At 39.0% G+C, this 563,667-nt stretch overlaps 6 protein-coding genes across 13 annotated transcripts; 2 read left to right on the plus strand and 4 right to left on the minus strand.

Annotated features, from left to right (window-relative positions):
- The first annotated feature begins 11,639 nt into the window (after nt 1-11,639).
- LOC130915883 (pleckstrin homology domain-containing family A member 7-like) lies at nt 11,640-173,765 on the plus strand. The gene is made up of 28 exons (XM_057836055.1): nt 11,640-11,799; nt 11,957-12,033; nt 12,142-12,199; nt 88,582-88,665; nt 101,401-101,518; nt 112,228-112,335; nt 112,480-112,552; nt 118,871-118,971; nt 131,166-131,347; nt 131,815-132,309; nt 132,885-133,431; nt 133,628-133,711; nt 134,404-134,580; nt 141,233-141,286; nt 149,352-149,417; nt 155,140-155,220; nt 155,297-155,446; nt 157,935-158,036; nt 158,148-158,259; nt 158,801-158,931; nt 162,177-162,374; nt 162,601-162,691; nt 162,783-162,877; nt 162,946-163,137; nt 168,735-168,887; nt 168,964-169,097; nt 169,253-169,383; nt 172,224-173,765. Exons 1-28 carry the CDS (start codon nt 11,717-11,719, stop codon nt 172,244-172,246), a joined length of 3,900 nt encoding a protein of 1,299 aa, XP_057692038.1. The 5' UTR covers nt 11,640-11,716; the 3' UTR covers nt 172,247-173,765.
- Nucleotides 170,569-179,026, minus strand: c5h11orf58 (chromosome 5 C11orf58 homolog). The gene is made up of 5 exons (XM_057836066.1): nt 178,859-179,026; nt 178,542-178,625; nt 176,348-176,408; nt 172,819-172,928; nt 170,569-172,746 (listed from the first exon to the last, which is right to left on the minus strand). The coding sequence occupies exons 1-5, from the start codon at nt 178,910-178,912 to the stop codon at nt 172,534-172,536; spliced, it is 522 nt and encodes a 173-aa protein (XP_057692049.1). The 5' UTR covers nt 178,913-179,026; the 3' UTR covers nt 170,569-172,533.
- Nucleotides 172,978-406,950, plus strand: LOC130915886 (transcription factor SOX-6-like). Of its 5 annotated transcripts, none has more exons than XM_057836063.1 (16): nt 172,978-173,054; nt 219,757-219,831; nt 254,131-254,353; nt 258,112-258,337; nt 286,975-287,064; nt 292,930-293,102; nt 299,907-299,975; nt 320,188-320,311; nt 349,170-349,249; nt 362,213-362,365; nt 364,541-364,709; nt 371,130-371,383; nt 388,821-388,929; nt 394,677-394,847; nt 399,405-399,618; nt 404,077-406,950. In XM_057836063.1, exons 3-16 carry the CDS (start codon nt 254,132-254,134, stop codon nt 404,390-404,392), a joined length of 2,370 nt encoding a protein of 789 aa, XP_057692046.1. In that variant the 5' UTR covers nt 172,978-173,054; nt 219,757-219,831; nt 254,131; the 3' UTR covers nt 404,393-406,950. The 5 variants fall into 5 exon arrangements, with proteins under 5 accessions (XP_057692046.1, XP_057692048.1, XP_057692044.1 ...); XM_057836065.1 differs by lacking the exon at nt 172,978-173,054 and adding an exon at nt 180,664-181,492 and having other exon boundaries at nt 362,216-362,365; XM_057836061.1 differs by lacking the exon at nt 172,978-173,054 and adding an exon at nt 180,665-181,492.
- Nucleotides 321,604-342,574, minus strand: LOC130915885 (uncharacterized). 4 transcript variants are annotated; one of them, XM_057836058.1, is made up of 17 exons: nt 341,970-342,574; nt 341,006-341,125; nt 340,014-340,155; nt 337,650-337,842; nt 337,436-337,495; nt 337,234-337,305; nt 335,882-335,941; nt 333,688-333,759; nt 332,446-332,517; nt 329,892-329,994; nt 329,731-329,783; nt 327,539-329,621; nt 327,092-327,385; nt 326,185-326,229; nt 325,846-325,896; nt 325,675-325,705; nt 321,604-324,248 (listed from the first exon to the last, which is right to left on the minus strand). In XM_057836058.1, exons 2-17 carry the CDS (start codon nt 341,118-341,120, stop codon nt 324,143-324,145), a joined length of 3,552 nt encoding a protein of 1,183 aa, XP_057692041.1. In that variant the 5' UTR covers nt 341,121-341,125; nt 341,970-342,574; the 3' UTR covers nt 321,604-324,142. The 4 variants fall into 4 exon arrangements, with proteins under 4 accessions (XP_057692041.1, XP_057692039.1, XP_057692040.1 ...); XM_057836056.1 differs by having other exon boundaries at nt 325,675-325,710; XM_057836059.1 differs by lacking the exon at nt 321,604-324,248 and adding an exon at nt 324,633-325,330 and having other exon boundaries at nt 325,675-325,710; nt 341,970-342,573.
- A 16,768-nt stretch (nt 406,951-423,718) lies between the features above and the next one.
- Nucleotides 423,719-459,875, minus strand: LOC130915889 (ethanolamine kinase 1-like). The gene is made up of 8 exons (XM_057836067.1): nt 459,750-459,875; nt 457,318-457,571; nt 450,026-450,160; nt 440,478-440,626; nt 438,256-438,339; nt 437,429-437,589; nt 436,878-436,951; nt 423,719-424,298 (listed from the first exon to the last, which is right to left on the minus strand). Exons 1-8 carry the CDS (start codon nt 459,873-459,875, stop codon nt 424,235-424,237), a joined length of 1,047 nt encoding a protein of 348 aa, XP_057692050.1. The 3' UTR covers nt 423,719-424,234.
- A 27,766-nt stretch (nt 459,876-487,641) lies between these two features.
- LOC130916594 (protein inscuteable homolog) lies at nt 487,642-540,762 on the minus strand. Its single transcript, XM_057837443.1, has 13 exons — nt 540,114-540,762; nt 531,855-531,946; nt 514,339-514,711; nt 514,208-514,260; nt 513,812-513,935; nt 513,621-513,734; nt 506,824-506,949; nt 500,595-500,766; nt 499,598-499,776; nt 499,449-499,515; nt 497,876-498,031; nt 491,423-491,499; nt 487,642-489,577 (listed from the first exon to the last, which is right to left on the minus strand). The coding sequence occupies exons 2-13, from the start codon at nt 531,911-531,913 to the stop codon at nt 489,449-489,451; spliced, it is 1,629 nt and encodes a 542-aa protein (XP_057693426.1). The 5' UTR covers nt 531,914-531,946; nt 540,114-540,762; the 3' UTR covers nt 487,642-489,448.
- Between the last annotated feature and the right edge of the window lie 22,905 nt (nt 540,763-563,667).

Consider the following 563,667-nt stretch of genomic DNA (forward strand, 5'->3'; position numbering starts at 1 on the left):
GCATTGGCCCGAATATTGCATTGATTAAGACTGAAAAAGTCGGGGTCGTCTTATATTTGCGGTCTAGACATAAAACCCATTCACGACGCTAGATGGCGCCAGATATCATTGAAGCGATGTTCTGTCATGAAAGATCTCGGCTACTCTCAAATTTAACCAGTTTGCATTATTTTATTGCAATGTTTTTCCTTATTCATATTTGTTTCAAGACTACAGTTACAGTTAGACTTCACTTTGATGGTTAATGCAGTTATTGCAATTTTGTTGTTTTATCACAATAGATTGGTTTATTTACATTTCAAAAACCAGAAGCCATTCATTTAAGAATGTGATTGCACTTTAGTTTACATTTTTAAATGTTCAGCTATTAAGATTTGAATGAAGCAAAATAACATGCTTTTCTCTCAAATATGTTGTGGTAATCATTTGTTTCAGATGTACTGTAATTATTTTCTGTATAAAAATTAATTTGTAGAAAAAGTCTTTTTTCAAACTTGAGTCTTGAAAAAGAGGGGGTCGTTTTATAATCAGGGCTGTCTTATATTCGGGCCAATGTGGTAAGTGAACCCTCTGCCCAAGGAGACTTAAAGAGTAATTGAAACCAATTTTTACCAAACAATTTCAGTCAGGTGTGTACCCAATCACTGATGAGTGGTTTAAAGCTGCCCTGCCCACTATAGAACACACACCTAGTAAGAATTGTCTTGATGAGAAGCATTGTCTGATGTGCATCATGGCTCGGTCAAAACAGCTGTCTGAAGACCTGCGATCAAGGTTTGTTGATTTGTTGTCATAAAGTTGGGAAAGGATAAAAAACAGCTCTAAAAGTCTGGATGTTCATCAGTCGACAGTCAGAGAAGTTGTCTACAAATGTAGAGAGTTTGGTACTATTAATTCTCTCCCAAGGAGTGGCCATCAACCAAAGATGACGCCAGGAGTTCAGCGCAGAATACTCTGAGAGGAAGCCACTGCTGTCTAAAAAAAAACATTGTTGCTCGTTTAATGTTCGTAAAAAGGCACTTGGACACGCCACAGAAGCTTTGGCAAAGTGTTTTGTGGACTGATGAAACCAAAGTTGAATTGTTTGGGAGTAGCACACAATGTCATGTGTGAAGGAAAAATAGAACAGCTCACCAACATCAACACTTCATCCCCACCGTGAAGCATGGTGGAAGGAGCATCATGATTGGGGCTGTTTTGCTGCCTCAGGCCCTGGACAACTTGCAATCATAATGAAAGAACGAAATCAAAAGTTTATCAGGATGTTTTGCAGGTAAACCTGAGGCCGTCTGTCAGACAGTTGAAGCTAAAAAGAGGATGGATGCTGCAACAAGACAATGATCCAAAACGCAGAAGTAAATTAACTTCAGAATGGTTTCAGAAGAACAAAATACACGTTCTGGAGTGGCCAAGTCAAAGTCCAGACTTGAACCCCATTGAGATGCTGTGGCATGACCCAAAGACAGCGATTCATGCCAGAAATCCCAGGAATCTGACTGAACTACAGCAGTTTTGTAGAGAAGAATAGGCCAAGATTAGACTGAACTACAGCAGTTTTGTAGAGAATGGGCCAAGATTAGTCCTGATCGATGTGCCAGACTGATCTGCAGCTACAGGAAGCATCTGCTTGATGTTCTTGCTGCCAAAGGGTGGGAGGCACAAAATGTGATGGTTCGCTTACTTATTTTTTCCCCCTTCTGTCATTGTTTGTATACTATCCTCATCAAAATATGAAAACCTATAAATGTTTGGGTGGTTTTAGTTAAAGCAGACCCTGTTTTTTATCTGTGTGATTTTGACATAGATCAGATCACATATAATGGTGATTTTTTATGCAGAAATGTGAGAAATTCCAAAAGGTTCAGATACTTTTTCATATTACTGTACATTATAGTGCATATTTAGCTTGTTCCAATAATTTTTTAAATGTCTTTGAAAACAATTTACATTCCAGTCGTTCGTATTCACCCCACAATATTGGGTGTCTCCATGCTTTTGTTTTTTTTGGGACTTGTGACACTTAGCCACTGTATTTGTGATGCCCAATGTGTCCCAGATCTGGCTTTTCACTTTGATAACAAATGATTTATTTTCTAGTTGTCCGTCTTATGGTCGCTCCAACAGTGTTGTGTATTCCCGGTCTGCTTCAGTTCTTGCTGCAGTTTTGTTTTCATTCGAGTAAAACAAACCCAAGTGCTCTCTACTTGGATTCTCACGACTATAATAGCTTCACCAAAACACCAGCGGAGCACGTGGTGAGCTCAGTACTTGCAAGAGAATGTCTTTCATTATTCTTTCTTTCTGGGGAACACTTTATCTGTCCACACAAATTCTCTGCAAACACAAGAGCAATCCAACCTCTCTGCGCCCTTCCCTGAACCCGCCTCGTCGGGATTTTTTCTTCCTGTGCCTCACTCCCAAAAAGTGCTGCTGACTTAAAGCTTTTTGAGATAAGAGAACAAAAGATCTAGAAAGTGTGCTCACCATTAGGAATGTCATTTAACAGGGCCTGAAAGATGTCCAGAACATTTTCCCCATCACACTGGGAATGAAGGTGTTGGGAAATTGATGTTTTGTTTTGTTGTCGACAGCAGATTGGGAAATGACAGGGCGGCAGCGGGTGTTGTCACAAGCACGCCACCACACGTCTCCTCCAGGAGGTAAAAGGAGATTCCAATGAGCTCAGCGTTCCTGATGAGTGACTGTGAATGTATGGCACATGTGATTGTATGTGTGCGTATTTTGTTTGTTTCAATGAACAACTGTGGAAGAGGAACAGCCACACGTGCAGTATGCACCAAGGGTGTGGGTTTGCACTGGAACAGTAGGGCCATAACATTAACAACAACTTTTCAGGATGCTCAAATTGTCCCTAGCAACTTTTAAACAACCTTATTTGCATTGCATAATTTAGATTTTCTTCCCATATATTGTAATAGAATAGACCCGACAATTATTAAGTGAAGTATTATAGTCAGACTTAAATTTAACCCTGTTCACTTGTTGAATGTGCCGGCCCCCCCCCCCCCCCCCCCCACCAAAACGAACGTTTGGTTGGGTAATGACTTGAAGCCCCCCGTCCCGCCACAAAGACACACACACATACTCACACAGCCCCGACAGATTCACGACGACAACATGCCGCCTCCTCCACCCCTTCGAAAAGGAGGGATATTAGCATTTTTTTTTTTTCAGCCAGCAGCAGCCACTGTAAGTCATGTAAAAAGGCGTCAGTATTGTGGAAGTGGGGGAAACACCGCTAATTTTGCTACTGAAAGTTCAACCTGCATCAGAGATCGCATAACATTAAACTTGCTAACCTACAAAACTACTGTGGTCAGGCCAGCCTCCACAACGAACAATAAAAGCTAGCCATCCTGTATTTCAGATATGTCCAAAGTCCGTCCCGGGGGCCAAATGCGGCCCGTGGTCAAATTTCATCCGGCCCCCAGCCTCTGTCATAAAATCAATAACGTCTGGCCCGCACACAGACTTAATAAATTGGTCAGCAGTACTGCTAGCAGCATATGAAGTAGCTTACACACTAAATGCTGCTCCTCATTTACCCACTAAAAGGCAGCAGCACTCTAAGCAACAGTACCCCGTGTGACCCGTTACTCCCAATTTTCTAAAATGGCGACAATCAACAATAAAAAAGTTGACTGCGACAGCCGACGCTTAAAGGATAGGTAGAAATTGGACGATTACTTCACTAAAATACGCAACAAATGTGTCTGCCTCACTTGCAAAGAGACAGTCGCTGTATTTAAAGAGTTCAATGTGAAGCAATTTTACCAAAGAAGACACGTTGACATGTAAGACAAGATTACAGGGAAGGTACGTAGCGAGAAATTGAAGCTAGTTTAATTTTACAGCAGCAGTATTTCACAAGAGCCCGACAGTCGAAAGAGAACGCCACAAAGGCTAGTTGCAAGATTGCTGAAATTATTAATTTTAAAAAATACCGTATTGGCCCGAATATAAGGCAGTGGTTTTTTTTTGCATTGAAATAAGACTGAAAAAGAGGGGATCATCTTATATTTGCAGTCTAGACATTATACCCATTCACGACGCTAGATGGCGCCAGATATCATTGAAGCGATGTTCTGTCATGACAGATCTCAGCTACTCGCCCCGTTCACGACGCTAGATGGCGCCAGATATCATTGAAGCGATGTTCTGTCATGATAGATCTCAGCTACTCTCAAGTTTAACCAGTTTGCATTATTTTATTGCAATGTTTTTCCTTATTCAGATTTGTTTCAAGACTACAGTTACAGTTAGACCTAACTTTCATGGTTAATGCAGTTATTGCAATTTTGTTGTTTTATCACAATAGATTGGTTTATTTACATTTCAAAAACCAGAAGCCATTCATTTACGAATGTGATTGCACTTAAGCTTACATATTTAAATGTTCAGATATTAAGATTTGAATGAAGCAAAATAACATGCTTTTTCTCTCAAATATATTGTTATAATCATTTGTTTCAGATGTACTGTAATTATTTTCTGTATAAAAATTAATTTGGTGTTCAAAAAGTCTTTTTTCAAACTTGAGTCTTGAAAAAGAGGGGGTCGTCTTGTAATCAGGGCCGTCTTATATTCGGGCCAATACGGAAATAAAGCAAATGTGACACACAGAATGGCTTGCGAAAATTTGCTTCAGTATATTGTTCTACGAAAATGACGTCAGCTAAGGTCGGCCCCTCACATTTTTACCACACCAAATCTGGCCCCCTTTGCAAAAAGTTTGGATACCCCTGCTTTATTTGGATCATTGTTTGCATAATGTGCATTATGGTCAAGGGCGTAGGTTTGCGTAGGGACAGTAGGGACATAACACTACCAACTTTTTAGGATGCTCAATTGTCCCCACCAACTTTTAGGCAACCTTATTTGCATTATACAATGAGTTCAGCTGTAAAGGTAATTCAGATTGTCTTCCCATGTGTTAGGATAGAATTGACCCTACCATTATTAAGTGAATTACTTTCATTATGTTCAGACTTATATTTACCCCTTTTCAGTTGCTATTTAGTAGTGCTGGTCCATTTTTTTCCCTCAAACGCACGTTTGATTGGCTGATGACTAAAAAACCCCACATTCACACAATCCCGACAGAAATGCATGTCAATATGCCGCATCCTCCACCCCCTTTGAAGAGGAGGGATATTAGAAGTTTTTTTTTGTCTGGCCAGCAGCAGCCACTGTAAGTAATGTAAAAAGATGTCGATATTGTGGAGGTGGGGAACACACCACTAATCATTTTGCTACTAAAAGTCCAACCAGCATCAGAGTTTGCATAACATTAAACTGTGTGAACTTGCTAACCTGTAAAACTGGAGTAGGAAGCTGCTTAGAGAGGTGTCTTCCTGTATGTTTTGTACTGTTAATGTTAATTCAACTGAGCATTTTGTGCATTTTTTTCATTAATTAAAATGTATTTATTTTCTACATCATTAAAAAAAAAAAAAAAAAATTCAGCCTATGCACATATTACCCCCCGACCCCCCCCCACCCAAAAAAACTGCAAAAGCACAATCAGTCTAAATTTCCTTAATATGAAGTGAGCATTTTGAAAAATGACTTTCTCCCTCTGAAAATATTGTTAACTTTTTTTTAATGTAGGAACCAGCCATTTTTGAGAAATGTACCCAATCTGTTTGGTCTTATTAATGTCCCGTCCCCAGCAAAAAGTGTACATGTAGGTTATGCTGTTCTAGCGGCCCTACCAATTTTGAGACCAAACCTACGCCCTTGATTATGGATCGAAACTTTGTGACATACTGTGTGTTTTTCATTGAAGCTAACATGTTTTAGAATGTCAAACGCAAATGCAGAACTGTTGGGGCACAAGTGCAAACCAATTTAACTTGCGTTTGAATACAAATGGCTTTCTGTCGATCTCAGCACTGGGGCCCGTTACGAATGAACTTTTATTTGAATTAAGAGTTTTTCTACTATATCTTTATGATAAAGCCTCGATTTTTGGATTATTTATTTATTTTTTTTAAATGCTTATTTTTTAGCACATATTTATTGTCGTCCCTAACACTGTTGAGACCAAACCTACCCCCTAGGTATGCACATATAGAAACTAGGGCTGTCAAACGATTAAAAATTTTAATCGAGTTCATTACAGCTTAAAAATTAATTATTCGTAATTAATCGCAATTAATCGGAATTCAAACCATCTATAAAATATGCCATATTTTTCTGTAAATTATAAATATATATTTTGTAAAATAATTTGTTGGAATGGAAAGATAAGACACAAGATGGATATATACATTCAACATACGGTACATAAGGACTGTAGTGGGCATTTCACTCTACTGTCATTTAAATCTGTCTATACTGTCCTCACTCCGAAGCGTCTACTTTTTCCAAAGCTAGACAGCTAGTGAACGACGCCTTAATAATCAGACTTCTTCCTTTTTCATCTGATTTATTAATAAAATGGCCTCAAACCATTGTCCTCTTTAGACCGTAGTGAAACAACAAAAAAAAAGTACACAAGCATTGCATTAGCAACAACGTTAGCTTAGCACGCTATACAGGTTCACTAAACATAAACAAAAAGCGTCTCATACAAAAAATATAACATTTCGCTTACTAACATAATATGTACATTCTTTACAACAACCATACTTACGGACAAATCTTGTCCAAGGATCATATAAGCACAACATTACAACGTAGGCGTCAGCCCGAGACGTCGTGCAGCCATATTGAACTGGCAAGAAAGCAATAAACCATGTCGCAAAGCAACCACAAGAGTTCGCTGTTAGACAGCACAAAAAACCTTGCTGTAAAACTTACCAAAAGGGAGAATACTGTCTGAGCGGGACATGTGCGTTAATTGCGTCAAATATTTTAACGTGATTAATTAAAAAAATTAATTACCGCGCGTTAATGTGATAATTTTGACAGCTCGAAACACAACAAGAAATAGGAACTTTGTAACATACAGTGTGTTTTTCATTGAAGCTAACATGTTTTAGAATGTCAAACTCAAACGCAGAACTGTTGAGGCACCTGTGCAAACCAATTTAACTCGCATTTGGTAACAAATGGTTTTCTGTTGATTTCTGTTTTTCTACTATATCTTTATAATAAAGCCTCAATTTTTGGAATTGTCTTTAAATGCTTATTTTTTTAGCACATATTTATTCGCACATCCATATTTTTACCAATGATATGTAATATTTGTATGTTACATTGCATTATGCTTGTGTAATCAGAATGTACTTTTTGTCTAATGTATGTATGTAAACACTGCCCACCCCCCAACATTGTGGATCCCCTCAGATGCGCCCCCCCCCCCCCCCACACACACAGACATATATCTTTGGTATGTATTTCTGTTAACAATTGTCAATATTTTCGTTTTATTTAGTGAAATCAGCAAGTTTTTGTATTTTTCCCTAAAATTTTGTATTTTTGCTTAGTTTGTGAAATTGTGTATTTTTTCCCCAATAATTTTCAATGTTTTAGTTTAGATTTGGATTAGTTTGCATGCGCACAACACACTATTAACTCATCAGCTGCGACAGACGTCCAATCCGACCGGAGGGTTGGCAGCGATCAAATTTTCACTGCTTGATCATTTCATCTATGCAACCCCCCAGTGGAATTGGATTGGAAGCCTGTCACCGTCAATGGCATTGAAACATGATCGCTCAGTACCAGCCATCCCAGTTCAAATGGACTTGATATCTATCACTGTCATTAAAAAACGTCACCAAGGAGATTTCACCTTTTAAGCCAGAATTTGGTACGGAAATTGTCATTTGCACTGCTTGCAAAAGCGTAGGTTTGGTTTCACCATTGGTAGGGACAATATAACAGCATAATCTGCATGCACACATTTGCTGGGGATGGGACATTAATAACACCAAACAGAGCGAATTGGGTTCAGGGCTACATTTCTCACGAATATGAACCTGATTAATTGATAGGATAAATGATCAATGCAAAATAAATCTGTATTGACTTATACTAACTTATATTGGTTCAGGTGATACACCGTTTGATTCAAACCTTTGTTTTCAAAAACTACTAAAGAAACATTTTGCAAACTTCCAGAATAAATGTCTGGATTTTATTAGCAAATTTAAATTGCATTATTTGAACATGACTTAAATTATATTAACATACACAATAAATACAAACTTGTTAATAATCTCTTAACTATCCTGGAATGTAAAAAAATCATTTGTTAAAACCACTTAAATTGACTGTCTAAATAAAGAAATTAAGTATAACTGATAAAACGTGTTGCTAGGGAATAACAAAATTAAATAAAATTGCAGCCTTCCTTCGGGTAAAACACTACTGCTTTTGTCCACAAGCACAGCCAAACTTAACAAAAAAAAAATGAAAGCTCCTTTGGGCTGCTTTAACACCTCATAAATTAAATAAAAATGAAAATTGGGGTGGAGAGGGTTTAATTAATATTAACGGTAGAAAACACATAAAGAACGACACTCTCTAAGCAGCTTCCTACTCGAGTTTTGCAGGTTAGCAAATTCACAGTTTAATGTTATGCTAACTCTGATGCTGGTTGGACTTTACCTATATAACTGAACTCATCAGATAATGCAAATGAGGTTGCTTAAAAGTTGGTGGGGACAATTTAAGCATCCTAAAAAGTTGGTAGTGTTTTGTCCCTACCGTCCCTATGCAAACCTACGCCCTTGACCGATTGTATCTTATTTCGACTTTTACAATATTTTGTTGACTCTTGCTAGTTTGAAATATGTTGCTATTTATTTAAATATAAAAAAAATAATTACGTTATACATCTGCAACGTTTTTCCTTTCTTTTATTAATTCACACTTTTCTAACAAGGCAGGCGGGCTGGCAGTTACATACGCTGCAAAAGGTGCCCTTTTTTAGCCTCTGAGCACGCCCATGGAAATAATCAGAATAATGTATTTGCTTGGCAGCACTAATTATACACCGGTATATACAGTATATCTGCTCAAAAAAATAAAGGGAACACTAACATAACACGTTGTAGATTTGAATGAATGAAACTTTTTTATTAAATAATTTGTCCTTTCCATAGTTGAACGTGCTTCCAACAAAGTCAGACAAAAATTATCCATGAAAATGAAATGTATCAAGCCATGGAGGTCCTGATTTGGATATATACTCAAAATTAAAGTGGAAAAACACACTATAGGCTGATCCAACTTTGATGTAATGTCCTTTAAACAAGTCAAAATTAAGCTTAGTAGTGTGTTTGGCCTTTCCATGCTTGTATGACCTCCCTGCAACGCCTGGGCATGCTCCTGGTGAGGTGGCGGATGTTCTCCTGATTTCCACCCAGATCTGGACCAGCACATCACTGAGTTCCTGGACAGTCTAAGGACCAACCTGTCGTCCTGTATGAGATTCCAGGAAACAGGTAGTTACTCCAGGAGAGCTGGACAGGGCCGTAGAAGTTCCTTAAACCCTCAGCAGGATCGGTATCCACTCCTTTGTTCTAGGAGGAATAGTATGAACACTGCCAGAGCCCTACAAAATGACCACTGGTGTGAATGTTTCTGACCAAACAATCAGAAATGGGCTCCATGAGGATGGTCTGAGGGCCTGACATCCTGTAGAGAGCACTGTGCTCAGTGCCAATCACCGTGGAGCTTAAGAAGCATTTGCCATAGACCACCAGAATTTGCAACTATGCCACTGGCTCTGTGCTCTTCACCGATGAAAGCATGTTCAACCTGAGCACATGCGACAGACGTGAAAGGGTCCGGAGATCCCATGGAGAACGTTATGCTGCCTGCAACATCATTCAGCATGACCGGTGTGGTGGTGGGTCAGTGGTGGCAGGGGAGGCATTACACACAGACCTCTACAAATTAGATGATGGTAATCTGACTGCAATTAGGTATCGGGATTAAATCCTTGGACTCATTGTCATAAACTACGCTTGTGCAGTGGGACCTAGGTTCCTCCTGGTCCACAACAATGCCCAACTTCATGCGGCTGTAGTATGCAACAGTTCCTGAAGGAAGTAATTGATAACATTGACTGGCCCCACGTTCTCCTGACCTAAATCCGATAGAACACCTCTGTGACATTGTCTTTAGGTCCATCTGGCAGAGCCAGGTTGCTCCTCAGACTATCCAGGAGCTCAGTGATGCCCTGGTCCAGATCTGGGAGGAGATTCCCTAGGACACCCTCCGTCGTCTCAGCATGCCCAGGCATTGTAAGGAGGTCATCCAGGCAATTGAAGGCCACACACACACTACTGTGCCTCATTTTGACTTGTTTACATGAAAGTTGAATAAGCTTGTAGAGTTTTTCCACTTTTATTTTGAGTATAACTCCAAATCAAGACCTCCATGAGTTGATACATTTGATTTTAATTGATAATTTTTGTGTGATTTTGTTGTCAGCACATTCAACTATGGCACGAACAAAGTATTTAATAAGAATATTTCATTCATTTATATCTCCAGTTTGTTACGTTAGTGTTCCCTTTATTTTTTTTGAGCAGTGTATATATGCATATATGTGTGAGTGTGTCTGTGTATATGGCGGAAAACACTCTGGTGACTTGAAGTTCCGCTCTGAGACCCCCAATTTGGCCAAGTTTCAAAATTGTCCAATATGCATGTGTGATACATCATTGGAAAGCTTAAAGTCTCAATTTTCTGGGGGAAGAAAAAATTTGAACAGGAGGGCATTTAAAAAACAACAACAAAAAACAGCAAAACCCTATCTGGAGGTGAGAGCACGCGAGAGCAGAATTACAGACGCCATGACTTTAACGAGATATTATCGCGTACACACCTTGTTTTGATCCAAAAACTCCACGTAGCATGTATCACCGAGTGTCAAGACACAGCTGTGAATGGCCACAGCTGGATTTTTGGGGGATTTTATGGGTGAAACATAGCAATATAACAAGGGTCAGGATGCAGAAATCGCAGACATCAAGGAGTGGTCGAGATTTTCTTTGTCATATATTTACCCTTTTAAACGTTTTTTTTCCAAATTCTCTTTGTTTGGATCGATTATTTATCATCTAACATATCGGAGAAAATGCGACAGTAACAAAAAAAAAAAAAAAAAACAATTAAGCGAGAGTTATGAGGTAGATATCCGTGACTTTTTTACAGACGCCAATTTTTTCCATTGTGACGTCATTTGTTTAAAAGTTTAAAATATGCGAGTGAATAATTTTTTAAAGATTTTTTTTTTTAAACGAAATATAAGACATCAATTGAGGATTCTCAGCTAAAAATGACAAACATTTTGAATACTAAATATAATTAATTACCGTTGTTTTATGGCTGGGTTGAAACAAAAGCGGTTGCGCAACGTCTGTAAACGGGGGTTTCCAGGGTAAAACGGACAAATTGAAAATAGTTCGAGTGCTTAATACGCCATGAATCTGTTATTGCAGCATATTGTTCTATCAAACGCAACAGTTGTTTCGGCTTAAAATACAGCAATTTCTTTTACAGAGGGGTGCAAGAGCAGAAACTGCTTTTTCAGTCTTGTTTGTGTTTTCCGCCATAAATAATTTAAATATATAAGCAGTCTCTAGCTGAGTCACGATCAACTCTGCTCCCTTTCCCATGCGTGAGCAGTCATCATATGTCCGCCTGTCCCTGAAGGCGGCGCCGGCCCATGCTGTGTGTTCGCGTCTCTCCTGGGAGACTCAGCCGAGAGATGAACTAGGGCAAGCGGATCATGGCGGCGCCTTTGGGCCAGGAGTGCCTGCCCGAACACTGGACGTATGGCGTGTGCGGGGACGGCAGGGTCTTCTTCATCAAGTGAGTCAGCTCCTTTCCGTGCGTTTTTCGCCCCTTTTCGCTGTTCGTTCGGGTGTAACAGGTGTTTTTACGCCCCCCCCCCTCCTCCACCGCCGCCTCCTCCTCACTCGCGCGTTCATCCACCCCTCTTCTATGCGCGCGAATGTCCGGGGATAAGCGATCATACGCGGGAGACCACCTGGCTGCACCCCCGCTCCGCCGAACCGGTCAACTCGGGACATATGATCCGCTCAGGTAAGCTAGCAAAGCGGCACCCTCGCCTCTTTTAGCCCCTGTTTGCCCGGTTCCACTCGACACGACTCAGCTTTCAACTTTCAAGTTTTTTTTCTCCCTTCCTTTCAGACTTGCCCAAGGGATGGGAGGAAGGCTTCACGGACGAAGGAGCGAGCTACTTTATCGAGTAAGTGTCGAATAAGTTTGTGAAGACGTGTTTGTGTAGGCGTCACCTGCGTCAAGTTAGCGTGACGCTTATGAAGTCATGGCTGCCGCTCTCTAGTTAAGCCAGAAGCACATTTGCAGCTTCCACAATACAGAAGGACACTTCTTTAGGTACACCCATGCAAAAACAGTCAAGTAATTGCGCTCCAGAGGTGGGAAGAGTAGCCAAAAATTGTACTCAAGTGAGAGTAGCGTTACTTCAACAATATTATTACTTAAGTCAAAGGAAAAGTAGTCATCCCAAAAATGTACTCAAGTACAAGTAAAAAAAGTAGGGCTGTCAAAATTATCGCGTTAACGCGCGGTAATTAATTTTTTAAAATTAATCACGTTAAAATATTTGACGCAATTAACGCACATGTCCCACTCAGACAGTATTCTGCCTTTTGGTAAGTTTTACAGCAAGGCTTTTTGTGCTGTCCAACAGTGAACTCTTGTGGTTGCTTTGCGACATGGTTTATTGCTTTCTTGACAGTTCAATATGGCTGCACGACGTCTCGGGCTGACGCCCACGTTGTAATGTTGTGCTTATATGATCCTCGGACAAGATTTGTCCGTAAGTATGGTTGTTGTAAAGAATGTGCATATTATGTTAGTGAGCGAAATGTTATATTTTTTGTATGAGACGCCTTTTGTTTATGTTTAGTGAACCTGTATAGCGTGCTAAGCTAACGTCGTTGCTAATGCAATGCTTGTGTACTTTTTTTTTGTAGTTTTACGACGGTCTAAAGAGGACAATGGTTTGAGGCCATTTTATTAATAAATCAGATGAAAAAGGAAGAAGTCTGATTATTAAGGCGTCGTTCACTAGCTGTCTAGCTTTGGAAAAAGTAGACGCTTCGGAGTGAGGACAGCATAGACAGATTTAAATGACAGTAGAGTGAAATGCCCACTACAGTCCTTATGTACCGTATGTTGAATGTATATATCCATCTTGTGTCTTATCTTTCCATTCCAACAAGTTATTTTACAAAATATATATTTATAATTTACAGAAAAATATGGCATATTTTATAGATGGTTTGAGTTGCGATTAATTGCGATTAATTACGATTAATTAATTTTTAAGCTGTAATTAACTCGATTAAAAATTTTAATTGTTTGACAGCCCTAAAAAAAGTATTTGGTGAAAAGACTACTAAAATAATGAGTAACATTTTGAGTAACTTTTTTTTTTAAACAATGGTATTTTTTTTCTCAGTACTCCATATGAACTGTTGTTATACTGATATTGTACAATAACCCATTACATAACTACATTAAGCTAAGGAAATACAAAATAAAGAAAAAAAAATGAATTCCACTGAGAAAAAAAATGACAGAAATGAAGCATTATTCGTCCAAAGAGAATGAGTGCCCTCTAGTGGAGAAAATAGTTACTAGTTTGAATAGTGACTAGTTCTTTCATAGTTACTGTGATGAAAGTAAAAGGATCATAGCTCCAGTTTTCCGTTGTCAATAAGCCTCAAAGAAAAAATGGGAGCGAGGTTTAAATCCATGCTTTCGAGTCCTGTTGAGTAGAGGAGTTTAAAAAAATCGATTATTACATGCATCGTGATTCGACACGTGACGATTCAATTACAATTCATAAACGATGTTTTTCCCTCATACCTTTATGGCAGCCGCTTGTAGCAGAACGAAATTGAAGACACGTCTGCCGCCCCGGCACCGTTAACGGGTGCACGCATGTTATGATGGATGCTGCCGGTCACTAAGAAAGAGATTTACTCCTTTTTAAAAGACTGGAAAATAATTTAGTGTATGAGACAGGCAGGTACACACCCAGTGGTCGCGCTTTTGTGCGCAAGTTATTTTTTAGAGCAAGAAGGGAAGAGAGATAGTTCGTTGTTCCTTGTCTTTCAGATGTCCAGCAGTAGTTTTAAGGCATTTCAATTGAAAAATGTCCTGAGTATGTTGTTAAGACCCGTGTGCATCTATAAGAGGTGAGTACACGAACCCTCTTGTACTGTTTAGCCTTTATTGTTGTTGTTTTAGAGATGTTAATAGCTAGCGCCGAGCGCTAAGCTAATTAGCTAATTCGCTAACATGTATTTCATATGCAGAACGTGTAAAACCACGATTAAGTACAGCGGTAACACTACAAACATGCGAAATAGCACAGAAATCTGTGAAAACAAAGTACATTGGTTAAAAGAAGTCTTATTTCTAGAGACACTTTGTTTCCAGAAAATGTGGAATTCCTTCCACCTGTGTAAATTTTATTGTATTGTTGAGAGGAATAAGTGCTCCCTTTAAAATGGTTAATGTTTTTGCACTCTCTTGTAAAAAAAATAAAAAAATAAAAAAAGCAGCTTGAGGGCAGCTTTTTGTTGTATGGACATGTTTCCATCGTTCTTGTTGAATCATTAGGATATTTTAAATAAATAATGGGCATAATTTTTTTGGCTACTGTATTAATTAGTAAATGTACGATGCATCGATAATCGTGATAATCGCGATAACCGTGATCATCGCCATTACCGCAATCATCATTCAGTAATCGAATTGTAGCACCCTGAATAGTAATCGAATCGTGGGGTCCCTAAGATGGCACACCCCTAATGTTGAGGGCAGAGCTCTATGTCAAATATTTCATTTTTTTTTTTACGGTGCTTTAAAGACACTACTTGATTGAACAGGCTGGCATAATCATAGAATGGCAAGCTTGCGTCTGACGTCTCGCTGGTGAAATTGGTAGAGCTACTTTTGCCATCAATGGCGGGAAAAAAAAAATCTAATAGGTAGAATAAAGAGGAAAAATGTAACAACTCTTTTCTAGCCCAATGTAGCGAAGTAAGAGTAGCGTTTTTTCTTGACAAATCTACTTGAGTACAAGTAAAAAGTATGGTGTTGTAAAACTACTCTTGGAATTACATTTTTCTCCAAAAGTTACTCAAGTAAATGTAACTGAGTACATGAAATGTGTTACCACCAACCTCTATTGCGCTCTATATATATTTTGTATTTTCATCGAAATTTTTATGTAGAATGTTAAATTTCTTTTAAAATTGTTTTTAACATTGCGTAAAAATCCAATTTATTTTTTGATTCACCCTAAATTTCTACAAAATACTGTTTAGCAGAAATACACCATCACTTTTTGTCTTGTATTTCATGTGCAGTGGTATTTATTTTTTATTTTTTTCAAAGTAAGCTACTATATCTAAATTGAACTGACAAGTAATATATTTTAGGGCTGCAGCTATCGATTATTTTAGTAGTCGAATAATCGATGAACTAGTTCGTTCAAATAATCGAGTCATCGGATAAGGAACATGAAAAATAAAATACCTGAGCTGAGCCTAACACGGTATTAAAAATAAATAAGTGAGGATCTATGTACAACAAAAGAACAATTGGCTAACTTACATAGCAAAAGTCCGCTAGCTTAAATGTTATAAAATGCTAACGTTTTTTTTCTCCATTACTGTTAACAAATGGTTCAGACTTGTATTCCCACCAAACACGGCTAAATATACATATAAACTAAATTTCGAATGCATTAAAAAAACATTAGCCCAAACTTACGTTGGTCTTAACAGGGAGCAGTTGGATTCAGCCATGTGAAATGAGGCAGACCAGAGGGCAATGTATCCACCCTTCTCAATAAACTAAATGTAAACACTTTCAAAATAAACCATTACAACGCCACTTTAATTAAACGAATACTCGAAGCAACAAAATAATTCGAATATTTTTTTCTAATCGAATACTCGAGTTAATCGATTAATCGTTGCAGCACTAATATATTTTTGACTCATTTTATTCAAATACCTTTGGCTTTTTGGTATATAATCTTATAATGTTTTCCTGTTAATATTTTAATATTTTCATCCAGTACTCTTCCTAATAACTTTTTCCAATATTCATTGGTTGTTAAATGGCAGACGTAAAGCTTGCAGATTGTTGGTCCCAACCTGTCAGTAATAGCAACATATATGTAGGACTGTAGGACATTAATCATATATCATTTACCTATAATAAAAATAGATGCCAAGTCATGTAAATATTTGCATTTCATGTTTGTGCACTGCATTTTTGTACAAACCTTTCTGTGAAATCTTAATTATATACAAACATATCGTTATCCTTTTGTATTCATTTTTTAGGAATATAAATGGCTCAATATATGTAAAGATATAATATATATGTAATTTTCTATCTCCTCCACCCCATTGTTTTTGTTTTGTCCTTTCCCCCAAATGTTTGATCTAGCAGTTTGCTATATCTTATAACAATTGTTATAATTTTTAATGGTGACTTGGCATGTGCCGGTATGATATACTGATGGTAAGCCTTAAGCCAAAATGTCATGGTTTCACAGTATTGATATTATTTGGGTTTATTAAAAAGAAAAAGGAAAAAAAAACTTTTTTCCATGTTCTAATGTTAAGTTGAAAAAAAACACACAAAAAAAACAAACAAAATATTCGAAATAAAATAAATGTCGTCCTTTAGTTGAGCCTAAATCCACACCCACAACTCAGCATTATTACCATAAGAACAAAAATAATTGAATACATTGAATACATAAGCTGCATTGGACAAAAAGCTGTAGGGGTTAAAGTTAAATGAAAAACAGTTATAGTTCGAAGGTTGCAGTAATTAGCAAATAAGGCTAGGTTCATACTGCAGGTCTTAATGCACAAATCCGATTTTTTTGTCATATCTGCTTTTTGGTGTGCCCGTTCAGACTGCCTTTGTCCATTGAACCGTTTAAGTATTACGCATGCGCACTAATTCGCAGTCCGAGAACAAATTACCCATGCTAGCTGTATGTCATTCCAGGGTGATCATATTTTGATTTCCAAAAAGAGGACACAAATAACAAACATTAATAATCCCCGTTTAGTCTTATATTCAAAGTTTATATGGACTGATAGAACGCATACACGCACACACATAAGCGTTGACGTGTGTACTTGAAATGACGTGGGTGCGTCAGTTTGCCCCGACTCGGCCTTGTAAGCAATAATGAAACATTGCTCATTCGGTGCACAGAAAGAAAATTGAAAAATGTCAGGTTTATCCTTTTCTTCATTTTTTTAAAATTTATGACTGTGGTCAAGCCTGCTTTGTGCTTAAAAGCTAGAAGCTAATGCACAGCTACATCGCTGCCGTCCTGCCACCGCTTTCGCTCTTTGCTGACGTCATTGCTGCATGAATTCCGATTTGGAAGACTTGACAGTTCAAACCGCCAGCACATTCTGGAAAAATGTGGCCCAGCTTGGATATGAATCACATACGAAAGTGACCCAGATCGGATTTGAAATGGTCCACTTCTATGCAGCTTGTCACATTCAGACCGTCAAGTTAATGCCTCACTCGAGTCGGAAAAACACGAAAAATCGGATTTGTGCATTAAGACCTGCAATATGAACCTAGCCTCAGTGACGTAAGGGATGCGCTCTTAATCAACGACTGATAGACTAGTCTGCACAACTGCTTGTGACTACTGTGTGACAGCAGCACATTTTGACACCAGTATAGAAGATATTTGGTTTCCTTGGCCCCGTAGTTTATCAATATTCAAATCATTCAATATTCAGACGAGGCATGTTGTCTACAGGTGTGAGCAACAGGCAAAACATAATCAGCATTGCATGGCATACAATTCAAAAAGCTTTCAATGTTTTCACAAAACCATGACATTTTCTTTTAAAATTGGTATTGACAACATATGTTCCAGTTTTTGGACGTTTCATGATATTTTGTGCGTAAATTTATATTCACATGAACAGACTGTCTTTTTGTAAATATTACATTAAACTCCCAGTATGCTGCAGTACAGTAAATATATTTGTATTTCTTTTTTTTTTTTTTTTTTTTTTTTTTTTTAAATGTATCACATGTATTTGTCACATTTTGCAGGTCTCGAACTGAATCTCTTTAGTCTGTTGAGTTAAATTTGATGGACCCCACACAATTTATTTTTAATATACAGCATACAAATTGAATGCTGGATCTTTGGTGCGTCCAGGTGTACCTAATGTGGTGTAATTTCTGTGTACATTTTTGTGAAATCAATGAACTGACTCCCATGATTCTTAGCGCTGTCAGTGCGAGTCACACTGTGCTGATAAACACGGTGACATAATGTTTGTCTGGCTGAGGGCTATTTTGTGACATATTTGTCCTACCGGGCAATATTTACTGTGCCTAGACTTGATGAATACCGCTCAGACTTGTGGACCTGTTGCATTTGGACTGCATGACAACCTTCCCGGACCCCCTCGTGCAAACATACGTCTTCGTGCTTTCTGTGTGTAGGTAGTTATTGGTCAGGATGTTTGTCTTAGATTCCAACAATATTGCACTGTAGTCTAGTTAATGGATGATGAGGATTGTTTGCCCATTGACACGCAGCCCCTCTCTAGAGGGGGGCTTCTGCTCAGAGAGAGGAAGAGAGTTCAGGGATGAAAGGTGATGATGGGCAGAGAGAAACCTGATAACTTTCAAAGTGAAAGAGGGTGATTTGTCCCTGTGCCCGTCATCACTTTTGTGTTCTATGAACAATGAATGAGCTTAGTTTTTCTATAATGAATAATGAAAACTGAAATAATCACTTTTGTAAATCATGTTTCAATTTAAAGGGCAATGTTTAATTAAAGTCCCTCTATCACATCAGTGGTTACTTTGCTGAATTTGATAGATAGGACTTCACTGAGCCAAAACCCGTAGTCCTTGCCTCCATGTTGTCAATGAAAAGTTGCTAACAATGACATTGGAACCTAAACAACAAGGCTATAGTCTGCATTGTTGGCCCCAGCATCGCCAAAAGTGTACTAGTAAAAAAAGTCCTTTATTTAATATTTTCAGACAATTATTTTTCAATCGCTATTAGAGGAGTTCCAAAAAATCGATTATTACATGCATTGCGATTCGACACGTGATGATTCGATTACGATTCATAAAGGTTCAAAAACGATGTTTTTCCCTCATAACTTTATGGCAGCCGCTCGTAGCAGAACGAAATTCAAGACACGTCTGCCGCCGGGCAGTGCCACCGTTAACAGGCGCACGCACATTATGGTGGATGCTGCTGGTTACTGAGAGAGAGATTTACTCCTTTTTAAGACTGGAAAATAAATTTGTGTATGAGAGAGGTAGGAACAGAGGCGCACCGGTGGTCGCGCTTTTGTGAGCAAGTTATTTTTTTAGAGCAAGAAGGGAATAGAGATAGTTCGTTGCTCCTTGTCATTTAGATGCCCAGCAGTTGTTTTTAGACATTTCAATTGAAAAAATGTCCTGAGTGTGTTGCTAAGACCCGTGTGAATCTAAAAGAAGTGAGTACACGAACCCTCTTGTACTGTTTAGCCTTTATTGTTGTTGTTTTTGAGATGTTAATAGTTTGCGCCGAGCGCTAAGCTAATTAGTTAACTCGCTAACGTGTATTTCATATGCAGAACGTGTAAAACCACGATTAAGTACAGCGGTAACACTACAAACATACGAAATAGTACAGAATTCTGTGAAAACAAAGTATATTGGTTAAAAGAAGTCTTTTTCAGGCATGCAAACTTGCCACTTTTTGGCGAAATTTCACCGTTTTGAAATCAAAATGGGTCATTCTTCTGAATCACGTAGATCCGAGGAGAAAAAAATGGGGTGTGGGGGGGTCTGTCAACGAGCGAGTGAAACCGTTAACTTCAAAATCGTAGTCCATACTCAAAACTACACTCTAGTCCAGGGGTCCCCATCTGCAGGGCCGCGGACCGGTTCCGGTGCACATTGACTACCGGGCCGCACAGAAATAATAATTTAATAACGACCGCATTGTGGCCGAATTAACCCTGTGCCCCTGCTTAACACACCGATATCCCTGTCTACTCTAGATATAATACTACGGGATAGATTAGAATCTCGTCATAGAAAACCATTGATTTGACTGCTAGCAGTACATCTTATTTGTGTATATAATATATCTATGTGCGCTTGTCCTCGATAATAACGTATTACTAGGCCGTGGGCGCAGCACATTTGTTCCCAGAAATAATTAGCCCCCACACGAGCGAAGATGACTGGAAAACAGACGTCTTTGGAGATATTTTTACGGCGAAAAGGGCACCTGACGAGCCTACAACCTTGAAGACCCACAAACGGCGAAGGAGTGGATTCGTGACCCGTTTGTGAATAAACCGAGTGATTCGAACATGTCTGTGCAACAGGAGGATCAACTTGTAGATATCGCAAATGACGGCGACCTTATTAAACGTACATTTGAGACAACAACTCTACCGAGGTTCTGGATTAAAGTCATTCCGGAATATCCTGACATCGCTATGAGAGCATTGAAAACCTTGCTGCAATTTCCAACATCGTATCTTTGTGAAGCGGGCTTCTTAATTAATGCTTAACGACAAGGCGAAGTAGTTAATGGTGAGAGCGGTGTGCAGTTTTTGTGTGCAGCTAACATAGCAGGATGTATCTGTGGAGAACTTTTCTACAAGTCCTTCCATGATCAAACGTAAGTTAATATTCCTTTCTTTCAAGAAAGTTAGTGTAGTGTTTACTTTGGAATCGCTGAATTTGCGCATTTTGCGGCTATGTTTAACGTTACGCGCATGCGCAGAACCACATTGTTGCAATTTTTGATGGGTTGCAAAATTTGTCAGAACACCGGTCCGTGAAAAAAAGACCCAAATAACACCGGTCCGTGGTGCAAAATAGGTTGGGGACCCCTGCTCTAGTCCGATGACCTAGACCTATCACTGCCACTCTCTTCTTGTGACAACAAATGACTGACAGTAGTGAGAGACGGGAGTACAGCTGTTCTCTGCCTAATGCAAATGGGACATACTGTATATTATATAATTTAGATTTTGTATAATTTGCTACTTAATGTGTCTTATATGTTCTGATTTCAGGATGAGAGATTTAGACTTGTATATATTAAATTATTATGGACTGTGTTTAATTCGAGATGTCTCTGGTTGCACTATGAAATGCACTTTTCCGCGCATGCCGTGTGTCCATGTTACTTTGTCACCTTTTTCACCCCTAACCAGTTTGCATGCCTGTTTTTTCTAAAGACACTTTGTTTCCAGAAAATGTGGGATTCATTCCACCTGTGTAAATTTTATGTTAATTTTGAGATAAACAAGTACTCCCTTTAAAATGGTTAATGTTTTTGCACTTTCTTGTAAAAAAAAAAAAGAAAAAAAAAAAAAAACAGCTTAAGGGCAGCTTTTTGTTGTATGGGCATGTATCCATCGTTCCTGTTGAATCATTAGGATATTTTAAATAAATAATGGACATAAATTTGTTTGGCTAATGTATTAAGTAGTGATGTACGATGCATCGATAATCGTGATAATCGCGCTAACTGTGATCATCGTCAATACCGCGATCCTCGTTTACTAATCGGATCATGGCACCCTGAATCGTAATCGAATCGAATCGTGAGGTGCCTAAGATGTCACACTCCTAATCGCTATCCATGCTGCTGTTTAGAGTTTAGAGGCGTAAATGTAAGATATTTACCATTCATTACTTCCTTGTCAAGCTCTGTCTCTCTCGCTTCCCGTCCCGCTTGCCTGCTCACTAGCGCAGTGTTATGGTGATTTTTAATTTGTGTAGTAAAATCTAACCGGAATCATGCTTTTCGGGACTTACTTCCTCCTCTGACCTACTTTCAATTTCATATTCCGACCCATCGCACGATAGAGTCATGGAGTCCCGACTGCTGTTTTCCATTGAGTCATTTGCACTCTCCCGGAGTTCTTGCCTTTGACCACGTCACTGGTTTCTACTAGGCAGAGGCAAAGAGTCACAAAAGTTATTTTTATTATACAATTTCAATAGTTATTGATCTGTGTGAGACTGTGAGTCCTGATAATTTATTCTTGAATACTCTTTGACAAGATTCAATCATTTAATTACCGGTAGTGTGAAACAAACTGTGATGGGGGACTTTAAATCAGTTTCAAACTGCAACTGTTTTTTTTGCTGTAAAACCCACCGTAAGCATTAGCGTAAACCGCCAAAGCCAGGGTTACGGTTTGGCTACTGGTTTTCTTGAATGAAAGGAGCAAGACAGAAATGTGGGCCCAAATGCAGACAAGCAGAGTAGCAGGTGCAACTCTAAAATACTTATTTAAAAAAGCCAGCAAGGGTCGAGGAAGAAAAATCGAAATTAACAAAGTTAAAAAGTTTCAGTGTAACAAAAGAAAAACATCAATAAACTCAACACAAAGGAGGGAAACAAGAAGCAGCAAGAACAGCCTAAATACAATCTAAACCAGAGAACAGACAATGAAAGATTAGAAAATTTCAGGTTTAGCTGACTTCACCTCCGTCAAAAGCTCATTTCATGTGATATGAAAATAAGCAAGCTCACCAACTAGCAAAAAGGATCACGAAAAAAACAATTGTTATTCGAGAAGACATTTGGGGCAAGAACAACATTTCGTGAAACTGTGGACACTCGGAGCAAGCCAAAGCATAACTTCTGGCTGCCAGACTTGCATCAAGTCGTCAAACAGCAGAGAGACTAACAAGACAGACAGGTTAAAAAACTGTCGCATGCAATTGTCTTAACTTCATGCAGAAGTTTAAATGAGTGTAACTCATTTTATGACAAGCAAAGTTTTTCCCTCCTTGCATTTAACAGGGTCATAAAGGGAGTGGAATAAAGTGGAGTGTTGCTCTTCTACTCACCAAATACGTACTGAGCTTCATATACTTGTCATTTGACTCATCGAATGTGCTTACGTATCGGGATTAAAGGGATCACGCATACAATTTATGTACTGGTTCCATTTGCATTCCCAGGAAATCAAATGTGTTAATATTCAAACCATTACAAGTAGGGCTGCAACTAATGATTATTTTTTATAATTGATTAATCAGACGATTAATTAAATGATCAATTTACCTTCACAATTTAAGTTGAAGTTGTTTTAGGCATGTTGTAAGTAACAATGTAGACAAATGGATGACTATTTCCTTCAAAAATATCTTATTACAGCGTCCTGACTTAACTGTAGTCTACAACTGTACTGTTTTAACAACATAAAACTTGCTAAAGGTTTTAAAAAAGGTTCTGAGTCTAAAACATAAAAATAATTTCTCAGTACACAACTCAGACAAAAGTTCTGGTCATTCATTCTAAATAAAAAATTGCTGCTGTTGATTAACTTTTTAATTTTTAATCTTGTGGGCAAAATGCTGATATAAACTGAGTCAATGGCTAAGCCTCCGAATAAGGAGGAGGCAGACTGCAGTGAATCAGTTTTCTTTATCAAGCAGTTGCTCATAGTTGCTCATTAATACAATCCAAATGCCAATTTCAAAGCACTCTGTTTTGTATGACAAATTAGTTTGAATTGGAGCTTGTGTTGACAGGAGAATCTAAGCAGTTTTATGAATGGGTTTATGTGTATAGTTTCTTTATAAAAAGAAATGACACAACTTTACTGTCTAACAATAACTCAAGTGCTCATACACATCTCCAAAACACAATACACAGACACTTAAGACACTGATTAGCATAATCGCTAACTAGCTTAGCGCTCCATGCAAAGTAGTAACGTCTCATCAACAAAGAATACAACCAATACAGTTAAATTTATTTACTCACCTCTGACGGAGGCACAATGGAGCTAACAACACAAAAGACAATCTAAATCTAGACACTTTGTAAGGTTATTGATTCAGCAACGCAACATGAGTGTTGCAGACTAGCAGTGAACTCTCTCTCTCTTGCTGTAATGACTGGCGCTTAAGCAGCCTCACAATACACACAAACAAAGACCCAAACGGACTGCTCATAACTGCTGGCAAAAATCGATTTTCAAATTCTTTGGCAACTAATTTATTAATCGATTTAATCAATTAGTTGTTGCAGCGTTAATTATAAGAAAATACATATTTATTTAGACTTCTGCATATCCATACGTAATGTGGACTACGTAATTGCTTCGTTTTTCACTTCACTCAAGTGACGATTAACCAACCGATAACTAAACTAACTAACTAAAAACTCATAAAGTTCGGTCATTCAGTCACAAGACGACTGGATGTGCTACTTTAAGATAATGCTGATAGTTGTAGTATCTATACAGTACTTTTTACTTTAGCCCAAGTAACATACTGTTCTATACAATTTTAATTTCCAACTAATTGCTGCCCTTATAAACCATTTTTGTTGTTCATCCTGCTAAAAACACGCAAACAACGTAAAAACCTTGAAAGTGTTGTGATGTGGATCACTCATTGATGCCATCAAGAGGCTGGACAAAGAGGCTAATCGGAATCCTTTTACACCGTGTCAGAAGTGTGTGTGGCCTCGTGTAAAAATCGTGTAAATGTGCCATTCTAGAACACTTTGAACACGCTTACTGAATTGGGTGAAAGTCACTTAGATTTGCTCAGCACTGTACTTGAATGGTGGCGTTTAATCATTGAAAAAACAGCTGAACAAACCATGAAAACTGCATGGCATGAGCATCCTAAGAGGTCAAGCATAATATAGAGAACTAAGAGGAAGGTTTATCATTGCGACCTTTGAAAAAAAGCAGACCTTCAGCAAAGGTGACATAGAGGCACAAAAAAAAATAAGAGTTTTTCACTACCTTCAATATGTATTGGTTTACAATCATTCAATTCTGTGGGAAATAGATGATAAGTAAAGAAAAGGTTTGTGTACAGGCGTATCAGTCTTAAGCAAGTGAAAAAGAAGAATTTCTAAACTCTTGGAAAGTGGGGAGGGGGGTGATGTCTGTGTGCTGAAACCCTTCTTCAAGATACATTTAACATTTGCAATTCATCATTTACAATTATTTTGCAAATGTTTGTTCAGACAAAATGTATATTTTTAATTTTATGTGCAATATACAAAAGTATTAAGATTAATTTGTTATTTTGCTTAGTTGTATAACTTTTAGGGAAGTTAAGTAGTAAAAGTATTTTTTGTTTGCTAATTAGTAGGGCTGAATGATTTTAGAAAAATATATAACTGCGATATGACGATTCCAATTCTATTCACGATTTTCTTTAACTTAAGCTTCAGTGCAAAATTCAGTCAAATTTACCAACAAGACATGGAATTACATCATACCAGACAGATCCTGATTCATAAATCGTGGCCTTAGCGATTTTCAAAATTGCCTCCACCAGGGGTCGCGTTAACCGGAAATTTTCCGTCGTTGACCGGTTTTTTAAAACGGTGACGGAAAAAACTGAAGTCCGTCAGTCATTTTGACAGGTTGCAATTCACACCCCAGACCACAGGGTGGCGAGTTAGCATATTAATTGGCTATTGTCTCTCTTAATGCATGATGTCGTTGGCTATTCTGTCAGAATATTGTAGCGTAACCGGGGTCTGGCGGCGGCACCGTGATTGACACATCAACGCGAGGTTCTTATTGGTGCACCCGGTGTGCCAGCGCGTCATCCAATTGATGGACAAGATTGCCGCCTGTGTATAGACCCCAATCACATGACGTCACAACTCCGCCCCCCTGACCGGAGCCGCCATATTGTGTGTCAGCCCGTCATGTTTATACATTACCGCTACGTACATGCCTCCTATTACGGCGTGTTTTTCTGCTCGTTAATATTAATAATCAAAATGGTGAAGGCGTGTGTGGCGGTTGGTTGCTGTAACAGAGAAGATAGACGGAGAGACTTGAAGTTCTACCGTATTCTGAGAGACGCGAAGATGAGAGCGAGATGGACTGCTGTAATTCGACAAGAAATCTGGGCACCAAACGATCACCACAGACTATGTAGTAGTCTTTTTATATCTGGTAAGATGCATTTAATATATATTTAGAAGATTTTGGGCTGACAACCACAATTAAGATCATTGTGTGACGTTGGTGATTGGGGTCTATATCGTTGTCTCCTTTTCTTTGGGGGCGGAGTTGTTGGCGGTAAGCAGAGTAAAAAGGGAGAAAAATACCACGACTTCCGTGTCTAATTTTTCGCCGCCAAGCAAGCGTTACAATATTAATTAAAAATGAATGAAAACTAAATACTATTGAATATGTCATCATTATCATTTTAAAAATTTAAGTGACGGGTAAAAATAGACTATGACCGGATTTTTATGACCCTGTCAGTCAAAATGACAGACAACGAAAATGTCTAGCGCAACCTCTGGCCTCCACCATCAGTTGACAAGACAGCTCCCACAGACATTGCGCCATGCCTTCCCGTAGGAGCGACCCAGGCAGAACGTTGAGTTGGCATTCACTTTGATAAAGTCAAACACACTCTGTGTTCTAACGCCGGATTTAGGTGGAAATAAGACGAAGGTGTAACTGCATACAAGCAGGCAGGTGTGTCTCAAGAGTGATTTGGTCAAGGATTCAAGGTAATTATTATATTAAATAGCACCATGCATGCACTTTGAAACATTGTGGAAAAAATTCAATGGATAAAATTAGTGTAATTTTGGTTTCAAATATTTAGGTGAAATGAATGGTAACTGCCCGTTTTTTTTGCTTTTAACCAAGAATCTAAACTGTTTTACGTTCATATCTATAGAAATTCTGCGATTTAAGCATTTATTTGCAAGAATTTTCAACTTAAAAAGCTCTTTGTTTTGTGACGGCCGCCATGTTGGATTTTGTATCAATAAAAAATAGTCCAATTCAACCTAAATAAGTTGTGCTTGTGTTTGAAAAAATGCAAATTTTGCTTTTGTTGAGTAAAATTAAGATGATTCTGCATGCTTTCCTCAAGTATTAAGTTTCTGATGTGAAAATTAAGTGATTTATTAGCTGTTGAAAACTTGCACCAAATTAAAAAAATTAAGTTGCTATTTTAGGCAAAATCTTATATGTTAAATATTGCTATTGATCCTGAAAATATATGTGATTATCTCTGCATTTGGTGATTTTTGTGCATCTAGCGTAACATTTGAGAATTTTATAGCCATTTTAAGTCTTGTTACACTTGTATAAAAAATAATCTGGATTTTATTAAGGAATGACTGTGAATTTTTTTATGTGGCTGCTCATGGAGACTCATACAGGTGGTGGTAGGGAGGTGCCTGTTTTGGTTTTAGGTCGCTAGCGACTTTGGGTTTGAAAATATTTGAATTTTAAGTTTTTGAAAATAGGCCCCCTACGGATCGGTCCTGACCCTCGTGTCCCGTCAACTGATAGTGAAGTCTATGGCTGCCTAAATTCACAATTTCAATAAAAATACCGATTCATATTTCAGCACTACTGGTTAGTGAGGGAGTATTTGAATGGATTTAAAAGCATTTAAGTCCCTTTTAGGGAGTATTTGAGTACATCTACAAGTGTTTAATTCACGTTGTACTTGAACACCTGGACTTACTGTACTTTAAATATTGTACTATACTTTTAATGTTGATCATCTCGGTGGTGCTTGTGGAATATTTTTGGAGATGGTAGTTGGTGGCAAAGGTTTGATACTAACTGTCCTAGTGTGCAGATCTGAGTTGCTGTCTATTTTATTTTTTCATATTTAGCCTTGGTTCTCGGTGTGCAGCGGGCCTTAAAGAAAGGGCCTCTCTTCAAATGAAAAGGAGGCTTTGTTTTGCAAGACAATTGTCTACAATTCATTGTTTTTTGTATTGCTTGGGGGTGTGCAACTCTTCTTGAATTTGTTGTTTTTAGGAGAGCGAAAGTAAAAAGTTAAAGCTCAAAGACAAATTACTTGTCTATGTTGCATTTTGAAAGAGTATTGTTAAAACCTTTTTAAGACATGATTTTATTTTTCATACTTTGGCCTCCTGGCTCAATTGGCAGACTTTGAACGGCCGTAGTCAATTAACAACCAGGCCTGCTATATGTCAGGTACCTAGAGGGATAAACGGCATGGATCATTAATGGATTTTTGTAACAGGCTGCCAGTAACAATTCTGAAAATGCCTAACATATTTTTCTCCTTTAGTAAATGAATTACTGTGGTACTTGCACAAAAAGGCATTTAAACTCATGTTCACACCGATGGATAATTTACTCTTGAATAAACTTAACATGCATTTTTCTGGATTGTGGGAGAAAATGTGACAACATGGAAGTTGACTTCCATCTCCAGTGAGATAAGAGATGTTCAAGAGGGTATTGAAATTCAGACCTCCTGGCAATAAAGCAGACGTGCTCACCACTACTCCACCTCCACCATGCTGCCCTCCAGTGGAGCTAGAACATATTCTGTTCTGTGAGGCTGCATCAAATTTCTCAGAAAGTAAAGGCAGCATGGCGAGGTAGTTGTAAGCGTGACTGTCTTGGGTTTGAATACGGTGGCTAAGGCCTCTACAGTAGGAACCTTTTCTAAACTCAGAAAGAAAACTCAATAAAATCCTGAAAATTTTAAAGAATGTAAATGTCAGTTTCTCAAGTTAGGTGAGACGAGAGATGATGAGTCACAGTTGACTCACTGTGTTCACATTGAAGCCTTGAAGCAGCACCGCTGGCAAATGATTTATCAATAGCTGTGTCTGAATGTCTGTATATGTGGATTTATATGTGTGTTGGTGGGTCTGTTTCAAAAAGCATTCTCCATCTCTTGGCCATAAAAGGTCTTCTTTTAACAGTTTACTACTTAAACTTCAAACCATGAAAGCATCCCTGCACTGTACTTTTCTTAAAGGGCTTTTAACACTTATTTTCAGACACAAGTGTGGTGATATGCTTTAATAAATTTGCTAACAAAACAGTGCAACATTATGCATTGTGAACAATACGATATAGAATGTCACCTAAAAAGCATTGTAAAATGCTACAATATTTCTTGAATGTGATACCACTTAGTTTACTAATTAATCAAAACCTGAAAAACTTCATGGTCTTTGGCAAAGCGAAGCGAAGCAAAGCAAAGAAAAAAACCCAAACAAATTTCCACAATAGCTGTGGATAGCTTTCTGCTAGCTTTTCCTTAGGTTTCTCAGTGAGCTACAATGAGTCTAATTGAGATGCAACTAGGCTAATTAGAAAAATTAGCGAGAAAATTGCCATGAAGCAACAGTCTCTCTAAACAGAGGTGTTATTTTTGGAGACCCTTTTTAGGGTGTTTCAGTGCCCCGTGTTCATGCGTATGTGTGAGTATCTTTGAAGTTGGCCTGAAAATAAAATGTCCTGAATATTCAACCTGGCCCTCAGGCAGCAGGATTAATCCTCCCAATCTTTCAGAGGATCTGAATTAAACTGGAGCCTGACTGGTGGTTATTCAGGGAATAGTATGCTCAGTTCTAATGGGGTTCCAATAGCTTCTACAATCCCTAGCAAAAAGTATGGAATCACCAGTCTTGGACGAGCACTCACTCAGATATTTTATCATGTAGAACAAACTCAGATGAAAAGCTTGAAAAAATAATGAATTAGTTCGAAAGTGCAACTCTTTAGCATTCAGAAACACTAAAAGAAATGAATAAAAACATTGTGGTGGTCAGTAAATGTTAATTTTATAGAACAAGTGCAGGGAAATATATATGGAATCACTCCATTCTGATGAAAACAATATGGAATCATGAGAGACAAACAAAGAAATAACAATCAAAACACATTTCTAGTATTTAAGTAGCACCACCTCTGGCTTTTATGACAGCTTGCAGTCTCTGAGGCATGGACTTGATGAGTATTCTTCATCAAATTGGTGCCAACTCTCTTTGATTGCAGTTGCCAGATCATCCTTGCAGGTTGGAGCCTTGCTGTGGACCATTTGTTTTCAATTTCCACCACAGGTTTTCAAAAGGGTTGAGATCTGGGCTATTTGCAGACAATGACATTGACTGGATGAGTCTTTCTCCAAGGAATGCTTTACAGTTTTAGCTCTGTGGCATGATGCATTGTCATCTTGGAAAATGACATATTTTCAATTGAAAGGATAAGAAAGCTGTCTAAAATTTTAATGTAAACTTGTGCATTAACTGAAGATTTAACCACAGCCATCTCCCCAGTGCCTTTGCCTGACATGCAGCCTCATATCCTCAAGGCCTGAGGGAAATTTGATGTTTTCTTCAGGCAGTCATCTTTGTAAATCTCACTGGAACAGCATCAAACCAAAGTTCCAGCATCATCACCTTGTCAAGAGTCAAGAATCTGCATTGGACAAGGTGTCAAGACTCAAGAATCTGCATTGGGCAAGGTGATGATGCTGGACTATATAAGTTTTGAAGAAAATTATTATTATTATTTTTTTCAAAAAACCCGCGTTTTGGCGTAAACTGTAATTTTTTCGGGGTTATTCGAAAGATTCCCTGCGTCGCATGAGAATTCCGGTCATTTCGGTGTTTGAAAGGTGTCAATGGGCCAAACGGTCTGGGCTATGCGGCGCGCCAAAGAAACGCAGTTCAAAAAAAGGAATAACATAGATGGTTGTTTTTGCATTACATAGCTACCATCAATTATATGAGAAATGCGAAATTTATAAATTTAAAAGTGTGATTTCAACAATATTTTATCATTCCGTTTTTGTTTCTACGTGCAATTTACAGTTCACAGTATATCTAAATGCTCTACTCTACATTATACAAAACAATGATCAAGAAATCCTTTTTAAATTTATATGTATGTCTAAATCGATCTAGAATTCTTGACAACCTCAAATGCTTACCCACACCATACAAACTAAAGTAGAAACTTTAACTTGGACTGAGTTAGACTGCAAGCTAAACTTTGAGTATAGACGATGCAAGAAATGTCCTCAAGGTAGTAAAACTGGAAAAAAAAATATAGGTAGCATACAACTATAACTTTCAAAATTGCACTTAATTCACAATAAATTTGAATTAGAAACAAACTGGGTGCTAATATACTAGTATTAATCACTAACTATCAGGCCAATTAAAAGATGGCCCATATCTAAAAAAAACAGCTATTCTGCATAAGCTTTATTTTGGATAACAGTTGATAATTTCCAAATATTAGGCCATGTCTACACGTAGCAGGGTATTTGGCAAAAAGAAGAACTTTTTCTATGGTTTGGCCTATCATCCACACGCACACGCAAATTTAAACAAGGGTTCGTAAAAACGCCGGGCGAAGTGAAGAAGTGCAATTTCTGCGTTTGTGGCGCCATCATGTGGACGTTGATAACCGAAGTTTTAACTGTGGAAATGTTACTGGCAGCAACAAACTTTGTCCCTACGTCACAAATGAGACCAATGTTTACATTTGGAGTAGGGCTGTCAAACTATAAAATTTTTTAATCGAGTTAATTACAGCTTAAAAATTACTCCCAATTCAAACCATCTATAGAATATGCCATATTTTTCTGTAAATTATTGTTGGAATGGAAAGATAAGACACAAGACGGATATATACATTCAACATACGGTACATAAGTACTGTATTTATTATAACAAATCAACAAGATGGCATTAACATTATTATTAACATTCTGTTAAAGCGATCCATGGATAGAAAGACTTGTAGTTCTTGAAAGATAAATGTTAGTACAAGTTATAGAAATTTTATATTAAAAACCCTCTTAATGTTTTCGTTTTAATAAAATGTTTAAAATTGTCAATCAAAAAATAAACTCGTAGCTCACCATTGTTGATGTCAATATTTACACAATGCTCATCGTGCTGAAACCCATATAATCAGTCGCTCCCAACCGCCAGCAGAGGGCGACGAAACACCAAAAATACAAGTAACAGGTGGACATTACACTGAGCTGAGCGGGGCATGTGTGTTAGATGCATCAAATATTTTAACGTGATTACTTAAAAAAAATTAATTACCGCCCGTTAACGCGATAATTTTGACAGCCCTAATTTGGAGTAAATTAGTCAGGTACGGTTTTTGCTCCCATTTTTTAACAAACCTTTGCTGTGCTTCATATTGAAGAACCCATGCGAAGGATGGTGGTATTATATGGACAAATATTTTTCGCGCATTGTTATGAATGTACTTAAAAATTAATGAATGCGGTTGGCGGTGGAAGTTTTTTTAATTCATTTATTTTTTTTCCAAAACAAACGTGCAGGTGTGGACGTAATTTTTTCCCTGACGTATTAGGGCAGGATCCTTGGTTTTAAAAAACCCTGCTAGGTGTAAACATGGCCTTAGTATCCATTAGATTAGCTAGTTTATCCCTCTCAAAGAAGGGAAAGGAATATAAAGAAACATGCTAGTCCAACACAGGACTTTCTGACCTTTGTGCAGCTTTTGGCTTGGTATAAAATGTCAATGCTGCACATCGGTTTGTACACTGGCATCTCTTTCATCCCCCAGTCCAAATGCCAACATGTTTGTGTGTGTGCCAAGTGCAGAACATCTGTGTCTGCTTACCTGCAACACAAATATAAAAAAGACGATGCAGTATGTGGGCAATTTCCTCCCATTGGGGTTTGAGCTTTTTGGACAACATCACAACATCACGGCAGTATTTTCTCAAGCTAAAGTTACAGTTTAACAGTCCAGAAAAACAAAATGAAGCCCATTCAATTCTAAATCAAACGACATCAGCAACAAAGATACAGGTGGGAAAACGCAAAAGGAAAGAAGGATTAGCTGGCTACACAAGGGAATTGAAAACGAAACAAGAAAGTTCCTGTTAACAAGGCTGCCATTTCCTCTGGGCTAAAACATGGAAAAGCTTTATGTGTCTGGGGCTGGAAATTGCGTTGGGTGTCCATCTGTGTCCGACCCGGAGCAAAGGAGGGCTAATACAATAGAGTGATTGAGGGACAAACAACAAGATTGTTGAGCCCATGTCAAAGTGGGCTTACTTGTCGGATACAATCAGCCTTGTGTCAGTCGAAAGACCAGGGTGAGGATGCTAGGTTACCAAAACATTAGTTAGAAGTGGTTGTTAGGAAGCAATGACATGTATAGCAGTTAGGTTTTTGCAACATCGTTTCTCATTTAACACCGAGGTACTACAGGAAAGATGGGCACCTGCTGCAGCCGAAAGCCAAACCATGAGGCAGGGGTCCAAATGGTTCCTGTCAAACGTCACGTTATCTTTAATATGACGACCGAAGGGATGACCAGTCTTGATCGTTGTGAACATGCTGCGAGGAATCTGCAATTTGATTCGAGGTGGGCTAAACCCAATGTTGTCTTCTATGCCATACAGATCTTTTTCCAAGCACCTTATTATTCAGCTTCCTGAGTGAACGCAAGTGTCTGACTTTGTCTGATGTTGGACATGTCACCTGGTGCTAAGATACGACAAAAAGCAACATTATGTCTCAAAATTTGAATGAATTTTTTTTTAAAGAATGCTTCAAATGTCGAAGAAAATTCGAATTTCTTTATGGCTCTATTCAGAACCTTCATGTTGTTGAAAAATTATCTGACATTACATGGACATCAAAGCTCTTTAAATACTGTAGGTACAATTTACCAAAAATGTGGTACAATTTATATTTACTGTATCTCTAAAAATGATAATATTCACAAATGGAAAAAGAAAGTGGCATTCAAGCTCTTTTTTTTTTGCAAAAAAAAAAAAAAAAACGTAAAACGGGTTCAATTTAAAAAAAACTTTAACATCCTACACGCCTGCAGAAACAAACGGATATTGTTTCATGTTCTGCTTGCATCCATTTGAATGGCATCTGGTTTACAACTACGACTATTGCTTAATTACTGAGAGGCTAAATGCGACAGCAGTGTCAGCTGTGTCATTAAATACACTGGTGTTATCCACTGTGCAATACTTCTAAATGACACCTGTGAGTCAGTTTGTCGCCTACTGTATCAAAATTTGTTGACCTTAGTGGGAGTCAAAGCCAACTAGACCTATTCAATTCCACATTACATTGGAAGTTGGGATGACCCTCAGTTACCAACTTGAATAATTACAATAAGTTTAGGAAAATTAAGGGTGTGACAAAATATCGAAATGGTGATATATCGTGATAATTTGTATCCCATAAGGTTATGGATATGCTCCTGCCAAGAATCGAGATATCGTTTTAAAAAGGTGTCAATGTCTAAAAGAATAATAAAAAGGAACCAACAAGTTGCTTCCAAAATCTTCCACCATAATAGTGTCTCAGTTAACTCTAAGGCTGCATTGACGGTGCACGACGCCCAATCCATTTAGACTGGGAACGTTCGTTCAGTGGAAACCAGAGCATTCACAGTCATTTTGTCCTGTCCGATTTTAAGGGCATTTACAGGTAACTTGCGGTTCATTTTCGGGCATTTACAGGTCATTTCTTGTTGAGTCACTGCCTATGCATTTGGGTGATTCCCTGGTCACTTCCTGTTCTGTAACTCAAAACAAACAGGAAGTGACCCATCAAACAACCCAAAATCAACAGGTAAATGACCTTAAATGGCCCAAAATGACCTCATTGCCTGACATTGGCTGCCACTGATGGCTATAGACCCTACTCACCGACGTCACAGAATGACGTGTCGCTGTATCCGGCTGCCATATTGTCCGTCTCTGTTTAGCCCTATTCTCAATGGTTTCAATTAGTCGTTCCGTTTATAGAGCAATTCATGGAAGCCCCAGTGCTTTCAGACGCTGTAAACTCATTGGATGCGTTGCATAAAAGGCGTTATGTGGAAAAGCTTCAGTCTATCCATTCGCCAGATCCATATTTGATGCCTAAATCGATCTTTTTCGACCCGCTGTCTTCGCCCTCTCTGCCTGACATCTGCTACCCTGATATCTACAACTATCTTTTCCACAGAAACTCGGCCTATTCTCACGAAACTTTGAAAAACATTAAGAGCAGCACTCTAAGCAACATTACGCTGTGTGATTTCTAAAATGGCGACAATCAAAAAAAAAAAAAAAAAGTTGACTGCGATGGCCGACGCTTCAAGGATAGGTGGATATTGGACTAATTCTTCAATAAAACACGCAACAACTGTGTCTGCCTCATTTGCAAAGAGACAGTCGCTGTTTTCAAAGAGTTCGATGTGACGCGATAATAACAAGACACACTGACATGTACGACAACATCACAGGGAAGATACGCAGCGAGAAATTATAGCAACTTGAAGCTACAGCAGCAGTATTTCGCAAGAGCCCGAGTGTCAAAAGAGAACGCCACAAAGACGAGACTGTTGAAATTATGAATTAAAAAAAGTAATAAAGCAAATGTGACACACAGAAGGGCTTGCTAACATTTGTTTAAATATATTGTTCTATGTAAATCAGCCAAGGTAGCCCCCCGCATTTTTACCACACCAAATCTGGCCCCCTTTGCAAAAGGTTTGGACACACCTGTTTAACTGATGATCCGTAGACGAGGCCAGCTTCTTTCACTTGGTACCAGCTAAATATAATTAAAAATGTAATGACGGTGGAAGAAATAAGCATCTAGAATTTGAAACTGTATGTTGTCGGCGATTAGCCTCACAATGATCTTAATTGTGGTTGTCAGCCCAAAACCCTCTAAATATATATTAAATGCATCTTACCAGATATAAAATGACTACTACATAATCTGTGGTAATCGTTTGGAGCCCAGTTTTCTCGTCGAATTGCAGCAGTCCATCTCGCTCTCCTCTCCGGGTCTCTCGGAATACGGTAGAACTTCAAGTCTCTCCGTCTATCTTCTCTGTTATTGCAACCAACCGCCACACACGCCTTCACCATTTTGATTATTAATGTTAACAAGCAGAAAAACACGCCATAATAGGAGGAATTTACATAGCGGTAATGCGTCAGAACGACGAGTAGACGGACAATATGGTGCGGAGGCGTGGTTGTGACGTCATGTGAGTAGGGTCTATAGATGTTCAATCCGTTAGAAGTGGGAGGGATGGCAGCGAATGAACGAATTAGTTGTTTATAGAATATCCTACAATGATTTCCTGACCAATGTATCGATAATCGTTGTATCGCCATATCGTCAGATAATCGTTATCGTGAGCTTTGTATCGCAAATCGTATCGTATCGGGAGGTACCAAGAGGTTCCCACTCCTATAATCCCAAACTTTTTTAGTTGCAACAAAAACCGCTAGATAACTGCCTGATTACTTCTGCATGTAGGTGAAACCTATGGCATTACTGTACCTTGTCTTTAGGTGAAATTTACAGTCGTCTTTGTTGATTTACTCCTCTCTTCTCTGCTATAATAATCAACACAGCCCCGTGTTCAATACAAAACCCTCCTATCACAACAAAACAAGTAGGAACTAATATTCACATAGGTACTAAAGTTATACAACATAAAATATACAATGAATACTACATCACATTTGTAAAATATAAACACAAAATAAATAATAGCCCGTTTAGATAAAATAAATTGAAATGAGCTAAAACACCTGTAATGAAATAATAACAAAAATACACAGATCCTGCTTACACATTTAAATTTATTAATTTCTGTGTGGCGCTTTAACTTGAGAAAAGCCACCAATAAAGCTTTTGAAAACCGTTCATAAGAAAAAAAAAAGATTCATTAAGGCATTTCATTTGTAAAATACATGTTAAAATCTTTGCCATTGGGATTGCTTTTCTCTTTAGCACAGGACTTCTTTTTTCTTCTTTCAGAAAGAAAGCTGACCAATACGCGGGGTCTGAAAGGCAAATTGTTGTTGGATTATCTTTAAATACCCGCTACTTTTTTAGCAGAATTCTAGCTTTGTATAGGCTAATGTTCCTATTGTTGAAAGCACAAAGGTGTGTAATAAACAACTAGCACATTTATATTTTGCATTTTGTTTTCTTACTATACCAAAAATGAACCGAACCGTGACCTCAAAACCGAGGTACGTACCGAACTGAGATTTTTGTGTACCATTACACCCCTAATATTTATTATTCAAAATGTCTGTAGTTTTTAGCTCAGAATCATTAACTGTCTCATATTTCGTTTGGGAAAAAAAAAAAAAAAACGACTTTATAAAATTATTTACTCGCATATTTTAAACTTTCAAACAAATTATGTCACAATGAAAAAAATAGCGTCTGTAAATCACGGATATCTACCTCATAACTATTGCTTAATTTTATTTTTTTGTTACCGTCACATTTTCTACGATATGTTAGATGATAAATAATCGATCCAAACAAAGAAAAATTGAAAAAAAAGTTTAAAAGTATAAATATATCAAAAGAAAATCTCGACTACTCCTTGATGTCTGCGATTTCTGCATCGCGACCCTTGTTATATTACCATGTTTGACCCATAAAATCCCCCAAAAATCCAGCTGTGGCCATTCAAAGCTGTGTCTTGACACTCAGTGATACATGCTACATGGAGTTCTTGGGTCGAAACAAGGAAAGTACGCGATAATAGCTCGTTAAAGTCATAGCGTCTGTAATTTTGCTCTCGCGTGCTCTCGCCTCCAGATAGGGTTTTGCTGTTTAAAAAACATTATAAAAAAAAAAAAAAATGCCCTCGTGTTCAAAATTGTTCTTTCACCAGAAAATTTAGATTTTAAGCTTTCCATTGATGTATCACACATGCATATCGGACAAATTTGAAAGTTGGCCAAATTGGGGGTCTCAGAGCGGAACTTCAAGTCACCTGAGTGTTTTCCGCCATATACTTAAAGGGCTAATTCTACCAAATATGGCGATGCTCTGAATTTGGCTGCTTAAGTGGAATTCTGATTAGTTTGAGCCCCTCGAGTTTTTGCTAGTTTACGTAGTTTTTAGTTTTTGATTTTTCTGAAATATTTTGAAGTAAGTTGAGCTGCACTCATCACTATATTTGTTTACAATTTAAGCCTCCAGCCAAAATCTCCACACAAGAAAGCTTGGCCTCTTTGCTATGGAATGGCTACATTTTGTTTCTACTAAATTCTTGTGCAATGTACTTGAATTTGCAAATACAATGTACATATTTATCAAGTGTATCTGCTCTCAGTAATGAGAGACTTTTGAGCTAATGTAAAATCGAAATATTGTAGTTGCTGAAGTGTAAATAAGCTTCAGTGGGCGTCACAGAAGAAGATATTTGACTCGGCGTTCGTTCTGGCTGTTTCTCCCTGGAGGTGGGATGGATATAGGGGGTGGCGGCTGTGCCTTTTGTGCCCCAGAGATTTAGTCAATTATTTAGGAGGGGGACAAAGCTGCTCAATGGCCTCTTAATGAGACACCTTTAATAACTGCCGCCATGCTGCCTGGCAGTTCGTCACATTTCCACCCCAGTCCACCCAGCGTTTGAATTACCAGAGGAATATGGATTTCATCAAAAGAGCAGTGAAGGTTTTCCCTTGCTTACCTTCGTGTCTAATATGGATTTTCCTCTTGCACGTTGCTGTTTTATTGGCAAAAAGGCACCATAATTAACCGCTCCAATTGTCGAGCATATTTTTGAAGTGCAGCTACCTAATGTACGTGTTGAGTACTGTTCAGACCACGTTCACCAATGTTCCAAACATGCTGACGTACAATCAATTTTGTCTGGGCCTGCTGTCTGCTTTGTATTCAGATGTTTTTTTTTTTTTTGTGAGGGCGACAAAATGACGGGAGCGATAAAAAGCAGTCCATTAGAGGGTAAAATGGTCGGGGGCACTGTGACGATGAAGTAAATAGGAGCCTGATGGAGCAAACCAGTTGTTCTTCCATGTGTTTACTCCTGCCATACCCTGTATTGCTGCAAAATAGTCATTATTTTTCTCTTCATTGTTACTTACAACATGCCTAAAACGACTTCAGGTTAAATTGTGAAGGTAATTGAAAAAAGTGACATTTATCCAATGAATCGTTTAATTAATCGTCCGATTAATCGATTATAAAAATAATCGTTACTTACAGCTAGACATGTGCTGATTACCGGTTTCAAAGTATACCGTAGGCTGAAAACGTCAAGGTTTCAAAACCACAAAAATTTTCCGTCAAACTGTCCCTAATAGGAGTGGGAACCTCTTTGTACCTCACGACACGATACGATTTGCAATACGAAGCTCACGATAACGATGATCTGAAGATATAGCGATACAACGATTTTCGATACATTGGTCAGGAAATCAGTCTAGAACTGGGGGGTCCAAACTTTTAGCAAAGGGGGCCAGATTTGGTGTGGTAAAAATGTGGGGGGCCGACCTTGACTGACATCCTTTATGTAGAACGATATATTTAAGCAAATTTTAGCAATATGTGTGTCACATTTGCTTTATTATTTTTTTAAATTAATAATTTCAACAATCTTGCAACTATCCTTTTTGGCGTTCTCTTTCAACTCTCGGGCTCTTCTGAAATACTGCTGCTGAAAAATTAAACTAGCTACAAGTTGCTTCAATTTCTCGCTATGTATCTCCCTTGTAATCTTGTCGTACATGTCAGCGTGTCTTGTTTGGTAATATCGCCTCACATTGAACTCTTTAAAAAAACAGCGACTGTCTCTTTGCAAATGAGGCAGACACAGACGTTGCGTATTTTAGTGAAGAAATAGTTCAATTTCCACCTATCCTTGAAGCGTCAGTCGTCGCAGTCAACTTTATCACTAGTAGATGTCCAATCCATTTGAACTGGGAGGTTCAGCCATCCGTCCCACTTCAAACGGATTGAACGTCTATGGCCGTCAGTGGCAGCCAATGCCAGGCAATGCCAGGCAATGAGTAATTTTGGGCAATTTAAGGTCATTTATGTGTTAATTTTCAGTTACTTCCTGTTGATTTTGGGGTATTTTATGGGTCACTTGCTGTTTATTTTTCATTACGGAACAGGAAGTGACCTGGGAATCACCCAAATAAATAGGCAGTGACTCAAACGCAACAGGAAATGACCTGTAAATGCCCAAAAATGAAAAGCAAGTGACCTGTAAATGCCCCGAAAATCGGACCGAATGACTGAATGCTCTGGTTTTGAAAAAAACGAACGTTCCCAGTCTAAATGGTTTGGGCCTCAAGCACCGTCAATGGCAGCCGTTTTTTTTTTTTTTTTTAAATTGACACCTTTTTAAAACGATATCTCGATTCTTGACAGGAGCACATCGATAACCTTTTGGGATACAAAGTATCACGATATATCACCATTTCGATATTTTGTCACACCCCTGGTCCCTAAGGTATTAGCTATTTTTTAAGACCCAAAAATGCATGGAGGAATCCCTCGCTTGCAACTGCAAGGCTCAACCCTCCCCCACCGGTTCTTGCTCAGTGTCAGTGGGTAAGCTGTGCTACACGATGGTTGGAGGAGGTGAAACTCCTAAGCCACCCCCCGCCTTGTAGAAAACAAAATTGCTGGTATGGGAATACTTCGGCTACAGAAAAATTACAGATGGCTGCAGCTTAAAGGATGGCAAACGGACATGTAAAACATGTTTGCGGAGGGTGGCTGCCGAGGAGGCAATACCTCTTATATGATTCACATTTATACAAAATTAAAGGTTAGTAAGCATTGTCATGAACGTTTCCCACCAGCTATGAGAGTTAACTCCAGCATGTTTAGTGTGTTTAGCGGTGGTAAAATGTGTTTTTTTTTCCTCTCTGGCATCCGTGTGTGTATAATGTAAACATGATACGAGTCATACACATTTGCTTTTTATGGAAAATAAATATTTTTGTTCTGATGGTAATAATGTTGAGCTGTGGCTCTGGGTTAAGGCTCACCTAAAGGACTGCATTTATTTCAATTTTTATTTAGAATATTTCATTTTTTATTTATTTTGACTTGACATTATACTTATGTTCCAATTTGCTAATGTTCCTGTTCAATGGAGGAAAAAGTTATTATTATTATTATTTTTTTAAACCCAGATATCTCAAAATAACACACTTTAGAGTTGTAATTGCAATACCGTGATATTTTGGCTTAAGGTTATCATACCGTCAGAATATCATACCATCACATGCCTACAGTTGCAGCCCTATGTGATGTACTGATTAAAAGTAAAATGTTGTCCAAAATTTACTACTTAAGTACCTGAAACCTCACGTTAAATTCTAAAGTAGCTACCAACACATTTAAATATTGCAGTTCATTAAAAAAAAAAAAAAAAAAATATTGGGGGGGTTACAGCACTGAGTGTTGCCTTGTTTTCTGAAAGAGAACATTTGATATGTTGTTCCTAAAATCTATTAACTTTAGACCTGAATCAACACAGAGGATATTTTGCGTCACGCCAATGAAATGATCTCATTACGATAAAAGCGCCAGCTTTTGCAATTCGAGCGACACACTTATCTGTTGCCTCCATTTGCCTAACTTGCCGGAGCTCTATGAACATTCTAGTCAGTCATGTTTTCTAACATTCATTCGCTATTTACTGCCGCTAGAGTCCAATTTGCTGCCTCCAGAATTGTTATTAGCTTTGTTCTGTCTCTGTAGACCAGGCTTGCCTGGCATATCAAGAGGACCTCATCAAACTGTGTGCATGAAAAAGTGAATGGGAGATTCACTAGAGTCACAGCTGGCACTGGTACTTTTCAATTGAACACAGGTGTATGTGGCGCATTGTTTGGTCAAGGGGTCATTCATTATTGTTGGAGCTGTAACATGGCTCAGGAGCTTGTTCTGTGAAAGACACATTTTGAGGGCTTTTCTAAATTTATCATTTTCGAACGTTCATGCAGAAATTGGAAGAATTGTTAAAACGTAGGGTAAATGCTAATCCTCAATTCAAAGTCAAACTCCTCAAACTCAAAACACACTGTCAATCCTGTTATGAATGTCATTTAGCAATTATCCTGACCAAAATAGTCACAATTATTGATATTATCACTGTACAGTGAATACCATTTATCGCGGAGGATATGTTCCAGACCGTCCTGTAATAGGTGAAAATCTGTGATGTTGAGAGAATGGCATAAGGAGCTTCTGTGTGAGTGTGCTCGATTTGTTCAATGAAAAGCGTATCTGTGAAAATGGCTCTCTCCAGCATATGTGGACATTACAGTAAGAAAGTATATTGTAAAATGCAATTGAAAGAATCAGAATCCGAATGACTTTTATTGCCATTATACAAATGTACAACGAGATTGGGGGAGCTTCACTTGAAAAACAAGTCAAGGTATTTTGATGGATGGACAATGACAAAATTAACAATGACAACGAAGAAGAAAAAATATCAACAAAAAAAAAACCAACAACAACAACATAGGGACTAAAGTTGCACCGATACCGATACCAGTATCGGCAGGGGGTGCCGATCCGGCCCGAATTGGAGGTATCGGTATCGACGAGTACCAACATTTAGGGCGCCGATTCCATCAACTGGCGTCACTTGAGCGGAAATGAACTATCTTCCCCACGTGAGCTAACTTCCCAAATCCTGATGCATGACATGTTTTTGACTCGAAATTATCACACGATAATATTTTCGTCTTCAATATTCAAGATGTTCACTACAACGCATATCCGCGATGTTGCGCTGCTTTTCTAACATGGCATTCACAAACGATTAGCATGCGTAAGCTAACGCCCACTGTTGGAGCGCCGATGGGATCAGAAAGGTTAAGACCGTGAGAGACTAAGCAAACTCATGGTTTCATGATGAACAATGAGTGGCAAATTAAGAGCGCCGTACTTCAAACTCGTCTCGTTTATGAAAGTCAATTCTCATATGCTGGTGTTGTGCAGTAATGAGCAGAAGTGACTTCTGTGGCCAGAAAACACTCAAGCGGCGCAGCGCGAACACTAGATATCATCAGATAGCAACCTAGATGTCCTGTGTTAGATCCCATGCTAACTCTCGCGCGCACACACTAGATATCATCAAATAGCAACCTAGATGTGCTACATTAGATCCCATGTCATTAGCTGCGTGAGCCCAGAGCGACGCCATATTGTCCATTGATGAATTAGAAACCGCCATGACTGAATGGAAGTTAAGCAGGCCAAATCAATCCATACCAGTGACTATAGATAAGAAAGAAGCATTCCGCAGGCGCCTGGAGGCTGTTGTGACTCTTAAGTGAGGACACATTGAAAAATAGAGTGTACTGTACACGTTCTTTACAATAATGTATAATTTGTGATTAAATTCTAATTCTAAGCTGAATAAACATGGCATTTAAGTTGTATTATGGCAGTGTAAACTTTTTTTTGGGTCACCTTGTATATATTTATATATATATATATTTTTGCAAACAGTGGTATCGGAATGGTATCGGTATCGGCCGATACTGCACAGCCAGGTATCTGTATCGGTATCGGACCCAAAAAATGGTATCGGTGCAACACTAATAGGGACACACTCAGAAAACGTGTGCCGATGCACCAAATAAAGTGTTTAATTACACCCGGAGTGGTCAATTAGCGGACCACGGTCCGCGACCGAACCACGACACACCTCTCTGCGGTCCCATGGACGAACGAAAAAACGAAAAAAAAAACACTTTTTTTCAACATATATCATTTGTATGAATCGCCGGTCTATCGCTATGCGCTACTATTCCATCTCTAAATTCTGCTTCATTTTTAGTCAAATATCTTCCATGTTCTCACTTCTTTTGCCATCTCTATGACAACGATGCGCTGATTGGCTGAGAGAGCGTGCATGGATGCGCTGATTGGCTGAGAGCCTGCATGCTTCTAGCTAGCGTGGACGGACCACAGCAGTGTCAGCACCCTCAAACACGGGCTGCACCCGGCACTTTGCGATCTGTTTGTACATGCTGTCGTGTACTTTATTTTTCATTCAAGAACGTGAGTCATACTGTGAGCAAACCTGATTTATTTATTTATTTCCCCGTGTTACCCTGGCACTCTCGCTGCAAGGGGGCAACGTTCAAGATCACGTTAAGCAACGTTCACTAACACCACACATGCCACCAGTAGAAGACTGAATCTAACAAAATGGCAGCTCAAAGTTGACCGAGAGAAGAAAAGTGGACCAGGAAAATCGCCGTTTCAATGAGGAATGGAATGACAAATACAGTGCCTTGCAAAAGTATTCGGCCCCCTTGAATCTTGCAACCTTTCGCCACATTTGAGGCTTCAGACATAAAGATATGAAATTAAATTTTTTTGTCAAGAATCAACAACAAGTGGGACACAATCGTGAAGTGGAACATTTATTGGATAATTTAAACTTTTTTAACAAATAAAAAACTGAAAAGTGGGGCGTGCAATATTATTCGGCCCCTTTACTTTCAGTGCAGCAAACTCACTCCAGAAGTTCAGTGAGGATCTCTGAATGATCCAATGTTGTCCTAAATGACCGATGATGATAAATAGAATCCACCTGTGTGTAATCAAGTCTCCGTATAAATGCACCTGCTCTGTGATAGTCTCAGGGTTCTGTTTAAAGTGCAGAGAGCATTATGAAAACCAAGGAACACACCAGGCAGGTCCGAGATACTGTTGTGGAGAAGTTTAAAGCCGGATTTTGATACAAAAAGATCTCCCAAGCTTTAAACATCTCAAGGAGCACTGTGGAAGCCATCATATTGAAATGGAAGGAGCATCAGACCACTGCAAATCTACCAAGACCCGGCCATCCTTCCAAACGTTCTTCTCAAACAAGGAGAAAACTGATCAGAGATGCAGCCAAGAGGCCCATGATCACTCTGGATGAACTGCAGAGATCTACAGCTGAGGTGGGAGAGTCTGTCCATAGGACAACAATCAGTCGTACACTGCACAAATCTGGCCTTTATGGAAGAGTGGCAAGAAGAAAGCCATTTCTCAAAGATATCCATAAAAAGTCTCGTTTAAAGTTTGCCACAAGCCACCTGGGAGACACACCAAACATGTGGAAGAAGGTGCTCTGGTCAGATGAAACCAAAATTGAACTTTTTGGCCACAATGCAAAACGATATGTTTGGTGTAAAAGCAACACAGCTCATCACCCTGAACACACCATCCCCACTGTCAAACATGGTGGTGGCGGCATCATGGTTTGGGCCTGCTTTTCTTCAGCAGGGACAGGGAAGATGGTTAAAGTTGACGGGAAGATGGATGCAGCCAAATACAGGAACATTCTGGAAGAAAACCTGTTGGTATCTGCACAAGACCTGAGACTGGGACGGAGAGTTATCTTCCAACAGGACAATGATCCAAAACATAAAGCCAAATCTACAATGGAATGGTTCAAAAATAAACGTATCCAGGTGTTAGAATGGCCAAGTCAAAGTCCAGACCTGAATCCAATCGAGAATCTGTGGAAAGAGCTGAAGACTGCTGTTCACAAACACTCTCCATCCAACCTCACTGAGCTCGAGCTGTTTTGCAAGGAAGAATGGGCAAGAATGTCAGTCTCTCGATGTGCAAAACTGATAGAAACATACCCCAAGCGACTTGCAGCTGTAATTGGAGCAAAAGGTGGCGCTACAAAGTATTAACGCAAGGGGGCCGAATAATAGTGCACGCCCCACTTTTCAGTTTTTTATTGGTTAAAAAAGTTTAAATTATCCAATAAATTTTGTTCCACTTCACGATTGTGTCCCACTTGTTGTTGATGCTTGACAAAAAATTAAATTTTTATATCTTTATGTTTGAAGCCTGAAATGTGGCGAAAGGTTGCAAGGTTCAAGGGGGCCGAATACTTTTGCAAGGCACTGTATGTGTCAATTTACCAACTGCAAGTACCAAACCTATGTGCTTAATATGCTTAAAGACAGTTGCTCTGATAAAAAGTGAAAATGTGAAGCACCATTATGTTAAAGAGCACAGCTCTTTGGAAGATGTTTCCTCCTAAATCAGAATTGAGAAGGCAAGAAATTAACAGGTTGAAGCAGTCATATCAAGAGTCTAAGAAGGTTATTGTTAAATCTATGACACAATAACAAATTGCAACGGAGTGGCCCCTCAGAGTGTCGTGGGTGTTGGCCAAACATAAACCGTTCTTTGATGGAGAAATAATAAAAGAGTGTATGAGTGAAGTGATGACAGCAATGTTCAAAGGGAAAGAAAAGCAGGAAATGAGAACAAAAATCAAATCTCACTCTCAGATTCATCAACCACAAGACGCACTGAAGTACTGGCTGATGATGTGAGTAAACAGCTTTGTGACCCCCAAATGCCATTTCTCTCATTGAGCAGTGTTTTACAGTTAAAGTTACTGTCAATAATTGTTATGTTTGCACCTTAATGACAGAGCTTGTCATTTATGTTCTGAACAAGTGAACATGTACTGTACTACTTGCACGTTTTCTTTTTTGTCCAGCAGTGTTTTACAGTTTTAAAATGTACTGTCAATAGTTATTGGTTTGCGGGCTCGCAGTGATGACGTCATTGGTATCTTTCGTGTTCAACAATTGCTTATTGCTGCCTAAACTCGCGAAGTAAAATGCCACGATGTGCTGCTTTTGGATGCAATTTCCAGTCAAATGGAAACAAGGGGAGTGAAGTGAGTCGTCAAGGTGGAATTATTATTTTTAGTGAATAAATGTGCATATGTGGAAGCTTCTCCCCCTTTTCGGTCCCTGTATGCACGTATCCTACCCACCACGCGTTACAACCAGCGCCCGAACATTTTTCCTGGATCCTCAGTCAAGTAAGGGATCCGTCTATTTTCTGGATCCGACGGTCCCACCGCGACTTCAATATTGGTTTCGGATCTGTCCATTTTTTTTATTCATCGGTCCCAAACAGCAGCTTTTTGGAACAGTCTATTTTGTGGAATCGACGGCCTGACGCGGCTGCGACATTGCCATGGGATCGGTCTAATTCCTGGATCTTCGAGTGAGTAAAAAACGCGGATTTGGATTACTATTGCTATCTTTTATGTTGACTATTCTTCGTGGGAGTTTTCCCAAAATCATACTAAACAATTAAAGCACTATGGCACTGACAGTGACGACAGTGACTCTGACGTGGACCTCACAACAATATTGGGAGTTCGTCAGGGAACGCGTGTTTGGTACTGCTGAGCTCCCGAGTGAAGAGTGGTCAAGGTGGAAATATTATTTTTTGTGAAAAAATGTGCATAGTGGAAGCTTCTCCCCTTTTTGGTACTTTTTATACACATATCCCAGCTACCACGCGTTACAATGTACAAGACATGGATTACACAAGGTGTGCTCTTTGGCCTGTACTATATGTAAAGCACACGACAGCTCTGGATGCTAACAATCTACATAATTATATTGGGATAAGTTTGAAAACGCAATATGCTTACCTTGAATATCTGCTAATAAAACCGGACAGCATATACTCTCGCTCACAACCGGACTTCCCAACAGGACTCTCTCGCATCACCAGTTTTGCCCAACTCTTATCAGGTATTTGCTGCACGCATTTTTCTCTGAAGCTTGTCTTGTGAACGACCGACAGTGCTGTCCTGCTCTTCACTTTTCAGATCTGGTTCAAATAGGAAGGGTAGAACTGACGACATGTTGGGAAACCTAACTAGTGACACGCTGGAATTTTGGCAACGGGACCAGTGACGTCACGCACTGCGATGTAACAAGAATGGCAACCTATCACTTAAAATAATTTTACCATCTTTATTAAAACAAAAACATTAAGAGGGCTTTTAATATCAAATTATTATAACTCATACTAACATGTATCTTTTAAGAATTACTTGTCTTAAAAACAGAGGATCCCTTTAATAAATGGACCCATGCTTGTATGAAAAAAAATAATTGTGGAACTTCAAGATTTGTATTTGAGGACCCCGAATTACACTATCTGCAGACAAATTCACATGCACCCCTAATATACGATGATTGCTAAAATATGCTAATGAACAACTCCTAAAATATCTCCTTCAATATTTCTTAATCAGAAAATTAAACAAGTTGGAGAGTTGCCCTGAGGTGTGTGAATCTCATTTGGAGTCTGGTTCTTCAACGTTTGCCAATCAGATACAAGCTGATCCAGAAAAAAACTGGACACAATTTACAAAAAAAGGTTTGGTCTAATTGTAATGTCATATTACAGCGTAGAAGTCGGAACACTGCAACGATGCACGAAAAGCGTCGGAAGTCAAAGGTGTGTTAATAATACAGCCTGCGTGTGTGCGGAGGTGTGCTTGTGCGTGTATGTACTGTAATTCAACAGATAAAACACACACATACGTGTCATCACAATCAATCACACACACTCGGAATCGGTCTCTAGATTTGCCTTGTGATGGAGTAGGAGCCAGTCTATGGAATGTGGAGCTAGAGTCTATCCCAACTTCCCATGACCTTTACAGGATGAGCTGTAGAGATGATAAATGGCCAAATTTTATAATTACTGTTATATATTTTATATCCACATTTGCCAACAGATTTGGTTTAGCAGCACACTACTGTCACAGTCATAATTTGCTGGCAAAATATTACCTTGATCGGGTTTCACAGGGAGTAACAACACTCCTCCGCCCCACACACAATCCTCCTCTCTGTGGCTTTTAATAGACCTAAATTGGATTGATCATCAGGTGTTCCTCAGGAAGAAGTCCTTCTAGACAGCGATAGAAGGAGAGGAAATGAGGGAGGAAAGTGTTGAATGGTCATTTATATTTGACAAAAAAGTGTGTGTATAGGTAACAAAAAGGCAAAATTAAAACCAAGATCTATAGTTTGACACAATAGCTTTGAAAATGAAAATTATTGGATGATGTAAATGTAGATTAAGCTGCCAATGATTGAATATACTCGCCTGCATTGGATTCCCAAAGAAGTCAAATGTTTACACCAGGGCTACCATTTTTGGTTGCATGTCCTTAAAAAGATGAGACCTAATGTGCTACTACAGGTTGAAGTCGAAGAGTGCACGTGCCCTCTTCTGGCTAACTCCTAACCTAAAGGCAACAACAAGTCTGCAATTAATTAATTTGAAGATCGATGCGTGTACATCTGTAGACTATACCGATAAAATTTCATTGTGATACATCCACCAATAAAGGAGGACTAGATAAGAAAAATAATAGTGTACACAGTACATATTCCCAACAATAACGACAACAACAAGAGCCTGAACTTGACAGGCCTTCTGTCTATACAGTAATAATTACACGCATACTCGTAATCAGGCCAAATTAGACCTTTTTCCAGTTTTTTGTGATCAGGTGTTTTATGTTACATAAGACTACTAGAATAAAAGGACTTGTTCATAAGGCAGTCGTGAGGTCAGCCATGAGAAATGGATTTAGAGACGGTGCCGCTGGAAATAGATGAAGCTGAGATTCTATATTTTAAGGTTGTCTCTCGGATTGACCAGGTTGGATGGGATCTAAAATGATTGTATCAGAGAAACTGGCAAAGTGAGATGTTTTCGAAGAAAAAGTTAGTGAGAGCAGATTTTGATGGTTTGAACACATACAAAGGAGAGATCGTGAGTACCGTTATTACGGTATTGGTAAAAGCAGTGTTAATTTTTGGCAGCCTTTTTTTGTTTTTCGTCTTATATATATTATTTTAGTTATTTCAAAATGTGTAGTTTTCTTTGACAAAATCTCAGACAAATTTCGTCTAAGCTGATTACTAAAAATGTTTTTGTCTGTTTTTATCTAAAAATAAAATAAATATAGGCTTCCAACAATTTTCAATGAACATTGACAGACGAGCAAATATTGTTGCGTTTTCAAGGAAAATGCCAACTTTGGGATGATAGTACAGACCTAGCAGGAAAACAGTACATTATTTTCAATTAAGTTATACCCACCTCCACGAACTGTATGTAAAAAAACATTGTCCCAAAGTTTGTTTCGTGCTAAAGTTGATGCTAATACTCACCAAACGCAAATGCTGTGCTAATGCTAAAAGTTACGTTTAGTGTGATGATCACTCGGCACATATATTTAAAGGCTAAAGCAACATTGCATATTCTCTGTCGGCGAGATAAGAAACCGAATCTTACCATGTGTTTCAAAACAAGCAACCCTGGAGAGGACACCAGTGGGGCTGGGGGTGCAGCACTTCGCATGCATGACACAAACAAACCCTGCTACGATACAGGCTAACTAACAACACATACAATAAGAAAATGTCAATACATTGTGAACATATGACAGAAACTAAGGCATGTTTTCATCTCGTTCTCGTCCCATCACACCAAAACGTATATATATATATATATATATATATATATTAGCTCATTGTCATCTTATTATTGTCATGAAAATATTGGTCGTCTCTGAAATATTTTTGTCATTGTTAACAAAAAACAACAATGGGTAAAAGGGTGCTGAAGATGGAAGACTAAAGAGAAGGCGGCTGGATGTGGACAGGGAAGACATTAGGGCAGAAAGGAGGATGCAGAAGATAGGCTTACATGAAAAAAGGATGACACTGTGGTGACCCGTAACGGAACAGGCTGCAAATGATCTTAGAAGTGACCTTCAATGTGGAGGTGTGTTTACGAGACATTCGGGGTGGGGTGTTGAGATGTGATGGGCCCATAAGCCGAGCCACAGACTTAGTCGCACTCTTGCTGCATCGAGCCTGCTGGATGATGGGCTGCGTTCCCTTGTGCTTTCCAACTCAGATTAGATGCAGTCACAATTACTTTTGAGGCCAAAAACAAACAGCAGGAGTGGGCACGCCTCCTCCCAATGCAGCCTATCCTTTCTTTTCATCCCTTACAATCCCTTGTCTTGCTGCTTCTTCCCATCTGACAATTGCTTCCTATCTTCCTCTTTACGTTCTGGGGGATTGTGATTTAACTGGCCAATTATAGCAGACTTTTTCATGCCCCTCTAGGCTGTAGGACTATATTCACCCCAGGTCCAATATTGTGGTCCAATGACCCTTACAAATTCAATGCTTGCCCTCTCAACTGCTATACCCTTTACAACAAAATGAAAAAGATCAGTTGTTCAATGTACGTAAAATTGTGAATTGTATTTTAATATTTTGTATGAATTAAATAATCAAGGACAGCTTTTAAATATAACTTCAAAGAACCATTAAAACATTAAAACATGTGAAACTGTATTTCTGTCCTATTCTTCAGAAGCTTCAAACTTCAAACACAGAATAAATAATAGTTATGATAAGGCAAGTAAGGCAAATTTATTTGTATTCCACAATTAAACAAGGTAATTCGAAGTGCTTGATATCACAAGAAAATCAGCAAGGCAGAATTAAAAAATGGAAATAAAAGCATGAATAAAAGCCATGATAAAATTGGCAAGACAGGGTTAAAAACAGAAACAAAACAGAAAATAGAAATAAAACAAATAGTTGGATAAAAATAAAAAATCATACATGCGAGTTCCTAAACAACAGCGGCAGTTATTGTTATGCTGTAGTAGACAATAACATGAACATTCATTCATTCACTGCCATCCCTCCCACTTTAAACGGATTGAAAGTCTATCGCCGTCAGTGGCAGCCAATGCCAGGCAATGAGGTAATTAACGGCCATTTAATTTAATAGAGCTGAAACGAATACTCGTGCAACTCGAGTAACTCGAGTTTAAAAACTGATCTGAGTAATTTTATTCACCTCGAGTAATCGTTTATTTTGACAGCTCTAAGCATCACGTTTTGCTCGGACTACTTTTAATGCGGGACAACGCGCTGATGTCACGTGCGTAGAGGAAGAAGCCAAAAAAAAAAAAAAAAAAATTACTGCAGCTGACAGCTGCTACAAGCGACGCCGATGTTTCTAAAAACTAGCCCGCATGATGCTACGTTGGTAGCAGGTAGCGTCTGATGCGTCTCATAGAGATCACAAGTATGTTGAACTAGATGCGAAATGACAGTCAGCGGCGTTAGTAAACAGCCGCCATCTTAAAGCAGTACAGCGCTAAGCACTAATAAAGAGCGCTAAGCGCTAATAAATAAGATTAACGTTACTGTCACTAGCTCACGTAACGTTAGCCCTGTGGAGGGCTAGGTTTCTATTAATTATGACCACTGTCGATGCGTGGCTAACGTGTCTTACATAAAGGCTTTAACATAACATAGCGTTGTGGAGTGATGAGGGTGTAAAATAAAAACTTAATAATGCTAACTATCAATTTTAGCTCAGTAGTCATTGCTGGATAAAACACCAAGTAGAAGCGGTCCCTAATGTGCTCCAATACAGCCTGTAGCATACATTTATTTTGAACACTGCAAAAACTCAAAATCCTATCAGGACTTCCAGTTTAGACCAGTACTTCTCAAATAGTGGAGCGATGCCAGGGGTGGCGCGTGTGACCTCGGGGAACATGCTTTATTTATTTATTTTTCTTGCCGTACTAGAATAAAGTGTACTTGCACATCCACTCAGTGCGTGGCAGTGGCGCTCTCATTTTCAAAGTGCGCGCAGTATTTTTGAAGTAAGTAAGAGCACACGGAAGAGACTCATGAGGAGCTGGAGAGCTGTGCGCCGTTTTCGAAAGCCGTTTTTGGGCCGGACTCGCGCAGCGACCCACTGTCTTCTCCGGTTCTCACATGTCCGCCCGAGAAGTGCCATTTTCGGCTTGGGATCGTCACGACGACCGCCCTCACCAACGGTTCTCCCTCGCCCGCCGAGAATGCGCTTTTTTTCGGGCCGTTTGCCTTCTGCCTTTGACATTGAATACAGTGGTAGATGAGGAAAGACCACTGTTTACTGTATCTAAAAATGATTATAGCGGACAGCCGGAAGCCAAATAAATTAAGACGCCATTTAAAGACATTAGACCCCAATCTCATTGATAAGCCGCTTGGTTGTTTTTCAGCGAAAACGTGCCGAATATTGCCAACAACTGTCCCGCTTTGTCAGTGTTATATCAGTAAACCAGTGAGCACTGTTAGCATGCTCAGTGCAAAAAACCCCATACCATTGAAAACTGGAGGTGATATTGTGAGCAGCGAGCAGCGAAAATAAAACCTGTCCTTCTGTCCAAAGACACTATTTTTTCTTCTATTCAGTTTTGTTTTTTTCGGTCAAATTTTTTGGCATATTATCCTCATGAGTTAATGTTTCTAATCAATTTGAATTTGTTATTATTTACTGATTTTATTTTTCAGTATCAAATGGTAAAAAATGTACCTTAAGTGTATTTTTAGTTTCGATGTGACTTTTTTTTTTTTTTTAATTCAGGCAAAATGATGCGTTGTCTTTTCTGTTACAAACAAAACAATGTTAATAAAGTTATACTTTATAAGTTGATCTGTTATTTTCTCTAATAGAAAAAAAAGATGCAATGTGAGGCAGAGGCGGACTTATAATCGTAATATTATAGACAAATGATACTATTTACAGTGGCGGCAGAGTTTGGGGGGGGCGCGAAACATTTACGTCTTCCTTGGGGGGCGTAACAGAAAATAATTGAGAAGCACTGGTTTAGACTAACTTAAAACTTAACTAGAACTTAAAAATGGCTTGACACAAATAAAAATTCAATTGAAACACGTGGAAAAAAATCTTTTTCATCACTTTTAGGTGATGTGTGTTATCAAGCGTTATGGCATTTTTAGGTAAAAAAAAATTTTTTAGATCTTACTAAAATATATATATATACAGTGGGGAGAACAAGTATTTGATACACTGCCAATAGGTTTTCCCATTGGCAGTGTATCAAATACTTGTTCTCCCCACTGTATATATATATATATATTTTTTTTTTGAGTGAAAGCAGTGAATGTCTTTTTTTTTTTTTATTCTAGTTACATCTGAGATGCAATTGTTGGCTGTTTTCAACAATGTACATCGAAAATAAAGACAGATTGACTGAAAATGGTTAAATATTAGATGAAATGTCTTGTTTTCTCATGTATATTTATAATTGCTCTTCACCTAAAAATGTTTTATCCGATTACTCGATTAATCGATAAAATTTTCAGTCGATTACTCGATTACTAAAATATTCGATAGCTGCAGCCCTACATTTAAAGTCATTTTCCTGTTGATGATTTTCAGTTACTTCCTGTTGATTTTGGGGCATTTTATGGGTCACTTCCTGTTTATTTTGAGTTACATAACAGGAAGTGCCCTGGGAATCACCCAAATTAGTAGGCAGTGACTCAAACTCAACAGGATATGACCAGTAAATGCCCTAAAATGAACAGCAAGTAACCTGTAAATGCCCTGAAAATCAGACAGAATGACTGAATGCTCTGGTTTCGAATGAACAAACGTTCCCAGGCTAAATGGATTGGGCTTTGAGCACCGTCAATGGCAGCCTTAGAGTTAACTGAGACACTATTATGGTGGAAGATTTTGATAGCAACTTGTTGGTTCCTTTTTTTTCCTTTTTTCGCACCTTTTTAAAACGACGGTTCTTGGAAAGAGCATATCGATAACCTTTTGGGATACAAAGTATCACGATATATCATCATTTCGATATTTTGTCACACCCCTACATTCTAGTGTGAGGGCTAATTATTTCCGGGAACAAATGTGATGTGCCAGCCCTACGTCATACATCATTATCGAGGATAAGCGCACATAGATGTACAAAACAAGATGTACTGCTAGCAGTCCAATTAACGGATTTCTACAGTATGACGACATTCTATCCTGTACAGTTAGAGATGTCCCGATCGATCGGGTCCGATCACGTCATTTTCAAAGTATCGGAATCGGCAAATAAATATCGGACATGCCTTTTTTAAATATATATATATATATATATATATTTCTTAATTAAATTGTTTTCTAATTGTATTTAACGTTTCAGACATAATGTTACACTCTTCCAGAGTCTTTAGTTTAAGCTTAAGGTAGGGTTATCAAATTTATCGCGTTAACGGCGAGAATTAATATTTTTTACATTTATCACGTTACAATATTTAACGCAATTAATGCATGCGCTGCACGACCCACTCACGCATTGTCGCGTTGAGTCTATAATGACGCCGTTTTACCCATTCATTATATAGAGCTAAAAGGCAGCGTAAAATGAGTAGAGTGAATTTTGGCAGCCTTTGGAGCCTTTTTTTTAAATGGCTAAATCCTTACAATCCCTCTCCCAACGAATAGAATAATCTTGGGAAGCAATGTGGGGAAGAAAGGTAGTAGTTGATCTTTTTCTTAACACCCTATGTTATTTCCCAACGCAGAGATGCTATATCAATTGGTACCACGACGCACAGTCATTGTTGCACTTCCCATCATGCATTTGGGCAGAAGTTAAATGGCTACAGTATCATTTACTGAAAGCTCAACAAATACACTAGATGGCAATATTTAGTCACAATATACAAAGTCACATTTATCCTTTAAGAATTACAAGTCTTTCTATCCGTGGATCCCTCTCACAGAAAGAATGTTAATAATGTAAATGCCATCTTAAGGATTTATTGTCATAATAAACAAATACAGTGCTTATGTACTGTATGTTGAATGTATACTGTATATTCGTCCGAGTTTTCTTCATTTTTTTCTTAATGCATTGCCAAAATGTATATGTTCAGGAAATATTATCGGGAATGATGGGAATTGAATCGGGAGCAAAAAAAAGCAATCTGATCGGGAAATATCGGGATCAGCAGATACTCAAACTAAAACGATCGGGATCGGATCGGGAGCAAAAAACATTATCGGAACAACCCTATGTACAGCAGTATAATATCTAGAGTTGAAAGGGATATTGGTGTGTTAAGTGGCACATGCCAAAGTTAATTTGGCCAGAATGCAGTCGTTAATAACTTATTATTTCTGTGCGGCCCGATAGCAAATGCGCCATGGACCGGTATCGGTCCGTGGCCTGGCGGTTGGGGACCCCTGGCTAAACGGGTGCACACATACCGCCAATCTATTTTAATCATTTTTAAAGCAGGTGGCTGGTGAAGGAGTTCTAAATATGTCACCTAATTCTGCCAGATGTAGGACAGTCAACCATACAGCAAGGTCAATTTAGTCCAGTCCAGGAGTGTTCTACATCTGGATTTGGCATACCACCCACCTGTCACATGCTTAGCTGGAGGATGCTACATTTCTTTCCTCTCCAGTAATTTTTTAGGTTTAGTTCTTTCTGCGACAAAACTGTACTCGTATACCTAATAGTTTTCCCTTTTACATAAAATGAATGAAAAAGGCTATCTATTCCAGCCCCAAAAACCCATTTATTTTAATGAATAAAATTAACGCGTAAAAAACATTAAACTGTAAAAAAAAAAAAAAAAATTAGACTAGTTTTATAAAATGCATTTACTTCACGCACTGTGTTAGATGTGTGCTTTTAATTACAATGTGGGGGTAGGGGGTTAAAGTTGAACCACGATATTACAGGGAACACTGTGAAACGAGCTTTTCCCAAACAAGTGAAGACACATCGTGTCAGACATCCTCCCATTTCACTGTAGCAGTGACCAGTCTACCAATCAACACAAACAACATTTTTGTGGTGGATTATGAATAAAACATTAAAGAGCGTGAAGGAAAATAAAATGAAAACATCACAGCGGGAGTTTAAGTTGACCGAGGGAGAATGCTGTCGGCCCATTTAAACTGGCTTTTAGGCACTGCTCGAAAAATGCTTTAGAAATGATGAGGAAGATGAAATACACAGCTGGAGCACTCAAAGGTCAGCTGTTTGATTTGTGTTGCCCATGAAAACAATATGGTGGTATTCCAACCTGATTTTGTTATGAGCAATTTGTGAGTGAAATGAAAGAAAAATTAACACGGATAAGCTACTATAATGTCGCGCTTGTGGTAAAGAAGGGTCATATTCCTTAATGCATTTTCAGCCATATACTGAAATGCAAAAACAGTAAAACACTATGGACTACGGCGACAACGACCCACAAATTTTACATTTGTGCGCAGTTATGAGGCGCGCAAATTCAAATCGTCTCAGCTAGTCACTTGTCAAAATCCAGACTGCTAGTGTCAGTGACTCACCTGATTGGACCGTGAATCAATGGGGTGTTTAATTCTGGAAACGGAACAGTTCCAGGCAGGGGTGAAAGTGGTTAGAATTTCTTGCCGGAACTCTCCGATGTGGAGGTCGCCACACAGCCAGAAATTTTTTTTATTTACTTATTTTTTCATTTTTTTGGGTGGAGGGGATGTCAAAACTACTGAAATGCAAAGAAAACTGTTTTGGTCAGTTATTTCTATAACACATACAAAAACTGATTTTCTACTAAATGCCAAATCTTAACTACTTAAGAACATAGGATGTATACTAAAATTGAAGTTAATGTAAACATTTACTTTTTGCTGTGTTTTTTAATAATAAAGATATCAGTAACATACATTTAGAAGAATAAGTACAAATGACTTATATTATGCAGAGTGAAATGGAATATATTTGAACATCGACTTTTTTTTAAATCATAAGGAAATTAATGAGTAGCCTAACATAAATGAACAAATCCAAAGTGGACATTGAAAGCCAAGATGTTCTGAATCTCCCCATTAGAGCAAATAAAACTAAATATGATAAATAAGTCTCCTTAACTCTTGCCTTGCTCTTAAAGATTTGATCCATTTTATGTTGCATTGCCCTTTTTTGTCGCATCAATTCAACCTTTTTTTTTTTTTTTTTTTTTTTTTTTTTTTGCTGTTCCAGAAAACATATACATTTGAACCAATCAGAGCTAACTATCTCTGGTGATCACATGTCAGGATGTCAGCCAATTGAATGGATAAATAAGTTGAGGTGTTTTGCTTTGCTGCGTGCATTGTGTGCATTGCCTTACGCCACTGACAATGACATTCTCCTGTTTTAACAAGCTATCCTTTACCACCGTATGCCCTGTCTTTCTTATATATTATATCCTCTGGTTGTCTTACGTCTCTGACCATTCTTGGGGCTAATTTATATTGCTATTTTTGTGTAGCAATCGCAAATGCTACTCAGTGACAGCCAACAAACATTTAAAACATTTTTTTTTTTTTAATAGCAAATCTTAATTCTATAATTTATTTACACTCACCCCTTACTAAAGTTTTTTTTTTTTTTTTAACAACAGAAAAGGTAATAACAGTGGCAGTCAGATACCGTTTAATTTTTTTTCAGGTCATTCATTGTCAGATAGAACCAACACGGCAAAACGGCATGCTAAAAAATAAGTAAAAATATCAAAATGGATTACCTCTTCAGGGAAGGCTGTGGTAGGCAATTGAATCGTCAACTGTAGGACCATGACCCCCAACAAAATGTTTACTGCATATGAAGGTGAATGTCTTCACCTTGTAGGCGTTTAACTGGTCTTTTTGACGTCCGCACAAGTTGATCCATTGTTCACATTTTTTTCTCTGAGTTAACGGCTTTGGGAAAAGTATGAAGACAAAATCCTTCATATGTCTTAATGTCTAGAGTTGTTTCTACAAGTTCCGTAGCAGTGTTTACTCGGCATGTTCATTTTTTTAAAAGATTACCGGCAGAAAGCAAGCAGTATTAACATGGGTTGTGTGTGAGGGCGCTTCTGTGTTGACCCCCTTCTGGTTTACGATGGTGACGTCACGCAGCCTTGCGGACTAAAAATAGCATTCGTGCGGTACACTATTGGTTTATTAGCCAGTGTTTTGATTGATCTCCCGAGCTCTTGTTTGTGCTTTGTTTTTGGACCTTATTGTTATTTTTAGTGTTTAGAATGTTTCACAAATCTATACTATGAGTTTATCCCCAGGCTATGTCATATTTATGTAGATTATGAACTAATTTAAATTGGTGTAGATTGCTTTGAAAACACAGTAATAACTGTGCTCGCCTCCGCCTCCTGCGGAGTGGCATTTCGTCACTTCAGGATTAAAAGTCGGTGTATTCTTGAAAAAATTAGTAAAATTTGCTAATTTGCATATAGTGTAGTAACACTCCATTGTTAAAAATGGATCTTTGTAGATATTTTGTGAAAAAAGATAGCATTTTTTTGGATTTCCTGAAAAGTAAGGATTTTGGAGATGTCAGGATTCTGCTTGGTTGTGACAATATGCTTTTTTTGTAGCATTTTTGTTTGTTAGTGTGCTGCAACATTAATCTACTTAACTCATTCGCTCCCAGCCATTTTCACTGGAGCAAGGCCCTTCGCTCCTGGCCGTTTTACTGGATTTTGACTGATTTTGCAAGGCCCACAGAAAATTCTGTTCTATTGCTATATAAACAATGAACCCACCAAAAGAAAGATTAGACTCTCTTCTTTCAGCAGAAAAAAAGTTCATATCTTTATCCATTCTTTAGAAATCAGCATTAGAAAATAGCTTAGTTTGAGAAATTTTCCAATTTCTGATGAAAAAATAGAGAAATTGAACTTTTTGTGAAAGCATACATATCAAACATAACTTTGACTTTAACACAGCTATTTTTCGCTAATGTGACATCCCAAACATCTTAATAATGTTTTCGTTCTACAAAATAACAAACAACAAGACAAATAGAGCTTTTGATCGCAAAGTAACAATTTATTTACACATAACTAAACTATTGAACTGTTGAACTATTTGCGCACATAACAATGGGGAAGGCTCTCGGCTGCTCCCGGTTGAATGAGGTGGCTCCCAGTAATCTGATGAGTCCGGATCAAGATCGGTCTCACTTTTTTCATCATCTTCATCGTTGGTTTCAACCTCGGGCTAAGGAGTAACGCAACGTGAGCTCCGCAGAACGCGTGTGGAACCTAATGCTGTTGTGGACGTCAACGCCTGTCTCATCAAGATAGAATTTTTTTTAATCCTTCTTTGACGATGGTTTCGTTTTCTTTTCAAAACACTACTCCAGTGTCGTTTGCCTTTTTTTCCGATCGTTCTCCACATGTTTCTCAAATTCTCACGCGTCTTCACAAGATCCCTCCAACTACCGTTTCCTGACTATTTTTCTTCACTTCCTTTCTTGGCCCGAGATGAGTTCTTACCAAATGCGCTACTGACTCCCAGTGGCCAGTTTTAGTGCTTTAAAATGGTTTTTGAGTTTTGTGCATTGTATCTTAGATACATCGGAACCTATAGATGCCTCTTGTTAAAAAAAAAAAAAAAAAAAAACGCAGAAGTTATGTTTTTGGGACACTGAAGCAATTAAAAATAGAACATATTTATATGTTTTTGGGAGCAAATGAGTTAAGTTAAATTTTTTTTTAGAAATCACTGCAGTAGGCCACCGGGCTATCCATACAATGTTTTTTTTTTTTTTCATGCTTAAAATCCTGAAATGAGAAGTTAAATGTCTCCTGACCAAGTATTCGAAGGTAATCTCTCTGTGTCTTTGGACACTTTGCTGAGATGACGCAAGCCTGACAAGAAAGTATGAGCTCAGGCGGTTTTGCTCAGGTGTCAGATGACACCTGAGTCATGGATTGAGTGGGCATGGAAACATTGCCATGTACGCTTCCTCTTCTCTCTATCGTCCTTTCTGTTCCACAGCGTTGTGCATCCTGTCAGTCTTGCACGAGGCAGGAATAGGAAGTCAGCCCTGCTCTGTTTACCTCCCTCTCTCTCTTTCTCTCCACTTCCCGCCTCTCCTCCTCTGGCTACAGTCGCATGCTGCTCTTTTTGTGAGGCGGGAAAGCCGACAGAGAACCAGCGGTCTGCTCTTGCTCTGGTGCCAGGCGTCTCGAAAGACGAAGTTGATGTGGATTTAGGATGAATTTGCGACGTCTGTGAACTTTGGAGGAGCGGGAGGGATGTGTGAGGATCAACATCAGGTGGGGGGGTGACCTTAAAAACAGCTGTTCTGTCTGATTATTCCCCGGAGCCTCGGGGAGGAGGCGGGCGAGCGTCTGACTCTCAACGGGATAACAAGGGGAACCTGTGATGTCACTCCTCACCTGGGGCGCTTTTCTAGCACTCTGCTGAGTACTTGTTGGTTTGTCCTGAAAACAGTAGCTGGCGGGAAGGGATTATTCCAGGTGCACAATACTGTGGTCCCATATGACTGGGAGACAGTGATTAATGTGAGACCGCCGAAATAGAAACAGCACTTTTGGACTTGTAGGGATATATAAAAAAAGGCACCATGTGGAATCAGTCAAGATACTGCAATCACATACCTCAGCCTGGATATCCCTTCTACCACGCTCCTTGCAGGTACGCGACCTAGATATTGACACTCCAAATCAGGTTTCTTAAAAGGATGGTGTTAATTGATGGCTTGTTAATTGGTAGTGGTTTGTTTTAAATTATTTTAAATGCTTTAGAAACAAGAAAAGTTACTCACATCTGGTAAGGGCAGTATGTGTCATTTGGTCGAATGGTTGTTTTCTAAACTAGGAATACAGGTTCCTTTTCTAAGTCTCCCAACAGCTCCAGGAAGAGAATTATTTCTACTTCCATTCATTTTTTCTATTATGAAGGGCAAAATAATAATAATTAACTTTATTATATTACATATACAGTGGTACCTCTACATGAGAAGTTAATTCGTTCCAGGACCTTGTTTGTATATCGAAATGGTCGTATGTCGAGCAGGATTTTCCCATGAGACTACATTATAATTCCATTAATTCGTTCCAGAGCATGAAAACCTACACTAAATCCTAATTAAATGCTGCTGGTAATATTGCAAATAGCAATTCAATAGACCAAATCAAATAAATTATGAATAAAAATCAGAATAATATTGTCATGCCACGTCGCTTCCTATTTTATTTTGAAGGCTTCGCCCTCTTCATTGTCACGTACTTGCCCTTCCTCTTGTCACCTAATCACCCATTGTTTCCACCTGTTACCCATTACCTTGTGTGTATATAATGCCCTAGTTTCCCTTGTCTTGTGCAGAAGTGTCTTTTCCTCCAAGGTCAGTCACGTCAGCCTCTCGCCATAGCCTGTCATAGTTATACTGAATATCATCCTCCATTTGGAGTGCTTTGTGTTTGAACCTTTTTTGATCTTAGCTTGACTTTTTCCTCCATTTGGAGCGTTTTGTGTTTTTGCCTTTCCTCCCTTTTGGAGTGCATTTTTGTTTGAACATTGATTGTGGTTGCCTTGACTTATTCCTCCGTTGGAGAAGTTTTGGTTTGTACTTTTTTCCCTATCCCCGCATGTCAGCGGAAGAACCTGTTTTCAAAATAAAGTTTTTGCCTGAACCTTCGCAACTGAGTCCGCCTTGTCACCACAGCCTGACAAATATAATAATAGTTATAATAATACCTGTAATATTGTAATGAATCGGGTTCCAATGTCGCGGATGTGTTTTGCGAGGTGTACCTGGACGTGGTTAACTTGACAGAGTGAGAGAGGACTTTTTATTTTCACTTTTCATGTTCAACTGCTCAGACAGTAGGCATGTTGTGTTGCACAAGTTCTGAAGTAAATGATTAAAAACCTGACGAAGCTAGCGATTTTTTGGCGATGTTACCACAATAATAATTGTCATCTTAACTTATAAAGACTGGTGAACGGAGGTCGGAGGACAACCGTCGAGATAGCAGACACTCTATGGCCGTATTGTCGAGCGAGTTCATGGACGCGCACACCACGCTCATATTTTTCTATCATTTCCATCTTCATTTCAATGTTAAGCCCCACCTTTTTCCTTTTTTCACCACCTGCACTAACATTCTTGGAACCCATGTTTATTTCTGTCACAAGTAAACCGTGCGTCCGTCTTACGGGAAAACAAAGAAACTACAGCGCTGTCATAAATCGTTGTATTTTGAGCATGTCGTCGAATGTAGAAACATAGTGAGTCAAACTTTACGCCGGATGTCGAAAAGATTGTGTGTCAAAGCGATCGTATGTCGAGGTACCACTGTATTATCAGACATATACCGTACTAGGGCTGCAGCCATGGATTATTTAGGTAATCGGTTAATCAATCAGTTTGAATAATCGAGTAATCTACGAACATTTAATGCGTTGCAGAATAGATTTTAAGAGATGTAAAACAAACAAGTGTTTATACTTGCAATAATTATCGTAGGTTGCTAAGATTACACTTTGAAAAGAGCATTAAATGCGAATACAAAATAAAATTCCTGAGTGTTTCTTCAAACTATGCAGAATTACACTTTCATTTCACAAGAGCAATAAATGCATTTAGAAATATATTAAAATGCCTGATCTTAGCCTAAAACCATATAGAAAATAAATAAATGAGGATCTACAGTAAGTACAACAAAAGAACAATTGGCTAACTTGGATAGCAAAAATCCCCGAGCTTTTTTTTTTTTTTGCTCTTAACAAATCGCTCAAACACATTTCCACAAAAACTGCTAAATATACTTCTAAAATAAATAACGAATGCATAAACAAACATAGTAGCTCAAACAAAAACATACTTAATGTTGGTCTTAACAGGGAGCAGCTGGATTCAGGCATATTAGATGAGTTATGGCATATTTACGGTTGCCTTTAGAGGGCAGTGTATCCACCCATAGCAATAAAACTAAATGCAACACTTTCAAAATGAACCATTAACAACGTCACTCTAACTAAACGAAAGCTCGAAGCAGCAAAATTTGATTCGAAGCTTTTTTCTAAACGAATTACTCAAGTTCATCGATGAATTGTTGCACCAATATATACATTACATATATTGCATAAGAAACAACCACACTTTTAAAATGGAAATAGGAAGGTAGTATGTAGGTAGGTATTTTTGTACCCTAACAACAAACATACAATATATATACAGTATATATTTACCGAGATGCAGCCGTTCTGACATCATTCAGTGGTGTTACTCACGTAGCAGTGCTATTGTTTGGATGTTTCAAGACCAAAGTAGTTTGCAATTGGCAAAAAGTGGACATACATGTCTGAAGATTGCCTTTTAAAAGGGTAAATTGTGTATTTTGAGTTGAGTTCCTGGATTCTTCTTTGAACTGAAAGATGAGTAATTTTGAGCAAGTATACACAATAATGCTTGTTTAGAGATCTAATCATGATTTATTTTTCAAAGTCGAAGTAAGATGTTATGTATAGAGTGGTTGTCAATTTGTCATCCATAATATACTGTCCGTATTATATAACAGTCTGATTAAGTGTATCTTATTTGAATGAATGAATGAATATACCAGTCATAAAAGTTCACTAGGTCATTTTGCGATGTTTGTGGTCAAACTGGTTATTCTGGGCCTGTTAATCGGGCACTAGGTTTCAACCGAAATACTGAACTGGTTTTACCTGTAAAAGAAGTTGACTAATAAGGCACATTTATTTTTTCCTGGCTGTGCCATGTTGTTGACTCAGCTGTTAATGTCAATAGGAGAAAAACAACCAACGACCAAAGCAGTATTGGACAATATTAAGTGGACCTTTTTAATCAGACAGCCACTTAATATAATCTCCTAAAATGATATTTGAAGTTATTGATTGATTTATTATTTTCTGTTTTATTATTTATTATATTTGCTGCTCTTATTTGTGGGTAACCAAAGGAGGTGGTGTTAGTAGGCAGTGCCCTTTGCTTTGGAACAGAAGAATTTGGATATGGAATGACTCACAGCACAGACTGCAGGGCAGGTCGCTGACACATCGTGTTATCCAGCAAGTTTTCTTCATCTAAATAAAACCCTTAAAGAACTAAATCGTTATTATTCACTCCCACGGGTACTGATTCACCCTTGGAATGGTGCACCTGTAGAGTATCTGACATCTGGCTCCATTCAGCCTGAAATTTGAGGTAGTCAATTGAGATGTGTCTGCTGCTTGTTCAGATATTTTAGTTTTTTTTGTTGTCCTTCAACTGACGCTTCAATGTCATCATACTGCTGCCCCCCCTTACCTCTATTGTTAATTCTTGTTGCAGATAATTTTTTTTTTTTTAAAAAAAAAAGCCCACGGTGGGACTCCCTGTTCACCTTCAATTTATTCCAGTTGTGGGATAGAATGTTAAAGTTGTTATTTTGATTAAAAAAAAAAAATGCAAAATATAAATAATAAAACAAAAACCCTACAGATTTGGTAATAAATGACATATCTGTTTGAAAACGACAAACGTATATTACAGTTACAGTTCCTAACTATTCAATCGCCATTCCATCCTACATTTGTCAACAATATTTCACTTTTTTCCATATACCAGAACCTGGGAATTCACCTGTTTGTGGATGTCAATTCCATAGTTTATCATTCTAATACTTATCTGTTACAGGTAGTCCCCCGGGTTACGACGGACTCGATTCTCGTCCGCCATAGTCTCCAGTCGTTTTTTTTCAAGCTGAGTAAACATGACCTTATTGCAGTGTTTTTCAAGTGGTGGCACACTAGTGCCGTGAGAGATCGTCAGGTGTGGCAAGACAAATTATCCAATGTCGCATTTTTTTTACCGTCATCGGGCGGAGTTGCAGTTTGAAGGAAGGAGTAAGTATTGCTCGTGTTGCATTCAAAAACTGCTCGGATTTCTACCCATCAGCCACCTTGCTGTCTGCGACAATGTGGACCCCAGCACGTCTACTGTACATCATTTGATTAGAATCGTCAAGTGTCGATATACACGGAAATGTCCTTTCCATTTTACCCATATGTAACGACCATCAATCCTCCCAGTGTTTTATTCCAACACATTGTTGAGGACAGCAAGGTGGCTGATGGCTAGAAATCCGAGCAGTTCTTTAACGCGACACGAGCAGCTACCAACAGCGCCATGGTGCCAAGCAAGCTTAAACGTAATTTCTAAACGAAATACCCATCGCTTCAAAACAAGTCGATGGACTATTTTGTTCACCTTCGTGAAAACAGAAACGGGCAACTTTTTTTTCTTTTTTTTTTTTTTTTGAAAAAACAGCAAAGGTATATGAGAAAGCCCTTAAATCCAGTTACCTTGTTGCTGAACTTGTTGCTAAATCCAAAAAGTCCCACACTGTGGCAGAGACATTAATATTACCTGCCTGCAAAGCCATTGCCATTGATGCAGTTACATTGCTAAAGTTCCCCTGTCTGATAATTCTGAGCTTTTCAAGCCTAACTGCTATAAATCAATAAAAACAGAGAGCGACTTAGAGCTGTTGAGGATTCCTGCCAGCACATTGGCTTTGTGTTCATCTAAACAGGCTCGTTTCACACGGAGTAAGTATTAATATTGAAAATTTATTTTATAACTAAATATACTGCACAGAAAGTAATTTTAGAACATTTTTGTTTGTGGTGTGCCGCGGGATTTTTTCCCCAACAAAAATGTAGCTCAGAAAATGTTGAAAAACACTGCCATATTGTACCACACAGTATCTTTATTTTTAACTTTATTAACTTGACGTGCTCTGTCCTCACTAAATGTGAAGTTGTTGAGCTTTACAGACAGCAAACAAGACAATTGTGGTTTTTGAAGCCTTTTCCTTCCTTCATGTTTGACAATTTGTAAAGCTGTAACACATATACAGTACGTACACTTTATAAAACACCTGACACAAAACAATTGATGTTCAAACTTCCATCTCGTCTGATCAAAATGTAATTTTAGTAGATTAAATTAGCCTAATTTGCCTAGCAAAAGTCCGCTATCTTAAATGCTTCGTATTAAAAATTTTCATAGAAAATCGCTTACACATAACTCCACAAACTTAATCACAAATGCACAAAAGCATATACTAGCTGAAAAAACCTACAGCCATATGTGGGCATAACGAGAGGGCAGCTGTCGTATATCCATGTCAGATGAGTCTCCTACTCAGTCAAAGAAGCCAAGACGTGACACCCAACGATGCCACCATCATTAAACAAGATAAAATACTTTTGGACTTTTTGGATAGTTATTTTTTAAAGTGTTATTTCCAATTTATACAGAAATTCGGGTTGCATCGACAGCGTAGGAACGGAACTCATTCGTAACCCGGGGACTACCTGTATAGACTTTTCCATAACAATAACCTACATTTTATCAGGTTCACTGTATATTGAAAATACATATTTTCAAATGTAAAAAGGCAGGCCTTGTCAAATCTTGGTGCCTGAAGTTGGAATAGGATTAGGTCATGTGACTCGCCTCTTACTTCTGTTAGGCTTGCAAGCCATCCAGCTGCCACCTCTGGCTGTTTAATCATTCCCACCGTAGTGGCGGTGCTGGTTAATCATTTCCTCACCTGTCAGAAGTGACTATCAGAACACACCCAGATTTGTCTCCCCAATCCACAAAGTTGTATTGACTGTAGTCCTTGCGAAAGTAGTCCAGACTCTGACACCCACTTCACTAATCCGGAATAAGGCAACAGGGTCAACCTTGCGTGGAGGTGAGTGTTAAAGTGTGTGTGTGTGACTGGAAATGTACTGAGTGATTCCCGTGGGTCAAAAGTTGTGACACCGATTCAAGAACAAGCATGGACTTTGTAATCGTAGCCTTGTAGTGTTTATTTTGTTTATCATTTGACCGTCAATCTTTTCATCTGCCTACTTTTATATTAAGATTTCATATTGACTTTATATTGGTCTATCTTTTCATTTAATCTATTTTATTCTTTTTTTTTAATAGCATCTGTAAAGCACTTGATTTGCATTGCCTGGGAATGGTGCTGTACAAATGAACTTTGCCAAAGAACAGTGAGTGAAACTTCTAATATATACCTGGATGTGTTGTGGCAACGTTCACAAGATTTTGGACTAGAATTGCTTAAAAAGGCACTTGAATTAAGTATTGAGCAAAGGCTGGGATTTTATGTCTGAAGACTTTTGTGGAAAAAGGACTTGGCAACCAAATGAGGAAAAAGTTAAACCTTGAATTCTGTAAAGATCAATTGATTCATTCATTTTGTCATAAAAAGATTGCAGATGTATTCTAGGTCTCGTTTTTTCCTTGTTTGGCCGCAGTGGCAATAAGACGTTTGTCAGATGAAGACTGATGATTCCCTCAAATATTTACAATATCTGCATGCCTGTTTGTGCGACATCCCGTTGACTAATGTGTGTGAAAAATGAAAGTATTTCCAGTGTAGAATAATTTACACTCGTTGCTCCTGCTGTCGTCTTAGGTACAGGTCGGAAATAAATTTCATTTTAAAAGGATGTTTAAAGGATAAAATGAAAGGATGTTTGGTGCTTAATCACGTCTGGAGTCAGTTATACGTGGACAACAAGCAAAACTGTCGAATTGAAGCCATAATAAATTTTTTTATAAAGGATGTGATGTCATCTTGTGACAGCTAAAGCTGTTCTGAAAGCCGGGAAAGCAAGTGCTCTGTGTGGCTATTGTTGTGGTTGTACACGTATAAATGTAGTACTTTGCTGCTAGTTTTACCTTCTTCATCTCTTATGCATTGCATTATCCCACAGATGCTATATAGATGCTATCTTTAGCCAACTCACTATTTTTTGCCACTTCTCTCTGGAGACTTGCACTGTGAACCCCAAGTACCTTATGTCACCCAACGCCTGCCATTCACCCTGGATGTTTTCTCCCTTTCTTGATATTGTGCAGTGGGCACTGACACATTGACAAGTGGCCCAAGCGGAATTACACCCTGAAGGTCACGGTGGCAGTCCACTCAGATGAAACATTCAGCATTCCTTGACAAAACTGTTGTTTTTCCCCATAACGACATCTGTCACTGAAGGTCGGAGCTAAGTTTGCTTTGGCAGAACTCAAGTTAGGCTGTATTTAACGGGCTTTCTACTTGTTGTTACCAAATCCATTACACAAACAATGTCTCAGTGGTAATTAGTGAAGGGTTTTGGTTAGTGATGCACGATAATGCATTTTTCAACCGATACCGATAATTTCCTCCTCATTCCAACCGATAACCGATAATGTCAAGCCGATAATTCTATTAAAAGATTTATGTAAAATTTTAAAGTATACACAAAAGAAAATATTACTGTGCAAAAATATAATTTATTGCTCTTTTTTTCAACATAAAGTATGAACAAGTCGTCAATTCAAACATCTAAATAATGACAGATTGTCTGACATTGTGTAATGGTAAACCTTTGGCAATAATTACAGAGTAAATACCTAAGTTACTCAAAAATGCGTTTAAAAGTAAGCCATTCCTAACATATATAACATTAATCCGCTGCAAAACACACCTCCTTAAAACTAGTCAGTTTTAAGTGTAAATCTATTGGCAATAAGTGAAATTATCTGCGATCGCTTCAAGTGTATTTCTCTCAGACTTCTTGGAAGAAAAATAGCTAGCTGAAAATAGTCTTAACAGCCTTGTTTTAAGCAATACATTATTATACTTAATCCTAAAAAAAAAAAAAAACTTGAAGAAGGAAAGATTTTGAATAATATTTGTGGCTACAGAATATTGATTTAAGAATTTGATTATCTACTGTGACTGTAATTGAGCAGACAAATAAGTTAAATAATTTGAAAAGTGATTGCTAATGTTATATGCTTTGTTGCACACTGTGAAAATGATTACCTCAAAAGAGCGAGATGTCATGTACCCATTCTGCAGCGCTTTGTTTACATTTGCGGCTTTCACGACATTTGCGTTACAGCAGCTAAACTGCTACACGGCAGTACTATTTGGACGGAGTTGGAGCTCGCATCCGCGTGCGTGTTGTTTTGTGCCTGAGTTTTATTAAGCCGAAAATAAAGGCAGCGTTACAAAGTCATCTGACCGCTCGTCATTTCACATTCTGAATGCATTATTGACTGGCTGACTTCGTTTTCTCCATGTTTAAATGATCTTATAACCACTGTGCCGTCATGATAAGCTTGCTTACCGGACATCACTTTTTCATGAAGAATGGTGGTCGTATAAACTGCATTATTTCTTTTATCCAGGGCTTTGGTTCTCGGGTCATTAAGGTAAAAAAAAAAAAAAAAACACGTGTCTCGTCTCGGCAGCTACATTCGTACCGGATAATCCGCCCGCCCTGGCCGGTTCGCCGCGGCGTATTCGGGTCCTGGCTCTGCTCGCACGCCGTGGGGGAATGCTCGAGAAACCGGGGTGTTCGCCGGAGGTCCAGAGGCCGGGGAACCGGGCTCGGCCCGCCCCGCCTATGGCGAGGCGGCGGCGGCCTGCCGGACTGGCCAGAGCGGCGGGCTCCGTCGGAAGATGGCTACTTGCCGACTATCGGTCTCCAGTAGTGCCGGTGTTTAGCCTTAGATGCGAATTTACCACCCGCCTTGGGCTGCATTCCCAAACAGCCCGACTCTGTATCGTCACAAGCCCTGTAGTTTAACTTAGTGTTTACAATAGCTTTAGCATTCCTGCTAGCAGCAGCCTCGTATTTGTTCCAAAATTCTTTATGATGCATTTTTAAATGGCTGCTGGGTTAGTGGTTTTGAATGAGGACGCGTTCTTTCTGCCTCGTGGAACTTATACGGTACATGTTTCGCAGATGGCGAGAGCGTCGTTTTTTTAGTAACAGCCGCCATAATATTCAACTACTTCTTGTCTTGTAACTCCGCCTCCTCAACCCCTCCTCCCTCAGGGGCTTCAGAGAGGGGAGGGGTTGAGGAGGCGGTGTGCTGAATTCTTTGGTTGCGCACATTTGGAGGCAAAATCAAGTATATAATTATCGGATTGCATTATCGGTTGAATTTTTTTATTATCTGGATTATCTGTGTGACGTCATAATTGCCATTATCGGCCGATAATTATCGGTGACCGATATTTTGGTATCTACCTATTCTTCGATCTGTTTATCTGAAGAAAACCCGTCGACCCTCTCTGAGGTGTCGTGTGACAGGCGCGTCAGAAATAGTTAAGTGTGAAAATAAATGACTTACGTTGTTGTTTAGTTTTGATGTGTGGGCAGAAATGCTAGAGACCTAATTGTGCATGATATTTAGAATGTAATGTGTAATATGTACCGTATTTTTCGGACTATAAGTCACAGTTTTTTCATAGTTTGGCTGGGGGTGCAACTTATACTCAGGAGCGACTTATGTGTGAAAGTATTAACACATTATGATATGATTTCACATGTTAATTTGGTGTTTTCGAGTGACACTGATGGTTTGGTAAACTTGTTAGGACGTTCTTTATGCTTTAGTTATCTGAATAACTCTTAATAGCTATGGCCACGTTTGCGTTCCGCCTTTGGCAATGTGTGTTCAATTGTATTTTTGACTTTTTATATTGAAATGCCTGCTTTTAGTTTGAGGCGCCTTCACGCCCACGTGGGGGCGCACTCGCACTTGTTTACACGAAGAAGAGCGTTCACACGCCAGAAGACGGACAGTTACGCAGCGTCTCTGAGCGAATGGGCGAGAGAGAGAGAGAGAAAGAGAGAGAGAGAGAGACAGGGCTGCGAACCAACGTTAATTGTTTATGCTTGTAAAATATCTATACAGTGTGCTGTGTGTGTGTGTTTTATCTTTTGTGTGTTTTCCACCCGCGATCGGACACTTACAGCCAGTTGTGTGGTTGTTTGAACGATGTGCTAATGCTAGCAAACGCATGCTAACCGTTTGTGTCATTGCTGCAATAGCACCTAATCATCATTTATTTACGTTGATGCAAACATGTTTGGTATCGAGGACGAAATTGATTCAGCAAATTATACGGACGTCCAGCATCGTCATTTGGGAGTTTAGCTCGCTGTATAGCGAGGACCGAGCCGTAGCGTCCTGGTGAGGACAGTATGTTCACATTTCGTTGTTCATGCATCATGTAACATCATACTGTACTCTTATTCAGCATTAGGAGTGGGAACCTCTTGGTACCTCACAATACGATACGAATTACGATACAAAGGTCAAGATAACGATGATCTGACGATATGACGATACAACGATTATCGATACATTGGTCTGGAAATCATTCAATGATATTCTACAAACGACTAATAAACAGATAAACAAGCTTCTGCTGTGAATTGGAATGAGTTAATTACTAGTAGATGTCCGATCCATTTGAACTGGGAGGGTGGCTCATTCGCTGCCATCCCTCCCACTTCAAACGGATTGAACGTCCGTCTATGGTCGTCAGTGGCAGCCAATGCCAGGCAATGAGGTAATTTTGGGCCATTTAAGGTCATTTACCTGTTGATTTTCAGTTACTTCCTGTTGATTTGGGGGTATTTTATGGGTCACTTCCTGTTTATTTTGAGTTACGTAACAGGAAGTGACCTGGGAATCACTCAAATGAATAGGCAGTGACTCAAACTCAACAGGAAATGACCTGTAAATGCCCTAAACTGAACAGCAAGTGACCTGTAAATGCCCTGGAAATCAGAAAGAATGACTGTAAATCCTGTAGTTTTGAATGAATGAATGTTTCTAGTCTAAATGGATTGGGCGTCGAGCACCGTTAACGCAACCTTAGAGTTAACTGAGACACTATTATAGTGGAAGATTTTGGTAGCGACTTCTTGGTTCCTTTTTATTTATTTTTTTTAGACATTGACACCTTTTTAAAACGATATCTTGATTCTTGGCAGGAGCATATCGATAACTTTTGGGGATACAAAGTATCACTACCGTAATTTCCCGAATATAAGGCGCACCCGTGTATAATGCGCCCCCCAAATTTAATTGTAAAATCTAGGGAAAATTATTGTACCCGTTTATAACGCGCACCCTAATTTTAGCAAATAGAAGAATACAAGAAAACAGAGTTTGTGTACAGATACAGAAATGTAATTTTACTGACTGGTGAAACACAGCACAAGCATAGCACATTGGTAGTTAAAAAAATTACCATAAACTGACAATATTTACGGTAATAATAAGATTTGACAACTTCTCCAACTTACCAGAATCTAGGAGAAAACAAAACAGATGTGATTTTTCTTTTAAAGGCTGCTGTATAACTTGCTCGTTTCATCATGATGAATAAATGTTTCTTCCATGGATTGATACGGTAAAATGAAAGTGAGAACGTAAGTCGGAAATCCGTGAGAGCTCATCGCTGTCAACACGACAGTAACAATAGGAACTATTGTTATTTGGGTTTGAGTTTCCCGAGGGACAGATATAGTTGACGGACAAAGGAAGTCTGTGTGCTTACATTTGTTATTGTCCGAGTTGCGGAGCTGCAATAAACGTTGACTCAAATGAGTTCAAGAAACTAAATTCTGTGCTTTATGAAGAGTGAAAAAAGCAGAATTTAACACAGACGAAATCTTTTGGCCGATTAGAGTGAAGTATTACCGAAACAAAATGGTGACGTCACGTACCGTAATGGTCGACAACGGGTCACCGCATACGTTTCTTCAACGCAACATGGCCGCGTCAATACAAAAAAAAATCTGTTTGTATATATATATATATATATATGTGTAATATATATATATATTTATGTCTCCATCCATGTACCCGTTTAGAATGCGCACCATGATTTTACAAGTTGATTTTGGGGAAAAAAAGTGCGTGTTATATTCGGAAAATTATGGTATATATCACCATTTTGATATTTTGTCACACCCCTATTCAGCATGTTGTTCTGTGACATATCTGTTCTATATGTTGGATTTTATCAAGTAAAAAATGCGAATTATATTCCGGTGCGACTTATATATGCTTTTTGTCTCTTCGTTGGGCATTTTATGGCTGGTGCGACTTATACTCAGGTGCGACTTGAAGTCAGAAAAATACGGTATATTGGTGATTACGGTGGAATGATTCATTTCTCTGTCGTGCTGGTTGCTTTTAGAAAGAAACTGTCAACGCACTGAGCTCTGAAACAAAATTAAATTAAATTGTATTTAGAGGAGACCACATTTTCGTAAGGACTTTGTGTTTCGTGTCTGATGTCCCTGCGGCCATGAAGTCTTTGACTCTGTTGGACAGTGAAAACGGTTAAATGGGCCAAACAGATGCATCCAAACACGTTTGTGCCGCTAGTCTTCTCCGACGTGATTTCTTTCGCTACCTTCTAATGAAGCGTAGCATCTCTTTTCCATGAGACAGCTTTTTCCTCTGAGGTCCAAATACACAGTACGATGGTGACTGCCGTGTATGCTCAACTTTAGAACTGGAGCACATACTGCAACCAGAGATCCAAAAATAAAAGTGCAACCTCGGACTTTTCTAAAGTATGCATGTCTGCTAATAAGTAGAGCTTTATATATTTGTGTCCTTAAGGCAAAACTAATGTGTTTATTTTGGTTAAGGCAAGAGATTAATGATGGTGAGTTGAGCTGCACACTGAATTTTAAAGTCGGGGTTCCCCCTGCTGAGTTAATTTAGTTTCTTTTAATGATATGTATTTTTCTTTCTGAAAATGAATGTGTTCAACAGATTTACACTGTTACTCAGAAGATCTTTGATTGGAGAGATGCTCTTCAGGTGGTAAAAAGCGGATGTATTGTCAGCTCTTAGGTAGTTTTTTGAAAATGCGTTTCCACAAACACCATTGCAGTTTTTGGAACCCTATGCAACTTCTGACAGTGGTAATGTTGTGCTGGACTTTATCAACCTCCAAAGTAGTTTTCAATTTTTTGAAGCGAGTGTTGTGATTTTGAGGCTGTGATTGTAAGGTCCATTGACTACACATTGTCTGCATTCATATTAGCAAGGCCTTTGATGTCATTTATGTAGTAAATTCATAGCACCCAGATGATAAAATCTGAGGCGCCGGGGTGTGTTTGTGTGTTACATCATAATAGAGCACTGAAGGCCAGTAAAGCAGAAATTTATCACCAGTTTGGGTGCTTTAAGCCGTTGTACCGGCAGGCCATCCTCAATGTCAATGCTGGATAGATCCTGTCATTGTCCAAAGCCCTCCAGCCAACACACAATGAAGAGCTTAAAAAGTGCAAATGGAGTCGGGTCAGAAACTATGTGTTACCCTAGCTGCTTTATTAACACCGTGCAAACATTGACACAACGTTGGAATTTCTGTATCACAAAGGCACACACAACACACTCGTGCACATTTCGTCTCCTTCAGACGGGACCCTTCAGGACACTGAAATGTTTTGAATATGAATGCGCTGTCGACTTGTCGACTATTAGCATGCCAGGCTGTCAGTCGCCATGCCGACTGCCGCTTTTCCTCCCAGAAAGTGCTCACACACGCGCATGCATGCGCACAGATTGTATTTTGATGAGGTGTTGCTAGAACTACTCTAATCTCCATCCACAACATAACATCCCTGCACTGTTTGCAAATATCTATGGTACTGGACTTGAGAGTAGTGGACCTTATTTAAAGCTAAAGATGGTCTCATCTAGATGTTTCCATGGCAACAAGATGTCCTAAAGCAATCTCCAGAGGAGCATGGGTGGGTAAGTGGGTGTGGGAGGGTAGTTTTCCTCTGTCTGATGGCATCACATTGCAAAGTAGTTGCAGCTCAGTCTGCTGTTATCTGAGCGTTCGTAACACGGACATCACGCCCCCATCTTTCGCACCCCCAAACCATACCCTAAATACACTCATAATCAAGAAAGCTAATCAGCGCGGATGAACCGCATGGTGCTTCTCAGTGGCGGTACAATTAAATGCCACTTTACATCCCTAACCTTAAGCGCCGGGTGAAAATAGGAAAATAAAAAACTGCGGAAAACACACCAGGCGAAGTGGAATTAAAAACTTTAAAATGAGCAATGAAATATATTAATTATTACTTGCAATGTCTCATAAAACAAGGTTTGTTTCACTTATTGGTTCCTCAGGTCTTGCAGTTTAAATTATAAACGTTGATGAAATATGTATTAATTCAACTTGCAAATGTTAGGAATTTGAAACTTAACCACTCATAGTTTGAAGTACTTCAGTAAAGGCATAGTTTTTGAATGTCTTTAAAAGATGATCTTGAAAAATTATGTTCTGCAGTTGGGGTGAGTTAAGAGTATTTTCTACTAGGGGTGTGACAACATATCGAAATGGTGATATGTCGTGATACTTTGTATCCCAAAAGGTTATCGATATGCTTCTGTCAAGAATCGAGATATCGTTTTAAAAAGGTGTCAATTGAAAAATAAAATAAAATGGCTGCCATTGACGATGCTATACGCCCAATCCATTTAGACTGGGAACGTTCGTTTATTCAAAACCAGAGCATTCACAGTAGTGCTGCAACAATTATTCGATTAACTCGAGTATTCGATTAGAAAAAAATATTCGAATTAAATTTTATAGCTTCGAGTATACGTTAAATTAAAGTGGCGCCGTAATGGTTTGTTTTGAGTGTTTGCATTTAGTTTTATTGAATAAGGTGGATACACCCACTCTGGTCTGCCTCATTTCACATGGCTGAATCCAACGGCTCCCTGTTAAGACCAACGTAAGCAAAGTTTTTGTTGGAGCTAATGTTTTTTAATGCATTCATAATTTAGTCTATTGGAATATTTAGCGGGTTTTTTTTGTGGGAACATGTGTCTGAACCATTTGTTAAGAGCACTGTAAAAAAACAAAAAACGTTAGCATTTTATAGCATTCAAGCTAGCGGACTTTTGCTATGTAAGTTAGCAAATTGTTCTTTTGTTGTACCTAGCTCCTCTTTTTCTTTCTTTCTTTTTTTTAATACCGCTTGAGGCTCAGCTCAGGTATTTTCATTTTCATTCGATTATTCGAACTAACTAGTTCATCGATTAATCGACTACTAAAATAATCGATAGCTGCAGCCATAATTCACAGTAATTCGGTCCGATTTTCGGAGCATTTACAGGTCACTTGCTTTTCATTTTAGGGCATTTACAGGTCATTTCCTGTTGAGTTTGAGTCACTGCCTATTCATTTGGGTGATTCCCAGGACACTTCCTATTCTGTAACGCAAAATAAACAGCAAGTGACCCATAAAATACCCCAAAATCAACAGGAAGTAACTGAAAATCAACAGGTAAATGACCTTAAATGGCCCAAAATTAGTCATTGCCTGGCATTGGCTGCCACTGACAGCCATAGACGTTCAATCCGTTTGAACTGGGAGGGATGACAGCGAATGAACGAATGTGCATTCGCTGCCACCCTCCCAGTTCAAATGGACTGGACGTCTACTAGTGATAAACTCATTCCAATTCACAGCAGAAGCTTGTTTTTGTGTTTATTAGTTTTTGTAGAATATCCTAGAATGATTTCCCGACCAATGTACTGAAAATCGTTGTATTGCTATATTGTCAAATCATCGTTATCGTAAGCTTTGTATCGCAAATCGTATCGTATCGTGAGGTACCAAGAGGTTCCCACTCATATTTTCTACCTATGCTATCTGCTTAGAAAATGGAAATCGGTGTCGCTGATCATCAGCATTCAACCCATTAAATACTGTATTTTACCACATTGTAGAAGCGCAGAAAGCATACCCACTTATTTCTAGCCCAAAAATATAAAGCAGCTTTGGTGGCACACTTGTGCTGGGAACACACCGACCGGCACTGTTAAGGAAGGAGTACAGTTTTTCAAACACGGTGAAATTTTGAAACTTGCAGCACACTATTGATTGAAGTTTTACAGCACTTTTCCCCCTGTTGTCATTATTCTGACAGTCAGGACCCCACAGAAACACTCTCCCATTGATAATCTCAGATCCATCATTTTTTTTTTTTTTCTTTCACATTGAACTGTTGTTGAAGCGGGAACACTGTAAGAGGTGCTGGACAGGGTGATCGGCGTAGTCTTAAAATCCAATGTAGTGATTGGCAAAACAGCGAGCGAATTATCTGGACCATCTTTTTCTTTGCCCAAAGCATTTTTTTCAAACTGATTCATAAAGGTGACTTGATAAATTTCACTCAATGCCTTTTCATTTGCCGTCACGCTTGCTGTGTTATGTAGTCTGCTTGTATATGGCGATGAAATCACAGACAGGCTGACTGAATTGGAAGGTCAAATTGGCATTGGCGTTATGCTCTTTGTATATTTGCCTACCAGATAGACCAAGAGCTGGGAACCTTTTTGGCTGAGAGAGCCATGAAGACCACATATTTTTAAATGCATTAGAAAATAGCTTAGTTTGAGCAACTTTCCCATTTCTGATGAAAAAACAGAGAAATTGTGCTTTTTGTAAAAGCATACATTTCAAACATAACTTTGACTTTAACACAGCTATTTTTTGCTTTTGTGACATCCCAAACGTCTGAATAATGTGTTCCTTTTCTAAAATAACATAAACAACAAGACAAATAGTGCTTTTGGTTGCAAAGTAACAATTTATTTAAACATAACTAAACTTGAACTGAGAGATGACGCTGTTGTGGCTGCGACAGCCGGAGTAAACTTTTCCCTCATTGCCGTCTGTCTCATCAAGATGGAGTTTTTTGAGTCTTTTTTTTTTGTGGCGACCACTGCCTCGTGGCGGAGTTCGCCTGGGGAACTTGTGTGGGGCATGTTGTGTTCCTGGGAGGGAACTGGTTTGGCCGTGCGCGTTTCCGGTTCGAGTCGCGGGGCACTGGAGGGTCGCGGGGGACGCGAGCGGCCAGCACGACGGCGCGTGCTCTGCTCTGCACTCAACGGCATCGTCCGCTGCACTGGTGGTCCCGGACATTCTGCTCGGTCGTCCGCCGCTTGGCATCCTGGACGTCCTCCTGGTCGTCGAACTCGGTCGTTCGTCGCCTGGCGTCCTGGACATCCTCCTGGTCATCAATTCGGTCGTCTTCCGCTGGCGCCCTGGCCGTACGGCCCGGCCGTTCGTTCCGTTGAATCGGGTTTCGGATTTTACCAAATGCGCTACTGCCCTCCAATGGCCAGTTTTATTGCTTTAAAATGCATTCTCAGCATTGTGATTTGGGGCGAAGTTGCATCAGAACCTACAGATGTCTCTTGTGAAAAAAAAAAAAAAAAGAGTAAAAGACGTATAAATACGTTTTTGGGACACTGAAACAATAAAAAATAGAACATATTTATACATTTTTGGGAGCAAATGAGTTAATGTTCACCAAGAACCGCCACGAATCCTGTTTTTCCCCACCAAGCATAGAGCACCATCAGTGCATACCGAAACAAGTTTATCCATCGGTAGATTTTTTTTCTTTGGCGAACTCAGCGAAGGATGATAATATTACTTTCAAAATTTTCTTCTGCCTGGACAGCCGACATTGGGATTAATCTTGCTAATGCCTGATTTACAAGAATGCATTAAGAACTTTAATCCTCTGTCTCCTCTTTACACTCTTCATCTCGCTCAGAGTATAAACAATAATTATGTTCAATCCGTTAATTAACATGTACTGCTCGTTCTGATGGTTTATATTGGTATGGCGCATTGTTTTCTGTTACCACTAATGTGTAGTACTTACTATCAAATATTATTCTAAGAATCTTTGACAGTGTTTGGTATTTACACGTCAGTGCTGCTGTTGTGTCCGTGGGGCATGTCTATTCTCCACATTTTCTCATTCGTCTTCAGCCAGAGCGATAGACTGTGTGAAGTGTTTATGGGGCAAAGCGAGCATTAACGCCTCTCTGAGTGTTTCCCCTCATTTGTTGTCAAATTGAGTCACAGTCACCTTAGATAGCTAGGTGGCAGATCGGATATGGTTTCATGACCGCAATAACCAAGCAACAAGTCTGACAAAAAGTCCTTGACAAATTCATAATACCACCTGTCATCGAGACGAGAGCATCAAGCAGCACAGAGTGCTTTAGACTCTTTCAATTTCAATTGAGTTTTTGAAACGTAACCTTTTTGTACAGAATTCAATCTAACTACTGTATTTTTCGGACTATAAGTCGCAGTTTTTTTTCATAGTTTGGCTGGCGGTGCGACTTATACTCAGCAGCGACTTATATGTGAAATTATTAACGCATTATGATATCATTTCACATGTTATTTTGGTGTTTTGGAGTGACACTGATGGTTTGACAAACTTGTTAGCATTTTCTTTATGCTATAGTTATCTGAATAACTCTTAATAGCTATGTTACGTTAACATACCGGCCATGTTTGCATTTCATTGTTCACACATCATATAACATCACACTGTACACTTATTCAGCATGTTGTTATCTATTATATTTTTATTTTAAATTGGCTTTCAAGATGACATATCTGTTCTATGTGTTGGATTTTATCAAGTAATTTTCCCCCAAAAATGCGACTTAAACGCCGGTGCGACTTATGTATGTTTTTTTCCCCTCTTCGTTGGGCATTTTATGGCTAGTGGGACTTAAACTCGGGGCGACTTATAGTCCGAAAAATATGGTACCTACCTGTTAAGTACTGTTTCTTCAGACTACACGGCGTGCATCGGCTAATTTGGTTTGTTTTTCTGAACTACTCCTCCAGGCGACTAAGAAGTTGCTTTCAGTCACTCATGTGCTTGAGTTGATGAAGAAAATAAAAAAGAATTTGAAATGTGAGCGCTGCACACTTGAAGGATTTCGCATCATTCATTAAATATGAACTACTCCACATTGCATCACAGTTTCACAAACATGCTTTTCAAGATGTGAGATGCCTCAGTTCTTCATTATAGACTTCTTATTTTATTTGGTTAAAATGTGAAAACTCAGTAATAAAGACGATTAATACTGTGACGCAATATTGTGTATGGTATTTATTCTAGATCATAATCAGTATGTTTTTTTTTAAATAATTAGTATGGCTTTTAACCTAACTTCCTTTTGTACCTCCTTATAAAAGGGCCTTGGAAAGAGCAGCTGTTTGGTCCATTAAAAGCATTTAAAAACCCTCATGGCTGTTAAATACTATACAGGGTACCCGCGGGTTATTAAAAGTATTAAAAAAGCATTGAATTTAGTTTTCCATTATTAAAGGTATTAAAAGTATTAAATTAGCTGTTGTAAGTCTGGAATTTTTTCAATGTGGTCTTAATTTTCAAGAACATTTCAGTGCAACCTAAATTATATCCGTGACGAAGTTTTTTTTTTTTTTTTAATCCATAACGAAGATGACGCATAGAATTTTTACGATGCACTGCACTACAAATCGAAATGCAACTCGTGCGTGCCAAACCACCTCAACTGGCAAAACGGAGAATCCATCCACCTCTGCATCGGGAATGCGTCCGTTTGTCGGTGGAGCAAAAACCCTGCAGGCAGAAGTATTGTGGATTCTGAACACCAAAACAAATCACCATTCATATACTTCAAATGAGTCCATTGGTGATCAGTTTCGGATATTACGTCATTTTTGGTCGACATCGGCTGTCACAATGTTGGTCATATTGCGTTTTGTTCCAGAGGGAGCGTTCCCGATGTCTTAACTGTCTTATGTAACGAATTTTCAGTTGGCAGAAAAAAACGCACATTTTCTCAATGTTTAAATAGTCTACATATTTTTATGACCATTATAATGCATTTACACAATGAAATAGCGCTGGAAAAGTTTGTTAAACATAATGTTGCTCAAATCATGTTTTTTTTTCCGGAGGGAGCATTCCCGACTTCGTAACTGCAGCCAATTTAAGCTCATCAAGACTTTAAGATAGAGGTAAAATCGGGCCTAAAAAGTCCAGCCCGACCCGAACTGGTCCGCGGGTATTAAAGCCCGACCCGCGTTTTGTGTGATAACATTTGTGACTATGTCTGCATAAAAGCCTGTCTTTTATAACGAATTCTCCATTGGCAGAAAAAAACTGCGCACATTTTCTTAATTTTTAAATAGACTACATATTTTTATGATAATTATAAATTTATTTACACAACGAAATAACGCTGGAAAAGTTTGTTAAATATCAATAAAGAAATGCGGTTTTGCGGACTCGCAGAGGGGAAGATTAAAAAGGGCGTAAAGGCACGCTCTGGCTCTGCAATGACCATACAGTGCCTTCTCTTTTTTAATCCAAATTAATTATTTTATAACAAGCATTCTTTAGTTTATCATTCATACATCATTAATATATAGTTATTTCAAAAAGTTAGCGAGAAAGAACCCTGGCCCGGCCCGACGTAATAATTGACATTTTATTTTGGTCTTGTTTTCAGTTAAATTTAGCTGTTTCCAGCTTGCTATGTTTATAATTGTGATGTTTGTTTACCGCTTTTCCTCTTACTGCGAAGAGGGAGGAAGTTACATCGGCCGCCGCTATGATATTTAAGTCACCAGCCATCTGCTGTGAGCCGGGAATTTAACGCCTGCTTTCACGCACACTGCTTCCCATGTCAGTCGACACGGGAAATTGTTTTCACACACAACTGCTATACGGTTAAGTCCCGCGATATTCCCGTTGTTTTGGACTATGTGATAGAGGCTCAAGTTACATCCAGATACTTTAGGTTGCAGTTAATGGGTCATGCGAAGGCAGTGGACCTGCTTAAATACACACACGCACACAATAATTATGGACAAAAAGAGGAGGAGGACAGGACTCACACCAGCCATCTTCTGTAACAGGCTAGCCGCTAGTGCACCTGCCAAGACCCCAGTGAACATGGCTAACTCTCGAGTTAAAACGGTGAAATTCACATTCATTCGAAAGGCAAACCGAAATGTTTAAAAAAATTCTGACATACTTTATAATCAGGGGTGCACATAATTTGTTTGCCCAGGTTCTCAGAGGAGGACCTGGAGATGTGACTTGGTCCTCATTGAGCTTGAGAGCCGACCCGCCTGATGCAATAAATTTATGACAAGCTTTACTTAGAGCCAATTAACTTTAATTCATTATATTAACAATTAATGCTTGATTAACATTAACTGGCACAACAAAATTGCCATTACTTTGAAGTGAAATGTAAAGAAATAAAAAGCACCAATTCAAAATAAAGGGCATTATGCGGCTCCCACATTAACTCCAAGCCTTTTTAAAAGTGGGATGTCCTCCTCATAAGACCTCATTGAACGTGCATGTTTAGCTTTGTAAAATGCATGTCAGTGCATGTCGCTGTTCATTACCTTTATTCCGCCCTATTCCGCCGCCACTTGTCCATAGGGCGAGTGGGGTCCTGTTTGATATCGATAGTTTGCTTAATTGCCACATGCTCTCTGTTTTTTTCGTACTTTTCAAAGTTTGGATGGCTGAAATTCTTTGACCCTACATAAAATGCGCTGCTCTTATCGGTGACATTGGGATTCTCACGGCACATTTGCTTCTAGCCATGTTACCTCCTAAAGCCACTTTTCAGCAAAAGTCCTTTTTTTCGGTAGCTCCGGTGACGTCTCTGTCGTCTGTCTGTCTTTTGACGGGGGTGGGGGAACACGGAGGTAATTACTCAGTGTGGCCTGCCTCTTCGACGTTTTGAAAAGTTATTTTCTCGTGTCCGCCGCAAATACAGTGGTCAGCCATCGGTACGCAAAAGCGTATGGAAGCCGTTGAGGGCCAGCGCGTTTGTCTACGTCCAGTGCGCATGCGCGCATGCGGACCACTTATGTGCACCCCTGTTTATAATGTTACTTTAAATGTGTTTTAATTGTATCTTCAATATATGTGCATTCTTTTGTCAAACACACTTAGTAATTGAGGTTAAATTTGATGTTCAGTGCTTTATTTATTTAATATGATTCAATATGATCTAAATAATGGGTGCGAGAAAAGTATTAAATTTCAGTTGAAATGGCATTAAAAAAGGTCTTAAAAGTCTTGAATTTAGATTTATCAATCCTGGGGGGACCCTGCTATAAGATAGAGTAAATAGATTTATTAGAAGCTGGACCACATTACACCGGTTTTGAAATCGCTACACTGGCTTCCAGTGAGTCAAAGGATAGACTATAAAATACTACTGCTCGTCTACAAAACACTTAATGGCCTTGGACCAAAATACATGCTAGACTTGTTAGATTCCTATGAGACATCTAGACCCCTAAGGTCGTCTGGAACCGGTCTTCTGCATGTTCCAAGAACAAGAACCAAGCAGGGTGAGGCAGCATTTAGTTATTATGCTCCTCACCTCTGGAACAAGTTACCCGAACGTCTGAAGTATGCTCAAACTGTTAGCTCCTTTAAATCAGGGCTAAAAACGCTTTTGTTTAGCACTGCATATCCATAACTGTCTATATATTTCAATCTACCTGCTTTCTATTCCTCTTGTGCTTATCTCCGTTGCTGATTTCAATGATTATTATTATTAGTAGTTTTTGTTTTATTTTTATTTTTGTTTTATTTTTATTTATTTATTTTTATTCTGTGATTAAATGCGATCTTTTGTCTTGGTTTTTACGTTGTGTTGATTTAAATGTGATTTTTATGGTCTTCATGTGATGTAAAGCACTTTGAATTGCCTTGTGTTGAATTGTGCTATATGAATAAATTTGCCTTGCCTTGCCTTATTAACAGACTCAAAGTCCACTTTACAAGTATAGGTCTGTTTTACAGTCAAAATGTACGCCTACCTTTGTACAGTCAAGTCAGTCATCTGAAGATTGAGTGGAACTTTGGAAAGTGCTACCACTGACAGCCTTTGACTGTTTGGAAGTCGAATGAAATAGTTGGTGTGTGTGTGTGACTTGAATTGTAAGAGAAAATAAAAGCAGGAGAGACAGATTTTTAGTGAATGAGTGTGTTTCAGTGGAAGCGAAAAAGGAGTGCTTGAATTTGTAAAAAAGGCATATTTGTGAGAGTATATGTGTTTGTGCATATATATATATATATATATTATATATGTCACTCTATGTGTAACCTGATCAAGAGAGGATGTCAGCAGTAATGTGGATCTGAACCAAATGTGTCATCACCGTATGCTCGCTGGAATTCACTGACAGCAAAGTCTGGCGTGGAACTTAACATCTTGACTCAGTGCATTCTGGGTATGTGCGTGCATGCGTGTGTGTTTTCATACATCATTACGTCTATTTTGGAGCGTGCCGATGTACTTGCGGCACATTTTAATGCTCGGAAGGACAGAAAAGTGGTGAAGCCCCAGCAGTAATCATGCGGACGGAAGGTAAACATTCAGTAAGGTGCCTCCACCCTGTCAGGGTTTATTTATTTATTAGATGCGGTGTTGGCAAGGCATGTGTGTGTTTGAAAGGGTATTAGTGGGCATGCTGGTTGGTTGTGAGTTGCCAAACTTAAGAGCTGTTTTCTTTTAGCTCAGGATGTGGGATATTCAGCAAGATAGGAAAGTTGGTTACAAGGAAATATGTTGGTAACACTTTACAATAAGGGTCCCTTAATTAACATTAGTTAATATATTTTTAGACAATAACTCATGTTTAAGTAACATGACAATAATTCATTTAATCCCTTATCTAACATTATTATATAAACATGAGTTAATGCATTACTTAATGCATTTTATAACAATAACTAATATTTAAGTAACATTGCAATAATTAATATAATTGCTTATCTAACATTTATTAATATATGAATTAACATGAGTTAATGCATCAGTTAGTGCACATTAGTTAATGCATAACCAGACAGTAATTAATAGTTTGGTGAAATTAAAAAAAATATAGGCCTATTTAGGGTTAGGGTTTGTTAACTTAAGCATTTATAATTTCTTAGTTAAGGGACACATGTGCTACACTTTACAGTAAGGGTCCAAAAAGCATTCAGTAATGGTTAATAAAGGTTAAGGGGGGGTATTAAGCATTTATAATTTCTTAGTTAAAGGATACATGCTCTACACTTTACAATAAGGGTCCTAAAAACATTCAGTCATGGTCAGGTTAGGTTAGGTTATAATATATAATATATATAATTCATTACTTAACATTAATTCACATATACATTACTGCATTAATAAATAGGTATTAATGTATACTGGTACTAGTAAGTGATTGTTATTTTAAAATGAGAAACATTGCTCTGTGAGTCCTAGGGTGCTGCTAACTTAACCTTAAGTGTGGTATTATTTCACGTGAACGTACCTCATAAGTATTACTTGACCTTAATTAACCATTACTGAATGTTTTTTTTTTTTTTTTTAAAATGCTTTTTCTTCTTGTAAAGTGTAGCACATGTGTCCCTTAACCAAGAAATTATAAATGCTAAGTTAACAAACCCTATATTTTTAATTTCACCAAACCATTAGTTACTGTCTGGTTATGCATTAACTAATGCATTGATTCATGTTAATTAATATATAAATTAAATGTTAGATAATCAATTATATTAATTATTGTAATGTTACTTAATGCATTTTTAGACAATAACTAATGTTTAACTAATGTTAATGAAGGGACCCTTATTGTAAAGTGTTACCAATATGTTGAAGTGTGTTGTGATATGTATGGATAATTAGTAACCTTTGTTTTACGGTGCATCTGAATAACCGAATTAAAGTTCAAAGGGCCCGCAATTAACTTTGAAGTTTTTCTCTGACTCATCACCTTGCTTGTATTAACGGGCCGGGTAATTTTAATTTTTATTCTTACTATACTTGCTCTTAACTAAAACACGTATAGAAACCCATAGCCATAGAAAAACACAACGTGCTGGAATGAGAATGACCTTGTCTCTCACCATTCCGCCTCTCTCCACTTTAAATGCAGTTCATGTGGAAAACCCTTTAAATAGACCAGGTCTTTGACTTGGACAACTCCGGCTACCAGATACCGTAATTTTCAGACTATAAGCTGCTACGTTTTTTTCTTTCACTTCGAATCCTGCGGCTTATAGTCCAGTTCAGCTCATTTGTTGATTTATTTGGGTTAATAGTAACAGTTTGACAGCGGCGTCATAAGACTGTCATAAGTGTGACATGACACTATCATGTGCATTACTGTATGCTTATGACAGATGTCATTAAGTGTCACCCTGCAAGTTATGTCACTAACTCCATTTATGTCCAGCTCGGCTCTTTTACATCCATTCAAAAGTGAGATAATTTGCCGAATGACACAAAACAACATTTGTCATAAGCAATGATTAATGCTCATGGTAGTGTGATGTCATAATTATGATTGTCTTATGGCACAATGTAAAACAAAGTGTTACCAAATACCATGATGAGCAATTAATAATGAAACAACTGGAACAGTAACTGAAGAAATAATTAGCACAGAACATAAATTTTGAAATTTACATCTGTCTAGCTGCAATGCATGCTAGGAGGCATGTTGGACAACAACAGTGTTGACAGCAGGTGGCAACAGAGGTTGACTGTCTCCCCCAAGGGAGCATTGATGGCCAAATGAAGCTTCGTGAAGCAATGAAGCTTTGTAACCAATCGGTTCAAAGCTTCATGGTGGTTCATTTATGACAGTTTTATGATGCGTGTCAAATTTGGTGGGTGGAGGTTTATCGTCAGGTGCACCTTATAGTGTGAAAATTACGGTAAGTTAGAACAACACTGTCGGCTTAACATCTGGTTTGCTTTCTAAAGAAAGAGCACTTGATGTCACTTATGGAAAGAGCCACACTTCCGTGCAGACTCCCTTAATAATTATATATCAATTAATGTAATGTGGTATTTATTTCCCCCCAAAATCGGTAAAGGATTTTTAATTTATTTTTTAACCTGGAATTTGTTTCAAAATAATCTTTGGAACCGGCAGTCAAAGTGGTTGGGTTCCCAACAGTTAAAGTGACAGATGTTACTGCAAAGTTCTGTGTTACAGCAGGTGCAACATTGCTATGTAAGATCATATGTTGTGCCTGTATGTTTGCATGAAGAGGTGGTGGCTACTTTGTGTCAAATGACCGCTGGTCATGGACTACCCTGCTGTGTACCCCTACACGTTCCTGACATTTGTTAGTGCCATGTGCATTTGCATGGGTGGCAGATGGTCAAACATGGGGATCACAAGCAGCTTTCTGGTTTTTAATCGAAAGAATGGTTGGTAGAGCAATGGACCCCAAAATTATTAGAAAATTATGCCCTTGAAGTCAGCTTTATAAAATATAGCAGGAATGTGACCCATGAGTTGACCCACATTATTTTGGCGTGAAACTGACATTTTTGGCTCAATCAGGCCCCTTTGAAGGGTCCTTCAAAGTTTAGATTAGGAGTGGGAACCTCTTGGCACCTCACGATACGATACGGTTTGCGATACAAAGCTCACGATAACGATGATCTGACGATATGGCGATACAACGATTATTGATACGTTGGTCAGGAAATCATTCTAGGATATTCTAAAAACAACAAATAAACAGAAAAACAAGCTTCTGCTGTGAATTTGAATGAGTTTATCACTAGTAGACGTCCAATCCATTTGAACTGGGAGGGTGGCAGAGAATGAACATTCGCTGCCATCCCTCGCACTTCAAACGGATTGAACGTCTATGGCCGTCAGTGGCAGCCAATGTTAGGCAATGAGGTAATTTTGGGCCATTTAAGGTCATTTACCTGTTGATTTTGGGGTATTTTATGGGTCACTTCCTGTTTATTTTGTGTTACAAAACAGGAAGTGACCTGGGAATCACCCAAATGAACAGGCAGTGACTCAAACTCAACAGGAAATGACCTGTAAATGCCCTGAAAATCTGACAGAATGACTGTTCCCAGTCAAAATGTATTGGGTGTCGAGCACCGTCAAGGCAGCCTTAGAGTTAACTGAGACACTATTATGGTGGAAGATTTTGGTAGCAACTTGTTAGTTCCTCTTTTTTTTCTTTTTTTAATTTGACATTGACACCTTTTTAAAACGTTATCTCGATTCTTGCAGGAGCATATCGATAACCTTTTGGGATACAAAGTATCACGATATATCACCATTTCGATATCTTGTCACACCCCTAGTTGAGATACTGTATTACCACTACAGTAAATTTTAATCATATACTATACTAGACATACGTATGTGTGAAGCTAATTTATAAAGCCACAGATAAGGTCAGAAGAACTTCAATTTGCATCCAAGTGCCAACCTTGCTAGTCAAAATGGCTTGGACAATTACAGCCATCAAGGTCATTGAAACAAACATCCATTTCCCGACCACCCGGTTCAAACTGATAAGACAGTGACTCGGCTTTGAAATGATGAAAATGCATTACCTCCTTTAATGCTTTGCTGTTTTAGATCACAGCATCAAGGATTCTTTTATGAAGAATATTGAACTAGTAACACGAGTGGTCAACCATGTTGCTTATCTGTCTGAATAGTTAGGAGGCCCAGTTCTGCTCCGGCCAGTATTTTGTGCTGAGTCCACACAGGCTATACACTAGCGAGGCAAGTGGGGTGATTGGGCGTGGGTAGGCCTTTTGTTGTCGCAGTTGTGTTTAGTCGGGTTGGCTTGTCGTTGAATTGAGGCTACCACAACACTTTTCTAACCTGTACATCTTTGTATTTGATTTCAGTCATAACCTGAGAAGCACCACCTTTTGTCATCCCATGACCGGGCAGATTTCTCCAGAGAACGTGGATTTTATGCTGCAAGAACAGTGAGTGATGCTTTGGTGCTTCTTTTTAATCAGAATCTGTTTAGTTTTTAAGTAGAACATTTTCATTATTTGACTATGTGGGTGTTTGTTATAAGGGTGTGTCACTTTGATTTCTACACATTTTATCTGAGTCATTTTTTTTTCTAAATAAAGAAGCAAAGCAGAAAGGTTGGAAGGTCAAGGATGAGCAGTTCTGCTGCTGGAGTGGGCTCATTACTCGCAATCAGGAAGCTGTTAAAAGCTCTTTCTCGCTCTGTCTCTTCAGTGCTTGTTTATAAGCGGAAGCGGCTTGAGTGACTATTGTCTTTTTCTTTGAAATTCCATTTTAAGCCTGCTTGAAAGAATGTTTTTGATAGTTTGGTCAAAGGGAGTTAGCATACATCAGTTGCAATGTAAACAGACTAGCATAGTTTATATCATATTATATTGACTTAAGTCTAAGGAATGTCAATTTCTTTTATTTTCAGGGCTATATTATTCAATTATCTAATCAAGATAAACTTTGTATGACATTGCATGAAATGACAAATAATAAAAAAATCTAATTTAAAAAAAAATTCTAGTAGGGCTGTCCCAAACGACTAATTTTCTCCCGATTAGTCAGCCGACTATTTTTACGATTAGTCGACTAATGTAATAATAATTTAAAAAAAAAAAACGTTTTTTTTACTAATTTAGCAATGACATTTTTTTTGACGCTTATTAATTCACAAAAAACATTTTGGAACACCTAAATTCTTTATTAAATTACAAATAAACACGTAAATAACAATAATAAATCAAATAAACAATGAGGTCAAATGCTGATAGCATTAACTACTGCAAGAGAATTGAATGTAAACAGATTCAGAACACTGACTAATAATTATTCATTGCCGATCAGATTTTTCATAAAGGTTGTCATTTTAAAGCTATTCTTAGTGTAGAATCTGTGGGATTCCAGAAATCGTTATTTATATGACGAACATGACATGCTTTTATTTTGAAATATTCACCTGAAGTACGTTAGCTAAACCGCTAACCGTAAGCTTTACACTCCACAAAAAAGTGCACTTTTCGTCATGTGGTGTCATTAATAGATTTTTTTTTTTTCATTTTTTCGTTTGCAAATGCTGTTAACCAGCGATTTTTCAGTTTTGAAGTGTCACCTTTTAACCGCAGGTTTGCGTTTTGGAGAAGACTGCCAATGTTTTATAGCAGGCTAAAATTAGGTTGTCTTTTTTTCCCCATTAGCCTCAATGTAGCAATGCTAATGTTTACATTCTAGTTTACATTGAAACTCATTTAATTTAAATAAGAACTACTGACAAAAACCTGCAATTTTATTCCATTGACATAGCTTAAGAATAAATGTACTGACACTACCGAACTGCTGTATGTTTTTAAATTGACCTTACTAGCCTTGTCAGCCTTTAAATAGAAAAATCCTAGGTATACAGTTGGATGGTGTGTGGTGACATCAAGTGTGACTCAACTACTCAACTAAACACTACAGCTCTGTGCTGAGTGTTGAGTGCAGATTCAACAGCTTTAATCATAAAGATATTATTAATCACTTAACTCAGAGCTCAGTTATTGTCACATAAATAAACTGAAAGCAGCAGCGGGATTTTGTTCAAGTTAACACAATCTTATTTTGGAAGCAAACTGTGTGCTTCCAAAATAAGACCATGCATGATAATGTGATATCCATGTTGTATAGTTGAGACACTTAAGCCACTCTTTTACGATAACCTCTCTTGACGCCTGCTTATGCATGCAACCACATAAATGCAGCTCTTGGTTTTAGTTTCTAATCTGTCATCGTTGACGTGAATTTTTAAAAAATATTTTGAGTGGACATTGAACTCTAGTAATGTGTAACTTTTGTGATATAACATATTGAAGATGTATAGAAAATTTAATTATCATAATTTTTGAACTACAGAGCAAACCTAACTATAAGCCACATAGCCCAAATTGTACAAAAAAAAAGATCCTCGTTAATGTGCACCTGTAAACAGATGTTTAAAAAAAAAAAAAGAAAAAAAAAAAAATATATATATATATATATATATATATATATATATATATATATATATAATATATACATACAGTGGTACCTCTACATACGAATTTAATTAGTTCCAGGACCTTGTTTGTAAGTCGAAATGGTCGTATGTCGAGCAGGATTTTCCCATAGGAATACATTTTAATTCCATTAATTCGTTCCAAAGCCTAAAAACGTACACTAAATTCTTAATAAATACTGCTGGCACTGTTACAAATGGCAATTAAACATAGAAAAACAAATAAGTTATAAATAAATAATTCAGAATAATATAATAATAATAAGAATAATTAATAATTATTCCTGTAAATAATGTAACGAATCGGATTCTAATATGGCGGACACTTTTTACTGTCCCTGAACGCACCGCGAAGCTGACGTCTCAGTGAGATAGGTCGGTGCGGTAGAGATAGTACTTTCGTTTTCTTGAGAGCAGTCAACTGCTTAAGACAATGGGCGTTTTGTGTTGGATAAGTTCTTAAATAAATGATAAAAACGTGACGAAGCTGGCGATTTCCTTGGCAATGTTACCACAATAATAATTGTCACCTTAACTTATAAATAGTGGCAAACGGTGGTCGGAAGAGGACCATGGAGCTGTATTGTTGAGCCAGTTCAGGGACGCGCACCCCAAGCTCATATTTTTCTATAACTTGCATCTTCATTTCAAAGGTAAGCATCATTTTTTTCCCTGTTTCTCCAACTGTATCAACTTTTTTTGAAAACTGTGTTGATTTCTCACACAAGAAAATCCACCGTGCGTTCGTTTGCAGTGCTGTCATGTCGTCGTATTTCGAGCATGTCGTCGGATGTAGAAACAAATTGCGAGTCAAATTTTACGTCGGATGTCGAAAAGATCGTGTGTCGAAGCGATCGTATGTCGAGGTACCACTGTATATATATATATATATATATGTACATACACATAATTAAAGCACTTAATTATATAAGCCACAGGGATCAAATAGTGAGAACAAAAGTAGTGGTTTATAGTCCGAAAATTAAGCTAATCATCAAACAAAAATTTCTTTCAATTTTCAGCAATGAAAAAAAAGATAATGTATTTCATTTAAGATTTAGCCCTGGAAACTGACTTAATTTAATTTGAAGCTCTGGAAATATAATTTAAGTTGATTAAATATTAAGTCCTGAAAAGGAAATTAAATTGATTTACTATGCATGCCGAGTCGCCTACAAATGTTATTTAATTTCATATCTCGGACTAGATGGATGGACATTAAAATATATATCATACAAGCCATCCATTAAAAAGAAGAAATGGAAAACACTCATTCACAGGCGGTGTGACGAGTGCGCACACACAGACAACAGGAAATAGAGCTGCTTTCAACGTCGCATCACGATCAGAGCGGCTTGGATGGGCTCGCTTGACGCCCACGCCGCTAATAAGACCGATCCATCAGCAGGCAGAGCGAGGGAACAATCTAACCTGCTGGCTCACCCTCATACGTTCACTCTCACACACACACAAACGCAAGATGAGAGAGATGTGTGTAATGAGGCACAAGAGGGGGGAGGAGCGCAACAAAGCGAGGCAGAGATGGAAGCGACAAATCACAAACATTAATTTAATATTCTCATTAAGCAGGAACATATATAGAAATCATCTTCAAACTATAGCCAACTTTAGTCAAAGCCAGAGTAAACAGTAGTACTAGTAATTTTACAGTTCTGACTAAAATTGTACCTCCAGAAAAAATGGATAAAGGCAAACTCTTTGATGATTTTTGTCTTATTTTCTGATGGAGTTTATCAGTTTTGTGGAACACCCACTTTAAATTTAAGTGCATGTGACACCATTAAAAAAATCTTAAATAGCATTATTATCTTAATTAAAATCATATTTTGAGACGACTCGACTATATACAACAATTTGGCAAAGCGCAGATGACGAGAAACGAGTCTTTTAATCTGCCGTTTAGCCCCGCCTGTCATTATAGTGCTCTAGCGCCTTCATCTGGGTCATGACGTCGACAGAGTGTTGATTTCAGCTGATTTTGAATTCAGCCCATTGAGGGGGATGATTCACAACAAGGAAAATGCGACGGAGAGCAGCAAAATGTCACCGTTGTTTTAATCTCTCTAGTCCAGTATTTTTACAGGATATTCTTTTTATATGAGTATTTTCCCCAATTGCTAAAAAATGGTATGGTCATGACAAATAACAGTCTTGTGTACTCAATGGAATTTAAAATATTAAAAATGCATTTATTCAGTACGACTGCTAAATTAATGGATAATGGTCAAAACTGTCGACTTCTTAAACCTCCCGAACGGTATTTTATGCCATCAGAGTTAGTCAGGCTTTTGTCATTTCCCTTCCCCGGCTTCGGAGACTGAGGAAGGAGCGTAAACAAAACAGGAGGCGTGACAGCTAGGCAACATGCTAACCCGAACTGAGCGGCTCTTTCAATTCTCTTTCTTGCCTTTCGAAAACGAAAATTCACACAAAACTATCTCGACTCATGTCATGCACGGCGGCGGGGGAGATTATCTTCACCGATCGGGCAGCCCCCAACGGCGAGCAAGTTTCGGCTTGTTGTTCTGCTGCGGGCCCGGCAGGCAGGCAGTTCTCGTCGCCGGGGACGCAGAGGGGAATGAATGCCGAAAATAGTGCATTCTTGGTGGACAAATCGGCCGACGTCGGAGCTCGTGTCTGCCCGAGACCAAGCCTAGTGTCGTGCTCTATAGGCGGGTATGCAAAGAGGACCGAGGGAAGTAGACGTTTACAAATCGAGAACTGAAGACGAAAGCGGGGGGGCTCAAGCCGGGGAAAGTTCTCCATAGGCGGGCACGCATTTATCAGCCATAGTGTGTGGCAAACCACCGGTCGTCGGCCGAGTGGCCTTCGCGGTGTACAGGGAGCATTAACACCCACGAAATGCAAGTCACCTCCTTATTAAAACGTTTGCCATGATCCCAGTATTTAACATAACATAAAACACGTAGCTTACTCACTTCGTCATCCGTCCAATGGTCTCTAGATTGTCTGACTTGTTTTGCCAAATCCAAAAAGCCTCACACCACTCTCCCTGGTGTAGCAACAAAAGCCTGCAGCACATTGGGCTGGTGTGACGCAAAAAATGAACAAATTAATCCGCAAAATCAGCTGAATCCTTAGTCCTTCTGCACACAATAATAATAGCTGTATTGTGAAAATGATAAGTCTGCTGACGTCACATTCGCATTCTTCCTCAATCCAGACTGCGGCCGGAAGTCACTCATTTTCATGGCGCGGGATTAAAAAAAATGGAATAAATATATCGATGGCTTCCACACACATCCAAGCAGTCAATTTCATTCAGGAGCATAAAATACCACTTGAAATATGAAATAAACATGCTTTTTTTGTGTCACAGGCATTTTAACGGTACACAATGTAGGATTGATGGCCAACAATGGTATTGAAACTAGATCAAAATACTGACTAGCACAAAATTCCCCTTCACTTTGGGTTGCCAGAATACCTTTTTTAATTTTCTTGCAAGATGTTTTTAATTTAATAATGTCAATATTTAGTAATGACGATTAAAAGATCCGTGATATGAGATTCAAGTTAGTTTATCTCACCATGACTAAGGATGGGAATTGATAGGATTTTTACGATTCCGATTCCATTATCGATATTGCTTAACGATTCGATTCTTTATCGATTCTCTTATCGATTCTAATTTGGGGAAAAAGAAGAACAAACGTTTTGATTGGCATCGAGTTTGTTTAATCAGAAGTCACAACCTTACAAACTCACAACGAGATCAAAAGAGGCCCAAAGCCTCAATGTTAACTGTGGCAATAAGTGGCAAATACACAAGAATGTGTAACATTTTACTGAAACATTTATCTAATAGAAATAAAAAATATTGGTATATATTGGCAGATAGGTTTTTGTTCTGCCTTCGGCAATATGTGTTAAAGCAGGGGTCCCCAAACTTTTTCCTGTGAGGGCCACATAACTTTTCCCTTCTCTGATGAGGGGCCAGGGTCAGTTTGTAACAGAAAAAGTGTGACGATTGCAGAAGTGCATAAATGTAAAAAATGATTGTTTTTCAGAAAGCCACAATCAAATAACCCTTTCTGGATTCTTTATAATAATAATAATTATTATTATTAATAATAAAAACACTATTAATTAAATAGATAATAACTAAATAACCCTCTCTGAATTCTTCAAGGAAAAGGCCAGGAAATAAATAACACGATTGAGAAAAAAAAAAAATTCAAAATTGCCGGACCAAATGTGGAGGCGGGCTGTATTTGGGCCGCGGGCCGCAGTTTGGGGACTGCTGGGTTAACGTGTATTATTTTACCATTACATTGAAATGCATGCCTTTTAGTTTTTGTGGCGCTTACATGCTCAAGTGGGGGCGCCCTTGCGCTTCCTCACGCGAAGAAGAACGCGCTCACGTGAAGAAGAGCGCGCTTACACCCAAAGAAGAAATGCCGCATCCAAGTGAGTGAGCGAGTTAGTGAGAGAGGGAAACACTTCTACGAGCCTACGTTCTTTGTCAATGTTAATATCTACAGAGGCAACGCCTGTATGTATCATCTTTTGTGTTGTTGTTGTTGTGTTTCCACTCGCACTTAAATCCAGTTGTGTAGTGGGTTGAACGATGTGCTAATGCTAGCGAACGAATGCTAACCATTTGTTATTACTGTTATTAGCAGCTAATCATCGCTGATTTATGTTGATGCAAACCTGTTTGTTATTGGGGACGAAATTGATTTGCATCTGCATCGTCATTTGGGAGTTTAGCTAGCTGTATAGCCAGGACTGAGCCTTAGCCTCTCTGAGGACAGCGCAGTCGTATTCCCTCTCGATGCAGTTATCTCCACCTTGCAATGACTGCAAGTCGCTTTGTTGTAATTTTTCCTCGTGAAGTGAAGACACACTTTCGAGCGTTTGAACCTACGTGCTGTCATTGTTATGTTTATGGCTGCAATGCTCGTGCTTACCCGTCGTAACCTTTCATTTTCACACTCTTTCCTGGTGAAGTGTAGTCAAACTTTGGAGCGAGTGGTTCTTGGCGCCATGCTAGTTTGATGCGTCTGGACAACAACACACGTCACGACGCAATACACGTCTTTAGGAATCGTTAAGGGGATCGTTAAGGCTTTTTCATTGTGATGTCGAGGCCTCGAAACACTCGGAACCGGTTCCGAATTGGAATTGGATTTCGATTCCCATCCCTAACCATGACGGAAGTGAGGGAGGGCTACTTTTCTCTATGTATAAACACGATGGCAAAGAAATATGTAATATTGTAATGCATTAACAGCATCCACACACACGATATAATTGCTCGATCCATCTTAATTTCAATTATCGATGAAATATACACACGTGTAAAGACTTTACCTATGCCCCGGTCAATGGATGCACATGCTAAATAATGTAGCAAAAACCATGCCAAATTAATGCATATCCTTGTTTTGCTTCTCTTGTTGTCTTGAATCCTTGGAGATTCATAACATTTTTTTTTGCTTGAGTGGTAGACATAATTCAGACTGTTTGTCAAAGTTGGCGCAGTCTTAGTTTACGGAGCGTACAGAGCTGTAGCAACCTGGACGAAGACTGGAAACTGGTCTCGGGATTGGCAATGATGAATACAGAAAGCAAAATAGGAACAAATTTGCGACGCGTAAATCATCAAGTTAAATGGGGAAATCTCCCATTAAACATTGAGATGCATTTTAGAATTATTTCCCCAAAACATGTTTCTTTAACGTTTGTTGAAATATTTTGGCCTTTTCATGAATAATTGAAGTGCAAATCCTACTTTGTCCTGAGCATGCAGTCGACTTTTGTCACTTTTTACTTCTAATCTGCTTATTCATTTCTAGTGTACATTGTAGGGGTCATCAATAATATCAATTGTCAAAAGAAGTCATCACATTATACTGCATAGTTCTAGAACAATATTAACACAATAAAGCTTGTGCTCTTTATCTCGGCTCCAATTAAAGTAGAATTTCTGAAGTGTGCCGTGTGTTTATTTAGCTAGGAAATCGAACGATCCTGGCAAATGAAATGAACATTATAAGGAGTGTGAATGGCGTGAACACACTAAAAAAGTAGACACTGCGTAGGCTGATGCTGAACGATGACTATATATTGAACATTTCCCTGAGAGAGGTGAGCAAAGAGAAGCATTTGAAATTCCCGAGCTGCGCTAATGTGGTTTGTCTCGGAGTGGATTTTTTTTTTTTTTTTTTGGTAAATGGTGTCCCAGCGAGTGTGACGCCTGCCTGCTTCTTGCCTCCCTCGCAGGCCACTTCAAAGTCTTCACTCTTGCCTCATTTCCTTCCTGCAGACATTAAAATTCTAGTCAGTTTGGGTTTCTTTTTAATCTCTGTGATGTTTTAACCATGCCAGTCTGGCGAAGTTGTGTTTTTCATCTGTGTGTTTACTACTGAAAGTCTAGACGCCTTTTCAACATCAAAACAACTTAATCAATAGTCATTGAGATGGTGCAATGTTAACAGGAGGCGGAAAACACTCAGGTGTCTTGAAGCTACGCTCTGAGACCCCTAATTTGGTCAAATTTTAAAATTGTCCTATATGCATGTGTGACACATCATTGAAAAGCTTAAAATCTGTATTTTCTGGTAGAAGAAAAAAAATTGAACAGGAGGGCATTTTTTTGACACCTGAAAGGTAGGTCAAATCAGGTGAGTTAAAAATATTTGACATTTTTTAAACCAAGTTTCTAAGATTTTGGACACCCACCCTGGTACATAATGAATAACTAACAGTTCTAGTAACAATTTGTAACAGAAACTTTTTTTTTTTTTTCTATCTCTTGAAGAGGATTTCCCCAATCCTTGTCATTTCATAGTCGTTGGGTGAAAAGACACATCCACTTGTATGAAAAAAATTATGTAACTGTTACTTCAGGGCCGTGCCATCCTTCTCAGCCAGATACTCAACCATGTCCTTGGCGTTGTGGAAGTTTTTTTTCCAGAGTTCACGGCTCATCTGAGGGCAGGGAGAGGAAGCCAATCTCTCCATCACTCTCCCTTTTACCATGCTTAGAGCCATAGAAACTACGTTGAGCCTTGTGGGGCAACATTATCAAGTCATGAAATGTTGATTTATTCTCGTGAATGAAAGCAATAGAAATGATGAATAATGACATTAACAAAAAAAAGATCTTCCATAACACACTTATGAAGTCTGATAAACAAAACCTACCATGTACTGACTCGCAGCAGCGTCACTCCACATTGTCAGCCTTTTCACTCTCATTTTTGCGCTCATCCTTGACAGACTCTGTTTTTTAAAGTCGTTAACCGCCTTGTGGTCGTGTTTGATGTCATCTGTCACAAAGATGTGGGCCTCCTTGACCACACTATCCTCCCTACATCTATAATAGCATCCCTAAACATCTCATACAGTATTTCTCTGGATCATTTTGCTTAATTTCTCAGCGCCACTGTGTAGATCTGTAAATAACCGAAGCCTAATTTTTCTGTTAACCGACTATTTTTCATTTTGTAATTCGCCATGGCTTCCATTTATGCTTTTATTTTGGTATATTTCCTGTTTCAAGTGTCTGTCTGCCAGAACTGCCTTTACTTTCCTGGGCATGGAGTTGACCAGAGCTTCACAGGTTGTCACTGGAATGCTCTTCCACTCCTCCATGACGATGTTGCGGAGCTGCCGGATATTTGAGACACCTCCACCTTCCGCTTTAGGATCCCCAAAAGATGTTCTATTGGGTTCAAGTCTGGAGACATGCTTTGCCAGTCCATCACCTTTACCCTCAGCCTCTTCAGTATAGAAGTGATCATCTTGGAGGTGTGTTAAGGGTCTTTGTCATGCTGGAACTGCCCTTCGACCCAGTTTCTGGAGGGAGGGGATCATGCTCTGCTGCAGTATTTCACAGTACATGTTGGAGTTCATGTTTCCCTCAATGGAATGTAACTCCAACACCTGCAGCACTCATCCAGCCTCAGACCATGACATTCCCTCCACCATGCTTGACTGTAGGCATGACACACTTATCTTTGTACTCCTCACCTGGTTGCCACCCCACGCTTGAGACCATCGGAACCTAACAAATTAATCTTTTTCTCATCAGACCATAGGAGTCCATGTGCTTTGTTGACATGTCTTCAGCAAACTGTTTGCGGGCTTTCTTGTGTACCGTCTTCAGAAGAGGCTTCCTCTTGGGGTGACAGCCATGCACACCAATTTGATGTACTGTAGAGTGCGGCGTATGGTCTGAGCACTAACAGGTTGACCCCCCACCTCTTAAATCTCTGCAGCAATACTGACAGCACTCCTGCGACGATCTTTCAAAGAAAACATTTAGATGTGACGCTCAGCACATGCGCTCAGCTTCTTTGGACGACCAACCAGAGGCGTGTTCTGAGTGGACCCAGCTCTTTTAAAACGCTGGATAATCTTAGCCACTGTGCTGCAGCTCAGTTTCAGGATGTTGGGTGTACTCACTTTTGTTGCAAGGGGTTTAGATATTAGTGGTTATATTTTAATTTATTTCCCCCTCAAAATAACTCAACTCTATTAGATAAGCTGCACACAAACTAGTTTTCATTGTGTCAAAGTGTCATTTTGTCAGTGTTGTCCCATGAAAAGATATACTTAAATATCTGCAGAAATGCGAGGGTTGTACTCACTTTTGTGAGTACACTGTACTGTATGTGGCATGATGACTTCTGAAAAGTAATGCAGGCAATAATGTGATTGTTAATGGAGAATTCCCAATAAAAATATTGATCTATCCATCCATCTATTGTGTTTAGCCTCAAATCCTGGGACCTAGGCTTTAAAACTTAAGCATCTAATGTATCTAATACATCGATATAATCCCATGATAAGCAATACAAACGGCAACACAGGTCGAAAAGATAATGGATAGGATTCTAGTCAGTTAGCCTGCTATGTCGGTACTTCTTCTCGCGTTTGACTGCAACGTAACTCTTTTTTTCTGGCTCGCGCTACATTTCCGGTAACTTGTTGCGCGATCATGCGCGAGCACAGTTAAAGACACACTGATTTTAACTAGATATTATCGCCTACTTATTTCGATACAAAAACTCATGTAGGTGTAGCATGTATCACCTGTAAGACACAGCTGTGAATGGGCACAGCCGGGCTTTGTTTGGCTTTTATACTTAAAAGCAATTATTTCTCATGGAGCGCGAGACAAAAATCACGGACAAAATGAGTGGTTGAGATTCTCTTTTTAAACATTTTAAAAGTTTTTAAAAAAAATTTATTTAATATTTTAATTGTTTGGATCGATTATTTATCATCTGAAATATCAGAAAAATGTGACAGTAACAAAAACAAAATTCAATTTAACGATAGTTATGAGATAGCACACAATTTTTTTCATTGTGACGTGATTTGTTTAAAAGTTAAAAACGTGAGTGAAGAACTTTTATCAAGTCGTGTTTCTATTCTAAATTAAATAATAGACATCAAATTATAATTCTAAGCAAAAAAATGATATAGAATAATCAACATACCGCATTTCCCGCACTATAAGGCGCAGCACCTAAAGCCTCAAATTTTCTCAAAAGCCGACAGTGCGCCTTATAATCCTGTGCGCCTTATATATGAATCAATATTGAGCTGCAACAGTTTTTTTTTTGTTTTTTTTTGACAAATTTATACAAATTTGCAAACAAAAAAGCGCTTACAAAATTGCACCATTATAATAAGAAAAATCACAAATAACACTCTTCATCATCAAATCTTCCTTGCTTGCCATGTTTGCATTCATACACGCACACACACACACAGCCGCCGACTCCATTTCCCCCTGAAGAAGAAGTAGTGCGCAGTCCATACTGGGATATATAAAACGGCAGGTATAATGTATAAGATATAAATATAAGCAGCAGGTATAGTCATAGGTGTTTTTGGCCTTTATACATGCTCCGGTCAAATACAGTGCATACATTGCAAAGCAGTGGAAAAATTATAACCCATCTAACACAAAAAGGGTGACTGTGGAAAAGAAAAAAGTTCCCCTCCACTGTGTGATATAAATGTTGCACTACATGTTTTACCTTGCTGTTGTGTTGCTGCTTTGTTGACATTCCCTTTAGCGCAACACCGTCTCATGGATGCATAAAATAACCCCAGCCTCTACTGTAGCGTTTATTCTATGCGCCTTACAATGCGGTGCGCCTTATATATGGAAAAAGTTTTAAAATATCTCATTAATTGAAGTTGCACCTTACAATCCGGTGTGCCTTATAGTGCGGAAAATACGGTAATTACTTAAGTTGTTTTTATGGCCGGGTAGAAACAAAAGCAGTTGCGATGTGTCCATAAACAGGAGTCTCAGGGGTAAAACGGACAAATTAAAAGTGGTCCAGGGGCATATTGCGGGATGAAACAGCTATGACAGAATCCAGATATATTGTTCTATCAAACACAACAAATCTTTTATCTTAAAATACATTAGATTATTTAAAATTCGGTTGCACGAGCAGAAACTGCTTTTTCAACCAGGATTAAAACTTGTGATATACTCCATTTGAAACAAGCCAGAAAATACACAAGTATACAGGCACCCAATTAATAATTTAGACATGTTTGTCTGCTGTCTAAAACCAATGAAATAGAAGCTGTTAGCGTTAAACAACAATTGAGTTTGGTTTGGGCATCACGATGCTTCTGTTTGCAGGCTGCCGTGTCCTCGTGTAATGTCCCAACCTGGCATCGAGCAGCTCTCCAGCACCACCGTTAGCGAGGTCTCAACTGCTACCACCTCCTCCACAGTGGATGCTCCCTCCACCTCCAAGGTCAGTGTGAGGCAAGCATAAAAAAATAATGAATGTACAGGCATCAATTACTTGCTGTTTTTCACAATTTGTGGGTATTGCAGCTGACTGAGGTTGAGACGCAAGTTGCATTTAGGCCTGGTTGATATCCAGTATTGGGCAGACACAGACAAACTCGATACAGTGGTACCTCTACATATGAAGTTAATTCGTTCCAGGACCTTGTTTGTAAGTCGAAATGGTCATATGTTGAGCAGGATTTTCCCATTGGAATACATTAGAATTCCATTAATTTGTTCCACAGCCCAATAACCTACACTAAATCCTTAATAAATACTGCTGGTACTATTACAAATGGCAATTAAACATAGCAAAACAAATAAGTTATGAATAACAATCGAAATAATATTAATAATTAATAATGATTCCTGTAAATAATGTAACGAACCGGATTCTAATGTGGCGGTCACTTTTTGCTGTACCTGAACGCATCGCGGGGCTGATGTCACAGTGAGATAGGTCGGTGCGGTAGAGAAAATACTTTCGTTTTCTTGAGAGCACAGTCAACGGCGGAGGACAATGAGCGTTTTGTGTTGGATAAGTTCTTTAAGAAATAATTACTGTATTTGACATCAAATAATGTGTGTCACAATTATTAGCACCCCTGGTGTTAATACTTTGTACAACCCCCTTTTGCCAACAAAACCTAATCTTCTCCTATAATGTTTCACAAGATGGGAAAAGACAGAAAGAGGGATCTTAAGCCATTCCTCTTTGCAGAATCTCTCTAAATCATCCAGAGACCTCGGTCCTCTGCTCCTTTTCAGCATGCGCATCTTTCGTGGTACGCCAGACCCACTTAGAGTGTTTGTTTCCAAAATGCTCAAGCTTGGTCTCATCTGACCAAAGCACACGGTCCCAGTTGAAGCCCCAATACCGCTTGGCGAACTCCAGATGTTTGCGTTTATGATTGTGAGTGAGGAAAGGTTTTCTCTGTGCATGCCTCCCAAACAGCTTGTTGGCGTGTAGACAGCACTTCATAACCACTGTGAAGTATGGGGTGGGTCAGTGATGCTGTGGGGCTGTTTCGCTTCCAAAGGCCCTGGGAACCTTGTTAGAGTGCATGTCATCGTGAATGCTTTGAAATACCAGGACATTGTAAATCAAAATCTGTTGCCCTCTGCCCGAAAGCTGAAGATGGGTCATCACTGGGTCTTTCAGCAAGACAATGACCCTAAACATATGGCCAAATCTACACAGAAATGGTTCACCAGACACAAAATCAAGCTCCTCCCATGGCCATCTCAGTCCCCAGACCTCAACCCCATTGAAAACCTGTGTGGTGAGCTGAAGAGGAGAGTACAGAGGAGAGGACCCAGGTCTCTGGATGATTTAGAGAGATTCTGCAAAGAGGAATGGCTGAAGATTCCTCTTTCTCTCTTTTCCCATCTTGTGAAACATTATAGGAGAAGATTAGGTGTTGTTTTGCTGGCAAAAGGGGTTGTACAAAGTATTAACACCAGGGGTGCTAATAATTCTGACACACATTATTTGATGTCAAATAATTATTTCTTTATGTGGGATTTTTTTCCCCACTGAATAAATGCACTTGTATTGAAGGTTGGATTTTTCTCTTTTCTTTCATTAAGGTCCCATATTATTTAGAAAAAAAAAATTGAACCTAAAAAACACATAATTATTATAAATCCAATAATTATGGAGGGCACTGTAAATGATTAAACGTGACGAAGCTGGTGATTTCCTTGGCGATGTTGCCACAGTAATAATTGTCGGTGGTCGGAAGAGTACCGTGGAGCTGTATTGTTGAGCCAGCTCACGGATGCGCAACTCCACGCTCATGTTTTTCTATAATTTGCATTTTCATTTCAAAGGTAAGCATCATTTTTTTCTTTGTTTCACCAACTGTACCGTTTTTGAAACCTGTGTTGATTTCTCACACAAGAAAATCCGCCATGCGTTCGTTTGCCGTGCTGTCATGTCGTCGTATTTCGAGCATGTCGTCGGATGTAGAAACAAATGGCGAGTCAAATTTTACGTAAGATGTCGAAAAGATCGTGTATCGAAGTGATCGTATGTCGAGGTACCACTGTATTTACACTGACAGGCAGTTCTTCAATAAAGCCAAGGGTGTAGCTGGTGTAAAAACTCAAAATAGGGAGAACACGCAAACTAGAGATTTGACCTTTGAACTTTGGAACTGTGATTCAGACGTGCTTAACGACAAGTTTTTTCTTTTTTGCACATCCATTTTACGACAGAAACGATACAAATAGAAAAATAATTTGGGCAGAATTCAAAGATGATTCAAAAACTGCTTATGTGCATCATTCGTTTTTGTGTGTAACTGAATGGATTCAATTCATGCGTGCTCGCAAGCTAGCACACGCACACACAATAGCACTTGTTTGATTCCTTTTCTTTTGGCTTGATTGTCTGTTTGGCCTTGCAGCTGTCACTGTGCTACCAACATGATAAAAAAAATATGAAGGCTCCAGAATTTCCACGTCACTTCACATCAGATTTTCCTTTTTTCTTGTCACAAAATGTGCGCCTGATCACTTCAAAGCCAACTTTCTTGTTTAGTCTTCCATTCTGTTCACTCACCAGTGTTGAGAGAAATGGTGGAGGAAATGTTTTGTATTCATAAATGTGTCCTCAGTTGATGTGGAAATAATGCTCCTATTGCTTGTTATTATTGACATATTAACTTTTCGCCACAAGATGGCAGGATTGGACTTAATTGTCAAGAGTGCTACTTTTATTACTTCTTCTTGTTTGACTTTGATGACTTTGATTTGTGGGATTGCCTGTGAAGACAGCAATGAGAGCGGATGTATCCGCATGTCAGTGGAAATTAAACACACCAAGTTTTGGCTAAAGGACAACTTATTCTCCGTCAATTCTTCCTACGAATGCAACGTTGAGCTGCAACCACCTCAACAACTCGGCACTCCATTTTCACTCAATTTCAAAATCTGTCTCTTATCTGTTTTATCAATCTATCTACACACAGCATATAAAGTACATATGACAGTTATTTTTGAGAAAAGCATTAATTGTGTGTTTTCTCACAAAAAATACAAAAAACCCCACAAAATTGGAATTGTCATAAACTAAGAACCCCTGAACTTGTTTCAGCTGACGTCTATTCATGTTCCTATCCACGTGGGCGTGACATTGGGTCTAATCAACAGGTGCTTCAGCCCAAGATTGAACGTGTGTCTCAGGGTACAGTGAGTTAGTGACGGCGCATCCGTCAAGACGCACCGCCACCATAACTGTGCCCTCTGTTTGCCCCATATGTCACTTGCACCCCCAGGTGTTTTAGAACATCAGGGGAAATTTAACTGTCTCATTGTGAGTTTCAGAGGAAAGATGAGTCCGCCCCCTTTGCATGGCACAGTGCTATGCAGAAATAAATCACATTCATTCCGCCACTGACAAAAACATCAGAGTGAGCTCACGGACCCGCGTCATAGCTCATTCTACCTTGAGTGATGTGTCGCAATTCAACCCCCCGAGCTCTCATTTTCTCCGCCACTCTGTTCATATTTTGCGACCTGCATGAGCAGGCGGCGCCACCTCGACGGGAAGCATCAAAGCCGGTTCCGTTTAGGGAATTCCTGCTGCGCCCCAGTTAGTCTTCAGTGTTGTTTTTCTGTGTGTATCATCCACTTTGAACACATCACAGGGGATGATTAGCCTACCTTTTGTCATCCAATTTAGTAGACACATTTGAGTTCTTGCATAGGTTGTAAAGAAATCATACTTTGGCATCTGTGCTTCCTTGGAATATAATAAAAGTGACATTATGAAAGTGAAAATTGGCATTTTCTATGCTAATTTTTGGAGTTTTGAATTAATTTTCTGCACTAAGTGGAGGCCTCCAGAGATCAAACCCATCTAAGAACACTCCTAGATACATAAAGTACAACTGATTAAATTTTTGTAAAAATCCGCCCAGCCATTTCGACGTCCATAAAACACAAACACATAGACAGCCGCCACACAAACTCGCATCTATAGAGATAACATATCCAACCGAAATGAATCCCTTAGTAATATTACAGAAAATTGTAATTTTTTAAAAAATCCAGTGTTGTGAAGTACTCAAAGCCACAAGGTATCATCACAACATATTAACATTTGTATATGAAACCGTATAGTTTGAAAGCCAACGTTGCAATCGCAACATGAGATGGCGCTGTTGCCGCCACAATCATGAGTTTTCTGTACTAATTTTTTGAATTTCAAATTAATATTTCACACTAAATGGAGGCCTGCAAATATCATACCATCTAAGAGCACTTCCAGAAACACAAAGTACGACTGTGTAAAATTTTGTCAAAATCTGCCCAGCCGTTTCGGAGTCCATAGGGAACGAACACACGCACACAGTCAAAGTATATAGACCCTACTCACGTGACGTCACAGCCACGCCCCTGCGCCATGTTGTCCGTCTACTCGACATGTTAATGCATTAGTGCTTTGTAAATTCCTCCTATTATGGCGTGTTTTTCTGCTCGTTAACATTAATAATCAAAATGGTGAAATCTTGTGTGGCGGTCGGTTGATAAAACAGAGAAGATAGACGGAGAGACGTGAAGTTTTACCGTATTCCAAGAGACCCGGAGAGGAGAGCGAGATGGACTGCTGCAATTCAACGAGAAAACTGGGCTCCAAACGACTACCACAGATTATGAAGTAGTCATTTTATATCTGGTAAGATGCATTTAATATATATTTAGAGGGTTTTGGGCTGACAACCACAATTAAGATCATTGCTAGGCTAATCGCCGACAACATACACTCGGACGTTGTGAATGAACTACCTGAAAATATATAATTATAAGGCTGTTGTCATACAATTAATTTACAATTTCACTATTGAGGTCAAAAGCCAAAAAAATAAATTCAACTAGGGACAATCTGGAGTAGTGCTATCGCACTTCATATTTATTACATATTATATATGTATGTAGTGAGAGTGCTATCGCTAAACCATATAAACATTAAAAGCCCTAGCTCCATTGACAAATGACATGAAATACATTAGACTTGACAGTGGATGTTAGCAAGAACAAAAGATTTTGAATTGAAAATTTCGTAACTCACCTTCCCGAGCACAAGATAGATTCCTGCAGAATTTTCGTGGACGAGGACCTGTTTCACCCAACCAGCAACGAAGTATTTATAAGCCTCCAAGCTCTTCAAGTTTTTCAAACTTTTGTGAGAATAGGCTGATTTTGTGTGGACAAGATAGTTGTAAATATCAGGGTAGCAGATGTCAGGCAAAGACGGCGAAGACAGCGGGTCGAAAAACATCGATTTAGGCATCAAATATGGATCTGGTGAATGGATAAACTGAAGCTTTTCCACATAACGCCTTTTATGCAATGCATCCAATGAGTTTACAGCGTCAGATAACACCGGGGCTTCCATGAATTGCTCTATAACTTGCACGACTAATTGAAAACAATGAGAATAGGTCTAAAAAATACGGATAATATGGCGGCCGGATACAGCGACACGTCATTTTGTGACGTAGGTGAGTAGGGTCTCTATCTATAGATATATTATAGGTATGGATATAGATTAATAGATCAGACAAATTTGAATTTCAAAATTAGAAAGATGAGTCATTGTGAAATTCACAAAAGTGTAAATTAGAAGTTCCGGCTTCTAATTCCAGCTCCATTACATTATAAGGTTTGCGGTCTTAGTTATATGGCCTTTAGTTATAGCCATTGCACGGTCACAATTTGCTGCGAGAAGACCTCCAAAATAAAACGCGCCAATTTTCTGGTCCCGACCCAATTTTCTTGGTTTTTCTCCATTGTCCTACGAGGAACAAAACGGTGAGGCAGTAGACTTTGTTTTTAAGTGGGTTTGCATGTTTGTCATGCTGCCATTGTACGGCATGTTAACCCAGTATTCTTTGAAAATGACGGATGTTTTGTTGAGCTTTCTTTGCAAATCCATAGTGTTTCCAAACATACGATTTGAACGTTGCAGGTGCATTAAATAAAGAAGCCTCCTCAATGCTGCTTGCGTGAACGTCCACGCTGTTTTACTAGTATTTTATTGTGTGTGCCTTATGGCTTCCGTCTGTATTCAATATAAAATATGAAATAATGATGGCGCATTCGTTCATTGCGCCTGGAGGGCAGCAGATGGATGAAATTTAATGTGAATAAAATGGCGCTTGCATCAGATTTTACCGATACCCACCAATGCATTGAAATTAATCTAGATTTCCCCCGTCAATTGCATCATACCCAGTGATCCAGCATACCCACATACGTATTGATTAATATTGATTATTTTCCAAATCTTTAGCTTACATACACTCACAGAAATCTTGGATTTTCAGACATGTTGAGGCTCTGCAAAAATAAAACTCTTCACCAAGAATCACTCTCTTCAACTCTAATCGTGCTTCAAAGAATATAAATTTGTTGTGCTTCCATTGCTTCGAGATGCAGTAGACAACCTCATCGTCTATTCTTTAAACCAGACATGTCCAAAGTCCGGCCCGGGGACCAAATGCGGCCCGTGGTCAAATTTCATCCGGCCCCCAGCCTCTGTCATAAAATCACTAACGTCTGGCCCGCACACAGACTTAATAAATTGGTTAGCAGTACTGCTAATAGCATATGAGGTAGCTTACACACTAAATGCTGCTCCTCATTTACCCATTAAAAAGCAACATTATTCTAAGCACCATTACCCCGTGTGACCTTTTACTCACAATTTTCTAAAATGGCGACAATCAACAAAAAAAAAGTTGACTGTGGTGGCAGACACTTCAAGAATAGGTGGAAATTGGACTTTTTCTTCACTAAAATCCGCAACAACTGTGTTTGTCTCATTTGCAAAGAGACAGTTGCTGTTTTTAAAGCGTTCAATGTATGGCGATTTTAGCAAACAAGACACGCTGACATGTATGACAAGATTACAGGGAAGATACGTAGCGAGAAATTGAAGCAACTTGAAGCTAGTTTAATGTTACAGCAGCACTGTTTCACAAGAGCCCGAGAGTCGAAAGCTTAGCCACAAAGACTAGTTGCGAGATTGTTGAAATTATTAATTAAAAAAATAAAAAATAAAGCAAATGTGACACACATAATGGCTCGCTAAAATTTGCTTAAATATATTGTTCAACATAAAGGACGTCAGCCAGGGTCGGCCCCCCACATGTTTACCATACCAAATCTGGCCCCCTTTGCAAAAAGTTTGGACACCCCTGCTTTAAACCTATAAATAAAAAAAAAGATGTAAATATGTTGTTTTTCAAGCATTGCACCTACCCAGAACTTTCTGTATCATCCACTTGATTTTTCGTGTCAGACTAGAAAGGAACGTCTTCAAAAATTTGGTAAAAGTCGACGTTTCTGTGTGAATACTGAAAGCAGACTTGAAAAGCTTACCAGAGCCAGTCCGTCCTCTCAAATTGAAGCAGTGGGAGGTTTTTTTTGCCCCCGATGAATATCTTGAGGCAAGTTCAGTGGTAACTAGACATGTTTCAAAACTTTGCTTAAGCAAATGTAGTCAGGAACATTTGTGCTTGAAATAATTGGAGAATATATGATTTTTGCACTGAGTGCTGAAAATGGTAACTAATAGTAGCTCTTTTTTTTAAACTTAAAGAAAAATCACAACCTTTAAAGAGAGACGAATGTTTTTTTTATTATTATTATTTTTTTAATGGCATACATTTACCCTAATGGACTATTTGGGCAAAAAGCAGGGTACAAGATTGACTGGTCGCTGGTCAATCATACAGCACATACTACACAACTTTCATTCACACTTATGATCACACCTATTGAATTTAGAGAACGCCAATGTTCTTAACTCATTTGCTCCCAAAATCGTATAAATACGTTGTATTTTCAATTGTTTCAGTGTCCCAAAAAAGTATTTTTACGTCTTTTACGTTTTTTTTCACAAGAGACATTTCTAGGCTCAGATGCAAGTTCGTTTCAAAGCACAATGCTCAAAATCCATTTTAAAGCAATAAAACTGGCCACTGGATGGCAGTAGCGCATTTGGTAAGTACTCATATTGGACTATGAAAGGAAATGAATGAAGAGAAATAGTCAGGAAACGGAAGTTGGAAGAAGTAAGAAGCGTGAGAAAAAAGTGGAGAACAATGTAAACACAAGGCACATGCCCCACACAAGTTCCCTAGGTGAATTCTGTTATGAGACAGTTGTCACTACAAAAGAAAGATAAAAAAATAATGAGACAGACAGGCTCTGATGAGGGAAAAATTTACCCCGTCTGCCGATACAGCCGTGGCCACAACAGCGTCATCTCTCAGTTCAATGGTTTAGTTATATGTAAATAAATTGTTACTTTGCTATCAAAAGCTGTATTTGTCTTGTTGATTATGTTATTTTGTAGAAGGAAAACATTATTCAGATGTTTGGGATGTCACAAAAGCAAAAAATAGCTGTGTTAAAGTCAGTTATGTTTGGAATGTATGCGTTTACAAAAATCTCAATTTCTCTGTTTCTCATCAGAAATTAGAAAATTGCTCGAACTAAGCTATTTTCTAATGCTGATATCTATACAATGGAAAAAGATATGAACTTTTCCTTTTTTTCCTGCTGAAAGAAGAGAGTCTAATCTTTCTTTTGGTGGGTTCCATGTAGTGGTGTGACAAAATATCAAAATGGTGATATATCGTGATACTTTGTATCCCAAAAGGTTATCAATATGCTCCTGACCGAAACCGAAGCATTAGCAGTCATTCTGTAAGATTTTCGGGGCATTTACAGGTCACATGCTGTTCATTTACAGGTCATTTCCTGTTGAGTTTGAGTCACTGCCTATTCATTCGGGTGATTCCCGGGTCACTTCCTGTTCTGTAACTCAAAATAAAAAGGAAATGACCCGTAAAATAATACAAAATCAACAGGAAGTAACTGAAAATCAACAGGTAAATGACCTTAAATGGCCCAAAATTACTTCATTGCCTGGCATTGGCTGCCAATGACGGCCATAGATAGACGTTCAATCCATTTGAAGTGGGAGGGATGGCAGCGAATGATTCGCTGCCATCCCTCCCACTTCAAATGGATTGAACGTCTACTAGTGATGAACTCATTCCAATTCACAGCAGAAGCTTGTTTTTCTGTTTATTAGTTGTTTGTAGAACATCCTAGAATGATTTCCTGACCAATGTATCAATAACCGTTGAGCTTTTTATCGCGTATCGTATCGTGAGGTAACAAGAGGTTCCCACTCCTAGTTCCATGTTCATATAGCAATAGAACAGGATTTTCTGTGGGCCTTGCAAAATCAGTCAAAATCCAGTAAAACGGCCGGGAGCGAAGGGGGTTCCTCTGGTGAAAATGGCTAGGAGTGAATGAGTTAATTGACTCTTCATTGACTCATACATATTATTTATACAACTGGGAACTGTTTGTCTTTTTTAAAAGAATGAAAAGAATTTGGATTGTAACTGACCTGACTGATTCGCTGAGTGAGTTGAGATTGTGCAACACCACGATGACTCCCAGCTAAAAGCGGTCCACAAGCATGTTTGAAATATTCACAACATTCTCACATTGTATGTGCGCGGTGTGGGTTTGTGTTTGTACAGTTTATGAAAATGTATATTTGCATTATGCTTTGGTAACCAATCAGACCCAAATTAGTCACTTGTTGCTGTAGAAAACTCCCACTGCAACTCTCACTATAGCGTCTCACTCAATCATACAGTCTATTAAATCTGAGTGTGTGTGTGTATACATACAGTGCCTGAAGCCTATAAGAAGATTGCCAGAGGATTGTGTAATGAGATTTGTCAAATGTGTGCACTGTGTATTTACAAGGCTGGGTCTTCCTGGCATGTACGTGCATAAATACACACACATACACTCGGAGGCAATGCTAAATAGATCATTGTTTGCGGAACTGTTTTGTAGACATGTATTTTCGGGTGAACTGATGGGAATACTAATGAATGCTGTTTCCAGCAAAGGAATCAATTAAACAATTAACCTCTGTAATATTAAAAATTGGAAAAAATATTGTAACATCAAAATCTTATTAATCCAAAAAATCTGTCAATCTTTATTTGTCATAACCAGTCAGGGTGACTATGATTACTAGTAGAACTACCTCTATTCATATTAAATAAAAATGTAATTTAATTTTAAACTTAATTTACTTTAAGTGAAGACTTGTTCAACAATGCTAGAGTCTGTTGCGCAGGTGTAAAAAGGTATGACCTCATATGCATTAGGGATTGTGCTGCACTTCCAATGTTTTCTTCTTTCTCCACATTGTGATTTTGTGGCCCGCAGGTCACATTAAAGCACTTGAAAGCTCTCACTCGGTAAAAGCTCATTGAGTTCTGTGGTCGCCGGTGGTCTAACACATGTGGGGGTCTGGCGTAGCTTCGCTTATGCAACAAGAACACCATCCTGAAAAAGATCACCCTGGCGCGTGGGTGAAGGTCCATGCTGGAAGACAAAGTACAGTACTGCAGGGACAACCCAATATGTTTGTGTTTTTCATCAGAAGAAAAATAAAACATGTCTTCATCCTCATGTTATCTTCAACTCGCCTAAATATTATTTCGTTGTTTGTTTTGCCTATCCAGCTGCAGCAGTTAATTTAGGTAAAGCTACTAATCAAAATTACATTACTAATTTAAAGTAACTTGACATACACATACATGTTTTTTCTGTCAGGGTTCTCGCTCCAGTGGAAGCAGGGTGCACAGTTTCGGCAAGCGAGATCAAGCTATTAAGAGGAACCCAAATGTGCCTGTTGTGGTCCGAGGATGGCTGTACAAACAGGTCAGAACACCCACACGATACATGTGCACTACTGAGAGCGGGTTCAAAAAGTTCGGCCCCAAATCCGCTGAAAGAGGACAGCCGATCCCTCCCTACTGCTCGTTATCAAGGCTTGACTCTTGTTTTCGCTTTTCTGCCTTGCAGGACAGCTCTGGGATGCGTCTATGGAAGAGAAAGTGGTTCGTCTTGGCCGATTTTTGCCTCTTCTACTATAAAGGTATTAACCTGTTTACTATTAAACTGATAATAATTGGCAAATGAAACCGTTTTCTGTGCCATGAACATTGTTGTTTGCGTCAAAATGACGATAGCAAAAATATTTTGTCAGCGAAAATTTTTTTCATGACCATGCTAAAAGCTAAAAGCGTGTCTTGGGAGACCAAAACCATAGACTCCACCATCAATTTGCGCCACGCCTTCCTGTAGGGGGCCGACCCATAGAGCGTTGAGGTTGCTTTCATTATTCACTGTGATAAACACGCTGCATTCTAATGCCAGATTTAGGTGGAAATAGGACAAAGGTTTTATTGCATACAAGCAGGCAGGAGTGTCTCGAGTGATTTGGTCGAGGATTCAAGGTAATTATATTTTTTGCTCTATGCTTGTACCTTGAAATGTTGTGAATACAATGAAATGAATGGAAAAAATTAGCCTAACTTTAGATATATAAATATATATTTAAAATGAATGATAACTTTTTTTTTTTTTTTGCTTTTAATCAAGCATCTAGACTGTTTTACGTTCATATCTGCAGTCCGTTTTTTGCTTTTAATCAAGCATCTAGACTATTTTACATTCATATCTATACAAATTCCACGATTTAAGCATTTATTTGCAAGAATTTTCAATTTAAAAGGCTCTTTGTTTCTTGATGGCCGCCATGTTGGATTAAACAATAGCGTAACCTTGGCTTGAAATATTTACGTAAAATGAACGATAACGGCCTGTTTTTAGCTTTTAACCAAGAATCTAGATTGTTTTACATTCATATTTATAGAAATCCCGCAATTGAAGCATTTATTTGCAAGAGTTTTCTACTTAAAAAGCTCTTTGTTTTGTGACGGCCGCCATGCTGGATTTTGTATGCCTACACAATAGCGGAATTTAACCTAAATAAGTTGTGATTGCATATAGAAAAATGCAAATTTTGTTTTTGTTGAGTAAAATTAAGATGATTCTGGACGCTTTCCTCAAGTATTCGGGGATTTAAGCGTTTATTCACAAGACTTTTTGCCAGAAGAGCTCCTTTTACGCCAGGCGGCCGCTAGCCTCATTCGCTCACAGTATATAGTGTATAATGATAATAAAGGGCTATTCTATTCTATAATAAATTGTGATTGTATATAGAGTTTATTAATAATCTATTTACATATTATTTATGATTGATTCTGCATGTTTTCCTCAAGTATTAAGTTCCTGATGTTAAATTGGGTGATTTATTAGCTGTTGAAAACTTGCTACTAAATTAAAAATAATTAAGTTGCTATTTTGAGCAAAAACTTGATATGTTAAATATTGCTATTGATCCTGAAAATATAGGTGATTATCTCTGCATTTGGTGATTTTTTTGTACATCTAGCGTAAAATTTTATAGCAATTTTAAGTTTTGTTATCCTTGTATAAAAAATAATTACCGGTAATCGAGATTTTATTAGGGAATGACTTTGAATTTTTTGATGTCGCTGCTCATGGAGACTCATTTATGTCTAAGGGAGGTGTCTGTTTTGGTTTTAGGTCGCTAAGGTTTGGTTTTGAAAATATTTGAAGTTTTTGAAAATAGCCCCGCTATGGCTTGGCCCCGAATCTGTGTCCCATCAACTGATAGTTAAGTCTATGCCAAAACATAACTAGACGAATGCCAGTTTTTGTCTAACGAGACGAGAACAAGACTAGACGAACTGATGTTAAATTGCCAAAAATTATTCTGTCGGTTTTAAAATTTCAGTCTAAAATCATCCAAAAATAGCTGCCACATATGGGCAACTCTTCATTAATACCTGTTTGTGGTGACTGAGTGAACAATAATCTCAAACTATGTGGCGCAGATTCTATCCAGTAGTCTATCCATACAATATTGTTTTTGTCCGTGTTTTGTTAGTTCTGCTTCATTTCTTGTTTTTCTCCAGTTATAAAATCCACTTTTCTTTGACAAGTTGTACCCAAGGTGTTTTTTATAGGCGTGTTCTTCGACATCAAATTCATCCAAGCATGCCTTTATGGGCCTTGCTGTGAGTACTGGGGACAGAAATGTGTTGGAAAGCGTAATTAATTGTCTAAAATGTCTAGCTAAGATGAAAAAATTCTGCCTCCGTCCGCCTCCATCTGCTCTCCGCGACTTTTATGTGTCATTTCATCTTCATCATGTCAATCAAATGCTTTAGAACACACCTCCTTGCCTTCAAAAAGGAAATCAATTCTCTATCTCTTTTCTTCCCTTTTTCTCACCCTGTTCTTCTCACTTCAAAGGGGTTTGTCTGCAGGCGACATGATGAAAAGACTTCTCCCCATTTAATTATTTTACTTTAGGTGCCTCAAAAACATTTTGGCCTTTGCTTTTTAGGTCTCTGGCTCCAGTGTGGCCCATGCACTTTACACAGTGCACACGCACGTGTGTTGTCTGGGTGGAGATAAGAACACCAGCCCTTGTTACCCGCCATTTAGGGAATGTCTCCTCCAAAGGCCCTTGTATTATTTTTAAACAATTGTCTAATCCTGCTTTTTAAGTGACCCAGGCCACTAGCTGTTCACAGATGCCACTGAGTGTTTGACTTTTTTATGACATTTTATATTTGATAATTGTTCAGTTTTACACAAACACTCACACATACCCTCAGTGGAAACAAATCCTCAGTCTGTGTTATTTTTAGACATAATTAAGATGGAAAATGACTGCGTGGCATATTTGTGAATTGTCGACCTTCACATTGCCACTCAATTGTTTGCTTGGTTTAATTAATTTTTACTAGAAACTGGAAGATTGAACCCAATCTGTTTTTTGAAAGAATTTCCATCCATCAATTTTCTCCTACTTATCTGAGGTCGGGTCACAGGGGCAGCAGCAAATCGAAATAATTGGATTCATAGACAAACTGAAGCTTTCCTAAAAATTGTATATGGCGGAAAACACTCAGGTGACTTGAAGTTTCGCTCTGAGACCCCCAATTTAGCTAACTTTCAAAATTGTCCGATGTGCATGTGTGATCCATTTTTGGAAAGCTTAAAATCTCAATTTTCTGGGGGAAGAAAAATTTTGAGCAGGAGAGCATTTTTTTTTTTTTTTTTTAAATGTTTTTTTTAAACAGCAAAACCCTAACTGGAGGTGAGAGCACGCGAGAGCAGAATTACAGACGCCATAACTTTAACGAGGTATTATCGCGTACTTACCTTGTTTCGATCCAAAAACTCCATGTAGCATGTATCACTGAGTGTCAAGACACAGCTGTGAATGGCCACAGCTGGATTTTTGGGGGATTTTATGGGTGAAAAATGGTAATATAACAAGGGTCGCGATGCAGAAATGGCAGACATCAAGGAGTGGTCGAGATTTTCTTTTTCATATATTTACCCTTTTAAACGTTATTTTTTTTTTTTTTAAATTTTGCTTGTTTGGATCGATTATTTATCATTTAACATATCGGAGAAAATGCGAGAGTAACAAAAAAAAAATACAATTAAGCAATAGTTATGAGTTAGATCAGACCCGGCTGCAGAAAGAAATTACAGGGGGGGCATTACATTTTTTGGGGGGGGCACACTTCTTCAATGTAAATTTAGCCGTAACAGTGGCGTTTTTACCCGTTATATTTTCTGATGATAGTGTCAGTCAGTGAAACTGCAGGAGGTGGCAGCGCTATCCCTTCATGTTGACTTTCGGCCGTGTCTTTGTCATGGCTTGAGTTCGTCTTTAGTTTCTTGAAAAAAAAACACGGATGTCCATTCCAATTTGAATTAGCAACGGAGGAGCCGCTCAATCGCCATTTCTGTAACCGGAGCAATCCCTATCCAATCGCAGTACACAATAGCAGGTGTTGTGCCGAAAAATAGCCGCCCCGCGTGAAATGTCCCCCCTGACGGGAACGCTTATTTATAACGCTTTATTGAGGTGAAAACATCAAATGTTTTCATGGACTCGTTACAGTAATGGATTTACGACTGTAAAATCACTTTTAAATAAATAAATTAGACAAAATACTAGTACTTTATTTTACTAACAAATCGTGGACTGGGCCACATAACCATCTTTGAACAGAAATGTATTAGTCTACAGATTTTCACGACCATATCTCAATGACAATCACACAGTTATGACATTTAGTTCAAGCAGAGTAAAATAATACATATATTCACGGTATAAGAAAATCGTTTCCATGTCCATCGATTGGTAAGAAAAAGCTGTACGAGTGACGTGTGGGCGCTCAACAATAAAATAAATAAACAAATAAATCAAATAAACGCTCAATAAAGCGTTATGAATAAGCGTTCCCGTCGGAGGTGGACATTTCACGCGGGGCGGCTATTTTTCGGCACAGCACCGGCTACTCAGCCCGCCCCCCTTATCTGTGATTGGCTAGAAATTGCCAACATTCGCTGCTGTGATTGTGACGACAGATCAAGATAGGATGACTAGAGCAGTGTTTTTCAACCTTTTCTGAGTCACGGGACGTTTTTACGTTGGAAAAAATCTCGCGGCACACCACACCAAAATGTTCCAAAATTACTTTCTGTATAGTATATTTAATTATAAAATAATTTCTCAGTATTTATACTTACTCAGTGTGAAACGCTTAGCAATTAGGCTTGAAAAACTATCAGACAGGGGACTTGAGCAATGCATTTAAGCACATAAGGGCTGGTCGTCTCGCTGACAATGGCTTTGCTGACAGGTAGTATTAACGTCTCTGCCACAGTTTGGGACTTTTGGGATTTAGCAACAAAGTAACTGGCTTTCAGGGCGTTCTTATTTACCTTTGTAGTTTTCCTAAAAAAAGTTGCCCATTTCTCTGTGTTTTCACGAAGGCGTACAAAATAATCCATCGACTTGTTCTGAAGCGACAGGGGTTCATTTGGAGATGAGTTTAAGCTTGTATGGCGCCATGGCGCTAGATAGCCGCTCGTGTCGCGTTCAAGAACTGCTCGGATTTCTAGGTATCTCCCACCTAGCTGTCCTCGATAATGTGTTGGAATAAAACAAAGAGGGAGGATTAACGGTCGTCACATATGGATAAAATGGAAAGGACACTTTTGTATATATCGACACTTGACGAGTCAAATAATGAACAGTAGAAGTGCTGGGGTCCACATTGTTACGGAGAGCAAGGTGGCTGACGGCTAGAAATCCGAGCAGTTCTTGAACGCAACACGACTCATCTGCACACAACCGAGAACTTTTTCCACATTCCTTCCTTCCTTCCTACTGCAACTTTGCCCGACGATGTTAAAAAAAAGCGACATTGGATAATTTCTCGCGGCGGCGGCACAATCGATTGAAAAACACTGGAATATAGGGTTCATTCTCCCCGTGTGTGTGTGTGTTTTCGTGGAAGATTTAAAAAATTTTTTAAAAAATTACACAGTACAGTTTAATCGAGCTAGGGCGGGCACAGCCGTCCCTCAGGGCGGGCACGGCCCCCTAATGCCCGCCCATGCCGCCGGGTCTGAGTTAGATATCCGTGACTTATTTACGGACGCAATTTTTTTCAATGTGACATAATTTGTTTAAAAGTTTAAAATATGTAAGTGAATAATTTTTAAAAAGTCATATTTTTAAAAAAAATGAAATATGAGACATCAATTAATGATTCTAAGCTAAAAAAGACAGAAATTTTGAATAATAAATATTAATTAATTACCTTCGTTTTATGGCTGGGTTGAAACAAAAGCGGTTGGGCGACGTCTGTAAACAGGGGTTTTCAGGGCAAAACGGACAAATTAAAAATAGTTCAGGGTAAAACAGACAAATTAAAAATAGTTCGGGGGCTTCATGCGCCACGAATCTGCTATGGCAGCATATAGACATATTGTTCTATCAAACACAACAGTTGTTTTTGCTTAAAATACAGCAGTTTCTTATAAAGAGGAGTGCAAGAGCAGAAACTGCTTTTTCAGTCTTGTCTGTGTTTTCCGCCATATACTTGTCTGTACTTGCTGTTTGGCCACATTTTAAACCAAATTTATCAATAAATAAATATTTGAGCGTAAATGAACCTTTGCCTTCCAGTCAAATTACCTTTCATACGCCGTGGAACCATTTTTATTCAAGCGTATAAAGAAGTTAACTTGAGAAGTTGAACTTTCCAAATGGTGTTAAAGCTTCCAAATAACTGTAAAGTGAAATTGAGCCATCATATTATCAATGACAATATGTTTAATCAGTGTCCAATGGGTGTAAGTAATTTACTACGTTAGTTTGTTTGGGCTTATTTGCCCCCGAAACGAGACTTAATCAGCAGGAGGTGATAAGTGTCAATAATTGGAAACATTTTCTCATCCATTATTCCCCCCAATGTACCTCCCACCCTCCTCTTCCCTTACACAGACAGCAGAGAGGAGGCAGTCCTGGGCAGCATTCCGCTTCCCAGCTATGTCATTTCACCCGTGGGACCGGAGGACCATATCAGCCGCAAGTATGCCTTCAAGGTAGGTTGTTTTCCCCCCCCTTTATTTAACATTTAATAACCATTAGGTATAGTTTGGTGACTTTCTGGCTACTGTAAAACGCCTGAAAAAAATTGAATCAGTAAAAATGAGCAGTCAAATGTGCATCTTGCATTTTTATGAAGACAGCATGATCCCAATCGAATGTTTCAACTCAAATGCAGAAACCATTCAATACAGTCTTTGAAATAGAGCCTTCATTGTGCCTTTGGAGCAAAACAAAGCTCTTCTTAATCAACTCTATTCATAGAGCTCTTATAAAGCAACCATAGCTGAGACAAAGTGATGTAGATAAATCAATAAAAATAGAATCACCTTCTGTTCCGCTTATCGTCACGAGAGTCATGGGAGTGCTGGAGCCTATCCCAGCTATGGGCAGTAGGCGGGGTACACCTTGAATTGGTTGCCAGCTAGAGTTAAACATGGAATTAAAACAATTAAAAACAACACAAACCAAATATATAACGGAAGCAAGACACTTGTTATTGTGCGTGTACTTTGTATGTGTATGAAGCAAGGTCTGTACGGTGGCTGAGAAGCGTCAGGTGAACTGCCAAACGCTTTGCAAAATGGAAAAAAACATGAATGCAAATTACCACAACATGAATGCCAATTCCAAAGGGAAAAAAAAAAAAAAAATTAATTATATAGGCTAAAACATGATTGCAAATAGCCACAGCACTAATGCAATTAGCCACAATAATTGCCACAGCATGAATCCCGTTTTCCACAACACGAACCTTAATTGCCCGCAACACAAACCCCAATTGCCCGCAACATGAATGCAATCGCTCGCAACACAAATCCAAATGTTTGCAACACAACTGCAAAAAGCCACAATACGAATGCAGAAGGACGACTCGGAAGTACACCGAATACCACCGAGGAAGACATGAATACTGGAGATAGTCACAAAGAAATATATACCGGTACCAAAGTGTAAATTTCTGAGCAAATTTCTGTAACTTACATTTTTAAGCTCTGCACATGTGGGGATGTGATGTGATTGTGTTGTGGTCAGGGTTGCCAGATGGGAAAGATAGTATCCATCTCAATCACAGCGTAAAAGCCGCCCAGTTTAATAAAATAAACAGCTCAAATGAAAATCAAGATGTTTCACTTATACCAGTGCTTCTCAATTATTTTCTGTTACGCCCCTCCCAACTCTCTGCCGCCACTGAAATAGTATCATTTGTCTATAAAATTGTTACAAACATTGTGTCCTTTTTGATATTAAAGATAAGTAATATAGATCAACTTACAATAAAGTATAACTTTATAAACATTGTTTTGTTCGAAACAGAAAAGACCGCATCAATTTGCCTGGGGGGGGAAAAAAAAATCACATCAAAACTAAGTTTCATTTTTTTGACCATTTGATTCCGAAAAATAAAATTTAACAAAATCAACAAATAATAATAAATTCTAATTGATTAGCAACAGTAACTCATGAGGACAATATGCCAAACAATTTGACCGAAAAAAACGAAAATTATTAGAACAAAAATGACAGTGTCAGCGGACAGAGGGACAGTTCTTATTTTTGCTACAGGGAGTATGAGTTCCTTTGCTATGGTGTGAGGACATTTTGCACTGAGCAACTTGGTATGCCACCTTATATAATGCTAACAGTGCTCGCTGGTTTACTTATGTAACACTGGCAAAGCGGGATGATTGTTCGCAATATTCGGCACGTTTTCGCTGGGGAAAAAAAAAAAATCAAGTGGCTTTCAATGTGATTGGGGTCTAATGTCTACAAGTGACGTCTTAATTGATTTGGCTTCCTGCTGTCTGCTGCAAACATTTTTAGACATAGTAAACAGACTTGTCTTTACTAATCTCTTACTGTATTAAGTCATAGCCAAAAGCCAAACGTTACCTATGCTTTGTCATAATTCCTCATCCTAGCTCTTCATATCTCTAGTGCTCTTTGCTGTGTACTCTTGTTTGGTTCAAAACAGTCAGTTGGTGGGCCATTGCCACCCACTGAGTGGATGTGCAATTACACTTTATTCTAGTACGGCATAAAAGTATGTTCCCCGAGGTTTCATGTGTCACCCCCCGGCATCACTCTGCGCCCGCCTAGTGGGGCGCGCCCCTCTATTTGAGAAGTACTGACTTATCAAAATATAGATTGAGTTGTATATTATAACCACAAAAATAAATTAACACTCGGAGACACATCATAAAGATTAGAGAAACATTGCTGTTTTGCCGATAAACACAATTGGAGATGTGTGAGAGAAGGTTTAAACTACAGTATATGCACTAATATGCATGTACACAAACACTGCAGTACGTAGTATTTACTAAGTTTGTATTCATTTTATACTTAGAATTAGTATTTTTGTTTTCAATAGTGTTTACAATATATTTCTCAACAAGTTTGAGTGTGTTTTATTAGTTTAAATGTTTTTAAAGCATGTATGAGGGATAAAACTTTAAATCTTAATTCAATTGCAGTGGTATGAAAAATTATCTGAACCTTTTGGAATTTCTCATGTATCTGCAAAAAATCACCATGAAATGTCATCTGATCTTTATCAAAATCACACAAATGAAAATACAGTGTCTGCTTCAACTAAAACCACCAAAACATTCATATTTTAATGAGTATAGAATGCAAACAATGACAGAAGGGGGAAAAATAAGTAAGTGAACCCTCTGCCTAAGGAGACTTAAAGAGCAATTGAAAACAATTTTTTACCAAACATTTTAAGTCATGTGACAGGGGACAGCTGCCCTGCCCACTATAAAACACACACCTGATAAGAAACGTCTTGATGAGAAGCATTGTCTGATGTGTATCAATGATCGGTCAAAAGAGCTGTCTGAAGACCTGCGATCAAGGATTGTTATAAAGCTGGGAAAGGACGCGAAACCATCTCTAAAAGTCAGGATATTCATCGATCGACAGTCAGAGAAGTTGTCTAAAAATGGAGAGTTTGGCACTGTTGCTTCTCTCCAAGGAGTGGCCGTTCACCAAAGATGACGCCAAGAGTTCAGCGCAGAACACTCAGAAAGGTAAAAAAAGAACCCTAGAGTGTCTGCTAAAGACTTACAGAAATCACTGGCACAGTCCAATATCTCTGTGCACGCATCCACTTTATGTAAAACTACGGCCAAGAATGGTGTTCATGGGAGGACTCCAATGAGTAAGCCACTGCTGTCTGAAAAAAACATTGTTGCTCGCTTAATGTTCGCGAAAAGGCACATGGACACCCCACAGACGTTTCGGTAAAATATTTTATAGACTGATGAAACCAAAGTTGAATTGTTTGGGACTAACACACAACGTCATGTGTGGAGGAAAAATGGAACAGCCCACCAACATCAACACCTCATCCCGACCGTGAAGCATTGTGGAGGGAGCATCATGATTTGGGGCTGGGGGGCACAAAATATTAAATGTTATGGTTCACTTACTTGTTTTCCTCCCTTCTGTCATTGTTTGCATACTATCTTCATTAAAATATGAACCTATAAATGTTTGGGTGGTTTTAGTTAAAGCAGATGCTGTTTTTTCATCTGTGTGATTTTAACAAAGATCAGATCACATTTGATGGTTCTTTTATGCAAAAATATGAGAAATTCCAAAAGTTTCAGATACTTTTTCATACCACTGTACATGGTCCTCCTCTACCAAGAATTTTCACCTATTGCAAGTGGGTCTGGAAAGCATGACACTGGATAAACGAGGGTTGACAACATGTCTGTCTTTTCAGTCTTTCAAGAAAAAACAACAACATGATAATAATATTATAGCCTTAATACCTTACGTATATAAGTAGTAAATGTTGGGCATTAATAAAGTCACATCATCACAGTGTGGTCAAAGGGAATTATAACTTTGAATTAAGAATCGTTGTAACACCTCATTTAGATTAAATATATTCAGTATATTACAAGTTTGAAAAAAATAATGCTAACTTTTCTGGAAAATGAAATTTGCAAAATAGATTTACTAGAGTTTATTGCTAAACTGGTTGATACCAAAAATAAATAAATGCAAAAGCAATCTATGGGGGTGGGCGGTTGTTGGCTGCAATTATTTTTTTTTCTTTTTAATTTGACACATCAATCAATGTATGTCCAATTCCCACAAGAAGTAGCATTAAACTCTTGATTTGTATACCACCCTTACATAGTCGTCGTGGCTGTGTGGTGGCATCTTGGCCCGTGTGTTAATATTAGCTAGGTTTTTACTACTGTGAATGGGCCATCAAAATGATTTGGCAACAGGCACCTGCTGTAGTGAAATTCGTTCCGGCTGTCAGAGGAGGTTTTAATACTGAGGCTTCCGTGGAATGGATTTCCCTTTGGCACAACTCCTGAAACGGGGTTTGTATATGAGGGAAGCAGTCAATCCTTCTCTTTGTCCGCTGACTAAATGTACAATATTCACTAGTATATTTATTATTGTAATACAATTTTAATATATATTATTTCCTTTACTATCTTTAGCACTTTTCTGATATTTTTTATTTTTTGCACAGCAAAAATGTTGAATCATGCTTAACCATTTCAATACATTTCTGCCCTCTGCTCAGTCAATGCATCTACTTTGTCATCTGAGTTACAAATTATGTTTGAAATGTATAGATAAAAAGAAGAACAAGCCTATCCTACATTTTTGTTATATTATCAGAAAAACATACTCCCCAAAAATTTAATATGAAAAACTGGTCAATATGACTCACAAGGAAAGGGTTTGTATGTAAACCACTTGTAGGAAGGAAAGAGCTAATGCAGCAATACTTGAATAATATGATATGATTATTAAAATGAATAAATCTGGACGGGCTGAATTAAAGAATGGAACAAGCCCATGGACCATACATACATACTCTATTGAATAGTTGATCTATTTATAGCTTCCACTTGAGCTCCTTCTTTTTCTTTCCTCAGAGCGGAGCTCAGGTTCAAGGTATCTTTATTATACCCAGAAGAGGCAATTTTTTGTTTGTCATGTAGCACATAAAAAAGTCTATTTCTACTAATGAATGGTTGGGCAAACTCTTAGGACCTTTTCTCTTTTTAAAGTAAAATTAAAAAAGTTTATTAAGATAATATAAAGATTAATTGTTGAATTAAACAAATCTGAAAAATAATAATGACATGCCAGTTGATACAAATGTAAATGCTTGGTAGTTAGGACCTAATGTGACCAAATAGATTTATGTGAAATTGCTATGATGAATAATGTTATTTTTAAAGCTGCAATTGTCGGCACGCTGTAGTAAGAGCTGTTTGTGTCCACTCTGGATCACGCTTGGGATTCCACGCCTCTGGCTATAAATAAAATGTGTCTGGCTTATTTTTGGACATGGCACTGATGGGGAAAAAATGCACACCCGCAACTGACAATCCCAATTATACAAGGCGTGTTTTCTTTGTAAGTTGGAATAGACAAATTACATTTAGATTTCAACAACAACAACAACAAAAAAAACTTGAATAAAATCACGCACCTGAGCGGTAATAAATTGAAATATGATGAGCGTGACAATTAAACCTCCACCCTCCACCTGCTCTTCCCTCTCTTCCCATTGGTCGGCCGCCCGAACGGGACACCTCTCCCAAACACCCCAGCGAGGCACGTAATATAGGTACTCTCACCCTTTGTCGGATGTGGGAATATTCTGGACATTGTCACTTGTCTCTCTGCATGATGATGATCAGCTTTTTGTTGTGTTATTTTCTCTGTTTGCTATTTCTTTGTCTGTATCTTTTTACATTTGTGGTGGTATTTCATGGGGCTTATTGTTCAAGTCATATCAACGTCATCCTCTGCATGCGGTCCACTAATGTCTATGGGAAGAACCTTTTATTATTATTTTTTTTTTTTAGCATTTTGGAATATGCCAGTAAGATATATACAATACAATATAGCTCTTTCAAAGGTGTTACATTACTCTTAACAGGATTTATGCATCTTTACAAATAGAGGGCAGAGAGTGTATTTTATTCCATTAAAGCAGCAGACTTGAAAACGAGACAGCCAGAGGCTATTATTGTCTCCATTTTGTATGCTTTTCTCCCCACTGTAAAATAAATCCCCAGTTTGCGTTTTTCCTAACTTGGAATTGATTTCACAGTGGTACACCTTATCGGGAGGAGCTGTGCGGTGCTTTAGCTTATCTTTACGAGCACAATGCGCTCTTTAAATAGTGTCAGGACACGTGAGACTGACGTATGCGTGGAAAAGGAAGGGAAGGAAGCCGATGAATGGAAAGTAAAGTGAGGGGAATGAAAGGAAGTGAGCCTGGACAGCGATTAGATACATAAATACCATGACATCATCCAATGAGACAACAACAATAGAGAACATTTGGACTCTTTTATTTCAAAAAGATTTTTTTTCTCAAAGTCCCCACATGTGACTGTTAACTGTCTTCACCAATCAACACCCTACCCTACCCTACCCTCCTTCACGTTTGTTCAGTAATCCCACAGAAGGATGCCAAAAGGTTAAGCCCTTACAGCATTTTAAAATGGGAACGTGGAAATATCTGCAAAATTGCAATGATTGTTGGAAGCAGGGGTTTACCTGGTTTTGAAAAAAGGTGAAAATGAAAATAAAACCAATCCGATTTAATATAAAAACTTTGGTTTAACGTTTCAAATTATTTGTTGTAAACTTGTCATACTGTGATTAAAAAAAAAATTATTCACATTTATTCAAGAGACAATAATGTGCTTGCTTATGCATGTCAATGTCAAAATATGCATTAATCTACATGCAGACTTATGTATGGAACCTGGATAATGTTATCATAGTAAAAATAGTTAAACATTTTTTGTTTTATTTTATTTCATTTCAGTTTCCTATTTTGTTGTCAAAGGTTACTGTATGTTCACTTCTGTTATAGACAGTCCTTGCTGTAACACATTCAACGCGTCTGCCCTCATTGTCCATTCCTGAATTCTCTCCAGTCTCATAAAGCCCAAATAATTCCAAGGGGAATAAAATCCTGCATTTTTAATGAAAGCAGATAAACAACCTTGTTCGCAGGCGATCTTCTTCTTCCACAATGCTTTATTTTTATTTTTTTTAATTCAATGGACGAAAAAAAAAAATAGCCACCTCATTCTTTCCTGCGGTTATTGCTGTAGCGCTAGCCACCTACGCAGACACTAAAAGCACTCTGGTGAACTCTCTTGGGTTCTTTTCAGAGTCAGTCATTCACAGGGACATTTAGGGGAAAATAGCCAGTGGATAAAAAGTGGGGGGAGAAAAATGTCTCAATATTTTTATCCAAATATTGTATTTGAATTTTTATTTACTTTGTTTTTGCAAAATATATTAGGGAGGAAAATCATGTGTTTATGAATGAAGACAGTAGTCACATTACGGTCTTTTTGCTGGCCAAATCCAACACATTATGTATTAATTAGACACAGACAATAAAGGATGATCCTTTTTATTGTCTAACCTGAAAAAAACATTTACAATTTATAGCCAAATACAGTGGTACCTCTACATACGAATTTAATTTGCTCCAGGACCTGGTTTGTAAGTCGAAATGGTTGTCGATTTTCCCATAACAATACATTACACATGGTAATTCGATTAATTTGTTCTACAGCTCAAAAACCTAAGGTAAATCCTTACAATTACTAATATAAATTACACATGGCAACAATGAATTATAAATACAAATTGTAATAAGGATAATAATAATGATAATAATAATTAGGGTTGTTCCGATTGCTTTTTTTTTGCTCCCGATTCATTTCCAATCATTCCCGATAATTTTTCCCGATCATATACATTTTGGCAATGCATTAAGAAAAAAATGAATAAACCTGACGAATATATACATTCAACATACAATACATAAGTACTGTATTTGTTTATTATGACAATAAATCCTCAAAATGGCATTTACATTATTAACATTCTTTCTGTGAGAGGGATCCACGGATAGAAAGACTTTTGACTTTGTATATTGTGACTAAATATTGCCATCTAGTGTATTTGTTGAGCTTTCAGTAATGATACTGCAGCCATGCCTCAATGCATAATGGGAAGTGGAACCATGATGGGAAGTGGAACCATGACTGTGCGTCGTGCTACCAATGGATATATCTTCTCTGCTTTGGGAATTAACTTAAGGTGTTAAGACAAAGATCAATTGCCACCTTGCTTCCCCACATTGCTTCCCATGATATTTCTAATCATAGGGAGAGGGATGGCAAGGCTTTAGCCAATAGAAGAATGGCTCCAAAGGCTGCCAAAATTCACTCTACTCATTTTGCGCGGCCTTTTTATCTCTCTATATAGGTAAAACGGCGTCATTACAGATTGAGCGCGACAATGAGTGAGAGGGTCGTGCAGCGCATACATTAATAGAGTTAAATATTTTAACGTGACACATTCTTTAGTAAATTAATTGCCGCCGTTATCGGGATATTTTTGATAACCCTAGCTTAAGTCTAAACTGAAGACTCCGGATGGGTGTAACATATTATGTCTGTAACGTTAAATACAATTAGAAAACGATTTAATTAAAATATATACAGTACTGTGCAAAAGTTTTAGGCAGGTGTCCTGCCTAAAACTTTTGCACAGTACTGTGTGTGTGTGTGTGTGTATATATATATATATATATATTTTTTTTTTATAACCAAAAATAGGCACTTGCCCTAAACTATATATATTTTTTTTATAACCAAAAATAGGCACTTGCCCTAAACTTTTCTTGAATGACGTATATATATATATATATATATATATATATATATATATATATATATATATATATATATATATATATATATTAGGGCTGTCAAGCGATTAAAATTTTTAATCGAGTTAATTATGGCTTAAAAATTAATTAATCGTAATTAATCACAATTAATTGCAATTCAAACCATCTATAAAATATGCCATATTTTTCTGTAAATTATATATATATTCTGTAAAATAAATTGTTGGAATGGAAAGATAAGACACAAGATGGATATATACATTCAACATACGGTACATAAGGACTGTAGTGGGCATTTCACTCTACTGTCAGTTAAATCTGTCTATGCTGTCCTCACTCCGAAGCGTCTACTTTTTCCAAAGCTAGACAGCTAGTGAACGACGCCTTAATAATCAGACTTCTTCCTTTTTCATCTGATTTATTAATAAAATGGCCTTAAACCATTGTCCTCTTTAGACCGTCGTAAAACTACAAAAAAAGTACACAAGCATTGCATTAGCAACAACGTTAGCTTAGCACGTTATACAGGTTCACTAAACATAAACAAAAAGCGTCTCATACAAAAAATATAACATTTTGCTTACTAACATCATATGTACATTATTTACAACAACCATACTTACGGACAAATCTTGTCCAAGGATCATATAAGCACAACATTACAACGTAGGCGTCAGCCCGAGACGTCGTGCAGCCATATTGAACTGGCAAGAAGACAATAAACCATGTCGCAAAGCGACCACAAGAGTTCGCTGTTAGACAGCACAAAAAGCCTTGCTGTAAAACTTACCAAAAGGCAGAATACTGTCTGGGCGGGACATGTGCGTTAATTGCGTCAAATATTTTAACCTGATTAATTAAAAAAATTAATTACCGCGCGTTAACGCGATAATTTTGACAGCCCTAATATATATATATATATATGTGTGTGTGTGTATATATATATATATATATATATATATATATATATATATATATACTAGTCCTTCTCAAAAAATTAGCATATTCTGATAAAGTTCATTATTTTCTGTAATGTACTGATAAACATTAGACTTTCATATATTTTAGATTCATTACACACAACTGAAGTAGTTCAAGCCTTTTATTGTTTTAATATTGATGATTTTGGCAAAAAAGTCAAGAAAAAACAAAAATCCCTATCTCAAGAAATTAGCATATTTCATCCGACCAATACAAAAAAGTGTTCTTTAATACAAAAAAAGTCAACCTTCAATTAATTATATCAGTTATGCACTCAATACTTGGTCGGGAATCCTTTTGCAGAAATGACTGCTTCAATGCGGCGTTGCATGGAGGCAATCAGCCCGTGGCACTGCCGAGGTGTTATGGAGGCCCAGGATGCTTCGATAGCAGCCTGAAATTCATCCATAGTGTTGGTTCTGGTGTCTCTCAACTTCCTCTTCACAATATCCCACAGATTCTCTATGGGGTTCAGGCCAGGAGAGTTGGCAGACCAATTGAGCACAGTAACGTCATGGTCAGTAAACCATTTACCATTGGTTTTGGCACTGTGAGCAGGTGCCAGGTCGTGCTGAAAAATGAAATCCTCATCTCCATAAAGCTTTTGAGCAGATGGAAGCATGAAGTGCCCAAAAATCTCCTGATAGCAAGCTGCATTGACCCTGCCCTTGATAAAACACAGGAGACCAACACCAGCAGCTGACATAGCACCCCAGACGATCACTGACTATGGGTACTTGACACTGGACCAGGCATTTTGGCATTTCCTTCTCCCCAGTCTTCCTCCAAACTCTGGCACCTTGATTTCCAAATGACATGCAAAATTTGCTTTCATCTGAAAAAGTACTTTGGACCACTGAGCAACAGTCCAGTGCTGCTTCTCTGTAGCCCAGGTCAGGCGTTTCTGCCGCTGTTTCAGGTTCAAACGTGGCTCCAGCACACACCTGTGCATGGTGGCTCTGGATTTTTCTACTCCAGACTCTGTCCACTGTTTCTGCAGGTCCCCCAAGGTCTGGAATCAGCCCTTCTCCACATTCTTTCCCAGGTTGCGGTCACCTCTTTTGGTTGTGCAGCGTTTCCTGCCACACTTTTTCCTTCCCACAGATTTCCCACTGAGGTGCCTTGATACAGCACTCTGGGGACAGCCTATTCACTCAGAAATTACTTTCTGTGTCTTAGGGTGTCAATGATGGCCTTCTGGACAGCAGTCAGGTCGGCAGTTTTGCCCATGATTGCGGTTTTGAGTAATGAACCAGGCTGGGAGTTTTTAAAAGCTTCAGGAATCTTTCGCAGGGGTTTTGAGTTGATTTGTCGATTCAGATGATTAGGTTAGTAGCTTCGTTAGAGTACCTTTTCATGATATGCGAATTTTTTGAGATAGGGATTTTTGTTTTTTCTTGACTTTTTTGCCAAAATAATGAATATTAAAAAAATAAAAGGCTTGAAATACTTCAGTTGTGAGCAATGAATCTAAAATATATGAAAGTCTAATGTTTATCAGTACATTACAGAAAATAATGAACTCTATCACATTATGCTAATTTTTTTAGAAGGACTAGTATATATATATATATATACATACACTGTGTGTATATATATATATATACACTGTGTGTATATATATATATATATATATATATATATATATTAAAAAAAGGCATGGCCGATATTTTTTTGCCGATTCCGATACTTTGAAAATGACGTGATCGGGACATCTCTAATAATAATAAATGGAGGGGGGAAAAAAGTTTTTTTTTTTTTTGTCACCTTCTCGAGACTGGTGAACAGAGGTGAGAGGAGACGGCGTGTGCATGCGGATACAGTGAGCTGTGTTCTGTCTACTTTAAGAAATGCATTAAATAAGACATATGTAAATTTTCACCACCTGCATTATTCAGCATTAACCTTCTTGGGACACATGTTGATTTCTCTCACAAGAAAATCTCTGTGAGTTCGCCTTGCGCGACGACAATGAACTTAACGCTGTCATAAATCGTTGTATTTCGAGCATGTCGTCATATATCGAGACAAAAGACGAATCAAATTTCATGTCGGATGTCGAAAAGATCGCATGTCGATGTCGAGGTACCACTGTAGTTGGGTTTTTCCTTCTCATTAGTCCCCCCCCCCCCCCCCCACACTAAAATAAATACATCCATAGACACTAACATACACACGCACAGCCCTAGCCCCACACATACACACACACACGCATTTAGACCTACACATACACATGCAAACTTAGATGTACAATAATACAGATAGTCTCATTGGAAAACACTTGTGAGGTCAATTAGATGTTATTGTTGTATTCCTTCTCTCTCATTGGTCAAAAGCTTTGTTGTTGTTGTTTGTGACTGGCTGCTGCTGTTGTTGTCTCTCTCTTTGTTTGTTGGTGCGGTCTGTGTACAGTACAAGGCATGTCCTCGGGTCAGTTAGAGATTGTGACACCTTTGCTTTCCTCTCTGTCTCCCCCCGCAGGCCGGCCACACGGGCATGCGCTCGTACATTTACAAACGCAGCTCTGTGATTGGCTCTCAGGCGGAGCACACTGGCATGAGGACTTACTACTTCAGCGCCGACACGCAGGAAGATATGAACACCTGGTTGAGGGCCATGAACCAGGCCGCCAACATCAACGGCCCAATCCACTCTGGTGGCAGGTCAGAGCGCACACATGCACACACATTGACACACACACACTGTGTCTCAGTACATATTTTAAATTTGCTTGAACTCAGAATGGCTCCATTTTGGGTCCAGGGATATTCTTAGGAATATGACTTTGCCTGTTTGTCCTCCAAGCCTGCCCTGACCGTGATTTAACCCTCCAACCAGCATCCATTCTGAACACAATCAGTGGAGCTTTAAATTGCTCACTAAGCGAGTTCCTAAAAAGTAAGGTCAGGTGAAATTAAATTCAAATTGTCCTTGGCAAAAAAGACAACAGTACTAAAACTGACACACACAAACTCACCCCACCTTACCCAAACTCAAAGGAGGGTTTCAAATCAAGGTTTCAGCAAGGTCCCTAATAGGAATTAAAAGCAGTGTTAGGGTTTCAAATTATTTTTTTTAAGCCTGGATTTAAATTGTTCCAACTCATTTATAGCCTCTTTTATCTTCACAGACAAATTGAACAGTCGAACCACGCCAACGTGATGTATCATCAGACCTTCACGCATACCAATCATGTCAACAACCACAAGGCTCCAGAACCCCAAAAACCCGTATTGCATGAGGTTCTGCTTGAGCCCATCGATCAAGACCTGGACGATCGCTGCAGCTTCCACAAAGTCTCTCCTGTCTCCGTGGAGATGGACACCCAAGCATCCCTGCCTGCCAATCCCACGTCCACGGCTCTCCAGCCACCGGAAAACGCGTCCTCGTCGGCGCCTGAGTCTAGGGTACCGTCTCGAGCTCCTTCGCGGTCTGCCTCCACGCTTCCCCCGGGTGCCACCTCCAGGAATGGCCTGGTTGAGACCCCTAGCCCTATTTTAGAGCCCAACGGGATCGCGGCGGGGACTTACCAGAGGGTCCCGGAAGCTCATCAGGAGATGAGGAGGAGGAGTACTCTGGAACAGGTGGAGCAGTGGGTCAAGGTGCAAAAAGCTGAGCAGAAAGGGTAGGTGACAGAAACGATGCTAAACAAATTAGATAGCTCTCTTCCAGGACATATACCATGTACATTGTAATCCTTATGTTATAAGTGCAAATGAAAAAGGAATGCATTCAATTATCCCCTCAAAATTCTACCAAGATTATATTGAATCTTGGTTATTATGTGTTCCAAAAAGTCTGACTGAATCAAAATTGTATGAAAACAGAAGTAATAGTTCTGCCCCAAGTGCATTTTTTATCTAATATTGATAAACAGCTCTACAGTATATCACCATTGCCTTTTATTAAAGGCAATTAAACTAAACATCGACATTCATGGCAATACATGTCATGGTCCCGCTGCTGCAGCCTGTAGTATGCTGGGTGATGCCCAATGTTGTTCGCTAAGGAGGAACCCTGTACCAGAAATATCTCACAATTATCAATCAGGTAGAAATCTGATTAATTTTCTGTGGAAACAGAATGCACAGATTTTACTTTTTTTTTTTTTTTCACTAAAAGTGTAAAAACTGTTAATATACCACAGACTCCAGATACATAGCCTTGAAACTGACTGTGTATTTTTTTTCATTGCTACAGTCCTCCGTCCCGAGACAACACCCTCCCCCGCCGAACGCCACCCTCCCAGCCCAAGTTTAGTACTCTGGACAAACACCAGACCCTGCCAAAGACCCCCTGCCACAGTCCTTCTTTGGCACGCCTCGGCGAGTACAAGTACGCGCAGGACCGCCTGAGCCATTTCCGCCTCACCCCGGAGTTGGGCGGTTCGGGTTCCAACACCGTCTTGCAACTGTACGAGTGGCAGCAGCGCCAACAGTACCGCCTCGGTAGCCCCACGGCACCAGTGTACACGCCCGCGCCGGAATACCCTTTTGGTGCCAGGCCGCCATCTACTGTTCCTCCATCCACCAAACACAACGGGCCGCCACGCTGCGTGTCTGTACCACCTTCGCCCGCGGATATTCCGCCTCCCGGGCCTCCACCGGGCACCATCAAGACCTTGTCGCCCTCTCGCCGGCCACACACACCAGTTGACCGTGTAACAGTAAGACCGGTGGCTGATGTGTCAATGGTGGACTCTCCGTTTGCCATTTCACCTCGCAGGACCAAGTCGCAGGTGTTCAAGGTAAATTCATCTCAACTCGTTTTTGAGCCTTGTTACTGTTTAAAACAAGGATTTTGTATTGGGTTTAAAAATATGAGGGTTTAGTTCTTACAGGTTGAGGAATACAAACTAGTGTCAGTGTCTCTTGTGTAAGTGTATATGTAGTGATGTACTGTAAACTGGAAATTGTTTGGTTTGAATGGGTTGTGTGCTGCAGGCGTCCACCATCGAGAGGCGCTCTTTGCCTCCATCCAACTACATCACTCACACGGTCAGTGCACCCAGTCTCCACGGGAAAACGGTATGTTTTACTCAACTAAAATTTTCTTTAGACAAATGTGTGATAAGACAGAAAAGCTTTTTTTTCATTTTTTAGAATTAAGTATTTAATATAATATGCTGTTCTGCAGGTCACATACTTGCACGTTACTATTTAATGTATAGTGGGTCAAGTATAGTTTTTACCTTGTATTTAATCATAATTTATGTTGTTCATTCGTTGAAATGTCAGTACCAAATAAATATTGTCAAATGAATATTTTTGTAATTTTAAGCATGAACAATTCAATTTAAATAGTATCAACAACAAAAATCTGAATAATTTTTGGTTTCATTGTGTTTTTCTCAACGTAAAAAATGTATACGTATAATATATATTGAATAATTGCTTTCGGTTTTCAGCCTCGGTTTTCTTATTAGTTTTTTTTGTTTCGGCCAAGAATTTTTCATTTAGGTGTATCTATACTTTATTAAACACGGTTGAAGATGTCAAGTTATGATTTCAAATTCAAGAGTTATTGAGGGTTGGTTTTTCAAAATGGGGTTTAAACCTGGGTAAAGCGAGGGTAAAATACCACAAAGGGTGCTGATTTGACACTTTTTCCGAGATCCTACGATTTAATTCATGGCAAAAAAAATGAAGTGAATCCTTCCAAACTGAAGTGAAAATGTAACACTCTGGTGTGTGTTGGTCATATTGATGACGCCAAACAGCCCGATGAGCTGACCCTGCTACTCATTCAGCTGCGCCGCCAGCAGGCCAAGATGGCGGCAACCCGCCAGCACACACTGGCGCAGCTTGAGCGCTACGGGTTGTCAGGCGCCAGCCCTCTCCTCAACACCGGCTGCTCTCCTACTTTAACCCAGCTCAGTCTGTTGGGCAACACTCAGGTGGGCGGCATACCCAACCGCCTTCATCATAGTGAGGCTTGGTAGAGGTTGCCCTGCAGTAAGGAACCATTTGACTCATCACCTTTAACATTTAATTTAAAGCTGTGCTATGGCGTTTTTTTCTCCTCAAAATTAAACAATTTATAATATCAAATATTGCTTGGTGCGTTAGTTGTAGAATGTTTATTTAAGAATGAGACTTTTGTGTTTACAAACTCGCGTGTGCTACAGCACACTACAGGTTAAAGGCTATGTCTAACTCGTAACAGACAGGCAACAAATAAGCCCGCAATTAATTAATCAGCCCTAATGCAAAAACTACAAAAATCCGGCTCCAAGGATCGATTCATACAGGCCAATTCAACATATCTGTTTCAAGTTTCAAGCCGATTCACGAATAGCAGAGGAGTAAGATTTCAAAGTTGAAAATGGTGACTTGACAGGCCTTAAGCCTGTAAATTTATCTTTTTAAAATTTTCATAGTAATTGGAAAGCACAGCACATACCATAGATAATGTAGCTGTCAGTCAACTGTGTGGTCAGTGGCAGCCTCTACCTTTAATCTTAATCATCTTGAGACGGCCGCACGTGAACAGAAAAAAAACAATGTGTTGTGTTCTTGGCTGGCCTGCTTCCATGTGTTTTTTGTAATTAAGCATGTGGCTTCCTGGCTGCTGTATGCTTTGGCTGCTTGGATGACTGTGGTTGTGACATTGGCAGGATTGGCTCACGTTGTTTTCAATGGTTTGTGATGTTGTAGCAAATTGTCCGTGAGGGTGATGGTGTTTTTGTGCAAAGACAAATGGGGTCAAACATTTTTGTAATCCATGCAAATATGGATTGATTCGAGTGCAAATGCTGGAATATATTATCTGCTATTAGCAGCAACTATAGACTTCATAACCTATTGACATGACACAAGAAACGGGGCTGATTCATAGGGGCCCTATTTTCAAAAACCTCAAATTCAAATATTTACAAAACCAAAGCTGCTGCTGACCTAAAACTAAAACAGGCACCTACCTTAGCCATATATGAGCCTCCATGAGCAGCGTCATCAAAAAATTCAAAGTCGTTCCCTTATAAAATCCCGATTAATTATGTTTTATAGAAGTATAACACAACTTCAATTTGGCTATAAAAGTCTCAGATTTTACACTAGATGCACACAAAAAAACAAATGCAGAGATAATCACCTATATTTTCAGGATCAATAGCAATATTTGACATATCATATAAGTTTTTTACCAATTTAAATTTTTTTTTATTTACTGCAAGTTTTCAACAGCTAATAAATAACTCAATTTAACAACAGAAACTTAATACTTGAGGAAAACATGCAGAAACAATTATAAACAATATGTAACTAGATTATTAATCAATTATATATACAATCACAACTTATTATAGAATAAAATAGCCCTTTATTATTATTATACACTATATACTGTTAGCGAATGAGGCTAGCGGCCGCCTGGCGTAACAGGAGCTTTTCTGGCAAAAAGTGTTGTGAATAAATGCTTAAATCCCCGAATTCTTCTCATATGGACGTAAATCAGTCTCGGTTCTTGGTTAAAAGCAAAAAAGCTGTGCAGTTAGCGTTTATTTTACGTATATTGATGAAGTACAATCAGGGAAAGGCCATTTGGGGGCCCTAAGCAAAATAATGCAAAGGGCCCCATATTTTTGGCCCACCATTTTGTCACAGTGTACTGTGAAACCCATACATGCAATCCAACCCATACGTCCATATTTTGTATATTAATCAGATTTTGTTGCATTGCATTCTTCAAACTTCTCACCCCAAATGATTGTCAGTACTTACAGTAGATAGCGCCAAACCTTTTTCTAAAAGAGGAAAGAAAGAAGTTAAGGAAGAACTTTTATTTTTTTAAGCTTGTAATCAAGTCTCAAAACTCACAAAAGTCAAATAAAGCAAACTGTCGGAAACAAAATAGAACACAAATTAAACAATTGCCAGATTGGGGGCCCCCTGGTGGGCCCTAAGCAGCTGCATAGTCTGCGTATAGGCTGGGCCGGCCCTGAGTACAATGTTACTATGTTAGCGAATTAGGCTAGCGGCCGCCTGGCGTACAAGCTTTTCTGGTGAAAATTCTTGTGAATAAATGCTTAAATCACCAAATTCTTCATAGATATGGACGTAAAACAGTCTTGATTCTTGGTTAAAAGCAAAGAAACCTGTGCAGTTAGTGTTTATTTTACGTATACAGTATTGTTGAAGTACAGTGCTACTATGTTAGCGAATGAGGCTAGCAGCTGCCTGACGTAAAATCTTTTCTGGCGAAAATTATTGTGAATAAATGCTTAAATCCCCAAATTCTTTATAGATAGGACCTAAAACAGTCTCGATTTTTGGTTAAAAGCAAAGAAACCTGCGCAGTTAGTGTTTATTTTATGTATATTGTCGAAGTACAATGCTACTATTTTAGCGAATGAGGCTCGTGGCCGCCTGACGTAAAAGGAGCTTTTCTGGCGAAAATTATTGTGAATAAATGCTTAAATCCCCAAATTCTTAATCGATATGGACGTAAAACCGTCTCGATTCTTAGTTAAAAGCAAAGAAACCGTGCAGTTAGCGTTTATTTTACGTATATTGACGAAGTACAATTTTACTATGTTAGTGAATGAGGCTAGCGGCCGCCTGGCGTAAACAGCGCTTTTGTAGCGAAAATTCTTGTGAATAAATACTTAAATCCCTGAATTCTTTATGGATATAGACATGAAACAGTCTCGATTCTTGGTTAAAAATAAACTATGAGGCTAGTCAGTTACGAAAATTTGCCGCCTCCATGTGTAAACAAGGGAGAAAAATCCTGCGAATAAATACTTCAATCACACATGCATGGTATGAAAAATATAATATTTACCTTGAATCCTGGAACAAATCACTCGAGACAATCCTTCCTGTTTGTATGCGGTACAACTTTCGTAGTTAAATCCAATCGTTGGTAAATCTAAGTTTAAATCCAACATGAGCGTGTGCCATCTTCTGCTATTACTAAATGAAGCTCGGCCCCCTCTGATAAGGCGTCGCGCAAAGAATGACGGAGTGACACGTCAATAGTGATGATGTCTATGCAGCACTGTCACTCAATGAATTCCAACGTAATTAAATAGCAAAATGTACATCTCTATCAGGTGTGCAATTAAATTTTGACTCATCGAACATGCACTTTTTCTAAAATTTGAAAAATTAAGCAAAAGTATTTCAACCGATGAATGTTATAGTTGCTTGGGTTTTGCCTTTTAGATTGATTCATTCATTTAAACCATGAGATTCGCCCTGTTGACAGAATCTAAATGATATGTTGAACTCGGTTGAAAGCAGTTAAACTGTGGAAATGGATGTACGTTTAACCAATGTTTCTACAAACCGGATTCGGTTGAAGTTGGGAAATTGTGTAAAATGTAGGGCTGTCAAACGATTAAAATTTTTAATCGAGTTAATTGCAGCTTAAAAATTAATTAATCGTAATTAATCGCAATTAATCGCAATTCAAACCATCTATAAAGTATGCCATATTTTTCTGTAAATTATATATATATTCTGTAAAATAATTTGTTGGAATGGAAAGATAAGACACAAGATGGATATATACATTCAACATACGGTACATAAGGACTGTAGTGGGCATTTCACTCTACTGTCATTTAAATCTGTCTATGCTGTCCTCACTCGGAAGCGTCTACTTTTTCCAAAGCTAGACAGCTAGTGAACGACGCCTTAATAATCAGACTTCTTCCTTTTTCATCTGATTTATTAATAAAATGGCCTCAAACCACTGTCCTCTTTAGACCGTAGTGAAACTACAAAAAAAAAGTACACAAGCATTGCATTAGCAACAACGTTAGCTTAGCACGCTATACAGGTTCACTAAACATAAACAAAAAGCGTCTCATACAAAAAATATAACATTTCGCTTACTAACATAATATGTACATTCTTTACAACAACCATACTTACGGACAAATCTTGTCCAAGGATCATATAAGCACAACATTACAACGTAGGCGTCAGCCCGAGACGTCGTGCAGCCATATTGAACTGGCAAGAAAGCAATAAACCATGTCGCAAAGGGACCACAAGAGTTTGCGGTTAGCACAAAAAACCTTGCTGTAAAATGTACCAAAAGGCAGAATACTGTCTGAGCGGGACATGTGCGTTAATTGCGTCAAATATTTTAACGTGATTAGTTTAAAAAATTATTTACCGCGCGTTAACGCGATAATTTTGACAGCCCTAGTAAAATGTAAATAAAAACAAAATACAATTATTTGAAAATCTTTTTCAACATATATTCAATTGAATACATCACAAAGACAACAAATTTAATGCTCGAACTCATAAACTTTATTTTTCAAATAATAATTCACTTAGAAATTCATGGCTACAACACGTGCAGTAGAAGTTGGGAAAGGGCATATTTACCACTTTGTTACATCACCTTTCCTTTTAATAACACTTAATAAACGTTTTGAAAGAGAGGAGAGTAATTCTCTTAGCTTCTCATGTGGAATTCTTTCCCATTCTTGCTTGATGAACCGCTTCAGTTGTTCAACAGTTTGGGGTCTTCTCTGTCGTATTTTACGCTTCATAATGCGCCACACATTTTCAATGGGAGACAGGTCTGGACTGCAAGCAGGCCAGGGGAGAACCTGGACTCTTTTACTTCGAAGCCACGCTGTTGTAACTCGTGCAGAATGTGGCTTGGCATTATCTTGCTGAAATAAGCAGCGGTGTCCATGAAAAAGACGTCGCTTGGATGGCAGCATATTTTGCTCCAAAATCTTTATGTACTTTTCAGCATTTATGTTGCCTTCACAGAAATGTAAGTCACCCATGCCATGGGAACTAATGCACCCCTATACCGGCTTTTGCTTTGCATGGTAGAGTTTTAACCCGCACTTACTGATGTAGTGACGAACTGTATTTACCGACAGTGGTTTTCTGAAGTTTTCCGGAGCCCGTTTGGTGGTATCCTTTACACACTCATGTTGGTTTTTAAGGCTGTGCCGTCTGAGGGATCGAAGGTCACGGTCATTCAGTCTTGGTTTCCGGCCATGACGCTTACGTGCATTGATTTCACCAGATTCTCTGAACCTTTTGATGATATTATAAACCGTAGATGTTGAAATTCCTTGCAATTTTGCTTTGAGAAATGTTGTTCTTAAACTGTTCAACTATTTTCTCACGCAGTTGTGGACAAAGTGGTGAACCTCGCCCCATCCTTGCTTGTGAATCGCTGAGCATGTTTAGGGAGGCTCCTTTTATGGTACCCACCTGTTCCCAGTTAGTCTGATCACATGTGGGATGTTCCAAATAGGTGTTTGATGAGCTTTTCGTCAGCTTTCTCCGTATTTTTTTCCACCTTTCCCAACGTCTACTGGACATGTTGCAGCCATGAAATTTTAAGTTAATTATTATTTGGCAAAAAACAATTAAGTTTATCAGTTTGAACATTAAATATGTTGTCTTTGTAGTGTATTCAATTGAATATGGGTTGAGAAGGATTTTCAAATCGTTGTATTTTGTTTTTATTTACATTTTACACAATTTTCCAATTTCAACCGAATCCCGTTTGTACTTCATCCTCGGCTGACCGCCAGAGGCGGTGCTGAGAGCATTGAACAATCCCTTCGCTCATGGGCAGTACGAGTAGCAATACAAAAAAGTCACATGTGACCCAAGTTTGACCCCCGGAAAAGAAATAAATTCCGATGACAACCGATTTCTAGTCCCTTTTTCTTCGCGCGTAGCAGTTGCTTACCGTTTGACACTGCTTTCCTGCGGGTTTGCTCCTCATACTTTTACGTTGTTGCATCGCTGGTAGCATTGTGTCTACTTTTCAAAGTTGTGTGGTTTCACCTTTATAGGCTGCGACGGTATTTGGTCGGAGCAGTTGCTCTTTTGGTCGGCGGCTGCCTGCCCTCGCTGGCGACGGCAATGTGCGCACCCCTCTCCCAGTTTGTGGCCCTCGTCTTCTGCGTGGTGGCCGTCGGTCTCCTCACGACTCGACAGTTGTACGTCACTCCTTTGTTGTTGGCCTTGCGCTGGCCTCCACTGTTGCAGTGCTTTCAGCACCGCTTCTGTCGGTCAACAAGGATGAAACACAATGAACGTTACGTATGAAACTACAGTTATATGAATGCCGAATGAACGCAGCAGCGTTCCGTCACTCAGAATCCTTGTGCTCACACTAGGAAGGTTCTGTAGGGACTGGAACTCAGTTGTCACAGGAATTTGTATTTTCCAGGGTTCAACCTGGGGTCACAGGTGACTTTTTATCGTTCAGTGATTTGAGCACTGCCTCTGGCAGCCAATCGATGCCGATTTTGATGATGTAAGACTGATGCAAGATTTTACTTTTATCCTTTGAGGCCTGTTACTGATGTGAAGCAATCTAATTCTGAGTGTTTTTCTCATGCATATTGTATAGCATAATTATGAAACTTGGTGGAAAAAATGGAACTAAAATATTTCTAAAGTGTTAGTCATCTCTCGCACTCCCCAATTTCTTCCTCTGGCATTTTTACTTGTGAACATCATCTCAGCATTGTTGACACACAATTATCATTGCATTGCGAATCATAGTCAAACAAAAACACTGTTGTTGTTGTTTTGTTGTTGTAGGTGGACGACACGTACAAACAGCTGAAGCAGGACCTGGAGTATCTGGACTTGAAGGTCAGACTTTTTTGTATTTTTATTGGTTGTCTATGTGTAGACACCTTTTCAACTCTGATGCATGTTCACATCTGGGGCCATGGCACACCCTTAAACGCAACTATGCAGCTCATAAATAATCCTAATAATAACATGACTCATAGTCTTATAACCATCGACAGCCGCCATCGTGTGACTGTAAGTCTCTTCTTGACTCGCAGATCAGAGCTCTAGAGCCCCTTATCCTCGCAGTTCACAGTTTGCTACTACACTGCACTGCTGGGCCTCTCAGGCCTCTAATGACCGTAAGCTATGTGTGTGTTTGTGTGTGGGTGGGTGCGTGCGTGTATATTTACTTCCATATCAGCGTGCTCGTGCATGTGAAGGCTACTGTTCAAGATTGCTTGAACAGGATCACGTGTCTTGCCGCCATGTGTGTCCCACTCATTATTACAAAAACGCACACACGCACGCACTCAGCGATGTAGAATACGCCAGTGTAGTGAAGTGGGCATGGGAAGGCTCGGCAGTGCATGTGTTGTGGCTGTGGTGGCTATGGTTTGGTGGTGGAAAATAAGCCAGCTGCTTCTAGCACCATCTTGAAATGCTGTACCTTGTGTTGCCATGATGCAGGGTTTTCTACTGTGTGAATGGAGAACCTGATTGATAACTAATGTTTGTTGCAGGGACACACGATCATTTTTGTTTTTGTTAATGATCACTTTATTATTAATATTTTATCCTTTTAATTGAGGTAGCAACTTGCAATTAAGTTGGAATTACAGTGGTAGAAAAAAGTTTGGCCCCCGCGACAATTTCCGTTATTTTTATTTTTAAATAATTGGGTGTTTGGATCAGCAACATTATTTTGAGACATCAAAAACTGATTGGCAGTATGGAGTTACAAGTTTAGAACAGTCTCATAATGAAGACACACACATGTACATACTAGGGCTGTCTCAAACGATTATTTTTCTCCTGATTAGTCGACTAGTCTAATAATAATAATAATAATAATCTAATAATTTTTTTTTTTTTTAATCTAATCTTACAATTAAATTTTTGTTGATGATTATTAATTCACAAAAAACATTTTGGAACACTTCAATTCTTTATTATCAGCTAGTGCAAAAGAATGGAATGTAAAAACTGTAAACATTCAGAACACTGACTTCACTTTTCCAACAGGAATCAAAACAATTGTTACTTTCTTTTTTTGTAGTATGTCTATATTGTTCTCAGCATTAGAGTGAGTGCCAGCAGAGTAGATAAATACAGTGCCCTCCATAATTATTGGCACCCCTGGTTAAGATGTGTTTTTTAGCTTCTAATATTTATTTTTATTCAAATAATATGGGACCTTAATGGAAAAAAAGAGAAAAATCCAACCTTCAATACAAGTGCATTTATTCAGTGGGGAAAAAAATCCCACATAAAGAAATAATTATTTGACATCAAATAATGTGTGTCACAATTATTAGCACCCCTGGTGTTAATACTTTGTACAACCCCCTTTTGCCAACAAAACAAGGTCTTGGGACTGAAATGGCCATGGGAGGAGCTTGATTTTGTGTCTGGTGAACCTTTTCTGTGTAGATTTGGCCATATGTTTAGGGGAAGTACATGCTGAAAGACCCAGTGACGACCCATCCAGGCTTCAACTGGGACCGTGTGCAAGATTGAGCTTTTGGAACCAAACACTCTAAGAGGGTCTGGCGTGCCACGAAAGATGCGCATGCTGAAAAGCACCTCATACCCACTGTGAAGTATGGGGGTGGGTCAGTGATGCTGTGGGGGTGTTTTGCTTCCAAAGGCCCTGGGAACCTTGTTAGGGTGCATGGCATCATGAATGCTTTGAAATACCAGGACAATTTAAATCAAAATCTGTTGCCCTCTGCCCGAAAGCTGAAGATGGGCCGTCACTGGGTCTTTCAGCCAATAATTATGGCGGGCACTGTCGATGTCACATATCACTGGGGTGAAGTATGTGAAAAAAACTTAATGATGCACGTTGATACTACGCTACGACTGAGTTTTAGGGCCAAATACATTTTAAAAAAAGAACGAGATTAAAAAAAAAGTCGCATTATTACGTATGGGTAATGTAGCTGTGAGCCGCTACGCACTAACATACATGTACCTTAGCTGGGAGCTACTACGAAGCATCAGTATAAATTTATAATGAATAATGAAGATGAAGAAAAATAATAAGGGTTTCCTTATTTGTAAAACCTATTCTAAAACACAAGATGCTTTCAATATTGTTGATATTAACGGAGGTGGCAAAGCACTACGTAACGTACGTTGCTGCTTATTCAGCGACATTAGCCCGACATTAGCCCCTAATATTCTGTCGTATGACCTACATAAATGCAACTTAAAAATAAAAGTCGTTATATGGACGAGCTGCGAGCTTGTTGTCTCCTGTCGTCTTCCAAATTTATACCTGGGTGAAGACGCTTCAGGTGTTCATTGATGGCCGACGTGGTATGCAAGCTAAGCATTGCCAAATACACACGACAGTTTACCCTCCTGTGTTTCGTTGAAATAAGTCCATGCTGTGGCCACTGTGGTGCGCTTTTTTGGCTTTGTGCCACTTCGCCCGCTTGAATCCTAAGCGTCCGCCATTTTCAACTTTTCACGCATATATATTTTTTAACCCTTTATTAACCGTCGACGGGATGCTGTGTGCTCGTCGACGCATTTACGTCATCGATGACGTCGACTACGCCGACTAGTCGGGTAAGCTCTAGTACATACACATATGAGACGAAACACGCACACACATTTTCGATGCACACACACACACATCTGACATGGGACACGCAAACATTTTCGATGCACACACATATCTGACACAAAACACACATTCATCAAATGTGTGTGTGAATTGTCTTACATATATAATACACACAATACGATATATAATACAGAATCCAGAAACTCATTGGATGTCATAAGAAACGTCTGGAAAAACAGTTTGGCAGAAGAAAGAACTCCTCTGAGTATTGATTGTTTTTCTGTTGGGGTGTCCAAATATTTTCACCTGTATAATTTAGTTTTGATGCATATTGCACATGTTCCCTTGGTCCAGTACTTCTCAAATAGTGGGGCGCGCCCCCCTGGGGGGGCGCAGAGCAATGCCAGGGGGGGCGCATGTGACCTCGGGGAACATGTTTTATGTTTTTTTTTTTTTTTTTTTGCCGTACTGGAATAAAGTGTACTTGCACATCCACTCAGTAGGTGGCAGTGGCGCTCTCATTTTCAGAGTGCGCGCAGTATTTTTGAACTAAGGAAGAGCACTCAGCACACACAGACAACAGATATGAAGAGCAGTGTGCCACCACCGTTTTCGAAAGCCGTTTTCCGACCGGACTCACTCACGCAGCGACCCACTGTCTTGTCCGGTTCTCACGTCGCCGCTCGAGAAGTGCCATTTTCGGCTTGGGATCGTCACGACGACTGCCCTCACCTACGGTTCTACCTCGGCCGCCGTGAATGCGCTTTTTTCATGCCGTTTGCCTTTTAGCTTTGACTTTTAATACAGTGGGTGATGATGAAAGACCACTGTTTACTGTGTCTAAAAATAATTATAGCAGACAGCAAGAAGCCAAATCAATTAAGACGCCACTTAAAGACATTAGACCCCAATCTCATTGTTAAGCCGCTTGATTTTTTCAGTGAAAACGTGCCGAATATTGCCAACAATCGTCCTGCTTTGTCAGTGTTATATCAGTGAGCCAGTGAGCATTGTTAGCATGTTAATTGAAAAATAACTCCACATCATTGCAAAGGAGGTAAATACTGTGAGCAGCAAAAATAAAAACTGTCCTGTCCAAGGACACTTTCCCCCCCCCTTTTATTCAGATTTGTTTTTTCGGTCAAATTTTTTGGCACATTGTCCTCATGAGTGAATGTTTCTAATCAATTTTAATTTGGTATTATTTACTGATTTTATTACATTTTATTTTTCTGTATCAAATGGTCAAAAATGTACCTTGAGTGTATTTTTTAGTTTGGATGTGAATTTTTTTTTTTAAATTCAGGCAAATTGATGCACATCAAGTCTTCTCTGTTACAAACAAAACAATGTTTATAATAAAGTTATACTTTATTATAAGTTGATCTATGTTACTTTTTTTCTTTATTAGAAAAAAGGGACACAATGTTAGGCAGATGCGTATTTATAATAGTAATTTTATAGACAAATGATACTATTTACAGTGGCGGCAGAGAGTTTGGGGGGGGGCGCGAAACATTTACGTCTTCCTTGGGGGGGCGTGACAGAAAATAATTGAGAAGCACTGCCTTAGTCCAATAAACTTGGTTTTACCTCTGAAATTACTCTGTCCTTACTTTTCTGATATATAAAAATGAAGTTGGGTCACAGTAATTTATAAATGAAAATAATGGAAATTGTCCCCAAACTTTTTTATACCACTGTATGAAAAATATTTTTCTTCCAAAGCGGGGTGCACATTAAAACAGTACAAGCAAAAGCAGAAAAGTTCAAAGGTCTGAATTCGGTGCAGCCAATTGTTGTGCTTGCACTCTGGGAAGTGTGTCAATGACTGTCTATATACTGTATGTATTTATGTCAAGCAGTGCTTGATTTGTAAATTATATAGTGCTAGAATGCAATGTACATAGTAGGGATGAGAGTCAGACGCAAGTCCCGGAACACGTACTGATTGGGCTAAATTCAACATGCAAAAGCCCACTTGCCATGCTGAGGTACTTAAAAGCCTCAATTTCAGATTAAAAAAAAAAAAAAAAAGTAATAATTCAGGTATCGGATCGGGACTCGATAATGGCAGATTCTCAAAATCAGGTGATTCGGAGTCTGGTGCAAAAATATGCAATCGTGACATCCCGAGTAAATATTAATGATAATAATTTACAATTATTCAGGCTAATGCATACTCATTGCTCACTTACGTCACTACACGTGAGACTTAAATTAGAGCCTTTACAGTCAGCAGTTATTTTCTCAACAGGTTCTCAATGGCTTACAATAACTAACACAAACCTAATTCTCACTTTTTATTTTTTATTGAACAATGGCGTACACGTCACTTCCGCTCATTAATATTCATAACGTTAGCTACTGTTGCTAACGTAGGGATAATTCCCGTTTGTCCCCACTATCAAATGAATGGAAATAGTGTACAAAGGAGATGTTTACAGAGCTAAACCTACCAATTCTGTCCGAAAATGATGTCCTGGTGCCAAATTCACTGATTAAGATGTACAAGAACATACAAATGTTCAGTTAAAGAGATGGCTTGAGTGTCGAGGGCTGAAAAAGACGGAAAAAAGAAACGAGCCGACCTAAGCTTAGCCTTAGCTTTTTTATCGACACCTCTTTCTTACGCCACTGACAATGACATTCTCCTGTTTCAACAATCTATCCTTTACCACCATATGCCCTGTCTTTCTTATATATTATATCCTCTGGTTTTCTTACGTCTCTGACCATTCTTTTGGGAAATTTAACATTGCTATTTTTGTGTAGCGATCGCAAATGCTACTCAGTGACAGCCAACGAACACTTTTAATTTTTTCATTTTTCTTTAATTTATTTACACTTCCGCCCTTACTAAAGTTGTTTTTTTACTACAGAAAAGGTAACAGTGACCATCAGATACCATTTTAATTCTTCAGGTCATTCATTGTCAGACAGAAGCAGCACAGCAAAACGCCATGCTAAAAAATAAGTAAAACATATCAAAATGGCTTACATCTTTGTCCTCTGAAGGAGCATGCCAAGCCAACAAAATGTTTACTGCATATGAAATGTGAATGGCTTCACCTTGCTGGCGTTAAACGTCCGCGCAAGTTGATACATTCTTCATATTTTTTCCTCCGAGTTTTTGGTTTTGGGAAACGTATGACGAAAACATCCTTCGCATGTCGTAATGTCTAGAGTCGTTTCTACAAGTTCCATATCACCAGTGCTTGATCGGCATGTTCTTTTTTGAAAGATTACCAGAGAAAACTAGCAGAAATATAATGGTTTGTATGCGAATGCATGTCTATAATGTCCCACTTCCGCTTTACGATGCGACGTCACGGTCTAAAAATAGCTTTCGTGTGGTATGCTATTGGCACGGCAGCTTATTTAAGAGATGTATGCTTAATTACTTACTACTGGAGTCAGACTGACTTCTCTCTTTCACTTATGTCATACCCTTACTGTGTCAAATCTAAATAAGGGCACACACGTAGTACTTAGGCAAGGCAAGGCAAATTTATTTATATAGCACAATTCAACACAAGGCAATTCAAAGTGCTTTACATCACATGAAGATCATAAAAATCACATTTAAATCAACACAACGTAGAAACGAAGACAAAAGATCGCATTTAATCACAGAATAAAAATAAATAAATAAAATAAAAATAAAACAAAAACTACTACTACTACTAATAATTGAAATCAGCAATGGAGATAAAAACAAGAGGAATAGAAAGCAGGTAGATTGAAATATATAGACAGTTATAGATATGCAGTGCTAAACAAAAGCGTTTTTAGCCCTGATTTAAAAGAGCTAACAGTTTGAGCATACTTCAGACGTTCGGGTAACTTGTTCCAGATATGAAAAGATATGATTGTATATAAACCTACATAATACAACAGCTCCACCCAGTGGTCACAGCCAATAACAATTGCTGTTGAATGGAGTACTCCAGAACTGTGGCCAAGTCTTCAAGTCGATTTCGACAGAGCCGGTCAATAAGGTGGCGGATTGGCCCGAATAATTCCCAGAACACAGTGAGGGCAAAATCAAGAAGTATCTGATCCTGCTCTGGCAGGATCCGGCACAAATAACCCCTAGTGTCAAATCAGCAGTGTTCTCTGTGATATTTTGGGCTTTTTACTCAAACTTAGAGACAGTTTTAAAGGTTAAGCGAAGTTTTACAGGTGTTTTGAGTTATTAAGCAGGTTAGGTGTTGTCACCACGCGTTCTATCATTAAGTCTTTCTCAAATATCAAAGATTTTGATGGCTGATTTTTTAATTTTTATGGTTATAAAAGAATAATCATCAGGATTAAAACAAAGGCGTAAACTATTCTGATTAGTATGTAATGATTCAATATGATGTATAAATTTCACTTTTGAACACGACTGACAAAAAAATATTGAACTTTTCCCACAATATTCTAATATTAGATGCATCTATAAGTTATATAGGCATCATATTTTTCGTTAATTGTTTGACTAAATTAGTATTTTGTATTATTCCCCACAACAGAGATTTCAGTAATATGGCAACAATACAGTTTGCAATTAACTTGAACAGAAGTACTGTAATTCTCTGCGAGGTACAAGTAAAAGTCTTAACTCGAGCTTTTGTAGTAATTTTCCAAACCATGTAATACGTTGTAAAACGTTTGGTCAGCCCTGATCATTTTAAAATTTTTCCTCTAAAATCATTGGTTGTATGGATCAGTAATTTTAGTGAAATATATCATACATCAGACAAGCACAGTAATGTTTGATAAGTGGAAAAAAAGTTTGTAAGAGCTAGTGCGAATACAAAATCAAAAAATGTCAGGTGCGTCAATTAAGGCAGCGTTGTTGTTTCTTTATTTAAATAGTTTTTCTTTTTTATTTACTGTTTGTCTGCTACAGTATATTATGTATTTCACTGTAATTGTTAATCCATACAACTAGTGATTAATAAAGGGAAGTTTTAAAAATGATCACGGGTGCCCAAACTTATTCATATCACTGCATAATAATAAACTCAGTTGGTGAATTTGCTTCCTTACACGGGCTGTACTTAAAAGTGCCCACCTCTTCTTGGCCAAGGGATGAGAGAGCTATTTTAACACAGTAGAACCCTGTCAGTCATTGATTTTACATGAAGAGCCCCATGTGAGTCGATGTGGTTTTGTGAGCGCGTTCCGTGTCTATCATGGTCTCAGTGGCAACACACGTTGTGATTAATTTTGTTGTTGTTGTCATGCACGCGAGGTTGCACCAAGAGCATCGCAGTGAGCGTTCAGTCTGCGTCATTTCTGCGCTATTTTGCTTTTCGTATCTTGGAAGATTTGAAATGTAGATTGGTCTTTTTACAGGTAGCCGGAGGTCGAGCACTAAAAGAGTCAGGGAAGCCCGTCAAGGTTGCAGAGAGTGATGTGGATGTGAGTATTACTCTATTTCATATTATTACTACTGGAGCTTGATTTCAGGATGAGAGAATTTATAAGGCAAAATACTTTTTTGAATGTGCAATAGAGAAGAATAGCTTCCCTTTCAAATGAGGCCAGGTCACTTCAATTTCGAGGTAGGTCACTGAAATCTCAAGGCGCCACGATACAATGACCAGAGGTGGGAAGGGTAGCCCAAAATTTTGCTCAAGTAAGAGTAGCGTTACTTCAAAATAATATTACTCAAGTAAAAGTAGTCATCCAAAAATTTACTCAAGTACAAGTAAAGTGTCTAGTGAAAAGAATACTAAAAAAAAAGAGTAACATTGTGATTAACTGCTTTTTTTTTTTAAACAATAGTATTTATTTTCTCTTAGCATAAACTCATCTATATGAACTGCTGTTATAATGATACTGTACAATAACCCATTACATAACCACATTAAGCCAAAGGGGGGAAAAAAAATCATTACATTCCAGCGAGAGGGGGAAAAAAAAGACAGAAATGAAGCATTATACATCCAAAGAGCATGTGTGCCCTCTATTGAACAAAATAGTTCCTAGTTTGAATAGTGAATATTTCCTTCATAGTTACTATTATGAAATCAAAATGATCATATCTCCGTTTTTCCGTGGTCAATAGGTGCTGCTCCAGACGTCGGTCGAAAAGCTTATGGCCCCTGCCTTCTCCAGCTTTTCTAAAACATGTTTCGTTACTTATTTTTTAGTACAGGGTAGTCGTCTCCTTAATGTATTTGTATTTATATGGTGTGAGCCATAAAAAGCAGGATTCCCACACTTTCAATGAACAGACAACAGTCATTTCGGTGATTTTGTTCGGACATCTGTCTCTTTTCGTCCCACTGCCCAGGGTTTGTTCCTGCGGTCCATCCCCAGTCATTGTACTCGACACTGAAATATTTTTCCCTGAAGCTCGTCTTGTGAACGACCGACAGTGCTGTCCTGCTCTTCACTTTTCAGATCTAGTTCAAATAGGAAGGGTAGAACTGACAACATGTTGGGAAAGCTAACGAGTGACACGCTGGAATTTCGGCAACGGGACCAGTGACGTCACGCACTGCGACGTAACAAGAATGGCGACCTATCACTTAAAATAATTTTACAAACTTTATTAAAACAAAAACATTAAGAGGGGTTTTAATATCCAATTATTATAACTCATACTAACATTTATCTTTTAAGAATTAGTTGTCTTAAAAACAGAGGATCCCTTTAAACCTTGTAGAGCATTAGTTAACTTGATGACTAAATACTATTTCTCTCTAATTTCACATTACAGAAAGTAGAATTTTACATTCCCTTATAACCAGTACAACTTTATTTTATAACACATTCTTGAACCACAGCTTGTTTTCACCCTCATACTTAGTCCGAAGCCAATACACTATATAACTAATAATTTGAAAATGCCACAGAACTTGTGTTGTTTCGTTAGCCATGCACTCTAAAAAAAATCCACTGGCTCTACTTAAAAAATTTGTTGTAACAATTTGCATTTAATTTTTTAAGTAAATTCAACTAAGCCATGATTAAGTACTTCCCTTATAAATTTTATAACTGGACTAACTCAATTAGTATAGTTGAACCATCATTATTTATTGTCCTCCACAAGCTTTATTGTGTAGAACCAACTCAATTTTTAAGTCCAAGTTTAAGCATTAATACAGTGCTTCTCAATTATTTTCTGTTACGCCCCCCCAAGGAAGACGTAAATGTTTCGCGCCCCCCCCAACTCTCTGCCGCCACTGTAAATAGTATCATTCGTCTATATTACTATTATAAGTACGCCTCAGCCTAACATTGTGTCCTTTTTTTTCTATTAAAGAAAAAAAGTAACATAGATCAACTTATAATAAAGTATAACTTTTTTAACATTGTGTTGCTTGTAACAGAAAAGACTTAACGCGCATCAATTTGCCTGAAGTTAAAAAAAAAAAAAAGTCACATCCAAACTGTAAAAATACACTCAAGGTACATTTTTGACCATTTGATACTGAAAAAGAAAATGTAATAAAATCAGTAAATAATAAATTCAAATTGATTAGAAACATTTACTCTTCAGGACAACATGCCAAAAAATTTGACCGAAAAAAAAACAAAACTGAATAGAAGGGGGGGGGGAAGTCTTTGGACAGAAGGAAAGTTTTTATTTTCGCTGATTCACCACAGTGCTCACTGGTTTACTGATATAACACTGACAAAGCGGGACGATTGTGACAATTGGCAATATTCGGCACATTTTCGCTGAAAAACAATCAAGCGGCTTATCAATGAGATTGAGGTCTAATGTCTTTAAGTGGCGTCTTAACTGATTTGGCTTCTCCGCTATAATCATTTTTAGACTCAGTAAACAGTGGTCTTTCCTCATTTCCCACTATATTAAAAGTCAAAGGCAAACGGCCCGAAAAAAGCACATTCTCGGCGGCCGAGGGAGAACCGTCGGTGAGGGCGGTGGTCGTGACGATCCCAAGCCGAAAACGGCACTTCTCGGCCGGACACGTGAGAACCGAAGAAGACAGTGGGTCGCTGCGTGAGTCCAGCTCTGCATGAGTCTCTTCCGTGTGCTCTTGCTTACTTCAAAAATACTGCACGCACTTTGAAAATGAGAGCGCCACTGCCACCCACGGAGTGGATGTGCAAGTACACTTTATTCTATCTAGTACGGCAAAAAAAAAAAAAAAAAAAAAAAAAGCATGTTCCCCGAGGTCACTCGCGCCCCCCCTGGCATCGCTCTGCGCCCCCCTGGGGGGGCGCGCCCCACCATTTGAGAAGTACTGCATTAATAAGAGGTAAAATTCCTTCATTTAGGTTGCTATAACTCCTTCATTTTAATTTCTCAACTCAAAAGTTGATGCAAAATGGTACTTAAATTTATTGAGTAAGACTAACTTATTTTTCTAAAATAAATTGGACATGGCAACTCCAGTTTTATTTGGAAAAAATATACATATTTCAAAACTCAAAAGAATGGACAAAATAAAAGTGCAGCGCAAAACCAATATAAACATCCTAAACATTGTCAACAGTTCACTTCAGGTGCAGGTATAAACGAAAAGTGTACTTCCAGTACTTTGATACACAGATATGGCACAACAACACACAGTGCAAAACAAATGTACAACAAAATGTTTGCAAATGTACAAACAATATAGGGTGATTGAAAAGTAACTCCTGTTTTAAGATAATTTATTTACATGTTGTAAACATTTTTGTAATTTTTTGAGTATGCTGCTTGATGTATGGCAATGAAATCTGTTTTCATTTTCTTTCTGACTGCAAATATTGTAAGGATGTTTCAAACCAGTTCAGCAGTTTCTGCAAAAGAAAAAAACGTTAGTCCACTTATATGATGCAAATACATAGTTGACCAACAGAAGAAAAGCAAGCTATCACAGGTGGGCAGCTATGTCCAGTGCAGCAGTCTTATAGTGATAACTTACTGTCTAAAACTTTCTGAACAGTTGACTGCAAATATTGCCAGGTTGTTTCAAACCAGTTTCTGCAAAAGACGGGGAAAAAAAGTTAGTCCCTTTATATGATGCAAATAGATTGTTGACCAACAGTTAAGAGGAAAAACAGGCGATCACTGCAGAATCAGCTGTTGCTCTAGTTTTATTTGCATAATATATTAACTGTTCAACTTTTACCGTAGTCTGGAGGTTGTCCGTAACCTACTACACAGTACACACTGTGGTAAAGAACTGCTGCACACTGCCACCACTGAGCAGAGAGCCGGAAAACATGGATGAATCACAGACAATTATTGCAAAATGTTGATACTCCCATTTTTTTTTTTAAAAATTGCAAAGCACTCCTTTCTCATCTATACAAATCTTTAAACAAAGTGGCTTTATTATTTTCAAACAACTTTGCATACCCTTTATTAACATCACTCAAACACTGTTTGACTCACTTAAAAAGGTAAGATCAATAATGGAGAACCCTTTTTGGACATTGCTTTCACAAACAACTCGCACAAACAAAAAATATGAACATTGACATTCTGTGTAATACTAGATAAATTCATTTGAATACCGATTTTCTGGATAAAACAAACAAACAAACAAACAAACAAACAAACGGATAGCCAATTTTGCCTATTCCATTAATTTTATTGTCAGGGGTAGCCTATTCAGTGTGGTGTTGTGATATCTGAAGTCGAGGATTATACGACTTAAACTTGCTAATTTAACAAAGAATATCTTTACGCACACACAAAACGACAATGTTCGCATATGTGCTAGTGGACTGATGGTTACTGTTGTACATAAAGTTCAGAAAATAAATAAAAAATATATTTACTCACCGAGAGAAGTTTATCCAAGGGTGAATTCGAGGTTCGTCCTAATTGCCGTTTTCTTCCACCTGTTGGCTGGCGCAAGCTCGAGGCAGAAAATGGCCAATTCTTTTCCCGTGGTAATATACACATGTGATGGGAATTTAGGAAGTTGCACCAACTTAATAATGGAATAGAAATTAAATTTCACTCACTTAATCTTTCCCTTTGTTACGTGAAAGCAGAAAAGCTTATTCAAAAACAATATACTTTTAAGTTAATACGTCTTTCTTAATATTTAATTTTGATTAACTCCATAAAAGAAGTTACCAACTTAATAAAACAATGAATAGTAAAAAAAAAGTCATTTTTATGTTGAGAAAGCTCATGTTTTCAAGTCATACCAACTAGCCTCATGAATCATTTTTTAGAGTGTGGTAAGTATGACTTTTACTCTCCAGGTTCGTGAAGTTCTTCCTTTGGGGTTATATTACACTCATTATTAATAGACAAGCTCCCTGACTTATTTAAAAGAGAGCTCTGTTGTGTTTGTTAAAGGCCGAGGACAAATGCTTCGCTATCTCCATATTTATGAGTGCGAAATGAATATGTGGACGACATCCAACAGCGGCACTGTGGATTAAATGAAAAGCAAGATCAATTATTCATACAGTGACCAGTTCAAGTTCCTCCACGGAGAGCACTTTGTTCCTGTCGCAACATTATTAAACGAATGTTCGGGCTTGATAAAATGAACGTACCTTTGCTCCAGTGTAATTACACTTTTATTAATGAGACGTTTTGCTTCCTTGCCTTTAAATCAAGGTGTCAGGTAGAAGCATCCACTTTGTGTAATGACCTTAACACACATCCTGGCGATTATGCGTCTTCGCTTTTGACGTGGAACAAAGCTCAGGTGGGATATTGCCATGATGGCTTTCGCTTTCAGGCAGTGACATGGCATCAAATAAACAGATGATGCTTAATGTCTGGTATAGCATATAAATTACTTCTGTATACTAGCTTTTAACACAACACAAACGTATACATCAGGTGCTAGACTACAAACTCGTCTTGCCTGCTATGGCTCTGATGTTAACGCAGAAGGTGATAAATTACCCGACTGAATTCATTCTTTGGCATTTGTTGGTATTTTTTCCTCCTCAATTGTTGCTTTACACATAACAGGGGGTAGGAGTGATGTGAGCTTTCAAATTTAGCACCTGTCTCGCCCACTTGAACTCAGCAGGAAAATTTCCTGCTCACCTTTGTTCCTTTACATTTCTTTTGAGCTTTATTCTGTGTTACCAACACCAATTTTTACTTTCAACAAAACAGGTAGTGAGAAGTGAATGTCGGGTGTCAGGCTTGACGAACAGGTAGTTAGGGTTCTCAACAAATCTTTTGCGTCTCTTCCAGGTAAAACTGAGTCGATTGTGTGAGCAAGACAAAATTTTGAAGGACTTGGAAGTGCGGATCAGCTCCCTAAAGCAGGATAAGGTGAGGGTTTGTTTGCGTTGAGCAGCCTTCCAATTTAGAAAGAATATATAACCTAAATGGCACACCAAACATTCAGGACAAGCTGGAGAGCGTGCTGGACGTGTCCCACCAGCAGATGGAGATGTTTCAGGAGCAGCCAGCCCATGTGAACAAGATCGCATACCAGCAGAGACTCTTGCAGGAAGACCTGGTCTCTATCAGGGCCCAGATTTCCCGACTATCTACGGTACAATTCAAGGGATTTTTCTTCCACACTTAACTTATCCGAGTATACCTTTCGGAACTTTTCTTTTTGCTACTGTGTTTACATAGTATTGTATTGCAGCTGACAGTTTTACATTTCTTGAATGAAGTGCTTTTGGAATGGATTGGGTCAGTCCTTTTTTTCCTACTTGTGGACACATCTAGTAAATTCCTCTTTAAGGTCTTTCATAAAATGTACTGTAGGTTTTTTAAATTCATTTTTATCTTCGTTTTAAATGTTTTTGTTCATTTATCATTTCAATAATTTTGCATTTTATCTCTTTTAAATTTGGAAAAGTATTTAAAATATGATAAATACTAAAGTAATACATTCAAAATACTGTTTTGATTCATTTGAAAATACATATTTTTTATATATGTACGATGGCCCTGAAGTGCAAAACACGGCAGCAAATCAAAAAACAAAACTCCAATTTCCAAAACAAAACGGCAAATCTAAAAACAAAACGGCAAATCAAAAAAACACAATGGCAAATTAAAAAAACAGTGACAAAGGGAAATTAAAAAACAACAACTTAATAATAGGTATAGGTAGTTATTAGGGGTGTGCCATCTTGGGCACCCCACGATTCGATTCGATTACGATTCAGGGTGCTACGATTTGATTATTGAACGATGATCACAGTATTGGCGATAATCACGGTTATCACGATTATCGATGCGTCCTGCAAATTAAGTAGCCAAACAAACATATGTCCATTATGTATTTGACATATCCTAATGATTCAACAGGAACGATGAATGGATTTTTTTTTTTTTTTTTTTTTTTTTTTACAAGAAAGTGCAAAAACATTTTAAAGGCAATACTTATTTGTCAACATGCTCATACAACACACAGCTGACCTTGAGATACTCTTTTTCACAAGAAGGTGCAAAAAAATTAGCTGTTTCAAAGGCAGTACTTATTTATCTCAACAAAACAATAAAATTTACACTGGTGGAATGAATTCCACATTTTCTGCAAACAAACAGTGTCTTTAGGAATAAGACAATAACCAATATACTGTTTTCTCAGATTTTTGTACTATTTCGCATTTTTGTAGTGTTACCGCTGTACTCAATCCTGGTTTTAAACGTTCTGCATCTGGAGTAACTTATGTACACCACCAAACAACGCACGACTTGACATGGAAATATATTTTAGCGAAGTCGCTAATTAGCGCAGCGCTTAGCGCTAACTAGTAACAACTCAAAAATAACAACAATAAAGGCTAAACAGTATAAGAGGGTTCTTGTACTCACCTCTGATAGACGTAGACGGGACTTAGCCAAATACTAGGGACTTTTTCCAATTAACATGACTTGAACCTACTGCTGGACAACTGAAAGGAGCAACGAACTATCTCTCTTCCCCTCTCACTCTAAAAAATATCTTACCGCAGAAGCGCGACCGCCGGGTCCCTGCCTGTCTCATACACAAATTTATTTTCCAGTCTTTTGAAAGGGACTAAATCTCTCGCTCAGTAACCGGCAGCATCCATCATAACGTTGTGCGTGCGTCCGTTAAAGGTGTCCGGGCGGCAGACGTGTCTTGAATTTCGTTCCGCTAGAAGCGGCTGTCATAAAGTTATTAGGGAAAATCATCGTTTTTTAAACCTTTATGAATCATAATCAAATCGTCACATATTGAATCGCGATGCATCTAATAATCGATTTTTTTGGCACTTTCTTAGTAGTTATCAGTCAAAAAGTACACTCATCACTGATTGAATGAATCTACCATTAAGGGTTGGTACTGATGAACTAGGAAGTTATTCCGCGTCTGGCGTGGGATTTGAAAATGGGCATTACCAAAGATGCAAACATGGCTGCTGCTATAAATGAATATTTTTATTCGGCACATACAGTAAATATGAAGTTCTTCATACGAATGTCCCCAGCGTACCGTTGCCACATTGAACGCACCAATAGGAAAGTCACACTGACACTCCATCGCGGCACCGGCAGTACTCCTAGTGACGCTACAATATAATATTTATTCATGTGAAAGAATATTTTTATACGAATAAAATCATTCATTTAAAGCAGAAGCTACGTTTGCATCTTTTGTAGTGCTCATTTTCAAATCCCACGCCAGTAGTAGAATAACTTCCTGGTTTATCAGTAGCTGCCATTTTTGTAGTCAGCGATGAAGGTACTTTTTCGACTGGTACCTACCTTTTCCACTTCTTTAATGTAATTTTTGTTCTGGAATTTGCTGTTTTGTTTTTTGTTTTGCAGTTGTGTTTTGGAAATTACAGTTTTGTTTTTTGATTTCCTTTGGTGTTGTGGACTTCAGGGCTACCGTATAAATGTTCTTTCAATTTGAGTTTATTATAAACAAATAAATAGTATTTTCTTATTGGAAGTAATTTTTCTAATTAACACAATAGATACTATATACTAAAATACTATTATTTTTCATATTTTTTCCATCAGTTTTTAAATGTTTTTCCCACAATTTGCTGCAGGAAATGACACAATCCTGGGTGGAGTATGGCTGGCTTGAGAATTCGGTAGAGCAGTTGAGGGCAGCGCTCCAGGCCCACATGAACCAAAGCGCCACCACACAGGTTAGGTCCGGTACTCTAAATGATGGCACAACAGCATACAAACACGTTAAAATAAAATTTATGATGTGTGTGTCTGCGTGCATTGGTTTCCGTGTACATTCTATGATGTAGCAAGAAAAGATGGAAATAAAGCGTGAGCTATGGAGGATCGAGGACGTGATGGCAGGACTCAGTGGCAGCAAAGCCAACTATAAAGTCACCATCGACTCTGTGCAGAACCCAGGTAGGTTGGAAGGAATCAACAATGAAGTGAAGAATTTCGTATTAACTGCTTGGCTGCCATTGACTGTTCTAAACGTCTTATCCATTTTGACTAGGAGAAGCTGGCAGCAAATAATTGCTAACAGTCCTTTTAATTTAAATTGATTGGACAGCTATCGTCTTCATCTGCAGGCGAAAAACAAGCGGCAACATTCCGTCTAGAAATATATATATATTTCCCCCCCTTTATTATTTTTCATTTTCATTTTTTTACCTTTTAAATACTTATTTTAAATAACCTTTTTTTTTTTGTAGTTTTTCAGTCAAATAGTTTTAATGTATTTCTCATTGTGTGAATATAATTTCCAGTTCTTCATGTTAAAAGTTTTTTTCTTTTTGCGCAAAAAGATCTTTATTTTTCTCTGCATTTTTCCAAATTTCCTTAAAAACTGTTTGAATATAAATTTGAGTACTTTTGTTAATCACTTGAATTTATTTCAAAATACTTTTCAAGTAGTTTTATGACAAAATATCTTTGTAAATCCTTGTTGTGTTCCTTTTAGAGAGGAAGTTAGTGCCTTGTGTGTCAGAGCCCAGCGTGCCTTCTTCCAGCTCCGATGTCCAGCCGCCTCCTCGTTCCACCATCCCAATCGTCTTCTCACAAACATTGCCTCACAACTTTGTGCCAAAGTGGGTAAGTAGAGTCATGCCTAATTGGGTCTGCACTACGTTGTTTTCCACAGAAGATGATTTCTTTTGTACTATTCTTTTTACTAAAATTGCAAATTTTTCAAACCATCTCAACTTCAGGACATATATGGAGTTATATAACGTTCCCAAAATTTGAGCATTTTTTTCAACAAGCACTAATGTGCTACTTCTAGCTGAAGGCTGGGAGCAGTTCGTATGTGATACCTGTTGTTTAACTGAGCACTACTGGTAATTAATTTGGAGGAAACGCAACCGGATCAATGGGAATTGACCCATGGAATTTTTGTAGGCGATATTTGGTCTCTTAAATTATTGCTGATATGCCGTATTATTGTCAATTTTTTAAAAACCAATCCAATAACTAATGTAGTGACAATACATCCTTATATATCACCCATTTAAATGCAATAAATAGTTATAAATTGTCCTAAATAAAACAAAGACTATTAAAAATAATAAATATGAAAAAAAAACAAAAAACACAATGCATAATGAGTCATTTGAAAGCTAGCTAAATGTAGAATATTAAATAGGTGAGAAACCCAACGCCATTTTTGTTCTCTGCCAATTAGAGCATCAAAATTGTTTATTTAATCCAAAATGACTGTCATCTTTTCCTGCAAAGTGTGCATTTTAGCAAATTTGAAGCCAAATTATTCATTGCCAATCAGATTTTTCATAATGGGTGTCATTTTGAAACTATACTTAGTGTAGAATGGGAACATGTATTACCTGTTGAACAAAATGTGCTTTTATTTTGAAATGTCCGCCGGAAGTGTGTTCGCTAAGCTGCTAACCGTGAGCTTTACAAAAAAAATGCACTTGTCTTCAATTTTTGTTATCCATGTGGTGTCAGTTCTTCAAATGCTGTAAACCAGCGAGTTTTCATGTTTGAAGTGTCACCTTTTAACTGCAAATTTGCGTTTTTGAGAAGACAGCCAACTTTTTCTTGCAGGCTGAAGTGGTTAGTACATGCTTTCTTTCCATTAGCCTCAATGCAGCAATGCTAACGTTTTACACTGTTTAATACTGATGTGTATTCTTATTTTGTATGTCTGAGCTTTAATTCTACGGTGTGTTGATGACCAATAAACATCTGTGAAAGGAACTGGAACTGATATGCAATCAACACCCACGTGTGCCAGTGCACGGAGCACACGCAAACACATGCACGCAATCAATCGCAGCCGGGAAATTGAAAGACCTCATTTTTATTTACCGTGCAGTAAATAAACTTATTGTATATCGCAATAGGCTTATCGAGTTCCATGACGATGGGTTTCGAACATACAGGCAACAATACACTCGAAGCATGCGCATGCCCTCCATTGGCTAATGTACACTGCTGGCCAAAAGTATTAGCACCCCTGAAATTCTGTCAGGTAATGCTCAATTTCTCCCATAAAATGATTCCAATTACAAATGCTTTGGTAGTAATATCGTCATTTATTTTGCTCGCAATGAAAAAACACAAAAGAGAATGAAAAAAAAAAAAAATCATTATCATTTTACTCAAAACTCCCAAAAATGGCCCGGACAAAAGTATTGGCACCCTCAGCCTAATACTTGGCAGCACAACGTTTAGACAAAATAACTGCGAACAACTGCTTCCGGTATCCCTCAATGAGTTTCTTACAATGCTCCGCTGGAATTTTAGACTATTCTTCCTTGGCCAACTGCTCCAGGTCTCTGATATTTGAAGGGTGCCTTCTCCAAACTGCCATTTCATATCTCCCCACAGATGTTCTATGGGATTCATTGCTCGCTGCTTTAGAAGTCTCCAGTGCTTTCTCTCAAACAATTTTCTAGTGCTTTTTATGAAGTGTGTTTTGGGTCATTGTTCTGCTGGAAGACCCATGACCTCTGAGGGAGACCCAGCTTTCTCACACTGGGCCCTACATTATCCTGCAAAATTTGTTGGTTGTCTTCAGACTTCATAATGCCATGCACACTGTCAAGCAGTGCCAAAGGCAGCAAAGCAACCCCAAAACATCAGGGAACCTCTGCCATGTTTGACTGTGGGAACAGTGTTCTTTTCTTTGAAGGCCTTGTTTTTTTCCCCTGTAAACTCTTATGTCGATGCCTTTTCCCAAAAAGCTCTACGTTTGTCTCATCTGACCAGAGAACATTGTTCCAAAACGTTTTTGGCTTTCTCTGGTAAGTTTTGGCAAACTCCAGCCTGGCTTTTTTATGTCTTTGGGTCAGAAGTGGACTCTTCCTGGGTATCCTACCATAAAGTCCCTTTTCATTCAGACGCTGACGGATAGTACGGGTTGACACTGCTGTACCCTCGGACTGCAGCAAAGGTTGAACTTTGGATGTTAGTCGAGGTTCTTTGTCCACCATCCGCACAATCTTTCGTTAAAATCTCTCGTCAATTTTTCCTTTCCTTCCACATCTAGGGAGACTAGCCACAGTGTTGTGGGGTTTACACTTATTGATGACACTGTGCACCGTTGACACAGGAACATTCAGGTCTTTGGAGATGGATTTGTAGCCTTGAGATTGCCCATGCTTCCTCACAATTTTGCTTCTCAAGTCCTCAGACAATTCTTTGGTCTTCTTTTCTCCATGGTCAATGTGGTACACACAAGGACACAGGACAAAGTCAACTTTAATCCATTGTAACTCGCTGCAGGTGTGATTTATTTATTGCCAACACCTGTTATGTGCCACATTTAAGTAACAAGTGCTGTTAATTACACAAATTAGAGAAGCATCACATGATTTTTCAAAGGGTCCCAATATTTTTTTTCGGCCCATTTTTGGAGTTTTGTGTAAAATGATAATGATCCCCCCCCCCCATTCTCTTTTGTGATTTTGCATTGTGAGCAGAATAAATGAAGATATTACTACCAAAGCATTTGTAATTGCAATCATTTTCTGGGAGAAATTGAACATCATCTCACAGAATTGCAGGGGTGCCAATACTTTTGGCCAACAGTGTATGACCTATAGGCAACAATAATTCTGCAATTATTTAATAAGCTCTAATCCCAAATAAAAAATCTGGCTCTGAGTATCGATGCCTATACATTCCCAGAACGTATCTACCAAATTTCATTCTGATTTGTGTATGAATAACTAAGGAACTGATGAAAATGATAGTGTAAACAGCAACAACCTGGACTTGACGGGCATAATAAATGTTTGATAGTTAGGACTGCTTAACTCATTGACTTGTGGTAGCTAAAATTTACTAAACTATTCTTTTTGGGACGTACCCAGGCAGAGGATGACGCGCCGCCCCGACCTCCACTCCCTCGCCTGTACGACTACGAGGAGACGCCGCCTGCTGTGCCTCCGTTGCCCAAAGAAGCTTCGGCGGTCATCCGCCACACGTCGGTGCGAGGCCTCAAGCGGCAGTCTGATGAGAGGAAGCGAGACCGAGAGGGCGGACACTATGTTCTCAATGGGGATTGTAAGGTATGCTCACACAAAATTATTACCTTTTTCTCTTCTACAACATTACATTTTTTAAAATCATTCAGTGCCATTGATTATGATAGATGTCCAATCATGTGGCTCTTTTCATCTGTGATTTAAATTTGGGAAGCCATTTGTTCATTCGCTGCCGCCATCACAGCTCAAATGGACAGGACATCTATCGCCGTCAATGGCAGCAAATAAGTTAATTTTTGTTTAATTGCAGACTGACTTGCGTTCGTTCCTGAGTGAACCCGAGCTACCAGCCATCACTCACCAAAATACTGACACGGAGTACTACTATCCTGACCATAAAAGTATTGTTACTCTTCCACTATTTGAGTATCAGCGACTTTTTCAACACTATCGTTGTATCTTCATTTATTTTGGTCATGTTCTTTACGTCAGGTCTGTCGGGCGCTTCGTGGCTGACGACGAACCAGTCAGATGCCGTGTCGTCCTTCGTAACGTTGAGGAGATGCCCTGGCACCACCGGGGACCGGGTATTTATTATCCTATATTTATAACCCTGTTTATTGCTGTGTTGTTGTCATTGTTTGTGTCTCACTAGGAGCGACCCAAGAGTGCCCTGGATTGTTTATCCTCCGAGTACCTAGGTGGTACGGCCCCTCCCCAGCGTAGCGGTCGGATGAGCGCCGAGGAGCAGCTGGAGCGAATGAAGCGCCACCAGAGGGCGTTAGTGCGCGATCGCAAAAGGAACCTCAGCCAGGGCGAACGCTCGAGCGCCCCGCCGCCCGCCCCCGTACGTTACCTCCACCCCGTGAGGGCAACGGCCCCTGCGCCTCCTCGCAGAAGCCAGCCACATAGTAACCTAGCAGGGATGCTAACGCGCTAGCCGCATGAACTAACAAGCTACAAGCTAGCTTGGTTAATGCTTTATGAACAACAAAAAAGGGGAGGGGCTCAGAATGAGCCTTGTTGGACTCCACTGACCGGATGCTGAATGTGAACTAGAGAGAAACCAAGGCGTTTATTTATTTACTGAGGGATATTTTCAGTATATATCACAGTACAGTTGGCTGTATATACACATAGGAATATATTTTGTAGAGATTTGGTATATAGATATAGATCATCTAAAGGCCATAGCTGGTATGGTGTATCAGGTTGGGAAGAAAATGCTGGTGGCACAAGATTGTACACTTACCCCGCGTTCTTTTGCTCAAAATCTAAGTGCCTTTTTTCACTTAATCTGTATTTGCCTTGATCCCAAATTCCTCGTTATTTCAATGCGTTTTTGTTTTATTCTTTTAAGTCGTTTTATGTTTATAATAACTGTATTCCTTTCTCATTTGAGGGTTGGAGTAACTAAAATTTACTATTCTACTACACTCGCACAGCAACTGTTTTATCAATTAATTAATTAATTAATTACTCTAGTGAACGATGCGACAAAGGCTATGACTGCGAAACGACAAACCGCTAAAAGACAATCATAATCGCTAAAGAAAATAGAGACTGCAATTTCATCACCTTCTAGGACATAGACCCTTAAAAGAATATTTTTTATTCATCCTATTTTTGCCACCAAAAACGAAATAGTTTTATGCCATTATTTTTTTAAAGAATCAACATAATTTGTGATCGGTTGTTGTTCACGAGCCACTTTGCTATGAAGTTATGCCGAGTAATGGTCGCGATAAAAGAAATGCAATAATACAAATTATATATATATTGTATATAAGAGGTGGGAGCAAATAACAAGTGGGAAACAAAGAAAAACCAGGTAAAGTAGACTCAAGACTATATGGCTAGCTGTATTTCTCTGGGACCTTTCAGAATTCTAGTATTTTGTGTTTTTAAAAGTACTCGAGATGTCAACATGGGCCAAAAATGCCCCTGCCTTCATTTCTGTTCAGTACATGACATTAGTGTTGAGGAGCCGCATGCTTTGAAGGCCGCCTTAAAATGGTTGATGATGTCATAACTACGCACATGAGTTGTGAAAAGACAACTTGAAAAAGTACTTAAATTTGTAAGTACAGCTTTAAAATATGCTAACCTTCTCATTTTTGTTGATAATGCTAACATAGAGGCGTTTAACCATGGACTGTAATAAAGTTACACACATTCACGGTACGAAAATGTTGCTATATAAGTGAATTAGCAAATTTCGTATTGTCACGTGAAAAATTCTGTTTACTAAGTGATATTTCGGTACGAAAATGATGAAAAAGTACATGACTATTAAGGTCAAATCGCAAAATATTACATGAGGTCATTATTTTTGAAAACTAAATTATGCAGAAAAAGTTCATATGGAACAAAAAATATAACATTGTAATTTTACAAAATAAAGTTGTGATTCTGTTTGGAAAAAAGTTATTTTTTTAAATAAAAAAATCTAGTGTTTATTGTACGTGAATTACATTTTATGGTTACAAGGAGAAAGTCCAAATTTTGAGAATTAAGAGTAATCTCACAGTATTAAATATCTGAAGTTGAAGTATTGCAAAGACAAAGTCAATATGCACATAAAGTGAAAAATTTGTTGCCAGCAAAAAGCCAGAATTTTACAGGACAAAACGGGATATTATCATGCTTGGATTATTCTTTTTAAATGCAAAAAGTTATGTTCCCAAAATTAAGTCACAACTTTAAAAAGCTGCCAAGTGGAAAATAGTTGCAATATTAAATATTAAAACTATATAACAAAAAAGTGAAATATTTTAACTTTTTTTGTCAAAATGTTAATATGGAAATACTGTATTGTTGTGATTTTAAGAAATAAATGTCATAATGTTCAAGAACCAATAGATGACAAGATGAATAAATGAAAACATTACGCTAAATATGAAACGTTACGCTGCCACGTAATCTGAATAAAGTGAAGTTGTAAAAATTCTTATTTTATGTCTCAGTGAAATACGGTATTACAAGAAAAAGTCACACAAAGCAACACTAGGTAACTTTTCAACCTTTATAAAATATTTTCATTACATTTGTGATATTTTGACCGACAAATAGTTGAATGACACCTCTTATATATCTTGAGGGTTCTGGATCGCTTTCACCAGCACTAAATAACTTTGAGGTTCCTGCCACCCAAAAAAAAAAAAAAACTACAAATCTGCTGACTGCTTTACGGCATACGAGACAAAAAGTTTTGTCTCAGGTGGAAAAAAGGGTACTAGGGATAAAAGGATACTCATGAATAAACATTGGCCCGGCTTTCACTCGCTGGCGTGACACCCAGCCCCCCTCAAACCGAACTCGCTGACAAGTTCAGGTGGGGTCGGATGGTTAGCCACACGGTTGCTAACCGTCATATGCTATTGTTTAGCCACAACTGGATTCATTGCCTTATTACTATCCATCCTGCACACAACCGCTGGAAAAAGAAATGTCGTTTAATCCATCTGCAGGCGACTGGGAGATCGTGATTTTACGACACTGTGTGTGCTGGTCCTCATGGGAAACGCAGTTTTCCTTAAGGCAAAACACTACCGCTTTTGTCCACCGGCATCACTAAAATCGACCACATTTGAAAAGTTACCTGTTGTTGCTTTAACATAAAAAGAATGGACAACCTGTGAAAAAGGCATAATCTTAAGATGAATTAATAACGATGTTAAATGAATAGATATTAAATATTATGGAAAAGTATTTTAATGTTAAATGAATTGAGGCTAATTTTAGAAGAAAATAAAGCTGGCTGGCTGACAGCTACTTGTTAGGTTGCAGCCTTGGAATCGTGACATAGTCGACACTTGCTGGTATACCCAATTGTTGTCTATCAATAATCCATTCTGTAGTTTTCATGGCAATTTCTGAATATAAACTGTGACATCTCAGCAGTAAAATAACTCCACACCGTGCTTGTTGATTTTTTTTGTTTTGTTCTACTGGAGGGGGCCCTTTGGCTCAATTAGATGCTTCGTAGAGACGTGCTGTGAAGCTCTACCTAACTGTGTGTCACCCAGAAGCAACTCTTTGTAGACATTTGCACTCATCAATAAAGAGTGTCTTGGTTCCCAGGCACGCGGTTTTCCTTGTTTGTGTCGCGTGGGCTTTGGCCCGCGTGGTTCTGCATGCTCTCCGCCTCCCTTCCCCTGCTCTCCTTCTCTTTGTCACTTCTTCCCCAAATGCAAGCCCAGAAGTGGCCAGCTGCTGCCAGCTGCACCCGGAGGACGCATTGCATGGCTTTGGATGATTACTCACACAAGTACAACACACACTACACTACACACACTCATTGGTTCTAATTATAAGACACTAATCATGTGCCTGCCTAATGAGACTCGAATCCACAGATTTATTTATTAATCCGCTATGATGATTTGTGGCTGTGTAGAAGTATAACTCACTTTTTTACAACTTGTTCTTGTCTCCACCGTCTATGTATGTTTACATATCAATTAGCATTAACATGATACACATCAGAATGTTTACTGTAATGTTTTTTTCTTGCTCCACAGCCAATATAAGAAAGTATATTACATATGTACTATGATAAGAATAAAACTCCATATAATAAAATGGCAAATTATAGAATTTGTCACATAATAATTAATTCCTGGATTTATATGAAAAGTACAGAATCATGTTTTCTTTAGGAAAAAAACAAAAAACAAAATCCTATAATTATTAGAAATGCCCAAAGATAATCCTTAGGTATAAGACCATAGACCACATAAAACAATGCATACATTATTTAATGTAGTATGTAAGAATTAAAACTATGTTAAACTAAACATTTACCCTTATTTTCGCACTATAAGGTGCACCAGACTATAAGCCACCACCCCCCAAATTTGACACGAAAATGTGATTTGTTCATGGATAAGCAGCACTGGACAATAAGCCGCAGCTTTCCTCAGTGTATTATGGGATATTTACACCAAAAGACATGAAACGGTAACACTTTATTTGACAGCGGCATCATACCACTGTCAAATGAACCATAATTCATTGCTTCAAGAAGCTTCAGTTGGCCATCACTACTCCCTTGGGAGAGACAATCAACCTTCTGCTGCCACCTGCTGTCAACATTGTTGCTGTCCAACATGCCTCCTAGTATGCATTGCAGCACTACAGATTTAAATAACAAACTCATGTTCTGTGCTAATTATTTCTTCAGTTACTGTTCCAGTCGATTCATTAATTGCTTGTTATGGTATTTGGTAACACTTTATTTGACAGTGGTACCCTAAGACTGTCTTTAAACAATCATAATTATGACACGATACTGTCATGAGCATTAATGAATGCTTATAACAGATGTCATTTAGTGTTATATGGCAAATTATCTCACTTTTGAATGGATGTACAAGATCCAAGCTGGACATAATTGGAGCTAGTGAAGTAATTTGCCCAATTACATTTAATGACATCTTCCATAAGCATTCAGTAATGGCCATGGATGGTAGTGTCATGTCATAATTTTGACAGTCTTATGACACCGCTGTCAAATAAAGTGTTACCTATTAACCCAAATAAATTAACAAATAAGCCGCACTGAACTATAAGCCGCAGGATTGAAAATGAAGGAAAAAAGATGCGGCTTATAGTCAGAACATTACAGTAAGCCAATGCTAAAATGGTGTTTATTTCATGCCAGGCAGATTTCTCAATGAAATACATAAAAATTTTCAAATAATCCTTTATTAATAGTTTTATTTTCCCCTGTAATAAAAACATTTTTTTGATTTTGTGATGTGATTAATTGGACATTAGAGCATTTGAGTGTTTCATACATATGCATATTTGTTGTACAATACCTTTTTTTTTTTTTTTTTTTTTTAGTAGTAGTAGTAGTAAAACATGTTATTTACTGCATTTTTCAGTCTTTAAAGTGCACTTAGAATTGTTTACTTTTCCCCAAAATTGAGAGCGCCTAACAATCCAGTGCGCATTATGTATGAATTCTAGTTGTGCTTAATGACCTCAAACCTGTTTTTTGTAGCGTAAATGTATAATACTTCCCAGTAAAGTCCTCAAGACACACATTCATCAAACCCATGAATAAAATATGATTAAATAAAACTATACATAAAAGATGAACAAATGTCAATTGCAGTACAGAACATCGATGCACTGATGGGCCTTATAATCGAAAGCACTTTAAACATAAGAAATCAATTCATTAGTAGTGCGCCTTTATAATGTAGACGAGACAAAGTATGTAAAAGAAAAATACGGTAAATGTAATGTGTTAAAAAATATCTAAAATATACTGTATAATGATTTTGAAAAGAGACTTTCGCCCTAATCTCACTGTTGTGATTTTACAAAATCAACACCAAACCATAATGAAATACAAGTTAAGTATAGATTGAGTATAATTTTGTGTCTTTTTTGCATTCATGAAATTGAGCCTCGTGTTCCTGCATCGCACAGGTGTTTGATTGGCAGGAAGAGCGTCCCAGGGCCGAAGGTCAAAGCGATGAAGGTCACAAAGAGGGAGAAGGACAGTGGGTCACGGCCAAAGCCATTCTGATCCGAGAAGCGGACGTGGAGCCTCTAGACTACGACTTTGACATCAGCAGAGAGGTCAGATGAGGCACTCGACGACCTTGCCGTTGGTGAGGATCATGATGAGGACGATCCTCCATCTTGTGACTTTCAGCTCTCCAAGCCACAGAAGGTTTCCATTCCGGAGCGTTATGTGGAGTCTGATCCGGAGGAGCCTCTGAGCCCGGAGGAAGAGGAGGAGCGAAGTCGACGCACAGAACGTATCAGGAAACTCCTCAGCAAGTCCAAGTAAGCACGCAGAAGTAGTACTGCAGCACTAATGTGACAAGGATGATAATGTTCTTTTAGCGCATTCGTTGCCAACTAAGTGATAAAGTACACATGAAGTGATACAGCATAAAAATGTGTATTTGTAATTTTCATTGATACATTGATGTTCACAGTGCTCAGAATTTGCAGTCGGCATCATTGGACTTTAGCGAGCTTGACTCGGTTCTCCAACAGCAGGAGAAGATCATGAATGTGTCGCAGGCCCTCGCTTCACAGGCGTCAAGGAAGAGCAAATTGGTGGCAGGTTTGTACTGACTAGCATGTATTTCCTATCCTATAGACCAGTAATCCCCAATTACCGGGCCGGGGACCTGTACCGTTCTGTGGTGCATTTGCTGCCGGGCCGCAGCAAAATAATAAATCATTTGGTAACGACCGCATTCCGGCCTGTGCCTCTTGACAGCTCAGTATGCCTGTCAACTGTACTGACTAATCCGAGTAGAGGTTTGTGTACGTCGCCCTGAAGTGGTTGGCCGCCATGACTGGGGTGTTTTCACACCTACTAGTATAGACCTCAATCACGTGACGTCACAACTCCGCCCCCCTGGCTGGTGCCACCATATTGTCCGTCACCTCATCGTGTTTACATAATACCGCTACGTACATTCCTCCTATTTCTGCGTGTTTTTCTGCTTGTCTAAGGAATCACCGCCTAATAAACGAACCCAAAAACCTTCCTGACAATCGTTAACATTGATTAATCAAAATGGTGAAGGCATGTGCGGCGGTTGGTTGCAGTAACAGAGAAGATAAACGGTCATTTTAGTAGTTGCTGTGTGCCCATTGTTAAAAGGGCAAATCTCGAAAGCAACACGGTTTTGTTTATCTCGGTCCATGATGCGTTTGTGTTGACAGCCGTTAGACAGCGGCGAAAACATCACTATGATGCCAACACGATCGCAGACATCATCAGACGGAGACTACGAAGCTCTTCGCCACGGTCGCGCAGCAATAAGGTGAGCGCAACAACAGGTGTTGTGCCGAAAAATAGCCGCCCTGCGTGAAATGTCCCCCCTGACGGGAGCGCCCACACGGAAACCACTTTCTTGTACCGTGAATACAGTATGTATTATTTTACTCTGCTTGAACTAATAAATGCCACACATGTGTGATTGTCATTGTGATATATTTGTGAAAACATGTAGACTAATAAATTTCTGTTCAAAGATGGTTATGTAGCCCAGTCCACGATTTGTTACTAAAATACAGTACTAATATTTTGTGTAATTTAATTATTTAAAACTGATCTTACAGTGGTGAATCCATTACTGTAATGCGTCCATGAAAACATTTTTTCATGTTTTTCATGACATGTTTTCAGGTCAATAAAGCGTTATAAATAAGCGCTTCCATCAGGGGGGACATTTCACGCGGGGCAGCTATTTTTCGGCACACACCGGCCCGTTGTCGATCAAGTTTCATTTTACAATCGTGACAACGGTGACGTTGAGCTGACCAAATGTTGTTTATATTCGGACCGGTGCTGATTTTGGGTACCCGACTCCTCATCGTGACATAAACTGGAGTATGATTGGAAATTTTGTGGTCTGAGGACGAGGTCTGACGCACGGGACAGGACCATACGGGAGGAAACATCGGTTTGGGCATCAAATATGGATCTGGCGACTGGATCGACCGAAGCTTTTCCAAATAACTGCTTTTATGCAACTCATCCAATGAGTTTACAACGTCTGAAAGCACCGGGGCTTCCATAATTTGCAAGTGAATCCACCTTTAGAAACTACGATCAATGACAATAGGACACACAACGACGGACAATATGGCGGCACAATACAGCGATCACGTGATTGTGTGACGTTGGTAATTGGGGTCTATAGCAGCCCAGCGTCAGCCAATGTAAACAGTAACGTCAGCGGCTGTGTGCTGTGGGTGCAGACGTCTTTGGAAAGTTTATTTTTACGGGTAAAGGACAACAGAGCCAGAAGAGGCACTTACAACCAAGTCCATTCTGCATAATATGTGGTTAAAAGCTAGCAAACGAGGCAACAAAAGCGAATGCACTGAGAGCATTATACCTCGTGGCGAACCGTATTGCTAAAGCCAAGAAAGCTTTCATGTTTGGAGAACTCATTATGCCTGCGATCAAGAATATTTGTTGTCAAGTTTTAGGAGAGTTCACTGTTAAAAAAGGTTGATTCAACGCATGGTGACATACATTTTCCCTAATGTTTGTTTTTAGCCCCGTCGTGTTATTTTATATTTACTGTCATTTTCTGCCACACATTGCTGGTCTGTGAAAAAAGGCCTACTTAAGACCGGTCCGTGGTGTAAAAAAGGTTGGGGACCACTGCTACTGACAAGTGATTTTGAAATTGTGGTACGGGAAATAATGCTGGAGTACAGTACAGTTTAGGTAGATTTCTTCTTTAATGTCGTTTCTTTTGAAATTATTTTTTGTTCAATGCTAATGTTTAAATGGCAGAACATTACGATGGCTTACTATTATATTTAACATGCTTTTTAGATGAACTCTGGCCTCATCAGGTATTTTTTTCAGTTTCATTACTACAACTATTAAATCTTTGATCCTCAATCTATGCTAGCAACATATAGTGACAGGCAAACCAATTAAATGCTTTCACTTTTTGGCAGAAAGTACGTAACCCAAATTTGTCATTAAAAACATTTCTAGAATTTTAATTACGATCAAGGGGGAAAGGGGCTAGAATTTCTTGCCGGAACTCCCTAACATAAAGGTCGCCACGGAGCCAGATGGGGTCAAACTTCATAAAACTGCTTTTTGCATAGTTATGACCTATACCACACACACACAAACTGGTTTCACACATGCATTAGGCTACTGCATAACACTTACTGTAACAAGGCATACATGAGAAACTTTTTCAATCGTTTGCAAAATCGCTGTTAATAACAGTAGTAACCCCAAACTCCATGTCTCAATTTGTATATTCCCTAAATTTCTCACATCAAAATGCAACGTCAATTTTAACTCCCTAAGAACATAGGATGTAAATTAAAATGGACCTAAACTGATTTTTAAGGACTTTTGCAGCCATTTATTGTGAAGTATAACTGAATAATATATTCTTCTCTTCACCAAAGCTGCAGCTGCTGCTGGCCAGTGACCATCACCAGTGTCCCCCTAGAGGAGACTACGTGAAAGGGTTTTGAAATGCAACGCAAACATTTAACAGGCATTGACAACACATTTATTCTTATTAAAATGAAATCACCCACTAGTCACATAATGTATTTGCTACTAACAAGGGTGTCCAGTTTTTAACTTTACAAAATAAATGAGCAAATAAGTCGTTTCTGATGTCTCCTTTTTACCAAAATGATTGATGTCGGGGAAAGTTCTAAAACTGACTTTTATATGCTGTAAAAAGTGAAAAAAGAAAAAAAAGGTCTCCTATGATGACTTGACAAAAGACATTTTGTACATGTTTTTCCGTTCAGCAATTTCGCTTTTCTCAGCGACGCTTTTGTCCTTTTCTGTCGCGGTCTCTGCCGACTTAGTGTCACCGACTTTGTCCTCGGGGCTTTTGGACTCGCTGTGTGGAGTCTCTGACTTGGGCGTGTCCGGCTTCTGAGCTTTCTCTTGAGGCACATCAGGAGGCTCGGACTGCAGAATAACAAAAAGATATAAAAATATTGCCCCCTATCCTCTCAGGGTCACTTTGAGCACCCCGCTTACCTCACTGAAGCCAAGGCCGCAGTGTCTCCGGTCCCGTCCTGACAGCTTACCGTCCATGCCGCGCTGGTACTGCATCTCCAGACGCTCGCTGATTTTCTCATCCTCCGTCCCTGCGAAGCACAATGTTGTCACGGCAAGCGTGCGCACGCCTCTCACCGGCATACGGAGAGAGCTGCGTGGCGGGCAAGGGAAAAAAGACGTATTAGTGGCGTGCGCTGGAGGCGGCGAAGTGGCACGTAAGAATCTTATTATCTTACATGGTTTCAATTTCATTATTTGGTTTTGAAGTTAACTTATTGGCCACATCTGACAGCGATAGACTTCCAACCCATTTGAATTGTGATCATTCACAAACAGCTCTCCCAGTTTTATAACTGCCCATGAGTTAATATATATGGTCACTAAGTGAAACTTGGTTTTAAATTAGAGATAGACCGATTATCGGCGTCGATATTTGGAAATCTGACGTATATCGGTATCGGACTTTTATTAATCCAACCAGCTGATATGATAAAAATCAATTTAAAATTGGGCTATTTCAGCTCAGATGCAGCCGCCCCTCTTGCTCCTGTCTGCTGTCTCCTGCAATAGTATTCACCCCTTCCTCTGATTGGTTAAATGGTAATGGTAAGGCCCTCAAAGCGTTTCATAGGCTGTGTTTCAAACTCAGTTTAAATGTGCCCTCGCTCACTTGCCCTAGACACTCCCCCTTGAGGGAATCCCCGCCGCGATCTTAAGGGCTGTTCCATTCCAAACAGCAAAGTGAACTTGGTGAGATCGACCACTTAGAGGGCTTTGTGATCGAGTTAACAGCGATGGTCACTCAAGAGCTCCCTATACCCCACATGCATTGCAGTGGTGCACAGAAAATATGTCGATGTGGCGGTGATAATGAATCTCAAACACCGCTGTACTAGTATACAGTGGGGAGAACAAGTATTTGATACACTGCCGTTTTTGCTGGTTTTCCCACTTGCAAAGCATGTAGAGGTCTGTAATTTGTATCATAAGTTCTCTTCAACTGTGAGGGACCGAATCTAATACAAAAAAAAACAGAAAATCACGGTGTATGATTTTTAAATAATAAATTTGCATTTAATTGCATGAAATAAGTATTTGATACATCACAAAAATCGAATTTAATATTTGGTACAGAAACCTTTGTTTGCTATTACAGATCCCAAACGTTTCCTGTAGTCCTTGACAAGGTTTGCACACACTGCAGCAGGGATTTTGGCCCACTCCTTCATGCAGATATTCTCCAGAGCCTTCAGGTTTCGGGGCTGCTGCCGGGCAACACGGACTTTCAGCTCCCTCCATAGATTTTCTATCGGGTTCAGATCTGGTGACTGGCTTGGCCACTCCAGGACCTTAAGATGCTTTTTACGGAGCCACTCTTTAGTTGCCTTGGCTGTGTGCTTTGGGTCGTTGTCATGCTGGAAGACCCAGCCACGACCCATCTTCAGGGCTCTCACTGAAGGAAGGAGGTTGTCAGCCAAGATCTGGCGATACATAGCCCCATCCATCCTCCCCTCAATACGGTGCAGTCGTCCTGTACCCTTGGCAGAGAAGCAGCACCAAAAAAATGATGTTTCCTCCTCCATGTTTCACAGTTGGAATGGTGTTCTTGGGGTTGTACTCATCCTTTTTCCTCCAAACACGACGAGCCGAGTTTAGACCAAAAAGTTCAATTTTGGTCTCATCCGACCACATGACCTTCTCACATTGCTCCTCTGGATCATCCAGATAGTCAGTGGCAAACTTCAGACATGTCTGGACATGCACTGGCTTCAGCAGCGGGACCTTGCGTGCGCTGTAGGATTTTAATCCATGACGGCGTAATGTGTTTCCGATGGTTTTCTTCGAGACTGTGGTTCCAGCTCTCTTCAGGTCATTGACTAGGTCCTGCCGTGTAGTTCTGGGCTGATCCCTCACCTTCCTCATGATCAGTGATGCCCCACGAGGTGAGATCTTGCATGGAGCCCCAGAACGAGGCAGATTGACCGTCAACTTGAACTTCTTCCATTTTCTAATAATCGCTCCAACAGTTGTTACCTTCTCACCAAGCTGCTTGCTTATTTTCCTGTAGCCCATCCCAGCCTTGTGCAGGTCTATTATTTTATCCCTGATGTCCTTACACAGCTCTTTGGTCTTGGCCATTGTGGAGAGGTTGGAGTTTGTTTGTTTGAGCATGTGAACAGGTGTCTTTTATACAGGTAACAAGTTCAAACAGGGGCAGTTACTTCCGGTAATGAGTGGAGAACAGGAGGGGTTCTTAAAAAAAATCTGAGAGCCGAAATATTTACTAGTTGGTAATGTATCAAAGACTTATTTCATGCAGTTAAATACAAATTTATTATTTAAAAATTATACAATGTGATTTTCTGGATTTTTGTATTAGATTCCATCCCTCACAGTTGAAGAGAACGTATGATACAAATTACAGACCTCTACATGGCTTGCAAGTGGGAAAACCAGCGAAATCGGCAGTGTATCAAATACTTGTTCTCCCCATTGTATATACTACCAAAGAAGAAAATGAATTAAGCTGCCGGCACGGTGTTTGAATGTTATACCAAACTGTATTTCGAAATGTAAAATTCATCATTGTTGTTAAAAACTGAAAAAATTAGACTTATGTGGCAGTTATGACAGAACGTATGGAATCACAGGAGTGCCAAAATATAAAAACACATGAATAAGCATAAAGAGGAATAAATAAATAAATAAAAAGTAAAATAACTTTTATTGACTTTCACTTTTGTCATTAAGGAAAAACAATGACAATTTTTCTCATTGATATTTCTATTTCGCTTGCCTTTTCTATTTTGATGACAATTATTATTGTGGTAACATCGTAAAAGAAATCGGCAGCTTCGTCACGTTTTTATCATTTATTTCACAATTTATCCAACACAAAATGCCTACCGCAGTTAACGGTGTTCTCAATAAATGATTGAAAACGAAAGTAAACTCAAGCTCACCGCTGCCTCTCTTTGTCACGTCAGCCACGCGGTAAGTTCAGGTACAGCAAAAAAGTCCGCCATATTAGAACCCGATTCGTTACATTATTACAGGAATTATTATTCATATTATATTATTCCGATTTGTATTTATACTTTATTTGTTTATCTATGTGTAATTGCCATTTGTAATAGTACCAGCAGGATTTAGTGTAGGTTTTTGGGCTGCGGAACGAATGAATGGAATTATAATGTATTCCTATGGGAAAATCCTGCCCAACTTACGACCATTTCGAGGTCCTGGAACGAATTAACTTTGTATGTAGCGGTACCACTGTACTAATAATCTGTATCGGTCTTGAAAAACCCATATCAATCTGCATTTTAAATTACACGTTTAACTTTGGCCCTTACCAATATGTCATTGTCTCTTCCAACAAACAAAGCTTTCAAAAAAGGAGGAAGAACTAAAAGGAATTAAAAAAAAAAAAAAAAAAAAAAAAGAGACCTTCCTTACTTTCAATCAATCGATCAATGTGTTTGCGGTGAGGTGGCAAGTGCCTTACCACTGCGAAAGTGTGACGTCGACTTGTGGTCTCCAATGACAAGACGTCCCGTGTGTTCTTTCTACAGATACGGATACAAAACAAATTAGAATTTTTAAAAATTAATTCCACATTAAGTTATAATTAAGAGCAGCCTTATACTGAGGTGATACATTGTGAAAAATGTAGTCAAAAACTCACTTTACCTTTAGTCTTGGTGCCAAATGTGTGTGTGTGTGTGTGTGTGTGTGTGTGTGAGGGGGAAAGGAGGTAATTTATGCAATTCTTCATATTTGTGCCTATATGTGATCATATTGTTTAGTTATAAGCAATACAAACTAGGTCAAATGACTCAAACCCTGCATGTTGGAGCACTTGTAATAAAAGGTGCAACTTTCACGAAATTTGCCCACACTATTCTCGCAGTCGGACATCCGGGCATTTAATGACGTCACCAGCCACAACAAAGCGTCCCCATATTGAAATGAGGGCAAAACACGAGTCACAAGCAGTTGCTCTGTCGTGCATTGTAGTACAAACGCGTTAAGCTTTTGTCTTATTTGCGGTCTTTTTTCCCCCCGTTGGAATGACTAAAAGTTGCCGTGTTGCGGGTTGTAACACAAGGAAGAGTTCGGAGCCGCATTTGAAGTTCTTCATTCTTCCTCGTGAGAAGAAAAGGACAAGCAAATGGCTGAACGCAATCAATCGAGGAACAGTAAAAGACAGTTCCGTGGACCATTCTCGCCAGTGGGAACCTAAATCCAGGCACAATTACCTTTGCAGCCGACATTTTATTCCTGGTGAGTAAACTTTAATCAATTTTTTTTTGCCCCAATTAGCTGCTAGAATTCAATAGACTAGGCAGTGGTTATTACCGTAACCGACAACTGGCAAAGCGATATTTTTCTTTTGTCCTGAACTGCTTTGATTGGTCAATTGGTATATTATTGGCCTGGTGGGAATTGGTTATTTTGCCGTGACGTGACTCATGCACTGCGTTCTTGCCTCGTGAAAACCCATTTAGTTGTACTACCACGATTCACGGCGAATTACCAGTTACGGCAGAAATAATCACTCCGTACGTACTACCAGTTTTCTTAGTTGCTCCACAATACATATTCCACGTAATTGATAAAGGTCAACTTACTGGGTGACTTCATGAGGTAGTTGTAGATGTTTCCTAACTCCACTGCAGGCAATTCCTTTGGATTGTTTATCCAGCTATCAGCTGCGACTTTGCAGATTTGCAAGCCAATACACGCTAATTTTAAGTTGTATCGCCTCCTCGCGTCTGTTGGCAGTGACTCGTGATAATAATAAATCATGTTTAAGAAGTTTTTATGAAAAAAAGACGCAAAACACATCTGAAATATATGAATTTCAGACGTTTGTCTACGGATGTTTACCTGTGCGTGCCCCCTGTTGTGCCGAAAAATGTCCCCCCTGACGGGAACGCTAATTTATAACGCTTTATTGAGGTGAAAACATGAAATGTTTTCATGGACGCATTACAGTAATGGATTAACGACTGTAAAATCAGTTTTAAATAAATAAATTACACAAAATACTAGTACTGTATTTTGGTAACAAATCGTGGACTAGGCCACATAACCATCTTTGAACAGAAATGTATTAGTCTACAGGTTTTCACGACCATATCCCATGGACAATCACAAAGGTATGACATTTATTAGTTCATGCAGAGTAAAATAACATATTCATGGTACAAGAAAATCGTTTCCATGTCCATCGATTGGTAAGAAAAAGCTGTTTGTACGAGTGACGTGTGGGCGCTCAATAATAAAATAAATAAGCAAATGAATAAAATAAAATAAACGCTCAATAAAGCGTTATAAATAAGCGTTCCCGTCAGGGGGGACATTTCATGCGGGGCGGCTATTTTTCGGCAAAACAACTCCTCGCGTCTGTTGGCAGTGACCCGTGAGAATAATAAGTCATGTTTAAGACGTTTTTATGAAAAAAAGACGCAAAACACATCTGAAATATATGAATTTCAGACAACGTTTGTCTACGGATGTTTACCTGTGCGTGCCCCCCTCTCAATATGGCAACACGTTGCTATGCGAGATGACGTCATCGTGACATCACGCCGACCGCGAGAATTTTCCAGTTCGGTCCCATCAAGTAAAGTCTAGGATTATTAAATATTCCAGAATGTTTTCTTTAAGGGTTGGGGAATGCATAAAGTGTCCACCTTAGAGGCGCCCATCAGCCGTAGAAACTTCTGTTTCCTCTCGTCACTTCCCAGGTCAGCGGAAGCCCACTGGGTCGACTCCTCCTGCAGGTGCAAACGCCAGATATAATACGTCACTATTTTGTTTATAACGACCTCACTTCACACCGAAAATCAAAATTCATATCCATGTTATTCCTGTTTTAAAGCGAGCTGGTTTACAAGTTCGTTGGGTGCAGGTTGCATTACAATGGATTTTAGCCAACAAGCTCACGTGTAGCATACCCTCTTCTAGTTTAACCCGTTACTTATCACAACTGCACAACTATTTTACTCACTTCAGTTGAGGATGCCGGACGTTTGGTGCCGTGTTTTTCACCCGAAGAACTCATGGTTTATTCCCATAAGGTTTAATCGCTACATAAATAACATATCTCGCCATACAGCAATGGCGATGACTACCATTTCATATGTCGTCATTCCGGTTGCGTCGCCTCAGGTTGCAGCGCAACGCCGCCTCTTCTGCCTCCTGTGGTCAGATTATGTAACTACAAAACGCAACGTTTTCCAAAAGCAAAAATGTATGCGATGAAAGGAAAATGCAGATAGATGTCGCTAGAGTAACTGCAAAAACGCAAAAGAAACATCGGGAAGTCCTGTTACTTGCAAATTATTTTATACAAAAATTTTAAATGATGGTAATCATTTCCATTGTAACATATTAAGGTTTTATGATCATGAACCAGCCTAACATTTAATGGTTTTATCATGTATATTGGTGATGGGGTTGCTATATTTATTTTTCTTTATTAATTAGTTTACACTCGAGATTCTAAAGTTTTCAACTTTGATCTTTCATTATTATCATGGCCATAGTAAATTTCTAAAAGTCATCTTAAATCCTAATTGTAATTCATGTAATCAAATGGCCGTTAGATGAGGTCGTAGTCAGAAGACGTCATGGACATTTTCACGTTAACTCATTGGCTGCCATTGACGTCGCTAGACGTCCAATCTATTTTGACTGGGAGAGGTTGGGAGGGATCATTCGCTCCTAATCAAAATACATTGGACGTTGAGCATTCAGTCAGTCTTGCCCGTTTAAATGACTATGACGTTTATCCTTGTCAGTGGCAAGTAATGACTTAATACACATTGCAAATAATATTAATTAAAAAAAACAACAACAACAACATTATAATAATTTCATTTTTAGCCATTTTATTTTATTATTCTCATCATAATTTCCCATGGATCTTAAATTTACAATCACAAGATGATTCAACATTTTAAGTAATGAAGATTTTGTTTCCCTAAACTATTAAGTCTAATGTGATGTGATATAATAAGGTTTAATCCAAAGGCGTAGGTTTGCATAGGGACAGTAGGGACATAACAGTACCAACTTTTCAGGATACTCAAATTGTCCCCACCAACTTTTAAGCGACCTTATTTGAATTTTACAATGAGGTCAGCTATAAAGATAATTTAGATTGTCTTCCCTTGTGTTGTTAGGATAAAATTGACCTTACCATTATTAAACGAATTACTTTTATTATGTTCAGACTTATGTTCACCCCTTTTCACTTGTTGAATGTGCCTGTCCATTTCCCCCCCCCCTCAATCACACGTTTGATAGGCTGATGACTATAACCCCCACTTTCACACGATCCCGACAGAAATACATGTCAATATGCCGCCTCCTCCGCCCCTTTTGAAGAGGAGGGATATTAGAAGGCTTTTATTTTTTTGGCCAGCAGCAGCAGCTACTGTAAGGAATGTAAAAATATGTCAATGTTGTGGAGGTGAGGAACGTGCCACTAATTTTGCTACTGAAAGACCTGCATCAGAGTTAGCATAACATTAAACTTTGTGAACTTGCTAACTTGTGAAACTCGAGTAGAAAGCTGGTTAGAGGTGTCTTCCTGTATGTTTTCTACTGTCAACTTTAATTCAACTGTGCATTATCTGCATTTATTCATGAATTAAAATGTATTTATTTTCTACATCATTAAAAAGAAAAAGAAAAAAAGATATTTGCAGCCTATGCAAGTTTTTTTTAACCCCCCCCCCCCCCCCCCCCAAAAAAAAAAAAAAAAAAAAAACAAGACAAAAACACAACCACTGTAAATTTCCTTGAAATGAAGGAAGCATTTTGAAAAATGACTTTCTTCCAATGGAAATAATTTCAACTTTTTTCATTTTTATGTGGTAGCCAGCTATTTTTGAGAAATATATCCAATCTGTTTGGTCTTATTAATGTAGTAATTAAAAAGTGTACATGCAGGTTATGCTGTAATAGCGTCCCTACCAATGTTGAGACCAAATCTACGCCCTTGGTTTAATCGAAATATTTCTGTCAATATTTGCATAATTTTCTACCTGCTCTATATGTGCCGGTTCATATTTTGACTTAAAAAATACGCACACATATACTATAAATATTTCCGCAGTATTATCTATATCCGTATTTTAGAAAATTGACATGAATAACAGAAAACCAACCACAAGAAACATTCTAGACAACTTTTTTTTTGCTTTCCTATCGTGCTAAAATCCTGAAGACAACTTTTTATTCCCAAAGTTCCATAATGGTTGCCCCAAGGTAGTGAGAGAGAGAGAGCCAGGGAGGGAGAGAAGAAGGAAGGAGGGGTTAGCTCTCCTCTCGGTGTCTCTCTGTCAGTCACTGGGTCACACACTTTCTCTTCACGTCCACATCCAGCCGGACGGGGAAGGAAGGAATAACTTTTTCTTTTCTTTTTCCCCCTGCACGACAAGACCGGGACCCAACTTCCTACTTTCCCTAACTTCCTCCACACTTTCTTCCGCCTTCCCGGCCACTGTGGACTCCCCCGTCCACTGTCCTCCCCCTGCATCCTAAGTGCGCAATGGTAACTTTACGCGCGGGATAGGACGTCTTTGACTTTTTGTGATTCAAAGTTGCAGCACGAGTTTCTTCGCAGCGCGTGCAGGTAAGAGGCAAGTCATGTCACTCAGTATAACGTTTCTAAAAGCGTAAAAAGTTGACCAACTCATGCGTTGTCATTTATTTCAACAATTCCAAAAGACGCTTGTCAGTCCACACCAAGCAGATACGTCTTTTTGATATAATAAAGTACATTATCCTAATGATGAAGCAAGAATGCACTCAAAGCAAAATAATAACGTTTTCAATAATATTTATAATCACTGCAAAGCCACTAATGCTGCAAATTTGTGTTAAATATTGCTCATAACTTTCTGTGCGTCTCCATAGACACAAATGACAATATGATAATCAAATGAAATATTTGTGTGTTAAAACTAATCAATCACTCATATTGACTTATAAGTATTGCAAAAGGTAATCCGTACAGTATTTGCCAGTTATTGAGCCACAGTTGATTAAGCTTACATTTGTTTTTAATACAAAACGTTAATAATGACAGTCATTAATTGCTACTATTTGCCACTAATGTGTTAAAATCAATAAGTTCTCAGATAAAACTGATTAAACATGTTATTGTTTTTTTCATAAAATAGTAACTGATTTGTCACTGTATACAATTAGAACCCTAAGAATTGTAACTTGTCACTTGTGTTGGTAAAAAATATTAATTTCGAGTTGAAAGATGGGCACTGTGCCTTGCAAAGCTCCCATCAAATATGAATATCCAGAGTATGCCACTCAGTGCAGCAATACAAATTTTAGTTCTTTCTGTAAAAAGTTGTCAAAAGTATTTACGTTGTCTGGTTTATGTCGCTCATGCTGTCTATAATAACAACCACCACCATAGACTCAATACTATTCACTCAAACATTTGCATGAATATGCAGAACTTATGCTGGGAAAAGTGTTACTTTATGTATACCTGGCGGTCCGTTTGTGACACTATGTCTTAAAATCATGCAAATGAATCTAATTATCAATAACAAATGTACAAAATACAAATGTTTTATATTAACCACCATATCGATTCATTAATCCTGCCAGTCTATTGATTTTGATGTCCAAATGTTATTAATGATATCAAGTTCAAGAAATGATGAATTTCATGTCATAAGGTACTTTAAAGAGCAAAAGTAGATTTAATAAAAGCACAAATATCTTAAAATATAAGTCCCAGTGTTACTAACAACCATTAGTTTACTCAGCAATGCTGCAAAAACGATGAATTTGATGTTAAAATTTGACTAATAAACCTCAGTACATTCAACGTTGTTTCATTCTGGGTACAAATGTTGACCATGACCGTCAGTCGACTCATTAATGCTGCAAATATGTTGACAAATTGAGGGAAACATGATACTCATAACCCTGAGACATGACACAGGCTGCACAAATGTTATATTTCGCCAAAATGTTAATGATGACTGAAGGAAGACTCATAATGCTGCAAAAATGTTGAATTTGAAGTCAAATTGCCAACAGAGACCAACTGTAAACTCACTAGTGTTGACAATTTGTTTAACTTTCAGTCCCAATGTTTATAATGGCCCCGTGTAGGCTCAATAATGCAATAAAATCTTGAATTTGAAGTCTAAATGTTAATGATGACCACAAGTGCACTAAACTTCCATCCTTTATCTTTAACATTTATCCTCACAAGAGTTGCGGTTACACTAAATAGTGCTACAAAAATGTTAAAAGTTAAAGGGAAAATGTTATTAAGACCAACCATAGACTTCATAATGCAGCAAAAATGTGTACTCTCTTGTTTGAACAATGATGATAAATTACCCTCTATGTACTAATTAATGTCGCATAAAGGATACATTTTCATGTGAAAATATAATAATAACTACAAGAAGCAATAATATTGAATTTGAGGTAAATAAATAAAATAAAATTAAAAGTAAATACAGCAGTTGACACTTCGAACATGTTACTGTTTAAGTATAAACTGAAAATTAAGATCACCAGTAGACATTAATCCTGGAAAAGAAAGTTACATTTAAGGTAAAAATGTTAATAAAAACCACAAATAGCCTATAGCGACTCGTAATCATGTCTAAGTACAAGTTTTTAAATAAAACAAATGTATTATTTATCTAGTAAGATTTTTCTAAAATACTGTTTGTGCTGTCCTAATTGTTTCCTTGTAATTTATGTCAGCTTTTTGGGTGTGTTTAGTATCTTCTTTTTGCATGTGCACATCTTACATGCGTGACGATGTACTTCAAATAATATGACAGGGGTACATCCATGCTGACCCACTTGAGAAGGGGGTTGAGGGGTTTCTTGGGAATCTAATAGGGAGAGAACACAGGGACAAAGTGGGTGGTGGTACTATCCTATTCATTACCCCCCTCTTTGGATGGGGTCCTAGAGCTTGAGTCGTGTATAAAAATAGTGCACAATAACATAGAAGCATTAGGATGAGACAATAAGGCTGATTGTTATGCGTTGATATTGTTATGTCATGAAGTAGTGGTGCATCCCGTCTGGCAGAGGGTACGGGAGGACACGGCGACACAGTGGGGTCTGTAGAGGACTGATAGCAGTCTCCACGGGGTGGTCCCCTTCGCTACACCTCGCAGATAACGCTCACTTGTGTTTGCTTCCTGCACGCACACGTCTGAAAAAAAAAAAAGAGAAAAGTTTGATTTCACACCGCAAAGATGCTTGACAATTTATCTTGGCGAATTGTTTGCAGGGGATAATTTATAGCCTACCACACGCACAAACACACAGCCACTTTCTATCTCCTGTGTGTAAAACAATCTGAGTGGAGGTCTTATATGAGAGGTGGGTGGGTGTCAGAAGTTGATCTCCTATGGCATTCTGTGAGGAGCAGGTGCTGTGGCCCGACGTTCCCTCATAAGGTAAAGTGGCATTAGTGCGTCCAAATGGCAGACTTATATATAGGCTGCCAATTCAGCACATTGTCCCCTGCCTGCATAGCTGCTCTGCAAAGACCCGATGCTTTTTTTCCCTTCTTCTTCTCTTCTTGCTCACAATTAATTGGTACTTAACAGAAATCCTGGTTAAAATTGCTCATAAACGTGGAGAAACCTTGCATTGACAACAAATCGTGCAATGCGTAAGGAGGTCATACGTAACATGTCATGCTAAGTGCCTAAGTTCCTTTGCTTTTTTAGCTCATACCCTACCATTGTTTGGAATAGATGTCAAATCCATTTTCACTGGGAGGTTTGGTAGGAATCATTTGCTGGTAACCACTCCCAGTCAAAACAGATTGGACATATGTCGTATCAAAGACAGCCAATGAGTTATAGTACGATATTTTGCATATTATTTGGACTAATTTGATGGCACTGTGTCCTGTGACAAAATAGTAACTGAATCTACCAAAAGTAGTTGACTCTTCTTTCACTAGGAAAATGTTTGTCTTCTAGCTTTTTCTGTTCCATCTGCAGCAGAACATTGGTTGGTTTCACCCAAAACACCAGCCTCTGACCCCAAAGAAGAGGTTTTTGTGTAAGGCAGGGGTCCCTAAACTTTTTCCTCACATAACTTTTCCCTTCTCTGATTATGGGCCAGGGTCAGTTTGTAACAGAAAAAGTGTGACGATTGCAGGAGTGCCTAAATGTAAAAATTTTAGGGCTGTCAAATGATTAAAAATTTTAATCGAGTTAATCACAGCTTAAACATTAATTAATTGTAATTAATCGCAATTCAAACCATCTATAAAATATGCCATATTTTTCTGTAAATTATTGTTGGAATGGAAACATAAGACACAAGAGGGATATATACATTCAACATTCTGTACATAACTACTGTATTTGTTTATTATAACAATACATCAACAAGATGGCATTAACATTATTAACATTCTGTTAAAGCGAACCATGGATAGAAAGACTTGTAGTTCTTAAAAGATAAATGTTAGTACAAGTTATAGAAATTTTATATTAAGACCCCTCTTAATGTTTTCATTTTAATAAAATTTGTAAAAGTTTCAAACAAAAAAAAACTAGTAGCTCGCCATTGTTGATGTCAATAATTACACCATGTTCATGGCGCTGAAACCCATAAAATCAGTCGCAACCAAGCGCCAGCAGAGGGCGACAAAACTCCAAAAATCACAAGTAACAAATGGATATGACACTGTGCTGTCATTTTAATCTGTTTGAGCGGGGCATGTGCGTTAAATGTGTCAAATATTTTAACGTGATTAATTGAAAAAATTAATTACCGCCCATTAACGCGATAATTTTGACAGCCCTAAAAAATGTATTGTTTTTCAGAAAGCCACAATCAAATAACCCTTGCTGGATTCTTCACAGAACAGAAGTAAATAAAATAAAAATAATAATATCATATATATATAATATAATTTAATATAATAATAATAGTAAATAAGTATAACATTGTTAATTAAATAAATAATAACCAAATAACCCTCTCTTCACAGAAAAAAGCTAGGAAATAAATAACACTATTGAGAAAAAAAAATCAAAATGCTCTCTGGTATTGTTCAGGGGGCCGAACCAAATGTGAAGGCGGGCCGTAGTTTGGGGACCCCTGGTGTGAGGGAACAAACCCAAAAAACCCTCTAGCAGAAAAGTGACCCTTCATACTAGTATTTTTTTCTTCTGCTCCAACTTATACGTATTAGTGTACAAAGTTATATAACAAGAAAAGCATGACTGCGAAACGCAAATTTATTTACAACTAACAATCAAGCCATGCCTGATAATGACTCACTGCATGGCTAGTTTAGTGGTGTCCAAACTACGGCCTGTAGGCCAACTGCTGCCCAATTTTACTGACCCGCAACAAATTATAAAAATATCATAGAATATGGACTGCACAAGAAGCTTAAATTCAACTCACATCCTGTTTGCTATCCAGTTTTAACACTAGACGGAGCTAATCACTTAAACCAGGGGTCGGGAAGCTGTGCCTTGAGACCCATATATGGCTCTTTTGATGAGCGCATATGGCTCTCTGCCCGTCATCTTAAATGTGGAACCAGCCGGCTCGCTTGACATGAACCAGGTATGATGAGCTGATGGTGCATTCGCACATTATTCTTGGACACTTCAAATGTGCGTCGCAATAATATGCTTCAAGTTGGGTCGCGCGGAGATGGGTTAGATCGCCTCGTGTGTTAAGTCACCAATCGGCCAGTGGTGGGGTCGACCCCTCTCGACTTGATGCCGAGCAAACTGGAGTATGTAAAAAATACATAGAGTAAATTAAACCACGAAAGGGAACCGCGTGGCACCCCAAATCACACAGGCGTTTCACCTTCGTGACTTTTTGGACTGCCAAATTGTTGCCACTTCCAGGAGAGCGAGACTCACGAAACGACCGCCCCAAAAGGCTCCGCCTGTTTGGGCCACTGTTACGCACTCGTCCCCCTAGTTGTCCCCAATTGTGTTTTCCTATTCCAGGATATAAAAGCGGCACCACACCATGTTTCTACTTGTTATTTTCCTTGTGTTGAGTGCACAACTGTGCAACGATTGTAACAATCCAAGTAATGATGTTAGACTTTCTTTGTTGCTTTCGCAAGATTTATTTCAATTGCAACTCTGCTATTCCTCATAAAAGCAGAGCCCGACCACCCTCTGCCTCCCGTGTAATGCACTCAAATGCGTTCACGAAAGAAACAGTGCTTACAAAACGGATTCGGACAAGCTGGCAAAAGAACATGAAATATACAGTGTGTGTTTATTTACACACATAAACATACACTCACACTATACGGCTTTTGTGGAATCACATTTTAAAATACCTTGGGTTTGGGTCTCTGTCCAAAAGGTTCCCGACCCCTGATTTAAACAGTGTCTCGCCATTACTCCAGCGGCCAAAACGTGATAAAATGTTGAAATCAATGTAGGAATCTGTGGAGAATTTCAGTTTTTTGTTTTATTTAAATAAGATTATAGAAAAAAATAATCCAGTGTGATAAAGCTGTCTTGGTTGTGATTTTCTTGATTTTTAAACTTTGAATACTCTGGATTATTTTATAGATGGTAGCCCTTAACTCATTCACTGCAATTGACACTTAGAGACATCCACTCCATTTCAACTGGGAAGGTTGACATTGACATATCATGTTTCATTTATTGGATTTAGACGTTGAATCCAATTTGACTGGCGGGCCTCACTCCCAGTCAAAATGGATTGGACGTCTATCGCCGTCAGTGACAACCAATAAGTCAACAATAAGTTAACACACTGTGTTCACTTCATAAACAGAATAGAATAGAATGGTGTTTACTGTCATTGTCAACAACGAAATCAACATGAAACACCGAAATTTCATGTGGTACTCAAGTATAAACATATAGAATGATTTAAAAAATCAATAAATAGGAAAACTTTACTCTGGGGCTTATAAGCAGTGTTGTTAATAATGGCGTTCGAGTACAACTGCGTTATTTTTTTTCAGTAGTGAATGATCTAATTGATTATTTTTCCCATCTTTGTGACACCATTACCGTTACTTAGGATGTGAAGGGGCGCGTTGCTACAATTTGGTTGAATGAAACGCAACTTGTCTGATTTCTTTCACACATCTGCCGAAGGGGGGGGCGGGGGGGGGTGACGCCATTGCAAACGCAAAATGATTTGAACGCAAAAGCATTGTTAGAGCATTCGTGTTATCGTTAGCATTAGCATTTAGCGTGGCGAGCGTCATCTTAAGCTCTCGGGCAACTTTTATTTACATACAATTAATTGAGAATAATATACTGTTTTTCTGCTGAGTGTGCATTATCATCACCAAGGTGTTGTTGTCCTCGTAGATGCTACCATATAATAATTATTGTTTTGTTATGTTTATTACCAAAAAATAGTCCACAAAGATAGGAGAGGCAGGAAAACCTTAGTCATCGTTCAGTACGTGTCTCTGTACGGGTGTCACTGTTTTGTGCGTGTTCAGTACAACAGGAAAAACAAAAAGACTTTGTTTTTCTCACAGCATTTGAAAGTTAAAGTTTGTATACCGTTACACTCTTATATAGGTGAAATTAAACAAAAAAAAAGAAAAAAAAGAAAAATGGAAATGTTTGATCTACGTTTTTTTTGTGTTTTTTTTTTAAATGGAATGAAATAATCAGTTTTCGATTCAGTCAGTTAATATAAACATCTTTGATGTGAAAGATGTTATAGAATGTATAATGTAATATTGTGTAGAACATATAAGTAACGTCAGTTACTTTGCTGAGTAAGTAATTACTCTTACAAAAAGGAGTTACTAACTCATTTACTTTTTGGGAGAAGTAATTTGTAACTCACTAATTACTTATTTAAAGTAACATTAACAACACTGCTTATAAGTGAGTGTTTATAGCTGGCTTAGACTGAAATATGTGCAGCAAGAGAAATAGTGCAATGGGGTGCTAAGTTAACATCAACATTTGTGCAACAATCAGGATAAAATATGAATAAAAATTTCCCCAAATTTCCTGTAAATAGAAAAGTGGTCTGAGTAATGTGCGTAAGTTTGCTCACAGTTTAGTATGCGGTAATTTTCACAAATTAAAGAGCGTTTATAGGGAGTTCATAGTTTTTTATGTGTTTATTTAGGGTAGTGATGGCTCTGGGAAAGAAGCTGTCTCTCAACCTGTTAGTCCTTGTTTTGTGGGACCTGAAGTGTCTGCCGGAGGGCAGCAGGTCAAAGAGGTGGTGGCCAGGGTGAAACTGGACGGCATCATCCAATACTTATACATACGCTTTGCAAGTGAGGTGACTACACTTGTCTGACTTCCAACAAGTTTTTTTCTCTCTCATTTCTTTCTCTCATGATTGACATGACAATAAGAGAATTAGAGGTACCGTATTTTTCGGACTATAAGTCGCAGTTTTTTTCCGTAGTTTGGCTGGGGGTGCGACTTATACTCAGGAGCGACTTATGTGTGAGATTATTAACACATTATGATATCATTTCACATGTCATTTTGGTGTTTTGGAGTTACACTGATGGTTTGGTAAACTTGTTAGCATGTTCTTTATGTTATAGTTATCTTAATAACTTAATAGCTATAGCCACGTTCACGTTCTGCCTTTGGCAATGTGTGTTCAATTGTATTATTGACTTTTTTATATTGAAAGGCATGCTTTTAGTTTGTGGCGCTTTCACGCCCACGTGGAGGCGCACTTGCACTTGCTTACGTGAAGAAGAGCGCTGACACGCCAGAAGAAGACCGACAGCTACGTAGCTCTGACTGAGTGGGCGAGTTAGCGAGAGAGAAACACTGCTGCGAACCTATGTTCATTGTTTATGCTTGTAAAATATCTCTACAGAGGCAATGCCTGTGTGTATCATCTTTTCTGTTGTTGTTGTATGTTTTCCACCCGCGATCGGACACTTAGAGCCAGTTGTGTGGTTGTTTGAACGATGTGCTAATGCTAGCGAACGCATGCTAACCGTTTGTGTCATGTCATTGCTGTAATAGCACCTAATTATCATTTATTTACGTCCATGTGAACCTGTTTGGAATCGAGGACGAAATTGATTCAGCAAATTATACGGACATCCAGCATCGTCATTTGGGAGTTTAGCCCGCTGAATAGCCAGGACTGAGCCGTAGTTTCCTGGTGAGGACAGGATATTCGCATTTCGTTGTTCATGCATTGTACTAGGGGTGCAACGGTTCAGTTAGCCCACGGTTCGGTTTGAACCTAGGTTTTGGGATCACGGTTTGGTTTCGGTTTGCGTTTTGCATTTTTTAAAAAAAATTTTAAACTGCCTTTATTTTGCTTTTTAAAAATGTAATAAACACTTAAAATGTAAACATTTTCGACTGATAAAATGCCTCTTAGCTCTTTGGCTAGTGTAGTGACTGACTACTGAAATACACACGCAGTAGTAAAAAAGTTACTTGGCAAAGTAACTGGTGATACCTTTCATGTTTTTTTTTTCATTTAAAAAAAAAAACCAAACAAACCCAAAAACACAGTAACCTTTGGTATGTTTGGTCATTTAATGTTGTGAATCAACCGTTAAAGTTGATAAAATTGCTCCCATTTTTGCATTAGTTCCCTTCTGTCTACTTTCGACATGTGAAAATTTTAAAACCGTTTCATCCTTTAAAGATAGACTCAAGTCAAGATTTTGCCGATTTAGGAGTATTTTAGATAAAAAGTTACTTAGGTTTGCTAGGACGGTTCACTACAACAGAGCCTTTCTGAGAAGTTTACTGCTTTAAAATAGCGGCTGTTTACTAACGCTACCGAGTCTCATTTCGCATGTAGTTCTATATGCATGAGATATCTAGGCGTAGCTTGTAGGCTGTCGGCTACAGTCAGGAAATATTGGAGCCACCTAGCCTAGCGTCGCGTTTGCTACAGCGTCTCAACAAACACTCTTCCCTCTCCGTGTCTCTAACTTTTCTCGCGTCATTCAACCAACAAATTAACGCACATTGTCTCGTTGCCGAAACGGTGACCAAATCCGAACGGATGAAAAAAAAAAAACAATGTACGAAAAACGTACAGATTTTGAACGTAACGTATGCCGTACACATTTAAAAGTCAGTGCTCACTTGTACTAATTACCACGAGACCGTACAACTTGACAGGTATAGTGGACCGTCACAGTTAGGTAGCAGCACTTTGTAGCACGGGCCGTCCAACTATCAGTGGTCAGGGCGAAACTATATGTGCTTTATAAATCAAATCAAATCAAATTTATTTATATAGCCCTTTACAAAACCCGAAAGGTCCCCAAAGTGCTTTACAACAAAGACAAACATGGCACATAGTAAATAAAAGGCAGGAAAGTATTATACAATGACATTAGGAAGAAAAGAAAAGAAAAAAAGAAACGAAACATCGCATCACGATTAGTCAGACAGCAAACAAAACAATAAAACAGATAAAATCCGAAAACATTAAAAACCCTAAGGAAATAAAACCAGGCTAAACTAATCTTGGGGAAAGGCGAGTCTAAAAAGGTGTGTCTTTAAACGAGATTTAAAAAGGCCCAAATTTGTAGTGGTGCGGATCTCCGGGGGAAGACTATTCCATAACCTGGGTGCAGCAACCGCAAAAGATCGGTCTCCCCACTGTTTGAGTTTGGACCTTGGGACTTGCAAATGAAGTTGGCCGGTAGAGCGAAGAGTCCTGCCAGAGTTACGGATGGTTAAAATTTCTGATAAGTAAGAAGGAGCCTGGCCATTAATAGAATTAAAAACAAACAGTAAAAGTTTAAAATCAATTCTAAAATGGACTGGAAGCCAGTGGAGCGATGATAGCACGGGGGTAATATGTTCACGTCTAGGTGTATCTGTTAAAAATCGAGCAGCAGCATTTTGAACAAGTTGGAGACGAGAAACTGAGGACTTGGGAAGACCAACATAAAGTGCGTTGCAGTAATCCAGCCTCGAGCTTATAAAAGCGTGAAATAATCTTCGATGGCTTTGCGTGCCATTTCATAAATACATAAATACGTTGTTGGAGAAATATGTCCGCAAGGGAACAATGTAACGCGGGTCAAGCGTTGCAAATAAATTAACGAAGCCCGCCGTGTGTTTTCACAGGTGTCATCTTCGGGGTTGTCCTGCTCTGAGAAAGTGATATCTGTCGGTGATGACGGCTGAGGTGCCGGAGTCATGTAATAAAAGTGTTGCCATTAGCATAGGGAACAAGCGCTGAGCAATGCTTGCAATTTTTTTCCCCGAATATTTTCTCTCCCTCTGCATTGTAGTCCACGGGGAAACCGAAATGTCGCCACACCACAGATTGAAAGAAACTGGTCCTTCCTCAAAATTTGGTCTCTCCACTCCTCCGCTCGCCTATTTGTTTTCTTTCCTGTTTCACTTTCACTTTGCTCGTAAGCGAGAGAGGGCGTTACTCAGCTTCTATTACACAGGTGCATGACAGCGATCGGACAATTACATGCGGGGCGGGAATTTCTCCCCAGCGGTGCTTCACGTCCCACACAGGCACACAGGGCTCGATCAATTCATTCCACAAGGGTCCGGAATACATTAATTGCAAAACCGAAAAGGCGCGGTTCATAAAGGCGTATTGAACCGTACAGGGTGAACCGTACGGTTCGGCTTTGAACCGCAAACCGTTGCACTGCTACTGCAACACTGTACAGTTATTCAGAATGTTGTTCTCTATTGTATTTTTATATTAAATTGCCTTTCAAGATGACATGTCTGTTCTATGTGTTGGATTTTATCAAGTAATTTTCCCCCAAAAATGCGACTTATACTCCGGTGCGACTTTTATATGTTTTTTTTCTCTTTTGGTTGGCATTTTATGGCTGGTGCGACTTATACTCAGGTGCGACTTGTAGTCCGAAAAATACGGTAATCTTTGTTTTATATTCATAAACTGTGCTGATCTAAAAAAACAATGTGATAAAGCAATGCAATCTACAGAGATCTTTTAGTCATTCCAGTGGTTTACAAAAGTGTCCAAAAGTAACTACAGGTAGTCCCTGGGTTATGACGTACCCGACTTACGTGATTTCGACTTTAAGACGCTGGAGTCTCATCCGCCGTAACAGTATCTTATTGTACGTCAGAGTATCTTATTTTTTACTTTATTAATATGACTGCTCTGCCCTTTGGCGAAATGTGTATTTGATTACAATGTTGACTTTTGTTTTGTGATGCATGCTTTTTTGTGTAGGAAGCAAAGAGCAGGTAGTACTTCCGCACGCGAGTTAGAGCGCCATGTACACACGAAGAAGAACGCACGCACAACACGAGGAACAGCGCATTTGTTCCCACGAAGAAGTCGCGCAACCGAGTGAGAGAAAAGAGGGGGAAGATTATGACTTAGCTCGCTGTCTAGCTAGGATTTAGCTCCAATGTCTTGTCAATGACAGTACAATGACGTATAATACATGTTTTGGATAGTTATTTTGAGATTTAGGGGATATTCAGGGGTACTTAAAGGGTTAATTCCGATTTACGCAGAAATTCGGACTACATCGCCAGAGTAGGAACGGAATTCGTTCCTTGGGGCATCCTAAAGTCATTTTGAACTTTTTTCCATTTCATTTCAGGCAGTTACATTAATTTTTACAAATACAGTTCTTCTGCTTTAAACAAACTTAACAAAGGAAGTCTTTTAAGTCACATTTGAATATTCGTTGGGGTCAGTGATTGGTTGTGTTGTTGTTGTTGTTACCTTGCCCCTCTTGTGCTGTTGCTCAAACTCTCAAGCGAGCTTTCTCTCCATCATGTCCTAACAGGTGTCCCACAAGTGTAAAAATAGGTTAATCACTGTCGTACGTGTAAGAAGATGCTAAACACTGTTAATGTTATGGCACAAAAGAGGCAGTGGACAAACTTTCGTGCTTGAAAGAAATATGGGCCTGCTGTAATGTGACAAAGTGCAAGTAAAGTTGTTTGTTTTAATAATAAAATGATAATGCAATTCATATAATTATAACCAACTGAACAGTTATTTCACCCAAAAAAATAAAATATGTCACAAGTGTATGTACAATAGTATATTCAAGCAATGAAATACCACACATATGTATATCTTTTGATTTTAAAATATGGATTTTATTTCATAATCATCTAAGACATACTGTACCTGCAAAGCAATTCAATGGTGGGTATCAGTGATGATTGCTCTAAGACTTCAAGGGAAGCTCAGCTTCCTCCAAATTGTCAAAAAATAAGTTATCAAATGTATACTGTTGTGTGTACATGTCATTGACTAAATATGCGCTACAGGGTGCTCAACTTTTGCTCAGAATTAGCTTCTTATCACTGGTTACGATGTGGCTTGCCTTTCATTTATTCACAGTCCTTTAAACAGTGTGGAAGCTCTGCGTCTTCAGAGTTTAAAGTGCATTGTTCCCCTACAGCGAAATGAGACGAGTCATTGGCTTAAGGCTGGGTTTATACCACCGATCAGGCGCTTTGTGTCTCTCGGGGTCTATAGGCAGTGGGCGGGGCTCGGCTGGCCCGGATGCTCTGGTTCTATGCATGATGATTGGATGATCTGTTGGAGGCTGAATTGCTTTTTGATTGACAGCGAAAGGAGCGAATCAGTGATCTTGTAGTATTAACATGAGTAAGTAACACGTGAGGCATTCTTCAATTTTCATTCCGTTGTTCTGAATTAAACCGGTGACTTCTGACTTCTGAGCTTCTGTTTCTGGTGTTTTTTTTTTTTTTTTTGCTGCTTGTGTTTGGAGACCTGACTTCTGGCACTCTAGTTTCTTTCCTTTCCAAGCAGGAGGTACCGCTAAGCCCCTTAACTGTCACAAAGCACTCACAGGCGGACACACTTCCCCTCATTGAAGGACCGGTATCTGACACTCGTGTGTAATAAACATTCATTCATTCTAGGGCTGTCAAAATTATCGCATTAACGGGCGGTAATTAATTTTTTAAATTAATCGCGTTAAAATATTTGACGCAATTAACGCACATGCTCCGCTCAAACAGATTAAAATGACAGCAGTGTAATATCCGCTTGTTACTTGTTTTTTGGTGTTTGGCGCTTGAGCCCAAATGATTTTATGGGTTTCAGCACAATGAGTAAGCATGGTGTAATTATTGACATCAACAATGGCGAGCTACTAGTTTATTTTTTTATTGAAAATTTTACAAATTTTAATAAAACGAAAACATTAAGAGGGGTTTTAATATAAAATTTCTATAATTTTTACTAACATTTATCTTTTAAGAACTACAACTCTATCAATGGATTGCTTTAAGAGAATGTTAATAATGTTAATGCCATCTTGTTGATTTATTGTTATAATAAACAAGTACATTACTTATGTACCGTATGTTGAATGTATATATCCGTCTTGTGTCTTATCTTTCCATTCCAACAATATTTTACAGAAAAATATGGCATATTTAATAGATGGTTTGAATTGCGATTAATTACGATTAATTAATTTTTAATCTGTAATTAACTCGATTAAAAATTTTAATCGTTTGACAGCCTTCATTCATTCATTCATTCATTTTCCATGCTGCTTAAAAGTAAATTATGATCATACAGTAATAATCATGCTTTCTTTAAAAAAATTTTTTTTTAATCAATTATTGACGCATATTTTCTGTAAATCTAGCCTCTCTGTGCTGACTTCAAGCAAAAGGCAAAATTTACCCTGGAATGGTCGTTAATCACAGGGCCAGACAGACAACCAATAATTCTCACATTGACATGGTCACTGAAAGCCACTCTGACTAGTACGCCACTTTAAACGCTGACATATATATATATATATATTTTTAAATTCTAATTGGAATTAAGTATCCAAATAAATCTTTGATCACTGCTTAGGAAAGATTTAAAATCTCCTCTCTCCGCTCTAACTGCTTCAAAGGTAAAAGCGGATATACACGTAGTTATTAGAGCTGGGAATCTTTGGGCACCTAACGATTCAATTACGATTACGATTCAGAGGCTCCGATTCGATTATAAAACGATTATTGATGATATCTACTGTAGCTATATGTTTGTAGCAACTAGCAACTGGGCGTTGGTTGTAGCGGCTGTCGGCCGCAGTCAGGTATGATTGGTTTTTTATCTAGCGGCATGAGTTGAACATGATATTTACTCTCGGTCCGTTCCTCATTGTGTCCCAAAGACCGCGCTGACTGTGTTTTACTTCTGCTTTACTTGGTATAATTCAATGATCGGAATTTGGATATTTGTGAATCGTTCTCGAATCTTCCACGGCCGAATCGCGAGTAATCTAAGAATCGGAAATTTCGCACGCCTCTAGTAGTTATCTCATTTTGTTGTTGTTATTATTATTATTATTTTTATCTTCACAAGTTTAAGAAGTTATGGGGTAATGTTATGTTATGGTATGGTATTTTGTGCCCTATCATGTGGAAATGTGTATGACAAATTCATTGAATTGTTTAATAAACATAAAAATAAAAGGTGAAATTCGTATATATATAATTTCATCGTTAAACAATCATCCACACATTTATGAACAGGACATAAACAAATACATTTCAGTTACCCGATTTCATCAACCCAAACTAAATGGTAGGACGTGTTAATCGCATACACAACATGTGCTGATATTGTACTGGTAATGCCACAACATTATCATATGCATCACACTAAGTAATATGTTCTCGGACATCCGTCTCAATCTGGGTACTGCTTACGCAATGTTTGCACTCTTACATTATAGCATTTTTGCACTGTTACATCAATATCTATGCACAAACTGTCACCTGCACTAACATATCAAGTTAGCCATCTGCTTCCAAGGCTGAGTACTGTAAATTGTTATACACAGACTGTTATATTACTACTACCTCACCACTTGCTGCTAGTCACTTATTCACTTCATTCCCAATTGGTGTACCCTGTATCCTGTGTTTTTATATTAGGCTTATTGTACAGTTCTTCATCAGGTTTTCACATATGGAAACAGGGATTTTGGCCCATTCCTCCACACAAATCTTCTCTAGGTCTGTCAGATTTTGGGGCTGTCGTTGAGAAACACAAAGTGTCAGGTCCATCCAAATATTTTCTGTTGGGTTGAGGTCTGGAGACTGACTACGCCACTCCAGAACCTTGATATACTTTTTACGCTGCCACTATTTGGTCAGCTTGGCTGTGTGCTTCAGATCATTGTCATGTTGAAAGATCCAGCCACGACTCATCTTCAAGTGTCTGACTGGGGGAAGGAGGTTGTGGCTCAAAAACTAACAATACATTTCACCATTCATCCTCTGCTTTATGCAGTACAGTCGTCCTGTCCCATTTGCTGAAAAGCAGCCCCAAAGCATGAGGTTTCTATCCCTATACTTCACAGTGGGGATTGTGTTCTTGGGATTGTACTCATCCTTCTTTTTCCTCCACTTACGACGAGTAAAGTTCATACCTAAAAGTTCTACTTTGGTCTCATCTGACCACATGACTTTCTCCCATGACCCCTCTGCATCATTCAGATGCAAACAGATGGACCTTCACATGTACTGGCTTCAACAGGGGAATCTTCTTAGCAATGCATGATTTTAAACCATTGCACCATGTTCTACTGACAGTAGCCTTTGAAACTGTGCACTCAGCTCTCTTCACGTCATTGACCAGCTCCTGCCATTTAGTTTTAGGCTGAGCCCTCACTTTTCTCATGAGTGATGCCCCACGAGGAGAGATTTTACATGGAGCCCCAGTCCGAAGTAGATTATCAGTTTTGTATAGCCTTTTCCATTTTCTAACAATTGCTGCAACTGTTGATTTCTTCTCACTAAGATGCTTTCCATTTCCCATAGCCTTTTCCAGCTTTGTGGAACTCAACAATTTTTTCTCTTCTGTCTTTCGTAAGCTCTCTGGTCTTGCCCGTGGTAGCAGATGGATTATGACTGACTGTGGGGTGCACAGGTGACAATTATAAGATCAAACGGGGGGTGGGTGGGTGGTTATTCATGAGGTAAAGGTGGAATTTTTTTGACAACTCTTTGAGTGTCATAATTATTGCTGATTCTCAGGGGTACAAATACTTATGAACCCCAGTAAATTACAAATAAATTATTGAAAAATCATAGAATGTGAGTTCCGCCCTTCCCCCCAGATTACAGTTCTATCAGTGGAAATGCATCTATGATTGAAATTTCAGACCTCTACCTATTTTCTAAGTGGGTGAACTTGCAAAATCACAAGGGGTGCAAATACTTATGCTTTTTCATGTGGTGAACTTTATGGTGAAGCTTTAAATCCCTTTGCACTTTGTATAATAACAATAAAGGCATTCTATTCTATTCTATTCTATTCTATTCTATTCTATTCTATTCTATTCTATTCTATTCTATTCTATTCTATTCTATTCTATTCTATTCTATTCGCAACATTTAATACACATACGTAAGTGCACCTGATGTCTAAGTTTTTTCATTACCTCTGCCAGGGAGATTATGTTTAGCCAGCTGGTTAGTAAACAGTAATGTGACAAACAAATAATCAAAAAACAGCATTTGTGCCAGCTGTTTTAACAAAAGCAAGGTGTTGATTTGGAAACATCTTGTTGTCAGGGTGCTAATGCGCAAAAGTCAAGAAAGGTTGATTGCCAACATGCTTAAAGTTAGCGTGCTAACTAATGTGTAGCAGGAGAAAGCGAAAAGATACATCGATAAGGATTTTACTGTAGTCAGCCACTATTTCAAATGAGAATTGATCAAATCTGAACAAGGTAACTGCTGGCATGTTAACACATATAGCAAGATAGCAACCGGACTGTCCACCACACTAAGAAGGATCAATAAGGATTTTATATTTTGCCCTTTAGTCAAGTTCTATTTGTTTTGAAAATTGATCAAATGTTAACATACATCCCAAATTAAGCACGTCTGTTTGTCTTGAAACCGTCCCCTTCCTAATGATTTGCCGTGGGCTTTAAGATATGTTGTCACAATACAAATTGTACATTTAGTCACAAGTGCTTCGCCTCTTCTGTAAGTGCACATTAGCAGGTCTATACAGTATATACTTATCTTGGGCACACCCAAATTGCAGTGTTGCTGCACAAAAAGACGGCTGAGTCTTTGCTCATTGAAATACTGGACGTACACTTCACTTAAATAATACCTGATTACAAGGGACAACTGTTAGCCTGTCAATTGACCAATCATTTATTATTAGCGCATATAAATCCTTTTTATTCATTTTCGATTCACATTTTAAAAAATAATTTTTACCACAAAAACTTTTATTACTTAAGTTAAAGTCTTAATTTTATTTTACAATCACATTCCTGGATGTTGTTTTTTCAGAGATAATTTAAACGTTATAATTAATCGAATTAATGTTTTTTTTTTAACAAAATTTTTTTTAATTCCTTTTTTTTTTATCATTCAATATTTTGTTTCCTGTTAAAAGCAAGTTTAACTTTTTTTCCCCAGAAATTATTCTGGTAAAAACTGTTTAAAAAAGCATTCAAAAGGAATAAATTAACAATGATACAATATTGATAATGACCAAATCATTTTCAATATTCTTTCTTGGTTTAATTATGTATATTTTAATTTACAATAACAGTAGTAACTTGACATACGATCGCTTCGACACACGATCTTTTCGACATCCGACGTAAAATTTGACTTGCCATTATTCGTACATCCCATGACCCGCTCGAAATATGACGATTTATGACAGCAGTTTCTTTGTTGTGAGAGCAATCAACATGGTATCCAAGAATGTTAGTGCGGGTGGTGAAAAAAGGAAAAAAGGTGATGCTTACCATTGAAATTAAGATGGAAATGATAGAATAGTATGAGCGTGGTGTGCGTGTCCTTGAACTGGCTCGACAATACTGCCGTAGAATGTGTACGATCTTGACAGTCCTCCTCCGACCGCCGTTCGCCCACTCGTCAGGTTTTTAATCATTTATTTCAGAACTTGTGCAACACAACACGCCAACTGTCCGCCGCAGCTGACGCCAACAACAGAACATGAAAAGTGAAAGTAAAACCACTAATGCAACTCTCTCATTCTGTCACGTCAGCCACACAGTATGTTCAGGTACACCATGCAAAACACATCCGCCTCATTAGAACCCGATTCGTTACATTATTACAGGTATTATTATTATATTATTATTACGACTTTTTAAAATTTTTATTTGCAATAGTACCAGCAGTATTTATTAAGGATTTTGTGTAGATTTTCGGGCGGAACGAATTTATGTAATTATAATGAATTCATATGGGAAAATCTTGCTCGACATACGACCATTTCGTCTTACAAGTAAGGTCCTGGAACGAATTAACTTCTTATGGAGAGGTACCACTGTACTGTGACTTTTCTTTAGATTAAAGTTTATTTGTTTTTGAAAAGATAAACATTACGTATCCTTTATGAAATAAAATTAGATTTTTTTACCTATGTTAAATAAAATTCAAATGACTCATTTGAGACTAAATTCGGCTCTAAACATTGTTTTAAACTTATATAATAAAAACATTTTTTGAATCAATCATATAATAAAAGCATTTACCGTATTTTCCGGACTATAAGTCGCACCTGAGTATAGGTCGCACCACCCCAAAAATGCGCAATGAAGAGGAAAAAAGACATGTAAGTCGCAACGGAGTATAAGTTGCATTTTGGAGGGAAATTTACTTGATAAAATCCAACACATAGAACAGATATGTCATCTTGAAAGGCAATTTAAAATAATACTATAGAGAATAACATGCTGAAAAAGGTGTACAGTATGATAATTTTACATGATGCATGAACAACGAAATGAGAACGTGGCCGGTATGCTAACGTAACATAGCTATTAAGAGTTATTCAGATAACTAGAGCATAAATAACATGCTAACAAGTTTACCAAACCATCAGTGTCACTCCAAAACACCGAAATAACATGTGAAATGATATAATAATGTGTTAATAATTTCACACATTAGTCGCTCCAGAGTATAAGTCGTACCCCCAGCCAAACTATAAAAAAACTAGTCCGAAAAATACGAAAAAGTTTGACTTGAAAACATCATAAAAGAAGTGAAACTGAATTTGACTCCAAATAACACCAGTAGCAGCACATTTATGTAAGGGCGTCGAAATGATAAAAAATGGGTGTCATTGGCAAACACCCACAGGTTGCCTGGTCTTATCCAGCTCTAGAACCAGCTGGGTGCGGTTCAATGTTTTTAAAAAAAAAAAAAAAAAGAAAAAGAAACAATACAACGGTATTGAAGCTTTGATATTCAAATGAAGATATTGTAGTTTTGAAGACTCCTTTCACCCTTTCACTGGTGTTCCTGTGTGAAACAAAAAGAGAGAAAAGTGTGCAGGTGGTCAAGGTGGACTGTCAAAGTTACACTGAGGTTTGCTTTTTTGCTACAGTATTTCTTTGACAGCTTACCAACTGTTACAAAGTGTTTTAGTATTGCCATAAGTACCCAACTGAATAAATGTGAAAATGGGGAATGCTTAGCAATCTTTCAGAGAGAACAGGAACGGGCATTGGGATGGAGAAGCTATGTCAAATAATTTTAGGGAATATCATTTAGAGCTTATAAAACAAAAAGCAGAATATTAAAATAAGCTTAAAAGTGTTCAGACAGCCAGTGGAGGGAAGAGCAAGAACAGAAGAGCAGAAGTTAACGTATATGTTCCCTCCTACTTGTTCCAGTTAACAGGCAAGCAGCAGCATTTTAGACCGGCTAGAAATGTTTGAAGGAGGATTGGCTGACTCTTAGATGTGATGCGCATGAAAATGATGCTACAAAAGAAAATGCTTTCAAAAAAGCTGGATTTGTAGCTACAATTTAAAATGACTCTAATTTAAAACCTAAGTTTGAGACAGTGGGCTTCTCAAAGGCTGCCAAATGGACCCAAGTCAACAAGGACCCAAAGACCGTCACTACGACGTTTTTTTTTTATTGAAGATTGAACATTTCAAGGCCATCTTTGGGGTTCAATGCAAGGATGTACAGTCCATTGGTCTATAGCTCTGAACTCTACTAGCCGTACTATCTCTACTCTCCTATTTTATATATCAAACAATCTTATACCCTGATTGCTGCCTTGTGACAGGTTCATCAATTTTTAGCAATTTAGAATTCTTTTTCTTTTTTTTTTTTTTTTTTTACAGCGGTGTACAGGCTTTGATGATCAAATGAAAATACTTCGAAGACTGCTTTTCTTCTTCATTGACTCCAACCGTGGGGCACGCCCTGTTGCTTAAAGCAAACAAAAAGGCAGCCTGTTAATGTTACACTGAACATGATGTGTAATTGTGTCTCGCATTGTTGACTCTGACTACAGAGCCTATTGTGGTGCAGCAGGTTTCTATTAGGAGCGTCAAAAAAAAAAAAAAAAAAGATGAAATATTAGTGGCGCCGTCGTCACGGTGCCTCATTGTTGCTGGCACACTGTACTCACTCTGACTAATCAGTACCACGCCGGCGATAAAAAGCACTTTAGACCGCAAAATGTATTTATATAGTCTGCTGTCGCTCACATCCAGATTGCGATGTACAGGCCAAAATATTACAAAGAGCTCTCAGTACTATTTTCCACCCTACAAAATAATTTATATAAATCCAATCTGTTTAAGGGTACAATCTCATTATAGTAACAATAAAGGCGAGGTTTTTGCCATAAAACTGTAAAAATAGGTTAACAATTTTAAATTATGGTGTACAAATAATATATGTTCATATCAATGTTCCATGTGTCATGTATAAAATATAAATAATTGAGACCGTACATTTAGATCCATAAATGATGGAAAACCTATAATTAAATATTACAAATGTATATGGGGAAAACACTCAGGTGACTGGAAGTTCCACTCTGAGACCCCCAATTTGGCCAAAATTCAAAATTGTCCTGTATGCATGTGTGATACATAACTGGAAAGTTTAAAATCTCAATTTTCTGGGGGAAGAAAAATTTTGAACTGGAGGGCATTTTTTGACACCTTAAATTTAGTTGAGTGAAAAATAGACATCATTGAGACCTTTGAAATTTTCTTTGTTTCTCATTTAAAAAAAGGTTTTGGACATCCATCCTGGTACATAATAAAAAAACGAACAATTCTTTTTTTAAAATAAGTTTTTCTTCGTTGAGATCGATTATTTATCATCTAAAATATTGGGGAAAATGCAACAACAACAACAACAAAAAAAATACAATTAAGCGATAGTTATGAAGTCGATATCCGTGACCTTTTTATACACGCAATTTTTTTCATTGTGACGTAATTTGTTTAATAGTTTAAAATGTGAATCATTTTTAAAGTCGTTTTTTTTTTAACATAAATATGAGACATCAATTGATGATTCTAAGCTAAAAATTATCAACATTTTGAATAAAAAATATAATTACTTACCTTCTTTTTATGGCTGGGTTGGAACAAAAGCGGTTGCGCAATGTCTGTAAACGGGGGTCTCCAGGGTAAAACGGACAAATTAAAAATAGTACAGGGGCATAATGCACCATGAAACTGCTATAGAAGCATATAGACATATTGTTATATTAAAGACAACAGTTCTTTTGGCTTAAAATATAGCGGTTTATTTTAAAGTTGTCTCCGTGCTTGCGTGGGTTTTCTCCGGGTACTTCGGTTTCCGCACACATCCCAAAAACATGCATGGTAGGCTGATTGAACACTCTAAATTGTCCGTAGGTATGAGTGTGTGCGCAAATTGTTGTTCGTCTCCCTGTGCCCTGCGATTGGCTGGCAACCGATTCAGGGTGTAAACCGCCTGCTGCCCATAGTTAGCTGGGATTGGCTTCAGCACCCCCGTAACCCTCGTGAGGATAAGTGGCTCGGAAAATGAATGAATGAATTAGTTTATTTTAAAGAAGGGAGCAAGAGCAGAAACTGCTTTTTCAGCCTTGTGTGTGTTTTCCGCCATATACACATTATGTGTAAAACAAACATACACAGTTTTTAAGTACACAAAATAAGATATAAATGTAATATTTTGAAAATAAAAAAACAAACAAACAAGTGAATTTTATATGCACAATAAAAAATAAACATAAAAGTATATTATGTTTAAGTATAAACTATAATAATCTACATGTGTGCCAGTTTTTAGTTATCCAAGATGCCAAACAAGTGTAAAGAAATGACCGCTAGTGAGCCAACAATTTGTGTATAAAAAGCAAAATTCAGTCAACAAAAAAATCAAAATTTCTTGCTCCAAAATCCTCTGTGAAATTAAGAGTCCGCATGAAAGCACATCGTGACACATTTTGTCGAGCACCGTATACACTAGCATCCCAAAATAGACTTTTTGACAGACAGCTCCAGAAGTCCTCCTCGTGCGCCACATTTGGCAGAGTGTCGTATTGGTAAACGATGCAGCGGCCGACACGCGTGTAATGCGCCCTAGACATAGTGCTGGATTAGCACAAGCTACGCGCCGTGCTGCGATATTGTTGCTGACTGCGCTCCCGCTTCGGGTTTCTACAGTGCAATCTGAGCAGAGAAGAGACCACAGCGGTGTAGCTCTGCTGACATTCAAAAGTAAAATAATATTAATGAAATGATAATAATTGCATATAAAATGTAAACAATAAGAAGTTAATTATATACAACTAATAAACTAATAAAAATTATAAATAATAAACAAATTAAATATATACAATAAATAGTACACTGGCTGTGCTTCTGCCTCAGGTTTTCCGCCATGTAATGTTAGCCAAAGAGACGACTACAGCGACGAAGATGGCGGCCACTGCGTTGGCCTGTTGCTCTCTAATGCAAACGATGTATTTAATGTGCATGCGGGACGATAAATAAATGAAAAAAAGGCTGCGTCAGCAGCACTTCAGTGTCACTCCCCACCAGCAGCAGTGGTGGCTGTGTTAATATGAGAAACATACGTCGCCGTGCCCCTGATGTCACTTGTTATTGCTGGAAGCCGCCTATAGGAAAAATCCCATTTGTAGTCAAAAGAAGCTTATGTCATAAAGACTCTATTGTGGCTCATGTGTGTGTGTGTTTTCTTCACACTCATGCTGGTTTAAGTTGCTCACAAAGAGTCTTGGGGCTTGGTGACATGACACAAATTATAGTTTTAATGCAAAATGGATCAAAATGGGGAGTATGATCTGATAGATTCCTCAAAATTTCCTATAAACATTTTGCAAAATAGTGCAGGCTTTTCAAAATGCTCAGGATCCCCTTCACTTATGAGTTTATGGGACCTGTCACTTAGCTAATTTCAGCAGTTTTGTTGGATTGATTTTCCTAATGGCACCGAATTGAGTCAACAATTATCTATTTCAGCCCCACCCAAAACATAATAAAAATAAATAAAGGTATTAAAAGTTTTATTTTTGCACAGCGGCAGACTTGCCTTTGTAGCGATCTGTTTTCCACGTTTTTTTTTTTTTTTTTTTTTTTAAATAAAATGCTGTGAATTCAGACTCAGCATAGTAAAAGCAGAAGTGTGATCATGATCTCTTTCTCATGTATGAATCATATACACATGGAATCATGGATGATTTTAATAAATGCGAGCCCCTCGTCACTTCACTTACACAATGAGCTAGTAGGGTTTGTTTTATAGAGCTGCAGATTTGCACACTGTCGTCTAAATCACTTGGCCTCTCTCGCCAATTGCGTTCCGCATTTACATTTATGCATGCGGCAGTTAATTACAGGCCGCTGCTGCCCTTGTATATTAAAGGGGTTGGGGGAGGGGGGGTCATATACACCCACACACATTCATATTAATTGCCACTGACAGTTAAAGCCTTGTTCGGGTCGTGACTAGGTTCACTCCAGCCCGGGACGCTGTTCCCCTGGCGCGTCTTCACACATCTGATGCTCATTTTCAACAAGTGGCAGTGGCTGACTTCCATGATAAATGAGTGGCTTGTGTTGTATTCTGTAAAACGCAGTTCCACAATCGGCGGCATGCACTCTGACCAGTGCGAGGCAGTAATAGACTTCAATCCACTACTGCAAGGCAAGCTATGGAATAAATATTTACTGAATAAAATACAGTGTAGATATCAATATCAGAGGCTTATTGGAATAGGCATCTCACAGCCTTACCCAAACAACATGATGACGAAATAAAGCCCCCAAAAGCGGCAAAGAAATATTTTTTATTTTTTATCTATTTAGTTGACAGATTGACACTTTGTTAGAAGTTGGCTTGATCATGAAAAGATTACGTTTTTAGTTTTTTATGTTTTTACAAATCCGCAGGCTACTTCCAAGTTCATGGAGAGTAAATATTACCTTTAGCACCACAGGACTCAACCATTTGTATTCAAGGGCAGAGGGATGCTAAATTTTTTTACTTGAATGCAAAAATGACAAAAATCTAACAGAAATGACAAAAATAAATGTGGAATCTTATTTTGGTTAGGTTTAGGACCCATAAGGGTAGCCCGATCCATCCGTCCGTCCGTCCATCCATCGTTATTAAAATAGTCAAAATCAATACTTTTTACAGACTTAAACCAAAATTTGATGGATTCTTTTCATTTTATACCTTGTCAGAGGTAAAGAATATCATGTTCTGTTTCTCTTGTTTTTGCAGTCACAGGTCATCAAATGAGTACTTGTTTTGTCTGAATAGTGTCTTTTCTTGCAAGGGGGGTCCGCGACAGTCTTCTCACGGTCTTACACGCAAAGACGTTCTTCCTTTTTTTCCTGTCTTCTTTCCCTTCTTAGCAAGGCCCTCTATTCTTCTCAGTCACGCCAAGCAAGTGTGTTTGTGCATACCTCGGCGGCTGAACAAAAGAGATGCTTTTGACATTCACCTCTTGTTTTTACAGTCCCCGCGAGGCGTGGCGTTTGCACAGCTTTGTCTGGGAGACGCGGGACAATGGCGAGCGCCCATAATGTAATCTCCTCGGGCCTGCTTCGCTGCGGACGTATGTGCCGGCGCTTGCCCCGGCCCTGAGCCGCTCCTCGCCACCTTGGCTGTATTTCACGCCGAGTGACTCAGGGGAGAGAAGGCGTGTTGTCACTTATGCCTCACTTGCTTTCTTTTGTGAAAGCCACAACACAAAAGCTTTTGCACTCAAGCAAACATCCTTGCTGTGGGCCCAAGTAATCAAAGGTGTGCTCACACCAACTTGCCTGCACACATGAGTTTCAACAAAAGACACGCATCCACCAGCCAAAGATCCTAATGCCTAGTCTTAAGTGAATTTCCCATTGCCTAAGCCTAGCCAGAAAACGTAAATCTCCAATCGTGAGGCTCTATTAGAATGCCCCATATTTACACCAAACCTTGAACACTAACCCCTATGATCAATACCCAACTTAACCTTACCCCTGAAAGGTCCGTCAGGAGTAGTGTGGTTTTCGTCCCGGCCGTGGAACAGTGGCCAGCTCTACATCGAGGGTCAGTGGGAGTTCCCTCAACCAGTCTACATATGTTTTGTGGATTTGGAGAAGGCCGCTCGAACGTTTACCTCAGGGAGTCCTGTGGGGGCTGCCCATGGAGTACGGGGTACCGAGCCCCTTGGTAAGGGCTGTTCGGTCTCTGTATGGCTGGTGCCAGAGTTTGGTCCGCATTGCAGGCAGTAAGTCGAATTCGTTCCCAGTGACGGTTGGACTCCGCCAAGGCTTCCCTTTGTCACAAATTCTGTTCATAATTTTTGTGGACAGAATTTCTAGGCGCAGCTGAAGCGTTGAGGGTGTCCGGTTTGTTGTCCTCAGCATTGCATCTCTGCTTTTTGCAGATGAGGTGGTGCTGTTGGCTTCATCAAGTCCTGACCTCCAACTCTCACTGGAGCGGTTCGCAGCTGAATGTGAAGCGGTTGGGATGAAGATCAGCACCCCCAAATCCGAGACAATGGTCCTCAGCCAGAAAAAAAGTGATGTGCCCTCTCTGGGTCGGGGATGAGATCCTGCCCCAAGTGGAGAAGTTCAATTATCTTGGGGTCTTGTTCACGAGTGAGGGTAGGAGGGAGCAGGAGATCGACAGGCGGATCGGTCTGCACTGATGCGGACTCTGCACCGGTCCGTAATGGTGTAGAGGGAGCTGAGCCTAAAGGCGAAGTGTGTGGGGAGAGGGAAGTCTGGACTTCCCTGCTAAAGCTGCTGCCCCTGCGACCCGACCCCGGATTAAGCGGCAGATGATGGATGGATATGTGTAAAATCAAATTTATATAAGTAAAAAAAAAACATAATCAGTTAAACTAAAATCTTGCAAGTATTATAGAAAACACAATAAGTAAAGGCAAATGTATTAATATAGCACAATTCAACACAATTCAAAGATCATAAAAATCACATTAAATCAATAGAATGTAAAAAAGACAATCGAAACAGGAAATAAAATTATACATCAAAATTGCATTTGATCATGAATAGAAAAAAAAAAAAAAGAAAGAAAAAAAAAAAGTGCACTGGCACACACATCCCATATGGAAAACATATATATTCAGTATATATGTGCTGGCTGAGTGCCGGTGGGTTGGCGGGGCGTCACCCACTCCGGGTGGGGACCCTGTCCAGCCCCGGGCCTAGTGGGCCAGAGGGGTCCCTGTTTTTTCTATTTCTTTGCCATATGGGAACATCAGACTCAAGTGTACTCCCTGCAACAATACAATTATCTACATAAAAACAACAGTATAATATCACAATGATTTTGATGATGTCAAGACACCAGTTATTAAAAACTGTGGCCATTGTTTTTCACTGCTAGCATCTCTCTCAGTAGCCCGCTTACTGATGAGCTAACCTCAAAATCCTAGCGTCAAAGTGTTCAGTAATAAAGTCGTCTTTGCTGCTTTTGCTTACTAAGGATCAGTTTTTTTCCCACTGCCCAGCATTAATTAAGATCTGTCTTTCAGGCATGTTAACATAAAATTTCGTCATTACATGAGATGATACCCTACTGAATATGTGTTGTTGCAATGCTTACCATTGCTTACCTAGTACGAGAGGTACTGTAGATGATCCAGCATGCAGCATTGCATTTAAGTGCAACTCCAGGACAAATAAGCATTTGGCTTGAGGTTGTGGGAAGGCATTTAAATTGCTGAGTTTCCTGCCTAAATTAGGATGTATAGCCATGAGTAAGTGGCGATATTTTTTTCCCCATCAGCTGATGTAATAAAAAAATAAGTCTAATATGAGATATCAAGAACAATATCACTTTAATCAAAACACTACATTCAGTCATTCTTAATCAACAAATTAAGACACATTGGATTGAAATGAACCTTATAATAGCCTCCCCAGGCACAGAAAGCATGATTAACTAGATAGATATAACGTGAGACCAAGTGTATTTCTAGTACGTGCCTTTGAATCCCTGCCAACCCCAACTCTAACCCTACCCTAAACTTTAATTGAAAATAAAGTGGTGGGTGTTTATGGCCCAACCCAGCACGATCAATGGCACATTTGCAACAATGTGAACAATTAGAGAATCATTCCCTCGTTGCAGTTAACACCATCCCGCCTTGTCAACCTTTGAAGTGAAGACATATCATTGTCATAATTACACGTGCTTGTTCATTTGTATTGTTAGTTTAACGTCACACACAAGTTTCTTTGTTTGACTAGCTGACGTAGACGGAAACTGTTTTATTGCTTTTTGTAACTGCATTCTGCTGGTCATCAAGTTTCACAAAAACCTTTTATTACCCATAGTGGGGATAACAAGAAAAACATCTATATCTCCCAGAGAAGCTTGCTTAGTAATGCAGGTTGGCTGCATTCTTGACATATGAGGTTACCTGCATAGACTGGGCTTTTCAATGGCCTTTGAAAAGGTCAAAAAGGCTTTGATCAAATTATTTCACACAATTCTTTAGCCTTTTTTCTGATTAAAAATACAGTGGGGGAACAAGTACTTGATACACAGTCAATGGGTTTTCCCATTGGCAGTGTATCAAATACTTGTTCTCCCCACTGTACATCAGATCATTGACTTACATTTTGCATGTAAATGGCGAGACATTTGCAAAACGCAACATCCAAATATGAAGTTGCTTTAACAATCCGCCTCATGGAAATTATGTCTAAAGTCACATACCTCAGATGGGGATCCTCAAGAGTAAAAAAATGTGTACTTTGTTAGTGTGCGTGTGTGAAGATAGTAGTAGTGAAGAGATTAAGGCTATGTTCACTCCACGATTTCATTGTCTACGTGGCTAGGTTCATACCGCAGGTCTTAATGCCCAAATCCGATTTTTTCGTGATTTTCCGACTCGAGTAAGTCATTAATTTGACGGTCTGAACGGGACAGATCGCATAAAAATGTACCATTTCAAATCCGATCTAGGTCACTTTCGTATGTGATTAAAATCCGATCTGGGCCACATTTTTCCAGAATGTGGCGGCGGTCTGAATTGTCAAGTCCTCCAAATCTGAATTCATGCAGCAATTACGTCAGCAAAGAGCGAGAGAAACAGAGCGCTACGTTAGCGATGGAGCTGTGCATTAGCATTAGCTCCTAGCTTGAACGTGGCTTTTAGGGAAGAGACGAGCTTGACAACAGTCCAGAAAATATAAAATGGGAGTTATCTCTGCTCCAAATCAGCAATATTTCAAGATTGCATACACGACTGAGAGTCGTAAATGTATGCGTCCTGCATGCACAGTGTGTGCATGCTATCAATCCATGAAAACTTTGAATATAAGACTAAACAGGGATTGTTTATGTCTGTTATTTGTGTCCATCTTTTTGGAAATCAAAATATGATCATAGCGCATCTCGGACTGTGAATTAGTGCGCATGCGTGATACTTGAACGGGCTCAATGGACAAAGGCAGTCTGAACGGGCACGCTAAAAAAACAGATACGACAAAAAATCGGTATTGTGCATTAAGACCTGCGGTATGAACGTAGCCTAAGTGACACATATCTGATATTTTAAAGCAGTGCGAACAATCCAATTCTGACTTTTTTCAAATCAGACCTGGGCCTCTTTCATAAGTGGATGTGAATCAGTTGGATGAACACATGTATCTGATGTCTACACTATGAACGCTCATTGTACACATACGATCTCTACATCATCAACAAATGAAATACATATCCAATATTTGGCGTGACAAACGACAGATGTGAACAAGCAATGGTGGAAAAACGCACAATGATATACTTTTTGCTGTTTGATGCCACACAAGATTACACAGGTTTAAAAAAAAGTTGGCCGCACCAGTATAAATCCTCAAAAGTTGCCACAAACGCATGAAGGCCGAGACCTTCTTTAAACTCTGCGACACGTGGTGACATGTCACACATGTCGCAGGGCACACGCGTGTGTCGTCACAGACGTGTTCCCTTTACACTGCGGGGTGCATGTGTACTGTACAGGACTACACTGTTTCATTCCCAGATTACATTAAATCAATTCAATTCAAGTTAAAATGTACGGTAAGTGTCATTGTGGGAGTTACTTTTCTGATTGTTTTAAAGTTACTCCCTCGTGCAAACTGATATTAAAAAAAATAATTATTTCTTTCAATGAGATGAAAAATACTTATTTCGCCTTCTGTTTCATATTCTTTTGGGATAAGGAATATGCCAATTTATAAACAATGAACCTTTTTCAACACCGTAACATAAGTTAAAACAGTACAATTATGATTAATAAAAATAATAGTAGCACAATTCTTAATACCGTATTTTTCGGACTATAAGTCACAGTTTTTTTCATAGTTTGGCTGGGGGTGCGACTAAGCCTGTCGCAATATGCAATAATTCTATTTATCGCACGGTAAATAAAAATGGAGGCGATAATTTTTCCGCTGCGATTTATCGCCTCATGTGCACCTGCGTGCGCACGTGCGGCTGACGTGCTGTTAAAAGTTCGGATCCTTGTTACCAACTACGCAAAATGCATTTTAGTTCTGTTTTTAGTTTAGTGCAGGTGGAGAAAAAAAAGAAAAGGTCATGCTTACCATTGAAATGAAGATGTGAATGATAGCAAAATATAAGTATGGTGTGTGTGTCCATGAACTGGGTCGTAGAATGCCGATCTCGGCCGGCGGTCCCCCTCCGTTTGCCAGTCTTTATAAGTTAAGGTGACAGTTCTTATTGTGGTAACATCGCCTAAGAAATCGCCAGCTTCGTCAGGTTTCAAATAATTTATTCCATCAACTCGCCGAGTGTCCATTGCTGTTGACGCCAGGATCGAAACAGAAAGTAAAATAGCGCTCTCCTGCTCACCGTCAGCCCCGCGGTGCGTTCACGTACAGCAAAAAAAGTCCGCCACATTGGAAGCCGATTTGGTACATTATTACAGGTACTGTACTGTATTATTGTTATTATTGCTATTATTATATTATTGTTATTCTGATTTTTATTCATATTTAATTTGTTTTGCTCTTTGTAATTGCTATTTGCAATAGTAACAGCAGTATTTATTTAGGATGTAGTGTGGGTTTTTGGGCTGTGGAACGAATTATTGGAATTATAATGTATTTTTATGGGAAAATCCTGCTCGACATACGACCATTTCGACTTACAAACAAGCTCCTGGAACGAATTAACTCCGTATGTAGAGGTACCACTGTATTACACATGGAACGCCATAGCAGAAGTGATGAGGGGAAACGTTTTCATTTGCCTAGATGCTTAAATTATTAAGTGGAATTTTATTTTTCTTAAAAAACACATTTTATTTCTTCTGTGTTTCTGTGCAGTATTTATATTGTTGTCTTTTACTTAAAAGAGGCATGGTCTATTGTTTTTAGTTGTGATTTCCTAAAAAGTATTTTTGAATTTAAGAGTAAACTTTATTTACAATTTACAATTTCACAATTTATTGTGTTTAAATGGGTGTACATGATCTATTAATATATACTGTATTCTCACAGTGATATATTAAATTTATATTTTTTTAATTGGGGGGGTGCAATAATATCGCATATCGCAATAATTTATTAAATAAATTATCGCACACTAAAATTTATCGCGACAGGCCTAGGTGCGACCTATACTCAGGAGCGACTTATGTGTGAAATGTTTTTTGGTGTTTTGGAGTGACACTGATGATTTGGTAAATTTGTTAGCATGTTCTTTTTGCTAAAGTTATCTGAATAACTCTTAATAGCTATGTTATGTTAACATACCAGCCATGTTCGCGTTCTGCCTTTGTTAATGTGTGTTCAATTGTATTATTGACTTTTTTGTAGGGCTGTCAAACGATTAAAAATTTTAATCGAGTTAATTACAGCTTAAAAATTAATTAATCGTAATTGATCGCAATTAATCGCAATTCAAACCATCTATAAAATATGCCATATTTTTCTGTAAATTATATATATATTCTGTAAAATAAATTGTTGGAATGGAAAGATAAGACACAAGATGGATATATACATTCAACATATGGTACATAAGGACTGTAGTGGGCATTTCACTCTACTGTCATTTAAATCTGTCTATGCTGTCCTCACACCGAAGCGTCTACTTTTTCCAAAGCTAGACAGCTAGTGAACGACGACATAATAATAAGACTTCTTCCTTTTTCATCTGATTTATTAATAAAATGGCCTCAAACCATTGTCCTCTTTAGACCGTCGTAAAACTACAAAAAAAAAAAAAGTACACAAGCATTGCATTAGCAACAACGTTAGCTTAGCACGCTATATGGGTTCACTAAACATAAACAAAAAGCGTCTCATACAAAAAATATAACATTTCACTTACTAACATAATATGTGCATTATTTACAACAGCCATACTTACGGACAAATCTTGTCCAAGGATCATATAAGCACAACATTACAACGTAGGCGTCAGCCCGAGACGTCGTGCAGCCATATTGAACTGGCAAGACAACAATAAACCATGTCACAAAGCGACCACAAGAGTTCGCTGTTACACAGCACAAAAGGCTTGCTGTAAAAATTACCAAAAGGCAGAATACTGTCTGAGCGGGACATGTGCGTTAATTGCGTCAAATATTTTAACATGATTAATTTGAAAAATTAATTACCGCGCGTTAACGCGATAATTTTGACAGCCCTACTTTTTTGTATTGAAATTCATGCTTTTAGTTTGTGGTGCTTTCACGCCCAAGTGGGGGCGCACTAGCACTTGTTCAGACGCCAAAAAAAGACGGACAGCTACGCAGCTCTGAGCGAGTGGACGAGTTAGCGAGAGAGAGAAAAACACGGCTGCGAACCTACGTTCATTGTTTATGCTTGTAAAATATCTCTACAGAGGCAACGCCTGTGTGTATCATCTTTTTTGTTATTGTTGTGTGTTTTCCACCCGCGATTGGACACTTAGAGCCAGTTGTGTGGTTGTTTGAACGATGTGCTAATGCTAGCGAACGCATGCTAACCGTTTGTGTCATTGCTGTAATAGCAGCTAATTATTATTTATTTACGTTAATGCGAACCTGTTTGGTATCGAGGATGAAATGGATTTGTATTATTGCTATTTTTAGTTTCACTCTTCAAGTGATGATGTCATAACGACGGCCAAAATAAAGTCAGAAAAACGAACGTCCAGCATCGTCATTTGGGAGTTTAGCTCGCTGTATAACCAGGACCGCGCCATAGCGTCCTGGTGAGGACAGTAAATTCGCATTTCGTTGTTCATGCATCATGTAACATTATCATACTGCAGATTTATTCAGCATGTTGTTCTCTATTGTATTTTTATTTGAAATTGCCTTTCAAGATGACATATCTGTTCTATGTATTGGATTTTATCAAGTAAATTTCCCCCAAAAATGCAACTTATACTCCAGTGCGACTTATATATGTTTTTTCCTCTTCGTTGGGCATTTTATGGCTGGTGCGACTTATACTCAGGTGCGACTTGTAGTCCGAAAAATACGGTACTCACCTTTATTTGTGTGGTACAGCCAGGACTTGAACTTGAGCCATTTCTGTCCATGTTGCCTACCAGCCAGATTTCCTGTTAGCTTAGTTCTCCTTCCCTGGACTTAGTGCGTCTTCCTGATCTGCATCTCCAGATGTGATCTTTCCTCATCAGTTTTTGAAAACGTTATTTCAACATTAAAATACAACGCTTTCCACACCCATTTGGTTATTTCTACTACTCGGAACGTGAGAGCTTAATAAATTCGGAACCTGGGAGCTTGAGCCTTACCTTCCAAAATATTTAATTAGCACGCTAATTAAATATCTCAGAACGTGACAGTTTCCATAACCACAACAAAAATAGTCTTTTTTTGTTACCTGACCCTCTTCTTCAGGAACTTTTGTCTTTCCAAAATACTTCAAAACTCATCTGAAATTACAACGAATGACGTCTGTATTGAACAAATGCTATGCTAGGATGCGACGATTCGGGTGAAAGACACGCCATAAAGAACTTGAATGTTACGTCGATGTCCATATTAAGGTCGTTTTCACTGGCTTAAACCAGAATTACATTCATTAAGTTGAAACACCTTTCTGCGGATTTTTCCTATTTCCAACTCAGCGTTGACGTAGTCAGGCGCTAGTTAACAACAGGAGAATCGATGTCATTTTTCATAAAAAGGCGTGTAAAGTAAGGGTGTAACGGTACATGCATTTGTATTGAAACGTTTCGGTACGTGGTGCTCGGTTCAGAACAGAGGCGTACCGAACGAGTTTGTGACGTAATGTAACCCTTACTTTTCGAGGCTGTGAGTCGATCGGGTTACAGTTTCTTTGTGTAGATTATATTTACTCCGTCTTCTCTACTATAATGAGGATCAACATGGTACGACAGTACAACCCAGAAAAGTCAACGGCCCAACAACGTGGCCGCCCCGACAACGCAGTGAAACGCGGGTGTTAAAGTCAATCAGCCAATGCACACCAGTTGCAGTGCAGCCGCGTGTTAGACGCGTCCCAGAAGCAGCTTAACACGACGCACGCGAGAAGAACGGCAGAGTTTATCATTTGACGTGAGACGCGACCCTCCTGCCTCAATACTAGTACCAGTAGCTAGGATCGGGCAGACCGGAAGTCACTCGTGTAAAAATACAGTGGATCCGGTCGATTTTCAAACTAATATGCAATCGTAACCCCCTTTTTGAGTCCTTCAGATCTCTTGAGTGGTAGAGCGGGGCACAGTTGACTTGTCTTTGTTGATTTACTGCTGTCTTCTCTGCTATAATAATAACCAACACGGCCCCGTGTTCAATACAAAACCCTCCTACCACAACAAAACAAGTAGGAACTACTATTCACATAGGAACTAAAGTTATACAACATAAAATATACAATATAAATGAATACTACATCACATTTGTAAAATACAAACACATAATAAGATAAATAATAGCCCATAAAAAAAAATAGCTAAAACACCTGTAATTAAATAATAATATAATACACAGATCCTGTTTACACAATTAAATTGATTAATTTCTGTGTGACGCTTTAACTTGAGAAAATCCACCCAAAAAGCTTTTGAAAACCGTTCATAAGAAAAAAAAATGATTCATTGAGGCATTTCATTGTAAAATACATGTTAAATACATGTCTTTTCTCTTTAGCACAGGACTTCTTTTTTCTTCTTTCTTTCAGAAAGAAAGCTGACCAGTACGTAGGGTCTGAAAGGCAAATTGTTGTTGGATTATCTTTAAATACCAGCTACTTTTTGAGCAGAATTCTAGCTTTGTATAGGCTAATGTTCCTATTGTTGAAAGCACAAAGGTGTGTAATAAACAACTAGCACATTTATATTTTGCATTTTGTTTTCTTACTGTACCGAAAATGAACCGAACCATGACCTCAAAACCGATGTACGTACCGAACCGAGATTTTTGTGTACCGTTACACCCCCTAGTGTAAAGGAATAATTTGTATTTCACATGATATTTCAGACGACTTTCGGATAATAGTGCGTAATTAATTAGCTATATGTATTCTTTTATACGCCATTTTGAATTATACAAATTGTAAATTATAAATCAGGATGTACCTTTAAAAAAAATCTCATACGCAATGCGTGGCGGCTTTTATTTTGGTGTGGCTGCGCGCCACAATCTTTTCTATGTATAGGAAATCATGGGGCATCATGCCATGCATTGTGAACGTAGCCTGAAAGACATTTGTGCGTCTATTGATGTGACCACTACAAGGTAATGTTTTAGTGCTCAATGCTACACACACTCTCATTGTAAAATTCTCAGTTTGTCAAAGAGGATTTCTGCCGCCTATTACTTTTACATTTGATCAACCGCAAATGCAGTCATACAACGTGTGATTCTCAGGGCGCACAGTCATTTATGGGTCAACTGTAGCCCATTGTGGTTTAATTGGCCTTGTGATTAGCGGGAGCCCCTGTGAGCTTCCTGCCGCGTCGAAGTGCAAGTGTAACGCTGTCTAATAGTTGGCGGCCATTGTCCTGGTGCGCCATGCGTCTGCGTCCGTGCAAGTGGTGTTGACAGCTGCAATGAAGCAACATTTGTTTGTCTGTGGTAACACGCATATTCATGGCGCAGGTGCAGTGGTAAGTTTTTTATAGTGCAGGCAATCATTCCTGAGCAACAGTTCAGTTGTTCATGTCGTCCGAGAGCTCTTTGCCTTGAGATGCTGAACTTAACTTCCAGTGATCAGTCTGAGCAAGTGCAGGAGCGACAGCTCTAAATTCAAATCACCTGCACTCCATTCACACCTGAGCACAGGCATCTCGCTCGAAATGCTTGACGCAACCGTCGGTTTATTATGTATTAACATCTAATGAGATGTCACACAACAATTCCTTCAACATTTTTTCAGATTTCAATGGCAGGTGAAAAAAAAAAAAAGATTTGGTTCGTTGTATGAAGAAATATAAACAGTATTGTTCGTACCCTCATTTCACTCTACTGGACTGTCTCAGGAAATTAGAATACACAATATTCTAATTTTTTGAGACAGTCCTGTGTATATATACAGGACTGTCTCAGGAAATTAGAATACACAATATTCTAATTTCCTGAGTCACCAAATTTCCTGAGTCAGAAAATTAGAATATTGTGTATTCTAATTTCCTGAGACAGTCCAGTATATAAAATGGTAGCAAGTCCTGTACATGAAATTAAAAAATGGTTATCGTTCCTCTCCATTCCCCCCCACCCCCAAAAATATAGTAAACAATATGCATACAGCTCCTTCTAGCCTCAACACAGCCACGAAAAGCTAATGAAGGAATAATCATTTTCCTCGTCTGAACTGAAGTCTAGTTGAGTATACTGAGGTCAGGTCTGCAGGCAACCAAAGGTGAGGTACAGTATTACGGGGAATGCCAAACCGGTTCTGCAGACATTTTGGAACGTGTTCAAACGGGTCGGCATGCCAGGGAAAGAAACACATTTTAAGTGTGTAAATCTTTGTTTTCTTTTTCGCTGTTCTTTAACAAGTTATCATCATAAGAACTTGTTAGCGACTGATCGAATGTACCAACCGGGGCCTCAGAGGGAGAGAATCGTTTGGTTGACATCAATAAAAGATCACAGATGTGCTGAGCGCTCTTTTTGGTTCTTCATTGTTCTCAATTAGCCTCATATCATACAATCAAAGCTTTTGTACTTTGTGTGTGTGCACGGATTTGTGTGTCTGTGTTTACGCTAGGGTGTGCGTGTGACTCGTAACTAATTAGCAGCCACCCACTCTCAATTAAGGCCACCACCAATCCTTTCTCTCTGTGAGCCGTGTTTGCTCTCATCTCTGTGACTGAAGTACAGTATGTGTGAGTGAATGGCATCTATCTAGATAGATAGATAGATAGATAGACCGTCCGTCCGTCCGTCCGTCCGTCCGTCCGTCCGTCCGTCCGTCCGTCCGTCCGTCCGTCCGTCCGTCCGTCCGTCCGTCCGTCCGTCCGTCCGTCCGTCCGTCCGTCCGTCCGTCTGTCTGTCTATCTATCTATCTATCTATCTATCTATCTATCTATCTATCTATCTATCTATCTATCTATCTATCTATCTATCTATCTATCTATCTATCTATCTTCATCCGTCATAGACTTCATAATATAGTGGCGGGGCCGATTAATAGAGGGCCTATCTTTGTCAAAGCTGACCGAGTGGAAACACAGACAAAGAGCTTTTTATGTTGAAAATTATTGTGAATAAATGTTTAAATCCCTGAATTCTTTATAGATATGGACGTAAAACAGTCTCGATTCTTGGTTAAAAGCAAAAAAACCCGGGCAGTTAGCATTTATTATAAATAAATATGAAGAATGTGCTGCTAGTCTTTAAGTCACTGTGGCGCCGCCTTATCACCACAAACAGCTTTTTACATTGAAAATTCTTGTGAATGAATGCTTAAATCCCTGAATTCTTTATAGATATGGATGTAAAACAGTCTTGAATTCTTGGTTAAAAGCAAAAAATTGGGCAGTTAGCATTTTATTTTACGTAAATATTGTGCATTATGACGCCAATGCCGTAGCGGTTAATTTCTCCCATTTATTTATTTTTTTTCGCGTTCCAAAATGCATGCATGGTACGAAAAATATAATAACTACTTTGAATCTTCGAACAAATCACTCCTGAGACAATCCTTCCTGTTTGTATGCGGTACAGTTTTCATACTTTTTCAACCTAAATCCGTCGATGGATGCATGTGTTTGAGAACAACTGCGACCGACTGAAGCGGCGTGTGGCATGGACGGCCCCGTACTTGAAGGCATGGCGCAGTGTCTGGGGAGTGTGTCCTGACAATATCATTAAGAAGTCTATGCTGTCCGTCTGTCCGTCCGTCCGTCCATCCATCTATCCGATTAATAGGGGGCCTATCTGCGTCAAAGCTGTCTGACGCTAGACAATTGGTCTGTCCATCCGTTCATCCATCTATCTAGATCTAGTGGCTTTTTTGGTGTCGTAACATCTGGAGACTGACATATGTATATGTAATATGTGTTTTGACTAATTATTGCTCGCTCCACAAAGTATGTGTGCCAGTTTGTGACTTTATTTTAAACCTTCACATCCCCCCAAATAATTTTCTTTTGTCTTTTGTTTTCCTAGGTGATGTTCAGGAATTTTCAAGTCATACACAAGTGAGAAGAGGGCGTGTCGGAGTGGTTCAAGTCCGTTAATTATGTGAGTCTCTATTTCTTATTACTTGCTTGTTCAGCATAGCTGCTGGTTAGCGTTCTGCACTTAGCACACTCAATCGCTGCTTTCACTCTGAGTGTGTGTGGCGCAAACAGGACCAGCAGGCACAGTTTCAGCAAGCTCTGAACGTGGGGACCTCTACAGTGCACCTTTTTAGACCTCCTCCTACCCCATGCCAGTGATAAAGATTCTATCAGGAATTAACTGGTAAAACAAGCTGGCGTTAGCCCAGCAAGGAGACATGTACCAAGTGCAGATGGCAGAGGTTGGACAAAAGAGCTATCCCACCATATGGCTAATCCTCCTGTTTAGGAATATTTATTAAGGCCGACCATGGCAGGCCATGAACGGTGTCAGCAGCGGGTCAACGAGTGGCCGCTTGGATAGCAGACATACGAGGTGTGGTGTTGTGTTTCAACGGGGGCTTCCCTTTCAGAAGCTTTGATTTATGGTTTAGCTCGATTAGCTTTTGTAAAATGGACTCCATTTTTTCTTGAGACTTTTCTGATTCATTAAAAACGTTCAAACAACATTTCAGAATTGGACGTTATTGCTAACCGAAACTGCAGCAAAGAGCCAAGGATGCGATGAAATTCAACATTCCATGTATTTTTGGGCAATATTTCTCCTGTTTCTCCTCATTTTTGCTTAAATGGTAAGAACAAATATGAACTTCAAGTTCCACTTTATGTTGAGAGCTATTTTTTTAAATGTTGCAATCATGACGATAGGTTAAGAACTGTAGAGTACGTTAAGTGGTACCTTGATTTTTTTTTAGTTGAGCGCCTGATCACTGGATTGGGTTTCTCTACTTTTTGTTTCAAGCCAAAATCAGAGTCACAAGTTTCAAATACACTGCCACTGGAGAAAAAAAATTGGATTCGATTAAGATTCTGTATATAAGGAGAACCTTAGACAAGATGTACTTTGCTATATTTTGCAATTCAGTGATGTGTTCATTTATTTATTTATTTTAAAAACGTAATGTATATTTATTCAGTATTTTTCGAGGACTTCAACAGGTGAATGGCATTTACATTGGGAAAATATATTTTATATACAAATAAACTGAGTTATGAGGTTGGTCATGGAATTAAATTGTTACAGTAGCTCGAAGTACTGTATTGGTAAACATGTAATAACTGTGGCTTTTGTCATTTTTTCCCTGCACTTTCAGATTTGCTATAAACAATGTTTAAATGGATCATAAAAAAGAGACCTGTTGATCCACTCCACTGAAGCATTTTAAATGATAATGAGCATATGGTTAAACAAGCAGGGATCGTTTAAATAATGATTCATGAAGCTGGATGAAATATGCTCAATGACATTTGAAGTGTGTCGTGTAATTAAGCACCGGCCGGCTTCTCTGCTTGTCTTTGAAGTGGCACTGTGAGTCTTGATTGTGGCTGACCAACAGGAACACTAATGTTCGTACAGGCTTATTTTTTTGTTTTATTAACAGTGCTTCTAAAAATGGAATTACGGCTTCCTTTTAACAAGCAGATGCAATTACATGGCATCGGTAAGTTGACAAGCAGGAGCGTCCTAACAAATTTACGGTGTTTACAATGCTGTTTTGACAGCAGCGGAACTTCACTTGTTTCCTGTTACTGCTGTGTCTCCCTGTCCTTTTTTGCTGCCAAATGGTGGGGTGGTGACTGTGATTGGGGTGTTCCTGTTTAGTGTTCTGAATCTGGCTGATGGAGTCCCATATAATGTTTGCCTTGCAAACCCTTTATTTAATCAATTTCAACAATTTCATCCCTGCTGGCGCATGTGCGAATAGATCATTTAGTACTTTAACACCGCCTTTGATCAAAACTGCTTTGTTCATGAAGAGGTTGCTATAAAGTGGAGAATGGCGCTTTGAATGTTGTAAAGAGTTTTAAAGCAGTAGAATTGGTCAAGAACTGTATATTAATTATAGCTGAAACGATTACTCGAATAATTCGAGTAACTCTATTTTAAAAATTGATCGAGGCATTTTTTCCGCCTCGAGGAATTGTTTAATTTTGCAAGCTCTAAGCATGACGTTTTGCCCGGACTATTTTAATGCGGCACAACGCACTGACGTCACGTGCGTAGAGGAAGAAGGTAGAGGCCTTGGATATATTTGATTTCAACTACGCATGGATATAGACCCTACTCACCAACGTCACAGAATGACATGTCGCTGTATCCGACCGCCATATTGTCCGTCTCTGTTTAGCCCTATTCTCAATGGTTTCAATTAGTCGTTCAGTTTACAGAGCAATTCATGGAAGCCCCGGTGCTTTCAGACGCTGTAAACTCATTGGATGCGTTGCATAAAAGGCGTTATGTGGAAAAGCTTCAGTCTATCCATTCGCCAGATCCATATTTGATGCCTAAATCGATATTTTTCGACCTGCTGTCTTCGCCCTCTCTGCCTGACATCTGCTACCTTGATATCTACAACTAACTTGTTCACACAAAATCAGCCTATTCTCACGAAAGTCTGAAAAACTTTACGAGCAGCACTCTAAGCAACATTACCCCGTGTGACCCAATTTTCTAAAATGGCGTCAATCAATAAAAAAAAAAAAAGTTGACTGCGATGGCCGACGCTTCAAGGATAGGTGGATATTGGACTATTTCTTCAATAAAACACACAACAACTATGTCTGCCTCATTTGCAAAGAGACAGTCGCTGTTTTTAAAGAGTTCGATCTGACGCGATAATATTACCGAACAAGACACGCTAACATGTACGACAACATTACAGGGAAGATACGCAGCGAGAAATTATAGCAAAGCTAATTTAATTTCACAGCACCAGTATTTCGCAAGAGCCCGAGGGTCGAAAGAGAACGCCACAAAGGCGAGATTGTTGAAATTATGAATTAAAAAAAAAAAAATAATAATAAAGCAAATGTGACACACAGAAGGGCTTGCTAAAATTTCTTTAAATGTATTGTTCTACGTAAATCAGCCCAGGTAGCCCCCCACATTTTTACCACACCAAATCTGGCCCCCTTTGCAAAAAGTTTGGACACCCCTGTTTAACCGATGATCCGTAGACGAGGCCAGCTTCTTTCACTTGTTACCAGCTAAATATTATTCGAAAAATAAAGATGGTGGAAGAAATAAACATCTTGAATTTGAAACGGTATGTTGTCGGCGATTAGCCTAGCAATGATCTTAATTGTGGTTGTCAGCCCAAAACCCTCTAAATATATATTAAATGCTTCTTACCAGATATAAAATGACTACTACATAATCTGTGGTAATCGTTTGGAGCCCAGTTTTCTCGTCGAATTGCAGCAGTCCATCTCGCTTTTCTCTCCGGGTCTCTCGGAATACGGTAGAACCTCAAGTCTCTCCGTCTATCTTCTCTGTTATTGCAACCGACCACCACACACGCCTTCACCATTTTGATTATTAATGTTAACGAGCAGAAAAACACGCCATAATAGGAGGAATTTATGTAGCGGTAATGCATCAACAACGATGAGTTGAGAGTCAATATGGCGCGTGGGCGTGGTTGCGACGTCATGTGAGTAGGGTCTATAGAGGTAACGACGAAGAAGCCGACGTAAGCGAAGAGAAAGGCACCATGAAAAAGCAGAAAATGTCAAAAGTGTGGGAGCATTTCAAGCTGGAGACCAAGGTGAACACTGTTTTATCTATTCACTGGAAGACAGCGCTTGCATAACACTACCCCTGCCGGCCCCCTATACCCGCGGCCCCGCTGACGCTTCCGCAACCCCGGCAGGACCCGTGACCAGTTACCGCCCCCGAAACCCGGGCCAGGTGCCACCACGCGACCCGCCCGCCCGAGCCCCCGCGCCACCGAAGGTGTCACGTTTACTCTGAGAGCGAAGGAGCAATACTCGGGACAAGGTAAAATTAAGTTAACAATGTGCTAATTAATAAGATTAATGTTACTGTACCTTGCTAACGCAACGTTAGCCCTGCGGAGTGTTAGGTTTCAATTAACCACCGAAAGAAAGATTAGACTCTCTTCTTTCAGCAGAAAAAAAAGTAAGTTCATATCATTTTCCATTCTTTCAAAATCAGCATTAGAAAATAGCTTAGTTTGAGCAACTTTCCAATTTCTGATGAAAAAAACGGAGAAATTGAGCTTTTTGTGAAAGCATACATTTCAAACATAACTTTGACTTAAACACAGCTATTTTTTGTTTTAGTTACATCCCAAACATCTGAATAATGTTTTCCTTTTACAAAATAACTAGGGCTGTCCCAAACGACTCATTTCCTCCCGATTAGTCAGCCGACTATTTTTACGATTAGTCGACTAATCTAATAATTAAAAAAATTTTTTTTTTACTAATTTAATAATGAAATTTTTGTTAAAGCTTATTAATTCACAAAAAAAACCCAGTTCAGAACACCTAAATTCTAAAAAATTAATGTATAAATAAATAACATATCAATAATATATCACAAACAATGAGGTCAAATGCTGCTGGCATTAACTGGTGCAAAAAAATGTAAACGGAAACACTGTGACTTCACCTTTTTAACAGGAGTCATAACAATTCTTACTCTTTTTGCGGTATGTCATTGTCTATATTCAGGGGTGCACATATTTTTTTTGCCCAGGTTCTCAGAGGGGGACCTGGAGATGTGACTTGGTCCTCATTGAGCTTGAGAGCCGACCCGCCTGATGCGATAAATTTATGACAAGCTTTACTTAGAGCCAATTAACTTTAATTAATTATATTAACAATTAATGCTTGATTAACATCAACTGGCACAACAAAATTGCCATTACTTTGAAGTGAAATGTAAAGAAATAAAAAGCACCAATTCAAAATAAAGGGCATTATGCGGCTCCCACATTAACTCCAAGCCTTTTTAAAAGTGGGATGTCCTCCTCATAAGACCTCACTGAACGTGCATGTTTAGCTTTGTAAAATGCGAGCAAAAACACGTTTGTCAGTGCATGTCGCTGTTCATTACCTTTATTCCGCCCTATTCCGCCACTTGTCCATAGGGCGAGTGGGGTCCTGTTTGACATCGATAGTTTGCTTAATTGCCACATGCTCTCTGTTTTTTTCGTGCTTTTCAAAGTTTGGATGGCTGAAATTCTTTGACCCTACATAAAATGCGCTGCTCTTATCGGCGATTCTCACGGCACATTTTGTACCGCATTTCCGTGCGAGCATCATTTGCTTCTAGTCATGGTACCTCCTGTAGCCACTTTTCAGCAAAAGTCCTTTTTTTCGGTAGCTCCGGTGACGTCTCTGTCGCCTGTCTGTCTTTTGACGGGGGTGGGGGAACACGGAAGTAATTACTCAGTGTGGCCTGCCTCTTCGACATTTTGAAAAGTTATTTTCTCGTGTCCGCCGCAAATACAGTGGTCAGCCATCGGTACGCAAAAGCGTATGGAAGCCGTTGAGGGCCAGCGCGTTTGTCTACGTCCAGTACGCATGCGCGCATGCGGACCACTTATGTGCACCCCTGTCTATATTGTTCGAAATGTTAAAATGAATTGCAATGTCCTGGACAATCATTTTCAGAATACTTTGTGTGAGTTCAGATGCTTTTTCTAGTGTGCATTCCGCATTTTTTGGGAGGGGAAAAGTGTTCAACTTTTGTTTGTTTTAACCTAAAAATAGATAAAGCAGAGGGCACACTGAAATATTACCACAATTTTTTGGAATGAAAGGCACACATAGTCATAGTAACAAACATTAAATATATAGTATTAATTTTATAGTATACTACTATACACAATAATACAATGATACTTTATAATATAAAGTAACTAACATTATTGCAGTCATGGATTACAGTAAGCAGGCCAGTGCTGTGTTTCCATATACTGTATATTTTTTATTTTATTATGTATATACAGGATATATTTTTTTCCCCCCAAGTGGGACCTTCCATGATCCTAATACATTTAATAATAATAAAATATTATCTAATTCCATTATATATATATATATATACATATATATATATATATGTATATATATATTTATTATTATTATTAAATAAAAATGCACGTTGGTACGATGCACATAAAGGCAACTTCAATTAAAAAAAAAAATCGTTAGAAAGTTGTAAGGACTTACAATCCGCTAGCTTGCTGTTTCCTGTTGTCTTCCGAAATACACCTGGCGCGTCAAGTGTTCGTTCATAGCCGACGTGCTACCGTGGTATGCGAGCTCAGCTTAGCAAAGAGTACACACAGTGGTGGCACCCTCCATATTTTCCTTGAAATAATTTCAGGCTCTGGCTAGTCTGGTGTTACCAATTCTGCCCTTCTTGGTAATTGGCGGTGTTTTCAACTGCTCGCCGCAGTGAGGAGTGAACTGGCGATTCACTTGACTTGTTGTTGTCGGTTCGTCCGATTTCCTCCTCAGAAAGGCGGCGGCGTGCATAAAAACACCGAGAGGCGTCGGATGGCTTTTTATGGATACTTTTATTGACCAAAACAAAAACGTGATGGATGCAGCCACTTAACTCCGCGCTGCCCGCGCACTTTTCCAACTCTCACGGATCTCGTTCCCTCCCTCTCTCTCGCTCGCCCACTTTCTTTCTTTCAGCTCAATCTGACAATGCCGGTCACATTGATAATAACAGCGGCCTCCTTGGAGGTGCCGGTAACAACCGCTTGCATCGCGAGCGCCCGCCATTCTAAACTTTATCTGCATGTAATTGTTTTTTAACCCGTCATTGTCCATCGACGGTATGTTTTGCCCGTCGACACATTTACGTCATCGATGACGTCGACAACGTCGACTATTCGGGACAGCTCTAAAAATAACAGAAACAGCAAGACAAATAGAGCTTTTGATAGCAGAGTAACAATTTATTTACACATAACTAACTGAAAGATGACGCTATTGTGGCTGCGACAGCCGGTTAAACTTTTCCCTCATCGTTGCCTGTCTCAAAAAGATGAATTTTTTTGAGTGTCTGCGGGCTCTGCTCGCGAGCAGCACGGGCACAAAGGCATCTAGTAGTCCTGGTCGTTCTGCTCGGTCGTCCAGCGGCTGGCATCCCCGGCGTCATACCAGTTGTTCTGCCCGGTCGTCCGCCGCCTGGCATCCATTCGGTCGTCTTCCGCCGGTGCCCCGGCTTTGCGGCTTTGCCTCTCGTTGCCGTTGAATAGGGTTGCAGGTCTTACCAAATGTACTACTGCCCCCCGGTGGCCAGTTTTATTGCTTTAAAATGGATTTTCAGTGTTGTGCTTGAATCTATCTTTAAATGATGAAACAGTTTTAAAACTTTCACATGTTGAAAATAAACCTGAACTAATGCAATAACAATAACAGGAGCAATTTCAACAACTTTAACGGTTGATTCACAACATTAAATGATTTCCAAACATATTTTCTACGTTTCTATTAAGACCACTGTTGATGCGTGGCTAATGTGTCTTACACACAGGCTTTATTTAATCGGTGAAACATAGCGCTTTAGAGTGATGAGGGTGTAAAATGAAAATATGATAAAGCTAACTGTCAATTTTAGCTCAGTAGTCATTGCTGGATAAAACACCAAGTAGCACTGGCCCCTAATGTGCTCCAATACAGCCGGTATCGTACTGTAACGTTGACAAAGAGTCACCCGCTTCGTTAGGTTGCAATTATTTCTTTTTGGGAACTTGTGGAACAACAACAACTACAGGAAGGCACGTCTCTCGCTCTCCCGCACCTCCCTCACCCCCACACGTCACGCGGTGCATTCAGGAACGCATGCACATATCCCCGCCATATTATAACCTGATATGTTACAGTACATTTATTTTGAACACTGCAAAAAATCAAAATCCTATCAGGACTTACAGTTTAGACCAGGGGTCCCCAACCTTTTTTGCACCACGGACCGGTGTGATTTGGGTCTTTTTATCACGGACCGGTGTCCTGTCAAATTTTGCAACCTTATAAAATTTTGCTCCCAAAGCTTTTGTGGCGGTGAAAAAAGCCCTTTTTTATATTCAATTGGACTCTCATTGTTATCCAATGGTGCTAAAAAACTATTTACATCATAAACATACATGTGCAACACGGAAATGGCGTAAATTAATGCTTAACGACACAGCGAAGTCGTTAAGTGAGAGGGCTACGTGCAGTTGTTGTGTGCACCTAACATGGCAAACGTAAGTTAATATTCCTTTCTTTAAAGAAAGTTTGTAGTGTGTACTTTGGAATCGCTGCATTCGCGGTCCTTTTTAACGTTACACGCATGGCAACTTTGCCAGAACACCGGCAATGTGCGGCAGAAAAATACAGCAAATATAAAATAGCATTTGTTTTTAGCCCCGTCGTGTTAAGTGCAGGGAAAAAATACAACTCACCCGCTGAATCAGTGGGAGGCCTGAGTTTGTTTCGTTGAGACGAGATGGTCCCGAGATGGAAGAGTGAGAGAAGCTAGCATCACAAATATACAATGTTGAAAATTGTAGCACAGTTTTCAGCGCGCTCCTAGCGATGTCAGGATATTCCGAAATGACTTTAATCCAGAACTTCGGTAGAGTTGTTGTCTCAAATGTACGTTTAAGTCGCCGTGATTTGCGATCTCTACAAGCTGATATTCCTGTTCTACAGACATGCTTGAATAACTCTGTTTATTCACATACGGGTCACGAATTCACTCCTTCGCAGTTCGTGGGTCTTTAGTGATTGGGAAGTAGCATAAATTTTGTTTTCTTCGAGGTTTTAGGCACATCTTCTGGCTCGTCAGGTTTCCTTTTCCCCATAAAAAGTCTGTCCAAAGACGTCTGTTATTCAGTCATTCTAGTGTGGGCCGGGGGCTAATTATTTCCGGGAAGAAATGTGATTGGTGACGACCTACGTCATACGTTATTATCGAGTCCAAGCGCGCATAGATATACAAAAGAGATTTAGTGCTAACAGCCCAATTAATGCATTTCTATGACGACCTCCTATCCTGTAGTTGTATATCTAGAGTAGACAGGGATATTGGTGTGTTAAGCGGCACAGGCCAAAGTCAATTGGCCAGAATGCAGTCGTTAGTAAATTATTTATTATTTCTGCGCGGCCTGGTACCAAATGCGCCACGGACCGGTACCGGTCCGCGGCTCGGTCGTTGGGGACCCCTGGTTTAGACTAACTTAAAACTCAACTGGAACCTAAAAATGGCTTGACACAAATGGAAATTCAATTGACACATGTGGGAAAAACACAACTTTTAAGTGATGTGTGTTATCAAGCGTAATGGCATTTTTAGGTAAGAAATATATATATTTTTTATAAGATCTAAAAGTTTTTGGAGTGAAAGCAGTGAATTGGTCTTTTTTTTTTTATTCTAGTCACATCTGAGAGGCAATTGTTGGCTGTTTTCAACAATGTACATCGAAAATAAAGACATTGATTGACTGAAAATGGTTCAATATTAGATGAAATGTCTTTTTTTCTCATGTATATTTATTATTGCTCTTTACCTAAAAAATATGTTTTATCCGATTAATCGATAGGATATTCAGTCGATTACTCGATTACTAAAATATTCGATAGCTGCAGCCCTAGTATATTTATAATTGTTCTACACCTTAAAAAAATGTTTTTTGCGATTACTCGATGGAATTTTCAGCAAAATACTCGATTACTAAAATATTCAATTGCTGCAGCCCTAATATTAATTGTTAATTACTGTTTATTTTGATTAAAGTAACAGGACTGAGATGATTCACTTTGTACATAAAATCCCTGAAAATGATTTGAAGGCCTTTTTTGTGTTGAAGTGAAAACAAAACTATTTCCATAGCAGTACATGGAATTGGAAGGCTTCCTTAACTGAGTTAGAGTTGTGTTGGTGTGTGTTTGTATGTCTGTGTGGTCGCTACGGTCAACTTTCAGGACTTAAGCGACATGTTTATCAGGTTAGGGGGCGCCATTGTCAGGTGATCTTTAAATGTTACAGATGTTCCTCACTCGCTCATTTACTTCAAATGCATCAAAGGGAAAGACGTCGGTCACTCTAATAGCGCTTATTTGCCCCGGGTTTGAAGTGAATGGGAGGCTAACGTTTGTTCCAGGCTAACGAGCTGATGAGCTAATGAGTGCGCTGAGGTTACCTGTTTGCCCTCCTGGCAATAATGATGTCCCTTGACTATCACTTTCTGGATTAGGCTGCAATCAGCTGTGCTAATGAGCAGCATGGAACATCATTTAGTGTCACTTGAGGCGTGGTCGGACATTATATCAGACTTTAATTTCTGACATTTGGCCAACTGATCTGATTTGTAAGGGGGCAGTGGGAAAAAGAGCCTTACTCTGCTTTGTGGAATGCAGGCGAGATCCACAATGCGACGTAGTTGAACACAATCAATAACATGAAGCTGGTACAATGTGTTCTCACATTTCCAAATGTTCCGGGGAATATTGATGATCAGCTGATTAATGAGAAGTTCACTTGTAAAACTGAAGCTTCTTCATCTTTTGTAATTGTAAAAATGAATTAATGTTATTGTATTTGGCTTAGTTTTGGACAAAACAATGGAAATACCTAACATTTAGGCATCATAATCATTGAACATAATTTTTAATAGAGGCGTGAAAAATTTCCGATTCTTAGATTATTCGCGATTGGACCGTGGAAGATTCGAGAACGATTCACAAACATCCAAATTCCGATTATTGAATTATACCAGGTAAAGCAGACCTAAAACACAGTGAGCGCGGTCTTCGGGATGCAATGAGAAACGGACCGAGAGTAAATATCATGTTCAACTCATGCCGCTAGATAAATAAACAGTAATACCTGACCGCGGGCGACAGCTGCTTCAAACAACGCCCAGTTGCTAGTTGCTACAAACATACGGCCACATACGGCTATAGTAGATATCACATATATGTACAACTAGATGCAAAATGACAGACGACAGCGGTGTTAGAACATGTAAAAAGAACTAGATGCAAAATGACAGACTTGCCGTTTAGTAGTTGCCGCTTTGTTAACAGCCGCCATCTTAAAGCAGTAGACTTCTCTAGAAGGCACCGTTGTAGCGAACCTAATTAACTTTTTATCTAAAATACTCCTAAATCGACAAAATCTTAATTTGAATCCATCTTTAAATGATGAAACAGTTGTAAAACATTGACATGTTGAAAGTAGACAGAAGGGAAATTATGGAATAACGGGAGCAATTTTAACAACTTTGACGGTTGATTCACATCATTAAATTGATTGAATATAGTTTAAAGCTGCTGATACAGAATGGGACTTGAGTATTTTATTTACTGTTTTTAACTTTTAACTTGATACTGAAATATTAGTTTGGTTTAGCCTGGGAGGATTTATGAACAATTTAGAACATGTAGATGCGGGGGAAATTGGTAATATCAATAATCGAATTATAATCGAATCGAAGCCTCTGAATCGTAATTGTAATCGGATCCTTAGGTGCCAAAAGATTCCCACCTCTAACTGTTAAAGAATGGAATGAGGAACAATCTAATGAAGTTGAGAATCTCGTAAACCCCAGACCTCAACATTATTGAGCATTTATGGTCAGTTTTAGAGATTCAATTAAGACATCGATTTCCACTGCCATCGTCTCTCAAAGAGTTGGAGGCTATTCTAACTAGAAAATGGCTTAAAATTCCTTTGGAAACTATTCACAAGTTGTATGAATCAATACCTCGGAGAATTGAGGCTGTTATTGCCGCAAAAGGCAGACCTACACCATATTAAATTAGTTTGTGTTGATTTTTTTAAGATATGTCCATTATTTTGTCCAACCCCTGTACTTAATTTGTTCTGTTTGTGAATGTTGCCATTTTATTTTAATTTCCCCCAAATATTTTTCTTTATGAAATCAATTTTTGTTCTTTTTATTTTCTAATAGTAGTGTATTTTTATCACAAATTTGTGTAATTTACCCTGTCATGTTTGTATTTACCCACTTTTTCTAATGATTATTTTTTGTGTATTTATAGCTTTGATTAATTTGGTTGTTTTTGCAGTGTAAGGGCATTTTCAGCCAATACCATTGCATTTCTTTCCAGTGTTTGTCTACTTTCCCCCCAATATTTTTGTTGGCATTTTAATAATTATTTTTCCAAAACGATTTGCAATGTGTGATGTACATGACTTAACCACTGTTGCAGTAAATCGTGAGAAGATCTTTGTTGAAGCTTCTCACTTTTTGTCACAAAAAAAAACAAATAAAAAGCAAAATACCGTATTGGCCCGAATATAAGACGGCCCTGATTATAAGACGACCCCCTCTTTTTCAAGACTCAAGTTTGAAAAAACACTTTTTGAACACCAAATTGATTTTTATACAGAAAATAATTACAGTACATCCGAAACAAATGATTATAACAATATATTTGAGAGAAAAAGCATGTTATTTTGCCTCATTCTATCTTAATATCTGAACATTTAAATATGTAAACTAAAGTGCAATCACATTCGTAAATGAATGGCTTCTGGTTTTTGAAATGTAAATAAACCAATCTATTGTGATAAAACAACAAAATTGCAATAACTGCATTAACCATCAAAGTGAAGTCTAACTGTAACTGTAGTCTTGAAACAAATCTGAATAAGGAAAAACATTGCAATAAAATAATGCAAACTGGTTAAACTTGAGAGTAGCTGAGATCTGTCATGACAGAACATCACTTCAATGATATCTGGCGCCATCTAGCGTCGTGAATGGGGAGTGTAGCTGAGATCTGTCATGACAGAACATCGCTTCAATGAAATCTGGTGCCATCTAGTGTCGTGAATGGGTATAATGTCTAGACCACGAATATAAGACGACCCCCTCTTTTTCAGTCTTATTTTAATGCAAAAAACACAGTCTTCTATTTGGGCCAATACGGTATATTCCCTGATTGATGTGACCTAATATGTACTTTAGAGGTGTTGTTTTCCTAAAAATCTGTCTGAGGCCCGTCTCGTTTGGCCCTCTCTATGAATTAAATCATACCCGTTGACGCATGCGCACGAGCCCTGAGCCTTGTGGCCTCGTCCTAAACCGCGTCATCTCTCTTTTCTCCTACTGCCCTGGAAGCAGGGGTCTGCTCCCCATATTATCTCCACCCCCATCCGTTTCTCCTCTTTTTTTGCGGCGAGAAGAAAGGAAACTGTCGGGCTGAGTCACTTTTTCCCTTTGCATCTCCTCGCCCCGAATGAAACCACAAGCGGCGGCTTCCTGGAGATGAGCGCTTTTGTCTATCGTGGGCCGATCCTCCCCGGCTGAGGTCACTCGTGGGCCCTGTGAGGATGGGAAGGATCGATACTGTTTTTCATCCCATCTGGTGTGTCGGCTGCAGTGAGAAATTTAGCTGAAACGCGCACGAGGATACGTTTCAGACCATAATAGTTGAGAGGTGTGACATCTGCGTGACTTTATGCTTGCATATAGCGCTTCTGCGTGAATCACTTGCCATATCGCACACTTTACAGCCATGAGTTATGACTCATGTTTTTGCGGACTACATGGTGACTTTCATCTTTACGCATGACACCTAGGGTTAGCACTGTCCATTTGTTTTGTTGACTGGAATAGATAGAAATGGCTGAAATCTAAATATACACATCAGAGACGGGCGGTATACCGAAAATTTACTGTTACCGAAATCCTTCATGATGACCGACGTAATTTTGACCATGTCGGTAAATTCGATAATTTAATAAAACAAGACTCTTGTGTTGTTCAGCTATGTTCATTCCCCTTTAAGAAAGCAGTCAGTGGCTTAAATATAAAGTCACGTGGTTATCGGGAACTCGAACAGACAGAAGCCTGGTAGGCTAACGCTATCAGCTAATGCTAGCGGCTATTGCTATAAGCAAACGTGATGGAGTCGAGCTTAAGGGAGCTTCGCCAAACTTTAACGCGACATTAAGTAGACTCTTGGCGGCTTCCAAACGGGCTTTCACCCGCTTTACTCCCTGGTTCTCACGATTTCAGCAGAGGGTGCTTTCTACTGGTAGCCAGGCCACAGGCTAACGATAGCGGCTAACGCTATAAAATGAATGTGATGGAGTCTGATAGTGGCGCTAACCTTGTCAAAACCGCGGAACTTAATGAGTGGATTGGCCACAGACTGCATCCAACAATTAGTATATCGTGTTATTTTTTATCTGTGTGTGTGATTTCTTTGATATCTTTTATGAGGGTAAAGCATTCAGCATAAATTATAATGCAACAGTGAAGCCTCTAATATGACCGTTTAATGGCCACAGCTATTTTTCTGTATGTGCTTGCTTCATTCTGTGTCATTAATGCCATGACAAAATCTTAAATGGTAAATGGACAGTACTTATATAGCGCATTTATCTGCATGGTTACCATGCCCAAAGCGCTTTATCTTAAATGTTTCATTGACAAAAGAGCAATATAGCTTTAATGTGTGTGTGTCTGTGTGGGGAGTGCATGTGTGCGTGCATGTATTAAAAAATGCTCTGGGGAAAAAAACCTGAAACCTTGAAGTAAACTCTTGTGTTGAGTAATCATGTCGCAGCAGCCATTAACAATAAGTTGTCTGTTTGAAGTATTTTGTTCAAACTATAATTCATTTGTGTCACAATGACATGTTTGCACAGTCGTATTGATTTTTATAATGTTGTACAATGTTCAAGTCATACAAGCTGTTATAAATGTTCATACTTGAATTCTTATGGTTTACAAGAAGTTTTTATATACTTAATGTTTAGACTGCATGTACAATTGTAGTAAGGCAAGTGGACAAGTAGTTTAAATGTGTTAAATTGAAATCTGGTAAATAAATCAACGAGAACCAGTTGATTTGTATTTCACACATTGATTCAAATTTTCAAATTATATAACAGTCCGCTTGAGTGAATTTATCGTCATTTATCGTTATCGAGGTAAATCTGCTCAATTTACCGTGATACGTACTTCAGGCCATATGGCCTGTTACATATCCTGGTAACATTACACATCTGCTTTTTAAACCAGCAGACGATCCGTATGTTATGTGTCAAGAACATAATGTCACAACGCTTTGACATGTCTAGCACTTTATTATTGTACTATTTCAGTATTTCATCTCATGGTTGACTAAATACTTATTTGCCCCACTGTATATACAGTATATGGCAGAAAACACTCAGGTGACTTGAAGTTCCGCTCTAAAACCACCAATTTGGCCAAATTTCAAAATTGTCTGATATGCATGGGTGATTCATCGTTGGAAAGCTTAAAATCTCAATTTTCTGGGGGAAGAAAGATTATGAACAGGAGGACATTGTTAATAAAACGGTATATGGCGTCATACTCGTATAGCGCTTTTCCACCTTCCAAGGTGCTCAAAGCGCTTACATCGCCATCTAGCTACTGGTGATGCAGCACCAGGAGCAATGTGGGGTTCAGTATCTTGCTCAAGGATACTTAGGCGAGTTCATCAGGGCAAAGAATCAAACCCACAACCTCTGGATTGGGGGACAACAACTCTGCCACTGAGCCACGCCATCCCCGTAAAATTATTTTTTTAAACGGCAAAACCCTAATTGGAGGTGAGAGCATGCAAGAGCATAAACAAAGACCCCATGATTTTAACGAGATATTATTGCGTACTTACCTCTCCATGTAGCATGGATCACCGAGTGTCAAGACACAGCTGTGAATGGCCACAGCTGGATTTTTAGGGGATTTTACAGGTGAAACATTGTAATATTACAAGGGTCGCGATGCAGAAATCGCAGACATTAGGGAATAATCGAGATTTTCATTTTCATATATTTATCCTTTTAAACGTATTTTTTATTTTTTTATTTTCTTTGTTTGGATCGATTATTTATCATCTAAAATATTAGGGAAAATGAGACAGTAACGAAAAAAGTACAATTAAGCGATAGTTATGAGGTAGATATCCGTGACTTTTTTATAGACGGCAATTTTTTCATTGTGATGTAATTTGTTTAAAATATGCAAGTGAATAATTATTTAAAGTCTTTTTTTTTTTTTTAAACTAAATATTAGACATCAATTAAGGATTCTAAGCTAAAAATGACAGACATTTCAAATAATAAATGTAATTACTGACCTTCTTTTCATGGCTGGGTTGAAACAAAAGCTGTTGCACGGTGTTTGTAAACGGGGGTCTCCAGGTTAAAACGGATACATTTAAAATAGTTTGGGGGCTTAATGCGCCATGAAACTGCTATGGCAGCATATCAAACACAACAGTTCTTGCTTCTTAAAATAAAGCAGTTTATTTTAAAGAGGCGTGCAAGAGCAGAAACTGCTTTTTTAGCCTTGTCTGTGTTTTCCGTCATATACGTATATGTATAATATATGTGTGTGTGCGTATGTATGTATGTATGTACTGTATATACACACACACACAGTACAGCCCAAAGGTTTGGACACATCTCATTCAATGCAACACAAATGAAGGTCCCAACCCTATTGATAAAGCAATTAATTCCACTAATTAACCGTGAAAAGGCATACCTGTGAGGTCAAAAACCATTTTCGTGACTCCCTGTGCAAAAACGTAATCAGAGCCTAAGGTTGCTACGTTGAAGATACTAGAATATTATACATTTTTTTAGTTTATTCACCTTTTTTTCCCCTAAGTACATATCTCCACACGTGTTCATTCAGTTTTATTGCCTATAGTGAGAATTTACAATAGGGTAGTCATGAAATGAATACTCATAAAAATAAAGAAAACACACAAATGAGAAGGTGTGTTCAGATGTTTGGGCTGAACTGTATATTTATGCATCTCTATATATAAATATATATATATAAATAACCACTTCCCTCCCCCCATGTCCCGCTGGTAGGGTGTGTGGCTGTTCATCTCAAGCTCAGGTCCTCTACCAGAGGCCTGGGAGCTTGAGGGTCCTGCACAGTATTTTTGCTGTTCCTAGTACTGCGCTCTTCTGGACGGAGATGCCTGATGTCTCTCTCCAGCTCTTCCTTTAGCCCTTGGTATTTCTCTAGTTTCTCATGTTCTTTTTTTTCCTGATACTGACATCGTTGGGAATGGCTACATTGATCACAACGGCTGTCCTCTGCTGCTTATCCATGATCACGATGTCCGGTTGGTTGGCCATGACTTTCTTATCAGTTTGCATCCGTAAGTTCCACAGGATCTTAGCTCTCTCATGTTCCACCACCTTGGGAGGTGTTTCCCGTGCTTATATATATGTATCTCGGTTCGGTACGTACCTCGGTTTTGAGGTCACGGTTCGGTTATTTTTCGGTACACTAAGAAAACAAAATGCAAAATATAAATGTGCTAGTTGTTTATTACACACTTTTGTGCTTTCAACAATAGGAACATTGGCCTATGTCTACGCCTGTGTCTACGTTACTCATGAAGTAAAACCTGCAGTACAATAATATATATATATATATATATATATATATATATATATATATATATATATATAGCTGTATTTAAGGGCTAAAATCATTTTCCACTGTAAATCATGCTTTTGTGATTCATATTGTCATCATTGTCATCAATCTCCTGTCCTGACATTAACGCATAAGGAATGGTGTTGATCTTCCCGTTTGCTCTTCTTCCTTGATGGGATTTACGCCAGCTTTTAACAAAGCCTCTTCCTCCTTCTCTTTATCCCATTTAGTTCTATTGTGGACTGTGACACTCCCATTTAACATTAATGCAGAGTGAGGTGCTAAACATTTTAGCGATGAATTCTGACTGTCCACCAAATGAGCTTCCCAGCTAGATCTTAATACAGTTGGAGACGAAATCTTGAATGTGTTTATGTTCGCATGTGAGCAGGGTCGCTGTCAGGGCAGGGGTGTGGGGATTTCACAGGTACCCCCAATTGTCACGGTTGCTTCTTATGACAAACTGTATACTCTACAAGTATAAATCTATATTTGAATATCTATCATGTGATATCAAGATGAAAATAGGAAAATCTGTGTTGATCAAATTTGCATAATGGTCATGTCACATCTTGCCCAATCTGTGTCTATGCACCTGACTGCCTAGATGGGTTCAGACAGTGACACTGTATTTTTGTTCATGAGAGAGAGTGAGTGTGGGTGTGTGTAAATGTGAGAGTTTGTGTGAGAAAGTACATGGGGATGTGTGGTGGCGTGTGTGTGTGTGTGTCAATCCCATAATCCCTCCTCCATTTGTTTTGTGTCACCATCAATTAGTCCCATCCCTAAAGGAAAGTCAACTGGCGGAGCTCAGGGATTGAAGTCTTTAATTACAGTGCACTCGTCTGCACGAGAGTAATTGGAGCTGCTCTGTCTTGCTCACTTTATTAAATACACTTGCATAGTATAGCTGCGCATGTTGTGAAAGCAGTGTATAAATAAAGTTAAGTTGAGATCTGTAAGAAAAGCCAATCCGAGAGCCGCTCCCAAAACTGTGCCTTGGCAGTGGTGATGCAGTTCACTTTTTATTTATTACGGCTGTTGCAACTAGGGCAGCAGCTATCGAATATTTTTGTAATCGAGTATTGTACTGAAAATTTCATCGATTAATCGAGTAATAGGATTAAACATTGTTTTTTTAGGTAAAGAACAATTATAAATATGGCGGAAGCCGGAGACAAAACTTAAAAAGCAGTTTCTGCTCTTGCACTCCTCTTTAAAAGAAACTGCTTTATTTTAAGAAGCAAGAACTGTTGTGTTTGATATGCTGCCATAGCAGTTTCATGGCGCATTAAGCCCCCGAACTATTTTAAATTTATCCGTTTTTACCTGGAGACCCCCGTTTACAAACACCGTGCAACAGCTTTTGTTTCAACCCAGCCATGAAAAGAAGGTCAGTAATTAGATTTATTATTTGAAATGTCTGTCATTTTTAGCTTAGAATCCTTAATTGATGTCTAATATTTAGTTAAAAAAAAAAAAAAGACTTTAAATAATTATTCACTTGCATATTTTAAACAAATTACATCACAATGAAAAAATTGCCGTCTATAAAAAAGTCTCGGATATCTATTGTTGTATTTTAAGCAAAAACAACTGTTGTGTTTGATAGAACAATATGTCTATATGCTGCCATAGTAGATTCATGGTGCAAACTATTTTTAATTTGTCCGTTATACCCTGGAAACCTCCGTTTACAGACAACGCGCAACCGTTTTTGTTTCAACCCAGCCATAAAAAGAAGGTAAGCAATCGTATTTATTATTCGAAATGTCTTTCATTTTTAGTTTAGAATCATTAATTGATGTCTAATATTTAGTTAAAAAAAAAGACTCCAAAAAATTGTTGACTCGCATATTTGAAACTTTTAAACATATTACTTCTCAATTAAAAAATTGGCGTCTGTAAAAAAGTCACGGATAACTACCTCATAATTATCGCTTAATTGTATTTTTTTTGTTACTGTCGCATTTTCCCCAATATTTTAGATGATAAATATTCGATACAATCAAAGAAAAATAAAAAAAATAACGTTTAAAAGGGTAAATATATGCAAAAGAAACTCTCGACCACTCCTTGTTGTTTGCGATTTCTGCATCGCGACCCTTGTTATATCACCATATTTCACCCATAAAATCTCCAAAAAATCTGGGTGTGGCCATTCACAGCTGTGTCTTGACACTTGATGATACATGCTACATGGAGTTTTTTGATCAAAACGAGGTAAGTACGTGATAATATCTCGTTAAATTTTGGCGTCTTTAATTTTGCTCTCGCGTGCTCTCATCACCAGTTAGGGTGTTGCTGTTTAAAAAAAAAAAAAAAATTAATGCCCTCCTGTTCAAAAATTTTCTTCTCCCAGAAAATTGAGATTTTAAGCTTTCTAATGATGTATCACACATGCATATTGGATAATTTTGAAAGTTGGCCAAATTGGGGGTCTCAGCGTGAAACTTCAAGTCACCTGAGTGTTTTCCGCCATATACATGAGAAAAGAAGACATTTCACGGAACATTGAACCATTTGTAGACAATGTCGTTATTTTAGATGTACATTGTTGAAAACAGCCAACAATTGCTTCTCAGATGTGACTAGAAAAATTAAACAACAAATTTACTGCTCTCACTCAAAAAAACTTAAGATCTTATAAATAAATAAATAAATAAATAAAAACCTAAAAAAGCCATTACACTTGATAACACACATCACTTAAAAGTTAGGTGTTTTTCCCACGTGTTACAATTGAATTTCCTTTTCTGCAAGCTATTTTTAAGTTGTAGTTAAGTTTTAAGTCTAAATTGTAAGTCCTGATAGGATTTTGAGTTTTTGCAGTGTTCAAAAAAATGCATGATACTTGCTGTATTGGAGCACATTAGGTACCAGTGCGACTTGGTGTTTTATCCATCAATGATTATCGAGCTAAAATTGACAGTTAGCTTTATTATGTTTTTTTTACACCCTCATTACTCTACAGATCAAGTAAAGCCTGTATGAAAGACATGTTCACCACGCATCGACAGTAGTATAATTAATATAAACCTACCCCTCCACAGGTCTAATGTTACGGTAGCAAGGTACAGCAACGTTAATCGTATTTAATAGCGCTACGTTAACTTAATTTTACCATGTCCTGAGTCCCGCTCTGATCTAGTGTCATCGGTGGAGCGGGGGCTAGGCGGGCGGGTGGCACAGTGGCGCCCGTCCCCGGTTTCGGGGGCCGGGATTGCGGAACCGTCGGCGGGGCCACAGGTAGCCGGGCCTGGGCGGGGGTAGTGTTATGCAAGCGCTGTTTTACAATGAATACATTAAACCAGGGGTGGGCAATTAATTCCACAAAGGGCCGCAGTGGGTGCGGGTTTTTGTTCATACCCATCATGAGGACAGCCTTTCACCAATCTGGTTTCTTACAAGTGCAATCAGTTGATTGCAGTCAGGTGCTCCTTGTTTCCACTGAAACCTCATTGGTTATACTGTGTGTACTGAATCAGTTGGAACAAAGACCAGGACCCACTGCGGCCCTCGAGGACCGGTTTGCCCACCCCTGCATTAAACGGTGTTCACCTTGGACTCCAGCTTGAAATGCTGCCACACTTTTGACATTTTCTTGGTGCCTTTCTCTTGGCTTTCGTCGGTTTCTTCGTCGTTATATCCCTATGCATGAATGATTTAAATATATATGGCGGAAAACACAGACAAGGCTGAAAAAGCAGTTTTTCCTCTTACACCCCTCTTTAAAATAAACTGCTGTATTTTAAGCCAAAAGAACTGTTGTGTTTGATAGAACAATATGTCTATATGCTGCCATAGCAGTTTCATGGCGCATTTAGCCCCCAAACTATTTTTAATTGGTCTGTTTTACCCTGAAGACACCCGTTTACAGACGCCGCGCAACAGCTTTTGTTTCAACCCAGCCATAAAAAGAAGCGAAGTAATTATTAGGGTTGTTCCGATCATGTTTTTTTTTTTGCTCCCGATCCGATCCCGATCGTTTTAGTTTGAGTATCTGCCGATCCCGATATTTCCCGATCCGATTGCTTTTTTTGCTCCTGATTCAATTCCAATCATTCCCGATAATTTTTTCCGATCATATACATTTTGACAATGCATTAAGAAAAAAATGAATAAAACTCGGACGAATATATACATTCAACGTACAGTACATAAGTACTGTATTTGTTTATTATGACAATAAATCCTCAAGATGACATTTACATTATTAACATTCTTTCTGTGAGAGGGATCCACGGATAGAAAGACTTGTGACTTTGTATATTGTGACTAAATATTGCCATCTAGTGTATTTGTTGAGCTTTCAGTAAATGATACTGTAGCCTTGCCTAAATGCATGATGGGAAGTGGAACCATGACTGTGCGTAGTGCTACCAATTGATATATCTTCTCTGCTTTGGGTAATAACTTAAGGTGTTAAGACAAAGATCAATTGCCACCTTGCTTCCCCTCATTGCTTCCCATGATATTTCTAATCATAGGGAGAGGGAGTGCAAGGCTTTAGCCAATTGAAGAAAGGCTCCAAAGGCTGCCAAAATTCACTCTACTCATTTTGCGCTGCCTTTTATCTCTCTATATAGGTAAAACGGTGTCATTACAGATTGAGCGCGACAATGTGAGGGTCTTGCGTGAAGTATTTTAACGTGACACATTTTAAATAAATTAATTGCCGCCGTTATCGGGATATTTTTGATAACCCTACCTTAAGCCTAAACTAAAGACTCAGGATGAGTGTAACATATTATGTCTGTAACGTTAAATACAATTAGAAAACGATTTAATCAAAATATATACTGTATATGTATTAAAAAAAGGCATGGCCGATATTTTTTTGCCGATTCCGATACTTTGAAAATGACGTGATCGGACCCGATCGATCGGGACATCTCTAGTAATTATATTTACAGTGTGTCACAAAAGCGAGTACACCCCTCGCAGTATATCTTTTCATGGGACCTTTCCCCTCAAAATAACTCAAAATATAGCCATCAATATCTAAACCCCTGGCAACAAAAGTGAGTACACCTCTTTGAATAAAAAGCCCGCAAACAGTTTGCTGAAGACATGTCAACAAAGCACATGGATTACTGAAACCATGTCCCATGGCCTGATGAGACGGGTGGGCTTTCTTGTGTACCATCTTCAAAAGAGGCAGCACTCCTGTAGTGAGTCACATGACATTTTGGAGGGAAAATGACAAGCAGTACTCAATTTGGACATTTAGGGATGTACGTTTTTTCAAAGGGGTATACTCACTTTTGTTGGCAGGGGTTTAGATATTAATGACTATATTTTGAGTTATTTTGAGGGGAAAATAAAATAACTCTATTTATTAAGCTGCACACAGACTACTTTTCATTGTATCAAAGTTTCATTTTGTCAGTGTTGTCCCATGAAAAGATATACTTAAATATCTGCAGAAATGCGAGTGGTGTACTCACTTTTGTGGTACACTGTATCATTTGAAATGTCATTTTTAGCTTAGAATCATTAATTGATGTCTAAAATTTAGTCGAAAAAAAAAGACTTTAAGAAATGATTCACTTGCATATTTTAAACTTGAAAAAACAATGAAATAAATAGTGTCTGTAAATACGTAACAGATATCTACCTCATAACTATCGCTTAATCGTATTTTATTTGTTACTGTCGCATTTTCCCCGATATTTTAGATGATAAATAATCCATCCATCCATCCATCCAAAAAAAAAAAAAAATCGTTTAAAAGGGTGAATATATGAAAAAGAAAATCTCAACCACTCTTTCATATCTGCGCTTTCTGCATCGCGATCCTTGTTATATTACTATGCTTCACCCATAAAACCCCCCAAAAATCTGGCTGTGGCCATTCACAGCTGTCTCTTGATACTCGGTTATACATGCCACATGGAGTTTTTGGATCGAAACAATGTAAGTATGCGATAATATCTCGTTAAAATCATGGCGTTTCGCTGTTTATTTATTCATTCTTTTTAAGTCTCTCCCTTTTAAAATTTTTCTTCCACCAGAAAATTGAGATTTTAAGCTTTCCGATGATGTATCACACATGCATATAGGACAATTTTGATGGGGGTCTCAGAGCGGAACTTCAAGTCACCTGAGTGTTTTATGCCATATACATACATACGTATATATAATTTTTTAATTAATCATGTTAGAATATTTGATGCATTTAATGCACATGCCCCGCTCAAACAGATTAAAATGACAGCACAGTGTCATGTCCACCTGTTACTTGTTTTTTTGGTGTTTTGTTGCCCTCTGCTGGCGCTTGGGTGCGACTGATTTTATGGGTTTCAGCACTGTGAGCATTGTGTAATTATTGACATCAACAATGGCGAGCTACTAGTTTATTTTTGATTGAAAATTTTACAAATTTTATTAAAACGGAAACATTAAGAGGGGTTTTAATATAACATTTCTATAACTTGTACTAGCATTTATCTTTTAAGAACTACAAGTCTTTATCCATGGATCGCTTTAACAGAATGTTAATAATGTTAATGCCATCTTGTTGATTTATTGTTGTAATAATCAAATACAGTACTTATGTACAGTATGTTGAATGTATATATCCGTCTTATCTTTCCATTCCAACAATAATTTACAGAAAAATATGGCATATTTTATAGATGGTTTGAATTGCGATTAATTACGATGAATTAATTATATATATATATATATATATATATAAAATATGTTTTCTTCTAGTACGTATGTGACATCAGCGCGTTGTGCCGCATGAAAAGTAGTCGTGGCAAAACGTGATGCTTAGAGCTGGCAAAATTAAACGATTCCTCGACGCGAATAAAACTCCTTGATCAATTTTTAAACTCGAGTTACTCAAGTAATCGTTTCAGCTCTAGTTGTAATGGCTGAGAGCTGTTCTTAATATTCTGTCGGCATTTATTCTCCTTTTAATTGCTGTACTTTAAGAAACGCGTGCTTTCACAGAGCATTCACTGGTGACTTCAGCGCCTTCAGATTATGAGTTGACTCACTGCGCCCTACCTCACTGGGTACTGTGCCAAAGGCTGTGGCATACACATAAATTGTGTATTAAAGAATTTCTCTGTAAAACGGGCTACTGTAAAATTGAAACTGCAAATTTAGTGTGTTGAAAGCACCTGTTACCGTCAGACAACTACAATGCCACTGACCTTGTTTTTGTGGCAATGTCTGTGTTGAAAAATGCCCAGTGAGTACAAAATATAAAGAACTCAAGCACAGATGTTTCCACCTTCGCACGTCAGTCATGTTGAATAACATACTTGAGATGTAAATATTTGGTCCGATTTGAGGGATTAGATTCGTGTGAATAACGAGTGCTCTGATTGGGCGGATTACTGTGCGGAGTATTTTGAAGCGAGGCCCTGTGCACCGAGAACAATGCTAATACACAATGGACACCTTGTACAGTAAGAATGGAGGGAAGGCGCACACCGGGCGTACGCCTGTGTGTGTGTTTTATTTACAGGGACTTGACAAAAGCGTACCGCCAAGGTGATTCGAGTAAAAACATTGGTAATTGTCATGCATAAAATCATTTGTGCCTATTTTGAGTCTGAAATAATACAGAGAAAAAGCACAAGGACTAATCCACTGATGCTGAGCTGTATTTCACAGTGGTTTGAATTCTATGGTTAAATGCAACTTTAGAATATCACTGTTGTTTGAATTTTACTGTTGTTTTAGCCTTGAAATGACTTCATTTTCAAGTGTGTGCCATCTGCACACATTACACATTTAAAGGAGTCAATAATTAACGTATGAATTGAGACATTTCAAGCTTCCAAGTGAGTGCGGTCTTGGGGAAATCCTGAAAGCGCTTTCCTCAGTTCAGACTGAGGGAACAAAGCTTATTGTCAAAGGGAGGGATGAAGACGCGCATCTGGGATTATCATGGGAGCATCCAGTGAAATGACTTGTCACTCCTAATCTGGGATTAAGAGGCTTCAGCACCTCGCGGGCGCGCTAAAAGCCACCTGTTTGACTCTTAATTCTTTTGTCGCATCAAACTTTTACGTGCTCGTCGGACATAAATTGTTGTAAAGTGTTATTTTTGGACTTTTGTCACATAGTCATTCCTGCATTTGTTTTTCATGGAGGGACCAGAGAGTATTAAAATAAAGAACATCTTTGTTTGTGCAATCTGTGTCTTTTAGTTTTGCTGTCCCCTCAGTGTTTCCTTTTCCTTTTAGATCAACATTCACTCAAACACACAGGTCAAATGAGGTCGCATTCAAGAAAAATGAAAAAAAAAAAAGTTAATTTAATAGTGGTAACCTGAGGATGTATATTGACAGTTGTATAAAAGTGGGTGGCAATTCAATACCAATAGGAACGTTGCTTTGTGATGTACATTCTTTAAATAACAGCACTCATCCACTTTTACCTGCACGTTGAGGTCATGGCACAGCAGCACTTGTGTAATGCTACTGTGCACGGCGGCATTATGTCCCCGAAAGAGGTCAGAGGTGAACGGAGTGATAATAAGGATTGGAGCCACTGCACAGATGGAGGTCGGCCTGCTACCACACCAGCTCCTATTTATCTAACGTCGAGACGTGAGGTGTCAAGGAGGAGTTGCAAAGGCTACAACATTAGGAACAAGTTTAGACAATTTGGTGAGAATCTGGATGGGAGTATCGACACGGGAAGTTGCTGTCACTGTGTAGTTATGGCATCAGCAGTGGTGGATGAAGTACTCACTTTGTTTTTTATTTAGGTTAAAGTACAGATACAGGGGCAAAAATATTACTTTAGTAAAAGTACAAAATATTTTCTCCCGATGAAAAAAAAAATTATTAATTAAATTTATATATATTCCGCGACCCTCGTGAGGAATAAGCGGCATGGAAAATGAATGAATGAATGAATTTATATATATTGTAGAAAGGGCGGTTTGGCATACAGGGATACCGGGGATTTCTCTGATGGGCCTGTGGTCGAATGAGCGGACCCAAAAATTAGCGCACCTGCGTACTCCAACCATTACGGTAAATGCATTCTGATCTAAAGGCAAGGCAGTTGACTTATGTGTGCTCGCGTTGTTCCCAGCTCTTAAAAACACTCTCAACACTAAAATGTATAACTCCACCGTTGTCTACATTTAAAAATGGAATACATTTGTCTGATCTCAAAACTGCTCCATCTATATGTGCGTTCTGTGCGCTGTCACATCAGTACAAACATCGTTTTAGTAGATGGTAAGTGACAGTTCTCGTTTATGTGGCAGTGTAAATCTATATATCTGAATAAGTACTGGCTAAAGTTGTTGAATATTAGTTGTGGACCTCTCTGACTACTCCCTTACTCAAAACTATGCTTTTTTACTGTACCGATATTTGGAAAAATAAATTAAAAGTCCTGCATTTGAACTTTAATCTGGTTACAGTTCTCATTTATGTGGTACTGTAAATCCACAATGTTGAATAAGTTCCGGCCAAGGTTGGTGAATATTAGTCTTGAATCTCTGACTACTCCCATACTCAAAAGTCAAAACTGTGTATTTTTACTGGACCAACATTTAGAAAATTTGAATTAAAATTCCTACAGCCATACTTTGATCAGGTTACCGTTCTCATTTTTGTGGTACCTTAAATCCAAAATTCTGAATAACTTCTGTACAAGGATGATGTAAATCTACATATCTGAATAAGTACTGGCTAAATTTGATGAATATTAGTAGTGGACTTCTCTGACAACTCCCTCACTCAAATCTAAGCATTTTTACTGTACCAATATTTGGAAAAATGGATTAAAAGTCCTGCATTTGAACTTTAATCCGGTTACAGTTCTCATTTATGTGGAAATGTAAATCCACAATTTTGAATAGGTTTTGGCCAAAGTTGGTGAATATTAGTAGTGGACCTCTCTGACAACTCCCATCCTCACAACTATGCATTTTTATTGTACCAACATTTAGAAAATTTGAATTAAAATTCCTACATCCATACTTTGATCAGGTTACAGTTCTCATTTTTGTGGTATTGTAAATCCAAAATTCTGAATAAATTCTGGACAAGGATGATGTAAATCTACATATCTGAATAAGTACCGGCTAAGGTTGATGAATATTAGTACTGGACTTCTCTGACAACTCCCTTACTCAAATCTAAGCATTTTTACTGTACCAATATTTGGGAAAAATGGATTAAAAGTCCTGCATTTGAATTTTAATCCAGTTACAGTTCTCATTTATGTGGAAATGTAAATCCACAATTTTGAATAGGTTTTGGCCAAGGTTGGTGAATATTAGTATTGGACCTCTCTGACAACTCTCATCCTCAAAACTATGCATTTTTATTGTACCAACATTTAGAAAATTTGAATTAAAATTCCTACATCCATACTTTGATCAGGTTACAGTTCTCATTTTTGTGGAACTGTAATTCCACAGTTCTGAATAAATTCTGGCCAGGGTTACTGAATATTAGTGGTGGACCTCTCTGTGTTGCCGGCTGGAGTACTTCCAACACCATCCATGAAGTTGGCTGGGCTTTCAATGACTCCCGGGCCACTCCCCCACCCCCAGTCAGCCCCTGATATATACTGAGATCTGAGCCAATATTCAAAGAAAGAACCAGAAAATTAAACTGCTCGATTTTTTTTTTTAAACTGTAGAAAGGAAAAAAACAAGCAATGAAATTGACTGCACTGTAAACATAAGCTTAATTAAAAAAAAAACTCCATAATTAATCTTAATGGCGGATTGCGAGCAACTATCAGGTGCATACCCCTTGCCAGACTCACTGTGGTTCCAGCGATAGTCTGGTGACCGTTCCACGGATCAAATTCCTTGGGCGGAGCAAGCCACAACAAACAGACAGCGGAGTGCACCAATCAGCGACAGGTGGACGTGACGTTAGTAAAGCGACAAGAAACTAGTGCGAGGACGTAAAAATACGAGGAGAGTGGAGAACAGACAAGTTTATTCAACATGGCTAGTGCGAGACAGACTGTTGTCAATGACTTGTGTCAATTTGTTTTTGGTCATTTAAAACAGAATTTACCGTAGATTGGAACATATCCTCGGCTCTCCCATTCACCATCTCTGTTGTTGTGGAGACGACTTCTGACACGCAAGACTGACGTTGCTTGTTAAGAAAACGTCACGCAAATAAACAAATCTGATTGCACGGTTACTTTCCTTCGTTCGTGCTCGAGAGGCTAATGACGAGCTGGGTCCCAGACTGTTCTCCTGGTGTTTGAAAAATACCGGGAGAACAGTCTGGCCGTGCCAGGCAAGCTTACCCCCATCTACTGGATAAGAGTGTGCGGCACCCATCTGAAAGCACGCTGCTCTCACTGTTGGTTTTTTATTTGTCTATAGACCCTACTCACCTACGTCACAAAATGACGTGTCGCTGTATCCGGCCGCCATATTGTCCGTCATTTTTTAGCCCTATTCTCAATGGTTTCAATTAGTCGTGCAATTTATAGAGCAATTCATGGAAGCCCCGGTGTTATCTGACGTTGTAAACTCATTGGATGCGTTGCATAAAAGACGTTATGTGGAAAAGCTTCAGTTTATCCATTCGCCAGATCCATATTTGATGCCTAAATCGATGTTTTTCGACCCACTGTCTTCGCCGTCTCTGCTTGACATCTGCTACCCTGATATTTACAACTATCTTGTCCACACAAAATCAGCCTATTCTCACGAAAGTTTGAAAAACTTTAAGAGCTTGGAGGCTTATAAATACTTCGTTGCTGGTTGGGTGAAACAGGTCCTCGTCCACGAAAATTCGGCAGGAATCTATCCTGTGCTCGGGAAGGTGTGTTACGAAATTTTCAATTCAAAATCTTTTGTTCTTGCTAACATCCACTGTCAAGTCTAATGTATTTCATGTCATTTGTCAATGGAGCTAGGGCTTTTAATGTTTATATGGTTTAGCGATAGCACTCTCACTACATACATATATAATATGTAATAAATATGAAGTGCAATAGCACTACTCCAGATTGTCCCTAGTTGAATTTATTTTTTGGCTTTTGACCTCAATAGTGAAATTGTAAATTAATTGTATGACAACTGTCTTATTATCCCCTTATAATTATATATTTTCAGGTAGTTCATTCACAACGTCCGAGTGTATGTTGTCGGCGATTAGCCTAGCAATGATCTTAATTGTGGTTGTCAGCCCAAAACCCTCTAAATATATATTAAATGCATCTTACCAGATATAAAATGACTACTACATAATCTGTGGTAATCGTTTGGAGCCCAGTTTTCTCGTCGAATTGCAGCAGCCCATCTCGCTCTCCTCTCCGGGTCTCTCGGAATCCGGTAGATTTTCAAGTCTCTCCGTCTATCTTCTCTGTTATTGCAACCGACCGCCACACACGCCTTCACCATTTTGATTACTAATGTTAACGAGCAGAAAAACACGCCATAATAGGAGGAATTTACGTAGCGGTAATGCATCAACAGTGATGAGTTGATGGACAATATGGCGCGGGGGCATGGTTGTGACGTCACGTGAGTAGGGTCTATATCTTGTCCACCTGCCTAACTTTGCTTTTACTTGTGTTGCTGTCTCTAGTGCTCAATTACGGTATAGTTGCATGTGGCTATTGCAACTATATCTATTGCACGGAAGGGATGAAAACAAAACTATCAATTCAAAATGAAAAAAAAAAGAAAAAAGTAAAGCGTAATGCAGGCGACAATTTGAAAAGTAGTGGAGTAAAAAGTACAGATACGTGCTGTAAAATGCATTGAAGTACCGTATTGGCCCGAATATAAGACAGTGTTTTTGCATTGAAATAAAACTGAAAAAGAGGGGGTCGTCTTATATTCGCGGTCTGGACATTATACCCATTCACAACGCTAGATGGCGCCAGATATCCTTGAAGTGATGTTCTGTCATGACAGATCTCAGCTACTCCGAAGTTTAACCAGTTGGCATTATTTTATTGCAATGTTTCTCCTTATTCAGATTTGTTTCAAGACTACAGTTACAGTTAGACTTCACGTTGATGGTTAATGCAGTTACTGCAATTTTGTTGTTTTATCACAATAGATTGGTTTCAGTTAGTTACATTTCAAAAACCAGAAGCCGTTCATTTACGAATGTGATTGCACTTTAGTTTACATATTTTAATGTTCAGATATTAAGATTTGAATTCGGCAAAAAAACATGCTTTTTCTCGCAAATATATTGTTATAATCATTTGTTTTGGATGTACTGTAATTATTTTCTGTTTAAAAATTAATTTGGTGTTCAAAAAGTCTTTTTCCAAAATTGAGTCTTGAAAAAGAGGGGGTCGTCTTAAAATCAGGGCAGTTTTATATTCGGGCCAATACGGTGAAAAGTAAAAAGTACCACTTTATATTTGGCATTTGTACTCAAGTCAAGTAAAGATACAGAAAAAAATGTACCTAAGTACAGTAACGGAGTACTGTACTTTGTCACATTCTTCCACTGGGCATCAGTGTTAGTGTCTGCTGACTCACTGGGGTTTCAGTAATGCACCTTTTCGGAAAAATTACCCAACAACCAGTTTTACATGAAATAGAGAAAGCATGTCCATAATGAGTAACCCAACCTAAATAAAAAGCCTGAAAAAGTTGTGCCTTAAATTACACGAGATGTCGCAGCCATTTGAAGCTATGGGGCCGTTGCTTGGGAGTCAAACCAAAACTCATCCAAGAAATAAAGTCTCTTTGCAACAATCAATTTTGTAAACTGTACAGCGTTATTGAGTTTATTGAGACACTACAAACATTTTTCTGGTTAGGCTAGAATGGATTCATGGCATTCCCATTCATTATAAAGGGGAATAATTATTTGAAATTAGTATTTGGAATTGCAAGCGTGGTCAGACAATGAATTTAATTTGTATCTCAAGGCGCCACTGCATATCACGGTTCTTGTTGTGCTGACATAGTCACCGAGTCTGCTAGTAAACTGAGGTAAGACGCGGCGGCCACACTGTCAACTGTTGACTTTGGTCTTCAATGGCTGCTTCCAAGCCGTCTTCAATGGCTTACTGTGCACACGTGAAGTAAATCAATGTATGTGGACTGTTGTGTTTGCTTGCTGGGGTGTGTTGCCCTGCCAGCAAAAACAAGCGACACACAAGGTAGGGTGTTGGTCAATACGACCACTTCTGAACGGTGGCGGTTAACAGTTGGCATAGTTGGGCTTGTTTACACCCACTGGTCAAACATCATGTTTATCTACAAAAATACAAAAAACACTCTTTCATTTGATTGATATTTTCCATCGCAGCACTAATGAAGGCAACAGATTGCAGTTCATGAAGTAATGAGAGAAGGCCTTTGTTGCATGGATGCATATATTTGTCAAGTGTTCATTTATTTTTTTGCTGTGCATTTCTTCCTAACGAAGATGTTTCTATAGAAATATTTTGAGGAAGTAACTTTTATCAAGTACATCTGCCTCATGTTTGTATAGATTTTCATTACAACCAGCATTTTTATTCTATAATGTGATAAAGAATTTGTGATTCAAAATGTCTCGGTCAAGTTTGTCTTTAAAAAACCCTGGAAATGGTGGAATTTCAAGTCAATAGCTGTTTTATACCCAAAAAGATGACTTTTCTTTTTCTTTCTTTCAATATTTTGTATTCGTCCTTCAAACCTTTTCATGCATCTTACGAGACACATGTCCACCAAATATCGTGTTGTACGACGGATGATGTTGGGACTTTTAATCTTTTAGGGACTTAGTGGGATTATATGGCAGAGGCATTTGGGTGAATTCCTTAGTACGGGGTGTCCAAACTCTTTTGTCTGAGGGCCGCGTTCAGAAAAATCCAAGGAGGCAAGGGCCAACTTAAAATCCTTCCACTTTCAGTTGTTAAACAGAGGAGTGGTATTGGGTCAAAAGAAAGATCGGGTTTTTAAAATGCATTTATTTTGAAATAATAACTCATTGGCTGCCATTGACGGCGATAGAGGTCCAATTCATTTTGACTGGGAGAGCTGACAGCGATCATTTGAAGAAAAAAGAGAAATTGTCCTGCAAAAACAGTCAAGAAAATCACAACCAAGATAGCTCAGTTGATTAAATTAATTTAATTAAAAAAAATATATAAGTTCATGTAAAAGAAAATGCTGGAATTCTACACAGCTTTCGCCATTGAGTTCAAAATATCAAGTTTGATCCCTGAGGCCGAGTTAACGGAGAGGTACTGTTTAATTGATTAGCTCCATATAGTGTTAAAGCTGAGAAGTCCAAAAGAATGTAGGCTGAATTTAAGCTTCTTGTGCGGGCCATACCAAATGATATTTTCATAATTTGCTGCCGGTCAATAAATACTAAGTAGTGGGCTGCAGTTGGCTTTCCAGGAGATGTTCTTGAGCGAAGTTTGGGAGTTTGGGGACACTTAAGTACAATATTTATCACTAAGATCCACAGCATTAAAAAAATTGTTAACTTTTGGGGCATAATGAAACACCTAAAAATGCAACTGAGAGAGCTGATCATTGTTTCTTGGTCAGATGAGTGAATCTGATGTCCTTCTTCCCTTCACCTCTTGGGCACACACTTTTAAGCATCAAAGCTGTTGAATGTTTCTATTTTGGGTGACAGCGGTGGGATGATGGTAGTGGTGGTAGTAGGGCAGCGATCTCTGGGGGGAAAAAACAGGCGTGTGTCGGCATTCCTAAGGCCTGACCTCTGACAGCGCCCCCTCTAACAAGGCTCCTCACAGGCTTGAGACACACAAGGCCCATTCTCAGTCTTTCCCTCTGGCCCTCTGTTTTTATTTGTCCAGTCCACCCACTCGGCTGCTTTTTAGCGAGCCATTCATCCGCACCTGGGAGTTGTCCCAATGTGGCATGCATGCAAAAAAAATTAAAAATCCAAAACACAGCTAAATTATTCAAGTGACAACACTCATGCTATAGAAATGTTTTTATACAATATTTTCCTCAAGGCAAACAAATGCAACATTGATGTTTTATTAACAAAAAACAACTCGTATAATGACTAGGAATTGACTCGAGAATGTGACTTAAATCAATGATTGTACAGGTAGCAAAGCTTTTTGATTCATTTAAATCTGGATGATTTCTTTAGGGAAAATTCAAGTGTACTGCTAGATGGAAAGCCAGCAAAAGCACAAGGTGGCCTTCTTTTGTTTCGTTCATTCTTCATGTTGAGAATCAGCCGAGAGGGGAAAAGCAATTCCATGAAAAAGTCCTCCCACTGCCGTTTGTTTGCCACAAGGACAAGGTTTTGTCCGAGTAGTCATCATGGGCTCCACAAGTGGCAGAAGGGACCTGGTGGCTCAATGCTGCTTTGTGTGCGCTTACTTTTTTCCGAGAGTGGGGGCCTCCTCTCATCTGTCACAGGTCTCTCTCCGTCCTGCCGCCAACAATGAACAATTGTTTGTTGCCAGGCCCCCCCAATCTCCTCCTTGGGGAAGATTGGACAGCACTTTCCTGCCAAATACCGAGCCTGGTTTTTGCTTTCTGCGGTTTGAAGTCAGTCTTGGCCTTCGAAATCGGTGTTGACTTAACTATAAAGAAGCAAGTATATTGCTTATTCTGGAATTGGTGTGTAATTCGGACACAGATTTTTTTGAAAAATCAAGACTTTATTGCATAATACTATGTTACTTAGAAAAAAGTTGAGTGTAAATGTTATGCACTGTGCTGTTATGACTTACTCACCTCATGGGAATTTTTGATTAGATGTCACATTTGTGATGTCGTTACTCTTTTCACCAGTGGACGACGGCCTGCCACTTATGAAAACTAACTGCCGAATCATAAACACTGCACGTCAGTTCAGTCGGTTTCGGTCGCGTGTCTTGGTGTGCCCACAATATTAAGTCAAAGTGAATTACGGACTTGGTCACAAAATGAATTAAACTTGTCAGACAAGGTACCACTGTACTGCCAACATTGCCAATGCTTATTTCAAAAATGTATTTTTCACAAAGTGAAGAGCTTCTCTCTGATAGATCGTCTCTCTTTTCAGAATGATGTCTTCCATACGAGCATCACCTCCTTTTCACACGCCGCCTGAGGAAGAGGAGGCGCTCGGCCGCAGCAACAACAACACGGTCTGGCTCAATGACCACGGGGCCAAGGAGACGCCGTCGCCCTCCCCGCCCCAGCGGCCGCACCCAGCCGAACTGCAGCCAATCAGAGGGAAGCAAATGGATGGCGACTTGTGGGACAACGTTGAGTCGGCTGTGATGGTGAGAGGGAACACAGCTCATAAAACACACATGAAATGCGCATGGGGTGAGATCTCTTGCATAGTGATGTACGCGCACACATGCGTACACACAGGCTGTGGATGCCTGTGTGCTGCAGGCAGTGCTGAAGGCAGCCCAGTGTGGGTCCTTCTCAGGAGACCTTGACCCTTTGCTTCCTCTCAGCTACCTGCTCGCTGATGGACTTTGTGTTCAGTCTACTGTATGTTTATGTGTGCGTCGAGGAGAACCCCCCCGCCTCCATTACACTATTGAAGGTTGTCCAGAATATGGAGTCACTTAATTAGGTACACCTGCATTTATGTTTGACATTCAGTAAAATTTCCTGTGCATTGATGATTTATTTTTTTGCAATTAAAAAGATTAAAAATAGATTTGTAAAATCGATTGATTGGCCTCATTTTTTAGGTTTAGTTATTGTCAAGGTAAACCAAGTTCCTCTTTTTATCTGGAATATCATGTTTTGCAGATATTTTTTTCAGACTGATTAACTAAAAGATTCAACACACTTTGAATTAGTTGTCAGATGCGTTGATATCGGTTGATATCAAACGAGTTTTTGATCAACTTTCATTTTAATGGTTTGAATTTTAGAAAAAATAATCTTTAGTAAACTAGTTTGAGAAAATTTGTTCTTTTTCTTTTCAAAAATATGTATGAAAATAGTGATATTTTAAAATGAGTTTATATCATTTTAAAAATGACTCCTAAAATGCAAATGATCTTATCCTTTATTATGAGGAAAAATTGGACTTCATATTCATATTTCTTCCCACATTTTATGCATTGACAAATAGATTTTTTTTTTCAAATATTAAAAAAAAATCTGTCAAAAAAAAAAAAAAAGATATTTATTTATGTACTTATTTTTAGAAATCTAACTTCCAAAGTAAAAATGTTTGTTACTGGTTAGAAAAATATTTGAAGTTAAAAATGAAATATTTCGATTCCATAGAGTGAAATCAGTGTTTGACCACCTACCAAAACACGATTTAATACTTGGTAGTGAAAACTTTGAAAATTAGAGCAGATCAAATACTTACCACTGTATATATAAATGTATGTTTATATACACTGCTGGCCAAAAGTATTGGCACCCCTGCTATCCTGTCAGATGATGCTCAATTTCTCCCAGAAAATGACTGCAATTACAAATGCTTTGGTAGTAAAAGCTTAAATAATTTTGCTTGCAATAAAAACACAAAAGAGAATGAAAAAAAAAAACCATTAAATCATTATCGTTTTACACAAAACTCCATAAATGGCCGGGATAAAAGCATTGGCACCTTCAGCCTAGTACTTGGTAGCACAACCTTCAGACAAAAGAACTGCGAACAACCGCTTCAGGTATTCATCAATGAGTTTTTTTTCAATGGTCTGTTGGAATTTTAGACCATTCTTCTTTGGCCAACTGCTCCAGGTCGCTGAGATTTGAAAGGTGCCTTCTCCAAACTGCCATTTTCAGATCTCTCCACAGGTGTTCTATGGGATTCAGGTCTGGACTCATTGCTGGCCATTTTAGAAGTCTCCAGTGCTTTCTCTCAAACCATTTTCTAGTGCTTTTTCAAGTGTTTTTTTGGTCATTGTCCTGCTGGAAGACCCATGACCTCTGAGGGAGACCCGGCTTTCTCACACTGGGCCCTACATTATGCTGCAAATTTTGTTGATAGTCTTCAGACTTCATAATGCCATGTACACGGTCAAGCAGTCCAGTGCCAGAGGCAACAAAACAACCCCAAAACATCAGAGAACCTCCGCCATGTTTGACTGTGGGGACCGTGTTCTTTTCTTTGAAGGCCTCATTTTTTTTCCTGTAAACTCTATGTTGATGCCTTTTCCCAAAAAGCTCTACTTTTGTCTCATCTGACTAGAGAACATTCTTCCAAAACGTTTTTGGCTTTCTCAGGTATGTTTTGGCAAACTCCAGCCTGGCTCTTTTTTGTCTCTGGGTTAGAAGTGGGGTTTTCTTGGGTATCCTACCATAGAGTCCCTTTTCATTTGGACGCAGACGGATCGTACGGGTTGACACTGTTGTACCCTCGGACTGCAGGACAGATTGAACTTGTTTGGATGTTAGTCAAGATACTTTATCCACCATCCGCACAATCTTTTGTTGAAATCTTAAGTCAATTTTTCTTTTCCGTCCACATATAAGGAGGTTAGCCACACTGCCATGGGCTTTACACTTTTTGATGACACTGCGCACGGTAGACACTAGAGGCGTGCGAAATCTCCGATTCTTAGATTATTTGTGATTCGGCCGTGGAAGATTCGAGAACGATTCACAAACATTTCGATTATTGAGTTATACCAGGAAGTAAAACACAGTCAGCGCAGTCTTTGGGACGCAATGAGGGACGGACCGAGAGTAAATATCATGTTCAACTCATGCCGCTAGATAAAAAAACAATCATACCTGACTGCGGCTGACAGCCGCCACAAACAACGCTATGTTGCTAGTTGCTACAAACATACGGCTACAGTAGATATCATATATATGTAGAACTAGATGCAAAATGACAGACGACGAAGTGTTAGAGCATGTATTATTGAACCAAGATGCGAAATGACACACTTTCCGGTGTTAGTAAACAGCCGCCATCTTAAAGCAGTACTAAAGCAGTGACTTCTCTAGAAGGCTCTGTTGCAGCGAATCTAATTAACTTTTTATCTAAAATACTCCTATATCAGCAGAATCTTGTCTTGAATCTATCTTTAAATGATGAAATAGTTTTAAAACTTTGACAAAAGTAGACAGAAGGGAAATTATGGAATAACGGGAGCAATTTTAACAACTATAACAGTTGATTCACAACATTAAATTAATTGAATGTAGTTTAAAGCTGCTGATACAGAATTGTTTTTGTATATTTGTTTACTTTTATATGCTAACTTGATACTGAAATAGTAGTTTTGTTTAGTCTGAGAGGATTTTTGAACAATTTTGGAACTAATGTACAAAACATAAAATAAATAAATAAATAAGGAAGGGGGTGCATCATTAATCGTTTTATAATCGAATCGGAGCCTCTGAATCGTAATCGTAATCGAATCGTTAGGTGCCCAAAGATTCCCAGCCCTAGTAGACACAGGAAAATTCCGGTCTTTGGAGATCGACTTGTAGCCTTGAGATTGGCAATGCATCGTCACAATTTTGCTTCTCAAGTCCTCAGACAGTTCTTTAGTCTTCTTTCTTTTCTCCATGCTCAATATGATACACACAAGGACAGAGGACAGCGGTTGAGTCAACCTTAATCCATTGTAAATGGCCGCAAGTGTGATTTAGTTATTGCCACCACCTGTTATGTGCCACAGGTAAGTAAAAAGGTGCAGTTAATTACACAAATTAGAGAAGCATCACATTATATTTTCAAAAGTTGCCAATACTTTTGTCCGGCCCATTTTTGGAGTTTTGTGTAGAATGATAATGATAGATTTATTTTTTTCCATTCTCTTTTTTCATTGCAAGCAAAATAAATGAAGATATTACTACCAAAGCATTTGTAATTGTAATCATTTTCTGGGAGAAATTGAGCATTATCTGACAAAATTGCAGTGGTGGCAATACTTTGACCAGCAGTGTAAATGTATATATAAAATGACAAGCTTTTCCACACAGATGAATTTGGCTTTTGAAATTCCAATTCAAATTATGAGCAAGGGTAGGCTATTTCCTTCAGATTCCAAAAACCCCAACCACCATATACATGATAAGCGGAGCTTTTTCCTTTTCCTTTCAGGACACAGAGAGCACAAATAAGGGCTCCTCTGTCGTCTACTCTTACCGTGCCAATTCATCCTCACCACCAAAGCCTGAGGAGTGTTCCCGAGATCGTGGGGAGCAGACAGTGACGGGCGCGGGCCTAGCCTTGGGCACGCCGGAACGCCGCAAGGGAAGCCTGGCGGATGTGGTGGACACGCTGAAGCAAAAGAAGCTGGTGGAGATGACCAAGACGGAACAAGACGGTGAGACATGACCAAATGACTTGCCTGCTATTTAGTTTGTTCCATTTACTTGAACTTTTTGAACATGGATCCCAGCCTACTAGGGCAGCATGTGATACAAAACTGCTTTTGAAGGGGAATTTTTAGTTTGGGGGCATACAATACAGTAGAAGACATGCTCGAGTGGGTGACCCATTTGTCTGACAATTGACAAAGGTAGGTGTTGGGTTATACAAAAAAAGTACTTTTGCTGTTGTTGTTTTTTTTCTTTTTTTAACTTACGCTTAGCTTAAATAGCAAGTCTCATTTAGTTTTACTCTAGTAGTCCTCCCCCACACACATACTTCGGAATAAATTTACTGTGTCTCATCTCTCAGGTGTTCAACAAGCTGACATCTATAAGTAATGTAACATATAAAAAAGACAATCTAAAGAATTATTTCTAAATAGCCAACAATAGTTTGTCAATGTAAAAAACAAACAAAAAAATTATTCCATCAAACAAATATATAGACTGTATATACATATTTTAGATCCAATCATTTTGAAATAACCAAAACCATAAATTTTGAATATATAGAAAGCATTTCAAAAGCAAAAAAAAAAAAAAAAATACTCAAACTAAAATCTGTGAAATTGTAATTTATACTCAATAGATACTGTAGCAGACATTTAAAAAATGACTTGTTAATAATATAACAATGAAATAAAATGTATTTCGTTGATTTTAAAAACAGACTTGACAAATTGAAGAAAATGATTTTCAATTTTGAAATTGAGGATTTTGAATCCAAATAAACTATCAATCTAAAAAAAGTCTATAAAATAAGACACGCTGATCATAATTAGGTTTATATCCCCTTACAAATGAAAAACACAATTCAAGACTGTTAAATGTTTCTTAAAACCACTCGTGCATGTGAAGTCACAAGTGCTACTTTGGGACTACTTTGTCTTCTCTACCTCAAAGGTTTTTTTTCTGAACATTCCAAATTACAACGGCGCACTGGCTCAGACTTTGTTAGAACTCTATATCAATCAGTTAAAACGCCGCTTTCCCTTTTTTTAGCGCCTGTCTGATCTCAAGTGTTTGCACGGTAGACGCAGCGGGTTCTCCCAGCATGCCTTGACCTGCCCGTCCTCTAAGGCACATGTAACGCCATCCAGCAGCCTGTCACGGCGGCACGTAGTAATCGGGATATCAGAGCGCCGCCTGATCTCTCTTTGACTTTTTCATTGATGCGCTAAATGGGACGGCCGCGGGCGTGATACCGTATCGAGTCTTTTTACTTGAAAGATGGCCGCCCGACGTTCTTATTTGTTTCTCAGAAAGCGGCTCTGAGGGACAAAGGGCGACGTGTCATGATATCTCTTTCTCACATCACGACGTGTGACTTGTTTTCCCTTTCTTAACCACTTCCATGCCTCGTTTTATTTATTTATTTATTTTTAATTTTTAATGTAAAGTCAATTAAAACAAACACGTTTGACTTTCCTTGATGTACAGCCATTTCCAGGACAATTAAAACCACCATGTGAGACCCAAAATAAATACAGTGGTACCTCGACATACGATCGCTTCGATATACAATCTGTTCGACACTCGATGTAAAATTTGCCATTTGTTTCTACATCCGAAGACATGCTCGAAATACGACGATTTATGACAGCGCTGCAGTTTGTTTTCTCGCAAGACGGATGCAAGGAGGATTTTCTTGTGAGCGAAATTAACATGGGCTTCAAGAAAGTTTGTGTAGGTTTACCACTGAAATGGATATAAAAAAATATGAGCGTGGTGTGTGCATCCGTGAACTGGATCAACAATCTGGCCGTAGAATTTCTACAATCTCAACGGTCCTCCTTCGACTTAGTCTTAATAAATTGTGAAACCATGATGGGAAGTAAAACCATGACTGTGCGTCATGCTACCAATGGATATATCTTTAAGGTTACAAGTTAAGGTGTTAAGACAAAGATCTATTGCCACCTTGCTTCCCCACATTGCTTCCTATGATAATTTTAATCACAGGGCGAGGGATTGCAAGGTTTTAGCCAATTGAAGAACGATTTCAAAGTCTGCCAAAATTCACTCTACGCATGTTGTGCTGCCTATTATCTCTCTATATAGGTAAAATGGCGTCATAACAGATTGAGCACGACAGTGAGTGAGAGGGTCGTGCAGCATATATATTCATAGCGTTTTTAACGTGACACATTTAATAAAAAATTAAATGGCGTCGTTATCAGGATATATTTGATAACCCTACGTTAAGCCTAAACTAAAAACTCTGGATTAGTGTAACATTTTATGTCTGTAATGTTAAATACAATTAGAAAACGATATAATTAAAATATATATATATTAAAAAAAGGCATGGCCGATATTTTTTTGCCGATTCCGATACTTTGAAAGTGAAGTGATCGGACCCGATCGATAACATCACCAAAGAAATCGCCAGCTTTGTCAGGTTTTTAATCGTTTTATTTCAGAACCTGTGCCACACAACACGCCTACTGTCCGCCGCAGCTGACACCGACAACAACAGAACATTAAAAGAGAAAGTAAAATCTCTACCGCACCCATTTTACTCTGTCACGTCAGCCACACGGTGCGTTCAGGTACAGCACACCAAACACATATGCCACATTAGAGCCTGATTTGTTACATTATTACAGGAATTATTATTATTCCGATTTTATTTATAATTTATTTGTTATGCTATGTGTAATTGCCATTTGTAATAGTACCAGCAGTATCTATTAAGTAGTGATGTAACGAGGTGCGCCGAGCCTTCGATGCATGTGTCGAGTAATGAAGGGACTTTTCCGTGAAGCACGTACCGAGGATGGTTTCATTTAGGGGAGGTTCTGAAAATGATGTACAGTGGGGCAAATAAGTATTTAGTCAACCACTAATTGTGCAAGTTCTCCCACTTGAAAATATTGGAGAGGCCTGTAATTGTCAACATGAGTAAACCTCAACCATGAGAGACAGAATGTGGGAAAAAACCCAGAAAATCACATTGTTTGATTTTTAAAGAATTTATTTGCAAATCATGGTGGGAAATAAGTATTTGGTCAATACCAAAAGTTCATCTCAATACTTTGTTATGTACCCTTTGTTGGCAATAACGGAGGCCAAACGTTTTCTATAACTCTTCACAAGCTTTTCACACACTGTTGCTGGTATTTTGGCCCATTCCTCCATGCAGATCTCCTCTAGAACAGTGATGTTTTGGGGCTGTCATTGGGCAACATGGACTTTCAACTCCCTCCACAGATTTTTTTTTTTTTTTTTTTTAAAAACCTGTCCTGTTCAGCTGTTTGACACAGAGAATGGAAGTCTAAGTGCCCGGATTCTGAACAGTTTTAATGTTTCACATTGAGAGTCTGACATACTCCCATTGTGATCATTCAAAATACCTTTTTATTATGACAAAGCAGCGAACAGGAAGGGATTATGGGGGGACAGAAGAAAAGAAATACAAGAGAAGAAGGAAAAGAAACACATACACAAACAACAACTAGAAATACATTGAACATCTAAACTAGTTACTAATATGCTGGTGCTATCGTCAGCGAGATGTATTTCCGGTTTACACCATGTATTGGCCAGTGAAAGAGGAGAATGGGGGTGGGGGTGTCTATAAGCCTATAAGCTAAGTGATTGAAAGGGGTAGAGTGTACACAAATCAGTTCTGTGATCTAGAACCCAGTAATCGTGTGAATCTCTTATGAGTGTAAGCCCGTTGGCGACCAACCCTACGCCGCCGCATCGCCAATCCCGGCACCGGGACCCCCAACCCGAGCATGCCCTACCACATCCAGCAGCACGCAGGCCCCACCGGGCGCGCGACAGCCACGCAGACGGGCGGAGAAGCCGCGCGGGCGCCAACCCAGGGCCACGGCCCCCCACCCAGCCAGCCCGGGGAGGGAGGGCGGGCGGGGGGGCCATGCGCAGCCCATCCCTCCTCCCGCAGCCCAGCAAAGGAGCCATCGTCCCCCCCCGGGACCCAGGGTGGTCCCCCGGGCCACCCGCGCACCCATCAACTGGCCTTCAGGGATGGCAGGAGGGGACGCATCACCAACCCCACGCCCACACCCACCCCCGCCCGCCCACCCGGGCCACGAGCCACAGCCGCAGCCCCCCAACCGGCACGGCACGCCACGGGACCCCCAGCGGTCCACCAAGCCCCAGGCAAGGCAGGGTCCCCCGCCGGTGCAGGCGACACCCCGCTGATACACTGGCGCCCAGCCAGCGACCCGCGACGGAGGGCAGGGCGGATGCCCAACCAGAGAAGAGAGGGGAAGGCGGAGGCAGGAGAACGCCCAGGAACTGCCATGGGGCGATGCAAGATCGGAGACCCGACCCCCCAACCTACTCCCGCGGCCGGCAGCCGAGGCAGAGGGGAGGCCACACCCCAGGAGCCACGCCATATAGAAAAAGTGTGGGACCCACCTACCACCCTATTACTGTGGCTGCCAGGTTCCCGACTGGCAGCCATAACCCAGCATCGTGATGGGGGTGTGAGGGGAGGGTAGTGCAATGTATGCATTAAAATAGGAGAGCTTGGCTTGGGGCAGTGGGACTGCAGCTTTTCTATGGGGTTGAGCTCTGGAGACTGGCTAGGCCACTCCAGGACCTTGAAATGCTTCTTATGAAGCCATTCCTTTGTTGCATTGGCTGTGTGTTTGGGATCATTGTCATGCTGAAAGACCCAGCCACGTCTCATCTTCAATGCCCTTGCTGATGGAAGGAGATTTTCACTCAAAATATCTCGATACATGGCCCCATTCATTCTTTCCTTTACTCAGATCAGTCCTCCTGGTCCCTTTGCAGAAAAAAACAGCCACAAAGCATGATGTTTTCACCCCCATGCTTCACAGTGGGCATGCTGTTCTTCAGATGGAATTCAGTATTTTTTCGCCTCCAAACACGAGAACCTGTGTTTCTACCAAAAAGTTCTATTTTGGTTTCATCTGACCATAACACGTTCTCCCAGTCCTCTTCTGGATCATCCAAATGTTCACTCGCGAAATGCTGACGGGCCTGGATGTGTACTGGCTTCAGCAGGGGGACACGTCTGGCAGGGCAGGATTTGTGTCCCTGGCGGCGCATTGTGTTACTGATAGTAGCCTTTGTTACTGTGGTCCCAGCTCTCTGTAGGTCATTGACTAGGTCTCCCTGTGTGGTTCTGGGATTTTTGCTCACCGTTCTTGTTATCATTTTGACGCTACTGAGTGAGATCTTGCATGGAGCCCCAGATGGAGGGAGATTATCAGTGGTCTTGTATGTCCTCCATTTTCTAATAATTGCTCCCACAGTTGATTTCTTTACACCAATCGTTTTACCTATTGCAGATTAAGTCTTCCCAGTCTGGTACAGGTCTGCAATTTTGTGTCTGGTGTCCTTCGACAGGTCTTTGGTCTTGGTCATAGTGGAGTTTGGAGTGTGACTGATTGAGATTGTGGACAGGTGTCTTTTATACCGATAATGAGTTAAAACAGGTGCCATTAATACAGGTAACGAGTGGAGCCTCGTTAGACCTCGTGAGAAGAAGTTAGAGCTCCTTGACAGCCAGAAATCTTGCTTGTTTGTCGGTGACCAAATACTTATTTTCCACTCTAATTTGGAAATAAATTCTTTAAAAATCCAACACTGTGATTTTCTGTTTTTTTTTCCACATTGTCTCTCATGATTGAGGTTTACCCATTTTGACAAATACAGGCCTCGCTAATCTTTTCAAGTAGGGGAACTTGCACAATTGGTGGTTGACTACTTATTACTAATTTACTTATTTAATTATTATTATAATATACTTATTTGCCCCACTGTAAGCCTCGCTGCCCAGCTGTACTACGTGATTGCTTCAGGGAGTGCTTTAGATTTGCTGTGCTGTTTGACAACTCACTACAGTCTATCAACACCTCTGGCTACATTCAAAATGTGGGTTTTGACGGAAAGTTGCAATCAGGTGAGACTTTGATAGTTTGGAGGTGGCTTGGAGAGTGAAAGGTTTAGGAGAGAGGAGAGTAGTTAATAGGATGGAGCCTGCAAGAAAGACGACTTTCTCTTCGTGGAAAAAAGTTGTTTTCAATAAAACAGAATAAAAATCCCCACCATCCTGTAGCTACATCAATGTCCAAATTACACAAGCATAATCAGTACCTTTTTTCATGTTACACAAACACGTTTACTGTTCTCTCCCTGATTACGTGTCACGGGTACACGCAGGTCTGTTGTGTGCCGTGTGTGGAAACCTCCCTCCCGATGCTTTCATGTCGGTGCGTTGGCAGATAAAACTGGAAACCCAGGGTTTTGGCTTGGTGGTCAGAGCATCCGCCTACCATGCTGGACAAGGTGTGCACATGGGTTCAAGTCCTGACTTGGGGGAAGGGTTGCGTCGTGCAGCATGGATCCATGCAACACTGATTACATATGCACATATCATTTTCTTCACAAAAACATTGCACAACCTCCCTTATTATGAAAATGCCATTTATCGAATCATTTTCACACATAAACACTCTACATTAAAAAAATATATAAATATATTGTACAGTAGGTTTTACTTGATGAGTGATGTATGACTGTGACTGTATGTGGCCACTCCTCCTACTAGACTGAAAAGTTAATAGGTTTATATGTTTAATTTGTTGTATGTTAATATTTGAGGAGCTATGTACTTGGTACTGCTGACTTAGAGAAGACATCACCATATCATATATTTTTATGACTCTTGAGGTACTGTTTGTGTGTATGAGTGTGGTTTTTGTTTCTTATATTTTTGTTTTGTTCATTTTTGTTTCAGGGTGTACTGTGCCCTCATACATTATGGTCACACAGGTTATGAGTTTTATTGATGAAGATGTATGCCAAATTTAACTTCTGCGACTGGAAAAAAAAAAAAAAAAATGTTGAACAAAATATGTGATAATCTGTGTAGATAGAGGATATGGTCAGACAATATTTTGCAAAATAATTCCTTCCCAACAGACACACACACACACACACACACACACACACAAATCGACAAATCAATTATGTGGTTGGGAGACAACTAACTGTGTTCATACACTTAGCCAGTAGGTGGTACCATGCACATATGAAGCTCCGAGAAATGAACCCTTTCTCGAACCAATTGGCTTAAGTGGTTCAATGCCTCGTGAGGCTTCCTCTCACCATCACTGCTTAAGGATTTAGTGTAGGTTTTCGGGCTCTAAACAAATTAATGGACTCAAAATGTATTCGTATGGGAAAATCCTTCTCGATATACGACCATTTCGACTTACAAATAAGATCCTGGAACGAATTCACTTCGTATCTAGAGGTACTACTGTATATTTGACAATTTTGCTAGCATCTATACTTAAACATGTTAACTGTTTTTCTGCTTGTGGACTGTCAGGTTCAGCCTAATGATTTTTTTCCCAATTAATTGATTTCTCCTAGCTTTAAGCTTCATTTAGTGGTGAAAAAGTGATGACCAGGGATGTGCAAACTCTTTTCATTATTTAGTCATTGGCTTTAATCAATGTGTCTTTACTATTGATCGGAGAGTCTTTTGATATCAGCTCTCAGGGGTGAAAGGCTCTTCTGGTAAATAGGTTCTCGGGGAAATGGATTTTCCCCCCTAGATGATTGGCAGCTCAACAATGCCATCCTCCCGCTGTCCTCTCACTGGAAAGATCCCGCCCTCATTAGGCAACGCCATCAAACACAGCACGATCTGTGATGCGCTAGCTAACATCGGAACTCCGAGTGTGAACGTGGGCGATGTCCCTGTTAGTTGGTTCGTTAATGAACACCACACGGTGGATTTTTCTCCTTAAAAGTGCCATCAAGTGCTTGTTAAGGTGGAGCAGAGTTACCATATAGCTGCACAGCAAGAGCAACGTCCTTGGGTAAAACACACAATCAGGGTTGAAAAGGTAGAGGTCAGCTTCCTTTATATTTCCGTGTTGATGCGTGTTGGGATTTTTAACAAATAAATTTGTTAGGCTCTAATAAGCCATATTTGTTCTCTTTTATTAAAATGTTATTAGAAACACATAAAATATTGCCATTGATTTAAAAATCTAATATTTAATACCTACCGAGGGCGTCATGTTTTAAGCGCGCAATCGACGCTCGGGGTGATGACGTAGATTGTCACTGTCACGCAACGAATAATACCGGGTTACTGAAATTCCCTCTTCTTGTTGAAATTTCCAACACATGCGCTCATCGGTATTTACTATTTGTGTTTTTATTGAGTCTTTTATTACCTTTTCATTGCGTCAAAATACTTTTTGCATGTGTTTCCCTCTCATACCTTCAAGCATTGTGTTTTCTTGTGGTAGCTTTGAAGCAGATTGTTGATCTGTTGACCACATTAGTCACGTAGCATATTTAAACCACCCTTATTTGATATTACTACGTTTAAGTATTTTCTCAAGGCATCTTTAGTATGTTCTGTCTGTATGCATCTAAACAAAACAAGCTGAAAGTGCAAGGTAGTACTTTGGGTGTAAAATTAGCCTCTTATAGGACGTTTCGCCGGTATAGCACATTTTGGCAGAACACAGGTTTATCCTACTCTCATCTTGTCTCATCCCGTCTTTCATGTTCATTTTGCTTTTGCTGCTCGTTTTGTGAAATGTCGACAGTGCTGTCTTACTTATTAATGTTCCTCTCGGGTTTAAATTGAAAGGGTTGAACTGATGACATGCTTATGTCGCTAGAGTCATACTTTGGAAGCCTGGCAGCATAACCATGTGACGTCACCACCCTGCGATGTCAACAACAATAGCGACCTACTAGTTAAACTATTTTTACAAATTGTGTAAAAATGAAAACATCAAGAGGGGTTTCAATATCAAATTATTTTAACTCATTATAACGTTTATCTTTTAAGAACTACAAGTCTTTCCATTGTGGATTCTTTTAAAGTTTCATTTAAAAATGAAATATATTCAGATTAAAAAAAACAATTGAATAAAATATGTCTTTTTATGCAAACCTTGGGCGTTATTGAAAACAAGTTCAAATGAACTACGAATGCTTGGTACACAAGCAAGATGCGTTGCAATGTTGCCATATTTTGAATGACTGAAATAACTACATAACAAATACATAATAGGAATTAATTAATCCACAATGATTAAATAATCAGCCCTGAAACAAACAGAAAAATTTTAGCTCCTAGGATGGATGCGTGTACATTCTTAGGATAGCCTATACCTGCTAATTTTCTGATCCATTCATAGATAACAAGAGGTAGTCTCCTCACCAAGAAGAATAAAGTGAGTGACTTTTTGAGCCCTCCCTCTAGGTGTTCTATAAACAGGCATTTTACAAAACCTTCTTTTTTTTTTTTTTTTTTTTTTTTTTTTTTTTTTTTTTAACCAAGAGTTATTATTATTATTATTATTATTTATTTTTTAGGTTTTCCATTTTTTTTTTTTTTTACTATATTTATTCATTTTTGGAAAATAAATTTAACATAATGTATCTTATTTAAAAAACTGTTTCCCAGTTTTATCAAATCTTGCCCCGGAAATGCTGAAATGTCTGAAAGAACATATTTTTAAAAACAAAATAATTAAATAATTGACATTATTGACAAAAAATTAAATGGAATCTTAAATGAATAAGGGATGCAGTTGTAAAAAGCAGACCATTTCAATCAAGATAATAATTTTTTCTTCACAAATAAATCTAAAAATTACATTGAAATACAGTCAATGACAACTCAGTTAAGAGAAAAATTATGAGAAACCTTTGGGATTACTTAATAACATAGTTTTTGAACGCTTTCACATACACGGTTCACATACTTTTCTTGCAACTGCATATACATGTACAGTATCTTTCATGAATACATTAAAAAAATGCGTAATATGCTTCGTGTAGCTAAATAAAAGTGACTACCCTTCCTTACACTTGTACATAAACTTGTACACCTCTGTGTTATTATTCAAACTGGACTGAATAAAATGACACGAGAGCCGATCTGTGGCCCCGGGTGGCTGGCGTGGACCCCCATTGCCTCACGCGAGCTCAGCCTCAGCTTAGCAGCGCTCCGATCGACAGCTTGATGGAATTTTCCACACAACGTCAAATGTTGTCATGTATCATGATGGACGGCGCGCCCATGTTTCTTTCATGAGTGCTGAGCACGCACTGTGTTGACATTTATATCAATGCTGTGTGACACTCGCACACGTCACCCTCAGTAATCACTATCAATTGAACCGTTACAATGAACTCCTGTTCATTATCTGCGTTATTTAAAGACCATATCAAAATGGTTAAAAAAATGTTTACATTAAGTTGTGGCTTTAAGCTTTACATACAAGACATTTACATATTGCTGTTCTAAACCCCAGCGCCCTCCCCAAGCAGAAGTGTGCGCACGTTGACCCTTGTGCATGTGTGAGGGCTTATGGATCCATAGAGCCAGGTGTAAGTCGTTGTGATGACAGCTTAACAGCCCAGTTGGGCCGGGCCTGAGAGCTAAGCTCATTGGCTAATTAACAAGGTCTTGGCTCCGGGGCACCGTGTTTGCCTTGACTCTGCCAGATTGCCACTTTGAGCTCTTTGTGTGTGCGTTCGTGTGCGTTTGTATTTGTGTGTGTGTTCAGATTAGCATTGTGATTTAACTGTAACAGGCTGATGTACAGTATTAGTGGCAGTATGTGTGGAGTCTGTTCTTGTGTCTCTGCAGGCTGCTCAGTATAATATGGCTTAGGACAATAATACTTGTACACTAACAGCCTGAGGAGACCTCAACATGACATGCGAGATTGAAATGTGAAAAAAACATAAAAATTGTAACTTTTAAATACATTTCCCAGGTTTGGAGGATTCCCAGGTCATCATTGTAAATGAGATGCTATTCTCACTCTAATTATACTTGGGAAATAAAGGTTACATAAATACAGGGGTTGGATAATAATGATAACACCTTAAAAAACCAACAAAAACTAATTTAATATGGTGTAGGTCCGCCTTTTGCGGCAATTACAGCCTCAATTCTCTGAGGTATTGATTCATACAGCTTGTGAATTGTTTCCAAAGTAATTTTAAGCCATTCTTCAGTTAGAGAACCCTTTAACTCTTTTAGAGATGATGGCAGTGGAAATCGACGTCTCAATTAAATCTCTAAAACTGACCATAAATGCTCAATAATGTTGAGGTATGGGGATTGTGCTGGCCATACAAGATGCTAAACTTCATTACAATGTTCCTCATGCCATTCCTTAACAATTATTTTCAATGATTATGATGTCCAAATCTTAGGTGTTTCCATTATTTTTCTTTATCCCCTGTAGATACAGTGGTTCCTCTACTAACAAAATTAATTGGTTCTGGAAGTAGTTTCGTAACCTGAAAATTTAGGATGTAGAGATGCGTTTTAAATGTAAATGCTCTAATCCGTTGCAAGCACTACTGAAACGCCCCATTAAATTTTATAATCGGGGTAAAACCGGGAAAAAAACCAACCCAACACAATCATTGAATCATTCCATATAGCTTACCTCTAATATGGAGGTAGATTTGTGTCTTTATCATTAAATAAAAAAAAGTTGCTTCAATCATAAAAAAAAAAGTTGCTTCAATCAAAATATGTATTTTCTTAATCAAAGAAAAAGTCACTTAAAAAAAAAAAAAAAAGTGTTTGAATGCAAAAATACATTTGAAAACTTTTTCTGTGATTGTTTTTTTTTTTTTGAAAATATATTTTTTAAAATTTGAAATATATATATATTTTTATTGAAGTGTCATTTTTTTTGGAGAGCAAAAAGTTTTGAACTCATTTTTTATTTGAAGTACTAAAAGTTTTGAACGCACTTTTTTTTTAAGTCGAAAAAATTTTGATTGAATCATTTTGATACAAAGATCCAACTTCACTGCTACTTCCGACATGTTTGAGTGGCAGGTGACTAAGCCAATGGCATAAAAGCATGATGAAGCAAGAATAATGGCTCCAGCCAGCAATCGGACTCTGCTCGAGTCCAAGCAGAAAATAGCACACTGGTACGGGGGTATGACATCGGGATCTCACCGGAGTACCTAGCCAAAATGTGGCTCAAATGCAAAACTACATTACTTCAATCAAAAAGTTGTTTCAATAAAAAAAAAAAAAAAAACTTCAATCAAAAAAAAAAATTCTAAGAAAAATAGTTTTAAAATGCATTTGTTTGAGTTTCAAATTTATTTTTGCATTCAAACACATTTTTTTTTTTAATTGAAGTGACTTTTTTTGATTGAAAATATATAAAGTGGTACCTCGACATACGATCGCTTCCACACACGATCTTTTCGACATCCGACATAAAATTTGACTCACCATTTGTTTCTACATCCGACAACATCCTCGAAATACGACAACATGACAGCACCGCAGAAGAACCAACCGCTGACTGTTTTGTGAGAGATATTAACACAGGTTTCAAACGTTTGATACAGGTGATGAAACAAGGAAAAAGGCGACGCTTACCTTCTAAATGAAGATGCAAATTATAGAGAAATATGAGCGTGGGGTGCGCATCCGTGAACTGGCTCAACAATACATCTCCACGGTCCTACTCAGACCACCGTTTGCCAATCTGTATAAGTTAAGTAGACATTTATTATTGTGGTTACACCGCCAAAGAAATCACCAGCTCTGTCAGGTTTTTATAATTTATTTCAGAACCTATCCAACACAAAACGCCTGCTGTCCACAGCAATTGACTGTGTACTTAAGAAAACATTGAAAGCGAAAGTAAACTCAACCACACCGCCCCACTCTGTGTGACGTCAGTCATGCGGTGCGTTCAGGTACAGAAAAAAACGTCCGCCACATTAGAACCCAATTCGTTACATAATTGCAGGAATTATTATTATTATTATTATCATATTGTTATTCCGATTTTTATTTATAATTAATGTGTTTTGCTATGCGTAATTGCCATTTGTAATTGTACAAGCAGTATTTATTAAGGATTTAGTGTAGGTTTTTGGGCTGCGGAACGAATTAATGGAATTATTATGTATTCTTATGGGAAAATCCTGCTCGACATACGACCATTTCAATTTACAAACAAGGTCCATTTAACTTCGTATGTAGAGGTACCACTGTATTTTGATTGAAGCGAATTTTTTTTTTTTTTTTTTGTGATTGAAGCAACTTTTTTTTGGATTGAATAATAAAGACACAAATCTACCTCCATACTCTAACAGTTAATACCTGTTATGAAGTAGATAATTAGCTGTTTTTGTTTTTTCTCAATGTCATTGTATAATACTTCACTGCCTTTTGTTTATCATGAACTATTTTTATAGTTGTTGTAAAGCACTTTGAGCACCTTTCAGGTTTTTGTAAAGGGCAGCCAAAAAATAAATTTGATTTGATTTGATAATAGAACATAATGCAAAGGAAAATAGAAAAATAAAATATCATTCCTTCTTTCTCTTTCAAGATGGTGTCTAACGCCTATCTTACTTTTTGTGACACAAAAACGCGAGGAGACCCGTGCTCTAATGTGCTACTAATGTAGTGAACTGTGTGTGCGATTTAAAAAACGTTTCGTGAGACAAAAACGCGAGGAGACTTCTGCCCTTTTGGGGAAGACTTTGGGCCCGGTATAACAACAACAATACCATCGAACATGTGCACGTCATCATACTGCGACACCCAAATTGAAACGTCATGAACAATAGGCCAATAGGAGAGAAGAATCGTGCTACTACGGCATAATGGAAAAGATTATGACCAATAGGGCAGCAGGATCTTATGGCGCAACATTTAAAAGCAGACAGCAGGAAACACATACATATCTTTTACAGTGCTCTAATGTATTTTTCCGCTTATCCTGAAATTGCTTTCACCACAAGAGGCAATATTTTCCTGTTGAGATGTGTCATAACCTCAAAATTCCGCTTGAAGAGACATTTGTAAGTAGAGGTGCCACTGTACATAATAGCATTTGTTTATGGACAATAAATTAAAACTTCAACATTATAAATCATTTTTAAAGTCCATTACTTACACCTAGCAAAAATGCGAGCTTTGGAGTTTTGGCAACGTACTTCATCTTTTCACTTGTAAATAGTTTCAGTTCCAGTGTGATGACTGTAATGGACACTATTGCCCCGATTAAGACAAAAACTTTGTCAAGAAAGAAGAGGTCACCCTGGAGAAATGCCATACTAGCTATAAAACAAAAGCAAGTTTGTAGACGAGCAGAACGCAGATGGCAAAAAAACAAACTCCTAGTTTTTTATGATATCTACAAAGAGACTCTTCGCAAATACAACCAGGAACTGAAAAATGCTAGACAATCATATTTTTCAGAGATCATTAGTAGAAACACCAACAATACTCGCACACTATTTTCTGTTGTTGACAAACTGACAAACCCACAAGCATCAATACCTCAGGAATTGGCATCTGAGGTGTCCTGTAATAATTTCGCAGCATTCTTTACACACAAAGTACTAAAGATTAGACAGACTGTGTGCAACTCCGGATTAACAAATGTTACACTAAACGCCTCCCAAAATGTCCCCCACGTCAATTTTAGACAGTTTAGCCTCTTGGACTATGCCACTTTAACAGAAATTGTGTCGAAATTAAAACCCACAACATGCTGCCTTGACATCCTTCCTTCAAACTTTTTCAAAACTGTTTTTCATTGCATAGCCCCAGACATACTTCAGATTATAAATACTTCCCTCCAAACAGGAGAGTTTCCTCAGACTTTAAAAACTGCAGTAATAAAACCTCTCCTAAAAAAACCTAATCTGGATGCCTCAACCATTAGTAATTACAGGCCAATATCAAATCTGACATTCCTGGGGAAAATTATCGAAAGGGTTGTGTTTGAACAGATCCAGACTTTTATGATGCAAAACAATCTTTTTAACTCAATTCTGTCTGGATTTCGGCCACAACACAGCACCGAGACCGTGCTTATCAAAGTCCTAAATGATATTCGTCGGAATACCGATGCAGGCAAATCATCTGTTCTGCTACTATTGGATCTCAGCGCCGCATTTGACACGGTTGATCACAACATACTACTCAGCAGATTGGAACAGTGGGTAGGGCTTACTGACACTATTCTTCAGTGGTTCACATCCTATTTACATGATAGGGATTTCTTTGTGTCAATTGGAAACTATCAGTCAGAACGAACCAAATTCACGTGTGGAGTCCCTCAAGGGTCAATTCTTGGACCACTCTTATTTAATATCTATATGCTTCCGTTAGCTCAGATAATGGAACAGTATGACATCTCCTATCACGCCTATGCAGATGACACACAACTGTACATTTCTGTGTCCCCACATGATTATAGTCCCTTAGTCTCCCTGAGTAAATGCATTCATCAAATCAATGAATGGATGTGCCAGAATTTTCTCCAGTTAAATGTGGAGAAGACAGAGGTGATCATTTTTGGGCCAAAAAAGGAAAGGTCAATGATAAGCAGCCAATTTAGCACAATGTCACTTACAGCTACAAATCAAGTCAGAAACCTTGGCGTAATTATTGACTCAGACCTAAAATTTGATAGCCATCTAAAGTCCGTCACTAAATCCGCTTATTACCACCTAAAAAATATAACCAGAATTAAGGGGCTTCTGACTCAACAAGACCTGGAAAAACTTATGCATGCATTCATTTTCAGCAGATTGGACTACTGCAACGGTATATTTACAGGTCTTGATAAAAAATCAGTCAGGAAGCTGCAGCTAGTACAGAACGCTGCAGCCAGAGTCCTCACAAATACAAGGAAGCTGGACCACATTACACCGGTTTTGAAATCGCTACACTGGCTTCCAGTGAGTCAAAGGATAGACTATAAAATACTACTGCTCGTCTACAAAACACTTAATGGCCTTGGACCAAAATACATGCTTGACTTGTTAGATTCCTATGAGACATCTAGACCCCTAAGGTCGTCTGGAACGGGTCTTCTGCATGTTCCAAGAACAAGAACCAAGCAGGGTGAGGCAGCATTTAGTTATTATGCTCCTCACCTCTGGAACAAGTTACCCGAACGTCTGAAGTATGCTCAAACTGTTAGCTCCTTTAAATCAGGGCTAAAAACGCTTTTGTTTAGCACTGCATTTCCATAACTGTCTATATATTTCAATCTACCTGCCTTCTATTCCTCTTGTGCTTATCTCCATTGCTGATTTCAATGATTATTATTATTTGTAGTTTTTGCTTTATTTTTATTTTTGTTTTATTTTTATTTATTTATTTTTATTCTGTGATTAAATGCGATCTTTTGTCTTGGTTTTTACGTTGTGTTGATTTAAATGTGATTTTTATGGTCTTCATGTGATGTAAAGCACTTTGAATTGCCTTGTGTTGAATTGTGCTTTATAAATAAATTTGCCTTGCCTTGCCTTGCCTTTTCTTCTAGAGAGGCTTTCTTGTCTGATGTACACTCCCTTGCTAAAATTTGGCCTGGTCAACCCCCAACTATCGCTCCTCTGTGACCCAAATCAAAGGTTCTCCCAGAGGACCCAGGGCCCAAAACAACGCATGTATTGTGTCTGAAGCACACGTGCATGTGCTTTTGTGCGTGTGTGTGTGTTTGTGTATGCGTTTGTGCCTGTGTGCGGTTTCATGTATCAGGGCTAAAGTGGAACCAGAAGCCAAGAACTTGAACAGTTGAGGTTTTCGGGAGCGTGGCTTCCACAAAGAAGCAATTTTTCACTATGACAATATAACGCACTCATTTTAAAAGTTGAAATGCGGCTTTTATGATGCATAGTGTGCATGTTGTTGGAATGTTAGCGTTTCATATTCCCACCTCCATAGGAAACAAAGGGAATTAAAATAAGCCGTTGTGAGTCAAACAGTGGCCGTCATTGAAGTTTTATGGTTTTTTTTTAAGCCTAGGTCACTTTTTCACTAAAAAGCAGCTAACTGTATGATATTGCTTTCTTGCTTTTTATGAAAGCCTGCATCAGGTTTCAACTATTAGTGAGTTGAGATACTTCACTCTAAGCTGTACTTCCATTATTTTTATTATTTGAACGTGCATTCTGCATTGTCAGAGCAACATAATGGTTGTTGATCATGCACATACTGTATAGCATATTTAACATTAAAGCTGACTTGAACTTGAACGTGTACTTTTTTCAGTTTTCTTAATAATTTCCCTCCTCACTATAAAAAAAACATTCTTTATGTATTGCTTTTAGACATTTGTTAGTCATTCATTGAGACATGTCATTGAATAAGAAAAAGAACAACTCACCTTTTTGATCTATGTTTGTTTTGATTGAAAAAAAAAAACCCTTTGTATTTTTTTGTAAAGTTTGATTAATACAAATAAAAAATATATATATATATTTTTTAAAAAATTTATAATTACATTTTTAGATTAACTCAAGTAATTCGATGAGAAAAAAGCTTCGGATTAAATTTTGCTGCTTTGAGTATTCGTTTAATTAAAGTTGCGTTGTAATGGTTTGTTTTGGAAGTGTTTGCATTTATTTTTATTGATATGGTGGATACGCTACCCTCTAGTGGCAACAGTAAATATGACATAACTTATTTAACATGGCTGAATCCAGCTGCTCCCTGTTAAGACCAACAAAAGGCAAGTCTTTGATTGAGCTAATTTTTTTTTAATGCATTCATAATGTAATTTACAGGTATATTTAGTCGTCTTTTTTGTGGGAATATGTTTGAACGATTTGTAAAGAGCATTGTTAAAAAAAAAAAATAAATGTTAGCATTTTATAGCATTTAAGCTAGCGGACTTTTGTTATGCAAGTTAGCCAATTGTTCTTTTTTTGTTGTTAGGTTCTCAATAATTAATTTTTTTAATACCATTTGAGGCTAAGCTCATGTGTTTAAATTTTTTATGTTCCATATCCGAATACTCGATTATTCGAACTAACTAGTTCAGAGATTAATCGACCACTAAAATAATCGATAGCTGCAGTCCTAGACAATTGCTACAGTATATGCGATATTAAATACAGTGTGCATTCCAGTCTGTGCATTAGAAGTGCTGACATGAAAAGAACGTTACACGGAGCTAAGATTCGTCACACTCCCCTGTCCCCCCAGCTGTATGTTTGTACGTGTGTGTGGGACCAGTGAGAGTGGGTGTCATCTGACAGATGAAAATAGTGTGTATGTGAAATAGACACCGTGCTAACACACAACCAGGCTAACCGCGTTGCACTATAATGGTTTTACAACACTGATGCTGTGTGTCAGTGTGCACGATTTAAAGGCACTAGCAGTGTAGTGGTATTTTATGATCTGTGTTTGTGTGTATGTGTGTGTCCCTTCATGTTTGGACATATGTTGAGTTTGATTTCACATAGACATCAGTCCTGCAGGACAGCTGTGAGGACAGCTGCTCCCTCACTCGAGTCCTCCACCTCCCTTTCGCTTCCTGTTTGTCACTAACTTCCTGTATTCTTTTGTCATCTCTTCTCAACATTCACTGGGTTATTTGTGATAGACAAAGACAAGTTAAAGCCAAATCTGCGACAGCTCAAATTTGGCACAATCTCTGCCTGATAAAAGCGAAACCGCCTGTATGGAAGAGTGTGCTGTGATACAGGAACATTGGTGTCATTTAACACCTAACACCCGTGTTGTTTTTTGCAGCCTTTTTTTGTCTTAGTCCTTTGGATGTAAATCCTTATTAGTCTTACTCATATTTTAGTCATTTCAAAATGTGTTCGTCTTCATCTTGTTTTAGTCGACGAAATCTCATACAAATTTTGTTTAGTTTGAGTAGAGAGTTACTCAAAATGTTATTCTCTAAAATTTCAAATATTTAGTCTAAAAATAAATAAAAGTTTCCAACAATTTTGAATAAAATGGATAGACGCTACAATAAGTAGCTTTTATAAAAGGACAATACCAACTTTGTGATGACAATACACACTTAGAAGGAAAAGCAGTAGATTGTTTTCAATTAAAGCCACCTAGAAGCCACGAACTATATGTAAAAACAAATTGTCCGAGCGTTTAAGAGGATGCTCGCCACGTTAAATTTGTTGCTAATGCTAACGCAAATGCTATGCTAACTCAATGAGTTACATTAAATGTGTGATGATTACTCAGCACAGACGTTTAAAGGCGAAAGCAATATTGAATATTCTCTCTTGCCAAGATAAGTAAACAAACCTTACCATGTGTTTTCAAGCAAGCAAGATGGAGCACAGCCTTGCTTGAAACACACCCTACACTCCGGTGAGCAGACTGAGGGAGAGGCACAGGAAGTCTCACATGTGTGACACGACTCAAACACTGCTACGATGTAAGCTGACGTACTCCACGTACAATATAAAAATGTCACACATTGTGAACATATGACTGAAACTGTCGCATTTTCATCTCGTTGTCGTCTCGTCAGACAAAAACTGGCATTCGTCTCGTTATGTTCTAGTGTTCCAGGCCATGTTTTTAGCTTGTCATTGTCATGAAAAAAAAATGTTCTGACGAACACATTGTTGACGACAGGGCTGTCAACAGACTTGTAGGGGCCCTGGGGACAAGAGATCATTTTAGGTCTCCACCCACCCCTGCCACCGGCTTGTCATGACAACATACGCAGTACTTAAACGCTTTGTAAGCAATGACAGTGTAAATTTTCTAATTATTTAATTTGAGATGGGCAATTAAATTAACAGACCGTAATGTGACGTAACACAATATAAAGAATTTCCATCTATTGTCCCGTGTAGGTTACAATACAATACAACTGAGAGTGCTATGCCTGCTTGCTAAGCAACAAAACAGTATAACTAAACATCCTGTGCCTGCATCCCTCCACATGCCTCGGGTTATCAAGCCCTCAAACAGTGATGCCCCCCAGAATTTTTGACAGCAAAGTCATTTATATCATCAGTGAAATCCAGTTTTTGAGCAAGCTCACGCTCTATGGAGAGCATGGTGTTACCGGCATCCTCAAGGGGCCGCTGTCCCCTACAATATGACCGGCTTTACCAATTTGGCGCAGACGAAGAGCTGGGCGAGCATAAGGGGGTGAAATAGGAGTTATTGAGAGTTGTTGCTCGGTAACGCTGAGTTGAGTGGGTGTGAGTCCCGTATTGTTAATAAAAGTTCCAGCAAAAAGCCATCCGACGTGTCTCTGTGTTCTTATGCACATCGCCATCTTGCCTGAAGGAAGACCCAGATGACAAACGAGCAAAGTAAATCGCCGGTCCACTCCACACTACGGTGCAGAGTTGAGAGCACCGCAACTTACCATAAAGTGCAGTTTGTAACAATGGCTAGGTTGTTAAGCCTGCCCTGCGTGCAAAAAAAGGAAAAAATATATATTTGAAATATTTAATATATATACCAAGTTTTTAAGTATATATCGAGTAGAACATAATATTTAATTAGACAATGATATATATAAAGAAATATGTGAGTGTAAAGTAAAATAAATTAAGGGGTCATTCAGGGGCTGCCTACAGTCCTGAAGCCCAGAACAACATACCCGGTTGCCCTCCCCTGTCGACGGGATTGGTTGACAAACACAACACTGCCTGACACTTATTTCAAAAGAAATGCTGTTTCGCAAGCTTGGATCCATCTGTTATGGAGAATATTGGACAAGTTTCTGTTGTAACCAAAGTTAAGCATTTTTTACCAAATAAAGATACTGTGTTGCAGTGTAAAAATGCATGCCTTTACAAAATTTTGCCTTGTTTGGCTCCTTTTTTGTGTTGAAAAGTGTAAAAACGGACATTTCTCAGCGTTTTTCTGTTGAGGAAAATGTCTTTCCGTTGCAAACCTATGCGACTCTCCTCTACCTGTCCCCTTTGACACTTATCACCCTTCTCTCTCTTCATCCACTTGATGAAGAGACGCTTGGGAATTTTTATGCACAGAACTTTCTAAACAGGACTTGATCCCGACGATAAAGATCCATGTAGGGTAAGAATCACAGCCTCCTCCTCGTACGTGCTGTTTACCTCCATGGGAGGTATAATAAATTGTACACACAAGTTGCATTTTCTTGCTTAAGTGCATCTATAAATTGTTCCCACTATTTGTCAGGCGTTCCCCTCGTCATCTCCGACCTCCTCAGGAACGTGAGTCGAGCCCTTTTGTAACATAAATCTCGAATGAAATGATTTTATTCCTTACGTCACTCTCTACTGCCTAATTTAGCCAAATGGCTTGTTTACTGCACACGTGACCACAGACTTACTGTATATACATAGATGCCTCATGATGGGCCACACTCTGTACATACTGTACTTGTGTAAAAAAAAGGTGGGGGGGAACCCTCAACTTGTTGACTCAAGAGTACTGATGAAACTCTTTTGACTAAAATTAAAAGTAACGTCCCATGGTGTGCCGTCTCGGTTAGGGGTTGGCGTGGGGGGGCGGGGGGGCGGGGGGGGGGGGTGCCTCCCCACATCCCATCCCTGAAGACCGGTCGATGGGGGCGCGGATGGCCCAGGGGACCACCCTGCATCCCGACGGGATGACGGCGGCCCTCTTGCTGGCGCTGCGGGAGGAGGGGTGGGTTGCGCTGGCTTGCCCCACCCTCTGATTGGCTGGGGAAGGGTTGTGGCCTTGGGGCGACTCCTACGCGGCATTTCCACCCGTCTGCAGGACTATCACATGTCTGATGGGATTCACTCATGACTAGGTACAATTAAACACACTGAAGTAGAGAATGATTATGATTAGCGATCAGGCAGTATAGAATTGGATGCCAACATATCCACACTCGCAAGGGTTTCACACAAATACTGGGTTCTACACCTCACATGGCTGATTTAGGTACACTTCACCCCTCCCAATCGCTTATCTTTCTGACCTCCCGCCCCCTCTTTCTCCTTGGTCATCAGGCCCCCTACGTGTTGTCAACCGGACATACAACTAGCTAACGATAGCTCCAACATATTCATACTTAGTGTAGGCGTTCAATGTATTTCTTGTTATTGTTTGTGCTTCTTCTGTCTTTGTCCTATTTTTTTTTCTGTCCCCCCATAACCATTCCTGTTCGCTGCTTACTCCTAATAAACAGGGCACTTTGAATGATCACAATGGGACCAATCGGACACTTAGATTTCAATTCTCTGTTTCAAGCAGCTGAACATGACAGGTGGAAAAAATTAAAAGTAAATATTTACATTTCCCTGACAGTGCAAAAAGTCCAATCCATTTTGACTGGGAGGGGCGCCACTTCCAGCCAATAAGGTAACAAGGAAGTCACCTGAAAATGCCCCAAAATTTATAGGCAGTGACAAAAAATCTACATGAGGTGACCCATGGGAGAAAGAGCAAAGCATCCCAACGCAATTTCTTTCGAAATTGCATTTTTTAGTTATTTAAAGACAACTCGCACACTGCAACATATTTTTTATGTTCATCTAACTCTTTAGGTACAAATCATTTGCCTCTAATCAGTCATGCACCTTACAAAATCAAACAAAACATTACTCTTTAATACGATTCTAGGATAATGGAACTGGCTCTTGTACTAAAGAGGCAACTTTTCTTTCTATTGCTCTCGTTAATGCCACCTGTTTAATAAGTTTAAGAAAAATAATAAACACAAGTAAGTAGTAGACAGAACAAGACCTTTTTGAAACGCACCCCCAGAGGGAAAATAAATACATCAGTACAGTGCAGATGCCAGAAAAATTATAATTTTTGTTAATTTTCTCACACCATACCACTGCAAACTACAATGCTAATCCCTCAGTAAACATGCGACTCTGACTTGAACAGAGGGAAGCAGACGTCTCGTGAGCGCAAGAACAGGCCCCATACTCTCAACATTAAGCCACACACAATAGAAACGATATGTGCGGTAGTCGCCAATGCAGCTTGTTTGGCCTTTTGTTGCTACAAACAGGTTATTGTCCCCGACAGCGCTATTCCAAATGAGAATAGCCCCCAGGGGCCATGTTGTCTGTGCTGTGCCAATACCTAGAATACTAGTCCTTCTCAAAAAATGTAAATATTGTGATAAAGTTCATTATTTATAGTAATGTACTGATAAACATTAGACTTTCATATGTTTTAGATTCATTACACACAACTGAAGTAGTTCATGCCTGTTATCGTTTTAATATTGACTATTTTGGCAAAAAAGTCAAGAAAAACCAAAAATCCCTATCTCAAAAAAATAGCATATCATGAAAAGGTACTCTAAAGAAGCTAATAACCTAATCATCTGAATCAACGAATGAACTCAAAACCCCTGCAAAAGATTCCTGAGGCTTTTAAAAACTCCCAGCCCGGTTCATTACTGAAAACCGCAATCATGGGCAAGACTGCCGACCTGACTGCTGTCCAGAAGGCCATCATTGACACTCTCAAGCAAGAGGCTAAGACACAGAAAGAAATTTCTGAGCAAATAGGCTGTTCCCAGAGTGCTGTATCAAGGCACCTCAGTGGGAAGTCTGTGGGAAGGAAAAAGTGTGGCAGGAAAAACTGCACAACCAGAAGAGGTGACCGCACCCTGTGAAAGATTTTGGAGAAGGGCCAATTCCGGACCTTGGGGGACTTGCAGAAACAGTGGATCGAGTCTGGAGTAGAAACGTCCAGAGCCACCGTGTACAGGCGTGTGTGAAACAGCGGCAGACGCGCCTGACCTGGGCTACAGAGAAGCAGCACTGGACTGTTGCTCAGTGGTCCAAAGTACTTTTTTCAGATGAAAGCAAATTTTGCAAGTCATTCTGAAATCAAGGTGCCGGAGTTTGGAAGAAGACTGTTGAGAAGGAAATGCCAAAATGCCTGAAGTCCAGTGTCAAGTACCCACAGTCAGTGATGGTCTGAGGTGTCATGTCAGCTTCTGGTGTTGGTCTACTGTGTTTTATCAAGGGAAGGGTCAATGCAGCTAGCTATCAGGAGATTTTGGAGCACTTCATGTTTCCATCTGCTGAAAAAAAGATTTCAATTTTCAGCACGACCTGGCACCTGCTCACAGTGCCAAAACCACTGGTAAATGGTTTACTGACCATGGCATTACTGTGCTCAATTGGCCTGCCAACTCTCCTGACCTGAACCCCATAGAGAATCTGTGGGATATTGTGAAGAGGAAGTTGAGAGTCACCAGACCCAACACTGTGGATGAGTTTAAGGCCTCTATCGAAGCATCCTGGGCAGGCATGAAAATGGGTCAGGGGTTAAAAAGGTGAGAAGGGTGTGGAGGAAATATGTTCCAGTACACTGTATTGTACACCCCAACAAAATATTGAGCTCTGTCGACCCACACTGTGTTTCAGCAGGGCCATGCAGAGACCGGTGGAGGGGTGGGTGCTCGTAGATCAAAAGGGGCACATGAACAAGTATTTAATACACCTTAAAACAACATAACTTCAATTTTAACCAGCTTTAGATAATAATTGGCTGCGACTGTGACATACTTTAATTGGGAGGGGGCAACAGTGAATAGAAATCAAAACTGTCATCAACACTTTCTGGCTGTGACTCAGTCAGTCTGCCTCTTTTCTTCCTTCAACGTCTGCATCAAAACTTCCTTCCTCAACTTGTTCATCTGGGAACAAACCACATCAGATGGTCACTGAGCCACCAACAGCACAGTTTTCTTAAAACTATTATTTCATTATTATCCATACTTAACAACTCTAGCACCTAATGATTAATAAAGCAATGACATAAAAATCTTATAGAAAAGTAACATTGTAATTGTGTTTATAATTGGATTTAATACCCGACTATCCTTGCAAACTTGTTCTTACCAGGTCTGCTATTCACCCAGCTGATGAGGTATCCACTGCCTTTAGCAGCCTCATCTAACTCCTTTTTTTATCCCTCAATCTCCCTTCCCTACGACGCATGTTTATGTAATGAAATATAAATATTTTAAAAAACAAACAGACTCCCGGTGGCTTTTAGTTTTAAAGCTTTCTTAATTTCTTTCTCACTCAATAACAATGGAGTTAGATTTGTGTTTTTATTATTCAATCAAAAAACAAAGTTACTTCTATCAAAAAAAGTTGCTTCAATCAAAATACAGTATATACTTTTAATCCCAAAAAGTAGCTTCAATAAAAAAAAATGTTTTTGATTGCAATAATAAATTTGAGACAAAAAAAGCATTTGAAAACTATTTTTCTTGATTGAAACAAATTTTTCCATTTAAGTAATATTTTGCGTTTGGGCCACATTTTGGCTAGGACATTTGTGTCTTTATTATTCAATCAAATAAGTTGCTTCAAACAAAAAAATATATATAAAAAGAAAAACTTTGCACATGTGCCAATCACCGTTTACCAAAGCCTGAGAGGGTTTGAGTAGACTCACGATGAAGCTTTTAATAAAGCCAAGCATTTTCTAACTACTTTATTCTTGTTTAAAAATAATTCAGTGGGGCAGTAACATGTTTAAAACTGATCATAATTCTTACATTTTGAAGTGCTTGAAAACCATTTATAAATGATACTTTGGTGAAAAAAGTGAAAAAAACATGTCTTATATATATGTATCTTTTTTCCAATGTAAAATCTGAATAAATGCATTGAACATGCACAAAAAAATGGGGGGGGGGGGGGGGGGTTCGGGGCGCTACTTCGCGGTTTTCACTTATTGCGGCGGGTTCTGGTCCCCATTAACCGTGAAAAACGAGGGATCCCTGTATTTCTGAAAAGCTTTAAGAAGCAGGGCTCATTCCCACCACTCGTCGGGCCGCTGTTGTACCGACACCGGCCGTCAGCTCAAATCCAAGCCGAAAATAACGCGTCTCCGGCGGACGACGGGAGCGATGTGAGGCGCCCCCTCCATCCGAGAGAATGCCGCTTAATTTGACTCAACAATGTGTTTCTTCGTTTATATTACCGCTAAATACACAAGCTTGACGCCAATTTAACGGGAGCTATTTTTTTTCATGGGAGATTTGGCTAGCTCTGGCAGTGTTCAACGCAAGCTGCAACGAATGGCAGTAACTTTCTTATATCGCAAAACGTGAAAACGATTGAAACCATTACTCACCAAATTCAAACTGCTGGCAAATACAGGCAAGTGTGTATGCTGCGCTCTGGTCTGCCCCGATGTGGATAAGGCCTGCTTTTTGTTTTCGCTGCTTTGCAATGCAACCGAAGGCTCTCCGAGCACTCCATGTACAGTAAGGAGTGCGCGCGTTTGGAATAATGGCCCGCAGCTTGGGCCGATGGTTGGTTCTCGTCAGCGAAGCATCTAGAAGGATTTGCTGTGTTCTTAAGTGCTCAGTTTACGTACTAAGTTAATCACATGATGATAATAATAATAATTAAATAAAACCTCCCGACCCCCCCCCCCCTCCTCCCAAAAAGAATTTCTCCTCGGATCTACGCAATTCACGTAGGTCGCCCTTTTTGACTTCAAAACGGCGAATTTCGCCGAAAGGTGAGAGATTTTCATGCCTGCTGGGCCTCTATAACACCTCAGCAGTGCCACAGGCTGATTGCCTCCATGCCACGCCGCATTGAAGCAGTCATTTCTGCAAAGTGATCCCCACACAAGTTTTGAGTGCATAGCTGATATAATTAATTGAAGGTTGACTTTTTTTGTATTAAAAAAACACTTTTTTTGTATTGGTCGGATGAAATATGCTAATTTTTTTAGATGGGGATTTCTGTTTTTTCTTGACTTTTTGCCAAAATCATCAATACTAAAACAATAAAAGGCTTGAACTACTAGAGTTGTGTGTAACGAATCTAAAATATATGAAATTATCAGTACATTACAGAATATAATGGACTTTATCGCAATATGCCAATTTTTTGAGAAGGACTAGTATATGTGTGAAATATGTTGTGTGTGTGTGTGTGTGTGTGTGTGTCTTGAGATTGCGGCTTCATCGAGAAGTCCAGCGTAACGTTGTGTTTCTAAATTTGGGTCCAGTTTACCAAGATTCAAAAAAGAGGAGGGTAAATTGTGCGTGATATTGATCAAGAGTATCACCTGAAGTAGGGCTGACTTTTATTTATTTATTTATTTTTTGCTATTGACATTTAAAACATGTTTAGAGCAGTGCTAAAGATCTCTCTGGCACTTCTAGACAATTATGCACTTGCCTTATAGACACAGCCAACGTGAAAATTTACTCCTCCCACGATGCGCATAATGAACTGCATGGGAATTTTGCTGGTTTGGCTGAGATGTCTTTGCTACACCCGTTTAATTGATCTGCTTGCATAAATTTCAGTGCTCACAGTTAAGTTTGGCCCTACGCGTTCAAAAGAAAGTTGAATTCAATAAAACATAAAAAGTAAAACCAGAAAAAAGTCAAGAGCAACCCTCCTTCATGAAAAAAAGAAATGTATAAAGACTCATTTGTTCAACTTTTGGCCCACTATGACGCTTGTATGACTTCAATCATGGTCACGTAGTTATTATTGTTAGTAGTAGCAGTACAGCACAATGGTCAAATAGCAAGAGCACCTGACTCACAGTTCAGGGTTCCAGTCTTATGTTGAGTTTTTGCTGAAATTGAAAAAAAAAAAAAAAAAAAAAAAAGTTCTGGCACAAAAAACACAATGTCATTTATTTTGTGTGTGTTGAGTGTCAGTTTTTTGTTTTTTTGCTTTGTATGAGAGTTTTTGGGGAGCTATGGGAGCATTTTTCACCCTATATATAAAAAAAAAAAAAATATATATATATATATATATATATATATATATATATATGTATATATATATATATATATATATATATGTGTGTGTGTGTGTATATTTTAATTACTTTTTAATACTTTTTAATACTATTTCATGTATTTTTTTCCACTTCACACAGGGCTGTAGACTCACTATATTTGTCAAAAACATTTCTCATACCCCTGGAAACTTATTCAAACTGACTAGCAACACATCTAGAGACTATTTGTGGTGATGGTGAAAACTTTTGGAAGCTCTGACATGCTCTGACAAATGAATGGCATTTGCACAAAAGCCAATGCTGCCTATTTTAATCAAGAACAACATCTGTGTACGGGCAGTCAGTTTTTAAGTTAGAATTGTGAAATTGGGCAGTGTGGTGGCCTACAGGGCTAGCACATCTGCCTCAATGTTTTGAGGTTCTGGGTTCGAATGTTGTTACATCTGTTGATCTTGCACTGTGCTTTTGTGGCTTTTCTCCAGGTACTCATTAAAATAAAACTCCCATAAAATTATACCCTTTTTCTGAAAAATCTCAACTTATATATGCAAAAAGTTAGAAAAAAAAAGTGCCTTAATTTTTTAAATTTTTATTAAAACAAGGACTGAAACACCAAAACTTTTTTTTTTTTTTAATGCAACTTTATTCCCATGAATACAGAATGTATTTGAAATATTTGTTAATGCTTATACCCTCTTCTGTACAAAAAAAAAATGGATTAACACTATGCCCTTAGCAATCTCCGACTTGGTACTGAAAATGTCATTTTAGTAAAAAGTTTTTTTTAATGTACTAAATTAACATACTAAAATGTACAGTAAATTTAATTTTAAAAACATGGAAATGTTCTTTTTTTCCGACCAAAGAAAACAACCTTTTCCCCTCATTAAGTCATGACATTTCTATCAGTAATAGCCCCATGAAATTACCCATTTCTTTCTTCATGAAAAATACTACATAATGCTTAATTTTCCAGAGTGTCTTCTACTCATGTTTTCTTGATGACTGTCCTAACTAGTTTTCATGGCCATCAAAACTCACTGTGCTGGTATGTTGCTGTCTTTTCAGAGTCGACGTGCATGGGGAGTCTTCTTTCCAAGGACTGGAAGGAGCACGTAGAGCGTCTCAATGCCACCGATTTGCTGGGTGATGTCAAAGGTCGGTGGAGTTTTCTGTTCAATCTTTAGTTCAGTCCAAAAAAACCTCTCTAAAATAATGTCTGTTATTGGAAAAACAAGGCAGGTGGTATGTAAACCAAATGGGCATGTAAATCAAACTGGTTATAAAAGCACAAACATGCTGTAAATCTTTTCCTTTATGTGCATACTTTTAAAGTGCTTGCGCTCCCGGATGCATTAGAGTTCACTTAAAAGTGTACACAATGTAAATGTGGTGCTGATGAAGAGGCGTCAGCATCCGTAAACTGTTTTTTCGATGACAAATAACCCCCAAAAGTGCAGCGTCATGTTGACATTTTGCAACAAGAGCGAGGGGACACATTTAAATCCGTCCAGTTGTGTATGTTTGATGTTTTTTTTTCCATCCCACTCCAGTTAAATTTCAGCCACCATGCATTGCCTTGACAATTAGTTCTTTCCTGGGCATTCAGAATCACTACTGTTGACCCATATTATGTAAACCTTATTACCTTATTTGTTCTCTGTTTACTAACATTTGATATAGTTTATTACAAGCAACTTCCACCTCCAAAACAAAGCTCAGTTTACTTTACACAACATTTGCAGTAAAATGCACTGACACTTATTTGTGTTTGTTAAACAGAGAAGATGACACCCATTACAACATGTACATTGATCCCTCGCTGCTTTGCGCTTCAAACTTCGCGTCCTCAGTCCATCGCGGATATTTTTTCCGTTAAAAAAAAAAAAAAAAAAAATAGCGATGAGGTGTCCTGATCCGATCACGTAGTCACCCTCTCCCTCCTGCTGCTTTTCTTGGTCTGGCAGTGCACTGGAGTTGCTTAATAAAGTTAACGATATTTGACAAACGTTAAGGTTTGATCTTGCCAGAAATACTTGGAAGCCGAAACTTCAAACTGCAATCATCGTTTAGCTTGTTAAACAGTTGCTTTGGCAACTCATTGTGTGTAAGTGAACAGCTTGAGACGATTTGAGTGGACTCACTCAATGAAGCAGTGAATAAAGACAAGCATTTTTCTCCTTTGTTTCAAAATATTTCGGTGGGACAGTAAAATGTTTAAATGTTATCATAGTTATTACATTTCAAGTGCTAAAAAAACATTTATTAAAATTAGGGCTGTCAAACGATTAAAATTTTTTATCGAGTTAATCACAGCTTAAAAATTAATTGATCGTAATTAATCGCAATTCAAACCATCTCTAAAGTATGCCATATTTTTCTGTAAATTATTGTTGGAATGGAAAGATAAGACACAAGACGGATATATACATACAACATACTGTACATAAGTGCTGTATTTGTTTATTATAACAATAAATCCACAAATGGCATTATGAACATTCTTTCTGTTTAAGTGATCCACGGATAGTAAAACTTGTAGTTCGTAAAAGATAAATGTTATAGTTACAAGTTATAGTAATATTATATTAAAACCCCTCTTCATATTTTATGTTTTAATAAAATTTGTACAATTTTCAATCAAAAGTAGAGTTAATATAATAATAAAAAGAATAAAAATAACAATAATAAGAATTGAGTGACCAAACTCTGAGTAATGCCAGTTCACTTTGCATTGTTGTTTAGCTGTGTGAGAATAGGGCCTCATTACTACAGACTGAAGTGCTTTTCTTTTTGTGAACATTTTTTTTTTTTTTTTGAGAGATAGCAATATTATTTTTGTTGTGCTTTCACTAAATGATACTTCTGTTTGTTGTGAAGGAGTTGCAGAAGCTTATGCCAATAAACGGCGCAGCCCAAAGAACGCCCGTGTCCACTCGCCTTTATAACAGATATATCTCTGTGCATATCTTACCCAAAATACAACAAGAGACAGATAACTGCCACTAAAAGAAAGCAAACTTACCGAAATATGTGTGGAGCACAAAGCAACAGCATAAACGTCTCACAACTACTAATTCTCCCACTATTAGAAGGAATAACATTAGTATGGAACGGCGCTGTGCGGCCCCCAAGCGGCCGGTGGCATTCTCTTCACTCTTAATGTCCATAAACGGCGTCATTGAAATCTGTTTGAGGCAATGCGAGAGCGGCTCATTCAGTGCATGCGTTAATTGCGTCAAATATTTTAACGTGATTAATTTAAAAAATTAATTAACGCCCGTTAACGCGATAATTTTGACAGCCCTAATTAAAATATGTATAATATTTAATATTTTTTTAAAATTATACTTTGAGAAAAAAAAAGTGAAAAAACATCTTATACAGTGGGGCAAATAAGCATTTAGTCAACCACTAATTGAGGTGTTGATAGACAATAGCCAGCTGTCAAACCGCGCAGCAAATCTAAAGCACTCCCTGAAGCAATCAATAAGTAATAATAAATAAATAAATAAGTATTTAGTCAACCACCAATTGTGCAAGTTCTCCCACTTGAAAATATTAGAGAAGCCTGTAATTGTCAACATGGGTAAACCTCAACCATGAGGGACAGAATATGGAAAAAAAAACAGAAAATCATATTGTTTGATTTTTAAAGAATTTATTTGCAAATCATGGTGGAAAATAAGTATTTGGTCAATAGCAAAAGTTTATCTCAATACTTTGTTATGTACCCTTTGTTGGCAATAACGGAGGTCAAATGTTTTCTGTAACACTTCACAAGCTTTTCACACACTGTTGCTGGTATTTTGCGGCTTTCCTCCATGCAGATCTCCTCTAGAGCAATGATGTTTTGGGGCTGTCGTTGGGCAACACGGACTTTCAACTCCCTCCACAGATTTTCTATGGGGTTGAGATCTGGAGACTGGCTAGGCCACTCCAGGACCTTGAAATACTTCTTACGAAGCCACTCCTTTGTTGCCCTGGGTGTGTGTTTGGGATCACCGTCATGCTGAAAGATCCAGTCACGTTTCATCTTCAATGCCCTTGCTGATGGAAGGAGATTTTTACTCAAAATCTCTCGATACATGGCCCCATTCATTCTTTCCTTTACACAGATCAGTCGTCCTGGTCCCTTTGCAGAAAAACAGCCCCAAAGCATGATGTTTCCACCCCCATGCTTCACAGTGGGTATGGTGCAATTCAGTACTCTTTTTCCTCCAAACACGAGAACCTGTGTTTCTACCAAAAAGTTCTATTTTGGTTTCATCTGACCATAACACATTCTCCCAGTCCTCTTCTGGATCATCCAAATGCTCTCTAACGAGCCGCAGACGGGCCTGGACGTGTACTTTCTGGACACGTCTGGCAGTGCAGGATTTGAGTCACTGGCGGCGCATTGTGTTACTGATAGTAGCCTTTGTTACTGTGGTCCCAGCTCTCTGTAGGTCATTGACTAGGTCCCCCCGTGTGGTTCTGGGATTTTTGCTCACTGTTCTTGTTATCATTCTGACGCCACGGGGTGAGGAGGGAGTTGAAAGTCCGTGTTGCCTAACGACAACCCCAAAATATCAATGCTCTAGAGGATATCTGCATGGTGGAAAGCAGCAAAATACCAGCAACAGTGTGTGAAAAGCTTGTGAAGAGTCACAGAAAACGTCTGGCCTCCGTTATTGCCAACAAAGGGTACATAACAAAGTGTTGAGATGAACTTTTGGTATTGACCAAATACTTATTTTCCACCATGATTTGCAAATAAATTCTTTAAAAATCAAACAATGTGATTTTGTGTTTTTTTTTACACATCCCGTCTCTCATGGTTGAGGTTTACCCATGTTGACAATTACAGGCCTCTCTAATATTTTCAAGTGGGCGAACTTGCACAATTAGAGGTTGACTAAATGCTTACTTGCCACACTGTAACTTCGGTTTGTTTAGCCGACAATGCCATAATCCGAACTTGTAGGTGCTCGAACGGAAAGGCAATGAGTACTGGAGAATGCTGGGTGCACCGCATGAGCTTGTTTGCTACCCAAAGAAAAAGAAGGAAAAGCTGGAAAACAAAGAGACAAGAAGAGGAGAATGTTGCCTTTGATATAGGGGTGCTAAGGGCTAATTCTGTGAGCGTTGGTGTGTGTGTGCGTGTGCACGAGTGTGTTGTCGAGTCCATTCAGCAGTGGGGGCCCACAAAAGGGGACTACAATGAAAACTCTGTTAGTATGCAGGTAACGTCGGGGCCACCCTTCAGTCTCCCTGCATGGCCCCAGGGCAGGACCTTGTAGACAAACACACGCACACACACACTGCAACTAATACACGTCAACAAATGCATTGTATCATATGGCTGGTTTTATACACTAACATCAAATTCAACTCGTGCAACAAACTATTCGTAATTTATTTTCTTTCATAAGCACAAAAAAAAAAAAAAAAAAAAACAAGCAAAAAAGGTCTCATCTTACAACAAAAAAACACAGAAACTAAAAACTAAGGCTCATCAAATGCAAAATATGACATCGACTTTTCCTGAAAAAAAGTTTTGGTACCGAAAAACTTTTTCGTTTCAACTGTTTTCTTTTTTTAAATAAATGTGTTTTAAAGGCAAACTAATTTTGCTTGCCTTTTTCATTCAACAACAATAACGTAAAACAAAAAATACACACATTTAACGACAACATATACGGTGGCATGACAGTATGGCCTGAACTTCATTTGTGCCACTTTAGTGACAAAAATACAGTGTTTTCAAAATTTCATGATCATTTCTTGTTCATAAAATATTAGCATTTAAAATGCATGTAAAACTATCCCATTGGAAAGGAAAAAAACATTTCAATGGCAACATATATGTTATCTTTTATACAATCTCCCCTGAACTCCCAAGAATGTGAATAATAAAGTAGACAAAAGCTTGTAAAAGCAAGTGCCTTTTATTGTTCGAGAAGTGCAGACATACCGTGCCAGTCACTCGGCGTGTGCGGGCATGACTAATAAGCAGAGATTTTCACCTTGTGTGAAGAAGTTTGCGTTGTTACAAGTTTGTCGTGACATTGGCTGCAAGAGCACTTTGACTTGAAGGCAAAAAGCACACAAAGCTGCAGAAATCTTGTCATTCACTGGAAATTCTAATTATTTTTTATTGTGGATCAGAGAATGAACTTATGTTTTTTTTGTTTTATTCTTTTTTTCTTGCTGCCCAAATATGAAGGAAAGAATGTGCAGTACTTGAACTAAATAGGATGCGGGTAGCATATAGATAATATCTATATATATATATTTGCTCACATTTTTTCAATATTTGAAATGTCATACAAGTGTGTAAATAATTTAGCCACTATTAATTAACACAGTTCAACTTCAAATTCTCTGTAAAGTAAAATTTAATGTCTTTTAAATTTGACTCATAAGTAGGGATGTCATGATCCGATCACGGGATCGGAAATCGGGCCGATCACCGCATTTTTTTTTAGATGAACGAAATCAGATTTTTAATTAAAAAAAAAATATTTATCTTATTTTGCTTCATGTTTGTACAGCGCCACAGCCTGTCACCATCCCTCATGTTAAGCACAGCAGCCAAATTGGCCAGCTTGTTTGGTACTTAAAGTTAATGATGATTGACAGGTTTGTATATTTTAATCTTGCCAGAGTAGCTTGGTAGCTCAATGATCAAAGGCACACATCTGTCAATCAGCGTTAAACTTGCATGAGTGTGCTGTGGCAACTCATTGTGTAAGTGAGAGGCTGTTCTCAGCAGCGTGAGTGGATTTGAGTGGATTCACTCAATGAAGCATTCAATAAAGACAAGCAGTTTCTACGTTATTCTTGTTTAAAAATAGTTCACATTATCATGAAGGGGGTGGGAGATTACATGTTTTTTTGGGGGGGGGGACAAAAACTTTTTTTCGGTATTGGATCGGAACTCTGTATTGGCAGATTCTTAAAATCAGGTGATTCTGATGTGTGTGCGATCGGGACACCCTTACTCATAAAGTAATTTTTATTTCTCATCATGCTGTGCAGGGACGGCCGAGTCCCTAGAGGAGAAAGAGCACCAACTGTCATCCATGATCAGCCAGCTGATCAGCTTGAGGGAGCAGCTCCTCTGCGCCCATGACGAGCAGAAGAAGATGGCCGCATCCCAGCTGGAAAAGCAGCGACAGCAGATGGAGCTTGCTCGTCAACAGCAAGATCAGGTATACTCCGTGGTGTTATGAGTGTCCATGTTCATGTCGCTATTATGCTACTTATTTTTTTCCATCCAGTATTTAGGACAGAACTCAACAAGCTTACAAGTTTAGTTACTTCTGTGACCAAGCTCAATCACTCAATTTACTTGTGCGGCTATTAAACGCACTTAGCTACTTTTAGTTGTAACATGTTAGGGTACTGTAGCACTTCATTAACCCTTACCCCTTTTTCAAAACATATTAGCAAATTGGAACATAAGTACAATGTTTACTGTGTATGACTCGTATCATGTTTACATTATACACACACTCTTTCTCAACACAGACAGTTGCCAGAAATGCAAAATTATATTGGAGGTATTGCCTCCTTGGCAGCCATCCTCCGCAAACATGTTTTACATGTCGGTTGCCCCTCCCACTCTAAGCCACGGCTGTCCCATATCAGGGATTTCGTTTGCTTTGATGGAGAAAAAGTTCAGGAGTTTCACCTCCTCTAGCCATCGTGTAGCACAGCTGACTCACTGACACTGAACAACAACCGGTGGGGGAGGGTTGAGCCTTACAGCTGCAAGCGAGGGATTTTTCCATGCATTTTTAGAACATAAAAAAATAGCTAATACCTTGGGGACGGTATGACGAAAATTTTTTGCGGTTTTGAAACCTCGACATTTTCATACCACAGTGTACTTTGAAACTGGTAACCGGCACATGCCTACGTTTAATTAAGTAAGGAGATTCATGTTCAATCCACATTTGCATTGCTCCAGCTGAATCTTAATGTATTGTTCTTTTTGACATGCTCAATACGTTACTCTCTGCCACTACCTGTAATGTGTAATGCTGCCTTCACTTGCTCTGGGAAGAATGATCCTTACCACTTGCTAATTGGTCGTTTCGAGTACATCCTGTTCATGTGCTTTTGTTGTCGCAGAAAAAAACCCCCATAGCAGACACAGATTTTATTTTAGTTTTTTGCTTGGGCAAAACAGTTTTATACCTATTAATTCATGAACTACTATAAGAAGAGATTGCATCAAAATGCAAACGGTAAGTTTCTGTAACTTAACATTTTGGCAGCCACTTGTTTAAAAAAAATAAGAGTTTTATAAATGTGCACACTTCCTTTTGATTCTGGCGTTAAAAAAAAAAAAAAAAAAAAATATATATATATATATATATATATATATATATATATATATATATATATATATATGCAAATTGACAATAAATCTTCTTTAAAAAAATATAGTTTCTTACCATTTACAACTTCTTGTTCGCGCTCCACCATTTCGAAAAGTAAACAGTGGTCCCATCTCGGAAACTCAGGTATCATAATAAAATCCCAGTTTTCCAGTAGAAAATACAACTTGCGAGGGTGTTCACATACAATTTTCCATTCGACAAGTAGTATTTACCATAATTACGAGATCACATAAAGGCAGCATAAGAAGAGGTGCACTTCCTGCCTTACTCGCCACGTGCTCTTACTTAGTAGGAGCACATGCGCAAACCGAACAATCCTCTATTCAACTTGGGCTGCAGCTATCGAATATTTTAGTAATTGAGTATTTGACTGAAAATTCTCTCGATTAATCGAGTAATCAGATAAAACTTTTTTTTTTTTTTTTTAAGGTAAAGAGCAATTATAAATATACATGAGAAAACAATACATTTAACCTAATATCAGACAATAAATGTCTTTATTTTCGATGTACATTGTTGAAAACAGCCAACACTTGCGTCTCATTTGTGACTAGAAAAAAACAAACCAAGATATTCTCTGCTTTCACGCAAAAAACTTCTAGATCTTATTAAAAAAAAAAAATCTTATTTCTTACCTAAAAATGTCATTATGCTTGATAACACACATCACGTAAGATTTAGTTGTTTTTCCCACGTGTTTCAATTGAATTTCCACTTGTGTCAAGCTATTTTTAAGTTCTAGTTAAGTTTTAAGTTTAAGTCTAAATTGTAAGTCCCTGATAGGATTTTGAGTTTTTGCAGTGTTCAAAATAAATTTATGATACCTGTTGTATACCTGCACATTAGGCACTAGTGCTACTTGTTTTATCCATCAATGACTACTTAGGCTGAAATTGACAAAAAAATCTGTTGTCTTTATGTTTTGTTTTACACCCTCATCATTCTACGTACAGCGCTGTTTTTTTCACAGATTAAATAAAGCCTGTATGAAAGGAACGTTAACAACGCATCAACTGTAAACATGATTAATAGAAATCCAGCCCTCCAAAGGGCTAACGTTACATCAGCAAGGTACAGTAACATTAATTTTATTTAATAGCGCGACGTTAACTTCATTTTACCTTGTTCCGAGTATCGCTCTGCCTTCAGTGGAGCATGGGCTAGGCGGGTGGGGTCACGTGGTGGCACCCGATCTGGGTTTCGGGGGCGGTCATCGGTCGTAGGGTCCAGCCAGGGGTACGGAAGCATGGGCGGGGGTATTGTAATGCAAGCACTGTATTATTGTGTAGTGTGAATACATGAAACAGTTTTCGCCTTGGTCTCCAGCTTGAAATGCTCACACTCTTTTGACATTTTCTGCCTTTTTCTTGGTACATTTCTCGTGGTTTTAATCGGCTTCTTCATCGATATCTCTATATCCATACATGGTTTAAATCAAATATATCCGCCGTTTTCTTCCGGTACGTTGTCTCGCATTAAAAGTAGTCCGGGCAAAACGTGATGCTGAGAGCTGACAAAATTTAACGATTCCTCGTTTAAATGACTCGGATCAATTTTTAAACTCAAGTTACTCGAGTATTCTTTTCAGCTCTACTATCAACCCAATCCACTTCACTCAGCAGTATACATGGGACCAGCGTCACCACCCCCTACCTTCCTCCCCAAACCCATTCAGTTCTATCTAGGCAGGCAGCTGATGTGTGACAAAATCAGACAACTCGCACTTCATTCAACCAAATTGTAGTAACGCGCCCCTTCACATCCTCAGTAACGGTAACGGCGTTGCAAAGATGGGAAAAGTAATTATTTAGATTACTCACTACTGAACAAAAATTACGCTGTCAGAAATGCTGTTATACTCTTACAACGATATTAACAACATGGAGTGGATTATCGATCGGCATAGACTACCTCTTACAATCCGATCCAAAATACAATACAATTCACGTGAATCCGATTGGTTAAGGTTTTTTTATGAGACATTTTTCATATTGGCCTTTCAATCGGATTGTAAATTTAAAAAAAATTTAACGCACCCAATGAGTGGTGGCATGGAGTTGTTTAACCTCTGCATGTAAGTGTCATGCAAGCCCAAGTTTGATAGCTGCCTTCAGGTCTTCTACTTTATTGGGTTTAGTGTCTTTCTTCCTCCTCCTGAAACAGTCCACAAATTTTTCATGGGGTTCATGTTAGGAATGTTTGCTGGCAAATGAAACTGAGTAACATTATGGTCATTAAAGCTGCGTTTGTTACCTTTGCACTGTGGGCAGGTGCCTGATGGAAACGAAAGTTAGCATCTCAATGCAGCTTTTCTTTAGAAGAAACCAGAACGCGTTCTGGTAGGTGGTTGCATTGAGTGTAGACCTTAGAAAACACAGTCGACCAATATCCACCGATGACATGACGGCCCAGATCATGAATGACTGTAGAAACTTCACGCTGGACTTCAAGCATCTTGGATTCTGTGCGTCTCTGTTGAACAGTGTGATGAAGCATCTGTAAACGCCTGACACTCCCCGACCAGCGCGCACCCTCTCACTTGTCTATTAAGAGCACTACATGAGTGCGCTCATAGGACACTCACTGTTCTGATTAAAGTGTTTTGTGGAAGACCTGCGCAAATGTCCGGTGCGTGCTTTACCACATTTTTCCTTCCACTTAGTCTAATATGGTTGGATACAGCATCCTGTGAACAGTTTCTTTAGCTAGGGCCTTCTGTGGCCAACCCTCTGTGTGGAAGGTATCATTGACTATCTTCTGGACATCAGTCAAGTCAGCAGTCTTTGCCATAATTGTGTATTGTTTTAACCCAGACTAATTTGAGCATTTTAAGGCTCAGGAAAATCACACAGGTATTTTGTGTTTTTTAGCTGAATATGCCATGAGTTTCCAGTATTGATTTTTTTGTAAACAGTATTCAATAAATTAAAAACATGGAATTGATAGGGGCTCTCTTTTATTTTAACGAATGTGATATAGAACATAAACAGGAATGAAGCCTAAATAATAGATATTTTCAGCTTTGGTGAGTCTGTCATGACATTTTATAGTAGAAGTAATCCCCAGGTTTTGACGTACTCGATTTACGCGATTTCGACTTGGCGACACCGGAGTCTCGTCCTCCATTTTGTCTCCAGTGTTTTTTGTTTTTTTTAATTGCAAAACAGTACCTTATTTTACATCATAATATCTTATTTTTTACTTTACTTTATTAATATGACGTGTTCTGTCCTCACTAAACGTGAGGTTGTTCAGCTTTACAGACAGCAAACAAGGCAATTGTGCTTTTTGAAGGTTTTTACACGCTTCATTTTTGACAAATTCTAAAGCCGTAACACACATATGTACCCTGTAATCAAATTAGCCTAATTTGCCAGACAAAAGACCTCTAGCTTAAATGCTACAAATGCTAACGTATTTACAATTCTCATAGCAAATAGCTCACACATGACTCCATAAACTTTAGCTCTAAACTAAATTACAAATGTGTACACATACATACATTATATTAGCTGAAACAACTTACAGCCTTATGTGGACCAAACCAACGCACAGTTATCCTTTATCCATGTTAGTCATCTGAGTCTGCTCCTCAGTCGTATGTAGTGACAGTCCAGCCAGACCCAACGCTGCCACCAGAGGGCAGTGTATCCCTCCATCATTAAACAAAATACATTACTTTTGGACTTTTCGGATAGTTATTTTGAGATAAGGGGTATTTAAAGGGTTTACTCCGATTTAGGCGGAAATTCGGGTTAGAGTTGCTAAAGTTGCTTCAGTTACAAGATTTTTTTATTATTATTATTTTTTTTTTATACAAAAGGTGCAAATCACCACGCTACTACTTATTGTCCTGTCAATAAAGGCAGTCTAGGACAGTAATGCCAGGGCCATTTTTTGGTTCCCGTCCACCCCTGTATGTATAAGAATATTTCTTTTCACTTTACAGGACTTGAAATAGGCTTCAAGTGTGTAGGAGAGTTAAAATGATGAAAACGTATATTCTATGTTCTTCCTGTGTCGCCTATTGTGTGTGTGTCTGTAATGCATCCCTTGCAAGTTCACTGGATTAGATGAGGCGACTTGATAAGGAAACACAACGGCTGAATCATCAAATGGAAAATTTGCAGTTTTGGTGTCACCTGCCTCTTTGAACAAATGAGCTTTTAGCTGAAAACAGTCATTAGTATATCATTCTTAACTGTAAAGTGTTTGCAGGTGTCACACTTCATAAATAATTAGCACATAGCCATTAAAAACAAAAAGGTAAAGGCTTCTCATTACAGCTGATGGGGTTCGGTCAGTGTGTGACAGGCTGTGTATGTGAACGAGCGCCGATCACAACACATTCCAGCGCTCATGGGCTGACAAAGGAAGGAAAGATGGCCAGAGAAAAAAAAGATACATTTTTAGGTCCAACAGTCATCCAGCTGTTCAGACATGATCATCTTGTAACGCCCTGGAGACAAAATTTGCCTTTAATGAAATATGACATGAATGCAAATGGATTGCCGCCTTTCATTCGGCGGCCTGTAATTACTCCGCGGAATAGATATACCGAACAACCCATCCTGAAGGCAGCCTTTTTTTCTCCTTGTCAGGTGCTTCACCGTTGGCGATGGATCACTAATGTTTGAAGCAAAACAAACTGAGAGAGGATGTCGATTGATATGTGCTTAGGCTAGCTAGTTAAAATGCGTTAGATCGGATGTTTGGACACTTTTTGAAATGTAAAAATAGCGAAAATCTGCATATTGTTAATGATAAAGTTCATGTGCCCGTATTGGTCAGCAGATTATTCCAGGCAACTGGCAGTTGTCACGTGTCAATGAATACTAAGTCATGAATACCTACATTTTTTTTTTCCCAAAAAAGGAACATGCTCTTCAAATTTAACATAATCATAGCATTTACAGGGGCTCACACAGATTAATGGCATATCAAATCATTTCAGTTTTGTATAAGAGTACATGAAGTTAAGTGCTTCCTTGGCTGTATGATTAATTATACTAGTAAGTCAATGTACTACTTAGCAGGAAAAATACTAAGTGTACATGTTTTGAATGATCACGATGACAATGATGATGATTTCATATTTCTCGAAAGTATGTTTTTTTTTTTTTTTTTTTTATTATTACCATCATTATTATTATTAGTATAGTGTCCAAAAAAAAAAAAAAAAAAAGATCAAATCAGCAGCCACTGATGGAAATATATATGTTGCAAAACCTCCATGGATGGACATTTTTATGTTAAACAGTGATGAGTGTTGAAGAAGAATCTGATTTACAATTTCTACACAATCTTGTGTGCGTCCATTTTAATGTTTGGAGTTAAACAACTTTTGTGTCAAACAACTTTTGTGATCCACCAAGTATCAGTAATCGACATTCGTGCATACAGTGGGGCAAATAAGTATTTAGTCAACCACTAATTGTGCAAGTTCTCCCACTTGAAAATATTAGAGAGGCCTGTAATTGTCAACATGGGTAAACCTCAACCATGCGCGACAGAATGTGGCTTATTTGCCCCACTGTATAAGCAATTCAAAACTCACTCTACCATAATGGATTAAATGAATGATTATTTTTGTTTCTCTGTTTTCAGATTGCCAGACAGCAGCAACAGCTCCTGCAGCAACAACACAAGATCAACGTTCTCCAACAGCAGATTCAGGTGACTTGTTGGACTTTGAACATGCCAAATATTGAAAAAAGTCTTTTTTTTAAAAATTCAAATGATCAAATTTGGTGAAAAGGGCTATTTTTAAAATACTTGCTTAATCTAAACATGTTTCCAAAATTGTCAACATTGGCTCAAGTGCACAGTGCACACACCATGCTGCTGCCGCTTCCTTGCATTAATTCCTCAGCCTCTGTCCTCTCAAACACGTTTATTGTCCTTATTATCGATTGTTATGTTGTTGGACGGTGGTAATAACAAGGCAGGTCCCGACCTCGTCTTTTGTTCTCTATATGAAGAGGTGTGCCTCCATCCACTAACACAGTGACCCTGTAATTGCAGTGTCATGGCAGGGTCGTTCACCTTTGCATTGATCAGCCCATCAGCAGTCGATGCCCCCAGTTATCTTCCCACTCATCCTTGCCCTTCTTTTTACTTCTTTTCACTGTTACGTTTTCTTTTTTCACTTCCTTACTTCAAATATTCCTTTCGCTATTGATACATTGGACAATATCAACACTCTACATTGTTATTGTCCTTAAATTGAGAAATATGTGCCATGTGAGACGTCGGCATGGTTTTGTAGGAGGAGCTTCTTTCAACTTTTATCCCTCTTTCGAGGTACATTTTACATAATGATGGAAAATATCGTTAACAAATAAGGGTATCAGTAGTTTTGTGGGGGCTCTGATCTCAGACCTTTCTGACTTTAATAATGCCTATTACAGTATGTAAAAATACGATAGACAGACAAGACAGTATAAAAATTGGCTTTGAGGGGAAAAAAATGAACACCCTGGAAGCAACTTAAAACTTTATTATAAAGCAGCTGAATAGCTTAACTAGTTCATTAAAAATTAAGACGGTATGGCGAAATATGCAGTATATTATACACTTCATGAGAAAAAATTGTGTTTCGGTTGTAAGTGGAAGCAGACCATTGGCACCCCCTGTGCTGACCGGACCCTGGACCGAAGCCATGACGACGGCGCTCTCGGCATCTTGCCAACACGTACCATTGTTGCTTCATTTCCGCACACTTTGCAGCACATTGAAGCAATTCTGGCCCGCCGTAGAGCGAGCGGTCCAGCTGAGATCTCTGTAATAACCCGCTGCTATCCTTTTAGAAGCGGTTTGTTCAAACTCTCTCCGGCGCTCGTGCCTCACAGCATGGACCAGAATCCAAGTTGTTATCTCCCCTGCTGTTCGACGGCCCTAATGAAGTCCAATGTAAGCTTTACCAAGGTTCAAGGGGGCGGGGCTTTCGTGCCTAAAATAAGTTAATAAATAAAACACAAGAGCTCGTTAACTACATCACACCAAAAGAAACAGACATGGGAGATGCAAAGCTGGAGGTCCGTGGGGGGGTATCGGGAATCCTGGGGATGACAGCGGGTCGTGATTGTCCAAAGAGGCATTGCTTTGATGAAATAAACAGACAGAAATGGACGCCAGGCACAAACTGAGCATCTTTTGTTCACAGTTGGAGATTCTTCCTCCACCAGCAATGTCTCACACCATCCACTTACACAATGACACTCACTCCATCCGACCACCCATCCAGCTTGCTTTATGATTAATTAAGTGCTGTGCTTAACTTCTAGTTTTGTAGTCTAGTTTTCTATGCAGCAAATTTGTGTGTGTAGATCATTTTGGGTTAGTAGTAGGCATGTGCCGGTATGAGATTCTAACGGTATGATAACCTTAAGCAAATATATCATGGTTTCATGGTACCACAGTATTGCTATTACAGGTCTAAAATATGTTACTTTGGGTTAAAAAAAAAATATATATATTTTTTCCATTAAAAGGATTTTTAATTTTCAAAACATATTAGCAAATTGGAACATAAGTATCAATAAAATAAATAGCAAAAAAAAAAAAAAAAAAAAAAAGAAATATTCTGTACCTTGATGGCACCTTTATGTGAGCCTAAACCCAAAGCCATAGCTCAACATTATTACCATCAGAACAAAAATAATTGAATTATTTTCCATAAAAAGCTTGTGTGTGTGACTCGTATCATGTTTACACTATGCACACACTCTTTCTTAAGACAGCTGCCAAAGAGAAAAAACACATGTTTTACCACCGCTAGACACACTAAACACGCTGGAGTTAACTCTTGTAGCTAGTGGCAGACCCAGCTTTTTTTTTTGTGGGGGGGGGGCACAGTTCTTCAACGTAAATTTAGCCTGAACAGTGGCGTTATTACCTGTACATTGCTACATCAGTGCACTGAAATTGTCAGGAATGAACGGGCAGGCAGGCAGGTTGTTATGGACCCAAATGCAGGGAAAACGAAAAAGGCAGCGAGGCAGGTGGCAGAGAACTCAAAAGGGCTTTAATGATAACTAACAAAAGGCACAAAGTACAAAACAAAGGCTGTGGCGATCAAAAAACTATCAACAAATAACTTAGGTCACTAACAAAGGCTGAATATCAAAAACTTACTGAGACGAACACGAGGGCTAGGACTGGACTTCAACTTTGACGCAGGCACAGACATTGACATAGACACAACGAGGAGTGAACAGAAAATGGGAGCTTATATACACACAAGCAAAACAAGGGTTAACGAGACAACAAGGAACAGGTGAGCACAGGGGGATAGGCAAGGAGAAGGCACATCAGGTGAAATCAATGGGCAATCACAGGGACAAGTTACACTAGGAGAAAACAAATACAAAACCTAACAGTACCCCCCCCTCAAGGGACGGATCCCAGACGTCCCGATGAAAACAAAGTCCCAAACACGGCGAGAAGAAGGATGCTGAAGGAGGGAGCAACATTAGCCCGTCAGGGCTAGTCAGGCGGGCGTCCAGGACGCCAGACGTGGGCCGATCGCACGGGTCGACCGGGTGGGCGTTTGGGGCGCCAGACGTTGGGTGACCGCACAGGATGATCAGGCGGGCGCCCCGGGCGAGGTAGGACTTTGCCGTTCATGCCACTAAGCCGTGGCAGGAAGCGAGGAGCGACGTCGTCGTCATCGTAAAGAGAGTCAGGCACGTCGTCGGAGTCGGGCGGACCAGGCACTGAGTCGTCGTCGGAGTCGGGCGGACCAGGCACTGAGTCGTCGTCGGAGTCGGGCGGACCAGGCACTGAGTCGTCGTCGGAGTCGGGCGGACCAGGCACTGAGGCGTCGTCGTCGTCGTCGTCGTCTGCTGGCGGAACAGCAGCGGAGTCGTCGCAGGAGACTGCTGGCGGAACAGCAGCGGCGTCGCAGGAGACTGCTGGCGGAACAGCAGCGGCGTCGCAGGAGACTGCTGGCGGAACAGCAGCGGCGTCGCAGGAGACTGCTGGCGGAACAGCAGCGGCGTCGCAGGAGACTGCTGGCGGAACAGCAGCGGCGTCGCAGGAGACTGCTGGCGGAACAGCAGCGGCGTCGCAGGAGACTGCTGGCGGAACAGCAGCGGCGTCGCAGGAGTCTGCTGGCGGAACAGCAGCGGCGTCGCAGGAGTCTGCTGGCGGAACAGCAGCGGAGTCGCAGGAGTCTGCTGGCGGAACAGCAGCGGAGTCGCAGGAGTCTGCTGGCGGAACAGCAGCGGAGTCGCAGGAGTCTGCTGGCGGAACAGCAGCGGAGTCGCAGGAGTCTGCTGGCGGAACAGCAGCGGAGTCGTCGTCGTCTGCTGGCGGAACAGCAGCGGAGTCGTCGTCGTCTGCTGGCGGAACAGCAGCGGAGTCGTCGGGCACTGGAACGAAGGTCAGACGGCGAGGCGCCGGGACAGGGACTAGGCGACGAGGCGCCGGGACGGGCACCTCGGGCAGCTTGGACGTTGGCGCGGGCACTAGACTGCGTGGAGTCGGCGCGGGCACTGGAACGGAGGCCAGACGGCGAGGTGCCGGGACAGGGAGTAGGCGACGAGGCGCCGGGACGGGCACCTCGGGCAGCTTGGACGTTGGCGCGGGCACTAGACTGCGTGGAGTCGGCGCGGGCACTGGAACGGAGGCCAGACGGCGAGGTGCCGGGACAGGGAGTAGGCGACGAGGCGCCGGGACGGGCACCTCGGGCAGCTTGGACGTTGGCGCGGGCACTGGACTGCGTGGAATCAGCGCGGGCACTGGAACGGAGGCCAGACGGCGAGGTGCCGGGACAGGGACTAGGCGGCGAGGCGCCGGGACAGGGACTAGGCGACGAGGCGCCGGGACAGGGACTAGGCGACGAGGCGCCGGGACAGGGACTAGGCGACGAGGCGCCGGGACAGGGACTAGGCGACGAGGCGCCGGGACGGGCAGCTTGGACGTCGGCGCGGGCACTTGACTGCGGGGAGCCGGCGCTGGAGGAACTTGACTGCGGGGAGCCGGCGCTGGAGGAACTTGACTGCGGGGAGCCGGCGCGGGAGGAACTTGACTGCGGGGAGCCGGCGCGGGAGGAACTTGACTGCGGGGAGCCGGCGCGGGAGGAACTTGACTGCGGGGAGCCGGCGCGGGAGGAACTTGACTGCGGGGAGCCGGCGCGGGAGGAACTTGACTGCGGGGAGCCGGCGCGGGAGGAACTTGACTGCGGGGAGCCGGCGCGGGAGGAACTTGACTGCGGGGAGCCGGCGCGGGAGGAACTTGACTGCGGGGAGCCGGCGCGGGAGGAACTTGACTGCGGGGAGCCGGCGCGGGAGGAACTTGACTGCGGGGAGCCGGCGCGGGAGGAACTTGACTGCGGGGAGCCGGCGCGGGAGGAACTTGACTGCGGGGAGCCGGCGCGGGAGGAACTTGACTGCGTGGAGCCGGCGCGGGAGGAACTTGACTGCGTGGAGCCGGCGCGGGAGGAACTTGACTGCGTGGAGCCGGCGCGGGAGGAACTTGACTGCGTGGAGCCGGCGCGGGAGGAACTTGACTGCGTGGAGCCGGCGCGGGAGGAACTTGACTGCGTGGAGCCGGCGCGGGAGGAACTTGACTGCGTGGAGCCGGCGCGGGAGGAACTTGACTGCGTGGAGCCGGCGCGGGAGGAACTTGACTGCGTGGAGCCGGCGCGGGAGGAACTTGACTGCGTGGAGCCGGCGCGGGAGGAACTTGACTGCGTGGAGCCGGCGCGGGAGCTTCGGGAACCCACGACGTCAGCACCGCCGCCCGCCGTCGGCGTTGACGGCCACGCCGAGGCTTTTGCTGAGTGCCTTCAGGTGGCAGGGGCGGCAGAATAGCCCCATTAGGCCGCAGTGAGCCTGGGCGTCCCCGCAGACCACCCCGGGGGGGTCCCCGATAGATGGCCCACCGGGATCCCAGGTAGGAGTCTTTGGCCAAGATTTCAGAACGGGACACAAAGTGCGACGGGTGGAAGGAAAAATTACCAGGGGAAACGGAGGGCGTGAAATCAAAATCCAGGTCTGAGTCAGAATCAGACTCCAAAAATATATGCCGAGGGAACACAAAATCGGGGGAACGGGCAGAAAGCCGTCGGCGAGCATGCCGGTGCCGGTTGTTTCCCGCTGGGTCCACTAGTGGTTGCGTCATTCTGTCAGGGAATGCGCGGGCAGGCAGGTAGGTTGTGTGGACCCAAAAGCAGTGAAACAAAAATGCAAGGCAGGTGGCAGAGAACTCAAAAGGGCTTTAATGATAACTAACAAAAGGCACAAAGTACAAAACAAAGGCTGTGGCGATCAAAAAACTATCAACAAATAACTTAGGTCACTAACAAAGGCTGAATATCAAAAACTTACTGAGACGAACACGAGGGCTAGGACTGGACTTCAACTTTGACGCAGGCACAGACATTGACATAGACACAACGAGGAGTGAACAGAAAATGGGAGCTTATATACACACAAGCAAAACAAGGGTTAACGAGACAACAAGGAACAGGTGAGCACAGGGGATAGGCAAGGAGAAGGCACATCAGGTGAAATCAATGGGCAATCACAGGGACAAGTTACACTAGGAGAAAACAAATACAAAACCTAACAGAAATATTTTCTGTCACTGAAGTCACAAGTGGTAGTTTATCGTAAAATCTGTAAGACAAACGAAAAACAATGGTGCAGGTCTGTGTGCATTTATTCAACTAAAGCGCTTCAGCGTAAACATAACATATGCACTGATAAACATGAGCACTGATGTCAAGATGAGCAGTGAAATCAACAGTCATGCTTGAAGAGGTAAACTACAGCTGCTGAAGAGCACAAAAAAACCCCCAAAAAACAGCAAAAAAAAAAAAAAAAACGTAATGCACAAAATACGTACAGATTTTGAACGTACGGCGTACACATTTAAAAATCAGTGCTCACTTGTACAAATTACGCCGAAACAGTAAAACTTGACAGGTATGTCTGAATGGCTAGAAATTGCCTTCATTCACTGCTCAGATTAGTTGAATTGAATGACGACAGCTCAAGATAGGATGAATAGAGGGTTCGACTTCTCTGTGTGTATGTTTGTTTTTTGTAGAAGATAAAAAAAACAAACAAACAAACAAACAAACAAAAAAACTACACAGTACAGTCTAATCGAGCTAGGGTGGGCACAGCAGTCTCTCAGGGTGGGCCCGGCCCCCTAATGCCCGCCCATGCCGCCGGGTCTGGCTAGTGGGAAACGTTCCTGACAAGTGTTTACTAACCTTTAGTTTTTTAAAAATGCGGAATCGTATTGGAGGCATTGCCTCCTCGGCAGCCACCCTTCCCAAACATGTTTTACATGTCAGTTGGCCCTCCTCCTCTAAGCCGCAGCCGTCTGTAACTTTTCTGTATTCCCATACCAGCGATTTCGTTTTCTTTGATGGGGGAAAAAGTTCGGGAGTTTCACCTCCTCCAGCTATCGTGTAGTACAGCTGACTCACCGACACTGAGCAATAACCGGTGGAGGAGGGTTCAGCTTTGCAGCTGCGATTGAGGGATTTCTCCCTGCAATTTTGGGACATAAAAAATAGCTTATATCGTAGCGATGGTATGACGGAAAATTTTTGCCGTTTTGAAACCGTGACGTTTTGTTACAACGGTATACCTTGATGTCTCGTTGGTAGTTTGAAAATTATTGTGCAAACCAAAAAAGTGCAGGCACGCCTGCTTAAGATTGCCACCAAATAGTAGTTTTAATACTTTAAAAGGCTTACGTTTTGCTTTGTTTGTCTCCATATTACTCAATATGTTTTGGAACTGACTTAAACAACCAGAAAACATTTTGCCATCAATTCATAGATCGGTTAGCTCTTTAAAATATATTTGGTCATAAGCGACTCCATTAGCTATGAATTTGCAACATTCCTCATGTTAATGCAATCTAAACACTACATTTTATCCATAAAGAGTCCAATAAAAATTTCACAAGCCTTCCCTTTTGCCATTGAGACACTGTTTGTTCAGTCCGGTCTGCTTCCACTTATCAAATCCAGACATCCTCTCAGCCAAAACTCTCAGCAGTGATGACCATGCGCTACTGTTTGACATGGCTACTTGGCTACTATAAGTACATAGTCCTGCCTTCTCACCAAGTCTTTTCCTACCTATGACTTGCTAAAATCTGCTGTTTTCAAGCCACTGTCAGACTTACACAGAAGCACCAGAACCACAGTTTGTGTATAATTTGCTTAGCGGTGAAATGCTGCCTCCACAAGGGAATATACCGCCCATGCTTTTACCGGATTCAGGTGTTATCCTGGTACGGAAAAGACGTACTCTTGTTGGCAAACCTGCCAGTAGAGATTGAGTGGGGGTAATCAGTGGCTCATTTCCACAAATAAGGACAACTGCTCTAAAATGGGCTGATTTCAGCAAGACTGTAAAAAGGGTGTGTCTCACTACTTCCTGTTTAAGAAAAAACACAGTTGTTTAAGTTCCGAAGTGTATTTTTTTCCATTTGGATTTGTGTGTACATGCATGTGCGAGTGGTGCTGAGTTCAAAGTGACCCGTGCTTCCTGTCATGTGGTTTTAAATGGTGTGGAGAGGCAGTGGGGGATGTCCACAGGTTAAAGAAATACTTCCGAAGGCCCCTTTTTCTTGTAGATATGGTTACACATACTCACACAAACACACACCCACACGCATTCACACACACTTGCATTTTCTCAAACAGGCTTGAAAGTCCCAATAGAGATAGTAAGACTGCCTATGGATAAAGAAAGGCAGAGTATAATGCCTTTTATAACAGTTTGTAATAGGGCTGTCAAACGATTAAAATTTTTAATCGAGTTAATTACAGTTTAAAAATTAATTAATCGTAATTAATCGCAATTCAAACCATCTATAAAAGGTGCCATATTTTTCTGTAAATTATTGTTGGAATGAAAAGATAAGACACAAGACGGATATATACATTCAACATACGGTACATAAGTACTGTATTTGTTTATTAGAACAATAAAGAAACAAGATGCCATTAAGATTATTAACATCCTCTTAAAGTGATCCATGGATAGAAAAACTTGTAGTTCTTAAAAGATAAATGTTAGTACAAGTTATAGAATTTTTATAATAAAACCCCTCTTAATGTTTTCGTTTTATTAAAATTTGTAAAATTTTCAATCAAAAAATAAAATAGTAGCTTGCATTGTTGATGTCATTACACCATGCTCACTCCCCAAACCCATAAAATCATTTGGACCCAAGCGCCAGCAGAGGGCGCCAAACAACAAAAAACAAGTAACAAGTAACAAGCTGACATTACACTGCTGTCATTTTAATCTGAGCGGGGCATGTGCGTTAATTGCGTCAAATATTTTAACGTGATTAATTTAAAAAATTAATTACCGCCCGTTAACGCGATAATTTTGACAGCCCTAGTTTGTATATATTGTAATGTCTGGTGTTAACACACTCCTGCACAACCTTTGTTTTCAATATAAAATTTTAATTGACCCTTTTCCTAAGTAAATCCATCAACTTTTGTTGGCAAAGTCTTCTGGAAATGTGATTCTTATTTCAGTGTCATCATTCATAAAACAAACAAAAGAAATACTCGCTGGTATTTATCTACTATTTAAAGTATAGGCCCATACATGGAAAATATGACTGCTAAATGAGAACCTTCAAAAACACTTATCAGAATAAAAACTGTCTGAGGCTAGAAAAAAAAGAACACTTGATTATTTTTCTTCCTCTTCTTTTTCGATCCGTTTGTAACTGTTGACCAACTTGGGAAAGACCACTGCAGTATTGGCGCGTTATTTCTAAGTACTAGCTGAATCCAAGGCCTACATTAATTTTATAGTGTTGAGGGCCTTTCCGATACTAGTATTGATATTGGTGCAACACTAAAATGCAGTATTTTACCATTTTAAACACTACATTCCCGCCAATATTAAGATATTTTAAACAAACAAGGAAAGTAGTCTTAATTCCAACAAATTTTGTTGTTTCAAATACAGAGGTCATATTAACTTCTTGGCTGCCACCGATGGCACTAGACATCCAATACATTTGTAGTGGGTGGGTTTGCAGCGAATGAACGGATTGGCGTCTACTAGTGATAAACTAGTGATCAACTCATTTGAATTCACAGCTGAAGGATAAAAACAGGGTCATCGTCGTAAGTGGCACGGAAAAATGAAATCACTTTTTTTTTTAACATTAAAAAATATAGAAGTCACGAATAAATGAAATATTTTCCCATATTTTCTGAAGAAAAGGTAATTCATTCTTAACATTTCCCTTGCTTAGTGTTCCTCAAAACATTTTGTCCACACACCTCTTTTAACGCACCATACACATTATACTCCACTGGGGAGTTCCAGCAAGGGGCAGTGGGACAGGCGGCTGGGTAGAACCTCCATGCAGCGGTCTCATTGCCCCAAGCTGAGATCTCCTATTTTAATGCATACATTGCACTACCCTCCCCACACAATTCCATCACGGTGCTGGGTAACGTTTGCCAGTAATAGGATGGTTATTGGGTCCCACTTTTTCTCTACGGCGTTGCGTGGCCTCCTCTCTGCATGGGCTGCCGGCCTCGGGAGTGGGGTGAGGTTGGGGCTCCGATCGCTCGAGGCGGCTCCTCGGCGTTCTCCTGCTTTCGCCTTCCCCTCTCTTCTCTGCCTGGGTATCCGCTTAGGTCGCTGGCTTGATGCCAGTGGGTTGGCTGGATGTTGCCTGCTCCGGCAGGGGGCCCTGCCCTGGGCTTGGTGGGCCGTTGGGGGTCCCAAGATGAACCGCACCGGTTGGGGGGCTGCGGCTGTGGCGCGTGCGCGGGCGGGGGTGGGCATGGAGGTTGGTGGAGCGTCCCCTCTTCCCATCCCTGAAGGCCGGTTGACGGAAGCGCGGGTGGCCCGGTGGACCACCTTGGATCCCTGGGAGGTGGCGATGGCCCCCTTGCTGGGCTGCGGGAGGAGGAATGGGCTGCGCTGGCTCACCCCCCCAACGCCTGCCCCCAAATTGGCTGGGGAAGGGCCTTGGCCCTGGGGTGGAACCCACGCGGCATCTTCATTCGTCTGCGGGACTATCACATGTTAAATGAGAATCACGCATGACTAGGTGAAATTAGACACACTCAAGTAGGAAACCTCGGTGTCAGGATTAGTGAAGAGACAGCATAGAATAGGATGCCAACATACTGACACTCGCAAGGGATTAACACAAATACTGGGTCCTTCCAATCACTTATCACTCAGACACCCCCCCCCCCCCCCTTTCCTTGGTTATCAGACCCCCCCCCCACATGGTGTCAACCGGAAATACAATTAGCTAACAATAGCTCCAACATACCATTCATAGTTAGTTAGAGTAGGCGTTTAGTGTGTTTCTTGTTGTTTGCGCTTTTTGTCTCTCTCTCCCTCTTTTCCTTTGTGCCCCCATAACCCCTTCCTGTTTGCTGCTTCCTCCTAATAAACAAGGTACGTTGAATGATCACAATGGATGTATGCCATACTCCTATGTGATACATTAAAACTGTTCGGATCAAACTGACACTCAGATCTCCACTCTCCATGTCAAGCAGCTGAACAGGACAGGTTAAAAAAAAACACATTTTGTCCAAACATGCATGGATATTGAGTCTTTACCATCATAGTGATGGTGTGTGTGTTTGTTAGTGGGCCGCGCTTGTCGGGGGACAGGCGTGCGTCTTTGTTAAAGCCGTCCCTGTAATGGCTCTCATATGTGGCCCATTTCCCTTCTGGACCCACAAAGGCGCTCGGCCCCCGACCACAGCGCGCGGGCTGGAGCTAACGGGGCTAATTAATGACTGCAAAGCCACACTCCTCCTCCTCTTCTTTCTCCTCCTTCTGTTGTTCATTTATAGCTCTTGTGCAAGCGTTTTCCTCCGCTTCCATCTTTAGGTTGTTGTTTATGTATTGTTCTATTATTATGGTCAGCCTTCACTTCATATTTTCAACGTGATGTGTTTTTTGCATCACTATAGAAACCTATAAACATCATTTTGGGGTTACTGTTTGCAGTGACTCACAATTAAAATGGTTCCTCCCATGTGCAGAATTTAAGAAAAAAAAATGAGAGGTAGGGGGAGGGAAAAAAATCATGATGCAATCCATTATCCAGCCAAGATTTATTTTATTTATGACAGCAATTTAACACCACAACACACGCGCAAGATGACTTAGTAGAGTTTTGTGTTTTAGGGAAAATCATTATGCTTGGCTGCCAGGTTCCCCCACACACAATGACACAAATGTTTTAAAAATTGGCGTTGTCCATTTGTCTTCATATACAAAGTTCAAATTTAGAAGTAATCAGACAAAACTCTTGTTAGAGGGGTCCTTCTGTTGGGACAGCCCTGGAAAGGATAAGTGTGACGTTAAACTAGGGGTCTGACAATACAGTGGTACCTCGACATACGATCCTTTCGACTTCCGATGTAAAATTTAAAAATCTGGGGGAAGAAAAATTTTGAGCAGGAGGGCGTTTTTTTTTTAAAAATGTTTTTTAAACAGCAAAACCCTATCTGGAGGCGAGAGCACGCGAGAGCAGAATTACAGACGGCACGACTTTAACGAGCTATTATCGTGTACTTAACTTGTTTCGATCCAAAAACTCCATGTAGCATGTATCACTGAGTGTCAAGACACAATTGTGAATGCCCACAGCTGCATTTTTTGGGGGATTTTATGGGTGAAACATGGCAATATAACAAGTGTCGCGATGCAGAAATCGCAGACATCAAGGGGTGGTGGAGATTTTCATTTTATATATATTTACCCCTTTAAACGTTTTTTTTTTTTTTCTTTGTTTGGATCGATTATCATCTAACATATGGAGAAAATGCGAGAGTAACAGAAAAAATACAATTAAGCGATAGTTATGAGGTAGATATCTGTGACTTTTTTACAGACACCATTTTTTCATTTTGACGTCATTTGTTTAAAAGTTTTAAAATATGCGAGTAAATAATTTTTTTTAAGTCTTTTTTTTTTTTTAAACTAAATATAAGAGATCAATTAATGATTCTAAGCTAAAAATGACAGAAATTTTGAATAATGAATATAACTAATTACCTTAATTTTATGGCTGGGTTAAAACAAAAGCGGTTGCACGACATCTGTAAACGAGGGTTTCCAGGGTAAAACGGATAAATTAAAAATAGGTTGGGTGCTTAATAAGCCATGAATCTTGTATGGCAGCATATAGACATATTGTTCTATCAAACACAACAGTTGTTTTGGCTTAAAATACAGCAGTTTCTTTTAAAGCTATATAAGTATAACACCATTTACCATTTACCATTAAAGAGGAGTGCAAGAGCAGAAACTGCTTTTTCAGTCTTGTCTGTGTTTTCCACCATATATATTTATTTGAACCAAAGTTCCAAACTTCTTACAGTACTTCCTCTTCCTCTTTTTCTGGGAGTTTTGCAGAGGATAAAACTTGTATATTTTTGTGTGTGTGTTTTTTTTTTTTTTTTGGAAATGCCATTGTATTTCTGGATTATTTTATTTTTAACTCTTAAAAAACACAAAATGTTTTTTTTCCCCTTTTTACAAAGCATTCTGATCAATTCAAGTCAATTTTATGGCACATCAAAGACGCCACGTAATTGATATTATTTCTAATATTCACTCACTGAACATGGCAATCCTCCCTGCCTGCTCTGCACCTGTGCACCTGTCTACATGCCAAAGCTTCCACAGTTACGTGTTGTTGTCATATCACACAGTGTAAATTGCATTCTTACCACTTTTTTTGTAATTCTCTGTCGTTTGAGGCCGCGAGCTCGTTGCATTAAAAAAATGGCTATTTTTGCACATTTTTCAGCTTCTTTTACTAGTGCTTTTCTCTTTGTAATTCTTATTTTTTCAGCTCCACCTTTGCTATTTTATTCCATGACCCGAGCACCGAGCTAGGAGCTAATTTGGCTCAAAACTGACTCCGAATAGCGCATGTTTTTTTTCTGCCCGCACACGTCAGGATGCGTCTGAAAAAAAAAAATCTTTAAAAAAAATTTTTTTTTTTAAAGACTGCACACAGGGTCAGTGGTAACAGTAGGTAATACTCACTGTCATGAATACCAAACAAAAAATAAAAATAAAAACACTTTTTTATATCCGTTGTATTATTATTATTATTATTATTATTATTACTTTGCCAAGTAATTAATTACTCTTACATTCAGGTAACTGAGTTACTAACGCAATTACTTTTTGGGAGAAATAATTTGTAACTGTAATTCATTACTTTTAAAGTAAGATTAACAACACTGATCACTGTCTAATAAAAGAACCAACAAGTTGTGACCAAAATTGTCCACTTGAATAGTGTCAATTTTTGCTGCCACTGATGGTGCTAGATGTCCAATTTATTTTGACTGGGGTCATTCGCCCTCCCAGGGACACAAACATGAGCATTCATAGAGAGTCCTCTTAGTTTAAATTAATTGGGTGTATATTGTTGTCAATTTAGGGTTTACCCTCATCCATCTGTCTGGTATATACTGGTTAAATTTGAGATAATGACACACATCTTGTGGTCATGTTCGTAAGAACACCTGCGCAACGCAGTAATGAGTCCAAGTCCAAACGAAAATGTCAGCCTTCTTATAACATCAATTAATTAATTTTTTTGTCTATCTACTAATGATAGGCATGCCGCTAAATTTGAAAATGGCGGACATGCTGTGTCTTTTTGGCATGGCGCATGAGACATTTCAGTCAAATTTCATATTGCAAAGTTAAACAAACTGAGGCGTGCTACTGAACTAATAACAGGTGTTCAAACTTTGATACTAAATTATGCCAAACCACAATGATTAGAAAAAAAAATCCATCACTAAGAATTCTTCATCCATCTATGAAAACACATTTATTTTATTTTGTTTATATTCATATATTTCATAAATACCACAGACTCAAACTACTGTGATAAATAAGAAGGCCAAAAAAAATCATCATTCGAGCCAGATACAACATAAATGGGTAAAACATCACTTCCAAGGGTATTCAAATTGCACTCATACCTTGTCACTGTCATCATTGTCATCATTTTCATCAAGGCATGCTGCTTGTGCCCAAAACATATAAAGATACAAGAAATTCCTTTCAATGCTCATTGGAGTCAACTTCAGTCAAAAAAATCAAAATACAAATTTTGCCGGTACTTTCACTCCCGGTGTAATTCTATACAGTGGTACCTCGACATACGATCGCTTCGACCCACGATCTTTTCGACATCCGACATAAAATTTTGACCATCTTGTCGTACATGTCAGATAGTCTTGTTTGGTAATATCGCCTAACATTGAATTCTTTAAAAACAGCGACTGTCTCTTTGTAAATGAGGCAGACACAGTTGTTGCGTATTTTAGTGAAGAAATAGTCCAATTTCCACCTGTCCTTGAAGCGTCGGCCGTCACAGTCAACTTTCTTTTTTTTTGGTTGATTTTCGCTATTTTAGAAAATGGAACGAATGGGTCACACGGGGTAATGTTGCTTAGCCCTTAAATACCTGCAACATGTAGCAATTATCAGAGAATCCCAAAATTTGAAAAATAAGGTCCTAATGAAACCTTTTTTTCAAATTTGTAAAAAGAAAAGTCAAAATGAATATGTGTAATAAGCGCTCTAATATCTATAACCCATGCTAAATGTTTTATTCTCATGGAACCTGCAGATGCATGAGTTGACTTTCATCCATCATTTATTTATTTATTTTTTTTTTCAAAAAAGAAATGTCAAAATTCTTAAATTAGTCTCAAAATCATTACATTTTAGGTGTATCAAATGTGATACATTTGGCAATAAAGGGTTAAAGTGCTGCTGCCTTTTAGTGGGTAAATGAGGAGCAGCATTTCGTGTGTAAGCTACTTCATATGCTGGTTGCAGTACTGCTGACCAATTTATTAAGTCTGTGTGCGGGCCAGACATTATTGATTTTATGGCAGAGGGTGAGGGCCGGATGAAATTTGACCACGGGCTGCATTTGGCCCCCGGGCCGGACTTTGGACATGTCTGGCCTAAACCATGAGATGGTCCGCAGTCAATCCGGAGCACGGACGCGGCCGGTATACGTTGAACAATAGGATATAATGGGAACGGATTGGCCCCGGCGCTATTTTTTGCCGGAGCTGGACCGAACCCGGAACGATGATGCATCTGGCGTATTTGGGCCCTAACAGCACGTCTGCTGCAAGCGCGCACGCAGCGGAAAAATTACCGCCTTCATTTTTATTTACCGTGTGATAAATGGAATTATTGCATTTTACGACAGGCTGAGGGAGAATACTACTTTAAAGCAGTTTCGCTTATCAACATGCAGTTTAGTTGATAGGTCAGTTACATGCATTGCATACTCATAAAAACAGTCAAAAAGACACAGGAAGTCTTCCAGCTTTTGTGTAAACAGTATAACATATGCTTTTTACAATACTACCGAATTTTTCGGACTTTAAGTCACAGTTTTTTTCATAGTTTGGCAGAGGGTGCGTCTTATACTCTGGTGCGATGTGTGAAATTCTTGACACATTATTATATTATTGTAGCTTGTTAGCATGTGTTATGCTACAGTTATCTGAATAACTCTTAATAGCTATGTTACATTAACAAACTGTGCACGTTCTCAGTTCGTTGTTTATGCGTCATGTAATGTTAGCATACCGTACACCTATTCAGCCTGTTATTCTCTATTGTATTTTTATTTTAAATTGCCTTTAAGATGACATGTCTGTTCTTGGTGCTAGAATCTATCAAATAAATTTCCCCCCAAAATTGTGACTTATACTCCGGTGCGACTTAAATATGTTTTTTTTCCTTTTCATTGCGCAAATATTTTGGCTGGTGCGACTTATAGTCCAAAAATACGGTACTTACTAATTTCATAGGCAGCTATGAGTATAAATAAATGCTAATTGTGCACCAGGGTAGTCACTCAGTAAATGGGGCAAACATTGCCAATAGCATCTGCAAATGTTCCCAGATTTGACACGGTCTCACATCCATTTCCTCTTCTTGTTGGCTATCTGCCTGCTCCTTGACAATCACATTTTTTGGTTCAAACACAACATTTCTGTAACAATGGCAGAGACGTGCTGTTTTGATCCTGAAATTGATAGGAAAACAGTCATTTTGTTTTAGGGTTTGCAGTTCAGGTCAGGAGTAGTTGCCTGCTTTCTACCATCCGGATGTACCTGGTATCTGGTGCCTGTTGTTTCCATCCATTATGAAATGCTTCAGTGGCCTTGGCACCTAATTCAAGTGAACCATAATGTTAAGTCTTTTAACAAAGCCGTCAAGTAACCAGTCACATGACTCACACAAAGATTCCAAGTCGTTTTATGTTACTCCGTCCGGCTCGTCGCCATGGAGACTCCATCGTCCTTGTTGCCCCTGCGCACAAGACTACTATTAATAAAGTGTTAGCGTATGTACACGTTCTTTGTGCCTATAGGTATGTTTGAGTGTGTAGTATGGAAGGGGCCCTTGTGTTTTTTCAGGGGCCGAGCTGCGCCCGGACCCCCACCAACTTGTGGGTAAAAGGAGATCTTTGTGTGTTTGTGCTCCCAGTCACTCCTGTAGTTCCCAGAGGAGCACAATGAATGGAAGCTTTTTTTTTTGTCCTATTGTACAATCCCTCACTCTTTTGACGCTATCCACCATTACCATGCGCTACCTTTGCCACAGCTCCATTGAATATATTTGTGTATTTAAAATGATTTTGAAAAATGTGCATAGCTCCTAGTGTACTGAGCGGCCTATGCCGTTGTTCTAATTCTATTTATGGTTCTGTTGTTAAGCAGACTTTAGTGATTCCATTAAAAAAAATCAAAAAATGACTTCACTAGGTGTAAATGTTTTGAATATTAATTTACGATGATTAATATGTTTATTTTTTATTCAATTATATAATGATATATATTAAATTCATTAGTAGTGGTCAAATCATTTCTTGTTACCTCCCTGTTTAGAGAACAAAATAAAATAATTGCTGGAATATAATGGTGCTTTTGGACTCTTTAATTTGGGGCTAAGGGGTCAGATTGAATTTCTGAAGAAATTCTTATGGTAATTCTGGGACATAATTTTAACTGCTCAATGTGAATAACGGCAGAGTTGCAGGCACTGCCATATTTATATAATATTTATATAATATATATATATAATGTAACAATTAGGGGTGTCAAACGATTAAAATTTTTAATCGAGTTAATTACAGCTTAAAAATTAATTAATCGTAATTAATCGCAATTAATCGCAATTCAAACCATCTATAAAATATGCCATATTTTTCTGTAAATTATTGTTGGAATGGAAAGATAAGACACAAGATGGATATATACATTCATCATACGGTACATACAGTGCCTTGCAAAAGTATTCGGCTCACTTGAACCTTGCAACCTTTCGCCACATTTCAGGCTTCAAACATAAAGATATAAAATTTTAATTTTTTTGTCAAGAATCAACAACAAGTGGGACACAATCGTGAAGTGGAACAAAATTTATTGGATAATTTAAACTTTTTTAACAAATAAAAAACTGAAAAGTGGGGCTTACAATATTATTCGGCCCCCTTTGCGTTAATACTTTGTAGAGCCACCTTTTGCTCCAATTACAGCTGCAAGTCGCTTGGGGTATGTTTCTATCAGTTTTGCACATCGAGAGACTGACATTCTTGCCCATTCTTCCTTGCAAAACAGCTCGAGCTCAGTGAGGTTGGATGGAGAGTGTTTGTGAACAGCAGTCTTCAGCTCTTTCCACAGATTCTCGATTGGATTCAGGTCTGGACTTTGACTTGGCCATTCTAACACCTGGATACGTTTATTTTTGAACCATTCCATTGTAGATTTGGCTTTATGTTTTGGATCATTGTCCTGTTGGAAGATAAATCTCCGTCCCAGTCTCAGGTCTTGTGCAGATACCAACAGGTTTTCTTCCAGAATGTTCCTGTATTTGGCTGCATCCATCTTCCCGTCAATTTTAACCATCTTCCCTGTCCCTGCTGAAGAAAAGCAGGCCCAAACCATGATGCTGCCACCACCATGTTTGACATTGGGGATGGTGTGTTCAGGGTGATGAGCTGTGTTGCTTTTACGCCAAACATATCGTTTTGCATTGTGGCCAAAAAGTTCAATTTTGGTTTCATCTGACCAGAGCACCTTCTTCCACATGTTTGGTGTGTCTCCCAGGTGGCTTGTGGCAAACTTTAAACGAGACTTTTTATGGATATCTTTGAGAAATGGCTTTCTTCTTGCCACTCTTCCATAAAGGCCAGATTTGTGCAGTGTACGACTGATTGTTGTCCTATGGACAGACTCTCCCACCTCAGCTGTAGATCTCTGCAGTTCATCCAGAGTGATCATGGGCCTCTTGGCTGCATCCCTGATCAGTTTTCTCCTTGTTTGAGAAGAAAGTTTGGAAGGACGGCCGGGTCTTGGTAGATTTGCAGTGGTCTGATGCTCCTTCCATTTCAATATGATGGCTTGCACTGTGCTCCTTGAGATGTTTAAAGCTTGGGAAATCTTTTTGTATCCAAATCCAGCTTTAAACTTCTCCACAACAGTATCTCGGACCTGCCTGGTGTGTTCCTTGGTTTTCATAATGCTCTCCGCACTTTAAACAGAACCCTGAGACTATCACAGAGCAGGTGCATTTATATGGAGACTTGATTACACATAGTTGGATTCTATTTATCATCATCAGTCATTTAGGACAACATTGGATCATTCAGAGATCCTCACTGAACACTGAACTGAGTTTGCTGCACTGAAAGTAAAGGGGCCGAATAATATTGCACGCCCCACTTTTCAGTTTTTTGTTAAAAAAGTTTAAATTATCCAATAAATGTTGTTCCACTTCACGATTGTGTCCCACTTGTTGTTGATTCTTGACAAAAAAATTAAATTTCATATCTTTATGTTTGAAGCCTGAAATGTGGCGAAAGGTTGAAAGATTCAAGGGGGGCGAATACTTTTGCAAGGCACTGTGAGTACTGTATTTCTTTATTTTAACAATACATCAACAAGATGGGATTACCATTATTAACGTTCTGTTTAAGCGATCCATGGATAGAAAGACTTGTAGTTCTTAAAAGATAAATGTTAGTACAAGTTATAGAAATGTTGTATTAAAACCTCTTCATGTTTTCGTTTTAATAAAATTAGTAAAATTTTCAATCAAAAAATAAACTAGTAACCCGCAATTGTTGATGTCAATAATTACTTACACAATGCTCATGGGTGCTGAAGCCTATAAAATCAGTCGCACCCAAGTGCCAACAGAGGGCGGCAAAACTCCGAAAAACACAACAAGTACACCTTTCACTGTGCTGACATTTTAATCTGTTTAAATTAATAAATATAATAAATTAATTACCGCTCGTTAACGCGATAATTTTCACAGCCCTAGTAACAATACATCAGATTGAATGTTTCCTGACAGAGAGCAGAACTATTCAAAGGTGAAGATTAATATTTTATTCAATACATAAAAGTATAAGAAAAGAAAGTTCTGTAGGGTAATTATGTGGTCGCCGTCTATCAAGGAGCGATTACAGCAAAATTATCAAGACTAATCGCATGCATATACACACACACTTCCATACACCCCAGCTCAAGTATTATAATACCCACAGGTAGAAAAGAAAAAAAAACACTGGTCCTTCTTTTCTTACTGTTCTTATCTTTAATTGGTGCGCTTGCCTCACCTGGGGGAGGGGGAATAACAACACTCCTTCATAATTTCTATTTCATTTTAATGTTTTTATTGATTATTTTTGCTATGATTTCCCCAAATAGCTCATTGCCTGTGACATTAGATATACCTGCACCATCTAATGATATCAAATGTCGTCTTCTACCACATCAAGCTATAAGATTTCACATTACATTGTACTGTCGCCCATCTTGCAGGTCCAAGGTCACATGCCCCCCCTCATGATCCCTGTGTTCCCTCACGACCAGAGGTCTTTGGCAGCTGCCGCAGCCGCCGCACAGCAAAGCTTCCTCTTTCCACCGGGCATGTCCTACAAGCCAGGTATGCACACCGTTGCTCACACATCCACACACACACCCCAACACACACGTTGAACAATGCCGAGATGAATGTGTAGGAAATAAATGTTTTCTGGATAAACAATCTAACCCGCCAACAAAGACAGCTCCTATCAGCAGCACCTCCCACGCTCTGTCACATACGCACGCGCACGCACGCCAAAACACAAGGAACCCGGTCCACGTTAATGAGGTGTGTCAGGTGAGGAATGTTCTGGAAACAAGCAGAGTGATTTACAAGGCGCTCAACTCAACAATACATTGGACACAGCCCAGCCTGGAATGTTGTGTCTCTTTTTTACGGCGTGCTGAAAGCTGCACAAAACATCTGCAATGTGAAACATGTCACAAAATAACACATACGCACATACACGAGCAAGTACACGAATACCACGCACTCTCCTGCCTCTCTGTTTGGCACTGACAAATCTGGTGATGAATTGGGTATATCTGAAGGACCCCCCCCCCCCACCCAGTCCGCACACAAGTTCTGTGATAGCTTTGTTCCAACAAACATGGTGTGTCTTGAAATCTCAAAAAGTGTTGAAATGATGGCACAAACGTAATAACTCTCATAATAGTTTTCACAAATAAACAAAAAGGCAATCTATGGACTGCACGCACATCCCAAACATGCACACAATGTAGCAAAGTACACTACCCAGGTATGCATTTGCTCATATCACACACATAACAATGATGTAGACTGACAATTTACCTGAGAAAACTATCAGAGGCAATTACATTTACAGCATGTCATAAACACACACACACACACACACACACACACACACACACACACACACACACACACACACATACAGGTTTGGGTGGTTTATCAGGGCATTTTTCTCAAACCGGTCCAGTGGTGGTTTATGGGGACCTACCTTTCCCTTTGTCCTAGAGAGGTCCAACAAAGATAAAACTGGTCCAAAAAAATTGAGAAAAATTCCTGTCTATTTAGAATTCAAATATTGTGAAAGAATCTGTAGATATGGCCACCTGACATTTTCCAGCATTACGAGGACGGGGCGGGAGGGGGCGTTTCCTAGTACAATGGTGGCTTAGGGGGGCACACCTGGTTTTAAGGGTCATATGACACACATTCAGGACAAAACCCTTGTTTGTAAGGACCACATTGATTTAACAAGACATTCTCCATACACACACATATTATATGTTTTCCCCCCCCTCAAACTTCACTTTAAGGCTCCTTTTGCATTAACTGGAACATTGTAGACCTTTGTCATTCTAGCTGTAAATATGTCAATTTAATCTTGAGAAATTTGACCCCACGCTTCCAGATGTCCCTTCCATAAATTGGATTGGCTTGATGGGCACTTTTTCGCGTACCATTTGGTGAAGCTACTCCCACATTAATTCATTGGGTTTGAGCTCTGGTAACTGTGCTGGCCACTCCACTGAAGATAGAATACTAGCACCTGTTCCCTAGATAGTTCATGCATAGTTTGGAGGTGTACTTTGCGTCATCGTCCTACTGTAGGATGAAATGGGCTTCGTTCATGCATTGTCTGCAGGGAATGGCATGACAATGCAAAATGGAGCGATAGCCTTCCCTTTTCAAAAACCCTTTTACCTTAAAGAGAATCCCATAGAGTGCTTGAAGCCCTCTGTCAAGCATGGTGGGAGTAATGTAATGGTGAAGTGGGATATTTGTACAGGGTATAAAAGATAGGGTATAAAAGCCCATTTCATGCCACAACAGAAAAAATGACCCAAAGAACACCCTCACATTTTAAAAACTATTTTGGGAAGAAGCAGAATGCTGGTATTCGATCTGTAATAGTGACTCGCACAGTCACCTGATCTCAATCCATTGAGCTGCTGTTGAAGCTTGGCTGCATGGTACACATGACGTGCCCATCAAGCTCATCCATTTAATGGGAGCGTCTTCTTGAAGGATGAGTGATTTTTTTTTTTTTTTTACATGACCGACAAATGAACAGCTAGAATGCCAAAGGTCAATCCTGTAATTGTTGCAAGTGAAGCATTCTTTATCGAAAGCAGTTTCAAGGAGAATTTTCAAATAAAAATGATTTTTAACCCTGTCAATAGTTTTGAATATATTTCCTATTTATTTTGTAAGTCGTTTGATTAAACAGTTTTCATGGAAAACACGAAATTGTCTCGGTGACTGTAAACTTCAAGGGTAGGGACACACAATCCAGACAAAACCCTTGTTTATGAGGACCATACTGATTTGACAGGACATTACCCACACATATACAGTATACATACACACAACCCAAACAAAACCCTTGTTTGTGAGGACCACACTGGCTTGAGAGGACATTATCCACACATACATACACAAAATCCAGACAAAAGCCTCGTTTGTGAGGACAATACTGGTTTGACAGGACATTACCCACACATATACAGTATACATACACACAACCCAAACAAAACCCTTGTTTGTGAGGACCACACTGGTTTGACAGGACATTACCCAGACATGAACTATGCACTCACACAATCGGAATAAAACATTTGATGATCCTGCTGGTCCTATACTACTGTCGACCCTAGTTTTATATGGCAAATCAAATGTATCACTAAAGAGTGAACACACCATTAGTACCACTGGTGCAATCTGAAATCCTAAAGAGAAAGTTTATCTGGATGATTCTCTTGACAGCGTGCTTGCAATGTCAGAACAGTAGCTTGAGCGACACTGCTGTCATAATTGATCAACCTGGGCGTCGGGTAATTGAAGGCTGCTGATACTGAAAACCTCAACCATAATTTTTTTTCCAAATGCCCAATGGTCATTAACTTAACATCTTGCTTCACTGCATGGTGTAGAAAATGTTCTTCAGCAGATAAATCAGCAAATAATTTCAATGACTACCTCGCACCAGTATTCTGAAGAACCTCACTCACCTTGCCCATAGAATGTTTACAGCCCTCCCCTCAAGCAGGATGCACAGCAGAGCCAAAACAGCTAGACTTCAAACAGCTACACAAAGTGTTCCGGATTAAAAAGACCTTGAAAAAGATGTGACAATCACTGATTTTGATGACTGTGAAACTGATTACAGTAAGGAATGCTCACAGAAATAATTGTACAACAACGCTACAGTACAACCTTATTAGAAAGTGCTTTATTGTTCAACAAACATTAACAACTTTTGAAAAAACTGATCAAATAACCCCTTAACTCCTGTCTATAAAAATGCCCACTTGGCCATGAATAAATTTTAATACTTTTATCACAACTTAAAACAATGTGCAAGAAAAAATATAAGGACAACAACCTGAACTTGCCTTTCACAAAAAAAGTCATTTTTCTGCAAAAAATCTTCAAATAAAATGTAAACCAAATATTGCACTAATAAAAGTTAACATAAATACTTAATTAGAACCTATTTAACCTAACAACGCTACAGTACAACCTTATTAGAAAGTGCTTAATTGTTCAACAAACATTAACAACTTTTGAAAAAACTGTTCAAGTAACCCCTTAACTCCTGTCTATAAAAATGCCCACTTGGCCATGAATCAATTCTAATACTTTTATCATAACTTAAAACAATGTGCAAGAAAAAAAAAATAAGGACAACCTGAACTTGCCTTTCACACACACACAAAAAAAAAAAAGAAGTCATTTTTCTGCAAAAAATCAAATAAAATGTAAACCAAATATTGCACTAATAAAAGTTAACATAAATACTTAATTAGAACCTATTTTTTTAACTTAAGGCCACGGTTCCTCACAAAATCCCTAATATTTTGAAGGGTTCTATTCTTCAAAATCGGGTCCTCAGCTAGTTTGCATTGTTCACACTCAATCTTACTTGCCAATTTCCCTTTTTCGATGTGGGTTTTGAAGAATTTCATGACAGCGCTGATTTCGGCGTTGCTCCATGGCCTCTTCACATATTTTCTGCGTTTGATCTCTGTCAATGAAAATGCCATATGTTAAGATTCAAGACAATAGATGCTTAGTGTAAATTTTATTGAAAATAACATTTGAGCTAGTGAAATATTATTTAATTATGTTCTACTTATAATTATTGTTAAATTAAAAATTTAGAGGGAAATTATCATGATTACGGTGAGAACACCATAGCAGTTGCCCATTTGGTGTCCGAGTCCCATATGACTCAACCAGGTAATTTCTGTCCTTCACAAGCATAATGAAGGTTTCTTTCAAAGTGATGTGCTTTTTAGTACCAATAGCATATTAAAAAATCTGGAGAAATAAATGTTAATTTGTTTGGAAAGCCAGTGACTGTTAGGGGAAAGATATCATATACAGTGTACAGTGGGGAGAACAAGTATTTGATACACTGCCGATTTTGCTGGTTTTCCAACTTGCAAAGCATGTAGAGGTATGTAATTTGTATCATAAGTTCTCTTCAACTGTGAGGGGCGGAGTCGAATACAAAAAAAACTGAAAATCATGTTGTATGATTTTTAAATAATAAATTTGTATTTAATTGCAAGAAATAAGTATTTGATACATCACAAAAATCAAACTTAATATTTGGTACAGAAACCTTTGTTTGCCATTACAGATACCAAACGTTTCCTGTAGTCCTTGACAAGGTTTGCACACACTGCAGCAGGGATTTTGGCCCACTCCTCCATGCAGATCTTCTCCAGAGTCTTCAGGTTTCGGGGCTGCTGCCGGGAAACACGGACTTTCAGCTCCCTCCATAGATTTTTCTATCGGGTTCAGATCTGGTGACTGGCTAGGCCACTCCAGGACCTTAAGATGCGTCTTACGGAGCCACTCTTTAGTTGCCTTGGCGGTGTGCTTTGGGTCGTTGTCATGCTGGAAGACCCAGCCACGACCCATCTTCAGGGCTCTCACTGAAGGAAGGAGGTTGTCAGCCAAGATCTGGCGATACATAGCCCCATCCATCCTCCCCTCAATACGGTGCAGTCGTCCTGTACCCATGGCAGAGCAGCAGCCCCAAAAAAAGATGTTTCCTCCGGTAATGAGTGGAGAACAGGAGGGGTTCTTAAAAAAGAACTAAGAGCCGAAATATTTACGAGTTGGTAATGTATCAAATACTTATTTCATGCAGTTAAATACAAATGTATTATTTAAAATTATACAATGTGATTTTCTGGATTTTTGTATTAGATTCCGTCCCTCGCAGTTGAAGAGAACTTACGATACAAATTACAGACCTCTACATGGCTTGCAAGTAGGAAAACCAGCAAAATCGGCAGTGTATCAAATACTTGTTCTCCCCACTGTACACTGTAGCGAATACCTAGCGTATTCTATGAACAAATGTACTTTTAAAAATTTGTTATTTAGCTTTTAATTGTTAATTATGGATGAATTACTGGAATAAATGGATTAGATACCTCTGGAACTGCTGACGACACACTTTTTCTTCTGTCCTGGAGAAGCAACAAATTCTGTTACTATAGACAGTATAAAATTCAATCCATTCAAGGAGACTTTTTTTCCCTAAACAAAACTAATCACTGAAACATAGCTGTAACATCACTGCAATTATAAAGAAATGACTGTACCTTTGGAAGTCTTGACCAAATCCTCAGTCAATATAGTTGTTTTTCGTTTTCCTAAAACAAAAATATAAAATTTCTGAAATTACATTAAATATCCTAACTGCAAACTAAAAAAAATTCCACAGCCACTGAAATCTTGCAAACTGTTACTGCAGTATGAATCACTATAAACAGTACATGCAATTTTACCTAATGCCACCTATCAGGCTCCTGGAAGAGGGTTGCAAAGCTAATCTCCAGTATCAGACTAACCGCTAATTGATTAAAAGTTTATATTGGCTTGTGTTCTTATTGGCAACAAAGACAGATATTACTGACTGCAATAGCTTTATTTTGTATTACCAGAGGAACTGTTTTGCTCTTCGTCGATCTCCATTCTTTCGTTTTCTGGTCAAAAGAGAACAAAACATCTATCAGCACTACTTTGGTCATTGCAGATACTTGCACATAGACAAATACAGGCATAAACTAAAGTATTGCAACCTCTGGAATGTTTCCTGAAAATTCATAATTTCTCCTTATGAGAAATGCTTTTACTATTTTAGCTTCTTAAATCCTTATACAATTTTTCCCTTCATGACAAGCATACAACAGCAAGGTCAAATTTTAAACATTCTAGGTCAGGGGTGCCCAAGTCCAGTCCTCGAGAGCCCCTATCTAGCTTGTTTTCCATTTCTCCCTCCTTCAACACACCTGACTCAAATAATCAGGATCATTATCAGGCTCTTGCAGAGCTTGCTGATGAGCTGATCATTTGATTCAGGTGTGTTAAAGGAGGGAGACATGGAAAACAAGCTGTATAGGGGCTCTCGAGGACCGGACTTGGGCAGCCCTATTCTAGGTGGCTTCACCACCCCCCACTCTTTTTTACAAGGAGCCAATAATATTCCCTGGGCCATTTTTTTTTTTTATGTTTTGTTTAAAAACGTATCAATTTGTGCTTTTTTTCTTCATCATTTTGTGTCTTTATAATGGAATATAGCAATTAATAAACGTGCATACCAACATTTCAAATTTCAACAAATTGTGGTAGAAATGGATTTTTGGGAAACATTTCAGGATTGCCAATATTTTTGTCCATGCCTTTAACTCCTAAACCACACCAATGATGGTACCCTGATAGTATCGTTCTTCATCATCCTTATTAGATCCGTTTATCATAGGGTTTATTAAATCAATACCACAATGCCAAAAAATATGGTTTTTGAGCGACATAATGCCGCAAATGCACAAGACATTTAATACATACCCATTAGTCCAAGGGGACAACCTCTGCCTCCGTCTTCGTCTCCACCATTTTCTTCGTCTCTCCCTGTGCCCCCGTCTTCGGCTCCACCATTTTCTTCGTCTCTCCCTGTGCCTCCGTCTTCGTCTCCACCATTTTCTTCGTCTCTCCCTGTGCCTCCGTCTTCATCTCCACCATTTTCTTCGTCTCTCCCTCTTTCACCTTCGTTGTGTTCATCGTCACTGCTGCTTTCATCATCCTCATCCACTTTGTCGTCTCCATCATCCAACTCACCATACATTTCTGGATCCAATTTATCTTGGGGGAAAAAGGCAAAAATATAAATCTTCTGCTTGTACTTTTTGCATTCCAAATATTTGTTTATATTCCCAATTTAGGAAAATAATGAATATAACTATTATTTCTTGCAAATTTGAGCTTTGTCAATTAGTGTGCCTTACCACTACATACCTTCAATCTCAATCTCATCAAGAGACTTCCCCTTGAACTGTGCCAACGTTCCTTTCTCCATAGCAAGCAGAATCTTCGTGATTTTTGCCACTTCAATCGTGGCTTCTGGCAGACGGTAAAAGTCTCTGTGAACTCTAATATCATGGCCCAAAAAGTTAGCCAGTTGATCCAGTTCGTTGTTCTTAAGGTTCAAGATTTGGGATTGGGTCGCAATGTGCTTTCGAAGTTGTGTAGACCTCAGATACTGTGGATTCTTTGCGCCACACAAGCGTGCAAATGTTCTAACACAATCCTGTCCTCTGTAGTGGCTTGTGAAGGGGCATTCTGGCCTTCCAAATAGGAAAGGGTTGTCCTTGTGCACATTGCACATCTGTCTTTTCTCTACGAGAAGTGTTGTCGCACAAACAACCTCAGGGTTCAACAAAACTGCCACTTTCCTGCCTCTTTTACCCATAATTTCCACTCTGCTAAAGTGCCTTGCTAGCTTCTGTTCAAAAAGTGACAGACTGGCAGCTACATCACCATGAAGCTCAGTTTGGTCTCTTTTCTTGAAGGATTCCAGAGACATTTTTGAAACTTCACCTGCACGGCGTCTATTAAAGAGTATTATTTGTGAAAGTGTCAACCTTGCAAGTTCTCCATATGCCTGAGGAGACTCATGTTTTTTTAAGTTGTGTATGGCAATAGCCGAGTTCTCCTCCAGGTATTTATGTAACTTTTGCACATCCTCTGTGAATGGTATGATGGATGGTTGATTGAACCTTGACTTTCTCAAAGTAGCCAGTGCAGTGTGAGAGACATATCCGGCCCATTCTTTTGAGCAGAGTCTGATGAATCGTTCAGTTGCTTTTATCAAATGTTCATCCTCTGCTGCTATAGCTCTGCAAAGAATAATGTCCCCAATTTTTTTCAACGAGTGCCCCAACTTCAGGGCAAGACTTGGTGTGGAATACGAGTTTTTCTCTTCATCATATCCTGAAACTCTTTTCACAGCATTAACAATTTTGTAGAAGTTGTTTGGTTTTACACCATCTTCAAAGCTTTGAATAGAATACATCACTCTTAGAGTCAATAAAAGTCTACCCATTTCCCGAACCTTTGTCCTAATGTACTCAAATTTTGTGGGGTCATTCCCATGCTTGTTGTACAGCGACTGGGCCAGTTGCAATATGATGAAATCATTGCGCACTACAGATCCTATGTCGTCTTGCCTCATCTTTCCGAGCACCTTCCACACGCCAGTGGAAATGGTGTGACAGCTGGTTGACTCCGCCATATCAGCCAGAGATAAGACTTTGCTCCTTTGATGGTCCTCAGTTTTTTTCTTTAATGGACACCTTTTTGTGTGGCGCCACAGCTCTTTGCGAAGAAACATACCTTTGCAATATGTACAATGGACATACCTTTTGGAGTTCTCAGAGACTTTTGATGATCCAGCTCTTCTTCTGACTTTCAGTGATCCACTATGGCTATTTATTACCTCCTGATTATGCTCATAATTTCCTTTGTTCCGCAACTTATCCAATAACATTTTTCTCTCTTTTGAGTTCTTGGGTAATGACAATGCTCGGGCAATGTCCAAATCTTCTTTCTCATGCTTTTTAAAGTGCCGAGAAATTTTGGATTGGGCTTTTTTGCAAACATAGCAGTAATTCTTTAAAGTGCAAGAAGAGATTTGTTGAGTTGATATGCTAGGAAGAGGCTCAGCCGGGGTGGGAGGCTGCTCGGCCGGGGTGGGAGGCTGCTCGGCCGGGGTGGGAGGCTGCTCGGCCGTATTTGTTGAAATAATCCAGTTATCACGATGAGTCACTCCATTATCAGAACAGGGTTGGTCATTGATGCAGTCAGATTTGGAGGCCTTCTGTTCCAACAGCGGAACTCTCTTTGTTTTTCCCTCAGAAGGAAGTGGTTTAACTTGTCCAAGATATGGCAAGATTACTGATTGTGCATCCTCATTATGTTCAGTGTCAGTAGGAAAATCAGAGCTGGATCCATCAGAGCTTCTTGATGGAAGGTAGACATCGTCTGAACCTGAATCACTGATTTCAGAGTCAGAAACATGATCCCAAGACTTAGTAGCATCCTAAACAGCAAAAAAAAAAAAAAAAAAATGTTGACATAAGTCATATGTCACAGTTCAAATATCAAACAGTTTGGAGCAAAAGTTCAAATGCTTATGAAGACAAACATACCAGTGATGAATTCTTCTTCAAAAAACAGGATTTATGCCATGATCTTGAACATACTAAAAGCACATTTAAGAGAACCATTAAAGTGAACAATTTTGCTTTAGTTCAACAAATATTTTCAGTAACTTAATAAAATATCTGTTTAAGTAATGAAAAATACAAACATTTGCATGTCACACCAAGCCATTTTAAACTGGAGACAGGCCCAGTGCAGTCTTCACAATTTTCCAAAGCACTGAGAACTGCACCAAACATTCTATGGTGGCACTAAAAAAAGAAAAAAAAAAGTATGACAATCAAGAGGGTTCAACACGACAGGAATATGTCTATGATCTGGAAGGTTCTCAAGCAGATGGAAGCCATCAAAATGGTCAAAGCATCCAAGGGGGCAACTATTCTCTATAAACGTCAGAGCACTATGTCGGAAGAGATTAAACGCCTTTTGCTGATATGGATTAAGGATAAAGAGACTAGAGCTGTCCCGACTAGTCGACGTCGTCAATGACAAATGCGTCGAGCACAACATTCCGTCGACGGTTAATAAAGGGTTAAAATAAATAAATATATATATATATATTTATAATGTAGAAAGTTGAGGATGGCGGAGCGCAAGCGGGTAAAGCGACACAAAGCCAAAAAAAGCACACCATTGTAGCCAAAGCATGGACTTATTTCAACGAAACAAAGGAGGGTATACGGTCGTGTGCAGTCTGCAACGCCAAGCTTGTCGGCCACGAATGAACATCTGAAGAGTCGTCAGCCAGTTGTAATTTTAGAAGATGACAGAAGACAACAAGCTGGCAGATCAGAAGTCCACATAACCAGTGTTGTTAATAACAGCGTCATTTTTGTCAGTTGTGAGTAATCTAATTACTTTTCTCATCGTTTTTGGGCTTTGAAACGAATTAACCCAATTATAGTATTAAGTATTCTTTTGGGAAATCCCGCTCAACATATGACCATTTTATCTTAAAGTCCTTGGACAAATTCATATCTAGAGGTACAACTTTATTGAAACATTTAAACACAGGAAAAAGAAGTGCCTGCAAAAATCAAGTACATCACATGAACACTTGACACACTAGCTTGTTGTCAGATCTAGTAAGTACAGTGGGGCAAATAAGTATTTAGTCAACCACTAATTGTGCAAGTTCTCCCACTTGAAAATATTAGACAGGCCTGTAATTGTCAACATGGCTAAACCTCAACCATGAGACAGAATGTGGAAAAAAAATAAAAACAGAAAATCACATTGTTTGACTTTTAAAGAATTTATTTGCAAATCATGGTGGAAGATAAGTATTTGGTCTATACCAAAAGTTCATCTCAATACTTTGTTATGTACCCTTTGTTGGCAATAACGGAGGCCAAACGTTTTCTGTAACTCTTCACAAGCTTTTCACACACTGTTGCTGGTATTTTGGCCCATTCCTCCATGCAGATCTTCTCTAGAGCAGTGATGTTTTGGGGCGTTCGTTGGGCAACACGGACTTTCAACTCCCTCCTCACCCCGTGGCGTCAAAATGATAACAAGAACGGGGAGCAAAAATCCCAGAACCACACGGGGGGGTGGGGGGGGACCTAGTGAGTGACCTACAGAGAGCTGGGACCACAGTAACAAAGGCTACTATCAGTAACACAATGCGCCGCCAGGGACTCAAATCCTGCACTGCCAGACGTGTCCCCCTGCTGAAGAAAGTACACGTCTAGGTCCGTCTGCGGTTCGCTAGAGAGCATTTGGATGATCCAGAAGAGGACTGGGAGAATGTGTAATGGTCAGATGAAACCAAAATAGAACATTTTGGTAGAAACACAGGTTCTCTTTTTTCGGAGGAGAAAGAATACTGAATTGCACCATACCCACTGTGAAGTATGGGGGTGGAAACATCATGCTTTTGGGCTGTTTTTCTGCAAAGGGACCAGGACGACTGATCTGTGTAAGGGAAAGAATGAATGGGGCCATGTATTGAGAGATTTTGAGCGAAAATCTCCTTCCATCAGCAAGGGCATTGAAGATGAGACGTGGCTGGATCTTTCAGCATGACAATGATCCCAAACACACAGCCAGGGCAACAAAGGAGTGGCTTCATAAGAAGCATTTCAAGGTCCTGGAGTGGCCTAGCCAGTCTCCAGGTCTCAACCCCATAGAAAATCTGCGGAGGGAGTTGCAAGTGTGTTGCCCAACAACAACCCCAAAACATCACTGCTCTAGAGGAGATCTGCATGGAGGAATGGGCCAAAATACCAGCAACAGTGTGTGAAAAGCTTGTGAAGAGTTACAGAAAACGTTTGACCTCCGTTATTGCCAACAAAGGGTACATGACAAAGTATTGAGATGAACTTTTGGTATTGACCAAATACTTATTTTCCACCATGATTTGCAAATAAATTCTTTAAAAATCAAACAATGTGAGTTTCTTTTTTTTTCCCACATTCTGTCTCTCATGGTTGAGGTTTAACCATGTTGACAATTACAGGCCTCTCTAATATTTTCAAGTAAGAAAACTTGCACAATTAGTGGTAGACTAAATACTTATTTGTCCCACTGTATGTCCCTGTCCACACAGGACTGCTTCTAGGCTGTCCTAATCTGTATTCTGTATCAAGTAGTTACATCGTTCCGTAAGGTGTTGACTCTTGAGCATCTTCATATGGCCAAATAAAGCTAAATTATTATTGGATTCAAAAGCATGACATCACAAAATACAGTCAACTCACTGTATTATCCTTGAATGATCCAACACCAGGACTGACTCCTGTCATCTCTGCCTCAATGCCGGCCACAGATTCCTGTGGATAAATTAATAAACAAAAATTAGAGATTACTTGAAATAGAAAAAAAAAAAAAATTATTCAATAAACAATATAATATAAAAATAATTTTTTGTAAGGCTAAAGTATGTATTATTCCAGAGCTTCTGCACGTTTTATGGGATCATGGAGCCAATAAAGGTTTTATTTTCAACAAACCAACATGTGAAATCTAATGAGGGAAAACTAATAGGTGTTTTACAATTAAAGGTCTCTTCATAATGCAGGCGAGTCGGGTAAACAGCAGACACATACATCTTGGCTTACTGCTTGATCAGCGTATAAGATATAGGTGGGTGGCGGGAGCTTAAAAAACAGGTGTCCTCATAATGGAAGTAAGTCAGGTGAACACCTGAAACACACATCTTTGCGTACTGCCTGATCAACGTTAAATATGTAGGTGGGGGAGGGGAGACTAAAAAAATAGGTGTCCTCATAATGGAGGTAAGTCAGGTGAACACCTGACACACATCTTTGCGTACTGCCTGATCAACGTTAAATATGTAGGTGGGGGAGGGGAGACTAAAAAAATAGGTGTCCTCATAATGGAGGTAAATCAGGTGAACACCTGACACACATATTAGCGTACTGCCAGATCAACGTTAAATATGTAGGTGGGGGAGGGGAGACTAAAAAAATAGGTGTCCTCATAATGGAGGTAAGTCAGGTGAACACCTGACACACATATTAGCGTACTGCCTGATCAACGTTAAATATGGAGGTGGGGGAGGGGAGACTAAAAAACGGGTGTCCTCATAATGGAGGTAAGTCAGGTGAACACCTGACACATACAGCATAGCTTGCTGCCTATCAAACAATTCTGGCACAGTAAAAATACAAACTTGGCAGGATTCAAAAATTAAACAGAAAATATTTAAAAAGAAAAAAAAAAAATCACAAAAAGATTGTAGCCATTTTAAAGTATTGAAAAAAATTGTCATAAGATTTAGTTAAACTTTAAAAATATATATACACTTTTCAAATGTTGTTCTTAACACCAATCAGTGTGGTAATGCAAATTAAAATCATAAAACTACTGTCCACAAAATGTGTCATCATTGGAACGGCCAAGTGTTTCTAATATAGGGTTTTTGGTTTTGGCCAAGAATTTTGCTTTCGGTACACCTATAACAAAAATAGTCCACTTACCGTATCATCATTTGATTCAACAAGACCGGGACTGACTCCTCTCCTCTTGGCCTCACTCCCACCCAAGGCTTCCTGTGAATATGTTAATGAAAGAGCCAACTTAGCGATTCCATGAAAGAGAAAAAAAAATCCAGGGGCACTGTCCCCGATGTCCACGCGATGTTTCAGAGGTGTGTCAACCAAGACAACCCCTTAACATCGAGAGCCTTCATCCCACTTTTGCCACTGAGGAGCTTTTTAACCACCTCAGTGACTTCAACCCTTCCTCATGAGAAGGTGTGTTGGTAAAGTCGAGGAGTATAGAGTATAACCGAGTATAAAGTATTTGGCCCAACAACTCACAACATCCCAGACTGAAGTCTGCAGCGCCCCAAACACACTATGCACAGTGATGGTGGTGCAATGCTTTCACTTCCTGAGATGCCGAACGATGGACCAAATTTTCTTTGAAGAGGTCCTGATGTTGTTGTCGAAGGCTTTAGCAAACTCCTCGTATGCCTGCGTTTTTGCCTCAGTGACCACCAGAGACGCATGTTCCTTGGCCAGTCGATACCCATCAACTGCCTCTGGAGTCCCGCAGGCCAAAAAGGTGCAATAGGACTCCTTCAGCTTGACGGCATCCCTCACCACTGCTGTCCACCAGCGGGTTCCGGGATTGCTGACACGACGGGCCCAGACCACCTTGCGGGCTGAGCTACGGTCAACCTCCTCTGCAATAGAGGCGCGGAACATGGTCCACTGGGGCTCAATGTCCCCTGCTTCTCCCTGGACAGGGGTCTCCGCCAGGCGTTTCCAGCAAACCCTCATAAAACGCTTGGGTCTGCCGGGCTTTATGACGCCCCTCCAGGTCCCACTGTCATTGCCCATGTGAGCATTAAAGTCCCCCAGCGGAACAAGGGAGTCCCTAGAAGCATACTCCCTAGCACCAGCTCAAAGGACTCCAAAAAGGGTGGATACTCTGAGCTGCTGCTGTTTGGTACATTAGCACAAACAACAGTTAGGATCCCCCACCGAAGGCAGAGGGAGGCTACCCTCTTGTCTACCAGGTTAGACTGCAATGTACACTAGGCAGCAAGACCTATGTACAACCCCTAGCAAAAAGTATAGAATCAGCCGTTTCGGATGAGCACTCTCAGACATGTTATTATGTAGAACTAACTCAGATAAAGAGCTTGAAAAAAATAATGAGTTAGTTCAAAAGTGCAACTCTTTAGCATTCAGAAACACTAAAAGAAATGAATAAAAAAAACATTGTGGTGGTCAGTAAATGGTACTTTTATAGCGCAAGTGCAGGGAAATAAGTACGGAATCACTCAATTCTGAGGAAAAATGTATGGAATAATGAGAAACAAAGAAATAACACATCTCTAGTATTTAGTTGTACCACCTCTGACTTTTATGACAGCTTGCCGTCTCTGAGGCATGGTCTTGATGAGTATTCTTCATCAATTTGGTGCCAACTCTCTTTGATTGCAGTTGCCAGATCATCCTTGCAGGTCGGAGCCTTGCTGTGGACCATTTTTTTTTCAATTTCCACCACAGGTTTTCCATAGTGCTGAGATCTGGGCTATTTGCAGGCCATGACATTGACTGGATGAGTCTTTCTCCAAGGAATGCTTTAACAGTTTTAGCTCTGTAACACGATGCATTGCCATCTTGGAAAATGATTTCATTGTCCCCATACATTTTTAATTCAAGGGATAAGAAAGCTGTCTAAAATTCCTATGTAAACTTGTGCATTTAGTGAAGATTTAACCACAGCCATCTCCCCAGTGCCTTTGCCTGAAATGCAGCCCCATATCATCAAGGACTTAGGGAATTTTGATGGTTTCTTCAGGCAGTCATCTTTGTAAATCTCACTAACGGCACCAAAGAAAAGTATGATTCCATATATTTTTGCTCAGAATGAAGTAATTCCATATTTCCCTGCACTTGCTCTATAAATGTAACATTTACTGACCACCACAATGTTTTTTATTCATTTTTTTGTGTTTTAGAATGCTAAAGAGTTGTACTTTTGAACTAATTCATTATTTTTTCAAGCTTTTTATCAGAGGTTGTTCTACATAATAAAATGTCTGAGTGCTCGTCCGAGACTGGTGATTCCATACTTTTTGCTAGGGGTTGTAGTCGTAATATATGATGACTATATTAAACCAGCCAAGTCACTGTGCTAGTACAAGTCATCACTTACCTTTTCTGATGCTGGCTCACTTTTGTGAATCTTCAGATCACTTTGCTCTTCACAAGGTGCCTGAAATTACAGAGGAAATGCACCGTCTCAAAATACTCTCACTTGACTTAATTTGGGAATATAACAGGAGGCTTGAGTCAAAAAGATATTTTTTGCAGCCTGACAATTGAAATTTGGAACCCACAGTACAATAGAATATTTATACACTATATTTTTTTAAAGTCACAAAAAACAGGCGCCAAAAACTTCCGGCCGAAAATATCTAAACTTGCATTTTTGGTTTTCGGTTAAAAGAAACTTTACAACTGAATAGTGTGAAGAACCATATAGTCTCTTTTGTTGACGTAATCAAAACACGGCAAGACGCAACACTAGTGGCTCACAGCCAACATGTCTGCGGTTTAAAAGTATTCTAGTGAATCAAAGAAATATATAAATTATTAAACGAAGGAAAAGAAATTTGCTTTATCGCGGCTGCATGCGCGTTCTGAAGTTTCCTTTCCAATGATGTCCCGCGTCTCATCAAGTACAGTGCATTTGAGTCAATGCGTGAGTAGTTTAGAGATTAATCAAGTGAACAGTATTGAAATAAAGTACGATTTAAATGCAAATATGTGCATTTGCTGGGGTTTAGAACAATAGGTTTATCGTACGATCACTTCCTCTATTTGTCACATTTTTTTCCCCCGAGACTTCCACACCCCTACGCCAGTCGCTGTTTAATTCGCCCGGGATCGATTTCGCTCTGCTCGGTCGCCACTAGAAATCATCCGACTCGATCAATTCCGCTTCTTGTACATAAACACACCAAGTCTCATTTTAAGGAGAGATTGTAATAGCCTTGTAAAGAACTTTAATAGTTTCGTCAAGATTGGAATAGTTTTGTTGTTGTTGTTGTTGTTGTTGTGAACTATATACATACAACGAGATCTCATTTAGCTTTGCAACTGGAGGGGTGAGACCCATCTTTAGAGTGTCCCAAACTTCCAAGAATACGCATTCATCAAAGTTTCATCGGTCATGACGTGTGTTGCTACGATGACGCCAGCACCATTTAGAGTTTGACACAAAACGCTCACTGCCGCTGGTAACGCACCTTCCCATGGGGTTTCAGAATTGGCACCTTTCAAACAAAATGTCTCGTGCCTCCTGAGTTGTAGAACAAATGCCAACGCAAAGGGCATTAATCGGAAAGTAAGTAATTGATCAAATTACGGTATATAAAACATGAATTATATACATTTGCATTTTTGGCCCTTCGTTTTCAGCCAAGTGTTGCCAATATACGGTTTTCGATTTCGGTCAAGAATTTTGCTTTCGGTAAATCCATAACAAAAATCGAGTCCACTTACTGGTTCATCATGGGATGAAACAAGACCAAGACTGACTCCTGTCCTCTCAGCCTCACTCTTACCCAAGGCTTCCTGTGGATGAGTTAATAACATAGCCAAATTTGATTAATTGAAACAGAAAAAATATGTTCCATTCAATAAACAAAATATGATGAATATATTTACGTGCCAAGTCACTGTCCTAGTACAAGTCACTACTTGCCTTTTCTGATGGTGGCTCACGTTCGTGGACCTTCAGGTCACTTTGCTCTTCACAAGGTGCCTGAAATCACGCAGAGGAAATGCAGTCTCAAAATAGTCTCACTTCATTTAAATTGGGACTTAACAGGAGGATTCAGTCACATTGAAAAGATTTTTTGCAACTTGACAATCAAATTTTGCAGCATACAATAAATAACATGAAAACATTGACTCACCAGTGAGCGCCATGGCCAAGAGGAATCACCATAGTTATAAGTTATTTCTTCTCCTGGAAAGATGTCTTTGATAGCGAACAGACACAAGTGTGGTCTCCCTCGAACCATGATTCTTTTGACTTTGCAGTTTGGATGAACATGATCATCATTCACTAGTCGTCCCAGTGTTTGGTCTTCTTTTGAAGCATTTATGCTGTGGGGAAAAGGCGGTGACTTTAAACTTGGCTTGTGGTTCCATTATTTGTAGGGTATTACGGAAAATCACAATTAAAAACAGTTCAATTAAAAACAAGCTATTTTGTTTTTCCAATAAATGGTGCATAATGTATCCCTTACTCATATATTGTATTCTAAAGTCCTGATACCTGATAATATAAAGGAGTTACAATACTGGTAAATTAATTAAAACTAGAAAGGGACTGTAGACGACTATATGAAAACTGTTCTAATACAATAATTCCCTAAGACAGGGTCAGGACCCAAAGTTGATTCATGAGAGATTCTATTTGTACTTGAAATAAATTAACCTGAAACTATTTAATACACAAGTTTTAGCCTTCTAATATGAATAGTAAAATCCATTTTTTGGACAATATGCTACTTTAGATACTTATTTATAGTCAAATTTATATGCCTTATATTGATTTTCCTTCCACTGCATATTTAATTCTATCAGGAGAGTAACTTTGAACTACTAATGACGACAGCAAATAAAGGGTTAAATAACTCAAAGGGTTATGCAACTCCAAGTTCTTCTTCCAAACCACAATGGGTGCCCCAAACAGCTGTATTAAATCCGAGATCAGTTGATGAAATGAGTTCAGGGTTCTTGCACCATTTTGAAGGTAGAACTTAATGCTTTTAAAGACATAATTAAGACTTTAAAAATAAATAGAATTTAAGACCAAGACATGTCACAACAATTTTTTTAAGGAAAAAACATTTTATTTTACTGTAAACGCAACTGTTGCCACAAATGGTATTTTTCCAACTATCGTGTGGGAATCGATGGCTTTAACCCCTATTGTCCTAACGAAAAAGTTGCTGAGTTTGCATTTGGGGTGGAAATCTCTGGATACCTCACGATAATCATAATCATAACAATGATCTCAGGATATGGCGGTAAAACAATTATCGATATATGTGTCAGGAAATCATTGCATGAAACAAGCAATAAGCAAAGAAAAAAGGTCTTTATATCTTTCTGCTGTGAACAGGAATGAGTTTATCAATAATGTTCATTCGCTGCCACACTCCCACTTCAAACAGATTGGACATCCATGGCCATCAGTTGTAGCTAATAGCAGAGAACCAGTTCATTTTGTGGCATTTGACGTCATTTTTTGCTGATTTTCGGTCAATTCCTTTTGCTGTTGAGGCATTTATGGGTCACTTCCTGCTGATTTGGGGGCATTTAAAAGTCCCTTGTAGTCTATCTTGGGTTACTGAAAAGGAAGTGACTCAAAACCAACAGGAAGTAGCCTGTAAATGACCTAACATGAACATGAAGTGACCTTTAAATGCCCACAAAAGACTGGCTGTGGATGCTCTAGTTTCAGTAACTGGATTGTACGTCTAGTGCCGTCAATGGTAACCAGAGAGCTAAAGCAGACACTACTCTAATGGAAGATTTTGGTCGCAACCTGTTGGTTCCTTTTTTTTCCCCCCCAAACAGTGACACCTTTTAAAAATGATATACTGATTCTTGGTGGAAGCATATTGATAACCTTTGGCCCACAAAGTACCATGATATTCCACCTTTCCAATATATTGTCACATCCCTACTTTGTACCGGGCACTGTTGTTATTTTGACCAGGGGCCAACCACCGCTTACATAAAAGATCTTCGGTCCCTTATTTATTAAATTCCAACTTCCCCATCTCGGCATATTCCCACTCACCTCTACAACCGCGAACAACCAGGAAATGCCGTCATGTCAAGTCGCGTATGCTGAGGTAGTGGACAACGTACCGTATAACATATTAATCCAAAACTCTTGTATATCGTGCAAGGCCATTGATAAAACAAATGCACACCATTAGAAGTTTTACGGAAGACGGTCATTTCCCTGGCATTACATGCATCGTCTGGAAATGTAATACCTACTGCAATTTTCCATTAAATTGAAGGCAATTTAAGACCTTAATGATCCGGATTTTAAATGTAAGACATTTTAAGACTTTTTAAGGATCTGCGGGAACCCTGCAGTTATTCATGTTGCAGACTTGTTAGACCAGAACCCTTATTTTAACAGAACAAGATTACTTTCGCATTTTCGAATATGCTACTGCATTTTATCTCATAAATATATATATTAATTTTTATGGACAAGTAACAAGGAAATAAATGGGTAAGATACTTACCAATATTGCTTTCCATTCCATATGAAATCAAATGCATATTTGTTGCTTTTGTCATCTGCACCTTTACTCAGAGACAGAACTCCTCGGTACTCCACCACAAAACTTTTGGGTTCAATGTACTCTCTTGCAAATACACCTCTCCCTGAAAAAAAAAAAAAAAAACTTTTGTAACCAACCTTATTTGTGGTCATCTTTTCAAGGGGATACGAGTGGAATAAGTCAATTATTAACTCTTTACCTGCTGAGAAAATAAACTTTCTGGAGTACCAAAGGAAAAAAAGTTTCCAAACAGCAGAGTTGCATGGCAACAAGTTGTATTTAGTAATAAAACGGCCCCAAAGGTCTCCTGAAGCCACCCTATCAATTAATCATGGACACTGTGCTTTTAAATTTAACTGCAATGTTTGACCACGGAAGCATTTAAAACTACAAAAGAATTATCAAGTGTTTGTTGGCTTCAATAGTCTTGCACGAACTTGCACAAGCTTCTTTGTAGCCACAACTGGTTGCTTAAAATCAATACTGTGAGGAAATAATTTTAGTGTGTTAATGATGAGTAGGGGGGTGGCTTTGGTCACACTGGGAAAGTAATCAGGATGAGGTTTGAGCATCCACCATCCAGAGGTTCTGCAGCAGGGGTGTCCAAGTCCGTTCCTCAAAGATACATATCTAGCCTGTTTTCCATGTTTTCCTCCTCTGACACATCTGGATCAAATGATCACATCATCAACCGTCCTGATTATTTGATTCAGGTGTGTTAGAGAAGGAATATTGGTAAACAAACCGGATAGGTGACCTCGGGGACTGTACTTGTTTACAGCTTGTTTCCATGTCTAGTATGCATGTATATTTCAATTTAACATTGTTTCTTAATTAGGCCAGCAACTCAGTTTAACAACCAGATTTTTCTTGATTTAACCACATTAAGAACTATTTTTATATTCCAAGTCTAGTACGCAAGGAGACAAAGTTTAATAAATTATGAAATTTACCTTTATAGTGGTTGATAAATCTTTCCTCAATGAATGTTTTATCTTTTTCCTCAATTATATGTTCCACAGCATCTTGTTCTGGACTCTTTCTCCTCCTGCTTCTCTTCTCAGCCATCTTTGCTGTAATCCACAGACAATAATATTACAATATAATATTTCAGACAAACTAATAGATGTCATGAATAAAGAAGGCTATTAATTGTTAGAATGTGTAATTCAGCAATATTTAAATTTAAATTAGACGGCAGTTAAAATATCATAATGTTACTGCTCATATAGCACCATATAAAATACAATCTACACATAAACGCCACATATTATAAGGAACGTTAGATCAGTCTACCAAAACCAGGAAGGCTGGCAGGGCTCTAGACAGAAGTTTTGCATTACAACTCATGAATGATGAATAAAACAAGGTGCATTTAAAGAGTTTTTATGTTGTCGTTTTTGTTTTTTTTTTAAATGGAACGATTGAGGCACCGAATGAGCAGAAATAGGCTGATGGATAAAACGGCGTTTTAGAAACGTACTCATGTTAAATCCGTAACTCTACAGTGTTTATATAGATGAAGATCGACGTCGCTTTTACCCGCTGACAATTTTGAAAAGCTTCAGTTGTGGACTGTGAATGTGGCTTGACGAAAAAGTATCGAAATAAATCCGTTTAAACAGCTGGATGACTCCGTGCAACAGAATTAAACGGGAGAGCAAACGACTATGGCACAAACACATTAATATACTTAGACTGTAGTGTTTAATGTCCTATAGACGAACATCGACGTCCCTTTAACCTGTTGACTATTTTGCCTAGTTGCAGAGTTGACGAAAAAGTATCTAAACTCCGTTAAAACAGCCAGACAACTCGGCGAAATAGAGTCAGTAGGGAGAGTAAACGACTATAGCACGAACACATTAATACACTTCGACTGTACTTTAAATAGCTTTTATCAAACATTTGCCTTACCTCCTCCATTGAAGGGACATTACATGTGCTCAAAAAGTGTCCACTCACCAGCCAATCACTGACAGCGCTCCCCTCTGGAGCTTCCGGGTTGACGCCAAAGGCATTCCTCCAATCACTGCGGAGAACCTCGTTGATTGACGTTTGACTGACGTTGAGAACAGCCAATCGGTGACCAATACGTCAAGGAAGTACTCCGCCAATGAAGTCCGCTAAATTTGTGTGTTCTTTTCCCGCGTTTGTGTCTGAAAGCCCAATGGCGGGAAATTTTTTCTGCGTGTATGACTTCGTGTGTGAGACACAAATATGTCGGGTTTTCGTACTTATGAGGACATGACGAGAAAAAGCGGGAGGATGTCATTTCCATTGTTCTGAATGCATTTACAGTGCTTGAATTATCGGGACACCGAAAGTGTCCCGATAAACCGTTTGGTCCTGGTAATGCTGGTACGTAAACCGATAAAATGTCCCGCTAATGTAGCGAAACCAACGCACACACACACACACACACACACACCCTCCATATACTGTATGCTCTCCAGGTATAAGTCGGCTTGATAACACACATACAATAATGCTGAAGACTCACATTACAAAATGCTATAATTTTTTTTACCATAAGGCACATTTGACTATAAGCCTCACCCACCAAATTTGACAAGGAAACAGTATTTATTAATATATAAGCTACTCTGGATAATCACACATAGCGAGCAGAGATGTCCATATCGATCGGGTCCGATCATGTCATTTTCAAAGTATCGGAATCGGCAAAAAAATATCGGCCATGCCTTTTTTTAATATATATATATTTTTAATTATATCGTTTTCTAATTGTATTTAACGTTACAGACATAATATGTTACACTCTTCCAGAGTCTTTAGTTTAGGCTTAAGGTAGGGTTATCAAATTTCTCCCAATAACGGTGGTAATTAATTTTTTAAAAATGTATCACGTTAACGCAATTAATGCATGCGCAGCATGACCCACTCACGCATTGTCGCGCTCAACCTGTAATGGCGCCGTTTTACCCATTTAGAGAGATAAAAGGCAGCGTAAAACGAGTAGAGAGAATTTTGGCAGCCTTTGGAGCCTTTTTTCAATAGGCTAAAGCCTTACAATTAGTGATGTGCCCTACTGTGCCGAGGCGCCGATGCGTGTGCCGAGTAAACCGGAAAAAAAATCTGCAAAGCGCGCATCGACGCATGTGTTAATCACGCTTGTGGCCACGCCCGAAGCCTCGGAAGGCACGTTGCTACGTCCGAAGCCTCACGAGACGGGCTTCCTACGTCATCGCCAACACATGGTTTCGCGGGTGATTCGAAATAAACTGGCGCACCGAGACGACAATGAGCTGACAGGTGACACTGACACACCCAACTCACATCATCAAACCTCAATTCAATCGGATTCGTTTTGCAATGGACGCACCGAAAAGCACAACGAAAAAGAAGAGAACATCCCCTGTCTGGGATCATTTTGAACAGTTCTCTTGTAAAAAGGTTCAAATTATAATAACCAGTGTGAATATATATTGTAAATTATTGGGACAACACAGTGTATCCCTCGTTTTAATGTCTTTCTTCCACTTGCTGATTTTTCAAAAGGTGAAGTGTAAACTTTGTTCTAAAGAACTTTGGTATACCAAGAGAACACTTCATCTATGTTGAGGCAGGTTGTTCTTTTGTGTGTTCTGATTCGAGTCATTAAAATAATGTCATTTAAAAGTATTTTAGTTTATTTTTGTATATGCTGCTGTTCTCTCCTTGTCAGAGAGGTGCGTCCATGAGAGCACAATATCCCACTCAGAAATATATTTAACAAACCTATCCAGCGTTATTTTATTGTGTACATGCATTTATAATGATCAAAAAAGTATGTAGATTATTTAAAAATTATGAAAAATTGCGTTTTTTTCTGCCAAGTCGAAGGAATTAAAATAAATGTCTGTTGCTGCATTTTGCCAAGGAAATGAAGCATGAACTATCCACCTGATAGAACAGACACACAAATATAAAAGATATAAATGTTTATTGAATATGCATTTTACAGTCTTGTTTAACTGGGAGAATTTGTTACAAAAGACAGGCTTTAATTTGTTATCATTATGCACATAGGCGTCGTCACAAATGTGATCACACAAAACACAACCATTTTACAAGCAGTGCTCTGTCCAGGTCTGACTGATGCATTGCATCCCCGCATTTCCTCCTTCTGGGTCCTCGTAAATAAAAAAATACAATTTCGGCTATTTTTTCCGGCTTGGCCATGCAAGTTTAGTTAATTGCTCGGGCTCAGGCTTTAATACACGCGTGCCAGGTCGGGTCTGGCTGGATTTTTTAGGCCCGGTCTAGGCTCTACTTTCAAGTAACACACGCACATTCATTCACATCACAACTCCCTGCCCTTTTGACCCCATCAAATCCGTGGTATGTTTTTTTAATCACTCTGCCTATCATGACCTTTATTTTCCACATGATGGCGCAATAGAACAAATGAAGCCTCATGATGCTTCGGCCCAGGAGTGAACCAGTTTAATGGAAAGCCTCATTGCTTCATGATGCTTCAGTTTGCCATCACTGCTTACAATCCCTCTCCCTACAATTAGAAATGTCATGGGAAGCAATGAGGGGAAGCAAGGTAGCATTTGATCTTTTTCTTAACACCTTATGTTATTTCCCAACGCAGAGAAGATATATCAATTGGTAGCACAACGCACAGTCATGGTTCCACTTCCGATCATGCATTTGGGTTGAATGGCTGCAGGATCATTTACTGAAAGCTCAACAAATACACTAGATGGCAATATTTAGTCACAATATACAAAGTCACAAGTATTTCTATCCGTGGATCCCTCTCACAGGAAAAATGTTAATAATGTAAATGCCGTCTTGAGGATTTATTGTCATAATAAACAAATACAGTACTTATGTACTGTATGTTGAATGTATATATTCGTCCGGGTTTTATTCATTTTTTTCTTAATGCATTGCTAAACTGTATATGATCGGGAAAAATTATCGGGAATGATGGGATTGAATCGGGAGCAAAAAAAAAGCAATCGGATCAGGAAATATCGGGATCGGCAGATACTCAAACTAAAAAGATCGGCATCCGATCGGGAGCAAAAAAACATGATCGGAACAACCCTAGTAATGAGTACTGTTGTACTCGATGTCAATAGTCAAAGAAATACTCAATACCATTTTGATACACATAAAAAATAAATAAATAAATAAATGAATAAATAAATAAGTTTTTTTTCTAATGGACTCTTATAGTGCTATTGATGATGATAAACGTCCAATTATGTAGCTCTTAAAAGCTAAATTAACACTTAAATTAAATTTTAAATGACCTAAATGATGAGTAGACATCCGATCCATTTAACTTGGGAGGGTGGCAGCAAATGAATGATTAAACGTCTAACGCCAATGAGTTTAGAAGGAAAATGCTAAAATTATCCTCCATCACTATCAAGAGTTGTGCAAAATAAAACTTACCCCATTACACAAAATTTCTGATGACCTGTGGTCATGTAAAATCAAATTAATAACTGAGTGTCGATACCTTTGTAATCCAATATTGCATCCGAATACATTTCCAGAACCCTACTAGAAACATACAGCTCATCGGCCTAAGAAAATTCAAACTTTTATATAAATGGAACTTTGTCGATGCGAGTGTTCGTTTCCTATGGACTCCGAAACGGCTCGCTGATTTTCTTGAAATTTTAGACATTTGTACTATAAGCATCTGGGTGTGTTCTTAAATGAGTTTGAGCTCCGGAGGCTTCCATATAGTGCCGAAAATTAATTTGAAACTCCAAAAATTAGCATAAAAAACTTGAGATTGTGAAGAAAAAATCAAGAGATTGGGCAGGTAACAGCGCCGTCTTTTGGACAAAAAACATGTCACTTGCGATATGGCTTTCAAACTTTACAGTTCCATGTACAAATTTAAAGTGCATATGACACCAAAAAGCATGTTTATTTCATATTTCACGCTGTATTTTATGTTCCTGAATGAAATGGACCGCATAGATGTGTGTAGAAGCGATCGTTTTATTTCTTAAAATGTTTTAATCCCGCGCCATGAAAATGAATAACTTCCTGTTTTGAGGGAAATGCCAATGTGACAGCATTGTTTTATAGCATGAAGATGGACTGCGGATTAAACTGATTTTGCGATTAATTTGTTTATTTTTCGCATCACGCCAGCCAAATGTGCTGCAGCAAATTGTTGTTGCACCAGGGAAAGGCGTGTGAGCCTGTTTGGGTTTCATAAGGTTCCCATTCACCGCGGATATTGGCCAAAAAAACCCTACTATTGTGGGACCATTGGACTTACGAGTAAGTGAGTAAACATTGTATTTTGTATTATGTCAAATACTGGGATCATGGCACATGTTTTAATACGGAGGTGGCTTTCATTTTGTGGCTGATTGTCCACCGAGAATGCCACTTGGCCGACGACCGGCGGCTTGTCGCACAACCCCCTCTGTCCTTCGTGTGCCCCCCGGGAGAGCGCTATACTCGGCATATTGCCCTCTTCGTGTGCCCGGTGTTCTATCAAATTTTCAACCCCATCAGAAATTGAAACTTTTTGTGTTAAAAATGGCAGCGAATACAGCAATTACAAAGTAAACACTACAGACTTTCTTTAAATAAAGGACTATTTACTTACATTTGACCATGGACAGACATGTAGAAAAGTTCTCCTCAGACACATCCTGCCGTGTTAGCTGTACATCTTCGCTGTGTAGTTAAGCATTATTTTACGCCATATTCGTGATGATTGTGTGACAGCTACACGCTCCTCCGACGTCGGTCAGTTTGTCCAGCTGCTTCCTCGGCAAATGGGCTCTCCTGCCCGCAGCAGGGGAACGATTCCGACGAGCTGTAACTTTGCTCGTCGCCTGGCGGGTTGCTGATTGGCAAAGACAATCGAAAACCCCGCAGCCGTGTGACATGATCCTGGGTAGTTTTATGTGATTTTTTTGCTTCGAAAGCCGAGAATAAGACTATGAAATATCACTCGATTCGGGTTAGCATGTGGGCTAGCTGTCACGCCTCCTGGTTTGTTTACGCTGTCTGAAGCCAGGGCAGGGAAATGACAAGCCTGACTAACTCTGGTGGCATAAAACATATTTTGGGAGGTGCAAGAAGTGGACAATTTTGACCATTATGGAGTAATTTTTCCATGTAGTACTGCATAAATGCATTTTTAATATTTCATATTCCATTGAGCACAAGACTGTTTTTTGTCATGACCATACCATTTATTTAGCAATTGGGGAAAAATACTTCGATAAAAAGAATATCCTGTAAAAATATTTTAGAGTAGAGATTAGAGAGACTGAAACAATGACATTTTGCGGCTCTCTTCTTCGCATTTTCCTCGTTCTGAATAATTTTTCCTCAATGGGCTGAATTCTAAATCACCCTGCCGACATCATCCTCCTTTTGAGGAGCTAGAGCCCTACAATGGTAGGCGTGGCTAAACAGTAGATTAAAAGACTAATTTCATCATCTGCGCTTTGCCAAATTGTTTTATATAGTCGGATCGTCTCAAAATATGATTCTAATTCACATAATAATGCTATGTAAGACTTTTTTTGTCCTGTCATAGGCACTTTAAATGTCCTGTGATGATATGTTGTGGCTTTGAGTTAGGGGTGTGACAAAATATCTAAATGGTGATATATCGTGATAATTTGTATCCCAAAAGGTTATCGATATGCTCCTGCCAAGAATCGAGATATCGTTTTGAAAAAGGTGTCAAGGGCTATTTGCAGGCCATGACATTGACTGGATGAGTCTTTCTCCAAAGAATGCTTTAACAGTTTTAGGTCTGTGGCATGATGCATTGTCATCTTGTAAAATGACAAACATATTTCAATTGAAGGGATAAGAATGCTGTCTATAATTTCAATGTAAACTTGTGCATTTATTGAAGATTAAACCACAGCCATCCCCCCAGTGCCTTTGCCTGACATGCAGCCCTATATCATCAAGGACTGAGGGAATTTTGATATCTTCTTCAGGCAGTCATCTTTGTAAATCTCACTGGAACGGCACTAAACAAAAGTTCCAGCATCATCACCTTGTCAAGAGTCAAGAATCTGCATTGGACAAGGTGTCAAGAGTCAAGAATCTGCATTGGACAAGGTGATGATGCTGGAACTTTTGTTTGGTGCTGTTCCAGAGAGACCTTAAATGGCCGAAAATTACCTAATTGCCTGGCACTGACTGCCACTGACAGCCATAGACGTTCAATCCGTTTGAAGTGGGAGGGATGGCAGCGAATGAACGAATCTGCCACCCTCCCAGTTCAAATGGATTGGACGTCTACTAGTGCTAAACTCATTCCAATTCACACTAGAAGCTTGTTTTTCTGTTAATTAGTTGTTTGCAGAATATCCTCGAATGATTTCCTGACCAATGTATCGATAATCGTTGTATCGCCATATCGTCAGATCATCGTTATCGTGAGCTTTGTATCACAAATCGTATCGTATCGTAAGGTACCAAGAGGTTCCCATTCCTACTTTGAGTACTCCACAACAAGACGCTGGATGTCAAGAAAAATAAATTTTCTGGAATATTACCATACCGTTCACAGTGATGGAAAAGCGATTGTGCATAACCCCTTTATGGTGCCCTTTTACTATTACTACATTTGAGCTGCATCTCTAAGGAAAGAATGTTTTCTCTGCGATTTAGTTGTAATGCGTTCACGCTACACAAATCCGAGCAACACCGGGCTATACTACTAGTACATACTGTATATAAACCGTACTGGACGATAAGCCGCAGGGTTCAAAGCGGAAGATAAGAAGTAGCGGCGTATCATCTCAAAATTACGGCACACACATACAGTACTACACTGTAAGAATCACATGTCTAGGTTTTACACATACAAAGAAACACACATTCTTTCACCAGTTCCTCCAGGTGTTCCTCCATTTGGAAAGATTTCCTCCTACATGAACACACTTGTCCTAAGGGAGGCAAACATTATTATTAGACTTTTTTAAGGGGCAAGGGGTGGTTGTTAAAAAGCCATTATTGGCTGTAACAAAGGTTCAGACATGGAAAGCCTTTTAGAGTCCAACCTCGGGAGAATGGTGTAGAAGTATAAAGTGTATGGAACTTCTGGGATATAAATATAAACATGAAGCGTCTGCATCCTCTCTACAGGTGACAACTACCCCATGCAGTTCATTCCTTCGACAATGGCGGCAGCAGCGGCAGCGGGCCTCAGTCCGCTTCAGCTACAGGTGAAACTCCTCACATTCATATGTCCAGTACACAATGCTGAACCCGCGAATGAGACCTGAAGTATATTACGAGGTGCTTCAATCCATTCAGTGACAGTCACTACAATGGACAGCTACTCAAACGTTGGGACTTACGACCTTTAACTCTAAATCGTGCAAGTGACTATTTTTTGGTCAAATAAAAACGCTCATGTTCCAGTGACGTCCAATCAATTTTGACTGATCCAGTCAAAACAGATTGGATGTCTAGTGCTGTCAATGGCAGCCAATGACTAAATTTTTTTTTTTTTTTTTTTTTTTTTTAAATCATAATTCATGCATGAAGGGTTGAAGCAGAATTTTTAAAATCAAATGAGATCTTCACTTAACCCTTTAACACCAGACATGTCAGCTGCAACACATTTACGCATATCATCTTTGAAGCCTTGTCACGCTGTAATTACATCACCCACCTACTACTGGTTGGTCTCATTTGAAAGTGGGGAAGTTGAGGTCCACGCCCGTTTTTACTCGAAGTCAATCGACAATGTAAAATGGAAGATACTGTCATTTGAGTTTTATAGTTTTATCGCCCTCATAAATAAACATTAACACTGCATAGACCATTTGTGTATGTCCATATTTCCATCATTTCTTATCCTTTTTCAAAACCAAAAGCACCACGAAAAACTATATATATCCTAGTAGCCATTGTGAGGTCACGAAGGACGGCCGTAATGTGAAGTTTTTAATAAATTACCAACCAAGGCGCCACCTAAGGAGACGGAGGCGAGGTAACGAACGCCGGCCGGCTGGATTGAGCGAGCAACTTTGAAACGTGCAGAATGGATCGAAAACTAAATTTAGCGCAAGCTAATGCATTATTTGATCAACTCAAGGAAGACGATGGGCCAGATTTGTCGTTGTTTTCTTCGAAGAAGTCGGTGAGCGAAAAGAGTGACAGGCTGACAGCAGTGCACAAATGGCGGAAGAGCGGGCTGTGTGATGACGTTAACCTGTGTTTTCCTTTACCTGTTTTGACCATAATATGTAGAAACCTGCTGTTGAATTATCAAATCTAAAACTATTCAGTCTTGTTTTTTTCTGTTGAATGTTTAACCTAACAAGTTGAATGAATTCAGTTCAATTCAATTTTATTTGTATAGCTGTATATCACAACAGGTTTGTCTCAGAGGGCTTTACAGAGTCATTTTGATACACAGTCAGATACAGTAGATGAATGAGATGAGTCCATGTCCTGTGCATCCCCCATCCTTAAACCCTCCATGGCGGCAAGGAAAAACTTAAAAAAAAAAACCATGGGAAAAAAGAGAAACCTTGGGGAGAACCACAATCAGGAGAGATCCACTCCCAGGACGGACAGGCTATAGATGCACCAGGACTCCATCCATCCATAAATATTATCAAGCTTCAAAACGTTACGCTGAGCATGTTTGGTTGTCAGTGGGACATCAATATTACAAATTTTGACCCAAAAAATGGGGATTTTTTGTTTTGTTTTGTCTTTTTAGGTCCAAAATGTTGATTAGAATTAGTCAGTGAAGAAAACACCAGTTTGGACATGAAGGTTATGGTGTCCTGAGGGACCCAACTAGGCCACTGTGAACAATTTTACCTTTGAAATATAAAGGCAACATTAAATGCATGCAAATTCGGATAAAATAGGCTCAGGTGTTAAAGGGTGAAGGCAATTTTTACTTTTCACCTAAAACATGTGGAAAATATTTACTGTATATTGTAACCATGGATTCACTTTCAGGAGGTTGTGTATTGTTGACATTAATGATAAATGTGCATTGTTGACATTTATGATAGAAATAAGAATAAAAGCTCTATTTCGTATTTCGTTTCAGAAATGAAAATAATCCAAAATGTTAATCAGACATTTCTTGGTGTTCATGTGCTTTTGTGCTCAATGATGCTTGGCACTTGAAAGAAGAAAAAAAAGCCAACTGCCCTGACCTAGCTGTCACATAACAAAGTCTGATTTATATTTATTGAATAGGTGGCATACTCTGTTGTTTACATCCTTATTGAAAGAGAGAGCATACAATGCAAACAAAAGCAGCTCTCGGAAATTTATAACATTCCTGGAACAGAAGAAGTGTCTAAAGAAGACGTGTTTAAGCCGCTCTTTCATGATAAAACGTTATTCAGTCAAGATGGAAAAATATTGGCGTGACAAACAAAACCTCTAGCATGCACAACCTCAACCCCGAGTTCAAGTGGCGCATTTTAGACATTTTTAAAATGAAGCTTTTATTGGATCGGCTATCCATTGCTTGACAATAACAATTCAGCTTGTCCCTGCAGCGTGAAACCACTCAGCTAAGAACCGTGTCAAGGTGAACCAGCTTCATGACGAGAAATGAAAGTGTTTACAGCATCATGGCCGTCTATCTCCCCCATTGTTTATTGTCCTTTGATTTAAGTGTAGCTGAACTGAAAGAAGTATGGTGGCAAGAGAAGAACAATATGGAAAGAGAAGACAAGCATCAGCGTCAAAAAACATTTGCCCATTGTTACTGATTGTTAAAGAGGGATTTTGGGCGACCTTGAACTTGCACCCAGTGGCCCTATATCATGTCCTTTTTTTCTCACAGTGTAATGTAAACGTTTGCAGTTTTACGATCCTCACTTAATTTCACAGCCTTATCTCTCTCTTATTGGTTTATAAATGAAAACAACAACAACACAAAACAACAACCTGTAAACTACCTCTTTTATGACCAGAATAAAAAAAGAGAAAGTCTCCCGAAATGGCACTTGGTTGCCTGAATAGTAGGTTTTAAATCCCCCAAATGGTGGTTTCGCAACCGAAATAATTGTAGGCTTGGAGCCTACACACAGACTTGAATGTTGTAATCAGATGAGAAATAAATTCATAATACATAACTAAAGAACTCCAAAGAAGAGTTCCGTAATTGCTGGAATAACAAAAACAAAGAACCCAAAAGTCTGTTTTAGTTCCAGAAGTAGAAATGTAAAAAATCCCCTTTAAAAGGGTTAAAGTTAATTGTCCAATGATAATAAGTAATAAGAAAATAACTTGGTTACTGGAATTAGCATGGGCCTCGAAAAGGGTGACTTTAGACCGCAGGTCTTAATGCACGAATCCGATTTTTTCGTGTTTTTCCGAATCAAGTGAGGCATTAACTTGACGGTCTGAACGGGACAAGTCGCATACAAGTGGACCATTTTAAATCCGATCTGGGTCGCTTTCGTTTAAATCCAATCAGGACCACATTTTGGAAAAATGTGGCGGCAGTCTGAACTGTCGTCTCCCAAATCGGAATTCATGTAGCAGTTATGTCAGCAAAGAGCGAGAGCTCAGGCATGTCGGCAGCGATGTAGCTGTGCGTTAGCACCTAGCTTGAACTCGGCTTTTACGCTGGAGGTGGGCTTGACCACAGTCATAAAAAAAAAAAAAAAAAAAAAAAAGGTTGAGCCTGATAATGTTTGGTTTTGCAGTATGTGTGTGCGTCTGTTCGCCCCGACTCGTTTGTGCATCATGCACGCACATTGTATTACGCACTAACCTAACGTGCATGCGTTCTAGGGGTGTGCCATCTTAGGCACCCCACGATTCGATTAGATTACGATTCAGCGTGCTACGATTCGATTATCGAACGATGATCACGGTATTGACGATGATTACGGTTATCACGATTATAGATGCATCATACATTACTAATTAATAATGTATCCAAACAAATTTATGTCCATTATTTATGTAAAATATCCTACCGATTCAACAGGAACGATGGAAGCATGCCCATACAACAAAAAGCTGCCCTTAAGCTGCTTTTTTATTTATTTATTTATTTATTTATTATTATTATTATTTTATTTTATTTTATTTTTTTAAAGGGAGTACGTATTTCTCTCAACAGTACAATAAAATTTACACAGGTGGAATAAATTCCACATTTTCTGGAAACAGTATGTTTAGAAATAAGACTTCTTTTAACCAATATACTTTGTTTTAACAGATTTCTGTGCTATTTCGCATGTTTGTAGTGTTACAGCTGTGCCTAATCATTGTTTTACACGTTTTGCATATGAAATACACGTTAGCAAATTAGCTAATTAGCTTAGCGTTCGGTGCTAACTATTAACATCTCAAAACAACAACAATAAAGGCTAATCAGTACAAGAGGGTTCGTGTACTCACCTCTTATAGACGCACATGGGTCTTAGCAACACACTCAGGACATTTTTCATTTGAAATGACTTGAAACTACTGCTCGACATCTGAAAGACAAGGAGCAACGAACTATCTCTCTTCCCCTCTCGCTCTAAAAAATAACCTGCGCACAAAAGCGTGACCACCGTGTCGCACCTTGTACCTGCCTGTCTCATACACAAATTTATTTTCCAGTCCTTTAAAAAGGAGTAAATCTCTCTCTCAGTAACCGGCAGCATCCATCATAACGTGCGTGCGTCCGTTAAAGGTGTCCGGGTGGCAGTCGTGTCTTGAATTTCGTTCCGTTACGAGCGGCTATCATAAAGTTATGAAGGAAAATCATTGTTTTTGAACCTTTATCAGTCGTAATCGAATCACGATGCATGTAATAATCGATTTTTTGGAACTCCTCAAATGCGTTCTATCAATCCATATAAACTTTGAATATAAGACTTAATGGGGATTATTAATGTCTGTTATTTGTGTCCTCTTTTTGGAAATCAAAATATGATCACCCTGGAATGACGTACAGCCAGCATGTGTAGACATTTGTTTTGATGCTTCTGCGCATGCGGGTCAGTTTGCTCAGAGCGTGTCGACTGCGAATTTGTGCGCATGCGTAATACTTGAATGGGCTCAATGGACAAATGCAGCCTGAACGGGCACGGCAAAAACACAGGTAGGACAAAAAAATCGGAATTGTGCATTAAGGCCTGCAGTATGAACATAGCCTTAGTTACTGGAACATAACGAACCATTGCCATTGCCATTTTACGTCCAAGAAATCATGCGTCCCAAAAGGTTATTTAACTAGTGGAATAATCAAAATGATAAGAATTAAAGCCACCTCCCCCAAATTCAAAAAGTTGCTTACCTTGAGTCAAAACATACTTTTATGTGCGTGCGCCAGCAAGCAAGGGGAGCCAAGACGAACACGCGAGCCACCACTCTTTTATCGTCACGCCCATCAAACAAAAGTCTCTCGTTGTGATGAATCCCGACAAGAGGAATTCCGTCCCTCCCGAAAGCGCAACACCTGGCCAGGCAATTCATCATGCACTTTACTACCACTTGACACCTGTGTTGGAAGAACGGCACTTAGCGCTAATGGTTATCGTAGGATAATACTGTACATTATTTGCCAAAGACAGAAACTTTTTTGCATTCAGCTGTGAAAAGCGCATATACTTTGTTCCTTATTTTGGATTGACGTAGCATTGTGCTTGCGTATCAGCGCTTTCATTAGCTTCTATTGACTCAGCACAGTAAAAGCATATTAGAGCGAAGACATACAGAAGGGAACCTGAATGAGAGAGGAAGCGTTTCATCATGGGCGCAGAGGGAGCTTGTTTACGAGGCAGCAATTATGCCAGGAATGTTTGCGAGGTGGTGAGGCTGGGAGCACATGTTTGGACATTGTTGTCAAAATAATAACCATGCCAAATGTAATTACGATGATTGTTATAATGTGTTTTTCATTGGCATGAAAAAATGAGTTTACCATGCAGGTTTTAGGAGTGAGATGTTAACTATGGTGGAGGCCTGATGCAAAAATATATATGGCGGAAAAAGTTGCGCTCTGAGACCCCCAATTTGGCCAGATTTCAAAATTGTCTTATATGCATGTGTGATACATCATTGGAAAGCTCTCAATTTTCTGGGGAGAGAAAAATTTTGAACAGCAGAGCATTTAAAAAAAAAAATTAAACAGCAAAACACTATTTGGAGGTGAGAGCACGCGAGAGCAGAATTGCAGACGCCATGACTTTAACAAGATATAATCGCGTACTTACCTTGTTTCGATCCAAAAACTCCATGTAGCTTGTATCAGTGAGTGTCAGGGCACAGCTGTGAATAGCTACAGCTGCATTTTGGGGGGATTTAATGGGTAAAACATGGTAATATAACAAGGGTCACGATGCAGAAATCGCAGACATCAAGGAGTGGTTGAGATTTTCTTTTTCATATATGTACCCTTTTAAACCTTTTTTTCCCCCCAATTTTTCTTTGTTTGGATCAATTATTTATCATCCAACAAAAATGCGACAGTAACAAAAAAAATACAATTAAGTGATCGTTACGAGGTAGATATCCGTGACGTTTTTACGGGCACCATTTTTTTCATTGGGACATAATGTTTTTTTAAAGTTTAAAATATGCGAGTGAATAATTTTTTAAAGTCGTTTTGTTTTTTTAAACGAAATATTAGATATCATTCTAAGCTAAAAATGACAGACATTTTGAATAATAAATATATTTAATTACCTTCGTTTTATAGCTGGTTTGAAACAAAAGCTGTTGCGTGACGTCTGTAAACGGGGGTTTCCAGGGTAAAACGGACAAATTAAAAATAGTTTGGGGGCTTAATGCGCCATGAATCTGCTATTGCAACATCTAGACATATTGTTCTATCATACACAACAGTTGTTTTGGCTTAAAATACAGCAGTTTCTTTTAAAGAGGAGTGCAAGAGCAGAAACTGCTTTTTCATTCTTGTCTGTGTTTTCCGCCATTTATATTGTGGGGGGCAAGGTGTTAATCAGGAAGATTTCTTGCCAAAGTAGCTCAAATGTCACAGCACCTATTCGATTTGTTCAGATGGAGGAGGCAGTCCTCATGCTGTTTTGTCAATTTGTTAATTTGAAAATTGCATCACTGTCGTCTCTGGAGGGTTTGTAACACCGAAACCCTGTCTGATGTCTTGTTTATGCTGCACAATGACCTGAGTGTTCATGCATTGATTCGCAGGGGGAAAAATGTCAACGTAAACCAAACTGTACTCAGCTACGAAAATTCTGTGGTGGTCGGCAGGGGACGACTGTTCCAATGTTTTTCAAATGTAGACAAGGGCAGAAAAGAGCTGTTAGGAGTTTTTTTGTGTGTGTGTGTGAACATCCTTATGGCTGGATACCTCTGTGCTCTAGAATAATTTTGTAAAATTTTTATGTTATTAAAGTTTCCTGTTCATTTTTTACTAGCCGGCTAGCCAATTACATCTACTTTCTGGCTTTTAACACTAGAAGTCCCAGAGAATTCTGGTACTCCTAATAGTCTCATTTATTTATTTACATTTATTTATGGAGTTTTGCGCTTTTTACACATTTTTTAACTCACTTCTCCTAAACTACACACAAAACAGAAAAAAAATGGCCCAATGTTCATTGATTTGAAATAGCGTTTTAGAACTGCAATTTGAGTGTAAAGCAGGAATTGTGTCTATAGTTTAGAAGAACTGAATCATGGGCATGGAGCATGAATTGTGGTCATTGTGTCTGACGTTAGTACAAGAAAATGTGTGAAAACTTTGGGAGAGAAACAGAAACAGGCCGAGTTTGTGTCGTGAGAAGGGGGATATATTAGGAGAACATTAGGAGCATTTGTCTTGGGAAGAGCCTAGTCGGCCTCTGCTGGGTTTTCTAGTGTTAAAGGGAACCACGACTAGAAAGGCATGTAGTTCTTAAAAGATAAATGTTAGTACGAGTTATAATAATCTGATATTTAAACCCCTCCTAATGTTTTCGTTTTAATACAATTTGTAAAGTTAGTTTAACCAGTAGGTCGCCATTGTTATTAACGTTGCAGGGCGGTGACGTCACATGGCCGCACTGCCAGACTTCCGCAGTGTCACCCTTTAACTAAATAAACATGTTGTCGGTTCTGCTCTTCCAATTTAAATCCGAGCGGAACATTAATGAGTTGGACAGCCCTGTCGATATTTCACAAAAACAAGCAGCAAAAGCAAATGAAAAGGAAAGACAGGATGAGACGAGAGTAGCGTTTATCTGTCAAGTTCGCTAGTGACAGCAATCTGCTGTTCTAGTGACGGAGCAGGAGATGTTAAATAATGTTTGCAGACCTTCACGGTAAACTATTGTGTTATCCAACTTATTCCAATATTATTATGGAGACAGTTAGCATTCAGAGCTGTCTTTTGCTTTACATATGATTAAGGTATACAGTTAAACAGAGCAGTTTGATTATTTTTACAGATAGCCCCTGCATCACAGCACACGAAAACCTTGATGCAGTTTGCCTCTACCGAGATGTTTCAGTGACGAGGGAATGCTGTCTTACCTTGTTTTTGTCACGTAAAAGCGCTGTCCAGATTGTTGATCATCTTGCCACTGTTCTCAGATATATCAGACTTATCAGATGTTGCTCCCGAAGCTTGCTTCCTGGTGAATAAGCGACACTGAAAGCAAGCGAATAACTATATTAAACTTAGTTTGATTGCTGGCTATTCGTATCATTTTCTGCCCAACGAATTATAATGACGCCTTATTTTACACATTGAGATCTAAGAGGACTGTCGTGTACTTGATTTGTACTTAAAGCATGTGAGACATATTGTGAGCAAACATGAATCTCTTTTTATTCCACTCCGCACTGGCGCTGCGTTCAAAACCACACATTTGGCAACATTAAAGAAACACCACAAGGACCATGTTATTTTTTTCTACATTGATCTTGTTTTGTTTATCGATCTATTAGCTGCAATCAGTAACTGAAGTCCTCAGATGAAAAACAACAAACGGTCCATGAATGCGTAAGCGAGGCTTGACCACAAAGCAGACAATAATAGCAGAGGCATTGCGTACAAGGGCTTATTGAACACACACAAAAAATACGCGATCGCGAAAAGGGTGACAAAAAAAGTTCCCGTGACAGAAGGTTGGATAAAAAAAAAACAAACAAACAAACATAAAAACCGGGAAAACCACGTGTAGAGGCCGTAAAAGCAAGGCGAAAAATAAATCATGGACTCAAATACCTGCACATGGTAGAGGATTCCAAAAACCAGGGTGTTGGTGTTATACTTATATAGCGCTTTTCCACCTTTCAAGGCGCTCAAAGCGCTTTACACTATCTCGCCATCTACCTACTGGTGACGCAGCACCAGGAGCAATCAGACAAAAAAAAAAAAAAAAATTGGAAATTGGAAGGGCAGAAACCTAAAATGACACTGTAGTAGTCCGGCAGCGTGGCCAGCGACCTTAACAACAATGGCGACCTACTAGTTAAACTAATTTTATTAAAACGAAAACATTAAGAGGGGGTTTAATATCAAATTATTATAACTCGTACTAACATTTATCTTTTAAGAACTAAATCTCTTTCTATCCGTGGTTCCCTTTAAGGGATATGTTAGTATTTGATAAACAGGACTCTACCATTAGAATCAGTAGTGGTGTAGTCGCATTACCTTGGTGCAGGCAGTGTGGTTTCAGTTTCCACTTGGTGACAATGTGAGTCTGCATGTTCTTTTGGACACTTTGTGTGTCTGGCAATCAAATGCATGGAAACCAGTTCAGGGTGTAGACCACCTTTTGCCCAAAGTTAGCTTAGACAGGCCACACCACACCACGCGATTCTTTACACAATAAGCAGTGGATGATTATGTTATTAGACACTCCCCCCAGTTAGCGGTGTGAAGGAATATGCAGAAGTAGTTCTGCGGTGGTTTTGATTGACAGGAGCGAGGCCCCGCCACCATCCCTTGCTCGAGTCCTGCTCACGCCGCATTCTTACAGGGATTTTGACATCCCGCCGAGGCCTTCCAAAAAAAACAAGCGGTGTGACATCACAGTCTTTGTTTTAGGCAGCAGCAAGTCTCTCTTTTCTGTTTGTGTTTAATATCGAAAAAGAGGGCCCGACCGCTGGCTTTGCAGTTTTGACTACAGGGAAATAGAATCTGCCAAAACTGGAGGGGAAGAGTGGGGTCTTTTCGCTTAAAGGGAGGCCAAGTGGGATGTGGATTAGAGTCTGAAAATGGGATGGAACAGATTTTAGAGAAAGGAGACTGAAACTGCTGATGAACACCACTGCAAATCTAGGTGCTGCTGCAGGGCGCCAACAGTGTTGTCACAGATTACTTGAAAAAGTAATTTAATTACCGATTACTGATTACGCCTCAAAAAAGTAATCTAGTTACTTAACTGATTACTTCATTATCAAAGTAACTAAGTTACTTTAAAAGTAATCTATCAGTTACTTTTTACCCATTTTTCTCCCTTTGCCGCCTCAACATAAGATTGACAACAGAAAAATGTCATCACATCATGTCATGTTCTAATTGACTTTCCGATGATTGAATTTAAAGGGGAATATCAGAATTTCGCGCTAGCTTAGCCCTGAAACTAACAAATATCTGACGAACTACTTGAAATTTTTTTAAATCAACTCCACAGACCAACTAAACCCCGCTAACTCTAAGATCAAGCCTCATGTCAGAACTTCTGAATTTCGGGTTATGCTTAACAGCATATCAGTGCCAATGTAAAACAATGCAAACTGACGGCACAATAATCAACAACACACAAGTGGATTGTACAGTGCAATAAGCACAAAGGTGGTGGCGGGCTTGGATGCGCGTGCAGCCGTGCACATTAACAACCTGGAAGTACTCCTCTCAACACACACGTGGTCAATTTGGCCACAAAACGTGGCGGCAACTAAGCACTTTACACTCAGTCGGACTTACAACACATCCCACAGATGCTAAACGAACCCATCACCTCACGGCATAAATGTTGAACACGCATATGATGTAAACAAAGCTTGCCAACTTGGAGCGATGACTGCCCGTCGTTGCTACGGCAAAGCTATGAAACAGCCGCGCATGTAGGGGGTCCAAGCTTTTGCTGATACTCTCCAGAATGAAGGAAAAATACTCACCTTCATTCATGGATATCCACAGATCAACATTCCCTCGCAACGTCTCAACACTCGGCGCAAATGTCCACCCACCTCAGTCCCACAACACGTGACGCGAGACCAAAACAGGACATAGCTAAGAGGTTGTCATGGAAACACGTACCGGGAACCTTTTATTTAAGCATTTTCTATTCAAAATGCTTTTCTTACATGACTAAAATATTCTTCATTCTACATACGTTATGAGGCAATGAAAAAATAGTAACGCAGAGACACTAAGGAAACTAACTTTAATCAGATTACTGGTAGAGAAAAATGAACGCGTTAGATTACTCGTTACTGAAAAAAGTAATCAGATTACAGTAACTCGTTACTAACTAACACGTTACTGACAACACTGGGTGCTAATGATCAGCAGGTGGGCTAACAATATTGTGGCTATAACCATGCATGTGGAGTCCAGGTGGCCCATCAAGCGACACTGTTACAATGTCGCCTTGCCTACCAGCAATTGGAGAAAGCAGCTGAAGCCTAAAATAAATCAGCCTCTCTCTCCCCGCATTAAAATTGTACTTCTAAATTTTGTATCCTGATTACATATCGCCATTACATGTGTTTCATTCCTCACCAAACCTGCCTATAAGGCACACACATTCTGTGTGGAGTTCCTCAGAGAAATGACAGAGGTCCTGTTACACTTTAGAAAAGTTGGAACATTACCACATTTTTCTCACTTTTCTCTTCCTGTTGGTGGTCCGGATAATGTACTTGGATGGTCCAGACTTTGGTTTGCTGGTCTGTGGTTTTTGCTAAGTACGTCTGTAAAGGGGGAGAAAAAGTGTTTGTTTTCCCCCTCTGCCACTGCAGCATCAACTTGATCATTTTTTCAGTGTTCTACTGATTTTTTTTCACTGCTTCTGGTTGTAAGAAAAACCTACCACTTGAGAAGCCTTTCCTTTCTAAATACCCTAAAACGTTTGAAAAATTGGATCACTAGTCCTCCCAAAAATCTTTAAAAAATTCTGTTCCCTCAGGTAGTTTCATTTAGCAAAATGAAACTTGGTATGCATGTCTAGCTCGAGTTAACCTATAAAAACCTTAAAGAAGCTTTGCCCAAAGACAAAGGAAATATTCCAGTGTTGGTTGTAAGCAAGGAACAATTTTGCCCCTTCAAAATCTTTCAGATTCAAATCAATCCGTCCATCATCTATATTGCTTTCCTCACTTCACTAATTGTTAGCCAATCAGAGGGCACATTAAGACAAACAATCACAACAATAATAATGCAAACTGCAGCCTTTTAATACTAGATTTCAATCCCTTTCCAGTCATTAAAAGTCTTAATGTAACACCTGCATTGCTTACTTGAATCGGAAAACAATGGGAACATACCGTGTCATGCAAAAATTTGGACATCCTGGGTATTGTCATTTTAGACAGTTGGGTTTGAGTGGCTCTTTCGGGGAAAATTATTCTGCAGCGACGAACTCACACTTTGAAATTTGACCAAATAAGCTCCAATTCGAGGCAGGTGTTCTAGACAGATAAAGTACTCTAAACTGGGAAGTGCTATTTGTGCATGCTAAAGAATATGGCTGTAACATGGCATCAGAGTTTGAAGGTCATTTTAAGAATTTAACATGAAAAAGAAAACTCTGAACATTTTGACAGAGCACCAGTTTGATGCTAAAGATGTATTTCAGAATCTGATGCACATAAAAATATAAGCAAAAAGTCCTCCATTTTAGTTTGAGGCAACCATTTTGGTGTGGTGGGAGTTTCGCGTCAACGTTTGATGATCATGTTGAGATTTAAATGAAAAAGGATTTAATTCGAGTGGTTTCCACTTGCAGCCGCCGAGGCAAACCAAAGCTTATTTTGCACAAGCGCCACAACGTGGGTGTTCTAAAGATATAGTAGAGTGAGGATTTGGTGTTTGGATGCGCATTAAAGTGAAACAATCGCTTCAGAATGTTAGCTGGACACTCTTGTTAAGTAAGCTGTAGATGTGTGATTATCTGTTTGTGTGTGTGGCTTGACCAAAGAGGAAGAGGCCACCAACCAATGCTAACTCTCCCTTTTTCTTGACAGTTTTTTAAAAATTGTTTTATTTTTCTTCACAGCAGCTGTATGCTGCACAGCTAGCGAGTATGCAGATCTCGCCGGGAGCCAAAATGGCACCCGTCCCGCCGGGGGGACCCAACACGTCCAGTCCATTGTCGCCCACCGCCCTCAAGAGCGAGAAACGAGCGTCCAGTCCCCTTTTGCAGGTCAAGGTGAGAATGAAAATCCACTTCTCTTCTTTTTTGATTACAATTAAACGTTATGCCACACACATAGAACATATATACTGTACATACACAGTCATACTGACAAAGTGACACTGGCGCTGGCTGCTGTTTGGCAGCTGGCCAGACCTCTTCACTGCGGATAGAGCGCACGCCTCGTCTTTATTTGACGACCGGGCGCTATAATGAAAGCCACATGTGCGCGCTGAGTGTGTGCATGCGTGTGTGTGTCGGTCTGTGTGTGCGTGGGTTAGCAGCTGCAAGTCACAATGGGCGCACGTCAGCGTTCACCGCACTCAAATGCTAACTCACTGCCTTCTGAACTCCACGCCAGACAAGTGCGCGCGCACACACACACACACCTACTCATCATACTGGCATGTCGCTACAGTCTAAATCACACACACGCAAGCATGCAAAAACACACACTAATGTAAACTAACGCAGTCTTTTCACAAAGCAAAGAGTAAAAATACTCAATGTACAGTACATGTGTGTAAAATATTTTACAAATATATAAAGTGGAACCCACACATAATATGAATTAAAAACAAATGGTAAGTCCCTCTCTTAAATAGTGCTTAGTGTCAAAATATATTAATGAATTATTATTATATTAATATAAATATATATGGCGAAAAACGCTCAGGTGACTTGAAGTTCCGCTCTGAGACCCCCAATTTGGCCAAATTCAAAATTGTCCGATATGCATGTGTGATACATCATTGGAAAGCTTAAAATCTCAATTTTCTGGGGGAAGAAAAAAATTAAACAGGAGGGCATTTAAAAAAAAAAAAAAACACATTTTAAACAGCAAAACCCTATCTGGAGGTGAGAGCACGGGAGAGCAGAATTACAGATGCCATGACTTTAACGAGATTTAACGCATACTTACCTTGTTTCGATCCAAAAACTCCATGTAGCATGTATCACTGAGTGTTAAGACACAGCTATGAATCATCAAAGCTGGATTTTTGGGGGGATTTTATGGGTGAAACATGGTAATATAACAAGGGTCGCGAAGCAGAAACCGCAGACATCAATGAGTGGTCGAGATTTTCTTTTTCATATATTTACCCTTTTAAACTTTTTTCTAATTTTTTTTTTTTTTCTTTCAATTTTTCTTTGTGTGGATAAAAAAAAAATACAATTAAGCGATTAAGCTAAAGATGACAGACATTTTGAATAAGAAATATAAATAATTACCTTTGTTTTATGGCTGGGTTGAAACAAAAACGGTTGCGCGACGTCTGTAAACGGGGGTTTCCACGGTAAAACACAAATTAAAAATAATTTGGGGGCTTAATGCACCATAAATCGGCTATGGCAGCATATAGACATATAGTTCTATCAAACACAACTGTTTTTTTCTCTTGGCAACAGTTTCTTTTAAAGAGGAGTGCAAGAGCAGAAACTGCTTTTTCAGTCTTGTCTGTGTTTTCCGCCATACATATGTTATTACACAGTAAGAAAAATAGAAGAAAAAGACAAGTGCAATGGTTGAATAAGATATATGTAATCAAACAAAATATAGTTGTAAAATTATGATTTATCATTATTATTATAATTATTATTATTATTACAAGTAATAGTAGTATTTAATATCACATTTAAATGCATTTATCTTGTAAAAATGAAACAAATAAAACAATATAGTTCAGTCTAAACAAGTTAAAAGAGTAAGACTATTAGACTATATTTCATGAAAGTCAACATTTAGGGTAAATCATAGCTCGATGATACAGTATAAAGTAGTGGAAATCAAACGTATTCAAGCCGCAATTATCATACACAATTCTCACTAATTGCTATGTGGAATGCAAAATGGCTTGAAAATGACAATTTCTGAAAAGAAATCACAGAATAGAATATCTGAACATTCATTCATTCATTTATTCATCTTCTGCACCACTTATCCTCACGAGGGTTATCCCAGCTAACTGTGGGCAGGAAGTGGGTACACCCTGAGCTGGTTGCCAGCCAACCACCCGGCACAATGAGACAACCATTCACGCTCACACCCATACCTAGGGACAATTTGGGAGCGTATCTACTGTAAATATCCTGTTTGTAAAATTCTTAACCTTCATTTTTAACACTCACAGGAATGACTCAATTATTTTATTTTTACAATAAATGATTTGCTATGTTGTTTCCCATCAGCTGGAGGAAGGCTCCACGCAGCCGCTCAACCTATCAGCCCGACCCAAGACCTCGCCGACGTCGCCAACTCCGCAAACGCTATTTTTAGGGAACAAGGGCAGCCCCACCGGTACTACCAAAGCCCGCATCCCCAGTCCAGTCTCTGCCATGGGCCGCAATGCCTCTTTGGGTAAGGCACTTGTGAATTTAGGAAAAATTAATCCCCTGAGGCATATTTCCTTTAGAGCCATAAAATTTGTTCGACATGTCTACAATGTTTAGACCAGTCAAAAGGTCTCATGAAAATAAAGAAACAAGAAGTTTCTCGTTTTGGTTTGAAGCCCCAGTTTTTGCTTTTTTTGGCCATTGCCAAGGTTTCGTCACTAGCATTCAAAATGGCTGAACAAACACAACTGGCTTGGAAACTGACAGTGAATGTAGTGAAAGAGATTTTTCTTATATTTTTCTCCAAGGGATTTTGTCTGAATGCTAACAATTTGGAGCCACATACAGGACACTAAGCACATGAGCAACGCTAAATTGCGAAACATTTTTAGCGTTCGTCATTGTGTGTGGGCAGAGCATGGCGGCCAAGTTTGATGAGTCACCATTGGTCTATTACTACAGCCTAGAATTTGGAGAAAATTAAGCACCCAAAGTCAATTTCACTTGACTAGACATTTCTATTACTATAAGACGACCAAAAAAAAGTCTCACAAATGTACTATATTCACAGGTAAACCCTGGAAGTCTGGCATTTTGGAGTAAAGCGACTATGTTTGCATTTTGGCCATTCACTAGGGGCCTTCCAAAAATTAGCTTGTAAAGCACGGCGACCACATTCGGCAATTCACTGTTGATGAATTACTGCACCCGAGAATTATTGGAAAATTATACCCTCAAAGCAGTTTTCATTTCACAAAATAAAGTCTCTTAAAGTTATTCCAGAAAAGACTCAGGAAGTACTCTGCAATTGTTTGATGCAACAATTTAAGAGGCAATTTGAAGGTTCCCACGGGTCCCGAAAGGTACTATATGGAATTTATAGTGTTAATGTAAAATATCTTTCTACTCCATGCATGCTCCAACAATAGCTTACACAGAGCCTTGACATCTTCCCTGATACTCCCCCAAAAAGCCCTTTTTCCCTTCAACAATGTTCAAGGCAAGCATTATCGGCAAGCACGCACATGTGCATGTTCACGTGCGTCCCCGCAGCAGCGCTGTTTCGCCAAGCCTCCGCAAAAATACACCACATGCGAGTGAGCCGGTAACTGTCCACAATTTACCATGAATGCCGTACCGCACGTAACACATCACCTTTGCTCATTAATATTCATTTAGTTAGCAACTGTTACTAGGGGGGTCAAACTCGTGTTTGTTCCTCATGCTAGATGCATGTAAATGGTGTATGAACGAGATGTTTACTGAGCTAAACCTACCAATTCTGTCCGAAAATGATGTCCCGGGTGCCAAATTCACTGGTAAAGATGTGGAAAAACATGCAAATGTTCCGTTAAAGCAGTACTTCTCAAAATAGTGCCCGCACCCCCCCCCCCCCCCCCCCCCCAAGGGGGGGCACAAAGCGATGCTGGGGGTGGCGCATGTGACCTTAGGGAACATACTTTTTTTGCCGAACTAGAATAAAGTGTAATTGCACATCCGCTGAGTGCTGCACTCATTTTCAGCATGTATGAAGTATTTTTGAACCAAACAGCAAAGAGCACTGGAGATATGAAAAGCTAAGATGAAGAAATATGATGAAGTGTATGTAGCATTTGGCTTTGACTTTTAGGACAGTGGGAGACGGGGAAAGACCAGTCTGTTTACTTTGTCTAGAAATGTTCGCAGCGGACAGCAGGAATTCTTATTTTCAGCGAAACGGTGCCAAATATTACCAACAATCGTCCCGCTGTCTCAGTGTTACATCAGTAAACCGGTGGGCACTGTCAGCATCACATAAGGTGGCATACCAATTGCTCAATTCAAAATAACCCAACATCACAGCAAAGGAGCTGATACTGCCTGCAGCAAAAATAAAAACCGTCTCTTTGTCCAGTGACACTGTCGTTTTTGTTCTATTAATTTTTTTTTTTTTTTTTTTTTTTAGTCTAATTGTTTGGCATATTGTCCTCTTGGGTTAATGTTGCTACTCAATTTGAATGTATGATTATTTATTGATTTTATTGATTTTTTGTTTTTTTCAGTATCAAACCGTCAAAAAATTATCAGGAGTCTATTTCTACAGTATGGATGTGTTCTTGTTTTTTAACACTTTATTTTTTCTTCTTTAATATCAAAAAGGACACAATGTTATGCAGAGGTGTACTTGTACAATAATAATAATTTTATAGACAAATGATACTACAGTATATTTACAGTGGTGGCAGAGAGTTAGGGGGGCGCGGAACGTTTACGTCTTCCTGGGGTAGCAGAAAATAATTGAGAAGAACTGCCTTAAAGAGATGGCTTGACTGTCAAGGGCTCAAAAAGACGGCGGGAAAAAGAGCCGACCTGATCCAGAGGTAGCTTTTTTATCGACACTTTTTTCTAGTGTGCATTGCCTTACGCCACTGACAACGACTTTCTCCCTTTTGAACAAGCCATCCTCTACCACCATATGCCCTGTCTTTCTTATATTTCATTGCCTCTGGTTGTCTTACGTTTATGACCGTTCTTCGGGGTAATTTATATTACTATTTTTGTGTAGCAATCTCAAATGCTACTCAGTGACAGCCAACGAACACTTTTAATATTTTCATTAATAACAAATCTTAATTCTATTAATTTATTTACACTTCCCCCTTACTAAGGTTGTTTCTTTACAACAGAAAAGGTATGAAGGCATGAACAAGCTTACTACAAAAAGACCAAGGCAAAACATGGCTAATTTATTAAAGATCCGTATTTTAGAAAAATAGGCCGAAAGGACTGTTGTAATATATACATAAAATTTTAAATTATTCAGGTCATTTATTGTCAGACAGAAGCAGCACGGCAAAAAAGCAACGTTAAAAAATAAGTAAAAATATCAAATGGCTTACCTCTTTGGGGCAGGCTGTGGCAGGCAATGGATCAGGGTTGTCATCTGTAGGACCATGGCCCCCAACAAAATCTTTACTCCATATGAAGGTGAATGGCTTCACCTTGCTGGCGTTAAACTGGTCTTTTGGATGTCTGCACAAATTGATCCATTTTTTCCCTCTGAGTTTTTGGTTTCCGGAAACGTATGAAGAAAACATCCTTCATATGTGGACGGTCGTTATGTCTAGAGTCGTTTCTACAAGTTCCATAACAGCAGTGTTTGCTCGCCATGTTCTTTTTTGCAAGATTACCGGGAGAAAACAAGCAGTACTAGCATGGGTTGTATGCGAACGCGCCTCTATGTTGACCCCCTTCCGGTTTACGATGGTAACGTCACGCAGCCGTGTGGTCTAAAAATAGCATTCGTGCGGTATGCTATTCTGCAGACTATAAGAAGAGACCGACTTCCAGCACAACCCCAACTCCAGTACAACTCATACAAGCATGCGCATCATGCACTAGCTTAACACAAAGGCTACAACTTTAGGCTGGATGTGGCAGTCACGAGTGAAAAAGTGGGGAAAACTATATTGCACCTTTAAGAAAAAAAGTTTCTACCATTTTCAGCCACACACGGTTGACAAGTGGGTGATGCTTAAACGTTTGAGTCATTTCCTGTGTAGAATCAGAAAAAAATCTCAACCCTAACCAAAGACAGAAAAGGTACAATTTCACTTCCTAACTACAACACATAAGAGAGAGCACAAAACACCTATTAGAGTTTATTTTAATAGTTTGCTATGTCTCACTCCAAATTATCTGTCTGTGCTGCTCCATTCCTACACCGCTGTTCAAGGCCTCAGGTCAACTGACCATCTGCTTCTGGGGTACCAAAGTAAAATTGGTCTTAAACTGCGGAAGGACCACCAAGTACACTTTAGACAAGCTCCCTTACTGGCTGAATTGTGTCCCTGCAAAAACAGTATTTCTCCACATCTAACAATTGCCAAGATAAATGAAACTTAGCTGTGTTTACTCCATTGTAGGCATGCCAGAGTCAAAGCAACGCCCCGCTACCACTCCCACTTGCCAGGGTGGCACGTGCCTGGTAGACTCCAGACACCTCGGGGTGTGTTTTACTGGATGCCAGAGCCCTGTATTTAGCTTTCATGAAAAGGCTGCCAGCGGAAACAGTGAAACCCAACACACGTTTATTTGGCCTTTTTTTTAAAAGAGTTTCCTCACATTATTGTCTGCTGGGGCCCAGACCTTTTTATGCGCTTACCTCTCTGCTATCTGTTATTAAGGCTAATCTAAAGCCTGTCATTACATTCACATCCCCCCTTCTCATGAAAACAATTTCACTAGACCGTGCTATTTTCTGCCGCATTTTAACGGCCACCCAAGCATTTAGTGCTTCCTCGCTTGTCTCCTAATTAAAACAGGCAAAGGCGACGGAAACTTTGGCGTCCTTTTATTTACCCGCTTCCTTGTTCTTCACATGTACATCTGCCCCATGAGTGGGAAGAAAGATGTAAACAAGTAGATTAGAAAAAAACAAAAAACTATGACAACATGTAACTGTGACAAAGATGTTGATTAAGTTCCAAAACTTAGTTTCTCACAATGCCACACTGGTATTTCTGTAGTGGTTCCCAATTCGTTTGCATTAAAATTCTTCTGTTTTAGTATTTAGATTTCTAAGATTGCTTTTACAGTAGACACAGGAAGTCTGACATTGTGTCCTGAAACAATCAGTAAAGGTTCAGATTAGCTATTCCCAGGTTTCCTTCAAAAATGACCTTTACTTAGCTGTGTTGTTTTTTGACAGCCCATTTAATTTTTGTCTCAGTCTTTTGGACAAAAATACTTATTATTCGTAGTAATATTTCAGTCATTTCAAAATTTGTTGGTCTTTGTGTAGTTTTAGTTGATGAAATCTCATACAAAATTCTTCCAGTTTTATCCGACAGTGTTTCGGTCTGTAAAATTCACAAGTTTGAGTCCAAAAATAAAGTTTTCCAACAATTTCGAATAAACATAGATAGACGCTGCAATACTGTATTGTAGCATCTACAAGGGCAATGCTAACTTTGTGTTGATAATACACGCTCAGCAGGGAAAGCAGTACATACTTTTGAATTAAACTACCTAGAAGCCACAAACTGTATTTATATAAAAAAAAAAAAGTTGTCTGAACATTTAAGAGGATGCTCGCCATGCTAAAGTTGATGCGAATGCTAACGCGATGAGTTACATTTAGTGTATGATGATCACTCAATACAGCTCTTTTAAGGTTAAAGCAGGGGTCGGCAACCCAAAATGTTGAATGAGCCATATTGGACAAAAAAAACCCCAAAAACAAATATGTCTGGAGCCGGAAAAAATTAAAAGCCTTAAATAAGCCTAATATTGACGGCAACATGCTGTATGTATCTGTATTAGCTATATTAGCACACTATCAAAATTGCTAAGTCGGCTAAAAATACATAAAGAGCCTTTATGATTTAATGTTTATTTTCCCTGCAGTGCATCCAACACACCACGTGACTACTCTTTGTATGATGCCACCTCAAGTTTAACTTTATTATAATATTATTGAATTGTTTCATTGCTCTTATGAAATTATAGAAATGTAATAAAGAAATCCGATTTTTGATGTTATTTTTATTTTGAAGTTTCAAAAAACATTAAAATGGAACGTGCATAACATGCCCCTTATCCGGGCATGTCTTTGATTTTCTTTATTATCTCGGTTTTGTTTTTGAGGTCTACAAATAGGTGTCCTGTTATGTTGATGAATGTCTCCTTAATGTATTCACCACCTGTGAACGGTTTTCCACGCTTTGTTATCTATATGGGGTGGCGTGGCTCAGTGGTAGAGTAGTTGTCCCCCAACGCAAAGGTTGTGGGTTTGATTCTTTGCCCTGCAGTGATGATGTTTTGTAAATCGCTTTGTGTGCCTTGAAAGGTGGAAAAGCGCTATACAAGTATAACACCATCTCCTGGGTTGCAACAAAACATGCAGCAGTATAGTGGAGTTTGCCGATGCAATCCCCTTCTTAAATCTATTTTTGCACACCTCTAAGTTTTTCATAAGTAATGGAATCGCACTTTTCCTCTCATTCCCAACTGGGTACTCGGCTGCCGGTTTGTTTACAATACCCACCAGCCTGACATCTCACCCTCCTGATAGATTCATGTGTCGCAGGCCGATGTACCCCACGTGAATTATAAAAATGTCACACATTGTGAATATATGACAGAAACTATGTCACATTTTGTCTCGTTGGACAGAAATTGGCATTCATCTCATTATGTTCTAGTCTTCCAAGCCACGTTTTAGCTCGTCATCGTCACGTCACCGTCATGAAAAAAAATTGCTCTTTGATGAAATATTCTCGTTATCTGCTTTGTTGATGAAAACAGCACTGTTCCTTAGAGATTTTGACTGAGGGTAAAAATGTTTTGACCACAAACAGAGACAGATAGGCAACACAAAATTGTGAACATTTTAAATTGTCATCAAACTGGAAACTAAAGTGAATGTGACAGTATTCCTGTCCTCTTATACCTCCGCCCTTAGACATCCTCTCCAGCCTGAACTCTACAGCACTGTTTGGAGATCAGGACGCTGTAATGAAGGCCATCCAGGAGGCCAGAAGTATGAGAGAGCAGATCCAGAGGGAGCAGTTCCACCACCAGCAGGCACCTGCTCCTCCTCCACCTCCACCACCACCTAATCATCACCCTCATCATCATGCAGCCCCTCCTGGACATCAAAGCTTGGAGGCCAAGCTGTCAGCATTGAGCAGTATGAGTCTTAACAACGGCAACAAGGTGAGCCAAAGGGTCATAATGATTTATTGGGTTTCGTGTTCTTGTATTTTATTTTATTTTTTTAATGTGGACATGTTTCCTTGGTGAACCCTTTTATTCTGCTATCAGAACATGTGTTGGGATTTTTGTTCTTGTCTTTCTAAGTTTGTAAGACATGAATTCCGTTCCACATTCCACTATTATGGTAGGGGCACGCTTCTTTGTGAGGGTCCCATTGTCATGTTTTGTATGACACTAACATAAAAAGTAGGTGTGTTGTAATTAGGGCTGCAGCTATCGAATATTTTAGTAATCGAGTAATCGACTGAAAATCCTATCGATTAATCGAGTAATCGGATAAAACATATATTTTTTAGGTAAAGAGCAATTATAAATAGAAAACAAGACATTTCATCTAATATTGAAACATTTTGAGTCAATCTGTCATTATTTTCGATGTACATTGTTGAAAACAGCCAACAATTGCCTTTCAGATGTGACTATAATAAAAAAAAGACCAATTCACTGCTTTCACTCAAAAAACTTTTAGATCTTATAAAAAAAAAAAAAAAAAAAATATATATATATATATATATATATATATATATATATATATATATATATATATATATATATATATATATTTCTTACCTAAAAATGCCATTACACTTGATAACACACATCACTTAAAAGTGAATTTCCATTTGTATCAAGCAATTTTTAAGTTGTAGTTAAATTTTAAGTTAGTCTAAACTGTACGTCCTGATAGGATTTTGATTTTTTGCAGTGTTCAAAATTAATGTATTGTAACATATCAGGTTATATATAATATGGCGGGGATATTTGCATGCGTTTCTGAATGCACCATGTGACGTACGGGGGTGAGGGAGGTGCAGGAGAGCGAGAGACGTGCCTTCCTGTTGTTGTTGTCGTTCTACAAGTTCCCATAAAATAAATAATTTCAACCTAACAAAGCGGGTGACTCTTTGTCAATGTTACAGTATGATACCTGCTTTATTGTAGCACATTAGGGACCAGTGGTACTTGCTGTTTATCCAGCAATGACTACTGAGCTAAAATTGCCAGTTAGCTATATCATATTTTCATTTACACCCTCATCACTCTACAGCGCTGTTTTCACAGATTAAATAAAGCCTGTATGTAAAACACGTTAGCCACGCGCAGGGCTAATGTTATGTGAGCGAGTAATGTTAATCTTATTTATTAGCGCTGAGAAGTGTACTGCTTTAAGATGGCGGCTGTTTACTAACACCGCTGACTCTGCCATTTTGCATCTAGTTCAACATACATGTGATATCTATAAGTCAGCGTAGTTTGTAGCGGTTGTTGGCTGCAGAAAGGGTTTTTTTTAGGGGTGTCAAACGATTAAAATTTTTAATCGAGTTAATTACAGCTTAAAAATTAATTAATCGTAATTAATCGCAATTCAAACCATCTATAAAATATGCCATATTTTTCTGTAAATTATTGTTGGAATGGAAAGATAAGACACAAGATGGATATATACATTCAACATACGGTACATAAGTACTGTATTTCTTTATTATTACAATAAATCAACAAGATGGCATTACCATTATTAACATTCTGTTAAAGCGATCCATGGATAGAAAGACTTGTAGTTCTTAAAAGATAACTGTTAGTACAAGTTATAGAAATTTTATATTAAAACCCCTCTTCATGTTTTCGTTTTAATAAAATTTGTAAAATTTTCAATCAAAAAATAAACTAGTAGCCCGCCATTGTTGATGTCAATAATTACTTACACAATGCTCATGGGTGCTGAATCCTATAAAATCAGTCGCACCCAAGCGCCAGCAGAGGGAGCCAAAACTCCGAAAAACACAAGTACACGTTTCACTGTGCTGTCATTGTAAAATCTGTTTGAGCGGGGCATTTGTGCGTTAACTGCGTCAAATATTTTAACGTGACTAATTTAAAAAATTAATTAACGCCCATTAACGCGATAATTTTGACAGCCCTAGTTTAAAAAAAAAAAAAAAAAAAAAAAATTATTGCTTCTTCCGCCACGCACGTGACATCAGCGCGTTGTCCCGCATTAAAAGTAGTAGTAGTAGTAGTAGTTCTTCTTTGTAATCTCTCTATCCATTCATGGTTGAAATCAAATATATCCGCTGCCGCTGTTTTCTTCCGGTACGTACGTGACGTCAGCGCGTTGTGCCGCATTAAAAGTAGTCCGGGCAAAACGTGATGCTTAGAGCTGGCAAAATTAAACGATTCCTAGAGGTGAATAAAATTACTCAGATCAGTTTTTAAACTCGAATTACTTGAGTTGCTTGAGTATTCGTTTCAGCTCTAACTGTAATAGCGTACCAATGAATGTAATGTTTAAGTGCGTGATTCAGGACTCTGCCCTTATTTATGATCACGTCTAATTACCCCCCTGCCACCTGCTCTCTCTTTCTTTTTGGGCTACCCGAAAGATGTCTCCAATAAGGGCAATCACACGGCAGGACAAGCATGATTAGATAGGCGGTTGAGGATTAGGATGCTCATAAATATTTTAAGGGATGCAGCCTTTGAACCCATCCAGCTCAAGTAGGTCACGATTTGTGCATTTATTTCATTTAAATTTTCTATGGCTTGTTTGCATCCTCACTCACAATTTGTGGCAGGATCTTATTTTTTATTCTTTTTTTTTTTTATGAACTCAACTCCCAAGTTGATTTTCTCAAGCGGAATTATGTTGATAAACAGTTTTACAAAAACAGCTTATATTAATAAATTCTTTAATAAGAATAATAGAGAATGTTAATAAACACACTAATAAGATTCTCGTACATAAAAATGGACAAATTGAACATTGTGGAGCCACTAAAAATTAGAGTCTTCTGGAATGTGTGAATCTACTCAAACAATAATCACCCTAAAAGACATTCTCTCATACGCATACAATGCTGTGGAGTAACCACACGTCACGACTGCTTGTCTTGTAATGGCTGTCATGATGCCATCTCGGGATAACGTAAGATCATCTTTAAATTTGCAGACTGTTCTTAACAAATAAGTGACTTGCTTCTTTGGAACATAAACCCACACACACAACATCGTAGAGCAACCACACGTTGGAGTCTACTGGCACACTAATTGTCATTAAAGACTGCTTAACCACATAACCATAGCCGCGCTGGTGTTTGTTGTTGAATTTTGGTTACCTAACAACAGCACCTCAAACAGTTCTTTTCTTTGAAGCGCTCACAGGCTTGACTGTGTCTTCAACAATTCATGGATGGAACCTACTAGAAGCTGCGCTTGACTTCGCAGCTCCGCCTTGCTCTCTTTCCCTTGGAACTGAGCATGTTTATAATGTCGTGCAAGCAGCCGTACATTTCGTACCTGACCTTCACTGGTGACTTACAAACTTAATCGATGCCTTATCAAATTATTCAATTCAATTATGCCAATGATGTGTTTTAACGTTCTTTTTTTCCACAGGGTGGGGTACAGAAATGTCAAACATTTCAAACTTGTATATAGGGTTAACTCATTTGCTGTCATTGCCAGCGAGAGGCGTCCCATCCATTTCAACTAAGATGGCTGACAATAAACCCTCAGAGTTCAGATGTCTGTCGCGGCCAGTGGCTGTGAATAGATGCAGTACTGGCCAAAAGTTTGGACATACCTCATTCAATGCAACACAGTGACAGTCCTAACAACATTGATAAAGCAATAAATTACTCTAATTAACCCTGAAAAGACATACCTGTGAAGTCAAAAACCATTTTAGGTAGGCCTGAACGATATTGGAAAAAACTATTGTTGCGATTTTTTTGGGGTTTGGGATATATTGTGATATTATATTGCGATTAAAAAAAAAAAAAAAAACATATATATATATATATATATATATATATATATATATATATATATATATATATATATATATATATATATATATATATATATATATTGGAAGAATTGAATAGCTGTTTGGAAAGACTTTGGATGACTCACCATCACCACAGTGTACAGTGATCCCTCGTTTTTCGTGGTTAATGGGGACCAGAACCCGCCGCGATAAGTGAAAAACTGCGAAGTAGCGAACCCCCCCACCCCCCAATTTATTTGTGTGTGTGTGTGTGTGTGTTTTTGTGCTCAATGTATTCAGATTTTGCATTGGAAAGAGATACATAGAAGACATGTTTTTTTTTCTCACTTTCCCCCCCAATGTGCTTTAAAAAATGGATATAAATAATTGGTTTTTAAGCACTTCAAATGTCATAATTATGATCAGTTTTAAACATAACTATCCAACCAAATCATTTTTGAACAAGAATAAAGTACTGTAGTAGATAAATGCTTGGCTTTATTAAATGCTTCTGTTTATCTACCTTAGCTGTGACCGTGAGAGTGACATGTAGAAATTTCAAACTCCTCATGATGACTTCTGGCATTTATATGTCTCCACACACACATATTAATTCCAGCGCGGCTTCCTTGCAGAAACTGTTTAACAAGCTAAATGATGATTGACAGATGCCTGTGAGAAGTCTGCTTCTTTGGCCAGATCAAAGCCATGTTAACTTTAATAAGCAAGTGCCCCAGTGACTGAGAGGAACAAAGGCCTGGGAGAGGGAGGGTGTGAGGCTGTGCACAGATCAGAAAGCAAGGCGTACGTGGATTAAAAAAAATAAAAACTATCGCACGTGCTTGCGATGGGACTATCCCGCACGCGCACAGCGCGATGGCGATGTTCAAACGATATATCGTTCAGGCTTAATTTTAGGTGACTCCCTCATGAAGCACATCAAGAGAATGGCAGGAATGCAAAAAAAAGTAATCAGAGCTAAGTGTGGCTACTTTGAAGAATCTAGAATATTATACATGTTTGCAATGTAGATAGTCATGAAAATAAAGAAAATGCACAAATGAGAAGGTGTGTCCAAACTTTTGGCCTGTACTATATATTCAAAAAACAAATAAAGAAAATAAGCGTTTACAAAAAATGCAGTATACTCACAGAATGCATCTGAGCCATGTGCCTAATCTGGAGCAGTTCAGAATCAGTTTTTAATCTAATACCATTCTAAAATAAAAAATGTAATTGTAATCACACCGTAATGCCTACATGTTGTATGACCACCCAAATAATGTCAGACACTAGGCCAGGGGTCGGCAACCCAAAATCTTGAAAGAGCCACATTGGAGCAAGATAAAACAAATATGTCTGGAGCCACAAAAAATTGAAAGCCTTATACTGTATATGCCTTTTAATGAAGGCAGTGCATGCTGTATGTATCTATATAAGCTATTTTAGCCTACTATCAAAATGATTAAGTTGGCTACATATACAGTACATAATGAGCCTTCATGATTACCACATTTTCCGCACTATAAGGCGCACCTGAAAGCCTTGAATTTTCTCAAAAGCCGACCATGCGTCTTATAATTCGATGTGCCTTGTATATGGATCAATATTGGTTAATCATGGCATGACATTCCGTTTAGCTCAGCTTCATCTTGTGGATGCATAACGCAACGCCAACCAGTACTACTACTAATACTACTACTACACCTTATAATGCAGTGCTCCTTTTCATGAAAACGGTTTTAAACAAGGCCATTCATCGAAGGTGCGCCTCATACTCCAATGCGCCATACAGTGCGGAAAATAAAGTAAATGTTCATTTTCCCTGCAGTGCATCCTATAGAGAATGACGCACCATGTGATTACTCTGTTGTACAAAGCCAACCTCAAGTTTAACTTAAAATATATTTCTCTCCCCCATCTTTTTCCATTTTCAAACATTTTTTTAAAATAGGCATTAAAATCTCTCACCTTTTGGCAAAATTTGCCGTTTTGAAGTAAAAAAGGGTGACCCATGTGAATTGTGTAGATCCGAGGAGAAGATTTTTAAGGGGGGTGGGGGTGGGGTGGGGAGATTTTTTTAATGTCAGACGCTTGGTATGCAAGCGAGGAAATCGGCACGAAGCCAAAAAAGCGCACCAGAGTGGCCAAAACATTGACTTATTTCAACAAAACAAAGGAGGGTACACTGTTGTGTCCTGTCTCTTCAGTGCAAAGAATGATCACCTAAAACGCCGTCACCCAGTTGTAATTTTGGAAGACGACAGGAGACAATTACAAGCTGGCAGATTGTAAGTCCATCCAACTAACTAACTAACGACATGTTTTATTGAAGTTGCTAAGCCTGTCACGATATGCAATGAGTCCATTTATCTCACAGTAAATAAGAACGGTAATTTTCACGGCTGCGTTTTATCTAAGCATGCGTGCGTGCATACATTTGTGCGTGTGTGATGTGCGTGTTGATGGCATATGAGACTCCAATTCCTTTCACAGATGTTTATTGCTCATCAACACGCCGTAGAATTAAAGTTCAGACATATAAAATAAGAAAACACATCAATAATAAACACTGTAAACGTTAGCATTGCAACATTGAGGCTAGTGGGGCAAAAAGACAACCTACTTTAGCTTCCTAGTGCTATAAAACATTGGCAGTCTTCTCCAAAACACAAACTTGCAGTTAAAAGGTGACACTTCAAACATGAAAAATCGCTGGTTAACAGCATTTACAAACGAAAAAAAAAAAAAAAAAAAGATTACTGACACCATATGCAATTACAAAAAGATTTTTTTTTTTTTTTGCGGAGTGTAAAGCTTACTGTTTGTGATTTATCGAACATACTCCAGGAGAACATTTCAAAATAAAAGCACGCCATGTTCGTCATATAAATAATGATTTGCGGAGTTAATCCCACATACTTCAGAAAAAATAAATTAAAAAAAATAATAATAATAATAATAAATAAATAAAAAATAAATATATATTTTTAAATAAAAAATAAATTTAAAAAAAGAATTGCGTCCTTTATGGTATACTGGGGACCGGTTTCAATAAGCTTTGGCTTCTCCCGTCAGCCCTTTTCTTTTCGGGTTGAATTAATTGTAAACACATATAAATGCTTTGGATTTGTCATGCCTGAAGGGAAAATAAATAAATTAAAAAAAAAAAAAAAAAAAAAAAAATCAGATTCTACACTAAGAATAGCTTTAAAATGATACCCTTTATGAAAAATCTGATTGGCAATGGTTATAATACTATTATATTTAATAGTATACTATAATATTAATGCTAGATATTTTTTTAAGAACTGTTTTCAATAATGTTGGAAAGGTGAAGTCAGTGTTCTGAATCTGTTTACATTCCATTCTTTTGCACTAGTTAATGCTATCAGCACTTGACCTCATTGTTTATTTTGTGATTTATTGTTGTTATTTACGTGTTTATTTTTACGTTATCAAAAATGTCATTGCTAAATTAGTTAAAAAAAAAAAAAAAATAGCGGGGGGGGGATTATTAGATTAGTTGACTAATCGTAAAAATAATCAGCTGACTAATCAGGAGAAAATTAGTCGTTTGGGACAGCCCTAGTTGTACAATGTACCGGAACATATTTCCTCCACACCCTTCTCACCTTTTTAACCCCTGACCCATTTTCATGCCTGTATAAAGCTCCAGGGAGCAACTAGGGCAGCGCTAAAAAGCCGCATGTGGCTCTAGAGCCGCGGGTTGCTGACCCCTGCACTAGGCCTTCACCTCTTCAAGGTATTTTTCTAACTCAGAGGTGTTAAAATGTGTTAAGTACACTTTGCAATAAAAATACACTGTTTCATTTCACTTTCACTTACGATATGTTTTCGAATGGCTGTTTATGAGAATTCTATATTTTCTAAAATTTCGAAAATATCAACTTAAAGACAACAACCAGTGAATTTAATTTTTTTTTTTTTTTTTTTAAGGCTGTCGCGCGCTTGGTGGGGCTTGCGTGCGACTGGATGTGGTAGGGCGCGCTCGTTGGGGGGGGTCTCGGTGCCGGGATTGGCGATGGGGCAGTGTAGGGTCGGTCGTCAATGGGCTTACACTCACAAGGGATTCACAAGATTACTGGGTTCTAGATCACAGAGCTGATTTGTGTACACTCTACCCCTTTCAATCACTTAGCTTATAGACTCCCCCACCCCCGTCCCCCTTTTTCCCTGGTCAACAGGCCCGAGCATCGATAGCTGACGATAGCACCAACATATTAGTCGTTAGTGTAGACATTCAATGTATTTCTTGTTGTTGTTTGTGTTTCTTTTCTTTCTTCTCTCGTGATCCTTTTCTTCTGTTCCCCCATAACCCCTTCCTGTTCGCTGCTTTGTCATAATAAACGAGGTATGTTGAATGATCAAAATGGGAGTATGTCATACTCTCAATGTGAAACATTAAAACTGTTCAGACCAACCAGGCACTTAGACTTCCATTCTCTGTGTCAAACAGCTGAACAGGACAGGTTTTAAAAAAAAAAAAAACACTGAAAATTAACCAATTTGTAATGAAACAATCTAACGTGTAAATCAAGACACTGATTTTACTATTTTGTAGACATTTGATCTGAATTTATCTCTGCTCTTCAGTCCACCAATCAAGGGACAGTTGTGTCCATACTCTACCATAAATGGTGGGTTGCAAATAATTGGGCAGCAGTTATTTTGACTTAGGCAAAAAGGAAGTGCACCACAGCAGAAAAAAAAGTAACAGTTAGAGAAAATGTGAATTTTGGACGTTTTGTTTGTATGCTTCTGTCATGGCGCTTCAATTTGACGTGTGGACAACGTTAACGAAGAGATTAAAATGATCTTGTGTGTGTGTGTGTATGTGTGTGTCTGTGTGTACATGTCATTCTAGCTGGTGTGCAGACGAGAGCCCTGGTCAGTTAGAGGCATTGTAGGGTATTACCTTACGCTTACGCCGCTTCCAGCTGGCTCACGCTGCCGAACACGATTGAAATAGCCTCAACGTGTGCGTGTGTGTGCACGTGTTAGAGAAACCGCGCCGAAACCCACTTAAGAGTCAAGCGGCCCGTTTAGGGAGCCGCTACTCGATTGTTATTGCTATTGTTAGTGCCAAATCAGAATAATGACTTTTCCCCGTAGTCGCTGCAAGTGTGTCAAATTGATTCAAAAGGTGAGTTTTGTAACAATGCAACCAGCGGGAGATGATAAGCGTGTCGCCTCTTGAGTCGCTCAAGCATTGACGCTGGTTGAATGTGAGAAAATGAGCAAACACCTGCTGCTGTGCCCTTTGTTAGTTTTTTTGTTGTTGTTTATTTATGACGATTGAGTTTTGTTTCAGCAGCTCAAAGGTAATGGTAGGATGTAAAAATGATGGGAATATACTTTCAATCCAACACATTTGAACTGAATGGGCTTGCTGCCAATTTAAATGTCTATTGCCGTCAATGAAAGCCAATGAGTGAAGCATGACCTTCGGAGTGGACATACAACATTGTTGTCACTGCAATTATGGATTGAATTCCAAGCAGCTATGGAAAGACAGACCGCGTCAACAGTATTTTGAGTGAAAAGTTAACATATTTGAAGAGTCTTGTTTATGAAACATTTTAAAAGGCTTGGTGGTCTTTGTAAGCATCTTTTTAATTAATGGTCGCTTTAATTGGCCGCCTCACCGCAACATGTCCTTCATCACTTTTAATTAACGGAGGCCTTGTTTAGTCAACTCACTCAAGTCATACGCTTTTTTTTTTCTCTTTATCTCTCTCCTATTCATACTTGTGTTAAATAGTGTAGTGTGCATGGAAGAGGAGAGGGAGGAGATGTTTGTTTTAGTCTCTTTAAAAACCAAAGAACCTTTTTTCAGGCCAAAGGTTTTTTTTTCCTCTGATATAAACTTATTGACAAAAAGAATGTCCCACATGTGAACACTGAGAGATGCTAGGTTATACTAAGTGACCAATTTCCTGACGATTCGATCCAATAACCTTTCCTCTGACAACGATGCGACACTTGCATGTATTACAGTACAAATTCTGCCATGATTTGATTTGATTCAAGGGCCAAAGCTGGATTTAATACGATGTCATGTACACAATTACCACATTCACTTTCATTTCACCTAAAGCAGTAAAAATAAATGAAGTAATTTTGACATTGTTTACTATTTTTGTTCTCGTACCATTTCAAACATTTCAATGAAAACCATTTTTTTTAACAAAACAGAATACAGTGGTACCTCGAAATAGGATCGCTTCGACACACGATCATTTCGACATCCGACGTAAAATTTGACTTGGCATTTGTTTCTACAGCCGACGTAGAAGTAGACTGGGCAATTGTTTCTACGTCCGACTACATGCTCGAAATACGACAATTTATGACAGCGCCACATTTTTAAAAATTTTGCCGCAAGACGGACGCATGGCGAATTTTCTTGTGCTAGAAATCAACACCAGTTCCGAGAAGGTTAGTGCAGGTGGTGAAAAAAGGAAAAAGGTCACGCTTAACATTGAAATGAGGATAGAAATGATAGAAAAGTATGAGTGTGACGTGCACATCCGTGAACTGGCTCTACAATACAGAATGTCTACGATCTCGACTGTCCTCCTCCATCCTCCGTTCACCAGTTATAAGTTAAAGTGACAATTATTATTGTTGTAACATCGCCACAGAAATAGCCAGCTTTCGTCAGGTTTTTAATCATTTATTTCAGAAGTTGTGCGTCTACTGTCCGCCGTAGTGGACGCCAACAACAAAACATTAAAAGAGAAAATCTCTACCACACTTTTCTCTCTCTGTCACGTCAGCGACGCGGTGCGTTCAGGTACAGCACGCAAAACACGTCCACCACATTAGAACCCGATTCGTTACATTATTACAGGAATTATTATTATTATGTTATTATTCCAATCCTTATTTTGGGGAGTATAATAAATGTCTACCTAAGGATTATTGTTTGAACTTGACAGTATGTGAACATGTTTGCGAGCCCTGTCGAGGAAGAATTTCTTCACCATTGTGGGCAGACAATAAAGCTATTCTATTCTATTCTATTCTATTCTATTCTATTCTATTCTATTCTATTCTATTCTATTCTATTCTATTCTATTCTAATGTAAAGTCATTGCTATCATGACTTGGCCAGACACTGCTTAACTCAATGGCTGTCATTGACTTCGCGAGACTTTCAATCCATTTGTAGTGAACGTTTATTCACTGCCACTCTTTCGCTTCAAAAAGATTGAACGTTTACTAGTAATTACCTAATTGGTGGGAGGGTACATCTTGGCCAGAGGAAGAACAAATTTTATTATTTTACACATTGTCTGCCAGTGTTGTTTTCGTCAACAATGACTTTAACGCAAATATTTTGTTGAAGAACAGGTTTTTCATGACGATGATGATATGATAACGAGCTAAAAATGTGTTTTGAGGGACTAAAACAAAGACACGAATGCCAGTTTTTGTCAGACTAGACGAGAACGAGAGGAAATTGCGCCGTAGTTTTCTTCACATGTGTGGCGTTTATGTGTAGTTAGCCTGCATCGTAGCAGTGTCTGGTTGTGTCACTCCTGTGACGTGCTGCGCCCTCCAAACTGACGCACTAGTGTCCTCTCCAGTTAGCCTGGTACTCCAGACTCACCGCTGTTCCAGCTATTGAGTCTGGCCACCATTAAGCGGATAACATTTCCAGGGCGGAGCAAGCCACAGCAAACAGACAGCGGAGTGGACCAATCAGCGACGGGCGGGACGAGGGACTTGTGCGCGGAAGTAAACATACGAGGAGAGCGGAGTTTATTTAACATGGCTAGCGCGAGAGAGACTGTTGTCAATGACTTGTGTCGATGTGTTTTTGGTAATTTAAAACTGATTTTACCGTGGATTGGAACATATTCTCGGCTCTCCCGTTTGCCATCTTTGTTGTTGTGGAGACGACTTCCGACGCGGAAGAGTGACGTTGCTCGTTAAGAACACGTCACGCAAATTAATGAATCTGATTTGTCGATTGATTTTGTACTTGCTCGAGAGGCCGTTAATGCGCTGGGTCCCAGACTATACTCTCAGTGTTTGAAAAACACAGGGAGAACAGTCTGGCCGTGCCAGGCAACTCTCCAGTCTCCCCATTGCTGATTTTGAGACATAAGATCTTCTTGTCTTCTTATCTTGGCAAGAGAGAATATGCAATGTTGCTTTAGCCTTTAAAGGTCTGTGCTGAGTGATCACACACTCAATGTAACTCGTAGCGTTAGCATAGCATGCACGTTCGCCTTAGCATTAGGCTATTGCTAACAGCCAGCGTCCTCTTAAATTATCGGACAACTTTTTTTTACATACAGTTTGTGGTCTCCAGGTGGGTATAATTCATTGAAAATAACATGTTTTCCTGCTGAGTGTGTATTATCACGCTATAGATTTGTAGATGCTACAATATGTGGTTGCCTGTCAATGTTCAGTCGAAATAGTTGGAAATTCTTTTTTATTTATTTATTTTTAGAATGGTACTTTCAAATTTACGGACGAAAATATTGAGTAAACGTCGACTAAAACTGGGCGAAATTAGTCTGAGTTTTCGTCAACAAAAACTAGACGAAGACAAACACATTTTGAAATGACCAAAAGAGGACTAAGACTAATAAGTATTATCGTCCAAAAGACTAAGACTGAGAGGAAAATAAATGGCTGCCAAAAACAACACTCGTCTGCCGTTGACAGCGCTAGACGTTAAGTCCATTGAAATGGGAGGGTTGGAACCGAATGAATATCGGCACTTAATTTCTTAATACCCCCCGATACCAATGGCATAATTTCACTGCAGTATCGGTATTGATATCGATACTTAAATCGAGATCAGTGCGACGTTAAAGATGACACCGAATAATAAGATAAAAGGTGTTCACTATAAATATGATTGCTTGTATCACTAACTATTCAGTGGAATGTCAATAATAACTATACAAAAACCTTAAAGGACCGTCTTCCTGACTATCCGCTTTGGCATTGAAGTACTTTCCATTCCTTCTTTTTCTCTCCATCTTTCTTCTTCTCTTGTGTGCTGCCTTTGTTAGGCGCTGGCTTCCTTGCGGTGAGCACAGCGCTGCCCGGGCACATGTTCTGCGGCCGCCCTGATTACAGCCCCGTCGTGGTGCTGACATTGGCCCCCCAAACGCACACATTCATACACACGCACACACACTTAAACACACACTTCTATACGGCGTGGCCCACAAGTTCCAGCCACTCTGCCAGCATGACTTCACCCAGCAACCATCTCTTGCGTCAAACAAAATGCCTCTGTCACCAGAAAAAGGAGGAGGAGGGACGGTAGAAGGAAGAGTAGCGGAGCGTGTCCATGTTTTCCACCGCACTTTTGTCATTTTAGCTGCTTCTTGGCTTCCCCCAGTGGACGATGGGAACTTCATATTAGATCCTAAGCGAGGCCACAATGATATATAAACACGAGCCAAATAAACCCAGCAATTAGTTTTATCGTCCTTACCATCAAAGATGTTCAAATTAGAAGAGTCCGACCGAATACGTATAAAAATACAGAATATAGAAAAGAACGTTGAGACATGTTTCCGTAGAGAATTTAGTAGGATTGTCATAAAAAAAGGCATCATGATATGGCAATGTTAGTAAAATTAATGAAGAGATATGTATAAAGATATTGGCTGGCAACCAGTTCAGGGTGTCCCCTGCCTACTGCCCGTTGTTAGCTGGGATAGGCTCCAGCACCTCCGCGACCCTCGTGAGGAATAAGCGGCATGGAAAATGAATGAATGAATGTATAAAGATCAAAGACATCTACTCAAAACGAAAAAAGAAAAACAAAATTAATTCATTTAACTCTTCATGGCACTGTGGTAGGCCTGCAGCTATCGAATATTTTAGTTGTCGAGTATTCTACTGAATTAATCGAGTAATCGAATAAAAGACATTTCACCTAATATTAAACCATTTTTAGACAATCAATGTCTTTATTTTAGATGTTCATTGTTGAATACAGCCAACAATTGTATCTTAGATGTGACTAGAAAATTAAAATAACAAATTCACTGCTTTCACTCAAAAAAACTCAAGCTCTTATAAAAATAAATAAATAAATAAATAAAATCTTATTTTTTTACCTGAAAATGTCATTACACTTGATAACACATATCAAATAAAAGTTTGGTGTTTTCCCCACGTGTTTCAATTGAATTTCCATTTCCACAAGCTATTTTTAAGTTGTAGTTAAGTTTTAAGTCTAAATTGGAAGTCCTAATAGGATTTTGAGTTTTTGCCGTGTTCAAAATAAATGTTTAATACCTGCTGTATTGGAGCACATTAGGCACCAGTGCTAATTGGTGTTTTTTCCATCAATGACTATCGAGCTAAAATTGACAGTTAGTTACTCCCTCATCACTCTACAGCGCGTTTTTTTTTTTACAGATTAACATGTTACAGATTACATGTAGCCACGCATCGACAGTGGTCATAAATAATAGAAACCTAGCCCTCTGCAGCACTCACGTTATGTTAGCAAGGTAAGGTAATGTTAATCTTATTTAATAGTGCTACGTTAACTTAATTTTACCTTGTCCCGATTACCGCTCCTCTGTAGTGTCTTAGGTGGACTGGGGGCTATGCAGGCGGGTTGCGTGGTTGGCTTTCAGGGGCGGTCATAGGTCGCGGGGTCCAGCCGGGGTTGCGGAAGCGTCGGCGAGGCCGCAGGTAGACAGGGCGGGGCGGTGTAGTGTTATGCAAGTGCTGTTTTACAGTGAATACATGAAACAGTGTTCGCCTTGGTCTCCAGCTTGAAATGCTGCCACACTTTTGACATTTTCTGCCTTTTCTTGGTGCATTTTCTCTTTCGTCGGCTTCTTCTTTGTAATCTCTATATCCATTCATGGTTGGAATCAAATATATCCGTTGCCGCTGTTTTTTTCCAGTACGTACGTGACATCAGCGCGTTGTGCCGCATTAAAAGTAGTCCGGGCAAAACAGGATGCTTAGAGCTGGCAAAATTAAACGATTCCTCGAGGGGATTAAAATTCCTCGATCAATTTTTAAACTGGAGTTACTCATGTTATTTGAGTAATCGTGTCAGCTCTAGACTGTGGTCAGTTACTCAAATTTTGACACATAAGGTAAGGCAAGTGACTATCTTGGTCATTAAAAACACCGAAATATTAGCAGTTTTTTTCCTTCCAATTATAAATGATTTTTAAATATTATTTTTATTTAATTATAATTACATTTGTAAATTAACCCTTTAAGGTCTGGGCCTATTTTGTCTGATTTTGCATGCCTTTGAAGTTGCCTTTATATTTCAAAGACAGAATTGTTTACGATGGCCTGGTTTGGTCCCTTTTTTTGTGACACCTTGAACTTCATGTCCAAACTGTTGTTTCCTTCACTGACCAATTATAAATCATAATTTTGGGCCCAAAAAGACCAAAAATTCCAAAATCGTTTTGTCAAAATTTTTAATATTGATGTCCAATTGACAACCAAACATGCGTAACGAACCGTTTTGAAACTTTGTAATATTTATTCAACATGTTAGGATGAACATTCAACCAAAAAAATTTAGAATAAATAGTCTTTTATTTGACAATTCAACATAAACAACAGGTATAGCCATAGGCGTTTTTTGCATTTATACATGCTCTAGTCAAAACAGGTTATATACAGCAGACCAAACAGTGAAGAACAGTGAAAAAATATACCATCTAACACAAAAAGTGTTTAGAGGCCATCTCTTTATGAGTTTAGGTATTGCGGCCCATCACCTGATGAAAACTATGTACACACAATCAAGCTTCTTGAACACACATTTATATACACAAATTGAGAAGACTGATTGTGGGGGAAAAATATATATATATATATCATTGGGGAAACAAGTATTTTCAAAAATATTTACAATAAACAAGTTAAATTTTTTTCAGGCATGCCACTCTGAAAAGCAGTTTCGTCCTGGAATTAGACACAGGGCTACATCACAGCCCACACTTCCATGGGGTGTCGGTCCTCTTTCCACCCTTCCATTTTCATTTCACTTTACTTTCATTGTCACTATAAATGTACATGAAACAAAAGTCAGTATTTATAAAAATAATAAAGTATAAAATAAAAATATATACAGCAATAAATAATAATGGAAATCTATATGTATGACAATAGAAAGAATACCGTAGCTGAATATGTGCTACATCCCTAATCTTCATATAGAAAGAAGACCACAAATTATACTTTGATCTGATATGCACATTTTATTATTACATACACAAACACGCACTTATATTGCATCAAAATTAACTTTGTCTTGCAATATCAAAAGAAACTTTTACAGCATAAAAAAAAAAAAAAAAAAAAGTGAGTTGGCTTACCTCTGCTCGTCGATGGCGTCACCCACGTGTTCAAATCCGTCACTATCTTCACTCGAGGACTCTTCCGAAGAAGACGATGATGACGAATTTGGACCACCCTCTTCCTCAAGTTGATCAAAAAGCACAATTGCTTGCGCTAAATTTAGTTTTCCGTTCATCCTCAAAGTCACACAAAGTCGCTCGCTCGCTTGCTTGATTCAAACGGCCGTCGCTCGCCCCCTCGCTGCTTCAGAACACTCCTGCCTCTCGTTCGGTGGAACCTCGCACGGCAGTTATATTTAGAAAAAAAAAAAAACGCATTTTGTGCTTCCACTGTGACTTCGAAAGGGTTCGTTTAATTTGTGTTTTTTTCATGGAGCTTCCGTTTTGAAAAAGGACAAGAAATGATGGAAATATAGACATAAACAAATGATCCATGCAGCGTTTTAATGTTTTTTTGAGAGGACAATAAAACTATAAAACTTAAATGACAATATCTCACGTTTTAGTTGGTCGATTGACTTCAAATAACAACGAGAGTAAACCGCAACTTCCGCACTTTAAAACGAGACCAACCAACGGCATGTGGGTGACGTAATTAAAACGCGAGGGTGCTTCAAAGACGACGTGCGCTGAGGACGCGCCGGCGCGTCCTTCGACTCTCAAGGGTTAATAAAATGTTAATAAAAAGATTTTTTTAAACATAACTTGAATTACACTTGAATTACACTGTTTATGGCCCCAAGTAAGACTGAAGCAGTTTTTTTTTTTTTTTCATAGTATTGAACTTATTTGATGCCAATGGCGGCGATAGACATCCAATTAATTTAAAATGGGAGTGACCTTCTTTGAAATCCCATCTCTCATTTCATTTCAGTAACCTTGACAGCACTAGTTGTCTAATCCATTTTGACTGGGAGGGGCAAATGAACATTCGTTCATTCACCGTCAATGGCAGACAATGAGTTAAATGAGAGCCTTTTAAGGGTAATTTTTTTTTAAAAGTCTTAATTCGTACATGAAAGGATTAAAAGAAACAACAACAACATGAAATAAAGGTGGGGGGTTCTGAAATGAAAACACTTTTCTAACACTCTAACAAAAAATGTTTTGTTAAAAAAAGTTCTATGTTTGCAATTCTTGATGGTAATAAATGAATAATAAAATATTATTATAAATATAAATATGGATGATGAGCATGATTAAAACTGACTGGAGTAAATATTAACCTTTTGTTGTTGTTTACCTGGCTTTGCAGGAGCGTCTGCACTATGAAACACTGAGCCACCACCTGGGCAAACTTGGCGAGGATGCTGGAAAGATGGTCCATCGAGTCATCGATCTGACCAGACCAGAAGATCTGGACGGTGAGAAACCATTTGTTCTTCTAAATCACAACTCGCCTTCGATGTGGATGTAGGCTAGTATTGCGTTTTCATCCTTTGTAGACGATGCATAATAAAAGAATGCTGTAAATGGAGGTAGAGTCAATCGCAATCTTGATGAAATAAAATAGACTCTCTGTCAATAGAGATTCCAAGCTCATTCTTGATGAATTAAGCTCTTGTGGTGTCATAAGGGGGAGGAAATGATTTAAAGAAACAAAATTCCCCATCTATTTATTGGCTTTTCTGACCTATGCCTTGTGTCTTGGCAAAAAAAAAAAAAAAAAAAAAAACAGCCTCTGACAGTAACAAATTCTCTTGTCTAATCACACAATTATGGTGTATTTCTTTTTCAGCTGTTATAAAAAATATCATTTTTATTTTATTTCATTGTAATCAGTTCACAATATTTCCTTTGCTATGAGAACATGTTTTACAAACATACTAGTCCTTCTAAAAAAAATTAGCATATTGTGATAAAGTTCATTATTTTCTGTAATGTACTGATAAACATTAGACTTTCATATATTTTAGATTAATTACACACAACTGAAGTAGTTCAAGCCTTTTATTTTTTTAATATTGATGATTTTGGCAAAAAAGTCAAGAAAAAACAAAAATCCCTATCTCAAAAAATTAGCACATTTCATCCAACCAATACAAATAAGTGTTTTTTAATACCAAAAAAGTAAACTTTCAATTAATTATATCAGCAATGCACTCAATACTTGGTCCGGAATCTTTTTGCAGAAATGACTGCTTCAATGCGGCGTGGCATGGAGGCAATCAGCCTGTGGCACTGCTAAAGTTTTATGGAGGCCCAGGATGCTTCGATAGCGGCCTTAAGCTCATCCACAGTGTTGGGTCTTGTGTCTCTCAATTTCCTCTTCACAATATCCCAAAGATTCTCTTTCGGGTTCAGGTCAGGAGAATTGGCAGGCCAATTGAGCACTGTAATGCCACGGTCAGTAAACCATTTACCAGTGGTTTTGGCACTGTGAGCAGATGCCAGGTCGTGGTGAAAAATGAAATCTTCATCTCCATAAAGCTTTTCAGCAGATGGAAACATGAAGTGCTCCAAAATCTCCTGATAGCTAGCTGCATTGACCATGACCTTGATAAAACAGAGTAGACCAACACCAGCAGCTGACATGGCACCCCAGACTATCACTGACTATGGGTACGTCACACTGGACTTCAGGCATTTTGGCATTTCCTTCTCCCCAGTCTTTCTCTAAACTCTGGCACCTTGATTTCCGAATGGCAGGCAAAATTAGCTTTCATCTGATAAAAAGTACTTTGGACCACTGAGCAACAGTCCAGTGCTGCTTCTCTGTAGCCCAGGTCAGGCACTTATGCCGCTGTTTCAGGTTCAAAAGTCGCTTGACCTTGCAGCACCTGTAGCCAATTTCCAGCACACACCTGTGCACAGTGGGTCTGGAATCGGCCCTTCTCCCCAATCTTTCTCAGGGTGCGGTCACATCTTCTGGTTGTGCAGTGTTTCCTGCCACACTTTTTCCTTCCCACAGACTTCCCACTGAGGTGCCTTGATACAGCACTCTGGGAACAGCCTATTCGCTCAGAAATTTCTTTCTGTGTCTTAGCCTCTTGCTTGAGGGTGTCAATGATGGCCTTCTGGACAGCAGTCAGGTCGGCAGTCTTGCACATGATTGCGGTTTTGAGTCATGAACCAGGCTGGGAGTTTTTAAAGGCCTCAGGAATCTTTCGCAGGGGTTTTGAGTTAATTCATTGATTTGGATGATTAGGTTAGTAGCTTCTTTAGAGTACCTTTTCATGATATGCTAATTTTTTTAGATAGGGATTTTTGGTTTTCCTTTACTTTTTTGCCAAAATCATCAATATTAAAACAATAAAAGGCTTGAACTACTTCAGTTGTGTGTAATTAATCTAAAATATATGAAAGACTAATGTTTATCAGTACATTACAGAAAATAATGAACTTTATCACAATATGCTAATTTTTTGAGAAGGACTAGTAAAAGCCCGAGCTACTGTAATGTTAGCTATTTAGTGTAGCTTTTATTCATTATTTAAACGTGTATTTAAAGTAAAGAGGATATACTAAATAGTTCTACCACTTTTAACAGCGCTTTTTAAATAGGTGTCTGAATTACTTCTTAATCTTGCGTGAGATCACTTCTCCCATGTCTGCTACTACATCTGGAAGGTTCGTTGGACTCAGTCTTAGTTTGTTAATGAATTAACAATTTGCCACTAATTGAACCTGAAAGTAACTAATTCTTACGTTTTACCAAAAAAGGCAAAGGTATGTATATTCCAATGTACAAAAAAAAAAGTCTCACAGTGCAAAAGAGCCTTGTTTGTGCAAAGCTACAAAGAAGAGCATCGATGTGTCTCGCTCAGGTATTCAACCCGTGCAAATATTTATTGTGAAACCTAACAAAGCAAAACTAAACAGTTTTCAGTGTCAACATGTTATCCTCTTGAACATTTTGTTTTGATTATTGGGGTAATGGTGAATTTTTAATTCGGAACAGCTTGCTGGCATTTTTTAGTGATTCATGTAGATTTACTTGATTTTGCTAAGTCAAACATACTTCAGGGGCTGATTTTTCAAAATTCACGTTTAGAGTTCATAGTCACATAGAAAAGTAATAATTGACTCTGAAATGGCTTTTTCAAAATGGCAATGTTCTGTCTTTTTGGTAGTTTGCGTAGGGATGCTAGGTACATAACACTACCAACTTTTCAGGATGCTCAAATTGTCCCCACCAACTTTTGATTAATGTGTTCAGTTATATAAGTAATTTACACTGTCTTCCCATATGTTGTAAGGATAAAATAGCCCCTGCTATTAATAAATGAATTATTTTCATTACGTTCAGACTTATATTTACCCCTTTTCACTTGCTTGAATGCGGTGGTCCTTTTTCCCCCCTTAAACACACGTTTGATTGGCTGATGACTTGCCCCCCCTCACACACACACAGCCCAGACAGAATTTCATGTGGACGACATGCCGCCTCTTCCACCCCTTTCGAAGAGGAGGGATATTAGAAGTATTTTTTTCGGCAAGCAGCAGCCACTGTAGCATAAAACATCAATGTTGTGGCGGTGGGGAACACACCACTAATTTTGTAACTGAAAGTCCGACCTGCATCAGAGTTGGGATAATATTAAATGGTGAACTTGCTAACATGCAAAACTACTGCAGTCAGGCCAGCCTCTGCAAGGAACATCAAAGTCAAGCTCAGCGTCCCTCATTTGGATCATTGTTTGCATTATGTGTGTAGGAGCCTAAATAATGGTTTAGTTGAGTATTCATGTTAGTTGTGATTTATTTATTTTGATTTCGTATAACTAGTTCGTGACGTCACGTTCGACGATATATATGAGGAAGTAGCTGTGTGTGGGAAGCAGTCGCGCAAGGCATAAGCATAGAGCCACACAGTTTTTCGACCCCTCTCTTGATTAATATCTCTATCTCTCAGTTGCTCTTTTGTTTGCGTTTGGATGTCAAGCTGTGGATCACTGTATTTTTCGGACTATAAGTCGCACCTGAGTATAAGTCGCACCAGCTAAAAAATGCGCAATGAAAAGGGGAAAAAAACATATACAGTAAGTCGCACTGGAGTATAAGTCGCATTTTGGGGGGAAATTTATTTGATAGAATTCAGCACCAAGCACAGACATGTCATCTTGAAAGACAATTTAAAATACAATACAGAACAACAGACTGAATAGGTGAACGGTATGATAAAAATACATGACACTAGAACTTAGCTCGGGCCTAAAAAAATCCAGCCCGACCCAACTGGCCCGTGGGTATTAAAGCCCAACGCGGCCCGAGCCCGATCAATTAACTTGATATGCTTGCCCGAGCCCGAAAAAACCCGAAATTATCTGTATTATTTGCAGGCACGAGCCCGAAAAGAAAAATAAATTTTATGTTTTATTTGTGAGGACTCAGGAGAAGGAGGAAATGCGGGGATGCGATGCGTGGTTGCCTTTTGTGTGATCACTTTGTGACAATGGCGGTGCATATATGCATAACGATAACAAATTAAAGCCGGTCTTTTGTAATGAATTCTCCCAGTTAAACAAGACTGTAAGATGGATATATAATAAATATTTATATCTTTTATATTTGCGTGTCTGTTCTAACAGCGTATACTGGATTTGATATTTATTTTAATCTCCTCGAGTTGTCAGAAAAAAAAAAACGCAAGTTATCTCAGTGTTTAAATAGTCTACATATTTTTATGATCATTATAAATGCATTTGGATTTCGATGGCGTGGCTCAGTGGTAGAGTAGTTGTCCCCCAACCCCGAGGTTGTGGGTTCGATTCTCTGCCCTGATGAACTCGCCTAAGTATCCTTGAGCAAGATACTGAACCCCACATTGCTCCTGGTGCTGCGTCACCAGTAGGTGGATGGCAATGTAGCAAAAGCGCTTTGCGGGCCTTGAAAGGTGGAAAAGCGCTATACAAGTATAACGTCATTCACCATTTACACAACGAAATAACGCTGGAAAAGTTTGATAATATTTTTCTCGTATGAGACCAATGCGCCACATTCGTTAACATTCAGCGAAGCCGACAGAGGTTTCCGTATAGCATTTTCAACAATCAATTTGAATCCTTTCCATATCCCACTCCTACCGCAGTTGTTTGCTTTTCAATTCCCCTGTCTTTAGTTTGTTTTTCAATCCCATAGCTGCTCCATATCGAAAAGGAAATACTAGGTCAAAAATGTAATGGATGCGGACTCGCGGAGGGGAAGATTAAAAAGAGCAGGGCCATTGCGTTCACGTGCGCAGGCAGTGCCTTCTGTTTTATCCAAATTATTTATTTTATTTAACATCCATACATCATTTTAGTATAAATATATGAATATATATTTATTTTTAAAAAAAGTTAGAAAGAGAGAAGTCGGCCCAACCTGACCGTAAATAATCAAACATAAGTCGCTTCAGAGTATAAGCGTGGGGGTCTTTTTCTGCCGGTGTCCAGCGTGCGTGAAGGGGACGAGTGGGGAGAGCGTCCAGCTGGGCTTTTTCACGTTGTGGAACCTACATTGTGGATTACGGTAAAGCAACGCGTTGGCTTCAGAGTGCAGGACAGTACTTTGGTTCGAGTCTTCAGGTAGTCTAGCATCCCTCAGCTGTAGATCAGTCCTTGGATATCTCAGCAGAAATGGCCCCATTTTTAGATTGCTCCCCGTTTTTTTTAATAAAGCGACTTACACTTCCAAATGTTCCTATACTAGTTTTTTGAAAACAAAGGTTTTAATCTAACGTTGTATCACCTGAACAAATACACATGAAAGTTAGTCTAAATTAATACAGATTTATTTTGCATTGATCATTTAGCTTATCAATTAATTAGGTTCATATTCGTGAGAAATGTCTCCTCCCTTAGCAAAAAGTGTACATGCAAGTTATGCTGTTATATCGTCCCTACAAATGTTGAGACCAAACCTACGGCGTTGCTTTTTTTTTTTTTTTTTTTTTTTTTTTTCATTGTTGCTGCTGTTCTGGAAATTGACAAAATGAAAATTTAAAGTTTCTACGAAAATAGAGAACCTTCTGTTTTTGGTGCATGCTTTCTTTCAACCTTTCAGTGGATTTAATCGGCTCCTAGGCCGCATGTTTGAGACCCCTGCCTTATATCAATGCAATAAAAAAATTAATAAATCCTAATCCGTGCATAAAAGGATTAATATATGTTACATTTCTTCTTGGCAGGAAGCAACATGTCAGAAGCTCGCGTGTTCCGGGAGGCGCGTGGTAGGAGCAACAACGAGCCGCACATCAAAAGGCCCATGAACGCTTTCATGGTTTGGGCCAAGGATGAGCGCAGGAAGATCTTGCAGACCTTTCCGGACATGCACAACTCCAACATCAGCAAGATCCTGGGTGAGCATGCTGGATTGGATTGTTATTTACTTTTTAGACCATTTTCATGCTATGCTTTACTTTCTTTTACTGCCAGGATAAACGTCTGTAATAAAAAAAAAAAAAAAAAAGAATAGAATTAGTTAATTTAGAAAGTAAACAGAAAGGTGGTGTTTTATGGATTTTGCTGAAAACGTAAAATCCATTTAGTAAGATAGAACAGTCATGGTTCAGGAGACGGTTAGTTCAGGTGTGAGAGTGTTCCCAGAAATTTCCCAGTTTACTTGTCAACTTAGTGTGGGAAGAAAAAATAGGATTCTTTCCAGTTCCACCCCAGGATCGCTTCTCAAGGCCGATTAGCCGACTGACATATGATCTAGCATGTGTGGTAGATAGTATCAAAGATATGATAGTATCTCCAATCCAGTCTTAGTAACTGACACTGTTCACACAGTGTTGTTTCTGCACAACTATGGTAGCTTAGACTATTATTCACAAGCTGGACCACTGTGACGGTCTGCATTGTAACAGATATTAACAAAGGTGTGAGTTTGTCACATGTTTTATATGCAGTTATAAATGCTGAAAGTCCCAATTTGAGTCCCGACTAAACCACTTCTTGAAAGTAGTCATCATTTGAGCAGAGGTCTGTTTAAATCTGCAGTATGCGTTGTTTGTATTTGTGTACAATGCACAACTCTTTGGCATCATAACACAGCTGGGCTCTTGTTGCTTTTTTAACGGTCAGTGTTAAAATAGTAAGATTACGTGGTGATAAACATCAACTAGTGCTGTGCAGATGTACGATAAACGTTTGGGCTCCCGATTGTATACCAGAACAGGTCGCAATGTTATTAACAGCATTACAGTGACTGCAGTGCCTCTGAATTTCATGCAAGAGATGAGGCACATTTTTTAGTCTACAATAACCAATGAGATGACAACTATATTATAAATTGATGGTTTTGTTTGTTTGTTTGCTTTGTTTTAGAAAAACAATGCTGTGATCATACAGACTTAAAATTACATGTAATACAACAATCAGTCATTGTTTAAGCTTGAGGGTGTGACTGTATGGCTGTAAAATTCTGCGCAAAGGACAAAAGACATAATAGGAAGTGTAGTTTTGGATACAAAATCAGTGCTGAGACCACACCGTTTTGACATTTTACACAAATGACGACAATGATCTCACGTGGTATGGTTTTGCAAAACCATTACTATGACAACACAGCTTGATAATTCTATCCCCCAAAAAAAGTACATACACTGCAAAATCACACCTTCTTAAAAGGATTCACAGATAGAAAGACTTGTAGTTTTTAAAAGATAAAACGTTTTTATGAGTTAAAATAATTTGATATTGAAAGCCCTCTCGATGTTTTCTTTTTTTATACAATTTGTAATTTTAGTTTAACTAGTAGGTCGCCAATGTTGTTGACATTGCAGGGCGGTGACGTCACATGGTGACGCTCCCGGCCTTCTCGAGTATGACTCAAGCGACATAAACATGTCATCTGTTCAACCCTTTCAGTTTGAACCCGAAAGGAACGTTAATGAGCATGACAGCACTGTCGATATTTCACAAAATGAGCATGAGCAAGACAGACTAGATGAGACAAGACGAGAGTAGGACGAAACTGTTGTTTTGCCAAAATGTGCTACACCGGCAAATGTCCTACAAGAGCCGAATTTGACACCCAAAGTACTACCGTGCGCTCTCAGCTTGTTTTGTTTAGATGCATACAGATAGAACCTACTAAAGATGCCTTGAGAAATTACTTAAACATAGTAATATCAAATAAGTTTGGTTTAAATAGGCTACGTGACTAATGTGGTCAACAGATCAAGAATCTCCTTTAAAGTAAGCTTGAGAACGATAAACCGATTCGACCGGATATCCGGTTTTACAGCTGTATCGATAGTAAACCTACCATTCGACAGTAATTTGCCATTAAATATTCAATGAACCGATGGTAGAGATGGAATTCGGCTATCGCGAGCACAAGAATAGGCTTCTTATGCCTAGTTGAATGAATTGCTTAATATGATAACAATTTAGCTTTTACTTCACATGCTGCGCTTGTGTCATTCACCACACAGCGCACTTAGATTGAAACCGCACGCATATAATATAGACTAGCACCACTCAGTCGTGGTTGCCTCAGCTTCCCATGCATTTCGGCAGAACCGCTACTAGTCGCCGTCATTACCAGATTGTCACGGGCGTGTCATAACAACGCGAGAGCTAACAAAACCACTGTAGCGCCGCTCCGTAGCGTTTTCTTCACAGCCCAAAACGAAACTAGTAGTGGGAACGAAGCAACATGCTAAAACAATGGACATTTTGAGCACCGACGCCAGCAACGTGCAGCGATTGATTTTCAATGCACCCAGGAAACAAAAGTCGGACTATGAAGTGATGAAGGGAGCCAGATCTGTTCGCATGGGACAGAGCTAGTGTTAAGTGTGGAGCGGTACAGAGATCAGAGAGAGTTTTTAACCCTGAAAAATAACTCACTACAATGGTGGAAAGGGCATCGCGACCCTCTGGAGATTTTGTTTCCACGAAACGCAGTCTACATAAACATGAACATGTGGATGAGTTGATCTTCCTCAAGAGAAATCTGCCCTTCAAAAAGATATGGACACTGATGAGGAATAAAAAATGTGGAAGCACAGGCATAAGTGAATGACTTTGCTGTGTATAAGGTTAAAGTAATGATTATTGACCTGTCTGTCTAAAATGCCTTGTTTTTATTCCCCCAATTATACCAGTGTTAGAGCATAATTTATTATTTATTTATGATAACACTTGCAGGTTTATTTATATTTAACAAACTTTTCCAGCGTTATTTCATTGTGTAAATAAATTTATAATGATCATAAAAATATGTAGTCCATTTAAATATTAAGATTATTTTTTCCTAGAGCTGCTGCATATAATTAATATTGTTTGTTAGTAAGATGTTAACGTTGAAAGTTTGCACTTAAATTACATACCTCTTTTGTTCAAAACACCAGAAAATACAGTAATTGAATTACTGCACTTTATTGTTGTCTGTCACTGGAGTTTTATTTTATTATCAATCCCATCCAACAAAATGACGTGGTCTTTATTATATGTTTAAAATACTGTACGAACAGACACAACAAATGTTTACTATCGTTTTCGTATCATTTTCACTCTGTATCGAACCGTATCGTTCTTAAACTGTATCGAATCGTATTGAATCGCTCGGCCTTAAAAATGTATCGTTTTTTAATCAAGTCGTAACCTGTGCATCTACATACATATAGAATCGGCTTCATGCCAGAGATTCCCAACCCTACTTTAAAGTTACCACAAGAAAATACTATGCTTAAAAGTATGAGAGGGAAACATGCAAAAAGCATTTTGAGGCAATGAAAAGGTAATAAAAGATTTAATAAAAACACAAATAGTAAGTACTCGCCGCTTTTAACCAATGAGCGCATGTGTTGGACGTCTCGCCACATAGAAGGAATCATCACCCCGAGGGTCCATAAAACATGGCGCCCTCCGTAGGTCAAAACATGTACTGAATATTATAGATTTTTAAATCAACGGCAACATTTTATGTGTTCCCAAATTCCAATAACATATTGTAGTAAAAGAGAACAATTGTTTCTCATTAGAGCCTTTAGGTCCGAGGTTCCCTTTTAAAACTAGTTAAATTCCCTTCTTTTCAGTGCAAATCTACTAGAAAAAAGTGAAATTATCTGCCATTGCTTCAAGTAAATTTTACTTAGATTTCTTAAAATAAGAAAAATAGCTAACTGAAAATAAGCTTAAAAGACTTATTTTAAGCAATAAATTAGTTGAACTTTAAAAAAAAAAAAAAGCTTGTTCGTCAGAAATGTTCTTATTTCAAGAACAGATCTTGTTCAAAACATTATTTGAAAGCAATTTTTTCTTGATTTAGGTGAAAAATTACCAACTTTTAGATGTATGGTCTTAATAAGAACTAATAGTAATATTTACTTAAAGTAAGTGAAATAATCTGATGCATTAATCTGTTAAATAGTGTTTAACACCCAGAACAAGATGGAGAAAATTATTTGACTAGATTTAAGAAAAAAACAGTCTGATTAAGTTAATTATTAAGTTAATAATTATAAATTTGTTTACATCCTACAGTCAACACAGATAATGAAAAAACAAAAAAAATTTTTTAAACTAAACTTTGTTTTTTTTTTATTGTTTACAAAAGCAGCACTCTGAACATTGAGTTGAAATGAACTTTGCTTAATTCATTTACATGAGAAGCACTTCAACACACAACTTTCTAATTGTATACAAAAGACAGTCATGACAGCATTGTGTTGTAGTTGTTTACTAAATACACTGTGACCACATGGCTTTAAAATAATCCTACACAGTAAACAACAGATTTCATTGTTCTAGTTTGCAAAAACCACAAAACAATCAAATGTAGCTTTGTGACCCTATTTTGCAAGCAGAAAACAACCGCCACACATTTAGTTTACAAAATGCAGTCAAACCTAAGGTCCCAGTCATTTTGCAATACTGAGGTCTTGCGGCTGTACGTTGTCCAGGTTCCCGCTGGAAGGCGATGAGCAACCAGGAGAAGCAGCCATACTACGAGGAACAAGCGCGCCTCAGCAAAATCCACCTGGAGAAATATCCCAACTACAAGTACAAGCCGCGACCCAAGAGGACGTGCATCATTGACGGCAAGAAGCTACGCATCGGCGAGTACAAACAGATGATGCGGTCGCGGCGTCAGGAGATGAGACAGTTTTTTGTGGGGTGAGTCCAGAAAGGTGCTCTACTATGTTATGTCAGTTTTTGTGTGCGTGCGTGTGTTCAGTTTGGTCCGCCATGGATTTGTTAGCGTTCCGGTAGACTTTCAAGTGCTTGCTTGACTATTTTGTGTATACACTATATAACACATGCACATTAATATCATGGATGCGTGCAGAAATGTCACACTGCTCTTCACACAAGGCCTTTTTCCTGGCGCAAAGCATTTGACGATAAAAGAAATATTCAGACTTGCATCTATTTGCTGGAGTAGAGTGCCAACTTCTACAAATTCCCTGAACTCCTTCTTTTCCCCGTTAAGAGCACAACGCGTGTGCCACAAAAGGAGAAAACAGTGGCATTGTCCTAATGGAATCCAGGCCCCGGGACACGTTTAAAGCCGCCCGTGTCTGACAGATGGATTTAGCAGAAGGCTTTCAACAGGAGCCATTTTTAATAGCGTGTCATTTATTAAAATGAAGACAATGCCGGCGAGTTTGCGGTGGCTGGAAATGGACGCAGACAGACATGGTGGAATATGAAAAGTACGCAGATGTTTGAATGCTACATTGACTGTGCACGGTTGTGTGTGTGCGCTCGCGCATGCTTGTGTGTGGTCAAGCTAATGCAAAGAGAAGCCTGTCATTGAAGGAGGTCTGTGCTTTCAATCAGGAATGCGCCAACTGAACGACCAACTGAGCCAGCGCCCTTTTCAACAAGACCGCTTCTGTTGTTTTTGTTACAGTGTTTCACATAAAAAGTGTCAGAATGAATGGCGCTAATTGACGATACAGGAGAGAGAAAATTGCAGAGCTCACCGCTTCGTTTTATGTGACACAAATCACTTCATTTTATAGTGCCTGGATTTGTGAGTGTATTTCTTCTGTGACTAAGTTTTCTACTCTTTTTTTTTTCCCCAAATTTCATGCGGATTTCCTTTTATTGTACAAAAAAAATGCCTTATTCTTATCTACACAGTGGTACCTCTACATACGAAGTTAATTCGTTCCAGGACCTTGTTAGTAATTCAAAATGTTCATATGTCGAGCAGGATTTCCCCGTAAGAATTTCCATTCTATCTATCATTCAATCCATTTCCAATACATTATAATTCCATTAATTGGTTCCACAGCCCAAAAACCTACACTAAATCCATAATGAATACTGCTGGTAATATTGCAAATAGCAATTATACAGCGCAAAACAAATAAATTATAAATAAAAATCGTAATAGTAATATAATAATAATAATACCTGCATTAATGTAACAAATTGGGTTCTAATGTGGCGGTTGTGTTTTGCGTGGTGTACCTGAATGCACTGTGTGTCAGAGTAAGGGAGGTGCTTTTATACCGTATTGGCCCAAATATAAGACGATGTTTTTTGCATTGAAATAAGACTGAAAAAGTGGGGGTCGTTTTATATCCGTGGTCTAGACATTATACACATTCACAACGCTAGATAGCGCCAGATATCAATGAAGCGATGTTGTGTCATGACAGATCTCAGCTACTCTCAAGTTTAACCAGTTTGCATTATTTTATTGCGTTGTTTTTCCTTATTCAGATTTGTTTCAAGACTACAGTTACAGTTAGACTTCACTTTGATGGTTAACCCTTAGATGCACAAGTTACTGGACCCTACACTCTTCCATAAGTGGGTCAAAAATGACCCATATTAGAACCAATATGTTTTTTTATGCCATTTTGGTGAAGAATAATCACTTGTATATTAATTAGTATGATATTTAGGGCCACACAAGAATGATTTCATGCTTGAAATATCTTTATGATTTAATTAACATTTTTGGGGGGGAATTAAAAACAGAACAGCAATAGACTTCATCCTTCCTTATATTTAATTATCAATGATGAAGAGCTCCCTGGCATCTTTTTGGTGAGACAGCGTGCTAAGCCCTTGTGGAGGCACTGACCAGTTCCTAAGGATATTGTGGCTCTGTGTTCTGCCCTGGGTGGGAGGTAATTCTCTCTAGTGAGAGCCCTACCAACTCATTCTGTTGGCCATGATTTGGACACTTTCTTTTTCAGAGGACACATAAGTGGAATCTTATGAGTCAGATTGATCCTGTTCAGTTGGATTTCCAGGTGGACAGCTGCCACTGCCACCTGGACAATAGTCTGGGTTAGGGTCATCATCAGAAATTTCGGACACTTGAGTCCAACCCCGTCACTGCCTCTCCATCATCCAACATCTTCTACATCATCCAACATCTGTAGGACCATTTCAGCTCTAAATCTAGTACAAATCCGTTTTTTTTGTGTTTTTCCGACTTGACTGAACGGGAAAAGTTGCATAAAAGTGGACTATTTTCAAATTCGATCGAGGTCACTTTCGTATGTGGTTACAATCCCATCCGGGCCACATTTTTCCAGAATGTTGCTCCGTACCGAACTGTCAAGTCCCTCCAATTGGAATTCATGCAACAATTAACATCAGCAAAGAGCGAGAGAGACAGGGTGCTACGGTAGCGGTGCAGCTGTGCATTAGCGTGAGCTCCTAGCTTGAACGCGGCTTTTGGGGAAGGAGCGGGCTTGACAACAGTCATAAAAAAATTAAAATGGGTTGAGAATAAGCCTGACAATGCTCGGTTTTCTCTTTGCTCCAATGCTCCTGCGCATACGGGCCAGTTTGCTCGGCGCATCTTTGACTACGAATTAGAGGGCATGTGTGATACTTGAACAGGCTCAATGGACAAAGGTAGTTATGAACGGGTATGCCAAAAAAACAGACACGGCAAAAAATCAGAATTGTGCATTAGGAACTGGGGTATGAACCTAGCCTTAGTTAGCTTGCTAGTTATGAAGTGGGTTAATTTGTTGATAAATAATAATAAAGAGTCATGAAAGACACACACACAAAATACTATATGGACATAATACTTACGGTACACGTATCAGCTCTTGCTGTGTAAAATAATCTTCTTAAGGGATGTCACGTTTTACATACCTAGTTTGTGTGGTCCACGGTAAATTTATTCCTGACAGCCAAAGTTGATAAGAATGAAAGATTCCCATGAATTCCATAGAAAATGCATGTCTGACCCACTTGTGGAAGCTTAGGGTAGCAATACAATAATGACAATTTCTTCAAATGTATAAAAAGTTCATCAAAAATTGAATGACATTATATTAAAAACATGTTTTTTGGGGAATACCTGTAATATGAATTGATAACAATTTTTCATTCCGAAGATATTTCAAGAAAACAACCTCACCGGGTCATTTTTGACCCACTTATGCATCTATATGTTAATGCAGTTATTGCAATTTTGTTGTTTTATCACAATAGATTGGTTTATTTACATTTCCAAAACCAGAAGCCATTCTTTTACAAATGTGATTGCACTTTAGTTTACATATTTAAATGTTCAGATATTAAGATTTGAATGAGGCAAAATAACATGCTTTTTCTCTCAAATATATTGTTATAATCATTTGTTTCAGATGAACTGTAATTTTTTTCTGTATAAAAATTAATTTGGTGTTCAAAAAGTCTTTTTCTAGGACCTTGTCTGTAAGTCGAAATGGTTGTGTATCGAGCAGGATTTTCCCATAACAATATATTATTATTCCATTAATTCCTTCTACAGCCCGAAAACCTACATTAAATCCTTACTAAATACTGCTTGTACTATGACAAATGGCAAATACACATAGCAAAACAAATAAATTATTTTAAAAAATTGGAATAATAATATAAAAATAATAATAATTCGTCTAATAATGTAACGAATCGGGTTCCAATGTGGCGGACGTGTTTTGCATGCTGTACTTGAACGCACCGCCTGCCTGATGTGAAAGAGAGAGAAAGGTGCGGTAGAGATTTTACTTTCCCTTTTAATGTTTTGTTATTGGCGTCAAGTACGGCGAACAGTAAGTGTTGTGTTGCACAATTTCTGAAATAAATAATTAAAAACTTGACAAAGCTTGTGACTTCTTTGGCGATGTTACAATAATAATATATGTTACCTTAACTTATAAAGACTGGCCAATTCACGGACGCGCACACCACACTCATATTTCTCATCATTTCCATGTTCATTTCAATGGTAAACGTCACCTTTTTCCTTTTTTTCACCAGCTGCACTAACATTCTTGAATCCATGTTGATGTCTCTCACAAGAAAATTCGCTGTGCGTCCGTCTTGCGGGAAAACAATGAATCTGCGGCGCTCTCAGAGGTCGTCGTATTTCAAGCATGTCGTCGGACGTAGAAACAAATGGCGAGTCAAATTTTAAGTCGGATGTCGAAACGATCATGTGTTGAAGCGATCGCATGTGGAGGGAGCACTGTACTATAATTTGCAAAAAAATACAAATCTGTTGATTTCGTGTTCTTGCAGAATTATTATTGATCGCATTGTTGTTGAGTAAGATGCATTCAATTTGTTCACCTAATCATGCGATATGCACCACTCTAATTTTATTTCATGTTCCTCCCACAGGCCTCAGGCTCCCCTTCCCTTGGGCAGTACCGCAGGTGGCATGGGTGTCTACCCAGGCTCCATTACCATGGCGACTGCCACAACCCCCTCACCTCACTTGACCTCTGACTGCTCAAGCAACTCGGCCAGCCCCGAGCCAGCCGTGCCAGTCATCCAAAGCGCGTACGACGCCGTCAAGGACGTACCTGCCCTGGACATGGGCAGACACCCCGCTAACGGCGACGAAGACACGGACATGTACGACGACTACGAAGACGAGCCCAAGTCGGATTACAGCAGCGAGCACGAGACGCAGCAGGACATCAGCGCCGACTGAACGCGCTCACAAAATACATTCTAACAACTTTTTGGAGGACAACCTTACCGACAATGGGCTGGAAAATGCGACAATCCCAGTGTCATGTGACTGCGTTGTTGTTGTGTTTTTTGTTTTTTTTGCAACCAATTTGCATGGACTCTTCAGCAGCTATTTGGTCTTAAGTGTTTAAAAAGGAGTGAGCAGTTGGATTCATTTTTCAACTTAAGTTTTTGATGATCTTGATGTTTTTATGACTTTTTGTGTTTTATTTTGGTTTTATTTTTGCTGGACGGGCCGCTTGCTCGCTGCCTGTACATAAACTCTGGACTGGCACAACTTGAAATTTCGATTTGAAAGTTTTAATATAAAAAACAAAACAAAAAAACACATAAAAAAATCTTAGCTCTTGTAATCTTATAGTCTTACATTCATGTCTCAAACAAACACAGCACATCAAATTTATTATTATTACATGATATGAATGACATAAGAATATACAGTATACATACATCCCATCTCAGGTATAATGTGCCAGATTGTGAATGTGTTTTGTTTTGTACGATGATAGAGATGTAAAGTGTTTTAACTGTCAGACAACCGCAGGGAGCAAATCCCATGACACAATATTACTTTCTAATGTTATTGCTACAGATTTTACACAAAATGTGCCAAAACTTATTTTCACATTCACTCAGAATGGTGTAGTCTTAATTTCCACAAATGCTGCAAAAAACAAACAAAAAAAAGTCTTACACACCAATCTCATGAACCACATTGCCCAGAATTCCTAGAGCTTGAACGCTATTTTGTTATCTCTTACAACACTTAAAATTCATTTAGCATGATGGCGTTACTGTAGGATGAGAGAATTTCTCATCACTGTATTTCTTATTGTGTTTCCATAGGTACGAAATGTTTGTTATTCTGGCTGGTGGTGGCTGTAATTTTTTTCAGCCTAGGGGAGGTCACTTGTTGGAAGAAAAAAAACAAACAACAACAAAAAAAAAAGAATGTCAGTTCTCATATGTTATTGTTTTTCCACTTGGCATATATCGCTTAAGGTAATTTATTAAGGAAAACATTTGAGGAAAAAGAGGTGTACTCGATTTTTGTTCTATGCTGTGATTAAAAACACTTTGAAGCAGATAATTTTTTAATGTTAAAAGAAATGTCAGTCTTTACTGTAAAGCCATTCTAGCCAATCAAAAGCATAAATTAATGCAAAAAAAATAATAATAATCATTTTTTTAAAAAAGTAAAATAAAATGTCAATATCAAAGATTTCCCACGCCAGTGCTCAAAATAATACATCCATTCCGTTAGAAATTAAAATAGAATAATAAAACAGACAAACAAAAAACAGCTCTAATGTTTAATTAAAAAAAATTCTCCATGTAACGGTTTGGAAATTTTAAACAGTCTGAATTTAGAAGTCATTTCCAGGAAATACACAATGATGATATTCGTCAAGAGTGAAATTAAAGTAAACCAAATTCAGTGTGCGCACTGGTACACAAAAATCCAAACATTTCTCATTATAGTGTCCAGACTTTTTTAAGCACTCTTTTCAAGTACATAATATTACTGTAAGGTCATTTTAACCAATCAGACACGAAGAAATCCAGAGAAGAAAAGTGGAATTAACATAAATTTTAATTCTTAACAAGGGTGTTTTTTTTTTTTTTTTTTTGGTCATCATTTGGGAAATGTCAAAGTTGATGAATCATTTAGCAGCCGAAAGCTAAAATTTCCATCCTAAAATAGAACATCACATTTACAAAAATATCAGTATATGACAGTAGCATAATCTGATTAAAGCACCCCAATTTGAGCACTTTCCCCCCCTCATCTGGTGTGACACTCATTTTATTTGTTTTTTCCTGAGATTTTGAACTTTTTTCCACTTTCTACACTCGTTACCTCTGTTTTTTTAGATTAATATTATTATTATTTATAATGGCTTCACAATCTGAATCTGTGCATCCCTCGCAAGACAGGTCAACTCCTGTTCGCCTAACACATCCTAAGCACTGGATAGAGCTTCTTACATTTTATTTTCTATTACTGACTGAGGTGACAATGTTTTTGGTCCCATGTCGTAGTCTTTGGCCAGCAGTTTTTTTGTCTTTTATGAGGCCTCTCTGTTAACCATCAAGACACACACCTTTTCTTTTATCCTTGTGATGACTATTTTTTTTCTTGTGTTTAAAATTTTGCGTTTTAACATTTCATTGTATTTATTAGCCAGCTGTGGCTCTAAAAAAATGTCACTACACATCATACTGGTGAGAAAGACAATCAAAGATAAAAAAAAATAATAATAAAAACTGCAGACTTGAGCGATATCTGTTTTTTTTTTATATGGTGTGAGAGTATGCAGAGATTTCAACAATCTTGTTTAACAGGGACACTGGTCACTATGGTGGACAGCTTTTCCACTGTGACACGAGTCATAATTTTTGTTAATTTAGAAAAAGCTTAAATTTGAGCAATTACTGTATTATTATTACATTACTGTATTTTTATGGAATTTATCAATAATAAATACAATTTATAAATTAAGACAATGTCAATAAAACCTAAATTAAGTTCAAATAAACAAAATACACATTGGTTACAGCTAGGGTTGTTCCGATCATGTTTTTTTGCTCCCGATCCGATCCCCATCGTTTTAGTTTGAGTATCTGCCGATCCCGATATTTCCCGATCCGATTGCCTTTTTTTGCTCCCGATTCCTCAAGATGGCATTTACATGAACATTCTGTGAGAGGGATCCACGGATAGAAAGACTTGTAATTCTTAAAGGATAAATGTGACTTTGTATATTGTGACTAAATATTGCCATCTAGTGTATTTGTTGAGGTTTCAGTAAATTATACTGTAGCCATTTAACTGTTCTGCCCAAATGCATGATGGGAAGTGCAACCATGACTGTGCGTAGTGGCACCAATTGATATAGCTTCTCTGCGATGGGAAATAACGTAGGGTGTTAAGAAAAAGATCAACTATTACATTTCTTCCCCACATTGCTTCCCACGATATTTCTAATTGTTGAAAGAGGGATTGTAAGGCTTTAGCCAATTAAAACAAGGCTCCAAAGGCTGCCAAAATTCAGTACTCATTGTACGCTGCTTTTTAGCTCTATATTTAGGTAAGGTGGCGGCATTATAGATTGAACGCGACAATGCGTGAGTCGGTCGTGCAGCGCATGCATTAACTGCGTTAAATGTTTTTAACTTGATTTATTTAAAATAAAATTAATTACCGCCATTAACGTGACAAATTTGATAGCCTTACTTTAAGCCAAAACTACTCAATTAAACTAAACTCAATTAACAATTTGCTGTGGATATACATTAATATACATAGATACAGTATTAGATAGAAATACGACAACTAAACACACCAAGCAACAGTGGTAACAAAAAAAGCACCTCACATGCAATTGCTGGAAAAAAATATGCAAGATTAGTAAATACGACTCTTGGCTCAGAAACAAACTATCATTCAGGTTTCATACAATGGTGTAAATATTACATTTAATTTGAAACCAAATTAAATTAAACTGAACTAGTGCTCCACATCTATGTGCATGTGTTGTGGACCCTTCCGTTAGTTACAAGTGTTTGTTTTGTTTGCTTTGCCTAAATTAAATGAAACAAGCTTGATACGTCCAAATAATATTCTAACAGCTGATGACCAGTATTATCTCAATATCTCAATGTGTTTTCTTCAGTCAGAAAAGTAATAGTTAAAAAAGATTAATCATGTTAAAAGTGCACTAATTAGGGGTGTAAAAAATAAATAATCAATACCACTAATTGTAATAATGATAATAATACATTTTCTTTATAACGCACTTTACACTTGAAAAACAAATCTCAAAGTGCACAATTGTAATGTTAGTTCATTGTTCATTGTGTTTCTTCATTTGTAATTTTTGTTTTGTTTTTCAGGTTTGCTAAACGCACAAATGCACTTAGTGCACTTTTTATCATCGCTTTTGGTTACGTAACAACTGGCCGAACTGACTTATGACGTACGTGTGTGTGAAGGGGTGTCCCAATTCGTAGTGCTGATGTGTCAAGCCCTACCCTTTATTGCTCCGTTTGAAGGGCCAAGGAGTAGAGGTAGAAAAATAGAAATGGGATTGGGCCGACGTGCCCCCCTGCGGTGCATCAGTAATGGCCCCATTTACAAAACAAAGGCTACACTCTGTCCCATAGTGTGACAGACTTGGGGATGATCCCAGGATGTCCCATAAAAGGGACACCCATGGGACTTCTACCCCAGGATTTTCCTGGTTTTTCGGAACGTGTGAAAGAGGCTACTGAGACTGCAGGTATGCTTTAGGCCGTAGTCGCGAGTAAAAAAGTGACCAATTCCATGCAGCACCTTTAAAGGGTTAAGGGTTAAAAAAAAAAAAACAATCAACAAAAATTTGTCCATGAAAGGGTTTTTTTTTTTTTTTGTTGCCCAGACTTCCACAATATTTTAGAGCATTTCTCTTCTTTGTCTTCGTCTTTGGATTATTAGTCTTGGGCGCTTTTGTGGCAGTCGCAGGTGCTTTTACTTCCATGACTCCATTGGCTAGTCACCCATGTCTTTCCACACTTCTAATTATTTCCAACACATAGATTTCTTTTTCCCAACTTCAGCTTTTTTTCCACATCTACTTTATATTTTGGTGGCTGGTTACAGTAAATGTGGGCCTATTGTTCCATTGTGTGAGTATGTGTATGTGCATGAGGTCATGTAACGCATCCCAACTGTGCGGCAAATGACAGCCAATCCCACCACCAACTCGTCTGCCACCACATCATAAATCCTAATTGAAATTCCCAAAACGGACTTGAGCGCCACCCTGAGAGGAGCGCAGCCCCTATTGTAATCCCCCACTCCTCTTTTTGTGTGTGTGTGTGTGGGGGTGTGTGTGTGTGTGGCCAAGTGTGTTTTGTTTTTGTGGAGTATGTATGTAGCTACATTATTACAACAAAGCCAGAGTGGAGCTACACAATATAAGTAGCTGGATTGGATACAAAAAAGTGTATGTAATTGAGCAGAACGTGAGCTTTTAGGCAGGACTCTAACTATGGTAGAAATGGAAAATGGATAATTGATGTTGAGGAGGAGGATGACTGATACATTTTTGTGTTTTTGAAGAACTTGTTAACCGTTTCAGGGACAGTGGTCACTACAGTGGACATTAATTCAAAAGTTATCATTTGCTTAACTCATTCACTGCCAGTTTAGGTCATAGTGTATGTGTTCTGGTTGTTGGTAAATTGATATTGAAAACACCCATTGATGGCAGTAGACTTCTGGTCCATTTCAACTGGAGGGACACCTAGACTCCTAGTTAAAATGGATTGGATGTCAACTGACGTCAATGGCAGTCAAAGTGTTAAGCAATGTGAGGACACAAGATTAGAAGAACAAAAAATACATCAATAAATTTAACAGAACAAAAATACACACTGGCCACACTTATTTGATTTCTTTCTTTTATTCCTTCCTTTTTTCCCCTAATTAATTTTATTACTTGTGGTGTTGAATTTTTCTAATTCGCGTATTTTTTTTAAAATTCATTACTATTTTAATTTTTTTCCCTAAATGGATCCTTCTACCGAGTCAATCATTTTCAATGTATTTGTGTTTTTTTACTGCCCATCCCAAAATACGTGCAAGCAACACTGTCAAATTGAGGCTGCAAAATTTTGTCAGGTGTTGTTTGAGACCCCTGTCCGATATATGTCATAAAAACATTAAAAAAAAAAAAAAAAAAATTGTAATTTGTGCATGGAAAAGGATTGGACATCTTTTGCTGTCAAAACGTGCTTTCAATATCAATTTCCCTATTTTACAAACCACCACAGCACATATATTCTATGACCTGGGCTGGCAGTGAATGAGTTAAGATAATGACAACTTTTGAATAGATGTCCACTGGAGTGACCAACGCGTTACTTTAGTCTGATTACTTTCCTCAGTAACGAGTACCGTATTTTTCGGACTATAAGTCGCACCTGAGTATAGGTCGCACCACCCATAAAATGCCCAACGAAGAGGAAAAAAACATATATAAGTCGCACTGGAGTATAAGTCGCATTTTTGGGGGAAATTTACTTGATAAAATCCAACACATAGAGCAGATATGTCATCTTGAAAGGCAATTTAAAATAAAAATAAAACGTAACAACATGCTGAATAAATGAAAAGTATGATAATGTTACATGATGCGTGAACAACAAAATGCGAACGTGGCTGGTATGTTAATGTAACATAGCTATTAATAGTTATTCAGATAACTATAGCGTAAAGAACATGCTAACAAGTTTACCAACCCATCAGTGTCCCTCCAAAACATCAAAATAACATGTGAATTGATATAATGTGTTAATAATTTCAGACATAAATCGCTCCTGAGTATAAGTCGCACCCCCAGCCAAATTGCGACTTATGGTCAGAAAAATACGGTAACCTAACGCATTCATGTTTACAAACCAGTAATCTGATTAGTTTCCTTCGTGTCTGTGCGCTTCTATTTTGGTATTGCCTCATAATGTACTGTATGTAGAATGAAGAATATTGTCGTCATGTACGAAGAGCATTTTGAATGCAAAATGTTCGAACGGTTCTCGCTACTTGTTCATTTCCACATGGAAACCACTCATAGACCCTCTAAGCTGCGGGCATGCGCAATCGCGCACTGCTTGCACATACTCAGCACACAAAACAATCCATGCAGCGCACAAAATGAAATTCAACAGAAACATATTGTAGTGTCACTGTCAACGCCGCAGTGATGTGTCACTCCTATTGGAGTGTTCAATGCGGCAACGCGACGCTCCCATTGGTGGTGAAACGTGAGATTGACTCCTGTGCTGAGTTACTGAAGCAACATTCCGTTGCCAATCTTTGCAAGCGCTAATATTAATAGTATTAACTAATATCTAATTTTAGACTTTAGGCTCAGACACAGTAAATAGGAATCTTGAGTGTCCTTATTAACTGAACAGTTTTAATGTGGCAGTTTGATATATTGCACTCCCATTGTGGTTGTTAATTATGTTTTATTTATTAACTCACTCATGTCATAACTGGACCTTTCCCAGGCCGAAGCAGGACTCTTCCTATGGTTAAAGCTGTTGCTCACCGTGGTCCACAGTGTGCTCAGGGAGCTTGTGTGTCTGCTCAGACACATGAAAAATTAGAGGGAACATTGCTCATAGGTCTTCCTGTTTTGGTCTCGAGTCACACGCGCTAAGGGTTTTGGGACTGACACATGTCAATGTGCACATTCAAGCCGAGTGCAGCCACTTGTTGAGATGTGAGAGGGAATGTTGATCTGTGCGCGTCCATGAATGAGAGTATTTTTCCTTCATTCTGGAGGGTTCCAGCAATAGTTTAGAGCCGGTACATGTGTGTCTGTTTCATCACTTTGCCGTTACAACCAGTGTTGGGCACGTTATTTTAAAAAAGTAATTAGTTATAGTTACCCACAACTTCTTCCAAAAAGTAACTGAGTTAGTAACTGAATTACTCTATAGCACGGGTGTCCAACGTTTTTACGAAAGGGGCCAGAATTGGTGTGGTAAAAATGTGGAGGGCCGACCTTGGCTGACGTCCTTTACGTAGAACAATATATTTAAGATAATTTTAGCAAGCCATTCTGTGTGTCACATTTGCATTCTTTTTTTTTTTTTTTTTAATTAATTTAGAGCTGTCAAAATGATTGCGTTAATGGGCAGTAATTAATTTTTAAAATTAATCACGTTAAAATATTTGACGCAATTAACGCACATGCCCCGCTCAAACAGATTGAAATGACAGCACAGTGTAATGTTCGCTTGTTACTTGTGTTGTTTGGTGTTTTGTCGCCCTCTGCTGGCGCTTGGGTTCGACTGATTTTATGGGTTTCAGCACCATAAACATTGTGTAATTATTGACATCAACAATGGCGAGCTACTAGTTTATTTTTTGATTGAAAATTTTATAAATTTTATTAAAACAAAAACATTCAGAGGGGTTTTCATATAAAATTGTTATAATAAACATATACAGTACTTATGTACAGTATGTTGAATGTATATATCCGTCTTGTGTCTTATCTTTCCGTTCCAACAATAATTTACAGAAAAATATGGCATATTTTATAGATGGTTTGAATTGCGAATAATTACGATTAATTAAATTTTAAGCTGTGATTAACTCGATTAAAAATTGTAATCGTTTGACAGCCCTAAATTAATTATTTCAACAATTTCGCAACTAACCTTTGTGGCGTTCTCTTTCGACTCTCGGGCTCTTGCAAAATACTGCTGCTGTAAAATTAAACTAGCTTCAAGTTGCTTCAATTTCTCACTACGTATCTTCCCTGTATTCTTGTCGTACATGTCAGCGTGTTTTGTTTGGTAATATCGCCTCATATTGAACTCTTTAAAAACAGCGACTGTCTCTTTGCAAATGACGCAGACACAGTTGTTGCGTATTTTAGAGAAGAAATAGTCCAATTTCCACCTATCCTTGAAGCGTCGGCCGTGACAGTCAACTTTCCTTTTTTTTTTTTATGATAATTGCCGCCGTTTTAGAAAATTAGGAGTAAAGTGTCACACGGGGTAATGTTGCTTAGAGTGCTGCTGCCTTTTAGTGGGTAAATGAGGAGCAGCATTTAGTGTGTAAGCTACTTCATATGCTGGTAGCAGTACTGGTGACCAATTAATTAAGTCTGTGTGTGGGCCAGACGTTATTGATTTTATGACAGAGGCTGGGGGCCGGGTGAAATTAGACCACGGGCCGCATTTGGCCCCCGGGCTGGACTTTGGACATGTCTGCTCTATAGTAAAAGTAACTAGTTACCAGGGAAAGTAACTATTTCCGTTACTTTAAAAAGAAGTTGTTGTATGTCAAAGAATTTGAAATTTTCTGAGCAGTATTCGAGTCAGTTGAATACAGAAGAACAGACATGTAGTTGTCTTATAGAACCTTGTAATATTTATTGCACCATACTAGCAACAAATTTATCCTACACTTGAAGTGCAACAAAAATTAACAGATTTGAATTGCTTACCACAGATGTCGACAAAAGCTTTGCCCCGGGACATAAATTACACTTTACATGCACTTTCTTTCCTTTAATTTCGACCAACTTGAAATAGTGTTTATATCTCCACCTCTTAAAGGACAAATTTTCCTCTGAATGCTCTGCCATCATATCCCTCTGCATCTGTTTTGCGTGTGTGTGTGTTTGCCGCACGCGCTGTTCCGGTTTGTGTGTGAAAACACCGGCTCTGAAGTACGTGCGCTATTAGGCTCGAGCGTTTACATCACAGAATGGTGCATCACGTGACATTTGACAACAACGCAGCCATATTGGAAGCAGGTTTGGCTCTCGGGACATTAAATTTTAACTTGCCAGTTCGATAAAGAGACAAACTCGTTACTAAGGCGAAGAACAGATATGTGATCAAACTTAAGGATGTGAAAAATGTTGACCCTTACGAGCAAGCCAAAGACAAATGGAGTAAAGATGTTGACGGGCTTCCACAATTACGCGAACTGGACATCTGGCTGTATTTATTGTTTGGTGTATGTTACTAAACTAATCAGCTACAAAGCTACGAACAGTTTTGCTGTGGATGGGTGCTGGACCTGCACATTATGATCGTATCAAACGGCAACTCCATCGTTCTTGCAAAGGTAGGCTATGTGTGTTTATTATTTTCATTGCCATGAACCTGTACGCACCCCAAGTCTTGGATGACAAATAAACAGCAGAGTAGACTCGCTACGGCTGGTAATTTCTTCAATTTATTCAAAGTAAGTAACGCACCGCTTTTGACCTTCAGTAATGGTAACGGCGTTGTAACGGCGGAAAAAATAATTAGTTAGATTACCCCGTTACTGAAAAAATAACGCTGTTATGGAACGCCGTTATTTATAACGGCGTTATTCCCAACACTGGTTACAAAGGCGATTCGTTGTCGCTCCCGCTCGTCCTCGTGAAATCGGCCACCATTTTTTACATCATATTCGTGTTGCACATTTATGCTGTGAGGTGAAGTGTTCGTTTGGCATCTTTAGGATGTGTTATAAGTCTGATTGAGTGTAAAGTGATTATTTGCCGCCACGTTTTGTGGCCAAATTGACCGCGTGTGTGTATACAGGGTACTTCCAGGTTGTGCGCGTGCATCCGCGCCCACCCCGACCTTTGTGTTTATTGCACTGTGCAATTCATTTGTGTTGTTGATTGTTGTGCAGTCAATTTGCATTGTTTTATATTGGCACTGATATGCTGTTAATCCTAACCCGAAATTTAGAATTTTTGACATTAGGCTTAATCTTCGAGTTCGCGGGGTTTAATTAGTCGGCGGAATTTATTTCAACAAATTCCATGCAGTTTGTCAGTTATTTGTTAGTTTCAGGGCTCCGGAGTGGCTAAGCTAGCGTGACTCAATGGTGGTTGAAATAATTTCCATCGACTAATTAAGTCTCCGCTAACTCAAAGATCAAGCCTGATTTGAAAAATTCTGATCTTCCACTTTAAATTCAATTATCGGAAAGTCAATTACATAACATGACATTTTTCTATTGACATTCGTACGTTGAGGCGGCAAAGGGAGAAAAATTGGTAAAAAGTAACCGATAAATTACTTTTACTTTGATAATAAAGTAATCAGTAAAGTAACTAGATTACTTTTTTGAGGCGTAATCAGTAAATAAATTACTTTTTCAAGTAATTTGTAACAACACTGGTAGTTACCACTGCCCTAGGAAAGGTTAAAATTAGGGCTGTCAAACGATTAACATTTTTAATCGAGTTAATTACAGCTTAAAAATTAATTAATCGTAATTAATCGCAATTAATCGCAATTCAAACCATCTATAAAATATGCCATATTTTTCTGTAAATTATATATATATTCTGTAAAATAATTTGTTGGAATGGATAGATAAGACACAAGATGGATATATACATTCAACATACGGTACATAAGGACTGTAGTGGGCATTTCACTCTACTGTCATTTAAATCTGTCTATGCTGTCCTCACTCCGAAGCGTCTACTTTTTCCAAAGCTAGACAGCTAGTGAACGACGCCTTAATAATCAGACTTCTTCCTTTTTCATCTGATTTATTAATAAAATGGCCTCAAACCACTGTCCTCTTTAGACCGTAGTGAAACTACAAAAAAAAAGTACACAAGCATTGCATTAGCAACAACGTTAGCTTAGCACGCTATATAGGTTCACTAAACATAAACAAAAAGCGTCTCATACAAAAAATATAACATTTCGCTTACTAACATAATATGTACATTCTTTACAACAACCATACTTACGGACAAATCTTGTCCAAGGATCCTATAAGCACAACATTACAACGTAGGCGTCAGCCCGAGACGTCGTGCAGCCATATTGAACTGGCAAGAAAGCAATAAACCATGTCGCAAAGCGACCACAAGAGTTCGCTGTTAGACAGCACAAAAAACCTTGCTGTAAAACTTACCAAAAGGCAGAATACTGTCTGAGCGGGACATGTGCATTAATTGTGTAAAATATTTTAACGTGATTCATTTAAAAAATTAATTACCGCGCGTTAACGCGATAATTTTGACAGCCCTAGTTAAAATATATTTTGTTAATTTTTCTTATTACCTATTTTAAATGAGCACATAATGATAGGGATATACATACTGTACGTAGCCAATGGTTATCACATTCTAATTGTGCTAGCTAAAGTGCAAGTCTTATAACAAGTGAATCATTTGAAACATTGCCACGACAAAAACTGAAAGGACTCAAAAGTAAAACATCTAAAACAAGTTAGTGTGTACATTAGCGTACACTCGCGTCGCAAAGAAAACTGAGCGCTTATACTGTAAGTGATGAAGCGATGTTGGCAGAACAGCGGGGGTCAGCAGCCTTGGTACGCCATTGACAATAATGCCCATCTAAATGCAATACTCCTACAAAAGAATGTTTTATTAAATATAAAAAAAACATTTGAGAGCTTTTCACTCCATGTGTGTTTTGAGAAGCAGCATAAAGGCCTATACTTTTCTTTCAATGCAATTAGAGGAAATCTACAGCAATTTTTCCCCTGCAAAATGACGATGGACAAAAGGCCGATTCTTTCGTCTTTCAGGCAAAGTCCTTGGGTCCTTTTAAGTGCGATAGTCTACTAATTAAATATTACTTGTGTGAGACAGGGGCAGGTGGAGGGGGGGCACTTTAAAAGTAGCGCCGATTGTTCGAATCAAAGACACAGCTGCAGCCTTGGTGAGTGCAACCATATTCCGACCGTGCCATCCTCAAAGAATGCCATTGTGGTTGTATTCAAATTCTTCGTTTTGGACATAATAAACAAAACTTTTAGCACAATTATATTGTAAATGATTGCCATTTGTGCCGGTAAAGGAGCAAATAACTGATGGGAAAAGTGCAAATATGACCAGTATTAACACAGTGGGTGCCACTGACAGCAATAGACGTCCAAGACATTTTAAATGAGGTGGCTGGTAACATGGATCAAATTTTCATAAAAGTGAAAAATGCTGCCCCCACAGCAAGGAAGTAGATGCAATGTTGTCTACATATTTTTTCCAATAAATATTTTGTAGTCTTTAGTTCTCAACAGCTGATGAACAAGAAGTGAACATTTAGAATGTAACACAATGTTTGGACGTATTGGGTTTAGTTTGTCTCCAATAAAATCAATATCACATCATGACTATAAAAAAAAAAAAAAAAAAACAACAACATTAATTCTCACAACAAACTCACAACACAACAGTGCCACACACATTTTTGGGGCTGTTCAGAGTCAGTAATCATCTTATAACGTAACAAAAACATACCTGTCAACAAGAGGCCGTTGGAAATCTTACAAATAGTGACGTATGCCCTTACAAATTGGTGACTAATCTTCCAAGGTTTTATATAGTGTGAAATATGAAACAAAAATAAAACTCAATTTTTAAAATAATGTGAATTTATTGGTAATATTGTCACATATAACCTGGTGCTATCAAAGAACAATCAATATCTTCAGCTTCGTCATGATTACTAAAATTTAACAGTGACTTTTGTTATAATTGTATGTAGGACTTTTGGCAATTTCTATCATGTCTTTTGATGGCTGCACTTCATGGCACTTCAGTTTAATTCAGTTTGGCTTGAAGGTAGTTCGTTAGTGTGTCAGATTATAAATGAAAGAGGTCAATTGAAAAAGTTAACGTTGAAATTAGAGATGTCCCGATCAATCGGCCCGATCGATCGGGTCCGATCACATCATTTTCAAAGTAGCGGAATCGGCAAAAAAATATCGGCCATGCCTTTTTTTAATACATATATATATATACATATTTTTTTAATTAAATCGTTTTCTAATTGTATTTAACGTTACAGACATAATATGTTACACTCATCCAGAGTCTTTATTTTACGCTTAAGGTAGGATTATCAAATTTATCCCGATAACGGCGGTAATTAATTTTTTAAAAAATGTATCACGTTAGAATATTTAACGCAATTAATGCATGCGTTGCACGACCCACTCACGCATTGTCGCGCTCAATCTGTAATGGCGCCGTTTTACCCATATAGAGAGATAAAAGGCAGTGTAAAATGAGAAGAGTGAATTTTGGCAGCAATTGGAGCCTTTTTTTAATAGACTAAAGCCTTAAAAATCCATTTCCCTACAATTAGAAATATCATGGGAAGCAATGTGGGGAAGCAAGGTAGCAATTGATCTTTTTCTTATCACCTTATGTTATTTCCCAACGCAGAGAAGATACATCAATTGGTAGCACTACGCACAGTCATGGTTCCACTTCCCATCATGCATTTGGGTTGAACGGCTGCAGTATCATTTAGTGAAAGCTCAACAAATACACTAGATGGCAATATTTAGTCACAATATACAAAGTCACATTTATCCTTTAAGAATTACAAGTCTTTCTATCCGTGGATCCCTCTCACAGAAAGAATGTTAATAATGTAAATGGCATGTTGAGGATTAATGTCATAATAAACAAATACACTACTTGTGTACTGTATGTTGAATGTATATATTCGTCCGAGTTTTATTCATTTTTTTCTTAATGCATTGCCAAAATGTATATGAAGGAATAATTTCCGACCCTGCTGTTAATGACGAGTTTGTTAATAGTGTTATGTTTACTCTTCGTACTACACTCATTGTTGTCGCTGCCCCCAAATTAAAGCTTGTCAAGCCGAGACGAGCCTCTCCCTGGTACAATGCTGAAACACGCTCTCTTAAACAATCGGTACGTAAATTAGAAAGACTTTGGCGCCGTTCCAACACAGAGCACACTCTCTCTGCCTGGAAACACAGTTTAGTGACGTATAAACAAGCCTTGCGTACGACTAAAACCAGATATTACTCATCCTTAATAGATGAAAACAAAAATAATCCTAGGTTTCTGTTCAGCACTGTAGCAAGGCTGACAAACTGTCACAGCTCAATAGAACCTTATATACCAACCACCCTTAGCTGTGATGACTTCCTAAAATTTTTTAACAATCAAATCGCAACTATTAGAAATAAAATAAATTAATTACTTTCAAATATTAGGTCTGATAAAGTGCAGACTAAACATTCAGAATCTCCTATAAACCCCTCTAAAATATTAAATAACTTTACCACTGTAGACCAAATTGATGTAATTTCAATTATAATGTCCTCCAAACCATCAACGTGCCTCCTAGACCCGATCCCAACCAAACTTTTTAAAGAGACCCTGCCTCTAACAATTGATATTATCTTAAATATAATAAATACCTCATTAGTTACTGGCCACGTGCCGCAGTCCTTTAAATATGCAGTTATTAAGCCGCTTTTGAAAAAAACCTACTCTTGATCCTGATATTTTGGCCCATTATAGACCTATCTCTAATTTACCATTTCTCTCCAAAGTCCTTGAAAGAGTGGTAATTAAACAGCTCTGTCAGCACCTACAGGACAATAGTTTATTTGAACATTTCCAGTCTGGCTTTCGAGCTCATCATAGCACTGAAACTGCATTAGTCAAAGTAACTAATGACTTGTTACTAGCCGCTGACCTTGGATTAATCTCGATCCTGGTTCTGTTGGACCTGAGTGCAGCCTTTGACACAATCGACCATAATATCTTATTGCAGAGATTAGAATGTGACATAGGCATTAGAGGAGCAGCCCTCTGCTGGTTTAAATCATATTTATCTAATAGGTATCAGTTTGTCAATGTAAACCAGCAATCATCACCGTACTCTAGAGTTAGTTATGGTGTGACGCAAGGATCGGTCCTCGGGCCCATCTTGTTTACGCTGTATATGCTTCCTCTAGGTACTATGATCAGAAAACATAGCATTAACTTTCATTGTTACGCTGACGACACACAACTGTACTTATCAATTAAACCTGAGTAGATAAGGCAAGTGGACAAACTAAGCACCTGCGTCCGAGATATAAATACCTGGATGAGCACTATCTGTCTTCTACTTAATCCTGAAAAGACAGAAGTCCTTATAATAGGCCCGAAAAGTGTGAGAGACTCTTTAGCTGCCCAGATAGTCACTCTGGACAATGTAAGTGTAGCCTCCAGCACCACAGTTAAAAACCTAGAAGTTTTATTCGACCCTGACTTATCGTTTAAAGCTCACATTAAACAAACCTGCAGAACGGCCTTCTTTCACCTGCGCAACATAGCCAAAATTACAAATATTTTATCTAAAAGCGATGCAGAAAAATTAATTCAAGCGTTCGTTACATCGAGATTGGATTACTGTAACTCCCCACTTGCAGCTTGTCCTAAAAGTTCTCTTAAAGGTCTTCAGCTTGTCCAAAACGCAGCAGCAAGACTTTTAACAGGAACCAATAGAAGAGAGCACATCACCCCTGTGCTCCAGGCCCTTCATTGGCTTCCAGTCGAGTTTAGAATTAAATTTAAAATCCTCCTTCTTACATTTAAGACCATTAATGGGTTGGGGCCATCTTATCTCACCGATGCTCTGGTTCCATACCGCCCAAACAGAACACTCCGCTCTCAGAATGCAGGTCTACTGGTAGTTCCCAGGGTTTCTAAAAGTACTGTCGGAGCTAGAGCCTTTAGCCACCAAGCCCCTGTTTTATGGAATCAGCTTCCAGCTAATATTAAAGAAGCCGAGACAGTCTGCACATTTAAGATTAGATTAAAAACGTTCCTGTTCAACAAAGCTTATGGTCAGGCTAGTTGAAGTCGGAGTAGACTCAAAGTTTAGTCTAAGCTGCACTAGAAGCTACAAAGCTGGGGGAAGTACAGCCACTGCGTTCTATCTCCTTTTTCTCACTCTACCTACCACTTATTTTACTTTATTTCTATTTTTCAATGTTAATATCTAGTTGTCTAGTCTCTTCATCACTAGTCACCCGGTGTCCCCTATTTTTCAGCTGCAGCCTCCTGACTTTCCGGACCCCACGCTGGATGGACGTCCTCGTTGCTACCCCCGTCTCATCTGGCTAGATGGACCGCTTCTTGTTCCTTTACTCCACTGCATCTTTACGGACTGTAACTTCGTCTGCTAATTCCCATTAGCGGTCCTGGGGCTTCCTGTCTATCCGTCCTGGGAGTGGATCTCTCCTGACTGTGGTACTCCCCAAGGTTTCTCATTTTTCTCCTGAAGACTCTGGAGTTTTTGGAGTTTTTCCTTGCCGACATGGAGGGTCTAAGGATGGGGGAAACCCAGGACTTGAATTTATTTATTCATCTTTGTTGCTTCATTTGCTGTTTCTGATTGTGTATCATAATGCCTCTGCAAAGCCCTTCGAGACAACGTTGTTGTGATTCAGGGCTATACAAATAAAATTGAATTGAATTGATTTGAATATGATCGGGAAAAATTATCGGGAATGATTGGAATTGAATTGGGAGCAAAAAAAAAGCAATCGGATCGGGAAATATCGGGATTGGCAGATACTCAAACTAAAAGGATCGGGATTGGATCAGGAGCAAAAAAACATGATCGGAACAACCCTAATGTTTACTTTTCTCCCCTTGATTACGCTCATTTAATTTTCAGAAAAAACATTGCACAACCTGCCAAATTATGGTAATGCATTTATGGAATCATTTTCACACATGCACACATTACATTAAAAAAATATTATAGATTTTACTTCACGAGTGAACTGTATGTGGCCACTCCTCCTACTGGACCCAAAAGCTCATCTGTTTATGGGTATAATTTCTTGTACGTTGATATTAGGGGAGCTACTTGGCACTGCTGACTTACAGGAGACATAACCATATTATATATTTGTATGACTGTCGAGGTACTGTTTGAGTGTATGAGTGTAGTTTTTGTTTGGTATATATTAGTTTTTTTCTTTTTGTTTCAGGGTGCACTGTCCCCTCACACAGGTTATGAGTTTGATCTCATTGCTGAAGATGTATGCCAAATTTAACTTCTGTGACTGGAAAACAAAAAAAATGTTGAACAAAAAAAAAAAAAGTATTCATGTGTGATAATCTATGTACCGTATTTTTCGGACTATAAATCGCAGTTTTTTTCATAGTTTGGCTGGGAGTGGACTTATACTCAGGAGCGACTTATGTGTGAAATTATTAACACATTATTATATCATTTCACATGTTATTTTGGTGTTTTGGAGTTATACTGATGGTTTGGTAAACTTGTTAGCATGTTGTTTATGCTATAGTTATCTGAATAACTTAATGGCTGTGGCCACGTTCGCGTTCTGCCTTTGGCAATGTGTGTTCAGTTGTATTATTAATTTTTTTTTTATATTGAAATGCATGCCTTTAGTTTGTGGTGCTCTCACTCCCAAGTGGGGGCTCACTCGCACTTGTTTACGGGAAGAAGAGCGCTCACACGCCAGAAGAAGACGGACAGCTATGCAGCGTCTGAGCGAGTGGGTGAGAGAGAGAGAGAAACACGGCTGCCAACCTACTTTCATTGTTTATGCTTGTAAAATATCGCTACAGAGGCAGCGCCTGTGTGTATCATCTTTTCTGTTTTTGTTGTGTGTTTTCCAGCTGCGATCGGACACTTAGAGCCAGTTGTGTGGTCGTTTGAACGATGTGCCAATGCTAGCGAATGATGCTAACCGTTTGTTTCATTGCTGTAATAGCAGCTCATTATCATTTATTTACATTGATGCGGATCTGTTTGGTATCGAGGATGAAATGGATTTGTATTATTTATATTTTTAGTTTCACTCTTCAAATGATGGTGTCATAACGACGGCCAAAATAAAGTCAGGACCAAGCCGTAGCGTCCTGGTGAGGACAGTACATTCGCATTTCGTTGTTCATGCATCATGTAACATTATTATTCTTTACGCTTATTCAGCATGTTGTTCTCTATTGTATTTTTATTTTAAATTGCCTTTCAAGATGACATATCTGTTCTATGTATTGGATTTTATCAAGTAAATTTTCCCCCAAAATGCAACTTATACTACAGTGCGACTTATATACAGTATGTTTTTTTCCTCTTCGTTGGGCATTTTATGGCTGGTGCGACTTATACTCAGGTGCGACTTATAGTACAAAATCGTATGGTATGTAATGGTAATGTAATGGTACGGGATCGTGTAACATGAAAAAGGGTACTGATTATGCTTGTGTAATTTGGACATTGATGTAGCTACAGGATGGTGGAAAATTTTCATTCTGTTTTATTAAAAAGTTTTTCCACAGAGAGGAAGTCCTCTTTCTTGCTGGCTTCACCCAATCTACTACTCTACTCTACCCTTCTCTCCTCTCTCCTAAATCTTTCACTCTCCAAACCACCTCCAAACTATCCAAACTCTTACCTGATCGAAACTCTCCTTCAAACACCCACATTTTGAATGTAGCCAGAGGTGTTGACAGACTGTTGCGAGCTGTCAAACCGCACAGTAAAATCTAAAGCACTCCCTGAAGCAATCACGTGGTACAGCTGGGCAGCGAGGCTTCGGACGTCATCATTTTCGGAACCTCCCCTAAATGAAGCGAGCCTCGGTACGTGCTTCGCGGAAAAGTCCCTTCATACTCGACACACGCTTCGAAGGCTCGTCGCACCTCATTACATCACTAGTAAAAGGCATTCATTTTTATTGCATCATATGAAATAACTGCTATCTGAATCTTATGTGGATTTGTTTAGAAACGTCGAAAATCATGAAAACCATTATTGTCATTGGTTGGTTCTCTTTTAGAGTTGTTTGTCGTGTGAGAATGAGAGAGAGAAGTAAAGTGTGATTAAAAGCTTTGTGATTAAGTTAAGGCCAACGCGGGTATGGCGGCCTTGGAAACAATGTGCTCATGGAAAGAGAGCATCTCATCCGTTTAGGCCAATGATGACTGTTAAATTTGAGAAGCATTGCGGTTCTTTTTTGGAGGAGGCGATTAAACAAACCCACCAGACATCGTCCCAGCGACACATTGAATACGGATAGCTGTACGTTTCATTTATGACCAACAGCTTCATGTTGATGGTCACTTTATTTTCAATTGTTCATTTTCAACAAAGGTTGTTCTGGGTGTACTGTAAAATCCAATTTATTTATGGAATCATCTAAAAATGGTTTGGGTTTGCTAATAGATGTACAATTGGTGTTTAAGGGCCAAAATATGGAAAATATAAAGCATTGCTACCATGCATCTAGTTTTAACACAATAATGATGCGTTAATAACTTTTCAGAAGATAAATTATTCAAAACAAACAAACAAACATGCTAATGGTAGTGTGATGCCTTGGGATAAGAGTGACACTACAGTGACATTAAAGGTCTTCAAGAGACGAGTCATCAATTGACGAACCATTTGGCAAATGTACTAGCCACAACAGCCACCTTGCTGCCCTCCTGCCATTTCATTGTAATGAAAAATATTCTTCTTTCTTCTCAAAATAGCGATTGAATCGTGCCATGGCATATCTACAAAAAAAAAAAAAAAAAAAAGACATTCAGACATTTCATCTATGCTTTGATTACTAAATAGTACGTTCGACCTCATGTCCAAATAGCTGCTTTAATCCTTTCATGGACATCGATTCAAAAGGTATCATTAGCTTAACCCATTCAAAGCCAGCCCAGGCACGGTATAAGATGTGGTAGTTAGTTAAAAAAAAAAAAAAAAAGGGAAATTTATATTGATAACACCTTTTGACACTGAGGTTAAAATGGATTGGACATTTATTGCCATCAATGGCAGCCAAAGAGTTAAGATATGTGAGGTCACAAGAGATTTTTAGAATGGAATAGAATAGAAAGCCTTACTTATCTGTGTATAGAGTAAAATGAGGTTTAAAGCTTCGCCATAACGTGCACCACATAAAAACAGAAGCTAACGTACAATAAGGCTAATATAAAAACACAGGTTACAGTGTACACAAACACTGGGAATAAAGTGAGTAAGTGACTAGCAGCAAGTTGTGATGTAGTGGTAATATAACAATGTGTATATGACAGCTTATAATACTCAACAAGGCAAATGGCTGACTTGATATGCAAGTGCAAATGACAGTTCATGCATAGACGTTGATGTAACAGTGCAAAAATGCTTTAATTTAACTGTGCAAATATTGCATTTGCAGTACTATGATTGTGCAGAACCCAGATAGAGACAGTTGTCTGAGAACGTATTACTTGACATGCATGTGACAATGTTGGGGCATTAGCAGTGCAAGGACAGTGACATTTCAGTGCAAACTTGAATTGAGTATGGTGACAGCTCTTGAAAAGAAGCTTGCTGTCAGTCTCTTTGTTTTGGCTGTTATGGTCCTGTAGTGCCTGCCGGAGGGCAAATGGTTGAAGTGTTGGAAGCTGGGTGTGTGTAGTCTTTTATATATAAAAACAAACAAACAAACAAACAAACAAACAAACAAACAAACAAAACAAAATGCCACCAACATTAGAATAATAATAAACAAACTTAGTCTTTTTGGGGTGTTCCTGTTTTGGACCACTGAACTCAACATTGCATTGTAACAATGTACAGTTCATACACTGCTGGCCAAAAGTATTGACACAAGTATTGATCTGTCAGATAATGCTCAATTTCTCCAAGAAAATAATTGCAATTACAAATTGGTAGCAAAAAAATTTTTTTTTGCTTGCAATGAAAAAAAAACACAAAAGAGAATGATTTCTAAAAAATCATTATTAAAAAAAATCATTATCATTTTACACATAACTCCAAAAATGGGCCGGACAAAATATTGGCACCCTTTGAAAAATGTGATGCTTCTCTAATTTGTGTAATTAACAGCGCCTGTTACTTACCTGTGGCACATAAGAGATGTTGGCAATAAGTATATCACACACGCAGTTAAAATGGATTAAAGTTAACTCAACCTATGTCATGTGTCCTTGTGTGTACCACATTCAGCATGGGAAAAAAAGACCAAAGAACTGTCTGAGCACTTGAGAAGTAAAATTGTCGAAAAGCATGGGCAATCTTAAGGCTACAAGTCCATCTCCAAATTCCTGAATGTTTCTGTCTCTACCGTGCACAGTGCCATCAATAAGTGTAAAGCCCATGGCACTGTGGCAAACCTCCCTAGATGTAGACGGAAAAGAAAAATTGATGAGAGATTTCGACGAAAGATTGTGCGTGGTGGATAGAGAACCTTGACTAACATCCAAACAAGTTCAAGCTGCCCTTCAGTCCGAGAGTACAACAGTGTCAACCTGCACTATCCGTCGGCGTCTGAATGAAAAGGGACTCTATGGTAGGATACCCAAGAAGACCCTTACTTCTGACCCAGAGACATTAAAAAAGCCAGGCTGGAGTTTGCCGAAACTTGCCTGAGAAAGCCAAAAACGTTTTCGAAGAATGTTCTCTGGTCAGATGAGACAAAAGTAGAGCTTTTAGGGAAAAGGCATTAACATATACAGTAGTTTACAGTGAAAAAAAAACTAGGCCATTATAGAAAAGAACACAGTCAAACATGGCGCAGGTTCCCTGATGTTTTGGGGTTGCTTTGCTGCCTCTGGCACTGGACTGCTTGACCATGTGCATGGTATTATGAATTCTGAAGACCACCGACAAATTTTGCAGCATAATGCAGGGCCCAGTGTGAGAAAGCTGGGTCTCCCTGAGAGGTCATAGGTCTTCCAGCAAGACTATGACCCAAAACACACTTCAAAAAGCACTAGAAAATGGTTTGATAGAAAGCACTGGAGACTTCTAAAGTGGCTAGCAATGAGTCCGAACCTGAATCCCATAGAACACCTGTTGAGAGATCTGAAAATGGCAGTTTGGCGAAGACACCCTTCAAATCTCAAGAGACCTGGAGCAGTTGGCCAAGGAAGAATGGTCTAAAATTCCAGCAGAGCATTGTAAGAAACTCATTGATGGATACCTGAAGCGATTGTTCACAGTTATTTCATCTAAAGGTTGTGCTACCAAGTATTAGGCTTAGGGTGCGAATACTTTTGTCCGGCCCATTTTTCGAGTTTTGTTTAAAATGATAATTATTTTTTTTTTGTAATTCTTTTTTTTTTTTCATTGCAAGAAAAATAAAGACCTTAATACCAAAGCATTTGTAATTGCAATCATTTGCTGGAAGAAATTCAGCATTATCTGACAGACTTGCAGGGGTGCCAATACTTTTGGCCAGCAGTGTAGCTGCAGATCAAGGTTGGTGCCTACCATTTTGTCTGCAGAGAAGCACCGCACTTCATTGTAATCTGTTATTTATTATTTAAACTTCATGCTAAAAAGAGCACAGATAGTTTAGAAATCATTGAACAAGTAATTTATTCATATTGAAAGACCTTAGCTTTACATTGACAATAAAAAGTCATTCCTAAGGTGAATTGGAAAAGAGCAAAACACACATGGTTTTCATATTGCTATAGTTTGCAGCTCATAAACCATGTGTTCTTTATCTATATGCTTTTTAATCCCTTTAATGTTGCAATGCTAGCAAGTACACTTCACAAGGACTACACATCTTTGGTCTAAACAATAAGGCGTCAGGTGAAATGGAAAAAGGGAGCCATAATGTATTATCAGACATCTAAAAGAATGCCCTCTGCCGTTTTTATGGTTTTTAATTAAAATCGACCATCTGTGTTATTGCAGAAATTTTTCACTCACTTTAAACTAAAAAAATAGATTTCACTTTGACAATCAGATGAAGTTCAATAATTCCAGCTGTACCTATCCAATAATGTTTTAATTGTATTTTATTTAAATTTAGCAATAGTTTTGGCCAAGATTGTACTTTTACCAGGTCAATAATTATAATAATGCAATGTCAGTAATTAAAATGTGATATTTTATTCTTTATTTTTTTATATATTTATTTTTACAGCGTAATACAAAAGTGAGTACACCCCTCACATTTCTGCAGATATTTAAGTATATCTTTCCATGGGACAACACTGACAAAATGACACTTTGAAACAATGAAAAGTAGTCCGTGTGCAGCTTATATAATAGAGTTAATTTATTTTCCCCTAAAAAAACCTCAAAATATAGCCAATAAAATCTAAACCCCTGGCAACATAAGTGAGTACACCCCTTAGAAACTACGTACATCCCTGAACATCCAAATTGAGCCTCTTCTGAAGACGGTACACAAGAAAGCCCGCAAACAGTTTGCTGAAGACATGTCAACAAAGCACATGGATTACTGGAAACATGTCCTCTGGTCTGATGAGACGCAGGGGCTTTCTTGTGTACCATCTTCAGAACAGGCTTCCCCCTGGGGTGACAGCCATGCACACCAATTTGATGTAGAGTGAGGTGTATGGTCTGAGCACTAACAGGCTGACCCCCCACCGCTTCAATTTCTCCAGCAATGCTGACTGCACTCCTGTAACGAGTCACATGACATTTTGGAGGGAAAATGACAAGCAGTACCCAATTTGGACGTTTAGGGATGTACGTATTTTCTAAGGGGTGTACTCACTTTTGTTGCCAGGGATTTAGATATTAATGGCTATATTTTGAGTTATTTTGAGGGGAAAATAAATTAACTCTATTATATACGTAAGCTGCACACAAACTACCTTTCATTGTGTCAAAATGTCATTTTTTTCAGTGTTGTCCCATGAAAAGATATTAGGGCTGTCAAAATTATCGCGTTATGGGGCGTTAATTAATCTTTTAAATTGATCACGTTAAAATATTTGACGCAATTAATGCACATGCCCCACTCAAACAGATTAAAAATGACAGCAGTGTCATGTCCACTTGTTACTTGTGTTTTTTGTCTCCCTCTGCTGTCGCTTTGGTGCGACTGATTTTATGGGTTGACATCAACAACGGCGAGCTACTAGTTTATTTTTTGATTGAAAATTTTACAAATTTTATTGAAATGAAAAAATTAAGAGGGGTTTTAATATAAACTTTCTATAATTTGTACTACAAGTCTTTCTATCCATGGATCGCTTTAACAGAATGTTAATGTTATTGCCATCTTATTGATTTATTGTTATAATAAACAAATACAGTACTAATTTACAGTATGTTGAATGTATATATCCGTCTTGTGTCTTATCTTTCCATTCCACCAATAATTTACAGGAAAATATGGCATATTTTATAGATGATTTGAATTGCGATTAATTACGATTAATCAATTTTTAAGCTGTGATTAACTCGATTTAAAATTTTAATCGTTTAACAACCCTAAAAGATATACTTAAATATCTGCAGAAATGCGGGGAGTGTACTCACTTTTGTGATACACTGTATGTGCAGCAACATGTCGGACTCATGACTGCACCCAACCATGTGGCGCTACCACTGGTCAATTACACTGTCATTGCTCTAGTGTATTAACAATTTGTCAAAAATCCAAATGGCTTTTTAAAACTTCAAAAATCATATATTTGGAAAAATAAGTAAAATAATAATTGCACTTCAGGTAATAAAAACATGATAAATGTACTTGTGCTCATACAGAGATGAAAACCAGAAATTTAAAAAAAAAAAAAAATCTTATTTGCACTTTTTTTTTTTGTAATAATAGGCTTTACTCACTACTAGTAATTAGGTAAGAATCCAAGATAAATACCTTCATTCAGTCCAGTATTTGCTAAAGAAATTTAAATATTTCATCTTAAACTTCAAACATGATGTACCATTTTACGTAAAAAAAGGTTATCATTTATTATTTTTATGTATGGATTTTTATGTATGGAGTTACATTCTTTATCACATACTACAATTATGATGAAGATATTAAACCCTTGCAGGGGTATTGGTCAAAGTCAATTAATACATTAAAAAGAATCAAAACAGTAGGATTGGTTACATTCCGACGTAACACTCTAAAGTGGATTTTTATTTTTCATAGTATTTAACTCATTGCATATGATTGACAGCGCTAGTCGTCCAATCCATTTTGACTAGGAGGGGCAAATGGGCGATGGTTCGCCCCTTCCAGTTATAATGGACTGGACCTCTAGCGCCAGCAGTGGCAGCCAATAGGTTACATGAGTGCCTTCCAAGGTTGAAAAAAAAAAATCATGCATGAAAGGTTTAAACTAGCCAGGAGTCCACTCAACTGGGGCACCAGTGCCTTATCAAAATTAACTTTTTTTTGTTTTGTTTTTCGGTAAACAAGTCAAAGTGTTTTTTTCTTTCAATCACCATTCATTCTGTTCTATTCCAAAAGGAAATGTCAGTAAATACAATACAGATTATTGTCTGTGAAAGAGAAACTGCTCTCCCTTTGAAGTGACAAAAAAAAAGATCTCTAACTGCACATTTTACATTGGAACGAAGCGTCTCATCGTCCATCACAATCATGTGCACTTTTATTCAAGCTGACATCTCAAAAAGTGGCGTACTTAACGATAACCGTGGATGAAACTGAACTCTTTTTTTTTTTTTTTTTTTTTTTTTTTAAGTAATAAATGAAAAACAGGTATTCTTTTTCTCAATGTGCTTTTGTGCAAAAATTGACTTGGGTAGCAACAGTGGTGGACCTCCTCCTTGTTCATTTCCTCATAATAATGTCTTTGTCAAAATAACAGGTCTGTCTAGTCAGCGCCGCTGCACATTTAAACCGCATACACGCGCGCCTACATACACACACGCTCATGCAAGTGAGCAAAGTAAAAATGGAGTCAAGACGTTCCTATTGTCACAATGCACATCTGGCTTGTATTAGAGCACAAGGCCGCACAGACGCCTGTCACTCGTCGGGAAGTCGGGGGAGATTTGGCTCAGGGGGACAACAGTGGGAGAAAACGCGCGCACATGCACACCCACAAATGAACGCACACGCACATACGTTTCCATAACTTCAGACAACATTTACATTTATTCACATTGGTTTCATGGTTACTTACAGCCAACTCGGAGTCTAACATTGGCCCTTTACCCATATTTTTAAAGCACTTTGGGGTACTAGAGTGCATTCATGTGTTAAATGTGTGACACATGAACACGTAGGTACATATACTAGTACACATCAGTCTATTTAAACTGTCATTACAGATGCCAGTGCCACAAAATGAAAGAACTAATAGTGATTGGGCATAACTAATAAGTCGATATAACATAAAAATGGAAGCGCACAACTAAAGATGCACCGATACCGATACTAGTATCAGCAGGGGGCGCCGATCCGGCCCGAAATGGTGGTATCGGTATCGGCGAGTACCAACAAAGACGGCGCCGATACCATTTACCGGTCCATTATTATAACATTTGACCACAGCCTTTTTCTCCTCCTGGCGATCACTACACTCTGTCTCTGTGTTGTGTGATGACACGTGAACACCAAGCAGCTATCGCTATTGGCCTGCTCCAGACCAATGAGAGCGGGCCAATAGCCACTCCTGACCAATCAAAAGGGGGCTTTTTCATATGGACGAAAAACAAACCAGGAAATATGGCGGCGCCGCGGCGGTCGGGAAATATTTCCAAATAGAAATCCTGTCGATTAAAATCAATGGCTGCATGCAAGATTTGCGGCCTGAAAGTTTGGAGATGTGGAGTTAAATCGTCCAGTTTCAATACCTCAAACTTGATAAAACATTTGAAGACGAAACGTGAACGAACACAACGAGTTTGAGCCTGCAAGAGCAGGACTGCTATCCAGAGGAAGAAGGCCGCTGGACCGGAGCAACAATTTCTGGTCAGTTCACTTCGTCTACATTATTTTTATTGTCTTTTACTGAAAGAAATGCCGCAGTAATTTGGGAAGTGTTTCCAAAGTATTGTTGCCACCTTTCAGAAATAGAAATAAGGGACTCCCACCTCCCGAAAAAAAGGAGAGACGGGATGCTTTGGTCAATTATTATTACTTATAATTGTTAGCGTCCGCAAATGCGGAAACAAGGTTGAACCTCGAAGCAGACAACAAGCGGGGGATACATAAAAGGGTTTAATGATTGCAAACAAAAAATAACACGCGATCGCGGGACAGTAGAAATAACAAAAGGAGTCCGTGACAGCAGGTCGACGGACAAACTAAGATGATAGGCAGCGGTTACAAACGAGAGCAGCACACTAAAAGAAAAACCCAATGCAGGGGCATAACAAGCAAATGTAGCGAGATTATTGTGCCAGATGTCAAATAGCGATCAGCAAGGCAAATATCTCGGCAGCCTTCTCTGAGATCACCCGTGCTTAAATGCTGCGTTGATGAGCCTGCATTGGATTCAAGTGCCACGCCCCCACGCCCAGCAACAAAACACAATCTAAACCAGCAGCAGAATGTGACAATAATTTCATGAAAGTTGCACTGTTTGGACTTTGAGAGGTTTAAAAAAGTTTATTCAGTTCATTCAGAGTTTATTATTATGAATTTATTTTTACTTTCTTACTGTTGGGCTAGTATTATACATGTTTTATTAATTTCACAAATTTAGCACTATTTTGGCCTTCGAGAGCGGAAGGTTTATTCAACTATTGTCTACTAGGGTTTAGTGTACTTTTTCCTATTTTGCAAAGGTAAGCAACAGCCTGACAAAGCCTTGATAGCAATGATTTCACATCCAATTATGTAGCTCTTTGGGAAAAAAAAAAAAAAAAAAATATATATATATATATATATATATATATATATATATATATATATATATATATATATATATATATATATATATAATCGGGGTGGTATCGGTATGGTATCGGTATCGGCCGATACTGCACAGCCAGGTATTGGTATCGGGGCCAAAAAATGGTATCGGTGCAACACTACGCACAACATTGGAAGCAACCGCATATCAAGAGTCCACTAGAGCTGTTGTCATGAACGAAGATACTATCGACAAATAACACAAGATTTTAGGACATCTAGGGTGGAAAAAAAGAAGTTGTCTAGCTTGCTAGAACATGAAGTGACCACATGCCAGAGTAATGGAAACACACAGCATTAAAGAATGAGAACTTTCAGTCTTTTTTCACTTGGTCTTGAGTGGTGGTGTATACAAAACTCCAATTTTGGGTATTAAAGCAAAGCAACCACAACAATAAAAAATTCAACTAAGAGACAGATTGTAAGTTGGAGAATGACTAAGTTCATGTGTATTTGGGTTTAGGGGGCAGGGAGGTTAGTAGGTTCTCCATCCTGTCAATTTCCCGTCTTGCTTGGCAACTGTTAGCACTGAAATGAAAGTAACCCAACCCGCGGACTGAGCACTCATTCGGGGGCAACCGGGGAGCAGACGACCGCGGCGGTGTTAGTGGTGGTGGGGTTCAAGGGACGCAAATGCGAGAGTGACGGTCGGACGGGAACAATAGCGCCTCTGTGCCTCAGCTCCCCTCTGGATCACATTTCCTCCCGGGGTCTACTTCCAAATGAGGCGAGGGCGCTGCCGTTGATCTCCCAGGCGGCTATATACGGGGCTAACTGGGGGGAGGCTGCCTAGTGTCAATAGTGATTTGGATCATTAACGTAGTTCATGCGGGCCAAATGAAAAGAGTTATTGGGAAGGGGACTTTTTAAAGGGACTTTTAAGCGTTAGTGCAAATTTGGAGCCTCAGTAAGAAAATATGTTGCATTTATCTGTCTTTTGCACAGAATCCAGCCAAACTGTAAGCACATGTGTGCACTTTCACAATGTCACTTTTTATAGTCAGTGTAAAAGGGTCTTTAATTCTTTTACAAGTAATCCATTAGGAACCCTAAAAATTGGTAGTTTCTTTCTCTTTCATCGTGTTTGAAGAAAATTGAAGAAATGCAATGACTGCTAAATGATGTTATATGAGTCTCTCCAGCTTCACGATAAGATTGACTGTTATCTGACACAATTGTTCTTGAGAGTGTCTCATTGTTGTTGGCCATGGGTGTGTGCACAGATATAGTATTTTATGTCACTTTCACATTTGACCAAGAAGACCAGGGTCTGGTTGGAGAGCTACCTTGTAACACCACTTGCAAAAGACTTGTTGAAAAAGTTCAGTGTTCACACTGCTCCAACCGATCTTTCCAAGTAGCATCACGTGGACCAAAGGCGCACTCGTCTATTGGACAAATTTAGAAGGGGAAGTACCTTCCTCAGAGCAGCGGGGAGGGGGGGGGGCTTCGTGTGACGCTGCAGGGAATCTGCATTCACAAGCGAACCGGTGTGTGCTTAAAGCGGACGGAGACCCACGATTTTTGAGCGGACAAGAGTTCGTTTGTTTGGTCCGAACTAAAGTTCCGATGCGCATTCACATTTACAAAACGAAGCAGACTATCTGAGAAAAAGAACTCTGGTCTGTTTAAAAAGGACCAAATAGTGCTAGTGTGAAAGCGCCCTTAAAGTGATCCTCTAACTTAAATACATGTAGGCTCTAATAAACCACGATTGTTCTCTTGTACTAAGATATGTTGTTAGAAACACATAAAATGTTAAATCAATGGCAATATTTTATAATATTTAGTCCATATTTTGACCGTTAGTTGGCGCCATGGTTTGCAGGCTCGCAGTGATGACGTCATTGGCATCTTTCCAAATGTGTAGCGTGTTCAACAATTGCTTATTGCTGCCTAAACTCGCGAAGTAAAATGCCACAATGCGCTGTTTTTGGATGGAAGGGGAGTGAAGTGAGTGGTCAAGGTGGAATTATTATTTTTAGTGAATAAATTTGCATAAGTGGAAGCTTCTCCCCCTTTTTGGTTCCTGTATGCACGTATCCTACCCACCACTCGTTACAACTGGCGCCCGAACATTTTTCCTGGATCCTCAGTCAAGTAAGGGATCCGTCTATTTTATGGATCCGACGGTCCCACCGCGTCTGCAATATTGGTTTCGGATCTGTCCATTTTTTTGATTCGTTGGTCCCACAGCGGCTTTTCGGATCAGTCTATTTTGTGGAATCGACGGCCTGATCGCAGCTACGACATTGCCATGGGATCGGTCTAATTCCTGGATCTTCGAGTGAGTAAAAAACACGAATTTGGATTACTATTGCTATCTTTTTTAGTGACTATTCTTCGTGGGAGTTTTCCCCAAATCATACTAATTAATTAAAGCACTATGGCACGCTACAGTGACGACAGTGACTCTGACATGGACTTTACAACAATGTTACAACAATGGGAACGTGTGTTTGCGTACTGCTGAGCTCCCAAGTGAAGAGTGGTCAAGGTGGAAATATTATTTTTTGTGAATAAATGTGCATAAGTGGAAGTTTGTCCCCTTTTTGGTACTTTTATACATGTATCCTAGCTACCACGCGTTACAATGTACAAGACATGGATTACACACGGTGTGCTCTTTGGCCTGTACTGTATGTAAAGCACACGACAGCTCTGGATGCTAACAATCTACATAATTATATTGGGATAAGTTTGAAAACGCAATATGCTTACCTTGAATATCTGCTAATAAAACCGGACAGCATACACTCTCGCTCCCAACCAGAGTTCCCAACAGGACTCTCTCGCATCACCAGTTTTGCCCAACTTTTGTCTTATCAGGTATTTGCTGCACGCATTTTTACCTGAAGCTCGTCTTGTGAACGACTGACAGTGCTGTCCTGCTCTTCACTTTCCAGATCTGGTTCAAATAGAAAGGGTAGAACTGACGACATGTTGGGAAAGCTAATAAGTGACAAGCTGAAATTTCGTCAACGGGACCAGTGACGTCACGCACTGCGACGTAACAAGAATGGTGACCTATCACTTAAAATAATTTTAAAAACTTTGTTAAAATAAAAACATTAAGAGGGGTTTTAAGATCAAATTATTAAACTCATACTAACATTTATCTTTTAAAAATTACTTGTCTTAAAAATAGAGGATCCCTTTAAGGCTGAGTTATGCTTTGACGTGACGCAAATGGACTGTGATTGGTCAGTTCAGACTGTTGTTTCCTGTTCAGCGCAAATTCACCGCCATTTATAAACATTCTTTGGCTACACTCAAAAATGGAACAAGCCTACAAGAGGATGATCGAAGAAGAGGTCCGCAAGTACGACCATCTGTACAATATTTCGTCAGGGCATTATAAAGATTGCCAAATGGCAAGCAATTCCCTTCAACTGCCAGTTTTTTTTTTTTTTTAATCACTTTATGTCATACTTTTGGTCTGTGCACTTTATCATTTATTTTGTTCATATGTTTGCTGTCAGTCTGTGACATATTTCCATTTAAACTTCTAGTATATGAAGAATAAAGCACAGGTTTGGTGTCAAAAGAGTTGTTTTGATGTTCAATTTTCAACAACAGACAGTTTACACACTTGATACATCATCACTGATTTAGAGTGCCTCGGCATGCCATTTCATTTTGCCATGGAAAATGAAGTTCCTTGAGGTGACTGAAAGAAAGCCATCAGGTCATTTCGAACAACTTTGTAGTTCAAGTAATCGCTTCCTGAATGTGACGGTGCTTTTGCTGCGCCTTGTCTGGTGCAATAGCAAGAGCTGTATACGGTGCAGTAGGTCATCAAACCGATCCGTTGACATGCGAAAGTAGCGAAAGTGCATTTCCGCATCGAAACGGAGTGGGCAAACCAAGTGTTGTAAATTTGCCGGTTCTCAATCTAGACTGGTTTAGTGGTCGGACAGACCACCTCCGCAACCGTCTTCTGCGTTGCCTACACCTCAACATTTGTATGTTTATGAGCGGAAGGTCCACATCCAAGTGTTCCATCTCCGTTGGCATTGTTGTCTTACCGGAAGAAAACTACATGAAGTCGACAAGAGTCCCCCAAAACTGTACAAACACAATGCCACACCCCTCTAGTGGCTTGGCGGTGAATTACAGAGAAGCACGTTCCCTTGCCGCAGAACTATCGAATGCTCATTGCCGCCATAGGGTCTACATCGTCGCTACGCCGTCTCTGCACCCTTTAGTGTCTGAGACTTGTTATAACAAGATGTGCAGGCATAGGAAAGATGCTAGAAGAATTAGCAGCAGGGGGTTTCTGGCACAACAATTTTGTTTTTTTACAGAGTGGCAGAGCATCAAGCAGCCAAATATTTAGATGATATCAACATCTGGTGCAATGTATTTAATAGCAATAAGACTTTGACCATTGGTTTAAAAACAAAAGCTCTCCTACTGTACGTGGTTACTTTAGTGCACCAAAAAAAGTGAAGGAAGCACAAACCTGTGGAAATCAAAATCAATTGAAGAGTAGAAAGACTGGAGAATGGCCCACAAACCCCAGAAGAGGTTGGATGCCTGGTTGGAGAAAAGTATGACAATCAGACGGAAAATACTGTAGGTTGACAGGTTGTCTGATCGTTTAACACTTTTTCTTGTGATTTCTTCAAAGCTGGAAAATTAGATGATTTTGGAGAACACAAACTGAATCGGAATAATACGCGTTATATGAACACTATCAGTTTGATACTATTTCTCCATGGTTTGTCACAAAATTATTTCAATTTTTCCGTCTGCTTTATTCTCAAAAGGTCTGCATCATTTGCAAATGTCCCTCTCTTGTCATTTCTGGGTGATAACAGCATGTTCAAAAATGGTCCAGTAAGTATGACAATTACATGCAAAAAGTAAAGTCATTTCACTCTCCCATTTTTCCTTGTCGCATTCCAATCAACTCCCCATGCCTTCATCACATTCAGAAATGTGCTAGGTCACATTCACACAATTTTATAGTCCTAAATAGGAAGTTAGGTTGTGTGGGAAGTTGTCACTCACCAAGGAAAATTTGCAGACTTGCACATAGAGCTGCGTCACCTCGTCCCGGGTGACGGAAACTTTTTGCCCAGTGCAGTTTTTGTAGCTTAGCAGGTAGGCCTCCAACCAGTCATTTTGAAGATCGTGGCTCGGGTAGCGGCTGTAGTCCACATCCTGGACGCCTTTGTGAAGATAAGCATCAGTCGCATTTTAAAGAAAATTGGAATGAACATAGATGTCGAGGACCTTGTGCCTTAAAGCTTAATTAATTTAAGATACTTTTCTACTCCATGCATGCTCCACCAATGCCCTGATGAGTACACAGAGCCCTGAAATTTTTTTCAGATACTGCCCCAAAAAGACCTTTTGCTTCCAGTGTTTGGCTTGAACTGTCTGGGTGAACCTGTGCACGTCCATGTGCGTCCATATGTCACCGAGCCTCCGCCTAGTCTACGCTTGGCAAAAACACTTTTCTAACCCACTTAATATTTGCTACAATCAGTAAATAATCATATTTGCTGGTTTTATGTTTTCAGTGCTGGTTTGATGGGCTGATTTGATGCTTTATGTTCGTGCTCATACAAGTATGCATCCCATGGACGAGCTTAACACAGGCTGTAGTTACACTTTAGGCCGGATGTGCCACTTGCGACTAAAAAAATGAAAAATTCATATACCACTTTTAATATCAAAAAGATGGCTGCATGCCTTCAGGCCTGGCAGAATCTCAAGTACCGATTGACCTCTTTGAGAGAAATATAAAAGCCCAGACTCATAAAAATAAATATTCCTGCTCAAATACCTGGAAAATGAATGATAATGTAAAAACTATGAGACTCCAGAGATACCTGCAAATTCATTGAAGTGATTGCCAAGATCAAAGGCCTGGTAGTTGTACTCAGCGTACTCGTAGTCGATGAACCTCACCGTCCCTGTGGGTGCAAGGGTATAAAAAGGAAGGGAAGGTGGTTGTTGTGGAAACAAGACTAAACAGCTGTTAGTGACACTAGCTCTTATTAGTGATGCAAGGATGCAATCGAGCAATGGACAAATTAATTTAAAAAAAAAAAAAAAAAAAAAAAATTAGCAGCTCAGTGATGCCCAAGTCCAGATCTGAGTGAAGCTCCCTCAGGAGAACATATGCCGCCTTATCAGGAGCATGCCCAGGCATTGTAGGGAGGTCATACAGGCACACAGAGGCCACAAACACACCTGAGCCTCATTTTGACTTGTTTAAATGACATTATATCAAAGTTGGATCAGCCTGTAGTGTGTTTTTCCACTTTCATTTTGAGTATTTATAATCCAGACCTCTATACGTTGATATATTTATTTTTCATAGATAATTTTTATGTGACTTTATTGTCAGCAAATTCAACGATGAAAAGAACAAAGTATTTCATAAAAATATTTCATTCATTCAGATCTACAACATACTTTATTTTTTTTGTGCAATGTATTCTATGTTGAATACTATGGAGTCACAGGAGTGCCAAAATAAAAAAAAAAATAAATAAATGAATAAATAAATAAATGAATGAATAAATAAATATAAAGAGAAATAAATATATAAATAAATACATGAATAGGTAAATAAATGAACGAATAAATAAATATAAAGAGAAATAAATATATAAATAAATAAAAATATAATGGTATACTTTGTCATTGACATTTACTTTTGGTCATTAACAACCACAAACGGAAAAAACAATGACAATATTTTTCATTGACTTTTACTTTCTGTCATTGAACACCACAAATGGAAAAAACAATGACAATTGTATTTTTTGCATTTGCCTTTTCTGTTTGGCTTTTACATTGTCATTGTCATTTGTCGACCGCCTTTCCTCTTCGGGAATGTAAATGGCAAATGCGCAGAGACATGGTCTGTCAATCAAATGATGTTGGGCGGGGCTTTCCAACCAGGAATAGTAGTCGATAACTGATTATTCCTAGTTTACCTGAAGGAAAGTGACGTCGGTTATCGAGTTGCACGTTTTTTGCGGTTGCGGTTTTTATGGATAGGATAGATTGGATAGATATGGATAGACTTTGTACATGATAGATTCAACGATAGAAATACATTTTTCTAGACCGATAAAAAAATATATTAAAAATATATTATTCGACACACATGCCAGACCATTCAAAGAATAATTATTTTCTATGTCCGAATCTTCGCATTTATAATCATGACGACATTGGAGGAAGAGGCGTAGTGCAGTCACACAAAACAGCCGCGGTCACGCTTGGGTAGCCGTACGGCGCATGTGCGGAAAGTTAAACCAGGAATAATCAGTTATCGACTACTATTCCTGGTTGGAAAGCCCCACCCAACGTCATTTGATTGACAGACTGTTTCTCTGCGCATTTGCCATTTACATTCCCAAAGAGGAAAGGCGATCAACAAATGACAATGACAATGTGAAAGCCAAACAGAAAAGGCAAAGGCAAAAAATACAATTATCATTGTTTTTTCCGTTTGTGGTGTTCAATGACAGAAAGTAAAAGTCAATGAAAACTATTGTCATTATTTTTTCCGTTTGTGGTTGTTAATGACCAAAAGTAAATGTCAATGACAAAGTATACCGTTATATTTTTATTTATTTATATATTTATTTCTCTTTATATTTATTCGTTCATTTATTTACCTATTCATTTATTTATTTATATATTTATGTATTTATTTCTCTTTATATTTATTTATTCATTCATTTATTTATTTATTCATTTATTTATTTATTTTTAATTTTGGCACTCCTGTGACTCCATAGAATATTGATCTGTCCTGAAAAGATGAATGAATCCACTTTTTCTACAATTCCACTGATTTACACACTCAATTTAAAAATGAACCACATCACACAGTAACAGTGAGTACTGCAGTTTTCCTAAATGATTGCTTCACCATCTTTTTTTCCCTATATAAAGCCAGCACAGTGTTTTAATCTGGTCAGCAGTATTCATGCAGGTTAATTTCAAGCGAAAGCTGGCGCCTAGCGACATGCCCACATGTAAAAATTATTAATATAGCGTCCTAGAAAAAGCAGTCCTCGTGCCGGCTCACCCCGCTCGCGGTCGTGGATGATGTTTTTGGTAAGAAGGTCGTTGTGACACAACACAGTGGGCGAGCCCAATGGTGTGAGGTGCCGCTCCAGTGACTCTGCCTCCGTCGACAACCTCGCCAAGCTGGGTAGTTGTGGGCTGGACGCGGAACTGCAGGATGACACAAACCGCAGTAAATGAGTTGGGTTGAAAATCTGAGTTTGCACAATTAGCACAAATGTTTCTCGGCGCTTGGTGTATCTTTAATTTAAATGTGTTGGCAGCATTGAGTGTTCAGTGTGAAAAACTGTCCTCACAACAACTTGAAAATGAGCTTTTAGAACCCTGGCACAGCGGTACAAAGTAGGGAGTGAATTATTAAAAATTCAGCCCCCAAAGTCAGTTTCACTTAGCTACTTGAAATTTGGTAGGCATGTCTATCACGAGTGGAACTGCGAAAAAGTTCCAAGAAGCAACGTCCAAAAAGGCACACAAGACTGCCATTTTGGTTTGAAACATACTGGATTAATTTCACCTTGAAAATGTATTTGGCGGGACCTAAGCCAAGCGCTAAATAAAATGGAGTGTGAATCACTTAACCCTTTCATGCACAAATTATGATTTCTTTAACCCTTACAGAACGCTTACTGCCTGCCATTGACGCACAAAACACTACGGAAAAAGAAGTCTACTTTAGTGTTATTGGGGTGTAACCAGTGTGTATTTCTTTCTGGAGTTTTTATTAACATTGTATTTATTTTTAAATTTATTCAAAATTATAAAACAAACAAGAAAAAATGTTTAAAAATAACAATAACAATAATAACTGGTAATATCTATTTTTTAAATGTTTTCCCTTTAAAGGGTTAGAATGTCTTAAGTGTCAACAACAACAACAACAACAAATGACCAAAAATAGTCACTAGCTCGATAAAGGGTAAACCTTTAACATCTGAGCCTATTTGTCCGAATTTGCATGCCTTTGATGTTGCCTTTATATTTCAAAGAAAAAATTGTTCACAATGGTTGGGTCCCTTTTATCAGGACACCATAACCTTCATGTCCAAACTGTTGTTTTTTTCACTGGCCAATTCTAATCAACATTTTAGACCCAAAAAGACAAAAAAAAAAAATCTTTTGTCAAAATTTGTAATATTGATGTGCCATTGACAACCAAACATGCTCGACGAACTGTTTTGAAGCTTCATAATATTTACTCAACACGTTGGGATAAACATTCAACAGATAAAAATAAGACTGAATAGTTTTACGTTTGAAAATTCAACACAAGCAACAGGTGTGGTCATAGGCATTTTGGCATTTACACATACTATGGTCAAAACAGGTTTTATATATATATATATATAGAGAGAAAAATAGTGGGGGAAAATGTATATATAAATACATACTTATCATCTAACACAAAAAAGGTTTGGAGGATATCTGTTTGTGAGGTTAGGTATTGTACCCATTAAGTTAACAAGGGTACATGCAATCAAGCTTCTCGAACAACACATCTATATACAACTTGATAAGACTGATAGTAAAAAAAATTTAAAAAATCAAATATAACATTAAAAAAACATATTTTCAAAAATATTGACAATAAACTAGTTCAGTTCAATTTTTTCAGGCATGCCACTCAGTTTCCTCTTGAACAGGAAACAGAGCTATATCACACAGCCCACTCTTCCTCCGTTTGCGCGCTGCCCTCACTTTTCACTCGCTGACACGCCAACTCATCCGAAGAAAAACACAACAAATATGGCTCATCCTCTCCCTTGAGTTGATGAAACAATGCATTAGATTGCGCTAAATTTAGTTTTCGATTTATTCCGCACGTTTCAAAGTCGCTCGCTCAATCCAACCAGCTGTTGCACGCTACCTTACCCTTCTCCTTAGGTGGCACCTCGCTCAGCAATTTATTAAAAATGCTCACATTACGTCCGTCCTTCTTGACATCACAATGGCTCCTGGGATATGTAGACTTTCGTGGTGCTTTCGGTTTTGAAAAATGGACAAGTAATGATGGAAATATCGACATAAACACATGGATCATGCAGTGTTTTAATGCTTATTTATGAGGGCAATAAAACTATACAATAGCGTACCGCACGTAACACGTTACCTTTGCTCATTAATATTCATGAGGTTAGCAACTGTTGGTAGGGGGAGTCAAGCTTGCGTTTGTCCTTCATGCTAGATGCATGTGAATAATGTACGAACGAGATGTCTACTGAGCTAAAACTACTACCAATTCTGTCCGAAAATGAGGTCCCTGGTGCCAAATTCACTGGTAAAGATGTGGAAGAACATACAAATGTTCAGTTAAAGAGATGGCTTGAGTGTCGAGGGCTGAAAAGACGAGAAAAAGAGCCGAACTGATCCAGAGGTATCTTTTTTATCGACACCTTTTTCCTGTGTGCATTGCCTTACGCCGCTGACAATGAAAGTCACCTGTTTCAGCAAGCTATCCTTTACCACCATATGCCCCGTCTTTCTTATATATTACAACCTCTGGTTGTCTTACGTCTCTGAACGTTCTTGGGGGTAATTTATATTGCTATTTTTGTGTACCGATCCCAAATGCTACTCAGTGAGAGCCAACGAACACTTAGGATTTTTTCCATTAAAAACAAATCTTAATTCTATAAATTATTTACACCTCCCCCCATAAAGTTGATTTTTACAACAGAAAAGTTAACAACAGTGGTAGTCAGTCAGATACCATATTGATTTTTTTTCAGGTCATTCATTTTCAGACAGAAGCAGCACGGCAAAACACCATGCTAAAAAACAAGTTCATTCATTCATTCATTTTCCATGCCGCTTATTAAATTATCAAAATGGCTCACCTCTGTGGCAGGCAATGGATCAGCATTGTCATCTGTAGGACCATGGCCCCCAACAATTTTTTTTACTGCATATGAAGGTAAATGGCTTCACCTTGCTGGCATTAAACTGGTCTTTTGGATGTCCGCACAAGTTGATCTATTGTTCACATTTTTTTCCTCTGAGTTTTTGGCTTCGGGAAACGTATGAAGAAAACATCCTTCATATGTCGTAATGTCTAGAGTCATTTTTACAAGTTCCATAGAAGCAGTGTTTACTTGGTATGTTCTTTTTTGAAGGATTACTGGTGGAAAACAAGCAGTACTAACATGGGTTGTATACGAGGGCGTTTTTTTGCTGACCCTCTTCGGGTTTACGATGGTGACGTCACGTAGCCTTGCGGTCTAAAAATAGCATTTATGCGGTACGCTATTCAAATGACAATATCTCTCGTGGACCTCAACTTCTGCACTTTCAAAAGAGACCAACCAGCAGCACGTGGTTGAGGTAATTACAATGTGACGAGGCTTCAAATATGATATGTGTAATTTTGTCGCCCCCAATACTGTATGTTCGGTGTTCAAGGGTTCAAGGCCTTTTGAGTGGCTGTCGACTGTAGTGACCACTGTCCTTGAAAGGTTCAAACGTGAGTGATGAAATTGCATTCGGACAAGGAACTCCCAGCAGATCATCACGACACAAGTGGGGCCACCAAGCCAGAATCAGGTCTGGTCATCCTCCTCCACCTTTGGCGCTAACACACCACCGGGTAGTTGACAACCCTGCACCTCACTTCACCTTAATGCTCAAAAGGCAGCTGAAATTGCATCAATCCGAAAACATCAATCCCAGAACTGCTGCCAAGAATATACTGGCATCAGGGGAAAATGTAGATACCCTTACGTTGGAACATGTGGATTTTTGGAAATCACCACTAGTGTGCCAACACTGAATCGTATGGTTGAAGTCCAAAGTCAAAAACGAACAATTTTGTTGATTTCAAAGATATTTTCTGAGTGTCTTCTTTTGAACAGGAAGTTTGCAGCTTTCTACGGTATGGCTTCAACTCAAAATCCGAGTGTCGAGTCACGGCGTGGTTTGTTCAATTACAGTCTATCACCTGTGTTAACCGCGACCCAGACGTTAGAAACCCGCCTGATTCCCTTTCAGCTCAAGTGCGTCGATTAGGCAAATCTTTTGAACCCACCGCCATCTTTTTGGGCAGCATGCGTGCGTCCGCCTCCTGCTCATTAGCAGGAATTTCCTCCGTTTATCAATGCAACTTATTTACATATGACTCTGACACCACGTTGCCTTTTCTTTGCACTCTTGTGTGCCTGCGCCAGCGCCTGCCAGGGACCCAGCGGGACGCCTTTTTCGAATGCACTATTGCCCTCCATGCGCATGTGTGCGTGCATGTGTGCGTGCATGTGTGTGTGCTGCAGCTGCAATCCGCCTATCTATGCGCAGCGGGTGGCGCCGAGGCTGAAGACCTCCTCTGCAGGTGCACCATCTTCCTGCTCTTTCTTTGGACGTTTCCTCTGAAGATCACATTCACGCTCAAGAGTACAAAAGTGCCTCTGATGCCTCTCCTTGTAAAGCCTAATGAATACACACACAAGTGCCCCCCCCCACACACACACACACGTATGCACATACACATAAATGCATACCACTCATAGTGGTTTGTTATGTCTCAGGATAGCAGAGTCTATCGGGTGCAACATGGCTGAAGAGTTGTCACGTGCAAGGGCATTATAGTGCCCTGATTGCACCACTTTTTTAGCATTGACTTTACTCAGGTTACCGCTGTACTGGTTGTTGGCAAGCTATGTAATTCCAATGAATAGATCGGCGCGACAATTATTTTTGTCTTGAAATCGGGCAAAGCTTTCTTTTCCAAATTAAAAAAAATATATATTCTTTTTCTCATTGGAAGAGTAAACCTTTTGGGCCTCTGCTCCTCCCTCCTGAGACCTGGCCGACCAGGTGTGTGTGTTTTTATTGATTGCAGGTTGGACAACAGACAGATGAAGCGGCCACAGTTGCTGGCAATGCGAATCAACCATCCTTAAAAGCCAGTGGACGCCGTCACCTCGTCGCCCGATCAACTTGTCTGGTTCCACCATCAGTTGTGTCTCGCATTCGTTTGATAATTCTCTCTGATCACCGGCTCATGACTTGTTTTTGCTCTTGCACAAGGACCTGTTTTATGCGCGCCCCTTGTCGGATTCCACGCCTGCCTCCTTCCGAGCTTCCTCGTCTCACGCCGGCTCAGCTACCCCAAGCAGAGCAATCTGAGCCTGTTTTGTTCTCTTTCCTTTGGTCACTAATAAATATTACTCATCGCAACCCAAGTTTGTCTGTTCTGGGATACTCTCCTTTCCACGCACCCCTAACAGTATCAATTAAAAACATGGATCTCGGAACTGAGCAATTTAATATTGTTTTCTTTTAACAGCAAAAAAGATGTTTTCTAAACTAAAGAAATTGCTTCTCAAGTCCTTATCAACAAATTATAAAACAAGTGGCGCAAAGCTTTTTATTTTTTTCCCCATTATTTTGTGACCTTGGATGCCACTTTACCAGATTTGTACAACTTGCGTTGAAAGTGCCCAGAATGTCATTTTTCGAAACAACTTAGGTTGTACTTTTCTATGCCTTTCTGCAACAACTCAATTCTCATTAATATCCAGCTGACTGGATCCAAGTTGAATATTCAATACAGTATTTTAAATTTCATCTCTTTTCTCTGATTAGCTGTTGGTGGAGTGGGTGTGTCGGTAGGAAGCTCATGGGCATTGGCATTGTGCGTGGTGACTTTGAAACATTTCAGAGACACGGACTTCAATCGTACTTCAATGACACCAAGCTTCGCCATTTCACAATCATACAAAAATAAAACACTCACTGACACACCTGCATCAGCAGAGTTCTGTATGTGCAGAAATGCGTATTTCAGTTAGGAGGCAAGCATTTGCGAGGAGTTTGTGGTTCCAAAATGCTCATATACCGTATTGGGCCGAATATAAGACAGTGTTTTTTGCATTGAAATAAGACTGAAAAGAGGGGGTCGTGTTATATTCGCGGTCTAGACATTATACCCATTCACAACGCTAGATGGCGCCAGATATCCTTGAAGCGATGTTCTGTCATGACAGCTCTCAGCTACTCTCCCCATTCACGATGCTAGATGGCGCCAGATATCATTGAAGCGATGTTCTGTCATGACAGATCTCAGCTACTCTCAAGTTTAACCAGTTTGCATTGTTTTATTGCAATGTTTTTCCTTATTCAGATTTGTTTCAAGACTACAGTTACAGTTAGACTTCACTTTGATCGTTAATGCAGTTATGGCAATTTTGTTGTTTGGTTTATTTACATTTCAAAAACCAGAAGCCATTCATTTACAAATGTGATTGCATTTTAGTTTACATATTTAAATGTTCAGATATTAAGATTTCAAGGAGGCAAAATAACATGCTTTTTCTCTCAAATATATCGTTATAATCATGTTTCGGGTGTAGTATAATTATTTTCTGTATGAAAATTAATTTGGTGTTCAAAAAGTCTTTTTCAAACTTGAGTCTTGAAAAAGAACGGGTCATCTTTTAATCAGGGCTGTCTTATATTCGGGCCAATATGGTATTCCTTACTCCTAGTAAAAAAAAAAAAAACTTTCACTCACTTGACGCCAACACGCTCACACAGTGTTTCAAGGAGGTTACTGTTATGCACTAGACGCCCAGTGGCGACGCACAGGCGATTGAAAAAAAAAAAAAAAATTCAATCAAGAACCAGACAAGGAGGCTGACTTTTGGCAACAACCAAACAAAGCAAAGTCGCTCTCGACCGGTGAGGAGGCAAACGATGACGGGGGCTGGAGAACGCAGGGCAAAAAAGTCGATCAAGAACCAGGAAAGGAGGCCAACTTTTGCTGGCGTCCAAGCCGAACCAAGTGCCTCGCAGCAAGCTAGACGGTAAACAACAGCAGGGGGATGGTGGTCGCGGGCAGAGAAGTTATAAAGACAGGAACTGGTCGAAAGTATCTATAAGTACTGTGCATGCGCTATGCAACTACAATGCATATGTATAGATTTAAAAACTTTATCATTTATGTGTCTGCTTGGTGTGGCTCAGTTAAGAACAAGGAAGTGACAGCCTCTCTTGGAAGAAGAACAAACAAGGTTGGCACTTGCATAATAAGGCAGATACAGAGGTGGGTAATAATGCGCTACATGTACTCCGTTACATTTACTTGAGTCCCTTTTTTATAAAAATGTACTTCTAAGAGTAGTTTTACTAAGCCATACTTTCTATTTTTACTTGAGTAGATTTGTGAAGAAAAAAACACTACTCTTACACTGGTACTTTGGGCTACACAAGAGTCGTTACATGTTTCCTCTTTATTCTAAATATTAGATTTTTTTTTTTTTTTTTTTTTCTGCTAGCGATGCTATTGCCAAGAGTAGCGCTACTAATTTCACCAATGAGACGTCGCAACAATAATCAAACAACTCCATTATACCAATCAGACGCAAGCTTGCCGTTCTGTGATCACTCAAGCCTGTTCAATCAAGTGTCTTTAAAGCCGGGACAAATGAAATATTTGTCTTTTTTTTTTTTTTTTTGGACCACGGAAAACCGGAGATATGATCCTTTGAATTTCATAATATCAACTATGAAGGAACTACAGTATTCACTACTCAAACTAGGAACTATTTTCTCGGCTAGAGGGCAGGGCACTCATGCTCTTTGGATAAATAATGCTTCATTGCTGTTTTTTTTTCTCTGTCTTTGTAAGTTTGTGCTGAGAGAAAAAAAAAAAAGATTGTTTAAAAAAAAAAAAAAGCAGTTACTCAAAATGTTACTCATTACTTGAGTATTCTTTTCACTGGATACTTTTTACTTGTACTTGAGTACATTTTTTTGGATGACTACTTTTACTCTTACTTGAGTAATATTATTTTGAAGTAATGCTACTCTTCCTTTAGTAAATTTTTGGCTACTCTACCCATCTCTGCAGATAATAACAGTGTGACATCACGCCTGAGTCATTTTAAAACCTACTGTTTGCAGAACAAATTCACTTGAAACCCGATTGCAATTGAGAAAAAAAAACAAACAAATTATAGACTTCAACCTAGAAACACTCCCATTTCGACCTAATCTTATGAGATCATTTATAGACAGCATCTCGAAGTTTTGTGTCAATACAAACCTTTTGGTGCACCTTCTTAACAGAAAAACACCTTTTGCTAAATCAGGAAAAAGCAAATATATTAAAGAAATATTCCTCTTTTACTCTTATTTTTCAAAGATTTCTATTCATTAGGGCTGCAACTAACGATTATTTTTCATATTCAATTAATCGGAAAATTAATTAAACGATTAATCGGATAAATGTAACTTTTTTTTACTACCTTCACAACTTGAAGTTGTTTTAGGCACGTTGTAAGTAACAATGAAGACAAAATGGATCGACTTAACTGCAGTCTGCAACTGTACTGTTTTAAGTACATAAAACTTGTTAAAGTTTTTGATAAAGGTTCTGAGTATAAAACATAAAAAACAAGTTTTAAGTACACAATTCAGACAAAAGACCTGTTCATTCAAATTTTTAAAAAAGTGCTGTTGATTGTGTATTTTCCTTCTTGTGGGCAAATCACTGATATAAATTGTGTCAGTTACTTATTTTCTTTAAATAAACTAAACAACAGAATCGAATGAGGAGGTGGTAGACTGTAATGAATCACTTTTCACTTTTCTGTCAAACAGCTGTTAATAAATACAATCCAAATTCAAATTTCAAAGCACACTCTCTTGTATGACAATTAATGTTTCAATGGGAGTTTGTGTTGAAAGGAGACTCTAAGCTGTTATGTGAATGGGTTTGTGTATGTGGGTTCTTTATTTAAAAAAAAAAAAAAAAAAAAAAAGAGACAACTTTACTATCTAACAACAACTCAATTACTAATATGCATCCCCTAATATACATCCCCAAAACACTGTACAAACGGACACTTAAGACACTAATTAGCGTAATGGCTTCCTTGAATCTGCCATAGCTGCCAGCAAAAATCGGTTATCAAATTAGTTGGCAACTAATTTATTAATCGATTTTAATTGATTTAATCAATTAGTTGTTGCAGCCTTACTATTCATATTGCCACAATAGAAGGACTTAAAAATGCTAATGGTACATCTCACTGATCATGACCAATTCATGAATGTCTTCAGTGTGAACCACTGACCCTGCAAGCCCTTCTGTCAGAGAAACCATACGTAATTTTATATACATTATGTTAAATAAGTCATTATAATATTTGTAAGTCCTCTCCCTCGAACGGAGCGTGGCGTGCCAGGGAGCCACGAAAGGAGATAACAACATAATAAAATGTTGCTGCATTCTTTCACGCTCCTTGGGAGCTTCCCCTTTAACCTCACAACACATTAACAACATCTTCCGAGGGATCCAAATTATTACTCACGTGCTAAATTGACGTGTAAATTTCACCTCCTGGTGAAGCTCACCCCATTCACCAGCTGTCATATGGAAGTGCATGTAATTGAAAAATGTCTTCCCTCTACACCAGTCTTTATTCTTGGCTCTTCTGTTTTTCTGGGTACTCCCAAATACTAACGTTTTTCCCTCTATTCTTAAAACCTATCCATCATATACTGTATGTTTTTAACAGGTCAAAGCAAAAATGACATTCTGAGAGGATTCTTTATTACCTCTGCCAGTTGAGTTTGCCGCTGTTCTCTAAGAGCGTGAGAAGATGAGACAGCTTGATCCACAGGAGACGCTCGGGTGGGTGAGCGTTCGGCGGACGGATAGAATGGATTCTCGCCATCTCCGCGGCGATTAATCTGTGGGGGAGTGGAACAAGAATTTTTCGTCCCGTATCTCTTTCTCTGTGGTGATGTTTTCTGTTCTATGTCAGCTGTGCTAAACATGACTTCACAAATCCATAGATTTCTTGCTTTAAGCATTCCAGCTGTCATATAGGTTGAAGTCAAAATGAAATTTTTATGTGAATTGTCACATAAACCTCAGTTGAGTAACCATCAGAGAAATAACAACGCACACACATTTTGCTTCAGTACTAAACTCTTTCATACGGCACATTTAACCTCTTTAAAAGAAACTGCTGTATTTTAAGCTAAAACAACTGTTGTGTTTGATAAAACAGTATGTCTATATGCTGCCATAGCAGATTCATGGCACATTAACCCTTTAAGGTCTGGGCCTATTTTGTCTGATTTTGCATGCCTTTGAAGTTGCCTTTACATTTCAAAGAAAGAATTGTTTACGATGGCCTGGTTTGGTCCCTTTTTTTTGTGACACCTTGAACTTCATGTCCAAACTGTTGTTTCCTTCACTGACCAATTATAAATAATCATTTTGGGCCCAAAAAGACCAAAAATTCCAAAATCGTTTTGTCAAAATTTTTAATATTGGCGTCCAATTGACAACCAAACATGCGTAACGAACCGTTTTGAAACTTTGTAATATTTATTCAACATGTTAGGATGAACATTCAACCAAAAAAATTTAGAATAAATAGTCTTATATTTGACAATTCAACATAAACAACAGGTATAGCCATAGGCGTTTTTTGCCTTTATACATGCTCTAGTCAAAACAGGTTATATACAGCAGACCAAACAGTGAAGAACAGTGAATAAATATATACCATCTAACACAAAAAGTGTTTAGAGGCCATCTCTTTATGAGTTTAGGTATTGCGGCCCATCACCTGATGAAAACTATGTAAACACAATCAAGCTTCTTGAACACACATTTATATACACAAATTGAGAAGAATGATTGTGGGGAAAAAAAAAATGTATATATATATATATATATATATATATATATATATATATATATATATATATATATATATATATATATATAACATTGGGGAAAAAAGTATTTTCAAAAATATTTACAATAAACAAGTTAAAATTTTTTCAGGCATGCCACTCCGAAAAGCAGTTTCGTCCTGGAATTAGACACAGGGCTACATCACACAGCCCACACTTCCATGGGGTGTCGGTCCTCCTTCCACCCTTCCATTTTCATTTCACTTTACTTTCATTGTCACTATAAATGTAAATGAAAAAAAGTCAGTATTTATGAAAATGATAAAGTATAAAATAAAAATATATACAGCAATAAATAATAATGGAACTCTATATGTATGTCAATAGAAAGAATACCATAGCTGAATATGTGCTACATCCCTAATCTTCATATAAAAAGAAGAACACCACAAATTATACATTCCTGCCTGGGATACACATAGTGCACGTACGACTTTGATCTGATATGCACATTTTATTATTATATACACAAACACACACTTATATCGCATCAAAATTAACTTTGTCTTGCAATATCAAAAGAAACTTTCAAAACAAACTTTTTCAGCGTAAAAAAAAAAAAGTGAGTTGGCTTACCTCTGCTCGTCGATGGCGTCACCCACGTGTTCAAATCCGTCACTATCTTCACTCGAGGACTCTTCCGAAGAAGACAATGATGACGAATTTGGACCATCCTCTTCCTCAAGTTGATCAAAAAGCACAATTGCTTGCGCTAAATTTAGTTTTCCGTTCATTCTCAAAGTCACACAAAGTCGCTGCTCGATCCAAACGGCCGTCGCTCGCCACCTCGCTGCTTCAGAACACTCCTCCCTCTCGTTCGGTGGAACCTCTCACGGCAGTTATAGTTATTAAAAAAAAAAACGCATTTTGTGCTTCCACTGTGACTTCGAACGGGTTTGTTTGATTTGTGTTTTTTTCATGGAGCTTCCGTTTTGAAAAAGGACAAGAAATGATGGAAATATAGACATAAACAAATCATCCATGCAGCGTTTTAATGTTTTTTTGAGGGGACAATAAAACTATAAAACTTAAATGACAATATCTCACGTTTTAGTTGGTCGATTGACTTCAAATAATAACGAGAGTAAACCGCAACTTCTGCACTTTAAAACGAGACCAACCAACGGCATGTGGGTGACGTAATTAAAACGTGAGGGCGCTTCAAAGACGACGTGCGCTGAGGACGCGCCGGCGCGTCCTTCAACTCTCAAGGGTTAAGCTCCCGAACTATTTTTAATTTGTTCGCTTTACCCTGAAAACCCCTGTTTACAGAGGTCGCGAAACCACTTTTGTTTCAACCCAGCCATAAAACGAAGGTAATTAATTATATTTATTATTCAAAATGTCTGTCGTTTTTAGCTTAGAGTCATTAAATGATGTCCCATATTTCGTTTGAGAAAAAAAGACTTTAGAAAATTATTCACTCACATACTTTAAACTTTTAAACAAATGTCACAATGAAAAAAATGGCGTCTGTAAAAAAGTCACAGATATTTACCTATAACTATCGCTTAATTGTATTTTTTTTTTGGTTACTGTCGCATTTTCTCCGATATGTTAGATGATAAATAATCGATCCAAACAAAAAAAAGTTGAAAAAAAAATGTTTAAAAGGGTAAATATATGAAAAAGAAAATGTCGACCACTCCTTGATGTCTGCGATTTCTGCATTGCCACCCTTGTTATATTACCATGTTTCACCCATAAAATCCCCCCAAAATCCAGCTGTGGCCATTTACAGCTGTTTTTTGACACTCAGTGATACATGCTACATGGAGTTTTTGGATTGAAACTAAGTACGCGATAATATCTCATTAAAGTCATGGCGTCTCTAATTTTGTTCTCGCGTGCTCTCACCTCCAGATAGGGTTTTGCTGTTTAAAAAACATTTTTTTTTTTTTTTTAGAAAATGTCCTCCTGTACAAAATTGTTCTTCCCCCAGAAAATTAAGATTGTAAGCTTTCCAATGATGTATGTATCACACATGCATATCGGACAATGTTAAAAGTTGGCTAAATTGGGGGTCTCGTTGCGGAACTTCAAATAAACTGAGTGTTTTCAGCTGTGTATATATATATATATATATATATATATATATATATATATATATATATATAAATTTTACATGAGTTATGTACAACAATTATTACATGTGTTATATTTACTTATACATATTATTACTGCTATAGTAGTGGTATTGTGCTATAGTAGTGGTATTATGATCACTGCAACTATTATTGTTATTATCTGTGTAATCATTATGACTAGTAGAGTTGTAGTATAAGTGTTTTGTTGTCATTGATGTCATCACTGTTATCATGGCTGCTGTTGCCATCGTTGTCATTATTGTTGTGACCGTAACTGTCATTTCATCGTTGGTGTTGTCACTATTGCTCGAATCCAATTGAGTCCAGATTATATCGTTATGAACAATTCTTTGTAAAATAGAATGCCGGTGCTGATGGTGATAGTTAAATGGTTATACATATCTATAGATGAACTAGTATGCAAACATGTTTATATGTCTGCGCATTCAATATAACTTGGAGTATAGGACTGGCAAGTGGGAGCTCTGACGCCGGAGGCTAACACCTTGGCTCCGGTTCCCAAATCTTGTCTTTTAATGCACAGCTAGGACACGTAGCAATGAGTGGTCTGGTTGCCTGGGGGGTTGTTCCCCTCTGGCAGCAAGTCCACAAATAACATTGTATAATGAAGAATTAACATTTCAACAATATCACCATGAGCACCAGTAAAGCTGTTATTACATAAATTATGACTTTTAAATGTACAGTCAATATATGGGGACGGCAATGACGACGACGATGATGGCGGTGGTAGTGATGGCGGTGGTGATAGTGCAATGATGATGATAATGTTGGGAAGTGACTGTATTCACATTGAATTTTTGGGGAGTGAATTGGGGGTAGGACCCAAAAAAAGCCTGGCTTCTTCCCACTCCTTTTCGAGCTATGTATATTTTTGTCATAATCAACAGTACTGGTATTATTGTCATGTTTTCCCTACTTTTGCTGTTTTTGTTATTACTGCTCGAAATAAATCAAATCAAATCAAACTCACTTGCTCTTATTCGTTCAATGTCAAAAAATCAGACACTGACGAGAAAGACAGAAGGGTAGTGCTCTTTCACTTTTTCAAATTTGTTTTTGCTAATGTGTTAATGTTTACTGTTAATATGGCACATAAGTCAAAAGAGAAATAAATGTTAGATTCCAAATAATTACAGAGCATGCAATAGTAATGATTGTATTGGGCCATCATGACATAATTTAGCCAATCTCCTGAAAGAGTTGCTCATTCAATGGAGGTCCGTTAGTGCATTATACTATGAATTCCCATCCTCCAAACAAAGAGGACTTTCATTCTAAGAAAATTCCCCCTAAATGACTTTTGTGATTGTTGTTAGTAGCTGAACTTATTTTAGTCAAACAGCAGTATACAGTGATACTCAAGATACTAAATTAATTGGTTCTGGAGTGGCTTTTGTATCATGATTTTTTCATACAATGAATCACGTTTTACATGTATATCACCTAATTCAGTGGGCTCCAACTGTTTTTTGCACCACGGTCTCGTGTGATGATGGCCTTTTTTCCACAGACCGGCAATGTGTAGCAGAAAAATACAGCAAATATAAAATAATATGACAAGGCTAAAAATGAACGTTAAGTGCAGGGAAAATGTAAACCATCATATGCTGAATCAATCTTTTTTAACAACGGCCTCTCCTAAAACTTTAAGGCAAATAACCTTAGTCGCGGGCATAATAAGTTCTCCAATCGTGAAAGGTTTCTTGGCTTTAGCAATAATGTTCGCCACGAAGTATGATGCTCTCTGTGCATTCCCTTTTGTTGCTGCTTAGTCTCTATGTGCCAAAGCAACTTTGAAGGCTTCATTGTCTCGTTTGGTACCAAGTGGCACCTGGTGCAAAAAACCCATATTTTAGGTGGGATTCTGGTATTATCTGTTTAAAGAAATTTTTGTTTTCTTCAAAGTTTTAGGGCTCCTCTTCTGGCTCGTCAGGTGGCCTTCTACCCATAAAACAAAAACTGTCCAAAGACGTCTGTTTTTCAGGCATCTTCGCGAGCGTGTGGTGTTATTATTTCCGGGAACTAATGACATCCTATCCAGTTTATTATTGTATCTAGTAGTGTACACAGGCAGATTTGTGTGTCAAGAGGCACAGGCCAGAATGCGGTCATTGATAAATCATTTATCATTTCTTTGCGGCCCAGTAGCAAATGTGACACAGACTGGTACCGGTCCCTGGCCCTGTGGTTGGGGACCACTGTCCTAATTCTTTCCAAGCTCTACTAAAACACCACATTAAATTTGGTGTCATGTCCTCTGATCGCCCGTCTTTGTAGCCCCCTAGTGGCGCTTAAGTGAAATTAGTTTGTTGTGTTCCAGCTTATTCTACAGACGTTATCACATGACTACTCAAGTTCATAACAAACACAGAGTACTAAAAGATGAGCTAACTCGGCAGCCATGGCTTACTATTTCATCTCACTGTTTGTGCTTTGATCAAGCATCGCTTGTAATTTATATTCTTCTTTTGATTCATATATATGAGCATTGTGTAGCACCTTGTGATTTGTATACAGTATTTCGTTTGTTTACATTTAGAGTCAAACATAATTACACTATTGCATTGCTGCAAGCGGGAATTATCTATTACAGTACGTATAATCTTTCGTATGATGAATGTTTTATATGAATATGAAACGAAAAATTGTCACACGTGTTGGGGGTGTGACAAAATATTGAAAATGTGATATATTGTGATACTTTACATCTCAAAAGGTTGTCGATAAGCTAATGCTGTCAGGAACGCGCGCAGGCAAGGTGGACCCAAATGCAGGGAAAGGTAGGCGAGGCAGGTGAACGGTGCAAAAAAATGATTTAATTAAAGCCAACAAAAAACAAAGTACAAAACAAAGGCTGTGGTAATCCAAAGAAATCACTGAGGCAAACAAAACTGTCACTAACAAAAGACTGCTTTTCAAAACACTTACTTGGAACACGAGGGCTTGGATAAACGAACGTCCAGAATGTGGACATGGACATTGACAATGACGCAACAAGGAGTGAAAAGAAACTGGGAGCTTATATACACACAGAGACAAGGGGTATCGAGACAACGATGAACAGATGGGTGACACAGAAGGATGCAGGTTGGCAGATACACTAGGAACAGGTACAACAGGTGAAATCAATGGGTAATCACAGGAACACACTAGTAGGGAACCAACACAAAACCCCACAAAACACATGCCAAGAATCAAGCTTTTGTTTTAAAAAGGTGTCAATATTTAAAAAAAAAAAAACACAAAAAAAACAAAGCAACCAACCAGTTTCTCCCAAAATCTTCCAACATAATAGTGTCTCAGTCAACTCTAGCACTGGACGCCCAACCCATTGAGACTGAGATGGGCGATAGAACGTTTGTTCTTTCGAAACCAGCGCATTCACAGCCACTCCTTTTGATTTTCCGGGCATTTACAGGTCACTTTCTGTTCATTTTAGGGCATTTACAGGTCAATGCCTATTCATTCCCGGGGTCATTTCCTGTTCTGTACCCAAAATCAACAGGAAATAATCCATGAAATGCCCCATAATCAACAGGAAGTGACTGAAAATTAACAGTTAATGACCTAAAATGGCCCATAATTACCTCGTTGCCTGGTATTAGCTGCCACTGACGGCCACAGAAGTGAGCGGGGAGGTGAAGTGGGAGGGGTTCATTTGCTGCGACCCTACCACTTCAAATCAATTGGATGTCTACGAGGGATAAAGTTACAGCGGAAGGCTGAATATAGTTTGTTTTTCTGTTTGGAGAATATGCTAGAATGATTTCCTGACCAATGTATCGTAATCGTTGTATTGCCATATCGTGAGATCATTGTTATCGTGAGCTTTGTATCGCAAATCATACCGTATCGTGAGGTACCAAAAGGTTCCCACCCCTAACATGTGTACTTAAGCTTTCGTATCTTGAGGTACCACTGTATCTAGCTTATATCGTAGTCGAGCTGTGTGATTGTCAGAAGCCCTACGTCTATATATATCTTTTGTTTTCCACCAAATTATCAACTGATTAAAATTATTATGACCTATAGATGGCGGGCTGGTAAAGTAGCCTGTCCTCCAGCACGTGTCCTGGGACAAACTGGTAACAGATGCCGTTTCGGAAGGTGCAGTATATCTGTGGGCCGCAACCATGAGCGTGGAGGAGCCTGAACATTTCCACCTCCCGCTGGCGGTCCACAAAGAGCTCAGTCCGTTGGCCGTAGACTCGTACCAGCAAGCATTCGGACTCGTCCACTGAACAGCCCAGCAGATGGTTGGTGATGCCTTCGGTGAATGGCTGCCACCCACAATAACATGTCAGAATGTCAACTCACTTCATTAAATCAGTATTACAAAGTAACAATTCATGTTGCACTGAGAATGATACTGATAGCGACACGGCACTAAATTGACGTCAATTGTATCAGTAAGTACTAAGAAATAACATGGCGATACTCCGCAACATGTACTCATCAAGATTTGGTTTCCAACTGCTTGTCGACCTACCCAAAAATGGCTGCCATCCACGCACTCTGCTATTTAAAAAAAAATAGCTAAAAACAAACTGAGAGATGACAATAGACGTCCAATTGTGTGGCGTCCAATCATCCTCTGCAGTGAATTTCAATGAGTTTATCTCTGGTTAATGTCCAATCCATCTGAAGCAGGAGGGTGGCAGCGTATGAATGTTCACTCATTCGCTTGATTGCAGGGATTTTATATTTGAGTGAGTATGCAGTAATTTTGTATTAAAAGAAAAAAAATGTTTTTTTAAAGGTTGTATAATTACTAGGGCTGTCAAACGATTAAAAAATTTTATCGAGTTAATCACAGCTTAGAAATTAATTAAATGTAACCAGTTCAGGGTGTCCCCTGCCTACTGCCCGTAGTTAGCTGGGGTAGGCTCCAGCACCTCCGCGACCCTCGTGAGGAAAAAGTGGCATGGAAAATGAATGAATGAATGTAATTAATCGCAATTCGAACCATCTATAAAATATGCCATATTTTTCTGTAAATTATGGTTGGAATGGAAAAATAAGAGACAAGACGGATATTCATTCAATATACTGTACATAAGTACTGTATTTGTTTAAATCAACAAGATGGCATTAACATTCTTAACATTCTGTTAAAGCGATCCATGGATAGAAAGACTTGTAGTTCTTAAAAGATAAATGTTAGTACAAGTTATAGAAATTTTATATTAAAAGCCCTCTTAATGTTTTGGTTTTAATAAAATTTGTAAAATTTTCAATCAAAAAATAAACTAGTAGCTCGCCATTGTTGATGTCAATAATTACACAGTGCTCATGGTGCTGAAACCCATAAAATCAGTCGCATCCAAGCGCCAGCAAAGGGCGACAAAACACCAAAAAACACAAGTAACAAGTCGACATGACACTGTGCTGTCATTTTAATCTGTTTGAGCGGGGCATGTGCGTTAAATGCGTCAAATATTTTAACGTGATTCATTTAAAAAATTAATTACCGCCCGTTAACGCGATAATTTTGACAGCCCTAATAATTACAGTATTGGCCGGTACCACATCGCCTGGTATTGGAATCGGTATCATTTGCCCAAAAAATGTATCAGTCCCAACACTTGTCATAACATGCATGGGACAAGAATGCTCTTTGATTTGACACTGTAAAACCAAAATGTGTAAAATGGCAGAACCTAAAGATAGTCTTTCCACATCACATTTACCTTCACTTAGGTGCAATCACTGAAAAAAAAAGAGTGTCTTGTCCTGACATAGAAAAACGATCCTTGGCAAGGTTGAAGGAGTTTCAGTGAAAATAGCAAAGTACTAAAGACACTGATTCAACCCCCGAGGTTCCTGACATCATTCAAAATGAATAGGGTTCTTGCTCACAGTCACAGCTCCACATTGTAGTACTTCCGGCTGACATGACACATGACACAGTGTACACACCGCTCACTTTTTCGTATTCTCAGCCGCAGTCCCTGAGCAGGTGTCACTCATACGAGAGCAACACTCTCCCCCAAATAAATAAAAGCACAATACGTGATTTAGGGGTACATGTGGTCTTTGTGTGTACTTAGCGGACCTACTGCGGATAGAGAGGTCAGCAGACTGATGTGATGTCACCTAACAAACATAAACTCTATTTCAGACTCTGATTGAGCCAACATGGCAACACAATGAGTTTCTGGGGCTCCACACCTTCACCCGCTTGTGCTTGTCTTTGTCTTTATGTTTTACCAATTACCATTTCTTTGCTGTGTACAGACAATAAATAAATAAATGCTCTCCAGCAGTTCCAATTTGTCAAGTGAAAGTCAGCATAGTAAACGTGGATGTAACATGAAAGTCAAGTGGAACACTAATTTTTTGTAAGTTTGGTTTTCCACAAATTGGAAGATCTGAGGCGGACTGGTTTAGAATAACTAAGCTGTCAACACGGACACACACAAGATTGTGTATAACCACAGAAAAGACAGGCAACTGGCCTTCATTCGGACATCTTGTTGACTCCAGTGAGGTCTCAGCTTTCTGAGGAGGACCAGAACGGATGTGCGTGGTTCACTTTCGTCCACGTGGACGTCAATGTGGAGAAGTTCATCGTTCCTCTTCATTTTCAAGTCTGATTAATGGACACGTTCTCCAAGTACACAAGTGTGTCCAAACTGCGTACTGTCCACTGAACCAACAATCTAGTGTGGTGATCAGAGGCCAATGATCCCGTTATCAATATGACTAGTTTACTGATTAACAACAATCATTGGACGGCAGCACCGTGCTGATCATTGGAAGATTTGAAATATATGTATTTTGACGTATCAGTATATAAAGCACACTTAAAATCTTTTATTTTTCCCAAAAATTGACATTGCACCTTATAATCCACTATGGTTTTATATGAATTCTGTTTTTTGGGTCTTATTTTGTATTATACTGTATTATACTGGTAAAGTAAACATTTCAATAAACATATTCATCATTCATCCAACTGAAAGGTAAAACAATAAAACATATAGCAATTAATATAAATGAAATAATAATTAGAACTAGGCCTGCAAGCAGGACTGAACGGGCCCTCGCAGTTTGGCTCAACTCGAACGAACACCGCGAAAAGCAGGGGAATACAGTGAAAACATTTTCGCGTTGTTCATGGTTTTTACGAAAACTGAGAAAAACGAGGGAATACAGCGAAAAAATATTTTACTGTTTACAGCCGCTTTTTCGCGAAAAATGCGGAAACTGCAAAAACGAGAAATACGAAGGAATACAGCGAAAATAAAATTATTGTATTTCCCCCACTTTTCCGCGAAAACCGTGAAAAACACAAAAATCAAAAAGCAGGGGAATACGCTCAAGATTTTTTTCGCTGTATTCCCTCGTTATTCGCATTTTTCGCGGAAAAGCGGGGAAACAATGAAGATTTTTTTTCGCTGTATTCCCTCGATTTTCATGTTTTTCGCGGAAAAGCGGGGGAATACAGTGAAACTTTTTACACTGTATTCCATTGTTTTTTGCGTTTTTTGCGCAAAAGTGGGGAATACAGCGAAAAAAAATTTCCCAGTTTTTTTTGTGGTTTTGCATTTTACGCAGAAATGTGGGGGAGTACAGTGAAATTTTCTTTCGCTGTATTCCCTCATTTTTCGCGTTTTTTGCAGAAAAGCGGGGGAATGGTGAGGATTTTTTTTGCCATCATTTTTCCCATTTTTCGCATTTTTAAGCCAATTCGACCAAGTTTGCCAAATTTCATGGTTTATAAGCTGCCTAAGTCGAGGGGAAAAAAATCTGATTTCTTTTAATGGCAAACAGAGAGTTGTCATGGCGACAGAAACGTGGACATGGGCCTTAAAATGTAGTATTACCAAAGGTCACTACAATGACCAAACTGAAAAGAACTGGACATGTATAAGTAAAAGAAGGACTTTCTGTTGCCACTAGTTGGCGCTGCAGAGTTTATGCAAATGACCCCTTCAGGACCCTTCAGGGTATGACTCTCACCAAGCATGGGAAGTTTGGCACATATATGTTGTATATCTGCCAAGTTATGAATGAATGTTCAAAATTTGTGGCGAGACAAAATGGCAAGGATCATTTTCACTTTCCTGTTTCCCGTCCTCAGCTTCAACAAAACCTTAATATTTTTCATCAGGCACCTGAACACATGTCTTAAGGCTCATCTGATGCAGATTTGAGGTCAATTGATTTCTTTCCCTTGGAGGAGGAGCCTGTCTCTCAAAAAAGGCCGTTTCCTGTTCCTACTAGGGGGCGCCAGGTCTAATGGGTAAATATTTCAATGCAGTCATGTTCAGGCTGGGATACCTTTCATACATGGCAGATATGAAAAAGACTGCACCTTGTAACAGGGAGTTATTGGTCATTTACTGAAAATGGCGTGTTGCTATAAAAATGGCTGACTTTGGCCCCCCGCTCAGGTCAGGCTCGTGAATGAAAACTCACCATTTTAATAACTTAAGGTCTCATATGTCTCATGAACAGTCTGACCAATTTTGAGGAGGATCCAACTAACTCCTTAGGCGCCAAGGTCTCAAATGTGCACCCCGTAAATCGATAAAAATTTCACATTCAATCCAAAATACCCGATTTCCTGCTGAGTTTGGAATATGGGTGCAAGAGACTTTTCGGAGTTTTGCACAGCGTATCAACTCCCCAAATTTCATCACTCTACGTTGAAAAAACCTTATTGAATAATTCAACAGGGCGCCACTGAGCCATTTTGTTACATTTTTTCGCAACGTTGCAAAATTATGGAAATGTACACAAAAGCCACATGTATTTGCAAATTTTGGAGAGTAAATTGGCCATTTTCATTGCCATGAAAAATCCTTTTTATTCCAATAGGAGTCTCACACCAGCTGGTGCTCGGGCCCTAATGATAAAAGATAAAGAATAAATGACAAATGCATTAAACTGATGCACCAATGCGTCTTACAATAAATTGTCTAAGTCTAAGGTATGAAAACAAAATTTCCAATTGATGGTAAACCTTATAATCTGGTGTGCCTTCAGTGCAAAAACATTTTTAAAAATATATTTCTTCAAACATTTTTGACAAACAAACACTGAGATTTGTTGGAGAGGTTACACTCTTAATTGTGAATTTTATACTTCTACCAAAACAAATTCAAAATTTATAGTATTTCTGGATGGGAATTTATAGTATGTTAAGATGTCTGAAACGGATATTCTGGATGGGAAGTTATAGTATGTTAAGAGGTCTTAAACGGATAATATTATTTTTGGCAAAGGTACGCCAATAAATTTATGACTTTAAACAAAGTGCATTTTTAATAATAATTTAACCAACATGTTTACACTTTGCAAGCTTTACAGCATTTGCTCCAAATACTTAACAAGCTTGCTATCAAAGAGCTTCAACGTTAAAAATTCACGCTGTGTTATATTTTGATTTGAGTACAGTACTCTGAATGACATCTGTTGCAAACATGGACTGTCATCATTATGAGAACGCAGTGGAGAAAGCTAACAGACGAGTGAACTTTTAAAGGTCTTTGATCCTCGGGAATGAATCATTGACAATGGGATCAATAAGGGGGCAACTAAAAGGTTAGTGAAGCATTTCTGATTTTCTTTTGAAGCAATGTCTATAGTATCAACACTGCCTTTATTCAGAAATATTTCACAATGTGGGGCGGTTGCGAGGAATTTTTTCAAAAGCCATAGCGATCTTGGATGGGTGGCACAAAACCAGTGACGTGCGGTCAGGGGAGGCAGGTGAGGCTCACCTGTCATCATGACAAAAAAATAATTATAACATCAAATTTATATTAATATTTGTCCATTGCTCTTTATGTATGACTCATTTCAAACATTTTTTACAGTCAAAATCGCTGAATTTGCCCATTTCCTGTTCAAATAACGAAATGAAACGAGAGGTGCGGCAGCAACGAGTAAAGCCTCACCTCTGATTGCACAATCCATAACAAACTGGGTTGATACATGGAATTGGAGTGTGCTGGTTGCCGTACATCTGCATGTCGCCATTATAATGTTTCCAGATACGTTTATTTGACCTGATTTTCCACAGTCTGGCTAATGTCTTTAACCCTTAAAGTTTAATTTTTGTTAGCGACATATTTAGTTTTGCTGATGGGAAATAAAACCGCAGTGAAAAGGCACAGCTTGCGGCAGATAGTACTCTGCCGCACTGAAAGGGGGCGTACGTGAAACTGGACTTTCCGTCAAAAGTGGACGCGATTAACAACACCGGAGCTAAAAGGTTTGCTTCAAACTACGGGACAGAAGATAACTCGTGCTTTTCAAACGGACTGGTACACCCAAAAAGACTGGCTATGTGGCTGTCCTTTGAAAAAATCGGCTTTGCTGCTTTCCCTGCCTTTTTTTCTCAACTTGTGCCAATGTCTGGACTAACACGAGATATTGTGACCTTAAAAAACTACCACGAAGCCTCAGCAAACACGAGAGCTCGACCACTCACATTCAAAGCCTGATTGCTTTAAAAACTTTTGGAAGCTCAAGGATCGATTTGGCTTTGACGAACAGCGGAAGCTCAACGGTAGCGTCCAGAATGCTAAGGTAAAGAGTTTGAAATACCTTATTAATGCAACCTGCATCCTAGCTAAACAGGAGTTAACATTTCGTGGTAACGATGAGCGTGTAAGCTCTTCTAAACGTGGCATATATGTAGAACAATTACATGGTTTTGCTAAGAAAGATGAAAGGTTAGCTAGACATTTGGACACATCCACTGTGTGTTCTGGCTTGTCAAATAGAACACAGCGATCTAATTGAAGCAATCCTCTCCATTGAGGCGGAGAGATTTTTTTAAGGTAAAGGAAAATAAGGAGGACTTTTACAAAGAGGGCGTAGGTTTGCATAGGGACGGTAGGGACATAACACTACCAACTTTTCAGGATGCTAAAATTGTCCCCACCAACGTTTAAGCAACCTTACCTTTTTTTGCATGATATAATGTTCAGTTATATAGAGAATTTAGATCTTTCAATAGTTCCATATTTTGTAAGGATAGAATTGACCCTACCATTATTAAGTAAATTATTTTCATTATGTTTATGCTAATAAAAACCAGACATTTATTCAGGAAGTTTTCAAAATGTTTCTTTAGTATTTTTTGAAAACAAAGGTTTGAATCGAACAGTGTATCATCTGAACCAATGCACATAAAAGTTATTATCAGTAGATAAGATAAGATTTATTTTGCATTGATCATTTTGCCTATTAATTAACTAGGTTCATATACATGAGAAATGTGGCCCTTTGCCCCCTTCATCCAATCTGTTTGGTCATATTAATGTCCCGTCCCCAGCAAAAAGTGTACCTACATGCAGGTTATGCTGTTATATCGTCCCTACGAATGTAGAGACCAAATCTATGCTCTTCCAAAGTAACGGCGGTTTTTGTGGTGAAGGACAGGTGCAAGACCACAAACAGTTTTCATTTCAATCTTATAAAAAAAAAAAAAAAAATTTTTAAAGAGCTTAGACTAAGAAAAATACAATAGAATATTTAAAAACAAAATTTTGGCCTTAAATAAAATATTCTTTGTTTTTCTTTTCACACTTTTTGTTTAGCAATCTGTAATAAATTGATTAAAGTATCAGAATTACAAGTTTTAAAAACAACTGAATATTTCACTAAAGGTCAGAATTGAATTCTGTGGTTTTGTACACCACTCTTTACTCTCATTTATGTTGCATGAATTATCGCAAATGCATGTTATTTTCTTACTTTTACGTATCGATAATATGTACCGTTTGTGCGTGTTTTGTGAAGAATGCTGATGAGATATGAAATAACCAGTAGCCAATTGAATAAGCTACCCTTTTTGGTTTATATATTTGGAAATCTGACACTAAAGGAGTCAGTGCCTCACCAACCATGAACCTCACCGCACGTCACTGCACAAAACCACTTGCTGTTTGAAAATGTGGAGCTCTCAAAAATGCATTCTGTTAAAAAAAAAAAAAAAAAAACACAAATATATTTTAGTTTACAACATCAATTTGACACACAATTGATTTGCTTTTTAAGTTACATTAAATACAGTTTTTAAATTTGTGGTTTTACAATTTGACTTGATAAAACTACAGTATTTTCATCTAATTTGCATTTTTTTCACATCATTGGCTTTTCTTACCCTTGCGTTTAATTTATGAAGCGTATTTGTCCGTTCTATTGCTCTTCATCAGCATCTTAACCATCAGGATTTGGGTTCAGCGGCACTTTAGTAAGACACAAAGCCGCTTTTTCTTTTGCCGACTTTTGTTTAAGGAGAACATTTCTTTGAGGCCGAGGCAAGCAGTTGTTTCTGATGTCCTTTAAATTCGCGTATACCTTTTTAATGGAGTCTAGCACGAGCCATGATATCAAGGCCTTTCATTTATCAAAGAAAAAAAGTAATTTCAGGCATCTGTACATTATATGTATATTTCCTCTCTGATCACATATAGAATAGAAAGCCTTTATTGACATTGTAAGGTGCGGATACAACGATATATAAATGTATATGCCCGCCACACGCTGAGAGGCCCCCTGCAATTCCCACTGTCATTTTCACTAACACTTTGTGTGCAAACGCACTAATGGACAAGTTTAGCACATCAAAAGGGGATTCAATTTTCTTTTCAATCATGTCCCCATGATGAACAGCGTCTCATCAATAAGGGGGCCATTACAGGGGCGGAGCCATCGGGCCTGAGAGGGTCTCCACAGGAGACGTCGCGAGCTCGACACCACGGTTAGCAGACAATTTGATTGTCTGACAAATTTGTGTCAAAGTGCAGATGCATACAGGGAAATTAATGAATGAATCGTAATGGCTTCTTTTGCTAGCCAAAACAGCAGCGCCAGGAGAAGAATTAAATTTTTTTGTGTGTAATAACATGCATTTTGTGTTCATATTATGGGTACATATCCAATTGATTGTTTTTTGTTGACATATTGACATTTTCGTATCTGTAGACAAGTGAAAAGTTACATTTTTCCAGTTGTGTGGGCTTTGCTAAGTTTCGATTCTTATCATGCAAAAAAAAAAAAAAAAAAAAAATCAAGTCATTTACGGAATTTATTTGTTTGATAGAATGAATTCTTAGGGTGGTTGGTGTGAATTTCTGAAAAAGAAGCCATTAAAGTTGGTGCAGATCCAAAACATTTTGTTTGGCCTTGACAGAGCTTTGAGTGTTCCATTCTTGTAGCTTTGTTCACTTCACATTCATATTCTTGTGTGATGTTCAAAATTAAAGTCCACTTCACATTCAACATAATTGATATTTGTTGGCTTGCGTGAAATAGAGAATTTTATTGCATTCTTTATTCCCTTGAACAGTGTTACATACCTGTCAGCCCGAGGCTGTTGGCAATCTTACGAATCGTGATGTATGCCCTTACAAAATGGTGACTAATCTTGCAACATTGTATATAGGGTGCAATATGAAACAAAAATAAAACCCAATTTCTAAAATAATGTGAATTCATTGGTAATATTGTAACATATAACCTGGTGCAATCAAAGAACAATCAAAATCTTCAGCTACATCATGATTACTAAAATTTAACAGTGACTTTTGTTATAATTGTATGCGGCACTTTTGGCAATTTCTATCATGTCTTTTGATGGCTGCACTTCATGGCACTTCAGCTCGAAATTCAGTTTGACTTCAAGGTAGTTCGTTTGTGTGTCCAATAATAAATTAAAAAGGGTCAATTGTTAAAATTAGCTTACCGATGCAGTCTTTGAGTCAGGGAACATTTCTTTTGCTAATTCTGAGAAGCGATCAGCAATAGTTGCAGGCAAATTGTGTTCGGCAACAAATTGGCAAAATTAAATCTCCGCTTTTGTCACTTTTCATTCTGCAGACTTCATTTTTATGACCAGTGTTGTTAATCTTACATTTAAAAATTAATTACAGTTGCAAATTACTCCCAAAAAGTAATCAAGTTAATAACTCAGTTACCTGAATGTAAGAGTAATTAGTTACTTGGCAAAGTAACTGGTGTTACCCTTCATGTTTTTTTTTTTTCATTTTTTCAAAAAAAAAAAAAAAAAAACATAGTAACCTTTGCTATGTTTATAATTCATTTAATGTTGTGAATCACCTGTTAAAGATGTTAAAATTGCTCCCGTTTTTGCATTAGTTCCCTTCTGTCTTCTTTCGACGTGTGAAAGTTTTAAAGTTGTTTCATCAATTAAAGATAGATTCAAGTCAAGACTTTGCCGATTTAGGAGTATTTTAGATAAAAAGTTGCTTAGGTTCGCTAGGAAGGTTCTCTACAACAGAGCCTTTCTGAGAGGTCTGCTTTAAAATGGCGGCTGTTTACTAACGCCACCGTCTGTCATTTCTTATGTAGTTCTATATGCATGTGATATCTAGGCATAGATTGGAGGCTGTCGGCTACAGTCAGGAAATATTGGAGCCACCTAACCTAGCATCATGTTTGCTACAGCGTCACAACACTCATCTCTCTCAGTGTCTCTGACTTTTCTCGCGTCATTCAACCAACGTAATAACGCATAGAAACGCACATTGTCTCGTTGCCGAAACGGTGACAAAATCCGAACGGAGAAAAAAAACGTAATGCACAGAAAATGTACAGATTTTGAACGTATGGCGTACACATTTAAAAATCAGTGCTCACTTGTACAAATTACGCTGAAACCGTACGACTTGACAGGTAGTTTATCTCAATTCAAACCATACCGACCCTCACAGATTAAAGGGATCACTCAAGGCTCAACATTAAATCCAAGCCACCAATAAACTCCTAAAATCTAACAGGTTTTCTTAATTTTGCTTAATCATTGTGATTAGAAAGATGCCTTTGTATCCTTTGCCTTTGTAAAAAGGCTCACCCACCCAATCAATGAGGTCATAGCCCATGCTCACAGGCCAATAGTTTTTTTTTTTTAATGAAGCATCCAGAGACATATGTACATGCTCACTTATTGAATATGTATCATTGGGTCTGTGACCTTGACTTGAGCCTCATTTAAAAAAAATCAGGTTTGTCTGCAATTACAGAGTTCTAATTACATATTCAGTTTGAACACACTGCCACAACTGCCCTCCACTGCGCTCGCTTTAAAATAAATTAAAAACCTCATCTGTCAAGTGACGTGCATGCTTAGCAGCTACTTGTCCTCACAACAGGCAAATGCTTGCTCCTCTCAAACCTCCTTTCAATACAAAAATCAAGTTATTGAATTCTCCATCATTGCATTATGCACATGCAAGAAAATGCACAAGCACCTGTGAGGAAGTCAGGTCACCTGGCGTACGCTTGAAATGTCTTTCATTGGTCCAAATGAAAAACTTTATTATTTATTTTTGTATGGTTGACAAGTGTCTCATTTTCAAAGGCAAGTTATTTGAACTGACTTACTCATTAGAATCCAAACAGTCATAAGGGTCATGATATCTTTTTCTAACCTTGAAGAGAAGTAAAAAATAAATATATAAATTTAAAAAAAAAAGACATGACATGACATGAAAGACACAAATAAGAAAGACCAGGATGGCCAAAATAAAATAAACAAAGACACAGTTAGATGATAATTAAATGTATTATTGGAATGTAAAAATTTCACTATTTGTTCATTTCAGTTTTTAATTATTTATTTCAATATTTATTTTGTTCAACTTTTATTTATTGATTTGGACTTTTATTTAAATATTTATTTCCATTTCTATTTTGATTTATTTTAACTTCTATATTTTTGATTATTTACCTATGCATTTCCATGGTGAATTGAGTGAGTGATTAGCAAGTCTCCTTCATCTCAATTCTCAGATCAAGGGTTCAATAGCAAAGTTTCCTCCGGGTACTCCGGCTTCATCACACATCCCAAAAACATGCATAGTAGGCTGATTGAACACTCTAAAATTCCCCATAGATGTGATGTAGTGACCCCAATAGCAGGTAGAGATGTCCCTATCGATCGGCATCGATCGGGTCCGATCACGTCATTTTCAAAGTATCGGAATCGGTAAAAAAATATCGGCCATGCCTTTTTTTAATATATATACTGTATATTTTTTAATTAAATCGTTTTCTAATTGTATTTAACGTTACAGACATAATATGTAACACTCAGCGTCTTTAGTTTAGGCTTAAGGTAGGGTTATCAGATTTATCCCGATAACGGCGGTAATTAATTTTTTTTTTTAAATGTATCACGTTAAAATATTTAACGCAATTAATGCATGCACTGCACGACCCACTCACGCATTGTCGCGCTCAATCTGTAATGGCGCCGTTTTACCTATATAGAGAGATATAAGGCAGCGTAAAATGAGTAGAGTGAATTTTGGCAGCCTTTGGAGCCTTTTTTTAATTGGCCAAAGCCTTACAATCCCTCTCCCTACGATTAGAAATATCATGGGAAGCAAAGTTGGGAAGCAAGGTAGCAATTGATCTTTTTCTTAACACCTTATGTTATTTCCCAACGAAGAGAAGATATATCAATTGGTAGCACTACGCATGGTTCCACTTCCCATCATGCATTTGGGCATGGCTACAGTATCATTTACTGAAAGCTCCACAAATACACTAGATGGCAATATTTAGTCACAATATACAAAGTCACAAGTCTTTCTATCGGTGAATCCCTCTCACAGAAAGAATGTTAATAATGTAAATACCGTCTTGAGGATTTATTGTCATAATAAACAAATACAGTACTTATGTACTGTATGTTGAATGTATATATTCGTCCGAGTTTTACTCATTTTTTGTTAATGCATTGCCAAAATGTATATGATCGGGAAAAATTATCGGGAATGATTGGAATTGAATCGGGAGCAAAAAAAAAGCAATCGGATCGGGAAATATCGGGATCTGCAGATACTCAAACTAAAACGATCGGGATCGGATCGGGAGCAAAAAAAAACATGATCGAACAGCCCTAATAGCAGGCGACTGCGTGATGGATCCGGCCTCAGCTCACCAGATCCGCATAGCAATCACACCCGCTTAACGTCAGTGTGCCGGACGCTGCCCGGATCAGCACTATGACAGTTTTGCCTTAATTGGCGCCTTGATTGCACTGATGGGTGAGCCTGGGACCAGGTGCCGCTGATCATCAGCAGCAGTTTACATAAGCCGGTCCTTGGCCTCACATCATCACCAGATCAACAACTCACCTACAGGTATACTATACTTTCATCTAGCAAAGAATCTTGTAATCCTGATACTGAGCTAATTTTTGTGTTTTTTCCCCCCTAGATCCTGTACTGCTTGTCTGGCAAAACTGCCAGCCTGTTCACACGTTCTATCACCAAAATACCCACTGGATTCTTTGGACACTATCTACCACTCCCTCTCATCGTCAATGAATTAGGTCCACCGTTACACCAGCACCTTCACAAATACAATATGTTGTTTACAGTCTAAAAATGGGTCATCTTTAATATTGAGTTGCTTGTTCCAATTAAAATATTTTGTGAAAAGACAATGTTATATTATGTTATTGTATGTTGCATTAATATGTTAGCATTACTAAATGGCATTAAAAAGAAGCGTTGTCATTATTGCTTTTGATAGACACATTTAATTTGCAATATAAACACATTACAGTATGATACATTGAACAAAATAGGCGACAAATTTAATACTGAAAACGCTTTTGATACAAATCTGGCCAAGATCGGGTAACGTGTGCCATATCCAGGCCATACATTAATGTCGTGTCTGCTACTTTGGACCAGTTCTGGCCCAAAACTGGTTGCTGATCCGGCAGGTGACTCCTTACTGAGTTTGGGCCATTATTCAGAAAGACTGGGGCGGATCCGTTTTACGAAGTTGTGCCGAAATTTGCAGTACATCTGGCCCATGTCTGCTCCAGTTATATTTTGCTATCTGGGGATGATTCCTAATTGGGATAGTTCTGTACCCCTGAATTTTGGGGCGCAAGTCCAACTGTGCAAAACTCAATTTGGTAGATTTGTCAATCAAGAGAATACCCACAAAAAACACCCAACAAAAGTGAATTTTCACCTACCCCAGGTTAACTGACAGTTTCATGTTTCTTTATATGTTTCTTGGGGGAACTGAAACAGAAAAATAAATCATATTTATGTTTCTAAAATACTTGGAGAATAAAGGTGATCAATTTCATTCTGTTAACAAATGTAAAAAAATGTAGTAATGTGGGTCTTTTAAAGCCAACGAGTTGACATTACATCACAGTTGTGTGCACACAGAAAAACAAATAGAATCCTACAGCCTCATCGTCCGCAGGCTAATCTCTCCACAAGCCCCAAGAGACCCTCAATTCTGGATGTGTGTTCGCATGTGCGCACAGGGCCTAAATGGAGAAGGCGTGCTGTGGTGGCCCATTAATGGTCAAGAGACCAGTGGCAAGGGAATCGTGTGTCTGTGTGTGTCACATTAAATATATATCACCTAAATTAAAAGCTGTGTTTTGATATGACGGCTTTTAAAGGGACCTCAGACTTAACTTGTCGGCTCTAGTAAGCCACAATTGTTGTCTTTAATAAAATGTTCTTAAAAACACATAAAATATTGACATTGATTTAAAAATCTGTCATATTTAGTACATGTTTTGACCTACGGAGGGCGCCATATTTTATGCACGCAGTGGACGCTCAGGGTGATGACGTCGTTGGCCTGGACTGGGAGAATAGCTGTGCTAGCTAGCATGCGAAGCTAGCATGACGACTGGCATAATTTTGTCACATTCTGCTGCTGATTAGATTGTTTTGTTGCGAGCTGTGCTGTGGGATGAGTTCCCGACGTCATCCTCCATCCAATTGCAGCTCATCAGCAGCGTCTTTAAACCGATCCTAGGCAGATTGCCGAGATATTGACTTGCTGCAATTTGACAGTTTGTATTCTCGATCCCTTCGTTGCCTGCCTTGGTTTTTTACGCGCCGAGACATCCAACACATGCACACATCGGTTAAAAGCGGTAAAAGCGGTAAAAACCGACTATTTGTGTTTTTATTGAGTTTTTTATTACCTTTTCATTGCCTCAAAATACTTTTTGCACGTGCTTCCCTCTCATACATTTAAGCACTGTGTTTTCTTTTGGTAGCTTTAAAGCAGATTGTTCTGTTAACCACATTAGTCAGCATATTAAAACCACCCTTATTTGATATTACTACGTTTAAGTATTTTCTTAAGGCATCTTGAGTATGTTCTGCCTGTATGCATCTAAACAAAACAAGCTAAAAGCACACGGTAGTACTTTGGGGGTCAAATTCGCCTCTTGTAGGACATTTCGCCGGTGTAGCACACTTTGGCAGAACACCGGTTTTGTCCTACTCTCGTCTAGTCTCATCCTGTCTTTCCTGTTCATTTTGCTTTTGCATCTCGTTTCGTGAAATATCGACAGTGCTGTCCTGCTCATTAACGTTCCTCTCGGGTTCAAACTGAAACGGCTGAACAGATGAAATGTTTATGCCGCTACTCATACTCTGGAAGCCCGGCAGCCAGTGACGTCACCACCCTGCAACGTCAACAACAATGGTGACTTACTAGTTCAGGGGTGGCCAACCCTGGTCCTCGAGAGCCGCAATCCAGCTTGTTTTCCATGTCTCCCACCTTTAACACACCTGAGTCAAATGATCAGCTCATCAGCAAGCTCTGCAGTTGCCTGATAACAATCCTGATAATTTGATTCAGGTGTGTTGGAGGAGGGAGACATGGAAAACAAGATGGATTGCGGCTCTCGAGGACCAGGGTTGGCCACCCCCGTACTAGTTAAACAAATTTTACAAACTGTATAAAAACGAAAACATTAAGAGGGGTTTTAATACCAAATTATTTTAACTCATTAACTCAGTCTTTATGTCCGTGGGTCCCTTTAAAACAATCTACAAGAATTTTTACAATTTAACCCTTTCAGTGGTTATCTTAGCTCATTTACTGCCAGCACAGGTCCCAGAGATCATTTGATTGCTTGTATCCCTCTCAGTTAAGATGTATTGGACCTTTATTGCCGTTATTGGCAGATAAAGAGTGAAGAGTTAAGTTATATAGAGCAAAATGCACACAGGTCACGCTTGTTTATTTATTTATTTATTTATTTTTCTTCAATTTATTACATTTAATTTTCATTTTATTTTTTGAAGATTTTTGTGGAGGGGGGATTAATTTTATTTCATGTATAAGGACATTGGTCACTTGAATCTAAAATGGTTGACTTTCTAGTCTTTACTGGTATGGATTCTTGAGAATTTTGCTTTTCTATTTGTGAAAAACATGCCTACAAAATTTTAGTTTTTTTTGGGGGGGGGGGGGGGGGCAAATTCGTTCAACAACAAAAACAAAAAACATCTCCCATACACAAAAATAAAACCCTTTTTATGGTTTTCAATCCCATTTCTATACATGGAATCAGGATTTGGTAAGAATCAGACAAATTCATTTTAGCCAGACTATTTAAAGAATGGCCAAAAATTAACAGTTCAAACCAAAATGATAGACATGATAGACGCATACTGTATACTGTACGCTTAATGTCTTATTTTTCAATATCAAATGGTCAAAAAAGTAACGTGTGTATAAAAGCGCTATATAAGCATAACACCATTTTACAGTTTGGAAGGGACTTTTTTTTTTTTTAATTCAGGGAAATTGATGCGCTTTAAGTCTTTTTTGTTACAAACAAAACATTGTTAATAAAGTTATACTTTATTATAAGTTGACCTATGTTAATTTATTTTTTTAATAGAAAAAAAGGGCACAATGTTAGGCAGAGGTGTACTTATAATTTTTAGTACTCAATCATTTTATAGACAAATTATACAATTTACAGTGGCGGCCGACAATCATTTACGTCTTCCTTTGGGAGAGGGGCGTAACAGAAAGTAATTGAGAAGCACTGCATTAAAGCAAGTGTGCATTGCGTTCAAGGCATTTTTTCTGTCCGAATCCATCGCATCCCCACAGAGTAAAGCATCTCTCATGTCAAAATGCACACACACAGACTTAAAACAAGTTGGCTTAATAAAAAAAAAAAAAAAAAAAAAGCCTTTGAAAGCAACAAGACTGTGGTTGCTCAAATTTTAATCAGTGCATTTCATTAATTCATTCTCTTTTCCACAAGCACGCTCGCTCTAAATGTATCACAAACTCAAGAGTTGCTTCACACTTAAAATGTTGTTTACAATGTTTACTTATCCTATTTTTTTCAATTTACCGCAAATAAATTAATGAATAAAAACAAATCAACGCAAGCTTGTGAAAGAGTTTTGGCTCAAGGACGTTATAAGATTAAAAACAAACAAAAAATGTGGCGTCCCACTGACCCCCCCTTGCGCGCAAATGCATCACAGCGCATTCAGGCTGAAACTAATGTGAGTCCATATTTGTGTTTGAGGATTGAATGTGCCACTCTATTCATTTTTACTTTTCTCTTTTTGGTTCACTTCATCCTCAGGAACAAAAAAAATCTTCCCTTTTAGCATTAGCGGCAAGAGGATGAGCCCATTTGAATGTTCAACTGGCAAAATAGCACCACCTTAGCAAGACACACAAACCTCGAATTTGTGAGTTCGATTGGTATCTTTAACAACTTTGAACCAGGGCTGTCAAACGATTAACATTTTTAATCGAGTTAATTACAGCTTAAAATTAATTAATCGTAATTAATCGCAATTCAAACCATCTATAAAATATGCCATATTTTTCTGTAAATTATTGTTGGAATGGAAAGATAAGACACAAGACGAATACATACATTCAAGATACGGTACATAAGTACTGTATTTGTTTATTATAACAAAAAATCAACAAGATGAAATTAACATTATTAACATTCTGTTAAAGCGATCCATGGATAGAAAGACTTGTAGTTGTTAAAAGATAAATGTTAGTACAAGTTATAGATATATTATATATATTTTATATATTTATATATTTTATATAATTTTATATATTTTATCTTATTGTTTTCGTTTTAATAAAATTTGTAAAATTTTCAATCAAAAAATAAACTAGTAGCTCGCCATTGTTGATGTCAATAATTACATAATGCTCATGCTGCTGAAACCCATAAAATCATTCGCACTCAATCACCAGCAGAGGGCGACAAAATACCAAAAAACACAAGTAACAAGTGGACATTACATTGTGCTGTCATTTTAATCTGTTTGAGCGGGGCATGTGCGGTAAATGCGTCAAATATTTTAACGTGATTAATTAAAAAAGTTAATTACCGCCTGTTAACGCGATAATTTTGATAGCCCTACTTTTAACACATTGGTTAAGAAAGAAAGAAAGAAAGAAAGAAAGAAAGAAAGAAAGAAAGAAAGAAAGAAAGAAAGAAAGAAAGAAAGAAAGAAAGAAAGAAAGAAAGAAAGAAAGAAAGAAAGAAAGAAAGAAAGAAAGAAAGAAAATGCATACGGCATGAAAAACGTATAAGTATGTCAATAATGGGTCTTAAGGTTGTCACCGTCGAATTGTGTCGGACGTAGAATCTGCAGATAAACAGAATAAAGGCCACACTTTGCTAACACTGCAAAGCGAACAGAAGTATTTAGTTGAAATGAGATTTCGGAGTTCCAAAGTAAAATTAACAAATGCTGATGCCATCAGTTACCAATAAATTCAACAAATACAAAAGAATAAATGTGACACTTAACTGACAAAGCAAAGTGATTCCAAGTATTTGGCATAAATGGTCTTAAGAGTTACAAGGAAAATGTTATTTTACGCTGAGTAGCAAAGCATGTAAGTAGCAACTCTTGAATGGTACAATGCATTCCGTTCAACTGTGTGCTGGTATTTTTATTGAATGCGATTCAGCTTCTTTTTTTGTTCTTATTTGTGCCTTCAGCATGGATCAAGAAGGGTGACAATGGAGGAGATGGGCACGTGCCAGCGAACCCAAGGTTGGCGAGCTGAGCGTCTAAGAAAAAGAAGAGAAAAAAAAGCTCTTTTGATCAACTTGCTCTTACGGTCACGGTCAAACACAGCTGTGGTGTGAAAAGAAAAAAGAAAAGAACCTGTTTAGTGGTACACTGCCGATACTTTCTGCACAAAGACATATTTGATCACAAAGAGCCCACAGACACACAGGCACACATACATATTGTGTGATGTGTGGCCTGAGGGGCAAAAGACAAAGTGAAGAAAAAGAAAAAAGAAAAGAACAAGATTGTGTCTCCAAGGAGAAGGCTAGTGGCGGAAATGTTGTTGTTTTGTTTCTAGACAACAAGGACAAGTTTTGCAGTCGAGCACTCACAATTCTGTTTTGGGTTGTTTCTTCAAAACTTCGTTGACATGCATGCTGGACCACCACAATATACTCTGCATATGGTGGCTGGAATAATACAATATTATCAGAGTTGTCCGTTAAGGACTTTTTAACTGATAACCGATATCCCAATAATTGTCCAACTCCACAAATCCGATACCGATATCAAACCAATACCGATTTACCTATGTGGTCATCAGTGTTTTCAGTAACGCGTTACTAAAGTGTTACTAACGCGTTACTGTAATCCAGTGCCTCTCAGTTATTTTCTGTTATGCCCCCCACAGGAAGACGTAAATGTTCCGTGCCCCTCCCCCCGAACTCTCTGCCACCATCGTAAATATACTATAGTATCATTTGTCTATAAAATTCTTATTAGTATAAGTACACCTCTGCATAACATTGTGTCCTTTTTAATACTAAAAAAGTAATGTAGAACAACTTAAAATAAAGTGTATTTTTAAAAAAACACATCCATAGCGTAAAAATACACTCGATACATTTTTGACCGTTTGACACTGAAAACTAAAATTTAATCAAATCAATAAGGAATAATAAATTCAAATTGATTTGCAACATTAACTCATAATGACAATATGTCAAACAATTAGACCGAAAAAAAAAAAAATAATAGAACAAAAACAACAGTGTCAATGGACAGAGTTTTTATTTTTGCTGCAGGCAGTATCAGCTCCTTTACCATGGTGTGGTGTTGTGTTGCACTGAGCAACTTGGTATGCCACTTTATATGATGCTAACAGTGCTCGCTGGTTTACTGATGTAACAATGACAAAGCAGGTCGATTGTTGGCAATATTGGGCACGTTTTCGCTGAAAAAAAAATTCTTGCTGTCCGTTGAGAGCATTATTAGACAAAGTCCCAACTCTCCGGGGAGAGTTGGGACGGGGCTTTACAGTCCCGGCCCTGTTTTTTTAATGCACCACACACCAAGGTTGTGGGATGGTTGGGACCTGTTGGGGGTGGGGGTACCTCACGGCTGCCTCCTCACCACAGGCCCCGCCATCTCTGCACCTTTTTTAAATGCACCACACATCATACTCCACAGGAGAGCTCTGGCAAAGGGCGGTGGGACGGGCGGCTGGGCAGAAGCTCCATGCTGCGGTCCCACTGCCCCAAGCCAAGCTCTCCTATTTTAATGCATACATTGCACTACCCTCCCCTCACACCCCCATCACGGTGCTGGGTGATGGCTGCCAGTCGGGAACCTGGCAGCCACAGTAATAGGGTGGTAGGTGGGTCCCACACTTTTTTATAATGCGTGGCTCCTGGGGTGTGGCCTCCCCTCTGCCTCGGCTGCCGGCCGCGGGAGTAGGTTGGGGGGTCGGGTCTCCGATCTTGCATCGCCCCGTGGCAATTCCTGGGCGTTCTCCTGCCTCCGCCTTCCCCTCTCTTCTCTGGCTGGGCATCCGCCCTGCGCTCCGTCGCGGGTCGCTGACTGGGCGCCGGTGTATCAGCGGGGTGTCGCCTGCACCGGCGGGGGACCCTGCCTTGCATGGGGCTTGGTGGGCCGCTGGGGGTCCCGTGGCGTGCCGTGCCGGTTGGGGGGCTGCGGCTGTGGCTCGTGGCCCGGGTGGGCGGGCGGGGGTGGGTGTAGGCGTGGGGTTGGTGATGCGTCCCCTCCTGCCATCCCTGAAGGCCGGTTGATGCGTGCGCGGGTGGCCCGGGGGACCACCCTGGGTCCCGGGGGGGGGACGATGGCTCCTTTGCTGGGCTGCGGGAGGAGGGATGGGTTGCGCATGGCCCCCCGCCCCCACGCCCGCCCTCCCTCCCCGGGCTGGCTGGGTGGGGGCCGTGGCCCTGGGTTGGCGCCCGCGCGGCTTCTCCGCCCGTCTGCGTGGCTGTCGCGCGCCTGGTGGGGCCTGCGTGCTGCTGGATGTGGTAGGGCATTCTCGGGTCGGGGGTCCCGGTGCCGGGATTGGCGATGCGGCAGCGTAGGGTTGGTCGCCAACGGGCTTACTCATAAGAGATTCACACGATTATTGGGTTCTAGATCACAGAACTGATTTGTGTACACTCTACCCCTTTCAATCACTTAGTTTATAGGCTTATAGACACCCCCACCCCCATTCTCCTCTTTCACTGGCCAATAGGCCCCCACATGGTGTAAACCGGAAATACATCTCGCTGACGATAGCACCAGCATATTAGTAACTAGTTTAGATGTTCAATGTATTTCTAGTTGTTGTTTGTGTATGTGTTTCTTTTCCTTCTTCTCTTGTATTTCTTTTCTTCTGTCCCCCCATAATCCCTTCCTGTTCGCTGCTTTGTCATAATAAAAAGGTATTTTGAATGATCACAATGGGAGTATGTCAGACTCTCAATGTGAAACATTAAAACTGTTCAGAATCTGGGCACTTAGACTTCCATTCTCTGTGTCAAACAGCTGAACAGGACAGGTTTAAAAAAAAAAAAAAAAAAAAAAAAATTAGACAAAGTAAACAGACTGGTCTTTCCTCGTCTCCTGCTGTACTAAAATTCAAAGCCAAAAATCAAATGTTACATACGCTTCTTCATATTTCCTCATCTTAGCTTTTCATATCTCCAGTGCTCTTTGCTGTGTGCTCTTCTTTGATTAAAAAATACTGCATACATGCTGAAAATGGACGCGCCACTGCATGCCACCTACTGAGTGGATGTGAAACTACACTTTATTCTAGTACAGCAAAAAAGTTTTTACCAAGGTCACATCCGCCAACCCCCAGCATCGGTCTGCGCCCCCCTGAAGGGCCCGCCCCACTATTTGAGAAGTACTGCTGTAATCTGATTACTTTCTTTCAGTAACGAGTAATCTAATGCGTTTATTTTTCCAAACCAGTTGTCTGATTAAAGTTAGTTTCCTTAGTATCTGTGCATTACTATTTTGTCGTTGCCTCATAATGTATTTTCATGTTCCTGTGATTACCTATTGATTTCACCTGTTGTACCTGCTCCTAATGTATCCTCCAACCTGCATTCCTCTGTGTCACCCATCTGTTCCTCGTTGTCTTGTTAAAACCTTTTAATAATTACTAACAAAAACGTTTTAATAATTACTAACAAAAACACAAAGTACAACCAAAAGGACTGGGGATCAAAAAGGCAATGTACAAACAAAACTTACTTAACCAGAGGGACTGGTACACGAGGACTTAGACAGGACTTGACATAGACTTGTTGAGAATGACGCAACAAGGAATGAAAAGAAACTGGGAGCTTATATACATACACGCAGACAAGGGGTAACGAGACAGCGAGGAACAGATGGGTGACACAGAGGGATGCAGGTTGGCGGATACACTAGGAGCAGGCAAAACAGGTGAAATCAATGGGTAATCACAGGATCACAGTAGGAGGGAACCAAAACAAAACCTAACATTATGTAGAATGAAGAATACTGTAGTCATGTACAAAGAGCATTTCTAATAGAAATGTTGCTCTTGCTTTTGGGAGTGAAATCACACGTCATTTTTTCTGATCGGAGAACAAAAACAACGGGTCACGTGTATTACCATGCCGTGTGAGTGGCGTTGAGAGTGCGGCCAAAACAATAGCCTAGCTACCTCGTCAGGACGCGAATAATGACAGCCACGAGAGATATCACAAACGGCTGCATTTGTTCACTGGAAACACAGCCCTTACTTCGCATTTCTGTCCAGTGAAGATGACAAAAATATCTCCGTGCGTTGCAAACTTTGCGCTGGCTCAAAAACACTATGGTCTGCTAAAAACTCCACATCTAATTCAAGGAACCACTTGGAATTACAGCACAACATGTCAAAGTTCAAAGCAAAGCTTACAGGTAACGAGAGCACTTCTACAGTTTGTAACCAGGCTTTACATACATTTTATAGTTACAGTTTGTAACCATAGGTGGAGTTTGAATTTTGGGGGATTGTGGGGTGGGGGTGGCAAACCTTTGGCATATACTGACAGTACTGTATATGGCACAAAACACTCAGGTGACTTGAAGTTCCGCTCTGAGACCCCCAATTTGGCCAAATTTCAAAATTGTCCTATATGCATGTGTGATATATCATTGCAAAGCTTAACATCTCAATTTTCTGGGGGAAGAAATTTTTTGAACAGGAGGACATTAAAAAAAAAAAAAAAAAATGTAAACAGCAAAACCCAAAAACGAGATATTATCATGTACTTACCTCTTTTCGATCCAAAAACTGTGTAGCATACATCACTGAGTGTCAAGACCAGAGGTTGCGCTAGACTTTTTCGTTGTCTGTCATTTTGACTGACAGGGTCATAAAAATCCGGTCATAATCTATTTTTACCCGTCACTTAAATTTTTAAAATGATGATAATGACATTGTGGTGACCCTTTGTTTGGCATAATTCACCTTCCGTACTTGTGTGTCCATTTGGCCGAGCGCGTTAGCGGCTACGACACAGTCACGTGACAGATACACTTAAGAGCCGCGCGCGTTCCGGCTTGAATAGAGAGTTCACACACAGAGAGCAGCAGAGCTACAGCGGCTGGACACAGAAAATTCGAGCTAACAAGACTCTTAATATTGCATACCGCTTCAACATATTCAATAGTATTTAGTTTTCTTTCATTTTAAATTAATATTCTGTCCGAACAAGCTTAACAGAGAATCCACACCGTGCCATCACACATCAAGCAGATGAATATGTAACTTTTTCTCCGCAGTGACAAAAACAGCTGACTGTGGCCCCAGTAGGTAGGTAGCCCACCATATGTAGCATATGGAACAATGAAATTAACAGTTCACCTGCTGTGGCCTGAACGTAGTTTCACACCTTCCTCCTGGTGCGCATGGACTTCAATTGCGTGCCTGCTTGTGCAGTCCCTGTTTTTTCACCTCTTTTATCAACACCATCGTCGCAGTTGCCTTGACATTTTTCAGAGTAAGGCCAACGACGTCATGCATCAAGAGAGACAATAGCTAATTAATATGCTCACTCGCCACCCTGTGGTCTGGGGTGTGAATTGCAACCTGTCAAAATGACGGATGGACTTCAGTTTTTTCCGTCACCGTTTTAAAAAATCGGTCAAAAACGGAAAATATTCGGTTAACGCGACCCCTGGTCAAGACACAGCTGTAAATGGCCACAGCCGGATTTTGGGGGGATTTTGTGGGTGAAACATGGTAGTATAACAAGGGTCACGATACAGAAATTGCAAACATCAAGGAGTGGTCGAGATTTTCATTTTCATATAACCCATTTAAATCTAAAATACTGGGGAAAATACGACAGTAACAAAAATATATATATATACGGCAGAGGTTGCGCTAGACATTTTCGTTGTCTGTCATTTTGACTGACAGGGTCATAAAAATCCGGTCATAGTCTATTTTTACCCGTCACTTAAATTTTTTAAATGATAATGATGACATATTCAATAGTATTTAGTTTTCATTCATTTTTAATTAATATTGTAACACTTGCTTGGCGGCGAAAAATTAGACACGGAAGTCATGGTATTTTTCTCCCTTTTTACTCTGCTTACCAACAACTCCGCCCCCAAAGAAAAAGAGGCAACGATATAGACCCCAATCACCAACGTCACACAATGATCTTAATTGTGGTTGTCAGCCCAAAATCTTCTAAATATATATTAAATGCATCTTACCAGATATAAAAAGACTACTACATAGTCTGTGGTGATCGTTTGGTGCCCAGACTTCTTGTCGAATTACAGCAGTCCATCTCGCGCTCATCTTCACCATTTTGATTATTAATATTAACGAGCAGAAAAACACGCCGTAATAGGAGGCATGTACGTAGCGGTAATGTGTAAATATGACTAGCTGACACACAATATGGCGGCTCCGGTCAGGGGGGCGGAGTTGTGACACCATGTGATTGGGTGATTGGATGACGCGCTGGCACACCGGGTGCACCAATAAGAACCTCAATCACGGTGCCGCCGCCAGACCCCGGTGACGCTACAATATTCTGACAGAAGAGCCAACGACGTCATGCATTAAGAGAAACAATAGCTAATATGCTGACTCGCCACCCTGTGGTCTGGGGTGTGAATTGCAACCTGTCAAAATGACGGACGGATTTCAGTTTTTTCCGTCACCGTTTTAAAAAACCGGTCAACGACGGAAAATATCCGGTTAACGTGACCCCTGATATACGGTAATTAAGCGATATTTATGAGGTAGATATCCGTGACTTATTTAAAGACACCAATTTTTTTCATTGTGACATAATTTGTTTGCGAGTAAATAATTTTTTTCATTGTGACATAATTTGTTTGCGAGTAAATAATTTTTTAAAGTCGTTTTATTTTATTATATATTTTTTTAAACAAAATATTAGACATTGATAAATAATTCTAAGCTAAAAATGACAGACATTTTGAATAATATATACCGGTATAATTACTTACCTTCTTTTTATGGCTGGGTTGAAACAAAAGGGGTTGCGCGACGTCTGTAAACGGAGGTTTCCAGGGTAAAATGGACAACAGTAATTTCTGGACTATTGGGCGCCCCTGATTACAAGCCTCACCCAGTACATTTGTAAAGGAAAAACCATTTTGTACATACATAAGCCTCTCCTGGCTATAAGCCGCGTGTGCCCACTTAGTAACGTGAGATATTGACAAAGAAATACACACAGTTTTCAAAATTTTAATAACACTCCTTAACTTTTCGTTCCAAACAGCGCCAGCAAACACGGCAGTTATCTAGCAGCAGCACAGAAGTTACATAGCATCAGCACGGCGGTACAGCACAATTTGGGCTGGTTATTAGAAACATAAAAGTCTTTGTTAGCAATCTTCATATTCCTCCTGTGCACTCAAACCATCGAAGTCTTCACCCTCAGTGTTGGATATGAAGACGCTCACATACACTTCGCCACGCACCTACTCAGTCTCTCCTTCGCTGTCGCCTTCAATGTCTCCTATAATGAGGCAAATGCACTCCTGAGCCCGTGCTGTCCTCTTCGGCACACGGCAGACTGGCCCCTCGAAACCCGTTGATGATGGCGGACTTCTTTCACACTGCTTCGCGCTGCCGGGCTCCCCCGGCATACCTGTGCAATAGCTGCTCTTCACATGAGGCAAGTCTTGGCAAACGATCTCTCAGCGCGAGTCGTCAAAACTTTCCATAAAACTAGGATGGCAAATTTAATTTTTTCTAGCGTTCTCCATGATGCAGATCTGCCAATTCTACTCATGCACAAAGACGAGGGTCCGCCACCTCTATTCATGCACAACGTACAAAGTTAAACCACCGGTCATAGTGCAAACAAGCATCTTCCTCGACACTTATATTCCACGTGTCTCACTCCCACGTTCCATGCTCGAGCGCCCCGGGCAGCCGTCAGAAAAATGCACAAATTGGCCGCATCATTGCACACGCCGCAGGATCCAAAATGAGGGAAAAAAGTAGCGGCTTGTAGTCCGGAAATTACGGAAATTAAAAATAGTTTAGGGGCTTAATGCGCCATGAATCTGCTATGGCAGCATATAGGCATACTGTTCCATCAAACACAACAGTTCTTTTGGCTTAAAATACAGCAGTTTATTTTAGACAGGGGTGCAAAAGCAGAAACTGCTTTTTCAGCCTTGTCTGAGTTTTCCGCCATATACATCTTGTTCTTGTTGAATCCTCGGTTCAAGCTCACTTGTTGTTGAAGCTTTTGAAAGCTTAGGTTTAAAGAAATTCTAAATATCCATCCTCAGTTGTAGTTTTGGCTAAGCAGAGCAAAGGACCATCTCTAAGGTGCTTGTCAAATGATCTGTTCAAAAAATAATTTTGACCCATTATGAAGTGCATACTACTGTAAGATTCTTGTTCATTTCATTCATTTTTATTGTTTGTTTTATTCCTTTAAAACTTATAGACAAACGTTGAACGGCTAGGTCTTTATATTAAAAGGGAATTTCGGAATTTTTGACATTAGGCTTAATCTTCGAGTTGGCAGGGGGATAATTAGTCCTTGGAATCGATTTGAACAAATTCCGTGCAGTTTGTTAGTTACATGTTAGTTTCAGGGCTCCGGATTGGCTAAGCTAGCACGAATCAATGACGGTTGAAATCAACTCCATCAACTAATTAAACTCCCGCTAACTTCAAGATTAAGCCTTATTCGAAAAATTTTGAACTTCTCCTTTAAATTCAATTCTCGGAAAGTCATTTACATGCAATGACATTTTTCTGTTGTCATTCCTATGTTTAGGTAGCAAGGGGCGAAAAAATTGGTAAAACGTAACTGATAAATTACTTTTAAAGTAACCTAGTTACAGTAGTACAGTATAGTTAATGAACAAACATCAGTTTTTGGATCAAGTGCAAGTGCAAAGTGCCAATAAGGCACTTATTCTGTCCTCGATGTGTGTGTGGGTACACTAATCGACATATAATGAGGCTGCAAAGAGAACTCAGACGCTGGAATAAAGTTGAAGTGGCTTTACTGTGATCATCTTTCTCTTGACGAGAGCCCTGATGCTATTTTGTAAAACTGAAATATAACAAAACACGTGTCAATTTGAATAGCAACTGGTAGTACAGCTTGCAAGCAATGAAATAATGCAACCGCATGTTACCACAAATGCAAACAAAAAGATACATACACATCTCCAAAATACTACACAATGCTCATGCACATTAAACAAAGGAAGGATAACAAAGGAAAGGCACTAACAACGTGGTGAGATGGCAAGAACTGCTACGAGCTGCAGACGTTAGCTCGTCCATTTAGCTTTCTCTATTCGCAATGAGCTTACGTCGACATATGATTATGTCAGGATAAAGTGCTGGAACTTATCAAGACGAATTACACCTAAGCACCAGCAGTGGGCGACAAAACACCAGAAACACAGGCTGTCATATTTGTGTTCTGTTATCCTTTGTTTTCATTCCAGCATTTGGTTAAGCTGGATGAGCGGGGTCATGCTACGCACCTGTGACGCATTGGAAGCACACTGTATTTAAGGACTCCTGTGCCCCAGCTGTGTCAGACGATTGCCTTGCTTACCACTGTGTGTGCCTTATCATCTTCATGCTTCTCGACCTTTTTACGGTTGTTTCCTAGTTTCATCATTTTTTACTTTTGTGCTCTATTGGACTTTGGAATTTTTGTACTTTGTTATATCTGTGTTTTCTGGTGTGCTCCCTTAGTTGTAATTTGTTATAGTCGCATTTTTAGGCGTGCTCCCTTGGATGCACTTATTAAATACAAACATTCACTGTTCCTGTGATTGGGATCCACATCAACAGCTTGCCGTTCATTATACAGGCAGACAATAAGCAAACATGACAGCACCGCCATATGCATATTGGCCAAAAACCGATGTCAATATTATCTAATACAGTATCATTTTAAAATGCTTTTATCGGCCAATATTATCGGCTACCTAATGATATAAGACAAATTTAAATATTACCCTAATTTTCGCTGTATAAGACGCTACTTTTTCCCCTCATTTTGAATCCTACGGATTATAGTCCAGTATGGCTTATTTGTTTAATTATTTGAGTTAATAGCCCAATTATGTCCCTAACTCCATTAATGTCCAGCTCGGATCTTATGCATCCACTCAAAAGTGAGATAATTTGTCAGATGACACAAAATGACATCTGTTACAAGCATTCATTAATGCTCAAGGCAGAACTAATTAGCAGAGAACATGAATTTTGGTTGTTATTTACCTCTGTAGTGCTGCAATGCATGCTAGGAGGCATGTTGGATGACAACATGCTGACAGCTGGTGGCAACTGAGGTTGACTGTAACCCCCACGGGAGCAGTGATGGCCAAATGAAGCTCCTTGAAGATTGGTTCAAAGCTTCATGGTGGTTCATTTGGTCTTATGACAGTCTTATGATGCCACTGTCAAATAAAGTGTTCCTGGTTAATATCTTTTGGTGTAAATATCCCATAAAACAGTGAGGAAAGCTGCGGTTTATAATCCAGTGTGGCTTATCTGTGAACAAATGCCGTTTTTGTGTCAAATTTGGTGGTTGGCGGCTTATAGTCTGAAAATTACGGTATATATTTAATAATAGTAATAATAATAATAACACGTACACGTCCACACACCCCACACAGGCCCCACACTCCGTACACACACCCACACATAAAACTTATTCAAAGAATGAAAAGTAGTTATAGAATAATAACAACAATAAAGACAAGCGCTCTAAAGGTACAGGCTATAAAACTCAGCTTCCTGTGACAAAAACCGCGCAGATAATTAAAAAATCTCATATTCCTGTAGCTAACCACACTGGATGTGGCCCAAAAGATCCCAGAAGATCAGATTGTAAAATTCGTGGACTTCATGAGAGAAGCCAAGGAGGTCACCATTTTTGAAAATAAATCATAAAAAGGCGAGACTGGAAGTTCGCAACTACATGTTGACAAGCCACAAAGCTTCTGGGAGAATGTCCTTTGGACAGACAAGATAAAAGTGGAACTTTTTTTTGCAAAGCTCATTAATTGGCTTTACATGTTCAAAGACACAAATATGAAGCAAAACAAGAAAAGGAGACTGTCCCTAACAGTGAAACATGGTGGGGGCTCTGTTCTTTTCTACTGCTGCTTTGCTCAATCTGGCAATCTAAACAGTGTACAATTAAATAACACAATTTTCAAGGTAGAGAGAAATGTGCAAGCCAGTGTCAGAAATCATGGTCTGAGTCCCACATCGTTTGGATTGCGCATTTCAAACCTGAGCCAACTGGAGCCGATTCCTCATGAAGATTAGGTCAATATACCTGCTGAATGGTAGAGAAGTCTCAATGAAAGTTACAAAATGTTGGATTGTCGTGGTTGCATTAAAAGGTCATGCAGCAAAATACTAAGGTAAGGGTACCAGCATTGCGACGCTGTGCACAAAATGGAAAAATTCCTGGAAAATTCCACTGGAAAAGCTCCCACAAGAAAAAACAAAACAAAACGATCATTAATTGGGTACAAGGTGTTATTTGTGCCATGCTATCTAACCTGTAAATACAATGCTCTTTATGTGCCACTTTGTGCTGGCTAACTTTTAAAAAATTGCCACTTTGCCCCCCAACCCCCAGGGTGCAATCAAGTAGCACACACACATTGTGAGACCTTCACAGGCCACCCAGACACTTTTCTTTTATTAATGCTTGCTCCAGGGTGGAAAATAAGGAAGTCTTATGGGGAATAACTTTTCATCTTATCACACAGCTCCATGATTCACTGCTGCATGTCTTTATTAGATGAGTACAATTATTCTTTTCAAACAACAAGAAAAGACTCATTACAGTAAATCATGACAAATATTGATGGCAAACACGTGAAGTGTAGTTTATGTATGAAACACAAGCAACGGGATAAATCATGCACAGAATCTTCATAAACAGGGTCGGGTCTAGAAAAGTATTGTTGTGGTGGCAGAAATTTTTTGAGTGAGCCATTTCATGATAATATAATACATCATCAATTCATTGGACAATGATGCAATACGATGACTCGATTCAAGGGCCATCAATTGATTTAATTAATTGATCAATTGATCGAAGACATTCAACACAATAAGTTCCAATTGACCTTAAGCAATAAAAAGATACAATCAGTTGTGATCTGAATGAGTGTTGTTGACTTTTTTTTACTAAACAAAAATTTACAAAACGGCATACTGAACTTTTTTTTTTTTACATTTTCATCGAATTACATTCAATTGTGCTTAACAAATCGATTCCTTTTTACAACATATGACTGTTGTGTACACATATTGAATCAGTTTGCAAAATCATATGTAGACACTGAAAAACTGCCCAAGTGACATTCACAAACTGATGTAGAGAAGCTTAGCTTCATACAATCGTTTTTTATATTATTATTATAAGGATCCTAACTGACACCACTACTTAATTGATGGTAGTAAATTGACTAAAGCCTTTTTTTTTTCATCGGTGCAAACTAGGGTGGCAGCAACTTCTTAACTGTAAAGATATACAGTGGACCCCACTGTTTGAGAGAGCAAATAGCATAAAACAGGATATAATTGAGGGGCCATTGAAAATGAAAAAAGTATTTTTCCTGTTTTTTAAATGACCCCTATCTTTTAATAAATGCTGATTAAACGACACTCAGCATTTTGCTATTTCTTTCCTCTTAAAAATACAAATGTAAAATAAATAACATTTTAGAAAAAGTAATGTTTAAAATCTTTTTTAAAATTTTAAATATTAGAGGGCAAAAAATCTGAATAGGTGACCGCAGGTCCACACTACAAATTGGCAGCTGTCCACTGTAGATACGTAGCACGTGCTTCTTCTTTTACAGTATGTAATATTACAACTAAATCTCATTGATGTTTTGATTAATAAAATTAATTAGGTACACCATTATTTTAGTATTATTAAGATTTGTGTCCCGAATAGAAGACTTTATTTTCGTGGTCTGATTTAATACTTTTCACGGTTTTACTCTGGAAAGATTTACACATTCCACCAGATGGCAATAAAACTACGTAAAATAGAATAGTCTAGTCTTGTAAGATTCAGCTTTTTCCCCACCCCAAATTTGTCTTTAATCAATCATTTTCATAAGATTCCATTTTCCCCAAAATATCTGCATTTTGTTTTTATTTGTCTGATTAGGACTGATTTAATATTTCTGGAGTATAAAAAAAAATCTTGTAATCATAGAAACTGACATCATTCTTGTAGGACTAGCTCTTTTTTCTTAAATAAAAAATACAACATACTATTCATGTTATCATTTATTTGGATGATACTTTTCCCCCTTGAAAACCAATTCTCAGAATTGTACCTATTAATACCATTCCTCAACTTGAAGCACTTTAATAATAAATGGATAATAAATGGAGAAAATATATGGTACATGGACTGCAATAAACATAGTATACACAATATAAATAAATAAAATATTGACATGAAAATATGGTCCTGATGTGAGAATACACACAACTCCACACAAATTGTTTTCTTGTCTGGCATGTTAGCACATCAGCATCACACAAAGCTCTCTTCCATGTTGGAACACAATAGAAAGGAGTCCACCAGCCGTGGTTTGATTAACTGCTGATGGTCGGCGGCTTCGATGCTTTCCGGACATCCAGACGCCAGCCTTCTCAAGGCCGCCTGCAGGTTTAGATGCTATATATTAGATATACCAAAACTATTCAAATTCTGTGTAAAATAAGCAGCTTTTGCAAAGGTGACATTGCTGCTACAAACCACTTAACAAGTTTTGGTGAATCTTGTGGCCAGCCAATATCATATAGATCAGAACACAGTTTTTAGTATAGCTTTCTACTTTTCCTATTCTTTTTCATGGTTTATAGTAAGTTCAGAGTAATTTTGCATTATAAATTCAGAGTAATTTGAAATAGTGATGCATTACTCGGCCACAACAGAGGGCATGGACTAGAAACTTTTTAATTTTAACTCTTTCAGGGACAGTGGCCACTACAGTGAATAGGTATTCAAAATATGGAACTTAAGACCTTTCACTCTTTATAGAGCAACTATTATGCTTTATTCTGATTTATATTTTCTTGGAAAACTTAAGACTTTTAACCTTTTTGAGGGCAAGTGACTATTTCTGGTTATTTAAACAGACAAATTATGAATCTATTAATCACATACATCTATACATGAATGCAATGTTAATAAAAACTAATTACATAAAAATGAATAAAAATTGAAATACACGCTGGTTAAAGCCCAAAGTAAGACTCTAAAGTCATTTTTAATACATAGTTTTTAACTTATTGCATGCCAGTGAAGGCACTACACATCCAATTCATTTAAACTGGGAAGACTGGCGGTAAATGCTCATGTGTCAGTGGCATTGAGTTAAATGAGTGCCAAGTAAGAGCTTTTTTTTTTTTTTTTTTTAAATCATAATTCGTGCATAAAAGGGTTACTGCCTACCAATATTTAAGGTTATCTTCTTAAGACTTGAGGTTATAAATTTGCCAAAGTAGACATGTTTTGTAATTTCCCAAAAATGGGTACTTTAAACCCAAAACACAAATTTTCTGTTCAATTCTATTGTCTGAGTTTTGAAGGTAATCTAAAGTCAGTTTTCATTGATTGGTTAAAGGGTGAGAGCTGGGTTGCCCACAATTGTATAAATGATGCATAAAATTGCAGCTTTGAAGGTGGGGGGAAAAAATCATGTACATCGTAAATCACCCTCATCCAAGTACAATGTAATGTGAAGACAGCTCCAGCCTAATTAAATTCTCGGCCACCTCCACGCACTGGTCCTGATAATGATGGAGCCTAAGATAGAATGATAAATGTGTGTATCCATGACATGTACACACCATATCTGGCAAAGAAGCTCAGGAAGATAAAATCAATATAATTAAGTATACATACACAAACCAGAGACACTTTTTTTCTACTTGGGCTTAAACATTTAAAAATTTCCACCAAAATAGAATGATGAATACTAAAATTGAATTTTTCAACAAGACTAACTTTTCTCGTGCAATATTTGGACTTTCTTCTCATACAATTCTCCAACCTTCTCATACCTCTCTCATTCTCATAAAAGTTAATAATTACCCATAACATTAAGATTGAAAAGAATACCTATTTTTTATGATAATTACTTTTCCATAAAATATTCTAATTGAATTGTCGTATAATACCAAAATCTATGCTTTTATCCTCATGACAATTTTATTTTGTCCTCCTATAATTTTTTTCTCTCAACCTTAGGCCTTTTATTTTATTTTTTAGTTACGGTTATAGATTTCAACAAACTAAATTGACAAATATCACAATCCTACTGATATGCATAAATCTTTACGTATACATACAGTAGTTTTTTGTTTTGTTTTTGTTTTTTTGCGGTGTTGTGCAGATGTGTGACAAAAGATGAAATGACAAATTTGAATGCACCACCCAAAGTTGTTCTCCTAGCGTCGACACGCACACATGCACACATACAAACGCACACCTCCTACTTACCAGGCAAGCGACCAAAACAGAGTCACTGTTATTCCGCTCTGTCGGGGATCGGCACAGCTCGATGAGGCGAGGAACGGCTGAAGGCGGCAGAGGGAAAGTTCAAAGACATTGTTAACATCACACTCACTGCTACTTTTAGAACAGAGAATAGAGTAAGTTTAATGACAAGGTAGCCACAATCGATAGCTTTTATGATGTCCTTTTCAAATTTTACCCTATGATCTGACCCCCAAAAGTACAAAAAAAGTTAGCAGCACCCCCATTCTGGGATACATGCTTCTGACTGAGGGTCATTTGGCTAACTCAAATTCATTTAAAAATGGGAAGACTAGCTGTAAATGCTCATGTTTCAGCACCATTGGCAGCACTATATGTAATACATTTGATTGTAAACTGTTTGCGTGCTGCTGCAATGCCTGAATATCCCCTAAGAGGGATCAATAAAGGATTATCTTATCTCATCTCATCTCATATCTTTCTAGAGGTCCAGTGTTATTTTTGACATCCCTTTTAATTTTCGTCTTAGTCTACGTCTTTTGGACGATAATACTTATTCATCTTAGTCATGTCTAGATGTGTGGGTTGTTTCCTGTGACGTCACATCCGGTGAGTGTATCGTTTGTTTGTTAGCGCTGCTACTAGTCGCTAATCTCCTAGTGCTCCTCAATTTGTTTTATCCAACGGACACATCGGAGAATCGATCCTAGGCTAGTTCGGCTCTCCTAGTGCTCCTTATTTTGTTTTATCCCACGATCGGACAGATCGTGGATTAAAACTACTCTCCTCTCCTCTTTAGCTCTATCTTGCTAGCCTAGCTTATCCGAGCTATGGCTAGCCCTCTGCCTTCGTCCTCCCGTCTTTTCTGCTCAGTGTGCTGTATGTATAGCGAGCACCCTGGCTCCTTCGTCGAGGACAGTAGTAGCTGTAGGAAGTGTAGCTTAGTCTCAGGGTTGGAGACCAGGGTTTCTGAGCTAGAAGCACGGCTCTGCACTCTAGAGACGAAAGCTAGTCCTAGCTATAGCCAGGTAGTGGCAGGTCGTGCTTGCAGTAGTAGGATTGCTAGCGCAGTTAGCCCCCCAGCGAGCCCCGTGCAGCCGGGGGAAATTAAGGAGGGATTTGTGACTGTACGGGGGAAGCGCAGTGGTAAACGCACAACCTTAGTGCACCAGCAGCTTCACGTCAGCAATAGGTTTGCCCCCCTCAGCGACACACCGGCTGAACCAGACACTCTCGTAATTGGAAGCTCCATAGTTAGAGACGTGAAGCACCCGGCGGTGTCTGTCAGGTGTTACCCAGGGGCCAGAGTCGGTGACATCGAAGGAAACCTCAGACTCTTAAAGCAGAGTAGGAAGAGGTTCCGCCGTATCGTGATTCACGCAGGCGGTAACGACGCCCGGCGGAGACAGTCTGAGGTGCTTAAATTAAACGTAGCCTCGGTGTGTGAACTTGCTAAGTCGATGGCGGACACCGTAGTTTTCTCTGGTCCTCTGCCTAATTTGGTCAATGATGAGATGTACTCTAGATTCTCATCATTTAACCGCTGGTTGTCTAGATGGTGCCCAGAAAACGATATAGTCTTTGTTGATAACTGGCACGCGTTTTGGGGCAAGCCCGGGCTCATGCGCCGAGACGGCATTCATCCGACTTGGGACGGTGCTGCTCTCTTAACTCGAAATTTGGCCGCCAAACTAAGTCTCCCAAAGTGACACTTGAGAGTGGGGGCCCGGGCGCAGTGTTGTAGTGTAAAACATAACACTGTTAGTAGTGACCACTCGCCTCTTTCCGAGCTGTCACAAATCCAAAATTCAGGACAGAAGATAGAGACTGTGTCCGTGCCTCGTATAGTGAACAGGGGAAAACCGAGTACTATAGGAACGAGACCAAAGAATTTAATACATATAGCCCCTGATAGCAGTGAAAATAAATTAGCTCTTAATAAATATATAAGATGCGGATTATTAAACATCAGGTCAATCTCGCCCAAATCTCTGTTAGTTAATGATTTAATTGGGGATTACAATATTCATATTTTGGCCCTGACTGAAACTTGGCTTCAGCAGGATGACTTTGTTAGACTTAATGAATCCACACCCCCAAGTCACGTGAATTTTCACACAGCTAGAAGCACGGGCCGTGGAGGGGGGGTGGCAGTAATATCACACTCTTGTTTAGGTATGAGCCCAAAAAGTAAAGCTAATTACATTTAGAACTCCTTTGAAAGTCTAGCACTATCAATTATAGACGCTAACTGGAAGAACCAAAAACCAGTTCTGTTCATAGTGGTTTACCGTCCCCCTGGTCCCTACTCACAGTTTTTGTTAGATTTCTCTGACTTTTTATCTAGTATTTTGCTAAGCTGGGATAGAATTATAATTGTAGGGGATTTTAATATACATGTTGACGATGAAGGTGACTCCCTTGGTAAGGCCTTTAATGACCTACTAGATGGGACTGGCTTCATTCAAAATGTAAATAAACCAACTCATAGTCACAAGCACACCCTGGACTTGATTTTAACCTACGGTACTGAGATTAGTGATCTTAGTGTCCATCCCCACAACCCTGTACTGTCTGATCATTTTCTAATTACCTTTCGGTTTGTGCTTCAAGATAATCCACCACCAGTGATTAGAACTCAGATGAAAAGGACATTAGGTGATCACTCTGTTTCAGAGTATAAACAGATAATTCAGCCTATATTTGCCTCCATGTCATCTAATTATGAAGGAGTGATGTCCGGCCTTGCTGTTAATGACGAGTTTGTTGATCGTGTTCTGTTTACGTTTCGTACCACCCTAGATGTCGTCGCTCCCTCCAAATTAAAGTTTGTCAAGCCGAGACGAGCATCTCCCTGGTATAATGCTGAAACACGCTCTCTTAAACAATCGACACGTAAATTAGAAAGACTTTGGCGCCGTTCCAACACAGAGCACACCCTCTCTGCTTGGAAACACAGCTTAGTGACATATAAGCAGGCCTTGCGCACGGCTAAAACCAGATATTACTCATCCTTAATAGAGGAAAACAAAAATAATCCTAGGTTTCTGTTCAGCACTGTAGCAAGGCTGACAAACAGTCACACCTCAATAGAACCTTATATCCCAACCACCCTTAGCTGTGATGACTTCCTAAAATTTTTTAACAATAAAATCGCAACTATTAGAAATAAAATAAATGAATCACTTCCAATTATTAGGTCTGATAAAGTGCAGACAAAGAATTCGGAATCTCCTATAAACCCCTCTAAAATATTAAATAACTTTACCACTGTAGACCAAATTGATGTAACTTCAATTATAATGTCCTCCAAACCATCAACGTGCCTCCTTGACCCAATCCCAACCAAACTTTTTAAAGAGACCCTGCCTCTAACTAGTGACACTATCTTAAATATAATAAATACCTCATTAGTTACTGGCTACGTGCCGCAGTCCTTTAAATATGCAGTTATTAAACCGCTCTTGAAAAAACCTACTCTTGATCCTGATATTCTGGCCAATTATAGACCTATTTCTAACTTACCATTTCTCTCCAAAGTCCTTGAAAGAGTGGTAATTAAACAGCTCTGTCAGCACCTACAGGACAATAGTTTATTTGAACAGTTCCAGTCTGGCTTTCGAGCTCATCATAGCACTGAAACCGCATTAGTTAAAGTAACTAATGACTTGTTACTTGCCGCTGACGTTGGATTAGTCTCGATCCTGGTTCTGCTGGACCTGAGCGCAGCCTTTGACACAATCGACCATAATATCTTATTGCAGAGATTAGAATGTGACATAGGCATTAGAGGAGCAGCCCTCTGCTGGTTTAAATCATATTTATCTAATAGGTACCAGTTTGTCAATGTAAACCAGCAATCATCATCGTACTCTAGAGTTAGTTATGGTGTGCCGCAAGGATCTGTCCTCGGGCCCATCTTGTTTACGCTGTATATGCTTCCTCTAGGTAACATCATCAGAAAACATAGCATTAACTTTCATTGTTACGCTGACGACACACAACTGTATTTATCAATTAAACCTGAGCAGGTCAGGCAAGTAGAAAAACTAAGCGCCTGCGTCCGAGATATAAATACCTGGATGAGCACTAACTATCTTCTACTTAACCCTGAAAAGACAGAAGTCCTTATAATAGGCTCGAAAAGTGTTAGAGACTCTTTATCTGCCCAGATAGTCACTCTGGACAATGTAAGTGTAGCCTCCAGCGCCACAGTTAAAAACCTAGGAATTTTATTTGACCCTGACTTATCGTTTAAAGCACACATTAAACAAACCTGTAGAACGGCTTTCTTTCACCTGCGCAACATCGCCAAAATTAGAAATATTTTATCTAAAAGCGATGCAGAAAAATTAATTCACGCGTTCGTTACATCGAGATTGGATTACTGTAACTCCCTACTTGCAGCTTGTCCTAAAAGCTCTCTAAAAGGTCTTCAGCTAGTCCAAAACGCAGCAGCAAGACTTTTAACAGGAACCAATAGAAGAGAGCACATCACCCCTGTGCTCCAGGCACTTCACTGGCTTCCAGTCGAGTTTAGAATTAAATTTAAAATACTCCTTCTTACATTTAAGACCATTAATGGGTTGGGGCCATCTTATCTCACCGATGCTCTGGTTCCATACCGCCCCAACAGAACACTCCGATCTCAGAATGCAGGTCTACTGGTAGTTCCCAGGGTTCATAAAAGTACTGTCGGAGCTAGAGCCTTTAGCCACCAAGCCCCTGTTTTATGGAATCAGCTTCCAGCTAGTATTAAAGAAGCCGAGACAGTTTGCACATTTAAGATTAGATTAAAAACGTTCCTATTCGACAAAGCTTATAGTTAGGCTAGTTGAAGTCGGAATAGACTCACAGTTTAAGTTGCACTAGAAGCTATAATGCTGGGGGGCAGTACAGCCGCTGAGTTCTATCTCCTTTTCTTACTCTACCTACCACTTGTCTTACTTTATTTCTATTTTCCAATGTTAATATCTAGTTGTCTAGTCTCTTCATCACTAGTCACCCGGTGTCCCCTTTCCCCCCTCCCCTCTGGGGAGGGGCTATTTTTCAGCTGCAGCCTCCTGACTGTCCGGACCCCTGGCTGGATAGACGTCCTCGCTGCTACCCCCGTCTCATCTGACTAGAGGGACCTCTTCTTGCTCCTTTACTCCACTGTATTTTTACGGACTATAATTTCGCTTGCTAATTTCCATTAGCCGTTCTGGGGTTCCTGTCTATCCGTCCTGGGAGTGGATCTCTCCTGACTGTGGTACTCCCCAAGGTTTCTCATTTTTCTCCCAATTGACTCTGGAGTTTTTGGAGTTTTTCCTTGCCGGCATGGAGGGTCTTAAGGATAGGGGATACCCAGGACTTGAACTGTATCTATTCATCTTTGTTGCTTCATTTCTAATTGTGTATCATATTGCCTCTGTAAAGTCCTTTGAGACCTCTGTTGTGATTGAGGGCTATACAAATAAAATTGAATTGAATTGAATTGAATATTTTAGTCATCTCAAAATGCGTTTGTCTTCGTCTAGTTTTTCTTAACGAGAACTCAAGACTAATTTCGTCTAGGTTTAGTCGACATTCAATAAAAATGTTTTCATCCATAAAATAAAAACTTTAATCATAGCACCTGGACGCCACGAAATGTATGTAAAAAAAAAGTTGTCCAAGAGTTTAAGAGGACACTTTCATGATGCTAATGCAAACATGAATGCTATGCTAACACTTCGAGTTACATTTAGTGTGTGATGATCACTCAGCACAGGCTAAAGCAACATTGCATATTCTCTCTTGCCAAGATGACAAATCTTGTGTGTCTCAAAACAAGCAATAGGGAAACTGGAGAGGACACCAGCGGGTGATTTGGGCGGCGCAGCACGTGACATGAGTGACACAACTGGACACTGTTATGATGCAGGCTAACTACACATAAATTGTCACACACTGTGAACATGTGACAAACTATGGCGCATTTTTGTCCCATTCTAGTCTCGTCAGACAAAAACAGGCAGTCATGTCGTTACGTTGTAGTCTTCCAAGACATGTTTTTAGCTCATTATCGTCTCATCATTGTCATGAAAAAATTGTTCGTCAACGAAATATTTTCGTTATAGTCATCGTTGACGAAAACAACACTGGGCATCCATTTGCAGCCAATGAAAAAAAACCTCGTAATTCGTGCATGAAAGGGTTAAACTATGATGGTTAGTTCCTTTTCAGCTTCCAACATGAAACCTTGAAAAAGACTCATGATTAATACATTGCATCTCATTAGAATTTGGCATTCAGGGGACAGTTTCAAAGGGCTAATATCGTGGCAGTAAGGGAAATTGGTTTCAGGGGTAAATTTGTGGTTTGACTGAAAAGTAAGTTTAAAAACAAAACAGACATCAAACCCCAGCATCCTTATGTAAAGAACATGTCCACCTCATTCTGATTTAAATGAATTGATGGAGAAAAAAAAAGTACCATTGAGCTGGATGGCAGCCTGTGCCAAGTCAGAGTCCCGGCTAAGGCGCGCGAGTGTGACAGCGGCCTTCTGCTGCACACGCTCGCAGGCTGCACCCTCAGAAGGACTAGAGGAGGACGGCCTCTCACCTAAAAGCAGCAGCAGTCGCTCCACGCCTGAAGCCAGAGATGGAAAACAGAAAAAAATCAGATGGACCTTTTAAGGTCATACATTATGTAGCATTTTTGTTTATTTTGTATGGTACAAGTGTGTTTTGTATTTCTAGTCAACTCTATGCACAGTTTGATTCACGGGTCTTGCAGCAGCTGTGACCATAAATTGCATAATGCTGCCATCTTGAGGATGGTGCTTGGACAACAACCATGGAATGGCGTATCGCACGCATGCTATTTTTTAGACCGTGACGTCGCATCGTAAAGTGGGAGTAAAGCAGAAGGGGGACATTATAGACCCGCCCTCGCGTAGAAACCATGTTAATTCTGCTACTTTTCTCTGGTAATCTTTCAAAAACGAGTATGCCGATCACACATTGCTTTTTTGGAACTTGTAGAAACGACTCTAGACATTACGACATATGAAGGATCTTCATGCATTTCCCGAAACCAAAAACTCAGGAAAAAAAAGGGGAAGAATGAATCAACTTGCGCGGACTTTTAACAGCAGCTCGGTTAATCCATTCACATTTCATATGCAGTAAACATTTTGTTGGGTTGGCATGGTCTTTCATAGGATAAAGCGGTAAGCCATTTTGATATTTTTGACTTATTTTTTAGCGTGATGCTGTGCCGTGCTACTTCTGTCTGACAATGAGTGACCTGAAAATAATTAAAATGGTATCTGACTGCCAGCTACTAGTATGGTGGGAGGAACTCCATTACCATTCTTTTGTGGGTTGCAAACCATTCCCTGATTATGTTGGCGTGGTGGAAACCCACATTGTCCCAAACTATCACAAATTTTGGCAGGTTATAATAAGTTACGTAAAATAGGTAACAAAAATGCTTAGAAATAAGCACACACGTTTACATATTCTGACCACATGTTCATGCATTTTGCATGTAAAGACCTATGCAATGAAATAATGACTAAATGTTGTGGGTGGTGAGACTATTTTAATAGAGACCCATGATCATCCATTTTGACCATCATGACAGATGCAACGGATAATGAAGCAAATAGCAGAGAATTGTACAAAATCATTTGAATGGATGCACAAAAACATCTGCAACTTGCTCAAACAAATGAGAAATTGCTTTTTTTGATGTGCACTAGTGATACGATGTTGTGGGGATTGAACAGGTAGTTTTGAGAATTTCAATTTTGATCTGAGAAATGTACCAAAGCAATTAGGAAAAAAAAGTTTTTTTTTCTTATGATGTCTAAAGATTTTTCATTCACCCATGTAGGAGTAAAATACAATGCAAGCACAGAGGGGGATATGCCACCTCTACACAAGTAGGGTTTGGACAACACACACCGAGTCAAGCATTTGAACCCAAAACTCAGAACTGTGAGACAGACTGCTAACCACTTGTTCAACTCAAATTAAAGGTGTATCTATCATTGGCTCACCTTGCTCCTGTAGGACTTCACTTGCGCACTGCTCCAAGACAGAGAGGTTCGCTAAGATGGTCACCACCTGAAATATAAACATCTTGAGTCATCGCTCATTTTCAGGATTTAGTCTATTTTTACTTTCCGTAAATACGGTGACGCATCACCTGATCCTTGGAGTAGGGCGTGTCCACCCGCTGGCGGTCCTTGCAGGCCTGCAACAAGATATGAATAGCGTTGAGCTGCAGCAGGATCTCACAGGCCATGCTGTCGAAGAAGGTGATGTTGGCCAGGGCTGCAGAAGCCAGCAGGAAGACCTCGCCACAGGAGGCGCTCTCGCACAGGTCTGAAGGACAGAGACAACTCCAGATTAGATTATTCTCCAAGGAGGTACGAATTTTACCACCTTTCCTAACGGTTAGCAAAGATTACTAACAAAAGTTCAGTTGATGCATATGAAGTCATATACCCTGTAACCTTTTTAATCCTGGAGAATCTTTTACAGTAGGAATATAGGTGGGCCGATGAGGCAGCCAACACTAGAAGACAAATTTGACCCGTGAATACCTTGACCATATTCCCCTGAATACCAAACCTGCCCATCACCTCCTCATCACCTCTGTTTCCTGCACCAACATGTCCATTGACAACTGACATCTTCTCCAATGATAACTCTCTCACTTCCAGGGAGGTTCTGCATCATTTTTTCAAGGTCCAACCAAAATTTCTCCTCCTCTTCCAAGTTCACATGCTACCTGTGGACTGTGGCGCATCTCCACTAACAACTTCATCATCCCTCCTTCGATTCCTAGCTTCAGGCTCATCACTCTATCCGACACTCTTTTACCTCCAGAGTGTACCAAACAAACTCCTCTATCACCATACCTTCAACTCCATTTCTCTTCCTATCTACACTATGATAGAACAACTTGAACCCTGCTCCTAAACCTTTAGCTTTGTTCCCATTCCACCTATTCTCTTGAACAAACAGTATGTCCACCTTCCTCCTCTGCATCATGTCAACCAGCTCTCTACCGTTTCCTGTCATGGTATTGCGTAAAAGATGTAATGTTAAGAAATGTGTGTTGGTCAAGCTCCTAGTTTAATTATTCTCCTCTATTTTTATGATGACTTGAATGATTCTGGGAAAGGTTGCACACTCACTGATGAGTGCAGTGACGATGTCATGCATGCTCTCCAGAAAGCTGGCCAGGTGCTGTGTGGACGTGTGGTGCGGTGAGGTGATCTGCGCCACTACTGCCGCCGCCTCGGCCCTCGCTGCCTCCGCGCTGCCGTTGTCTGTCAATATGTCCGCCAGGCACAGGATGCCGTCAACCTGTTATGGGCCAAACATCCATTATTAACACTGTTTAAAACTGAACTTTTCTATTAAAAATCATAAGTTGTATTTTTCTAATTAACGTAATTTTCGGACTATAAGGTGCACCTGATAGATAGAGCTGTGCATAAGAATTCTTAACTGTAACTTATGTTTATTGCTGTACTTTATTGAAAAATCAGACTACCGTAATATTCACACTATTAGGCGCACCTGACTATAAGCCGCCACCCACCAAATTTGACACGGAAAGCATTTGTTCATAGATAAGCCACACTGGACTATAAACTGCAGCTGTCCTCACTGTATTAATGGATATTTACACCAAAAGATATTAACCGGTAACACTTTTGAAAGCGGCATCATAAGACTGTCATAAGACCAAATGAACCACCATGAAGCTTTGAACCAATTGGCTACAAAGCTTCATTCATTAAATATGCCTCATTTGGCCATTACTGCACCCTTGGGGGAGACAGTCAACCTCTGCTGCCACTTGCTGTCAACATTGTTGTCATCCAACATGCCTCCTAGCATGCATTGCAGCGCTGCATATGTAAATAACAATCAAAATTCATGTTCTGTGCTTATTTCTTCAATAATCAATTAACTAATTTATTTAATAATTACATTTCTTTGATCGTTTCTTCAGTTACAGTTACAATTGTTTCATTAATTGCTAGTTATGGTACTTGGTAACACTTTATCTCACTTTTGAATGGATGTAAAAGATCCGAGCTGGACATAAATGGAGTTAGTGACATAATCTGCCGGATGACACTTATTGGCATCTGTCATAAGCATTCATTAATGCCCATGATAGTGTCATAATTATGACGGTCTTATGAAAGTCTTATGACGCCACTGTGAAATAACATGTTACCTATCAACCCAAATAAGCCGCAATGGACTATAAGCCGCAGGATTCAAAATGAGGGAAAAAAGTAGCAATATTAGTTAATTTTAGCATATATTGATGGAGTCATTCAATAACAATAGCTTACAATTACAATAATTAATATCCACTGTTATGATTACATTTTTTTTTAGATTGATTGAATTAATTTCATACAATTACAATAAAAAAATAAGTCACCAAAATATCATTGTTAATATTGAGCTCATTTTTTCTTAGTACATGCAATTCAAGACTTTATCCATAGGGTGGCATTGTTGCACATAAAATACTGAACACATCTGTGGTCCAAAGTTTTGAGACACTTCACCATTGAATAGCTTGAGAAAGCGTCTCAAAACTTTTCACCGCGTGTGTTTGACCGGTCCCACTTGTACTTGGCATCTTGATCATGTGATATGAAATTTTGAAACATACACACATAAATACTTCCATCCATATGCTACATACACATAATATATTCATTCTACGAATGGGATCGTCACAATTTCACTGACACTGACAGTAACATGTTTGGAAAGTAATGATGTAAAGCTGTCAATACTTGTAAATTGAAGTCTTTGTCACTACTGTTTCATATGCGAGCACTTGAAGGAAACAAAAGTTTGGAGACAACTCATGAGCATGCAACACACAACACGACACTCATTATCTATATCCACACCTGTCACACGTATCCACTGATGAGCATCTGTGCACCCTCATTCCCTATTTTGGTCTCTGCGGACGTCAGTCGCAGTGACGTGAAATGCCCCGAAGGCTTCCGAGAAGCACCCACCCCACAAAAGAGGGTGTTCCTCCCTGAGTTTCCCTCTCATTACTGCATTAACTGCAGTGCGGCCTCAAATTTAGATTTTTAAGAGGGTACAAAATACAAATTGCCAAGAAAGGTACTGTACTGAAAATGGTCAAATATTAAAAGAAAAAGACATGCTCACAGGAATTTTAATCCGGTAATTCATCATACTGCAGCGTTTTCCCTACACATAAAACTTTGTGGCGCACTACCACACAAAAATAAAAGCCACCACGCCTTGCAAAAGAGATAATTTTTTTTAAGGCCGTTTAAAACTAGCAGCAGCGTAGTGTGAAGGGTTCAGCGGAAACCTATTCATTGTGTTTTGTAATGTCCATAACTAAGCGCGGCCCCCTTAAGGGACGAGCTGTGACGTAGAAGGAAGCGAGAAGGAGAACGGGCGAGATAGTGAGGTATAGCAGTTGCATGTCGCGGCAGCCCGCTGTTATTTTGTTATTGTTTTTCTTTATTATTGTTGCCACAATAAAGTGGGTAAGCCAATACTGACTCCTCTCCTTCTTCCCCCTATCCGTGGCATTACAGTATTTTGGATCGGTCTTCTCGGCGAAAGTGAGTGTTGGACAGAACGGCAAGTTTGAATGAATTTGCGCCGAGAGGCGAGCCCAAAATAAAGCCTTGCTCTATTTTAGAGCGCCGCCGCACTAACGTCAACAACGCATTCAATAGCAGAGGGGCAGGCGTACTTAAATCTGTGCTATCATGCTGTTTCAGCGGACGGATCACGGCTGACGAAACCTTGATAAATTCGCCTTCAAGTTTCGCAAGCTCTGGGACACTCGAAAAATGGCTCTCATGCCTCTCCTTGCTAAGCCTAAATGGTACCTCGATGTGCGTTTGTGCGGAAATGTAGTTCACCTTCTCACCGAAACAAGTAAAACTCTTTACACGGCAAGTAGAATTTTCCCCTACTCCTTGAAATGGATCCATTACAACGGCATAGGTTTCGTCTCAATATTGGTAGGGACGATATAACAGCATAACCTGCATGTACACTTTTTGCTGGGGACCGGACATTAATAAGACCAATCAGATTGGGTGAACGGGGGTCAGTTCTACATTTCTCACCAATATGAACCTAATTTATTGATAGGTTAAATGATCAATGCAAATATAAATCTGTATTGACTTGTACTAACTTTCACACTGCAAATTTATAATGTCAATATCTGATCATTTGTCTTAAATCTAGTCAACAATTTTCTCCATCTTGTTTTGAGTGTTAAAGACTACTTAACAGATTAATTGGTCAGATTATTCAATTTACTATAGGTAAATATTACCATTTGTTCTTATTAAGCCCATGCATCCAAAGGTTGGTCATTTTTCACCAGAATCAAGGAAAAAAGGCTTTCAAATAATGTTTTGAACAATATCAATTCTTCAATTAAGACCATTTTTGATGATGATTTTTTTTTTTTTTTAGATTAAATATATTCACTTTTTGCTTGAAATAAATATGTTGAGAAAAATAGCTAGCTGAAAATAATCTCATTTCAAGAAATCTGAGTAAAATTTACTAAATTAGTAGATTAGTAAAATTTACTTATCATTATTAAATTTACACTGAAAACAAGGGAATTTAACTAGTCATCAGCCAATCAAATGTGTGTTTGAGGAAAAAATATGGTGTTAGTGTAAGTCTGAACTAGACATGTGCCGGTTACCGGTTTCACGGTTTACCGTGGTGTGAAAACGTCGCGGTTTCAAAACCACTAAAATTTTCCGTCATACCTTAGTACGGTATTCGCTATTATTCATGTGCCAAAATGCAGCCGAAGTGGCTTGGTGCGGCAGCGCTCACCCTTCCCCTGTTTGTTACCGTGAGTGTCAGTGACGCTATTCTGCTAAACAGCCAGCAAACCCAAAAACAAACCCTCCAAACACAAGGCGTACTTTTCTTCAATTTATTGACCTCTCAAATCGTGGTGAAATATACAAATGAATACATTTAAAACGTTATACAATTGTATTTTTCCACATGTGAGTAGGTTCAACAGGATAGCAGTAGCACCATGAAAAAGGTCGCCAAAAACAAAACACACATTTTCCTTTCAAATTCAATATACTGGACTGTCTCAGGAAATTAGAATACACAATATTCTAATTTTTTGAGACAGTCCTGTGTATATATACAGGACTGTCTCAGGAAATTAGAATACACAATATTCTAATTTCCTGACTGTCTCAGGATTAGAATATTGTGTATTCTAATTTCCTGAGACAGTCCTGTATATATACACAGGACTGTCTCAAAAAATTAGAATATTGTGTATTCTAATTTCCTGAGACAGTCCAGTACAAACTAACTAAAACTTACAAAGACGAATGTTAGCCTAGGCTAAGCTGGGAGAGCAGCTTCGTCGACGTTTTATGTCTCACAGCCGCTGAGTGAGAAACAAGCTTAAATGAAGGAGGGAGAAAAAAAAAAAAAAAGGATCGGGTCAAAGATCGCTAATTTCGAAAGGAGGTCTCATTCCTCACTTTTTGTTTTAGATGAAACCTTTCCTCAACAATATTTACATTTTAACTAACTTATAAAACTAACTTACACATCTTTAACTAACTTATTAACTTATGAATTCTTTGTTCTTTTTAACACAAAGGCATGACATCATGTAGAAGAGAGTTGACACAGTGGCTGAAAATGGCAAAACTTCAGCTTCTCCCCCTCAAAAAAAGTCATACAGTATATATTTTTAATTTTATTTAGAAGTGTTTTTACTTTTTTATAGCAATTATTTTGTTCTTGCTCTAATATTGAGCAACTTGAGCTGTGGCTGTGGGTATAGTCTAGGTTCTATTTATTTTAATTTTATATAAAATATTTGTTATTTTTTGTTTATTTATTTTCACATTAATTTATTTTCACATTACATTCATGTTCCAATGTGCAAATATGTTCTGAAAAAAAAACCTGTTCAATGGAAAAAAGTTTTTTTTTTTTTTTTTTTTAAAACCCATACATCTCAAAATTTTGGAGCTATAATTGCAATACCATGATACCGTGAAACCGCGGTATTTTTGCTCACGGTTATCGTACCGTCAAAATCTCATACCGGCACATGCCTAGTCTGAACATAATGAAAGTAATTCAGTTAATAATGGTAGGGTCAATTCTATCCTTACAAAATATGTAAAGACAATCTAATTGACCTCAATAACTGAACTCATTATATCGAGCAAATAGGGTTGCTTAAAAGTTGGTTGGGACAATTTGAGCATCCTGAAAAGGTGCTAGTGTTATGTCCCTAACGTCCCTATGCAAACCTACGCCATTGATCCATTAGAAGAAGGGCGATTATTGTTGTGGTAATGTAGTACGTATTAGGGCCAAATAGAAGGAAAAAGGACTACGAAAGGTAAGTTATAGTATTGCTACGAAAAAAAAGTCGGATTATTACGTAGGGTAATGTAGCTACAATCAGCTACACATTTTACGTATATGTACCGTCGCTGAGAGCTACGACATTAGCCTGGCTAATGAAATATTTCAAATAGATCTTTGTTATAGTTCTTCTTGGGAGAAAATGTGAAAAAAAATCTCATTTGTCATGCTATGATGCAATTTTTGTAATTGTGAGGCTGTCTGACGCCGATGCACCCCACCACCACAGCTTGAAAAAAATCCTAGGGGAAACCCTGTACTGAATGTAAAGCATTGGGAATGTTTTTCCCCCAATTCAAATAATAATTAAACTATAGATAGGTAACTCAAAACTGTATTAATAATCACAATCATAAATCTTTTGCAAAATACTAAAAGTCAGGTGACACCAGAGAGTACACTATCTGTCAATCAAACAGGCAACTCCCGATTTTTTTTCCTATTATGGTCCATGTTGTGATTACATAAAGTCCCATTAGGGGATGAAAGCGAGCAGCGTATCGGTTGATAAACAGCACCTGCACACCACCGTCACCACCCCCCACAGCGACAGTTGTGTTTGTCGAGGCTGAGCGGACGCGGCTGACAGACGCTCGCTCCCCTGAGAACTCTGCGCTCACAAGGAGCGGACTTTTGCTTTGAAAGACTTTTCATGCCTGAATACTTTCCTAACCCCTCATTTTAACAATATAAATTGGGATGTAAAATGCTCCCCATATGTATTACTTTATGCATCAAAGCCTCAAGAAAATAAGTTGGTGAAAACCTTTATCATTTTATGATCATTGCCTAATTAGTTCCAAACTTTTTTTCTATTTCAGTTCATTTTCATCAATGCATAGTTGATTTTGAATGTTATCGGTACCAAAAGTTTCTTATTAGTACTGGGATCACCAATCAGTATCAGAACTAGAGGCTGAGTGCGTGTGTTGGTACCTTATCCAGCTGCTTGATGCCCTCCTCCACACAGCAAATGGAGGCCACGGTTCTTAAAGCGTGAGCGTAGAGGTCTTGGAAGCGATCCTGGCGGCAAATCTTAAACAGCGACACCACCGCTCCCTCCTGCAAACATTCATAGACATTTGCATCATATTCACTTTGAAACCACTTAACCAGTTTACTTGCAAGTATCCAACTTCACTGGGGTGTTAGACTCGAAGGTTTCCACTCTACTATGCAAGGCTTGATTATCAGAAACTTGAACAGCTCAAAGTATAGAGGTGACAAGCAAAGGGCTGTTCAAACATTTCGGCTCAACCACAACGAGGACCGTGTTGGTCCAATCATCCATGCACGAAAGAGTGGTCGGGTTGTGGAGGGCAGCGTGATTGGCCACTCCACTGAGTGAACAACACATGGCCGGTCTAATGGCCTTATTAGGATAATGGCTGTCCTTCCACGAGGTAATTCTGCCTATTTGCACACAGATGAATACCTGGAAATGTGTTTACGTAGACATGTTAAGGACACAATTTTTGCAGCTTCTCATCATTTTGTCAGTGTTTAAACTCATGAAATATGCAATGTTTATACTATGTGATGGATTTCAATATTCTGTTGTCACTGAAGGGTCATTCTGGAACCTTCCGTTGACATCTGTATAACTGTGATGAGATGCTGGCCCTCGCAAAAAATTATGTTCCCATAAACGTTTTTGTAACCATATGTCTTAATTTCTTGGATAAGTTTCAGTTTCAGGGTGTTGTATTCAGAATGCATTGTTGGACATGGTCTGGCTTGAAGGTGTGCAGTTGAAAATTGTGGAATTTCTGTGAAAGTATCATTTAATTTCTTGAGAAAATTGTCCATTAGTCAAAAAAATAATAAACTAAAAACTGTAAAGGGATTTTTTAAAACTAATTTTTAATGCCACAATTTGTTACAAAATTAATGTAATGACAACGGAAATTTAGACATTTACAATTTTATTCTTCAACCAAGCAAACATTTGAAACCAGAACCTTTGAACTCTAAGGTATTGCAGATGTGCGACAAATCCTGGAAACATGCCACCCTGAAAAACAGCTGGGATAGACTACAACCCTTCAAATACCCTGTACCACATAAGTGCTACGTACAGTGGGGCAAATAAGTATTTACTCAACCACTAATTGTGCAAGTTCTCCCACTTGAAAATATTAGAGAGGCCTGTAATTGTCAACATGGGTAAATCTCCACCATGAGAGACAGAATGTGGAAAAAAAAAAAAAGAAAATCACATTGTTTGATTTTTAAAGAATTTATTTGCAAATCATGGTGGAAAATAAGTATTTGGTCAATACCAAAAGTTCATCTCAATACTTTGTTGGCAATAACGGAGGCCAAACGTTTTCTGTAACTCTTCACAAGCTTTTCACACACTGTTGCTGGTATTTTGGCCCATTCCTCCATGCAGATCTCCTCTAGCGCAGTGTTGTTATGGGGCTGTCGTTGGGCAACACGGACTTTCAACTCCCTCCACAGATTTTCTATGGGGTTGAGATCTGGAGACTGGCTAGACCACTCCAGGACCTTGAAATGCTTCTTCCGAAGCCACTCCTTTGTTGCCCTGGTGTTTGGGATCATTGTCATGCTGAAAGGCCCAGCCACGTCTCATCTTCAATGCCCTTGCTGATGGAAGGAGATTTTCATTCAAAATCTCTCGATACATGGGCCCATTCATTCTTTCCTTTACACAGATCAGTCGTCCTGGTACCTTTGCAGAAAAACAGCCCCAAAGCATGATGTTTCCACCCCCTGCTTCACAGTGGGTATGGTGTTCTTCTGATGCAATTCAGTATTCTTTCTCCTCCAAACACGAGAAACAGTGTTTCTACCAAAAAGTTCTATTTTGGTTTCATCTGACCATAACACATTCTCCCAGTCCTCTTCTGGATCATCCAAATGCTCTCTAGCGATGCGCATACGGGCGTGGACATGTACTTTCTTCAGCAGGGGGACACGTCTGGCAATGCAGGATTTGAGTCCCTGGCGGCGCATTGTGTTACTGGTAATAGCCTTTGTTACTGTGGTCCTAGCTCTCTGTAGGTCATTCACTAGGTCCCCCCGTGTGGTTCTGGGATTTTTGCTCACCGTTCTTGTTATCATTTTGACGCCACGGGGTGGCACAGGCGTTTTACCTGTTGCAGATTCAGTCTTCCCAGCCTGGTGCAGGTCTACAATTTCATCTCTGGTGTCCTTTGACAGCTCTTTGATCTTGGCCATAGTGGAGTTTGTAGTGTGACTGACTGAGATTGTGGACAGGTGTCTTTTATACCGATAATGAGTTAAAACAGGTGCCATTAATACAGGTAACAAGTGGAGCCTCGTTAGACCTCGTTAGTCCTTGTTAGAAGAAGTTAGACCTCTTTGACAGCCAGAAATCTTGCTTGTTTTTAGGTGACCAAATACTTATTTTCCACTCTAATTTGGAAATAAATTCTTTAAAAATCAAAAAATGTGATTTTTTTTTTTTTTTTTTTTTCACATTCTGTCTCTCATGGTTGAGGTTTACCCATGTTGACAATTACAGGCCTCTCTAATCTTTTAAACTAGGAGAACTTGCACAATTGGTGGTTGACTAAATACTTATTTGCCACACTGTATACAAAGTGGATGAATGGATTCAAGATGCATTGCTTTGGTAGATTATATTTTTTTGCCAACATTAAAGCTAAACAGTCTGAAAATAAAAAGGAGAGTCTTGAATCCTACTGAGAAACATTCAGCAATAGGTTAAAATTATAGATTTCACCTGCACGGTTGCTTTACTTATTCACATGACGTTGAGTTCTATATCCTCGTTTATACTGACTTCACCCTCTGATATCATCACGCACGCGGCTAAAAATGCCTCTGCTCAACGACGCATTCGCACGAATAGACCAAAGCAGCATGTAATTCTGTAACTTGCACTCCGTTGCGCACGAAGCACCAGATCAACACTTATTATTTACACACAGAAACCGTTTATAGCTGCCTTTTTGCTTATATACAGTGTCAGGTCTTCTAAATGTAGATTATTTATCAATAGTAGATAGAATACAAAGTCACATTCCTTTATTTATTTATTTTTATCAAAGTGCCCATTGCATATATGTGGTTGAACATATCATAAATCAGACATCTGTCACTGAGACACTTTAAATGCATGGTTCCCCACTACACAGTGATAACACTGCTTGCACACTCACCTTACCTGATCTGACCGATCTTTCCTCTTCTTACCCTTTGGTTACTAGGTATACCCTCACCACATTAGTAACTGTAGTCATAATAGGATAACAACGCTAGCTACATTAGGTAGCATAAATTTATTTAATGATGTTTTTGTAAAGCCTTTTCTGTACGGCTGCAATCTATCAATAAACAACACAATGTAAACAACTACAATGGGAGTACACCAGACTACCAATTGTTTCTGCCTTTGAAGACACTCAGATTTACCATCTTCCCTGTCTAAGCAGCTGAACAAGACAGGTTTTAAAAAATTCAAAATAAAACAAATTATTGCTTCCATTTTTCCATTCTGTCAGATTTCATTGTTGTGAATTACTAGGGAAGGTTTAATACATACCTGTGAAACCTCAAAAATCAAGTCTGAAATGTTGGTTGTTGATTCCACATAGGGGCTAATGGCTAGTGGTAACCAGCTACCTGTAACTAGTAAACTAAAGTGATCATTTGTTTTTATTGATCTCGTTTTATGTCATCTCGAGAAATGGGAGTTTGTCTACCATGAATCTTCAATTTCAGTGAGCACATTGCATTTGATTTCTACACAGCCTCCGCTTAATTGTATTGACTTGGTTTACCTTTTTATGTCCTCAGCTGTCACATGAATTTACATTATGAAACTATGATATACCCTGCTGTATTTTCAGACTATAGGTGCTACTTTTTTACCCTGCGCCTTTTACAACAAAGCAGCTTATCTATAGATGTTTTTTTTTTCTTTTTTTTTTAATAAATTAACAAACGCACTTCATATTTTCTCATTAAACAAATTAAGTCAGAAACCTTGGCGTAATTATTGACTCAGACCTAAAATTTGATAGCCATCATAAGTCCGTCACTCACTCCGCTTATTACCCACCTAAAAAATATAACCAGAATTAAGGGGTTTCTGACTCAACAAGACATGGAAAAACTTATGTATGCATTCATTTTCAGCAGACTGGACTATTGCAACGGTATATTTACGGGTCCTAATAAAAAATCAGTCAGGAAGCTGCAGCTAGTACAGAATGCTGCAGCCAGAGTCCTCACGAAGCTGGACCACATTACACCGGTTTTGAAATCGCTACACTGGCTTTCAGTGAGTCAAAGGATAGACTATAAAATACTACTGCTCGTCTACAAAACACTTAATGGCCTTGGACCAAAATACATGCTTGATTTGTTAGATTCTTAGGTCTTCTGCATGTTCCAAGAACAAGAACCAAGCAGGGTGAGGCAGCATTTAGTTATTATGCTCCTCACCTCTGGAACAAGTTACTTGAACGTCTGAAGTATGCTCAAACTGTTAGCTCTTTTAAATCAGGGCTAAAAACGCTTTTGTTTAGCACTGCATATCCATAACTGTCTATATATTTCAATCTACTTGCTTTCTATTCCTCTTGTGCTTATCTCCATTGCTGATTTCAATTATTATTTTTAGTAGTAGTTTTTGTTTTAATTTTATTTATTTATTTTTATTCTATTTGTTATTAGATGTGATTTTTATGTATAATTTTATTTCCGATTTTGATTGTCTTGGTTTTTACGTTGTATTGATTTAAATGTGATTTTTATGATCTTCATGTGATGTAAAGCACTTTGAATTGCCCTGTGTTGAATTGTGCTATATAAATAAATTTACCTTGCCTTGCCTTGCCTTGCCTTAAAAATAATTCTAAATGACATTTTCATTTCAGTTTGCTCCATGGCCCAGCTATGATAATAACTTGTGGTGTCTGGCTCCCGGGAGTTACAGGCCGCTACAAATGAATGAGAACGGAACTGGGTGTGTTTATATATATTTATTGGGTTAATAAGTATATTTTTGATCAATCAAATGTTTTTTCTAACATCTCTCGATGTAAATGTCCAATATTACGACATGGACACCTGCACGTTATAATCAGTGGCGGCGTATACATAGGGATTTTTCTTAAATGTTTTGAGATTTGGGCGGAAATTAGAGTATTTTTTTTTACATCGAATTTGTACATTGCTAATGAAGTCCAAGTGTGAAACAATATTATCACACGCAAAAAAAATGCATCATTATGAAACCCAAATTAAAATATTTTTTTTTACATTTTAACACAAACAATAGGGGCACAAGTGTGAGAAAAAATAAGTTATTGACTGTTAATATCACCATGTGAAACCAGTGTTAATGAAGCCAGTATTTTGGCCTTCAGGGGTATATTTTACTGTGCCATGTAGTTGGCAACGAGTTCTGGGTTTACCTAAGATGAATAAATGAGGATAGGCAATTCACTTACAAACCAAAAAATTAGACATAATACAAGTCATCTTTGAGTCAAAGTCTGCTTGATGCTCACAATGACTCATCAATTAATGTCACACTGTTACTCACAACATTGCATGCATACTGTACACTGAGTGTCACCACACAGGAAATATCAGCTCTCCTTCCCAGCATTTAAAAATCTAATCGCATTTAACAAGAAAAAAAGGGGGGGGAGAAGAGAAGCACGCACTCTGCGGAAAATGATAATGAGGATTGGAGAATCTTGGACAATGGCCAGAAATTATGCACTTCATCGTGCTGTGTGTTTGTGAGTGCAAATGAGGGTGCGTTGGGGTGTGTGTGTGGGTGTGTGTGCGAGAGAGATAGAGAGGTGGCGTGATGTCATTTAGTGGTGATCAATCATTAGCCACTACAGGAAGGCAACCTCGCACCCTCCCCTTATCTGTAAGATGGGGCGGATTGATAGGTAGACTCGCCTAAGCCACGTGATCAATGCTCGGCGCTAATGGGAACTGACAGTATTGATCTTACAATCTGTGTATGTGTGTGTGCCTTGGAAGCGACTAGCTAACTAATGGCCCGATTGAGACTTTCTGTCTGATCTACTTAGTCTGATTTTGCGGTTAAACAGCCTTTTACACTTAAAAGGCAGAGTACACACATAGACTGTTAAAGACACCACACATAAGATAAACTTTACATCGATAGCAAGCACCGACTTAACCATCTACCCACTAGCAATAAGGAGTATCATCATTGCCACCCAACCAATAAGTGGATGTTGTATCCAAAATAACCTGTCAGAGCTAGGCATCAATTTACCTCAAGTTAAGTACTCTGCGGAAAAAACCCAAAAAGAAATCAGCTAGTTTAGCAAATTGGGCCATTTCTCAATACCCAGTACAGCAAGTTGGAACCCTTGGATTTTTGGTCTGGACTTAGCAAGTTCAGTTGAACGAAGAAGTCCCGAGGATAGGAGGGCCTCAGAATGGTAGCTATTTCGCAATATCAAGTGAAACTCCATTTTAAACTGCATTCTGAAATACGAACCTCCCCAAGTCCACACAAGTCATCACAAATGCATCTTTGAATAAAATGGATTGGGGAGAACACATTTGGGGTATTTGACTGGATTTGGCCAGATTAGAATTTATATAATCGGGGCTGTAAAATGGAGTCCGTTGCTCAGACGTCTTTAGTGATAATTTGTAGCAATTATTATTTTCTTTCTTTTCCCAAACCCCCTTTTTAATGTCCACACTGAGCTCAGTACCTTGGCTATAATGCTGCAGAGCTGTGGCCCGTCCTGGGTTAGGGACAGCAGGTTACTGATGGCACTGCTGATAGTTTGGACATTGTCTGAAGATTCAATCTGTTTGATCAGAACCTACAAGAAGAGATTGGATTTCTCACGTGTGAAAATCAAGCCAAAATGCAAAGGAGGACAAGGCATGAGGTACAAACCTGGATCTCATTGGCTAATGCCAAGTCAATCATGTTGCTGAACGAATCACTAACATCAGTCAGGATCTCGTGGATGGCATCCCTCATGGACTTCAAGAAAAACTCGTCTTCGGTGTGTAGGCACCTGCAGGGAAAAGGGGCGATGAATAGATATGTTTTTAAGTTCTTCAATATTAAAAGGACTGTTATGAAATATGCAGTAAATATTACCTAAATAATAATAAATCTACTGGAAATTTTAAAGAAAAATAAAACCACTTTTACATTAAGTAGTATATGGATGTAAATAAGTGATTTCTTCAAATACCACTAGAGATAGCCCATGTGCCACCAGTGGTACTTTAACCAAACTTTATGAATCACTGCACTTCACTACATATTGGCGACTTGATGTACCTCTCAGTGATATTCGTCAGCTCCATGCACTTCTCCAGGAGAGATGTCTCAAACTGCAAGAAAAGCAAAACCACATGTTTGAGCGACATAAAATCAGCAGCTGAGTACTCAAAAGAACCCATCCAGATCACCTTCTGCATCTCAGGCGGGGTACTGCGTGCCGCACTGTACTCGTGGACTAAGGAGCGCACGTGGCAGTTTGCCCGCACCGCTGTGCTGTGGACCCTTTGCCAGCGTCCCTTCTCCAGTCGCTGGAACATCTTTCCCAGCTCAGTGCTGACCACTAGGGCCCTTCGCAGAAGTGTCTGAAGGTTGTTGCGTGCCACATGATCCCCCGCCGCTGTGCCCGCCGCAGCGGACACAATCAGCTCGGCCTGCTGGATATCATCCTCGACCTCGATGGGCTTGGCCTGCAGAACGCACATGCACTCTACCTCTGTCATGTGACGGAGGTCTTCCATCCAGCGTTGGACCGAGTCCACCTGCAGGCACTGCAGGCGGCTACTGCTGGTCAGACAACCACAAGAGAAAGGAAGTCACTCACTTTTAATCAAGAGCCCTGCAGAACATTTTTTATTGAAGAACATGCCTTTAGCGGCCACACAGTGTTTATCACATAGTTTCCACTGTCATGTGAAGTTCCCATACCCGTGGCTCTTTTCCCCCCAGATTTTTGTTTATTCTCTGGCAAAAGCTGCTTATTGCAAGACTCCATTGAATGGAGAAGGCGTTTTGATGACAAGTGGCTGCACCAGGCAAACATGTCAATACCTTCCTAATGAACTGCATCTTAAGAGGGCAATCTAGAGTCCAAGCACCCAGGGAGTCCTCGAAGTAGCTCAATGCCTACAACTAGGGTTGTTCCGATCATGTTTTTTTGCTCCCGATCCGATCCCGATCGATTTATTTTGAGTATCTGCCGATCCCGATATTTCCCGATCAGACTGCTTTTTTTTGCTCCCGATTCAATTCCAATCATTCCTGATAATTTTTCCCGATCATATACATTTTGGCAATGCATTAAGAAAAAAATGAATAAAACTCGGACAAATATATACATTCAACATACAGTACATAAGTACTGTATTTGTTTATTATGACAATAAATCCTCAAGATGGCATTTACATTATTAACATTCTTTCTGTGCGAGGGATCCACGGATAGAAAGACTTGTGACTTTGTATATTGTGACTAAATATTGCCATCTAGTGTATTTGTTGAGCTTTCAGTAAATGATACTGTAGTCATGCCCAATTGCATGATGGGAAGTGGAACCATGACTGTGCGTAGTGCTACCAATTGATATATCTTCTCTGCGTTGGCAAATAACATAAGGTGTTAAGTAGGGCTGTCAAAATTATCGCGTTAACGCGCGGTAATTAATTTTTAAAATTAATCACGTTAAAATATTTAACGCAATTAACGCACATGTCCCGCTCAGTCAGTATTCTGCCTTTTGGTAAGTTTTACAGCAGGCTTTTTGTGCTATCTAACAGCGAACTCTTGTGGTCGCTTTGCGACATGGTTTATTTTTTTTCTTGCCAGTTCAATATGACTGCACGACGTCTCGGGCTGACGCTTACGTTGTAATGTTGTGCTTATATGATCCTTGGACAAGATTTGTCCGTAAGTATGGTTGTTGTAAAGAATGTACATATTATGTTAGTAAGCGAAATGTTCTATTTTTTGTATGAGACGCTTTTTGTTTATGTTTAGTGAACCTGTATAGCGTGCTAAGCTAACGTTGTTGCTAATGCAATGCTTGTGTACTTTTTTTTGTTGTAGTTTTACGACGGTCTAAAGAGGACAATGGTTTGAGGCTATTTTATTAATAAATCAGATGAAAAAGGGAGAAGTCTGATTATTAAGGCGTCGTTTTGGAAAAAGCTTTGGAAAAAGTAGACGCTTCGGAGTGAGGACAGCATAGACAGATTTAAATGAGAGTAGAGTGAAATGCCCGCTACAGTCCTTATGTTCCGTATGTTGAATGTACAGTGGGGAGAACAAGTTTTTGATACACTGCCAATGATTGGCAGTGTATCAAATACTTGTTCTCCCCCACTGTATATATCCATCTTGTGTCTTATCTTTCCATTCCAACAATTTATTTTACAGAATATATATATAATTTACAGCAAAAAATGGCATATTTTATAGATGGTTTGAATTGCGATTAATTGCGATTAATTACGATTAATTGATTTTGAAGCTGTAATTAACTCGATTAAAAATTTTAATCGTTTGACAGCCCTAGTGTTAAGATAAAGCTCAATTGCTACCTTGCTTCCCATGATATTTCTAATCGTAGGGAGAGGGATTGTAAGGTTTTAGCCAATTAAAAAAAGGCTCCAAAGGCTGCCAAAATTCACTCTACTCATTTTACGTTGCCTTTTATCTCTCTGTATAGGTAAAACGGCTCCATTACAGATTGAGCGCGACATTGCGTGAGTGGGTCGTGCAGCGCATGCATTAATTGCGTTAAATATTTTAACGTGATACATTTTTTAAAAAATTAATTACCGCCGTTATTAGGATAAATTTGATAACCCTACCTTAAGCCTAAACTAAAGACTCTGGAAGATTGAAACTTATTATGTCTGTAACGTTAAATACAATTAGAAAAGGATTTAGTTAAAAATATATATATATATTAATTAAAAAAAGGCATGGCCGATATTTTTTTGCAGATTCCGATACTTTGAAAATGACGTGATCTCTACCTACAACATTTCAAATTTTCCTCCCCGTGCACCATCTGTAGTTGGCCATTCGGGACCAGATTGAAGGGGGGATGTATAAGATTGTGGAGGTGCGTGCTGGCCAAAGACACATTTTCCATTGGCGAGCTGTCTGGATGCATGACGTTTACGCAGCCAGGTATTGGGTTTCAGCTACACAGGACGGAATCATTAAAAAAAGCCACAGCTCCATTTCTGTCTAATCCACTAACAAACCCAACAGCGGCTGGTGGTTTATGAAAGCAAATCAATGTGGGCTTTTGTTTGGGTCGCGCAAAGGTCTCATTCAATATAAAAAGCAGTCAACACCACCAACCCTCCACAGCAACAAACCCACGACATGAAAGTCTCTGAGCCGATCAGCGAGGCACCGAAGGTTTAAGCAACAATATTTCTTTTATCTGAAACCCAGAGGGAGCACACTTTCCAATTTGACCTCAAAATCCACTAAAAACACGCTTATAAATTTACAAAGGTTCCCTCTTTTTCAACCATAAATTTTGTTATTGCCACTCTTATACCTAAAGAAAAATCTGCCTCAAAGAGGGCTGTTAACCTGTTCGCTGCCATTGTGAAGCAAGTGCTGAGAGGTAATTGTTAAAGATGTCCCGATCGATCGGCATCCCGATCGATTGGGTCCGATCACATCATTTTCAAAGTATCGGAATCGTCAAAAAAATATCGGACATGCCTTTTTTTAATATAGAAATATATTTTATTTAAATCGCTTTCTAATTGTATTTAACGTTACACACAAAATGTCTTACACTCATCCAGAGTAGTTTTGGCATAAAGTAGGGCTATCAAATTTATTGCGTTAACGGCGGTAATTAATTTTTTTAATTAATCTCGTTAAATAATTAAGGCATGCGCTGCACGACCCACTCACGCATTGTCGCATTCAATCTATAAAGGCGCCGTTTTACCTATGAATATGAAGCTAAAAGGCAGCGTATAATGAGTTGGGAGAATTTTGACAGCCTTTGAAGCCTTTTTTTTATTTGGCTAAATCCTTACAATCTCTCTCTCAGCAATTAAAAATATCGTGAGAGGCAATGTGGGGAAGAAAGGTAGTAGTTAGTAGGTAGTAGCAGAGAAGATATATCAGTTGGTACCCCTACGCACAGTCATGGTTGCACTTCCCATCATGCATTTGGGCAGAACAGTTAAATGGGTGCAGTATCATTTATTGAAAGCTCAACAAATACACTAGATGGCAATATTTAGACACAATATACAAAGTCACATTTATCCTTTAAGAATTACAAGTCTTTCTATCCGCGGATCCCTCCCACAGAAAGAATGTTAATAATGTAAATGCCATCTTGAAGATTTATTGTCATAATAAACAAATACAGTACCTATGTACTGTATGTTGAAAGTATATATTCGTCCGAGTTTTATTCATTTTTTTCTTAATGCATTGCCAAAAGGTATATGATCGGTAAAAATTATTGGGAATGATTGGAATTAAACCGGGAGCAAAAAAAAAAGCAATCGGATCGGGAAATATCGGGATCGGTAGATACTCAAACAAAACGATCGGGATCGGATCGGGAGCAAAAAAACAGGATCGGAACAACCCTAAGTAATTGTCCTAATTAGTGCGTGTACAGTTCGGCAAGTTCGAAAACGACATGTAACCAACACATTTCTGTCTAAAGTGCCATTTTACCAGGAAGGCATCGTGAAACCGCAAACCATTCAAAATCAGTTGCATTGTTGCCATGATGTACCACCAGCAATCGAACATCTGTGTTGTGACCAGGAGATTGGTAAATCTCATTTGAAGTATAAAAATATTGTACCTTTTATTACATGTTCACAGACATATTGTGATGGGACTGTAATTCTAAGTAATACCAACACAAATTGCTACCAATATCCTTTACAAAAAATAGAGAATGAGTTTTGGGTTATGTCAGCAAACCTCTCAACAAAGGTTGCGAGGAGTGAGTCACACTGAGACAGCTTGATGAGCAATCGTTGTGGCTGATGAGGAGGAAAGCTGCGCATTTGCTCTCACTTTGGTATCAAATCACACAATTAACCACTTAGCTACACCTAAAGTAAGCTCGTCTGGGCACAAACCTACGCATCTATTTTCTGTCGGGGCCATTTCCAAACCATTTTTCCACACATTATATTACATCATTGCGTAAAAATGAGCCGGGCTGGATTTACTCGCCTCGCCGGCCGCAAATCGACAATGATAGGGATAATAATAGGTCTGTTTGCCAAAGCAGGGGAAGTGGTGCACTTTAGTTTGAAAAACAAATATTTATATATGGGGCCCAGAGAGTGGTCCTAGCAACTCTGTCTGAGGAAGTCAGCTCCTCGCTACCTTGAGCATCATTCAGTGTCAGCAGCCTCTTTCACGCTGTCTGGTGTGACTTTTATAATACTTGTCACACAGTTACAATAACTTTCAACCTCAGTGAGTGTCAGATCTTAAAAAGTGGCATTGTGGATGGAGCAATATCTTGTTTCTATTGCGTCTTTAGTACTAGCTTCCAAGGTGAATAATTTGCCCATACGACAAACAATAAAGGGTGAAAGTACCTCTGGTCCAGGTATTGTGGAATTCCTTACAGTTTACAATCAGGTCTCGTCTTGCTTCTGTTAGGTCTCTAACACTACTGTACCAGATGTTGGAAACCTCCCAGATAGACTTTGTCCCCGTTTCGTGTTGGCGCTGACATATTTTAGTTATAGTAGTTCAGTTAGTTTAGTTTAGCTAAGTATTTTTGAGATTGAGACCTATTTAGGGTCTTTGCAGCTTTTTCTCAGCTCAATGGGCAGTTGAAGTTTGAAGTAATGTACTGTATTAAAAAATAGAGATCTCGCAAAAATGAATAAGAACTGTAATCTCGCAAAAATTAATATGAACCGTAATGAAGGACACTTTTGGAATCCTATGCATTTTAAAAAGTGACTTTTCCCCAATTCCCAAGTCCAATTTAGTATCTGAACAGGGAGGTCAGGCAATGAAAGCACCTGTCATTCAATGTTGAGCTAAACTGTTAGGTCGTTCCTGCTCAGTTTAACAAGAAATTTAGGGGGGGGGGGAGAAGAATGTGTCTAAATTTGTCCAAAACATCATTTACTGTGCTCAAATTCTGTTTAAGCGAAAACAAAAACTTTATGTGATTCATTTTTGGAGCGCTTGCTGCTCATAGTGTGCCTGCCAATGAGTCACTATACTGTCTAATGATGTTTCCTTCTCCAGCGTAACTCTGGCGAACAAGTGAGCACTAAATTGATTTGAAATACTTTGGTGACAGAACACTGAGTAACTACTACTGTGCATATAAAATATTTAGTCATTTTCCAATTTCTATTCTGCTTCATCGTGTTCAGCGTCAGACCATGAAGTGGGTTTTCAGACTAGGGTCTCTGGTTCTGCAGGCAATGTTTCAGGGTTCCACAAATTACTTGTAATAATCGCAATACCAGTAAAAAAAATTTTTTTTAAAAACCGAAACAATCTTTCCTGCTTAACTTACCTTTCATCTTATTAAAAACTCTGCTATGATTGTAACACATGATCACATTCTAGAAATCCTTAACCCCCACAGTATTAAGGACATTTTTCAAACGGGATTATGGTCCTACCCTACCAATAACAAAAAGGCATATTTTGAATAACATTGTATTTCTATTTGAATAAAGGTGTCTTTTCCAGAGAAATAAAAGCGTGCTTTACATAGACATCTGGCAAGCAGCTCGGCCTGTTCGGAACGACAAACGAAGACACTTTGAAGCTTTAGTGTAACATACTTTATTTTGTCAATATTTTGAAGTTGTTTTGGAAAGCAAAACTTTGTATTTATGGGATTAAGATTTTTTTTATCCGGAGAAATGTGTATACCGTAATTTTCGGACTATAAGGCGCACCTAACTATAAGCCGCCACCCACCAAATTTGACACGAAAATGGATTTTGATCATAGATAAGCTGTATTGGACTATAAGCCGCAGCTGTCCTCATTGTATTATGAGATATTTACACCAATAGATATTAACCAGTTACACTTTATTTGACTGCGGCATCATAAGATGTCGTAAGACCAAATGAACCACCATAAAGCTTTGAACCAATTGGCTACAAAGCTTGATTGTTTCAAGAAGCTTCATTTGGCAGTCACTGCTCCCTTGGGGGAGACATTCAACCTCTGCTGCCACCTCCTGTAAACACTGTTGTCGTCCAAAATGTCTCCTAGCATGCATCGCAATGCTACAAATGTAAACAACAATTAAAATTCATGTTCCGTGCTAATTATTTCTTCAGTTACTGTTCTAGTTGTTTCATTAATTGCTAGTTATGGTGTTTGGTAACACTTTATTTGACAGTGGTGCCATAAGACTGTCATAATACCATCATAATTATGACATGACACTGCCATGAGCATGGATGAATGCTTATGACAGATGTCATTTTGTCATCTGGCAAATTGTCTGACTTTTGAATGGATGTAAAAGATCCGAGCTGAACGTAAATGGAGTCACTTAATTTGCCGGATGACATTTAATGACATCTGTCATAAGCATTTATTAATGCCCATGATAGTGTAATGGCATAATTATGAGAGTCTTATGGCAGTGTTGACCCCGCTGTCAAATAAAGTGTTGCCTATTAACCAAATAAATAAACAAATAAGCTGCACTGGACTATAAGACGCAGGATTCAAAATAAAGGGGAAAAAGTAGCGGCTTATAGACCGGAAATTAAGGTACAAAAGGCAACTTTTTCATTCTCAAGACATTTAGAGCTAGACAGAAACCAGGGATGTCGGGTGCTGCTTGTTTCAGCAGAAACTTCACTGGTTAAACCAGGACCCACAGTGGTACTTGAGGACCGGTTGGGCCACCTCTGACATATACTGACCATTAACCAATTGGTTTTATAGCGAGGCCTTTAAAAGCTGTTGTCATTCTAAGATGTCCTTTTAGCTGATAATTTTGTGAGCTCCTATATGGAATGTAAAATTTGGGGGGTTTGGCAGCTTTTTTATTTTTCATTACTACTGAAAGAACTATGACACTTTGGGGCGTCTCCTCCTTTGGTACATCCTCACTGAGCAAGGAAAGGGGAATTCACTTGACAAACATCCTCACAACTCACCAGGAATGACTCAGTGCATTTATGGCTGAAAACAGTGAGTTTGTGAGAAACTACAAAACAACAGTCCATCACTGAGCCAGAAATTCTGTCAGTCAATGTGGCGGAGTTAGCCAGCAGCATACGGGCAGGTGTGCAGCAGAGCAGATGTTGTCACTCAAGTATGGAAGTAAAAGCGCAGCTGGAACTAATTTGCGACTAAGGGAGGGGTGTGGTCGCCCAGAATATTGACTCGAAAGCCTCAGATGATTTAGGTTTGAAGAACAACATTTCATAGATCATGGTGCAGGTTGAGCCAGCATTTCTTTGCAGCCGCCGTATGACAAACGGTCTCGATGCACAGCCAAAATCCCTGCTGTTACCAGCAACAGAGTTTCAACTGGGCCTGTGAATGAAAGTACGAGAGACTTTTCCTTACAGCAATGGCGTCAAACTTATTTTCTATGGGAGCCAGATATTAGTTTTATTTGCCCCCAAGCGAGCAGTTATAGCGGTTAGAACACATAAACGTATAAGTACTAGAAGGATAACGTTTTAGCAGACATCAAAGTCCAGTATGTGCCTTTGTTTTAAGTTTACCGTTTTGTTCAAATCACATAGAAGAATGTGCAAATCTATAGGTGATCTTCTGAGGAAATAATGATTGAAGATAAATGCAATAGTCACAATTTGAATTGTGAATTTCTATGGTTATATTTTGTATTATGCTGTACAAAACCTAACATAAGTGTGTCTGTTATTGTTTTGGCTCCATTTTAAGAATATGCGAGAGGCTGTCTAAATGCTGCTGGTTTCAGAAATAAAACAAAAACATGTGGCTTGCCAATGATGCCTGCTAGCCAGGAGTCAAGCAGTAGTAAGTGAATTTTCTGCCTCTACAGACCTCAAGATCAAAGCTAACGCTTGATATGTTTCATTTTATGATTTTTTTTTTTTTCTTTTGTCATTTCTGGTCTCAGCACACAGTGTAGCACGCAGACAGTTAATTTGTCCACCTCGTAAGCAAAACCTGTCAAACTATATTTTTGTAAATGCCAAAAACTATAATTAATTTAAAAAATATGTTATTAAAAAAATACATTATATCTTTTTATTTTTTTGAAATTTCTTCATTGTTTATCCAAACAATTTACTTTTAGTTGTATCAAGCATTCAAAAAGAACAAGAAACTTGAAAACACAACTGTAGCCCCATTGTATGACAGGCCATATTCTGTGTTGGATCCCTACTAATTCCATCTGTCCGTCCGTCCGTCCATCCATCCATCCAATCATATGCCGCTTAAACCGGGGCCGGGTCGCGGGGCAGCAGCTTTAGCAGGGAAGCCCAGACTTCCCTCTCCCCAGCCACTTCAACCAGCTCCTCCGGTGGGATCCCAAGGCGTTCCCAGGCCAGCTGAGAGACATGGTCTCTCCAGCGTGTCCTAGGTCATCCCCGGGGCCTCCGTCCGGTGGGACATGCCAACACCTCTCCAGGGAGGCATCCAGGAGGCAGCCGAACCAGATGCCCGAGCCACCTCAACTGGCTCCTCTCAACACGAAGGAGTAGCGGCTCGACACCAAGTCCCTCCTGGATGACCGAGCTTCTCACCCTATCTCTAACGGAGAGTCCGGACACCCTGCGGAGGAAACTCATTTCGGCCGCTTGTAGCCGGGATCTTGTTCATCCGGTCATGACCTACAGCCCGTGACCATAGGTGAGGGTAGGAACGTAGATCAACTGATAAATCGAGAGCTTCGCCTTTCGGCTCAGCTCCTTCACCATTACGGACTGGCGGAGTCCACATCACTGCAGACGCTGCACCGATCCGCCTGTCGATCTCCCCCTCCCTCCTACCCTCAATCGTGAACAAGACCCCAAGATACTTGAACTCCTCCACTTGGGGCAGGATCTCATCTCATCCCCGACCCGGAGAGGGCACACCACCCTTTTCCAGCTGAGGACCATGGTCTCAGATTTGGAGGTGCGGATCTTCATCCCAAACGCTTCACATTCGGCTGCGAACCGCTCCACTGTGAGTTGGAGGCAGAGGTGTCACGTCCCATTAGGCAAACCAGGCAATTGCCTAGGGCCCCCAGCCAGCAGGGGCCCCCAGAAGGGCCAACAGATTTAACACACGCAGCTTTACTGCACTGTCGCAGCGACAAGTGCAACAGTGCCAGTGAAAGCCTTGTGTCTGAGTTCTCTGAAGGGGCCCCTTCACTCGCTCTACACCCCCCCCACATGACTCAGAGTGAGAGTAAGCGGCGAATTGGCTTTTTTTAAATTGCTTGTATCCAAAATGAAGAGAAGTTATCCATCTGGAAGCGATAAAAGAAAGAAAAAAAAGCAGAAGAGGAGAAAAGGAAGCAAGACAGCGAGGAGTCTACTATGTTACTGTAGTAGTAGACATCAAAGTCCAGTATGTGCCTTTGTTTTAAGTTTACCGTTTTGTTCAAATCACATAGAAGAATGTGCAAATCTATAGGTGATCTTCTGAGGAAATAATGATTGAAGATAAATGCAATAGTCACAATTTGAATTGTGAATTTCTATGGTTATATTTATTATTATGCTGTACAAAACCTAACATAAGTGTGTCTGTTATTGTTTTGGCTCCATTTTAAGAATATGCGAGAGGCTGTCTAAATGCTGCTGGTTTCAGAAATAAAACAAAAACATGTGGCTTGCCAATGATGCCTGCTAGCCAGGAGTCAAGCAGTAGTAAGTGAATTTTCTGCCTCTACAGACCTCAAGATCAAAGCTAACGCTTGATATGTTTCATTTTATGATTTATTTTTTTTTCTTTTGTCATTTCTGGTCTCAGCACACAGTGTAGCACGCAGACAGTTAATTTGTCCACCTCGTAAGCAAAACCTGTCAAACTATATTTTTGTAAATGCCAAAAACTATAACTAATTTAAAAAATATGTTATTAAAAAAATACATTATATCTTTTTATTTTTTTGAAATTTCTTCATTGTTTATCCAAACAATTTACTTTTAGTTGTATCAAGCATTCAAAAAGAACAAGAAACTTGAAAACACAACTGTAGCCCCATCGTATGACAGGCCATATTCTGTGTTGGATCCCTACTAATTCCATCTGTCCGTCCGTCCGTCCATCCATCCATCCAATCATATGCCGCTTAAACCGGGGCCGGGTCGCGGGGCAGCAGCTTTAGCAGGGAAGCCCAGACTTCCCTCTCCCCAGCCACTTCAACCAGCTCCTCCGGTGGGATCCCAAGGCGTTCCCAGGCCAGCTGAGAGACATGGTCTCTCCAGCGTGTCCTAGGTCATCCCCGGGGCCTCCGTCCGGTGGGACATGCCAACACCTCTCCAGGGAGGCATCCAGGAGGCAGCCGAACCAGATGCCCGAGCCACCTCAACTGGCTCCTCTCAACACGAAGGAGTAGCGGCTCGACACCAAGTCCCTCCTGGATGACCGAGCTTCTCACCCTATCTCTAACGGAGAGTCCGGACACCCTGCGGAGGAAACTCATTTCGGCCGCTTGTAGCCGGGATCTTGTTCATCCGGTCATGACCTACAGCCCGTGACCATAGGTGAGGGTAGGAACGTAGATCAACTGATAAATCGAGAGCTTCGCCTTTCGGCTCAGCTCCTTCACCATTACGGACTGGCGGAGTCCACATCACTGCAGACGCTGCACCGATCCGCCTGTCGATCTCCCCCTCCCTCCTACCCTCAATCGTGAACAAGACCCCAAGATACTTGAACTCCTCCACTTGGGGCAGGATCTCATCTCATCCCCGACCCGGAGAGGGCACACCACCCTTTTCCAGCTGAGGACCATGGTCTCAGATTTGGAGGTGCGGATCTTCATCCCAAACGCTTCACATTCGGCTGCGAACCGCTCCACTGTGAGTTGGAGGCAGAGGTGTCACGTCCCATTAGGCAAACCAGGCAATTGCCTAGGGCCCCCAGCCAGCAGGGGCCCCCAGAAGGGCCAACAGATTTAACACACGCAGCTTTACTGCACTGTCGCAGCGACAAGTGCAACAGTGCCAGTGAAAGCCTTGTGTCTGAGTTCTCTGAAGGGGCCCCTTCACTCGCTCTACACCCCCCCCACATGACTCAGAGTGAGAGTAAGCGGCGAATTGGCTTTTTTTAAATTGCTTGTATCCAAAATGAAGAGAAGTTATCCATCTGGAAGCGATAAAAGAAAGAAAAAAAAGCAGAAGAGGAGAAAAGGAAGCAAGACAGCGAGGAGTCTACTATGTTACTGTAGTTTTATGTCCTAATGTAGTAGAAGCCAGGCACTTTGAGGGTCCTAAAAAGCGCTCTATGAGACCGAGGCGTTATTATTTCCTGACTGTCTCAGGAAATTAGAATATTGTGTATTCTAATTTCCTGAGACAGTCCTGTATATATACACAGGACTGTCTCAAAAAATTAGAATATTGTGTATTCTAATTTCCTGAGACAGTCCAGTATATTAAATATGCTTTTGATCCAAGTCCAACTGTGCCCCTTACTTGCACACGCTCGAAGGGCACCATGTCCCCCGGGGACCCTTGCTACGCCTCTGGTTGGCGGTCACGGCTTGATGACACCAACAGCACCACATCATCTGCAAAAAGCAGCAATGCAATGCTGAGGCCACCAAACCGGACCCCGTCAACAGTTGCGCCTAGAAATTCTGTCCATAAAAATTCTGAACAGAATCGGTGACGAAGGTGACAAACACTCACTGGGAACAAATTTCACTTACTGCCAGCAATGCCGACCAAACTCTGACACTGGTCGTACAGGGACCGAGCAGCCCTTACCAAGGGGTCGGTACCCCGTACTCCCAGATCACCACCCACAGGACTCCCCGAGGCACACGGTCGAACGCCTTCTCCAAATCCACAAAACACATGTAGATTGGTTAAGCGAACTCCCATGCACCCTCGAGGATCCTGCCGAGGGTGTAGAGCTGGTCCACTGTTCCACGGCCGGGACGAAAACCACACTGCTCCTCCTGAATCCGAGATTCAACTTCACGACGGACCCTCCGCTCCAGCACCCCTGATTAGACTTTACCGGGGAGGCTGAGGAGTGTTATCCAGCTATAATTAGAAGACACCCTCCGGTCCCCCTTCTTAAAAAGGGGGACCACCACCCCGCTCTGCCAATCCAGAGGCACTGTCCCCGATGTCCACGCGATGTTGTAGAGGCATGTCATCCCGACTGATTTCCCTAGCATATTGAATCATTCCCTCTGAATTTGGTTATTACTATTATTGGCGTGTGAGATTTGGCCTGCAATCCTTGAGTTTGATACTCTGCCTTGAATGAAGTGTTTTGCAGCCCGAGTGTTGGCAACAGGAATTCAGAGGATAGACAGATGGACTATTCTTTTGGCAAAGCAGACTACGTTACATAACCCTATGCTAAATTTCTGATCTTTTTACATTAAGTATGGAATTAAAGCCATTTAGAGGCACTGGGAGGAGACTCCTGACGTGATTAACTGCCAAATGTCTCCTAGTTCTGGATCCCAGAGGAAAATAGAACTGATAATAATGAGGTGAAATGTATGCAATTGCAGATCCTAACAACTACCTTGTTGTCTTTTTTTTTTCTGTCAGGAGGGCAATTAGATTTTTTTGTTTTATTTTGAACCGATATCCACTTGTTTTGTCAAAGCAATCATTCTCAAACTTGTGTTGCATAACAATCAGGCCTTGTGGGCCTGGACTTTCTGACATCATTTATTTATATTGCAACGGACAACAATAGATGAACTTAATGTACGTAATTTGTTAACATTCAGTTTTTCAAGCAATGCAGTGTGCATATCACCTAACATGTTAAAAATCACGGAGTGATATTCGAGGCTAACCTTTGAAAAGCAGATTAGTTCTGTTGTAAAAGCAAGTTTTTTTCCAGCTCCGTCTCTAGGCCAAAGTGAAGCCTTTTCTTAGTCGCCACGACCTTGAAAAAGCAATTCACGCATTTATAAGCTCAAGGCTGGATTACTGTAATGCACTTTATGTTGGCCTCCCAAAGTCCCCAATTTCTCGTCTGCAAGGTACACCCAGATGTGAGCATATTACCCCCGTGCTATCATCACTCCATTAGCTTCCAGTCCATTTTAGAATTGATTTCAAACTTTAACTGTTTGTTTTTAATTCTATTAATGGCCAGTCCATTTTATTTATCGGAAATTTTAACCTTCCATTACCCTTTCAGGACTCTTCGTTCGACTGGCCAGCTTCTTTTACATGTTCCGAGGTCGAAACTTAAACAGTGGGGAGGTCGATCATTTGCGGTTGCTACCCCTAGTCAGTGGAATAGCCTTCCCCCTGAAATCCGCACCACCACGAATCTAGGTCTTTTTAAGTCTTGGTTAAAAACACACCTTTTTAGACTCGCCTTTTATACAGATGAAGATAGTCTGGTTTTATTTGGTTCTATTTGGTTTTATTTGCTTTAGAGTTTTTAATGATTTTAGATTTTATCGGTTTTATTGTTTTATTTTCTGGACTTCTATCGCGATGAGCTGTTTTTGTTTCATTTCTTTCTTTTCTTAATGTCATTGTATAATATTTTCCTGCCTTTTATTTATCTTGAGTCATGTTTTGTTGTAAAACACCATGAGGGCCTTTCAGGTTTTTGTAAAGGGCTATGTAAATAAATTTGATTGATTGATTGATTGATTGATTGATTGATTGATTGATTGATTGATTGATTGATTGATTGATTGATTGATTGATTGATTGATTGATTGATTGATTGATTGATAATAGTTGGCTGTGTAGCTACGTGAGGAAAAACACCAAGCACATTCAAGCAAATATCAAATGTGGGCGTCTCATTTAGGGCTCTTTTTAAAATCATTGTTATTCTTGTAATAAACGTAAAAACTTTTGTGGCCTTCGATTTTAGTGAAGAACAGCTAATTGGGTGATTTTCAAAAAATACACTACAGAAACCACTGCACAAAGAGAAGCTGACTGGTTTGTGCATTATGTTGCTGCGTAATCTCCATACCGGCAGGTGGCAGCAGTCTGAATCTGTCTTGTTTCAATCTCTTAAAGCAATTTTTTAAAGAGAAAAATGTGGAAGCAACTTGTCACTCTTTGTGTCAATTTTTAATGGCTGCCATGGCGCCAAATGCTACACAAAGACGACAGAAGAGCGTCCGGCATGGCAGCCTGAGTGGAAATGTGGGCAGAGAAGAACACACACGCACCCGCCATCATGGGTTTGGCTTGGACTGAAGGAGGGGAAACCAGAACACATCTAAAAATAAGTCATTTTAAAGACAAATGGAGTGAAGAATCCAGTTTCTTACCACTGATTTCAATGCAAATAGCTTCAGTGCATCCAGCCACAGTAGCATTTACTGCGTCTGGCCACAACTATATTGACTGCATAGTGCTGGAGAATTGCATCACAACTGTATTAACCACACTGGCGTGCAGCTGCATTTATTGCCTTTGTGTTTAAAAAGAGTCACTGCATTAAACTGCAGATTTCACTGGATAAGCCCAAAGCCTTGAACGACCTCTGCTTCTAGCTATGGAAGAAGTAACTGAACTCATTGGAGAACTACTTTAAGCACTAGATTCTCCAGCTGTATTCAGTGTAGATATTCTTAAATCCCTGGGGCAATGTTTCTCCAGTCCATTAATTGGCCTGTTTGTAAGACACTGAGACTTATGTGCTATTGAAGATGGTCAAAGCACATGGTTTTAAATTGTGTCTCTGCCGTGGATATCATCCACGTGGTAAGTGTATACCGCGCCCTCTGACTGGTCCATTTGTATCCTCGTGGCAAGCCACGGCAGACATATGATTTCCAGATGTTGCAGGCCAACCTTTCAAGTGAAGCCAGGAAACTGCAAGCAGTCAATTTCACCGACGTGCTCATTCATTGTAAATGTGATCGTCAGTGTCATTTCTTTTACGTTTATTTGGACACTGCACATCTGCTTACAAGAAACTGTCTCCATGCATGTCAGCTGTAATACTCAGTTTTACAAAACATGCCTTCCCTAGTGGTGATTCAATAAATCCCTGACTGATAGTTTATCTTAAAACAGGGACTTTCAAACCTAAGAGCAGACCATGTTTTGGTTTCCAATGTGCATGCAGATGTTTTGAGGTCGTAATGTGTATTTGCACACATGTGACTAATGTCTCCACCCCGGCGCAACTCAAATTTGTGGAAACACAGCTTTGATTTGGGCATACACAATTCATGTGCGCATTATTCATTCTCTTTAATTTCAGTGGACTCAGTGCATTTCAGTATTTGGTGTAATAAAGCATGTTAACTTCCAATTGGCATGAATATAGAGTGACAACATTGGAAAAGTGATATAACTCAAAACTAAATGAATGTAGAAGTACGCCACAATATTGGCGGAAGGAGCAATCTCTTCATCTTTGAGAAATAAACTTTTGATGCTATTTTGACATCCAAAACAACAATCAAACATAGACTTCAATATTAGTTGACGAGACAGCTCCTACAGACATTGCTCAATGGCTTCCCGTAGGGGGGCGGGCCAGGCAGAGCGTCCTGGCAGCTTTCACTGCGATAAACTCAAACACATGCTGCGTTCTAACGCCGGATTTAGGTGGAAACAGGACGAACATTTTGGTGCATATAAGCAGGCAGGAGTGTCTCAAGAGTGATTTGGTTGAGGATTCAAGGAAATTATTATATAAAATAGCACCATGCATGCACTTTTAAATGTTGGGGAAAAAAATGTATGGAAAAAATGTGCGTAAATGTAGGTTAAAATATTTGCGTAAAATGAATGATAACAGCCCGTTTTTTTACTTTTAACCAATAATCTAGACTGTTTTACGTTTATAGAAATTCTGGGATTTACGCATTTATGTACAAGAAGTTTCAACTTAAAAGTTCTTTGTTTTGTGATGGCCGTCATGTTGGATTTTGTAACCATACACAATAGCGTAACTTTACATTAAAATAATCAGTAATCAATTTTCGGCCAACTGCCCGTTTTTTGGGCAAAAAATAGTAATTTAGACATTTCTGCGTCCATACAAAAAAAAATCGGCTTTTACATGTTTATTTTATGTAACATTTTAATCTAAAAACAAAGAAGGCGAGATAGCCGGCAGGACGTGCTGAGGCAATAGTGACATCGGAATTCAACCTAAATAAGTGGTTTAGACTATGATGGCTGCTATTATTATTATTGTCCATACATATGTTGGTTTGTTATGAACATTTAGTTTTTGCCTGAATACACTGATATATAATTTTGATAAGAAGAAAAAACAAAGGTTTCAGGACAGACCTCTGTGCCTGTGGTAGATGAATAGCTTGTGTCTTGGTGGTTCTCTCTCTACAGAATGGTCTACACTGGGCTTTGCATTGCATCAGCCACTTTTTTTTTGACAAATATAGCTTAGCCACTGGATTTTTCTTTTCACAATAGAGGCAGACTTTTACTGTAAAAACAATCAGGTGGCTTTCGTGGTTCACACACATTCATTGCATCACTGCATGACGGATATTGTTTTGGAAGTTATGTTTCTGTTTGGTACAAACAATTCTTCTTTTAGTATCAGCCACTCTCTGATGGAATAATGCCACTGGATTTCTGAGAATGAAAGGTCCTAATGGAACTTTTGTGTGATTCTGAGGTTTCATTTAATTGCATTAATGTCTGTTTTGGAAGCAGTCTTTACTGTAGGGTGGAAACCGGTCTTCCTATTGCATCAGCCATTCTTGTGATATACTGTAATTTTCACAATAAAGATCTTCTGCGAAACCCATTGCATCCATAAGGCCTCACTGTTTACCCTTCTACTTGCCTGCTGGGTGAAGACGAAAGAGAGCTGCTCTGCCTGGAGCTGCACTGCGGCGTTGCCATCCTTTCGTCCACTTTCCCGCTTCAGATTATCACCTGGGACATGAAGGAAACATAATAAATTAGTCATGCGAGGAACAGGAACAGCTGGCTTATCCACTATAACGTCTTTTTATTGATCCGCTACCAAGTGTCCCATTCCTTTCCTGCTTTCCTTTGGCTGTAGCTAATTCAATTATGAATGAAATGCTCTGTTAGGAGTCGCTGCGAGGCTGCTGTGGTGTGCCAGCGGAATCATATTTCTTATCTTCTAATTTATTGGCTGGCTGCCAGCCAGGGCCGCTCTCTCTTTCTCTCTCTCATTGCTACTTTGAGCCTTAAGTGCCACAACTTTATTCCGTCCGTTTTTATTGATGAATCCCATTTGGATTAGTCCTTTTTCAAGCGAGAGATGCCACGGATGCACTCTGCCCAAATCCCCTCGCCACTGCCTTCCGGAGAGCCGTTCTCTAATCCATTTTAGTCGATGATACCCTGCAGGGCGGCTGCTCGTTTTATGTTTACTGTGGAGTTTAATTAGCAACCGATAGTACAAAGTGACAATGTGTCTCACTCACGCACAACAACACATTTTATGTCAACTTTGAGGGTCAGTTCTCTCTTCTGTCCCTTGTGGAACAAACTCCATAGAGGTGTTGTTGTAGGAGTTTGGTGCCAAAGCAGAAACATCAAAATTACCTTTGAGATAAGCAATCATGGAATTAGTCCGAAAGATAACATGTAAAGCAAAACATACAAATAACTAGGGTTGTTCCGATCATGTTTTTTTGCTCCCGATCCAATCCCAATCGTTTTAGTTTGAGTATCTGCAGATCCCGATATTTCCCGATCCGATTGCTTTTTTTTTGTTTTGCTCCCGATTCAATTCCAATCATTCCCGATAATTTTTCCTGATCATATACATTTTGGCAATGCATTAAGAAAAAAATGAATAAAACTCGGACGAATATATACATTCAACATACAATACATAAGTACTGTATTTGTTTATTATGACAATAAATCCTCAAGATGGCATTTACATTATTAACATTCTTTCTGTGAGAGGGATCCACGGATAGAAAGACTTGTAATTCTTAAAGGATAAATGTGACTTTGTATATTGTGACTAAATATTGCCATCTAGTGTATTTGTTGAGCTTTCAGTAAATGATACTGCAGCCATTTAACTTCTGCCCAAATGCATGATGGGAAGTGCAACCATGATTGTGCGTCGCGGTACCAATTTATATATCTTCTCTGCGTTGGGAAATAACATAGGGTGTTAAGAAAAAGATCAACTACTACCTTTCTTCACCACATTGCTTCCCACGATTATTCTAAACGATGGGAGAGGGATTGTGAGGCTTTAGCCATTTAAAAAAAGGCTCCAAAGGCTGCCAGAATTCACTCTACTCATATTGCGCTTCCTTTTAGCTCTATATACTGTATGGGTAAAACGGCGCCATTATAGATTGAACGTGACAATGCGTGAGTGGGCCGTGCAGCGCATGCGTTAATTGCGTTAAATATTGTAACGTGATAAATGTAAAAAATATTAATTCTCGCCGTTAACGCGATAAATTTGATAACCCTACCTTAAGCTTAAACTAAAGACTCTGGAAGAGTGTCACACATTATGTCTGTAACGTTAAATACAATTAGAAAACGATTTAATTAAAAAATATATATATACAGTGGTACCTCTACATACGAAGTTAATTCGTTCCAGGACCTTGTTTGTAAGTCGAAATGGTCGTATGTCGAGCAGGATTTTCCCATAGGAATACATTATAAGTCCACTAATTCGTTCCACAGCCCAAAAACCTACAGTAAATCCTTAATAAATACTGCTGGTACTATTAAAAATGGCAATTAAACATAACAAAACAAATAAGTTATGAATAAAAATCGGAATAATATAATAATAATAATAATAATCATTCCTGTAAATAATGTAACAAATCGGATTCTAATGTGGCGGACACTTTTTGCTGTACCTGAACGCACCGCGGGGCTGACGTCACAGTGAGATAGGTCAGTGCGGTAGAGATAATACTTTCGTTTTCTCAAGAGCACAGTCAACCGCGGTGGGAAATGGACGTTTTGTGTTGAATAAGTTCTTAAATAAATGATAAAAACGTGACAAAGCTGGCGATTTCCTTGGCGACGTTACCACAATAATATTGTCACCTTAACTTAGAAAGACTGGCGAACGGTGGTCGGAAGAGGACCGTGGAGCTGTATTGTTGAGCCAGCTCATGGATGCGCACCCCAGCGCTCATATTTTTATATAATTTGCATTTTCATTTCAAAGGTAAGCATCACTTTTTTCCTTGTTTGACCAACTGTACCAACGTTTTGAAAATCTGTGTTGATTTCTCACACATGAAAATCCGCCATGCGTTCGTTTGCGGTGCTGTCATGTCGTCGTATTTGGAGCATGTCGTCGGATGTAGAAACAAATGGCGAGTCAAATTTTACGTCGGATGTCGAAAAGATTGGGTGTCGAAGCGATCGTATGTCGAGGTACCACTGTATATATATATATATATATATATATATATATATATATATATATTTTTTTTTTTTTTTTTTTTAAAGGCATGTCTGATATTTTTTTGCCGATTCCGATACTTTGAAAATTCTTTCTATATTGCTTGTCCTCTAAATTAACGGTTAACTGTAGATGTTGGAACTCTAGATTGGTCATATGTGAATGGCAATTTTCAAATGGAGTTCAACAGACATTTAAACGTGGAAATCCTAATTTTGGAGCAAACTTTCTAACCATTTGCAGTATGCTGCACATTCTAAATTCAGTAACCACAAAAATTTGTGGATGGCAGGAGGCAGGCAGGACAAGAATTTATTCCTGTATTTATTCCTGGTAGGTAAATTACGCTATAAATATTCATTGGACATGCAATTGAGCACCAAAGGGTCACAGCCAATAAGAGAGACATGTAGCATCAGATTCCATCATAAGCTCTTATGAAGATGACCATAAAAATGGAGACCAAGTCCAATCATGTAATTTCGTCCATGAGCACTACGAGAGTATGACTAAGTGGCACTAAAAGAACGGAAAGATCGCCATCACACAGATGGCTCTGCTTAAGCTTTAGGAGTTATATTGCCAATAATTCTGATATTTTCTTAATTCTGATATTTTCAGTGGTTTTCTTAAGTTGTGCTTCTGCACAAATGCAGAGCCGGCAGCATGTTGAACTTCCCAGCATGTCACCAAAACCGCAAATGTTACACAGCACCGGATTTGCTTTCAGGGATGACAGAACTTTGATGGCACACTGGCCAATTTCTGTACCTGGGTGGACCTTTCTTTTCATGTTAGGCATTGAAATGTGAGCTACCCTTGACTGTGGGCTTCCCCGGGCCGGTGGACTGCAATGTCAGCAGAAAGGTAAACTGAACAAAGGACACCTCTGTTTCAGCTTTGTCGCATTTCGGCTAAAACAACAAGCTCCAAATGTATTAAGGCAATCACATTCCAGAATCAATAGCTAAACCTGCATGCACCCTTAGAGAAAGAGTATAAAAGTTGGATAATGACATTGCTATAACTCCACCGTCAACTTTTCATTGGGTCACCAGCATTAATGGTTTAACCGATTAAATTGATCCCAAAGACTACAAACGATATATTTCTTTTGAGATGTTTATCATTACTTAAACTGCTGGCCAAAAGTATTGGCACCCCTGCAATTCTGTCAGATAATGCCTAATTTCTCCCAGAAAATGATTGCATTTACAAATGATTTGGTAGTAATATCTTCATTTACTTTGCTTGCAATGAAAAAACAAAAGAGAATGAAAAAAAAAATCATTATTATTTTACACAAAACTCCAAAAATGGGCCAGACAAAAATATTGGCACCCTTTGAAAAATCATGTGAAGCTTCTCTAATCACTGTAATTAACAGCACATGTTACTTACCTGTGGCGTATAACAGGTGGTGGCAATAACTAAATCACACTTGCAGCCAGTTAAAATGGATTAAAGTTGACTCAACGCCTGTCCTGTATCCTTGTGTACCACATTGAGCATTGAGAAAAGAAGAAGACCAAAGAACTGTCTGAGGAGGTGAGAAGCAAAATTGTGAAGAAGCATGGACAATTTCAAGGCTACAAGTCCATCTCCAAAGACCTGAATGTTCCTATGTCTACCATGCGCAGTGTCATCAATAAGTGTAAAGCCCATGGCACTGTGGCTAACCTCCCTGGATGTTGACGGAAAAGAAAAATTGAAGAGAGATTTCAACAAAAGGTTGTGCAGATGGTGGATAAAGAACCTCGACTAACATCCAAACAAGTTCAAGCTGTCCTGCAGTCCGAGGGTACAACAGTGTCAACCAGTACTATCCATCGACGTCAGAATAAAAAGGGACTCTATAGTAGGATACCCAGGAAGACCCCACTTCTGACCCAGAGACATAAAAAAGCCAGGCTGGACTTTGCCAAAACTTACCTGAGAAAGCCAAAAAAGTTTTGGAAGAATGTTCTCTGGTCAGATGAGACAAAAGTAGAGCTTTTTGGGAAAAGGCATCAACATAGAGTTTACAGGGGAAAAAAAGAGGCCTTCAAAGAAATGAACACGGTCCCCACAGTCAAACATGGCGGAGATTCCTCGATGTTTTGGGGTTGCTTTGATCAGGCGTTATGAAGTCTGAAGACTACCCACAAATTTTGCAGCATAATATAGGGCCCCGTGTGAGAAAGCTGGGTCTCCCTCAGAGGTCATGGGTCTTCCAGCAGGACGATCACCCAAAACACACAGCCAAAGCACAAGAAATTGGTTCGAGAGAAAGCACTGGAGACTTCTGAAGTGGCCAGCAATGAGTACAGATTGAATCCCATCGAACACCTTTGGAGAGATCTAAAAATGGCAGTTTGGAGAAGGCAACCTTCAAATCTCAGAGACCTGGAGCAGTTGGCCAAAGAAGAATGGTCTAAAATTCCAGCAGAGCATTGTAAGAATCTCACTGACGGATACTGGAAGCAGTTGTTCGCAGTTATTTTGTCTAAAGGCTGTGCTACCAAGTATTAGGCTGAGGGTGCCAATACTTTTGTCCGGCCCATTTTTGGAGTTTTGTGGAAAAAAAATTTTTTTTTTTTTTTTTAATTCTCTGTTGTGTTTTTTCATTGCAAGCAAAATAAATGGAGATATTACTAACAAAGCATTTGTAATTGCAAAAAAGGACAAAATGAGGGCATGGATTCATAATTTGGTTGAGGACATAACAGAAAGGGATTGGGCTAAGTTGTGTGTGAATGCTCAGACTAAATGCATGAACGCACGGCTGAGACTTATTCAATATAAGTGGATAATGCGAACATACATAACACCTGTAGAACTAAACAGATATAATAAAAACATTCCTGATACCTGCTTTAAATGTACAAGAGAAAATTTTACCCTATTTCACTGTGTATGGCAATGCGGAGAAGTTAAGAAATTTTGGCACGAGGTAAAAAAGATGTTGGAGGAAGTGATTTTAAAAGACATTCCATTCGGACCAAAGCTTTTTTTTGGGGGACTGTTTCCAGATCAACATAATTTTGGTTTAACAATGGCAAAGAAATGCATTGCACTGGTATGGAAATCGAACTATGGACCTTCTACCAAACAGTGGATGAATCAGATGTTATCAGTAACGCCTCTAGAACGCATGACATACATTTTGAAGGGCAAACAACAGACTTTTGAGGACATGTGGACACCTTTTATGAGTTATGTCAAAAAGAGGAAACTAACATGAGATCCACTGGATCAAATTGTGAACTGAGATTCTGTGTTATGGAGGATGAAAGGGGAAGAAGGGGGGGGGGGGTGAAGCTGGAGCTTAATAATGGTTGAGGAACAATTGTTAGCTTTTTCTTTTTGTTTTTTTGTTGTTGTTTTTTTGTGTTCTGGTGTCTTTTTTTGTTTGTTTGTTTTTTGTTTTTGATGGTGTGAATTATTTGTTGGAAAATCAATAAAAAAATACAGTGGGGAAAAAATGAAGCGAGAAAAATCGAGCTATTTCTGGTGCTTTTTTTTCTTCTGTAGCTGCTTGTGTTTGGAGACTGACTTCTGTCACTAGAAGGAAAGGAAAGTCGATTTTTCCATTTTACAGGTTCATTAATTTTCTAAACAAACAGGAGATGATGACACACAATTCAGGAACAAAAAGAAAGCATTAATCATCAATCAAGATATATACATTCATTAAGGAAAAATTTGAAGCTGATTGATCAGGACACATCTCCCAAAACATCACGAGGTGACCCCAGAAGTAGTGCCCCAAATCTCGGTGCGCATACCAGTTATATAGCTGTCGAGTACCGCCCATAGTTAGACAAAACAAAAAGAGCAGAAGTCCTTGTACTGTAGATAACACACAGCTCTGAAAAGATCATGTACAACCATATGAAATGAACAGATATGTATTTGTGTGAATAAATGGAAATATATATCTACACACTATAGTTTCTTTCCAAACCAAGCAGCGGGTTCCACTGAGCCCAGCCACCGTCGCAAAGCACTCACATGTGGACACACTTTGAGCTTCGCCTCCTTTAAATACCAGCATCAGCCACTGGTTATCAGTGTGTGCTACGGACTATTATCCTATTTTTTGGACGATAAGTCGCAGTATTTTTCATAGTTTGGCTGGGGTGCAACTTACACTCAGGAGCGGACTTATGTGTGAAATTATTAACACATTATGTTATTTTGGTGTTTTGGAGGGATACTGATAGTTTGGTAAACTTGTTAGCATGTTCTTTATGCTATAGTTATCTGAATAACTCTTAATAGCTATGGCCACGTTCGCGTTCTGCTTTTGGCAATGTGTGTTCAATTGTATTATAGACTTTTTTTATATTGAAATGCATGCTTTTAGTTTGTGGCGCTTTCACGCCCACGTGAGGGCGCACTCGCACTTGTTTACGTGAAGAAGAGCACTCACACGCCAGAAGAAGACGGACAGCTACGCAGCTCTGAGTGAGTGGGTGGGTGAGTTAGCGAGAGAGAAATATGGCTGCGAATCTACGTTCATTGTTTTTGCTTGTAAAATATCTCTACAGAGGCAACGCTTGTGTTCATCTTTTCTGTTGTTGTTGTGTGTTTTCCACCCGCGATCGGACACTTAGGGCCAGTTGCGTGGTTGTTTAAACGATGTGCTAATGCTAGCGAACGCATGCTAACCGTTTGTGTCATTGCTGTATTAGCACCTAATTAGCATTTATTTACGTTGATGCGAACCTGTTTGCTATCGAGGACGAAATAGATTCAGCAAATTATACGGACGTCCAGCATCATCATTTGGGAGTTTAGCTCGCTGTATAGCCAGGACCGAGCCGTAGCGTCCTGGTGAGGACAGATTATTTGCATTTTGTTGTTCATGCACTGTACATTGTACACTTATTTAGCATGTTGTTCTCTATTGTATTTTTATATTAAATTGCCTTTCAAGATGACATATATGTTCTATGTTCAATGATTTTATCAAGTAAATTTCCCCCAAAAATGTGACTTATACTCAGGTGCGACTTATATATTTTTTTTTTCTCTTCGTTGGGCATTTTATGGCTGGTGCGACTTATACTCAGGTGCAACTTGTAATCCGAAAAATATGGTAAAAGTGTCTACATTCATGCATTTTGTCCACTTCCAAAACAACAGGATCTATGCAATACTGTACATCGAAAACAGCATATTATGTCAAAACTCTTGCCTACACAATGGTAGACAATTTTTAAGTGCTTTGTTTCCCCAGAAATAACCATTTCCATTTCAATTAATACTAATTTTCCTCTAAATTGCTTGGATTTTAACATTTCGGCCAGATACTGTATCTAAAAAACTATACCCATTTGATACTTTTGACTTCATTTTTCTTTTTTATTGACCCAAATTTGGTGTAATCAGCAGCAATACTACCAAACTAAATGACCGCATCAATGAAATAGCGCAAGGCTTATTCAAAGCATCAATGAAATAGCACAAGGCTTATTCAAGAGGTGAGGAAAAAAGGCTTCATTTAGTTAAATTAGCTACTAAATTCAATTTCACCATATAGTATTTGCCCTGCAACTGGCGGGCAACCAGTCCGAGGTATATCCTGCCGCTTGACCAAAATCAGCTTGAATAAGATCCAGTTCACTCACAAACCTACTAAGGATAAGCTTAAGATTTGCATATAAAACAGCATAGCCTTACTTTGATGACTTTGTGAACTTTGTTTTCCTTCGTTACACTCAGAAACAAAATCCATTATTCCACATAGGTTTGCTTTAGTTTTTCACTCTCTTTGTTTACAATAAGAGGAACTACCAAGTCGGGTGAGAAAGAAAGCTCAAACCTAGCATGGATGCTGTGAACTGAGCTCAGTGTCTCTCCAAATCACAATCATGCAGTCACTGTGTAAAAATAACTGCTGAGTGCTTTGATGTCGCTCTGTGGTGAGCTTGAACGACTCCTCATAGACTCTATGACAAACCACTGACATGAAGATTAAAAACAAATCATAGTGTTGGCTTCTACAGAGCATCCGCCTAGGGCCCAAAAGAAGAACAGTGTGGTGGCCATCTTCAGTATTTTCACTCTTTTAAACCTGGTCATGTTTGTTTTGGGTTTTCACTGACTTTTGTTCAAGGGCGTAGGTTGCATAGGGATGGTAGGGACATAAAACTACCAACTTTTCAGGATGCTCAAATTGTCCCAACCAACTTTTAAGAAACCTTATTTGCATTATATAATGACTTCAGTTACATAGGTAATTTAGACTGTCTTCCCATATGTCATAAGGATAGAATCAACTCTACCATTATGAAGTCAATTACAGTACGTTCATTACGTTCAGACTTACATTGACCCCTTTTCACTTGCTGAATGCACCAGGCCATTGTTCTCCCCTCAAATGCACGTTTGATTGGCTGATGTCTTGATCCCCCCCCCCTCCCCACACACACACACACACAACCACGCATTCACAGCCCGACAGAAATACAACATGCCGCTTCCTCCACCCCCTTCGAAGAAGAGGGATATTAGAAGTTTTTTTTCTGCTAGCAGCTGCCACTGTAAGTAATATAAAGAGATGTCAGTGTTGTGGAGTTGGGGAATTCACCACTAATGTTGCTCCTGAAAGTCCAACCTGCATCAGAGTTAGCATAACAATAATCTGTGCGAATTTCTCGAACTCGAGGAGAAACCGCTTTGAAAGAAATATTGTCCTATATGTTTTCTATTGTTAACGTTAATTTAACTGTAAGAAATGCAGTGAACCAAGGTTTGCCCCCTTCTCCCCAGTTTTCATTTTTACTGTACTTATGTGGTCTTAAACCAGCCCAAAGGAACTTTCATTTTTTTGTTGAGTTTGGCATGCTTGTGGACAAAAACAGTAGTGTTTTACCCGGAGGAAGGCTCCCTTTTTATTTGTTTTTGTTATTCCCTGACTAAAAAGTTTTTTTGGGTCACATTTCATTTATTTAGACAGAAAAGTTTGAGTGGTATTAAGACAAATGTTTTTTTTTTTTTCATTTCTGGATTTCCAGACATTTATTCTGGGAGTTTTCAAAATGTTTCCTTTTTAGTTTTTATTAAAAAATAAATAAATAAATAAAAAAGGTTTGAATCGAACGGTGTATCACCTGCACCAATACATATGCACTGCAAAAACACACCTCCTTAAAACTTTAGTGAAAAAAAAACTTAAATTCCCTTGTTTTCAGTGTAAATCTACTAGAAATAAGTGAAATTATCTGCCAGTGCTTCAAGTAAATTTTACTCAGTTAGATTCCTTGAAATTAGAAAAATAGCTAGCTGAAAATAAGCTTAACAGACTTACTTCAAGCAAAGGTTTGTGTATTTATTCTTAAAAAAATATTTTTCCAGTAATACTCTTAATTTTAGAATGGATATTGTTCAAAACATTATTTGAAAGCATTTTTTCTTGATTTAGGTGAAAAATGACCAACCTTTAGATGTATGGGCTTACAGATACAAATAGTAATATTCATTCATTCATTCATTTTCCATGCCGCTTTTTCCTCACGAGGGTCGCGGAGGTGCTGGAGCCTATCCCAGCTAACTCGGGGCAGTAGGCAGGGTACACCCTGAACTGGTTGCCAGCCAATTGCAGGGCACAAGGAGACATACAACCATTCACACGCACACTCATACCTACGGACAATTTAGAGTGTTCAATCAGCCTACCATGCATGTTTTTGGGATGTGGGAGGAAACCGGAGTTCCCGGAGGAAACCCACGCAGGCACGGGGAGAACATGCAAACTCCACACAGGAAGGCCGAAGCCCGGGATTGAACCCTTGATCTTAGAACTGTGAGGCAGACGTGCTAACCACTCAGCCACCGTGCCGCCTAATATATATATATATATATATATATATATATATATATATATATATATATATATATATATATATTTTTTTTTTTAATTAGTTGGCTAAATTTAAGAAAAGTGATCAGATTAAGATGTTCTAAATTTGCAGTGTGAAAGGTAATGTGAGGCAATATCGATTTATTTTGCATTAATCATTTAGCCTATCAATTTATTAGGTTGATATTGGTGAGAAATGTACCCCTGACCCCCATTCATCCAATCTGTTTGATCTTATTAATGTCCCATCCCCAGCAAAAAGTGTACGTGCAGGTTATGCTGTTATATCGTCCCTACCAATATTAATACCAAACCTACTCCCTTGCTTTTGTATGATCACAAATTATTTTACTTCATGAAAAACTTTTCTAGTACTGTTTACAGGCCATATGGTCCTTTATCTCCAGTGGCTCTAAATACTCTGCATTCCACTGATTACATGGTCATGGTCCTCCCTATCTCATGAGCCCCTTTTTGCTCCCTGTAGAAGCTAATATTTGGACTTTAAGAGAAGGAAGTGCATAATTGTAGTACATTTTTTTTGTTTATTATATGCAGCATCTTGCATATTTAAAAACTATGTGTAAATAAAACTTAAATGATATGTGTGTGTTCTTCACTTTACTGTTTTGTCTCATTGTTTATATCTGAATTCCTGCTAATCGGTAGTTTTGGTTGGTAAACTGTTCCACGCCGTGTGACGATGTGACATAAATCTTTCTATTAATGACATGCCCCACGGTCTCCTGCAGCCTAATGATGGGTAAACAGTAGCACACAGGTGACACATTTCTCGCTAGCATGACAGGGAAACCCTCAAAACGATGAGGATGCTGCCAAGTAAGCACAGGTGATGCTATTTTTCGCGTTATTTTAGTCCACAACAATGTTGAGGAAGACGACCAGGTGAGAGGATGGAACGTGGGATGTGCATTATGGGTAAAACAACACAAATATATTTTTTTTCCTGTAGAAGGAATATTTTCAATTAAAAATGGAGATGTGATTTCATTACTATAAAATTATCTATCTCTTTTCATGAACTGTCTGCTAGTTAGCATGTCTGCCTTATAGTTCTGAGGTCCTGGTTTTGAACCGCAGTTGTGGTCTTCCTGTGTGCAGTTTGCAGGTTATCCTGTTGCTTGCGTTCTTTTTTTTAACCCTCCCACATTGCAAAAACATTTACGTATTCCCAAAAGACTTTAAAGAGATTTTGCATTTGAAGTCAACATTGATAAATTATTGGATTGGGGCAAAGCAAAAAAATTGGTTAACAAGAGTGCCTAATTTGAATGAATAAAAACGTTGCTAACTATATGTATTAAAGCTTCAAAATGGGGGGGGTAAGACTGGCCAATAGGGTCACGGATGCTGTAGCCATGTCTGTTGACAGTGCTTAAACTATGCCCCGCTCAAGACTGAACTGTTTGTAAACTACTGTAGGTCCGTGTCTGTCCACGAGCAGCTTGGACTGAAATGCACCGACTGTGGGCCAGAGCCGCAAGGTCCACAGCTTGTCAGACCTCTGTGGCATTCGGGTACATCTTTGCCGTCAGTGTATAAGTTACTTCCAGCACAAAATAGTGTGGGTATAGCCCAAAATGGCAGCGTCTGTACCATTTTCTGTGTTTAAAGATTATTTCATCCGTTATCATAGTTCTAAGAAATTCATGATTTGCATATTTCTACCAGGTCCTTCTCAAAAAATGTGCTTATTTTGATCAAGTTCATTTTCTGTAATGTACTGATGAACATTAGACTTTCATATATTTTAGATTCACAACTGATGTAGTTAAAGCATTTTATTGTTTTAATATTGATGATTTTGGCAAAAAAAGTCAAGAAAAACCAAAAATCCGTATCTCAAAAAATTGGCATATTTCATCCGACCAATGCAAAAAGGTGTTTTTTAATACAAAAAAAAAGTCAACCTTCAATTAATTATATCAGCTGTGCACTCAGTACTTGATCGGGAATCCTTTTGCAGATATGACTGCTTCAATGTGGCGTGGCATGGAGGCAATCAGCCTGTGGCACTGCTGAGGTGTTATGAAGGCCCAGGATGCTTCGATAGTGGCCTTAAGCTCATCCACAGTGTTGGGTCTGGTGTCTCTCAACTTCCTCTTCACAATGTCCCACAGATTCTCAATGGGGTTCAGGTCAGTAGAGTTGGCAGGCCAATTGAGCACAGTAATGCCATGGTCGGTAAACCATTTACCAGTGGTTTTGGCACTGTGAGCAGGTGCCAGGTTGTGCTGAAAAATGATCTTCATCTCCATAAAGCTTTTCAGAAGATGGAAACATGAAGTGCTCCAAAATCTCCTGATAGCTAGCCACATTTACCCTTCCCTTGATAAAACACAGTAGACAAACACCAGCAGCTGACATGGCAGACCAGGCCAGACCACCACTGACTGTGGGTACTTGACACTGGACTTCAGGCATTTCCTTCTCCCCAGTCTTCCTCCAAACTCTGGCACCTTGATTTCCAAATGACATGCAAAATTTGCTTTCATCTGAAAAAAGTACTTTGTACCACTGAGCAACAGTCCAGTGCTCCTTCTCTGTAGCCCAGGTCAGGCGCTTCTGCTGCTGTTTCAAAAGTGGCTTGCCTGGACCTGTAGCCCATTTCCAGCACACGTCTGTGCACGGTGGCTCTGGATGTTTCTTTTCCAGACTCAGTCAACTGTTTCTGCAGGTCCCCCAAAGTCTGGAATCGGCCCTTCTCCACAATCTTTCTCAGGGTGCGGTCACCTCTTCTGGTTGTGCAGCGTTTCCTGCCACACTTTTTCCTCCCCACAGACTTCTCACTGAGGTGCCTTGATACAGCACTCTGGGAACAGCCTATTCGCTCAGAAATTTCTTTCTGTGTCTTAGCCTCTTGCTTGAGTGTGTCAATGATGGCCTTCTGGACAGCAGTCAGGTCGGCAGTCTTGCCCATGATTGCGGTTTTGAGTAATGAACCAGGCTGGGAGTTTTTAAAAGCCTCAGGAATCTTTCACAGGTGTTTTAAGTTAATTCATTGATTCAGATGATTAGGTTAGTAGCTTCTTTAAAGTACTTTTCATAATATGCTAATTTTTTTAGATAGGAATTTTTTTTTTTTTTTTGACTTTTTTGCCAAAATCATCAATATTAAAACAATAAAAGGCTTGAACTACTTCAGTTGTGTGTAATGAATCTAAAATATATGAAAGTCTAATGTTTATCTGTACATTACAGAAAATAATAAACTTTATCACAATTTGCTAATTTTTTAGAAGGACCTGTATTTTTTAAGCAACCATTTTTCTAATGAAGGTCATTTATACTTGGTCGCCTCTATCCTTTTAAATATCAAAATGTTTAAAGACACAGTCCCAGTATGCCAACATATTTACTACATAGACCAGTGACTCAACATGAAAATGAATTTATCCCCATGGAAGGGCTTTCTTTTTCCTCAATAGACCAGAAAATCAGAGTTAATTCATTTTCCCCTAATATCACATCAGATTGTACAGAAACTATTTTTAGCACTGCATGGTCTGCTTTTGGACTTGTTTTGGTTCTGTCTAGCACGCTTCTATTGACCTCTGTGACACAAACATTTTCACGTGCACCCTGCAGGCCCAACTGTACACATGCCCTTCCTTGTAAGGCATGGCCATTCTATTCATGTCAAACTGCATTTTTCCCCTTGCATGACTATAATAATAAGACGGAAGGAGCATATTACAAAAAATGGAGAACAGCGGCCACACAACAAGTAACAACGCTATAAAAATGGTGAACATAAAAAATGACGCACACACAGCATTGTTATGCGATCATACATCCTATCCTTATGGAAAACTAATCATCGGTAAAGGTGAAGATTTGTGACTGACTGAAAGGAGCTATTTAATTCAATGATGCGTGTTACATTGCAGAGCAATCACATCGGAATACAGATTACATACTTTAAAGGTACACTCCAGTGGAAATCAACATGAATAAGTTAATAATTGAGTCAAAGAAAAGAGTGCTGTTAACAAACCCAAAGCACGACATCAACATGCTTCTGTTTATCGTTGCTGTTTTTGTCCGTGATTGTTTCAATTGGCCCAGCAGTTTTTATTATCAGAGCCAAGCAACCATTTGAAGAAATCCTATCTAGTCCTCTGTTTTTAATACCTGCGGTCCTACATTACAATGAAGGGTGAACAGGCACATATCCTAGCTGACGTAAGGCAGGGTACACTTTAGAAAGGTCGCCAGCCAATTACAGGGCATAAATAGACGAGCATTCAACATCACATTCACATCTTTGTACAAGTTAGTCTTCATTGAAAAAAAATGCATGTTTTTGGAATGTGGGAGGAAGCTAGAATTGTCTTGAGAATATCCAGCTTTCAAAAAGGACCTTAGATCTGTGAGGCAGACACGCTAACCACTTATCCAGTGTGCTGCTTATGGAATCAAATCTATATGAAAAACAACTTTAAAAAAGAATGTAATGATTACGTAGGTTTGATTGACACTCCAAACTAAACAATAATGACCGTACCTAACACTAAAACTGATAATCCTTATGAATACAGCATTACCATACCTCCCGAAACTTGACCATTGAAACATCCAAATACATTTTAACTGCGCCGCTGAAAAAGTATCCAAAGAAACTCAAAAGGAAAAGAACTGATGAAGCAGCTAAGACACTCCAGAGAGACTGAGAGACTTCTGAGAACTGAATCCGGTGCAGGTAAAGGGATCACTGCGGGTACATGACATCGGAGAAGCGACTGCCAGCAAGCCATCAGGAGCTGCTTAATAATGAACAAGGCCTGCAGAGAGGCGACTGCACACACATCTAATAGTGGGGAGTCGTCCCACCATAATTGGACACAGGCACACTGTTCGCCCACCTTAATGTAACAGTTGTAATCAGCCATAGCGAGTGGTCGCATATGTTGCTAACAGGCCTTGTCATCGCCCTGCGGCACTTTACACACAGTAGGCTGCAAACGTGTTTACACTTACACTGTTTTATCGTAAAAATGTCCTCAGAGCAATGACCACACCAGAAGAAGACAAGAAACTGAACTTGTCTGCTTCCGTGTTGTGTGTTTCCAATGTGATACCAGAACTTCAAATCTTTGCCAGTTTTTTGTTCCTAGTACAGTTTTACACACAACATTTACTATGGGTTCAGTGGCTCCCACACAGAATATATGGCGGAAAACACAGACAAGGCTGAAAAAGCAGTTTCTGCTCTTGCACCCCTCTTTAAAATAAATTGCTGTATTTTAAGGCAAAAGAACTGTTGTGTTTGATTGAACAATATGCCTATATGCTGTCATAGCAGATTCATGGCGCATTAAGCCACCAAACTATTTTTAATTTGTCCGTTTTACCCTGGAGACCCTCAGTTACAGACGTCGCGCAACCGCTTTTGTTTCAACCCAGCCAAAAAAAGAAGGTAAGTAATTATATTTACCGTATTTTTCGGACTATAAGTCGCACCTAAGTATATGTCGCACCAGCCATAAAATGCCTAACGAAGAGGAAAAAAACATATGTAAGTCGCACCTGAGTATAAGTCGCATTTTGGGGGGAAATTTACTTGATAAAATCCAACACAAAGAACAGATATGTCATCTTGAAAGGCAATTTAAAATAAAAATACAATAGAGAACAACATGCTGAAAAGGTGTACAGTATGATAATGTTACATGATGCATGAACAACGAAATGTGGCCGGTATGTTAACGTAAAATAGCTATTAAGAGTAAAGTTGCACCGATACCGATACCAGTATCGGCAGGGGGCACCGATCCGGCCCGAATTGGTGGTATCGGTATTGACGAGTACCAACATTTAGGGCACCGATACCATTTACTGGCATCACTTGGACGCAAATGTACTGTCCTCCCCCCGTGAGCTAACTTCCCAAATCCCGATGTATGACATTTGTATGTCTTGCTCTCGAAATTACCGAACGAAATTATCCCCTTCGTTTTCAATATTAAGGATGTAAACTACAACGAATATCCGCGATGTTACGCTGCTCATTTAAGATGGCATTCACAAACGATTAGCATGCGTAAGCTAACGACTGGTGCTGTAGCGCCGATGGGTTCAGAAAGGTTAAGACCGTGGGAGACTAAGCAAACTCATGGTTTCATGATGAAAAATGAGTAGCAAAATAAGAGTGGCGTACTTCAAACTCGTTCTGCTTCATGAAAGTCGAATATCATATGCTGGTGTTGGGCAGTAATGAGCAGAAGTGACTTCTGTGGCCAGAAAACACTCTAGCGGCGCAGCGCGCACGCTAGATATCATCAAATAGCAACCTAGATGTGCTACATTAGATCCCATGCCATTAGCTGCGTGAGCCCAGAGCGACGCGTAGTCCATATACTACATTGATGAATTAGAAACCGCCATGACTGAATGGAAGTTAAGCAGGCCAAATCAATCCATACCAGTGACTATAGATAATGCTGCAAATACTGTTAATTCAGTACATGTTACAGATGGACTCGGACCACAAATAGGATGTTTTGCTTATATGGTAAATATAGCTGCTAAGAGAGCTGCAGCAATCAACAGTGTGTCCCACTTTACAAACAGTAAAGATTGTTCTCAGCACTTATATACAAAATTTCTACAGCTCAGTAAGAAGAAAGCACATAAATATTATGCACTAAAATGCTTGTTTATATGATGGCACTGTTATTTTTGCTTGTTAGCAAATAAAAAAAAAATAAATAAATAAATAAATAATAATAACAGTTGTATTTTCTGTTTCAGAGCATTAAATGTATTAAAATGTATCGAAAATCGTACCGAACCATGACTTAACTGTATTGTTGCATCCTTTATACGTACATATATATGTTTTTTTATTTTTTTATTTATTTTTGCAAACAGAGTGGTATCGGAATGGTATCGGTATCGGCAGATACTGCACAGCCAGGTATCTGGTATCGGTATCGGGCCCAAAAAATGGTATCGTGCAACACTAATTAAGAGTTATTAAGATAACTATAGCATAAAGAACATGCTAACAAGTTTACCAAGCCATCAGTGTCACTCTAAAACACCAAAATAACATATGAAATGATACAATAATGTGTTAATAATGTCACACATAAGTCGCTTCAGAGTATAAGTCACACCCCCAGCCAAACTATGAAAAAAACTGTGACTTATAGTCCAAAAAATACGGTATTATTTGAAATGTCTGTCCTTTTTAGTTAAGAATCATGAATTGATGTAAAATATTTAGTTTAAAAAAAAAGACAAATTTTAAACTTTTAAACAAATTACGTCACAATGAAAAAAATAGTGTCTGTAAATAAGTCACGGATATTTACCTCATAACTATCGCTTAATTGTATTTTTTTCGTTACTGACGCATTTTCCCCAATAATTAACAAAGAAAAAAAAAAAAAACGTTTAAAAGGGTAAATACTGTATATGAAAAATATTAATTATTACTAATATTTCGTTTAAAAAAAAAAACGTATTCACTCGCATATTTCAAACTTTTAAACAAATGACGTCACAATGAAAGAAATGGTGAAAAAGAAAAAGTCACGTATATCTACCTCATAATTATCGCTTAATTGTATTTTTTTGTTACTGTCGCATATTCAACGATATGTTTGATGATAAATAACCGATCTAAACAAAGAAAAATTGAAAAAAAAAAAAAAACGTTTAAAAGGGTAAATATATGAAAAAGAAAATATCGACCACTCCTTGATGTCTGCGATTTCTGCACCGCGACTCTTGTTATATTACCATGTTTCACCCGCAAAATCCCCCAGAAATCCGGCTTTGGCAATTCACAGCTGTGTCTCGACACTCGGTGATACATGTTACATGGAGTTTTTGGATCGAAAAGAGGTAAGTACGCGATAATATCTCGTTAAAATCATGGCGTCTTTAATTATGCTCTCTCATGCTCTCACCTCCAGTTAGAGTTTTGTTGTTTAAAAAAAAAAAAAAAAAATCTTTCCCCAGAAAATTGAGATTTTAAGCTTTCCAATGACGTATCGCACATGCGTATAGGACAATTTTGAAATTTGGCCAAACTGTGGGTCTCAGAACGGAACTTGAAGTCACCTGAGTGTTTTTCACAATATACAGTAAAGAAATGAAAGTGAAACTGCCTCATGCTTCAGCCACACAGCTACTTCGTAAACAAACACAGAGCAGCTCAGTCTCTGGCAGTCTCTTGTAAGCATTTGGTGTACTGTACAACCGTACAAGTTAGCCTTTACAGCTGGACTTAGTGGTAACAAGAGTTAAACGTGGCAAAAACTAAAATTAGACTCAGTGTTTCGTCTATGAAACATTTTCTGTGCAACCTCAACACTGAGGTTAGAGAAGATATAAACATATCTGTAATGTATTTTGGGTTATAATGACTAGACGTTTTTAAAAACTAAAAAGATGACCTCAGCTTTTGCTGAGCAACTAACATTCTAAAAACAGCAGCAGCACATTAGACACACCTCACACCGTTGCCATGTATCCCTGGGCAAGGCTTCAACGCAGCAGTTTTTATACCTGTTTATTGCCCGAACCCCCCCCCCCCCCACTTAACTTCAACACCAAAGTCAGAGCATTAATGTAAATATAAGATCAGTACAGCGTATAAAAACAATTTGTTGAAGACTGAGCCATGAACATTCTCTTTACCAAAACCAGAACTTTGTGGTTAAATTTGCAATAACAAAAAAAAAAACAAAAAATAAAAAAAGCAATTTAACACAAGACATCAGCCAACCGAAATACCTTCCGATGTCCATCATATACTTAGTACAATAGAGGGTCTGCTGTGAACACGGCAGCTTTTCGTTAGCCTTCTACACTGAGTACTTTACCAAGTGTTGGCTGAGCATAGACTTCACTATCAGTTGATTAGACCGCTCCAAAAGATTTTGTGCCACGTCTTCCCGTGGGGGCCAGGCCAGGCAGAGCATTCACTGCTATAAACTCAAACACATGCTGCGTTCAAAGACTGGATTTAGGTGAGAAAGGAAGAAAGTTTTAGTTTAGTGGGGTTGGTGGTGTGTCCCCTTTTCCAATCCCTGAAGGCCAGTTGATGGGAGCGCGGGTGGCCCGTGGGACCACCCTGGATCCTGGAGGAGTGACGATGGCTCCTTTGCTGGCCCTCCCCCTCGGCCACCCTCCTTCCCCGGGGTGGCTGGGTAGGGGCCGCGGCCCTGGGTTGGTGCGGCGTCTCTGCTCATCTGCGTAGCTTTCGCGTGTTTGGTGGGGCTCGCGTGCGGCTGGATGTGATTGTGCACGCTCGGGTGGGGGGTTCCCGGTGCCGGGATTGGCGATGGGGCGGCGTAGGGTCGGTTGCCAACAGACCTACACTCACAAGGGATTCACTCGATTACTGGGTTCTAGATCACAGAGTTGTTTTGTGTACACTCTACCTCTCCCAATCACTTATCTTATAGACTCCCCCGGCCCCCTCCCCTTCTTTCCCTGGTCAACAGGCCCCCCACATGGTGTCAACCGGAAATACATCTAGCTGACAATAGCACCAACATATTAATTGTTAGTGTAGGCGTTCAATGTATTTCTTGTTGTTATTTGTGTTTCTTTTCTTGTGTTTCTTTTTTCTTTTATTACCCCATAGCCCCTCCCTGTTCGCTGCTTTGTCATAATAAACCAGGTATGTTGAATGATCACAATGGGAGTATGTCATACTTTCAATGTGAAACATTTAAACTGTTCAGACCAACCGGACACTTAGACTTCTATTCTCTGTGTCAAACAGCTTAAAAGGACAGGTTAAAAAAAAAAAAAAAGAATGATAACTGCCCGTTTTTTGCTTTTAACCAAGAATATAGACTGTTTTATGTTCATATCTATAGAAATTCTGGGATTTACGCATTTATTGACAAGAACTTGCCATTTTAAAAACTCTGTTTTGTGACGGCCGCCACGTTGGATTACACAATAGCGTAACTTTGGCTTGAAATACTTATATAAATGTATGATAACTACCCGGATTTTCGCTTTAACCAAGAACCTAAACTGTTTTATGTTCCTATCTATAGACCCTACTCACCTACGTCACAAAATGGGCGTGTCGCTGTTTCCGGCCGCCATATTGTACCTCTTTTTCAGACCTATTCCCATTGTTTTCTATTAGTCGAGCAAGTTATAGAGCAATTCATGGAAGCCCCGGTGTTATCTGACGCTGTAAACTCATTGGATCCGTTGCATAAAAGGCGTTACGTGGAAAAGCTTCAGTTTATCCATTCGCCAGATCCGTATTTGATGCCTAAATCGATGTTTTTCGACCCGCTGGCTTCGCCTGACATCTGATACCCACACAAAATCAGCCTATTCTCACGAAAGTTTGAAAAACTTTAAGAGCTTGGAGGCTTATAAATGCTACGTTGCTGGTTAGGTGAAACACGTCCTCGTACACGAAAATTCGGCAGGAATCTTGTGCTCGGAAGGTGAGTTACGAAATTTTCAATTGAAAATCTTTTGTTCTTGCTAACATCCACTGTCAAGTCTAATGTATTTCATGTCATTTGTCAATGGAGCTAGGGCTTTTAATGTTTATATGGTTTAGCGATAGCACTAACTACATACATACGTGTATGTTGTCGGCGATTAGCCTAGCAATGATCTTAATTGTGGTTGTCAGCCCGAAACCCTCTAAATATATATTAAATGCATCTTACCAGATATAAAATGACTACTACATAATCTGTGGTAGTCGTTTGGAGCCCAGTTGTCTCGTCGAATTGCAGCAGTCAATCGCGGCCTCCTCTTCGTGTCTCTCGGAATACGGTAAAAATTCAAGTCTCTCCGTCTATCTTCTCTGTTTTTGCAACCGACCGCCACACACGACTTCACCATTTTGAGTATTAATGTTGACGAGCAGTAAAACGTGCAATAATAGGAAGAATTTACGAAGCGCTAATGCATTTCTATGGCGAGTATGCGGACATCATGGCGCGGGGGCGTGGCTGTGACGTCACGTGAGTAGGGTCTATAGAAATTTCGGGATGTACACATTTATTTACAAGAATTTTCATTTTAAAAAGCTCTTTGTTTTGTGATGGCGGCCACGTTGTGTTCATACACAAAAGCGTAACTTTACATTCAAATGATCAGGTAATTTTCGGCCACCTGCTCGTTTTTTGGCAAAAAAAAACTCAGTAATTAAAACGTTTCTGCGTCCATACAAAAAAAAAAAAAAATCGCACTTTACGTGTTTTATTCTATGTAACATTTCAGTCTAAAATCAACAAGTGCCATATAGCCTGCAAGACGTGCTGAGGCAATAGTAACACCGGAATTAAACCTAAATAAATTGTGATTGCACATCGAAAAATGCTAATTTAGCTTTTAAAATAATAATAATAATTATTATTATTATTATTATATTAGTAGAATAAATTATTCCTAAACAAAAGTAGTTATCCGCAACATGGAAGCATGTCAAATGTCCAATCAGTATTGATTTCTTTCCATATCGGATGCAGGATGCTCCCACCTTCGCTTGATCCTTGTGACTAGCAGTCAAATTTGTACAATGTCCTTGTGAAGTCATCCACAACTTGAATTCTTTTAGATTCTTACTTACGTGGTGAGAATACGAGGTCAAACAATAAATTTTGTTTGTAATCTAATCGTTTTTAACTCTCTGCCTGTCACTCCAACAATCTTCAGACTTTGCCACGAAAAAAATATAGTTTCAGTTTTGGATATGTTGAGGTGTGATTCTTGTTTTAAATGCATCATATAGAATCCTAAAGATTTTTTAACAACCTTTTCACAAAGGTAATGTAAAAAAACAAAAACAAAAAAAATAACCATCCATCTTTTTAAACAGCCTGCGTTCCTTTTCAGTCCAGGTTACAACAGTACTTTTCTGTATTATTCCTTGTGTCTTTGGCATCCGACTACAAATGCTAAATTAAACTGAGTTCACAAATATGACTTCATACCTTAGTTTAAACAAGGGAAAGTTTCAGGATTGTTACGCCTTAGGTTTCATAAAATATTTTCATTTCAGAAGCCACTTTTGTTTTGTTTGCACATATTTTCTTCTTTGTTTCAGTGCTGGGAAAACACTGGCAGTTACAGTGCAAGCAGGGAGAGGCTACTGCAATAAAATATGTCATGTAAAAACAGTATTAATGCCATTTCACGCTTTCTTTAAATCTTTGCCAAAGGTTTTTGAGTCATAAACTCAGAAGAAACCTGTTTAGAGTCTTCAAGTTGGACGTGGAGCAAGTAAAGCCTGTTCAGCAGTCCTGTACAATAAAAGCACATTTAAACTTTTTCCCTTTTCAACCATTTTTCTGTGCTTTCTTTTGGATCATTATTGTTCTGAAGAAGCCACAATCTTCCATCCAAATCTTTACAACTGTAGCGGGTATCTGTGATTTACTCCAAAACCTCTTGATAGTCCTGTGATTTCATGATTTGATTTTCCCAAATGGACCATGGTTTATTGTCTTTGGCAAAGATCATGACTCTGAGCTGACATTTCTGTCTGTTTTTTTAGTCCAAGGTACATCAAACTGCTTGGAGATGGTGTTCCAGCCTTTACCTTTAACATGTTGTCCTTCATTTTCTTTCTAATGTCTAGAGACAACGCTGTCTTTCGCTTTCTCTGATCTATGTTTCGAGTGGTATACTCCATGTCACCAAAGTGTGCATTGACTGCTTGTCACCTTTTAAATAGGCAGTCTGACAGATTTCATGTTTAAGACACGTGTGAGGATCATTAGAGGACAAACCTTGGCTGAACATGTCCCCATGGTCAAGTTATTTTCAGTCTTGAACTGAGTTGTGCTTTTTGCTGAACACTTACATCCTAAATTGTCTCCTTCCTTCCTTCCTTCCTTCCTTCCTTCCTTCCTTCCTTCCTTCCTTCCTTCCTTCCTTCCTTCCTTCCTTCCTTCCTTCCTTCCTTCCTTCCTTCACGCTTGTAATCTAATCTAATCTATCTATCTATCTATCTATCTATCTATCTATCTATCTATCTATCTATCTATCTATCTATCTATCTATCTATCTATCTATCTATCTATCTATCTATCTATCTATCTATCTATCTATCTATCTATCTATCTATCTATCTATCTATCTATCTATCTATCTATCTATCTATCTATCTATCTATCTATCTATATAGCTATCGATCGTTCTCTGTGACAGGCAGAACTACAACAGTGCCCAACAGGCTTTTGAAGCACTTTCCATCATTCTCGCCTCTCAATTAAACAAAAAACGACCTCACTCGCATTCATGTCACTCGGCTCCTTCAAGCAAGATGGAGTGTGTCACAAATGACACCGGCCCAAATATTACATGTCAGTATGACCCGGCAACTACAAGCGCCAATCCATATTCGTAATTTATAGGGAAGCAGAGCATTCACCGACACCCACGCTACAAAGATTCATGCAATGTATTTGTGAGAGAAAGCCAGTTTGCACATATGGATTGTTTGAATGTGAGATTTTGTATCACCTGGGTATCTGTATCATTCTATATATTTAAAGGTTTCCCTCAATTGCTTTGCTACGTTTCTAAGATCAGAATTTGGATTCTCAAAACAGTTTGAACCTTTCTCAAAACATGTCACACAAGTAGCAAAACAACATGGATTACCTGCAAAAGCCATTTTTTGTGCAAAATGATCAGTCTATCAGTCAAAATTACATTTCTGTGTCAAAGAACATGTCAGTGCTGTCAGAATGAGAAGTCCTTGTTTCACTGTGTTCAGACAAGACAGTCAAATTGCTTTGTCATGCTCTCAATTAAACAGTTACTCAGGTGGAAGGCTCTGATGCTGAAGATGGTTTACAAAATTTTGTCACATCTTTGTGTGTGGGAGATTGATTGCAAGAAACTGGACAAGATTCAGTTTACTTTTATTGTTTTTACAATGTCTTTACAGACCATGTAATTGCAATACAGAAGGCAAAAGACGGCACTGAGTATCACAAAAAAAAAAAAAAAAAAAGCAAAATTAGAAATGTGAATATAAGACAATCAGCACAACTAAACTTCAAATGCTGTCAGGATTTTTCGCCCATTCTTTCTAAACATCTTGACGTTCTTCCCTGTTGAGCCAAAAATTTTCATCCACGTCACAACGGATGTCCTCTCTTGCTATACAGTGTGGAAAGAATCTTCTTGAATGCCTTATCCTGCCTCTGCTGTGATGTCACTGCGTGCTGCATTCATGGCATCCAGAAGAGTCACCTGAGTATGCGGTTGACGATCATAGACTTGCTATATCCATGTGGAGACAAATTCTTCAAAGGGATTGAGGAATGGGGAGTATGGTGAACTCCATTACCATTCTGTTGAGGGTTGCAAACCATTCCCTGATAATGTTGGAGTGGTGAAAACTCATTTTGTCCCAAACTATTACAAATTTTGGCAGGTTATCCCCAATCTGATCCCTCTGATGTTCAGGAATGAGATCCCTGTATAGTGTGTATATAAATTTAACAAGACATTCTGTGTTGTAAGGCCCCATGATGGGAATATTGATTAGCACACCATTTTCTGCGATGGCAGCACCCATGGTTATGTTCCCTCTCCTTTGGCCTGGCACATTGATTGTAGCGCTGGTGCGGAAGATTGCCCTGGTAGCATTTTTCCAATTAAAGGCAGATTTAGAAAATGAGTTATGAAAATGCTTAAAAATAAGCCCACACATGTTTCTGACAAAATGATCATCCATTTTGCATGTAAAGACTTATGCAATGAAGTAATGACTAGGGTTATAAATAGGGCTGTCAAAATTATCGCGTTAACGTGCGGTAATTAATTTTTTTAATTAATCACGTTAAAATATTTGACGCAATTAACGCACATGTCCCGCTCAGACAGTATTCTGCCTTTTGGTAAGTTTTACAGCAAGGCTTTTTGTGCTGTAACAGCGAACTCTTGTGGTCGCTTTGCGACATGGTTTATTTTCTTGCCAGTTCAGTATGGCTGCACGACGTCTCGGGCTGACGCCTACGTTGTAATGTTGTGCTTATATGATCCCTGGACAAGATTTGTCCGTAAGTATGGTTGTTGTAAAGAATGTACATATTATGTTAGTAAGCGAAATGTTATATTTTTTGTATGAGACGCTTTTTGTTTATGTTTAGTGAACCTGTATAGCGTGCTAAGCCAACGTTGTCGCTAATGCAATGCTTGTGTACTTTTTTTTGTAGTTTTACGACGGTCTAAAGAGGACAATGGTTTGAGGCCATTTTATTAATAAATCAGATGAAAAAGGAAGAAGTCTGATTATTAAGGCGTCGTTCACTAGCTGTCTAGCTTTGGAAAAAGTAGGCGCTTCGGAGTGAGGACAGCATAGACAGATTTAAATGACAGTAGAGTGAAATGCCCACTACAGTCCTTATGTAACGTATGTTGAATGTATATATCCATCTTGTGTCTTATCTTTCCATTCCAACAATTTATTTTACAGAATATATATATAATTCACAGAAAAATATGGCATATTTTATAGATGGTTTGAATTGCGATTAATTGCTATTAATTACGATTAATTAATTTTTAAGCTGTAATTAACTTGATTAAAAATTTTAATCGTTTGACAGCCCTAGTTATAAACAATGTTAGTTTTAGGACAATTAATGACATTTGTCTGTCATGACGAATGCCATGTCATGATTAAGGCAGTCTTATGACACTGTCATAAGGAGCATTCAAATAAAATGTTACCAAATATTGAACGGATTTAACATTTTGCAGTTGTCAGTGATGGCCCTTTTCCAAGCAGATTGTTCAGGAATAATTCCTGTTGGAACACCCCATACCACAAGCTAATCTCTAAAATAATAATTCTAAAACATCTGACGATCAGGTTTTTTTTTTTTTTTTTACTTTGATTACAAGGAAGAGAATAGAATAGAAATTGTTTGTCTGTTTGTCAGCCTGTGTTAGGTCATGGTCCTAAACAGAAAAATATCTTCTCACACACACTACATCAGAGTATAACGGCGCAGAATAATCTTTCAGACATCTAATTATTCAGCCTTCGCTGAAATGCTAAATTTTAGCCCAATCATCTACGTCATCATAGCTGCTTAATGCACACAAAGCAACTACACAGCTGTTTAAAATTATACGACGGAGGTGAGGTCCTTGCATGGATGCATTTAGACGAAATGACTGGAAACAGGGAAGCCTGGGCGGGAGGATTCACCGTGCCAGATCTAAGCCTAGCAACTCACGCACCACTTCAAGGAGATTTTATTTGGGGCGTTTCCCAGCAGCATCCCCAGCAGACGCACCAGTCAAATGGGAGCCACATGGGGGTCACCTCAAGTAAATAATGCAAAGAATGCACAGGAGTCAGTATTGCACATGCAGGCTACTTTTAACGCTTTAACTGCCATTGACAGACGTCAAATCTATTTGAACAGGGATAGCTGGCATTGAATGATCATGTTTCACTTACATTCACGCCGATCACTGCCAGCCTCCCAGTCAAATTGGATTGGATGTCTATCGCCGTCAATGGCAGCCCAGGAGTAAGAAGTCACTTCAGCGCCAATCTACTAACATGTGAGAATCTAGCGACTTTAAAAAAGAATGCTTTGTCCTGATTATTTTGGTATGATATATACAGTATAATGGAAATCAAATTCCCAAATTTGCTTTATGGTTGTTGACATGTAACCACTGTCAACAAGTAAAACGTGAAAAAAAAATGTCAAGACATAATTTTCATTAATTATATAAAAAAAAGATACATTTAATTGATGGTAAATCAAAGTAGACATGAGTTTTTCTCAATTGCTATAGTATGTTTGTCTGCTCAGACTTGAAATTCTCAAAACTACTTGTTCAATCCTCACAACATTGTATCACTAGTGCACATAAAAAAGCACACAAAAAGCGGTTTCTCATTTTTTTTAAACAAGTTGCAGATGTTTTTGTGCATCCATGCAACTGATTTGTACAATTGTCTGCAGTTTCCTACATCATCAGCTGTATCTGTCATGATGGTCAAAATGGATTATCATGGGTCGCTATTGAATAGTCTCACCACACACAATATTTAGTCATTAGTTCATTGCATGGGTCTTTACATGCAAAATGGATTAACATGTTGTCATAATATGTCAACATGTGTGTGCTTATTTCCAAGCATTTTCGTTACTTATTTTACGTAACTTAATTTAACCTGCCAAATTTTGTAATAATTATGGACAATATGAGTTTCCACCACGCCAAGATAATCAGGGAATGGCTTGCAACCCACAACAGAATGGTGATGGAGTTCCTCCCACCATACTTCCCATTCCTCAATGGGAAGTATTTGAGTAAATTCCTCAAAGATTTTTTCTCCACATGTAGATGGCAAGTGTATGATCGCCAGCCTCACACTCAGATGACTCTCCTGGATGCCACGAATGCAGCATGCAGTGACATCACAGCAGTGGCCGGATATAAGGCATTCAAGAAGATTCTTTCCACGGTGTATAGCAAAAGAGGACATCCATTGTGATGTGGATGAAAATTTGAGGCCCAAAAGAGAGGAACATCAAGATGTATAGAAAGAATGGGGGAAAAAATCCCGACAGCACTCGAAGTTTAGTTGTGTCGATTGTGTTATGTTTACATTTCTAAATTTTATGTTGTTTTTTTTTGTGATACTCAGTGCTGTCTTTTGGTCTTTGTATCGCAATCAATCTCCCACACACAAAGGTGTAACTTGCAATTTTCATCAAAATTTACTCAGACCATCTTAGCATAGGGACTTCCACCTGAGTAACTTAAATTGAGAGCATGACAAAGCAATTTGACTGTCTTGTCTGCACACAATGAAACAAGGACTTGTCATTCTGTCAGCACTGACATGATAATTGATACAGAAAACACTGACTATTGCAGGTAATCCATATTGTTTTGCTAGTTGTTTGACGTGTTTTGACAAATGCTCTGTTTTGAGAATTTCAGTCTGATCTGAAAAACGTACTGAAGCATTTGAGAAAAACTTTAATTGCAGATAAACATATCTAAATGTACAAAACTAGAAGTTTTGACAAAAAAAAAAATCACGAAATTGTTTGACATTAGTTCAGAGTTACTCAAAGGGATGACTGCTTAAAAATTGAAGCTTGTAATCAATTTATTTTTAAATTCATCTCACTCAATAGGGAAGTAGTCATGACGCATCTATCAGCTCCCTTGGCGTGGCAGGAACAATCTCAGTAGATTTCAGTTTGAGTCTCTTTCCAATTAGCAGATGGACTGAAGAAAAGGACTTAAGCTGTAGCGCTTGAAAAGCAGAAAGAAAAAGCAGGTCATGGCAAGCTTGGAAGCGCCACTCTAATTCAGGCGGTCAAATATTGATTCGCTCTGCGGCCTTGGAGCCCCGCGCCGGCTGCCATATTGGAGCCACCTACGCAAAAATTTATACCTGCACTTTCCTAATTGAGTCAACCACCAACGTCGCCTACAGTAAAGCACCACGCAGTGACGTGCATACTGTGTGCACTTACAGTACTTCCTTATTTTTTTTCAATCTGGATTAAGTTATGCTATGACTGCTGTTGGCTCTCACCGTTGGGAGCTATTGTTGAACAAGTGGGCAAGTTACCACTCAGCCAATTCTTGTATATTGGCATTGATGGTGGGTAATCCATCTAGGCGTTTACACTGCACTTACCTTGGCATGCTATCAATATGTATGTATCTGTGCTTTGGATCCATATTTGGAAGTAATCTGAGGCTATCCAATTTCATGCCACGAAGAAATGACGCATCACACAAATATGAAACAAGGAAGCAAAAAATTGCAAATGTGTCACTTCAGCCCCAAATGGTAGATCAAAACCTTATTATTTCTGTGTTATCACAAAGAGGGACAAAAACCCTGACAGCAGTTGGCCCAACTTTCTGTGATCATAGCAATAAATTGTCTGAGCATCTGTTTCTACACCACTGGGGGTGCAAATGTTGTCTGTCCTACTCTGTCAAGATCAAAGGTGGAGTTTAAATAACAGCAGCCAGACTCACAGAACCAGTACCAGAGAGGTATTTGCTTGTAGATGCAAGCTGTAGTAGAATTAGAATGCAAATGCATACGTAACACACTGCCAATAGACAAACACTGTATGTATGGTATGCTATGATCTGAATTTCTGAAAGCATTCATTCATCTTCTGAACTGTTTATCCTCATGCATAGACTTAAAAAATCTATTGACCTGACACTTCGTCATTCTTTGCATCCCGCCTTATCAGAGGGGGCCGAGCTTCATTTAGTAATAGCCGAAGACGGCCCACGCTCATGTCGGATTTAAGCTTGAATATACTTACGATTGGATTTAACTACGAAAGCTGTACCGCATACAAACAGGAAAGATTGTCTCTGGAGTGATTTGTTCGAGGATTTAAGGTAAATATTCTATTTTTCGTACCATGCATGTGTGATTGAAGCATTTATTCGCAGGAATTTTCTTCTTGTTTACACATGGAGGCTGCTAATTTTCGTAACTGACTAGCCTCATAGTTGGCAATATTACGTGAAATAAATGCTACCTGCACGGTTTCTTTGCTTTTACCCAAGAATCGATACTGTTTTACGTCCATATCTATGAAGGGGATTTAAGCATTTATTCAGAAGAACTTTCGCCAGAAAAGCTCCTTTGACGCCAGGCGGCCGCTAGCCTCATTCGCTAACATTTTAGCATGGCACTTTGTCAATATACGTAAAATAAACGCTAACTGTACGGTTTCTTTGCTTTTAACCAAGACTCGAGACTGTTATACGTCCATATCTATGACGAATTCGGGGATTTAAGCATTTATTCACAAGAATTTTCGCCAGAAAAACTTCTTTTGCGCCAAGCGGCCGCTAGCCTCATTCGCTAACGTAGTAGCTTGGTATTTTGTCAATGTACATTTAAAAAAAAAACGCTAACTGTGGGGGTTCTTTGTTTTTAACCAAGAATTGAGACTGTTTTACGTCCATATCTATGAAGAGTTCAAGGATTTAAGCGTTTGTTCACAAGAATTTTTGGCAGAAGAGCTCCTTTTACGCCAGGCGGCCGCTAGCCTCATTCACTCACAGTATATAGTGTATAATGATCATAAAGGGCTACTCTATTCGATAATAAATTGTGATTGTATATAGAATTTATCAATAATCTATTTACATATTATTTATGATTGATTCTGCATGTTTTCCTCAAGTATTAAGTTTCTGATGTCAAATTGAGTGATTTATTACCTGTTGAAAACTTGCAGTAAATAAACTAAATTTAAATTGCTATTTTGGTCAAAAACTTATATGACATGTTAAATATTGCTATTGATCCTGAAAATATAGGTGATTATCTCTGCATTTGGTGATTTTTGTGCATCTATTGTAAAAGCTGAGACTTTTATAGCCATTTTAAGTTGTGTTATGCTTATATAGAAAATAAGAAATTTTATAAGGGAATGACTTTGAATTTTTTTATGCCGCTGCTCATGGAGACTCATATATGGCTAAGGTAGATGCCTGTTTTGGTTTTAGGTCGGTAGCAGCTTTGGTTTTGTAAATATTTGAATTTAAATTTTTTCAAAATAGGCCCCCTTACAAATCGTCCCCGTTTCCCGTGTCATGTCAATAGGTTATGAAGTCTATGCCTCACGAGGTTAGCAGGGGTTCTGGAGCCTATCGCGGCTGATAACACCAGGAACCCTGAACACCCTGAACTGGTTGCCAGCCAGTCGCAAGGCACATAGAGACAGACAACCATCCACGCACACACTCACTCCTATGGACAATCTGGAGTGTACAATCAGCCTACCATGCATGCTTTAGGAATGTGGGAGGAAGCCGAAGTACCTGGAGAACACCTACGCAGGCACGGATAGAACATGCAAACTCCACACAGGGAGGCCGGAGCCGAACTGACAATCTCATAGAGCCAACTCCATGATTGGCTGTAGGCAATGACACAGTGGGTGACGTTTTTTGGAGAGTCAAGCATAATTAAATATGTCACACCCTCTTATGTTGTACAACAGCCTTATTAGAGGATGGAAAAGTGTCCTGCGTGCTAAGCTATCATTTTGGTTGTGATAGAAAAAACAGTAATCCTGTGCACTTAACTTCAGACAGAATGATGTCATGAAGGGGCCATACAAATTGAAAATTGGCACCCATTAAAGCTGTCTTGGACTTGTAGTTTTTCCAGTGGTAATTTTATAAGTAGCAATGTACAATTCAGAATTTAAGAAAGAAAAGTGCCGTTAACATTAGTGAACATTTTACGCAGGATCTTCAAAGCCTTAGCGTTGTCCATCTACAGTATTTTCCTTTTTTGTGGGGGAGGAGCTTGGTCACAAAACGTTAGATTAAAATGCACAACACCAA

The sequence above is a fragment of the Corythoichthys intestinalis genome, chromosome 5 (genome assembly GCF_030265065.1).
Source record: "Corythoichthys intestinalis isolate RoL2023-P3 chromosome 5, ASM3026506v1, whole genome shotgun sequence".
NCBI lineage: Eukaryota > Metazoa > Chordata > Actinopteri > Syngnathiformes > Syngnathidae > Corythoichthys > Corythoichthys intestinalis.

Bases quoted from the DNA above. Each gene is read 5' to 3' on its own strand.
- c5h11orf58 (XM_057836066.1), bottom strand. From the start codon at position 178,912: ATGAGTTCTTCGGGTGAAAAACACGGCACCAAACGTCCGGCATCCTCA. The intron at 178,626-178,858 runs GTGAGTAAAATA...TTGCACCTGCAG, and splicing joins GTCCGGCATCCTCAACTGAA to GAGGAGTCGACCCAGTGGGC. The intron at 176,409-178,541 runs GTGGACACTTTA...CCGTATCTGTAG, and splicing joins GGCTGATGGGCGCCTCTAAG to AAAGAACACACGGGACGTCT.
- LOC130915883 (XM_057836055.1), top strand. From the start codon at position 11,717: ATGGCGGCGCCTTTGGGCCAGGAGTGCCTGCCCGAACACTGGACGTAT. The intron at 112,336-112,479 runs GTCAGAACACCC...TCTGCCTTGCAG, and splicing joins GAGGATGGCTGTACAAACAG to GACAGCTCTGGGATGCGTCT. The intron at 158,932-162,176 runs GTAAGTAGAGTC...GGACGTACCCAG, and splicing joins ACAACTTTGTGCCAAAGTGG to GCAGAGGATGACGCGCCGCC.
- LOC130916594 (XM_057837443.1), bottom strand. From the start codon at position 531,913: ATGGCAACGCCGCAGTGCAGCTCCAGGCAGAGCAGCTCTCTTTCGTCT. The intron at 514,261-514,338 runs GTGATCTGGATG...CTTTTCTTGCAG, and splicing joins CCCCGCCTGAGATGCAGAAG to TTTGAGACATCTCTCCTGGA. The intron at 513,936-514,207 runs GTACATCAAGTC...TTTTCCCTGCAG, and splicing joins CTGACGAATATCACTGAGAG to GTGCCTACACACCGAAGACG.
- LOC130915885 (XM_057836056.1), bottom strand. From the start codon at position 341,120: ATGGCTGAGAAGAGAAGCAGGAGGAGAAAGAGTCCAGAACAAGATGCT. The intron at 337,496-337,649 runs GTGAGTCAATGT...GCGTGATTTCAG, and splicing joins CTTGGCCATGGCGCTCACTG to GCACCTTGTGAAGAGCAAAG. The intron at 327,386-327,538 runs GTATGTAGTGGT...TTTTCCCCCAAG, and splicing joins TGATGAGATTGAGATTGAAG to ATAAATTGGATCCAGAAATG.
- LOC130915886 (XM_057836063.1), top strand. From the start codon at position 254,132: ATGATGTCTTCCATACGAGCATCACCTCCTTTTCACACGCCGCCTGAG. The intron at 299,976-320,187 runs GTGACTTGTTGG...CCCATCTTGCAG, and splicing joins TTCTCCAACAGCAGATTCAG to GTCCAAGGTCACATGCCCCC. The intron at 349,250-362,212 runs GTGAAACTCCTC...TTTTCTTCACAG, and splicing joins TCAGTCCGCTTCAGCTACAG to CAGCTGTATGCTGCACAGCT.
- LOC130915889 (XM_057836067.1), bottom strand. From the start codon at position 459,875: ATGAAGAGGAACGATGAACTTCTCCACATTGACGTCCACGTGGACGAA. The intron at 450,161-457,317 runs GTCATAATAATT...ACTCCCCCACAG, and splicing joins TACCAGCCCGCCATCTATAG to ATTAATCGCCGCGGAGATGG. The intron at 440,627-450,025 runs GTAATAAAGAAT...GTCATCCTGCAG, and splicing joins GGCAAACTCAACTGGCAGAG to TTCCGCGTCCAGCCCACAAC.